We start from the raw sequence: 576,716 nt of genomic DNA, 5'->3' as shown, positions 1-576,716 counted from the left end.
ATCTATATTAGCCCAAGCAGGACAGAGGTGGGGCCTCTTGGAACCACACTACAATCAGAGACACATGGGAACTGCTCCCTGAAGGAAGAGAGGCCACATGGCCCTGAAGATGGCTGAGTAACCCTTTCCCTCCAGACCCCTAATACACCTGCCCTGATTCACCCCTTCCCTGCCACCAACTCATACCCCTGTAGCTGCCCTGTAATCCTACCCCTTCACTGCTGCCTGCTTACCCCAGTAGCAGCTGAGTGTGTGTTCCAGGTTGGGTGGGCTGCTAAGGAATGTATGTATGTGTATTGTACAGCTAGAGTGTGGGGTGGAATTGGGAATTGTCTAGTGTAGTTAGGTTTGTATTGTGGTGTGTGCGTCTATATGTATATATATTTATAACCATTGATCTATAAATATATATAGATATAGCGTATAATTAGACTTGTATTATTGTACCCTGTGTGTAGCCCCAGCAGTAGCCCCTTTACTGCTGCTGCCTTGTAAACCCTTTCTTGGATTACCCCTGCATAATTACTACCCTGTGTTCCTTGGCCTGTATGTATTAACTCCTGCAGTGCCACAATTGTGTGATTATACCCCTTGTTCCCCGTAGGGACAGTGAGTAGCCAGGCGGGTGGGTTACTGATATTTGTGTGTGTGTAAGTGTATTATTGCAATTGTAGTTAGATTCTGGGGAGGACTTGGGGCTGTGTTAGCGTAGTTAGAACCGTATTAGTGTGTTATAGTGTGTGTACTTATATTGCTGTGTGCAGCTATAAATATATATATCTATTTCCTTGATATAGATATATATAGTTATAAGCAAATATTTTATACTGTGACGTATAGTGTGTTAATAAATACCTTTTATTTAAGCACAGTGTGTAGTGTTTTGTAGTAGTAAGGCGCCGAAGCAATAGCCGCAGGTAGTACAGTGTAGAGTAAGGCAATCAGTAGTGATTTGTTGTTAATTTAGGCATAAATAGGCGGAGTCATCACTAGACGATCTCCACCTATTTATCAATATTAATTATTTGAGATTTGCATAAATATCAATAATTTATATCCCCTTTAACAGTAAAAAAAAAAAATATTCTAAAAGCAAAAACAAACATATGACAAAGGTACAGTATCAGCTTCTGCCAACCCAAATACTTGAAAATCAGCACCCTCCCCATCCAATCCATAGTGTTATTCTTATTTATAATATACAGTATATTTCCATTCACCTTCATTCTCTCCACATATACAGTTGCAAGAAAAAGTATGTGAACCCTTGGAATGATATGGATTTCTGCACAAATTGGTCATAAAATGTGATCTGATCTTCATCTAAGTCACAACAATAGACTATCACAGTCTGCTTAAACTAATAACACACAAAGAATTAAATGTTACCATGTTTTTATTGAACACACCGTGTAAACATTCACAGTGCAGGTGGAAAAAGTATGTGAACCCTTTAGACTAATGACATCTCCAAGAGCTAATTGGAGTGAGGTGTCAGCCAACTGGAATCCAGTCAATGAGATGAGATTGGAGGTGTTGGTTACAGCTGCCCTGCCCTATAAAAAACACAAACCAGTTCTGGGTTTGCTTTTCACAAGAAGCATTGCCTGATGTGAATGATGCCTCGCACAAAAGAGCTCTCAGAAGACCTACGATTAAGAATTGTTGACTTGCATAAAGCTTGAAAGGGTTATAAAAGTATCTCCAAAAGCCTTGCTGTTCATCAGTCCACGGTAAGACAAATTGTCTATAAATAGAGATAGGTCAGCACTGCTGCTACTCTCCCTAGGAGTGGCCATCCTGTAAAGAGGACTGCAAGAGCACAGCGCAGACTGCTCAATGAGATAAAGAAGAATCTTAGAGTGTCAGCTAAAGACTTACAAAAGTCTCTGGCATATGCTAACATTCCTGTTAGCGAATCTACGATACATAAAACACTAAACAAGAATGGATTTCATGGGAGGATACCACAGAGGAAGCCACTGCTGTCCAAAAAAAAACATTGCTGCACGTTTACAGTTTGCACAAGAGCAACTGGATGTTCCACAGCAGTACTGGCAAAATATTCTGTGTTCAGATGAAACCAAAGTTGAGTTGTTTGGAAGAAACACACAACACTATGTGTGGAGAAAAAGAGGCACAGCACACCAACATAAAAACCTCATCCCAACTGTGAAGTATGGTGGTGGGGGCATCATGGTTTGGGGCTGCTTTGCTGTGTCAGGGCCTGGACGGATTGCTATCATCGAAGGAAAAATGAATTCCCAAGTTTATCAAGACATTTTGCAGGAGAACTTAGGGCCATCTGTCCACCAGCTGAAGCTCAACAGAAGATGGGTGTTGCAACAGGACAACGACCTAAAGCATAGAAGTAAATTAACAACAGAATGACTTAAACAGAAGAAAATACGCCTTCTGGAGTGGCCCAGTCAGATTCCTCACCTCAACCCGATTGAGATGCTGTGGCATGACTTCAAGAAAGCGATTCACACCAGACATCCCAAGAATATTACTGAACTGAAACAGTTCTGTAAAGCGGAGTGGTCAAGAATTACTCCTGACCGTTGTGCACGTCTGATCTGCAACTACAGGAAACGTTTGGTTGAAGTTATTGCTGCCAAAGGAGGTTCAACCAGTTATTAAATCCAAGGGTTCACATACTTTTTCCACCTGCACTGTGAATGTTTACATGGTGTGTTCAATAAAAACATGGTAATATTTAATTCTTTGTGTGTTATTAGTTTAAGCAGACTGATTGTCTATTGTTGTGACTTAGATGAAGATCAGATCACATTTTATGACCAATTTGTGCAGAAATCCATATCATTCCAAAGGGTGTGGCCTTCGTGTAAAGATGACTGCAAGAGCACAGCACAGACTGCTCAATGAGGTGAAGAAGAATCCTAGAGTGTCAGCTAAAGACTTACAAAAGTCTCTGGCATATGCTAACATCCCTGTTAGCGAATCTACGATACATAAAAACTAAACAAGAATGGATTTCATGGGAGGATACCACAGAGGAAGCCACTGCTGTCCAAAAAAACATTGCTGCACGTTTACAGTTTGTACAAGAGCACCTGGATGTTCCACAGCAGTACTGGCAAAATATTCTGTGGACAGATGAAACCAAAGTTGAGTTGTTTGGAAGAAACACACAACACTATGTGTGGAGAAAAAGAGGCACAGCACACCAACATCAAACCCTCATCCCAACTGTGAAGTATAGTGGTGGGGGCATCATGGTTTGGGGCTGCTTTGCTGCGTCACGGCCTGGACGGATTGCTATCATCGAAGGAAAAATTAATTCCCAAGTTTATCAAGACATTTTGCAGGAGAACTTAAGGCCATCTGTCCAGCAGCTGAAGCTCAACAGAAGATGAGTGTTGCAACAGGACAACGACCCAAAGCATAGAAGTAAATCAACATCAGAATGGCTTAAACAGAAGAAAATACACCTTCTGGAGTGGCCCAGTCAGAGTCCTGACCTCAACCCGATTGAGGTGCTGTGGCATGACCTCAAGAAAGCGATTCACACCAGACATCCCAAGAATATTGCTGAACTGAAACAGTTCTGTAAAGCAGAGTGGTCAAGAATTACTCCTGACCGTTGTGCACGTCTGATCTGCAACTACAGCAAACGTTTGGTTGAAGTTATTGCTGCCAAAGGAGGTTCAACCAGTTATTAAATCCAAGGGTTCACATACTTTTTCCACCTGCACTGTGAATGTTTACATGGTGTGTTCAATAAAAACATGGTAACATTTAATTATTTGTGTGTTATTAGTTTAAGCAGACTGTGATTGTCTATTGTTGTGACTTAGATGAAGATCAGATCACATTTTATGAACAATTTGTGCAGAAATCCATATCATTCCAAAGGGTTCACATACTTTTTCTTGCAACTTTATATTTTTACAAAAATTTGTATAGATGCCATTGACAGTTATCCATGGTTTCTGCGGTTCTGTTTGTTTGTTATGTTTTTTTCAATAGGTCATAAAACTGTAAAAGCAATGGTTAAATCAACTATTACTGTATTTCCTCAAACTAAAAAGCCATAAACAGTACATTAAATGCAATTCCCCTTGAGAAAAAAAACACGTTACATTGCTATGTCAGTGTTTAGCCATTTCAAGACTGGGCCATTTTACCCCCCCCCCCCCCCCCCCCCCCCCCCCTATGGAAAGGAAACGGAAACAAAAAAAACGGAACAACGGATCCGTAAAAAAAACGGACCGCAAAACACTGAAAAAGCCATACGGTCATGTGCATGAGCCCTAAGGTTGTACTCACCGCAGGACTGATAGGCTGATCTGAGTCTGCTAACCACTGGGACTGGAGCACAAAGCAGCATTGCCACTTCCTGATCTGTATACACAGCGCTCATTGAGCACTCTTTATACAGCAGTGGTGAAGGTAAGAAACAATCCCTGCCCTCTCTATGGGGATCCCTGCTGTCACTAACAGCAGGCGCCCTGCTCTCGCAGCTGCACGATTAGCATGCAGCTGTGATCTCTGCAAGAAATGTCTGTGCAGAGAATAAGTGCCAACCGTCTAGATGTATATAGTCAAAAGGCAGTTGGCAAGGAGTTATGTCTTTTTTTCTAATATGGAGAAGTAAAAAAAAGGGAAAAAAATACTCCACTTTAACCCTTTCAGGACTGGGCCATTTTCCATTTTTTTGTTTCTAATTCCCTGCCTTCCCGGAGCCGTATCTTTTTTTATTTTCCCATTTACATAGCCGTATGTGGGCTTGTTTTTTGCAAGATATGTTGTACTTTCTATTGCCTATGATGTAGTGGAAATTGGAAAAACAAACAAACACAATTCTACCATAGTTTTATGGGTTTTGTATTTACGGTGTTCCCTATGTAGTAAAACTGACCTATTACATTCATTTTCTGAGTCAGTTTGATTACAACAATACCATACTCACATGGTTTTTCTTCTTTTTTAATATTGAAAAAAGTAAAAACTTTGGAAAGAATTAATTTTTTCTTGTCATCACCATATTCTGACCCCCATAATATTCTTATAGTTATGTCTAGGGAGCTGTATGGGATCATTTTTGCAAGGGAATTTGTTGTTTTCATTTATACAATTTAGGGGTGTGTATGACTTATTGATCACTTTTTATTCAGTTTTTTTGGGGGGGAGGTGAAAAAAATGTTGAATTTGCCATTTTTATTTTTTTTCCATTATGGCATTCAACATATGGAATAAATACATTCATGTTTTAATATTTCAAGCGTTTTGGGACACGACAATGCCTAAGATTTTTTTTTTATTGTTAATTTTTATTTTACTTGTGGGCAAGTCAAGCGACTTGAATTTATTATTTTATTTTTATTTTTAACTTTTCTAAAACTTTTTTTTTAACCCTTGGTGACTTTAACATGCAATTGTTAGATCCATTGTCCGACACACTGCAGTGATTTAAAACTGCAGTCTATGGTAGATTTACTATACTCCCAAGGAAACCTTGCCACCTGGAACTGTGGCAGCTTGGGATTCTTCTGCAGGACCCAGCCTACCACAGCGAAGGAATGGCTTTCCTGATTGCTGCCTCAGATGCCATGGTTACAATTGACCATGGCATCTGAGGTGTTAAATGTCCACGATCTGTGTTATCACCGATTGTAGACATCAGACCCTCGTGTCTGCTGATGGAAGTGGGTGCCATTAGTAAAGAACAGACTTCTGCCATACTGGTGGTCCTGAAGGGGTTAAAGGGGTTTCCGCGATTACTATGGTTTTATACTCAGATATGTAGCTGCTTGCCTCCATGCACATGTTGTCTATGCTTTTTTTTCAGCTTCTACCTGATCAGTTTTTACCATGTAAACAAATCACTCTTCTATGGTCACATCCTGTATGTAGCCCTTCCTGTTGCTGTATCCAAAGAAACCCATGATGCACTTGTTCTGCCACAGCTCCAGCACCACCCCTAGCACCCAACTAGTTTATAGCTCCTCCCACAAGCTAGTTACATAGACACTCCCCTATCACTGCCCCTAGCACCCAACTAGTTTATAGCTCCTCCCACCAGATAATTACATAGACACTTCCCTATCACTGCCCCTAACATCCAGCTAGCTTATATCTCCTCCCACCCTATAAATGCCCCTAACACCCAGCTAGTTACATAGACACTCCCCTATCACTGCACCTAACACCCAGCTAGTTACACAGACACTCCCCTATCGCTGCACCTAACACCCAGCTAGTTACATAGATACTCCCCTATCACTGCACCTAACACCCAGCTAGTTACATAGACACTTCCCTATCACTGCCCCTAACACCCAGCTAGTTACACAGACACTCCCCTATCACTGCACCTAACACCCAGCTAGTTACATAGACACTACCCTATCACTGCACCTAACACCCAGCTAGTTACACAGACACTACCCTATCACTGCACCTAACACCTAGCTAGTTACATAGACACTCCCCTATCACTGCCCCTAGCACCCAACTAGTTTATAGCTCCTCCCACAAGCTAGTTACATAGACACTCCCCTATCACTGCCCCTAGCACCCAACTAGTTTATAGCTCCTCCCACCAGATAATTACATAGACACTTCCCTATCACTGCCCCTAACATCCAGCTAGCTTATATCTCCTCCCACCCTATAAATGCCCCTAACACCCAGCTAGTTACATAGACACTCCCCTATCACTGCACCTAACACCCAGCTAGTTACACAGACACTCCCCTATCGCTGCACCTAACACCCAGCTAGTTACATAGATACTCCCCTATCACTGCACCTAACACCCAGCTAGTTACATAGACACTTCCCTATCACTGCCCCTAACACCCAGCTAGTTACACAGACACTCCCCTATCACTGCACCTAACACCCAGCTAGTTACATAGACACTACCCTATCACTGCACCTAACACCCAGCTAGTTACACAGACACTACCCTATCACTGCACCTAACACCTAGCTAGTTACATAGACACTCCCCTATCACTGCCCCTAACACCCAGCTAGTTTATAGCTCCTCCCACCCTGCTAGTTACACAGACACTCCCCTATCGCTGCACCTAACACCCAGCTAGTTACATAGATACTCCCCTATCACTGCACCTAACACCCAGCTAGTTACATAGACACTTCCCTATCACTGCCCCTAACACCCAGCTAGTTACACAGACACTCCCCTATCACTGCACCTAACACCCAGCTAGTTACACAGACACTACCCTATCACTGCACCTAACACCTAGCTAGTTACATAGACACTCCTCTATCACTGCCCCTAACACCCAGCTCGTTTATAGCTCCTCCTTCCCTGTTAGTTACATAAACACTCCCCTAGCACCGCCCCTAACATCCAGCTAGTTTATATTTCCTCCCACCCGCTAGTTACATAGACACTCCCCTAACACCCAGCTAGTTACATAGATACTCCCCTATCACTTCCCCAAACACCCAGTTAACATAGAAACATAGAAACACAGAATGTGTCGGCAGATAAGAACCATTTGGCCCATCTAGTCTGCCCAATATACTGAATACTATGGATAGCCCCTGGCCCTATCTTATATGAAGGATGGCCTTATGCCTATCCCATGCATGCTTAAACTTCACTGTATTTGCAGCTACCACTTCTGCAGGAAGGCTATTCCATGCATCCACTACTCTCTCAGTAAAGTAATACTTCCTGATATTACTCTTAAACCTTTGCCCCTCTAATTTAAAACTATGTCCTCTTGTAGCAGTTTTTCTTCTTTTAAATATTCTCTCTTCTTTTACCTTGTTGATTCCCTTTATGTATTTAAAAGTTTCTATCCTTTCCCCTCTGTCTCGTCTTTCTTCCAAGCTATACATGTTAAGGTCCTTTAATCTTTCCTGGTAAGTTTTATCCTGCAATCCATGTACTAGTTTAGTAGCTCTTCTTTGAACTATCTCCAAAGTATCAATATCCTTCTGGAGATATGGTCTCCAGTACTGCGCACAATCAGGGCCATCTTTAACAAGGGGCAAAAGGGGCAGCTGCCCCGGGCCCAGTTGCTTCTGGAAGGCCCAAGGCAGCTGCCTCTTGAGCCCTGTTAGCCACTGCCCCGGGTGTCAGGCTGTCAGCTATACAGGGGATGCTGCCATGCCATGCCTGCCGGCACTCCAGGCAGCGTACTGTGAGAGCTGTGATTCTCTAGGACCTTAGATGACATCATCACCATGTGACCAGTAACCTAGCAATATTACTGGTCACATGGCTATGAGGTCATCAAGGTCCTTTCTACCAGGAGTGTTGCTGTAGAAGTTTGCCTTAACTGTGGAGTTTATTTTGTGAAGATTACATCAGAAAAAGGTGACAGGGGCTGTTATGCTAATATACTGTAAACTACTGTATAGTGGGGTGCTGTATACTGTGGGGGCCTGTATACTGTGGGGGGCTGTATACTGTATACTGTGGGTGCTGTATATTGTGGAGTGCTATACTGCTGTACTGTATACTGTGGGGGCTGTATACTGTATACTGTGGGTGCTGTATATTGTGGAGTGCTATACTGCTGTACTGTATACTGTGGGGGGCTGTATACTGTGGGGGGCTGCATACTGTATACTGTAGGTTCTGTATATTGTGGAGTGTTATACTGCTGTGCTGTATACTGTGGGGGCTGTATACTGTGGGTGCTGTATATTGTGGAGTGCTATACTGCTGTACTGTATAGTGTGGGGTGCTGTATCGTGTATAGTTTGGGGTGCTATATACGGTGAGGTGATATACTGCTCTACTGTATACTGTGAGGTGTTGTATACTGTAGGCTGCTATACAGCTCTACTATATACTGTGGGGTACTGTATAGTGTGGGGTGCTATACTGCATACTGTGTGGTGCTGTATACTATAGGGTGCTATACTGCATACTGTGGGGTGCTGGGGTGCCCTGTAACGCTAGGGTGAGCCAAGCCCTGGTCACCTTCCTGCAGAGCGGTGCCCACTTCCAGCCTGAGCCCAGCTGCCCAGAGCACTGATCCTGAGCTGCTGGAGTCTTCAGAACTGGAAGTATTTACAGTCATTCACTGTACTCTACCAGATGTGTGGATTTTTTGTGTGTGTTTTGTGGTGGAGGGCGTGATTGCCTGCTAAGGTGTGGGAAGGCGGGATCCAGGGGGCCCAAGTAAATTTTTGCCCAGGGTCCAATCAATATTAAAGACGGCCCTGCGCACAATACTCCAAATTAGGTCTCACTAGTGCTCTGTAGAGTGGCATGAGCACCTCACTGTTTCTGCTGGTAATGCCTCTCCCTATACACCCAAGCATTCTGCTAGCATTTCCTGCTGCTCTATGACAATGTCTGCCTACCTATAAGTCTTCTAAAATAATAACCCCTAATTCCCTTTCCTCAGATACTGAGGTTAGGACTGTATCACTGATTTTATATTTTGGTCTTGGGTTTTTACGCCCCAGGTGCATTATCTCAACATTAAATTTTAGTTGCAAGATTTCTGACCATTCCTCTAGTTTTCCTAAATCCTTTTTCATTTGGTGTATCCCTCCAGGAACATCAACCCTGTTACAAATCTTTGTGTCATCAGCAAAAAGACACACCTTACCATCGAGGCCTTCTGCAATTTCGCTGATAAAGATATTAAATAATATGAGTCCCAGAACAGATCCCTGAGGTACCCCACTGGTAACAAGACCATGGTCTGAATATACTCCATTGACTACGACCCTCTGTTGTCTGTCCCTCAGCCACTGCCTAATCCATTCAACAATATGGGAGTCCAATAACAAAGACTGCAATTTATTGATAAGCCTTCTATGTGGGACAGTATCAAAAGCCTTACTAAAGTCTAGATAAGTAATGTCTACTGCACCTCTGCCATCTATTATTTTAGTCACCCAATCCAAAAAAATCTATAAGATTAGTTTGACATGATCTCCCTGAAGTAAACCCATGCTGTTTTTCATCTTTCAATCCATGGGATTTTAGATGTTCCACAATCCTCTCCTTAAATATGGTTTCCATTAATTTCCCCACTATTGATGTCAGGCTTACAGGCCTATAGTTGCCCGATTCCTCCCCACTACCTTTCCTGTGAATGGGCATAACATTTGTTAATTTCCAATAGTTAGTTACATAGACACTCCCCTATCACTGCCCCTAACACCAAGCTAGTTTATAGCTCCTCCTACCCAGCTAGTGATATAGACACTCCCCTATCATGGCCCCTAACACCCAGATAGTTTATAGCCCCTCCCACCCAGCTAGTTACATAGACACTCCCCTATAGCTGCCCCTAACACACAGCTAGTTACATAGACACTCCCCTATCACTGCCCCAACACCTAGCTAGTTTCATAGACACTCCCCTATCACTGCCCTTAACACCCAGCTAGTTCATAGCCCCTCCCACACAGCTAGTTACATAGACACTCCACTATCACTTCCCCTAACAACCAGCTAGTTACACAGACACTCCCCTATCACTGCCCCTAACACCCAGCTAGTTTATAGCTCCTCCACCCAGTTAGTTACATAGACATCCCCTATCACTGCCTTTAACACCCAGCTAGTTACACAGACATTCCCCTATCACTGCTTCTAACACCTAGCTAGTTTATAGTTCCTCCCACCCAACTTGTTACATAGACACTCTCCTATCACTGCCCCTAACACCCAGCTAGTTTATAGGTCCTCCCACTCAGCTGTTGACAAAGAAACTCTCCTAGCACTGCCCCTAACACCCAGCTAGTTTATAGCTCCTCCCACCCTGCTAGTTACATAAACATTTCCCTATCACTGCCCCTAACACACAGCTGGTTTATAGCTCCTCCCACCCATATATTTACATAAACACTCCCCTACCATTGCCCCTAACACCCAGCTAGTTTATAGCTCTTCCTACACAGCTAGTGACATAGACACTCCCCTATCACTGCCCCTAACACCCAGCTAGTTTATAGCTCCTCCCACCCAGCTAGTTACATAGACACTCCTCTATCACTGCCCCTAACACCCAGCTAGTTTATAGCTCCTCCCACCCAGCTAGTGACATAGACACTCCCCTATCACTGCCCCTAACACCCAGCTAGTTTATAGCTCCTCCCACCCTGCTAGTTACATAGACACTCCCCTATCACTGCCCCTAACACCCAGCTAGTTTATAGCTCCTCCCACCCAGCTAGTGACATAGACACTCCCAAATCACTGCCCCTAACGCCTAGTTAGTTTATAGCTCCTCCCACTCATCTAGTTAAATAGATACTCTCCTATCACTGCCCTTTACACCCAGCTAGTTTATAGCTCCTCCCACCCAGCTAGTTACATAGACACTCCCCTATCACTGCTCCTAACACCCAGCTAGTTTATAGCTCCTCCCACCCAGCTAGTGACATAGACACTCCCCTATCACTGCCCCTAACACCCAGCTAGTTTATAGCTTCTACCACCCAGTTAGTTACATAGACACTCCCCTATCACTGCCCCTAACACCCAGCTAGTTTATAGCTCCTCCCACCCTGCTAGTTACATAGACACTCTCCTATCACTGCCCCTAACACCCAGCTAGTTTATAGCTCCTCCCACCCAGCTAGTGACATATACACTCCCCTATCACTGCCACTAACACCCAGCTAGTTTATAGCTCCTCCCACCCTGCTAGTGACATAGACACCCCCCTATCACTGCCCCTAACACCCAGTTAGTTTATTGCTCCAACCACCCAGTTAATGACATGGACACTCCCTATCACTACCCCTAACTCCCAGCTAGTTTATAGCTCCTTCCACCCAGCTAGTTACATAGACATCCCCTATCACTACCCCTAACTCCCAGCTATTTTATAGCTTTTTCCACCCAGCTAGTTACATAGACACTCCCATTGTCGGACTGGAGTACCTAGGGACCACTAGTATAATTTTTTTTGGGGGCCCACCGTACGGATACATTCAAATCTAATAAGTAATCTAACAAGTTTTTTTATATGAACATAAGCTGGTTGAGGTGCTGTACATTGAATATATGTATGTAGTGTACTAAATCTAAAATGTTATGTGCCACTTGTGCAGGGGGTGGGAGACTAGGGGCCCACTTTGATCAGGGGCCCACCGAGGGATTCCCCTGTACCCCTGTGGGCCAGTCCGAGCCTGGACACTCCACTATCACTGCCCCTAACACCCAGCTAGTGACAGACACAGCTAGTGACATAGACACTCCCCTGTCACCACACCTAACACCCAGCTATTTTATAGCTCCTCCAACCTAGATAGTTACATAGACACTCTGCTATCACTGCCCCTAACACCCAGCTAGTTGAAAGCTCCTCCCACACAGCTAGTGACATAGACACTACTTTATCACTGCCCCTAACACCCAGCTAGTTCATAGCTCCTTCCATCCAGCTAGTTACATAGACACTCCCCTATCACTGCCCCTAAAAATACCCAGCTATTTTATACGCTTCGTTTGGTGGTAAAAGCAGAATTGCGTTATGGATGCCGTTACCACGGACCATAACGTAATTGAATGACGGAATGCATAATGGAATGCCTTTAGAGGCATTCCGTTATTCATTCCGTCATAATAGAATTCTATGGGCTGCAAAACCGATCCGTCCCGTTTCCATTATGCAGGAGAGGACTCCTCCCACCCAGCTAGTTACATAGACACTCCCCTATCACTGTTCCTAACACCCAGCTAGTTTATAGCTCCTCCCACCCAGCTAGTTACATAGACACTCCCCTATCACTGTTCCTAACACCCAGCTAGTTTATAGCTCCTCCCACCCAGCTAGTTACATAGACATCCCCTATCACTGCCCCTAACACCCAGCTAGTTTATAGCTCCTCCCACCCAGCTAGTTATATAGACACCCCACTATCACTGCCCCTAACACCCAGCTAGTTTATAGCTCCTCCCTCCCAGCTAGTTACATAGACACTCCCCTATCACTCTCCCTAACACCCAGCTAGTTTATAGCTCCTCCCACCCAGCGAGTGACATAGACACTCCCCTATCACTGCCCCTAACACCCAGCTAGTTTATAGCTCCTCCCACCCAGCTTTTTACATAGACATCCCCTATCACTTCAACTAACACCCAGCTGGTTTATAGCTCCTCCCACCTAGCTAGTTACATGGACACTACCCTATCACTGCCCCTAACACTCAGCTAGTTACATAGATACTCCTCTATCATTGCCCCTAACACTCAGCTAGTTTATAGCTCCTTCCACCCAGCTAGTTATATAGACACTCCCCTATCACTGCCCCTAACACCCAGCTAGTTTATAGCTCCTCCCACCAAGCTAGTTACATAGACACTACCCTATCACTGCCCCTAACATCCAGCTAGTTACATAGACACTTCCCTATCACTGCCCCTAATACCCAGCTAGTTACATAGACACTCCTCTATCACTGCCCCTAACACCCAGCTAATTTATAGCTCCTCCCACCCAGTTAGTTACATAGACACTTCCCTATCACTGTTCCTAACACCCAGCTAGTTTATAGCTCCTCCCACCTATCTAGTTACATAGACACTCCCCTATCACTTTTACTAACACCAAGCTAGTTTATATCTCCTCCCACCCAGCTAGTTACATAGACACTCCCCTATCACTGCCCCTAACACCCAGCTAGTTTATAGCTCCTCCCTCCCAGCTAGTTACATAGACACTCCTCTATCACTGCCCCTAACACCCAGCTAGTTACATAGACATCCCCTATCACTGCTCCTCCCACCTAGCTAGATACATAGACACTCCCCTATTACCGCCCCTAATACCCAGCTAGTTATATCTCCTCCCACCAAGCTAGTTACATAGACAGTCCCCTATCACTGCCCCTAACACCCAGCTAGTTTATAGCTTCTCCCACCTAGCTAGTTATATAGACTCTCCCCTATCACTGCCCCTAACACCCAACTAGTTTATAGCTCCTCCCTCCCAGCTAGTTACATAGACACTCCTCTATCATTGCCCCTAACACCCAGCTAGTTACATAGACATCCCCTATCATTGCCCCTAACACCCAGCTAGTTTATAGCCCCTCCCACCCAGCTAGTTACCTAGACACTCCCCTCTCACCACCCCTAACACCCAGCTAGTTTATAGCTCGTCCCACCCATCTAGTTACATAGACACTCCCCTATCACTGGTCACTCATATTACGCGCGGCGTTTGGGCACTCACAGGTGCCTTTTTCAAACAAGAAGTGAGCAGCAGTAAGTCATACTGCTGCTCACTTCTTGTTTGAAAAAGGCACCTGTGAGTGCCCAAACGCCGCGCGTAATATGAGTGACCAATAAATCTATCACCAAAGATTTTTGGGAGTGCCGGTTTTCTTTCATTCTTCTGATTTTGGGATTACCTCCACACAAACCGAGCACCCCTCAACCAGTACGCTGTGCCGCCTGACTTCATTACACAGTACTCCCCTATCACTGTCACTAATGCCCAGCTAGTTTATATCTCCTCCCACCCATCTAGTTACATAGACACTCCCCTCTCACCACCCCTAACACCCAGCTAGTTTATAGTTCCTCCCACCCATCTAGTTATATAGACACTCCCCTATCACTGCCCCTAACAACACCAAGCTAGTTTATAGCTCCTCCCACCGAGCTAGTTACATAGACACTCCCCTATCACTGCCCCTAACACCACCAAGCTAGTTTATAGCTCCTCCCACCCAGCTAGTTACATAGACACTCCCCTATCACTGCCCCTAACGCCCAGCTAGTTTATAGCTCTTCCCACCCAACTAGTTATATAGACACTTCCCTATCACTGCCCCTAAAACACAGCTAGTTTATAGCTCCTCCTACCTAGCTAGTTACATACACACTCACTCCCCTATCACTGTTACTAACACCCAGCTAGTTCATAGTTCCTCCCACCCAGCTAGTTACATAAACACTTCCCTATCATGGCCCCTAACACCCAGCTAGTTTATAGCTCCTCCCACCCAGCAAGTGACATAGACACTCCTCTATCACTGCCCCTAACACCCAGCTAGTTTATAGCTCCTCCCACCCAGCAAGTGACATAGACACTACCCTATCGCTGCCCCTAACGCCCAGCTAGTTTATAGCTCCTCCCACCCAGCTAGTTACATAAACACTCCTCTATCACGCCTATAGCATCCAGCTAGTTAATAGCTCCTCCCACCCAGCTAGTTACATAAACACTCCCCTATCACTGCCCCTAACACCCAGCTAGTTTATAGCTCCTCCCACCCAGCAAGTGACGTAGACACTCCTCTATCACTGCCCCTAACACCCAGCTAGTTTATAGCTCCTCCCACCCAGCAAGTGACATAGACACTACCCTATCGCTGCCCCTAACGCCCAGCTAGTTTATAGCTCCTCCCACCCAGCTAGTTACATAAACACTCCTCTATCACGCCTATAGCATCCAGCTAGTTAATAGCTCCTCCCACCCAGCTAGTTACATAAACACTCCCCTATCACTGCCCCTAACACCCAGCTAGTTTATAGCTCCTCCCACCCAGCAAGTGACATAGACACTCCTCTATCACTGCCCCTAACACCCAGCTAGTTTATAGCTCCTCCCACCCAGCAAGTGACATAGACACTACCCTATCGCTGCCCCTAACGCCCAGCTAGTTTATAGCTCCTCCCACCCAGCTAGTTACATAGACACTCCCCTATCACTGCCCCTAGCACCCAGCTAGTTTATAGCTCCTCCCACCCAGCTAGTTACATAGACACTCCGCTATCACTGCCCCTAGCACCCAGCTAGTTTATAGCTCCTCCCACCCAGCTAGTTACATAGACACTCCGCTATCACTGCCCCTAGCACCCAGCTAGTTTATAGCTCCTCCCACCCAGCTAGTTACATAGACACTCCCCTATCACTGCCCCTAACACCCAGCTAGTTTATAGCTCCTCCCACCCAGTTAGTTACATAGACACTCCGCTATCACTGCCCCTAGCACCCAGCTAGTTTATAGCTCCTCCCACCCAGCTAGTGATATAGACACTCCCCTATCACTGTTACTAACACCCAGCTAGTTTATAGCTCCTCCCACCTCGCTGGTTACATAGACACTCCCCTATCACTGCCCCTAGCACCCAGCTAGTTTATAGCTCCTCCCACCCAGCTAGTGATATAGACACTCCCCTATCACTGTTACTAACACCCAGCTAGTTTATAGCTCCTCCCACCTCGCTGGTTACATAGACACTCCCCTATCACTGCCCCTAACACCCAGCTAGTTTATAGCTCCTCCCACCCAGCTAGTTACATAAACACTCCTCTATCACGCCTATAGCATCCAGCTAGTTAATAGCTCCTCCCACCCAGCTAGTGACATAGACACTTCCTATCATGGCCCCTCGCCCATGGACACAACATCACAGGAAATAAGAAAGAGCTGCATGGACATGGTCATGTGACCTCAGACAGAACAGAAGATAGGCGCAATAAAGCTAAAAGAAATACATTACAAAATCATAGCTAATTTCATAAATTATTATTTTAAAGGATGTTGATACAAACTGGAAAACCCTTTAAAAAAATAACGGACTGCAACATTACGGGGTTCATCTGGTAAAATATTCTGTCAACTTCATTTTGTATTACAGTATTTTATCTAATCAAATTTATGTTTTGTAGCTTACAAATACATATCTCAGTTAACTAGAGCAGGTACATTAAGGGTCCATTCATACATCCGTAATTGTTTTGCGGATCCGCATAATACGGACACCTGCAATGTGTGATCCGCAATTTGCGGACTGCACATCACAGATACTATAATAGAAAATGCCTTTTCTGGTCCGCAATTGCGGGGAAGAATATGACATGTTCTATTTCTTTCAGGAACGGAATTGCGTATCCCGAAAAAACGGATCCCGGAAAAACTGATGCAGATCCCGAAAATGCGGATGCGGATCCCGGAAATGCGGATTCGCATCCGTTCAAGCCCCATTGAAAGGGAATGGGTACGCAAATTGCAGAACAAATGCGGACCCAAATTACTAACGTGTGAATGGACCCTAAATAGGTAAAATGTGTCATTTTGTTTTCCATTTTCTGCTAAGAACCTCTGTTTCCTGCAAATCCAGGTACTACCACATGCATATTTCATACTCTGACATCACTCGACTGTTGATTTCTCCTTGCAGCATTATTTAATGGCTAGAACCTTAAGAAACTAAAATTTGGCCAAAATATCTAATTATTCCATTGCAACCTTCAATTTAGTTGCTCGAGCAAAATACTTATTAATGAACACCACAACATTCCATTCAGTGTTTCAAAATTTGTTCCTTCGCCTGGAAAATATTTGTTTCTCTATATCCAAATAGGATAAATAACCCATGCATTTTATCTGTAAAATACCAAGCCCGGTCTTGGCAGCCCACCCAGATGCAGGAAATACTGTCTCTCTTGTATTGCTTTGGACAACATCATGATTATTTCGTTGTGACTCACTGGCTTCTTTACAGTTGGACTATGTTTTTCAATGGCAAGCCAAATACATGACTCACTCTTTCATCATCTGTTGCCCCATTTACTGGCAGAGGGGTTTTCTATGCATCGTTAACCACCATGTAAGCATGCTGACTTGTGAAGTATATATATACATATATATATATATACAGATATAGATTCAATGTATGTGCTGCCGACATTGAACAACAGCTCCGTTTATGTTTTAAATTCATAAAGCCTATCATGAAGTTACATGCCATTAACTATTGCAGAAAGATATTCAATGTATAATATTTCAGTGGGAAAGAACTGAATGTGTTAATTGACTCAACAGGATTGGATGTTAGTCTTTAGTCTGTCTTTGTCAATGTGTGACAGGGTGTAATGAAGAAAAATAATAACAGAGTTTCAAAAAAATCTTAATCATAAATTGAAAGTTTTTTTTTAGGGTCAACATAATGATGGCCTATCCTAAGGATAGACCACATATATTAGTTTGCTGTGGGTCTGACACTCTTCCCCAATGCTGGTCAAACAGTTTGAAGGGGCAGCCTGCACTTGTGCAGGCGTGCAGCCTTTTCAATGTTGTTGGTCTACCTGCACGCTATTTACTTTATAGTGGCAGTGCAGGGTATTGCAGCTTTATCTCAAGATGCAGTACTGTGCATCACTGCTACTATATGTACAGTGTGCAGATACACAGACCAAGGTAAAAACATTAAGAAGCTGTTCAACATTGCTGCCAAGAGTCAGACCCACAGTGATTTGATATTGAGGACCTATCCTGAGATTAGGCCAAGATTAATCTCAGAAAAAAAAAACTTTAAGTGGCAGAATATCAGTTTCTAAGATCCATTTGTTCAATGATGTAAGCCAAGCAGTTTATGATTCATGAGTCATTTATGAGTCAAAAAAATTGAATGTTCAAGAAATCTGACTTTATCACAGAAGACATCAGATTGCCAGGGGTTTTGGGAGCCAGACATAGGGCAATCAGCTGACTGCCAGGGCAGCATCCTTTAAAATGCAGCAGAATTACTTGAATCTGCCACCTAGTAGTCCAGGAATCTATATTTATCCAGCATGTAACAAAATTACTATTATAAGTACTTCTTATCCCATCATGACAACTTCTACTGAAACTGAAGCCAAACACCGACACCGATCATAAATACATTATACAACAACTGTGTGAAAAATAAATTCCCTTTAAGCTGCCTATACATCATGAGGTCCGACCGTTGGATCTGATAGCCGTTCACCACCAATTGCTGGGCCATACCTATACGTGGCCTGTGCACGTACATGCAATTTGAAACAAATAACATATACAGTTGTGGCCCGGCAATTAGCTGTGATACTTAAGGGGATCCTGCTGCCAAACTACATTGTTTATGGGCATCCTAAAGGTTCTTGTACACGGACCAATGATATGGGTAATTACAGTACTGGGAAGAATTCCCAGGGATGCTCATTCTGATAATTGCCCTGTATAAAAGTGCCGTCAATCACCTGATGCTCGTTTTTAGGGTAAAGTATCCCTGATCTGAACACCTAAATCATTGTTTCTGGGCAGAAGATTGTGCAGTGCAAACAGCGTTCTGCTGCCCTGAAACAATTGATCTGTATGGTAATTAATGACCACAGTAGTGATTCCTCATCCCAATACAGCGGAGCTATGTAACTGCAGCTCTCACCTCCTCTGACAAGCAGGCAATTATCGGGAATGAATAGCTCCTGATGTGTCGACCTATGTAGCTTCATCAATCTAACATTTAGAATCCTATAATCTATCCTGTGATCTATGATATATGTTTGTGGGAACGCATTATTAATTATAATGTAATTATAAGTGTGTATAAGGCTCCATTCACACGTCCGCAAATGGGTCCGCATTCGTTTCGCAATTTTGCGGAACGGGTGCGGACCCATTCATTTTCTTCGGGTCCGCAGCTCCGCAAAAGATAGAACATGTTCTATTCTTGTCCGCAGCTTGGGTGCAGGGCCGGTGCAAGGATTTTTGCCGCTCTAGGCAAGATAAAAATTGACGCCCCCCCCCCCCATCAGATGATCTGCCCATATCATGTTCCACCCCTTTCTCAGCTTTTAAATTAAAAGAACTGCTATGTTTCCCTTAGGGTTAATCCAGCTTCTTGTAGCTGCCTCTTTTTGCGGAACGGAATTGCAGACCCACACATTCCGATCCTGAAAAAAATAGAACATGTCCTATTCTTGTCCGCAATAGCGGACAAGAATAGGCATATTCTCTTAGTGCCGGCAATGTGCGGTCCGCAAAGTGCGGAGCGCACATTGCCGCTGTCTGTGTTTTGTGTATCCGCAAAACACACACGGATGTGTGAATGGACCCTAAATGTGAGGTAAATTAGTTTCCAATGTAGTATTAATAACTAAACAATTAAATAATAAACATATTACATTGTCTACTTACCACCAGGACAATAAGAAGATCTGGTCTCTGGCTGCAGTCTGGCTCTGGGGACTCCCTTGTCACTCTCTTCTCCCCCCTCCCTCCTTTGTCACTCTCCCCCCCCCCCCCTCCTTTGTCACTCTCATTATTTCCACCCCCCCTCCCTTGTCACTCTCATTATTTCCACCCCCCCTCCCTTGTCACTCTCATTATTTCCACCCCCCCTCCCTTGTCACTCTCATTATTCCCCCCCCTCTCCCTTGTCACTCTCTTCCCCCCTCCCTCCTTTGTCACTCTCCCCCCCTCCTTTGTCACTCTCATTATTTCCACCCCCCCTCCCTTGTCACTCTCATTATTTCCACCCCCCCCTCCCTTGTCACTCTCATTATTCCCCCCTCTCCCTTGTCACTCTCTTCCCCCCCTCCCTCCTTTGTCACTCTCCCCCCCTATCTTGTCACTCTCATTATTTCCACCCCCCTCCCTTGTCACTCTCATTATTCCCCCCCTCTCCCTTGTCACTCTCTTCCCCCCCTCCCTCCTTTGTCACTCTCCCCCCCTCCCTTATCACTCTCATTATTTCCACCCCCCTCCCTTGTCACTCTCATTATTTCCACCCCCCTCCCTTGTCACTCTCATTATTCCCCCCCTCTCCCTTGTCACTCTCTTCCCCCCTCCCTCCTTTGTCACTCCCCCCCTATCTTGTCACTCTCATTATTTCCACCCCCCCTCCCTTGTCACTCTCATTATTCCCCCCCTCTCCCTTGTCACTCTCTTCCCCCCCTCCCTCCTTTGTCACTCTCCCCCTCCCTTATCACTCTCATTATTTCCACCCCCCTCCCTTGTCACTCTCATTATTTCCACCCCCCTCCCTTGTCACTCTCATTATTCCCCCCCTCTCCCTTGTCACTCTCTTTCCCCCCTCCCTCCTTTGTCACTCTCCCCCCTCCCTTGTCACTCTCATTATTTCCACCCCCCTCCCTTGTCACTCTCATTATTTCCACCCCCCCTCCCTTGTCACTCTCATTATTTCCACACCCCTCCCTTGTCACTCTCATTATCCCCCCCCTCTCCCTTGTCACTCATTATTTCCACCCCCCTCCCCCCTTGTCACTCATTATTTTTACCCCCCTCCCCCCCTTGTCACTCATTATTTCCACCCCCCTCCCCCTTGTCACTCATTATTTCCACCCCCCCTCCCCCTTGTCACTCATTATTTCCACCCCCCTCCCCTTGTCACTCATTATTTCCAACCCCCCCTCCCCCCTTGTCACTCATTATTTCCACCCCCCCCTCCCCCCTCATCACTCATTATTTCCACCCCCCCTCCCCCTTGTCACTCATTATTTCCACCCCACCCCTCCCCCTTGTCACTCTCTTTTCCCCCACCTCTTGTGTAGCGTGGCCGAGCTTTGTTCGATCCGCGGTGGTACAGGAGCATTTGTTTCCTGTATTCGGCCGGACTGACAGGAAGTGCACACTAAGTGAGCACTTCCTGTCAGTCCGGCCGGGTACAGGAAACAAAAGCTCCTGTACCGCGGACCGAACAGAGCTCGGCCACGCTACATTAACAACAGCACACAGCAGGCGCAGGCAGGATTCTTTAGAGCGGCAAGGGCTCAGCCGCTCAGACGGCGCCGCATGAGGGGCGCCGCCGGCTGCCCGAACTTATATAAGCAATTTTTTATTTTATTTTTTACCGCAACGGGCGCCGGGCACCCCCTGCTGCATGGCGCCTTACTGGTGGCGCCAGCCCTGCTTGGGTGTGTTGCGGATCAGCAATTTGCGGGTCCGCAACACACCACAGACGTGTGAATGGAGCCTTAGCCTTAAAATAATTAGCCATTATGTCCCCCAGGATGTGGCAAACATTATTTATACAGATACACTTATATTTGCATACTGAGTTGCTATTACTGTCTTTGAAATGAATGCAAAAAATGATATAAAATTATTCCTCTGTAAATAAAATTAAAAATAGCTTGACTGATTTATATAAAAAATACATTATGGCTGGGCATAAAAATGAATATGATATGAATCATACATTATGTAACTGCGAAAGCTGTTACTGATATAGCTGCAGCAAGTGGCTACATAGAGCATGTATTCTGACTTATTTTTGTCTGTCAGAAATAAGAACTACCGTGTGTCCTGATTAGTCTACCAGAGTCTAGTCAGAATTCTAGGATCCATACAGAATTATTAGTTTACATAAAGAGGAGAATCCTGTGGCATAGCGTGGGTTGCCAGCACCTGGGGCAAGCCGTGTATTGCCCCCCCCCCAACCTGTGGACACGCCCCTTTTTTTTAAACAGATAATATAGTAGATATCACCTGCAGTCCTATGAAACACCACAGATAACTCAGTGCTAACTCTCCGAGTACAGATAATGCAGTAGATGTCACCTGAAGTCCTATATAACACCACAGATAACTCAGTGCTAACTCTCTGAGTACAGATAATGCAGTAGATGTCACCAGCAGTCCTATGTAACGCCAAAGATAACACAGTGATAACTCTCTGAGTACAGCTAATGTAGTAGATGGGTATGAGGCCTCAGAATTCAGAACACGCACAGTGTGACCTGAAGCTTGGGGCCAGGATGCTGCAGGGTGGGCCATAGTCTCAATTCACCCCCCAACCCTACTGTGAAACAGATATGTGGATGGACATTACATACATCGCTACAAAATATACAGTAGAATACAGCACCACATACCTCATCCATCCAGTGACATCTCCTGTGATGTAGACTTTCTTCAACGTCTTCATTCAGAGATAACACTCCCATGGTACTTTCTTTCAGCCACGTCTCTGCAGAGTTTCACAGAAAACGTTTTTAGATTCCTCACTTTACTATCATCCTCCCCTCCTGGTGCCTCAACACTGTCATCCTGCTGCCCCCCAATACTGTGGTAGAGCCAGACAGATAAGAGGACCAGAGTTGAGGCATACTAATATATACTAATAATACTGAGGGGCCGTTATATATTATAATAATACAGAGGGGGGCATTATATATACTAATAATACAGAGGGGTCTATTATATATACTAATAATACAGAGGGGGCTATTATATATACTAATAATACAGAGGGGGCCATAATATATTATAATAATACAGAGGAGGCTATTATATATACTAATAATACAGAGGCGGCCATTAAATATCCTAATCCGTGTGGAGGGGACACAGAGGAGGCAAAACCCACCATGTAGAGAGGGCACAGAGGAGGCAAAACCACTGTGTGGAGGGGGCACAGAGGAGACAAAACCCATCGTCTGGAGGGGGTACTAAGGAGACAAAACCCACAGTGTGGAGGGCGCACAGAGGGGGCAAAACCATTGTGTGGAGGGGGCACAGAGGAGGCAAAACCACCTCATGTAGTTAAAATACTTTGTATGGGGATGTACTGTATGTTGAACAATGTAATTGTGGGTGACTTTATAAAAGCTTCTAGCAGCTCTCACACCCCTCACACAGAGGAGGCAAAACCCACCATGTAGAGAGGGCACAGAGAAAACAAAACCACTGACCGCGGCATAGAAGGGGTTTGCGTCGGGTGAGGGAGACCATCGGGTCCCTGTGCTGCTGTGGCGGGGACCCGATGGGTGACAAGGCAGTCCGATGCCATGCACAGGCTGCACAATGCCATGCACGCCATCTGTACCTGCCTTCTAACGGGGCCGAGGAGATCCAGCCCCAGGTTGGGTCTTCTATGCAACCTGTTAGTGTATTACTCTGTGTAATACACTAACAGGCAATGCATTACAATACAGATGTATTGTAATGCATTGTGGAGGGAATCAGACCCTCAAAAGTTGAAGTCCCAGAGTGGGACAGAAATAAAGTTTAAAAAAAAACAAAAAAAGTGTTTTTAATAAAAAAATAAAGTTTCAAGTAAAAAAGAAAAAACGCCCCTTTCATCAGATTTATTAATAAAAAATAGAAAAAATTAGGTATCACCGCATCCGTAATGACCGGCTCTTATAAATATATCACATGATCCACCATGTCTAATAAACACCATAAAAAACGGTGTAAAAAAAAGCAAAATGGTACCAATAAAACTGACACCTCATCCCGCAGAAAATGAGCCCCTACATAAGAAAATGTCTCAAAAAATAAAAAAAACTATAGCTCTCAGAACATGGAGACACTAAAACATCATTTTTTGTTTCAAATATGCTATTATTGTGTTTAAGTGAAATAAATAAAAAAAAAGTATACATATTAGGTATCGCCGCATCCATAACAATAAGCTCTATAAAAATCTCACATGATCTAACTCCTCAGCTGAACATCGTAAAAAAATAAATGCTTTATTATGTAAAACTGAAACAAACAAAGTAGACATATTTGATATCATTGTGTCCGGAACAACCCGCTCTATAAAACTAGCACATGAATGTTGTAAAAAATAAAAATGGTGCCAAAAATGGTTACCGTGCCTCACAAAAAACATAATATAGAGCAATTAAAAATCATATGTACCCCAAAATAGTATCAATAAAACTGGCACCTTATCCCCTAGTCTCCAAGATGGGGTCAAAATGAGTTTCTACTGTAAGGGTGCATCGGGGGGGCTTCAAATGGCACATGGTATCTAAAATCTAGTCCAGCAAAATCTGCTCTCCAAAAACCATATGGCGCTCCTTTTCTTCTGTGCACTGCTGTGTGCCCTTACATCAGTTTACGACCACATGTGGGGTGTTTCTGTAAACCGCAGAATCCGGGTAATAAATATTGAATTTTCTTTGGCTGTTAACCCTCGATGTGTTAAAGAAAAAAAATGGATTAAAATGGACAATCTGACAAAAAAAATGAAATTTTTAAATTTGATCTCAATTTTGTTTTAATTCTTGTGGAACACCTAAAGGGTTAACAGTTTGTAAAATCAGTTTTGAGTAACTTAAGGGGTGTAGTTTCTACAATGGGGTAATTTATGGGGGGTTTCCACTATGTAAGGCCCACAAAGTGACTTCAGACCTGAACTGGTCCTTAAAAAGTGGGTTTTCGAATTTTTGAAAAATTTTTTAAGAATTGCTTCTAAAATTCTAAGCCTTCTAACATCCCAAAAAAATAAAATGACATTTACAAAATAATGCCAACAAAAAGTAAGCATATGGGGAATGTTAAGTAGTAAATATTTTATGAGGTACAGTATCACTTTCTGTTTTAAATGCAGAGAAATAGAAATTTTTAAAATTGCAAATTTTTAAAAATTTTCTGGTAAATTTGGAATTTTTCATAAATAAAGGTGAAATATATTGACTCAAATTTATGACTATCATGAAGTACAATGTGTCTCGAGAAAACATTCTCAGAATGGCTTGGATAAATAAAAGTGTTCCACAGCTATTACCAGATAAAGTGACACATGTCAGATTTGCGAAAACTGGCCCAGGTTAGAAGGGGTTAAAATGTAATTAAGACATGGCAGTTAATAGGAACAGTGGAGTCAAGAGAAGGTCTAGAGAAGCAAGAAAACTTTCAAAGACAGCTGCTTGTAGATTGCTAGAAATGCAAATCAGAACCCCTGCTTGACTGCAAAAGACGTTCAGAAAGATTTAGCAGAATATGCAGTTGCGTTACACTGTTATTCTGTTCAGCGACACCTGCGCAAATATGACCTTCATGGAAGAGTCATCAGAAGAAAACCTCTCCTGTGTCCTCACTATGAAATTCAGTGTCAGAAGTTTGCAGAACAAGCCGGATGCATTTTGGAAACAAGTCCTGTGGATGGATAAGGTTAAAATAGAGCTCTTTGGCCACAATGAGCAAAGGTATAAATGGAGAAAAAAGGGCACAGAATTTCATGAAAAGAACACCTCTCCAAACATTAAGCAAAGAAGAGGGAAGAATGGATTCAATTAAATTTCAGCAGATTCTGGAAGCAAACATAACAACAACTATAAAAAAGCTAAAGTTGAAAAGAGCATAGCTTCAACAAATAGATAATGATCTTAACCCCTTTGCGACCTCTGCTCTACATGTACAGCAGATGCTCATGCAGCAGGCGCCATGGCCGCCAGGTTTCTGCTGTTTTAAACAGCAGAGACCTGTGGTGTATGTATACAATCAGCCATAAGGCTGATCACATACATTTCACCCTTCAGATACAGTGGTCAAATGTGACCACCACATCTGAGCAGTACAGAAGTGGGAGCCGCAGGCTGTTATGCTGTTCTCATAGCCCAAAGCCTTAAGCAGTCTTTGATAGCTATTAGTGGAATATACCTGTGAGAGATCCATCTGTATAGGCCTATATTGCTGGTTCGTCTGTTTCCCTTCATTTCGCTGGATTTCCTGCCCGTATGCCCCTGTTCGTGTGTTTCCCCAAATACCGATTGGAACTACTGAATGGACGGCCACCCAGGAGAAGAGTGTGCTGCTAGTTAACCTAAATGGCCTCATTGTTCACAAAGGACTTAAACTAACTTGAACTCCTGGTCTAATGCGTGCCATTTTGGGATGTTAAATGTCTGTGTATTGAAAAGGGTTGTGACATTGTATGTTTAAATGGTGATGTCTGTTCTGTTGTCCCCACATGTGTATTGTGGTTACCCTCTGTCTTGAGAGATAATGGGATTACTCCTCAGGTTTCCAGGGCCGAGAGGAGGAGACCATGATGCATTGTGGGGGATGTATTGTCTCTGTAGTGCTGCATGTCTGTCCTGTGTCAGTCTCCATTCTGGTCCCCTAGGGGCGTGTCCACCAGATGGAGACCTGCATAAATACGGGCGGGTAGCCCTCAATAAAATTGATTCCTGTTTGACTTTCAAGACGGAGCTTGGTCTCGTTTGTGGAGGGATTTATTATTGAGACAGCGCTTTCGTATATTGCTAGCTGTGGAAGGAGTTCGACTGAATTGCTGATCGGGAGTTGCCACTTCGTATGCTCCATTCGGGAGTTTGACGATCGGCTGGATTAAAAACTGCATTTCTGGAGAAAGGGGCTTATTCACTAAACCTGGCGGTGAGTGTCGTAACAATTGGTGGCAAGCAACGGGATGAATCCCACCGCCCAGAAGGCCAGCTACAAATCCCAGGGTGGAAATGCAGTATGAGGAATTAAGGCGTGCTACCCTTAAAGATATATTGGAACGCAGAGGACGATCAGCGAGTAATCTCAAGAAGAGAGAGATTATTTCTATATTATTGGAGATGGATACAGCACAGGGAACGGAGAGAGCTAATGTGCCTGGCATACTGGATTTAACACCCGAGGAGGTACAATTTAACCGGGCAGTCCAGATAAGGCTGGCACACCTTGGCCCCAACCCTGCAGCAGATATTGTGATCCAGGTGCAAGCAGCAGTAGCAGCACAACAGGCGCTCCAGGGAAGAGGAGCTACAGCAGCAGAGGTACCCCATAATAATAATGGAAGGAGAAAGGTACCTTTTGCTGCATTTAGACATTTTGTGGAAACGGAGGGAGAGATTGACGGGTTCCTGGCCGATTTTGAAAGGCAGTGTGCCTTACACCAGGTACCCACAGAGGAATGGGTCACTATCCTCTCTGGGAAATTATCCGGCCGGGCCAGTGAGGCTTTTCGGGCCATCCCAGAGGAGGAACTTACAAGTTACCGGGCAGTAAAAGATGCCCTTTTGGCCAGATACGCTGTCACCCCTGAGGCGTAACGGCGGCGATTCCGGGACACTAACAAGCAGGCTGGCGATTCTTATGTGGAGTGGGCATGCAGGGTACACCGCACCGCAGCCCACTGGATGGCAGGGTGTCAAGCGGTAACTGGGGAAGAGGTGCTGCAAGTATTTTTGTTGGAGCACTGCTTTGATCGGTTACCTGCAGGAGTCAGAGAGTGGGTTAGGGACCGCAAACCCGCTACCTTACCTGAAGCTGCTCGTCTGGCCGATGAATACACAGAGGCACGAAGGCTAGACCAGACAGCAGCCAAGGTCCCTACCCGAGTGGAGTACAAACCGGCAGCACCTCCAACCACTACTGTGTATCACCCCCCAGCGCAACGCACCCCCACAATACCACCAGCGAACAATTATGTTCAGCCAGCTCGGTTCAACGCCCGGGATTACTCTCAGCCTATCCGGTGCTATGGGTGCAAACAGTTGGGGCACAAGAGACCGGAGTGCCCATTGAACAATAACAACCAAGCGCAGTCGTGGAGAAAACCAGCCGGCGGACATCAGCAGCCACCCCAGTCTTCCGCTCACTGTCTTGAGCAGGAGGAATTTTGGGGTATACTACATGAGGCGGATCCAGTACAAGCAGCCCAGCAGGATAACCGGCAGCAGCACAGGCAGACCGTTAGACTAAATGGCAAAGTGGTCACTAGTCTGAGAGACACCGGAGCTACTATGACCCTCCTCCAAAAGAACCTTGTTTCGGAACACCAACACACTGGAAATACTGTGGCAGTGAGGGTAGCAGGAGGCGCCGTGTTCCGTCTACCTGTTGCCCGGGTTCATTTGGATTGGGGAGTGGGCTCTGGACATGTGAATGTGGGGGTTATGAAAGACTTGCCTGCTGATGTCTTGCTCGGGAATGACCTGGCCCCTTTGGTTTCTGCTTATGCTCCAATGGGACCTGCTGATGTCAACCCAGTGACTACCCGGGCCCAGACCCGTGCTGCTGGAACCAGCCCACCTGCTGCTGAGACCCAGGTAAGACCCGATTCCCCGACTGATACCCTAGGACAGACCTTTGCTAGCTGGGATTCCCCAGAGGAGTTTGGGAGGGAAACTCAGGCAGATCCGACTCTCCAGAAGTATAGAGACAGAGCAGATACTGGAGAGGTAGGAGTAGATGGGGAGCGGTATGAATGGGTGGGGGACAGATTATATAGGATCCCTAAACCGTCCCAGAAAAGTGTTGCCCATCCGCCGAATCGACAGCTGGTGGTGCCCGCAAAATACCGGCAGGAGATTCTGCGGATAGGGCATGATGTTCCATTAGCCGGACATCTAGGGTCCCGCCGCACAGCCTATAGGATCATGCAGAACTTCTTTTGGCCAAATTTTAATCAGGTTGTGCGGATATATTGTAGTACGTGTGACACTTGTCAATGGGTAGGAAAGTGGGGGGACCACCCAAGAGCTAGGCTTATGTCTATGCCTATCATTGGGGAGCCCTTTGCCCGCATAGCCGTTGACATTGTGGGTCCACTGGCCAGGGCTAGTCCATCCGGTAAGAAGTATATTCTCACCGTGGTGGACTATGCCACTCGCTATCCAGAGGCAATAGCGCTGTCTAATATAGAGGCAGAGACAGTTGCTGATGCCCTGGTTAGAATTTTTACTAGGGTCGGGTTCCCTAAGGAGATTCTCTCTGACCAGGGAACCCAATTTACCGCTGTGCTCACCCAGCAACTGTGGAGGGTGTGCGGCATTAAACCGATACTTAGTTCCCCGTACCATCCACAGACTAACGGCCTCTGCGAGCGATTTAACGGCACCCTCAAACAGATGTTGAGGACCTTTTCTGACACTTGCAGAGACTGGGAGCGATTCCTGCCTCATCTGTTGTTTTCTTACAGAGAGGTGCCCCAGGAATCTACTGGGTTCTCCCCCTTTGAGTTGCTCTATGGGAGGAGGGTCCGCGGACCCCTAGATCTCATTAGAGGCCACTGGGAGGGGGAGACAGAGCAGGAAGGGACCCCCATAGTACCGTATGTCCTGGAACTCCGGGACCGCATGGAGAAACTGTCCCTGATGGTAAGAGAGAATCTCCAGGTGGCCCAGGGGAGACAGAAGAGATGGTACGATCGGGGTGCCCGGCAGCGAGTCTTCCAGGATGGGCAGAAAGTGCTAGTGCTCAAACCTGTGAAGGCGAACAAGATGCAAGCATCTTGGCAGGGCCCGTATAAGGTGGTAGCTCAGGTGTGTGATACTACCTACCTCATAGCCAGCTGTTCAGATGAGAGGATCCAGCGATCCTTTCATGTGAACATGCTAAAGGAGTATCAGGAGAGACCGGAGGATGTCGCTGCAGTATGTGCCCCTGCTGCAGACGATACAGAGAGTTTACCCTTACCCGATTTGTTAGAGAGGGACTCCCAGACTGACCTTACTAGTCTTGTACAGCTAGGGGATAGATTAAGCCCCACAGAGAAGGGACAGGCAAGACAGCTTCTGTGGGAGAAGCAGGCGACGTTCTCCCAAGAGCCTGGCTACACTACCCTAACTGTACATAAGGTAGAGACCCCTGGACATAACCCCCTGCGACAGCCCCCTTACCGTATCCCTGAAGCAGTCCGAGAAGGAATGCGGAAGGAGATACAGGAGATGACCCAGCTTGGGGTCATCGAACACTCCGATAGTCCTTGGGCTTCGCCTGTAGTCCTGGTGCCTAAGAATGATGGGACCACGCGGTTCTGTGTAGACTACAGGCGGCTCAACGAGCGGACCACCACTGACGCCTACCCGATGCCCCGGGTAGACGAATTATTAGATCGTATTGCCAGGGGACGCTATCTGACCACCATAGACCTGTGTAAAGGCTATTGGCAGATTCCCCTGGCCGAGGATGCTATCCCCAAGTCGGCCTTCGTCACCCCATTTGGCTTGTACCACTTTAAGGTCATGCCATTTGGGATGAAGAATGCCCCGGCTACCTTTCAGCGTATGGTGGATAGACTTCTCGATGGATTCCAGGAATTTGCGTGTGCATACCTGGATGACATTGCGATCTACAGTGGGTCCTGGGAGGAACACCTAGTACATGTAGGGGTAGTTTTGGACAAAATTCGGGCTGCTGGCCTGACATTGAAGCCAGAGAAGTGCCACCTAGGCATGGCTGAAGTGCAATACCTGGGTCACAGAGTGGGGTGTGGGAGCCAGAGACCGGAGCCGGCTAAGATAGAGGCAGTAGCTAACTGGCCCACACCTATCACTAAGACCCTTGTGTTAGCCTTCCTAGGGACAGCAGGGTATTACAGACGCTTTGTCCCAGACTACAGCACTATTGCTAAGCCCCTGACTGACCTGACTAAGAAAAATCTCCCTAAGCAGGTCCTGTGGTCTCCGGCTTGTGATGCTGCGTTTCAAGCACTCAAACAGGCTCTTGTAAATGCCCCTGTCCTGGCTGCCCCAGTCCCTAGCAAAAGTTTTCTCGTCCATACAGATGCTTCCATGTATGGACTGGGGGCTGTGCTGAGCCAGGTCGGGGAAGATGGAGGAGAGCACCCTGTCGCATATCTCAGTAGAAAGCTGTTACCCCGAGAAGTGAGTTATGCGGCAGTGGAGAAGGAATGCTTGGCCCTGGTCTGGGCATTGAAAAAGTTAAGCCCTTATTTGTATGGACAGGAATTTTCCCTTGTGACGGACCACAATCCCCTTGTCTGGCTTAACCGGGTCTCAGGAGACAATGGTAGACTGCTGCGGTGGAGTTTAGCTTTACAACCGTATAACTTCACCATCAGCTACTGACCCGGTAAGCAGAATGGGAATGCAGATGGATTGTCCCGGCAAACCGACGTTCTTGCTACCTCCTAGTCCGGTCATCCCCAAGTTGACCCGCTAAAGGGTCAAGCCGGGTCTGCCGGAGTGTCCCACAAGGGTGGAGCCGTGTGACAGATCCATCTGTATAGGCCTATATTGCTGGTTCGTCTGTTTGCCTTCATTTCGCTGGATTTCCTGCCCGTATGCCCCTGTTCGTGTGTTTCCCCAAATACCGATTGGAACTACTGAATGGACGGCCACCCAGGAGAAGAGTGTGCTGCTAGTTAACCTAAATGGCCTCATTGTTCACAAAGGACCTAAACTAACTTGAACTCCTGGTCTAATGCGTGCCATTTTGGGATGTTAAATGTCTGTGTATTGAAAAGGGTTGTGACATTGTATGTTTAAATGGTGATGTCTGTTCTGTTGTCCCCACATGTGTATTGTGGTTACCCTCTGTCTTGAGAGATAATGGGATTACTCCTCAGGTTTCCAGGGCCGAGAGGAGGAGACCATGATGCATTGTGGGGGATGTATTGTCTCTGTAGTGCTGCATGTCTGTCCTGTGTCAGTCTCCATTCTGGTCCCCTAGGGGCGTGTCCACCAGATGGAGACCTGCATAAATACGGGCGGGTAGCCCTCAATAAAATTGATTCCTGTTTGACTTTCAAGACAGAGCTTGGTCTCGTTTGTGGAGGGATTTATTATTGGGACAGCGCTTTCGTATATTGCTAGCTGTGGAAGGAGTTCGACTGAATTGCTGATCGGGAGTTGCCACTTCGTATGCTCCATTCGGGAGTTTGACGATCGGCTGGATTAAAAACTGCATTTCTGGAGAAAGGGGCTTATTCACTAAACGGCGGCTTCATCTACCTGGCGGTGAGTGTCGTAACAATACCAATACAGGCCAGCACTGTATTGTTATATTGAAAATGAAGTGTTCAATAGAGATGGCCATGTGGTTCGCCCGGCGGTCGTTTTGCGGCAAACTTTGCTTGTTCGCGATTTGCTGAACATGCAAACATATGGCGATATTCCCATATTTTTTTGCATAGCGCCGAACTTTGACCTGTGACACATCCATCAGGTGGGACAGGACAGCCAATTGAGACGTTTCAACACATGGATACACCCCCTACCCTATAAATAAAAACTATCTGGCCGCCATTTTACATTTACAGTATTTTGCCAATGTAGGGAAAGGTTGCTATGTGGAGCAGGGACAGACTGTTAGGGACACCAAATGCTAGTTAATAGGGCCGCAAAAGTCCTTTTAACCCCTTCCCGACAAATGATGTACTATTACATCATTGAAGCCACTGCGTTTCCGCTATATGACGTAACAGAATGTCATGGTAATTGGGCGGGCAACAGAGCGGTGCATGCGTGATCACTGCAGGGGCCCGGCAGTCCCTAGTAGCCGGGCCCCTGCTGTATCTGCCGGCATCGATGTAAAAGCCGATGCCGGCAAATTAACCCCTTCTATGCCGCGGTCCGCGCTGACCGCGACATAGAAGGGGTTTGTGTCCGGTGAGGGAGCGCATCGATCCCCCGCGCTGCTGTGACGGGGACTCGATGTGTCAGAAGGCAGCCCGATGCCATGCAGAGGCTTCCCAATGCCTTGCTACTCACTGTAGTACACGAACAGGCAATGCATTACAATGCAGATGTATTGTAATGCATTACAGAGGGGATCAGACCCCCAAAAGTGAACATCAGAAATAAAGTAAAGAAAAAAAGTAAAAAAAAAGTGTTTTTAATAAAATTAATACAGTAAAAAAAGAAAAAAAAACACTGCTTTCCCCTTATTTTATAATACAAAACAGAACCCCCCCCCATACACATATTAGGTATCGCCGCGTCCGTAATGACCGGCTCTATAAATTTATCACATGATCCACCCTGTCCGATAAACACCATAAAAAATAAAAATTAAAACGGACAAAAAAGAAGCAATTTTGTCACCATACATCACAAAAAGTGCAACACTAAGCGATCAAAAAGGCTTATGTCCCACAAAATAGTATCAATAAAACCGTCACCTCATCCCGCCAAAAATTAGCCCCTACCTAAGACAATCCCCCAAAAAATAAAAAAAAATATAGCTCTCAGAACATGGAGACACTAAAACATAATTTTTTTGTTTCAAAACTGTTATTATTGCGCTAAAGTGAAATACATAAAAAAAATATACATATTAGGTATTGCCACATCCGTAACAACCATCTCTATAAAAATATCATATGACCTAACCCCTTAATGAACACCGTAAAAAATAAAAATAAAAACAGTGTAAAAAAAAGGCATTTTTGTCACCTCACATCACAAAAATTGCAACACCAAGTACCAATCAACCCGTCACCTCATCCCGCAAAAAATGAGATCCTACCTAAGACAATCGGTCAAAAAATAAAAAAGCTATTACTCTCAGACAATGGATACACTAAAATATTATTTCGCTTGAAAAATGCTATTATTGTATAAAACTTAAATAAATAAGAAAAAGTAGACATGTTAGGTATTGCCACGTCCATATCGATCTGCTCTATAAAAAAAATCACATGACCTAATCCCTCAGGTAAACGCTGTAAAAATAAATAAATAAAAACTGCCAAAACAACCAATTTTTTGGTCACCTTGCCCCATAAAGTGTAATAATGAGTGATCAAAAAATCATATGTACCTAACAATGGTACCAATGAAAACGTCAACTCTTCCTGCAAAAAACGAGCCCCTACACAAGACGATCGGCATAAAAAAAAAATATAGGGCGTTCAGAAAATGTAGATACAAAAACCAAATTTTTGTTTTCAAAAATGCTTTATTATGTAAACCTGAAACAAACATCATAGAAAGTAGATATATTTGATATCATTGCATCCATAACAACCTGCTCTATAAAAATAGCGCATGATCTAACCTGTCGGATGAATGTTGTTAAAAATAAAACATAAATTTTTTGTCAGATGTACCCCAAAATAGTACCAATAAAACTGGCACCTTATCCCATAGTTTCCTAAATGTGGTCACTTTTTTGAGTTTCTACTGTAAGGGTGCATCAGGGGGGCTTCAAATGGGACATGGCATCTAAAAACCAGTTCAGCTAATTCTGCCTTCCAAAAACCCTATGGTATTCCTTTCCTAGTGCGCCCTGCCGTGTGGCCATACAGCAGTTTACGACCAAATGTGGGGTGTTTCTGTAAACCGCAGAATGAGGTCAATAAATATTGAGTTTTGTTTGGCTGTTAACCCTTGCTTTGCTTCTGGAAAAAATGGATTAAAATGTAAAATCTGCCAAAAAAGTGAAATTCTGAAACTTTATCTCCATTTTCCATTAATTCTTGTGGAACACCTAAAGGGTTAACAAAGTTAGTAAAATCAGTTTTGAATACCTTGAGGGTTGTAGTTTATAAAATGGGGTCATTTTTGGGTGGTTTCTATTATGTAAGACTCACAAAGTGACTTCAGACCTGAACTGGCCCTTAGAAAGTGGGTTTTAGAAATTTTGCTATAAATTTCAAGATTTGCTTCCAAACTTCTAAGCCTTCTAACGTCCCCAAAAAATAAAATGACATTTTCAAAATGATCCAAACATGAAGTAGACATATGGGAAATGTAAAGTAATATATATTATATGAAGTATCATTAACTATTATAAAAGTCGAGAAATAGAAATTTAAAAATTTGGGAATTTTTAAACATTTTAGGTAAATTTGGGATTTTTTGAAAAATAAAGTTGAAATATATTGACTCAAATTTATGACTATCATGAAGTACAATGTGTCACGAGAAAACAATCTCAGAATGGCTTGGATAAGTAAAAGTGTTCCAAAGCTATTACTACATAAAGTGACACATGTCAGATTTGCAAAAAATGGCCTGGGTAGAAGAGTGAAAACTGGCCCGGGGTATAAGGGTTAAGGACTGGTATAGGTGTGCTATCGATTTATAAATTTATAATATACTTTCTAACATAGAAAGTATATTATAGAGCATTTGTATTGTGCAGCAGTTGTGTGTGGTTCTGCTGAAATACCGCAGCTATACAGAGGGACAAATGCTATTTAAACAACTAATTGCAACTGGTGTAATATTCCAGTTGACCCCCCCAAAAAACTGTTTGAGGCAGGTGTGTGATATACCTATAATATAATTTCTATATAGAGCATTTGTATTGTGCAGCAGTTGTTTGGGGTTCTGCTGAAATACCGGAGCTATAGAGATGGACAAACGCTATTGGAACAACTAATTGCAACTGGTGTGATATACCAGTTGCCCCCCAAAAAAAACGGATTGAGGCAGGGTGTGATATACCTATAATACAATTTCTGTATAGTGCATTTGTATTATGCAGCAGTTGTGTGCGGTTCTGCTGCGATACTGCAGCTATAGACGGACAAATGCTATTGGAACAACTAATTGCAACTGGTGTGATATACCAGTTGCCCCCAAAAAAAACTGGTTGAGGCAGGGGTGTGATATACCTATAATATAATTTCTATATAGTGCATTTGTATTGTGCAGCAGTTGTGTGCGGTTCTGCTGAGATACCACAGCAATACAGAGGGACAAACTCTATTGGAACAACTAATTGCAACTGGTGTGATATACCAGTTTCCCCCCAAAAATACTGATTGAGGCAGGGGTGTGATATACCTATAATATAATTTCTATATAGTGCATTTGTATTGTGCAGGAGTTGTGTGCGGTTCTGCTGAAATACCGCAGCCCTACAGAGGGACAAACGCTATTGGACCAACTAATTGCAACTGGTGTGATATACCAATTACCCCCAAAAAAAGTGATTGAGGGAAGGGTTTGATATACCTATAATATACTTCCTATATAGTGCATTTGTATTGTGCAGCAGTTGTGCGCGGTTGTGTTGCGATACCGCAGCTATACAGAGGAACAAACGCTATTTAAACAACTAATTGCAACTGGTGTAATATTCCAGTTGCCCCCCCAAAAAATTGTTTGAGGCAGGGGTGTGATATACCTATAATATAATTTCTACATAGTTCATTTGTATTGTGCAGCAGTTGTGTGTGGTTCTGCTGAAATACCGGAGCTATAGAGACGGACAAACGCTATTGGAACAACTAATTGCAACTGGTGTGATATACCAGTTGCCCCCCAAAAAAACTGATTGAGGCAGGGGTGTGATATATCTATAATATAATTTCTATATATTGCATTTGTATTGTGCAGCAGTTGTGTGTGGTTCTGCTAAAATACCGCAGCTATACAGACAGACAAACGCTATTGGAACAACTAATTGCAACTGGTGTGATATACCAGTTGCCCCCAACAAAAACTGATTGAAGTAGGGGTGTGATATACCTATAATATAATTTCTATATAGTGCATTTGTATTGTGCAGCCGTTGTGTGCGGTTCTGCTGCGATACCACAGCTATACAGAGGGACAAACACTATTGGAACAACTAATTGCAAATGGTGTGATATACCAGTTGCACCCCCCCAAAAAACTGATTGAGGCAGGGGTGTGATATACCTATTATATACTTTCTATATGGTGCATTTGTGTTGTGCAGCAGTTGTGTGCGGTTCTGCTGCAATACCACAGCTATACAGAGGGACAAACACTATTGGAACAACTAATTGCAAATGGTGTGATATACCAGTTGCCCCCCCAAAAAACTGATTGAGGCAGGGGTGTGATATACCTATAATATACTTTCTATATGGTGCATTTGTGTTGTGCAGCAGTTGTGTGCGGTTCTGCTGCGATACCGCAGCTATACAGAGGGACAAACGCTATTGGATCAACTAATTGCAACTGGTGTGATATACCTGTTTCCCCCAAAAAAACTGATTAAGGGGTTTGATATACCTGCTTCCAGCAAATAATCATTAAGGGGTTCTATATACCTGCTTCCACAAATACTGCTCTTCCATAGGGACTTTGTCACAGGGTCATTTTGAAAATGACAGGCAGAAGAAGAGGCAGGCCATTCTGCAGTGGTGGTAGGGGTCGGGCAGGTGCATCAGACCGGAGCCTAAGTGGGAAGTTGGAGAAAGTGCGTGCGATTACGTCAAAGGATGCACCAGAGTTGGTTGAGTGGCTCACTCAGCCTTCTGCTTCTGCACCCTCCTCATCCTCTGTATCAGCACTCTCCTCACTATCTGCTGTGTGCACCCCAAAATACACCACCACCACCATAGACCCTCCACTCGAGTCAGAGGAATTATTTTCCCATCCATTCCCAGATCTTACCGAAGCGCAGCCATTCTTGGCATCGGATGAGGAAGAATAGGTAGCAATGGCCGCAACCCAGCGGTCTGATGACAGTACCCAGATCAGTCCAAGGAGGGTGGTCTCTCTGTTGCCACCTTCTTTGAGATCTCTAATGTCAGTGGTGGTGAAGGGGACGATGATGATGTGTCGATGGACGTCACGTGGGTGCCCACAAGAGAGGAAGAGGAGGGGAGTTCAGAGGGAGAAATGGAGCAGCAGATAGGGAGGAGAAGGAGGAGAAGCAGGCAGAACTCACAGTGCACAGGAGGCAAAAAGCAGACTGCAAATGTATCTGGAGCGAGCCGTCCACCATGCACGGTCACATCTGGAGCTCCCAGGATGCCGGCACATGGCTCCACAGTGTGGGCTTTTTTCAACTTGTCAGCTGATAGCAGCGATGGACTGGCCATCGGGAGTACCGGGAGAATCCCGGTGGGCCGATCGAATTATGGGCCGCCGGGCCAGGGCCGGCGCCACCCATAAGCAGAGTAGGCCACCGCGTAGAGCGCACTCTGCCTGGAGGCGCCGGCGCTCTGGAGTCCGAATTCCGAGTACTATTAGCCGCCGCCGTGCCACGCCCCCTACTTGTGAGATCCATCCATCTAATTTCCTACTAGCCGCCGCCCGCGTCACGCCCCTACCTGTGATCCATGTCTGACATCATCTGACTGCTGCGCCTCCTCTGCATTAATGATCTGACTCCTCCTGCTGTTTGGGTGTTCCTAGTTGCCGCCGCCGGCCGGATCTTCATAGTGGATGTGCTGCTGCAGCCTGCCCCTGTTAAGTCGATTCAGCGCGAGATCCCGCGAGGCCGGAGGAGGTCACGGGTCTCGCGGGATCTCGCACCAATACACACGATCCATCCTATCGTCATATCCGGGGGACGTCACAACCGGAAGTGACGACTGAAGGTATACAAATATTACGGGGGTAGGGAAAGAGCACTAGACAAAGAAGACACCCCACAGGAACAGGATCATCAGCGTCAGCGAGCGACACAAGTATGTACGGGGGGGGGGGGACTTTTGGCGGCAATTTCAAATTACATAATGGAGTCTGACTGTGCACTGTCTCTGGGGGCAATATTACTGTATGTGGGGGCACTGGAGGGGCAAATTACATAATGGAGGGCACTGTTTGTATGTGGGGGCAGTATTACTGTATGTGGGGGCAGTATTACTGTATGTGGGGGCAGTATTACATAAAGGAGGGCACTGTATGTGGGGGCAGTATTACTGTATGTGGGGGCAAATTACATAATGGAGGCCGAAAAAGGGGGCGGGTAAAGGGGTGTGGTCAGTGGGCGGAGTCAGTGGGCGGAGTCAAGGGGCGGCAAAATTACCTCTTGCCTAGGTAAAGTGGGCCGGTCTGGCTGAAGTCCAGGGCCACTTTATTGTCCCAGTCCATCCCTGGCTGATAGTGTTGCCATCTGCAGCCTGTGCTGTCAACGCTTACGTCGCGGTAAGCCCAACACTTACCTAGGGACGACTGCCTTAAGAAGGCACCTGGCATCCAATCACCGAGCCCAGTGTTCAGCGGAAAGTGAATGTATCTCTGGCACGCAGTGTCGGTGCTACGATACATCTGACCACAGACACTTGGTCTAGCAAACACGGGCAAGGAAGGTGCATAACTTTTACTGCCCTCTGGGTGAACCTTCTGACTGCTGTCAAGCATGTAACAAGTGGCACCAGTGTGAATTTGGTGTTACCTCCACGGATTGCATGCAGGCCTGCCTCTTCTTCTTCTCCTCCTCCTACTCCATCTCCTCCTCGGCTGACTCCTCCTTTTCCACTGCTATCGCCTCTTCCGCTGCACCCCCCCAACTCCCCAGAACCTATTCGACGTGCCAGGTGAGACGTTGCCATGCTGTGCTGGTGCTGTTGTGCCACACCAGTCCTGCACTACTTTCAGCTCTGTTGTCACAGGCCGATCAGTGGCTAACCCCGCTCAGTTTGACAGTTGGTAAAGTGGTGTGCGACAACGGTGCCAATCTGCTGAGAGCGCTGAAACAGGGCAAAATGACACACATGCCATGCATGGCACACGCCCTGAGCTTAGTCGTGCAGCGATTCGTTGCCAAATACACCGGGGTCCAGGGCGTCTTGCAGCAGGCAAGGAAAATCTCTGGCCATTTTAGAAGATCTTACACGGCCATGGCTCGCCTTGCTGATGTTCAGCGGCGACACCACTTGCCTGTCAGACGTCTGATTTGTGACTGCCCGATGCGCTGGAACTCCACCTTGTATATGCTTGATAGGCTTCTCCAGCAGAAAAGTGCCGTTAGCGACTACCTGTACGAACTCTGCAGCAGGACAGGTTCTGGGGAGCTTGTTTTTTTTTTACCGCGCCAGTGGCTGCTCATGCCGCGACGCATGCAGACTTCTGCGGCCATTTGATGAGATCACCAAACTGGTCAGTCGCAGCCAGGGCGCCATCAGTGACATCGTACCTTACGCCTTCTTTCTGGAGCGTGCATTGTGTCAAGTCATTGATCAAGCCGTCGAGGAGCAGGAGCTGGAAGATGAGGAAGTCACAATGCTGAATGAATTCCCAGGGGGGCTACTCCATCTGAGACAAGTCAGCAGGAGTCTGAAGAGGAGTCAGAGGAGGGTGGTGCCTGGGGGGAGGAGGAGGAGCAAGAAGAGCAGGCTTTAAACTTTTCTGGGATCCCTGGTGTTCTGTGTGGATGGGGGGAGGTGACCGAGGACGACATTCTCCTGGGCGATGAGCAGGAGCCAGGCCGCTCCACCGCTTCAAATTTAGTGCAAATGGGGGCCTTCATGCGCCAGTGTTTGAAGAGGGACCCCCGTATAAAAAGCATAAAGGGCAAGGACCAGTACTGGGTGGCAACGTATTTAGACCCCCAGTACAAACACAAAATGGCGGACATGTTACCAGCATCACAGAGGGCTGTCAGAATGCAGCATTTCCAGGCCTTGCTTCGAGAGATGCTGCATTCTGCTGTTGTGGGCGCTGGCAGAGGAATTTCCACCCACAGAGAAACAGTTGCGGGTACCAATCCTACTGAGTTTGCAAGAAGAGGTCGGTTTGAAGATGTGTTGGTCACTTCGGATGTGAGATCATTCTTGCAGCCAACCCATCGACCGCCGCCCTCTGGATCCAGCCTCAGGGAACGCCTAGACCGACAGGTGTCCGACTACATCGGGTTAACGGCCGATGTGGACGCTCTGCGAAGCAAGGAACCCCTTGACTACTGGGTGTGCAGGCTTGACCTGTGACAAGACCTGGCACAATTTGCCATGGAACTCTTGGTTTGCCCCTCGTCGAGTCTCCTGTCTGAAATCAGCGCAGCAGGTGGGATCGTGACCGATAAGCGCACTCGCCTAACTCACAACAGTGTGGACTACCTCACATTTCTAAAAATTAATGAGGCATGGCTTTCGGAGGAATTCAACACCTGTGAAGACCACGTTTAATTGAATTTCACCTATTACCATTGTTGTTGTTTTTTCAAGAGGGGGGATTACATTAGCCATGTTTGTAATCCAATTTTATATTTTTAGTACTTTTAAACTCATGTATTGACATGTATTTGTACTGGCCTGCAGTAAAATTGATATACAATGACCGTCTAATATACCTCCAGCCACATAATGACTTGATCTTTTCTGTACGGTGAATGCATAATTTTTGGGGCCTGTAATCTAACTGGCCAACAGTAAAATTGTTATACGGTGACCGCCTAATGTACCTCCAGCCACATAATGACTTGATCTTTTCTGTACGTTGAATGCATAACTTTTTGGGCCTTTAATGTAACTGGCCAACACTAAAATTGTTATGCGGTGACCGCCTTATGTACCTCCAGCCACATAATCACTTGTTCTTTTCTGTACGATGAATGCATAATTTTTGGGGCCTGTAAAATTGTTATACGGTGACCGGCTAATGTACCTCCAGCCACATAATCACTTGTTCTTTTCTGTACTGTGAATGCATAATTTTTGGGGCCTGTAATCTAACTGGCCAACAGTAAAATTGTTATACGGTGACCGCCTAATATACCTCCAGCCACATTATCAATTGTTCTTTTCTGTATGGTGAATAAATAATTTTTGGGGCCTGTAGTCCACTGTCCTGCAGTAAAATTGATATCCAATGACCATCTAATATACCTCCAGCCACATAATCACTTGATGTTTTCTGTCCGGTGAATGAATAATTTTTGGGGCCTGTAGTCCACTGGCCTGCAGTAAAATTGATATCCATTGACCGTCTAATATACTTTCAGTCACATAATCACTTGTTCTTTTCTGTACGGGGAATGAATAATTTTTTGGGCCTGTAGTCCACTCGCCTGCAGTAAAATTGATATCCATTGGCCGTCTAATATACAGTCAGGTCCATAAATATTGGGACATCTACACAATTCTAAAATTTTTGGCTCTATACACCACCACAATGGATTTAAAATGAAACAAACAAGATGTGCTTTAACTGCAGACTGTCAGCTTTAATTTGAGGGTATTTACATCCAAATCAGAATGGTGTAGGAATTACAACAGTTTGCATATGTGCCTCCCACTTGTTAAGGGACCAAAAGTAATGGGACATAATAATAATCATAAATCAAACTTTCCCTTTTTAATACTTGGTTGCAAGTCCTTTGCAGTCAATTACAGCCTGAAGTCTGGAACGCATAGACATCACCAGACGCTGGGTTTCATCCCTGGTGATGCTCTGCCAGGCCTCTACTGCAACTGTCTTCAGTTCCTGCTTGTTCTTGGGGCATTTTCCCTTCAGTTTTGTCTTCAGCAAGTGAAATGCATGCTCAATCGGATTCAGGTCAGGTGATTGACTTGGCCTCTGCATAACATTCTACTTCTTTCCTTTAAAAAACTCTTTGGTTGCTTTTGCAGTATGCTTTGGGTCACTGTCCATCTGCACTGTGAAGCGCCGTCCAATGAGTTCTGAAGCATTTGGCTGAATGCATAATTTTTTGGGCCTGTAATCTAACTGGCCAACAGTAAAATTGTTATAAAATAAAAAGTTATGACTCTGGGAAGGCGGGGAGTGAAAAACTAAAATGCAAAAATGGAAAACTGTCCGATCCCCTAAGGGTTAAACACACCTAAAAATCCACAATAGAGTACCTCAAAAGGTGCAAGCTGAAGGTTTTACCATGTTCCTCAGGCTCAGAGTCCCCTGATCTGAACATCATTGAAAATTTATGGATAGACCTCAAAAGAGCAGTACGTGCAAGACAGCCCAGGTATCTCACAGAACTGGAAGACTTTTGCAAGGAAGGACGGGTGAAAATCACTCAAACAAGAATTGAAAGACTCTTGGCTGGCTGCAAAAAGCATCTACAAGCTATGATACTTGCCAAAGGGAGTGCTACTAGGTACTAACCATGCAGGGTGCTGAAAATTTTGCTTTGGGTCTTTTTCCTTTTTTGTTATTTTGAAAATGTAAAAGATGGAAAAAAAAATGTTTTTGCTTAAAATACAAATGTGTCATTTTGATCTCGGTGCCTTTCAGAGATCATTTCATCTTTAACTTGCTTAGCTGTTCACAGTAACAATAATTTTGACCAAGGGTGCCCAAACGTTTGCATACCACTGCACATTGTATCCATTTTGTATCCTAAGAAATTTAATTCCTTAACAAAATTTACACATCTGTGTGTCAAATCCTCCTCAATAAAAACCTGCATACGCCACTTAATATAACAGAGATCAGCAACCTTTGGCACTCCAGGCGTGGTGAAACTACAACTCCCAGCATGCACATTTGGGAATCCCATAGAAGTGAATGGAGCATGCTGGTAGTTATAGTTTCTCAACAGCTGGAGTGCTGGAGGTTGCTGACCCCTGGAATATAACATCATGTTTTAATTTTCTATTTTCTGCTTTCTTATTTTTTTATAAGGCTCATAGTTCATCACTAATATGCGCTTCCTATGATGTGGTGGCTTATGAGTGTTGTGCTTTTTACCTTCGCTGTGTCTTAAAATAATAGCAGGCTTTAAAATATTTATACTCCTTTACTAGTACAAGACATTTTATGAATATTTATTCTTATGGAAAGAAAAACAAATCTGTTGGAAAGTTGGCTGGATTCTAGTTCTATTCTTTTGAGCTAAAACTAGAGAACATGGGGACCTTGTGGCATAAAAATGGATTTATTTATATATAATTTTACAGGACTAACCTTCCCTGGAGATATAAAATGCCTTTACTTAGGGCTTCGGGGTAAGTGAACACAACGGGTAAGTTGGTAATTGCCTCCTAACTGCCCGAAATCTTTTTCTTGTTGGTTTTAGAATTCTGCGGTCAGAATCCCCTGGCATCCCCAACCAAACATAAAAATATACATTGACTTCTGTGAGATGAAAGCAGTGACATTTTTCTTGCTTGATATAATTATTCCATACTTTGAGTTTGACAATTGAGAAACAGTGTTTTGACACTTTGATTGGATTTCTTTGAATTCCTGGTGCTAAATATAGCTGATAGTTCTAGGAGTTATGTCATAGAAATTGCTCTATCACTGGATAATTTTATTTTGACATCGAAGTAATATTCCTTAGAGGTCATTTAATTATACTCCAAATTAATAAAATATGCTTAGAAATGATGATCATGGGAGAATTTACATGGTCTGACGATCTATGTAGATAACCTGTTGCTTTGTCACCTAGTCCTTTAAAGGGGTTGTCCAGGATTTTGCTATTGGTGGCCTATCCTCATGATAGGCCATCAATATTTAATCAGCAAGGTTCCGACAAGCTGAATCCCTGCCGATCAGCTGATTACTCCAGCTCCAGAAGTTGGCCCCCTGAACTACATAGCTCTGCCCATTGTATAGTGGATGGAGCTAGTTACTGTAACACTACTTACAGCGAAGTAACAAGCCTTATCTACTACACGATGGACAGAGAGTTGTAGTTCTGGCACCAACTTCTGGCACTGGAGCTACCCAGAATTACTTGATTGGTGGGGTGTTGAAACCTCACCATTTAGAAATTGATGGCCTATTCTGAAAATAGGCTATCTATATTTCATTCTTTTTATTGTTTTTTTGTTTTATTAACAAGAAAACAAACACATTATCAATGGACGCAGCCACAGCATTACACCACAGTACATTTATGCCACGAGAACGCTCCCATGTATTTTACAATCAGAGTGAGTGTTAGTTTTCACAATGTCAATTAGCCCAGAGTCATGCGCCACGGCATTAGCGTGGATGCTGCCAAACATGGCACACAACCCGGCAGGCCACATTTCCCTAGTATATTCAAATGTCTCTCCAAATGTCCACAAATTAAACATAAAGATCGTAACAATGTAGTGTACGGGAACTGTAATACCCGTCACTACCAAAGGTCACTTGGTGTGCTGTCGTCCCTCCTTAATTATGGGGAAGTTGGTATATGTCAGTTTTATAAAATGTCATGTAATGTAATGCATGTATTTCCCTGTTGCTATGAAACTTGCAAGTACAGGCCGGCTAGGGGTGTCATTCCAGCTCTTAGGCATTAGAGGGAGCTAGGGAGCCCTAGTTTATATAAGGGCCAGACAAGGAAGGGAAAGTCAGTGTAACCTGATCTAGTGTGGAGTGCAGAAGTCAGTCTAGACCACAGCTCAGAAGTTTCTAGAGCCTGAGGAAGTTTCCAGAAGCTGAGAGAGACAGAGGCAAAGATCAGGAAAGCAAGAGGTACTCAGAAAGACAGAGGAGGTACTGATTAAAGCTATAGCCAAGGATATAAAGCCAGAACTAGGTTAATGGGCCTTGGTGAAGATATGCTATATTCCAGGATCAGACAGAATTAGAGTGCTAGCTCCTGTGCTGCAAGTCCTGTGTTCAACACTCTGTAATTACCCTGCTGTAACTGAATTGCCTGCATCGACCGAATTGCAAAATCGACTGTATGCCAAGGAACTGCGATTCCACTATTGTCTCTGCTGGAAAACTACTAAAGTTGGAGTGCTGTTTTAATACTACGTTTCCTCAATTTATTCCTGCATCCGCAAACGGCGTGCCACCGTTTACTTGGCACTGGCGTCACGAACTATTTCTACCTATACCTGCCCTTGCAGAGAGTCAGCTGTACCAGGTTAGTGTATATTGCACTACATCACCCAGAAACACCTACTGCACACAACTTGAGTACGCTGCACCTTCTCTTTTGGCGTTCCACGAACAGGATACGCACGCTTTCTAGTGCAAGAAGCGTGAACTTTGTGCCTTATACAGTTGCCCTGTGACCAAAGTGACAATTTGCCTGTTTTATTCAAGTGGACTTTGTGGACTGAAAATCATACCCAAAGTGTACCAAAAACCTCTAAAAAGCGCTGTGCAGTGTTGCGCTGCACAGAGGAAGAAAACCGCCGCATTGGAATGTGGTTTTGTGGACTTTTTGCAATCCTGCTTGCTGTCAGTGAATGGACAGCGTTTTGCTAAAGATGGCCACCGGCTGCCTGGAGTAAAGTTTCCCGCGCCGCTGAGGACTTTCGTGGGCGGATCCCTGCAAAGACACAGAGAGTCCCGCCCCTCTTCATCATCGCACCGCCGCGGCCCTGCTTCTCCTGCGTCACCGCGGTCTCAGGACGTCCAGAATCTCGCGAGACTGGACCTGCGCAAGCCCGGCGATACCGGTAAGCACTTGTAACCGGAGGGAAGGGGAGTGTACCGGCCCCTTTAGTCGCCAGCGGCCACCTCTCAATAGACTACCATGTCAGAGCCAGGAGTGCCTGAGCAGCCGGCCCCGGGAGAGCTTGCGGCTCCTAATCATCCTACAGCCCCCAGCATGATGCCCTTTACCATGCCTTACTATTTCGGGGCCCCATGGTTCCCTCGCTACAGGGGGAGACCCATACCCTAAGGGACTTTAAAGAAAAGTTGCTGGCACTATTCCGATTATACCCTATAAATGCCGACCAGCAAATGGAAATCCTGCTGGCGCAACTGGAGGGGGCTGCCCGCAGGGAAGTGTTATCATGGCCTGCTACTGAGCGGAGTACTCTAGAACAGATATTCACCCGCCTCAGAGCCACTTTTGAAACTAGGACTGCCTCAGAGATAAAGATGCACTTCTTTGGCAAGAAACAGAAGTCCGGTGAGTCCCTCCGTGACTTTGCCCTCTCACTCCAGGAGGCTTTAGGGGCTGTAATCCAGATAGATCCCAAAGAGGCTGATAACCGGGACCAGACCCTGAGGGAACAATTTATCACCGGGGTGTCTAGTGAACAAATAAGGACCCAGTTAAAGATGCTGTCCGCCCAGCACCCTAACAGTGCCTTTCTGGACTTTAAAGAACTGGCTATAAAAATTCTGGGGTCCACAGTATCTCCTGAGTTGAGCGCCCTATCTGAGTCATCAGCCTGCAAGCCAAAACCGCTTGTCACTAACCGAGCTGAGGCCGGCCAAGCTGTTCAAGTGTCAGCTACTGATACTATTGCCATGCTGACAGAACAAGTAAATCACCTCACTAAAAGTCTAGAGAAAGTGTGCAGAAAAATAGAGGAATGGGAAAAACCCATAATGCTAGAAGAAGAATTCCTGTCACCTCCTAGGCCGTTCCCACCTCCTTACCAAGAGACTCACCCCAGGGATCCTGGGAGGCGTAATAGAGGTCGCAAGAAGCCCGTGTGTACATACTGCAAAAAGCTGGGACACACAGAATCCACGTGCTGGCAGTTAAACGGGCAACCCCTGAGGCTGAGGACCACCCCTCGGGAGGTAGAACACTAGGTCCAGAGGATCCAAATTGGATGCCACGTTATGTAGGATCCCATCCTAAAATCAATATAGAGATCAACGGGGTCCCCTTTGAAGCCCTATTAGATACTGGGTCTCAGGTCACTACTATTCAGCTGCCTGCATTTGAAAAGTTCTGGGACACCAACCAGTTGACCCAACCGCCTGAATCCTGGGTGGAAATTATCGCCAGCAATGGCAAACCAGTAAAGACTCATGGATACTGGGAACCCACCCTGCAGGTGGGAGAAGTAACCCTGCCTCAACAGGGAGTGATCGTAGTACAGGCCGGTGACAGAGGAGGACATCCTGTCATTCTAGGCACCAATGTCTTCAAAAACTGTTATTCAGAAATACTTGCTGTATTACATCAGACTTTGCCCACTGCTTCCTCTGCATCCAGGAGGGTGATTCAAAAGACTATTACTGTGTTAAGTGCCCAGCAGAGGTTTGCTAATGGGAAAGGAGAAATTTGTACTGCCAGGATCCGTGATATTAAGCCTGTGACTTTGCCTCCTAATTCTCAAACTCTTTTGTGGTGTCGTGCTGTCCTGGGAGTCGAAGGCCGGGATTATCCAGCCCTGGTGGAACCAATCCAGATGGAGGATTATCCTTATGTGAGAGCTGCCAAGTGCCTGGTGAACGTCTCCCAAGGTAAAGTACCTGTCCGTCTGATTAATCTGAGTAATCATCCTGTTGCGCTTACTAAGCATTGCCCTGTTGCCCAGCTGTCCCAGGTGTCCTTCCAAGACATCATTCGTCTTCCAGTGACAGAAAAGCCGCCAGCTGCAGACAGCAGATGTTCGCCGGGGACCCAGCCACAAGTGCCCTGGTGGGAAGAGCTCCATGTCGGGGACGAGAATACCCCCCAACGGCAACAAGAAGGGATTATACAGCTTGTCAAGGAGCACCACCAGGCCTTCAGTAAGCATGCCACTGATTATGGAGAGGTGAGTGCCATACAACACACCATACCTACTGGCTCTCATCCTCCTATCAAGGAGAGATACCGACCTTTACCGCCTACTTCATATCAGACTGTAAAGGAAATGATCCAAGAGATGAAGGACTCTAATGTAATCCGGGACAGCCGTAGTCCGTGGGCTGCACCCCTGGTCCTTGTAAAGAAGAAGGACGGTGGTATCCGTTTCTGTGTGGATTATAGGAAAATTAATCAAATAACCCACAAAGATGCATACCCACTGCCACGCATTGAGGAGTCACTAACTGCTCTGGGCTCCTCTGCCTATTTCTCCACATTGGACTTGACCAGTGGCTACTGGCAAGTACCCATGGCCCCTGCAGATAGGGAAAAGACTGCCTTCACTACTCCCATGGGCCTGTTCGAATTCAATTGTATGCCGTTCGGGCTATGTAATGCCCCAGGAACTTTCCAGAGACTAATGGAGCGGTGTTTGGGTCACAAAAACTTCGAAACAGTGCTGCTGTATCTAGATGACGTCATTGTGTATTCAAAAACATATGAAGACCATCTGAAACATTTGGCAGAAGTATTTGAAATCCTTATCAAATATGGCTTGAAGGTAAAGCCATCCAAGTGTCACCTGCTCAAACCTGCAGTAAGATACCTGGGGCATGTGGTAAGCGGAGAGGGAGTGCAACCTGACCCTGATAAATTAGCAGCTGTCCGTAATTGGCCGGTTCCTACTACCGTCAAAGAGGTGAGGAGTTTCCTTGGTTTTGCCGGCTACTATAGACGTTTTATCCCCCATTTTGCTCAAATAGCTGATCCTATCCAGGAACTCTTGAGGGGGCAACCCAAGAAAAGCCCTAGAACTCCTGTGCCCATTGAGTGGAATGAGAAAAGAGAGATAGCGTTCCAATTGCTAAAAAAGAAACTGACCGAGCCTCCAGTGTTAGGTTATCCAGATTATAGCAAGCCCTTCCATCTCTATACTGATGCTAGCAAGCGAGGCCTGGGAGCTGTGTTAGCCCAGATCCAAGAGGGAAAAGAGAGAGTGATAGCATATGCAAGCCGCTCCCTGAAAGGAGCTGAGAAAAATGACCAGAATTATAGTTCCTTCAAACTAGAGTTCCTGGCATTAGTGTGGGCGGTGACAGAAAAATTCAAGGATTATCTAGCCGCCACCCCGTTCATTGCATTCACGGACAATAACCCTCTGGCACATCTAAATACAGCTAAATTGGGAGCCTTGGAGCAGAGATGGGCTTCTCGCCTTGCCAACTATAATTTCTCTGTAAAGTATCGTGCTGGACGCACTAATGATAATGCTGATGCTTTATCCAGACTTCCCACAGAGACAGCTCCTGATGATGTGCGAGATGCTTGGGAAGATGTAGAGATGCCGGCTTTCTATAACAAATTTGCTCAACAGGATCAGGCTCGAGCTACCAATAACAGAGCTGCAGTTCCTTCACCCTCCAGTAGGCCTGATCCTAAAGAAGAAAGGTGGGTGAAACTACAATCTGAAAGTAGAGTGCTGGGTGAGTTGTTGGACTTCATTACTAGTGGCAGAGCCCCTGAGAGGATTCGGCGTAAGAGTGCAGATCCTGAGCTCATCAAATTGTGGAGACAGCGCCATCAACTCTTCATACAAAAGGGCCTATTGCTACGGAGAAGCCTAGACCCAGTGTCCAACGAGAGAGTGCACCAGATTCTCATACCCCGACGAGATGCAGGTATGGTGTTGGAGATGTACCACAATCAATCCGGTCACTTTGGGGTCCAAAAAACTGAGGCTACTATCCGCCAGCGGTTTTACTGGGTAGGCATGAGAGAAGACATGGAGAAGTGGTGTCGAGAGTGTGTAGCCTGTGCCTTGAAACGAAGTGAGCACCATGATCAGAGGGCACCACTGAGACCCATTGTAAGTACCCGTCCTCTTGAACTTGTCGCCATCGACCATGTAAAACTGGAGCCTAGTCGCTCAGGGTATGCTTATGCCATGACTATTATTGATCATTTCACAAAGTTTGTTGTAGCAGTGCCTGTGAGAGACCAGACAGCCAAGACTACAGCCGAAATGTTCTGGAAGCACTTCCTCCTGCCCTATGGATGTCCGGAAAAGATCCTCACCGATCAAGGACCTGCTTTTGAGTCCCATCTGTTCCATGAACTGTGCCGCTTACACAACTGTAAGAAGATCCGGACGACGGCCTACCATCCTCAAGGTAACGGATTATGTGAAAAAATGAATCAGACCTTGATAGAGATGCTGAGGGCCGTGCCTCCTGAGAACAGAGGAGATTGGCCCAGTCTGTTGCCACAGCTCATGTTCACATACAATCATACCATACATTGTTCCACCGGGTATACCCCTTTTTACTTGATGTTTGGGCGCCAAGGAACATTGCCTGCTGATCATTCATTGGACATACATGTGTCTGATTGCATTAACCCATTACCTAACACCGACTGGGTTGCTGAGCACCAAAGGCGATTAGATGCAGCCAAAGCCATTGTTCAGGAACGTATGGACCTTGCTAGAGACCGACAGCAGAGAGACTATGATCAGGCAGCCCATGCAGAACCCTTGACCATAGGGGCCGTGGTATGGTTAAAGAATAACCGTCGTACCAGCAAATTGGACAGTAAGTGGGAGCGAAGTCCCTATGTTGTCACTGCAATCCCAAATGTTGGAACTCACACTTATGAGATCACCCGGGAAGACAAGGGATCCCAAATTGTACACCGAAACCGGTTGAAGCTCTGCCTGACACCAGAACCTAGTGCCGAGAGTTCCGGATCTGAATATCCTGTGTCAGAGTCAGCAATACCGCCCGAGGATCCTATGCAGGCTGTCAGTAATCTCAGGTATGACGCTGATCCCATGCATTGGCTTCTGACACCGTGGTTGAACTTGCTGGTGCCTGCTCCGGCACCTACTGTAGCTTCACCTCCAGAAGAGCCGGTTCAAGATGCTCCGGATCCAGTACCCCCTCTCGTGGATATTGTTGTTCCAGTTGTTCCTGTTGTTCCAGCTGTTCCTGACCAAGGTCTCACGGATGGAGACCCTCCTGTTGCTCCTCTCCCTTCTACCTCGTTGCTAAGGGAAGAGGAGACCCCTGTTTTGAGAAGGTCTACCCGGATGACCAGGGGACGCCCGCCAGTCCGTTTAGGAGACTTTGATTATTCTGGTGGTGTCTCCTCCCAAACAGTTGCCACGGGCAATACCTTGTTGGACATTTGTGCGCAAGAATGGACTCCCCCACGTGAGCCCTTGCCTGTGCTACACCCACAGGAAACCCCTGGGTAGTCCCGTTATTATGCTGTCATTTTATTGTGCAACTTCATACTAAGGAAATGTGCCCAGAGATGGACTCCACCGCATGAGAGCCTCTGTGATTTAATAAGAAATAACCTGGGTACGGACTCATGTTTGTTATTTGAGCCTCCAAGAACTTTTATACCGTTTTCTACTGTTTTATCATGGACTTATTCATTGTCATGGACTATCCTGGTTCTAATGTTACGCTGTGCCAGGTCAGCGCCCCCGTTCCATTCACTATCCTGAGAGAAGAGAACGACGCCCCTTGTCACCACACTTCACTTTTGCCAATTGGACCTGATGTAAATGTAAATGCAGATGAATTACATGTATGTATGCCTGCATGTCTCTATTTTCTATTTCAGGTAGAGATTCCAGTTGGGAGACCCATGATGGAGTACGAGGTCGTACTCAGCTTAAAGCAGTGGGGTATGTAGTGTACGGGAACTGTAATACCCGTCACTACCAAAGGTCACTTGGTGTGCTGTCGTCCCTCCTTAATTATGGGGAAGTTGGTATATGTCAGTTTTATAAAATGTCATGTAATGTAATGCATGTATTTCCCTGTTGCTATGAAACTTGCAAGTACAGGCCGGCTAGGGGTGTCATTCCAGCTCTTAGGCATTAGAGGGAGCTAGGGAGCCCTAGTTTATATAAGGGCCAGACAAGGAAGGGAAAGTCAGTGTAACCTGATCTAGTGTGGAGTGCAGAAGTCAGTCTAGACCACAGCTCAGAAGTTTCTAGAGCCTGAGGAAGTTTCCAGAAGCTGAGAGAGACAGAGGCAAAGATCAGGAAAGCAAGAGGTACTCAGAAAGACAGAGGAGGTACTGATTAAAGCTATAGCCAAGGATATAAAGCCAGAACTAGGTTAATGGGCCTTGGTGAAGATATGCTATATTCCAGGATCAGACAGAATTAGAGTGCTAGCTCCTGTGCTGCAAGTCCTGTGTTCAACACTCTGTAATTACCCTGCTGTAACTGAATTGCCTGCATCGACCGAATTGCAAAATCGACTGTATGCCAAGGAACTGCGATTCCACTATTGTCTCTGCTGGAAAACTACTAAAGTTGGAGTGCTGTTTTAATACTACGTTTCCTCAATTTATTCCTGCATCCGCAAACGGCGTGCCACCGTTTACTTGGCACTGGCGTCACGAACTATTTCTACCTATACCTGCCTTTGCAGAGAGTCAGCTGTACCAGGTTAGTGTATATTGCACTACATCACCCAGAAACACCTACTGCACACAACTTGAGTACGCTGCAACAACAAAAGAATAACAATAAAACCAGCTCTCTCAGTATCTGTGTGGGTGTTTCATTTTAGTGATATCAATGTGCATCCGTTTATGGGCTTAAAGTTTGGTAACCAGGGTATTTCAACCATAACTCCCTAACTCCCACACATGCTCCACTTTTCTTCTGTTAATCATTTTGTCTGGAAACATGTGCTCGTATTGACATGTCAGATTTAGGGTTCTGTACACTTCTATTGTCGGAGGACTCAGCTCTTTCCAGTGGCGGGTGATCACCAGTTTGGCACTTAATACTACAGTGAGGAACAGAAGTATTTGAACATGGAGGGGTCTGAAATTCACATTGAATGTGCATTCCCACTGTTAGAGACAGAATAAATAAATAAAAAATCAGGAAATCACATTGAACGATTTTTAACGAATTTATTTTTCTTGCACTGCTGAACATAAGTATTTGAACACCTGAGAAAATCAGTGTTAATATTTGGTACAGAAGCCTTTGTTTGCAATTACAGAGGTGAAACGTTTCCTGTAGTTCTTGACCAGTGTAACGGACCGTTTCAGCAGACAAGGGGTTAAAACCCGTTTAGGCGATAAGCCTCTTTCTGAGAGACAGGCACAGCTACTGCAGGATACACCAAACTTCCGAACTGGATACAAAGTAGCACTCCAAACTAGAACCTCACGAATAGCTGCTAGCAGACGAACAGGAATCAGCTTACACTTCTGGCAATCGGTCCTCTAACAGCATACAGTGAATCCCCCCAATAACGAGACAAGGCTCCGTGTTGAGGGTCAAGCAGTGTTCTGACTGTACTTCACGTACAGCCTCTTTTATTCACAAACCACAAACATAGTACTGCCCACAGGGGTTTGAAATGCAACCAATCAGTAATTTACAACACATACAATGTAAGTACAGCCCATCTGGTGTACACGCCCCTAGGGGACCAGAATGAAGACTGTGACATAGGACAGATAAACAGCACTTAGGACACACAGACACAACACATCCCCACAATGCATCATGGTTTCCTCCTCTCCGCCCTCGAGACACCCGAGGCGTAATCCAATTATCTCTCAAGACAAAGAGAAGTCACCAATACACATGTGCAGACAACAGGACAGACATCACCCTTTAAACACACAATGGGACAATGGCACAATAGAAACACACCCAGCATTTTCCTCCCAAGCTGACAAGTTACACTTATTATAACTTGTTACAACTTTGTGAGTTTACATTGGCCATACATATAACTTACATTAATTCAAACAGTATAACTTGGGGACAAACCTATCCAAAATTCACTTGAATAGGTTCAGGGGTTTAAAAGTTAGTATATGGCCCATAATCCAGGGGCAAGAGGCCAGCAGCCAGTCCTCTCCAAAACCCAGTGGCGAGGTTGGTTTCGGCACACATCTCCCCCCCCCCAGGGAAGACTAACCAGGTACCTGACCTCACGCCGGTCGGTACCTGAGTTAGTCTGGCAGCCCACCCACAACCCAATACTGGACCTGTTGCATTTGGTAGCCTGTCTCTGTCCAGTGAGTCCACCAAGGTTAGGTTGGAAGCTGGTACTCCCGGTCTCTGTGTTGCTCCCTGGCTTGGAGTGGAGGTTGCTTTGTGGGCAGGGATCAGCGGTACTCTGCCCTGGTGCCAGCGCTACCACGGAAGAAGCCTGGTTGGAGCCTGGTTGTTGGAGTGGGGAACCGACTGTCTCTACCCCCTGTGCTGTAAGTGCAGAGACAACGGTCCCATCTGCACTGTTGTGGGGCTTACTGTCTCCCCCTGGTGCGTTAAGCTGCCGCTGGGGAGAGGGGGTAATGAGCTCCTCTCCCATACATACTTCCAGCCGCTGGGGAGGGCGACCGACCGTCTCCGCTCCCAATACAGTGTCCTGTTGCTGGGGAAAGGAGACTGGGCTCTCTATTCCCTGCTGGACACTCTGCCGCTGGGGGACAGGACCGACTGTCTCTGCCCCCTGTAACTCCGCCTGCCGCTGGGGAATGGAGACTGGGCTCCCAATTCCCAAAAAATCATGCTGCTGCTGGGGAGGGAGGACGCTGCTCTCCTCTCCCTGCATTTCACACTGCCTTCCCGGCATATCACTCTGCTGCTGGGGGTCAGGAACTACTACCTCTGCCCCCTGTACCTCAGCCTGCCGCTGGGGAGGGAGGACGCTGCTCTCCTCTCCCTGCATTTCACACTGCCTTCCCGGCATATCACTCTGCTGCTGGGGGGCAGGAACAACTACCTCTGCCCCCTGTAACTCAGCCTGCCGCTGGGGAGGGAGGGCGCTGCTCTCCTCTCCCTGCATTTCACACTGCCTTCCCGGCATATCACTCTGCTGCTGGGGGGCAGGAAAAACTACCTCTGCCCCCTGTACCTCAGCCTGCCGCTGGGGAGGGAGGACGCTGCTCTCCTCTCCCTGCACTTCACACTGCCGCTGGGGAATGGAGACTGGGCTCCCAATTCCCTGCAGGACCGGTGGAGAGACCTCGGTCCCATCTCTACCGGCCACCTGGGGTCCTTCCCAGTAACACTCTACAATATCTGCCCAGCTGAATGGGTCTGGATCTGGGTCTGTCACCTTACCGTCCTGCTGAGCCTTCTCAATGGAGTGGAAGAGATCTCGGTAGTCCTGCTCCAGTTCCCACTCCAGGGTTGCTAGGTGAGCCAGGTCTTGCTCTACCTCATGGGGGTCATCCCACTCATGCCTAGCCTCCCTCTCATAGAAAATGTCCTGAAGTCTGGACTGTACAGGGCTCCCGAAGTCAGGCTCTGCAAAGGACTCCCATAACAAGCCAGGACCATAAAACTCCTCTCCCTCTGGCTTGTCATGTTCGGCTGTCCAGGGTATATACTGTGCCATATACCACCAAAGCGCCTGGTAGGCATCCTCCAGCCATAGCTCCTGCCATACCCGGTGCTCTAGTTCCTTCACCCATTCCTCCAGGGGCTGCTCTCCCAGGAAGGGCATCCGCAGGGCCACTTGCTTCTGCAACCGCTGCTCTTCACTGGGGAGACTCTCACCCCGCTGGTATTGTAGATTATCCAGGGCCTGGTACCAGATGCCTTTCCTTAATGCATCCCGGCCATCCAGGTCCTCCTCCTCGTATAACACTGCTGGTTCCATCCTGCTGCTGTCAGGGACGCTGTACTGGGACATGCGTTGTCCTTAAATTGTAGAATCCACAGAAATGGTGTCTCCTGTAGCTGTCCTTCTGGCTGTAGGAACGATCCCGCTGCTTGCCACCAATGTAATGGCACGTTTCAGCAGACAAGGGGTTAAAATCCATTTAGGCGATAAGCCCCTTTCTGAGAGACAGGCACAGCTACTGCAGAACACCAATGTCCCGAACTGTATACAAAGTAGCACTCCAAACTGGAACCTCACGAATAGCTGCTAGCAGACGAACAGGAATCAGCTTACACCTCTGGCAATCGGTCTTCTAACAGCATACAGTGAATCCCCCCAATAACGAGACAAGGCTCCGTGTTGAGGGTCAAGCAGGAGTCTGACTGTACTTCACGTACAGCCTCTTTTATTCACAAACCACAAACATAGTACTGCCCACAGGGGTTTGAAATGCAACCAATCAGTAATTTACAACACATACAATGTAAGTACAGCCCATCTGATGTACCCGCCCCTAGGGGACCAGAATGAAGACTGTGACATAGGACAGATAAACAGCACTTAGGACACACAGACACAACACATCCCCACAATGCATCATGGTTTCCTCCTCTCCGCCCTCGAGACACCCGAGGCGTAATCCAATTATCTCTCAAGACAAAGAGAAGTCACCAATACACATGTGCAGACAACAGGACAGACATCACCCTTTAAACACACAATGGGACAATGGCACAATAGAAACACACCCAGCATTTTCCTCCCAAGCTGACAAGTTACACTTATTATAACTTGTTACAACTTTGTGAGTTTACATTGGCCATACATATAACTTACATTAATTCAAACAGTATAACTTGGGGACAAACCTATCCAAAATTCACTTTAATAGGTTCAGGGGTTTAAAAGTTAGTATATGGCCCATAATCCAGGGGCAAGAGGCCAGCAGCCAGTCCTCTCCAAAACCCAGTGGCGAGGTTGGTTTCGCCACAACCAGGTTTGCACACACTGAAACAGGAATTTTGGCCCACTCCTCCACACAGATCTCCTCTACATCTGTCAGGTTTCGGGGCTGTCGCTGAGCAACACAGAGTTTCAGCTCCCTTCAAAGATGTTCTATTGGATTTAGGTCTGGAGACTGGCTAGGCCCCTCCAGAACCTTGATATGCTTCTTACGAAGCCACTCCTTGGTTATCCTGGCTGTGTGCTTCGGGTCATTGTCATGTTGGAAGACCCAGCCACGACCCATCTTCAATGACTGAGGGAAGGAGGTTGTTGCTCAAAATCTCACAATAAATGGCCCCATTCATCCTCTACTTAATACAGTGCAGTCCTCCTGTCCCCCAGGGGCGTTGCTAGGGTCTGAAAACATCCGCCCACTTTGTTAAAATTGCACATTAAAGGCATGCTTAAAGGGGTGTTCTGGTTTACGCAAATGAAGTGCAGTACTGCAGACTGCAGTCATTATATAATACAACATTCAGAAACTTTCCAATATCTGTTATGTTTCATTTCCTCACCACTGCAGAAATCTTTGCTTGGGCCCTTTAATATTGATGGGAGTGGACCCTGGGCAACCCCACAGATCATCCCCCACCCCCCTTGTACTTGATCTGCTACTTGCAGGCTGTGCGGGCATGAGTTTGCGTGATCCCGCGAGACCCGTGACCTCCCGTACAAGTACAGGGGGCGTGGGGGGATGATTTGTGGTGGGTTGCCCGGGTCCAATCAATATTCAAGGGCCCTGGAATAGCCAAATAAAAAAAAAATGCTACCAGCATAACATTCGGGGCACTGGACATAACATCCGGGGCTCAAGCGCCGAATGTTTTGACCAAACGATGCCCCTGCTGTCCCCTTCGCAGAAAAGCACCCCCAAAGCATGATGTTACCACCCTCATGCTTGACAGTAGGGATGGTTTTCTTGGGATGCAACTCATCCTTCTTTTTCCTCCAAACACGACAAGTAAAGTTTAGACCAAAAAATTCTACTTTGGTCTCATCTGACAACATGACTTTCTCCCATGCCTCCTCTGGATCATCCAGATGGTCATTGGCAAACTTCAGACGGACCTGGACATGTGATGACTTGAGCAGGGGAACCTTCCGTGCAATGCATGATTTGAAACCATGACGGCGTAGTGTTCTACAGACAGTGACCTTTGAAACTGTGGTCCCAGCTCTCTTCATGTCATTGACCAGCTCCTCCCTTGTAGATCTGGGCTGATTCCTCACCTTTCTTATCATCAGTGATACCACACAAGGTGAGATCTTGCATGGAGCCCCAGTCCGAGGGAGACTGACAGTCATCTTTAGCCTCTTCTATTTTCTAACAATTGCTCCAAGAGTTGATCTATTTTCACCAAGCTGCTTGGCAATTGCCCCGTAGCCCTTTCCAGCCTTGTGGAGGTTCACAATTTTGTCTCTGGTGTTTTTTGACAGCTCTTTGGACTTGCCCATGGTAGTAGTTGGCGTCTGACTGACTGTGGGGTGGACAGGTGTCTTTAAAAAGCTCAGACAGGTGCTACTAAGTTAGATTAATGAGTGGAGTAGAGGTGGACTTATTAAAGACACAGTAACAGGTCTTTGAGAGCCAGAATTCTTGCTGTTTCTCAGCAAGTATTCCATTCTTTGTGCAGTGGTGGTTGGGTAAAGTTTCTCTTTCTGTGGTGACATATGGATTTTCCATTCATGAAGGAGTTGTTTTCCTTCTTCAAAGGACTTCACCACGTGTAGTGCCCCTTCTGCGGATATAAGTAGCTTCAGCGGGTTGCCCCACCTATATGCGATGTTATGGCTTCGCAGTGCTGCTGTTATGGGGATAAAAGTGTGGCCGCAGATAAATCAGTGAATAACTTGACCGATTGAAAGGGGAGAGGTAGATTTTTGCATTTGCATGCCACTGACTTCAGGGCCACTTTAGTATAGAAAAAATGGATTCTGGCCAGTGTGTCACGGGGAACACCCTTATCTAGAAATTGCGGTTTTGGCACTCTGTGTGCTCTGTCAATTATCAAATCTTGAGATGTAATGTTCGGTAGGAGCACCGAAAATAACTTGTGGAGATAAGGATGAAGCTCGTTGGTTGACAATGTTTATAGTATGCCTCGGAACTTTATGTTGTTGAGGCGGGAACAATCTTCCATGTCCGCTATTTTGGCCTTTAGCACCTCCAGTTCGTCAGCCATATCATTATGTGCATCAATGACGTTATTCTGAGAAGTGACATAATCTCCCATTTTGCTTTCTATATGCTGTACCCTATCTTCTAGATTTTAAATAGATGTTTCTTTCAGGTCTGAGACTGGGGATCCCGAGCATGTTTGGGATGCTCTGGATTGGCGTATATGTCAGCGTGTTCCAGTTCCTGCCAATATTATGCAACTTCGCACAGTTATTGAAGAGGAGTGGACCAACATTCCACAGGCCACAATCAACAACCTGATCAACTCTATTCGATGGAGATGTGTTGCACTGCGTGAAGCAAATGGTGGCCACACCAGATACTGACTGGTTTTCTGACCCCCCACACGCTCCAGTAAGGCAAAACCTTTATATGCCACACCTGTGAGGTGGGATGGATTATCTCGGCAAAGGAGAAGTGCTCACTAACACAGATTTAGACAGATTTGAGAGTAATGGGTCTTTTGTGTATGTAGAAAATGTTTCAGATCTTTTGAGTTCAGCTCATGCAAAATGGGAGCAAAACCGAAAGTGTTGCGTTTATATTTTTGGTCAGTATATATATATATATATATATATATATACACACACGGACAAAATTGTTGGTATCCTTCCGTTAAAGAAAGAAAAACACACAATGGCCAATGAAATAACTCCAAACTGACAAAAGTAATAATAAATAAAAATTTACTGAAAATCTGAAATTGCCTTTGAATTGTAGCTCGACATAATAATTTATAAAACAAACTATTAAAACTGGCTAAGACAAAAACGTTGCTACCCTTAACCTAATATTCTGTTGCACTGCAATCAAGCGATTTCTGTAACGCTCAATGAGACTTTTACGCCTGTCCATAGGTATTTTGGCCCACTTCTCATGAGAAAACTGCTCCACCTGTATCAGGTTTAAAGGGTGCCTTCTCCAGACTGCATGTTTCAGTTTTTTCACAGATGTTCGATAGGATTTAGATCAGGGCCACTTCAGAATACTCTAATGCGTTCTACTTAGCCATTCTTCAATGTTTTTAGCTGTGTGTTTTGGGTCATTATCCTGTTGGAGGAATCATAACTGGCGACTTAGACCATGCTTTCTGGCACTGGGCAGTACATTTCACTCCAGAATGCCTTGATAGTCTTGAAATGTCATTGTACCCTGCACAGATTCAAGACACCCTGTGCCAAATGCAGCAAAGTAGCGCCAAAACATAGCCGAGTCTCCTCCATCTTTCACAGAAGGTGCAATGTTCTTTTCTTTATATGCTTCATTTTTAGATGTATGAACATAGAGCTAAAGTGACTTGCCAAAAAGCTCCAGTTTTGTCTTATCTCTTTGTGGCTTCTCAATATGCATTTTGGCAAATTCCAGTCTCGCTTTTTTATGATTTGCTTTCACCAGTGGTTTCCTCATTGGTCATCTTCCTTTAAGTCCACTTTGGCTAAGACAGCGATTGGTGGTGTGATCTGACACTGATGTACCTTGACCTTAGAGTTCAGCTCTAATCTCTTTGGAAGTTGTTCTGGGCTCTCTGGTTACCATTCGTATTATGCATCTCTTCAATTTGTCATTAATTTTCCTCTTGCGGCCACGACCAGGGAGGTAGACCTTGAACTTCTGAATAATATGTGAAGAAATAGGAACATTAAGCTGTTTGGAGATGGTCCTATAACCTTTATCTTTAACATGTTTTTCTGTAATTTTCAAACAATATTAATCCCCCAGGGATCTATCAGCAAGGGCTTTCAACAAGCCCATGAGAGGAAGCAGTTCCTGCCTCTCATCACAATGGACTGGAAGCACAGGGAGCAGTCACAGCTTTCTAGTAAGAGCCTCTAACAGTTACTGTACAGCCTAAGGCATGAAAGGGGAGGGAGGGATGGAGTGAAAAGAGACTGTTCTGGCGCCCCCTTCAGGACAGCAGGGTAATGCCCCCTGTGCGATTGCACAGGTCGCACAGCCCTAATGCCGGCCCTGCCTCTACATAACTTTGGCATATCCACAACCATTTCTAAATGTAAGACAGCTTTCTTGCTGTCTTACATTTAGACCATGTTCTATGTCTAAACCAGCTGGTCCGTACCCTTCCCCGCCCATACCACACCCACAAATTTAGACATGGCATGAGTGCGGAAGAGGTCACAGATTCTGCTGCAACAGGACACATGACAAAATCTGCACCAGATATGTGCCACAAAAGTGGCGTATATCTGTTCGTAAGTGACCCCCATAGTTCTTACTTCTAGTTCTAAAACCATAACTGTTTCAAAACAGCCTCTAATGCTAGTCATACATCTACTGCACTAGAGTTATAAAGGTTTAACCAGTTCCTTTTTTGAACATTTTACATATGCTTTTTCTTGATCTTATCTAAACATCTGGGTGCTTTCTTTCTAGTGCCATACATTTCTTATCATGGCACCATACTCGTTACAAAGTTATCAGAACCCTATGGCCCCTTTCACATAAGCGACTTTTCCGTGCGGGTGCAATGCGTGAGGTGAACGCATTGCACCCCCACTGAATCCGGACCCATTCACTTCAATGGGGCTGTGCAGATGAACAGTGATTTTCACGCATCACTTGTGCGTTGCATGAAAATCGCAGCATGTTCTATATTCTGCATTTTTAAACGTAACGCAGGCCTCATAGAAATTAATGGGGCTGGGGGGCGGAGCCAGCAAGCCATGGTGTAGGTCGTCTCCACCAGAGCTCCTCACCGCTAGCCCAGCTTTATCAGTTTTAATCAGTAGACAAAGAACCCAAGATGGGGAAAACACTCAGAGACAGAGAACGAGCGTCGGGGAACACTCTGAAGATGAAAAAGACTCAGGGGGACCTGAACAAATTCCTTAATAGAAGATCTTCATCGCACCCTGAGGGCGGCAAGATGGCGCGCGAGGCGCGAACCAACTCTGAGCGGGAAGGAGCCGATTCGGATGCAGACAGTTCTGACGCTGAAGCATACAACAGAGGTGAGACGGATTCCCTCCCTCTCACCAGAAGCTTTTTACAGCAATCGCTGGCCCAGGCCCTTACCCCGGTTATGAAAGAACTTTCGGATATCAAAGCCCAGTTCCAGCAGCTTGGCCACCGGGTTGAAAATCTGGAAGAAAGCCATGATCTTCTGGTCCTGCATGAAGCTGGAGTTCAAAATCACCTGACGGCTATGTCCAAGATGATCAACACAGCCTTTTTGAACCTGGAGGACCAGGAAAACAGGGGACGAAGAAAAAATGTTCGCCTGAGAGGAATACCTGAGACGGTGCAGGCTGAGGATCTGACAGACACAGTACGTCGCTTGTTTGCCTTCCTGGTGGGAGAAGACCAGGCCGCCGCCATTGTCATCGAAAGGGCTCACAGAGCTCTTAGGCCCAAACCTGCTAGGGGAGAGCCACCCAGAGACGTCGTCTGTGCCCTTATGAACTTTCTGGATACTGACGCCGAGAGCGGCTAGAGAGAAGGGCGATGGCTCCCTGGACGGGCACAAGGTGCTCTTGTTTCAAGACCTGGCGGCGAGTACACTGGCCAAATGCAGAAACCTGCGCCCGTTAACCACGATGCTGCGAGACAAGAAATTGCCGGTCCGATAGTTGTTCCCTTTCGGCTTAAGTACCGCAATCGGTGGGAAGCAGTACACTGTGAGACTCCCGGAGGACTTACCGCCTGTATGGGAGGCCTTGGGATCAGAAGCCCTGGACATTCAATCTTGGCTCCCCTGCAGCCCGATACCAGATCTCCCGGGCCTGCCACAACCGGAGGGTTGGCGTCTAGCGCAGAAAAAGAGATCCCTGAAGAAGAGGGTCCTCTGACTCGCATCCCACAGAAGATCTGGAGGCGTACTCTGAAATGGGAAATTAATGGGGCTGCTTGAAAATTGCGATTTTCACGCATGGTTGCTAGGAGATGATAGGGATGAGCAACCCCGGACCCCATTAAAGTAAATTCATTGTATTATTTTCCCTTATTACATGGTTATAAGGGAAAATAATAGCATTCTTAATACAGAATGCTTAGTAAAATGTCGATTGAGGGGTTAAAAAATAAAAAATAAAAACTCACCTCATGCACTTGTTCGCGCAGCAGGCATCGTCTTCTTTCTTCTTCTTTCAGAACCTGCAAAAGGACCTTTCATGAAGTAATCTTCTATCTTCATTCAGCAGGACCTGCGCTGACGTCACTGCACTCACCACGTGTTGAGCGCGATTACGTCATGAAAGATCCTTTTGCAGTTCCAAAAGAAGAAGAAAGAAGACGATGCCGACTGCATGAACAAGTGTCACGGCGGACAGGATATAAGATACACAGATAACTAAACAAACAATATTTCTAGGCGAGAAGCTGGGAATAAGGTCACCTCCTAGTAAATCCCTAACAGCTCTCCCTATTCTGCTTTGCCACATTCAGACCCTGAAGATGGGAATAATGTGTCCTCGTGCCTGGGCTGAGAATACCCTAGAATCCCTGAAATGGTGAAAGGGGAAAAAGGGGTAGCCTGCTCCCTCAGAACCAGGAGGGGACAGACGACACTCAAACAGCCTAGACAGCAAACCAAAGAAATAAGAAACCAACTTATCTTATCTGAGCAGGAAAAGTCAATCCTTCACTCCTTGCTTCCACAGCCTGACAGAAGCTATAACCCGCACGGAACACTGGGAGGGGAGTAATTTAAACCAACGATCCCACCCAGTGCACCTGAAGGGAGGCGGATCTAGCACGACTCCAAAACAAAACAAATGACTAGACACGTGCTGCTAATCTGGAAGATCTCCGTACATAGTCTGAGCAGGGCATGACAACAAGTGGATGAGGTGAGTTATTTTTTATTATTTTTTTTAACCCCTCAATCAACATTTTATTAAGCATTCTGTATTAAGAATTCTATTATTTTCCCTTATAACCATAATAAAATCTACAGAACACCTAACCGAAACCCGAACTTCAGTGAAGAAGTCCGGGTTCGGGTCTGGGTACCACATTCAGATTTTTATCACGAGCGTGCAAAATGCATTGCACCCGCGCGATAAAAACTGAACAACGCAACGCAATGGCAGTCAAAACTGACTGAAATTGCGTGCGCGGGTTTCCTGCAACGCACACGCGACGCATCCGGAGCAAATCCGGGATTCCCGTGTAAAAGAGGCCTATCAGTTAGTGGTCAAATGAGCCCTGATATCTACAATCTGCAGACTCTCACTACTCAAATTCTTGCAGACTGTCAGCATCAATTTCTTGCAAACCAAACCAACTGTCTACATCACACTCATAGCTTGTAGCAGATCAATGCAACAGTCTGGCTTCTTGCAGACTATCAATAATAATTTCTTGTAAACCAAACCAACTGGGTACGGCCCCACTCATGGCTGCAGCACGGATCACATACAAATTAAAGTAAGTAACAATCACTTGCCTGCAAGCCTGCAAGAATGTGGGAGCCCACGTCGTGCGATTCCCAACATAGGACTGAGGTGATTCCCCATGGTAATAAAGAGAAAGATAGTCATAAGACATCATCTTACCCAATCAATGCCATCAATGTAGCTGAAACTCTACTACATGCATAAAATTTTCTAGCTCAATGACTCTTCCTGGCCCCTCCTAAAAAGGTCTACAGTGTGCAGTAGGCATGTGCAGTGACCTTAACCCTTAGCAACGCAGCCTAGTCACAATTACCAGTCCTGGTAACTGTGGAACAATAGTTACGAGTGCGAGTGCAGACTTATTGTGCCAACTAACTGCTTTGGCTTTGGTCTAAACCCTAAGGGTGTTATTCTGGTGCTGCCCTGGCAGAGTTTATTATATCTGCATAGTAGCTTCTCTGTAAAGAAAAAAAGAATGATATAGCCATTTTATTCCAGTAAAATGCATCCATATGACAGTTGAATAGGACTAAGCATGGCATCAGTTAACTGACCATGTATCTATCAGGTGAATAGCAGAGTATTGAGGAACAATACTGGCAGGCAAGCCTTAAAAACCTTCAGGTCATATTTTCAGCCACCAAATACTTACTAGAAGTGAAAAAATAGTCCCACAACTTGGACAGTGACATACCAGAGAGGGATCATTAGCAAAAATTCCCACAAAAAATATGTACTTTAATCAGGGGCAATTTTTATGCGTCTTAAAGGGAAACTCTCAAAAACATGCCCTGCTGGAGCCTAGAAATTTTTTATTTTAAGCCACGGGAGTACAGGCCCCAAAAAAATTCATCTGACAGAAAAGAACTTGTGATTATGTGGCTGGAGGTACATTAGGCGGTCACTGGCTAAAAATTTGACTGTAGGCCAGTACAGGCCCCAAAAATTAGGTATTAACCTGACAGAAAAGAACTTGTGTCTCACAATGCGGTTCGCCGTGACATGGTTTGTGCCCCCTCTCAGACGGTATTGTCTGCCTGTGGGTTTTCAGGTCTGTTGTGCCCTTGCGTTCAGGCTGTGGCGTTCCGTGCTTGTTGGTTGCTAGGGGCAACGTCCTGTATCGCAGCTTCTTTGCTGCGGTTTCTTGTTTACCCCTGACCTGATTAGGTACCTCCCTGCTTGGTTCTGGTGGGGTTAATCTCCCTCTTCGGTTCCTATGTGTGTCCTTTCAGTTGCGCTCGTTAGGCTGCGACTTCTGTCTTTGGACGTGGAGGTTCAGGGCTCAGTCTGCATAGCTTGTGGTCAGTTTTGTTAATTCAGTCTTTTCCTGTTCTTGTGTGCATTCTGGGGGTCAGTACTGTTAATTCAGGCTGTCTAGTACCCTGCTATGTTTCTGCTCTTCCTGTTCATGCCACGCCATGCCATTCCTTGAGGGTTTCTGTACCCTGCTATGTCTTTGTTCATGTCTGTCCTTGTCTATGCCCGGTGACTGTCATGCCCTTTTGTCTCTGTCATGTCTGTCTATGTTTTGCTTTGCCAGGTTTTGCCTTTGTCCTGCCATCCATCTCAGTATGGGCCGCCTCTGCATTGTTGTCTTCTGTTCCGTTCCGTGTCTTGTACCTCGCTTTGCCTGTTCCTGTTTCTATGCTATGTTCATGACATGATGGCTACTCTCCTAGTCGGCTCCAGTTGGCTCCAGGTTAACTTTTGGAAGAGGGTTCCAGGTGTTCCCCGGAGGGAGAATGCCCTTTCTTTGTGATGCCTTGTCCCCGCCTTGCCTGGGACCTCCTGCGTGTGACATTGTGATTATTTGCCTGGAGGTACATTAGGCGGTCACTGGATAAAAATTTTACTGTATGCCACTGGAGTACAGCCCCCAAAAATTTGGCATTCACCGGACAGAAAAGAAATTGTGATTATTTGGCTGCAGGTACATTAGGCGGTCACTGGATACAAATTTTACTGTAGGTCACTGGAGTACAGGCCCCAACAATTAGGCATTCATCGGACAGAAAAGAACTTGTGATTATTTGGCTGCAGGTACATTAGGCGGTTGTTGGATATAAATTTTACTGTAGGCCACTGGAGTACAGGCGGCAACAATTAGGCATTCACCAGACAGAAAATAACTTCTGATTATTTGGCTGCAGGTACATTTGGCAGTCGCTGGATAAAAATTTTACTGCAGGCCAGTACAAATACATGTCAAATACATATGTTCAAAAGAACTGAAAATATAAAATTGCATTAAAAACATGGCTAACGAAATCCACCCTCTTGAATAAACCCCAAATGATAATAGGTGAAATTCGATTACACGTGGTGGTCACAGGTGTTGAATTTCTCTGAGATCCATGCCTTATTAATTTTTAGAAATGTGAGGTAATCCACACTGTCGTGAGCTAGGCGAGTGCGCTTATCAGTCACGATCTCCCCTGCTGCGCTAAACGTCCTTTCGGACAGGACACTCGACGAGGGGCAAGCCAAGAGTTCCATGGCAAATTGTGCCAGCTCTGGCCACAGGTCAAGCCTGCACACCAACACATCTTCAAAAATTGGATTAAAACATGGCTAACGAAATCCCCCCTCTTGAATAATTCCCAAATGATAATAGGTGAAATTTAATTACACGTGGTCGTCATATCTTATCTTAAAAAATAAATAAATTGATTGCACAACGACCAAAAATGAATTTTTGATAAAAACAGGCTCCTAAGCAATAATCCAGCAGTCTTCTTTGATCCATCCAACACGTTTGGCCCATCTTGGTTGAACCCTAATAATTTTGAAAGCTATAAGGTTCATAGTATGGAGGGATCTCCATGGATTAACATTTCATTGCACTGAACAGTGACGTAGAATTAGTTTAAAATTTGCTGTGACTGTCAGTGACGCAGAAGAAATTTTTGGCTAACAGAACGTGTTATCTAGGAATGATGAATTTGAGTCCAGTTTGTGAAGTAGATTTGTGTGGTTCATTCCGGTAACCAATAAGACTCCTCTGTGCTAGGCAGATAGTTGACCCCCGACGGTCCTTGTTCAACATCTACGAAGGACAAGTGGTGTTCAGTAATAACAGGTGTGTTATGCCCTCAGAGGTCCGGGGCTTCAAGCGCGCTACACTGAGGGGTCACTGTGTGTCTACCCTTTGCCAACAGGTGCGTCATAGGGATCGGGGATTGTAATATGGATGCAGAATAATTTTTTGGCTTACAGATCGTATTAGCGATGATGAATTTGGGTCCACTCCACACTGGTACAGGATGAAACATTTAACTGTATCATTAAATAATGAACTAACGCTGAATATTTTAGGCCACGGAAGTACAGGACCCAAAAATTAGGCATTCATCTGCCAGAAAAGAACTTGTGGCTATGTGGCTGGAGGTACATTAGGCGGTCACTGGATAATTTTTTTTATTGTAGACCAGTACAGGTCCCAAAAATTAGGCATTCACCAGACAGAAAAGAACTTGTGGTTATGTGGCTTGAGGTACATTTGGCAGTCACTGGATAAAAAATGTACTGTAGGCCAGTACAGATAGATGTCAAATACATATGTTTAAAAGAACTAAAAATATAAAATTGGATTAAAAACATGGCTAACGAAATCCTTCCTCTTAAATAAACCCCAAATGATAATAGGTGAAATTCGATTACACGTGGTTGTCACAGGTGTTGAATTCCTCCAAGGCCCCAAAATTAGGCCTTCACCTGACAGAGAAGAACTTGTGGTTATGAGGCTGGAGGTACATTAGGCAGTCACTGGATAAAAAATTGTACTGTAGGCCAGTACAAATACACGTCAAATACATATGTTTAAAAGAACTAAAAATATAAAATTTGATTAAAAACATGGCTAACGAAATCCACCCTCTTTAATAAACCCCAAATGATAATAGGTGAAATTCGATTACACGTGGTCGTCACAGGTGTTGAATTCCTCCGAGATCCATGCCTCATTCATTTTTAGAAATGTGAGGTAATCCACACTGTCGTGAGCTAGGCGAGTGGAACGTCCTTTCGGACAGGACACTCGACGAGGGGCAAGCCAAGAGTTCTATGGCAAATTGTTCCAGCTCTGGCCACAGGTCAAGCCTGCACACCAACACATCTTCAAAGTACCCTCTTCTTGCAGGCGCTGTAGGATTGGTACACGCACCTGTTTCGCTGTGGGAGGAAATTCCTCTTGCAGCAAGGCCTGGAAATGCTGCATTCTGACAGCCCTCTGTGATGCTGGCAACATGGCTGTCATTTTGTGTTTGTACTGGGGGTCTAAGTATGGATCCTTGCCCTTTATTCTTTTTATACGGTGGAGCGCCATGGCTCCTGTTTATTGCCCAGGAGAATATCATCCCCGGTCTCATCCCCCCAGCACCAGGGATCCCCAAAAAGCCTGCTCTTCTTGCTCCTCCTCTTCCCTCTTCCCCCCCCAGCAACCATCCTCCTCTGACTCCTCTTCAGACTCCTGCTGACTTGTCTCTGATGGAGTAGACCCCACTGGGAATTCATCCAGCATTGCGACTTCCTCATCTTCCAGCTCCTGCTCCTCGATGGCTTGATCAATGACACGACGCAATGCACGCTCCAGAAAGAAGGCGTAAGGTACAATGTCACTGATGGTGCCCTGGCTGCGACTGATCAGTTTGGTGATCTCATCAAATGGCCGCAGAAGTCTGCATGCATCGCACATGAGCAGTCACTGGCGCGGTGAAAAGAAACCAAGCTCCACAGAACCTGTCCTGCTGCAGAGTTCGTACAGGTAGTCGTTAACGGCACGTTGCTGCTGGAGCAGCCTATCAAGCATATACAAGGTGGAGTTCCAGCGCGTTGTGTTGTCAAAAATCAGACGCCTGACGGGCAGGTGGTGTCGCCGCTGAACATCAGCAAGGCGAGCCATGACATTGAAAGAGCTTCTAAAATGGTCAGAGATTTTCCTGGATCCCGGGGTATTTGGCAATGAATCGCTGCATGACTAAGTTCAGGACGTGTGACATGCACGGCACATTTGGCATTTTGCCCTGTTTCAGCGCGCTCAGCAGATTGGCACCGTTGTCGCACACCACTTTACCAACTGTCGAATTGAGCGGGCTTAGCCACTGTCTGTGACTGCAGAGCTGAAAGCAGTGCAGGACCGGTGTGGCTCTTGGCTTCCAGGCACAACAGCCGCAGCACAGCATGGCAACGTCTCACCTGGCACGTCAAATAGGTTCTGGGGAGCTTGGAGGCGGGGGGGGGGGCAGCAGAAGAGGCGGTAGCAGTGCAAAAGGAAGAGTCAGCCGAAGATGGAGTAGGAGGAGGAGAAGAAGAGGCAGTCCTGCATGCAATCCGTAGCGTTAACACCAAATCCACACGGGTGCCATGGGTTACATGCTTGATGGCCGTCAAAAGGTTCACCCAGTGGGCAGTAAAAGTTATGTACATATGTAGCAGGGGTAACACTCAAACCCTTAACTCAAATTTCATTATCTCATTGCGTTATCTTGAAACAAAAGCCATTGAAAAGCAATTGCTTAACGCATTTAGTTAACTTTAGTTTAGTTAACATCTCATAAAGCATGAGTCTTAACCCTACTACATTCATACCTTCTCTGTCCGTGTTTGCTAGACCACGTGTCTGTGGTCAGATGTATCTTGGCACCGACACTGCTTGCTAGAGATATATTCACTTGCCGCTGAAAGTGGCCATATAGTGTAGGGCTGCCCTTCTGGGAGAAGTATTTCCTTCCGGAACCTTCCATTGCAGTGTGCCAATGGCCACAAATCTTCTAAAGGCCTCCGAATCCACCAGTTTATATGGCAGTAGTTGGCGGACTAGCAGTTTGGCTGACCGTTGGGCACAAGGGTTATCCTGCGTCATCAACTTTTTATGCTCGAACATTTGGGCTACGGAAGCATTAGTTGAAGTATTTTGTTGAAGCCGGTGTATCGCAGGCCTCAATCAATATTTGGTGTAAGCAGGTATATTGCACCCCTAAATCTGTACTTTGTGTAAGCAGGTACAGTACAGACCAAAAGTTTGGACACACCTTCTCATTTAAAGAGTTTTCTTTATTTTCATGACTATGAAGGCATCAAAACTATGAATTAACACATGTGGAATTATATACATAACAAACAAGTGTGAAACAACTGAAAATATGTCATATTCTAGGTTCTTCAAAGTAGCCACCTTTTGCTTTGATTACTGCTTTGCACACTCTTGGAATTCTCTTGATGAGCTTCAAGAGGTAGTGCCCTGAAATGGTCTTCCAACAGTCTTGAAGGAGTTCCTAGAGATGCTTAGCACTTGTTGGCCCTTTTGCCTTCACTCTGCGGTCCAGCTCACCCCAAACCATCTCGATTGGGTTCAGGTCCGGTGACTGTGGAGGCCAGGTCATCTGGCGCAGCACCCCATCACTCTCCTTCATGGTCAAATAGCCCTTACTTTCAAAGTTTTCCCAATTTTTCGGCTGACTGACTGACCTTAATTTCTTAAAGTAATGATGGCCACTCGTTTTTATTTACTTAGCTGCTTTTTTCTTGCCATAATACAAATTATGAACAGTCTATTCAGTAGGACTATCAGCTGTGTATCCACCTGACTTCTCCTCAACGCAACTGATGGTCCCAACCCCATTTATAAGGCAAAAAATCCCACTTATTAAACCTGACAGGGCACACCTGTGAAGTAAAAACCATTTCAAGGGACTACCTCTTGAAGCTCATCAAAAGAATGCCAAGAGTGTGCAAAGCAGTAATCAAAGCAAAAGGTGGCTACTTTGAAGAACCTAGAATATGACATATTTTCAGTTGTTTCACACTTGTTTGTTATGTATATAATTCCACATGTGTTAATTCATAGTTTTGATGCCTTCAGTGTGAATCTACAATTTTCTTAGTCATGAAAATAAAGAAAACTCTTTGAATGAGAAGGTGTGTCCAAACTTTTGATCTGTACTGTATATAGAACCCCTTAATCAGTATTTTTTAATGGCAGGTATATTGCACCCCTCAATAAGTATTTAGTGGAATCAGGTATATTGAACCCCTGAATCAATATTTGGTGGAAGCAGGTGTATCCCAGGCCTAAATCAGTATTTTGTTAAAGCCGGTATATAGAACCCCTTAATCAGTATTTTGTAGAAGCAGGTATATTGCACCCCTCAATAAGTATTTAGTGGAAGTAGCAAGTAGGTGTATAGAACCCCTGAATCAATATTTGGTGTAAGCAGGTATATCGCACCCCTAAATCTGTATTTTGTGGAAGTAGGTATATAGAACCCTTTAATCAGTATTTTGTAGAAGCAGGTATATCGCACCCCTAAATCTGTATTTAGTGGAAGCAGGTATAAAGAACCCCTTAATCAGTATTTTGTAGAAGCAGGTATATCGCACCCCTAAATTTGTATTTTGTGGAAGCAGGTATATAGAACCCCTTAATCAGTATTTTGTAGAAGCAGGTATATAGAACCCCTCAATCAGTTTTTTGGGGGGCAACAGGTATATCACACCCGTTGCAAATTGTTGTTCCAATAACGCTTGTCCCGCTATATACCTGCGGTATCGCAGCAGAACCACACACAACTGCTGCACAATACAAATGCACTATAATATACTTTCTATGTTAGAAATTATATTATAAGTATATTACACCCCGCAGTATAGCACACATATCGATAGCACACCTATACCAGTCCTTAAAAGGACTTTTGTGGCCCTATTAGCTAGCATTTGGTGTCCCTAACAGCCTGTCCCTGCTCCACAAAGCAACCTCTCCCTACATTGGAGAAAGACAGAATGTAAAATGGCTGCCAGATCGAGTTCTTTTTATAGGGTGGGGGTGTGTCCATATGCTGAAATGTCTCAATTAACTGTCCTGTCCCACCTGATGAATGTGTCATGGATCAAAGTTCGGTGCAATGCAAAAGAATATGGCACATGCGAACATTGCCATATGTTGGCATGTTCGGCGAATCGCGAACTTGCAAAATTCGCCGCAAAACGACCGCTGGGCGGACCGCAAGGCCATCTCTAATCCTCACCCCAAAATTCTGTGTCAGAAGTTGGCAAAAGAAAATCTAAACAAGCCTGATGCATTTTGGAAAGCTTAAAATATTGATGAAAAAATCTGTGGATAGACTTCAAAAGAACAGTGCATGCAAAACAGTCCAGGAATCTCATAGGAATTGGAAGACTTTTTCAAGGTAGAATGTATGAAAATCCCTCAAACAAGAATGACTCTTGGATGGCTGCAAAAAGCATTTACAAGCTGTGATTCTAGCCAAAGGGGTGCTACTAGGTACTAACTATTTAAGGTGGCAAAAGTTCCTTTTTTGAAAATGTAAAAGATTAAAATAAAAAATTGTTTTTGCTTAAAATACAAATAAAATGTGTCATCTTTAACTTTATGCCTTTTGGAGATTATTTCCTCTTTAACTTGCTTAACTGTTTACAGTTACAGTAATTTTGACCAGTGGTGCCCACACTTTTGCGTGCTATGTACAGTATATACAGTATTATCTGTGCGTCATGTATGTCAGTCTCTGCATAGAAGCAGATCTTACATTGTCACCTGTGTATCCTTTGTGTTTGCTATGTAGATTTTTTTTCAGCAAACATTTTTAACAACATAACAGCATCAACTAGAGACAGGTAGACATTTTAAAAAATCACCTAGAGACAGGCAGCCATTTTAATATACACAACATTTTAGTTATTGTAATAGCCATAATAATTATAATTCCATCATTATTCCTATTTATTTACCAAATGGACATGTCCTGTGTACTAACTCAGCGCATATATGCCATTAAACACTGTTGCTTACTGTATGTCAAGGGTCACATGATGTGAAGGGTGTCACATGACTGAAACCCTGTTTTAGTCAGTCCATAGATGCATTGCACAGGATTGATCCTGGGTTATACCATTCTACTGCATACATAGGGGTCAATTGCCTGTTATAATAAAGCTATATATGCAGAATTTTAAATACATATATCTTGGAAAATAGTATGATTTTCTATTATATAAGCAAATAAAAATAAATAAAAACTGGAATAACCCTTAAAGAAGTAAGAGAGATACACAGGGGTGCACCACCAATGAGGCGAGGTGAGGCAATTGCCTCAGGCATCACCAGGTAGGGGCAAGAGGGAGGCGGCAGAAGGGGGATTATCTGTTTCTGCAGTATAGTATTGGGAAGCACATTGGGCACAGTATGTGGTGGTGTATTACCCTGTATGTTTTGTAGTGCTGCATGTAATGTTTTCCAAGTATGTCTTTAACAGTAGGGATGGAGGGAAGGGGTTAGGTTAAGAAATTGTCATTGGGGGTTTGAGGGACCATTTCAGTTTTAGCTTCAGGCAGCAGAAAGGCTAGGTGCACCCCTGGGGATACAGTGTCACTGTGGACAAATTCGATTTTTTATGATTGCCTTCTTGACACTGTCAACAGAATACAAACACAGTGTCAGTACTCTTGAATAGATAAAAGAAAATAATTATTTTGTTTGTAACATTGTGACAACCTCTTTGCTCACACCTGCATTTTGGACTACAATGGATTCTAAATTCCAGAAGTCACAGTTACCCTTATTCTAGTATCTAAAATAATGGGGTATTCTTGCTAAACAGAAGTTTTCCTTTATCCAATGGATATGGTATAACTTTTAGGCTACGGGGCATCTGATCTCTTGGACATCCACATATCATGAGAATGTGGGTCTTGTGTCCTATGCAAACTGCCACTCCATTCAACATTTTGGACTGCTAGGAATAGCTGAATTACTCAGCTATCTCTGACAATCCCATTGAGATGAATGGAGCAGCAGCACACATATGTGACTGTCACTCCATTCATGCTCTTAATTGGTGGTACTCCCAGAGCTGTGTTAGGTGTGAACTTGGTGTAGTTAGGATTACACCTGTTAATGACATTTATGTTCAAGGGAAACATCTCTAGAAAATACAGGTTTCTCAAGTGAATTCTCAAGTGAATGCTGCATGATGGAGATACTATCTCCTAATAAAATTGCTTCTAGAGTAGAATACAGCTTTTTGGAGGCACCATATAGTGCCACATAAAGGGTGCATAATATATGACATAAGGACTGTGTGTGTTGCTGTATAGGGCCAGATTTGTGAACTGCTTTACAATTGAGACTATAAACCTCTATAGATTGCAATAACATTATTTTGCAATAAGCCAGGATAGCTTTCAGATTGTTTCTTCACTGTAGGGGAACCACCAGGCTGCTACCTCCTGGAGTAGTCTCTGTGTAGTTGACAGCTGACCCATGGCGGTCAGAGACACTGGTTAGGAAAAATCATAGCCAGGGACAGGCCAAGGTCAGGTCTGGTGGAGTGTGAGCAATACAGGAGAGACTACAGACCTCTATAGATTGCAATAACATTATTTCGCGCTAAGCCAGAATAGCTTTCAGATTGTTTCTTCACTGTAGGGGAACCACCAGGCCGCTACCTCCTGGAGTAGTCTCTGTGTAGTTGACATGGGGGTCAGAGACACTGGTGAGGCGAAACCATAGCCAAGGACAGGCCATGGTCAGGTCTGGAGTTTGTGCAATACAGGAATCAGTCCTAGGCCAGGGCAAGCAGAACAAGATCAGTATGGAAGTCAGGTACAGGTCAGGATAAGCAGTGAAGGGTCAGAGTACAGTCAGTAGAAGAGCAAACAGGAAACAGCACATCTAGCAGGAACTTAGCAAGCTAAAGAACCTAATTGCTCAGGCACCCTCCCATAGGTTCCCCAGTATTGCCAGCCATTGGTTCTGAAGATTAGGCTGTGCATGCACTTGTCTTTTAAGAGCCGGAGGGCAGTAGTGGAGGGATCTTGTCGGCAAGCAGGCTGCAGCCTGGATGTAGTGCCACAACAGACCTGGCAGGCCTCTGGGTGAGGTGAGAGGAGCAGCGGCAGCTCACAGCCTCTGCTATAACAGCACTACCAGTCTCCACCAGATCTTGCAAATATGCTATTGCTTTTTACTCCATGGTCACGCACAGGAAATCAAGGTGTACCCCTGGGTATGCACAGTGAAGTGAGGGCAACGTGTACTCTGCCCTGCTTCGTCACTGCACAGCACATTGGTTTGAAGACAGGACTGTGTGAATCTTGAGAACAGCAGTACTGAACGCATGACTTAGAGTAATTAGCATACAGTAGGCACTATTTTGTATGTTTTTTTTTTTGTTTTTTTTCGGTAACAATGGAGAGTTTATGCAGGACCTACTTTAAAATTTTATTCCTGACAACTATGATAATAAAATGTGCATCATGGCTTATTTGTCCACACCATTCTCAAACTTTTATAATAAGACTTGCATTGCAAATTGCCTTCAGAATCATTCCTCTCTGGTGATGTGTTTGCCCAGGTTACTATATATACATTTACTATTCTAGTAAATTATTAAATCAGTTTGTGCTATAATTATGCTATTTTTTAATTATGCTAGTTTTTTTTTAGAAATTGCCTGAAATATAAGCTATTCCTTGTTAAAGAAGCACTCCCACAAAAATATTTATTCTTTGGCTCATTAGAAAGGTACATAATGTATATTGCAGTTGAAGATGCCCTTGAGGGGTTTTATATTAGTCAGGGCTAATTATGTTTGCTCTACTGCTCCAAATTGGTTTGATCCTAGGATTTTACATGCATGGAAGAACCCACACTAACACCAGGCAAGGGTCAAAGCAGTTTCTCATTTATTACAGGAAGTTAAGCAGTACATCAGAGGGGGCATCCCCCTGAGGCTTATGGCATTGTTCCATTGGCTAGAATACAAAAATAAGAAAACAGATAACACTTGGCATCTGCGCATTGTGCATTGTTTTACTAACTCTGGTTTGCAAACTATGTAAACATCTAAGTGCAAGCACCATATTGTAATGGCTTCACACTAACAGCAGTGCAGCATACGTCATATATGACACATCAGGGAGGAAGGTCCTGTTGATACTTAAGTGAATAAGGCGTTAGGTGAGAGCTGGAAGATATGGGGGCCATCTTACTTAATCAAGAATGATATCCACATCTCTATCAGTCTCCCCTTTGAAGCCATTTCAATTGGCCTAACGCTGTCCCTAATCTAAGTAGGTTCTACAATCTGTCCCATTGTACCTGTTGGTTGTTTCACAACTTTGAAGACAACCTATCCCTATTGGATAGACTTCCTCGTAATGGACTTATACAATGGGAAGTCAGAGTCTCACCTATCCCTAATACAGAATATATGGGGGCGATGTTGAGTGGTGGATGCTTAGTTGGGTTTTAGTTTTCAACTTCTCGATTATTGTGAGCATAAAAACTATTAATACTGAGACTCTTTGGGCAATATTATCCATGGGTCACTGGGCTGGAAGTATCGGACTGTATCGGCTTTGTTCTTCCTTTTACACAACTTTTTCATAGCCCAGAAACCTATTTTTACTATCTTATTTGAAATCCATATTCTTTGAGTCAGGATCAGGATCAGCAGTCACACAAGGGGGAACAAGAAACACCATCCTTTCAAGTCTCCAGACTCAACACTTTCTTGCAATGACTGGCGTAGATCCAATTAGGCTTTCCTTTGAGCTTCACTGATGTGCTTGTGGTCAACAACATTCGGTATGGACCATCAAAACAGGGTTTGAGGACAGGACTTTTCTAATGTGTCTTTTTACCAGCACCCAATCTCCAGACACAAATGGGTACCTGGCGCTTTATCAGGATCTGGAAGTGAAGCAAAAACTCAAGAATGTATTTTAGTCAAATGCTTGTGCAAACTGATCACATAACCTGTCAGACAACCATGTTGCAACTGGAGCTGCTGTGGGAGATACAATCCTGTCCTAGGGGCTGACCCAAAAAGGACCTTATAGGGACTAAGGCCTGTCTTACGGTTATGGGTATATCTTACTGGAAAGAGGGCTACCAGCAGGCACTCTGTCCATGGCTTACCAGTATGTGCCATGGCTTTTTGAATCTTTAACTTTAGTGTCCCGTTCAGTTCCTTGTTTCCTACCCTACCACTGCATTGTGGATGGTACGAAGCATGTAAGGCCTGTTCTGCCCCCAAAACCTTCATCATCTCCTGCATCACTTCACCTATGAGGTGAACAACTCTGTCACTTTCAATGGTCTCAGGTACCTCATACCTACATACAACTTTGGCCATAATATTCTACCGGGTATGCTCCTGGCCGTCCTGAAAACAAGTCATCACACACTACTACATACTCATAAACCTCCACCTTGGGTAGTTGAAAGTAGTCTGCAAGTGTTGAAACAGATACAAAGGGCAAAACATGTGTTTCTGCGGTAACTTAATCACCTTGCCGACGTTGTTCTAGGCACAAATTATACATGCAAAAAGATCAAGGTGTAGGGCGAGCACTCAACACTTGGACCAAACAGATAGCAATTCGATAAAATTTAATTAAATCACAATGGTATAACACGTGAACATATACCTTCAATCTACAATTGACATATAAAATCTGAATTAAAACTGACGAAGGGAAAGAGTTCCCGAAACGCGTCTGGACCGCACACCTGTGAAAGTGATATCTCCGCACCTTATGCATGGCCATGCAGAGAAGCTCATAACGGAAGAAATCTGAAATCCAGGACATAGAGCCGAGAATTGATCAACTACCGCTCTCCACTGTCCGGACACAGACTACGTCCGAAATCCCGCGAGATTTGAGACCAGCAATCCACAGGAGCCAGAAGCAAGACGCCGATAGCGTCCCACGCCGCTCACCTCCCGCTCACCTCCCGCTCACGTCTGCAGAAGCATCGACGAGCCACACCAACGGAGGTAGGAGAGTTCCATCTGTGAATCCTATGAGACGGGTATGTCATTTGACTGAGCAAAGGTGACTGTATATTATTCACTATCTGTATCTAAGGGCATTGGGATACGTCTGCTCACCAGAGTAGGAGCTGCAGGGTTCAGCTGTTCCATTACAGGACACTATTAACATTGGACTTGTGTTCACAACCCGCAGCACTACACACCTCTGAGCGTGCTCTGGACATTGAAGTGCCACAATCCAGATATACGCTATTTTTATGTTGTCTACATAAGGGACTGACACCATTATCATCCTGAACTGTGGTCATCCACCAAGTATTTTCTTGCTATTTTTTATTGCATGTTTTAATTCAGATTTTATATGTCAATTGTAGATTCAAGGTATATGTTCACGTGTTATACCATTGTGATTTAATTACATTTTATCGAATTGCTATCTGTTTGGTCCAAGTGTTGAGTGCTCGCCCTACACCTTGATCTTTTTGCTATATACTACTAGAGGAGGGGTGATCCTCTACATTGGGCTAGTAGCACCTTTATCCAGAACCCCGTCTGGAGTGAGCCACCATTCTTGAGTATCCAGACAAATTATACATGCTTGAGTATATTTTGCTGCTACAGTGCTGAACCCTGGGGCGTACCATGTACTATATCACACAAAGTAGTTTTTTGACTGGTGCGTCACCCCATGGGTTGCCTGTGCCATTGTGGATTAGAGGGACCTGGGAAGGCAGAGTTTCCCTTGGAACTGTATTAGGCCTTCCTCATTTGCAGTCCCCCCTTTTTGAATCCACAAGTCCCTTCCCTCCTTCCCCGCCTGGTTCTGTAAGGTCTTAAGAACTTCCAGGAAGACAGGAGGAGTTATTCCAGGGACCTGAGCTGTGTCCGATATGGCATCTGACTGTGCCATACTCAAGAGATACTGCATCTTCCTGGGAAGTGGGGCGCCAGGTTTCATCTCCACTTCCACAGGAGGAACTGGGAGCTTGCCAACATCCGTGGGTCCAGTAGCCCACAGATGTCCTAACATTCCCGCAAGCAGGGCTTCCTTCTCATCTTCTGGGAGTACTGACACAAACATGGACCATGGAGTTTTATCACTAACGGCCAACAAACAAAGTTCCTGGTCATTGACGGCACCTGTGAGTTTCACAGTACCATCCTCCTGGTATGAGATGCTGGCATGTACTTTTGCAAGCAATTCTGCATCCAGGAGGCAACAGGGGGCGTTATCATTGACCAGCAAATGGGCAAGCACTTTCTGGTTAAGGGCAAATCTAACACGGATGGGTTCTGTTAAAAGGGGAGTGTACTACTTTCCCATCCACTCCTACACAAGGACTGGTGTCCGTAGAGATTAAGTCAGGGGAGGACATGTTTGCTGTGCACAACTGTCTTGGCTGCTCCATTATCAATCAAAAATGGGACTACTTCTTTATCACCCAGAGTGAGGAATATTATTGGGCCCGGACTTGAATCTGCTAAAACAGTGAATGGCACATCCGACACTGGATTGCCTGCTTCCTAATCTTGGTCTAAATTTTTCCCCTCACCTGACTTTGTGTCATCCTCACTGCCTCTCCAGCCATCCCTAAAAACATGGGTTTCTTAGGGGATAGTGATCCGGGCACGGTCAACAAAAAATACAATCCTCTCATGTGGTGTGGACGAGGAGTACCACACACAGCACAACACTCTCTACAATCTGGGTTCTGGGTCCTGCAGACTCTGCAGGTCCATCCCCTAGGACCGTTATAGGATGGCAGACTTAGTTTTTCCTTTCTCTGTTGGGGAGGTAGTTTAACATTATCATGATAGCATTCATAACCCGACTTTCTCTGCCTCTCTACACCTCCTCTATACACTTTCCTCATTACTCACAGCCAGACTTCTGCCTGTTCTGTGAGCATGTTAACTTTCAGCCACCCTTTATTTCCCTACATGCTTTTTCCCACTGGATTCAGTTTATCTTTAGGGGGGCACGTCTACACCTTTCATTAGCTTGCTGATGTCCTTCACTGCCTGTCTACATTCTTTCTTCCTTACTACTTCTGCAGCACGTTATCTCAAGGTTAGCATTCTATAGCAACATCATATGAAAGGTAGAAAGAATAGAATCTGTCTGGAGACCATTTCCATCCCAATCCCCTCCTTCTGTGATTTTAGCATATGGTCACTTGACCTGGAGTCCTGAACATCTGCACCAACCACAACAAACTGTTATGGACCGAAATGAAGTTGACTCCAAGTGCTAACTTAATCCTAGTAAAGGAAACACAAACATAGAAGTTAAGGCATTTCATCTAATTAAACAATTAAACAATACTACCAGTAATAACTAATTATAGGTATATGTATATCCTGCACTTACTGAATTCAGTACTCTATATGGTGCTAATATGTGTATTTTTTCATGTTTGTAGCAGTGTCAGGAAAAAATACCAGTAACTAAGATGGCTGCCGGGCAGGAAGTTCCCTCAGTTAAGATGGCCGCTGGGCCGGAAATTGGATTAGTTAAGATGGCCGCTGGTTAAGAAGTTACTTTAGTTAAGATGGCTGCTGGGGGTGTGGTAGGGTCTCTAAGGACCATCTTGGAGGGTAGTATCAACAGCATGTAAAAATAATTACTTGTCTGTTCATCATACATTTCTGTCCAGTCAAATTTACATAGTAACATAGTATATAATACCGAAAAAAAGACATTTGTCAATCCAGTTCGGCCTGTTATCCTGCAAGTTGATCCAGAGGAAGGCAAAAAACCCTGTGAGGTAGAAGCCATTTTTCCCCACTTAAGGGGGAAAAAATTCCTTCCCGACTCCAATCAGGCAATCAAAATAACTCCCTGGATCAACGACCCCTCTCTAGTAGCTATAGCCTGTAATATTATTACACTCCAGAAATTCATCCAAGCCCCTCTTGAATTCTTTTATTGTACTCACCATCACCACCTCCTCAGGCAGAGAGTTCAATAGTCTCACTGCTCTTACTGTAAAGAATCATTTTCTATGTTTGTGTAAGAACCTTCTTTCCTCCAGACGCAGAGTGTGTCCCCTCGTCACAGTCACAGTCCTAGGGATAAATAGATGATGGGAGAGATCTCTGTACTGTTCTCTGATATATTTATACATAGTAATTAGATCTCCCCTCAGTCGTCTTTTTTCTAAAGTGAATAACCCTAATGTTGATAATCTTTCAGGGTACCGTAGTTGTCCCATTCCAGTTATTACTTTAGTTGTTCTCCTTTGAACCCTCTAATGCTGGTGCTTGCATTGTTTTTTTTATAATAGCTAGAATATAATGTTCTAAATTCAAGGCCGAATGTCCTGTGTTCACTCCTGTGAGAAAATTTATGATAATTTCACTCCTTTTTGGCCTAAAGCCAGGGCACATACCTCCCTATATCTCTGTGACGATTATTTTTTTCATTCTCGATTTAACTCGATTTGGCCTCATTATCACATCAGTAGAGGTGATTTCACTAACAGTAAACTTGGCTGTGTGACCTTCCTCTACTAGTCAGTTTTCTATTTGGTAACACACAAGGTCACATTCCTGGTCCACACAGACATAACATTCAATGTAGAACAGACATAGAAACAGACAGACATAAATAAACATTTCCCATACATTAGCACACACAAGTCTTAAAACTTATTAACAAATTCATTTTATGGAGCTTCATACAGGCACACTCAGTACCTCACACACATTACCTTGTTAGTTTGTTAGTATTTCAGACATTGTACTCGCTATCACACATTCCAATATCGTGACATCATTCCCCTCACAACTGCGGCCCCCGCTGTCTCCCTTCATACACACTCACAGCTGAGGCCCCCGCTGTCTCGCTTCATACACCTCAGCCACCAGCTACAGGGTCGTATATTCACCATGCAACAGAGACACAGTACCTTCCATGGTACACAGACAGACAGATACAACACTCCCTGAGAACCACAACCGGACTCAACTCTTGACAGTCCTTCCTCTCAGGGGAGACACACAATCAATAAGCTCAACCACTCATTTATAAACAAGACAAAAACAACTGGCACCATTCGCTTTTTACCACCAAGCAGAGCTCACCCCTGTGCAGAATTTATATATTTTTTTCCTTGGCTCTCACATCTGGTCTGCTAGCCGGGACTAATCCACCTGCCGCCTCCTAAAGGGAGATCACTTAGGATGCCCCAGTACAGGTCCTGCAGGTCTGCCCCAGTCCAGATCCAGCAGAAATATGTTGTAGCCCCCCCCCCCCGGAGGTCCCTGGGGCTATTCCCTTTGCCACCTCCTAAAGGGAGAACTCTAGAGATGCCCCAGTCCAGGTCTTGCAGAAATTTACTATAGCCCCTATCTTGAACTCCCCCCCTGCCAGGGGAATGCTCTTGCTCTGCTTAATTGTTAACCATGAAGGTGCCGGATACGAACAGACAGAAAAGAAGTATCCACAGTAGAGCAAATCTTTTTTCTCTTTCAATCTATGGTTCTAGGGCCTCGGGATTTCAACATCAAACAAAGCTGCTACTCATAGGGTAATGTAATATCAACCAACAGAACAGGTCACCACAGCACAGCGGGGTACAAGAGACAGGTAAGATAATCAATTTTCTTACCTTGTCTCTGGGGCTGCAGTTCCCGTCCTCAAGTGACATCCACCATGCTCTGGGAACCCAGACCTTTGGCTACTGATGCTACCTTCTCCCAGGGCCTCACGTTGGGCGCCAAACTGTTGAAGATGCCCTCAATCAGGGCTAATTATGTTTGCACTACTGCTCCAAATTGGTTTGATCCTAGAATTTTACATGCATGGAAGAACCCACACTGACACCAGGCAAGGGTTAATGCAGTTTCTCATTTATTACAGGAAGTTAAGCAGTATATAAGTACATCAGAGGGGGCATCCCTTTGAGGCTCATGGCATTGTTCCATTGGCTAGAATGCAAAAATAAGAAAACAGATAACACTTGGCATCTGCGCATTGTGCATTCTATTACTAACTCTGGTATGCAAACTACACTGCTCAAAAAAATAAAGGGAACACTTAAACAACACAATGTAACTCCAAGTCAATCACACTTCTGTGAAATCAAACTATCCACTTAGGAAGCAACACTGAGTGACAATCAATTTCACATGCTGTTGTGCAAATGGGATAGACAACAGGTGGAAATTTTATATCAAGACACGGAGGCCTCATATTGCTTAACTCTTTCTTTACTTGAAAATAGCAGCAAAGAAGATAATCTGAAAAAAACATTAGTACAGAGGTAACATAAGCCCCTCCCCCTTAGTCCTCCATAAAGGGACCTCCTCAACATCTCGACTTCCTCTTTCTTTGCTGCTGCGGTTCAGATAAGTACCCCTCCACAGTCCTCTGGGCTGTGAGAGAAGGATTTTATCTGTAGTATTGATTTTGTTAATTTAGACTACCTGTGTACCGCAATTGTTTTTTTCCTTAGGTTTGGCGCGTTTTGGGGTCGCGTTTTTTCCCCATTGATATATATATATTTATATATATTTTATGTAATTTCTTGTTTTTTACTTTTCCCCCGTTCCGTTGTGTTCCCCCTCATACTTCCTCTGTGAGGCCTTTTTTCTCGCCCTCCGGTGGTCGCTAACCACACCGCGACTTCTGGTTTACTTACCGCACTGAGGGGTCTCCTGCTATCTTTGGCGTTTGTTCCGGGCGCCATTTCCTCCTTCTTCATCGCTTCGGGCGCGCCTGGAGGTATCGCGAGGTTTCGGCGGCCATTTTGGATTGCGCCCGAGATCTCGCGATTGCGGGATTTCGGGCGCGAACACTTCCCGGCTGTCTGCCTGCATCTCTGCTTCCGAGATCCCGCGAGATTTCGGAAGTTTTTGTCAGTACCTCGCCAACGGTCACTTAGGCTTGCCGCGCTCCTGTCCGGTCGCATAATTCTTGCCTCAGGGTCTTTAATTTTAGGTACTGTTGTCGCCCATTGCTCTTATAATATCGCTAGTCATGTCTCTGGTTCCAGCCCCCTCTCTGATCTCTAGCAGCCCTTTGCTAGACTCTAATAATGCTACTCCCCAGGCTATGCCCCCCCCTTCTGGGGCAGCTATGCCCTCTATGGCTGATGCCCAAGCTAGGGCCTTACAGCAGTCCATTTCAGACGCTATTATGTCTGCTATGGGCTCTGTTTCCTCAGCCCTCACCAGCTCCCTGTCTCAGGTCCTCTGTGCCCAGACAGTAACATTGACACAAGATACCACTGTGTCTTTACCTAACACCTCCAGAAACTCCTTGACCGATGGCTTAGTTCCATCATCTGACAGCGCGCTCCGGTCGCGCAAACGAGCCTATCCGCGCAAGGCAGAATGTGCACGGAACTGGAAAACGGCTAGAGCACAGCCGCAACCAGAATCTGACTCTCAGGAGTCTGAGGAGGAGGTTGAGATACGTTCCCCAGCTAACTCTGAGGGAGATGAGGTTGACTTGGATGAGGGGCAACCTGATCCGGTTTCCCGGCCGGCTACTGCTAGGTCGTCTGCGACGACTGACGCGCAGACACCCCTCATGGATCCATCTGGTGCCCCGCTATTTGACCCGGACTCACTCCATCATCCCAGGTCATCCGAGTTGTTGCCGGCTCCCCATGTCGCTGGCTACATTGAGTCCATGGCCCGCAAGCCTCTTAGCAAGGAGGCTAGAAACAAACTGCGAGCTGAGTGCCCCCGTCCGACTATTCCGAACAGGGTATGTGAAACCCCCGCAGTCGACCCTAAGGTCGTACAATTTTTGTCGAAATCTGGATTTAGTCCCCGTAGAGGCCTGGACTCAGCCCTTCGGGCGTGCCAGGACAAATTATTAGACATAATGGGGCCACTAGCCAAAATCTTTGATTTGGCGGAATCGGCTAAGTCTGAGGGCAGACTAGTAGACCCCGAGGAACTCAGAGGCTGGGTCCAACGGGCCATATGCCTGGCGGGCAACGCCAATACCTCTATTGCCATAGAACGCAGGAAGGCCATCTTAATCAAGATGGAACCTAAGTTAGCCAACATGGCCCTGACTGAGTCGGGCAAAGACGCCCAGGGACTCCTGTTTGGTGATCCTTTTATTAAGGAGCTGGGAAAATTCGTGGGCACGTTTACTGCCCTGGATAAGGCGCAAACCTCCATGCGCAAGGTTTTCAGTAACCGGGTTTCCTCCAGGGCCGGCAGTTCTAGGGGCCGTCTGGCCGGCCGCTCCTCCTTCCAGTCCCGAGGCTCGGGACGAGGCCCCTCTTCATCTTCCTTCAGGTCCTTCAGTCAGGACCCCAGACATCCTCCATCATTCTTCCCGGCGAGGGGCTCTTTTGGACGAGGCAGATCATATCGTGGACAACCGAACCTTCGACGCCCTTTCGGTAAGTCAACGGTTTCCTCTCCCTTTTTTGGACCCATGTATAGGGGGCAGACTCCGTTCCTTTTCCCATGTGTGGGCCACTATCACTTCGGATCCATGGATTTTGTCCACAATACTAGGTTTCCACATAGAGCTTGTGTCAAGCCCATATATTCTAAGGTCTTCCCTGCATACTCAGACGCCCCTGTCGGCCCAATTCCTCATAGACGAGGAGTTGAATCAGTTGCTCCTGAAAGGAGCCATAGAGCCAGCCACCCGAACCCCTCGGGGAGTGGTCAGCAGTATCTTCCTCGTGGAGAAAAAAGGGGGTCAATTCCGACCAGTGATAAATCTAAAGGCTCTAAATTCCTTTGTGAGATACAGTCATTTCAAAATGGAGGGCATCCACCTCCTTCGGGATATGCTCCTTCCTCAGGACTGGTTAGTAAAACTAGACCTAAAGGACGCGTACCTTACGGTACCGATTGCTCCATCCTCAAGGGATCTGTTGCAGTTCCGTTGGCGGAACGCCCTGTGGCGGTTCACGTGTCTTCCCTTCGGCCTGTCGTCCGCCCCATGGTGCTTCACAAAGTTACTTCGTCCAGTCATGGCCTGGCTCCGCAGTCGAGGTGTGAGGCTCATAGTGTATCTGGACGATATCTTGATCATGGCCGGAGATTATTCCACCATTCTGAGTCACTTGCATCTGGCAATGTCCCATCTCACCAGCTTGGGTTTCATCATCAACCGGGAGAAATCCTGTTTGATCCCGTCCAGGACTTTGGAATTCCTAGGTTTCCTGGTGGATTCGGAGGCTCTGACTCTCAGTCTCCCCACAGTGAAGGTCAGTTCCATACGCAAGGAATTGCGTCGCACGTTGGCTCTACCTCAGGTATCCCTTCGTCAGTTGGCCAGAGTGATAGGTCTGTTGTCGTCTTCTATCCAGGCGATTTTCCCAGCCCCACTACATTATCGGGCCTTGCAGCGCCTGAAGATTGCTCATCTTCAGGCGGGAGCCACCTATGCGGACCTCATCATTCTGGACTCGGACACTCGGGACGAGTTAGTTTGGTGGATTGCCAACCTGTCAGCCTGGAACGGAAGGGCCATTTTTGGTCCTCGTCCGGACCTGGTAGTGGAATCCGACGCCAGTCTCTTGGGCTGGGGGGCCCATTGCGAGGGAGTGTCCACCGGGGGCCCTTGGGCGTCCTCGGAGTCATCCCTGCACATCAATGCCCTAGAGCTCCTAGCGGGTTCCTTTGCGATCCGCAGTTTTGCCAACGGAAGGGCCAGAGCGTGTGTACGTCTTCGGATGGACAACGTCTCGGCGGTCCGGTATATCAACTCCATGGGAGGCACCCGATCCAGGATGTTAACTCACCTGGCCAAGGAGTTTTGGAACTTCTGCCTTTCCAACAACATTTCAGTCGTGGCGGAATACTTACCGGGGCTCCACAATACTCGGGCCGATTGGAGCTCTCGTTTCATGTCCGACTCCAGCGATTGGAGATTGGACGAGGAAATCTTCGCCTCTGTGTTATCTCTCTGGGGTCCTTTTTCCATCGACCTTTTCGCGTCTCGTTGGAACGCCCAGCTCCCCAGGTACTTCAGTTGGAGGCCGGACCCATCCGCGGAGGCGGTAGATGCCTTCTTACAACAGTGGTCAGGGAGCCTGATGTATGCATTTCCTCCTTTCTCCCTGATTCCACGGGTCCTGGCCATGGTGCGTTACCAATTGGCGGAATTGGTCCTAGTGATCCCGTTTTGGAACACTCAATCGTGGTTCCCTCAGCTCCTGGAGCTGTTGGTGGACTATCCCCTATTATTGCCCCACTCAGCGGCCCTATTACGGGGGCCGTTGAATCAATCGCACCCTCTTGTAGTCTCGGATTCCTTACGCCTGCTGGCTTGCAGGATTTCGGGAACCCCGTTCCACCCACGGATGTTTCGGAGACGGCTAGGTTCCTATTGGAGAGCGCATGGGCCCCCGGCACCAGAAGGGCTTACAAGTCGGCTTGGCAGTCTTGGTCTGGTTGGTGCCTGCTCAGGAATCTGGATCCCGTTACAACCTCGGTGAATAATATTATCTTGTTCCTGTCTTCTTTATACAAGGATGGTAAGGCCTATCGTACCATTAATGTGTTTAGGTCGGCTATTTCATCTGGCCATAGGGGATTTGAAGGCTGCCCGGCGGGGCGTCATCCCCTTGTTTGTCGGTTACTTAGAGGCTCTCGCCTTACCCGACCTCCCCGTCCTCGTTTTTCGAGTTCTTGGGACGTATCCATAGTTTTATCTTTTCTGTCGTCTTGGCCGATCAATTCGGACCTCTCTTTACGTCAGCTTTCGGCCAAGTTAGCTACCTTATTTTGTCTGGTCTCCTGTAAAAGGGTGTCGGACGTGCGGGCGTTGGACTACGATGCTCGCTCGTTCACCCCGGATGGTGTGACCTTTAATATCTCACGTCGCACTAAGACCAGTATTAAGTCCGTGGATTATCCGGCTTTTCCGGAATCCTTGATCCTGTGTCCAGTTGCATGTCTTAGAGAATACGAAGCTCGGACTTCGTCTTTGCGGACTACTTCTCATTCGCAGCTGTTCATTTCTTTCCGTCGACCTCACCTTCCGGTCACTAGCGTCACTTTATCACGTTGGGTGAAATGGATCTTATCCCTATCTGGCATTGACACCTCCATCTTCACGGCGCATTCGGTTCGAGGTGCCGCGGCCACATCCCTTACCCTTTCGGGGGCTAAATTGGAGGACGTCATGAGACTGGCGGACTGGTCTCGAGTTTCTACTTTCAGGGAATTTTACTTCAGACCGGGTCCGCATATGTTTTCATCCATTGTGAGTCGGCTTTAAACTAGCAATATGAGGCCTCCGTGTCTTGATATAAAATTGTAGGATTTTACTAATTTATGACGTAAAGTCATGATTTTATGAAAGACACGGAGGCGAGTATTGCCCACCCACTCTTTCTCCCTCCCTTTATTTTATATGTTTGTATTATTTTGAATACTGAGAGTTGAGGATTTTCCCTTTGCATTGTTTATTACTGTATTGGTACGACTATTCGGAGCTCTTACTTGGCTCCTTGCTATTTATTTTTACGTTTCTTTCCAGGTTGATTACAAGGCCCAGCAGTCTGTGATTGATGTTCCCCAGTGTGGTCACGTCTTACCAGGATTTCGTTTGGGGATTGTTCCTTTGTTTGGCGTCGTTTGAAGTCAAGCCGGTGTTCCTGTTTCTCGGCAGTTCCAGTTTCGGTTTGCAGATCCGTTACCAAAGAAAGAGGAAGTCGAGATGTTGAGGAGGTCCCTTTATGGAGGACTAAGGGGGAGGGGCTTATGTTACCTCTGTACTAATGTTTTTTTCAGATTATCTTCTTTGCTGCTATTTTCAAGTAAAGAAAGAGTTAAGCAATACTCGCCTCCGTGTCTTTCATAAAATCATGACTTTACGTCATAAATTAGTAAAATCCTACAATTATAGTCAATTAGCAAGACACCCCCAATAAAGGAGTGGTTCTGCAGGTGGTGACCACAGACCACTTCTCAGTTCCTAGGCTTCCTGGCTGATGTTTTGGTCACTTTTGAATGCTGGCGGTGCTTTCACTCTAGTGGTAGCATGAGATGGAGTCTACAACCCACACAAGTGGCTCAGGTAGTGCAGCTTATCCAGGATGGCACATCAATGCGAGCTGTGGCAAGAAGGTTTGCTGTGTCTGTCAGCGTAGTGTCCAGAGCATCGAGGCGCTACCAGGAGACAGGCCAGTACATCAGGAGACGTGAAGGAGGCCGTAGGAGGGCAACAACCCAGCAGCAGGACCGCTACCTCCGCCTTTGTGCAAGGAGGAACACTGCCAGAACCCTGCAAAATGACCTCCAGCAGGCCACAAATGTGCATGTGTCTGCTCAAACGGTCAGAAACAGACTCCATGAGGGTGATATGAGGGCCCGACGTCCACAGGTGGGGGTTGTGCTTACAGCCCAACACCGTGCAGGACGTTTGGCATTTGCCAGAGAACACCAAGATTGGCAAATTCGCCACTGGCGCCCTGTGCTCTTCACAGATGAAAGCAGGTTCACACTGAGCACATGTGACAGACGTGACAGAGTCTTGAGATGCCGTGGAGAACGTTCTGCTGCCTGAAACATCCTCCAGCATGACCGGTTTGGCATTGGGTCAGTAATGGTGTGGGGTGGCATTTCTTTGGAGGGCCGCACAGCCCTCCATGTGCTCGCCAGAGGTAGCCTGACTGCCATTAGGTACCGAGATGAGATCCTCAGACCCCTTGTGAGATCATATGCTGGTGCGGTTGGCCCTGGGTTCCTCCTAATGCAAGACAATGCTAGACCTCATGTGGCTGGAGTGTGTCAGCAGTTCCTGCAAGACGAAGGCATTGATGCTATGGACTGGCCCGCCCGTTCCTTAGACCTGAATCCAATTGAGCACATCTGGGATATCATGTCTCGCTCTATCCACCAACGTTACGTTGCACCACAAACTGTCCAGGAGTTGGCAGATGCTTTAGTCCAGGTCTGGGAGGAGATCCTTTAGGACAGCGGTCCCCAACCGCCGGGCCGCGGCCCAGGACCGGGCCGTGGAAGATTGTTAGCCGGGCCGCGGCGATCAGGGCAGTCTTTAACTCTGTACTAATGAAGCGCTTCTATTATGGAAGCGCTTCATTAGTACAGAAGGACCAGGGAGCGGTGAAGGATCTGTACTCACCGCTTCCTGGTCCTCGGCTCGGCTATCGGCTGTGCAGGGCTGCGCACAGCGTGAGGTCGCTCTGTGACCTCACGCTGTGTGCCGCTATACACAGCCAGCCGACAGCAGAATGAAGAGGATCGCGATGGTGACCAGGAGCAGGAGAGGTAAGTGTTTTTTTATTTTATTTTATTTTATTTGCACTGATGGCTGACATGGAGGGCTTATGGGCTGGCTGACATGGGGGGCTTATGGGCTGGCTGACATGGGGGGCTTATGGGCTGGCTGACATGCGGGGCTTATGGGCTGGCTGACATGGGGGGCTTATGGGCTGGCTGACATGGGGGGCTTATGAGCTGGCTGACATGGGGGGCTTATGGGCTGGCTGACATGGGGGGCTTATGGGCTGGCTGACATGGGGGGCTTATGGGCTGGCTGACATGGGGGGCTTATGGGCTGGCTGACATGGGGGGCTTATGGGCTGGCTGACATGGGGGGCTTATGGGCTGGCTGACATGAGGAGCTAATGGGGGGGGCTTATGGCTGACATGAAGGGCTAATGGGGGCTTATGTCTGACATGAGGGGCTAATGGGGGGCTTATGGCTGACATGAAGGGCTAATGGGGGCTTATGGCTGACATGAAGGGCTAATGGGGGCTTATGGCTGACATGAAGGGCTAATGGGGGCTTATGGCTGACATGAAGGGCTAATGGGGGGCTTATGGCTGACATGAAGGGCTAATGGGGGCTTATGGCTGACATGAGGGGCTAATGGGGGGCTTATGGCTGACATGAAGGGCTAATGGGGGCTTATGGCTGACATGAAGGGCTAATGGGGGCTTATGGCTGACATGAAGGGCTAATGGGGGCTTATGGCTGACATGAAGGGCTAATGGGGGGCTTATGGCTGACATGAGGGGCTAATGGGGGGCTTATGGCTGATATGAGGGGCTAATGGGGGCTTATGGCTGACATGAAGGGCTAATGGGGGCTTATGGCTGACATGAGGGGCTAATGGGGGCTTATGGCTGACATGAGGAGCTAATGGGGGCTTATGGCTGACATGAGGGGCTAATGGGGGGCTTATGGCTGACATGAGGGGCTAATGGGTGGCTTATGGCTGACATGAAGGGCTAATGGGGGGCTTATGGCTGACATGAGGGGCTAATGGGGGGCTTATGGCTGACCTGAGGGGCTAATGGGGGGCTTATGGCTGACATGAAGGGCTAATGGGGGCTTATGGCTGACATGAAGGGCTAATGGGGGGCTTATGGCTGACATGAAGGGCTAATGGGGGCTTATGGCTGACATGAGGGGCTAATGGGGGGCTTATGGCTGACATGGGGGGCTTATGGCTGACATGAGGGGCTAATGGGGGGGCTTATGAGTGACATGAGGGGCTAATGGGGGGCTTATGGCTGACATTGGGGGGGTTTATGGCTGACATTGGGGGGGGGGGGTGTATGGCTGACATTGGGGGCTGATAGATGGCTAAAGGTTTGGTGGTTGATCTGAGCCATTGGGGGTCTAATCTGAGGTCTGATTAACATTGGGGGTCTGATTGCTGGTCTGACCTGAGGTGTAATGAAAAATATTTTTTTCTTATTGTTCTCCTCTAAAACCTAGGTGCATCTTATAGGGCGAAAAATACGGTCCAGTGCAGCAGAGACCAGTGCAGCAGAGACCAGTGTAGCAGAGACCAGTGCAGCAGAGACCATAGTCAGTTTATATAGTCATTATATAGTGTTATATATTTTAATATGCACCTTTGTGTTTTGTTATGCGCGTGAATCAGTCGGTCCCGCCCACCCCCTAAGTCCCCCCCAGAACTCCGCCCCCCCCCCCCCCAACCGGTCCCTGGGAAAATTGTCTTGCATGAAACCGGTCCTTGGTGCAAAAAAGGTTGGGGACCACTGCTTTAGGAGACCGTCCGCCACCTCATCAGGAGCATGCACAGGCGTTGTAGGGAGGTCATACAGGCACGTGGAGGCCACACACACTACTGAGCCTCATTTTGACTTGTTTTAAGGACATTACATCAAAGTTGGATCAGCCTGTAGTGTGTTTTTCCACTTTAATTTTGAGTGTGACTCCAAATCCAGACCTCCATGGGTTGAAAAATTTGATTTCCATTTTTTTATTTTTGTGTGATTTTGTTGTCAGCACATTCAACTATGTAAAGAACAAAGTATTTCAGAAGAATATTTAATTAATTCAGATCTAGGATGTGTTATTTTTGTGTTCCCTTTATTTTTTTGAGCAGTGTATGTAAACATCTAAGTGCATGCGCCATATTGTAATGACTTCACACTAACAGCAGTACAGCATGCGTCATATATGACACATCAGGGAGGAGGGTCCTCTTGGAACTTAAGTGAATATAGCGTTAGCTGAGAGCTGGAAGATATGGGGGGGGGGGGCCATCTTACTTATACAAGAATGATATCCACATCTCTATTAGTAGTGAAGATAATCTTGCCAGTGACTATATTTGTGAGTTATAAACTAACTTCTGATCCTCAGCTGTGTGACTAAGGCCTCATGCACACGACAGTATTTTTTCACGGTCCGCAAAACGGGGTTCCGTTGGTCCGTGATCCGTGACCGTTTTTTCGTCCGTGGGTCTTCCTTGATTTTTGGAGGTTCCCCGGACATGAAAAATAAGTCGTTTTGGTGTCCGCCTGGCCGTGCGGAGCCAAACGGATCCGTCCTGATTTACAATGCAAGTCAATGTGAACGGATCCGTTTGACGTTGACACAATATGGTGCAATTGCAAACGGATCCGTCCGCCATTGACTTTCAATGTAAAGTCAGGAGTTAATATACCATAGGATCTGAGTTTTCTCCAATCCGATGGTATATTTTAACTTGAAGCGTCCCCATCACCATGGGAACGCCTCTATGTTAGAATATACCATCGGATTTGAGTTACATCGTGAAAACTCATATCCGACAGTATATTCTAACACAGAGGCGTTCCCATAGTTATGGGGACGCTTCAAGTTAGAATATACTATGAACTGTGTACATGACTGCCCCCTGCTGCCTGGCAGCACCCGATCTCTTACAGGGGGCTGTGATCAGCACAATTAACCCCTCAGGTGCCGCACCTGAAGGGGTTAATTGTGCGTAACATAGCCCCCTGTAAGAGATCAGAGAGACCCCCCTCCCTCCCCAGTTTGAATATCATTGGTGGCCAGTGTGTGGCCACTGAACGCAATCGCAGGCAAAACTGACTGAACTTGCATGCAAAATGGTGTGAGTTTCACTGAATGCACCCTAAACGCATCGGGAGCCAAATCCGTCACGCTCGTGTGAAAGAGGCCTAAGCCTTCTAATCTCCCCATAAAATAAAATGGCATTCATAAAATGATCCAAACATAAAGTAGACATATGGGAAATGTAAATTAATAACTATTATATGAGTTATCACTATCTGTTTTAAAAGCAGAGAAATTTAAATTTGGAAAGTTGTGAATTTTTAATTTTTGGGGGTAAATTTGGGATATATTTTAAATATTAAAATGAAAAATATTGACTGAAATTTACCACTATCACGAAGTACAATGTATCACGAGAAAAGAATCTTAGAATGGCTTGGATAAGTAAAAGCGTTCCAAAGTTATTACCACATAAAGTGACACATGTCAAATAAAATAAAAAAACGGCCTGGTCTTTAAGGTGAAATATGGCAGGGTGCTTAAAGTGTTAAGGCTCCCATAGGAATACATAGAGAAACTGGCTTCCTGTCCACACGTAAGATGCTGTGTTATTTGGAGAGTCCGAGTTTTGGTCACATGATGCAGCTGAGGGTCAGAAGGGAGGTTACCTTCACTACAGTTTATATCATCTACCTTTCTAACAGGTCAGAGAATAAAAATTTTTTGTGGGAGTGCTACTTTAATATTTATTGGAGGAGCCTTGTGTTTATCTGCTTCATTCTTCTTTATTTATGTTGCCATTTATTTACTGCAGGGGCTAAAGGAGGTAAGTACGTGGGAGAAGGAGTAGGCCTACCTGTTGTTGACTAGTGTGGGGTCAAGTGGAGTTTTTCAGTACAGGATAGGCCTGGGGAATCTGGAGTATTAAGGACTATACATTCCTTTAATAACAGAAGATGTAACTTTAGGGCATTTTTGCTGTTTTTGGTGTTGAGTTGTCTTCGTTGGTGATGGGCAATAGTGTTGAGCGCGAATATTCGAATAACGAATTTTTATCTCGAATATCGCAACTTCGAGAGAAGAAATCACGTTTTCAGATGGACCAAATATGACGAATATTCAAAATAAAGAATATATTTCTGTATATTCGATTTTAGAATATTCGTCCTATTCTAATCTAAACCAATAAACTCGGTTATAATATTCGAGTTCACGAATATTACAACAGAAAAATCGTAATGGTTAATACGTGTGCCCGACCGCATGACAAAATCGTTATTTAATCATCTTCAGCATACACCTCCCCGACAAGCGTCCCCGTCACCATGGGAATGCCGGTGGGTTAGAAAATACCATCGGATCTGAGTTTTCCCTGAGATCGTAAAAACTCAGATCCGATGGTATATTCTAACCCACAGGCGCTCCCATGGTTATGGGGACGCTTGTCGGGGAGCAGTATGCCAAAGTGGAATATTATTGTTCTAACTTCGTCTTTTAGAATATTCGTAATATTGCTCTAACTTCGTCTTTTAGAATATTACGAATATTCTAAAAGACGAAGTTAGAGCAATATTAAGAATATTCGTAAAATACACATATAGATTGTAATTTAGCTAATATACTGCTATAGTAATTTTTTTTAATAGTGTACATATTTTCCAAAACTGAAGTTCAGAAGAGGCAAAAAAAATTTGACAAAAAAAAGGATTATAGCACTATATTAGCTAAATTACAATCTATATGTGTATTTTACGAAAATTCGTAATATTGCTCTAACTTCATCTTTTAGAATATTACGAATATTCTAAAAGATGAAGTTAGAGCAATATTAAGAATATTCGTAAAATACACATATAGATTGTAATTTAGCTAATATACTGCTATAGTAATTTTTTTAATAGTGTACATATTTTCCAAAACTGAAGTTCAGAAGAGGCAAAAAAAATTAGAGAAAAAAAAAAGGATTATAGCACTATATTAGCTAAATTACAATCTATATGTGTATTTTACGAAAATTTGTAATATTGCTCTAACTTCATCTTTTAGAATATTACGAATATTCTAAAAGACGAAGTTAGAGCAATAGTCAATTAGTCGAAGCCTAGCCATAGTCAATTAGTCGAACGTTGCCTTATACTGTCAAAAGAACAATCGCAATACGCGATTAATTAAATCTAATTATTCGCGATAAATGGTATAATGACGAATATAAGACGAATATTCAATCGAATATTCGCGAAATATCGCGAAATCGAATATGGCACCTCCCGCTCATCACTAATGGGCAAATGGGTAGAAGCTGAGTTTGGGCCACTGAATGGCAATTTGGTGCTCAGTACCAGCCCTGGTCATATTATGCTGGCGATATATGATGTTCTTCACTATTTTTATTACTAATATTATTAAATACTGTTGAAAGCTAATTTTGTTGATATACGTTTTGAGGTGCTGTTGGGCATTCCTTAAGGGTCCATTCACACGTCCGCAACGTGTTTTGCGGATCCACTTAGCCGCGGATCCGCAAAACACGGACAGCGGCAATGTGCGTTCCGCATTTTGCGGAACGCACATTGCCGGCACTATAGAATGTGCCTATTCTTGTCCGCAATTGCGGACAAGAATAAGACATGTTCTATTTTTTTCGGGAACGGAATTGCGGGTCCGCAATTCCGTGTCCGGGCAGCACATCGTGCTGCCCCATAGGAATGAGTGGGTCCGCAATTCCGTTCCGCAAAATGCGGAACGAAATTGCGGATGTGTGAATGGACCCTAACTCTTTGCAGTCTAATGTTGACCCTTAGAAATATTTGTAAGCACTTACTGCCAGCATAAAGTGTCTGCTAATGTGAGTTTCTTTCTGCACAGTCTTTGCATCTAGCAGCAACATTCTTTTCCAGATAAAAGACAGCAATGTTAGTATTATTATGCCGCTTTCAACCAACAGATGTTCTCTGAGTCAGCGCCGCTGTGACGATATCTGCGGCCACTTGATGAACATTGTAGTTTTTTACCCGAACAATGACAATTAGCTACTTTCATGAAATCTGAAATGTCTACACATCTGGCCTATTCATTTTTCATGGCAGCTATATATAATTGTGGGTCACAAGTAAACCAGAATAGCACTGAATTAATCAGCACATTTAAATCCCTTTTCAAACATGATTTCTGCAGCAGAAGATTTCAGGGCGATTCTCTTCCCATTAGTATGCTGCCTTTCACTGTTATTGGGATTTAGGAGTTTGAGCCTCCATGTGTTTTGTCGATGTTTCTGGGAGGCATGATTGCTGAGTCACAGAGAATGATTAGCCTTTGAAGAATGAAACTTGACCTTTTTCATCTTGAAAAGAAGGTGAACTTTGATAGCTGTATAATAACATATTCCACTTTTACTATATGCTTTGTGTATCTGTATTCAACAGATACCAGAAATCAAACATTTACATGCACTTACCAGTATCTTGTCATACTGACTACTGTAGATTATACCTGTACTTCTATTTCCGTTTTTATCATAACGCTTTACAACAGTTACCGGATTCATATGGCACATCATATAAGAAATAGCATATTGTACAATCAGGCTCGGACAGGCCAACCGAGGAGCAGGTGAATCCCCCATTGTGTTCCTGAGACATCACTATATAGTTTTCTCAGGATACTTCATCATTATCACACTGATGGGGTCCTACACCCCACAACCACACCAATTATCTGTTTTGGGCTGTTGCTTGAAACTATACAATTGGCGAAGCCAGCAGCAAATGATTCTATCAGCTGTGTAGTGGCTGTGCTAGGCTACTGCAGCTCTGCACCGATTCAAGTGACTGGGACCTCAGCAGCACTACACTGGCACCGGAAACTACACAGTGGGCAGAGCCTTCCATCCACTATATAGTAGGTGGGCCTGGTGGCTTCCCGAAACAGCTGATTGAAACAGCTCAACAATCCTGAGGCCATCAATATCATGTGGAACATGTGGCTTTATTAGTGTAGGAGCAGTGTGGATGTACTATTAAATAGGCAAATGGCTATTATTGTATACTAGAATGGTAACTGGGGGGCTCTGCAGTTTATCCCATTAAGCAGTGGTCCCCAACCTTTTCCGCACCAGGGACCGATTTCATACAAGACATTTTTCCGTGGACCACGGGGCAAAGAGATTAATCACTTACATAATAAAACACAATAAAGTACATATTACAGAATACATGGCCATCATTGCCAATAATAACACTTTATAAAGGCCAAATAATACCGCTACACCATGACTCCCCAGTAGTGCCTTCTTTACATACAATGCTCCCAGTAGTTGATTCTTTACTTATAATGCCCCCCAGTAGTGGCCTCTTTACATATTATGCCCCCCAGTAGTGGCCTCTTTACTTATAATGCCCCCAAGTAGTTGCCTCTTTACATATAATTCCCCCCAGTAGTGGCCTCTTTACATATAATGCCCCCCAGTAGTGGCCTCTTTACCTAAAACTGTCCCCCAGTAGTGACCTCTTTACATATAATGCCCCCCAGTAGTTGCCTCTTTACATATAATGCCCACCAGTAGTGGCCTCTTTACATATAATGCCCCCCAGTAGTTTTCTCTTTACATATAATGCCCACCAGTAGTGGCCTCTTTACATATAATGCCCCCCAGTAGTTTTCTCTTTACATATAATGCCCACCAGTAGTGGCCTCTTTACATATAATGCCCCCCAGTAGTTTTCTCTTTACATATAATGCCCACCAGTAGTGGCCTCTTTACATATAATGCCCCCCAGTAGTGGCCTCTTTACATATAATGCCCCCCAGTAGTGGCCTCTTTACATATAATGGCCCCCAGTAATGGCCTCTTTACGTGTCCCTTAGTAGTGTCCATAAACAAAAAAAAAAAGAACAAAATACTCACCTTGCCTCTGCTGTCTGCCCATGTCATTCTTCCACCCTGCTGCTACTTCTTCCCTGGCACAAGCGCAATCTGCTCCAGATTTCTGGTGGGGTGATGATGTTGTCACGCCGCCTGTGACCCGATGCAGGAGGTAGCGATGATGTTATTGCAACCTCCTGCACGTCAGCACTGCTTCATAGGAGGCTTAATGGCGGAGCACTGTTTTTTGCTCCCTTGACACAGTGACCTGGCACAGTCTGATTGCTGGAGCTATACAGAGTGGTCCCACAAGTTACAAAGTCCTCAACATACAATTGGCGTTCCTTTGCCATAGTAACATGAAACTGGCCTCAACCTACAATGATCCAGCCAATTAACCTATGGGGTTGTTTGTCAGGGCTCGTTTTGGGCCCCTTAGTTCCAATAAAAGGAAATCTTAATGCTTCCACATACCAAGACATTTTGGGCAATTGTATGCTTCCAACATTGTGGGCAACAGTTTAGGAAAGGCCCTTTTCTGTTCCAGTATGACTGTGCCCCAGTGTATAAAGCAAGGTTTATGACATGGTTAAGTGAATTACTTGGAAGAACTTGTCTGAACTGCACAGCTGGAAAAGGAGGTGGATCTGTGATCATCTTCATGTCCCTCTGTCGTTTTAGCTGACCCCAGTGAAAGGGATAGCATGCACATTTTCTCATGTTAAGAACTTTTATGCAGTCACTTGAATAGATTTGGCTTGGGACTGCTCTTCACATTTTAACCCCTGCACAGGGATCTGGACTCTACTGCAGTGAAACCAACAGGCCACTACCTCATGGAGTAATTTCTGTTCAGGTGACTGCTGACCCACAGAGATAAAGAGACACTGATGCGAAGCACCAAGGCATCAGGCCAAAGCCGTAGTCAGGAACAGGCTAAAGTCAGGGTACAAAGAATTTCGTGCAATCTGATAAACAGTCCAAGGTCAGGGTGGGCAGTTCAAGGTCAGTATGGAGATCAGGCAGGGGTCAGGTCAGGCATCAATTGGAGAAATCCAGATGTCAGCCAGAAGTCAGTACACAGAACAGGCAAACAAACTAATGGCACACATTTGCAAGAAGCTTGCGTAGCAGAACCTATTGATCAGACACCTTCCCACAGGGAGGGCTGCCGAAAATTGTATCAAAGCTGACAACCCTTTTAAAATCCAAACTAAGAAAAAAGAACTGATAAAACCTGACATATTACCATTCTTGTTCTTGCTCCTGTTTTGTCAAACTTTTAATGCTTGAACAATAAAATAGAAAGTGTTGTGTACTTCTCTTCTGGCAGATATGATGATGGTGATTGCTCATACAGTATATCCATTGTCCAAATTCTACTGTATAAATAGATACATAATGTGCATACATCAGCTCCTAATTATATCGTGATTATTCTCCTTTCCCATATCACGGTATAATTAGGCAGATTTGCCTTTGAAGAGCCATCACTGTAGAGGTAATAGGGTGAGTCAAAAATGATCCATACTCTGCCTGTAGAATTCATTTTAATCAACTTTCAGAAAAGATAAATACATCATTTTTTGACATTTTTCTCCCTGCTTTTCAACACACTTTGTTCACCTGTTAACAAACTTTCTTATTTTCTCATAAAAAAAAATGTTTTAGGCTGAGATGCGAGCCACAAATGCACCACTATCTTCACCTCTTCATCAGACATGAATCTTTGTCCTTATAGGGCTTCTATCCACATATTCCACTATCAATCGTCTATTCAACAGATCAGTTCACATGCACGCTCAACGTTGTCATCAGTTGTGGACATTGACGGGTGTTCAGCTCCTTCTTCATAGCTGACACTTATGTGACCTTCCTTGAACTTGTCTATCCATTCATACACATTTCTTCACGACAAAACACTTTCTCCATTCTGTGCACAAAGTCTTTGATAAATATCAGCTCCCGACATACCCTCAGACCAGAAAAAAAATTAATCACTGCATGCTTCTCTTCTTTTGTGCAACTCAGAAGTGGGGCAGCCATTGTTTCTTGCGCCACAGTCACAAATAAACTGATGTAACACATTCAAATCGGCACAGCAGTGACTGGGCAGTATATCTTGATAAATTATGTATTTGTCTTTTCTGACAGTTGATTAAAACAAATTATACAGCCAGAGTGTGGATAATTTTTGACTCACCCTTGTATATTGAACACATCAATTTATACAGTGATGAATAGTGTTGATCGAGCACCAAAGTGTAATGGAAGTCAATGGGAGAACCCGAGCATTAAACCAGGCACCCCCTGCTCTGAAGAGGGGAGGGTGCCTGGTTCATAGGAAAAAGTCTGAAATTGATGGAAACACCACCAAAATAGTTCTGGAACAGCATGGGGAGGATGTCTGAATGCATCTTGGACTCCCAGGTCGCTGCTGGGAACATTGTTGTCCGAATAGTACACCACTTTTACAGACTGACAATAATACGCACAAAACCGAAGGTAAAATCAATTTTAGAGGAAAAATTGTTAGGAAACATTCTTTCCTGTATATTTACTTGTATATAAAGTGCAAGTGCTGCCAAAAATTACAAGCAAGAGGCACTCCGATACAACCTGTATATCACATAAAGGAGGGCCTCATTCACATTGTGGTACAATTGTTCATGTAGTGGGACTCCTACACTCATAAAGCCTATGCACTAAGTGAAATGGCTGCCAAAAATTACAAGGAACCGACACTCCAATAAACCCTTTGTTATACATAAAGGAGGGCATCATACACACCCTTAAAAAATTGATTGATTGATGGCCTGCTGGTAACCCTCTAAAACATTTGGAGCAAGGGCCTGCTGATCTGACCATCTAAAACATTAGGGGCGAGGGCCTGCTGCTGAACTGACCCTCTAAAACATTATGGGTGAGGGTATGCTGCTGAGTTGACCATCAAAAAAATTATGGTTGAGGGCCTGTTGCTGAGCTGACCCTCTAAAACATTATGGTTGAGGGCCTGCTACTGAGCTGACCATTTAAAAAATGATGGGACAGTGCCTGTTGCTTAGCTGACCATTGAAAAAATGTACAATGTTTAAAGCAGGCCGGGTCGCCTAAATACTTCAGCTAGGAATAATGGATAGGACTCCGGTTAGTTTTTGTTGGTTTTCGGAACTGGGTCCATGATTAAGAGGGACTGCCGGGGGCATCCGTATTGCCCCGCTAAAGATGAAATTCTTGCAACGGCAAAAGGCGAACCAAAGCGAAAGCATTTGCCAAGAATGTTTTCATTAATCAAAAACGATAGTCGGAGGTTCGAAGAGGATCAGATACCATCGTAATTCCGACCATAAACGATACCGACCGGTGATCTGGCGGCGTTATTCCCATGACCCGCCAAGTAGCTTCTGGGAAACCAAAGTCTTTGGGTACCGGGGATACTATGGTTGCAAAGCTGAAACTTAAAGGAATTGACGGAAGGGCACCACCATGAGTGGAGCCTGCAACTTAATTTGACTTAACGCGGGAAACCTCACCCGGCTCGGACATGGAAAGGATTGACAGATTGATAGCTCTTTCTCGAATCTGTGGAATGAGACTCCTCCGTGATAACTAGTTATGCGACTCCGGTGGTGAGAATTGTGTTGACCAGACTCTTGGATAGTGAGACTGGACTTGTAGGTGAGGGCCTGCTGGTGAGCTGACCCTCTAAAATATTATATGCGAGGGCCTGCAGGAGAGCTGACCCTGTAAAACATTATATGTGTGGGCCTGCAGGTGAGCTGACCCTGTAAAACATTGTAGGAGAAGGCCTGCTGGTGAGCTGACCCTGTAAAAAATTATATGCCAGGGCCTGCAGGGGAGCTAACCCTGTAAAACATTATATGCGTGGGCCTGCAGGTGAGCTGACCCTGTAAAAAATTGTAGGTGAGGGCCTGCAGGTGAGCTGACTCTGTAAAAAATTGTAGGTGAGGGCCTGCAGGTGAGCTGACCCTCTAAGACATTATATGCGAGGGCCTACAGATAAGCTGACCCTGTAAAAGATTGTAGGTGAAGGCCTGCTGGTGAGCTGACCCTGTAAAGAATTATATGCAAGGGCCTGCTGGTGAGCTGACCCTGTAAAACATTATATGTGAGGGCCTGCTGGTGAGCTGACCCTGTAAAAGATTGTAGGTGAGAACCTGCTGGTGAGCTGACCCTCAAAAACATTATATGCAAGGGCCTGCTGGTGAGCTGACCCTGTAAAAGATTTTAAGGGTGGGCCTGCAGGTGAGCTGACCCTGTAAAAGATTGTAGGTGAGGACCTGCAGGTGAGCTGACCTTCTAAAACATTATATGCGAAGTCCTTCAGGTGAGCTGACCCTGTAAAAGATTTACGGTGCTGGCCTGCTGGTGAGCTGACCCTGTAAAAGATTGTAGGTGAGGGCCTGCTGGTGAGCTGACCCTGTAAAAGATTTTAGTTGCGGGCCTGCAGGTGAGCTGACCCTGTAAAAGATTGTATGTGAGGGCCTGCTGGTGAGCTGACCCTGTAAAAAATTATATGCGAGGGCCTGCTGGTGAGCTGACCCTGTAAAACATTGTAGGTGAGGGCCTGCTGTTGATCTGACTCTCTAAAAAAATTATATGCGAGCACGCCTGCTGGTGAGCTGACCCTGTAAAACATTGTAGGTGAGAACCTGCTGGTGAGCTGACCCTCAAAAATATTATATGCGAGGGCCTTCAGGTGAGCTGACCCTGTAAAAGATTGTAGATGAAGGCCTGTTGGTCAGCTAACCCTCTAAAAAATTATATGCAAGGGCCTGCTGGTGAGCTGACCCTGGAAAAGATTTTAGGTGCGGGCCTGCAGGTGAGCTGACCCTGTAAAAGATTGTAGGTGAGGGCCTGCAGGTAAGCTGACCCTCTAAAACATTATATGCGAAGTCCTTCAGGTGAGCTGACCCTGTAAAAGATTTACGGTGCTGACCTGCTGGTGAGCTGACCCTGTAAAAGATTTACGGTGCTGGCCTGCTGGTGAGCTGACCCTGTAAAAAATTGTATGTGAGGGCCTGCTGGTGAGCTTACCCTGTAAAAAATTATATGCGAGGGCCTGCTGGTGAGCTGACCCTGTAAAAAATTATATGCGAGGGCCTGCTGGTGAGCTGACCCTGGAAAAGATTTTAGGTGCGGACCTGTAGGTGAGCTGACCCTGTAAAAGATTGTAGGTGAGGGCCTGCTGGTGAGCTGACCCTCTAAAAGGTTGTAGGTGAGGGCCTGCAGTTGAGCTGACCCTCTAAAACATATGCGAGGTCTTTCCGGTGAGCTGACCCTGTAAAAGATTGTAGGTGAAGGCCTGCTGGTGAGCTGATCCTCTAAAAAATTATATGCAAGGGCCTGATGGTGAGCTGACCCTGTAAAACATTGTAGGTGAGGGCCTGCAGGTGAGCTGACCCTGTAAAAAATTATATGCGAGGACCTGCTGGTGAGCTGACCCTCTAAAAGGTTGTAGGTGAGGGCCTGCAGGTGAGCTGACCCTCTAAAACATTATATGCGAGGCCTTCAGGTGAGCTGACCTTGTAAAAGATTGTAAGTGAAAGCCTACTGGTGAGCTGACCCTCTAAAAAAATAATATGCGAGGGACTGCTGGTGAACTGACCCTTTAAAACATTATATGTGAGGGCCTGCTGGTGAGCTGACCCTGTACAAGATTTTAGGTGCAGGCCTGCTGGTGAGCTGACCCTGTAAAAGATTGTAGGTGAGGGCCTGCTGGTGAGCGGACCCTCTAAAAAATTACATGCAAGGGCCTGCTGGTGAGCTGACCCTGTAAAACATTGTAGGTGAGGGCCTGCTGTTGATCTGACTCTCTAAAAATTATATGCGAGGGCCTGCTGGTGAGCTGACCCTGTAAAACATTGTAGGTGAGGGCCTGCTGGTGAGCTGACCCTCTAAAAATTATATACGAGTTATTGGCAACTGTGTCTCATCATCCTCCACCTCATTAAACAGTAATTGCCGTTCCCCACCGTGATTGTGGATTGCCTAAGAGTTTGGGAATCAGGGCACAAGATCTGTCCCTCTTCAAGCGTGCTTGGCGAGAGGGCCAAATCAAGGAATGGCGAGGAAAAGAGGTCCTCGGAATATCCGAGTGTGGGATCACTTGTTTGCCCAGACTCTCCATGGTGGGAGGAAGGAGGATCAGGGTGAGAATTGGGTTGAGCAGACTCTTGGCTACTGAGACTGGACTTGGTGGAATACAGGGTGGTGCTTAACTGACTGGAAGCATTATCTGCTGCAATCCAACCGACCACCTGGCCGCACTGCTCTGACTTCAAGAGTGGTATCCTGCGCTGCCCTACAAACTGGGACATGAGGCTAGGTATCAGGGATGATTATTTTTCTTGTGCTCTGGCAGCAGGCACAGTTTCACCTCGCACAGGGTCACAGCTTCTGCGTGCACCATCAGCATCAAGGCCACTGCCACGTCCCTTACTGCTCGCCTTCTTCATATAAAATGTTATATATTATTGAAAGTCTGTCACACGTACAGTTGCGTAGAATTTGGAAGTGTATACACAAACAAATTAAAAAAGGTATTTGGGATGTGGAAATGTCACACAGGAGATATCCCGCAGGTAATGTCAATGCTGTCACCAGCGGCTAATGAAAAATTACAGGGAATGTTACAGGTATTTGGGATGAGGAAACATTACACAGGAGAGGTACCACCGGTAATGTCTGCAGCGTCTGCGCATAAAAGTACACTGTATGTCACAGATAAATTTTTGAAGGTCACATGTTACACTGCAGACATGGCCCTGGTAATGTCACTGTCAGAAGCGGACACCGTCTATTGACAAAGTACATTGCATGTCACAGATATTTTTTGGATGTGCACACGTTACACAGGAGATGTGGCACAGCTAATGTCACTGTCCGCAGCGGACACCATCTACAGAAAAAGTACACTGGATGTCAGATATTTTTTGGATGTTCACACTTTACACTGGAGATGTGGCGCAGCTAATGTCACTGTCTGCAGCGGACACCGTCTGCGGAAAAAGTACACTGCATGTCAGATATTTTTGGATGCGCACACTTTACACTGGAGATGTGGCGCAGCTAATGTCACTGTCTGCAGCGGACACTGTCTACGAAAAAAGTATACTGCATGTCAGATATTTTTGGATTTACACACTTTACATAGGAGATGTGGCGCAGCTAATGTCAATGTCCACAGCGGACACCATCTATGGAAAAAGTACACTGAATGTCACAGATATTTTTTGGATACGCACACTTTACACTGGAGATGTGGCGCAGATAATGTCGCTGTCTGCAGCAAACACCGACTATGGAAAAAGTTAATTGTATGTCACAGATAAAAAATTTCAGCGCACATGTTACACTGCAGATGTGGCACTGGTTATGTCACTGTCAGAAGCGGACACCGTCTATTGAAAAAGTACACTGTATGTCACAGATATTTTTTGGATGCGCACACTTTACACAGGAGATGTGGCGCAGCTAATGTCACTGTCCACAGCGGACACCGTCTACGGAAAATGTACACTGGATGTCAGATATTTTTGGGATGCGCACACTTTACACTGGAGATGTGGCGCAGCTAATGTCACTGTCCGCAGCGGACACCGTCTATGGAAAAAGTACACTGGATGTCACAGATATTTTTTGGATACGCACACTTTACACAGGAGATGTGGCGCAGCTAATGTCACTGTCCACAGCGGACACCGTCTACGGAAAATGTACACTGGATGTCAGATATTTTTGGGATGCGCACACTTTACACTGGAGATGTGGCGCAGCTAATGTCACTGTCCGCAGCGGACACCGTCTATGGAAAAAGTACACTGGATGTCACAGATATTTTTTGGGTGCGCACACTTTACACTGGAGATGTGGGGCAGCTAATGTCACTGTCCGCAGCGGACAGCGTCTACGGAAAAAGTACACTGGATATCACATGTTTAAACATAAAGGCTGAACATTATATAGCTGCAGTTATATACACTGTCGTCAAATTTCAAATATAACCTGGATTCGTCACTAAAGATGATGCGAAATAAATAGACTGAAAGGCTGAAAAAAGACATCTATCCAGCCTGTTGTCCTGCAAAGTTGATCCAGATAAATGCAAAAACCCCATGAGGTAGAAGCCAATTTTCTTATTTTAATGAGGAAGGTGACGGTGGCTGTCAATGGCAGGACATGTAATTGGCACTGTGACACAAAATTTCCATCTTCTAAGGTCCTGGAAATTGTTTGGGCAGAGACAGGGAGCTGCTTGTGATTGTCGGCGGATCAAATAATCCTCTGTACTGGTGGTCTGTCTAGACTGTCCAGAGCAATGTGTGCATGCCCTCATGTAACCACTTCTCCCAACACCTCATCAGCTAGGTCAGAATGGCTTAGATGGTGGACAATTTGTTGAATGACCATCCTGATTCTGTCAGTCCAAGGATGCTCCACCTCTCAATGTCTGTCAACTGGGTAAAAATGTCTTCACGTGCATTGTGCTTTGTAGATGCATGTCTAGCAGTCAACTATCTAGAGGTATAGTACCCAAAAGTAGCCTCTGAGAGACTTTTTATGTCAGTGGGGAAGCACTTTTACCCACTCTAGTGGCAAGACCGAGTGTATAGTCAGACCACACCTGCAAGCATTTACATAACTACCCAAAGTCTAACACATGCCCCCAATGCCTGGGCCCCTCATATAGGTTATACTTACCCTGATCCCGGCACACCCATCGCTTCTGATCCTTGCACGGCCACCGCTGTGACTGGGGGGGGGGGGGGGCAGTCAATTGCAGGCCATGATGGGGGCCAGCCTCCCTAGCATCGTGAGTGATGATAGAGAGGCTCGTCCCTGACGCGGCCTGCTATTGGCTGCCCCCCATCCCCCCTCACCCGCACTATGGGGAGCTGCAGTGGCGGCATTGCGAGGATAAGGAGCGATGATGGGGCCGAGGAGTGGGGTAAGTATAATCTATATGAGGGGCCTGGGCATTGGGGGCACGTGTTAGACCTTGGATAACCCCTTTACGACATAACTGCATGCTGTGTTTTGCAGAAATCCAGTATTTCTATCTGGGTGCATTATCTTTGGTTGTTGTTGTCAATGAGTGTAGTATAAAGCTGGCCATACACTACCAAAAGTTGTGGACGAAATACTCTTTCAGCTGAGCATGCTCAGCTCACCTTGGCTACAGTGCTGAATGGGAAGGGGGAGAAAACCCACTACCAGAGATGCGGTATCTCCCCTGAGAACATAAGCATTGGGCATGTTCAAGTTCAGACCACCATACACATCAGATGGTCGGCTGTTCCTCTTATGGCAAGGTTTGGCTGACATTAATGTGTATGGCCAGCTTTAGTCTATTACTGTCTGTCATCCAAGTGAACTCAACATATTAGGAATTGAAAGAGAAGGCATACAAAACCCTTTCTGTACCTGTAGAGACTGACTTTTCTCAACTTGAATTGGCACTGCCTGTAACTGTGATGCCATCAAGGCTCTGGTGCTCTAAATCTCGTGTCATTAATCTGGAAGATGTGCATCTCTGTAAACAAACCCTAGGTTGCTAGGTGTCTTGAAGATGTGAAGCTGCTGGGAAGCTTGGCAGGGATTTCACCTGTAACTAGGTGACGCCTGCCTCTCACCAGATCAAACTCTCTTGCAGTTGAAGCAGAGCTCCTCTATGAGAGAAGGTGATGGCAGACCCTCTGCTCTCCACTAAAACACAACAGATGAGTCTTTGAGGAGGGGGCAAGGGATCTTCCCGCTGGAGGGTGTGTGCAGGCTGCGCTGGTGCTGAAGGGACAGCTCCTCTCCTCCAGCTGTCTTCTAGATCAGGAGAGGGCTGACGAGGAGGCATCATCAACATCTCCTCCTCCTGGAGCCACCACACGATCTTCTTCACTCTTCAGCAGAGATAGAGGCAGGCATCACAGAAAATCCTCTAGGAGGTCCTCTGATTCTTTGTTTGTGCTCCTCTGTTTAATGGCTACCGCCTGTTGTGCTTGTGACAAGCCTCCAGCAGCTGATGTAGAAGGAAGGGGCTCTGTGACATGGACTGAGGTGGACATGTACCAATAACCACCCTTTGGAGTTGGAGCAGGAGAAGCCATTCATAAAACAGACAAGTAGTTTGCACTTCAAGATCGATCCTCGCCTTTGATCCTTCCAGGGAAGATGAAGAGAGGCTGGCACCTACTACTGGCACTTTATTGGCTCTGTGTGTGAGGTATGGAGAAGCTTTGTCTTTGTGCTGGCAGAGGCATGTTCCATGCATGTAGTCATAGGCATCTAGATGGTTGCTGACAATCTGTGGGAGGACCATAGGGAGCTATGTTTACTAGGATGTAAATGGGATCTTGATCCAGAATAGGTAGAAAAAAGGGGTGAGCTGTGTGCCAGGGGAAGGTGACTGATCAGCACCTACTATGTGACCAGGGCTGGGAGGCGGGGTGCCCGGAGACAGGTAGGAAGGAGCAGGAGAACTTCTTACTAACTGGAGGTCAACAAGTTTAAAGGCGCTCTGTTGCCTCTGTCAGAAGGGCTACTATGGGTACATCACAGCATGGAAGGAGATAGGGAGGCTGTGCCTTCGTTTAACCCTTTGTGTGTCCTGTTCTACTACCACAGGGCACAGGCTCCTTTCTCCTTGCCACCGATGCGCGTCATGTGGCATCCAGAGATATGGGCAAGATCGATGAGAACGAGAGGATAATCCTCAACGTGGGGGGCACCAGGCACGAAACCTATCGGAGTACTCTAAAGACCGTGCCCGGGACCCGACTGGCATTACTGGCATGCGACTCTACAAGCGACCATGAGCTGGACCAGCAGCCGGTCCCAGGGACCTTCCAGGGCACCTGTCGTGGCAATGAGTTCTTCTTTGATCGCCACCCTGGGGTCTTCGCTTATGTTCTCAACTATTATCGCACTGGCAAGCTGCACTGCCCAGCGGATGTGTGCGGACCCCTCTTTGAGGAGGAGCTGGCATTTTGGGGCATTGATGAAACGGACGTGGAGCCCTGTTGCTGGATGACTTATCGCCAGCACCGGGATGCGGAGGAAGCGCTAGATATATTTGAGACTCCCGATCTGATTTCTGGAGAACCACCGCCTATAGATGAGGACGAGGAGGACTTGGGCAAGAGGCTTGGCATAGAGGACGTTGTGGGTCCTGATGGGAAGGCTGGACGCTGGAGAAGGCTGCGGCCCCGCATGTGGGCTTTATTTGAAGATCCTTATTCTTCCAGAGCCGCCAGGGTAAGTGCTGCCAGGGCAGTAGATGCCAATCCCAACTGTAGCTGATCCTGGGCATTACACAGGTGTTGCTGGTATGGGCAGCACCACAACTCTCTGACTTCTTCTACTCCACCACAAAACACATAAACACCACCATCCTGCACCCTGTTATGAGTGTGCCTAGGACATGACCTTTAAAGGGCCATTACACCTACAGCTCATGTACCCTGTAATTACTAATATCAGTCACCACCAACATTTATGCACATGCTCTGGAATTGTGTGGAGCAGTGATCAGGGGTCAGGGGATTTTTCTGGACATCTTGTCAGTAAACTCATTGAAGCATATCAGGGTCAAACCTTTTTGTCTTGTTTGGCTGTATGGTATATGCGATATATGGGGTGACTTATACAGTTTAGTGCTGTGAAGTGGTGAGAATGGAAAGTGAAAACTCAAAAGGCAGGAGAATGACAAGTAACCATAGGGCCCTACAGCAAAACTTGTAAGGAGGGCCCACTCCTCCATGACCACCTTCATTTCAGAACAGGAAAACAGAAGTATTTTGTTCTCCCTAATGCACAAGGATAATGCATAATGTGAAACATCAGTACACTAATAAAACACTTTAATATCAGAGTACAGGGATAATGCACACAGTGATGTCACAGTACAGGGATAACATACAATTTCATACCACTGTACAGTAATAATGAACACTAATATCAGAGTACAGGGATAATGCACACAGTGATGTCACAGTACAGGGATAACATACAATTTCATACCACTGTATAGTAATAATGAACACTAATATCAGAGTACAGGGATAATGCACACAGTGATGTCACAGTACAGGGATAACATACAATTTCATACCACTGTACAGTAATAATGAACACTGTAATATCAGAGTGCAGGAATAATGCACATAGTGATGTCACAGTACAGGGATAACATACAATTTCATACCACTGTACAGTAATAATGAACACTAATATCAGAGTACAGGGATAATGCACACAGTGATGTCACAGTACAGGGATAACATACAATTTCATACCACTGTACAGTAATAATGAACACTGTAATATCAGAGTGCAGGAATAATGCACACAGTGATGTCACAGTACAGGGATAACATACAATTTCATACCACAGTACAGGAATAATGAACACTAATATCAGAGTACAGGGATAATGCACACAGTGATGTCACAGTACAGGGATAACATACAATTTCATACCACTGTACAGTAATAATGAACACTGTAATATCAGAGTGCAGGAATAATGCACACAGTGATGTCACAGTACAGGGATAACATACAATTTCATACCACAGTACAGGAATAATGAACACCTTCAGAGTACAAGGGTAATGTGCAAAGTGAAGTGACAGAACAAGTATAATGCTGACAGTGATGTCAGTACAGGGATAATAAATAGTAATATCACAATAAAGAGATAAACACAATGATGTCACAGCACAAAGATAATGTGCACAATGATATCACAATACAAGTATGACACTATGCTGTCAGGGAAATCATGGCGTTGTATTGTAAAACTTGAATACAATTTTCCATGCCCCCTCCTTCACCCATAGCCATGACTAATTTACTTTCATTTAAAGGGGTTTCCCGACTGTTTCTAACTGATGACCTATCATCAGTATCTGGTAGTCCAACACTCGTGACCCCTGAAGATGAGCTATTTGAGGAGGCGTTCTCACAGTGACGTCAGCTTTATCGGTCACATGGCCTAGGAACAGCTCAAGGGAATGGAGCTAAGCTGTGATACCAAGCATAGCCATTATACAATATACGGCGCTGTGCTTGGTAAACAACTGATCTGCGGTCCCAGGTGTCTGACGCCACCGATCGGATACTGATGACCTTTCTTAAGGATCGGTCCTCAGTTAAAAACCTTTTAGGTGTAAGTGGACATTGGTCCCTTAATTGTTGGGCTCGAAAGTAGCTGCTATGCCTACTGGTAGATGAACCCAAGCCTAAATGCACGGGCCAATTTTGCAGGCGATTGTCAAGAAGGAAGTTTTACTTCCTAGCAAGCGCCTGCTCGTCAGTGAAGGAGACCGCTCATTGACAAGCAGCGATCTCCTCCTCAGTACGGCGAGGAGTGATCTCTAATGCCATCACTCGTTCCCATACAGATTCTTAGTTTGATGGCAGCAGAGCGTGTTTACACAGCGTGATTTAGGTGCCTACACAAGCTTTCCAATTACCTGACGAATGAGCATTTCGCTAGTTCATCGAGTAATTGGCGGCACCTTTACACCACCAGATAATCGCTAACAAGCGTTCCTAGGATTCTCGTCCCGTGTAAAGGGCCCTTAAAGCTGTTTTTGTAATAACAGTAAGTAAGAAGTATGTCCTCAAGGATCTAGACTGAATGCATCAAAGTAGTAGTCGGCATGTAGGTTAGTGTTTGGTTATTATATAAAACATCTGTGAGCTCTAAAATACAGTATGAATGTATTTCAAAATTGATTTAAATGTATGTTCTTCTGTAGAAGTCAATTTTCCATGCAATTTTCCTCATCCATTTAGAATGTGAGTTTCTACTTAGCAGCCTACTGCAGGCAATCTTCAATGGATGTCAACAAGTTCTGTTGAAGGCCTTTTACACAGGGCAAGCAAATGTTCCTTTGAAGGTTTTCTCCCATTGGTACTGCATGTAAACAAATGAGCAAACAGGGGATGTGCTGCCACCAAATGAGAAGCAAATGGGGATGAATGATCGTATAAGTGATCATTCGTGTTCCTACACTTGCATGTTATGACTGTTTTGTTTAAAAGGAGCGTAAACAACCGACAAATCTGTCCCTGTAGAAGGACCCTAACTAATAGTTTGTTGTCTGTTGATTAAAGTCTGTCGGATTAAAGAATTGTATGTACCGTAATTCATTGGTGGTTGAGAGTTAAAGGGGTTTTGCAAAAATAGGGATGTGTTTGGCAGCTCAACCCCCACACTTTACCAGACTCGTAAGGGGAAGATTACCTACCGGCTCCCTCAATGTAAGCATCACTGGTCGCCCTTACATCCTGACAAATGGTCCCATGATGCAAGGGGATCCGGTCCCCACCACGGTCAGTGATTGGCTCTGGCAATGTCAAACTGGATGTTTACATGGAATGAGCCCAGCCAAGCATTGCTTCCCTGGAGGAGAAGGAGCTAGAGTCGGGGAGCAAATAAGTGGTCTTTCCTGGATAGGTCCGGTAAAGTGGTGGGGGGTGTTTAGTGACCCCCACCTCCATTCTTGCACAACGCCTTTAAAGTTCCTTGCCTTTTTAGCTGATATACTGTATATGCAACCAATTAAGAATGCATCATTTGGCTAGATCCTATAGGGAAGGGAGGCTATCAGCTAAGTCACTGGTTAATTTGTGGGCACCTATGTGTATACGCAATGCTGCAAGCCTCTGACAGGAGGAGCAGTACATGCTTAGATAAGTGGGTGACCTTGAAGCTAATCTGCTTTACCGTGATGCGTGGCGAATGAAATTACATACACATGTTGGCAAAAAAAAAAGAAAAGAAATGTGAGTACATAGAGTATTGGACAGACGTTCAATCGTTCAGAATTATTTTCTGAAAATAAACCAGTGCCTATACGAAGGCATGCCGAGACCAGTTCTTGAAAAGCTAGGATAAAGCCAATCTCCTACTCAATGGATATTTGAATGGAACATTCAGCAAGGCTCAGCTAAGGAGCTGGAAAACATGATTAGCGGTTCTGGATGTATACGAGCGAGTAATCAGCATTATAGTATGGGTATGCTGGAGAGTATCCAGCTGTGGTTCTTTGTGCTGGTCTTTTCCTGTTGGTGGTATAATAGCTGGTTTCAATTTTATTTTATATATGTATTATAGTTGCACTTCTACCCCAGCAGCAAGGGGATTCCCTGCCAATCCAAGACTTGTTAATCCTGTACGACTTAAAATTATATAGTAGCAAAATATCCACAGCATTTGCATGCTGACTATACCGAAAGCCTTGAGGGAAGCACAGCCTAAGGTACGCTTCTGTTCTGAGCCTTCTGGGGTTCTTGGTTTTTCCTATATTGTCTTTAAGTTGTCTCTTTTCTGTACCGTATGGGCATATGAGATATGGTGAGAGGTGGTCAAGCATCGGCACCCCTCCGCCATCACCCCATCGCTGTACTCTTCTGTCTTCCTCAGTCCCATAAACTTTGAATTGAGCGGTGGTGTGCATACTTTATCATCACTTAATTTAAAGGGAGTCTGTCATCACAGTTTCACATTTTTAACCCTTCCCATAGCTTTCTAGCAGCATTACAGTTAATAAAAACGTTACCTTTATAAGCAATCGTGGACTTGGCAAAAATCATCTTAGGCTACTTTCACACTTGCGTTTAGTTGCGGATCCGTCTGGTGTCTGCACAGACGGATCCGCTCCTATAATGCAAACTTTGGGATCCGTTCAGAACGGATCCGTCTGCATTATAGTTCCGAAAAAATTCTAAGTGTGAAAGTTAGTCAGACGGATCCGTCCAGACTTTACATTGAAAGTTAATGGGGGTCGGATCCGTTTGAAATTGCACCATATTGTGTCAACTTCAAACGGATCCGTCCCCATTGACTTCCATTGTAAGTCTGGACGGATCAGTTTGGCTCTGCACGGCCAGGCGGACACCCGAACGCTGCAAGCTGCGTTCGGATGTCCGCCTGCTGAGCGGAGGCTGAACGCTGGCAGACTGATGCATTCTGAGCGGATCCGCGTCCACTGAGAATGCATTAGGGCAGTACGGATGCGTTCGGGGCCGCTTGTGAGCCCCTTCAAACGGAGCTCACAAGCGGAGCCCCGAACGCTAGTGTAAAAGTAGCCTTAGTAGGATATGCAAATGAGGGCTTGCAAGTGCCCAGGGGCGGCGTTAACCTCGTAGGGGCCCAGGCAGCTCAACCTTATCGTCGCTTTCCCCCGCCCAGTCTTTCCCTCTGCCTGCCCATCCTTTCCCTCTGCCCGCCCATCTTCTTACTTCTTCTCTCGCTGAGATCCCGCGCCATTCCATTCCTGGTACGGCATCACAGTAATTATTGCGCATGCGCCGGCTAACTTTGTCCTTTAGCCAGCGCATGCGCATTAATTACTGTGATGCCGTACCAGGAATGGACATCGCAGTGCGCATGCGCCAGCCGACGGACTCAGAGCGCAGGCGCGGGATCTCGGCGAGAGAAGAAGTAAGAAGATGGGCGGGCAGAGGGAAAGGATGGGCGGGCAGAGGGAAAGACTGGGTGGGGGGAAGCGACGATAAGGCAGAGCTGCCTGGGCACCTACGAGGTTGACGCCGCCCCTGGGCACTTGCAAGCCCTAATTTGCATATCCTACTAAGATGATTTTTGCCAGTTTTATAAGTCCACGATTGCTTATAAAGGTAACGTTTTTATTAACTGTAATGCTGCTAGAAAGCTATGGGAAGGGGTAAAAAGGTGAAACTGTGATGACAGACTCCCTTTAAACAAAAGGACATGGGAATTAGGGGCATAACAATCGGGCCTGGCGGGGGTGCACTCACATGTAACTGTCACTGTACTTCATGCTGGGCCCTGTCAGAACGCTCATCATAGTAGCCTCACATACGGTCGGTCCGGGTATCTCTCAGTGTTTGGTGTTTTGTCTTTTGTCTAACCTTTATCGTTTGTAAGTCTGGTGTTGGTGTATTTACCTAATTTTGCTAAAAAGGAGATACATGTGCCTAATTATCCTTATTCCTTTAATACATTTACCTAATTTTTTTTTACAATTCTTAAAGTGGTGTGTAAAGTCACCTGCTTATTTGTGAATACTACTTGTAGGGCAGTGCTGTGGCCTGATAGATGCCGGACCGACTGCATGTGATGCTGCTGTGATTAGTGCTCTAGCGGGGCCCGGCATGAAGTACAGTGACAGTGCTGGGCCCAGTTATATGTGAAGGAAGACTGGGGGAAAATTACTTGGGGCACTATAGGGAGATTACTGGGGGCAGTGGGGGACATTACTGGGGTGGTGGAAGGACATTACCGGGGGCAGTAGGTGACTTTATTGGGGGAAGTGGAAGGACATTACTGGGGGCAGTGGAAGGACATTACTGGGGGCAGTGTAAGGACATTACTAGGGGCAGTGGGGGACATTGTTGCGGGCAGGGGGACATTACTGGGGTGGTGGAAGGACATTACCGGGGGCAGTAGGTGACTTTACTGGGGGAAGTGGAAGGACATTACTGGGGGCAGTGGAAGGACATTACTGGGGGCAGTGGGGGACATTGCTGGGGGCAGGGGGACATTACTGGGGTAGTGGAAGGACATTACCGGAGGCAGTAGGGGACTTTACTGGGGGCAGTGGAAGGACGTTACTGGGGGCAGTGGAAGGACATTACTGGGGGAACTATGGGTACATTACTGTGGGCGCTATATGGACATTACTGGGGGTAGTGGGGGGATATTATTATTACCAGAGACCAGGGGTGTAATAATCCTGGTCGCAGAGGGTGCGACTGTGTCTGAGTCTGGGGGGATGGGGGGCTGATCCAAAGTTTGCTCTGGGGCCCATAGAACTCTAGTTACATCACTGATAGGACCCCTGTTTTCTTGATCAGCGGGAGTACTGGTGGTCAGACCCGCGCCAATCCAAAGATACAACCACACGGCCGATTGTGAGTCATTCAGGGCACGGCCAGCTGCAGTTGGGCTACAGCTGCCTTTTATTTAGTTAATGAAGACCACACTGTATAGCCGGTCTGCATTGTTAATGGCCGCAAGGCACTTCAATACCACATGGCCATTAGTAATGCGGACATTAAATAAAAATAATTTTTGTCTGTATAGTTTTTTTCCTGCTACATCACTACAGATACATATGAGTTCAAAAAGGGATTGTCAACTTTTACAATACTTTTTTTTGTTAGAAATGTCCACTAAAATAAAGCTAATATACTGTAAGTTGTCCACTGCCGGGGCCCTAAACAATCAGGTGTAATCCACTGGGGAACCTTACAGCAAAAGTAACACTTGGACTTTTACTGGTGAGTGCCGTCTCTTATTTTCGTACTCTTTGCTTATTTACTCTAGACTGAGCACTGCTGAGATCCGTTGTGAGTTTACAGTGTCACTGCTACGGAGTGTGTTTTCCCGGATGCCATGGAGGAGTGTTGGGGCAGTGCCGCCATATCTGTTTATCTCCCCATGTGTAACCTTACAGCATGTGTTCAATCCTCCTAGAGTGTCACTAGAGTGCCACCATATAGTATTGCATGGTCGCAATTAAAATCAATGGATCATCCATGTAAGGCATGGATGGTCCATCTGCTCTATAAAGAGAGAAACAGACACACTTTTCATTCAGCTAACTGGTGGAAATCCTAAGTGAGGGATATCTTCTATTAACTCAAAATGGCTTAATAGAATATTTGAAAATGGGTTTTCAAAACCAGACAACCTCTTTAAGAAGTTATCTTAGGCATATGTACATTAGCACAACACATAAGGTTCACAACTAAGGTAGAGATTTTTGAAAAAAACAAAAAACAAAAACAAAAACCAAGAAACAAAATACCACACCCAGTGGACCCCTTTATAATGAATGGAATCCATCCCGAGTGTGAGGCATATGGTTCTCGTATTCTGTTTCTATGTTGGAACAGAATACCGGAATACTAGTGCAGATGTGCACTTTGCAAGGCAGAGATAAGATGTTTTGGGGACCTAGGCCGAATAGGCAAAGTGCATGGCCATACTTTTTAATAAAGAGGTTTAAATGCATTTTAAAATAATCATTCACAGGCATAACAATTGCAAATCGACTGACTCACAGGTGACTTCTCCAATGATTTGAATTGTTCACTATTCTTTTCTTCTCCATTTGGTCCAGACCATAATTATGATTTCTTCTGAAGACTGTATAGTTTACTGTGCAGACATCTTTGGCATCTAGGGATGTGTAGCCCCCCTCACCCATAGAAGAAGGCAGTATTATTAATAAATGGCACATGGTAGATGGGGCCAGTTACTGACTTTACATTAGAGCCCTTGAGATTAAGGCTCCATTCACACGTCCGCAAATGGGTCCGCATCCGTTCCGCAATTTTGCGGAACGGGTGCGGACCCATTCATTTTCTATGGGAACGGAATGGATGCGGACAGCACACAGTGTGCTGTCAGCATCCACATTTGCGGAGCGCTGCCCCGATCTTCAGGTCCGCAGCTCCGCAAAAGATAGAACATGTCCTATTCTTGTCCGCAGCTTGCGGACAAAAATAGGCATTTCTATAGGGGTGCCGTGCGGGTGTGTTGCGGATCCGCAATTTGCGGGTCCGCAATTCACCACGGACGTGTGAATGGAGCCTAAGGCCTCTTTCACACGACCGTATGGCTTTTTCAGTGTTTTGCGGGCCGTTTTTTCTGGATCCATTGTTTCGTTTTTTGTTTCCGTTGTGTTTCCGTTTTTCCATTCCGTTTTTCCGTATGGCATATACAGTATACAGTAATTACATAGAAAAAATTGGGCTGGGCATAACCTTTTCAATAGATGGTTCCGCAAAAACTGAACGGATATGGAAGACATACAGATGCATTTCCATATGTGTTCCGTTTTTTTTTTGCGGACCCATTTACTTGAATGGAGCCACAGAAAGTGATTTGCGGGCAATAATAGGACATGTTCTATCTTATAACGGAACGGAAAAACGGAAATATGGAAATGGAATGCATACGGAGTACATTCTGTTTTTTTGCGGAACCATTGAAATGAACGGTTCCGTATACGGACCGTATACGGAACGCAAAAAACGTCCCATAAGCGGAAAAAAATAAACTGTCGTGTGAAAGAGGCCTAAGGCTATACTTCTGACTTCGACTCATTGCTTCTGTAGTATATCCCCACCCTCAGTAGCAAAGTAACTCTCTATCCAGTTGCCCTTTTAACACTGCCATCTTGTAGCTTCCACCAAAACTGTGTCTGTTGCCCCATGTGCCCACATTATTATAATGATAATGTTGCCTAATGCCCCAAATACTGTAGTGCCAAAATAAAAGTTCAAAAAGATGCAGATGCAGAACTAGAAAATAAAAGATCCCATAGCAGACTATAGGCATTACATCCCAGGCCAGACACCAATATAGATTCAAACTCAGGTCATTACTCGAAATTAATGGATTTGTTCAGCCATGTATTTTTTTTTAAACTAAGTAGAAATTTATTAAATAATAAAAGTAGTGATATCTTACTGATCCCCGCCACCTGCTTCCCAATCACTGGCCACAGCTGTCACATATCAAAGTCAAGAGAGACTTGGAAGTACAGAGACCAGAGAGGAGGGAGAAACAGAAAGGTATCATTAAGTGTTCTTGCATGGCAAGACCACATACTGTTATCTCACATATATATTCTTATTATTATAGCCAAATTTACCACCCTAACTTCTCCCACAGTTTTTACACAACATAGACAGTAATATGCCGAAACGTGCGGGTTGTTCTCGATTGGTGTGCTATTATTCCCCAGAAATTATAGCTTTTCTAGTTACTTTTACTATTTTATAACATTCTAAAGAAAAATAAATTTTACATGGCTCCACAGCCCTTTCTTAATACAGACCCCAGATGAGAACCCAAAAAGAATACAGACCCCCAAACCCCAAAATGAATACAGACCTCCCGACAGACTCCAAAATATATACAGACCTCCAGACAGACCCAAAATTAATACAGGCTCCCAGACCCCAGAATGAATACACACTCCCAGACCAGACCCCAGAATAAATACAGACTAGACTCCAAAAATTGATACAGACCTCCACACCTCAAAATTAATACAGACCTCCTGTACTAATGAGTTTCCACAATGGGAGCAAAGTAATTTTTAAGAAAGCAATTTTTTTTTTTACTAAAATATATTTGCACCTCTCCCCCTGGTGGGTAGCCAGATGGTGCCCTAAGCAGGCACCTACCTTCGCCTAACCGTCATCCTGGCCCTGGCACTTAGCCTTAGCTAAACAGAAGGAGATAAGTTTGGAAAATAAGTATCTCTCATATCTATCTATCTATCTATCTATCTATCTATCTATCTAGAGAAGAAACTTAAAAAATGGTATGAGCAGCACAGCTGTCAAATAAGTGTGGTGTGCCAGCGCCTGAAGAGACGATCCACCATCCAAAAAGACAAAAAGGAAACATTCCACGGCACTCCCAAAATAAGTAAATTAAAAAGAATGTTCTTTAATCACCAGACAGCACTTTTCAGTCCTCTTACTGGGACTTTTCTCAAGCAGTGACAACATATAATGGTGCAATGTGCAAGTATATAAACATCTCCATATTAAAGGGTTTCTATCACTTCGTATGCCATAATTAGCTCTCAGACACTAGCGATCTGCTAGTGTCTGCTCTGGCCAACCATCCTAATATAAGAGCTTTTTGGGCAGCCGTTTTGCTAAAAAAATAACTTTTATAAATATGCTAATGAGCCTCTAGGTGCTATGGGGGCGTCATTAGCACCTAGAGGCTCCGTCTACCTTCATACACAGCCACCGCCCAGCGCGTCCCTCCAGCCCGCCCATCTCCTGATGAATGCGATCCTCCGTGTGACGCAACGGACGAATTCTCGCGCATGCGCCGTGCGCGGCTGTATTCGGCGCATGCGCAGAGAATGTCTGACCGCTTCCCTGCTCAGACATCTCCACTTTGCCTGTTCCTTGGAGCTCTATGACGTCATCGGCGCAGGCGCAGTGGAGATGTCTGAGCAGGGAAGCGGTCAGACATTCTCTGCGCATGCGCCGAATACAGCCGCGCACGGCGCATGCGCGAGAATTCGTCCGTTGCGTCACACGGAGGATCGCATTCATCAGGAGATGGGCGGGCTGGAGGGACGCGCTGGGCGGTGGCTGTGTATGAAGGTAGACGGAGCCTCTAGGTGCTAATGACGCCCACATAGCACCTAGAGGCTCATTAGCATATTTATAAAAGTTATTTTTTTAGCAAAACGGCTGCCCCAAAAGCTGTTATATTAGGATGGTTGGCCAGAGCAGACACTAGCAGATCGCTAGTGTCTGAGAGCTAATTATGGCATACGAAGTGATAGAAACCCTTTAATTGATCATGTAATCATGTAACATCTCCATATTAATTGATCATGAATAAAACATAATTCTTATACATAAATGAAAATAGAACATGATCTATCACCAAATTTCATTGTAATCATTATAGTGAATCCATGTGTAAAGAAAATAATTCATAATGATTCATTTATATTCATGTCTTCTACATAATTAGTGATAATCAACATATTCCACAGTTTATACATGATCAGTGATAATTAAAATACAGTGGATATAAAAAGTCTACACACCCCTGTTAAAATGTCAGTTTTCTGCGATGTAAAAAATGAGACAAAGATAAATCATTTCAGAACTTTTTCCACCTTTAATGTGACCTATTGTCATGACCATGGTCATGGTCGTGACTCCTAAACCGCATGCTGTTGCCTGCGGTCTCGTGTGGTTGTTTCAACCACAGGTGAGGGCCGCTTGTATGTTGCCTCACTTGTGGTTGCCGTTGGCAACATGTTCTTGATGTACTTGTCATGGTCTTGCCTTCTTGCTGTTCTCCTTCGTTTGACATGTGCTGGCGGCCATCTTGGTTTCTGGGTTTCTTGTAGCCTCCCACCCTGCGGCTCCTCCTTCCCACTGGGAGGAGCTGGATGCCTAGCTCATATATATAGGAGGTCTGTGGCTTCAGTTCCTTGCTTGGTCCCCCTGTGTTCACATGCTTCTAGACTGCTGCTGCTTCTGGTTCCTGATCCTGGTTTCGTCCGACTACCCTGCTGGTTCCTGATCCTGGTTTCGTCCGACTACCCTGCTGGTTCCTGATCCTGGCTTCGTCTGACTACCCTGCTGGTTCCTGATCCTGGCTTCGTCTGACTACCCTTCTGGTTCCTGACCTCTGGCTTCGCAAAGACTCTGCTTCGGTTTCGCCATCCGTTTGGACTTTTGCTTTACAGCTTTATTTTCAATAAAGCCTTCTTATTTTCACTTATCCCTTGTTGTACGTCTGGTTCATGGTTCCGTGACAGTACTTGGCAGCATAGCAGCCTGAGCTGTTGCTTGGCAGCTTGCTGCAAACTGCATGCGGTTGCACCTGGCAACCTGTCTTTGTAGGTGTGCCGTTTTATAGCTTTGGTGTGCACGAGGTTTGTGTGTGTGCACTTACATTTTCCCTTCACTTGTGGCTGCCCGAGGCAACGTGTTAGTGTGTACATGTGGTGGCAGTGTCTCGGCCTTCTGGCTGACTCCCAGGACACGGTTGCCACGCATGTCGTTGCCTGCGGTAACAGCTGCAGTGTAATTATGTGTGCACGCCCCCTTTAAGTGGCTGTCTTCCCTTCCCTGGTGTGGGAAGGGTTAATTCCCTTCCTAGTGTGTGTGCACTGGGTGTGTCTGTGTGGGTGTGGCTACATGGGCTATTTAGCCTCTGCTGAGAGCAGTAGTCAGAGGTGTACTTCAGCCATGGTCTGCTGGAGTCATCCTCCTACCTAATACCATCTGCCAGTGAGGGCCACCCTTGTGGTCATAAGCAAATGTTATGTGATGTTTAGTCGATGTTGTTTTCCTTTTGTTATTTAATGCAGCTATGGATCTGGGTTTCTGTCTGTATGTGTGTTGGCTGTGTCCTTTTTAGTATGCTGTGGACGTCAGCGTGTCAGCACAAGTATCCAGTCAGCAAGGCTGTGGCAGGTAGGTGGAACTAGTGCAGTTCACCTGCCATATCCGTAGGTCTGTTTTTGTACCCCTTTTCCTTGCAGCTTGGCCAGTGAGACTCCTGTTCCTCCGTGTCCAGGAGGAACGGGCTGTCTACCCAGCTCCTAGTTCAGGGATCGGCGGAGGGTCAGTAGGCATCCGAGGTTCCTGAGCATGAGCCCTCCTACCTTCAAGATCGGCTCATGCAGCTAGGAGTCAGGGTCAGATTAGGGAAGCTCTAGGAGGTGACCTGCTCCCTATTTCTGTGGTCCTGGCCGAGTAGCCACTAACATCTTCTGGCATCGCACGGCTGAGGGTTTCCCCCATCCTCAGCCGTGACACCTATAAACTGTACCACTCAATTGAAAAACAAACTGAAATCTTTTAGGTGGAGGGAAGAAAAAATATAAAAATAAAATAATATGGTTCCATAAGTGTGCACACCCTTAAACTAATACTTTATCGAAGCACCTTTTGATTTGATTACAGCACTTAGTCTTTTTGGGTATGAGTCTATCAGAATGGCACATTTTGACTTGGCAAGATTTTCCCACTCTTCTTTGCAAAAACACTACAAATCTGTCAGATTGCGAGGGCATCTCCTGTGCACAGCCCTCTTCAGATGACCCCACAGATTTTCAATCAGATTCAGGTCTGGGCTCTGGCTGGGCCATTCCAAAACTTTAATCTTCTTCTGGTGAAGCCATTCTTTTGTTGATTTAGATGTATGCTTTGGGTCGTTGTCATGCTGAAAGATGAAGTTCCTCTTCATGTTCAGCTTTCTAGCAGAAGCCTGAAGGTTTTGTGCCAATATTGACTGGTATTTGGAACTGTTCATAATTCCCTCTAGCTTAACTAAGGCCCCAGTTCCAGCTGAAAAGAAACAGCCCCAAATCATGATGCTGCCACCACCATGCTTCACTGTGGGTATGGTGTTCTTTTGGTGATGTGCAGTGTTGTTTTTGCGCCAAACATATCTTTTGAAATTATGGCCAAAAAGTTCAACCTTGGTTTCATCAGACCATAACACCTTTTCCCACATGCTTTTGGGAGACTTCAGATGTGTTTTTGCAAAATGTAGTCTGGCTTGGATGTTTTTCTTCATAAGAAAAGGCTTTCGTCTTGCCACTCTACACCATAGCCCAGACATATGAAGAATACGGGAGATTGTTGTCACATGTACCACACAGCCAGTGCCTGCCAGATATTCCTGCAGCTCCTTAATGATATTCCTGCAGCTCCTTTAATGTTGCTGTAGGCCTCTTGGTAGCCTCCCAGACCAGTTTTCTTCTCGTCTTTTCATCAATTTTGGAGGGACGTCCAGTTCTTGGTAATATCACTGTTGTGCCATATTTTCTCCACTTGATGATGTCTTCACTGTGTTCCATGGTATATTCAGTGCCATGGAAATTCTTTTGTACCCTTCTCCTGACTGATACCTTTTAACAATGAGATCCCTCTGATGCTTTGGAAGCTCTCTGTGGACCATGACTAAGAAAATTTCAGGAAAGACCAACTAGAGCAGCTGAACTTTATTTGGGGTTAATCAGAGGCACTTTAAATGATGGCAGGTGTATGCTGACTCCTATTTAACATGATTTTGAATGTGATTGCTTAACTCTGAACACAGCTACATCCCCAGTTATAGGAGGGTGTGCACACTTATGCAACCACATTATTTTAGTTTTTTTAGTTTTCTTCCCTCCACCTAAAAGATTTCAGTTTGTTTTTCAATTGAGTTGTACAGTTTATAGGTCACATTAAAGGTGGGAAAAGTTCGGAAATGATTTATCTTTGTCTCATTTTTTTACAGAACAGAAACCTGACATTTTTACAGGGGTGTGTAGACTTTTTATATCCACTGTATCTCACAGTTGTGGGAACACAGGTGTAAGTTATAAAGAAAGCAGATAAGGAAACCACATACCAGCATGGACCCGCTGCACGTGTATTCCGCGTCATGTACTATGTATTGCGCATGCTCTCAGGTTACCAGTGTTTCCCTGTGGAGCGCATTACCCATCGGCCCAGCGATACTCGCATGTGACTGCGTGCTGGGTCACGTGATCCCACCCCACATGGAACGGACTCTGAACCACAAGCATCACCCTAGTGATGAAGTCACATGACTATATATAACAGAGACTATGTATATCTTGCCATTGAAACAATACACATAAAATCCAGGTTTATTAACAATATAATGGGGGAATAGGATGAGATGTTAGATAAACAGATAATAATGGGATGGAGATTCTACATGTCACGCCGCATCTTTCCACTGCACACGAGACATGTTGGAGGCCGAAGCAGCTGCTTCCTCATCACAGACATCAAACAAAGCTGCAGCAAACCACAGACTCCTATCCCTTATGTTAAAAAAAAATATGAGTTCACCATTATAGATGGGATAGTAAGTAACCCTGACCCATGACACAATTCTGTTACATGAAGCATGGCAACTAGAGGGCTACACATCAAACCAATGTCGGATAACCGGCATGCGATCATCATATGTGGCTCCCTTACCCGACTGTACAGGGGAACAGAGAAACTCTATTCATGTTTGTAGTACATAAAGATCTCATGCATAACACCCCAATTTGGAAACATTTTTCCGAAAAATAATAGTAACTACAATAGAAAGAGAACATAGTAATTCAGAGATATAATTTTCTATCAAAAGTAATCATATATTAATGCTAAATGAAAGAGGAAGGGTCGACACTAGTTTCACATATAGGGTATTCCATATCCATTCTTTTCTGCAACAGAGAAAAAAAATTTAAGTTTTCATTTTTTTGCAAAAAAAAAAGTCTGCAAAAATAGCACCAAAGGGGGTACAAGAGCAAGTTTGGACAAGAATAATCACTTATAAGGGGAGTTATTAAGAAAAAAAATCCAAGGTTTGAAATCCACATTTAATCCATTAGGTCTTAAGGTATTCAATTGAGAGATCTATTGGATTTCATGTTTTTTTTTTTAAAGAAGAGTCTTCTATTGCCTTTCTTACGGGATACAGGAGTATGATCAATCAACATACATTTCAAGTCCCCTTCTTTGTGCCCAAGTTCAGAGAAGTGTTTAGAAACCGGCAAGTCCATTTTTTTATTTTTTATTGTGTATCTATGTTGATTTAGACGCGTCTTAAAATCTAAAGAAGTTTCACCCACATATAGTAGATTGCACGGACACCATAACATATACACTACAAATGTGGAGTTACAAGTTAAGTAATGATTAATTTTATATTTTTTTGTTGTACTGGGGTGAATGAATACACTTCCCTTTTGCATGTAGCGACAATTTATACAATTTAAACATGGAAAACAACCCATTTCTTGACTTCGCAAGAAGCTTTGGCATAGTCTTTTGTGTGGGCCTATATCTGCATGAACAAGTTTATCTCTCAAATTTTTGGCTTTGCCATTTTGGCTTCTCTGGATATTGTCAGTTTATATACATCTATGAGACACACTTTTGGTATAGAAGTTGTCAGGAGGGCACTGTTACAATCTGAATTCTCTGCAGGCTGTTAGGAATTCATCCTTAGCCTTCTACATATGGTGTTGACTTGCAATTGTTTTCTAATAATTTTTTTAAGCAAATGAGGGGGACCGCCATGGGGTCAAACGTGGCGCCGACGTATGCAAACATGGCAGTCGCCTTCTTGGAGGAGACATACATCTATGTGTCGCACCCCTTCGGACATGTTCTGAGGTGGTTGTGATACATAGATGAGGTCTTTCTCATTTGGACTGGTACAGAGGATCAGCTTCTTTGCTTTTTCTCATTTTTGAATACTATTGATGAGGACATCAAATTTACATTGGACTACTCAACGGAGGAGATTCACTTTTTGGATACGAAAATTATATTAATAAATAATAGGATACTCACAGATGTTTATGTTAAACCTACAGACAGAAACACTGCTTTGAGATATGATAGTGCCCATCCTAGGGCAATGGTTAAATCCCTTCCATTGAGTCAGTTTCTACGCGCAAAGTGTGTTGTGAATGATGATGAACAATTAGATTTGACATTGAAAAATATGACTAGAGCTTTCCAGAACAGGGGTTTCCCTAACTCAGTGTTGAATACTCATTTAACTTCAATCCAAGATAAAAATAGGTTGGAATTACAAAACAAGAAAGAAAACACTTAAAAAGAATCCCCCTTGTGACAACATACACTGAGAGCAGCTATATTATAAGGGAGATAGTTAATAAACATTGGCCAGTTATAAGAAGTGGATATGATGATATTCAGGAATTTAAATCCCTTCCCCTTATATCATATAGGAGACCCACAAATTTGAGAGATAAACTTGTTCATGCAGATATAGGCCCACAAAAAATACTAAGCCAAAGCTACTTGCGACGTCACAAAATGGGTTGTTTCCCATGTTTAAATTGTATAAATTGTCGCTACATGCAAAAAGGAAGTGTATTCATTAACCCCAGTACAACAAAAAAATATCAAATTAATCATTACTTAACTTGTGACTGCATATTTGTATTGTATATCTTATGGTGTCCGTGCAATCTACTATATGTGGGTGAAACTTCTTTAGATTTTAAGACCCGTCTAAATCAACATAGATCCACTATAACAAAAAAAAATGAATGGACTTGCCGGTTTCTAATCACTTCTCTGAACTTGGGCACAAAGAAGGGGACTTGAAATGTATGTTGATTGATCATATTCCTGTATCCCATAAGTGAGGCAATAGAAGTCTCTTCTTAAAAAAACTTGACATCCAATGGATCTCTCAATTGAATACCTTAAGAACTAATGGATTAAATGTGGATTTCAAACCTTGGATTTTTTCTTATATCCCCTAATGAGTGATTATTCTTGTCCAAACTTGCTCTTATACCCCCTTTGGTGCTATTTTTGCTGACCTTTTTTTGTAAAAAAAATGAAAACTTACACTTTTTTTCTTTGTTGCAGAAAAGAATGGATATGGAATACCCTATATGTGAAACGTGTCGACCCTTCCTCTGCCGATTAGCATTATTAAATGATTACTTTTGATAGAAAATGATCTCTCTGAGTTACTATGTTCTCTTTCTATTGTAGTTACTAATATTTTTCAGAAACATTTTTCCAAACTGGGGTGTTATGCATGAGATGTTTGATCTTTATGTACTACAAACATGAATAGAGTTTCTCTGTTCCCCTGTACAGTTGGGTAAGGGAGCCACATATGATGATCGCATGCCGGTTATCCGACATTGGTTCGATGTGTGGCCCCCCTAGTTGCCATGCTTCATGTAACAGAATTGTGTCATGGGTCAGGGTTACTTACTATCCCATCTATAATGGTGAACTCATATTTTTTTTTAACATAAGGGATAGGAGTCTGTGGTTTGCTGCAGCTTTGTTTGATGTATGTGATGAGGAAGCAGCCGCATCGGCCTCCAACATGTCTCGTGTGCAGTGGAAAGATGCGGCGTGACATGTAGAATCTCCATCCCATTATTATCTGTTTATCTAACATCTCATCCTATTCCCCCATTATATTGTTAATAAACCTGGATTTTCTGTGTATTGTTTCAATGGCAAGATATACATAGTCTCTGTTATATTTAGTCATGTGACTTCATCACTAGGGTGATGCTTGTGGTTCAGAGTCCGTTCCATGTGGGGTGGGATCACGTGACCCAGCGCTCGGTCACATGCGAGTATCGCTGGGCCGCTGGGTAATGCGCTCCACAGGGAAACACTGGTAACCTGAGAGCATGCGCAATACATAGTACATGACGCGGAATACACGTGCAGCGGGTCCATGCTGGTATTTGGTTTCCTTATCTGCTTTCTTTATAACTTACACCTGTGTTCCCACAACTGTGAGATATTTTGATTATCACTGATCATGTATAAACTGTGGGATATGTTGATTATCACTAATTATGTAGAAGACATGAATATAAATGAATTATTATAAATTATTTTCTTTACACATGGATTCACTATAATGATTACAATGAAATAGCTCATGTTCTATTTTCATTTATGTATAAGAATTATGTTTTATTCACTAGGTATGTTTAATGATAATTTACTATGGAGATGTTTATATACTTGCACATTGCACCATTGTATGTTGTCACTGCTTGAGAAAAGTCCCAGTTAGAAGACTGAAACGCGCTGTCTGGTGATTAAAGAACATTCTTTTTCATTTAGTTATTTTGGGAGTGCCGTGGAATTTTTCCGTTTAGCCTATCTATCTCTATCCATCTATCTATTTTATCTAGAAAAACAGTGTGTAATGAATAAAATAAGCAGGAAAACAGAAAAAGGTTAGGTGCCAGGAAGTGCCCAGCCTTATTATTATCCCCTGAGCAATGTTGTATCATGAAAAAGAGCGTTAATAAAAGTAACAAGTGACAGTTGATAATTATCTTCTATCGGCATTATGTGCTTCTACCGTCTACCATTCACAAAAGGGATGAGAGTTGCTTGTGGAAATTGATAATTATACCTGAAGGGTAAGTGTTATTTGGCTGGCAGCAACTCTTTCATGATTTTCTTTTTACAACAAGCTATAAAACTTAATGAAACAATCACCTCATTGGAACAGGCTAAGGGCTGTATTACACCAACAGATTATCTGACCAATTTCTGTCCAATCAGACCAATAGTTGGTGTGTATAACCATCTGACCAATGACTGGTCAGAAAATCTGTCAGATAATCTGTTGGTGTTAATACAGCCCTAAAGGTGGATTTAGACGCACCAGATTATCGTGAATGACCGGTGGTTCCAGATTATCTGGCAATCTAAATGTACCGCCGATCAGCCATTGAACGAGTGAAATGCTTGTTCATCGGGTGATCCTGTCATTCATGCAGGCACCTCCGATCATGACCGCGATCCCCTGGCCTCATATAGTGAAGGAGATCGCTCTTTGTAAATGCGCAGTCTCCTTCACTGAACCCTTCCTTCCTGACAATCGGCCACCCAGTCGCCCCTTTTAAATCCACCTTTAGGAAATATTTTTTTCAAGCATCAGAATTTTTGAATATTGGCTTATAGCTATTTTATGATGTTTGTCATACACTATGAATGAATGAATGAAAGGCACACACTACTCTACTGGACATATTTGGGTCTATAGACCTAAAAGCTGCATTCCATTCTGTGTGCATTGAAAAAAGAAATTAGAAAAGTTTAATGAAATGACTGAAGTAGGACATGTTCTATAATTTGCGGAATGGCCACGGCAATAATTTTGGATGTGTGCATGGCCCCATAGAAATGAATGTGTCAGTGTCCTAGCCACAAAAAATGCAAATAGCACATGGATAAAAAATACAGTTGTGTGCATGAGGCCTTAAAAGACTGGAAGGCAGCTTCTGTAGGTGGAGGAATGCAGGTTCAATGTCCAGCAATAAAAGGGGCTCTTTATATTTAGAGCTTTGAAACTGTAGCATCATCCTCAGAAACAAATTTTATCAGATACAGTTGCAGTCTCCAAGGGAAGGTTAGATGTGTTCTTGAAATAAAATAACATAACTGCTTATGTAAAAGTAGAAAGATAAATGTTGGTCCATTCTGATATCACCTGTCATTTGAGGTAGCCATCTGGATAAAAACATATATGTTGATTTTTTTTCCTTCCTCTCCTGCCTTTATTGCAACCCACAATTCCTTTAGGCCTTATGCACACGACCGTTGTTCTGGTCCGCATCCGAGCCGCCGTTTTGTGGGGCCGCAAAAAATGCTCCGTTCCGTGGTCCACAGGTCCACAAAAAAATATAACCTGTCCTATTCTTGTCCTTTTTTTGCAGACAAGAATAGGCAGTTATTTTAATAGCTGTCTGTGCCGTTCAGAAAATTGCGGAACACACACGGACGCCATCCGTGTTTTGCGGATCCGCAAACCACACAACGGTCGTGTGCATGAGGCCTTACTTGAATTAACTTGATAGACCTAGGGGCATAGATATAGGCAATACATAGGCAGCAGTCACACCCAGGCACTGTTGCCTGAGCAGGTCCAGAGGCCTCTCTGGCACATAAGAAGACACCTGTATAAATGGCATATAGTACATGGGGTCCATGGGTAGACTTTTTTTTCACTCCTACTAATTATATACTGTAAGTGAACATTGTAAGGGTGGGTTCACACTAGCGTTATGGAGTCCGTTATGGCTTTCCATTATAACAGGGTAATAACGGAACATAACGGAATCCATAAGACGGAAGGACGGAGACTTGCATTATGACGGAATGCAAAAGGGACGCCTTTAAAAGGCATTCCATTTGATCTCTGTCCTAATAGAAGTCTATGGGAATCAAAACGGATCCGTCTAGTTCCCGTTATGCAAGACGGAAAACAAAGTCCCATCGACAGGACTTAATTTTCCGTCTTGCATAACGGGACCCAGACGGATCCGTTATGTTTTCCCATATACTTCTATTAGGACGGAGCAAAACGGAATGCCTCTTAAAGGCTTCCGTTTTGCATTCCATCCTATGGATTCTGTTATGTTCCGTTATAACCCTGTTGAACCCACCCTAATCTGTCCATTTGTGTGTGTGTGCATTAATCTGCTGTGAAGTTTGGGGTTTTAGGCAAGAGAGTATTTGTAAAAAGTATACCATTTAGTTTTCTTGAAATATACATATAGTAAAATAGTAACATAGTTTACTATGAAAAAAGACATCTGTCCATCCAGTTCAGCCTGTTATCCTGCAAGTTGATTCCTAGGAAGGCCAAAGAAACCCCTGTGAGGTGGAAGACAATCCTCCTCAATTTATGGGGAAAAAAAATCCTCCCCGACTCTATTCGGGCAGTCAAAATAACTCCCTGGATCAATAACTCTTCTCCGGAAATAGTAATAATCGATCACAGCAACTCAACTTGAATCAAAAATACTTTTTTTTATTATTACTGAGTACATAAGAAATAAGCGGCAGTACGTGTGTAAACCTTTTCCGCTCGTAGGCCTTCATCAGACACTGTGCCGCAGTTAGGTATCAGGAGTGGAGTAAAGGTACACCGTGGGTAAAGGTGCAAGATCGCACCTTTGGAGATAGGTATCAGGAGTAGAGTAAACGTACACCGTGGGTGAAGGTGCAAGATCGCACCTTTGGAGATAGGTATCAGGAGTAGAGTTGAGCGAACACCTGGATGTTCGGGTTCGAGAAGTTCGGCCGAACTTCCCGGAAATGTTCGGGTTCGGGATCCGAACTTCGTCCCGAACCCGAACCCCATTGAAGTCAATGGGGACCCGAACTTTTGGGCACTAAAAAGGCTGTAAAACAGCACAGGAAAGAGCTAGAGGGCTGCAAAAGGCAGCAACATGTAGGTAAATCCCCTGCAAACAAATGTGGATAGGGAAATGAATTAAAATAAAAATTAAAAAAATTAAAATGAACCAATATCAATTGGACAGAGGTCCCATAGCAGAGAATCTGGCTTCACTTCAGCAGAGAATCAGTCTCTTCATGCCATACCAAAGAATCTGGCTTCATGTCAGCGCACAATCAGTCTTCATGTCATAGCAGAGAATCAGGCTTCACGTCACCCACCACTGGAACAGGCCACTGTCACACATTTAGGCCCCGGCACCCAGGCAGAGGAGAGAGGTCCCGTAACAGAGAATCTGGCCTGATGTCAGCACAGAATCTGTCTTCATGTCATAGCAGAGAATCAGGCTTCACGTCACCCACCACTGGAACAGGCCACTGTCACACATTTAGGCCCCGGCACCCAGACAGAGGAGAGCGGTCCCGTAACAGAGAATCTGGCCTTATGTCAGCGCAGAATCTGTCTTCATGTCATAGCAGAGAATCAGGCTTCACGTCACCCACCACTGGAACAGGCCACTGTCACACATTTAAGCCCAGGCACCCAGGCAGAGGAGAGAGGTCCCGTAACAGAGAATCTGGCCTTATGTCAGCGCAGAATCTGTATTCATGTCATAGCAGAGAATCAGGCTTCACGTCACCCACCACTGGAACAGGCCACTGTCACACATTTAGGCCCCGGCACCCAGACAGAGGAGAGCGGTCCCGTAACAAAGAATCTGGCCTTATGTCAGCGCAGAATCTGTCTTCATGTCATAGCAGAGAATCAGGCTTCACGTCACCCACCACTGGAACAGGCCACTGTCACACATTTAGGCCCAGGCACCCAGGCAGAGGAGAGAGGTCCCGTAACAGAGAATCTGGCCTGATGTCAGCACAGAATCTGTCTTCATGTCATAGCAGAGAATCAGGCTTCACGTCACCCACCACTAGAACAGGCCACTGTCACACATTTAGGCCCCGGCACCCAGACAGAGGAGAGCGGTCCCGTAACAGAGAATCTGGCCTTATGTCAGCGCAGAATCTGTCTTCATGTCATAGCAGAGAATCAGGCTTCACGTCACCCACCACTGGAACAGGCCACTGTCACACATTTAGGCCCAGGCACCCAGGCAGAGGAGAGAGGTCCCGTAACAGAGAATCTGGCCTTATGTCAGCGCAGAATCTGTCTTCATGTCATAGCAGAGAATCAGGCTTCACGTCACCCACCACTGGAACAGGCCACTGTCACACATTTAGGCCCAGGCACCCAGGCAGAGGAGAGAGGTCCCGTAACAGAGAATCTGGCCTGATGTCAGCACAGAATCTGTCTTCATGTCATAGCAGAGAATCAGGCTTCACGTCACCCACCACTGGAACAGGCCACTGTCACACATTTAGGCCCCGGCACCCAGACAGAGGAGAGCGGTCCCGTAACAGAGAATCTGGCCTTATGTCAGCGCAGAATCTGTCTTCATGTCATAGCAGAGAATCAGGCTTCACGTCACCCACCACTGGAACAGGCCACTGTCACACATTTAGGCCCAGGCACCCAGGCAGAGGAGAGAGGTCCCGTAACAGAGAATCTGGCCTTATGTCAGCGCAGAATCTGTATTCATGTCATAGCAGAGAATCAGGCTTCACGTCACCCACCACTGGAACAGGCCCCTGTCACACATTTAGGCCCCGGCACCCAGACAGAGGAGAGGTTCATTCAACTTTGGGTTGCCCCGCAATATAATGGTAAAATGAAATTAAAAATAGTATTGAATGAGGAAGTGGAGTAGAATAATATATTGTTAAGGTAGGTAGTTAATATCTAATCTGCACAAGGGATGGACAGGTCCTGTGGGATCCATGCCTGGTTCATTTTTATGAACGTCAGCTTGTCCACATTGGCTGTAGACAGGCGGCTGCGTTTGTCTGTAATGATGCCCCCTGCCGTGCTGAATACACGTTCAGACAAAACGCTGGCCGCCGGGCAGGCCAGCACCTCCAAGGCATAAAAGGCTAGCTCTGGCCACGTGGACAATTTGGAGACCCAGAAGTTGAATGGGGCCGAACCATCAGTCAGTACGTGGAGGGGTGTGCACAGGTACTGTTCCACCATGTTAGTGAAATGTTGCCTCCTGCTAACACGTTCCGTATCAGGTGGTGGTGCAGTTAGCTGTGGCGTGGTGACAAAACTTTTCCACATCTCTGCCATGCTAACCCTGCCCTTAGAGGAGCTGGGCGTGACACAGCTGCGTTGGCGACCTCTTGCTCCTCCTCTGCCTTCGCCTTGGGCTTCCACTGGTTCCCCTGTGACATTTGGGAATGCTCTCAGTAGCGCGTCTACCAACGTGCGCTTGTACTCGCGCATCTTCCTATCACGCTCCAGTGTAGGAAGTAAGGTGGGCACATTGTCTTTGTACCGGGGATCCAGCAGGGTGGCAACCCAGTATTCCGCACACGTTAAAATGTGGGCAACTCTGCTGTCGTTGCGCAGGCACTGCAGCATGTAGTCGCTCATGTGTGCCAGGCTGCCCAGAGGTAAGGACAAGCTGTCCTCTGTGGGAGGCGTATCGTCATCGTCCTGTGTTTCCCCCCAGCCACGCACCAGTGATGGTCCCGAGCTGCTTTGGGTGCCACCCCGCTGTGAACATGCTTCATCCTCATCCTCCTCCACCTCCTCCTCATCCTCGTCCTCCAGTAGTGGGCCCTGTCTGGCCACATTTGTACCTGGCCTCTGGTGTTGCAAAAAACCTCCCTCTGAGTCACTTTGAAGAGACTGGCCTGAAAGTGCTAAAAATGACCCCTCTTCTTCCTCTTCCTCCTGGGCCACCTCCTCTTCCATCATCGCCCTAAGTGTTTTCTCAAGGAGACATAGAAGTGGTATTGTAACGCTGATAACGGCGTCATCGCCACTGGCCATGTTGGTGGAGTACTCGAAACAGCGCAACAGGGCACACAGGTCTCGCATGGAGGCCCAGTCATTGGTGGTGAAGTGGGTCTGATCCGCAGTGCGACTGACCCGTGCGTGCTGCAGCTGAAACTCCACTATGGCCTGCTGCTGCTTGCACAGTCTGTCCAGCATATGCAAGGTGGAGTTCCACCTGGTGGGCACGTCGCATATGAGGCGGTGAGCAGGAAGGCCGAAGTTACGCTGTAGCGCAGACAGGCGAGCAGCGGCAGGGTGTGAACGCCGGAAGCGCGAACAGACGGCCCGCACTTTATGCAGCAGCTCTGACATGTCGGGGTAGTTGCGAATGAACTTCTGCACCACCAAATTCAGCACATGCGCCAGGCAAGGGATGTGCGTCAAACCGTCTAGTCCCAGAGCTGCAACGAGATTTCACCCATTATCGCACACCACCAGGCCGGGCTTGAGGCTCACCGGCAGCAACCACTCGTCGGTCTGTTGTTCTATACCCCGCCACAACTCCTGTGCGGTGTGGGGCCTGTCCCCCAAACATATGACTTTCAGAATGGCCTGCTGACGTTTACCCCGTGCTGTGCTGAAGTTGGTGGTGAAGGTGTGTGGCTGACTGGATGAGCAGGTGGAAGAAGAGGAGGAGGAAGCTGAGTAGGAGGAGGAGGAGACAGGAGGCAAAGAATGTTGCCCTGCGATCCTTGGCGGCGGAAGGACGTGCGCCAAACAGCTCTTCGCCTGGGGCCCAGCCGCCACTACATTTACCCAGTGTGCAGTTAGGGAGATATAGCGTCCCTGGCCATGCTTACTGGTCCACGTATCTGTGGTTAGGTGGACCTTGCCACAGATGGCGTTGCGCAGTGCACACTTGATTTTATCGGACACTTGTTTGTGCAGGGAAGGCACGGCTCTCTTGGAGAAGTAGTGGCGGCTGGGAACAACATACTGTGGGACAGCAAGTGACATGAGCTGTTTGAAGCTGTGTGTGTCCACCAGCCTAAATGACAGCATTTCATAGGCCAGTAGTTTAGAAATGCTGGCATTAAGGGCCAGGGATCGAGGGTGGCTAGGTGGGAATTTACGCTTTCTCTCAAATGTTTGTGAGATGGAGAGCTGAACGCTGCCGTGTGACATGGTTGAGATGCTTGGTGACGCAGGTGGTGGTGTTGGTGGTACATCCCATGTTTGCTGGGCGGCAGGTGCCAACGTTCCTCCAGAGGCAGAGGAAGAGGCCGAGGCGGCGGCAGCAGCAGCAGAAGAGGCCGAGGCGGCAGCAGCAGAAGAGGTAGCAGGGGGAGCCTGAGTGACTTCCTTGTTTTTAAGGTGTTTACTCCACTGCAGTTCATGCTTTGCATGCAGGTGCCTGGTCATGCAGATTGTGCTAAGGTTCAGAACGTTAATGCCCCGCTTCAGGCTCTGATGGCACAGCGTGCAAACCACTCGGGTCTTGTCGTCAGTACATTGTTTGAAGAAGTGCCATGCCAGGGAACTCCTTGAAGCTGCCTTTGGGGTGCTCGGTCCCAGATGGCGGCGGTCAGTAGCAGGGGGAGTCTCACTGCTCCCTCTTTTGCTACGCTGTTGGCTCGGTCTCACCACTGCCTCTTCCTCCGAACTGTGAAAGTCAGTGGCACGACCTTCATTCCATGTGGGGTCTAGGACCTCATCGTCCCCTGCATCGTCTTCCACCCAGTCTTGATCCCTGACCTCCTGTTCAGTCTGCACACTGCAGAAAGACGCAGCAGTTGGCACCTGTGTTTCGTCATCATCAGAGACGTGCTGAGGTGGTATTCCCATGTCCTCATCATCAGGAAAAATAAGTGGTTGTGCGTTAGTGCATTCTATCTCTTCCACCCCTGGGGAAGGGCTAGGTGGATGCCCTTGGGAAACCCTGGCAGCAGAGTCTTCAAACAGCATAAGAGACTGCTGCATAACTTGAGGCTCAGACAGTTTCCCTGATATGCATGGGGGTGATGTGACAGACCGATGGGCTTGGTTTGCATGCGCCATCTGTGCACTTTCTGCAGAAGACTGGGTGGGAGATAATGTGAACGTGCTGGATCCACTGTCGGCCACCCAATTGACTAATGCCTGTACCTGCTCAGGCCTTACCATCCTTAGAACGGCATTGGGCCCCAACAAATATCGCTGTAAATTCTGCTGGCTACTGGGACCTGAGGTAGTTGGTTCACTAGGACGTGTGGCTGTGGCAGAACGGCCACGTCCTCTCCCAGCACCAGAGGGTCCACTAACACCACCACGACCATGTCCACGTCCGCGTCCGCGTCCCTTATTAGATGTTTTCCTCATTGTTCCCGTTCACCACAATTTTGAGAATGGCAAATTTGGGAATGCTTTTTCAACCCAGAACAAAAAGTCTGCTTTGACGGTCACTACAAATAACTTGACCAGCTAAAACTGTGCAGATTTGGTTGAATAGAGATGTGAGACCTGTTTTTTTTTGCGCTGTGTGACAGTTATAGGTTTAATCACAGAATGACACTTCTATCAGCACGATAGCGTGTGTCTTAGGTTTTTCTGAATGACACTATCAATAACTTCAATGTAAGATTTTCTTTTTGGGATAGATTTCAAGTAGGCCTGAAATACCACAAACTAGTTATTTTCAGAATGGCAAATTTTGGAATGCTTTTTCAACCCAGAACAAAAAGTCTGCTTTGACGGTCACTACAAATAACTTGACCAGCTAAAACTGTGCAGATTTGGTTGAATAGAGATGTGAGACCTGTTTTTTTTTGCGCTGTGTGACAGTTATAGGTTTAATCACAGAATGACACTTCTATCAGCACGCTAGCGTGTGTCTTAGGTTTTTCTGAATGACACTATCAATAACTTTAATGTAATATTTTCTTTTTGGGATAGATTTCAACTAGGCCTTAAATACCACAAACTAGTTATTTTCAGAATGGCAAATTTGGGAATGCTTTTTCAACCCAGAACAAAAAGTCTGCTTTGACGGTCACTACAAATAACTTGACCAGCTAAAACTGTGCAGATTTGGTTGAATAGAGATGTGAGACCTGTTTTTTTTTGCGCTGTGTGACAGTTATAGGTTTAATCACAGAATGACACTTCTATCAGCACGCTAGCGTGTGTCTTAGGTTTTTCTGAATGACACTATCAATAACTTCAATGTAAGATTTTCTTTTTGGGATAGATTTCAAGTAGGCCTGAAATACCACAAACTAGTTATTTTCAGAATGGCAAATTTGTGAATGCTTTTTCAACCCAGAACAAAAAGTCTGCTTTGACGGTCACTACAAATAACTTGACCAGCTAAAACTGTCCAGATTTGGTTGAATAGAGATGTGAGACCTGTTTTTTTTTGCGCTGTGTGACAGTTATAGGTTTAATCACAGAATGACACTTCTATCAGCACGCTAGCGTGTGTCTTAGGTTTTTCTGAATGACACTATCAATAACTTCAATGTAAGATTTTCTTTTTGGGATAGATTTCAAGTAGGCCTGAAATACCACAAACTAGTTATTTTCAGAATGGCAAATTTGGGAATGCTTTTTCAACCCAGAACAAAAAGTCTGCTTTGACGGTCACTACAAATAACTTGACCAGCTAAAACTGTGCAGATTTGGTTGAATAGAGATGTGAGACCTGTTTTTTTTTGCGCTGTGTGACAGTTATAGGTTTAATCACAGAATGACACTTCTATCAGCACGATAGCGTGTGTCTTAGGTTTTTCTGAATGACACTATCAATAACTTCAATGTAAGATTTTCTTTTTGGGATAGATTTCAAGTAGGCCTGAAATACCACAAACTAGTTATTTTCAGAATGGCAAATTTGGGAATGCTTTTTCAACCCAGAACAAAAAGTCTGCTTTGACGGTCACTACAAATAACTTGACCAGCTAAAACTGTGCAGATTTGGTTAAATAGAGATGTGAGACCTGTTTTTTTTTGCGCTGTGTGACAGTTATAGGTTTAATCACAGAATGACACTTCTATCAGCACGCTAGCGTGTGTCTTAGGTTTTTCTGAATGACACTATCAATAACTTTAATGTAATATTTTCTTTTTGGGATAGATTTCAAGTAGGCCTGAAATACCACAAACTAGTTATTTTCAGAATGGCAAATTTGGGAATGCTTTTTCAACCCAGAACAAAAAGTCTGCTTTGACGGTCACTACAAATAACTTGACCAGCTAAAACTGTGCAGATTTGGTTGAATAGAGATGTGAGACCTGTTTTTTTTTGTGCTGTGTGACAGTTATAGGTTTAATCACAGAATGACACTTCTATCAGCACGCTAGCGTGTGTCTTAGGTTTTTCTGAATGACACTATCAATAACTTCAATGTAAGATTTTCTTTTTGGGATAGATTTCAAGTAGGCCTGAAATACCACAAACTAGTTATTTTCAGAATGGCAAATTTGGGAATGCTTTTTCAACCCAGAACAAAAAGTCTGCTTTGACGGTCACTACAAATAACTTGACCAGCTAAAACTGTGCAGATTTGGTTGAATAGAGATGTGAGACCTGTTTTTTTTTGCGCTGTGTGACAGTTATAGGTTTAATCACAGAATGACACTTCTATCAGCACGCTAGCGTGTGTCTTAGGTTTTTCTGAATGACACTATCAATAACTTCAATGTAAGATTTTCTTTTTGGGATAGATTTCAAGTAGGCCTGAAATACCACAAACTAGTTATTTTCAGAATGGCAAATTTTGGAATGCTTTTTCAACCCAGAACAAAAAGTCTGCTTTGACGGTCACTACAAATAACTTGACCAGCTAAAACTGTGCAGATTTGGTTGAATAGAGATGTGAGACCTGTTTTTTTTTGCGCTGTGTGACAGTTATAGGTTTAATCACAGAATGACACTTCTATCAGCACGCTAGCGTGTGTCTTAGGTTTTTCTGAATGACACTATCAATAACTTTAATGTAATATTTTCTTTTTGGGATAGATTTCAAGTAGGCCTGAAATACCACAAACTAGTTATTTTCAGAATGGCAAATTTGGGAATGCTTTTTCAACCCAGAACAAAAAGTCTGCTTTGACGGTCACTACAAATAACTTGACCAGCTAAAACTGTGCAGATTTGGTTGAATAGAGATGTGAGACCTGTTTTTTTTTGCGCTGTGTGACAGTTATAGGTTTAATCACAGAATGACACTTCTATCAGCACGCTAGCGTGTGTCTTAGGTTTTTCTGAATGACACTATCAATAACTTCAATGTAAGATTTTCTTTTTGGGATAGATTTCAAGTAGGCCTGAAATACCACAAACTAGTTATTTTCAGAATGGCAAATTTGGGAATTCTTTTTCAACCCAGAACAAAAAGTCTGCTTTGACGGTCACTACAAATAACTTGACCAGCTAAAACTGTGCAGATTTGGTTGAATAGAGATGTGAGACCTGTTTTTTTTTGCGCTGTGTGACAGTTATAGGTTTAATCACAGAATGACACTTCTATCAGCACGCTAGAGTGTGTCTTAGGTTTTTCTGAATGACACTATCAATAACTTCAATGTAAGATTTTCTTTTTGGGATAGATTTCAAGTAGGCCTGAAATACCACAAACTAGTTATTTTCAGAATGGCAAATTTGGGAATGCTTTTTCAACCCAGAACAAAAAGTCTGCTTTGACGGTCACTACAAATAACTTGACCAGCTAAAACTGTGCAGATTTGGTTGAATAGAGATGTGAGACCTGTTTTTTTTTTGCGCTGTGTGACAGTTATAGGTTTAATCACAGAATGACACTTCTATCAGCACGCTAGCGTGTGTCTTAGGTTTTTCTGAATGACACTATCAATAACTTCAATGTAAGATTTTCTTTTTGGGATAGATTTCAAGTAGGCCTGAAATACCACAAACTAGTTATTTTCAGAATGGCAAATTTGGGAATGCTTTTTCAACCCAGAACAAAAAGTCTGCTTTGACGGTCACTACAAATAACTTGACCAGCTAAAACTGTGCAGATTTGGTTGAATAGAGATGTGATACCTGTTTTTTTTGCGCTGTGTGACAGTTATAGGTTTAATCACAGAATGACACTTCTATCAGCACGCTAGCGTGTGTCTTAGGTTTTTCTGAATGACACTATCAATAACTTCAATGTAAGATTTTCTTTTTGGGATAGATTTCAAGTAGGCCTCAAATACCACAAACTAGTTATTTTCAGAATGGCAAATTTGGGAATGCTTTTTCAACCCAGAACAAAAAGTCTGCTTTTACGGTCACTACAAATAACTTGACCAGCTAAAACTGTGCAGATTTGGTTGAATAGAAATGTCAGGTCTATTTTTTAGGCGCTGGGTGACAGGCTCAACTTGCCCCTGATGTAATATATGGCCAAAAAATAACCACACTGTTGATGGTTAAATGCACTTGGGTGACACAGGCTCAGCCTGCAGCTGATGTAGTATATGGCCAAAAAATAATCAGACTGTTGATGGTTAAATGCACTTGGGTGAAACAGGCTCAGCCTGCAGCTGATGTAGTATATGGCCAAAAAATAACCAGACTGTTGATGGTTAAATGCACTTCGGTGACACAGGCTCAGCCTGCAGCTGATGTAGGATATAGCACAAAATAACCACACTATCGATGGTTAAATACACTTGGTGATAGCTCGTGCTGGTGCACCACAAGTCACAAAATGGCCGCCGATCACCCCAGAAAAAAAGTGATCTAAAAACGCTCTGGGCAGCCTCAAAAAAGTGAGCAAGTCAATAATAGCACTTCAATGATCTACAGCTGCAGATCGATCACAGAATGAAGTCTTTTGGAGGAGTTAATCTGCCTAATCTCGCCCTAACGTCGCAGCTGCAACCTCTCCCTATGCTTGAATCAGCAGAGTGACGTGCAGCGCTACGTGACCCAAGCTTATATAGAGGCTGGGTCACATGCTGCACTGGCCAATCACAGCCATGCCAATAGTAGGCAAGGCTGTGATGGCCTCTTGGGGCAAGTAGTATGACGCTTGTTGATTGGCTGCTTTGCAGCCTTTCAAAAAGTGCCAAGAAAGCGCCGAACACCGAACCCGGACTTTTACGAAAATGTTCGGGGTCGGGTCCGTGTCACGGACACCCCAAAATTTGGTACGAACCCGAACTATACAGTTCGGGTTCGCTCATCCCTAATCAGGAGTGGAGTAAAGGTACACCGTGGGTAAAGGTGCAAGATCGCACCTGTGGAGATAGGTATCAGGAGTGGAGTAAAGGTACACCGTGGGTAAAGGTGCAAGATCGCACCTTTGGAGATAGGTATCAGGAGTCGAGTAAAGGTACACCGTGGGTAAAGGTGCAAGATCGCACCTGTGTAGATAGGTATCAGGAGTGGAGTAAAGGTACACCGAGGGTAAAGGTGCAAGATCGCACCTGTGGAGATAGGTATCAGGAGTGGAGTAAAGGTACACCGTGGGTAAAGGTGCAAGATCGCACCTTTGGAGATAGGTATCAGGAGTGGAGTAAAGGTACACCGTGGGTAAAGGTGCAAGATCGCACCTGTGGAGATAGGTATCAGGAGTGGAGTAAAGGTACACCGTGGGTAAAGGTGCAAGATCGCACCTTTGGAGATAGGTATCAGGAGTGGAGTAAAGGTACACCGGGGGTAAAGGTGCAAGATCGCACCTTTGGAGATAGGTATCAGGAGTGGAGTAAAGGTACACCGTGGGTAAAGGTGCAAGATCGCACCTGTGGAGTTAGGTATCAGGAGTGGAGTAAAGGTACACCGTGGGTAAAGGTGCGCCTTTACTCCACAGGTGCGATCTTGCACCTTTACCCACGGTGAACCTTTACTCCACTCCTGATACCTAACTGCGGCACATTGTCTGATGAAGTCCTATGTGCCAAAAACATTTACACACGTACTGGCGCTTATTTCTTATGTACTCAGCAATATTAATAAAAGTATCTTTGATTCAAGTTGAGTTGCTGTGATCGATTACTACTAGCAAATTGGGGTGGGAACCCTATACACAGCAGACGCCAAACAGAGCGCGACAAAGTTCTGTGAACTGTATAAACCTTCTCTGAAAATGTAATATATCACAGAATTATCCCTGAAAATGAGCTCTCCAGGAAAGTGGCTCATGGTGCTGCTCTGTTTACTTACATAGCTAAAGTGCGTGCATTCAGCTCTCAGGATGAGCATAATGCATAGTGAATGGCGATGAATGAATGCTGCTTTTCCTGAGAGGTGCATGTATGGATGTGGCTACAAATACATGACAGCTGAATTTGCAAGCATTAAAAAAAAAAAAACTAAGGAAGTAGATCAAAGAGTCTACGGTCAATAGAGCTGCCTGATCAGTCATGTATATAAGCCCTTACACTCACTACACTATGTAAGCAGTCAAGGGCGTATAAAGGTCTGGCCGTCGGGCTTCCTCCACCTGCAGACTTCCCCAATCTTGTCCCTTGCATTCCAGACTCACCCTGCATAAAGACATGGGAGATTAAAAAGGTACCTGCAACAATATAAACACATTAATATGTGACAGAAGACACAATTGAACAGCATTTCAAAAGATTTGGAGTTCTATTCTGCTTGCACAGAGTCCATTGCCTTATCCATCTGCACTTCTAAAAAGCAGAAATCCAGTGGTTGAGTGTGCATGACAGATAGCTGCACTTTTCTCATGGTTGAATCAGCAAAAGGGACAACACATGACCTGACAGTGACAGGGGACAGATAACAGTGTCTTCAAACACAATAGATCGTTGTTGGGTGCAGCTATCAAATTTTTGCCCAGAGGACGCCACCATGCAAGAGTCATGAATTTAGTGCCATAGAATTGGATCCTGGCCATGACATTTTGTGCCATAGATGGCCTTTCCGTAAGCTTACTTTAGAAAAGTTTTTGTTGAGCTCACAGGAGTAAATTAATCTACTTCTTGGCACTACTAATGCCTCCTGTATGGAACTGTAACATAACAATCTAAATGCAGCGACTGGGTCAGCAGGGGAAACGCTTGAGGCTACGGTGGGCCGATGAGGGTAATAGTTCATGTACTCACGGTTAGCAGAGCCTCCCTGGGACGGCATGTAGTGATGAGGAAGACAGCACTAAATCCTCTGGGGTACTCTCGATTGCAGGGAAGACCAGCCAGATGGAAGTTGAGGTGTCCTTGATGGTGTAGGTGTTTAAGGTGCTTTTGTGGCTGGGCCCCTGTGTTTGTGACGCCAGCACCGTAAGGTGCAAATATTGAGTGTAGTAGTAGTAATCAAGAATCAGTTGCTGTAAAACAATTGAACATTTACTTGAATCAATAGTCTCAAGGCAGATATTACAGTCCATCAATAAAGTGCATTCATATGGCATAAGTGATGACTCAGAAATAAGTTCAATTGTATTCCATTTATCAGGTTTAGGCAATTGTCAGTTAAGAAGTTCTCTTTAGGATTGACTCTTTACAGGCAATACTTCTGTAATTATTCTAAGTCCAAACTATAGCACTCTGGTACTAAATATGCAGTTTTCTACTTATCTTGAGCTATCCCATAAGGGCGTTCCTCTCGCGGCAGGCAAACACTTCTGCTTCATTATTTGCAGGATGCTCTCCTAAAAAGGTTTAGGTTTTCCACTATGTCATGGAAGGCTTGTGTAGTGGACAAGGACAATTCTGCACACTAATTATCCATACGTGTCCTGGCACTTAGAAAGTTACTCTCAGGCACTTGTGCTGATGAGGTCCATAAGCTAGATTCAGCTATAACCCTCACTAGGCTTGCCTCATATTTAGACATAGACTCACTGTCTGGTGCTTGGCTGCTGTTTTTGTCTTCTCCAGGCTTGATCAGGGCCCAGAGGAAAGGAAAACAGCTACATGTTGATTTAGGCCTGTTTCATGTTGATTTAGGCCTGTTTCATGTTGATTTAGGCCTGTTTCATGTTGATTTAGGCCTGTTTCTCTCCTCCATGATCTTGCTTCTACTCTCTCACTCTGACTCTAACATAACCTCCTCTAAACTAGACACACCCCAATCTATATATATCATGTGGCGCCAGCACTACCTAGGGGCGAATGGTTGAAATGACAATGCCAGACTGATAATGTGAAATACCATACATTAGATAAATACATAAATAAGCAGATGTTTAAAGTGTCCCTTTCACACAAATGTGGGACGCTGCAAAAACAGGTACCTTCCACTCTGATTTTACAAATGGTGACTATGCAGCAAATGTTAAAAGGGTTTTATGGGATGTAATTCCCCATTGCGTTCAGTCTTGTTCTGCTGTTTCTGAGATCCGAAAGAGCATCATGTGATCCCTCTACAGTATTTTTCAGCTCCCTGTGACATTACCTTCAAGCTCTCCAGCCCTTTGTGTACTTCTGACATCAATCTTGGGGTGGTGGTCAATCCACCCAGAACTATCTGAAGGAGAGCTGTTTATGTAGTTCCCATTCTTTTCTATGGGAACTCACGTAAACAGCGTAGCATAGTCTGCACGGCTGTTTCTGTAACTCTATCCACTCCTGGCTGGCCCTTCTTCAGGATATTTCAGCTCAGCCATTAAAGGCTGAGATAGTTATAACCCTATACATTGGATTTTTCGCTTTTGAATCTTGCACTGTGTTTGGACCAGGTGCCACCACATGATCCTAAAAGAAAAGTAAAAAAAGCTGAGAAATTGAAGTAACAGAAAAACCCAATGAAAAGGCCAACAAAGAATGCATCTTGTATGAAGAAAAGATGAAAGGAAAAATGAGAATGAAGAGGATAGAAGTAATGTTTAGGTCAGGGAAAGTGTGAAAGCTGAGAAAGATAAAAGCAGAGAGCAGTAAGAGGCGGTGAACTTATATTAGCTTTCCAGGACAGCGTGCATGTCACCACAATATCCAGTAGTCCTGAATTTGTCAAATTTAGTACAAATCTATAAAGTTATTTGAAGTGAAGTTGCTGTAACACTTGCATGGTTAAAAAAGGGGTCTTCTGGGAGTATAAAATTGAGGACCTATCCTCAGGATGTCAGATTAGTATCTGATTGGCGGGGGTAAGACTCCTGCCACCCCCACCTATCAAAACTGTTTGAAGAGGCAGGAGCCTTTTCCTAGGGCAGTGATGTCATGTACATTGCTCACATGACTTATGTGCAGCTCAGTCCCATGGGTGGTGGTGGTGGCAGTGCTGGATATTGGACCCCCACTGATCAGACATTGATGATGTATCCTTAGGATAGGTCACCAATATTCTTCTTCTAATGAATATTCAACTCCCTAGCCCTTTAATTCTTTATGTATCTTATCTTCCAAGCCCTGACTACTATAATACATGTTATCAGACAAACATATTTTGATTTTCTATAAGTCAGTCTTTTACTTACAGGACTGATGCTTTCTTGTCTTGAATGATTGCGTCACTTGAAGTGCTTACAGGCTTTATTACTGAAATAGCTAAATGATTGCCTGGGACTGCCTTCACTACTTTGTGGTCAATCAATAATAGGAAATAGCAGCTACACATGGGAATCACAATGCTGAATGGTTTAAAAGTCATACTAGTAGAAAGTATCACCTTTCTTTGCCAAGGAAAAACGAAGAACTGCTTATATTCCCTATACTCTATAAATAGCTGCAAGTATATTAAGAACTCATCGACATATTCATTTTTAGCAGTGTAAATTATAGGGATTTAAAAGATTTACATTTATGAAATGTAGGCAATTTCAAGGAATCCTCCTTATATTTAAAAGACAACCATGTGACCATTAAAGGGGTTATCCCATGATTAATATAAAAAATGGAAATCAGATGTCATATAGTACATTCTAACAAAGCTAGAACCAGCCCTGTACCTCATATGGATCTAGAGATCTTCACATCCATCATTCATTGTTCATCGAGGTTGTATCCTCTTGCTGTAGCTCTCTCTCTCGATAACTGTTAGGCCGGGGCTACAGTGCGACTTAGTTTTTGTAGCGCGACTGATTAATTTTAACTATTGAATGTCATCTGAATGCATGCATTTGGACTGCAGCTATAGTTAAATAGTTGAAGTCAATCCGTCGCGCTACAAAAAGTATAGCTTCACCCTTACAGATTTAAGCAGAAGATACAGCTGGTGGCATTTGAAGGATGGAACTGAGCATGTGCAACCACCTCTGCGAGGTGGACAGAGAAACAAGGAAAAGGGTAAACATCAGGTGGCGCAATAAAGGTACATTTTATTGAAGAACTCAGTAGTTATACTAAATTTTTAATTACATCCAATTACAAAAGTATTCAGATCCAGATACTGGTTTGAAAAATGTAGGATTTTTTTGCGGGACAACCTCTTTAATATCTGTTTAAACATTGATGAAATCTATCTTGAGAACTACCTGGAAACCTGTAACTGTATTTTATTTTACTAGACCACAGTAAAGAGCTTAATAAAGACCATACACACCACACAGAATGTGTCTGAACCTGCTGACTTAAGTGGGATCAGATGACAATCCTAAGTATAAGGGGGCCTTCCTACTCTCTCCTCATGGCTGATGGCTGGCAAAAGAAAGACTTACTCAATTAGAGCATCACACATTACACTGATAAGTGCAATGCTCTTCCATGGACATCTTTATCTAGGTCTATCAAGAAGAGACTAGAGCTACCATGCTGTTCTCCATATTCTACAACTACTGTTATACCAACATATAACTTCAGTCGCAGTAAACTGACAGTGGATTTACCTGTGCCTCGCCGGGCTTGTGAAAAAAGATGGCAGCCCGCATATGTTCGCGGGCGAACAATGCGAACTGGCCATCACTGCTGCTGAAATGATATAGAATATGGGTGAACACCTTTCTGATGATTGTGTCCCTTTAAAATGTTGATGTCAATGTTTTACTCAAGTGTGAGATACTTTTTATCTTTACCATTTAAAAAGAAAGTTACAGTTTTTTTTTCACTTTTCTTTCATTTCATGAAATATATGCACTTCCCCAGTATATTTATGTTTTAATTAGTTACTATGTTGTAGATCTTTGCTACATTTCAGTCATTTTTTGTTTCCATCCAGATCCAGACCTTATACTGACTATGTCTATAGTTTGCCATTCACATTATATACAGTGCTGCCCATAATTATTCATACCCCTGGCAAATTTTGACTTAAAGTTACTTTTATTCAACCAGCAAGTAATTTTTTGACGGGAAACACCTATGTCATTTCCCGTCAAAAAATTACTTGCTGGTTGAATAAAAGTAACTTTAAGTCAAAATTTTCCAGGGGTATGAATAATTATGGGCAGCACTGTAGCTGTTGGCTGAACAGCTATCTCTCCCAACTCCCCATACACATGCTTGGCTGTGCATGTATGTGACCTGAATGGGGAAAGAGGAAAATGCCAGTGCCAGAACTGTCTGGTAGCAGCTTATATGCGGGAGAACAAAAGAATTGGACTCTAACTCTAAGTGACTGATACTTCACCCAACAGCAGTTGGGAGGCCAGCTTAAAGAGTTGCTGTCACCTCTCCTGACATATCTGTTTTAGTACCTACTTGAATTCCCCATGGAGCATCTATTCTTGACATGCACATGCCTTGAAATAATTTAGTGCACCAGATGGAGAAGATTTTTTGTGTTGGGCTGCAGAGGTATGGCCGCAGTCTGCCCCCTCCTGGATGCTCCCAGATGTGGTCCAAAACAAGACTTGTGGCAAGATTTCAGACTTTTCTATAGGGCAGATATCTTTACCAGATATTAGATGGCTTACTTTGTGCCAGAATCATGCTCCTAAATTTTTTCACGACTGACGTGATTCCCTTAAAAAAAAAAAAAAAAAGGTGTCTGAATGTGGTGTAAGACCTCTGTCCCACAATTTAGGCGCATTCGCACCCTTTGTGCAAGAATGATACTGTATACAGTATCACTAGTGTGAAAATCCATTTGACCTCTGCTGCCATTGAGATGAAGGCTTTGAAAGGTTAAAAAGAACTGGCTTGAATTTTGATGAGTGCTCCTACTTTCCCTAGAGCTCTTTTACTTGTGATTCGAGTTTTTTTTCCCTTGGTAGTCACATTAAGAAAAACACGAGTGACCTTTCCTTTTAATGTCAGTAAACTGTACACAGTAAAGGCAATGCACAGAAATTAGCATTTTAACACTTTGTCGCCCCCCAAGAACATTTAGAGGAGTGGGATGGGCAATTGCATTAGCAGTGAGGGGTGAATTGTAAGTAAATCCAGTTCATCCTTTGGACCTGAGAGTCATTAATCCGAGCAGCTAGCACTTTCCTGCATCCTTCCATGTATGTGTGCTCACGTAATGCATATTTCATTATAGTGTAGCTTCAAATGAAGGCACTTAGCTGCAGATAACACTTTAATTGTGTTAGCTTTATTTCTCAATTCGGTTAGGATTGTGGTCTTCAATCTATGAGCTTTAAAATGACTGGAAAACGGTAAAACTCGGTCTGGTGGTTACTCTACCTCATTTTTTTTTTTTACAATTGATTTCATTATTGCTGTTAAATGATGAAGACTGTGCATCCTATTTCTTTTTATCTTGTCTATGGTGTACCCTGAGCTCTATAAATAGAGATTTATAGAAATTGAAATATAAGTTGTCATGGCAACCTGTTGTGGAGTAGAAAAGAAGAGCTTACAGGCAAAGGAAGAAGCCAAGCCGGATGATACTACAGATCTCCATTTCTATGATAACTGTCCAGCGACCGCTATGATTCACAGTAGCGACAGGAGGGATGTTTGTCATCATTTTAATGGACTGTTTGCTTTGCTACTCATTTTTGTGTATATGTGGCATATGTGGCCATGGCTGACTCCTATGAATCAAATAAGAAGCAGTCGTCGGCTGGAACTGCATCCTGTTTTTGCTTCAAAATCAATGGTTGCATGACTTGGATGAAATGATTTTCCTCCCCCCATATATGCCTCTTTTGGAAAAATATCTAAAAAAAACAAAACACAGACACATACCCAACTCACCCAATTCAATGAATGCCTATGTACTTCAGCTGTGCACATGGCCGTCTCCGTATTTCAGTCCTCAAATAACGGATCCACAAAATACCTTCTGACTGCATTCTACATTTTACTCACTCCCATCAATAGAAAGGGCGGTTCTGGTCAGCAATAAAGAGCAAAATAGGACTTGTTCTATCCCTGGTGGAACAGCCACACGCATCCGCAAAAATAACGGATGTGTTCATGACTTCATAAAAATGAATGGGTCGGTGTGCTATCCGCAAAAAATGCGGATAGCAAATGGATGGAAAATACGGTTGTGTGTCCCCATTACAGAGGCTGACACAGCTGGTAATAATCGAGAAGGATCCATTAATTCCGAATATTGCCTGCTCATCAGAAGAGGTGAGAGGTGAGAGTTGCATTTACATGCAGCAATCACTTCTGCTGTTTGGAGATGAGTGATCCCGAGTGTAATCACTCGTCCCCCTAGAGAATCATTGTTTCTGGCCAGCAGCTCTCTGTTTAGACAGCAATATCTGCTGCCCAGAAATGATGATTTAGGTGACCACACATCACAGATGAAAGCATGTTTGCTTCTTCATCGGGTGATCACCAGTTATTGGGAACAAGCGTTCCTAGAAATGCTCCATCCTGATATTCATTGGCTTGTGTAAAGAGGCTTTTATTCACACAGTCACTGTTTTGGTCAATGTTTGATCAGTGATTTCTATTAGTGATTGTGAGCCAAAATCAAGTGCGGGTCAAAAACACAGAAAAGGTTCAGATCTTTCCATTATACCTTTTTTCTGTTTATGCTGCACTACTGGTTTTGGGTCACAGTCCCTGATAGAAATCACTGGCAAGCACTGACATGGAAATGAGGCCTAGCTGACAATAAAAGCTATGTTTTTTTTTATTTTGCACCGTATTAAATCATAGCTATAGCAGCTTAATTGTGTGTATTTTTATCAATTAGCACAATGCAAATGGAATGAACAGATGAGAAATCTAAATCAAATTAATATTCGGTGTAACCACCCAACTTGGCTGGGAGGTTGTTCCAAACATGTTGGAGAACTAACCACAGATCTGCTCAAATCCTTCTGTCTCTTCATGCAATCCCAGACAGACATGATGATGTTGAGATCAGTGTTCTGTGGGAGCCAGGGGCATAGCTAGAACTGACTGGGCCCCACAGCAAATTTTTGTATGCCCCCCCAACTTAATGTACACAATCATACACGTACTCACCACATACATGGACGCACTCCTACATACGCTCACCACATACATGGACGCAGTCATACACGCGGTCACCACATACATGGACGCACTCATACATGCGCTCACCACATACATGGATGCAGTCATAAACACACTCACCACATACATGGACACGCTCATACATGCATTCACCACATTCATGGACACGCTCATACATGCATTCACCACATACATGGACACACTCATACATGCGCTGACCACATACATGGATGCACTCATACACGCGGCCACCACATACATGGACACACTCATACATGCACTCACCACATACATGGACGCACTCATACATGCACTCACCACATACATGGACGCACTCATACAAATGCTCGCCACATACATGGATGCACTGATACATGCACTCATCACATACATAGATGCGCTCACCACTTACATGGACGCACTCATACACAGTCACCACATACAAAGACGCACTCATACACACGGTCACCACATACATGGATGCATTCATACACATGCTCACCACATACATAGACGCACTCATACACGCGGTTAACACATACATAGATGCACTCATACATGCGGTCACCACATACATGGATGCATTCATACACGTGCTCACCACATACATAGACACACTCATACACGTGGTTAACACATACATAGACGCACTCATACACGCGGTCACCACATACATAGACGCACTCATACACGCGGTCACCACATACATAGACGCACTCATACACGCGGTCACCACATACATAGATGCACTCATACACGTGGTCACCGCATACATAGAACCACTCATACGTGCGGTCACCACATACATGGACAAGCATTATAGAGCTCTGTGTGCAGGAGCAGCCAGCCTGCTCTACACTAGCTTCATGCTGGGGTGGGCCTTGATCCCATGATGCTCTGCTATTGGCTGGCAGCAAGTGTCATAGTAAGCTGCCAGCCAATAGAAAACAAAAAGCAGTACTGGCAAGTGCTGTGCTAGTACTGCGGATCCCAGAGTGAGAACGGCCATTGGAGGAGGAGACAGCAATTGTACTCTCTCCTCCTCACTGAGCAAGGACCTTCAGTGGGAGGAGCTACAGCGCTGCTGTTCTATGTAGTACCTGCTTCTGTAAAGTACGGCACAGCAGTAGGTAGGGGAAGCCTATAGATCTAATAAAAACATTCAGTACTGCCTTGGGGCCCCTTCTAAGCTCGTGCCCCGAAGCAGTTACTTCCCCTGCTTCCCTGATAGCTAGCCACTGGTGGGAGCCATTTCACCACTTTCAGGACTCCTTGTTTTTATTTATACTAAAGATAGTTCTCAATAACATTGGCTGTATGTTTGGGGTTGTTGTCCTGCTGCAGAATACATTTGGAGCCAATCAGATGCCTCCTTAATGGTATTGCATGCTGGATGGATATCTACCTGCATTTCTCAGATATACACAAATATATGTTTATTGTAATTTATTTTACACCATTACATTGTAATTACTAAATATGTAATAATTCTTTCTTTTTTTTTTTTATGTACAATGTACTGGTTAGAGATGACCAAATTATTGAAAAGTTTGATTCGGATGATTTGCCGAATTTTAAAAAAAAATTAGCTTTGTGACTAATTACTTAGTCACAAAGCCCTTTTTTTGTAAGTAGCGGGTGCAATTACAGGAAGCTGGGTTAACACTGCTCCCCATCATTGTACCCCTCAGATTCCGCGTTCATACATGATCGCGGCATCTGAGTGTAAAAACTGTGTAAAATTAAAAATAAATAAATCAAAGTTACCACCTCCATTTGCTCACGACGGGCTTGGCGCCGCCATCTTGCTTGAAGATCTGGATTTCAGCCGAGATCTTCAATCAAGATGGCGGCTGGCGGCATGTCGCGAGCAAATGGAGGCGGTAAGTTAGAATTTTTTTGTTTTTTACACTATTTCCTGTTAAATCGATTGACGAAGCTCGAGGAAACTCTAGTACTAGTATATACATATAGCTGTATATGTAGAGGTCAGTACATTATCCATGGGCTTAACTGGTAAGGTTTCTGCCTCCCATAAGGCAGGTCTTGAGTTCAAGACCCAGCTGAGATGATATGGAAAACAAGAGTCGGTTGTGAGAAGTCCTAGGGATAACTTAGATCAGTGAGGGTCCTACCACTGGGACCCCCACTAGAAAACAAGAACAGGGACCCTGTACCCCTGAGGCCCCCAAAATGAATGGATTGGCAGGGTGGGCATGCACACTTCTGCTCCATTCATCTCCATGGGATTTCTGGAAATAGCTGAGTGATGTACTCAGCTGTCTCTGGAACTCCTGCAGAGATGAATGGAGTGGCAGTGAACATGTCCAACCTGCCATTCCATTCATTTTGAGGTGTATGGGGTCCCCGTTCTTGTAATTGGTGAGTGTCCCAATAGCAGGACCCCCAGTGATATAATAATAATCCTCTATCCTGTGGATAGGGGAAAATTTCTCACAACCAAAATACGTATCCCTTTAAATATACAGGGATGTCCTCAAGGGCTATCAGAATGTTAGAGGACTCCATAAAAAAAAAAAGCAGCGACTCCTGAGAAAGGGGAGGGACTAAACTGTGACTCCATAGAGAAGAGCAAGGACTTCTTACAGTGTCGGAAAGAGGGAAGTGTCATTGAGTTGGGCCACCCACCCCGGTGATCCTCATAGCTACCACATGTTCTGCTCCATTGACTGTATGCTACTTTGTATGAGGGCTTGTTTTTTTCTGGGAAAAGTTTTTTTTTTTTTGGCGCTATTATTTTACTATATTCATTCCCTAGCAATATGACTCTGCTCAGTGGCTTTACCTCCAAGATGTTGGCTGTATTTTACAATACTGATGCCATTGGCACAGTTCATACGTCCATCTGCTAGATATACTATTAGTGGTAAGGTTTAAATATGACATACTGTACATGCTTCTATCATTTTGTGCTCCATATATATAAACTGTATATTCCGTGCATATATCAGAGCAGAAAAGCACTGGGTTGGGCGATCCCAACATCTAAAGACCCCAGAGTGACTCATCCTGAGGGAACTGCATTAGCCTGAGAGGTTGTACAAACTGGAAAACTGCTGTAAATGCTAAACCTAATTGTGTACTTCTCAGGCTTAGAACTGTAAAATGCCATGACCTGAATTTTGCAATTATGTTTGGTATAGTTAGTTTCATTTCAGAAAACAGTTTTTGTTTTTACGCTACCATATCCACAGTGAGGTGCCCAAATACATTTAGGCAAGTCACCATAATCAATATCTTCTAAATTGCCTAACAGGGAGAAAGGTTATTTTCTCAACAGAATAGGCTGTTTTATGTTTCTGCTATTACTGTAATATATCTGATGACACGTCTCTCAAAGCCACTTGATTTAAAGGAGTTGTCTCAATCCCTGTCTGTATGCTACATTAGCGCATATGGACTTCATACAGGGGGTCCCATGCTTGAAACCCTGTCTGTTAGACTGAACGGATACCGTAGCTGTTCATGTTCTGCTGGAACCCACCGATCTTTATATTACATGGACGGCCATTCATCTGAATTGCTGCCATGTAATACTACATTTCACATAGGTATACCACTAAGGGTACTTTCACACTAGCGTTTTTGTTTTCCGGTATTGAGTTCCATCACAGGAGCTCAATACCGGAAAAAAACTGATCAGTTTTAGGCCTCATGCACACGACCGTTGTTGTGTTCCGTTCCGCAAAATGGGGTTCCATTGTTCCGTGATCCGTTTCCGTTTTTGCTTCCGTGTGTCTTCCTTTATTTTTGGAGGACCACCAGACATAAAGGAAGGTAAAAAAAAGTCCAAGACAGGTATGCCATGCAAATGAAAGGAATAAAACGGACGCGGATGACAATCTTGTGTGTCTCCGCGTTTTTTAGCGGTCCCATTGACTTGAATGGGTCCGCGAACTGTTTTCCGCGGACAAGAATAGGCCAGGTTATATTTTTTTGACGGACTGGAACCAAGGATCACAGACGCGGATGGCAAACGGCTCCATAGAAATGAATGGGTCCGCATCTGAAACGCTAAAATAGGCGGAACGGACGCGGAAACAAACAACGGTCGTGTGCATGAGGCCTTATCCTAATGCATTCTGAATGGAGAGCATTCCGTTCAGGATGCATCAGTTCAGTCCCTCTTACATTTTTTGGCCGGAGAAAATACCGCAGCATGCTGCAGTTTTCTCTGCGGGCAAAAATCCTGAACACTTGCCGGAATGCCGGATCCGGCATTAATTTACATCGAAGTGTATTAGTGCTGGATCCGGCATTAAGTGTTCCGGCAAAACGGATCCAGCATGCGCAGACCTTTCAAAATGCAAAAAAAAATAACACCGGATCCGTTTTTCCGTATGACACCGGAGAGACGGATCCGGTATTGCAATGCATTTGTGAGACGGATCTGCATCCGTCTCACAAATGCATCCTTTTGCGTCCGGATTGCCGGATCCAGCAGGCAGTGCCGCAAGTGTGAAAGTACCCTAAGGGGTTAAAAGGACTTAAAGCGTATTCCCATGTAGGAATTTATGGCATATCCAGAAGATATGACATAAACGAGTCATCGATGTCAGGTCCACCTCTGGGTTCCACACCTATCTGTAGATGCCTCACCCCTCATTCCATCTGGATGTGGCAGTCAGAGAAGGTCAGGGCTACGGAAAAAGCTGAGCAGAAAATAGCATATAGCACATCTTCCTTGGCTGTTTCCGTAGTCCTGACTACCGTGGTGTTGCGACTAAATGGATTAGGGTCAGCGGTGGTTCTGGGGGACTATTCTAGACATAGATGCATGTGGATCCTAAAGGTGGATCTCACATTTCTAAGTCATTTACAGCATATCTTGCTCATATACCAGAAATGTCTGAGATGAGAATACCTGTTTAAGTCATCGGGGTATGCACCAGCTATATTTACTTCAGACACAGACACTAGAGCTTTCCCAATTTTATTGTGACTGTTCAAGTAAAACATTTGACATGAACTTTACCTGTGGTAAAATAACATCTAACAATATATATTCAAATATACCGTTAAAATAACATACATAACAAGCAAACGATGTAGCTCTCATCTAGTTATTTTATCTAAATATATCTCTAGTGTCTCTCCTTATTCATCTATTTGTGTGCTTCCCCATCTGCTTCACTTTCAGCCTGCAAATACAGTAACTGTGGAAACGGAGCTTTACTTAAAATAATGACAAACCCCATCTTTATGGCCTCATATAACAGAGAAACCATATGTAACATGACAAACAGGTGGCGGTTAAAGTTCTGATATAAGTACTGTATGAGCGCAGATAACAGCTATCATATATCGGTCTATTGTTTGCTGTCTTGTACTTTATGCGAATGATTTGGCAGATTGAAAACAGCTTTAACGTTTGCTTAAAGGGGTGTCTCACTTCAGCAAGTGGCATTTACCATGTAGAGAAAGTTAATGCAAGGCACTTACTAATGTATTGTGATTGTCCATATTGCTTCCTTTGCTGGCTGGATTCTATTTTCCATTGCATTATACACTGCTCATATCCAGGGGTTACGACCACCCTGCAATCCATCAGTGGTGGCCATTCTGCACACAACCACTGCTGTTGGATTCAAATATTTATAATCATTTTAATAACATTACTGCTGTATCTTCCCAATCTCACACCCTACACAAAAATAGGAAAGGGACCTCAATACACATTTCTCTATAGAGAGTGGATCCCACAACTAAATGGCTAAAGAAAAATACTTCTTCCGTGGTGTTTCTGGCCAGACATTGTCCTTGCATTGGGGACCGCAAATTGCGGTCCCCAATGCAGGGAAAGGACCCACAACGGTCGTGTGCCTGAGGCCTTAAACTCAGTATCTGGAACAACAATCAAACCTACACTGACTATGGCATTACTACAATTAGGACTTCACTGTGTGTTCCTCTCTACACCTGCGCTCTTCTAGTTCATCTCACTTTTTTAGTTAAACTGTCAGTAGACCAAAACTGGTAATCACTGACTAATGCTACAATTCAAGAGATAATATGCAAAATCAGCATAAATTGCATATATAAAAAAACAATAGCCCTACATTTTAACAAACCCATATCTTGCTATGACTAAGGACTGAGCAGGCTTGAAACGCATAAGCAGGGGTATGTTTTAGTGTCTAGACTTTTCCCTACTCTTTGTAAACCCCATATCTTACCAACATGGACAGGGCCAGAACCTTTCCTCTGCTTGCTGCATATGCAGATAAGGTGGAATCTGGAGTTTGTGCATGCGCCGCGGAGTGGAATTGTTTGGGCCTTGTAAACAGTGGAAGTTACATCCAACTCATAAAGGGTTTGACGTGAAAAGGAGCATCACGTGACTGGGTTCCCAAGCTGCTGATCATGCAACTTTGGGACGTGAAATATATTAAAGGAGAGTTATGTTTAATTAAGGTGGGTGTCCTAAGAAACTGCCATGACAGCTACAATAGACACATTTTATGCAGTCGAAAAAATTCGGACACTTGTATGCTTACAGCTACTTGTATGTCTATAAGCAGGGGCGTACCGCCAATATAGGCAGACCACGCAGCTGCTATGGGGCCTGGGGCACAGGGGGGCCTGGAGCGCATGGAAGGCCCCGCCCCCTATGTCTCCAGACTTAGTCAGTTTATAGTTATGTTGTTTGATCGCTACTAGCCTACTACTAGTTATCAGCAAGAATTGAGGGGGCCCACCCACTTGTCTTCCGTCCTGTGCCCTGCTTCCCTATGCTCAGGGTCCCCCTCCCCCATTGCACAGCACGCACCGATGTCTGACCAGTAACATCCAGGCTCCAGGCAGCATAGCGCTCTCTCTTCTGTCTGCTAGGCACTGCACTGGCCAGTCAGCATTTAGCAGTGCAAAGCTCCTGCTGCTGATTGGCCAGTGTATCGTTCACAGCAGGCTCAGCAGACAGAACTGTATGGGTGCAGCAGTTGTATACCGCGCTCATGCGCTGCCCACCTGCCTCATCAGCCACCCACTGAACCAGGGGACGGTCACTGAATACAGCCTCAGCATAACTGCTGCCAGCCCAGCAACAGTGACCCACAGTCCGAGCAGTAAGTTAAAAAAACGTTCATGGGGGGATTCTTGATGGGCGGAAAGACAGAGGAAAGCAGCAAGCAGAATTCCTATGTGGTAGGGGGGGACACTGTTGTGTATATAAGGCTCATAAAGGACACCCCTCCCCATGAACTCTGCTTGCTGATGAATTGCTCATGTAGAGGACAGTATGTGCCCAGCAGCCCATCCCCACTCAGTCACTCAGGTGTGTGTGTTTATACATACTAAGCACCCAAAATGCCTGGGCACTGCATACAGGTAATACTTACCCCATTCCCCAGCACCCTGCTCCCCAGCACCCTGCTCCCCAGCACGGCCGCCGCTGCATCTCCCTGTCACGCGGATGCAAACATCCGGCGACATGGGGGGCAGTCAATAGCAGGCAGTGATGGGAAGAGCCTCCCTAGCATCGCGGGTGACGCTAGGGAGGCTCATTCCCGTCACAGCCTTCTGTTGGCTGCACAACTCCCCAACTGCCCCCCATCGCCGGATCTGCATGACAGGGGGATGCAGTGGCAGTTATGGAAGCATCAGGAGCGATGCGGGTGCCAAGGAGTGGGGTAGGTATTACCTGTATGCGGTGCCCAGGCATTTTGGGAGGCATAATAGTAAGCTTTGACTATGCCTCACGCACTCAGCCATCTTCTTTCCCTTTGTATTGTATCTGTGTAAATGCAGCTTATCATTTACCCTCTGGATGTAAATATGATTGCTCCATTCGCTGATAGTAAAAATAAATAATATCCCTGAATAAATTGAATATAATGTTCCCATCAATATCAGTTTTACATTCTGACATTATTTTCACCACTACATCTTCTCCTTGTAGATAAATTCCAAATGAAATTCAACATTGAACTAGAAAAGCTACAATTTCTGGGGAAATTGAGTGAAGAGTTCTTGCCTCCACTAGTAGTCTACAACTGGAGTGGGCGGAGTAACTGGGTGGAGTGGCTTGAGTAACTGTTGTGTGGTTGGAGTGGCTGGAGTAACTGTGGAAAGGTTGCACTGGGCAGAGTAACTTTATGGAGTGGGCAGAGTAACTTTGTGGAGTGTTTGGAGTGAGTAAAGATAGTAAACATTACACTAACTAATTGATTGATCGAATTTAAAAAGTGCACATGGCAAGCTTGATAGAGTGAGAAATGCATTTCAACTTTTATTTATTTATATAGCACATTTAATTGTAATGTTGTTGCCCAAAGTGCTTCACAGTTACATTAAAACATACATTTATTAAAACATTAGCAGCCGATTTGTGTAGCTGGGCCTGAAAATGAGGGAGTGGTGGCAGTTTAGAAATCATGTCCTGATTTTTCAGCTCACACTCTAGCTTTTGTCACTCTGCTGGCTGCTCACACACCTGGGTTCCTCACTCTACAGCAAGGGCAGAGAAGAGTTGCGGTTGCCATCTTCAAACGGTTGTAGTTAAAAAATTATAAATCCTACAACAAAGAGCTTTATATTGTGAGAATCACAAGACCCAGACCTACATTTGGATGCATAGTATGTCTCTGAAATATTAAAAATAAAGGCACAGTTGCAGTTTAGAAATTGCCCTTCAAATTTGAGGTGGCTAGAGTGGAGTTTCAATGAATGTCAATGGGCGGCGTGAGTTGCAAACAAATGGTCATATTGTGAAAACTAGCTAAGCTATAGAAATCAGTACTATAGCTTCGCCGTGGACATTTTTAGTGGCAGCAGGGATAGCTGAACGTTTTGATATATGATTTGTATAGTTGGGCTTGAAAATGAGGGAGAGGTGGCAGTTTAGAAATCATGTCCTGATTTTTCAGCTCACACTCTAGTTTTGAACATTCCGCCATTCATTCCTTTGGGACCAATTTCACCACAAAAACGCTGATATTTCGTGAACCATTAGGCGAAACATTCCACAAAGTAATAGCACACCAATCAGGAACAATCCGCACGTCTTGGTATATTACTGCCTATGTAGTGTAAAAACTGTGGGAGAAGTTAGGGTGGTAAATTTGGCTATACTAATAAGAATATATATGTGAGATAACAGTAAGTGGTCTTGCCATGCAAGAACACTTAATTAACTTGTTAAAATGTATATTCTCCATTTTTCTCCTCATCAGTGCTGATTTTACATATTACAAATACTAAAGTGTATATTGTCAGCGGCTTGATTTAGAGGATACATTCACTTTACGATATCAGTTACAAACCCAATTCTTGGGGTACAAATGCCATTTTATATTGTGCAATCACATAGTCCCTTGTTTGCATTCAGCATCATTTTTTTTCTAAGCAGCTGCAAACTCATGCAAATAAGCAAAATGTAATGTGTTTATGTCAGTGAATCTGTCAAACTGTCAGCGAATAAGGGTAAATTGTTATTTAATTCTGACAGAATCAACTATTACCCACCAGAATCGTGATTTTTTTTGTCTGTCTCACTGCCCAATAATGAGGGTGCTTACACAACATCTTCTGCGCACACTGTTTAATCCAAGCAGTCATTTTCAACCAGCATGTGATGAGTCATTATTAGATTGTTAGTTTACATCAACCCCTAATTTAACACAAGTGACAGATTTTTGAAGAATAAGTAAGAGGGAATTCACCATAACTAATCTAGCCATTATGTTCTACTACATGCTTCATAGGCATTATTAAGTGGATCATTACTGCAGAGCAGACTGGAAGGAAGCAAGATACAAACATGCATCATGTATCATATATCTGGGGTGAAATTGGAAAAAAAAAACACAATCCCTCCACCGTTTTACAGGTTTTGTTCCCACGGCGTTTTGTTTACAGCAAAACTGACCCATGCCCTTCATTCTCTGGGTCAGTAGGATTACAACGATACCCCATATGTATAGGTCCTTTATATTTAAATAGTGTAAAAATAAATGTAAACTTTGAGATTTTTCTTTATATCACCATATTCTGACCCCCATAACTTTTTTATACTAATGTCTACTGAGCTGTTTAGGGGCCAATTTTTTGTGGAAGCAATGAAAAATGGCTAATTGGCCATTTTGACCCTTTTTTCCGTTAAGCCATTCGCCGTATTGTAATTTTTCTTCTATTTTAATAGTATGGGCATTTTCGGTTGCGGTGATACCCATGATGTTTATATTTATTGTTATTTAGGTATTTATTTTTTAATTTTATGGAAAGGGGGTGATATAAACTTTTATATATTTTTTATATATTTTTTTTACATTTTTTGAAAAAAAATTGTGATCATTATGTGCCTCGAATATAAGCTTATTAATTATTTTTTTCTTTTTAATTTTTTGCTCAGTTTTGCTCATTTCTTATCCTAGCCTGCCATCTGGTGGCCAAAATAAGAATTGCAGTTTGAATACTGCTAGCTTTCTCAGTAAAGCTACCAGTATTCAGGGCAACTATCTATGCCCGGATTGGACACACGGGGCATAGGTAGGAAGTCAGGAAGGGTTTTTGCGCATTTAGGTGCCGTGATCTCACTTGATCACGGAATCTAAAGCATTTAATTACCGCGATCGGCATTATTGCCGGTTGTGGTAATTTGCCGCAGGTCTCTATTGTTTGAAACAGCAGAGACTTTCCGGCCATGACGCCCGCTTTACATAACATAAAGTAGACATCTGAGAATATTACGTAATAACTATTTTATGAGGTATCACTATCCGTCTGAAAAGTTAAGAAATTCAAATGTAGAAAATAGTAAATTTTTCAGAATTTTCCCTAAATTTTTTTTTCTTTTTTTAGAAATAAGGGTAAAACATATTGAATCAAATTTATAACTAACATGAAGTACAATATGTTACAAGAAAACATTCTCAGAAAGTGAAACATGTCAGATTTGCAAAATGTGGTCTGGTCCTTAAACTGGTTTGGTCTTGAAGGGGTTGATAAGCTGAGCCCCATCAGCTAATGACAGGAAGCAGAAACATAGCATGAGTAACAATAATTAAAGATATGACTAATAGCACCATCTGAGAACCCACGCTGTGCTAGATAGCAAAAAAGCATTGTCAGATTTATGAAACGGTTAAAAAAAACCACAATTTTTGTGACCCCTGGCAACCAATCACAGCATAGCTTTTGTTTTCCAAGAGCAGGACACAAAATGAAAGCTGTGCTGTGATTGGTTGTGTTGGGCAGCAAAGGCTGCCTCTTGTTTGGGTGGTTTCATAAACCTCCATGTGGATATAGGCTTTTTCTATACATATGCTTTATTACAAATAGCCTTGAGTCTGTGAAGGGGTTTCCATGTTATTACATTAAACATTTACAAGCTACATGTGTCTAAAAAGAAATCCCTGGCGTTCCTGTGTGAAGGTGACATTTGATGCCAGTGAGACCTGGTAGATGACTATGGTGCTGTCTGTTTGATCTTTCACTATTTTGAAGCATATCCAGATTTTATACTGTTATTGCATTATCTTGGAATACCCCTTTAACGTGTTTATGAGTGTGTTGTGGAATAGTCTATAAATGTGTTGCAACTGTAGGAAATTCTGTATGACAGCTGTATCTATTCTGTCAGAGAAGGCTGCCATACATATGTTCATACAAATGTTGGCATGCTCCTTCTGTATTCTTGTTGGTGCTGAAGATATCGGAGGAAAAAAATCTGTTGATAAATATGACATACTTTTTCTTGTATCCAATCCTTAATATGTAAAGGGTACCTCCAATGCTGCTGACTGATTGCTGAAAAATAAGCTTTGTGATACTGTTGCCAAGTCAACTGCACAATATTAAAAAATATCACCTGTCCTGCTGGACACAGATGTGTCCACCATTACCATAGCTCGATTTTTTGTTAAGGATCCCAATACAATATCACAACATGCTAGCAAATCCCTTGGCAGGCTGCAATTCACCAAACAACCACTGGGTGGCCACATATAGACATGTGTTGGATAAGCATCTCATGACAGACTACTGCAAAATAATATTGTTTTAAAAAGCTGATCATCTTGTGCCACTCATATGGGATGTGGTAAATGAGTTTTCCAGAAGTTTAATATTGATGTCCTATCATAGGTCTCTTGACCTAGATGAAGCTCAGTCCCATTCAAGTGAATAGGCATTGGCTACAATTCAAAGCACAGTCGCTATGCAATGAACGGCATTTTGACTGGTATGCACTTCCTTGAGCGCCACAGTGACTGGATGTCGGAAACCCACTAATTAGATATTGATGACCTATCCTGAGGACAGGTCATCAATATTTTCCTCCTGAAAAACTCATTTAAAAGAGCTGTCCAGTTTTAGAAGGAAACAAGACAACACAGAGGAACCACCTGCCATAAAGTGATCATTACTTACCTGGCAGATACTGTGCTGCTGCTACGGCTCTCCCAGCTGGGGGTGTGTTTCAGCCAATGACTGCTAAAGCCAATGATTTGCTACAGCATTCCTGTGTTGTTGACGTGAAGTCACTGCTGTTCAGATTCTAGTTGGCAGAACCTGAGCAGTGGCACAGCATTTGCCAGGTAAGTAACAATCACCTTTTTATGGCAGGGAGATTTGATACCCTGTGTAGCACAGAGACTGCTTTACTTAAAGAGGCAATGTAAGGATTGTGAGGCAGTGACAGGCCTCATATATGAAGGAAGGTATGTGTCTCCTAGAATGGTGCAGGAATTAGAGGAGATGCATATCATGGTTTGCTGTGGTTCACCTGACACTTTCCACCAAGATGCCGGGCCTTGGTGGAGTGAAAGCCAGTATCTAGTGTGTCCACTAGGATAGATAGTGGGCACTGTTGGTACCTAGTATAGCTGGTATCAGCTAATCCGGGCCTGGCTTTCATTGGGAATAAGCAAAGAGCTGGATGGGTGCTTATTCCCCACAATCCACTCCAGGTTTCATATGTGGCCCATGTCCACGGTTCTGATTTAAAAGTCAGCAGCAAGGAGCGGGGTGTGTCTGTATGAGTGAGAGGCTTACAGATTACAGAGCGCAAGGTGTGTGTGAAGAAACACTGGCCTGACTACGGTTCTAAGAGTGAGACCCGAGCCTGTATCACTCTGTTCTTGTGTTAAAGAGGACCTTTCACCGATCCTGACATTGGGAACTAAGTATCATGACATATACAGCGGCGCCCAGGGATCTCACTGCACTTACTATTATCCCTGGGCGCCGCTCCGTTCTCCGGTTATGTCCTCTGGTATGTTCGGGGACTTGGTTATAGTAGGCGGAGTCTGCCCTTGTTCTGCTGGGCATCTCCTTCTCCTAGGCTGACTCCACCTACTATAACCAAGAGTCCTAAGTCTCCGCCTACTATAACCAAGTCCCCGAACATACAGGAGGACATAACGGGAGAACAAAGTGGCGCCCAGGGATAATAGTAAGTGCAGTGAGATCCCTGGGCGCCGCTGTATATGTCATGATACTTAGTTCACAATGTCAGGATCGGTGAAAGGTCCTCTTTAAGGACTGACTACTTGACCCGGCTGCGATCCGGCTGCACTGAACTATACGTTTTCAGGAGCTGTCAATAAACCATATTGAAGTGACTTTGTTGTGTCCCTGCCTTTCTTCAACTTTGGTCGTAGGAGCTGACAGCTTTACAGGATGAACACATCTGTATGTCTCCTGCCATCATGCCATCAAATGTCAACTTCTAGTTACAGACTATTAGTATTCAACTTTGGAGGTACCTTTTAAGTTAAGAGCAGTTTTTGTGTAGCACAATCAGGTGCAATTTGAATACCGGTCTGCAGCAGAACCATAGCTACCATTAATCTGCACTACTACCGTAAGTATGCTGGAAATGATTACAGTTCCCAACATATAATGTAGAATACTGTTGGTAAAGATGATATCCTTTCTGTACTGTCAAAGTGTTGAACCTTTTTCCTCTGTCCTCTATTCAAACCGTTTGTTACACATAGTTACATTTTCACTATCTGTGTAATAACTAACCAACAGGTAACCCATCGATATTGTTTTCACAGTTGCCTTTTATTGTGAATCATCCCCATGCAGCTGCTCTTCCAGAACTAGCGGAAGATTCTGAGAACAAATCAATAAATATTCTAATTTACTGTAAAATACTGACGACTTCCATGTAAAAAGACAATCAACAGGAAATACAATAAAGTTTTACTTAAAATGCTATAAACGGACCTAAATAAAATGAGTTGTAAAATTACAATCACAGCAGAAACGGTAAAGAGGATGTATATATGTTATTGAGCACAGCATGTAATGCCAGTTTTACATTATATGCCACTGTATGGGGATCACAACAGTATAAAGATGGGATGGATCTCAATGTATCTAATACAGAGCTCCAAGTTTTGTGCTTTCCTTTACCTATAGTACTAAAAGATAACATTTTGGCAATTATAGAAAAAAAGTCCCAATCCGTATGACAAAAATTGCCGCAGCGGTTCCCAATTGTGAAGTGGGTAAAGATCACAGTTCAGACCATGCGTTTTTGAGGGACCACGCGTTCCCTTTTCAGGTGGTCAATCTTGAGGCATCCAAGATTTCTGACACAGGCAAGTAAATCAGGTCCCCACTATAAGTACACTAAGGCACCTGTGGGATAACAGAAAATCTGCATACAGTGAAGCACTGCAGGTCACCAGGAATTTCCTTGTGTGTATATACTCACAAGCGCAGCTTGATATATAGGCACATAGTATAGCTCCACGGCTCTCCTTTATCTACGTCTCTTCACCACCACTAAAACAAGGATTCCTCTAATAGTGAAGCACCGCTAGCAAGTGGTTATATAAAAAGTATTTATTATACTCACAAACATATGGTAAAACAAAGCAGTCAAAGCTGTCTTTTTCAAATCTGCCCAACCCGGGTTTCGCTCCGAGCTTCATCAGGGGCGTATAACATTTTGGCAGTCTGCAGCCGCTATCAAAGGAGGCTTAACAAAGGTGACATTAATTAACTCTTATTAAACTTAAACAGAATCTGTCACTACAATCTTTTTTGGCTTGGACATTTGCTTAAAGTTCCTTTTGAGTAGCTCCAGTGGGCACCAAAGCATTGGGCTCCCAAAATTCATGAGCTACAGTTTCCCCGCACTCCTGTGTATAGGAAGAAAGCTGCAAATCAGTGGCAGGGCAGAGGTCTGGGAACTCTTCAGTACAAAAACTCCCAAGTTCATGCTTTATATTGAACAGCTCTCAGATTCTTCGAGAACTTCTCAATAGGGATTTTAAGAAAAATACTAGGCCAAAAAGATAAGTGGCATTGCAATCAGGGTCTCTGTTATCCATCTAAGATAATACATTTTCAAGTTCCTAACCTTCCCCTAGTCGGGACACTTGACAGGCAAACTTTTATAAACTCTTCCTGATCTTAAAATACATTATGCCATCCCCTCATTGGCATATACAGTGCATTCAGAAAGGCTTCAAACCCTTTCACTTTTTTCACATTTTGTTATATTGCCGCCTTGAGCTAAAATAAAAAAAACCAGTTCAAATTATCCCCCATTATTCTGTACTCAATACCCCATAATGACAAAATGAAAACAGAATATTAAACATCTTTGGTAATTAAAAAATAAATAAATAAAATCTTGTATTGACATAAGTATTCAGACCCTTTGCTTAATACCTAGTTGAAGACCCTTTGGCAGCAATTACAGCCTCCAGTCTTCTTGGGTATGATGCCACAAGGTTTGCACAGCTGGATTTGGGGATTTTGTTCCATTCTTCTCTGCAGATCCTGTCAAGCTCTGTCAGGTTGGAAGGGGACTATTGGTGGACAGTCATTTTCAGGTCTCTACAGAGATGTTCGAGTTGGGAATCTGACTGAATCTCAAGGACATTAACAGAGTTGTCCCTAAGCCACTACAGTGTTGTCTTAGCTGTTTGCTTAAGGTCTTGTTGGAAAAAATTGAGGCCAAAAATGTCAAACTTGATTTCAGCAGACCAGAAAATCCTTTTTCTCACAGTGTAAGAGTTGTTTACATGCTTTTTTCTGTTTGCAAAGTTTCATGTTGCTTTTACTGAGGAGAGTGGTGGTTGACCTTTTAAATTTTTCTCTCATTTGCACACAGGATCTTTGGAGCTCCATCAAAGTGACCATTGAATATTTGGTCACCTCTCTTACCAAGGCCCTTTTCCCTGATTACTTAGTTTGGTGGGGCGACCAGCTCTAGGAACAGTCATGGTTGTTCCAAGTTGTTTTCCATTCAAGAATTATGAGGCCACTGTGCTCTTGGTGACTTTTAGTGCAGCAGAAATGTTTTTGTACCCATCTGAAGATCTCTGCCTCCACACAATCCTGTCTCTGGGCTCTACAGGCAGTTATTTCCTCCTTATGGCTTGGTTTTAGCTTTGATATGCATTGTCAGCTGTGAGACCTTACTGTATATAGTCACTGGGGCAGCTTTCCAAATCAAGCCCAATCAATTGCATTTACCACAGGTGGACTCCAATCAAGGTGTAGAAATATCTCAAAGATGATCAAGAGAAATGAGAAGCCACCAGAACTAAGTTTTAATTGTCATAGTAAAGGGTCTCAATACTCATGTCCAGGCAAAATTTGCAAACATTTCTAAAATTCTGTTTTTACTTTCTCATTATATGGTATTGAGTGTAGATTGATGGGGATGCAGCTATGTTCAGGGAGGCAGGGAATTTAGAGCTCTGTAACAAAAATGGTACACTGACTACCTATTTAGCAATAATATGAAATTAATCAGTGCAAAATTTTGGATCTACAATTTGGATGATCATAATTGACAGCTCTTAGCATTTTTATGTTTTTTTTTACTGTGTGATGACATTTTAAAACATTTAATACAAATAGTGTAGTACTCATTCTACTAAAATACAGCCATCATTTTATTTCTTATCGAAAGAATCTAGGCAATGGCCACCTCAAAGTTATGTGTTTTCTAATTAAATTGTCTATTTTTCTTACACTTCGTTTAGTTGATACTGTTGTAAAGTGAGTGAAAACAATCTGTTAAATGCAAACTAAAGACTAAAATCTACTGCATAATAAAACCACACTCCAATCTAAGAACAAGTAGCAGGCTGCATTTACTGCTAATCCTAAAAGTCCTACAGAAATAGTAGCTGCATGTTGACTGATATTGAAATATTTAAATAGCAAATTAGTGAAGTTTAACGCACCCTAGAATAACATATATCTAGTGCAGTATGTATCCCCAGGCATTTCCCTTGAATAACTCCCTATTTGTATACTGTATAATGCTAATCTGATGAGACAAGTTCAATTACAATTTGATTTCAGCACATTTAAACCTACATTCACTATTTGATTTGTTATTCTTAACCACCTCCCGTCCGCCCATTGAATATAAACGTCCGGGAGGTGGTTGTCTATCTCCTAGTGGACGTCTTAAAATGTCCTTTCATAGATCGCAACTGCACGCTAATCACGCAGCTGCTGATTGGCTTGCCCGCTGTCAGTGACAGCAGGGCAACCCTTAGAGAAGGCAGGGACAGTGCCCAGGTGTCCCTGCCTTCTAGATCGCTGTATACACAGCGCTCACCGAGCACTGTGCATACAGAGCAGGAAGCGCTATGTGATCGCCAGGACCCGAGAGTGCAGGAGCTGTGTGAGGTCTTTCAGAGACCTCGATCAGCCCTGCACTGAGGCTGTACAGCGCTGTATTGCGCTGTACAGCCTCTCTGGGGGGTGCATTTCTTCTGTAACTGGGGCTACTATGTCAGCCCCAGTTCCAGGAGAAATCAACAGTGAAAAAAAAAGTGACGTAAACGTCCCCCAGAGGTCTTGTATGACCTTATGGGGGATGCAAAGTGTAAAATAAAAAAAATAAAAATAAAGTGTTAAAAAAATAAATAAAAAGGTTTCCCCATGTAAGGAATAATAAAAAAAAAAGAAAATAGAAAAAAGAAAATAGACATATTTGGTATTGCCGCGTCCGTGTATATATATATATATATATATATATATATATATCCGTATCACATGATCGACCCAGTCTGGTAAACACCATAAAAAAAACTGTGTTAAAAAAAGCCATTTTTGTCACCTTACATCACAAAAAGTGCAACACCAAGTGATCAAAAAGGCGTATGTCCCACAAAATGGTACCAATAAAACCGTCACCTCATCCTGCAAAAAATGAGCCCCTACATAAGAAAATCGCTCAAAAAAAAATAAAAAATATAGCTCTCAAAACATGGACACATTAAAACATAGTTTTTTTGTTTCAAAAATGCTATTATTGTGTAAAACTTAAATAGGAAAAAGTATACATATTAGGTATCGCCACGTCCGTAATGATCTGCTCTATAAAAATGTTACTTGACCGAACCCCTCAGTTTTTTTTTTGTTATTTACAACATTCATCTGACAGGTTAGATCATGTGGTAATTTCATAGAGCAGGTTGTCACGGACGCGGCGATACCTAATATGTATACAATTTTTTTTATTTATGTAAGCTTTACACAATGATTTCATTTTTAAAACAAAAAAAAGTTTTAGTGTCTCCATAGTCTAAGAGCCATAGTTTTTTTTCAGTTTATGGGCGATTATCTCAAGTAGGGTCTAATTTTTTGCGTGATGAGATGACGGTTTGATTGGCACTATTTTCGGGTGACTTTTTGATCGCTTGCTATTACACTTTTTGTGACGTAAGATGACAAAAAATTGCTTTTTTTACACCGTTTTTATTTTTATTTTTTTACGGTGGTCACCTGAGGGGTTAGGTCATGTGATATTTTTATAGAGCCGGTCGATATGGACGCGGCGATACCTAATATTTATACTTTTTTTTATTTATGTATTTAAGTTTTACACAATGATTTCATTTTTGAAACAAAAAAAATCATGTTTTAGTGTTTCCATAGTCTAAGAGCCATAGTTTTTTCAGTTTTTGGGCGATTATCGATTATCTTGGGTACGGTATGATTTTTGCGGGATGAGATGACGGTTTGATTGTTACAATTTTGGTGTACATGTGACTTTTTTGATCACTTTTATTACCTTTTTTGGGAAGTAAGGTGGGCAAAATTTCAATTTCATCATAGTTTTTAATTTTTTATTTTTATGGCGTTCACCGTTCGAGTAAAGTAACATGACCGTTTTATAGATCAGGTCATCACGGACGCGGCGATACCAAACATGTGTAGGGAATTTTATTTTTTTCATTTTTAATCTGTGATAAATGTGTTTTGGGATTTTTACTTTTTTTTCACTTTTTTTCCACTTTTATTTGACCCAGACCCACTTGGTTCTTGAAGATCCAGTGGGTCTGATGTCTGTATAATACAGTACAGTACAATATATAGTGTACTGTACTGTATTTTACTTACACTTTGTCTGAACAGATCTATGCCTTTAGCACAGATCTGTTCAGCACCATGGACAGCAGGATGCCTGAGAAGGCGTCTTGTTGCCATGGGAACCTTCCCCGTCTGCTCAGTAGTGGCCAGAACTGCGAAGACGGGCAACGGTAAGGATGGGGGCTCCCTCCCTCTTTCACCCCATCCTGTCTGGGGGCTGCAAAGGCACAGCAGCCCCCCGATGGGAGAGGGAGGGAGCTCCCGACTGTTAACCTCTGCTTTTCCATACCGCGGTCCGTACGGACCGCGGTATGGAAAGGGTTAAACGGCTGACATCGCATCACAATGTGCTGACACCCTGGTATACCCACTGTACACCAACGATTATTCAAGGGGAGGCGGGCGGGGGATCGCGATCCCGCCTGCCGCACCGCCCGCCTCCCGCACCGCCCGCAACCCCTCTCTACACCTCCCGCCGCCATAAAAGCATTCGGGGATGCAGGGGGGGTTGAATAAAACTATATTTTAGGCATATAAAGTTTCTGATCCCCGCGGTCAGGGACCGCGGGGATCAGAAACTGCTGAAAGCGCAACAAACCGCAGGTCTGAATTGACCTGCGGTTTGTTGCGATCGCCGACATGGGGGGGTCACGGGACCCCCCCGCGCATTTAGCCGAGGTGCCTGCTCAATGATTTGAGCAGGCACCTTGTTCCGATCACAGCCGGCTGGGCGGCAGTGATCGGAACAACACATGACGTCATGACGTACCGGTACGTCATGTGTCATTAAGTACCAGGACATCATGACGTACCGGTACGTCATGTGTCCTGAAGAGGTTAAGGGGTGTAGTTTCTACAATGGGGTCATTTATGGGGTATCCACTATGTAGGCCTCACAAAGTGACTTCAGACCTGAACTGGTCCTTAAAAAGTGGGTTTTGGAGATTTTCTTAAAAATTTTAAGAATTACTTCTAAACTTCTATGCCTTCTAACGTCCCCAAAAAATAAAATTACATTTCCAAAATGATGCCAACATAAAGTAGACATATGGGGAATGTTAAGTAATAAATATTTTATGAGGTATCACTCTTTGTTTTAAAAGCAGAGAAATAGAAATTTAGAAAATTGCAAATTTTTCAAAATTTTTGGTAAATTTGGGATTTTTTCATAAATAAAGGTGAAATATATTGACTCAAATTTATAACTAGCATGAAGTACAATGTGTCACGAGAAAACAATCTCTGAATGACTTGGATAAGTAAAAGCGTTCCAAAGTTATTACCACATAAAGTGAGATATGTCAGATTTGCAAAATTAGGCCTGGTCAGGAAGGGGGCAAATGGCCCGGATGGGAAGTGGTTAACAATTGAATTTGCCTCCCTAGACTGCCATGGTGAAAGCCCTTACTGTATTTTAAGCTGTATCCATAATGAGCATGGTGATCATTTACTATAAAGAGACATTGGAACATGTGTAAGATGACTATTCATTATCTTCTCTCGTCCTTTCTGATATTAGATAATTCTCCAGGATGATGGTAGACTGTGACTTAGACATCTGTCCTTACAATGACTTTTAAAAACAGAAGTGTTATCAATTAACAAAGTTCTGAGTAAATGAACAAAAGAGAAATCTAAATCTTTAAATCAAATCAATATTTGGTGTAACCACCATTTGCCTTCAAAACAATGTCAGTTCTTTGAGGTACAATTGCATAGTGTTTTTGAAGAAACTCAGCAGGGAGGTTTTTCCAAACATCCTGGAGAACTAATCACAGACGTAGGCTTGCTCAAATCCTTCTGTCTCTTCATGTAATCCAAGACAGACTCAATGGTTTTTAGATCTAGGCTCTGTGGAGCCATATTGCTACATCCAGGACTCCTTGTTCCCATTAATGCTGAAGATAGTTATCATTAACATTGGCTGTATGTTTGGGTTCATTGTCCTTGTGCAGAATAATTTGAAGGTAATCAGATTTCTCCCTAATGGTAGTGCATGATGGATAAGTACCTACCTGTATTTTTCCACATTGAGGACCCAATTAATCCTGATCCTGAGCAAACTCCAGCTCCATTTGCTGAAATGCAGCTCCAAGCTTGCAAGGAACCTCCACCATACATACAGCTTGCAAGGAACCTCCACCATACTCCACCGCAGACACTCATTATTTTTCCTCTTTCCAGCCCTTTGTCAAACAAACTGCTTTCTATTAGAGCCAGATATAAAATTTTGAGTCATCAGTCCAGAGTACGTGCTGCCACTTTTCTGTACCCCAGTTCCTATATTTTTGTGCATAGTTGAGTAGCTTACCCTTGCTTCCACATTGAAGGTTCTGTATGACTTTTTGGCTGCAATTCTTCCATGAAGACTACTTCTGGTCAGGCTTCTCTGAACAGTAGATGGGTGTACCTGGGCCCCAATGGTTTCTGCCAGTTCTGAGCTGATGGGACTGCTGGACATCTTCCAATTTTGAAGGAAAGTAAGCATGTCTTTCATCTGCTTCACAGTGTTCTTGGCCTACCACTGCATCTACAGTGCTCAGCGTGGTCAGGATTAATGATGTTTTCAATACTGAGAAATATAGGCAGATACCTATCCATCATTTAGTATCTGATTGGCTCCAAATTTATTCTACAGCAGGGCAACAACCCCAACCATACAGCTAATATTATTAAGAACTATCTTCAGCATAAAGATGAACAAGGACTCCTGGAAGTGAGCACAGAGCCTTCTTCTCAACTTCCTTGTCTGTCTTATATAAAGATACAGAAGGAATTGAGCAAGCATTAATCCAAGGAGGTCGGTGGCTACTTCTCCAAGATGTTTAGAACAACCTCTCTGTTGAGATCCTTCAAAAACTGTGTGTAAGTGTACCTAGAAGAACTGATGCTGTATTGATAGCAAAGGGTGGTTACACTAAATATTGATTTGATGTAGATTTCTCTTTTGTTCAGTCACTTTGCATTTTTCCACAACTGCCTAAAACTTTTGCACATAACTTTCTGCGTGTGTGTGTATATATATATATATATATATATTTCTCATGCAGTTCCAGGAAATCTGTACATTTTCACCCTTGCACGGTAACGTACCCTCTTCTTGTCTGCTAGATTCTGATGCTTATGTTTCTATGGCAACAGTCTAGCTCTTGGTTTTCTGCATTCATAGAATAACATCCCTGCTCTGTCTTATTGATTTGAAAAGTCATTGTACCATAGCTGTGACATCAAACCAAATAGGGGATCTGTCCTCTCTTATCAATACATGATTGCAGATTCTCTTCTTCAGGCTTGCATGTCAATAACAAACAAGTCTAGGATGAGAAGATATTACAACCTGTGAGCAGCAGAACAATTCACGACAATCAACAGGTTTACATTGTCTGCAAAAGCTTGGCAGCATTAGAAGACAGAACACAAGATTACTTTTCCAGACGACTTTGGATGTTCAAATACAATTTGGACATACTGTACATATTATATTTAGATAGACATATCTGATTATCACTTGATTTTTTTTGTCCCACCATGCTGTCTCATTTACTAATAATCTCTTTTTAATTTTTTTTTCCTATGCAACAATGTCAATATGTAGCTGGTTTACTGTAGAAAGCACTTTCAAATTTTGACTAGAGATGAGTGAACTTCTTAAAATTTGATTCGGGTCAGAAATGCCAAATCACTTGTTTGATTCGATTTGGGTCCAAATAAATTCAATTAAAATCGCAAGTACCTGAATTGAGAGTTCCCTCTCTCTATCTCTCTCTCTTCCCTGTTTCTTCTGAAAAGAATCACCAAAAATTAAAATTCTTTCCAAACTTTTTGGAAAATTCATCAGATTTCCCAAATTTTTGATTTAATTCCCTCATGGCTAATTTTGGCCATGTGTTTTGATCCTCTAAACACTCCCACCAAAAATGTTACTCCAGTAATGGATAACAGTGGTGTTTACAGAACAGATACTAACTTACTTAATTGATCCCCTTGATCTGGGGAGAAACAGAAAACCTCTTTCTGTGCCTGCCATGCTCCATTGTTAGAGCAGAGGATTGCCCGATAGTTACATTAGCCTAGAGTCATGTTCTGTAAGCTGACATGGTGTAGACGTTAACATGTTAAATCGTCAGCCATCCTTGATATGATAGTGTTCATCCTGTGTTTTCAGCCCCATAAAACTGTGTTACATTCAGAGCTGTGAAGGTTACCGATATCTACACTGTAAGGACAGTCATGTGGTTTCTCTGCTACAAGTAGCTAAAAATAAAATGACATCCAACCTGCTTAGCACCCAACATCGTGAACTGAAAACAGCAAATGCATGTGTTTCTTCCTCAGGATAAATCTTGGCTGGGAACTGAGGTGTTTTACCATCTATGTTTAGAAAACTGAATTACTTAAAGACAGAATCTATATTTCTAAGTAATGGACCATATCTGCACTTATAATACAGATAAAATTTGTCTGTTAGACTTGGTAGCATGAGATCAGGTCATTTTATCTTTTTTTATTATGTTATATGATGTTTTATCTTTTTCTTTCTATATATTTTTTTAAATAATTCTAAAGACAGTAGTCATAGAAAAAAGGGTTCACACAATAGGAAATAAAATTATTACTACCCCAGTGACAATTTTTATATCTCTTGTGTTAGTTTGGAAAAAGACATACCCCCAGTTGTTACTATTTATCCTTGAAAGGTTGTAGCCCTACTCTTACCATATTTGTAAGTCGTAATGGCTGATTACTCTCATCTTGTACACTGTAGGGAACCTATCATAATTCTTTTAAAAATAATGTGTCCCTTCTAGATGTTCATTACTGTTGCATATGTGCCACACTGAATGGTTAGTATATGTAAAATTAGGGAAAGGGAATCTTAGTATACATATATTCTAATCCTATCTTATACAGAGGGTAAATTTAGAAAGACAGTCTTAAAATTAGCCAAATTTAATATAGTAGTTTAAGCTGGATGATAAATCTGGTGCATCTTTAGGGTACGGCCACAAGGTCTGGTTTCTGCATGCAATTTTTAAGGCCATACTAGGGTTCTGTTAAAAAAAAATATTTGTACCTGTCCTTTAAACTTGTTATGCTGGAGTCCTCTGTCAGCAGCTCTACTCACCATGAGTCTGTCCTGTTAGTATGTCTTCAGGGGAGCCAAGGGCGGATTGGCCATAGATGCTACAGGGAAACTTCCCAGAGGGCTGATGCCCATGGGACCTCCTGAGCCCTACTCACGGCGATCAGCCAGTTAAGTAATGATCTGACGCTCCCAAAGTTAATAAACTTGTTTGGGGAAGTCCGGCACTTATGTACTAGGCCAGAGGCTGCAGGTGCACTCTTGAATTCAACTTTATTGCTATCCTAGGACATCTGGAATAGGAGAACAAAACATGGCAGCTGGCACTTGCCACCAGAGAGAAGTAACTTGTGGTGGAAATATTTTGTGAAACACTGGGGTATTTGGTTCTTTTGGGGCAAAATTTTCTGCTGCAATATGGTATTGCTGGTCCCATCTACTTGTGTTGGCTCCGCATTCTGTCAATTTGGTCCCGCCTGCAACATGGGGCCACTTTACATTTTTTCCAGGGCCACTTTAAGTTTCCAGTCAGCCCCTGAGAGGAGCTTAGTTCATTGTGTCTCTACGCCCTTTTCTCCTTGCTGTGTGCTGCTGTCCAGCTGCAGACTTATGAACTCATTAACTTCCCTTTTTGCACTCTGTAATACAGGTCCAGTCTTCTAGACTTTACTGAAAGAGCTGTGTACTGACTGCCGTTGGATTCCTGGACTTTGACTCATTCTCCTTGCCCTGACCTCAGTCTAAATCTACACTATGAGTATTACATGGTCCCCTGGTGCCTTGCATTGGTGTCTCTGATCCTGTGGGTCAGCAGCTGATCAGTGGGAGTGTCAGACACCCACTGATTGGATCTTGATGAAGATATGGCATAGCACAGCCACTTGGCTCTTTTCATCTGTCTACTGCATATACAGTAATGTATATTTTGATCTCAGTCATCAATAACTTTTATTTCATTTTTACTTTGCCATTCAGATAATGATTTTCTTTGTGTTTCTGTTCATTGTTTTTAAAGGTTTTTCTTAGATTTTATAACTGATGACCTATCCTCTGGATAAGTCATCTGTATCTGATCGGTAGGGGTCTGTCACCCCTGGGATCCCCACTGATCAGCTGTTTGAGAAGGAACCAGTACTCCTATGAGTGCTGCTGCTTTCTCCATGCTCACCGTACATTGTATAGTGTGTGGCTGCTTCTAATTGTTTATTAGCTTCTGCTGTAAATGCAGTACTGCCCTCTCACTCCTTGCCTGAGTTTATATTCCTAGTTTACTAGATTAGCCAGTGAAGGTTGCTATTCTGATTGTCTGCCTGTATAACAAACCTCTTCCTATTAATTGACTCTGATAATCCACTGCCTGGCCTGACCATAGCCTTATAAACCAATAAAAATCACCAGACCACTTATGAAATACAAATACTCTTTATTATATATTTCATAGTAAAAACTTAATACATGGAAACAAGTGCAGGAAAAGGCGGCATCCACAGGAGGAAGACACCAGGGCATATATTCAATTATAATATCTATATAAGAACCATACTGGTGTACAAGTGTAAAGGAGACATCACAAACACATAATGTGGCAGAACCCATTACCCATGCTGTGCTTTCTCCGGGATGGCGCCAGCCCGAAGCGCGTTTCGGCAGACCTTCTTCTGTCTACCATACTGATCCTTTGCTGTCTGCCCTGACCTCATATTAGTTTCATGGAATTGCACGAACTTTGCCTGCGACCTTGGCCTGTTTGCCCACTACAAGTATTTCCCAACCTCTTGGTGCTTTGCAACGGGGTCTCTGACCCCAGTGGGTCAACTGCCAACTACACCAGGGCTATTCCAAGAGGTTTTCGACTGGTGGGTCCCAGGCAACAAGGGTCAGATCCCTGTATAGGGGTTAAAGGGTTAAAACCAGGGATAACACCACTTAGGACTAGAACAAATTCAAACCGCTTAGTTGGTACAGTGGGTCCATACCCCTGCCCGTTACAAATTGGGCTAAAGCCACAGGTGAGTCACTGCCTGAGACGTTATTAATACAACTAAAATTGGACTAAAATTGTCCTCTATGTCCAACACCAGGGTATACAGGTGTATACATCCTATCAGCCTGGATACAGCATACTCAGGGATTAAGTCAAGAAAGTTGAGAGTTTTCACCCCCCCTCCCCAGTAGCTGAAGGGTATGGTGGAAGAGGTGATGGAAGTGGCCGGTGGATCCATCACATTCAAAATGAAAAACCATGGCAGAAACTCAAGGGGCAGTCTTATATTTTAATAGGATGTCATAGAGCTTGTTTGAAATATTTTTGCTAGAGCAGATCTATTGCAAATATCAACTATTAAAGTGGTTTCTAGTTTATATCAACATCCTTTAAAAATCATTTATAAAGATAGCTGTAATTTTCTTTTATTGCTCCAATTTTTTGTTCTAGGCTGTGCTCAAATGATCATGTCTATGCAGCTCTTTATTTCTTGTGATGTTATGTCCATGCTTGTGTCAAAGCAGCAACAGGCCAGTAATGGGGGAGTGTCTATGTAACTAGCTGGTGGGAGGAGCTATAAACTAGCTGGGCATCATTAGGGGTGGTGCTGCAGCTGTGGCAGAGAAAGAGGTGCATTATGGGTTTGGTTGGATACAGCAACAGGAAATGTTACATACAGGATGGAAACAAACTAGACCATGAGCACATGGCCCAAATAAATAAAAAAACATGGGAAGATATACAGGAGGTAAGCAATTATATAAACATATATGCTAAAAAGCATATTAATCCTGGAAACCCCCTTTAAGGATACAACACAACCATGTGTTATTTGTTGATCAATTTAAATAAATGCAGTGTGATGCCACATGTTCTTACAAGGGCTGATGAACGGTGATGTGCGGCCACTTACAGGTTAACCAGTGAAAATGTTCATCACAAGTGATACCGAAGGTAGCTCATGTAAAAAACTCATTGTCTGTGATGAGTCAACCTATTATGGAGATAAAAACTAAATCTAAGCTCTAAGTTACTGAACATACATGTGAAATTGTGGTTAAAATAGGTCTGTGAGACTTTAGAAAACATATCGGGTGAAATTATGTGGGAAAAGGTCATCTTAATACACCTAGACATACTGTCAGCACTAATATTGGTTTATAGGAGAGATAAATTTAGAATGAGGACAGTTTGTCAACTCATCTGTATGGGTACAACATTATTCTCTATATATAGTTGGTGAAATTAAATGTATTGTGCAAAAGGTGCCTTTGATACATTACAATAGAGAACCAGTGATGGATATCTTTGTCAGAGTATCCTTCGATGTCCTTCCATGGCAGAAAGATCTTTAATAATTTAGGCATCGTATTTAGGAGGTGATAGAACAGGGGCAAGCATGAAGGTCAGGACTTCTCATTCATCAGTCATCCTCGTGGCATATGTATAATACATATTTAGTACAGCTGACTTTATCAGAAAAAGTAGATTTGTAACGAAGCCCTTTCCTGGTGAAACGCGCATCGAGGTATAGCTCTGTCCAGACATCCGGTGCTTCCACAAGTTATGGGTAACTAGTGCACTCCTATTTTAATTTACAGTACTCTTATGTGGTTGTTATTTTTTTGATATGCTACCGTTGCCATGTCTTCACTCTGTTTACACCCTATACTCGTGACCTAGCCTTCTTTTTATTATTGCAGGCTGGCCACCATTATCTTTATGGGCTGGTAGACACGGCACGGTTGGCAGCTTATACAATATCAATTTAGGATATGCATTTTGCTATATGTCACTCTAATTAATTTTACATATGACCTACCAGACCGTGGTCTAGCACTTTTGATGTTCTGGTCTGTTCCCCTGTCAGTACGGTGCATGTGAGGGTGGGGACTGTTGCTCCGATACACGGGGCGTCCCTTCCTCCTATGACCATGTGCCTTATGTTATTGTATAATTATTATCTCATGTATTAATAAAGCTACATATGTTTTATATGAGTGGTTTCCTCATTTTTTGTGGGGTTATTGGGTTGGTTCTTTTGGTCTCAGAAGTTGGCGGGCTAGCAGGTCTGACAAGCCGGCGGTCAGCCGATGGGCAAGAGGGTTATCCGGCGTCATCAACATTTTACATTCGAACATTTGGGCCATGGAAGCCTGCCTTTTGCCAGATGAACGTGACGACGGCACGGTGGAAGGTGGAGTGGAGGACAAATAGGAGGAGAGGAGAAGGAGACGAGGCAGGACATTGAGCGCCGGAAGTGTGGCTTTGTGGGTTCTGACGGTGTTGCTCCCACTGGGATCGATGATTGAAGGCCAGGTGCCTTCTTAAGGCGGTCATCCCATTGTGAGTGTTGGGCTTACAGCGACTTATGCGTTGACAGCACAGGCTGCAGATGGCAACACTATTGTCAGCAGCTGACATGTTAAAAAAAAGCCTACACTGTGACCGTGCATGGTGGATGGCTCGCTCCAGATACATTTGCAGTCTGCTTTTTGCCTCCTGTGCACTGTGAGTTCTGCCTGCTTCTCCTCCTTTTCCTCCCTATCTGCTGCTCCGTCTCTCCCTCTGAACTCCCCTCCTCTTCCTCTCTTGTGGGCACCAACGTGACTTCCATCCTCACGTCATCATCGTCACCTTCACGACCACTGACATTAGAGATCTCGGAGTAGGCAGCAACAGCGGGGACCACCCTCCTTGGGCTGATCTGGGTACTGTCGTCAGACCGCTGGGTGGTGGCCGTTGGTACCTCCTACCTCATCCAATGCCAAGTATGGCTGTGCATCGGTAAGGACTGGGAATGGATGGGAAAATAATTCCTCTGACTCGAGTGGAGGGGCTATGGTGGTGGTGGTGTATTTGGGGGTGCACACAGCAGAGAGTGAGGAGTTTGCTGATACAGAGGATGAGGAGGGTGCAGAAGCGAAAGGCTGAGTGAACCACTCAACCAACTCTGGTGTGTCCTTTGACGTAATCGCACGCACCTTCTTCAACTTCCCACTTAGGCTCCGGCCTGGTGAACCTGCCCGACCCCTACCACCCCTGTGGAATGGCCATTTTCAAAATGACCCTGCGACAAAGTCCCTATAGAAGAGCAGTATTTGTGGAAGCAGGTATATAGAACCCCTTAATGATAATTTTCTGGAAGCAGGTATATCAAACCCCTTAATCAGATTTTTTGGGGGCAACAGGTATATCACACCAGTTGCAATTAGTTGTTCCAATAGCGTTTGTCCCTCTGTATAGCTGTGTTATCGCAGCAGAACCACACACAACTGCTGCACAATACAAATGCACCATATAGAAATTATATCATAGGTATATCACACCCCTGCCTCAATAATTTTTTTGGGGGGGCAACTGGTATGTCACACCAGTTGCAATTAGTTGTTCCAATAGCGTTTGTCCCTCTGTATAGCTGCGATTTCTCAGCAGAACCGCACACCCACATCCACCGCACACCCCTGCCTCAATCAGCTTTTTTGGGGGGCAACTGGTATATCATACCAGTTGCAATTAGTTATTCCAATAGCTTTTATCACTCTGTATAGCTGCAGTATCTCAGCAGAACCGCACACAACTGCTGCACAATAAAAATGCACTATATAGAAAGTATATTATAGGTATATCACACCCCTGCCTCAATCAGTTTTTTTGGGGGGCAACTGGTATATCACACTAGTTGCAATTAGTTGTTTCAATAGCATTTGTCCCTCTGTATAGCTGCGGTTTCTTAGCAGAACCGCACACAATTGCTGCACAATACAAGTGCACTATAATATACTTTCTATGTTAAAAAGTATATCATAAGTATATCACACCCCTCAGTATGTCACACCTATCGATAGCACACCTATACCAGTCCTTAAAAGGACTTTTCTGGCCCTATTAGCTAGTGTTTGGTGTTCTCTTACAGTCTGTCCCTGCTCCACAAAGCAATCTCTCTCTACACTGGCAAAGACTGAATGTAAAATTGGCAGCCAGATTGGGTTTATTTTTAGGGTAGTTGGTGTGTCCATGTGCTGAAACGTCTCAATTGGCTGTCCTGTCCCACCTGATGGATGTGTCATGGGTCAAAGTTCGGTGCAATGCAAAATAATATGGCACCAGTGGACATCTCCAGTTCGCCGCGAAACGACCGCCGGGGAACCGCAAGGCCATCTCTACTTACCATACGTGATTTGTGGTGTGGGTAAACCTACTCAGTTATATTAACAAATGTTGTCTTAGTTCTTTCCTAGATCTGGTATAACTGTATGAGCTGTCAATGGCAGTTTCAGCTTCTGCATCTTATTTCTCTAGACTAGAATAGACTGTAGAAACTATGGTAATGAATGACCAGGTGAATGGGCTTTACAGCATATGATAACATCTCATATGAGATGCATTGAATCTATAGATTATATCTTACTGTATATGGCAGCAATTGCACTTGATTTGGATATATGTAGTTCGACTAAAAGGTAATCTGTCAGCAGATTTGCACCTATGTAACTGGCTGACCTGTTACATGTGGACTTGGCAACTGAAGGCATCTATGTTGGTTCCATGTACTTTACATATGTGCCTGCATTGCTGAGAAAAATGAAGTTTTAATATATAGGGGCGTGGCAGTTGGAGAGAAAATGGAGCCTCTAGGAGTGACGGGGGCGTTGCCATTACTCCTAGAGGCTCTGCTTTCTATGCAGCTGTCGTGCCCTCTCCACTTGGATTGACAGGGCCAGGCAGTGAACACATCAACATGGCTGAGTGTCATTTTCATATAGTTAAACATAATATTTCTCAGCAATGCGGGCACATATGAACATGGGACCAACACAAATGCCTTCAGCTGCCAAGTGCACATACAACAGGTCAGCCAGTTCCATAGGTAGAAATCTGCTGACAGATGCCCTTCAGCAGGAGATTAGAAATTGCGTTTAGTAATGCCACATTGCTCAATTGTCTTAATATTTTCCCTGCAGTTATCAGTGCTGCCTGCTTAATAATTCATCTTATTTAATTTCCTATTTTGCCAGCTGTTTACTTTATTGTACTTTATGTCACATTCTGCATTTTTATAAAATATTCAGTGCACTGTACACATTCTGCTTAATGAAATGTCCAAATTAAAATAACTGCATTCTCAGGTCTTATTCACACGTCAGTAATCCACATTGAAATTTATAGGTGTATACGTGAATATACGTGTATTCAGACATCTGTATTTTTTCCACAGACTGTTGGTCTGCACAAAGATGGCAGAGGCATGTATTACTTTGGTCTGTTTTATAGACAGAACATGTCCATTTAATTCAATTGGTTTGTCAAAGTCATGAACAGCACATGGATGCCATATGCGTGTGGTCCATTTTTGACAAATCCATTGAAAAATGATGAAAAAACTCTGATAACACATGACACAGTGTTGTCTTGGTTATCTTGTGACAAAAGCCATTGAAATCAATTGAAAAGTTAGTTATCTTTTTCTTGCCTTTCTTTACATAACGCTTAAACCAACAAGTTTAGCTTTAACTGTAAGTCAAACCAACATTAATAAAAGTCAATTGACGGTTCGACAAAAATAAAAAATGAAAAATGTAGTTCCACTTTCTACTGATTAACTATAATGGGGACGAGCTGCAACCTGGCAAATATACTGAGAATCGGCCAGACGAAAATCGCTTAAAGGGGTATTCTGGTTATTAGACTGGTAGAAGTCCTACCGGTGGGACACCCACAATCACGAGAACATGGGTCCTGTACCTTGTTGAGCCCCCCCAAAAAAAAAAAAAAGAACAGAGCAGCTGTTCAGGCATTGGCTCAACTGATCCATTAATTTCTTTATTCCGGTGATAGCTGAGTTCAGCTCTATAAGATCATAACTCAGGAATGGAGCCTCAGATCAACAAAAGTAAAACAGCATTTTAATCAGGGGAACCACAGCTATGTGTTTATGCAAACAGCTGGATAGGAAGGTCACTGATGACACATTCCCTTTAAGAGACCACTCATCAGTTGCTTGATGATTCTTTCCTCTGCAATGCTGGAAAGGGCGTCTTGACCATTCACCGTGTTGGACAATGGCATAAAAGAAACATGGACTTTCTGGCTGAATGGAAAGCTAAATTGTACATGTAATGTTGTGGATGCCTGGCCAAGTGCATACAGTATAGCACACCTTCACAGAGAAATCTATGGGTAGCTACACCAGTGGCAGTGTTGTGTGGGCACATCCTGTATATAAACCTTATACCATAATCACTAGGTAGACACATATAGACACATAGGGGTAGATTTATCAAAACTGACGTAAAGGAAAACTGGTGTATGTGCCCTTAGCAACCAATCAGATTTCACCTTTCATTTTTCAGGGTAAATGAAAAGTAGAATCTGATTGGTTGCTATTAGAGATGAGCGAATCGAAGGTGACAAAGTGGAATTAGTTCCCGAATTTCAGGAAAGATTTGGTTCGCACAGTAGCCGAATTTCCTCGCGCTTCGTGGTAACGAATTGCATTTGTTCCTAAAATGGCTGCTGCATGTGTGAGGACATGAAAAAGGAACTCTGGGAAGGTGGGATCACACATGATGCCATGCATGCAGCCAATCAGTAGCCAGCCAGCCCTGTGATGTCACAGCCCTATGACTAGCGGCAGCCGTCTTAGATTCCAGATGCCATTTTCCAGTGTACTTAGTGCAGGGAGACGTGTCTGCAGGCGCTAGGGACAGTGTTAGAAAAAACGTCATTGTGCTAAAAAACTATTTACAAGTGCAGGGAAAGATTATTCAAGGTGTACGGAAAGGATAGGGAGGAATCATTCCACAGCTTTTATGTTGAAAGGGGTTCAGTAGGGGAGGGTTATTAGGAACAATCCTATTACACCTTGCAGCACTGACTGGAGATCCAAATTGCCATTATACAGCTCTGTATTTCCAGTAAACCATTCTTATTAGGGTGCAAGTGCTGTTTGATACAGGCATTAACAAGGTTTATTACAAGGCAATATTTCTACGTTTTATTTGCTCTTGTGCGGTGCAGTTATATGTTCTAAAGCATTTTTTGGCTTGTATTATTGGGAAAAAAGGGCTTAGCTGTTGTGTAGTGAAATTCTAAAATTACAGCCCTTTTTGCCATGTATTAGTGGCAAAAGTAAAATATATTTGCCGCTCAGCGGTGTAGTTATATGTTCTAAAGCCCTTTGTGGCGTGTATTAGTGGAAAAAGAAAAAATATATTTGCCGCTCAGCAGTGCAGTTATCTGTTCTAAAGCCTTTTGTGGCGTGTATTAGTGGAAAAATAAAAAATATATTTGCCGCTCAGTGGTGCAGTTATCTGTTGTAAAGCCTTTTGTGGCATGTATTAGTGGAAAAAGAAAAAATATATTTGACGCTTAGCGGTGCAGTTATCTGTTGTAAAGCCTTTTGTGGAGTGTATTAGCGGAAATGGAAAAAATATTTTTGCCGCTCAGCGGTGCAGTTATCTGTTGTAAAGCGTTTTGTGGCATGTATTAGCGGAAAAAGAAAAATATATATTTGCCACTCAGCGGTGCAGTTATCTGTTGTAAATCCTTTTGTGGCGTGTATTAGCGGAAAAAGGAAAAATATTTTTGCCGCTCAGCGGTGCAGTTATCTGTTTGTAAAGCATTTTGTGGAGTGTATTAGCGGAAAAAGAAAAAATATGTTTGCCGCTCAGTGGTGCAGTTATCTGTTCTAAAGCCTTTTGTGGCATGTATTAGTGGGGAAAAAAGGGCTTATTAGCCGTTGTGTGGTAAAGTGAGAAAATTGCTGACTTTTTAACAGTATGTTAGACAGAGAAGTGCCAGGCCCTGCACAGGGGAGTGGCAGAGGAATAAATGTTTCTGGCGCAGGCAGAGGTCACAGCAGAGTAAGGAGCCGTGGCAGCAGGGGTCACTTCGAGAAGCCTGAGCTCCCAGTGTCAGCTAGCGGTCGTGTCGTGACAGCAACCCAGCAGTTCTTGACTGGTTGACTCGATCTTCGACTTCAGACACCCCCAGTCAAAATTCAGTGGGTTTGTCAGACACAACCCTTAGCTGGCATGGCCCGGGAGCAGGCCCTGTGCTCTCCTGTCCTCAACCTGTCTGTCCTTTTCTGTTCCCAGAGCCAGAGAAGTATTGCATGCTGTGGGCTCAGCTCCACTATACAGTGAGGACGATCTAGTTGATGACAGTCAGCAGCTACTGGCCAGCCATGATGTGAAGGAGACAACCGCCGCTTCCTCCACTAGGCGGCAAGTAGTTATGAGGAGAGTGGCTTGGTAGCTGGTGTTGCGAGTGGTCAGGCTCCTGAAGAGGACATCAGTGACATGCAGACAGTACTCGATGATGATGATGCAGCTGATCGCACTTGGGAGCCAGATTTGGACAATACTGAAACTTTAAAAATGCCTAATTGCAATCAATCTATCACAATCCCTAAATGATACGGTGTTGTCAGCTGGGCAGCTGACTCCTCGTGTTGAGCGCTATCGCTACCACCTCGTTGTGAAGGCGAGTGAGAGGGTCAGGACTGATCGCCTCACAATAGGACAATATGATGAAATAGCTGGTTCGGCTCCAGTTCACACGTGAATTGTATGCATATATACCACTTCAAAAATGTCAATTAACCGTGTCCCAGACTATGGCCAACAACCACTAAGTGGCTGACAGGATGGTATTCATTCGCCACAGGTGCGTTGTTTGTGGCCTGCTGCCATAAATCGCTGCAGCATACTGCCCGGTACAAATAAACTCCGTACTAATACGGCCTAGTAAATGTCCAGTTCGGGCATAAGAGGATGAATATAAGTAAATGTTCTTTACGTTACCCCTCCAGACGACCGATGTGGTAATGCAGTCCCTGTAGAATGAATCGAGTCTGCATGCGGTCCACAGCGTCCGGGTAGGTATGCAGGACCTTCCTGCTTACTCACGTGATCTCCGGTCACGTGATCCGGCTGCGTCCACGTGATCTGGTAGGAGGAGATATCGGAGGCTGTGTCAGCTTGTAGCTTTTGTAGTATTAAGGCGCGTGCCTGCTTCACTGTTACTTAGCTGCAAACAGTTGTTCCTTTAATGTCTTTCAGAGCATCATGCCATATATCGGCTCCCTTGAATCTTGTAGCTGCTTTCACCAGACGCGTTTCGGGGTCTTAACTTGCCCCTTCCTCAGTGGTCAGTGAAACTTCCTTATAGTGCGGGGGGAATCCGAAGACCCTCTCCATCTCCGTGCACCACAAGATGTCCTCCTTCCCATCCATGATGACTGGGAAATCGTGATTTTTTTCCCTGACGAAGAGACCAGGGGCTGGTAGTTGATGAACTTTGCGACTCTTCCGGGCTCCAAGCAATCTTGAAACTTTGTCTTCTCGTTGTCTGTAGCTACTGGAGTCCTGTTCATGCCAGGCAGGTTCCCCCAGAAGTACAGTATCTGGCTCGATGAGCAGCCGGTACAGCACTTGTTTTTTGGAATCCTTTCTCCATCACAACCACGTTCTCGAATAACCAGAAGACTGGCTGATTCTCTTCTGTCTTAGGCAACACTTTATTGAGTAATTGTGGAAAGTCCAAAAAAAGTTGTCCACTGCCCCCATAAAGGTCTTTCCGGTGCGGGTTAACCACAGATAAGCCATTACAAGGACTGCCACCAATTATCAAATCGAATTGTCCCCATTCTTCAATCTGTTAAATTAAATTAAAAATATTAAATTGAAGCAAAACTTGATTAAAATTATAAAAAACGAAACTTAAATTCGCCAATATATTATCCCAATCTTCGAGGGAAATTCCCGGGCCATCAATTTGCCAAGCCTTTTGTCCCGGAGAATGTGTATTATTAAATCGCGTTTTAAGTAACTCTTTATAAAGTTGAGAAATTTTACCCTTCTGTCCCATATTCCCTATAAATGAATAGACGAAGCGAGGAGATCGAGAAAACGATTACACAGGGCATGGAGGAGGAGGGGTCAAACATGGAGGCAGAGGAGGACACGAAGCAACATACATTCGATACTTCAAATTTCAAACCAGTAACCAGGTCCCAGCTGACACCGAAGATCTAAGGAGGGGGCGGCAGGAAGCAGCGGAGACCGAAGCATCAGAAGAAGAGCGACAGCCCCGTTTGCGAGCGAGGCAGTAAGCAGACACCTCCAGACAAGGTGAGCAAATGCAGGGGATCCACCGAGAGTCCGGTCCAGCAGATCGCAAAGGGCCCAGAGGTAGGGGTGTCCCGCGGATCAGATAGAGAGGCTCGTGTCTTGCATAGTGGGGCGAAATAGAATGGTCAGAGGGAGGAGCGACTTAGCAAACCTACGCCATCACTTCTTCACCCCCTCTGACGAAGGGGCTTCATCATCCGGAGAAGAGGGTGGTAGCTTGCCCGTGAGGCAGCGGCAGAGCCAGCAAGTCTCTAGCATGGCCGGGAGTCAGCAGGGTGGCAGCAGTGGGAGGTCGGTATCCAAACGTGCCCGGGGTAGACCACCCGCTTTGCAGGAGCCTACCTGCCTGGGAAGTAGCGGTGCACGGGTTCGCGGAGGCAGCGGCGGTATCAGTTAGTGCGTAGTGTTGGGGGTAAAATCACCTACTCAGCAGTGTGGCAGTTTTTTGGTAAGCCGCCGGAGGACGGAGGAGGTGAACATGGCCATATGTAGAATGTGTGGGCAGAAGGTGAAGCGTGGCCAGGATGCCAATGTTTGCACCATGACCCTGCGTCAACATATGCAGCGTCACCATAAAGTGGCCTGGGAGAACCGTGGCTCCAATGTGGTGGTCCAGCCTGCCGCAGCAATCGCTGCATCACTCAGTGGCACGCAGCCGATTTCAGGAAGTCAAGGCTCTACCACCTCAGCCGAATGGAGCTGTCTGTCCTTCCCTTCTGCACCTCGTTTGCTCCACAGACAGGATCTGTTTTTTGAGGGTTATTGTTCTGATGAATCAGAGGAAGGACAAAATAATCAGTGGCGTCAACACAAACTACTACTTGTATAAGCGTGTAACAGAACAGGTTCTGTAGACATCTATGTGGAATCAGCTGACCACGGTTTAAAAGGAGTGCGCTTCTTCTTGGCGCTAACATCGACCTGTAAGGCTGAGTTCATATTTGAGTTATTTGGTCAGTTTTGACCCCATGATTGCCCAAATAAGTGAAGTGAGCAGTGATCATAAGAGCGACGCCTGTTTTCTGCATGTCATACGTACTCACAGTATTATTTCACTATCAAAGGAGACTCCCTATGCATGTTACTGCAAGGCAGTGTTTTACACCACTATAAAGGCTCTCTGCAGCCCGTAAATTGCAGTTTTTTAACGTAATTCGCAGCGAATAAATTCGGATCAAACAGAATTTTTCCCCAAAAATTCGGCGAAACCGGCGGATCAAATTTAAAAAAAAATTCTCTCATCTCTAGTTGCTATAACCAACTAAGCCAGTTTTACTTTACACCAGTTTTGATAACCGTCCCCCATAAAGCGTAAACTTCTCCTGACAGAGTATTTCAAAATAGGACATGATGAGGGTGGCGAGTGGGCAGTTCTAGTATGTCTCATACATTTATCTTCTTTCACTGCAGTTTTCTTGCATAAACGAATACTGAAATCTATGTCAGATGGCTCGTGTAGGTTTCAATTCAGGCACACTGAGTGCCAGAGATGATGACTCATGCTCCTTGTCATAGATTAGGGATGTCTTCCGGAAGTTCAGGGGAGATCATAGACCAGCGTAAAATGCTGGTCTTTGATAAATTCCTCCCTAAATTATTTTACTATTGTGTAAAGCGGAAATAACATTCCCATCAGCAATGGAAAACCTTGCCTATAATGGAGTTCACCATTAAAGGTGTATTCCTTTAACAGCCATTCATGGCTCCCACCATCATGGCTGAGATCAGAATAGCTGGCCTGATGTGATTGGGGTTATGGAAACAGCTGAACAGCCTTTGCTAGACCCGTTCCATAACTCACATGAAAGTCAATAGTAGTTATAGGAAGAACATAGCACGGTATGCCAAGCTGTTTCTCTAACCCTGGCCACCTCTGATTCAGGGCCGGCGCCACCAGTAAGGCGACTTAGGCAGTTGCATAGGGCGCCATTTAGCAGGGGGCGCCCGTTGCGGTGTAAAAAATAAATAAATAATAAGTTGGTTATGTAAGTTCGGCCGGCCGGCGGCGCCCCTCATGCTGCGCCTCCTAAGCGGCTGAGCGCTTGCCACTCTAAAGAATCTCCGGCCGCCGGCTCAGTGCTGCGCAGCCTGCCTGCGCCTGCTGTCATGCTGTGTCTGCTCTGTGCTGTCCGTGGCCGAGCTCTGTTCGGTCCGCGGTACAGGAGCTTTTGTTTCCTGTACCCGGCCGGACTGACAGGAAGTGCTCACTTAGTGTGCACTTCCTTTCAGTCCGGCCGGGTACAGGAAACAAATGCTCCTGTACCGCGGACCGAACAGAGCTCGGCAACGCTACACTAGAGGTGGGGGGGGGCTGGAATGAGAGTGACAAGGGGGGGGCTGGAATGAGAGTGACAAGGGAGGGGGGGCTGGAATGAGAGTGACAAGGGAGGGGGGGGGGGGCTGGAATGAGAGTGACAAGGGAGGGGGGGGGCTGGAATGAGAGTGACAAGGGAGGTGGGGGGCTGGAATGAGAGTGACAAGGGAGGTGGGGGGCTGGAATGAGAGTGACAAGGGAGGTGGGGGGCTGGAATGAGAGTGACAAGGGAGGGGGGCTGGAATGAGAGTAACAAGGGAGGGGGGGCTGGAATGAGAGTGACAAGGGGGGGCTGGAATGAGAGTGACAAGGGAGGGGGGGGCTGGAATGAGAGTGACAAGGGGGGGGGCTGGAATGAGAGTGACAAGGGGGGGGCTGGAATGAGAGTGACAAGGGAGGGGGGCTAGAATGAGAGTGACAAGGGAGGGGGGGCTGGAATGAGAGTGACAAGGGAGGGGGGCTGGAATGAGAGTGACAAGGGAGGGGGGGGGCTGGAATGAGAGTGACAAGGAAGGGGGGCTGGAATGAGAGTGACAAGGGAGGGGGGGCTGGAATGAGAGTGACAAGGGAGGGGGGCTGGAATGAGAGTGACAAGGGAGGGGGGGGGGCTGGAATGAGAGTGACAAGGGGGGGGCTTGAATGAGAGTGACAAGGGAGGGGGGTAGAATGAGAGTGACAAGGGAGGGGGGGTAGAATGAGAGTGACAAGGGAGGGGGGTAGAATGAGAGTGACAAGGGAGGGGGGGAATGAGAGTGACAAGGGAGGGGGGGGGGTAGAAGAGAGTGAAAAGGGAGTCCCCAATTTTTATCTTGCCTAGGGCGGCAAAAATCCTTGCACCGGCCCTGCTCTGAATACCACATGGGACAAACATTCGAAACATATTAATGGTTGAAATGGGAATAATCATTTAAAGGGGTATTCTATTATTTGAACCCCTTCCTGACTTTCTCAGTGCAGGTACAGCGAATGTCAGGTCTTTAAAGATGGTGCCTGCTCTGCAGTTGAGCAGGTGGCACAACGACATCATTCACAGACTTTTAACCCTTAGTGACCAAGCGTTTTTCTTCCTTTTTTCATGGTCTCGTTCCAAGAGCTGTAACCTTTTTTATTTTTTCGTCTATATAGCTTTATGAGGGCTTGTTTTTTACGGGACAAGTTGTAGTTTTTAATGGTGCCATTTTGGGGTGCACATATCTTTCTGATTAACTTTTATTAACTTTTTATGGGAGGGAGATGGGGAAAAATAGCAATACTGCCACTGCGTTTTTACATTATAAATTTTATGGCGTTCATTTTTCGGTACAAAGAACATAATATCTGTTTTCTCTGGGTCAGTACGATTACAGTGATACAAATTTTTTTTTACGTTTTACTACTTTTTTTTGCAATAAAACCCCTTTTATTGACCAAAAAAATTATTTTGCATTGCCACTTCACAAGACCCATAACTTTTTTTTTTTTTTCCTATGGAGTTGTGTGAGGGCTTGATTTTTGAGGGACCACTTGTATTTTTCATTGGTATCATTTTGGAGTAAATGCCGCTTTTTGATCGCTTGTTATTATGTATTTTTTTCGGTGGAAACTAAGAATAAATTAGAAATTCTGTCTTTTTATTTTATTTTATTTTTACGGCATTCACCATAGGGGATAATTAATGTAATATTTATGTAGTCCGGGTCGTTACTGACACAGCAATACCAAACATATCGGGGATATTTTCTTTTTGAAATTTTTTTCATTGAAAAGCGTATTTTCAATGAAAAAAAAATATATTTTTTTATTTAATAAATGTGTATTTTTTTATATTTTCTTTACTACTTAATAGTCTCACAAGGGGACTATAATATACAGTATTTTGATTGCTTTTAAAATGTAATGCATTATCTCTATAATGCTTTACATTTCAATAGCAATGCTATTCAAACATTGACCAGCAGGCTGCGCCAGAGAGGCACAGCCTGCTGGAGATAACTAAAGACAGGCCCAGGGCCCTGATCGGAAGCAAGGTAAGCTTCCCAACACATCAGCACCGCGCGATCGCATTTTCGGGGTGCTGATGGGAGACAGAGGGAGTCCGCTCCCTCTGTCACCACTTTACATACAGCGGGCGCCATTGCACCCGGCATGTAAGGGGTTAAATGTAGAGAATATATCATTGGCTGGGGTAAATAAAATGGTAAATCATTGCAGTCTATGGGAGAAACAATCAGACAATTGTATATTAAAAAAAAAAAAACGTAACAAAAAGTAAAAATAAGGTTTTAAAAATAAAATAAAATGCCCCCCCCCAAATATACAAGATCAAATCACCTCCTTTCCCCATATTAAAAATAAACGATAAAATAAAAAATAAAGATTATAGACATTGCTGCATCCCAAAATGCCCGAACTATTAAAATATAAACATATTTATCCCATACTCTTAACCTCCCCCCAAAAATTGAAGCGATCAAAAAGTTATACACACCCCAAAATTATTAATAAAAAACACAGATCACCCGGCAAAAAATTAGCCCTAACACAGCTCCGTAGATATAAATATAAAAAAGTTTATGGGGGTCAGAATATGGTCATGCAAACATAGGAATGAAATTAACATGATTTCAGTTTTACTGCATAAACACACAAAACTATGGTGGAATTGCCTTTTTTTTGTTTCCAATTCTACCCCATTTAGAATTTTTTTTTTACAGCTTCCCACTATGGTACTTCATATGCAATTATAAATTTTTACCAAATATGCTGTTAAGTATGGATCTGTTTCTAATATCCCCTTCATCTCTAAACTCCTAGAACATCTGGTATATTCTTGCCTAATAAGTTACCTGTCTGCTAACTGACTTACAATCTAACTTTCATTCTCTATACCCTACAGAAACTGCCATTACCAAAGTGTCAAAGACTACGAACAGCTAAAATGGCAACTAATCTCTAATAATTTTTCTGAATCTCTGCAGCATTTCACACTGTAGACCACAAACTTATCCTTAGTATTTCACTCTATTGGCTTCAAGGACACTGCTCTCTCTTGGTTTTCTTCCTATCTGACACATCTTGCAGTGTATCATTTGCTGGTTCTACTTCTCATCCTCTTGATGTTGGAGTTTCTCAGGGTTCAGTCTCAGGTTCTTTCCCCTTTTCTCTCTACATAGCCCCTATTGGACATCAGCAGATTTGTTTTTCAGTACCATCTTTATGCTGATGACCCAATCACATACCTCGTCCTGTGAGATCACTCTAGCAGTACTACAAAACACCAGTGATAGTCTGCAGCTGTCTCTAAAAATATGTCCTCTCTTTACCTGAAACTGAATCTCTCAAAAACGGAACTTCTTGTCTTTTCCACTATCTACTAACCCACCTAAACCTAATATTTTAGGGGTAGTATCATAACCCCTGAGAAGCATGCCAGCTGCCTTGGAGGTTTGTTTGACTCAGATATTCCCTTTTCTTCTCATATTCAATCAATGGCACGCTTATGTTGTTTTCACCTCAAGAACATCTCCAAAATCATTCCTTTTCTCATGGTGGAAACAACCAAAACATGTGTTGCTTTGATTCAAACTTGTCTGGACAACTGTAACTCATTACTAATCAGTGTTGTCCTCACTAAACTTTCTCCCCTTCAGCCTGCCCTAAATGCAGCAGCCAGGCTCAGCTTTTTGGCCAACCACTACACAAATGCCTCTAGCCTGTGCCAGTCACTTCACTGATTGGCCTTTCAGCACAGAATACAGTGCTGCACCTCCCTACATATCCTCGCTCATTTTTGTCTACCACCCCACTTGTGCTTCCCATTCTGCCAATGATCTACGATTGACATCCTCCATAATTCAAATGTCTCGATCCCATCTTCAAGATTTTTGCTAAGCTGCACCACCCCTAAGGTATTCACTGCCCCAGACAATCAGGTTAATTCCCAAATAACAAATAGCTTTAAAAGTGCCTTAAAAACAAACAATTTTACGTTTTGTATCACCCTTCATTCCCTCATAGATTATAAGCTCTTCCAGGTGGGTGCTTACTCCTAGTGTTTCAATTGTATATTAGCCTGTAATTCTGTGATGTACATTTTGGTTTATACATGTACCCTCTGAATTGTAAGGCGTTGCGGAACATAGTAGTTAAAAGAGTTGTCTCAGCCAGCGCTCGGCTAATTTTGCCGTCCCCATAGAAGATGAATAGAGGACGGCTGTGCATGCGCAGTGTGCTCTCCTTCACTTGCAGGGCTCTGTTCTCGATGTAGGTGCACCCATAAGACAGTGGGGGGCAAATCCTAGCGATATGCCCCATTGTCCATGATGAGACAACCCCTTTAAATATTCTTATTATTATTATTATTATTATAAGTACAGAAGAAGTACATCTTATCTTGCAAAAAACAAGCCCTCAAATAGCTATAGTGCTGCCCATAATTATTCATACACCTGGCAAATTTTGACTTAAAGTTACTTTTATTCAACCAGCAAGTAATTTTTTGACGGGAAATGACATAGGTGTCTCCCAAAAGATAATAAGACAATGTACAAGAGGCATTATTGTGGGGAAAAAACATTTTTCAGCTTTTATTTTCATTTGAGCAAAAAGTATCCAGTACAAAATTATTCATACCGTTCTCAATAATCAATAGAAAAGCCTTTATTGGCTATTACAGCAATCAAACGCTTCCTATAATTGCAGACCAGCTTTTTGCATGTCTCCACAGGTATTTTTGCCCATTCATCTTTAGCAATGAGCTCCAAATATTTCAGGTTGGAGGGGCTTCTTGCCATCACCCTGATCTTTAGCTCCTTCCACAGATTCTCAATTGGATTCAAGTCTGGACTCTGGCTGGGCCACTCCAAAACGTTAATGTTGTTGTCTGCTAACCATTTCTTCACCACTTTTGCTGTCTGTTTTGGGTCATTGTCATGCTGAAATGTCCACTGGTACCCAAGGCCAAGTTTCTCTGCAGACTGCCTGATGTTGTCGTTGAGAATCCTCATGTATTGCTCTTTTCTCATGGTGCCATTTACTGTGATTAGGTTCCCTGGTCCATTGGCTGAAAAACAACCCCCAAAGCATTAGGTTCCCACCACCATGTTTGACAATGGGGATGGTGTTCTTTGGGTTGAAGGCTTCTCCTTTTTTACGCCAAATGAAGGAAACGTCATTGTGACCAAAAAATTCAACTTTTGTTTCATCTGACCATAACACAGAAGACCAGAAGTCTTCTTCTTTGTCCAGATGAGCTTTTGCAAAGGTCAAGCAAGCTTTTGTGTGCCTTATCTGGAGAAGTGGCGTCCTCCTTGGTCTACATCCGTGGAACCCAGCAGTGTGCAGTGTCCGTTGGATTGTCTGCCTTGAGAACATCTAGCTTTGGCTCTATGCCACCACTTAATATATAGTGTTAAATTGCACCCATTCAAGTCAATGATGAATCCTATAGGGCATATGCCATAGGTTAGATGGCTCACATTGCCACCAGCAGAGCCCAGATTCACCAGGATGGCCTTGGTGGTGATCCTTGGATTCTTTTTCACCTCTCTAACTATCCTCCTGGCCAGCACAGGTGTCACTTTTGGCTTCCGACCACGTCCTCTGAGAACCTCTTGTATTTTTTAATAATACTTTGCACTGTAGCCACTGGAACTTGAAAACATTTAGAAATGGCCTTGTAGCCCTTTCCTGACTTGTGAGCAGCCACAATGCGCAGCCGCAAGTCTGAGCTCCTTTGTCTTAGCCATGACTGTCCACAAACCAACTGCAGAGAGCTGCTGTTTTTCACCTGTTGAGTTGATTAAAGCAGCTGTTCCCAATTAATCAGGGTAATTAGGATGCTTTAGAACACCTTGGACTATTTGGAATGGTATAGAACTTTAGATTTTCCCACAGACTGTGACAGTTTGTGAAGGGTATGAATAATTCTGGACTAGACACTTTTTGCTCAAATGTAAATAAAAGCTGAGAAATGTTTTTTTTCCCACAATAATGCCTCTTGTACATCGTCTTATTATCATTTGGGAGACACCTATGTCATTTCCTGTCAAAAAATTACTTGCTGGTTGAATAAAAGTAACTTTAAGTAAAAATTTGCCAGGGGTATGAATAATTTTGGGCAGCACTGTATCTCTATGGAAAAATATAAACGTTATGGATCCAGGGAGCAAAAATTGAAAATGAAAAATGTAAAGTCTCTGGCTCAGGTAGGGGTTAATATTGATGGGCTTTGGACAGGATAACCCTGTTTCATAGTTGCCCCCCAAAAAACTGATTGAGGCAGGGGTGTGATATACCTATAATATAATTTCTATATAGTGCATTTGGATTGTGCAGCATTTGGGTGCGGTTCTGCTGAGATACCGCAGCTATACAGAGGGACAAACGCTATTGGAACAACTAATTGCAACTGATGTGATATATCTGTTGCCCCAAAATAAACTGATTAAGGGGTTTAATATGAACTGTGGCCAGAGCAGGCACAATTTGCCATGGAACATTTGGCTTGCCCCTCGTCGAGTGTCCTGTCTGAAAGGACATTCGGCGCAGCAGGGGGGATTGTGAAAATAAGCGCACTTGCCTAGCTCATGACAGTGTGGACTACCTCACATTTCTAAAAATGAATGAGGCATGGATCTCGGAGGAATTCAACACCTGTGATGACCACGTTTAATTTAATTTCCTCATGCCAGCACACACATATCCACCACCACCCAGAACAAATAATGGTCCCTGTCTTATGTAAATACGACCTAAAAATGAATGAGGCATGGACCTTGGAGGAATTCAACACCTGTGATGACCATGTGTTATCGAATTTCAACTATTATCATTTGGTTTTTTTTCAAGAGGCGGGATTTCATTAGCCATGTTTTTAATCCAATTTTATATTTTTTGTTCTTTTAAACATATGTATTTGACATATTTGTACTGGCCTCCAGTAAAATTGATATCCATTGACCATCTAATATACCTCCAGCCACATAATTACTTGATGTTTTCTGTCCGGGGAATAAATAATTTTTGGGGCCTGTAGTCCACTGGCCTGCAGTAAAATTGATTTCCATTGACTGTCTAATATACCTTCAGCCACATAATGACTTGATCTTTTCTGTACGGTGAATGCCTAATTGTTGGGGCCTCGGAGGAATTCAACACTGGGACGACCATGTGTTATCGAATTTCACCTATTATCATTTGGGGTTTATTCAAGAGGGGGGATTTCGTTAGCCATGTTTATAATCAAATTTTATATTTTTAGTTCTTTTAAACATATGTATTTGACATTTATTTGTACTGGCCTGCAGTAAAATTGATATCCAATGACCGTCTAATATGCCTCCAGCCACATAATCAATTGTTCTTTTCTGTACATTGAATGAATACTTTTTGGGGCCTGTAATCCACTGGCTTGAAGTAAAATTGCTATCCAATGACCGTCTAATATACCTCCAGCCACATGTTGCCTAATGCCTAATGTTTGTGACCTGTACTACTGTGGCCTAAAATAAAATGTTTCTAGGCTCCAGCAGGCCACATTTTTGACAATTTCCCTTTAATATGCATAAAAATGGCCCCTGATTAAAATACATATTTTTTGTGGGAATTTTTGCCATTGATCCCCCTCTGGTATGTCACTGTCCATGTTGTGGGATGATTTGTGCACTTCCTGTAAGTATTTGGTGGCTGAAATAATGACCTGAAGGTTTTTCAGGTTTGCCTGCCATTAAAGTGAATGGGGCCCGCCACGAACTTGCGGTTCGCAAACATTTGATCGCGTTCGAGCGATCGCGTTCGCCAATCGACCAGGCCGATGTTCGTCCATCACTATCTGTTAAGCCTTCATTCTATAATTGGGGTGAAATCGTGGTCTGATACTACTGATTTTGGGGGGTTCACGTTCAGTTATACATAAGTAAATCTGTTATCCCTTCATTCTGTTATTGGGGTGAAATAGTGGTCTGATTCTACGGATTTTGTGGGGTTCACGTTCTTTTATACATAAGTAAATCTGTTAATCCTAAATTCTGTAATTGTGGTGAAATAGCAGTCTGATACTACTGATTTTCGGGTGTTCACGTTCTTTTATACATAAGTAAATCCGGTAATCCTTCATTCTGTAATTGGGGTGAAATAATGGCCTGATACTACTGATTTTGTACGGTGAATGGTTCCGCATACTGTCCCATGTTCTATGATGGACAGGTGACAGGTGTCACTCTTAGGGCTCATGCGCACGACTGTATTTTTATTTTCGTGTTCGTTCCATTTTTGTGGCTTGTATGCAGAACCATTAACTTCAATGAAATGAAATGAAAACAAATTAAAAGGAATTGACTCAGTGTGAATTCCATTTCCATATGTCCACATGGCAATTACGCCAAAAATAGATAGAACTTGTCCTATTCTTGTCCGTTTTACAGACAAGGACAGACATTGTTGCAATGGATCCACCCCAAAAAAATTATGCAATACGGATGTCACACAGATAGCATCCGTGTTTTTTGTGGAGCTGTGTTTTGCGGGCGGCAAAATACATGCGGTCATGTGCATGATACCTAAGAGTGACACCTGTCACCTGCCTGCCATACTGATGCACAGTAACTGTTTCACTACCACAGTGGACTAGCTATGCATGTTTCTGCAGCTGGTAAATTGCTGATTTGTAAAGCATTTCGCAGCAAATTAATTAAGACTGAATCAAATTTGTTCGAACAATTCAACTAATCGTCCAAATTGAATTTTTTTTAATTAGCTCATCTCTAGTAGCTGTAACTACTGGGTAGCATGTTGGCTCAGTGGATAGTCCTGAGTTCCAATCTAATCAAGGGCAATATCTGCATGTAGTATGTATGTTCTCCCTGTGTTTGCGTGGGTTTCCTTACATACGCGAAAAACATACTGGTATATTAACCCGTTCGATACCAGCGCCGTACATGTATGGCACTGGATCAATGTGTAAACATGGCGCCCGCTCAAACGTGCAGCGGGTGCCATGGCCGGCAGATCTCTGCTGTTTCAAACAGCAGAGATCTGCGGCTAATTACCGTGACCGGCAATAATGCAGATCACGGTAATTAAATGTTTTAGATGCTCGCGCTTCCCGGCTTCCTACCGATGCCCTATGTGGCCAATTGGAGCACCGGTACTTGCGCAGAAACACTTTCAGCCTCGCTGATGAGGCTGAAAGTGTTCATGCTTTAATTCTTATTTTGGCCACCTGATGGCTGGTCAGGATAAGAAATGAGCAAAATTGAGTTTAAATGGCATTTTAAAAATCCCTGATAGACCAAAATTAAAAAACATAATTTATAGGCTCATATATGAGCCACAAAGTCATCACAAAAAATAATAAAATGTTAAAAAATATATAAAAAAATAAAAATATAAAAGTTTAAATTACCCCCCTTTCCCCGTAATTAAAAAATAAATACCTAAATAACAATAAATATAAACATCATTGGTATCACCACGACCGAAAACGCCCATAATATTAAAATAGAAAAAAAAAATCCAATATGGCGAATGGCGTAACGGAATAACTGGTCAAAGGTGCCGATTTGACATTTTTTCATTGCTTCCCTTACCCAAAAAAACTTAATAAAATGGGATCAAAAAGTCACGCACACTCCAAAAGAGTATCAATAAAAACTACAGATTGTTCCGCAAAAAATTAGCCCCTAAACAGCTCAGCAGACATAAGTATAAAAAAGTTATGGGGGTCAGAATATGGTGATGTAAAAAAAAATATAATAATTCAAAGTTTTAATTTATTTTAACACTATTTAGACATAAATAACCTATACATATGGAGTATTGTTGTAATCGTACTGACCAATAGAATGAAGGGCATGGCTCAGTTTTGCTGTAAATGAAGTGCTGTGGGAACAAAACCCATAAAACGGTGGAGGAATTGCGTTTATTTCCAATTCCACCCCATTTGGAATTTTTTTACCGCTTCCCACTACAGTTTATGCCATAATTAATGGTGGCAGTGGAAAGTACAACTTGTCCTGCGAAAAATTAGCACTCATACAGCTACAGTATGTGACCGACAATATAAAAAAGTTATGGAAAATAGGAAAATAGGGAAGAAAATAGGGAAGTAAAATGAAAATTAAGGGTTAATTAGAATGTAGATTGAGACCCAATGAAGACAGGTTCAACATTAGATATGAGTGATGCCAGTATCTGTATAATGCTGTGGAAATACTATATGCATATCAGATAATGACCAGATTCATTCTTTTGGACCATGTACAAAAAAAAAAAAAAACTTTCCTGGTTTCGTCTTTGTGAATACTGTTTTGAATGACATTTTAGCTTCTAGCATGGGACAATCAAATGAATATTAAAAAAGAATAAACATAACTGGTGCTAAGTATAGGGTTGTCATATGAGAAATGAAAACTATAGAACTCATTATAATTCTTAGTTTTAGCTGAAATTATACTGAACTGAATAACAAAATGTTTGCTTAAAAACTACTCCATGCTTTGTAGTATATGAATAGTACATTATCAGGTTTTATGATGGAAACAAATGTTCTTATATTGATCCTCATTCTTGATTTTGAATATTTGGGTTAAGGAAACGGATTGTAGTCTTGTGTATGTGCTGGTGGTTAAATAGCCATAATGGGAAATAAGTATGTAACTCAAATTGTTCAAAATGTTTTAATCGGCAGTTACATAGTTACAGTTGCAAGAAAAAGTATGTGAACCCTTTGGAATGATATGGATTTCTGCACAAATTGGTCATAAAATGTGATCTGATCTTCATCTAAGTCACAACAATCGACAATCACAGTCTGCTTAAACTAATAACACACGAAGAATTATATGTTACCATGTTTTTATTGAACACACCATGTGGCTTCCTCTGTGGTATCCTCCCATGAAATCCATTCTTATCTAGTGTTTTACGTATCGTAGATTCGCTAACAGGGATGTTAGCATATGCCAGAGACTTTTGTAAGTCTTTAGCTGACACTCTAGGATTCTTCTTCACCTCATTGAGCAGTCTGCGCTGTGCTCTTGCAGTTATCTTTACAGGACGGCCACTCCTAGGGAGAGTAGCAGCAGTGCTGAACTTTCTCCATTTATAGACAATTTGTCTTACCCTGGACTGATGAACAGCAAGGCTTTTGGAGATACTTTTATGACCCTTTCCAGCTTTATGCAAGTCAACAATTCTTAATCATAGGTCTTCTGAGAGCTCTTTTGTGCGAGGCATCATTCGCATCAGGCAATGCTTCTTGTGAAAAGCAAACCCAGAACTGGTGTGTGTTTTTTATAGGGCAGGGCAACTGTAACCAACACTCATCTCATTTATTGGATTCCAGTTGGCTAACACCTCACTCCAATTAGCTCTTGGAGATGTCATTAGTCTAGGGGTTCACATACTTTTTCCACCTGCATTGTGAATGTTTACATGGTATGTTCAATAAAAACATGTAACATTTAATTTTGTGTGTGTTATTAGTTTAAGCAGACTGTGATTGTCTATTGTTGTGACTTAGATTTAGATCATATCACATTTTAAGACCAATTTGTGCAGAAATCCATATAATTCCAAATGGTTCACATACTTTTTCTTGCAACTGTACATAGTTAATACGGTTGAAAAAAGTCCATCAAGTTTTGCCTATGCATAACCTTCAGCATGACAGGAAGATGTGCATTAAGGAATTCAATGTATGGGTTGGTGAATGGTGTCTGAACCAAGGGTTTGGCTTTGTGTCTCATGTTAGCTCTCGTTAGAATGGAAAAGAACTGTACAAGAAAGATGGTTTGCATCTTTCTCTCAAGGGAACGAATGTCCTCAGTGAACAGTTCCAAGTATTTGCTAAGGAGCATTTAAACTAGGAAAGGGGGGCAAAAGAGTGATAATCCAGCAGTTCGACTGCCCCCCGGAACAATGCCAGAAGATGCCAGTAGCACAAAGGTTAAGAAATGACAAGCTCAGATTCTTGTCTACAAATACTCGCAGTTTAGGGAATAAGATCAATGAACTTGAGGCTATAATGGCATCTGAGAATATAGATTTAGTGGCTGTTACTGAGACGTGGTTCAATGGGAGTAATGACTGGGATATAACAATACCAGGGTTCTTTCTATACAGGAAAGACAGAGTAGGCAAGAAGGGGGGAGGGGTGGCCCTGTATGTGAGAGATAGCATGAAATCTAATTTGATACAGGTTAGCGAGACCAATTTAGAGTCAGTTTGGGTTACCTTGCAGCTTGATAATCATAAGGTAACTTGTGTAGGTGTGATATATAGACCACCTAGCCAAGTCAAAGAATTAGATGATCTACTAGTTGAGGTAATAGGTAAAATGACATTGAAGGGGGAAGTTATCATTATAGGAGACTTTAATCTTCCTGATGTAAACTGGAAAACCAAAATAGCTAGTTCTGCCAGGAGTACAGATATTCTAAATTCCCTACTGGGATTATCTCTACAGCAAGCAGTTGGGGAGCCAACCCGGAAGGAGGCCATTTTAGATTTAGAATTCACAAATGGGAATTTGGTATCTGATATTACTGTAGGGGAAAGCTTCGGATCTAGTGATCACCAGTCAGTGTGGTTTACTATAAGTACTGCGACTGAGTCACCCCACACAAAAAGTGTTAGAGTTTTAGATTTTAGAAAAACTGACTTTTCTAAAATTAGATTAGTGGTATACGAGTCCCTATCAGATTGGAACAGTTTCAAAGGAGTTCAGGAGAAATGGGACTACTTAAAAGTGGCACTATTGAAGGCAACAGAAAATTCCATTAGGCTTGTCAGTAAAAGCAAAAAAAGGAAGAGACCACTGTGGTACTCAGCAGAAGTGGCAAAAATCATTAAAAACAAAAAGATAGCATTTTAGACAGGATATAGACAGGCAAATTTATAAGATTAGGCAGAGAGAGGCCAAACAAGTTATAAGAGCTTCTAAAGCACAGGCAGAAGAGAAATTAGCTCTGTCAGTGAAAAAAGGCGATAAGACATTCTTCAGATACATAAATGAAAAAAGGAAACTAAAACAAGGAATTACCAAATTAAAAACAAAAGGAAGGTATATGGAAGAAGATAAATAACTAGCTGACTGCCTCAATGAATACTTCTGTTCAGTTTTTACAAAGGAAAATGAAGGAAAAGGACCTCAGTTAGGAAAGAAGACTAATGAATCTTTTGATGCATGTGTCTTTTCAGAGGAAGAGGTTCTAAGTCAGCTGTCTAAAATTAATACAAATAAGTCACAGGGGCCTGATGGGATACACCCAAAGTTATTAAAAGAGCTCAGCGGCAAACTAGCAAAACTATTAACAGATTTATTTAACCAATCACTGGCAACAGGAGTCGTCTAAGAAGATTGGAAATTGGCAAATGTTGTGCCCATTCACAAGAAAGGTAGTAGGGAGGAATTGGGCAACTATAGGCCAGTAAGCCTGACATCAATAGTGGGGAAATTAATGGAAACCATACTTAAGGAGAGGATTGTGGAACATCTAAAATCCAATGGATTGAAAGATGAAAAACAGCATGGGTTTACTTCAGGGAGATCATATCAAACTATTGATTGGGTGACTAAAATAATAGATGGCGGAGGTGCAGTAGACATCGCTTATCTGGACCTTAGTAAGGCTTTTGATACTGTCCCACATAGAAGGCTTATCAATAAATTGCAGTCTTTGTGCGTGGACTCCCATATTGTTGAATGGATTAGGCAGTGGCTGAGGGACAGACAACAGAGGGTTGTAGTCACATGGTCTTGTTACCAGTGGGGTACCTCAGGGATCTGTTCTGGGACCCATATTGTTTAATATCTTTATCAGCAAAATTGCAGAAGGCCTCAATAGTAAGGTGTGTCTTTTTTTCTGATGACACAAAGATTTGTAACAGGGTTGATGTTCCTGGAGGGATACACCAAATGGAAAAGGATTTAGGAAAACTAGAAGAATGGTCAAAAATCTGGCAACTAAAATGTAATGTTGATAAGTGCAAGATAATGCACCTGGGGCATAAAAACCCAAGAGCAGAATATAAAATCAGTGATACAGTCCTAACCTCAGTATCTGAGGAAAGGGATTTAGGGGTCATTATTTCAGAAGACCTAAAGGTAGGCAGACAATGTCATAGAGCAGCAGGGAATGCTAGCAGAATGCTTGGGTGTATAGGGAGATGCATTACCAGTAGAAAGAGGGAGGTGCTCATGCCGCTCTACAGAGCACTAGTGAGACCTCATTTGGAGTATTGTGCGCAGTACTGGAGACCATATCTCCAGAAAGATATTGATACTTTGGAGAGAGTTCAGAGAAGAGCTACTAAACTAGTACATGGATTGCAGGATAAAACTTACCAGGAAAGATTAAATGACCTTAACATATATAGCTTGGAAGAAAGACGAGACAGAGGGGATATGATAGAAACTTTTAAATACATAAAGGGAATCAACAAGGTAAAAGAAGAAAAACTGCTACAAGAGGACATAGTTTTAAATTAGAGGGGCAAAGGTTTAAAAGTAATATCAGGAAGTATTACTTTACTGAGAGAGTAGTGGATGCATGGAATAGCCTTCCTGCAGAAGTGGTAGCTGCAAATACAGTTAAGAAATTTAAGCTGGTGAAAAAGCTATACTCTCATTGGACGCTCAAAAGGCATTCGACTGTATCGAGTGGGAGTACTTATGGGCAGCTCTGAAAAGGGTTGGTATAGGGGAGGGATTTATAAGGTGGATCCAACTTGTTTATTCCAATCCAAGGTCTAGGGTGATGGTTGATGGGAGCTTGTCCCTGCCTTTTTCCCTTTATAGGGGCACCAGGCAGGGATGCCCTCTCTCCCCACTATTATTTGCTATAGCAATCGAACCTTTGGCATGTATGATAAGGAATAATGGGGAGTGCTGTGGCTTTCAATATACGGATGGAAATAAAAAACTACTAATGTATGCTGACGATATTTTATTATTTTTGCACAATACCGGGGATGAGTTTAATAGAGTAATAGATATAATAGATAATTTTAGTTTTTTTTCTGGCCTAAATATTAATTGGGGGAAATCCCACATGATGTTATTAGGGAAGGGGGTAGCACAGAATTTCTCAAGGGTGCATGTGCTTGAGCATCAAGAGAGTTTTAAATATCTAGGTATACAGATTTCTAGAAATATAGAAGATTATGAAAAGTTAAATGTACTCCCTTTAATAAAAGAACTTAGAACCAAAATACACATCTGGAAAAAATTACCAATGTCAATGCAGGGTCGAGTGAATCTAATAAAAATTATCTTTCTTCCAAAAATATTATATGTTCTACAAAATGCCCCAAGGTGGTTGCCGAAGAAATTTTTTAGGCTATTAGATAGTCTAATGGGGGATTTTATTTGGAAAGGTGACAATCCCAGGTTAAGGAGACAAATCCTTCAGCTCCCAGTAAGAGAAGGTGGATTAGCGGTTCCTAATTGTTTTTTTTTTATTATCTAATAACACAATACAGTCAGATAAAAGGAAGTTTAAAAGGATTAGTGGGGAGGGAGGAACTAATAAAAATGGGGTGGATTGGGGATATGAATCACTTGGAGGTGTTGGAATCAGGAACACTGGGGAAAAATAGCACAGGAAATAGGATAATGAATTTAATGGAATATATATGGGTGGAAGTGAAAAAAACACTGGATATTAATAGGTACTTGAAGTACACACCAATTTGGAAAAATATGAACTTAAAGGAAGTACAAAAGATTAGGTCTTATATAGACTGGGATAAAAAAGGAGTAAAATACTTAGCTCAAGTATTCGAGGGAGACAAACTGAAGGACTTTGCCACCTTGGCAACGGAGTTCGGGATCCCCCAAAAGGATAGATATAAATATTTCCAGCTTAAAAACGCAGTCAAGACATCACTTCATTTCAATAATTATAGAAAAGAACAATCAAATAGAATATATAAATTCACTAACGGCGGAGAAAAAAGAGGAATTACGGCAAAAAGATATGGGATTTTGACGGAGGCAAAAAAAGAACGAATTATATTACTAGTTAGAGGAAAGTGGCAAGCAGAGCTCTCATCTTTCACGGAAGAAAAATGGAATGATGCCCTTAGAAGTTATACTAGGGTGTCGGAAAGGGCCTCACATAAAATCTCCCAGTTCTTTATAGTTCACAGGTTACACCGATCTCCCTGGGCGTTAAAGAAAATGGGGGTTAGAACCTCGGATAAGTGCCCAAAATGTAGGGGTGAGAGGGCGGATCTTATACATTGCTTTTGGAGATGTCCTAAACTTTTAAGGTATTGAAAAGAGATCGTAGAGACTACATCAGTATTTTTGGGCATTCAAGTGAAGGAAGACCCTGTAGTCTGTATTTTGGGGGCCACTGCACATCTTAAACTAAATAAAGAAACACAATCGGTGCTAAACAAAGTACTATTTCAGGCTAGACTGCTTATACTGCAGAAATGGATAAACAAAGATCCCCCTACAGTGGAACAGTGGCAGGAAGCAGTGCTCAACCTGATTAAATTGGAACGGGAGTCCGAGAGATACGATGGCAGGGCAAAAAAAAATAAAAAAATATATATAAAAAAAATTGATAAAATATGGAAGAAATGGTTGAATCAGGGCCGAGGTGTTTAGGTGTTTGGAAGGAAATGAGGAAAGGAGTTTTTTTTTTTTTCTCTTCCTCTCTCTCTCTCTCTCTCTCTCCAAATGGGTGGGGGGGTTGGTATTTGGGGTAAAATGTTATTACAAGGTAGATTATTGTAATACGGACCCTTTTGATGGTCTGATGTTGTATATGTTTTTTGTATGATAGATAATAAAAGATATATCTAAAAAAAAAAAAAAAAAAAAGGGAGTTTAAGCATGCATGGGATAGGCATAAGGCCATCCTTCATATAAGATAGGGCCAAGGGCTATACATAGTATTCAGTATATTGGGCAGACTAGATGCGCCAAATGGTTCTTATCTGCCGATACATTCTATGTTTCTATGTTTTCTATGTTTCTATGTTTCTAAGTTCAACCAAGGGATAGGTGGGGATGCGAATCCTAAAAGGAATTGAGACTCAGATTTCTACACATTTTCATAAGCATTATGTTTTTTACTTTTAAGAATTCGTCTAAACCCTTTTTGAAACTGTCTACTGTCCCTGCTGTGACCACGTCTTGAGGAAGTCTATTCACAGTTATTACACTAAAGATGCTTTAACGCTTCCGGAGACTGAACTTTTTCCTCTCCAATCGGAGGCAATGCCCCCTTGTCTTTTGAGCGCATTTTGCATGGAACAGCTTTTCACAGTATTTTTTGTATGGCCCATTTATATATTTGTATAGGTTAATCATGCCCCCCCTTAGATGTCTCTTCTCAAGTCTAAATAAATTCAATTCTTTAAATCTTTCTTCATAACTAAGACCCTCCATACACCTTATCAGTTTAGTCGCTCTCCTCTGTACTTCTTCCAGCAGCAGTGCGTCCTTTCTATATACTGGTGCCCAGAACTGAACTGGATATTCCAGATGAGGCCGCACCAACGCTTTGTAAAGTGGTAGTATTACATCCCTGCCCCGCGAGTCCATGCCTCGTTTAATGCATGACAATATCCTGGTGGCCTTAGAAGCAGCTGATTGAAATTGTATGCTGTAATTTAATCTACCATCCACAAGTACACCCAAATCCTTTTCTATAAGTGACTACCAGTGCTACATCACCTAGGACATATGAAGCACAGAGATTATTGCTACCAAGATGCTTAACTTTACATTTGCACACATTGAACCGCATTTGCCAAGTTGATGTCCAATCACTCAGAGTGTTCAAGTCAGCTTGTAGTTTATTGACATTTTCCATAGACTGTACAGTTCTACACAGCTTAGTATCATCAACAAAAATAGATATGGTGCTATTAATTCCCTCCTTAACCCCTTCCCGACCATTGATGTCCTGTTACATAATGGGAACCACTGAGTTCCCGCAATTTGACGTAATAGTACGTCATAGTGATCACGCGGGCACTGGACCGGTGTGCGCGCGATCACTGCAGGGGCCCGGTAGTCCGTGGTAGCCGGGCCCCTGCTGTATCCGCCGGCATCGCTGTAAAAGCTGGCGGATTAACCCGTTCTATGCCGTGGTCCATGCTGACCGCGACATAGAAGAGGTTTGTGTCGGGTGAGGGAGAGCATCGAGTCCCCGCGCTGCTGTGGCGGGGACCCGATGCGACACAAGGCAGCCCGATGCCATACAGAGGCTGCCCAATGCCTTGCACGGCATCGGGAACTGCCTTCTACGGGAGCCGAGGAGATCCAGCCTCAGGCTGGGTCTCCTAGGCAACCTGTTAGTGTATGACTCAGTGTCACACACTAACAGGCAATGCATTACAATACAGATGTATTGTAATGCATTGCAGAGGGGATCAGACCCCCAAAAGTGAATGTCATAAATAAAGAAAAGTAAAAAAAGTAAAAAATAAAGTGTTTTTAACAAAATTAATAAAGTAATAAAATTAATTTATAAAAAAGAAAAAAACGCCCCTTTCCCCTTATTTTATAATAAAAAACGGAACAAACCCACACATATTAGGTATTGCCGTGTCCGTAATGACTGGCTATATAAATATATGACATGATCCACCCTGTCCGATAAACACCATAAAAAAAAAAAATAATGCAATTTTTGTCACCTTACATCACAAAAAGTCCAACACCAAGCGATCAAAAAAACTCTCTTCCTTGAGTGAAGGACATAAACTCTCGCAGCTGTTTATAGTCCACAGGGTCTACAAGACACCGTTTTTTTTGTTCCGCATAGGTTTTAGACCTACGGCTGAATGTCCAAGGTGCTCTGTAGAATCTGCGGACTTGATACACATGATGTGGAAGTGCGAGAAGCTAGGGAGATACTGGGAAATGGTAACTCAAACTATACAGGACGCATATGAGGTACGGATAGCGCCTGACCCTAGAGTGTGTGTGTTGGGTTATGTCTCTGAACTGATCACTAGTCTGGTACATAAAACAGCAATAGGTAGAGTGCTATATGTTGCTAGAAAGTTAATTGCCTTGCATTGGATACAGACAGCGCCGCCCACCTTAGGCGAATTTTTAGGTACAGTTGATACGATGTTAAGTTATGAGCGAGTGGTGTACCAGAAGCGTGGATGCCCATCAAAATTTGAGAAACTGTGGGAACCATGGTTGTCGTTTCGACGTCTGAATAGAAATGTTTAGTATTGTTTCTTTGCAACTTTTGTGCTAAAGTGGGGTGGGTGGAAATTTGAGTGATAATTACTGTATTGTAACCTGTCTGCTGTCAGCCTTATGAAAGCTATGTCTGTGTATCATATCTGCTTATGATCTGTACAACAGTGTATTTACATTGTAAATGCTCAATAAAAAAGATCTGATTAAAAAAATAAAAAAAGGCGTATGCCCCCCAAAATTGTATCAATAAAACAGTTACTTCATCCCACAAAAAATAAGCCCCTACCTAAGACAATCACCCAAAAAATAAAAAAACTATAGCTCTCAGAACATGGAGACACTAAAAAAAAGTATACATATTAGGTATCGCCACGTCCGTAACAAACATCTCTATAAAAATATCACATGACCTAACCACTCAGGTGAGCACTGTAAAAAAAAAAAAAAATGTGTAAAAAAAAAAGCCATTTGGAACGGTCGCGTACACACACACAAAGGGGGAAGGGAAGTGACCACTGCGCTCCACCCTTACCCCTGGCTCTGCCTACTTGCCTCGCGAGTCCTAATGACAGGGGACAACTGGACGGCAATCCCTAACTTGGAATAAGTGCAGGGATGACAGACAGACAAACAACAGGACGTAAACGGACCGAGTCAATACCAGGAAAGCTACAAAGTACAAAGGGAGCAAGCAGAGAATTGTCAGGAGAAGCCGGGGTCATAAATACCAGGAGAGCAGCAAATTACACAAGGAGCAGGCAGAGGATTGTCAGGAATTCAGCAGGAGGTAAGTATGCCAGGAAAGACCAAATCACAGGTGGAACCTAAATTAACAGGCAACCTGTGGCCAGCAGGCTGCCTGTATTTATAGTGGGGAGTGAGGGTCATGTGACGTGGCCAGCGTCACATGACCGACAGACCAACCAGTTGAGCACCGAGTGATCAGCTCGGCGCTCAAGGCAGACTTAGGAGCAGGGAGCCACCCAGCTAGTAACGCCGCCCTGGGAATGAGGTCAAACACAGATCCTTATTCCCAAAGCTAAGCAACAGGTCTGCGGGTAATGGGGGACCTGGTTAAATAAATCCGGAATCAATGGGAGGGAGTATCTATTCTGGACAGTGATTTTATTTAATCTCCGGTAATCGATACATGGCCTAAGACCACCATCTTTTTTCTTAACGAAGAAAAACCCCGCCCCCATAGGAGAGACAGAAGGCCTAATATGCCCTTTACCAAGGCTCTTCTTAATATAATCTTCCATGGCCTTGTGTTCGGGCATAGAAAGATTATAAATTCGTCCTTTTGGAAACTTGGCCCCCTCTACTAGCTCTATGGTACAATCATAAGGTCTATTGGGGGGTAGAACCTCTGGGGTTGGTGATGAGAATACATCAGAATATTCCATAACAACAGTGGGTAAAGTATCAGACTTTACTGAGATCCCAGCCTGTACCACGGACAAGCACGAGTCACACTTAGGCCCCCATCTCACCAACTCCCCATTGGACCAATCTATAGTGGGGTTATGTAGTCGGAGCCAAGGCAACCCTAGTACCACCTCAGCCGGTAGGTTCTCCAGGACTAAAAGCAAACATCTCTCTGAGTGGCACACACCCACGGTTAGAGAAATCTCCAAGGTACATAAGCTCACTGTACCACCAATAAGAGTAGCATCAATAGCCATGACATGGATAGGAGTTGGTAAGGCAAACATAGGAATACCCAAACTTACAGCATACTCAGAGTCAATAAAGCTAGCCGCTGAGCCAGAATCAATAAAGGCCTTACCCGGCCATTTATCTACTCCCAGAGAAATCGTAATGGGTACCGAAAGCTTACATTTCGAAAATTCAGGGTGTACCTGGTCTTTAGGTTGCCTTGCCTTAGGAGACTTGACAGAGAGGACCTTCTTAGGACACTGGTTGATCCAATGGTCAGGATCTCCACAGTAAAAGCATTCTCCACGTCTGCGGCGAAGATTCCCTCAGGTCATGCCAACCTGCATGGGTTCCTCGGTGGAGACTTCAGCATTGTCTCTGGGATAGGCCTCTGGCTGGACCACCATCTGGGAAGAGAACTGTTGTTCCTGTCGTCTCTCTCTAACCCGTCGGTCGAGTCGGACAACAAGGGTCATCATCTCCTCTAAGGTCTCTGGAAGTTGATAACTGACCAGAAGATCCTTTAATTTATCAGACAGACCTGACCTGAACTGACTCTTCAGGGCTGGTTCGTTCCATCCTGAGGGGACACATCACCTTCTAAATTGGGTGCAATAATCCTCTGCTGGTAGCTTGCCCTGAACCAGTGCCTTTAGAGCCGTCTCGGCTACTAGAGCTCTGTCTGGTTCATCATAGAGGGTACCCAGGGCCTGAAAGAACCCCTCCACAGAATATAAACAACTGGCGCCAGCAGGTAAAGAGAACGCCCAGTCCTGGGGAAATGATAATGCCCACGCGTTGACTCTTGGGGCCAGAGGACACGGGGCGCAAACGGAAGTAAAGTTTACAATTCTCCTTAAAAGAGAGAAACTTCTTCCGGTCTCCAGAAAAGGGTTCTGGGAGCTTAATCTGGGGCTCAAAATGCGGACTGGAGGCCTGAAGAGTGGAAGAACCTTGCCCTAACTCAAAAGAACTGAGTTTTCCCCCTAACTCCTGCACCCTCTGCGTCAGATTAGAGACACGGTCAGTCAGGGTCACCAGAGGATTCATAATACAGTGGTTATTGGGCCTGTTAATCTGTAACGGTCGCGTACACACACACACAGGGGGAAGGGAAGTGACCATTGCGCTCCACCCTTACCCCTGGCCCTGCCTACTTGCCTCGCGAGTCCTAATGACAGGGGACAACTGGACGGCAATCCCTAACTTGGAATAAGTGCAGGGATGACAGACATACAAACAACAGGACGTGAACGGACCGAGTCAATACCAGGAAAGCTACAAAGTACAAAGGGAGCAAGCAGAGAATTGTCAGGAGAAGCCGGGGTCATAAATACCAGGAGAGCAGCAAAGTACACAAGGAGCAGGCAGAGGATCGTCAGGAATTCAGCAGGAGGTAAGTACGCCAGGAAAGACCAAATCACAGGTGGAACCTAAATTAACAAGCAACCTGTGGCCAGCAGGCTGCCTGTATTTATAGTGGGGAGTGAGGGTCATGTGACGTGGCCAGCGTCACATGACCGACAGACCAACCAGTCAAGCACCGAGTGATCAGCTCGGCGCTCAAGGCAGACTTAGGAGCAGGGAGCCACCCAGCTAGTAACGCCGCCCTGGGAATGAGGTCAAACACAGATCCTCATTCCTAAAGCTAAGCAACAGGTCTGCGGGTAATGGGGGACCGAGTGCACCTTCGGAACCCCGTTACACCATTTTTGTCACATTACATCACAAAAATTGCAACAGCAAGTGATCAAAAAGGTGTATGCCCCCCAAAATAGTACCAATCAGACCGTCACCTCATCCCACAAAAAATGAGACCCTACCTGAGAGAATCGGTCAAAAAATAAAAAAGCTATGGCTCTCAGACTATGAGACACTAAAATATGATTATTTTTTGCTTCAAAACTGAAAAAAAATAATAAAAAGTATACATATTAGGCATTGCCACGTGCGTAACGATCTGCTCTATAAGAAAGTCACATGACCTAATCCCTCGGTTAAACGCTGTAAAAATTAAAAATAAAAACTGTGCCAAACATCAATTTTTTGGTTACCTTGCCTCACAAAAAACGTAATATAGAGCAATAAAAAATCATATGTACCCCAAAATAGTACCAACAAAACTGGCACCTTATGCCGTAGTTTCCAAAATGTCGTCACTTTTTTGTGTTTCTACTGTAGGGGTGCATCAGGAGGGCTTCAAATGGGACATGTCATCTAAAAACCAGTTCAGCTAAATTTGCCTTCCAAAAACCATATGGCATTCCTTTCCTTCTGCACCCTGCCGTGTGCCCGTACAGCAGTTTACGATCACATGTGGGGTGTTTCTGTAAACCGCAGAATCAGGGTAATAAATATTGAGTTTTATTTGGCTGTTAACCCTTGCTTTGCTACTGGAAAAAATGGATTTCAAATTCTGAAATTTCATCTCCATTTTCCATCAATTCTTGTGGAACACCTAAAGGGTTAAGAAAGTTAGTAAAATCAGTTTTGTATACCTTGAGGAGTGTAGTTTCTAAAATGGGGTCATTTTTGGGTGGTTTCTGTTATGTAAGCCTCACAAAGTGACTTCAGACCTGAACTGGTCCTTAAAAAGCGGGTTTTGGAAATTTTCTTCCATAATTCTAAGCCTTCTAACGTCCCCAAAAAATAAAATGTCATTTTCAAAATGATCCAAACATGAAGTAGACATATGGGGAATGTAAAGTAATGACTATTTTTGAAGGTATTACTATCTATTATAAAAGTAGAGAAATTGAAATTTGCAAATTTGCAAATTTTTCAAAATTTTGGGTAAATTTGGTATTTTTTTAGGAATAAAAATGTTAGTTTTTTTTACTTTTTTTTTTACCACTGTCATGAATTACAATATGTGACGAGAAAACAATCTCAGAATGGCCTGTATAAGTAAAAGCGTTTTAAAGTTATCACCACATAAAGTGACACGTCAGATTTGCAAAAAATGGCTTGGGCAGGAAGGTGAAAACAGGCCCGGGGTTGAAGGGGTTAATATCATTAATAAATAAATTAAATAATAATGGGTTTAATTTTAGCCGTATATACTTGTTACCTAAAGGGATAAATTTTTTTGTGCAATTACTCAATGTGGATTTAAAGCGCTCCCATTTTCCTCTGTATTTTTTTGTGAAAGTAGCTGCTCCCAGTCTATGCCCTGAAATGCTGCCCTCAACCCAGGGAAATTAGCCTTTTTGAAATTCAGTGTCTTTTCTCTGCCTGACAGAGTTTGCTTTTTATAGTTTAGGGGGAATATAATTATATTGTGGTCACTATTACCTAGTGTTTCTCGAACAGTAACATTATCAACAAGCTCTGCATCATTAGAAATTACCAGATCCAACAGAGCATCGCCCCTAGTGGGAGCTTCTATAAACTGGCCCATAAAGTGGTCCTGCAGCAAGTTGAGGAATTTTCTCCCCTTTGCGGTTGAGGCAGAACCATGACCCCAGTCAATATCTGGGAAGTTAAAATCTCCCATTATGACCACTGTACCAGCCTGTGTGGCCCGCTCTATTTGGTTATACAGTTGCGTTTCTATCTCTTCTGTGATGTTAGGGGGTCTATAGATTACTCCAAGTATTATTTTTTCAGTGTTTATATCCCTTTGAACTTCCACCCATAAGGTTTCCACATCCTCACCATTCGCACCCACAATTGCCTCTTTCACACTTGTCTTCAGATCACTCCTCACATACAGGCACACACCACCACCTTTTCTATTGACCCGGTCTTTCCTAAATACTGTAAAACCCTCAATATTAACAGCCCAGTCATGCGAAGAGTCCAACCATGTCTTAGCCACACCAACTACATCTATGTGTTCTTCTAGTACCATAGCCTCCAGCTCCCCCATTTTTCTAGCTAGACTTCTGGCATTTGTGAAAATAAATGTTAAATTACTATTACCTGTAAAGTAAATATCCAGGATTTTTTTGTTACCTTGTGTTGATGTTTGCATGTAACAGGTTCTTGTTACCAGCAGTTCTGTTTTTCATAAATGTATAGTTATGCCCAGTCTTCTCCCTATTTTTCTCGCTAACCCCAACCCCCACTAAATCTCCACTGTCCCCTTCTATAACCCACTCTCTATCTACACTATCTACCCCCTTATTAATATGACCTCCCACCCCCCACCCCATCCCCAGATCCTAGTTTAAAAGCTCCTCCAGCCATCTAACCATTTTCTCCCCCAGGACAATTGCACCCTCCCCATTAAGGTGCAGCCCGTCCCTACTGTAGAGCCTGTAACCGACCGAGAAGTCGGCCAAGGTCTCCATGAACCCTAACCTTTCCTTCCTGCACCAGCTTCTGAGCCACTTATTTAAGTCTCTCTGGTGACGCTCGTGGCACTGGTAGTATTTCTGAAAACACTACTTTGGAGGTCCTGGACTTGAGCTTCTCACCTAGTCCCCTAAAATTGTTTTTAAGGACCTTCCATCTCCCACTGACTTTGTCATTGGTGCCAATGTGTACCATGACCACCGGGTCTTCCCCAGCCCCACCCAGTAATCTGTCAATCGTATCCGCAATATGCCAAACCCGAGCACCCAGCAGACAACACATTGCTAGGCATTCACGGTCTCGGCGACAAATGACCCTGTCTGTCTGCCTAATAATAGTGTCCCCTACCACGAGCATCTGCTTGACCTTTGCTGCACTCCTTTTCCCATCCTTCCTGCAGTGGTCATCCTCCTGGTTGCTATGAGAAATGCCCTGCTGCAGTGTTTCTGGCCCTGGGCATTTATCCCTAGTATCAGCCAAACAGGCATATTTACTAGGGTGTGCCAGCTCAGGACTAGCCTCCCTGGCACTTTTCCCTCTACCTTGATATTCCTGATCTAGCCCTCCTCCTCCCACCTCCATTTCACTGACCCCAGTCAGTGCCTGCACAGTGAGGTCTAAGCCTCTCTCCAGGTCTGCAATGCCCCTAAGTATTTCAAGCTGCTTGTTTACATCCAAGATCTGGGCTTCCAAATATGCAACATGATTGCATCTAGTGCAATTATATTCACCCTCGAAAGACTTTTCAAGGCACACATACATTGCACAGGACACACACTTAGTGGCATTGTCCATGGAGCACATGTTTAAATGGGGATCAGCAGTAAAGTATGAAAACAGTAAATATGAGTTAGAATTAGACCCTGTCTGCTGTAGTTGGAGCACTAGCTAGAATTAAGCTAACAACACACAAGGAAATTCTATCAAATCTTAGTTTCTTGCTCCTTGTCTTAAACTCCGGTTCTTTAAACTCCACTTAATTAGCAGCCACTTGGTACAGGTTCAAGATGTTTTTTTCATCTGCAGTTAAGAGAAGAAAATACATATGGACATAACAGATGCAAATATGACGTAGTAGAAAACTGATGTGGCCTGAAGTAATCATCTTTAGCAGTTTTGACAGAAACAGTGTGACACATGGAATAAAAATTATGGATAAATAAATCTAACGACGTAAATGAATGAATCACATGTGACACTAAATCAAAGAGATGAATCAACTGACTGAAACAGTCGCTTTTTGAGATTTTGAGTTAGCCTTGGTATAAATGTGGAATAAGGATAACAGAATGACTGAAATGTAGTTAGTATATTGTGGGGATTCGCTCTGATAGTTAGGATTAGCGAGTGCAACACAGAGGCAAAGTACAAGTTCTTGGTTCAAAACATCAGTGTTTATTCACATGTGAAAGCAAAAACGCAAGTTGCTTGGTGATCGTTCACACACATGAAAAGTTCATATACAAAACAGTCACCTTTTTCTCCTGGGTGTTACTTTACACCCTGTTGGAAGTTCTGCTTTGTCAAATCCACAGGCAGGTGTTAGGCAGTGATGGCCAGTTCGCCGTGTTCACCCGTATTCCGAGAACAGCCTCCGGGGGCCTTTATCGGGCTGTTCTCGGAACTGCCTGCACCCGGAGACCGCATTTCATTCTAGACTGCCTCGCGCACAGGCAAAGGTAAGGACTTACCTGTGCATCGCCGGACTTGTCAGTTAAGATGGCAGCTCGCATGTGTTCGCGGGGGCGAACATGACGAACTGGCCATCACTAGTGTTAGGTGGCTTGTTCACCCTCACAGGGGTCTGAGCCCTCCAGTCCGGCTCAACCGCGGAACCCAACACAGCCCTCAGATCACAGCACACAGACCTTATAAGCTCCACTGTCAGACGGAGATAATCCTCTCCACCTGGCAGTGCTGGCTGGTTTTTATGCCTGACAAAACCCAGCCTGGAACATGGGGAGTAGTCACCCACACAGCACTTTGACTACTCGCAGTAAGAGCCGTCCCGAACCAGCTATTACAGCCATACTAAGTATCAAGGTGTCAAACAGCAACTGCTGCTGACACATAAAAAACAGCTTTTACTCCACCGAGGCCAGGAACGTACCTATTATCCACGATGATTCCTTGTACCTTCTTACTTTCCTCCCTCTTTGTTCAACCCTGAGGGGTGAACACATGCCATACAGTATACTCGGGACAGGGCATCCGCGTTTCCCTGCAACCGGCCTGCCCTGTATTCTACGGAGAACTTAAAGTTTTGTAAGGACAGGAACCACCTGGTGACTCGGGCATTTCTCTCTTTGGCCTGGCTCATCCACTTGAGAGGGGAGTGGTCAGTAACCAGGCGGAATGTTCTCCCCAACAAATAATAGTGGAGAGACTCGAGTGCCCACTTGATAGCCAGGCACTCTCTCTCTCCACTATACTGTACCTGGTCTCGGCTGGGGTGAGCTTGCGACTTACGAAGACAATGGGATGCTCCTTCCCATTGACTTCCTGAAACAGTACAGCACCGAGGCCTACTTCGGAGGCGTCTATCTGTACTATGAATTCCAGCTTGAAGTCGGGCATCACCAAAACTGGGGACCCACACAGGGCCGACTTCAAAGCGGAGAAAGCCTCTTCCGCCCTGTCACTCCAGTGAACCATCACTGATTTATGTCCCTTCAATAACCCTGTCAATGGCGTGGCTACAGTAGCAAAGTGGGGAATAAATCTCATATAATAGCCTATCATTCATAGGAATGACTTTACTTGTTTATATCAAGGGGATATGACTTTACTAGTTTAGTGGTGACAGGTCGGGGCCAATTTCTTATCACCTCTATTTTGTTTACTTGGGGTTTGATCACTCCATGCCCAATGATATACCCAAGGTATTTTGTCTCCTCTAACCCTTTCGCGCATTTTTTTGGGTTAGCGGTTAGTCCAGCTTTTCGAAGGGAGTCTACTACAGCCTGCACTTTGGGCAGGTGACTTTCCCAGTCGGTACTGTGGATGACAATATCCTCCAGGTAAGCCGAAGCGTACCGACGATGTGGTCACAGCACAATGCCAATTAGCCTTTAGAAAGTCGCGGGGGGCGCCATGCAGACCAAAGGGTAACATATTGGTATAGCTGCTCCGGTGTAATGAAGGCTGTTTTCTCTTTAGCAGCCTCCGTTAAGGGTACCTTTGGTGAGGTCCAAAACAGAAAAATACCGGGCTTGTCCTAACCTCTCAATCAGCTTGTCTACCCGGGGCATGGGATACGCATCGAACGTGGAGATTTCGTTTAGTTTCTGGAAATCGTTACAGAATCGTAATGACCAGTCCGGCTTTGGTATTAAGACTATCGGACTGGCCTACTCACTTTTGGACTCCTCAATGATGTCTAGTTGCTCACATGCTGTTGTGCAAATGGGATAGACAACAGGTGGAAATTATAGGCAATTAGCAAGACACCCCCAATAAAGGAGTGGTTCTGCAGGTGGTGACCTATGCTTCCTGGCTGATGTTTTGGTCACTTTTGAATGCTGGCGGTGCTTTCACTCTAGTGGTAGCATGAGACGGAGTCTACAACCCACACAAGTTGCTCAGGTAGTGCAGCTTATCCAGGATGGCACATCAATGCGAGCTGTGGCAAGAAGGTTTGCTGTGTCTGTCAGCGTAGTGTCCAGAGCATGGAGGCGCTACCAGGAGACAGGCCAGTACATCATGAGACATGGAGGAGGCCGTAGGAGGGCAACAACCCAGCAGCAGGACCGCTACCTCCGCCTTTGTGCAAGGAGGAACAGGAGGAGCACTGCCAGAGCCCTGCAAAATGACCTCCAGCAGGCCACAAATATGCATGTGTCTGCTCAAACGGTCAGAAACAGACTCCATGAGGGTGATATGAGGGCCCGACGTCCACAGGTTGGGGTTGTGCTTACAGCCCAACACCGTGCAGGACGTTTGGCATTTGCCAGAGAACACCAATATTGGCAAATTCGCCACTGGCGCCCTGTGCTCTTCACAGATGAAAGCAGGTTCACACTGAGCACATGTGACAGACGTGACAGAGTCTTGAGACGCCGTGGAGAACGTTCTGCTGCCTGCAACATCCTCCAGCATGACCGGTTTGGCATTGGGTCAGTAATGGTGTGGGGTGGCATTTCTTTGGAGGGCCGCACAGCCCTCCATGTGCTCGCCAGAGGTAGCCTGACTGCCATTAGGTACCGAGATGAGATCCTCAGACCCCTTGTGAGACCATATGCTGGTACGGTTGGCCCTGGGTTCCTCCTAATGCAAGACAATGCTAGACCTCATGTGGCTGGAGTGTGTCAGCAGTTCCTGCAAGACGAAGGCATTGATGCTATGGACTGGCCGCTTGTTTCCCAGACCTGAATCCAATTGAGCACACCTGGGACATCATGTCTCGCTCTATCCACCAACGTCACGTTGCACCACAGACTGTCCAGGAGTTGGCAGATGCTTTAGTCCAGGTCTGGGAGGAGATCCCTCAGGAGACCGTCCGCCACCTCATCAGGAGCATGCACAGGCGTTGTAGGGAGGTCATACAGGCACGTGGAGGCCACACACACTACTGAGCCTCATTTTGACTTGTTTTAAGGACATTACATCAAAGTTGGATCAGCCTGTAGTGTTTTTCCACTTTAATTTTGAGGGTGACTCCAAATCCAGACCTCCATGGGTTGAAAAATTTGATTTCCATTTTTTTATTTTTGTGTGATTTTGTTGTCAGCACATTCAAATATGTAAAGAACAAAGTATTTCAGAAGAATATTTAATTAATTCAGATCTAGGATGTGTTATTTTTGTGTTCCCTTTATTTTTTTGAGCAGTGTATATATAATTATACTTCTTATATATAGGAATGCATAATATGTTGGAAACTGCTACTAATGTTTTAGCCATAATATATTTACATATATTATATTATATTATATTAGATTATATATTCTAAATATATAATAATATATGTAAATAAATTATTATATAAAACTTATTTATTCTGAAAAGTTTCTGACAGGATTCAAACTCGCAACCTTCTACATTACAGCCCAAAATGTTCACCACTACAGTATGGAGCTGCATGGCCAGTTGCTAAAAAAAAAGTATTCCTATACAGCAGAAGTCAAATTTTTTTTTTTTTTAAGTAACTGGCCATGCAGCTCTATAGTGTAGTGGTTAAGATTCTTGCCTGTAATGTAGAATGTTGTGAGTTCGAACCCCGACAGAAACTTTTCAGAAATAGAGGTAAAATTAGATTTAAAGGGTTTCTGTCAGCAGGAAAATGGGTATTAACCTGGCTGACATTAGTGATGTACTAATGTCAGCTGAACATAACTATATAAGTGCCATCTCACTGCGTGCCACAATTATTTAGAAAAAATAACTTTTATAATATGCAAATGAGCTTCTAGGAGCAGGGGGGCATTGATCCTGCTCCTAGAGGCTCCGTTCTCACACCTCTGGCCACACCCTGCTACACTTGATTGACAGGCCCAGGCACCAGTGGTCTCCGCTTGCCGGGCCTGTCTCCTGTGGAAATCTCGTGCCTGCGCCGTCCCATTCAGTATTCGGCGCAGGCGCAGTGGGTGAAGCCAGCAGGCAGCGAGCGTCCTTCACTTACTGCGCCTGCGCAGTATAATACCAATGTTGATAGGAAGACCACGGCACTCAAAAGAGAATATTGCATAAATATCTTGTTTATTTTCATATATTTTCTTTTATATTTTTTATTTATCCATCCGGAAATAAATTAATTCATTGTGGTATACTGGCCAACATTTCGGTCTTATCCAAGACATTGTTCACGGCATGTGTATTTTCGATAATAGAAGCATCGGATGCCTCTATTATCGAAAATAGTCAGGCCGTGAACAAGGTCTTGGATAAGACCGAAATGCTGGCCAGTATAACCACTATGAATTAATTTATTTCCGGATGGATATATAAAAAATATAAAAGAAAATATATGAAAATAAACAAGCTATTTATGCAATATTCTCTTTTGAGTGCCGTGGTCTTCCTATTAACATTCGTATTATACTTACCACTGAGCACCATCCACACTTAATGAGGAGTGCCGCTCAACTCTTATTCTCAATTCTCTGTTGATGCAGGAGCCCACCCTCCGAGCCACTTGTGAATGAGTGGCCTGATAGCCATGGAAATGATCCCTTTTCCTCCTCCTCTTCCTCCTGTGCCACATCCTTTTCCATCATCACCCGAAGCGTTTTTCAAGGAGACATAGAAGTGGGATAGTAAAGCTGAGGATGGTGCCATCGGCATTGGCCATTTTGGTGGAGTACTCAAAACAGTGTAACATGACACACACGTCCCGCACGAAGGCCCACTTGTTGGTAGTAAAGTGGTGCTGTTCTGCAGAGCGACTCATCCGTGTGTGCTGCAGCTGAAACTCCACTATCTCCTTCTACTGCTTGCACAGTCTCTCCAGCATATGCAAGGTGGCGTTCCACCTTGTGGGTACGTTGCATATGAGGCAGTGAGCGGGAAGGCCGAAGTTACGCTGCAGCGCAGACAGGCGAGCAGCAGCAGGGTGAGAACGCCGAAATCATGCAGAGACAGCCCTCTGTACCACCAAATTCAGCACATGCGCCAGGCAAGGGATGTGCGTCAAGCCGACTAGGCCCAGAGCTGCTACGAGATTTCGCCTGTTAACACACACCACCAGGCCAGGCTTGAGGCTCAGCGTCACCAACCACTCATCGGTCTGTTGTTCCATGCCCGTCCACGGCTCCTGCGTGGTGTGAGGTTTTTCCTCCAAACAGATGAGTTTCAAAACAGCCTGCTGTCGTTTCCCCCTGGCTGTGCTGAAGTTGGTGGTGCAGGTGTTACGCTGACCGGATGAGGAGGTGGTAGAGGAGGAAGCGAAGTAGGAGGCAACAGAAGGCATCGAGAAACGTCCTGCAATCTTCAGTGGTGGTAGGACATGCACCAAACTGCTATCTGCCTCAGACCCACCTGCCATTGCATTTACCCAGTGTGCAGTTAGGGAGATATAACGTCCCTGCCCATGCTTACTGGTCCTCGTATCGGTGGTTATGTTGACCTTGCCACAGATGGCTTTGCGCAGTGCACACCTGATTTTGTCTGCCACTTGGTTGTGCAGGGCAGGGATGGTTCGTCTGGAAAAGTAGTGGCGGCTGGGAACCCCGTACTGTGGGACAGCCACCGCTGTAAGGTTTTTAAAAGTCTCCATCTCCACCAGATGGAATGACAGCATTTCAAAGGCCAGGAATTTTGAAATGCTGGCATTCAGGGCCAGGGATCGTGGGTGGATATTTCTCTCCAGTGTTTTGGGGGATGGACAGCTGAAAGCTTCCATGGACAGTGTGGGGATGCTTGGTGACGGTGGTGGAGGTGGTGGTATTGCTGCCACATCCTCTGTTTGAAGTGTGGCAGGTGCCACTGTCACTCCAGAGGGAGAGGAAGAGGCCGGGACTGCAGCAGAAGAGGAAGCAGGAGGAGCCTGAGATCTTTCGTGGTTTTTCAGGTGTGTACTCCACTAAGCTCGTTCTTTATATTTAGATGCCTGGTCATGCAGGTGGTGCTCAGGTTTAGAACATTTATGCCTCACTTCAGGCTCTGATTGCACAGCATCTTGTCATTAGCACATTGTCTGAAGAACTGCAATGCTAGGGAACTCCTTGGAGCTGGCTTTGGTGTAATCAGTCCCTGGGTGCGGTGGGCAGTAGCAGGCATACTGGCAAGGGGACGGCCACTCTCCATTTGCACTCTGTTCCCTCTTTTGCTGTGCGGCTGGCGCTGTGTGACCACTACCTCTTCCTACGAACTGCACACGTCACTCACATGACCTTGATTCCATGTGGGGTCTAGGACCTCATCATCCTTCGCATCATCTTCCACCCACTCTTCACCCCTGCCCTCCTTGCCGTGCACACTGCAGAAAGCCGCAGCAGTTGGCACCTGTGTTTTGCTATCATCATCAAAGACGTGCTGTGGTGGTCCTCCCATGTCCACATCCTGAAACATAAGTGGTTGGGCATCAGTGCACTTAATCTCTTCCACTTCTGGGGCAGGGCTAGGTGTGATCAAAAAGCATAAGAGACTGCTGCATGACTTGACTTGGGCTCAGACTGCTTGGCTGATTTGCACAGGGGTGAGGTGAAAGACATATGCCCATGGGCTGCAGGTGCCATCTCTGTGCTTTTAGCAGTCGGTGGGAGACAATGTGAAGGAACTGGAGGCACTGTCAGCCATCCAATCTACTACCGCCTCTACTTGTTCTGGCCTCACCATTCGTACACCGGTATTAGGGCCTACAAAATGAGGCTGAACGTCCTGTCGCCTAAGTGCACCTGAGGAAGGTGTTTCATTTGGGCGTGTAGCTGGCACAGATCGACCACGTCCTCTCCCTGCAAAAGGAGCTCCACCAACACCAACAGCACCACGACCAGGGCCACGTACCTTATTTGATGCTTTCCTCATTCTTTGAGGTCACCCACCAAACTAACAGACAGATTAACTATATTAATTTCCCTTGCATGGATGCAGTGCAGGTGTACCTCACACTAAAAATATGTATATGTCACCCACCGATTTAACTGACGGATTTGGGTACTTTCACACTGGCGTTAGAAGAATCCGGCAGGCAGTTCCGGCAACGGAACTGCCTGCCAGATCCGGAAATCCGGATGCAAATGGACATCATTTGTTTACGGATCCGTATGCGGATCCGTTTGACAAATGCATTGCAATACCGGATCCGTCTCTCCAGTGTCATCCGGTAAAAAGGATACGGTATTTATCTTTTTCACAGATTTAAAGGTCTGCGCATATGCAGACCAGAAACCGGATCCGTTTATCTGGAACACTTGGTACCGGATCCGGCATTAATACATTTCAATAGAAATGAATGCATTCCGGCAATCAGGCAAGTGTTCTGGAATTTTGGCCGGAGAAAATACCGCAGCATGCTGTAGTATTTTCTCCGGCCAAATAACGTAAAAGGGACTGAACTGAAGACATCCTGATGCATACTGAACGGATTGCTTTCTATTCAGAATGCATTGGGATAAAACTGATGCATTTTTTTCCGGTATTGAGCCCCTATGATGGAACTCAATACAGGAAAACTTTAACGCTAGTGTGAAAGTATCATTAACTATATTAATTTCCCTGTCACAGATGAAGTGCAGGTGTACCTCACACCAAAAATGGGTATATGTCACCCACCGATCTAACAGATGGATTAACTACAGTCCTGATCAAAAGTTTAAAACCACTTGAAAAATGGCAAAAAAATCATATTTTACATTGTTGGATCTTAACAAGGTTCTGAATAGAGCTTTAACGTGCAACAAGAAGAAATGAGAGTGAGACAAAATGTTTTTGAGCATTCAATTAATTGAAAATAACGATTAAACTGAAACAGGCTGTTTTTTAGCTGATCCAAATTTTAGGACCACATGCCTTTAAAAGGCCAAATCTGTGCAAAGATGTGGATTCATTGTCATTTTCTGTCAGGCAGTAAGACAGTCATTTGGAATTTCTTAAATGATCCTGAGGGTTATGGAACAAAAATGTTCCAATTTGCTGTCCGTCAAGACACTGGACGGTCCTCGACCCAAATAAAGGCCCTTACTGGTGCTGACTGCAGCCCCATAACCATCAGATGGCATCTGAGACTGAAGGGCTTCAAAAACAAAAAACGTCTTCAAAGACCTCGTCTCCTTGAACGCCACAGAACTGCTCGTTTAGACTTCGCAAGAGAGCACCAAACATGGGACATTCAAAGGTGGAAGAAAGTTTTATTCTCTGATGAGAAAAAATTTAACCTTGATGGTCCTGATGGTTTCCATCATTACTGGCATGACAAGCAGATCCCACCTGAGATGTTTTCTACGCGCCACAGTGGAGGGGGCGCCATAATGGTCTGGGGTGCTTTTTCCTTCAGTGGAACAATGGAGCTTCAGGAAGTGCAGGGGCGTCAAACGGCCGCTGGCTATGTCCAGATGTTGCAGAGAGCATTCTTCATGACAGAGGGCCCTCGTCTGTGTGGTAACGACTGGGTTTTTTAACTGGACAATGCTACAGTACACAATGCCCGCAGGACAAGGGACTTCTTCCAGGAGAATAACATCACTCTTTTGGCCCATCCTGTGTGTTCCCCTGATCTAAATCCAATTGAGAACCTTTGGGGATGGATGGCAAGGGAAGTTTACAAAAATGGACAACCGTTCCAGACAGTAGATGGCCTTCGTGCGGCCGTCTTCACCACTTGGAGAAATGTTCCCACTTATCTCATGGAAACCCTTGCATCAAGCATGCCGAAACTAATTTTTGAAGTGATCAACAATAACGGCGGAGCTACTCATTACTGAGTTCATGTTTGGAAGTTGGATTTCTGTTTTGGGGGGGGTTTAGTTTTTTTTTGGAGGTGTGGTCCTAAACTTTTGATCAGCTGAAAAACAGCCTGTTTCAGTTTATTCGTTGTTTTCATTAAATTGAATGCTCAAAAAATGTTTTGTCTCACTCCCATTTCTTCTTGTTGCATGTTGAAGCTCTACTTGGAACCTTGTTAAGATCCAGCCATGCTAAATATGATTTTTCGCCATTTTTCAAGTGGTCTTAAACTTTTGATCAGGACTGTATATTAATTTCCCTGTCATATATGCAGTGCAGGTGTATCTCACACCAAAAATGGGTAAATGTCACCCACCAATCTAACAGATGGATTAACTATATTAATTTCCCTGTCATGGATGCAGTGCAGGTGTACCTCACACCAAAAATGTGTATATGTCACCCACCGATCTAACAGATGGATTAACTATATTAATTTCCCTGTCATGCATGCAGTGCAGGTTTACCTCACACCAAAAATGGGTATATGTCACCCACTAAACTAACAGTTTAACTATATTAATGTCCCTGTCAAGTATAAAGTGTTCGTGTATCTCACACCAAAAATGGGTATATGTCACCCACCGGAGCACAGCGGAGGTGATTGCTGTATATAATACAGTCTTCATCTCCGCTGATGATCGGACAGTATTCGGGAGCACAGCTGAGGTGATTGCGGCATATAATACAGTCCTCATCTCCACTGTTGTTCGGACAGTATTCGGGAGCACAGCTGAGGTGATTGCGGCATATAATACTGCCCTCATCTTCGCTGATGATTGGACAGTAATCGGGAGCACAGCTGAGGTGATTGCGGCATATAATACAGTCCTCATCTCCGCTGATGATCGGACAGTAATCTGGAGCACAGCTGAGGTGATTGCTGCATATAATACAGCCCTCATCTCCGCTGATGATCGGACAGTATTCGGGAGCACAGGGGAGGTGAATGTTGAATATAATACAGTCCTCAACTCCGCTGATGATCGGACAGTAATCAGGAGCACAGCAGAGGTGATTGCTGTATATAATACAGCCCTCATCTCCGCTGATGATCGGACAGTATTCGGGAGAACAGCGGAGGTGATTGCTGCATATAATACAGCCCTCATCTCCGTTGATGATCGGACAGTATTCGGGAGAACAGCGGAGGTGATTGCTGCATATAATACAGCCCTCATCTCTGCTGATGATCGGACAGTAATCGGGAGCACAGCGGAGGTGAATGTTGCATATAATACAGCCCTCATCTCCGCTGATGATCGGACAGTAATCAGGAGCACAGCGGAGGTGATTGCTGCATATAATACAGTCCTCAACTCCGCTGATGATCGGACAGTATTCTGGAGCACAGGGGAGGTGAATGTTGCATATAATACAGCCCTCATCTCCGCTGATGATTGGACAGTAATCGGGAGCACAGGGGAGGTGAATGTTGCATATAATACAGCCCTCATCTCCGCTGATGATCGGACAGTAATCAGGAGCACAGCGGAGGTGATTGCTGCATATAATACAGTCCTCAACTCCGCTGATGATCGGACAGTAATCAGGAGCACAGGGGAGGTGAATGTTGCATATAATACAGCCCTCATCTCCGCTGATGATCGGACAGTAATCGGGAGCACAGGGGAGGTGAATGTTGCATATAATACAGCCCTCATCTCCACTGATGATCGGACAGTATTCGAGAGCACAGGGGAGGTGAATGTTGCATATAATACAGCCCTCATCTCCGTTGATGATCGGACAGTAATCGGGTGCACAGCGGAGGTGATTGCTGCATATAATACAGCCCTCATCTCTGCTGATGATCGGACAGTAATCAGGAGCACAGGGGAGGTGAATGTTGCATATAATACAGTCCTCATCTCCGCTGATGATCGGACAGTAATCGGGAGCACAGCAGAGGTGATTGCTGTATATAATACAGCCCTCATCTCCGCTGATGATCGGACAGTATTCGGGAGAACAGCGGAGGTGATTGCTGCATATAATACAGTCCTCATCTCCGCTGATGATCGGACAGTAATCGGGAGCACAGCTGAGGTGATTGCTGTATATAATACTGCCCTCATCTCCGCTGATGATCGGACAGTATTCTGGAGCACAGCGGAGGTGATTGCTGCATATAATACAGTCCTCATCTCTGCTGATGATCGGACAGTAATCTGGAGCACAGGGGAGGTGATTGCTGCATATAATACAGCCCTGATCTCCGCTGATGATCGGACAGTAATCTGGAGCACAGGGGAGGTGAATGTTGAATATAATACAGCCCTCATCTCCGCTGATGATCGGACAGTATTCGGGAGAACAGCGGAGGTGATTGCTGCATATAATACAGCCCTCATCTCCGCTGATGATCGGACAGTATTCGAGAGCACAGGGGAGGTGAATGTTGCATATAATATAGTCCTCATCTCCGCTGATGATCGGACAGTATTCGGGAGAACAGCGGAGGTGATTGCTGCATATAATACAGTCCTCATCTCTGCTGATGATCGGACAGTATTCGTGAGCACAGGGGAGGTGAATGTTGCATATAATACAGCCCTCATCTCTGCTGATGATCGGACAGTAATCTGGAGCATCTGCTTTTTTCCCGATATTCTTACAGATCATCGGTCTGTGTAAAATGACCCTAAAAGGATCCTTCTAGTCAAATATGGCTACAGAAAGCCTTTCAAGAAAAATTTTTAACTATCAGGAAAAATGTAACATAAAATATTCTTTGGGACTCAAAAGTGATTTCGGCTAAGGATTAAGCATTAGTGTTACTGGAGGAGAAAAAGTAATATAGACCTCTGTGCTTTATATAGAATAAGGTACTGCTGGAGCTCTAACAGCTCTAAGAGAGAGATTTCCACAGTGTGATATTTTGTAGGACAGACCAATTTATTTCAACAGTATAGCGAGGAAACAGTAGAAGAAAAATAATAATAGAGAAAGAGCCTTCTGATGCTACATTTAACGAGTATGACCTACTCTGACCAACTTTTCATCAACCCCAAGAGGAATGATTACAAATAATGTTCTTATTACTTGTTATCAGTGCAACCAGTATCTTGCATATCCAAGAAATATTTATCTATCTATCTATCTATCTATCTATCTATCTATCTATCTATCTATCTATCTATCTATCTAATGTATCTGTCTGTCAGTCTATCTAATCTATCTATCTGTCCTGCCTGTCTATCACTCTTTGTTATTTAAAAATGACAGTGTCTGGTTTTGTTTTTTTCATTTTTTATTTAATTTCCAACTTAAATATTTTTCTTAAAATGTTATCCTCTATTTGTTATGATTGTTTTCATATAGGGGATATACAGTTTCTGAATGCTTGAGGCTGGACTAGACGTAGTGGTGTGTGGGCATGCAGTCTCTCTCTTTTTTTTTAAATCTGTTTTCACATATTGTGCCCCCCATAAGATTATGCAAGGCATTTGAGAGGCAACATTAAATCATTTTTTAAATTGCTTACTTCCCTTTTACTTGGGGATGACAACCTCTGGGACCTCACTGCAGAGGAACGACACAGCCATGTCTATGATCACCTAGTACTTTACTGGAGAAAGACTTCTGGGACTTTCATGGTGGAGATTAATACATCGCTGCTGTCTTCTCTATGGAGATTCTAGCTGTCACTGACACCCAGTTCCCAATCCCTGATACTGCAGATGCAGACTGCAGAAACATTCAGTGTAATCACAGGGAACGACCTGTTTAAAACGTAGCCTTTAATCTAATTTAAACATAAAATAACAAAAACTCCCACAAACATAAATAGAATAGAACAGTAAGAAGATATATCCTTGATGACATGAAGGATGATACTTGTAATCGTCCAAAGAACACAGGGCAGAGATGGACGGGATGGACTGAGATGAAGTCTAATCTGTCCCTATTCCTGGCCCTGGGCTAAATAGCCCTGCCTAAGAACGGAATAGCCGCCCTGATAAGGACGATCCCGTGTTCTGGAACCTCCTTGTAGAACCTAAATAGACCCTGTAATCCTGGTGGATCCCTACTGTGCGGTCTAATCTAGGCACACAAAACAAAAAAACAAGTATAGATAATCAATATGTAAGGCAACAGGCCAACCACACTCGTGGATGCTCAGTAGCGCTGGTGGAATGCTGCCAACAAAAAGTATGTCATAAAGGATGCACAGGCAGCCAGATGGTATGGCTATCTGTGATCACGCATCATCAAAATGGACGATATCACTGTATAGACTCCACACACCAAGATCAATGTGCGGCGTCAACACATCATGAGTCGCCGTTCACATTTGTACATATCAGTGTATAATTAAGATGTATATACACGTACGGCACCAGAAGCACTACATGTATCAATGTGCAATCAGGTGCCAGTGTCCCAACGCGTTTCACCCTGATTGATTTTCGGGTTCCTCAGGGGACATATATCAAAGTACAATGCTGTTGGCATCAATGAGAGGTAACCAAACCTTAGGTAGGGTCCTCACTTATGATGACATCATTCGACCAGATTATTCACTGGTCACATTACGTTCAATCACCCAATCGCTTAAAGTGATCAAAGACATCAGGACCGCATCAAGGGGCCTATGGAATATGCATGAAACAGATTATGATAATAACAATCATTCGCCTGTGTGGATATATGTCCACATAGATATCCAGGCGTATGTGATTATCACAACAGTAGTCAGAGTGCTACAGACAGTCAACAGTGTGTAATGCCATGTGTGATGTCATGGCCAACAAGTCACAAGATACTACTTGCGTGTCCAAATGCGGCCAGGGATGGCCCAGGCTGTCTGTAAAGATGATCATACATCTGCTGTCACTCCGGTCATAGCCCGCATAAACACTGTTTAAGACATAATTGATGATCAAGATTAGATGCCCAATAGTGCCAGAACCAACCTTTTGTAAATGGGAGGAATCAGCCCCCAGTTGTCCAAGGAACTCACAGATAGTGGTGCCTCACTGGTCCTGTGTGTGATGTCACCAGGCAGGGAAACCTGCCTGGATTAAATAGCCCGCCTTAGAGAGATGGAGCAGGGGGCCGGACTTTGTCCCGCCCCTCCCTTTCCATGCTATGGTTAGTCATGGAGATATGGCCAAAACACGCCCCAAAATGGGCGTGCCCGTGATGCTGGGTAGGTATGGCCAGTCCCCCTGCCTACTGAATGCTAGACACTGCGCACCGCCCCTGTGCCGTCACGCCTATAAGGGGTGTGTCCCATTAGTGGGAGCGAGCCTGGGATAGGTAATCCATGTAGATCGGCCGGCGTCCGATGACGTCACTGGCCGCGCCCGATCACATGGTGTTACTGGGATAGCGTCCTCGTGCCGGAGGGCCGCCTAATGATGACGCCCTCTACCCCCGATCACGTGACAGGTGGATGTAAGATGACACAGTGTGATAGCCATAATGCAAGGTTCCAAAGTCATCAAAAATCTGTATAAAAAGCACAGATATGCCTCAATTAGAGGGACCCTGTATGGATGCATGGACCTTAGTTAGATAATACAAGGCAATTAGCGCAGTATATATGCGCGGACCATAAGCCATTTTAGTATAGATTAATAAGATAGGGATACTATCCAGGAAAGGTATTAATCCCTGGGGACAAGGTACACATAATGTACGCACCAGTAGGAGGGGATATGGATACCGCGGGCTAAATAAAGCTATAGGTGAATACTCTATTATATCTTGGTGAATAGAGTTAATGGTGTGTATGTATATATATATAAATTGATGTTTTACATGGGATGGACCGCAACGGCACTGTAATGGGGGTGGCCACATATCCTCCCCTTAAAATTATTACAGTGATCAAGATATATGTGTCGACCCCATGTTAAAATGGTATATGGCTGGCTAAAGAAAGCAGGAGTAATCAATATTTTCATTCAGTCCTGCAGGTGACATGGTGTTAAGCATATGTATCCCTTTTGACTCTTTTTGTCTCAGGATAGTGTCAATGTCTCCTCCCCTGATGGAGTGTTTTACTGTTTCCACCATGGAGAAGTTTATCACTTTTGGGTCTCCTCCATGTTTTAAAACCACATGCCTGGACAGAGGCTTATCCCGCTTATGGCGGATATCGCCAATATGTTCCAGGATCCGCTTTTTAAAGGCTCTACACGTTTTGCCGATGTACCTTAAGCTGCATATACATTGGGCCATGTGGACCACGCCCACTATATTGCAATTTGCAAAGCCTCGGGTCATATATGTGTGGATCTGTTCGGTGTTTGTAAAGGATTGGCCCACCGTTACAAAGGAACAAGCCTTACATTTACCGCATCTATAGGTACCATTTCTCCTATCCGCTAGCCACGTACAAGGGGGGGGGGAACTGGTTCAAAATGGCTGTGTACCAGTTGATCCCCTATACTGCGACCCCGCCTAAAGGTTATTGAGGGATGCTCCGGGAGAAGATCAGTCAGGTCAGGGTCAGACTTAATCAGTGACCAATATCGTCCGATGATCTGACGGACTTGATTAGCTCCAGTATCGTATGTGCCTATGATTCTAATCACTTCATCTGATGCTTTCTTCCTCCCTACAGAGTGGATTAGTGCTGATCTATCGAGGGATCCTGCATGGTTCCAGGCATCGTAGAGACAATCCTCTGAGTACCCCCTCTGTTTAAATCGATGGAATAGAGTACTCGCTTGTTTGTCAAACTCGGTTGGATCGGAGCAGTTCCTGCGGATCCGCAGGAACTGTCCCTTAGGGATTCCTTTCTTGAGCGGTTTCGGGTGAAAACTCTCCCACCTCAACAAACTGTTGAGGTAGATTTGCGGAACAGAGTGGTAGTTAGGGTATTATCTATGTTCTTACTTATCTGTAAATCGAGGAAATTGATTGTTCTGGGTTGTAGTTCATAGGTAAAAAACAGACCGATGTGATTAACATTCAGGTCCTTCATAAACCCATCAAAGTCTTCTGCGGTACCCGACCAGAATAACAGGATGTCATCGATGAACCTCGACCAAGATATTATATGGCGGGTCCATCTCTGCATCCCTTCTGTAAAGACAATGGTGTCCTCCCACCAGCCCAGGAGCAGGTTGGCGTAGGTAGGCGCACAGGGGCTTCCCATCGCCGTGCCCCTGAGCTGGTGGTAGAACCGACCATTGAACACGAAGTAATTATGCTTCAATGCAAAATCCAGGAGTCTTATAACGAGGTGATTGTGATCCCTGAGGTCAGTTGATCTGGTATCCAGGAAATATTTAATTGCTGCCAAGCCCTTGTTGTGTGGAATTGAGGTACAGTACAGACCAAAAGTTTGGACACACCTTCTCATTCAAAGAGTTTTCTTTATTTTCATGACTATGAAGGCATCAAAACTATGAATTACCACATGTGGAATTATATACATAACAAACAAGTGTGAAACAACTGAAAATATGTCATATTCTAGGTTCTTCAAAGTAGCCACCTTTTGCTTTGATTACTGCTTTGCACACTCTTGGCATTCTCTTGATGAGCTTCAAGAGGTAGTCCCCTGAAATGGTCTTCCAACAGTCTTGAAGGAGTTCCCAGAGATGCTTAGCACTTGTTGGCCCTTTTGTCTTCACTCTGCTGTCCAGCTCACCCCAAACCATCTCGATTGGGTTCAGGTCCGGTGACTGTGGAGGCCAGGTCATCTGGCGCAGCACCACATCACTCTCCTTCATGGTCAAATAGCCCTTACTTTCAAAGTTTTCCCAATTTTTCGGCTGACTGACTGACCTTCATTTCTTAAAGTAATGATGGCCACTCGTTTTTCTTTACTTAGCTGCTTTTTTCTTGCCATAATACAAATTCTAACAGTCTATTCACTAGGACTATCAGCTGTGTATCCACCTGACTTCTCCTCAACGCCACTGATGGTCCCAACCCGATTTATAAGGCAAGAAATCCCACTTATTAAACCTGACAGGGCACACCTGTGAAGTGAAAACCATTTCAGGGGACTACCTCTTGAAGCTCATCAAGAGAATGCCAAGAGTGTGCAAAGCAGTAATCAAAGCAAAAGGTGGCTACTTTGAAGAACCTAGAATATGACATATTTTCAGTTGTTTCACACTTGTTTGTTATGTATATAATTCCACATGTGTTAATTCATAGTTTTGATGCCTTCAGTGTGAATCTACAATTTTCATAGTCATGAAAATAAAGAAAACTCTTTGAATGAGAAGGTGTGTCCAAACTTTTGGTCTGTACTGTATATAGAGCTTCCTCATCTATGGAGGCTAGCCACACATCTGGATCCAGTGAGATGCCCTCTATCCGTTTCAACAGATCATTTGTGTCGCGGAGATAAGAGGGTAGAGACATCACGAATGGACGCAAAATTTTGTCTATATAGGTGCCTATGTGTTCTGTTAGGCCCCCTATCCCAGATACAATTGGGCGACCCTTGAGGGGGACCGTACCCTTGTGAACCTTGGGGAGACAATAGAAAGTGGCCACCCGGGGGTTAGATATTTCAAGGTAGTCACATTCACGTCGATCAATGAGTCTCCCCTCAAGGGCCTCCTGTAGGATCTGGGATAGTTCCCTCGCATACAGCTGAGTAGGGTCCAGCTTGAGTAACTCATAGCTGGATCCATCAGATAAGAGCGACATGCACATGTCACAGTATTGTTTGCTGGACATAACAACAATGGTCCCCCCTTTGTCCGAGGGCTTAAATATGAGTTGTTTATTGGTGCTAAGATCCCGTAGTATTTCCATTTCCCTCTGTGTGTAGTTTTTCATGCCGCTCGTCTGTATCGGTGTCATATTTCCCAGATCCCTGGTTACTGATTTAAGAAACAGATCAATGTGGGCCTCCCCCAATGTTTTGGGAGGCATCCTAGTGCTCTTATTTCGGAGGCTCGTGAATGGACCCTGACCCGGAGGACGGTCGTTGTCATCCAGCAGATCCACTAGGGCATCGTAGCCTATAAGGTCACTTGGATCAAGTCCAAGTTCGATGCTCCTCTTTTTGTCGGATGCGCAAAAAAGCTTGCGCCACCGCAGTTTTCTCACAAATAAGTGGAGATCCTTTACCCAATCAAACAGACAAAAGCGGGTGGTTGGCACGAAGGACAGTCCTTTGTTTAATAATTTTTGTTCAACCCTTGATAGATCAATCCCGGATAGATTAAGAATCACTGGTTGACCCTCCGATGAGGTCAATGCTTCTTGACGGGTTGGGATTGTATTTGCGTGCGATCCCTCAGGATATAGGTGTTGGGCGGGGGTGGGCCTAAAAAAGAAGAAGAATTGTTTGCAACTGGTGAGGTACCAGATGACGAGGCAGTATCTGATAATATGGTCCCACTTGGGGCCATCATTAACCTGTTTGTTGGTTCTGGGTCGATGGTAGTGTCTGTTCAGAACATTCAGAACATTCCGAAACATCCATGCACAGACATCTGTGGGATGTTTTAAGCCATCAGTTAATGGTGCTTACAATCTAATTTCCCACGTTTTGCTCACATAATAGGGCATATGTCATATAAAGCTAATGTCATGTTCTAGCGAGGGTCCAACTGACCGCTAGAACATCTCACAACAAAGAATACACCAAAGCAGGCATACACAGACAAATAACAGTGAGTTGGAAACTGGATCAGCAGGTAAGGAACCAGTGGCAAGAAATACCACTGGACCAAGTGCACCGGTTTTACTTGGGGCTAAACCCAGAGAGCAAAAACCCAGTGAGCCCTATTCTTCACAGCCCCAGATGGTAGGGAAGAACTTAGCCGAAGCTCACTGGTTGCACCTCCAGGGTAGTCTCGGTGCACTTGGCCGCTTACCTGCAGAGACTGCTGGAGAAGGCACCAGCAGTCAACACAAACAACGACTGGAACCCAGGCATATGTACTGGAACCTGAACACCGCACAGGACACAGCACAGATTACACACTGGAACCAGCACACAAAAATACCTTGATGTCTTACAAGGTGGCCACACAGACTGGGCAGAAGGAAACCCAGGTACGGTGCAAAGCTCCAGCACCAAACAAGGGCTGGAGAACAACTAACTCCCTGGAAAACAGCAACCGGATTAAAGAGGACCTTCCATGGGTCCAGACATTATAAACTAAGTATCAGGATATGAAGGGCATAGTGCAGGGATCTAACTGCACTTACTATTTTTTCTGGGCGCCACTCCGTTCGCCCACTGTGGCCCCCGTTGTATTCTCCCGCCTGATATGCTAATTTTAGCATCCGTACAGGGAGGAGGAGCCTGCCCTGTTACTCAATGGGCATCTCCTTCTCCCTGGCGGTAGCGCTGTCCAATTGAAGCAGAGAGCGTCACAGCCAGAGAGAAAAAAAACTCACCTTCTCCCTGGCTGTGACGCCCTCCAATGCGATTGAACAGCGCTACAGCCAGGGAGAAGGAGATGCCCATTGACAAACAGGGCAGTCTCCCCCTCCCAGTACCGATGCTAAAATTAGCATATCAGGTGGAAGAATATAATGGGGGCCACAGTGGCAGAACGTAGCGACGCCCAGAAAAAATAGTAAGTGCAGTTAGATCCCTGCACTATGCCCTACATATCCTGATACTTAGTTTATAATGTCTGGACCCATGAAAGGTCCTTTTTAAATAGCACCTAGAGACCACACCCAGACCAAGACCTTAACACCACAAGAACCAGACAGGGAAAGGAGCAAGCATTCAAGGAGCAATGTACACACAGGCTACCAAAACTACACATTGCCCCTGGCAACCAACATACACAGCAATAACGCCAGCCAGTGCGCCAAGGCACAAAATTGAGCAACATGGAACCCGTGTCACAGTAAACCACAATGAGACCGTGACAGCTAATTAACCTACCATTATCAATTTTGGGTGAAACTGGAATACTTGGAGGGGACCTGCATCACTTGGAGAGAGTCAAATATGTAACATAGAAACATAGTAACATACGGTAATTTATAAGGCTGAAAAAAAAAGTCATCTGTCCATCCAGTTCAGCCTGTTATCCTGCAATTTGATCCAGAGGAAGGCAAAAAACAACAACCCTGTGAGGTAGAAGCCAATTTTCCTCACTTTAGGGGAAAAAAAATTACTTCCCAATCTGGCAATCAGAATAACTCCCTGGATCAACATTCCATCTCTAGTAACTATAACCTACTGTATAGTATTATTAGTCTCCAGAAATTCATCCAGGCCCCTCTTGAACTCTTTTAGTGAGTCCACCATCACCACCTTCTCAGGCAGAGAGTTCCATAGTCTCACTGCTCTTAGCATAAATAATCCTCTTCTATGTTTGTGTACAAACCCTCTATCCTCCAGACACAGAGGATGTCCCCTTGTCACAGTCACAGTCATCCTGGGGATAAATAGATGGGAGAGATCTCTGTACCGACCCCTGATATATTTATACATAGTTATTAGATCGCCACTTGGTCATCTTTTTTCTAAAGTTAATTACCCTAATTTTGATAATCTTTCTGGGTACTGTAGTCCACCCATTCCAGTTATTACTTTAGTTGCCCTCCTCTGAACCCTCTCCAGCTCTGCTATGTTTGCCTTGTTCACAGGAGCCCAGAACTGTACACAGTACTCCAAGTGTGGTCTGACTAGTGATTTGTAAACTGGCAGGACTTTGTTCTCCTCATGGGCATCTATGCCCCTTTTGATGCAACCCATTGTCTTATTGGCCTTGGCGGCAGCTGCCTGACACTGGTTTCTGCAGCTTAGTTTGTGTCACGTGCCGGGGGTCCAAGGCAGACCTCCTGGACATACTACGAGCAGGTCACAGGCAAACAGAACAGACATGACAGAAAAGCAGGTAAACAGAAGTGGTAACAATACCACAGGACCAAGAGTACTGGAGGGCCACAGCAAAACCCAGAGGGTGGAGCCAGTGAGCCCCGTACTTCACAGAGCCCCGGATGGTGGGGATGACTGGGCCGAGGGCTCACTGGTCACACCTCCAGGAAAGTCCCGGAGTGCTTGGCCCCTACCTGCCAGGAACAGGCTGGTGAAACCTCCAGCAGGACAGACAAACAGAACCAGAGGTACAGACAGGTTAGCCATTCCCCCTTCGGGGAAGCCAGGAACATATATACAGGGCAGGAACAGATAACGGACAGACGCAGTTACGCACTGCTAGGGGCTGAGATGCAGATACGCTCTGCTAGGTGAAAACAGGGAACATATAACATAATACATAAGATAGGCAAGTACAGAGCAGAACATGGCAAAGCACAAAACAGGACAGAAACCGGAGCACAGACACTAGAGAACAGACACTTGTGAACAGACACTTGTGAACAGACACTTGTGAACAGACACTTGTGAACAGACACTTGATGCAAAACCAGGCGACACTATGCAGAAGGGTAGATGGAAAACCCCCAGGAACAGAGCGAGGTGCTACACCTAGCAGCCACAGACAGGACAGACTGACAAAGACTGCCCCCCAGTACCAAAGCTCACAGGACTATATAGCTGGGTAACGAGGCACCTAGGTAACGAGCCACACCCAGGCACAGCAAACAGGGAAGTTAACCCCCATCAGCACCGGAGCTCAGAGAGCCAAGACACACCGGAACAGAACTGGACGTTGCCCCTGGCAAACCCCAGCATGTACGGATACAGAACTAGGCATTGCCCTTGGCAACCAGGAACACAGAGCCACAATACAGGAAGAGAAATACATATACAGTCAAAGGGGTACACACGTACATGGGCAGAGAACACTCTAGACACCGCAGCCTGCACGCAGCCAAATGCAACCAGCCTGCACAGAATCACCTGCAACCAGTACACAAAAGGCGTGCAGCCAGCCTGCACGGAAACACATGTCGCGGTGAACCGCACCGTGTAAGTTTGCTGTCCACTAAAATTCCTAATTCCTTTTCCATGTCAGTGTTACCCAGTGTTTTACCGTTTAGTATGTATTGGTGACTTGTATTTTTCCTTCCCATGTGCATAACCTTACAATTGTCAGTGTTAAACCTCATCTGCCACTTCTCTGCCCAAGCCTCCAATCTATCCAGATCCATCTGTAGCAGTATACTGTCCTCTTCTGTGTTAATTACTTTATACAGTTTAGTGTTATCTGCAAAATATTATATTTTACTGTGCAAGCCTCCTACAAGATTATTAATAAATATATTGAAGAGAATAGGGCCCTATGGTACCCCACTAGTGACAGTGACCCAATCTGAGTGTGTACCACTAATAACCACCATTTGTTTTCTATCAGTATCAGCAGATATTTTCTCCCAATCCAAGCATTCTCATTTTATATACTAACCTTTTATGTGGTACAGTGTCAAATGCTTTGGAGAAGTCCAGATATACGACAGCCATTGATTCGCCATGGTCAAGTCTAGAACTCAACTCCTCATAGAAACTGATAAAATTTGTTTGACATGACTGATTCCTCATGAAGTCATGCTGATATGGCGTTATTTTCTTATTTTCATTGAGGTACTCCAAGATAGCATCTCTTAGAAAACTTTCAAACAGTTTACCAACGACTGATGTTAAACTTACCGGCCTATAGTTTCCAGACTCTGTTTTTGGACCTATTCTGAATATTGGCACCACATTTGCTATATGCCAATGCTGTGGAACACTCCCTGTTACTATATAGTTCTTAAATATCAGAAATAAGGGTCTGGCTATGATATTACTTAATTATGCTAGGATAGTACAGGATACAGTGATAGATACGGGGGTGTAATGCCATCTGGTTCCGCTGATTTGTCTATTTTCATCTTTTTAAGACACAGCTCCACTTCTTCCTGGGTCAGACAGGACAATTTTCATGGGGAGTTTACTTTTACATTCTGCATTTTATATATGTGTCCAGGACTCCAGTGCTAACAGTTGTCTTCTCCTGTAATATTGCTAATATTCTGATAAATCAGATTTTGGTTATTTGTTGTTCTTTTAAGATTAAGTATTATGTGATAGGTTTGACTTAATTGTTCAACATTCACTTTAAACTTAAACTTGGTTACCAATACAAATATATAGTAAAATCATGCTTCTTTGCCACTTCATTTATGTATGTATGAAATACTATAGTGCTGTTTCAAGAGTAGAAAGACGATATACGTATCAAGCTTATATTATACATTGGAAAAAGTACAAGCCAAGCACAAGGACAAATAACTTGCGGCTTTTTTTCACTCACAGAAGCTATATACCTTGCAATTATTAGAACCTACATGTTCCCTTCTGCTCACCAGAACATTTCAAAGGAAATATAGCAATGAGAGCTTAATGGTAAATTAAATTCCTGAAAAGGTCAAGTTAAAATCTTTCATAAAGCCAAGTTGGCTTCTACGGAAAGGTGTGTTCATTTATTTTTATTTTTTATTTTTTTTATAATGGATGGGGTATAACATTTCCGTAGAATACTTCGAAGCTGGCTATGTGCATCAAGCCTTGATATTCTGCTTAACTGAACCATAGACCATTATGCAGCGTTTTACAGGAACATACTGGGGGAGATTTAATGCAATTACATAAGTTACACACTTTGTGGTATAATTTAATGGCCGTGGAGCCTTCCAGTGTGTGTTCTGCACGTAGGATTATTCCCATTTGGACATTGTTGGCATATTCACAGGGGCGGGATCTACACCTATATGGAAAATAGGGGCCCATTTCAAATTTACTGCATATATAGAGTGGACCTCACATGCATGGCTTTCTTAATTCCCTTCTATGAAAATCTAGGGGAGGAGGAGAGCACAGACAATATGCAGAGCTTCAAATCAAATAATGCACCCCAGTGTGCAAGGAGGTACTCACCAGAAGCTTAGTAGACGTGTTAGTGGAATCCCTGATGCTGTGCACTGCCTCTACAGGGCTGATGCTCGCTGGTGCTTGTAAAGCAGTACCTCGTAGTAAAGAAGAACAAAAGTGTCTCAAAGCGGTGCTGCAAGGAGAGGAGTCCAAGGGTTTATAAGAAGAGTAAGAAAACCTCTGTGGGGCACAGGCAGGAGCAGCAATGAGCCTTAATAAAGTATATTACAAAAAGTTTTACTATGGCATTAGTAACATCTTAATAAAATTGTATTCAAAAGTTTAGTTACTCTTTAAGAATTAATCTAAGCCCGTTTTAAAAGTGTCCACTGTTCCTGTTGTAGGTTACCGCAGGACGGCAATCTGTTCCTGCGGTAAACTATTCCACAGATTTACAGTTCTTACAGTAAAGAAGCCTTGAAACCTCTGGAGACTGAAATGTTTCTTCTCCACTTTGCCAAGTATAACCAATTTGATGTTGGAACAAACCCCAAGGTTGTTATTCTGGTACCTCCATGGTAATCACCCTTTAAACTCTGTACAGGGATGTGGACTTTGCTGTGGATTAGTGACCAGACCACTACCTCCTAGGATGGTCTCAGTGTACTTGGCAACTAACCTACTGAGGTCAGAGACACTGGTGACAACACCAGGGACACAAGTGTGGCACAATACATGGAGTACTGGCAGACAAACAGATCAGGGACCCATGCAGATGGACACAGGAAACTGTTCCTACATTAAAGGTGCTGCAGGAACTCAATCACATTTGGTAAGAGCTGCAGGAAAATGTTCAAACCCTGTAAGAGTTGCATACTGGTAAGCAGACACAGAAGACACCAGAGTCAGACATAAAAACTACAGGAATTTGGACACATGGGGCCAGATTTATCATTAGCTCAGGTCAGAATAATGGAGTGAAAAAGTCCAAAACGCTAAAACTGCGCACAAATTTGCGACTTTTTTCTGCTCTGCACTATGCTCGCCAGTTTTCTGAAAGTGGGCGTGTTTTCTTTTGTAAATGAATCTCTAGACAGATTTACTATTGGGATTATTTAAAAAGTTGCAAAAAAGTCGCAATTTCACTCCAGTGACGACCATGCTTATCTTATGAGACTTTTTAATAGAACATGCGACTTTTTCGTAAAGATGTGCGACTTTTGTAAAGCTGCTTACTGACGGATAAACTGCTACCGTCAAACCACATTTATTACAGTCTTAAAGGGCCGATCATAAATCTGACTTGGCTAAGACTTTAGCCATATGTGAAAGTGGAGTGAGCTGTCAGAGTCATGATAAATCTGGCCCATGGACTCCAAGAACGGGCTTTTGGAACCCAGACATGCATAGCAAATATTGGATGGCAGTGGTCAACACATCTCAGTGGAGTGAAGACATTCACACTGTTGCTACAGTATACAGTACAGACACAGAGGTACAGGAATCAGGACTAAAGCTGGCAGGCACAGACAGATAAGCTCCATACAGAGAGTAGCAGAGCAAATGCTATCCATGACAAGGTCAAGCAGAGTGCATAGAAAGAAAGACATGATTGCACAACTAGGGAGGAAATGTCATTTAAAAGACATCCACCAAACTGATACAGAACTCAGGACTATATAGCAGACTAAACAAACTTATTAGTCAAACAGATGCAGACACAGACACACACACACCAAGGAAAACAAATTAACCCTTGCATTACAGAACTGAGGAGGAGTGCAAGCACATTAGTACAATTCACACAACAAGTATTCGGGACCAGGATACACAGAGTAGTGACAACATGAACTGCCATTGAACACAACAGCACAAATCCAAACCCACGACCAGTGCTGGAAGGAACTGTACAGTGTATTACTATTATTTCCACAAAATGAGTTTGTATCCTTTCCTATGATTACAGTGAAGTATAACTAGATATGGGCAAGATGAATTTTTTTTTCTCAAGAAAACAAGAATTCATGTAATGATCTACAGACTCTGATCTGCTCAGTTCATTACACAAGATATAGTAAAAAGAGAACATTCTGTCTTCCCATGTCTTAATTTATCTTTATCATTGCTGAATGAACCACTGTCCATGTATTAATTTTGATCAAAGATGCTGAATAAAAGCAGAGAAAAGTCTACAAATGCTTCTGGAATTGTGTTTTAATTATTTTAAATGTTCAAATGACGATAGGCCATTATTGTAATCAAATATAAAACTTTTTGTACTTGCACTTGGGAATATATATCTTGTATTGCTAATTACTGCTATTCTAAAAGCCAACAAGATATAGATGTATGAGCATATAAAGTCATTAGGCTGTAGGGTAGGAAAGTTTCTTTATAAAAGTCTCTCAGCTAAACCAGAAGCTAGAAAAAAGTATTGAGCTTTATTAAATCACCTCTTGTATCTGTAATGTAAGAGCAAATAGAAAAAGTTATAGGACAGAGGTCCTGATTTTTCATCTTGAGAGCACATCCCAATATAAGCAGCGGTTTAATGTCTTTAAAGAACAACATTAAAATGTCTACAGAATCTGCAAATACAGCCTTACAATGAACTGTAACAAATACATAAAGAATTAATAATATTTTGGTGTTAAGCTTCTAAAGGGCAGTGCTCAGGTCCATAGTATGTATGTTCGGCTGCCCAGGAGATGGATATCTATGAAATTATTCTGATCCTGGAGCTACATTTCAGTGATGCTATGACCTCAATGGTACCATTTAGAGATTTGTTCTGGCTGCTTCGCTGAATTTTACAAAATAATTTGCTTTGTGATTAATTACTTTATCAGAGTGTATTTCTTTGTAAATAGCAGGAGCAATGACAGGGAATGGTGATTGCGGCGCCCTTTTCATTGAACCCCTCAGATGCCATGTTCACCGCTAATCGCGGCATCTGAGATCCATATTAAATCATTTTAGTGTTTGCTAATTAAAGAAAAAAAATTGTGCTTAACTCATCCATTTGATCGCGAAGAGGCCACGGCGGCCATCTTGCTTGAAGATCCAGCGCTAAATCTTGTGATGACGTGATCATATCAGCCGGCCTGGTGACGTCATATGTCACTGCGCATGAGATTTTGTGCGGTACCTCCAAGCTAGATGTCTGCGGTAGCCTCTTTGTGCTTAAATGGATGAGGTAAGTGTGAATTGTTTTATTTTTACCACCATTTCAGGGAAAATTGATTCATTACTGCGAAGCACGAGGAAATTCGGCTTCGCTGCGAATCAAATTTTTGCTCAAATTCGGATCCGGTCCACTTTGTGTACTTTGATTTGCTCAATACTAATATTATTATATTATCATCCACTTTGGTGCTAGGTGCCATTGGAACATTTCTGGACAATTTCTAAGTATTATGTACGGATCCTAGTAACAGATGCCACTGATACTCTGCCACCTTTTGTGACAAGTGCCAGTGATCTTGTGTGTGAAAGCACACATCAACCAACACATGGCTAGACATGTTAGCTCTCTTTAAAGAGAAAGCTGTCTCTGTATCCACCTAGTGGAGGTAGCTACCCTGTAGTGGCCTGTTGCCGATTAGATGACACTGATATAGTAGATACAAAGTTGTATCACTCAACATAATGTATGTCATATATTAAAATTACATTGTATTCCTCATGATATTCGAATCATAGCTGGTAGAATTGATTCACCAAGTTTGAGATCTCATCTCTGACCCCTTTCGTTATCAGCACCGTACATGTACGGAGCTGGAACAATGGGTAAACATGGCGCCCACTTGTGTGTGCACCAGGCGCCATGGCCGGCGGGTCTCTACTGTTTGAAACAGCGGAGACCCGCGGCTAATGACCGTGACTGGCAATAATGATCGTGGTCATTAAAGCCTTTAGATGCCGTGATCAAATGAGATCATGGCTTCAAAAAGCTCAAAAACCCAGAATCCAATGAGGATGCCAGTAATTGGCCTCAATATGCTGGGTCTCTCTGAAGAGACCCAGGGTATTGAAGCTGAAATTTTAATTTTGGCCAGCAGGTGGCAGGCCAACATAAGAAATGAGCAATTCTGCTCTCATCATAGACCTACAATACCGTAACAAAGAAACTGCTATATAAATATATAAAAAAATATAACAATTTTAATCACCCCCTTTCCATAGAATAAAAAAATGAATACATAAATAAAAAAAATATAAACATCATGGGAATCACCGCACCTGAAAACTCCCGTACTATTAAAATATAAAAATAATTTTCCAATACGGTGAATGGCATAACAGAAAAAGGGTCAAAATGGCAGATTTGGATTTTTTTTAAAATAAAATTATGGGGGTCAGAATATGGTGATGTAAAAAAAATGATTTGTGGCATCATTGTAATCATACTGACCCAGAGAATGAAGGACACAGATCAGTTTTGCCACAAAGGGAATACCGTAGCAACAAAACCCGTAAAATGGTGGAGGAGTTGCGTTTTTTTTTCCAATTACAACCCATTTTTTTCCCGCTTCCTACCACATTGTATTCCATATTAAATAGTGGCATTAGAAAGTACAACTTGTCCTGCAAAAAATAAGCCCTCATATGGATATGTGAACGAAAAAATAAAAAAGTTATGGCTCAAGGAAGATAGGGAAGAAAAATGAAGAGCCAAAAATGGTATTCTAAGGGTTAAGACAAGTGTCTAATAAAATGTTTTCGTTTATTTGTTCTACAGTAGTTAACGGTACTACTTTAGACCTCAGTGGACACTTTTCTTCATTAGAGGTTTGTTGCATAGCACATAACATACTATGTATATTATTCTTGGTGCAGATTATCATAAATGACAGAAAATTGCAGAGTTCTGCCTTGTTTAGAAGAACAGCTGAGTAACACTCCTCATCTGGGAATATGCAAATTCCTGTACCGCCTTTCAAACATTTTCCTACAGTCAATCTAAATTGCATGAATAAAATATGCTCTGCTGCGTTAGAAACGACAAGTGCATTTGAGTTTTTCAGTTGAGGTGGTTGAAGCAGATAATACTTTTTCAGCTACCTTTTTTCAATATACAATTTTAGAAAGATAATTTCTTAATGAAGACTATCCTTGTCTGACAGTGTTTTTGCTTTGCATACAGGAAGAGTTTCTGGAAGGTAAATTACGTTGTGAATTCCAGGAAAGTAAAGTTCTTCAATGGAGCAAGCATAATATAAGAACATCTGGTACTTAGAGTAGTGTACATCTCTAGGAGCTAAATATACCATATCTAGTGACATGATTCCGTATTTATAAAAATGTATCCATATCACCAATAAAAATTACATTTTGCAAAGAAAATATAAACATGTTGTGGCCTAATAAGGATTTAGCCTAAGGCCTTTTTCACACTGGATCGCATTTGCGGATCCGCAATACACGGGTGCCGTTCCATGGGCATTCCGCATCACGGAATGGGTCCGCAAATGGGTCCGCAAGAGATGCGGAATGGTGCGGAACGGAACCACGGAACGGAACCCTATGGAAGCACTACGGAGTGCTTCCGTGGGGTTTCGTCCCGTACTTCCATTCCGCTAAAAGATAGAACATGTCCTATCTTTTTGCGATCCGCTGCGGCTGCCCCACGGACTGTGTGAAAGAGGCCTTATATTTAACCAAGTAGAGATCATGACTGCCCCTAAAGACTATTTTTCATTGTCATAAATTTCGGGGGGAATTTATTCACTTATTGGCACATCAGGTGTTAAAGAAGTTTCACATTTTTGTATAAGCCTTATTTGCACAGGAATTTGTCACTTTTTGCAATTTTCTGCCATTCTGACCACTATAAAAACTGAAGGCTTAGAGGAAGGAGGAGAAATTTTCTATAATTTATGCCAGAAACTGGGATAAATTATAGCGCACATCTAAGATTTGATTCTCTGGTGCATGGATTGTAAAAAGATGCAACACATTTTTTAAAAGCATGCAGCTCTTAATAAATTTGATGCATCTCACTTCAGTGCACATCATGTTTATGCTTCTCTTTGAAACACCAATCCAAGTAAATCCAAGTAAATGTTGGAGGGGGTGTTTGAATGATCTTGACATAAAGTTTAACTCTCCTCTCCGCTAGTCATCCCCGATAATTGCTAGATCTTGAGAGCTGCATTTACGTGGAGCAATTGCTTCCACTGTATGGGAAGGAAAGATCACTACTGCTTTCCCCCCATACATACTGATTTTTTGCTGGCAGCATATCCCTGTTTACAGAGGTCGATGTGCTCATGGTAAATGATTTTATGTGCGGTATGGAAGATCACCTGATGAACGAACATTTGCTTGTTCATTGGGTGGTCAGCAGCATATATACACTGGGCAGTTATCGTGAATGAGTGTTCGTATGAGCACATGATCGACAATGGGCAGGATATTGGATCAAGTAAAAAGGCCTTAATCAGAAGATAAGGAGAAGGAATGTCAGAAGTGGAGATGGACAGTAGACTTTTTGGTAGGATACAAGGACTATAGGTCTAATATAAAAGTACAAAAAGAAAATCAGCAGAATTTTTTTTCTAAATGATGAAATGAATCTGAAAGAGAATCTTTCATCAATATTTCGCCTACAGTATATGAATGAATGAATGAATAACTTGTATAGCGCTACAATTGCGAACTAAATCGCCTCAAGGTGCTTTTTTGCAGCCATTAACCGACTGTGCCTTCAGAACAGGTGGGTCTTGAGCTCCTTCCTGAAGGTCAGATGGTTTTCTTCTGAGCGGATCTCCGCGGGTAGAGTGTTCCATAGCCTGGGTCCTAGGACTGCAAACTTCGTTCGCCTTTTGATTTGTAGCGGATCTTGGGGATATGGAGGAGATTCTGGTTAGCTGACCGGAGGAGGCGACCTGGGGTGTAGTGCTTTATTTTGTCACAGAGATATTGGGGTGCTTTCCCTTGTGTACATTTGTGTGTGAGGCAGAGGGTCTTGAATGTGATCCGATCCTTCACGGGTAGCCAATGGAGGGTCCTCAGGGACGGGGTGATAGATTCCCAGTTTTTTTTTTTCCAGTTATCAGTCTGGCGGCTGTGTCCTAGACAACTTGTAAACGTGAAATTTGGTATTTAGGAAGTCCTAGAAAGAGGGAGTTTGTGTAGTCAAGTCGGGAATTGATTGTTATTCCAACTACTGCTGCTGCGTCTCCCTCAGGGATGAAGGGGATGAGTCTACGCAGCAGGCGAAGGAGATTGTGGGATCCGCTGACTACTGATCCTATTTGTGCATCCATTGTCATGTCTGGGTCAAAGATGACTCTGAGGCTTTTGGCTTTTGTGCTCGGAGTGATGGTTTGTCCAAGGATGGTGAGTGACGTGCATGTCGTGCTAGGGTTTTTGTTTCGGTTTGCATGGAGGAAAAGGAGTTCTGTTTTGGAACCATTGAGTTTAATAGAGCTCTCAGTCATCCAATCGTCGATCAATGAGAGGCAGGTTTCCAGGGCATGGTATTGGTCTTTTTTGTTGGTAATGCGTAGGTAAAGTTGGGTGTCATCAGCGTAGGAATGATAGAGCAGGTCCTGGTTGCTGATGATGTTGAGGAGTGGTCGGAGGTAGATGTTATAGAGCACGGGCGACAGGGGTGATCCTTGAGGGACTCCGCATGTGATTTTACGTGCTTCTGAGGTGAAGGTTCCTAGTTTCACTTTCTGGGTTCGGTTCTCCAGAAAGGATGCGAACCAGGGTAGGTCCGAGTCTGCGACTCCGGCTATTTCTGTGAGACGAGTGAGCAGGGTTTGGTGGTCCACTGTGTCGAAAGCTGCGCTAAGGTCTAGCAGCACCAGGAGACATTATTCTCATTCATCTGCTGCTTCAAGGGCATCATCCCAGATTTTGAGGAGCGCCGTTTCTGTCCCGTGGCCAGGGCGGAAACCAGATTGAAGTGGGTCCAAGAGTTTGTGGGTATCCAGATGGAGTTGTAGCTGTTGTACTACTGCTTTCTTGATAATCTTGGAGATGGTGTTAAGGCTTGTGACCGGTCTGCGGTAATTTGGGTCTTTGGGGTCGTGGTTGGGCTTCTTTAGAAGGGGTTTGATTATGCCTTGCTTGAGGGAGATCGGGACTATTCCTTCTTTGAATGACTGGTTTATGAGGTGTGTTATGGTGGGTGCCAGATCGTCAGTGCATTCTTTCAAAAGTTTTGTGGGAATAATGTCATTTGGGGATGTACTGTCTCGGAGATTTCTGATAATGGTTTTGGTGTTGTCAATGGTGATTGGGACCAGAATAAATTTCGGTGATTGTAGAGATTGTAGAGTATTTGTGTGGTTTTTGTCTTCTTGCTTTGGCCGGTTAAGGTTGCTTGCTATGTTCTGTTGAATTATTTCTCGAATGTTTCTGATTTTGGCAATAAAAAAAGTCAGATAGCTCATTGCAGAATTCTTGTGTTTCGGTTGCTGGAGGCTCTAGACAATTAGGGTTCATAGTCTGAGCGACTAGTTTGAAGAGTTCGCGGGGACGGTTTATGGCTAATGCTTAGGTGCTGTTGTGCATTCAAACATCGTTTAAAGCATACCTTTAGTATCTTTATGTGCATTTCTGGTATCACAGAAATAAAATTTGTACGATATCCAATTTAGTTACAAAGTGCTCAGCAGGGTGTTTCAAATCTTTTAAAGAGCCCAAGCCTGCCTCTTCTCCCACTCCCGGTATGTCCCCGTTCTACTTCTATCTCCATGCAATGACACCAATACCCTTCCACTTTGCCTGTGATGTAACCTCTCTGCTGTGTCCACATCCTGTAGATACTGCAGGAATCAGCAATTTGGTTTTTGGATGGTGTCCAGTAGAAGCGCAGGTCATAATGAATTTCTGATATTAGTACTTACTTTACGTTTTTAGATATAATTTTAATTGCAAAGACACTATAGACTGTAACATGTTTCCACCAGCTGGAAATATTTACCTTCATTTATATTGCAAATAACTACCTTTTTGAGAAATTCTAAACTTCTGAAATTTGGACCTCCCATAATGATGCCCCTTAGGAAGTCGATGGGCCGTCGTCAAAACATGTAGTGCTTTTGCTGTCCTTTTAACATGTATTAATTATGAAATACATTTCAATTAAACAGATCAGCACTAGTGTTGGGCGAGCATGCTCGGCCGAATACTAATTTTACTATGCTATGCAGCCAATAAGCATGCGGGTAAGTACTGCCATTCACTGTAATGCCGTAGCCATGTTGGCTACTGGCATTACAGTGATTGGCTGGCCGGAACGCATCATCGGGTGCTATATAGCTATATATATATGTTTGGCTCAGTCTTAGTCAGGGAGAGCTGTGCTGAAGAAGGGACTATTGAAAAAACTTGTTAGAGACCCAAAAGTCCTTTTAAGGACTATTGTTGTATCTGGCAGCAATATAATTATTAGCGCAACCTGCACTAAATTGCGTGGAATTTTTAGAGAGACCCAAAAGTCCTTTTAAGGACTATTGTATCTGGCAGCAATATAATTATTAGCGCAACCTGCACTCAATTGCATGGAATTGTTAGAGACCCAAAAGTCCTTTTAAGGACTATAGTTGTATCTGACAGCAATATATTTTTCTAGACAGCGACATTATCTGCGCTACATCTCCTGTCTGACGTGTGCGCAGCCTAAAAATATCTGTGACATCCAGTGTACTTTTTCCATAGACGGTGTCCGCTGCAGACAGTTATATTACCTGTGCTACATCTCCTGTATAACGTTTGCGTATCGAAAATATCAGTGACATTCAGTATAATTTTTTTGCTGCTGTTGGCAGCGATATTACCTGCGCTACATCTCCAGTATAACGTTAGTGCATCCGAAATGTCATTGACATTCAGAGTAATTTTTTTCCGCCGCTGGTGACAGCGACATTATCTGCGCTACACCTCCTGTGTAACGTGTGCGCAGCCTAAAAATATCTGTGACATCCAGTGTACTTTTTCTGTAGACATTGTCCGCTGCGGACAGCTACATTACCTGCGCTACATCTCCTGTACAATGTTTGCGTATCTGAAATATCACTGACATTCAGTCAAATTTTTTTGCTGCTGGTGGCAGCGACATTACCTGCGCTACATCTTCTGTATAACGTTTGCCCATCCTAAATATCAGTGACATTAATTCAGTGTAAATTTTTATTAGCCGCTGATGACAGCGACATTACTTGCGCTATACCTCCTGTATAACGTTTGCGTGTCCTAAATATCAGTGACATTAATTGAGTGTCATTTTTTATTAGCCGGTGGTGACAGCGACATTATTTGCGCTATAACTCCTGTATAACGTTTGTGCAACCTAAATATCAGTGACATTCATTCAGTGTAATTTTTTATTAGTCAGTGGTGACAGCGACATTACTTGCGCTATACCTTCTGTATAACGTTTGTGCATCCTAAATATCAGTGACATTAATTGAGTGTAATTTTTTATTAGCCGGTGGTGACAGCGACATTATTTGCGCTATAACTCCTGTATAACCTTTGCGCAACCTAAATATCAGTGATATTCATTCAGTGTAATTTTTTATTAGGCGATGGTGACTGTGACAATATTTGCGCTATACCTCCTGTATAACGTTTGTGCATCCTAAATATCAGTGACATTAATTCAGTGTAATTTTTTAATAGCCAGTGGTGACAGTGACATTACTTGAGCTATACCTCCTGTATAATGTTTGTGCATCCTAAATATCAGTGACATTCATTCAGTGTAATTTTTTATTAGGCGGTGGTGACAGCAACATTACTTGCGCTATACCTCCTGTATAACGTTTGTGCAACCTAAATATCAGTGACATTTATTCAGTGTAATTTTTTATTAGGCGGTGGTGACAGCGACATTACTTGCACTATACCTCCTGTATAACATTTGTCCAACCTAAAATTATCTATGAAATTCAGTGTACTTTTTTCATAGACGCTGCGGACAGAGACATTATCTGTTTAACGTGTGCGCATCCTAAAAATTGCACTGAACAAAAATTTTAATGCAACACTTTCGGTTTTGCTCCCATTTTGCATGAGCTGAACTCAAAGATCTTAAACATTTTGTACATACACAAAAGAACCATTACTCTCAAATATTGTTCACAAATCTGTATAAATCTGTGTTAGTGAGCACTTCTCCTTTGCCGAGATAATCCATCCCACCTCACAGTTTTGGCATATCAAGGTGCTGATTAGACAGCATGAATATTGCACAGGTGTGCCTTAGACTGCCCACAATAAAAGACCACTCTTAAATGTGCACAGTTTTGCCTCACTGGGGGGGTCAGAAAACCAGTCAGTGTCTGGTGTGGCCACCATTTGCCTCACACAGTGCAACGCGTCTCCGATGCATAGAGGTAATCAGGTTGTTGATTGTGGCCTGTGGAATGTTGGTCTACTCCTCTTAAATAGCTGTGCGAAGTTGCAGAATATTGGCAGGAACTGGAACACTAATCATCACCTTGATATGCCACACCTGTGAGGTGGGATGGATTATCTCGGCAAAGGAGAAGTGCTCACTAACACCAATTTAGACAGATTTGTGAACAATATTTGAGAGTAATGGGTCTTTTGTGTATGTAGAAAATGTTTCAGATCTTTAAGTTCAGCTCATGCAAAATGGGAGCAAAACCGAAAGTGTTGCGTTTATATTTTTGTTCAGTGTATCTGTGACATTCTGTGTACTTTATTTGCGCATACAGTTACAAAACCTGTGCTACTGTACGTGTGACATACTTATATACATATATATGCAAGCATATACACTCAGCTAAAGAATTATTAGGAACACCTGTTCTATTTCTCATTAATGCAATTATCTAGTCAACCAATCACATGGCAGTTGCTTCAATGCATTTTGGGGGGTGGTGCTGGTGAAGACAATCTCCTGAACTCCAAACTGAATGTCAGAATGGGAAAGAAAGGCGATTTAAGCAATTTTGAGCGTGGCATGGTTGTTGGTGCCAGACGGGCCGGTCTGAGTATTTCACAATCTGCTCAGTTACTGGGATTTTCACGCACAACCATTTCTAGGGTTTACAAAGAATGGTGTGAAAAGGGAAAAACATCCAGTATGCGGCAGTCCTGTGGGCAAAAATGCCTTGTGGATGCTAGAGGTCAGAGGCGAATGGGCCGACTGATTCAAACTGATAGAAGAGCAACGTTGACTGAAATAACCACTCGTTACAACCGAGGTATGCAGCAAAGCATTTGTGAAGCCACAACACGCACAACCTTGAGGCGGATGGGCTACAACAGCAGAAGACCCCACCGGGTACCACTCATCTCCACTACAAATAGGAAAAAGAGGCTACAATTTGCATGAGCTCACCAAAATTGGACTGTTGAAGACTGGAAAAATGTTGCCTGGTCTGATGAGTCTCGATTTCCGTTGAGACATTCAAATGGTAGAGTCCGAATTTGGCGTAAACAGAATGAGAACATGTATCCATCCTCTGATGGCTACTTCCAGCAGGATAATGCACCATGTCACAAAGCTCGAATCATTTCAAATTAGTTTCTTGAACATGACAATGAGTTCACTGTACTAAAATGGCCCCCACAGTCACCAGATCTTAACCCAATAGAGCATCTTTGGGATGTGGTGGAACGGGAGCTTCGTGTCCTGGATATGCATCCCTCAAATCTCCATCAACTGCAAGATGCTATCCTATCAATATGGGCCAACATTTCTAAAGAATGCTATCAGCACCTTGTTGAATCAATGCCACGTAGAATTAAGGCAGTTCTGAAGGAAAAAGGGGGTCCAACACCGTATTAGTATGGTGTTCCTAATAATTCTTTAGGTGAGTGTATACCATTTAATATGTGCAAGGCGAGCAGTAAGGGACAGGGAAGTGGCCATGCTGCTGATGGTGCATGCAGAGGCCTTGGCCCTGGGCGCGGTGAAACTGTGCCTGCTGCCAGAGCACAAGAAACACACTCATCCACGATACCTAGCTTCATGTCCCAGTTTGCAGAGCGGCGCAGGACACCACTCTTGAAGTCAGACCAGTGCAACCAGGTGGTCGGTTGGTTTGCAGCAGATAATGCTTCCAGTCGGTTAAGCACCACCCTGTCTTCTACAAAGTCCAGTCTCAGTAGCCAAGATTCTGGTCAACAGAATCCTCACCCTGATCCTCCTTCCTCCCACCATGGAGAGGATTTGACCCTCTCGCCAAGGCCGCTTGAAGAGGGACATGAGGAGATCTTGTGCACTGATTCCCAAACTCTTGAGCATCCACAGTCATGTATAGCTTGCTGCATTCTCAAAGTGCTGCATTTTATAAGTGCATCTGAGATATTCAGGAGACTAACTTAGACTAACTTAGAGCTTTTTCACTGTAGCAGAACTTCAGCTGTGTTTCTGGTGGATACTCAGACACTGCTTCAAAACGGGTAAGGAATTTGTTAGACAGGTTCTCACTATTGTCTGATTGCAAATGAGCATAGGTGATTAAGGTGTTAAATTTGTTGTTGGGGAGGAGCTTTTGTGGGAGTGTGTGTATATATAGCCACATAGTAATAGCTTGCCTAATTATAGCTTGCTGCCTTCTCAAAGTGCTGCATTTTATAAGTGCATCTGAGATATTCAGGAGATACTCAGAAGGTATTCTGGAGGTGGATGCAATCTAAGAAAGTAAGATTTGTTTGTTTAAAATCTTTACCATCTTTAAAATGGCAGACCTGGTTCAGTGCAGGAATTGTTGTGCTTTTATTTCAGGTTCAACTCTTCGGAGGTTTGGATGCTGTCTGATCTGTAGACAGCTCTCCATAATGCAGCAGGAAATGCATTTTTGAAATATGAGATTTGTAAATTAACTGTTAAACAAACTCAGGCTGGGAATGTTGCAATGCCACTGCCACAGAGGCCCCCTAGAAATGGAAGATGTGTTACTGCAGGTTCTGGTAGACTGAGAGTTGTGGATAGAAGACATGTCTAACACTCTGTGGCTCTCCATAATTCATTTGCTGCACTTTCAGAGTGCAAGAGCAACATGGAGGATGGCTCAGGCACAGTGGGTGAGGAAAAATCATCTCCCATGCCTAAAGTATGCAAGACTGCAGCCAAAGACAAAAAGGATAAGGTGATGACTGATAGTAAGCAGCTGTTGGTGGGCGATTCTATTATAAGAGGTGAGAAGTTTGAGGAAAATGGTGTTGTGAGATGTCTCCCTGGTGCTACCGCTAGCAGGGATAGACGACGTATCCTTAATATTGTTAGGCAAGAAAAGCAGGAAAGGGAGGTGGATGTTATTGTCCATCTTGGGACAAATGATCTGGCTTGCAATGAGGTTTCATAGGTGAAGGAAGCTTTTCACACACTTGGAAATGATTTACGGGAGATTGCATCGACTGTTTCATTCTCTGCAGTTTTGCCTGTGCATAACCTTCAGCATGACAGGAAGATGTGCATTAAGGAATTCAATGTACGGCTTGGTGAATGGTGTCTGAACCAAGGGTTTGGCTTTGTGTCTCATGTTAGCTCTCGTTAGAATGGAAAAGAACTGTACAAGAAAGATGGTTTGCATCTTTCATTCAAGGGAACGAATGTCCTCAGTGAACCGTTCAAAGTATTTACTATGGAGCTTTTAAACTAGGAAAGGGGGGCAAAAGGGTGAAAATCCAGCAGTCCGACTGCCCCACGGAATAAGGCCTGAAGATGCCAGTAGCACATAGGTTAACAAATGACAAGCTCAGAGTTTTGTCTACAAATGCTCGCAGTTTAGGGAATAAGATCAATGAACTTGAGTCTATAATGGCATCTGAGAATATAGATTTAGTGGCTGTTAATGAGACATGGTTCAATGGGAGTAATGACTGGGATATAACAATACCAGGGTTCTGTTTATTTAGGAAAGACAGAGAAGGCAAGAAAGGGGAGGGGTGGCCCTGTATGTGAAATATAGCATAAAATCTAATTTAATACAAGTTAGCGAGACCAATTTAGAGTCAGTTTGGGTTACCTTGCAGCTTGATAATCATAAGGTAACTCGTGTAGGTGTGATATATAGACCACCTAGCCAAGTCAAAGAATTAGATGATCTACTAGTTGAGGAAATAGCTAAAATGACATTGAAAGAGGAAGTTATCATTATGGGAGACTTTAATCTTCCTGATGTAAACTGGAAAACCAAAATAGCTAGTTCTGCCAGGAGTACAGATATTCTAAATTCACTACTGGAATTATCTCTACAGCAAGTAGTTGAGGAGCCAACCCGGAAGGAGGCCATTTTAGATTTAGTATTCACAAATGGGAGTTTGGTATCTGATATTACTGTAGGGGAAAGCTTGGGATCTAGTGATCACCAGTCAGTGTGGTTTACTATAAGTACTGTGACTGAGTCACACCACACAAAAACAAAAGTTTTAGATTTTAGAAAAACTAACTTTTCTAAAATTAGATTAGTGGTATACGAGTCCCTATTAGATTGGAACAGTTTCAATGGAGTCCAGGAGAAATGGGACTACTTAAAAGTGGCACTATTGAAGGCAACAAATAATTGCATTAGGCTTGTCAGTAAAAACAAAAAAAGGAAGAGACCACTGTGGTACTCAACAGAAGTGGCCAAAATCATTAAAAACAAAAAGATAGCATTTAGAAATCATTAAAAAAAAACAAGGTTCTAAGTCAGCTGTATAAAATTTATACAAATAAGTCACAAGGGCCTAATGGGATACATCCAAAGCTATTAAAAGAGCTTAGCGGTGAACTAGAAAAACCATTAACAGATTTATTTAACCAATCTCTGGTAACAGGAGTCTTCCCAGAAGATTGGAAATGAGCAAATGTTGTGTCCATTCACAAGAAAGGTAGTAGGGAAGAATTGGGCAACTATAGGCCAGTAAGCCTGACATCAATAGTAGGGAAATGTATGGAAACCATACTTAAGGAGAGGATTGTGGAATATCTAAAATCCCATGGATTGAAAGATGAAAAACAGCATGGCTTTACTTCAGGGAGATCATGTCAAACTAATCTTATTGATTTTTTTGATTGGATGACTAAAATAATAGATGGCGGAGGTGCAGTAGACATCGCTTATCTAGACTTTAGAAAGGCTTTTGATACTGTCCCACATAGAAGGCTTATCAATAAATTGTAGTCTTTGGGCTTGGACTCACATATCGTTGAATGGATTAGGCAGTGGCTGAGGGACAGACAACAGAGGGTTGTAGTCAATAGAGTATATTCAGACCATGGTCTTGTTACCAGTGGGGTACCTTAGGGATCTGTTCTGGGAACCATATTGTTTAATATCTTTATTAGCGAAATTGCGGAAGGCCTCAATGGTAAGGTGTGTCTTTTTGCTGATGACACAAAGATTAGTGACAGGGTTGATGTTCCTGGAGGGATACACCAAATGGAAAAGGATTTAGGAAAACTAGAGGAATGGTCAAAAATCTGGCAACTAAAATTTAATGTTGATAAGTGCAAGATAATGCACCTGGGGCGTAAAAACCCAAGAGCAGAATATAAAATCAGTGATACAGTCCTAACCTCAGTATCTGAGGAAAGGGATTTAGGGGTCATTATTTCAGAAGACTTAAAGGTAGGCAGACAATGTCATATAGCAGCAGGAAATGCTAGCAGAATGCTTGGGTGTATAGGGAGAGGCATTACCAATAGAAAGATGGAGGTGCTCATGCCGCTCTACAGAGCACTAGTGAGACCGCATTTGGAGTACTGTGCTCAGTACTGGAGACCATATCTCCAGAAGGATATTGATACTTTGGAGAGAGTTCAGGGAAAAGCTACTAAAATAGTACATGGATTGCAGGATAAAACTTACCAGGAAAGATTAAAGGACCTTAACATGTATAGCTTGGAAGAAAGACGAGACAGAGGGGATATGATAAAAACTTTTAAATACATATAGGGAATTAACAAGGTAAAAGAGGAGAGAATATTTAAAAGAAGAAAAACTGCTACAAGAGGACATAGTTTTAAATTAGAGGGGCAAAGGTTTAAAAGTAATATCAGGAAGTATTTCTTTACTGAGAGAGTAGTGGATGCATGGAATAGCCTTCCTGCAGAAGTGGTAGCCGCAAATACAGTGCAGGAGTTTAAGCATGCATAGGATAGGCATAAGGCCATCCTTCATATAAGATAGGGCCAAGGGATATTCATAGTATTCAGTATATTGGGCAGACTAGATGGCCAAATGGTTCTTATCTGCCGACACATTCTATGTTTATATGTTTCTAAGATAACGGTGGGGAACGGCAATTAGTGTTTCACGAGGTGGATGATGATAATGAGACACAGTTGCCAATAAGTCAACCGCAATTAGTGTCTCAAGAGGTTGATGATGAGGATGAGACACAGTTGTCAATAACTGAGGTTTTTGTTAGGTCAACAAGTCAGGAGGATGAGCAGAGTGAGGAAGTGGAAGAGTAGGTGGTGGACGATGAAGCCACTGACCAACCTGGGAAGGTGGCAAGCCGAGCGAGGATAGCAGTACAGAGGGGGAGGGATCTGCAGCACTGCAACCAGCAGGAAGAGGCAGTGGGGTGGCAAAAGGGAGAAGGCGGGCCACACCAAACAGGCCTGCAACTTTTCCCGGAGCACCCTCTTGCAGCAATCTCCCTTGCCAAATGGTAGGTGTTCCACAGTCTGACGCTTTTTTCAGGAAAGTGCGGACGATAAAAGAATTGTCATTTGCAATCTGTGCCATACCAAATTAAGCATGGGCGTGAACACTAGCAACCTCACCACCACCAGCATGATCCACCACATGGCATCAAAGTTCCCTAATAGGTGGGCCGAACACCTGGGTCCACAATCAGTGTCTGCAGGTCACACCACTGCCTCCTCTTCCCCTGTGTTACATGCTGGCCAATCCCCTGTCGAAGACGCAAGCCCAGATGCCTCCCGCCCTGCACCTGGAACTTCGCAAGCACCATCAGCTAGCAGATCCACTACTGTGTCCCAGCGCAATGTACAGATGTCTATACCCCAAGCCTTTGAATTAAAGCGGAAATACCCAGCCACCCATCCACAGGCCATAGCACTAAATGCACACCTTTCCAAATTACTGGTCCTGGAAATGTTGCCATTTAGGCTTGAGGACACTAAGGCTTTCTGCAGCCTGATGGCGGTGGCCATCCCGCGTTACTCTGTCCCCAGCAGCCAATATTTTTCACGGTGTGCAGTCCCAGCCTTACACCAGCACGTGTCCTGTAACATCACCTGTGCCCTGACCAGCGCAGTTATTGGGAAGCTGCACTTAATGACTGACACATGGAAAAGTGCCTTTGGCCAGGGACGCTACTGTCACGCCTTGCCCTGTGAATGTGCGGAGATCTGTCAGACTGGCTGCACGTCTGACTTCTTGGTTTGTTTTTATTTGGATTCGAGCTGGATCCACCTTCCCTCAGGTGTACTGGGTTTCATCGTTAGTGAGGTTATTTATCCCTCCTTCCCCCAGTGGCATGTGCGGGTTATAGTTCTTTTCTAGGAGCTCTTGATTTGTGGTGGATCGTCTGCTCCAGCTCTTCTCAAGATAAGTCCTCCCCTTCCTTTCCCTTTGTGTGTGTTATCTAGGTCTCTAGGAAGACGCTTGCTTCTTCCTGGTTGGAAGAAGCAGGTTGCCTCTTCCCTTTTCCCTGCTGGACAGTACTATAAACTTGTTAGATAGAACCCATAATGCATGGATGGAACAACAGGATCACGCACAGATATGCTGTAGTAGCTGATTCAGTAAAACCTAAATATCCATGAACACTAATAAATCATTGCCCATCAATCACTTATGTTATCAACATGATAGACCAGTTAAAGCACATAGTGTGAACTGTCTATAGCAAATGCTGGTGTGGCCAGCGGTACTTGCGTGCCCAGAGGATGTGCTGGGGCAACCCTTCAGTGTCCCCCGATAGTAGGGGGCGCTCTCAGTGGGGGTGTAGATATATCCCAGACGGGCAGCGGTGGCTGAGATGTCAGGCAGATGTAGCAGCAAGACGCTGCTAGCGTCCTCACCATTTAAAGGGCTTCTGTCACCCCACTAAAGTAATATATTTTTTTTGGGCTAGTTAAATTACTTATATTGCGATATATGAAAATATAATGGTCTTACTTACTTTGATTCAGCAGTTTCTTCTAAAAACAAAGTTTTATAATATGTAAATTAGGTCTCTACCAGCAAGTAGGGCGGCTACTTGCTGGTAGCAGCTGCAGAAAACCGCCCCCCTCGTCGTGTTGATTGACAGGGCCAGCCGGGATCTCCTCCTCCGGCCAGCCCTGTCGGCATTTCAAAAATCGCGCGCCTGTGTTCATTCGGCGCAGGCGCTCTGAGATGAGGAGGCTCGCCTCCTCAGAACTCCCTCAGTGCGCCTGCGCCGATGACATCACCGAAATAGAAGACGTCATCGGCGCAGGCGCACTGAGGGAGTTCTGAGGAGGCGAGCCTCCTCATCTCAGAGCGCCTGCGCCGAATGAACACAGGCGCGCGATTTTTGAAATGCCGACAGGGCCGGCCGGAGGAGGAGATCCCGGCTGGCCCTGTCAATCAACACGACGAGGGGGCGGTTTTCTGCAGCTGCTACCAGCAAGTAGCCACCCTACTTGCTGGTAGAGACCTAATTTACATATTATAAAACTTTGTTTTTAGAAGAAACTGCTGAATCAAAGTAAGTAAGACCATTATATTTTCATATATCGCAATATAAGTAATTTAACTAGCCCAAAAAAAAAAAAATGACTTTAGTGGGGTGACAGAAGCCCTTTAAGCGCTACTTCCGGGTGCTGTCTGACCCAGCACTTCCTCTGGGGACGCAAGTACCGCTGGCCACACCAGCATTTTCTATAGACTGTTCACACTATGTGCTTTAACTGGTCTATCATGTTGATAACATAAGTGATTGATGGGCAATGATTTATTAGTGTTCATGGATATTTAGGTTTCACTGAATCAGCTACTACAGTATATCTGTGCGTGATCCTGTTGTTCCATTCATGCATTATGGGTTCTATCTAACATGTTTATAGTACTGTCCAGCCCAATAGAACGCAGTTTGATATAAGAATGGGTGAATAAGTGAGGCACCCTGTGTTAACCCAGTCTTTGGATATAAGTTTGCCCACTCTTTGGCTCTAGCTAAAGGATTAGTCAGTGGGTTAAGTCATAGTCAGTTCTCATAATAGCGACTATTTCCCTATCGGATAAATATTAGCTTTTGCTTTATATCTGTGACCTTCTGATTATCTTTGGTGATAAATACTTTCCTAGTCTGGTATGTCCCCTGATGAGCCTGACACCAACCAGGCGAAATGCGTAGGGTCGATATAGGACACTTCTATGGACACTTTTTTCTAATGTTTCTATATTGTTATTTTCACTATTTATAGGGTGGTTCTTGTCACCCCACCTGGGACATTGTAAGTGTATATTATTTTTGGTACTTAGACCAGTCCAAGTCCGAATCTAGGGCCAAATATTCCACATTGCTGGAAATTCTCCCGTGTCGGGGTCATCCTAGGGCTATCAGGAGGCACGGGACACGGGATCGCCCCTATCGGGGCGACTATTCCGTTTGCAGGCAGGGTGGCAGCAATAGGGTCAGCATTAGGGATATCGCCCCCATCCAAGGCCTAAGATATGTCTGCCTACCTTCCTGCAATCACTACGCATTGGAATAGCAACTTCCCATTAGGTTTTGATTTTCTTTTTGATTATATTTCTTTTTCATTTATATAAGGGTATATTGGCTTTTAATAATGTATCATTAAAGGTTATGTTTTAGATAAGTGGTGCTTCTGTGAATCCTGACTTTATGTTAGCTGCCTTTCCTGCGACCCTCACGTTGTACGCATTTTGGCCAACACCGATTACTGGTTGTTCACCCTTCTGGACCCCCGCTGCAAAGAGAACTTCTCATCTCTCATTCCTCTGGTGGAGAGGATGAGCAAAATGGTGCAATACCAGAAGGTCCTTGTGGAAAAATTGCTCCAAAAATTTCCAGTTGACAACGCTGGCTGCAGAGTCCGTAGTGCCTTGGCAACCGAGGAGGGGAGACGAGGGGAACACACAGCAGTTCCAACAGAGGCAGGGCAACACACTCTTCAGGGCCTGGGACCATTTTATGACACCTCGTCAGCATGCTCATCCTGATGCTCGGCCTAGAGTCACAAGGAGTAAAACATTTTGGAAGATGGTGAAGGAGTACGTAGCAGACCGTGTCAGCGTCCTCAGTGATCCCTGTGTGCCTTACAACTTTAGGGTGTCCAAGCTAGACATGTGGCACGAACTCGCGCTCTACGCCTTGGAGGTGCTGGCCTACCCCGCCACCAGCGTTTTGTCAGAGCTTGTATTTAGTGCTGCTGGGGGTATAATAACTGATAAGAGCATCCGACTGTCAATTGAAAACTCTGACCGGTTGACTCTTATAAAAATGAGCAAGGTCTGGATTGCCCATTCTCTACTCCACCAGAAGAAAGCAGCTGAACATAAAGGCACTCTAAAATGTGGCTTTTATGGTGTATTAAATACACTGTATTCCCATGCAAAAAGGGTATATGGTTGAATCTCCCTTTTCTCGTCCTCCTCCTCTATCATATCAACATGCTTATTAGGCTGCCCACGCTCCTAATGTTTTAAAGGGTCAGCTCAGCAGCAGGCCCTCACCCATAATGTTTTAGAGGGTCACCAGCAGGCCCTTGTTCTTAATGTTTTAGAGGGTCACCAGCAGGCCCTCGCCCCTAATGTTTTAGATGGTCAGATCAGCAGCAGGCACTTGCCCCTAATGTTTTAGTGGGTCAGCTCAGCAGAAGACCCTCACCCCTAATGTTTTAGATGGTCAGCTCAGCAGAAGACCCTCACCCCTAATGTGTTAGTTTTTGAGGGTCACCAGCAGGCCATCAATCATAATTTTTCAAGGGTGTGTATGATGCCCTCCTTTATGTGTAATAAAGGGTGTATTGTAGTGCCAGTTCATTGAAATTTTTGGCAGCCCTTTCACTTAGTGCATAGGCTTTATGAGTGTAGGAGTCCCACTACCTGAACAATTGGACCACAATGTCAATGAGGCCCTCCTTTATGTAATATACAGGTTGTATCGGAGTGCTTCTTCCTTGTAATTTTTGGCAGCACTTGCACTTTATATACAAATAAATATACAGGAACAAATGTTTCCTAACAATTTTTCTTCTAAAATCGATTTTATCTTTGGTTTTGTGTGTATTATTGTCAGTCTGTAAAAGTGGTGTACTACTCCGACAACATCGTTCCCAGCAGTGACCTGGGAGTTCAAGATGCATCCAGACATCCACCCCATGCTGTTCCCGAACCATTTCGGTGGTGTTTCAATCAATTTCTGACCTTTTCCTATGAACCAGACACCCTCCCTTGTTCAGAGCAGGGAGTGCCTGGTTTAATGCTTGGGTTCTCCCATTGACTTCCATTGTGGTACTACTACTCGAGCACCAGAGCTGCCAAGCACTTTGGTGCTTGGCCAACACTAATCAGCACCTACAGTACAGACCAAAAGTTTGGACACACCTTCTCATTCAAAGAGTTTTCTTTATTTTCATGACTATGAAGGCATCAAAACTATGAATTAACACATGTGGAATTATATACATAACAAACAAGTGTAAAACAACTGAAAATATGTCATATTCTAGGTTCTTCAAAGTAGCCACCTTTTGCTTTGATTACTGCTTTGCACACTCTTGGCATTCTCTTGATGAGCTTCAAGAGGTAGTCCCCTGAAATGGTCTTCCAACAGTCTTGAAGGAGTTCCCAGAGATGCTTAGCACTTGTTGGCCCTTTTGCCTTCACTCTGCGGTCCAGCTCACCCCAAACCATCTCGATTGGGTTCAGGTCCGGTGACTGTGGAGGCCAGGTCATCTGGCGCAGCACCCCATCACTCTCCTTCATGGTCAAATAGCCCTTACTTTCAAAGTTTTCCCAATTTTTCGGCTGACTGACTGACCTTCATTTCTTAAAGTAAAGATGGCCACTCGTTTTTCTTTACTTAGCTGCTTTTTTCTTGCCATAATACAAATTCTAACAGTCTATTCAGTAGGACTATCAGCTGTGTATCCACCTGACTTCTCCTCAACGCCACTGATGGTCCCAACCCCATTTATAAGGCAAGAAATCCCACTTATTAAACCTGACAGGGCACACCTGTGAAGTGAAAACCATTTCAGGGGACTACCTCTTGAAGCTCATCAAGAGAATGCCAAGAGTGTGCAAAGCAGTAATCAAAGCAAAAGGTGGCTACTTTGAAGAACCTAGAATATGACATATTTTCAGTTGTTTCACACTTGTTTGTTATGTATATAATTCCACATGTGTTAATTCATAGTTTTGATGCCTTCAGTGTGAATCTACAATTTTCATAGTCATGAAAATAAAGAAAACTCTTTGAATGAGAAGGTGTGTCCAAACTTTTGGTCTGTACTGTATATACAATTTTTTTTTAATTATTTCCATTATATGCCGGTCTCAGTCCTCTGGACTCTCAATTTTGCGGAACGGATGCAGACCCATTCATTTTCAATGGGGCCGGAATGTGCTGTCCGCATTTGCGGATCCACATCCACATTTGCGGATCCGCACTTCCTCATACGTGCTTCCGTTTCCGCCAAAAAATAGAACATGTCCTATTCTTGTCCGCAATGGCAGACAAGATTAGGCATTTTCTATTATAGTGCTGGCGATGTGCGGTCCACAAATTGCGGAATGCACATTGCCGGTGTCCGTATTTTGTTGATTTGCAAAACACTTACGGACGTGTGAATGGATCCTCATAGTAACATTATTAAAGGTTACGTTTTATCTTCATGTATATTCTAATGGATTGCCTTCCTTGTACAATGTTATAATATACTTTCTATGTTAGAAAGTACTGTATATTATAGTGCATTTGTATTGTGCGGCAGTTCTGCTGCGATACTGCAGGTATATAGAGGGACAAGCGTTATTGGAACAAATAATTTCTACTGGTGTGATATACCAGTTGTCCCCCCCCAAAAAAGATTGAAGCGGGGTGTTATATACCAATATACTTTCTTTATAGTGCATTTGGGTACTGTATAGTGCATTTGGGCATGCGTGTACGCAAAAATTATGTTGCCGATATTTCGCATTGAAAAAAATAATGAATGGAGATCGCAAATTCGAATAATACATCTGGTATGTCACTCTCCATGCTGTGGGACTATTTGTGCACTTCTAGTAATTATTTCTTGGCTGCAAATATGAGCTGAAGGTTTTTCAGGTTTGCCTGCCATTAAAATGAATGGGGCCCGCCGCGAACTTGCGGTTCGCGAACATTTGATTGAGATCGCATTCGCGAACCGTCCCAGCAGATGTTCGTCCATCACTAGGAATCAGTACCAAGCTGGTGAAACAGTTTTGTACAAGTTTTGTGCCACTGCATGTCAGAAGAAAAAAAGTTAAGTTTGTGTGCTTCTGCCTGTCAAATTAAAACTCTTTATCCTTAACTGCCAGTAAACATAAGTTAGAGCTTCCCCTCCTGTTTTCTTTGACTTATTTATTTGGGGTGTACTGTAAGTATATAACTTCACAGCCGGGGAAGTAGTAAAGCTAGGTGCGCTCCATTTTAACACTGGGCAGCAGGAATCATAGTGAACACATCTACCATCCCAATTCTCCCCAGCTATTACACCGGCAGTGCATACTGCTTATGATACAACACCGCCAACACTAATGAGGGAGCCTGCAATTGGGTGACTTTATTCTGTTTGAAGGATTCAAAGTTCTAGAAAAGTATAATTCAATGAGTATTATGGTAGTTTCACACTAACATTCGTGAGATCTGGCAGGCTGTCGATCTGGCATTGCCAGAAACTGAATGCCATCCGGACCCATTAACTGTAAGGCCTCTTTCAGACGGGCGTTGCGGGAAAATGTGCGGGTGCGTTACGGGAACACCCGCGTTTTTTCCGCGCGAGTGCAAAACATTGTAATGCATTTTGCACTCGCGTGAGAAAAAAAGGGGATGTTTGGTACCCAAACCCAAACTTCTTCACAGAAGTTCGGGCTTGGGATCGGTGTTCTGTAGATTGTATTATTTTCCCTTATAACATGGTTATAAGGGAAAATAATAGCATTCTGAATAGGGAATGCTAAGTAAAATAGCGCTGGAGGGGTTAAAATAAAAAAAAAAAAATGTAACTCACCTTAACCTCTTAAGGACACATGACGTACCGGTACGTCATGATGTCCTGGTACTTAAGGACGTACCGGTACGTCATGTATGGTTCCGATCACTGCCGCCGGGTGGGGGCGGTGATCGGAACCCGGTGCCTGCTCAAATCATTGAGCAGGCACCTAGGCTAAATGCGCCGGGGAGTCCTGTGACCCCCCCCCATGTCAGCGATCGCAGGTCAAACCGCGGTATTCTGAGTTTCTGGGTTATTCGGGTCTCTGAAGACCCGATAACCCGGAACAGGATGGTGATGGTGGTGTGATTTCACCCCACCAATCACCATCCAGCGATCCTGAGTGGTGATGGTGACATCACCACTCAGGATCGCCTCTGATTGGTCTGTGGGCGGGACGGCGGCAGATTCAAAAGATGCAGGCACTCCTCTCCTCCTCCTTTTGTGTTCTGGAGCCGGAGGAGAGAGGAGCTGCCTGCACTTCGTCAGTCTGTGCCAGCATCGCCCCATCTGTGCCACCCAGGACCCGATCTGTGCCCCAGCACCCCCCATCTATCCAGCAGGCACATAGAGAGAGCATAGGGAAAGTTTGGGTTAGGCAGGAAAAGAAAAAGGGAAAGTTAGTTTGTTCAACTTTGATTGCATCACCCTAAGTTAGGGGGTCTGGGGTCCACAGCACAGCTGTGTGACCCTAGAGACCCCCAGGAGTGCTGCCGCTTACCCCCCCTGCCCCCCCTGCTTTTTTGGGGTGCAGGATTATTATAATTTTTTTGTGTACGTTGACTGTGGCCGGCACTCTTAGCGTCCGGCCACTGTTAGCGCATAGCACACCCCACCCCAACTTCGGACGGTTGATCAGCGGTTTTGAATTTTTTTTTTTACATTTTTTGGCCTTTTTTTCTGTTAGTTTTAGGGTGAGTTCGTGAACACCCGTGCCCCCACACACACGCACACAAAATAAAGAGTTACACACACGCACATATACACGCAGACACACACTCCCCTATGGCCCGCCGGACGTTCTCGGCCGAGGAGGCATACGCCCAGCTTGCCTCTGACTCCGAGAGTCCCAGTGAGGACGAGGATGACCCCACATTCCTGTTGTCATCCGCGTCCTCCTCATCATCTAGTGATGATGATGAGCCCCCAAGGCGGCGGAGACGCAGCCAGGCGGAGCAAGGGGACCGCCATGTTAGGGACCCTGTGGCCCAGCCTGGTACGAGCAGCTCTGGGGCTCGTACTGGTTTCCCGGCCCACCAGTTAAATCCACCGGAGTACCCTGCCGGTGAACTATTCTGGTGTAGCCCAGAGCGATACGAGCCCGTGATTCCTGATTTTGTAGGCCAATCAGGAATACAGATTTCCACAGTGGGCTACACTGAATATGACTTTTTTTGTCATTTTTTCAGTGACCCACTGGTAAATCTGATGGTGGAGCAGACGAATCTGTACGCCCAGCAGTTCGTTGCTCAACGCCCGGGCTCCTTTTTGGCCAGGCCCGGTGGCTGGACGCCGGTCAGTGCAGCCGAAATGAGGACATTTTGGGTCCTCGTGCTGCATATGGGCCTGGTCAAGAAACCCAGTGTCAGGCATTACTGGAGTGGGGACGTCCTATACCAGACCCCACTTTACAGTACGGCCATGACACTCTCCCGGTTTGAGGCCATCCGGAAATGTCTGCATTATTCCGATAATTCAGCATGTCCCCCCCGAGGTGATCCTGCCCATGACCGTCTGTATAAAATCCGGCCGGTCATCGATCACTTTGGGGCCAAATTCATGGAGGCCTATGTACCTGGAAGGGAGGTCGTGGTTGATGAGTCTCTCATTGCGTTCAAGGGGAGACTCATTTTCCGCCAGTATGTGCCCTCCAAGCGGGCGAGGTATGGCGTGAAGCTATACAAAATTTGTGAGAGTACCTCAGGGTACACTTACAAATTTCGTATATACGAGGGGCGAGATTCCCAGATTCAACCCCCAGAATGTCCCCCCACTCTGGGTGTTACCGGGAAACTTGTGTGGGACCTTATGTACCCACTGCTGGATAAGGGTTACCACCTGTACGTGGATAACTTTTATACCAGTATCCCCTTATTCCAGTCCCTTGCCGCCAGATCCACGTCTGCTTGTGGGACCGTGCGGAAAAATCAACGCGGCCTCCCTGCCCTCCCCCTCCAGGTACCTATCCCCAGGGGTGAGACCCGTGCCCTTACCACTGGAAACCTGTTGCTGGTCAGGTATAAGGACAAGAGGGATGTCCTTATGCTGTCCACAATTCATGGTAACGGCATCACCCCTGTCCCTGTGCGAGGTACCGCGGCAACGGTCCTCAAGCCCGATTGTATCGTCGACTACAATCGGTATATGGGAGGAGTTGTTCTCTCTGATCAAGTCCTCAAGCCATAAAACGCCATGCGCAAAACCCGGGCATGGTACAAAAAAGTTGCGGTCTACTTGGTACAGGTTGCCATGTACAACTCTTTTGTACTATCCCGAAGCGATGGCAGCACAGGGACATTCCTCCAGTTCTATGAGGCGGTCCTCAAGGCCCTGATCTTTTCAGACCGGGAAAGAGCAGGCCGGAGTACCTCGGGAACTGGAGGCGCCCGGATCGTCCCTGGCCAACACTTTCCAGGTGTGGTCCCCCATACGGGAAAGAAGGGACGAACCCAAAAAAGGTGCAGAGTGTGTCACAGGAGGGGGATACGGAAGGACACCACAACTCAATGTGACACGTGCCCCGATCATCCGGGCCTTTGCATTATTGGTTGCTTCAGGGAGTATCACACTTCCATGGAGTACTAAAGTTATATCCCAATTTAGCACTGACATCGGATAAAAAAACTGGTTCTCAGACTTGAGACACCCAAAAAAATGAAAATAATTTATTAAAAGTAGACATATGAGGTATTGCCGCGTCGGTCATAATCTCCTCTATAAAAATTCCCCATGACCCAACCCCCCAGATTAACACGGTCAAAAAAAAAAGAAAAAAAAGGTGCAAAAAAAGTTTTTGTCACCTTACATAATAAAAAGTTTAATAGCAAGCGATCAAAAAGTCATATAGCCCCCAAAATAGTGCCAATAAAACCGTCCGCTCGTCCCGCAAAAAATGAGCCCCCACATAAGATAATCGGATCAAAAATTCTTTTTTAAATGACACTTAAACTCTAGAGATACCAAAAAAAAAATTTGTATCAAAAAGGATAATATAGTCAAAAACCTAAATAATTGTAAAAAAAAAGTAGACTTATTAGGTATCGTTGCGTCCGTAAGAATCTCCTCTATAAAAATATCCCATGACCTAACCCCCCAGATTAACACGGTTAAAAAAGAAACAAAAAAAAACGGTGCCAAAAACGCTATTTTTGGCACTTTTCCATTTCAATCAGTTTTTTCCGGTAACAAAACAAGGGTTAACAACCAAACAAAAGTTTATATTTATTACCCTGATACTGCAGTTTACAGAAATGCCACAAACTGCTGTATCAGTTAAAGGGAGGCCGCAAAAGGAAAGGACCGACATGGTTTCTGGAAGGCCGATTTTGATGGACTTTTTTATTGACACCATGTCCCTTTTGAAGCCCCCCTGATGCCCCCCTAGAGTAAAAACTCTCAATCTAAGAAACTACACCCCTCAAGGTATTCAGAACAAACTTTATTAACCCTTTAGGTGTTCCTCAACAGTTAATGGCAAATGGAGATGAAATTTCTGAATTTTAATTTTTGGTAACCTTGCCTCACAAAAATGTAATATAGAGCAACCAAAAATCATATGTACCCTAAAAATAGTCCCCCAAAAAATGCCACCTTATCCCGTAGTTTCCAAAATGGGGTCACTTTTAGGGAGTTTCTACTCCAGGGGTGCATCAGGGGGTTTGAAACAGGACACGGTGTAAATAAACCGGTCCATAAAAATCAGCCCTCCAAAAACCAAACGGCGCACCTTTCACTCTACGCCATACTGTGTGGCCGTACAGTAGTTTACAGCCACATATTGGGTGTTTCTGTAAACGGCAGAGTCAGGGCAATAAAGATACAGTCTTGTTTGGCTGTTAACCCTTGCTTTTTTAGTGGAAAAAATGGGTTAAAATGGAAAATAAGGCAAACAAAATGAAATTTTCAAATTTCATCCCCATTTGCCAATAACTCTTGCGCAACACCTAAAGGGTTAACGACGTATGTAAAATCGGTTTTGAATACCTTGAGGGGTGTACTTTCTTAGATGGGGTCACTTTTAGGGAGTTTCTACTCCAGGGGTGCATCAGGAGGGTTGAAACAGGACACGGTGTAAATAAACCGGTCCATAAAAATCTGCCCTCCAAAAACCAAATGGCGCACCTTTCACTCTACGCCCCGCTGTGTGGCCGTACAGTAGTTTACGCCCACATATTGGGTGTTTCTGTAAATGGCAGAGTCAGGGCAATAAAGATACAGTCTTGTTTGGCTGTTAACCCTTGCTTTGTTAGTGGAAAAAATGGGATAAAATGGAAAATTAGAAAAAAAAATGAAATTCTCAAATTTCATCCCCATTTGCCAATAACTCTTGTGCAACACCTAAAGGGTTAACAACGTATGTAAAATCAGTTTTGAATACGTTGAGGGTTGTACTTTCTTAGATGGTGTCACTTTTAGGGAGTTTCTACTCCAGGGGTGCATCAGGGGGGTTGAAACAGGACACGGTGTAAATAAACCGGTCCATAAAAATCAGTCCTCCAAAAACCAAACGGCGCACCTTTCACTCTACGCCCCGCTGTGTGGCTGTACAGTAGTTTACGGCCACATATTGGGTGTTTCTGTAAACGGCAAAGTCAGGGCAATAAAGATACAGTCTTGTTTGGCTGTTAACCCTTGCTTTGCTAGTGTAAAAAATGGGTTAAAATGGAAAATTAGACAAAAAAATGAAATTCTCAAATTTCATCCCCATTTGCCAATAACTCTTGTGCAACACCTAGAGGGTTAACAACGTATGTAAAATCAGTTTTGAATACCTTGAGAGGTGTAGTTTCTTAGATGGGGTCATTTTGGGGTGGTTTCTATTATGTAAGCCTCACAAAGTGACTTCAGACCTGAACTGGTCCCTAAAAATTGGGTTTTTGTAAATTTCTGAAGAATTTCAAGATTTGCTTCTAAACTTCTAAACATTGTAACATCCCCAAAAAATAAAATATCATTCCCAAAACAATTCAAACATGAAGTAGACATATGGGGAATGTAAAGTCATCACAATTTTTGGGGGTATTACTATGTATTACAGAAGTAGAGAAACTGAAACTTTAAAATTTGCAAATGTTTCCAAATTTTTGGTAAATTAGGTATTATTTTGTGCAAAAGAAATATTTTTTTTTACTTTATTTTACCAGTGTCATGAAGTACAATATGTGACGAAAAAACTGTCTCAGAACGGCCTGGATAAGTCAAAGTGTTTTAAAGTTATCAGCACTTAAAGTGACAGTGGTCAGATTTGCAAAAAATGGCCTGGTCCTTAAGGTGAAATAAGGCTGTGTCCCTATGGGGTTAATCCACTTGATCGCGGAGGCCGGCATCTCCTTCTGTCTCCTTTGCTGAACAGGACCTGTGGTGAGCATTCATTACAGGAAAATGACCTGTGGTGACGTCACTCCGGTCATCACATGATCCATCACATGATCTTTTACCATGGTGATGGATCATGTGATGGATCATGTGATGACCGGAGTGACGTCACCACAGGTCATTTTCCTGTAATGAATGCTCACCACAGGTCCTGTTCAGCAAAGGAGACAGAAGGAGATGCCGGCCTCCGCGATCAAGTGGATTAAGGTGAGTTAAATTATTATTATTTTTTTTTAACCCCTCCAGCGCTATTTTACTATGCATTCTGTATTCAGAATGCTATTATTTTCCCTTATAACCATGTTATAAGGGAAAATAATAATGATCGGGTCTCCATCCCGATCATCTCCTAGCAACCGTGCGTGAAAATCGCACCGCATCCGCACTTGCTTGCGGATGCTTGCGATTTTCATGCAACCCCATTCACTTCTATGGGGCTTATGCGTGAAAAACGCAGAATATAGAACATGCTGCGATTTTCACGCAACACACAAGTGATGCGTGAAAATCACTGCTCATCTGAACAGCCCCATAGAAATGAATGGGTCGGTATTCAGTGCGGGTGCAATGCGTTCAACTCACGCATGGCATCCGCGCGGAATACTCGCCCGTGTGAAAGGGGCCTAAGGGGGAACAACACAGATCCGTCCGAAATCCAGAAAATATTCCTTTCTCATGTTGCCATACATGAGAAACATAATTATGTAACAGAAAAGTGCTTTACAACTTTTTATATGTTCCTTGAAGTATGAACTGTTGGTTTGCTTTATGTATTGGTTGAAGCATTGATGTTACATGTTAGCTGAGGAACAAATGTTCTATTATGCCGGAATCTCATGTCTGTGTGCTGGACTTATTATTATCTCAGTTTTTCTTGTATGTGTCTCAGACAAACCTTGAGTTTAACTGATCCATAGGGATGATGGGTATGGACAATGGGGCCTGTTCACACACAAAACTTAAGTAGGTGAACATAACAAAATGGCCACTTTAGTATATAATAACACATTACTACTACTTATTTTTCAAGAGGCAATACATTCCTCAAACCATACATGAATTGGTGCTGATTCCTAATCTTAATAGACATTAGGGCCAATTTGATGTGAATCCAAACATGTTTTATAGTAGTGATGGTAAACCTTTTAGAGACCAAGGGCCCAAACTGCAACCCAAAACCCACTTATTTATCGCAAAGTGCCAACACGGCAATTTACCCTGAATACTACAGTCCAATATAGTACATCTTCCATATACTTTATAATTTAGCTATAATAACCAGCCTTCATTCAGTGTGCTACCTGTGCCGTTCATAGTGTGCCCTGCGCTGATGAATGGCAGGAGAAGTCTAAGGCAGATTGGTAAACAATAGATTTTTTTCCAGGGTGCTGGTGCCCACAGAGAGGGCTCTGAGTGCCGCCTCTGGCACTTGTGCCATAGGTTCGCAAACACTGTTTTATAGTATGCAGGAATACTGAAGTAAATAAAAAAACATAAAGAGCATATCACAAACACAATAGAGCAGGAAGGCAATAGTGCCAACCACAGCTAAAGTGTCACCCATTTAAATTTACCCAGTTCTTTCAGCCTGTTCTTCTAGCATAGTGTGAATCTGAAAATATTATGGAAAATTACGTCTTTACATAGGCATTTCTATAAATTGGTTTATCAAGCCCATAGTATTGCGATATTGGAAATACCATAAAAATGCCACCATAGCAATAAAATAAGGGACAGTTCTGATTTTACTGCCTAGCATGTGGATGGTGACATTACTATTACATTCATCTTTTTTCACATCTTGTCTACAGATTTTCAAGGTCGGATGAAGCTGCTACAGTGAATGATGTTTTCACTGTCACTGGTCAATGTGCCATGAAACCAAACTTAAAGACCTGTTCCTCAACTTGAAAAACAGCTCAGTTAATAACAGAGGATGCCCTTCTGGCATCAACACATGACATTTTTTCTCCATAGTCAACACAGAAAGAGGAAACCTTTCATTTAGTAGGAGACCTTAGTCAGCACTAAACATGGTCAGAGCAGGAGGTATGCTTATGGATTTTAACAATACCTATATATGCACACTAAGGTACAACTTCTCTGCTTTGGCCAGGTTCCCGTAATTAAATGATACTATCACTATCACTATAGTCTTATTGAGACACTACTTCTGATCTGCATGTCTTTCTTGGTGATTTTAGTAAGGCAATACAAACTGAGTGATTTAACTATAAAAGTTTTCAAAAAAGATTTATTTGTTATTTTTAACCGTCCATCTAGGCAGTGAAACTATTATATATAGGTACGATTTAATCCCATATTCTCAGTAAACACACCCATATATTAATTGCATGACATAAGAATAATAAAGTGCAGTTCAATTCCACATAAAACAATACAAAAAAAGGTCAAGATAGCTAAAATGTTTTTTTTTTATGTCAGTTAATACAAATATAGTTTTCTTATATTTATAACCAGTGCAACCTGTATCCCATTTCACATTGTATATCTGCTACGGACATAATTCAGATCTACTACAGTCCCGTATGTCTAAGTGGTCGCAACAACTTTACTTCTTGGAAGTAGATAGAAATGATATGTTGGAAGTACAGAATCCTTATCACTGTAATCTACCAAAATAGCTATGCTAGCAGAACTGCCCTTTCTGCTTTGGCATTAGATACCATTTAATGTACAGTACAAATTACTGTTATATAACTACGTAAAGGACTTGTTTCAACACGATTCCTTCAATTCATTATCTCTGTTGAAACACATGGATCTGCAGGGAAGAGTTGCTCCCAGTCTGATGGACTTAGCTTTTCCATGCGAGCAGCCACAAGATTACCACACAAAAGGCAAACCTCATTTGTCATAGTGTTTTAGTAAGCTGAACTCTGTCGCATCATTAATGCACACTGTGTGAATACAGTGGCATGCTAATGTTTGGGCACTGCTTGTCAAAAGTACTGTTACCATGAACAGTTAAGCAAGTTGAAGATGAAATGATCTCCGAAAGGCATAAAGTTAAAGATGATACATTCCCTTTGTATTTTAAGCAAACACATGTTTTTTATTTTCATCTTGTACATTTTCAAAATAACAAAAGTTATTTTGAAAATGAGAAGGAATTCTTTGGAATCCTCAAGCCTTTCCCTTCACTCTTCCGGGCAAGAAGCCTGATTTATTTCTGACTGTCCCTGATTGATTTTTCACTGTCCCTGAGTCCCTAAGATAGTTTTCCTGGCAGACACAGTGACACCCAACCAGCCTTTCTCACTGCCCGGCACAGAATGACTTTCTGCTCGTTCTGCTAGGGCACCTCACTGCCTGCTGCAGAACTGATTGGCTCATCCAGGCTGTTTGTCAGCCTGCAAGACAATCAGGACATGCGCTTCCTCTCAGGGTCATGTAAGAACCCTCCTTCTTCCTCCCTAGTGCTTTTTTCTCGCTGACACATGCACTAAAATGGTGCTCCACGCCGTTTTAGTGGATTCCTCCAAAACAGACCTCAAAATATTTTGGCTCGTCTGCTGTCCAAAAAATTTGAAGGTTTGGATCAAACCCGGTCTTTACTACCTAACTAAATATATTTTCAGCACAATCCCTACACTATCCCTGCAAGACCATGCAAGATGGCTGGCTTCTGTATCTAACTGAAGTTTGTCAGAGACATGGCAGAGACGTCCTATGACATACGTGGCTGAGCTCACAATGACATCTGTGCTTCACAGCTAGCATAGAGCCTGAAAGATCATCCAGTATCCTTCCTCCTGATTGGCCATCAGGCTGACTGGATAGCCCACCATTTGATCACATTGCTCAGGGTCATGTGATCTTTTGTATTCATCCTCCGTACCCTGGTTCCCCTCACTAGTGTACTGAATTTAATTTTGAAAGAAAATTAGCAGGCAAAGCAAACCACCAAAAATGTGGATTCATTTGGAGAAGTTTTGTGAAATTTGTGAAGAATTCTTGATTTAGAATCGATTTACTCATCTAAGATCATTGTACAGTAGATACAAAAATTATAGATAGATAGGTAGATAGATATGAGAGAGTGATATATTTTCGATAGGCATAGATATGACAAAGATAAAGATGAGAGATATATATTTATATAGATGATATTTAATAGAAACATAGAATGTGTCGGCAGATAAGAACCATTTGGCCCATCCAGTCTGCCCAATATAGTCTACAAATATATATAGATAGATTTAAATAAAGAATATTAGAGCTGAAAATAATTAAATCAGTCTTCAGAATGCTTTTAACTCTCCCATTTTTATTCTATGCATAAGCAACATTTAATCATTCTTCCAAAATATTTCCACCAGCTATCTCTGAACTTAAGAAAGCAAGGAGACATCAAGGACACCTTTATTTATTCATTTTGCAAATACCAAATGTTAGTTAAGCAGAATTATTTACTCTAATGTAATGAGCAGAAAGTACCCCAGGAAGTAACGGTTAGTTCTTTTAGTTGCTAGTAGAATGTTTCAGGCTTAGGGTACTTTCACGCTTTCACACGTTAAACTTTTCCGGTATTGAGTTCCGTACTAGGGGCTCAATACCGGAAAAAAGTGATCAGTTTTATCCTAATGCATTCTGAATGGAGAGCAATCCGTTCAGTATGCATCAGGATATCTTCAGTTCAGTCAATGGAGAACATACAGCAGCATGCTGCGGTATTGTCTCTGTCCAAAATTCTAGAACACTTGCCGGAATGTCGGATCCGGCATTATTTTACATTGAAATGCATTAATGCCCCAAATGTTCCGTTTTTTCCGGATGACAACCAGAGAGATGGATCCGGTATTGCAATGCATTTGTGAGATGGATCCGTATCCGGATCCGTCCACAAATGGTATCCGTTTGCATACAGATTGCCGGAATCCAGCAACGCAAGTGTGAAAGTACCCTTAATGATGACTATTAGTTAATGCTGGGACTATTTTTACAGTTGGTTAAACAGTCATTGAAAATGCCAGAGTAAAAGAATTACAATGTAAAAGCAACAAGTAGTGTGCGGATCCTGCAGCCCGGAAGCCTGCATAAGCTCCGCCCACACAGTGCTGCAGAGCGATCTGTATCTGCAAGGAAGAGAGGACTGTGAGCTTCAGGAACGGGACAAGGTGAGTAGTTACTGTGATTTTTTGTTTTTAATACAGAGGGGTCATAGAGGACTTTATTACTATGGAGGGGGCACAGAGGTCTTTATTTCTATGGAGGTGCCACAGAGGACTTTATTACTATGGAGGGGGCACAGAGGACTTTATTACTATGGAGGGGGCACAGAGGGCATTTCTACTCTGGAGGGGGCACAGAGGGCATTACTAATGTGAAGGGGGCACAATGGGCATTTCTACTATGGAGGGGGCACAGAGCCATAGGGCATTATTACTGTGAAGGGGGCACAATAGGCATTATTACTGTGAAAGGGGCACAGTGGGCATTATTACTGTGAAGGGGGCACAATAGGGATTTCTACTATGAAGGGGGCACAATAGGGATTATTACTGTGAAGGGGGCACAATGGGGATTATTACTGTGAAGGGGGCACAATGGGGATTATTACTGTGGAGGGGGCACATGGGGATCATTACTGTGAAGGGGGCACAGTGGGCATTATTACTGTGAAGGGGCACTGGGCACATATCTTGGCATATCCACCATAAGAGGGCACACATCTTGGCATATCAACTGTGAGGGGGCACATATTTTGGGATATCTACTGTGAAGGGGCACATATCTTGGCATATATACTGTGAGGGGGCACATATCTTGGCATATCAACTGTGAGGGGGCAAATATCTTGGCATATCTACTGTGAGGGGGCACATATCTTGGAATATCTACTATGAAGGGGGCATATCTTGGCATATCTACTGTGAGGGGGCAAAAATCTGTGAGTAGACCTGAGGGACTGAAACACTGGGTAGAAAATCAAAGTAGGCACATAGGACCGATTCACATATATCCGCTCTGTAGCATGCTTTGTGTAAGGTATTTCATCTATAATACATGCAGTTTCATTGCTGTAAACACCATGCAAAATGCCACAAGGGGGCCCACTGAGACTTTATCGCCCAAGGGCCCACATGAACCTGGAGCCAGCCCTGTGGACATGAATGATGTGGATACTGAAAAGCAAAAATTCAATTTATCCACCATGTTCATGATTTGTCTCATAGTTCATTACTTTTTGTGTGTGATTTGTCTCATAGTTCATTACATATTTTTTCTAGTGTTGCCATATACAATTGCACAGTTTAAGGAGTTGGATTAAGTGAAGATTATGTCACCCTCGATTATTTATTACATTATTTTTAACTAAATATCCTAAATATAAAACAAGCAATAAACTATGTACATTAATCATTATCACTAAAAATATTGGCAGTAGTGAAAAGCCTATGAAAGCATATGGATGACATAAACCAGACTGGAGTACCAGAGAAAAAAAATGAAGAGAAAAGGTTGATGTATGTATGGAGAGCATAATGAAGTGATTAGTTTCAAACTTTTAAGCTAGATTTACACTGCCCTATATTCAGGCTGGTTACACGCTTGTTCCCGATATCTGCCGGTATAAAGGTGCTGCTGTGCGAAGTGCTGGTTCATCAGGTAAAATGATCAGAGGTGCAGGGACTTCAATCATCGTTTCCGTCCAGCAGATCACGGTGTCTAAACAGCACTCCGCTCCACAGGAGCAATGATTTTGTATGGGGAGGAGTGTTAGCACCAGTGATCACTTGTCAAACTTTGGAGGTGATCACTGCATGGAAATGCAGTGCTTCACCTCCACTTAACGAACAGCGGACTGTCAGGAAATAACACTTCCTTCCTCACAATCAGCTGCTACTCAGAATTTGTCTGCTCAAAAACAAGCAGCAGAATTGTAAATGCAGCTCTGCACTGTAATACAATTAGTAACTCATGATCAGTACAAGATAAGTGATGCAATATAGTTACATAGTTAAGCAGCTTTTAATTACTGTGGGTTATATCTATGTGTGAAGTGTGAAAAGGTGCTCCATTAAGTTAAATGGATGTGTTGGGAATTATATATTGATGACCTATTTTAAGGATAAACCATCAATATCAGATGGGTGGAGTCTGACTACCAGCAGTCCCACCTATCAGCTGATTTGAAGAAGCCATTGTCCCGGCGCAGTGTGGGGAAAACACACCACACCGAACACAGGAGGGAGGGGGGGAAAGGTACGAGGACTGGAAACTAGGGATAGGGGGATAGTCACCACCTAGTGAATCTCTAATCCGTGCCCTGACTACTAACAGTATGAACAGACATCGATGGTAGGAATGTTTATACACCAGGACCAAGGCCCTATCTCACCTAACATGGCCCTGGAGATAGTGTCAGAATGTAATGACCGGCGTCACGCAAAGGGAGGGAAATGGGAAGGCCCTGTCCAAGGGAGAGGGAAAGATGGTGACCCCTGACTCACCTTGCGGCTGGCACCTGACTGCCCTGACGTCCCTAGACAGGGCCTCACCCGTACGCCGATCACGTGCCTAAACCCTGGCTTTCCATAAGATGAGCCCTATGTAGTGAACGGGGCGGTGGGGTCACTAGTCCGCACCACTGACACTAAGAGGAAAACACCAAGGAGAGGACAGACAATACAGACAAACATATAATCCCAGGTAAGCGACAACAGCAGACCACCAAGGCCCAACAGGGATCCGGAGGGTAACGTTCTGGAACAACAACCAGAGAACACAGCTACACAGCTCCAGTGGGTCAGTATAGAAGTCCAGGCAGGAAGCTCTATATCTGGCAACCAGAGAAGTGGGAGATGGGAATATAAGGAGGTTGGGATTGCTGGACAAGAAACAGCTGAGGAGGAGAAGCTACGGATCCCTGAGTGAGCCAAAAAGGATTGCAAGGCAAACCCAGAAAGCTACCATTAATAAACAGCACTGTCTTTAGACATAGAGCGCGCAGCCACCCGCTGCGACTTCCTGACCCCGGGTATAACGGAGTCAGGCGTGGCTCTTGACACCCTCGTGACACAGGACTACGGATAGCCTGTTCCTTCCATGCTGAATGAACAGGAGACCTCATCAGACCTAATACCAAAAGGAAGGGAAAAAAACACAAACAAACAATAGGAAAAAGAAACACTTAACTCCAAAGTATGCAGACAAGCAGGAACTCAGAGGAGAACCAACACCAGTGCTTCCACAGCAAAAGGAGCTATCAAGCTATAAAAATTATTTTTGCATTATTGTACTCTGTTTCTTTACTCTATGGAGACAAGCTTCTAGTTACTACATATGAGAGACTTGGATGGGCTGATATTATTAGCCTTCACTATATGGCATCCTGTAATGTGGCTATTGCTGCCTGTTATTGATTATATGCTACGATTGATGATACAATGAAATTTGAGTCCCAGTCTGCTGATCTTGTCAACTTCTAATCTAGGAAGTGTGAACAGATGTTCCTCTGGGTCACTCTCATAGAAATAGCTCAGCTTTTAGAAATCTTTTGAAGAGCGTCTCTGTTGAAACACATTACAACAGAAAACTAACCTCATAGGGTATGCATACAATATATATACCACACAAAAAAGAGTAGATTTACGTCCCATAGATTAAAAATATATAGTCTTTATTCAAAAAAATCACAAATTAACCAAACATGATCCTATAAAATAACAAAATAATGAGCATATAGTGAATATGTCCAATTAGAAGCGCCACCTGACCAGGATATGTACATCTAAGGGTGGTGTGTCTATAAAGTAATGCTGAACAGAGAGTAAGGTATAGTGAACATATAATACATTGAGTAAGGAAGAGAGAACCACCCTCTGGAAATATCTCAATGTGCTCACAACACACCGCAACTAGACTAGAGATGAAAAACAATGGTCATACCAGTTAGAGTCAGGCCAGGTGGACGCTATCTCCTATTTTTTTGTGTGGTATATACAATAGGATAAAAACATCAGTATCAAAAAAATACTTGTATCTCTTGAGTTTTATATTTACCAGAGACTTCAGCTAACATGTGGAGCTGGCATGCTGCCAAAAACACACGTGCAAGAAATACAAAAATGCAGAAAAATGCCACCCAAATTACTTCATGTGAAATCAGACTAATGGTCATTCATTTTTAAATAATACATACTGTACAATAAGTGACAGTACTGTGGTTAAAAATCTCCAGCTACTGTAGGTCTGTACTATAGAATGTAAGTGCTTTTGCTAAAAAATCTAATAACAGCATTGTAATCATAAAAACTATAAAAAATATAAGTAGCAGTATATAAAAAAATATGAGGATTGGTTAAGCTGCATGTACTGTACGTGGCAGAGCCATAGGAACTCTGTGTGCCTCCACATGGTGCTTCATTTGCAGCCGTATTACAGAGATATTCAGCCCTAGAACCAACTAATAAGGCATAATAGCACCCTAATCTAGTTTCAAATGGAGCATGCCATGAAATGGCCTTTCATATGATGTCAGAGGCCAGTGTCGGATTGCGTTGCCTCGGGCGCACCAGTAAAATTCATTCTGGAGGCCCACTATAAAGCTGGACGCAAATACTGATGCTCATACAGCGACAGCAGCGAGACCCTCAAGATGAGTTTGGGAGTCCCTGCATTTACTTCAAGAATGCTGATCCATAGGGAACGAGGATACTTGCTGGCCTTCCTTTGTGCCTAGAAGTCATCACCTGATGCATCTATAGTAATAAACAGGGAAGTTTGCCAGATAATCTATCCAGTTTATATGTGAACACAGGCTGACTGAGGTGCTCCCTATCTATATGTCAGGGGAGGGCTGGCAGCCTTAGTCTTAGGGGCAAATCCAGTCAAGTGGCCCATTTTTAGCCCCGCCCATTATTAAAAGCCCCTCCTACATTTAATAGGCCACTCCCAACACACACTGTACAGCTGACATTCTATAGTTGAGGCCTGTCTCTACATATCATACGGAGAGGGGAGGGTCTGTCCTGGCTGCACTGCCTGCTTATACAACAAGCTACAGCCAGGAAGCTCCTCCGCTCTCCTCCCTCCCCTGATCCTGCTCAAGGCTTGTGGTTCCCCCCCACCATCTGCCACCTGCCCGTGGCCTGCTGCCCCCTTTCGTCGTCCTCACCCAGCTCTGAATACTCCTTCTGCAAATGGCAGGGGGAGGAGCCGGAGCATCTCCTCTCCTACATAGCACCACATACCTCTTACATCCAGTGATGTCACCTTTGATGTAGACGTTCTCTTTCCTCATCTTCTCCATTCAGACCAGACCGCCATGATGATTTTTCTGCCATCTCCCGTCTCTGCAGAGATTGAGAAACAGACATTAGTTTCCTGCCACCCCCAATACTATACCGCAGAAACAGTCCCCCTGGAAATACTACTACCACACAGATAGTGCCCCCAATACTATACTGCAGAAACAGTACCCCCGGGAATACTACTACCGCACAGATAGTGCCCCCTTAAACAATTATTGGCACACAGTGCTCTAAAAAATAACTGCGCTCAGACACTAATAGTATAAAGATAATGTCCCCCAAAAATAATTGTGCTAAGCTGATACTATGCCAGGGTGCCCCCAAAGTAACAGTGCCCCCCAAAATCCCACCAATAGAAATAATTCTCTGCCAGAGCACACTTAGTAGTAATAATGCCCCTATAGTGCCTAGTAATCATGTTCCTCATAGCCCCCCAGTAGTAGTAAAGCTCCCCATAATACCCCCTAGTAGTACTAATTTTCCCTATAATATGACAGTACATGAAATACCCCCGCTTAGTGCCCGCAGTTGAGCTAATGTCCCCATAATGTATGCCAGTATAAAATACCCCTATATAGTGCCCCAGTAAATGCACTCATACTGCTCCTCTCCCCCTTCCCCATAGTGTCCCCCATAATATGCCAGTAAAAAAATGCCCCTTAGTACCCCCAGAAGATGCCCCTATAGTGCTCCTCTCCCCCACAATGTGCCAGTAAAAAAATTCCCCTTCTTAGTGCCACCATATGCCCCAATAGTGCTCCACTCCCCCATAGTGCCCCCAAATAATGCCCCATAGTGCCGCTCTCCCCTATAGTACCTGCCATAATGTGCCAGTAAAAAATGCCCCCTTAGTGCTACCAAATGCCATAGTGCCCCCCATAATGTTCCAATACAAAAGGCCCCTTTAGAGCCCCCACTTCCCCATAGTGCCCCCAAATAATGCCCCTATAGTAACACCAGATGCCCCATAGTGCTGCTCTCCCCTATAGTGCCCCCCAGAATGTGCTAATAATAAAAAAAAAAGCCCCTTTAGAGCCCCCAGATACCCCCATAGTGCTCCTCTCCCCCATGGTGCCCCCCCATAATGTGCCAGCAAGAAATGCCCCCATAGTGCCAGCTCCTCCAATAGTGCCAGCTCCCCCCCCATAGTGCCAGCTCCCCCCCATAGTGCCATCCCCGCCCATAGTGCCAGCCCCCTTATAGTGCCATCCCCCTTATAGTGCCAGTTCCCCCATAGTGCCAGCTCCCCCATAGTGCCAGCCCCCCCATAGTGCCAGCCCCCCATAGTGCTAGCTCCCCCATAGTGCCAGCCCCCCTATAGTGCCAGCTCCCCCTATAGTGCCAGCTCCCCCTATAGTGCAAGCCCCCACATAGTGCCAGCTCCTCCCCCATAGTGCCAGACCCCCCCATAGTGCCAGCCCCCTTATAGTGCCAGCCCCCTTATAGTGCCAGCCCCCCCCATAGTGTCAGCCCCCCCATAGTGTCAGCCCCCCATAGTGCCAGCTCCCCCTATAGTGCCAGCTCCCCCTATAGTGCCAGCCCCCCATAGTGCCAGCTCCCCCATAGTGCCAGCTCCCCCATAGTTCCAGCTCCCCCATAGTTCTAGCCCCCCTATAGTGCCAGCTCCCCCTATAGTGCCCCCCATAGGGCTAGCTCCCCCAAAGTGCCAGATCCCCCCCATAGTGCCAGCCCCCCCTATAGTGCAAGCCCCCCTATAGTGCCAGATCCCCCCCATAGTTCCAGATCCCCCCCATAGTGCCAGGTCCCCCCCATAGTGCCAGATCCCCCTATAGTGCCCCCCCATAGTGCTAGCTCCCCCAAAGTGCCAGATCCCCCCCATAGTGCCAAATCCCCCACATAGTGCCAGATCCCCCCATAGTGCCAGCCCCCGCTATAGTGCAAGCCCCGCCTATAGTGCCAGATCCCCCATAGTGCCAGATCCCCCCTATAGTGCCAGATCCCCCCCATAGTGCCAGCCCCCCCATAGTGCCAGCTCCCCCTTTAGTGCCAGCTCCCCCTATAGTGCAAGCCCCCCCATAGTGCCAGATCAAACCCCCCATAGTGCCAGATCCACCCCCCCCATAGTGCCAGCCCCCCGCAAAGAAGAAAAAAACACTAATACTTACCTCCATCAGCAGCGATGCAAGCCTCTTCTGGCCTGTGTCCCTGCTGTGTGCTGCCGGGCTCAGGCGTCGCGATGATAATGACGTCATCGCGCTGCCTGAGCCAGGCCTCTGATAGGCTGCAGGCATTAGTGCCTGCGGCCTATCAGAAGAACAGGGGAGGGACACACCTCTCCCTCCCCTGCCCCACAGCACACAGCACGGCCGCAATGACATCCAGGGCCGCGCCGCCTGTGGTGATCGGCGGTGCGGCCCTGAAGAATAAAAAATAAAAATAAAAAAATAAAAAATTTTAAGACGCCCGCCCCTGTATATGTGGTACAGTCACCCTACTGTGCCATGTGCTACTTGTGCAGAGGGTCGTGGACTAGGGACCCACCTTGCTCAGGGGAGGTTCACCTGTTCTATTGTGGGCCAGTCCAAGCCTCTTCAATGCTATGACTTGTATGGAGCTTTATCACCAATGTGCATAAGGATTATAGCTAATGCTGTAGATGGGAATGGGAATATGTGTGGATTTATCATTACAACAACTACTTAGAGTAGAAATCAGATTTCAGTTGTTTTACAACACTGTGGATGAACCCATTGCTCTGTATGTACAGTATGAGGCAGACTGTATAATTTACATTGAGTGCAGGATTATCAAAAAACAAGGAAAGACCATATTTAAACTTTTGAAGGAATGTTTAACTGCAGAACAAGACGCCCCATTCATAAGTACAGAGCCTTGGTAGAGTGAAAGTGCGGGGAAATGTCATCCTTGTATAGACATTAACCCTTGGGCTATTCATCTCTTACCTCTACCTACATTGAGTGTTAGTGGATTTTTAAAAGGCTTCTTTGTATATGTCCTAACTGTGACCTTAATATGTCACACTCAATTGGGGACATCCTTAAAAGCATCATCAGTAAGGGATGCTTCTTCTGAATACACACATTCAGTGTGACACATTAAGGTCATAAGCAGGGCTCATTTTTACATAAACAGAAATAAGGTGGCCAATCATTTGTACGTTCCCTTCTTGTAAGGTGTGTAATTGTAGTAGTGTAGAATGTCATCAAATGATTCGAATGCATTTTACATTATTTGCTCAAACTCCCAGTGTCTCTGGGATGTTCTGAGGATTTTAGAAACTGATTATATCACTGTAGTGAACCTGTCATTTATAGTATTTTAAAATGCAGACTACATGAACTTACATGAATATATTGGATCAGTGTTTCAACTGCTATATACCCATATTTCTGAAGTCATTTTCTTTATCAAGCTTAAAGGGAATCTGTCACCAGCGACCTTCTTATCAAATTGTTTGTATAGACACATAGCTGGGGTTCCCCTGACCCTTAGTGACAACTAATATGATTTTTTACTGATGTAAAAGCTGGATATAATCAATCATTACATGTACCCAAAATGGTGCGTTAAAAACTATAACTTGTCCTGCAAAAAATAAGTCATCATACAGGTACATTGATGAAAAAACAAAAAGGTCATAGCTCTTGGAAAGCGATTCTGAAAAAATTGGTGTGGTCACTAAGGGATTTAACCTGTTTAGGACATAGGGCGTACCGGTACGCCCTGATTTCCCGGTCCTTAAGGACACAGGGCGTACGGGTACGTCCTATGTATTTCCGATCACCGCCGCTCGCTGCCCGATGTATTACTCATACAGCCAATGCATTCCAATACAAAAGTATTGGAATGCACTCTAAAAGGGATTAGACCCCCAAAAGTTAAGTAAATAAGTAAAAAAAAAAAAATTAAGTAAAAAAAAAGTTGAAAAAATAAAGTTTTCCCCCCAAAAATTTAAAGTTTTAAGTAAAAATAAACAAAAATGTAATTTTCCCCAAATAAAGTAAAAAAAAATTGGTAAAAAATAGGGGGAAAAAAAAGTTGACATATTAGGTATCTATAAACATATCACATGACCTAACCCCTCAGATGAACACCGTAAAAAATAAAAATAAAAACTGTGGTAAATAAACAATTTTTTAGTCACCTTACATCACAAAAAGTACAACAGTAAGTGATCAAAAAGGCGTATGCACAACAAAATAGTACCAATCTAACCGTCACCTCATTCCGCAAAAAATGAGCCCCTACCTAAGACAATCGCCCAAAAAATAAAAAAACTACGGCTCAGAATATGGAGACACTAAAACATCATTTATTTATTTTTTAAAAGCTGTTATTGTGTAAAACTTTAGTAAATTAAAAAAAATTATACATATTGGGTATCGCCGCGTCTGTATCGACCGGCACTATAAAAATATCACATGAGCTAACCCTTCAGATGAACACCGTAAAAAAAAGAAAAAAAAAGGCGTAAAAAAAAACAATTTTTTGTCATTACATCACAAAAAGTGTAATAGCAAGCGATCAAAAGTCATACGCACCCCAAAATAGTGCCAATCAAACCGTCATCTTATCCCGCAAAAATCCTACCCTACCCAAGATAATCGCCCAAAAACTGAAAAAACTATGAATCTCAGACTATGGAGATACTAAAACATGATTTTTTTTATTTAAAAAATGAAATCATTGTGTAAAACTTACATAAATAAAAAAAAAGTATAAATATTAGGTATCGCCGCGTCTGTAATAACCTGCTTTATTAAAATATCACATGACCTAAGCCCTCAGGTGATCACTGTAAAAAATAAAATAAAACGATGTAAAAAAAGCAATTTTTTGTCATCTTACATCACAAAAAGTGTAATAGCAAGCGATCAAAAAGTCATATGCACCCCAAAATAATGCCAATCAAACCGTCATCTCATCCCACAAAAAATTTGATCCTACCTTAGACAATCGCCCAAAAACTGAAAAAACTATGTCTCTCAGACTATGGAGACACTAAAACATCATTGTGTAAAACTTACATAAATAAAAAAAAAGTATACATATTAGGTATCGCCGCGTCCATGACAACCTGCTCTATAAAAATACTACATGATCTAACCTGTCAGATGAATGTTGTAAATAACAAAAAGAAAAACGGTGCCAAAACAGCTATTTCTTGTTACCTTGCCTCACAAAAAGTGTAATATAGAGCAACCAAAAATCATATGTACCCTAAACTAGTACCAACAAAACTTCCACCCTATCCCGTAGTTTCTAAAATGGGGTCACTTTTTTGGAGTTTCTACTCTAGGGGTGCATCAGGGGGGCCTCAAATGGGACATGGTGTCAAAAAACCAGTCCAGCAAAATAAGCCTTCCAAAAACCGTATGGCATTCCTTTCCTTCTGTGCCCTGCCGTGTGTCCGTACAGCAGTTTACGACCACATATGGGGTGCTTCTGTAAACTACAGAATCAGGGCCATAAATATTGAGTTTTGCTTGTCTGTTAACCCTTGCTTTGTAACTGGAAAAAAAATATTAAAATTGAAAATCTGCCAAAAAAGTGAAATTTTGAAATTGTATCTCTATTTTCCATTAATTCTTGTGGAACATCTAAAGGGTTAACGTTGTTTGCAAAATAAGTTTTTAATACCTTGAGGGGTGTAGTTTCTTAGATGGGGTCATTTTTATGGAGTTTCTACTCTAAGGGTGCATCAGGGGGGCTTCAAATGGGACATGGTGTCAAAAAACCAGTCCAGCAAAATCTGCCTTCCAAAAACCGTATGGCATTTCTTTCCTTCTGCGCCCCGCCGTGTGCCCGTACAGCAGTTTACGACCACATATGGGGTGTTTCTGTAAACTACAGAATCAGAGCCATAAATATTGAGTTTTGTTTGGCTGTTAACCCTTGCTTTGTTAGTGGAAAAAAATATTAAAATGTAAAATCTGCCAAAAAAGTGAAATTTTGAAATTGTATCTCTATTTTCCATTAATTCTTGTAGAACACCTAAAGGGTTAGCGACGTTTGTAAAATCAGTTTTGAATACCTTGAGGGGTGTAGTTTCTTAGATGGGGTCACTTTTATGGAGTTTCAACTCTAGGGGTGCATCAGGGGGGCTTCAAATGGGACACGGTGTAAAAAAAACAGTCCAGCAAAATCTGCCTTCCAAAAACCATATGGCATTCCTTTCCTTCTGTTCCCTGCCTTGTGCCCGTACAGCTGTTTACGACCACATATGGGGTGTTTCTGTAAACTACAGAATCAGGGCCATAAGTATTGAGTTTTGTTTGGCTGTTAACCCTTGCTTTGTAACTGGAAAAAAAAAAAATCAAAATAGAAAATCTGCCAAAAAAGTGAAATTTTGAAATTGTATCTCTATTTTCCATTATTTCTTGTGGAATACCTAAAGGGTTAACGATGTTTGCAAATCAGTTTTGAATACCTTGAGGGGGGTAGTTTCTAGAATGGGGTCATTTTTGGGTGGTTTCTATTATGTAAGCCTAATAAAGTGACTTCAGACCTGAACTGGTCCTTAAAAAGTTGGTTTTTGAAAATTTCTGAGAAATTTCAAGATTTTCTTCTAAAGTTCTAAGCCTTGTAAATGTCCCCCAAAAATAAAATGTCATTCCCAAAATGATCCTAACATGAAGTAGACATATGGGGAATGTAAAGTAATAACTATTTTTGTAGGTATTACTATGTATTATAGAAGTATAGAAATTGAAACTTGGAAATTTGCTAATTTTTCCCAATTTTTGGCAAATTTGGTATTTTTAAAAAAAAATAAAAATGTATTTTTTCCCCCATTTTACCAGACACATTGTACTTCATGACAGTCATAAATTTGAGTCACTATATTTTACCTTTATTTATGAAAAAAATCAAAAATTTTGCAAAAATTTGGGAAAATTCACAATTAAAAATCATTTCAATTTTGCTGCTTTTAAAACAAAAAGTGATACCTCATGAAATATTTATTACTTAATATTCCCCATATGTCTACTTTATGCTGGTATCATTTAGAAAATGTCATTTTATTTTTTAGGACGTTAAAAGGCTTTTAGAAGCAACACTCTTAAAAATCTTTTTATTGAAGTTTTTCTCATTAACATATAAATTATACACATTTTCAGTGGACGCAGCCACATTAATATATCACCGTATGTTTTTGCATAAGAGTCGACCTCCAAGGTTTTCAAAGAGAATGACCAATTTTTAAAGCTGTATACATGTTGCCTGAAAAATTTCTAATACACACTTTTTAAGGACCAGTTCAGGTCTGAAGTTACTTTGTGGGGTTTACATAGTGGAAACCACCCATAAATGACCTCATTTTAGAAACTTCACCCCTCAAGTTATTCAGAACTGATTTAGAAAGTTTGTTAACCCTTTAGGAATTCCCTAAGAATTAAAGGAAAATGAAGACTACGTTTCTAAATTTCACTTTTTTGGCATATTTTCCATTTTAATAAAAAAAAATCTGTAACACATCAAGGGTTAACAGCCAAACAAAACTCAATATCTATTACCCTGATTCTGCAGTTCAATCAGCATGACATAATAGTACAAAAAAATGTGGGAAGTCACCTGCTGCTATGACATACTATTACGTCATTGGTCATGAAGGGGTTAAAGATAGCAATTTATGGCAGCCTGTATTCTACGTGTAGTAAATAAGACAGGGCTGTTGTCTGTGGAGAACATGTAAGTGTATGGTTAATAACTGTATCCATTTTTGAAAGAAGTGAAACTGATAATATATTTGGGAAATACTGTATACTGCATGTAGCTCCAGTACCTATCAGTGTATATGCACCTGTAGTTGAAGGATTGAATACCATTATTCATGATTGCATGCCTTTATAGAAACAGTAGTTTGGCATCATAGAGTTATAAAAAAATGTGCACTGAATAAATCACAAGTAGTAAGTAGCTCACACCAGACCCTAAATCCTCTGTGCAGGAAACACTGGGATCAACTAGGTCAAATTGTAGGATTCCAGCACCAGTGAATAGAAATAAAATCTTCAGAACAAGGTTAAAAACAAGAATGACTTACGCATTTCTGCCACGCACACAGTTTGGTTGAACACTTTATTGAAGTATACAAAGAGCCCATAGGAAAATCCATTGGGCAGCACATAATTAAATAGGTTTACAGCATGAAGTTAATGCCCAAGTAAAGGACAAACGTTCAGTAAAACAATAAACATGAGACTCAAAAATTGAAGCAAGCACCATTTGATAAGCATGGGGATATGCGTGGTGTTTCTCATCCATTATGGTATTAACACAGACATCATCTTTTCTTTTGTTTGTTTTTTATATATATTATTCTGTACTAATTGTATACTGCAGCCAATTAATGTTATTTTTTGATAACATTGTTTGCTATATTGTATGCATTTTTGGATACATTTTTATTTCTTTTTGAGGAGTTCTTTACTTTTGTTTGATGCTTATATTTATACATGGCTGACATATAGCATAATGAACTTATAATAAATTCAATTTGGTTATGGTCAAGTGGGAGGTCCTCAGAGCATCTTATGGGTCAGGCGCATGTGACACAATCTTCTGTGTGATTTTACATGTTTTATACACTGCCTGTCCAAAAAAATAATTCGCCAACTGGATTTAACTAAGCAAATAGTTATGAGCCTCTATTTAGATAACTACTGCATGGGCGATTATCTTTTAGCTGGCAATAAGTTATTTAACCCTAACTGGTTCAATGAGTTGCTTCTCATTTCTTAACCACCTCCGGACCGCCTAACGCAGGATCGCGTTCCGGAGGTGGCAGCGCTGCGCACAGTCACGCATATACGCGTCATCTCGCGAGACGCGAGACTTCCTGTGAACGCGCGCACACAGGCGCGCGCGCTCACAGGAACGGAAGGTAAGAGAGTTGATCTCCAGCCTGCCAGCGGCGATCGTTCGCTGGCAGGCTGGAGATGTGTTTTTTTTAACCCCTAACAGGTATATTAGACGCTGTTTTGATAACAGCGTCTAATATACCTGCTACCTGGTCCTCTGGTGGTCCCCTTTGTTTGGATCGACCACCAGAGGACACAGGTAGCTCAGTAAAGTAGCACCAAGCACCACTACACTACACTACACCCCCCCCCCCCCCGTCACTTATTAACCCCTTATTAGCCCCTGATCACCCCTAATCACCCCTGATCACCCCATATAGACTCCCTGATCACCCCCCTGTCATTGATTACCCCCCTGTCATTGATCAACCCCCTGTAAAGCTCCATTCAGACGTCCGCATGATTTTTACGGATCCACTGATAGATGGATGGGATCCGCAAAACGCATCCGGACGTCTGAATGAAGCCTTACAGGGGCGTGATCAATGACTGTGGTGATCACCCCATATAGACTCCCTGATCACCCCCCTGTCATTGATTACCCCCCTGTCATTGATTACCCCCCTGTAAAGCTCCATTCAGATGTCCGCATGATTTTTACGGATGCACTGATAGATGGATCGGATCCGCAAAACGCATCCGGACGTCTGAATGAAGCCTTACAGGGGCATGATCAATGACTGTGGTGATCACCCCATATAGACTCCCTGATCACCCCCCTGTCATTGATTACCCCCCTGTCATTGATTACCCCCCTGTAAAGCTCCATTCAGATGTCCGCATGATTTTTACGGATGCACTGATAGATGGATCGGATCCGCAAAACGCATCCGGACGTCTGAATGAAGCCTTACAGGGGCATGATCAATGACTGTGGTGATCACCCCATATAGACTCCCTGATCACCCCCCTGTAAAGCTCCATTCAGATGTCCGCATGATTTTTACGGATGCACTGATACATGGATCGGATCCGCAAAACGCATCCGGTCGTCTGAATGAAGCCTTACAGGGGCATGATCAATGACTGTGGTGATCACCCCCCTGTCATTGATTACCCCCCTGTAAAGCTCCATTCAGATGTCCGCATGATTTTTACGGATGCACTGATAGATGGATCGGATCCGCAAAACGCATCCGGACGTCTGAATGAAGCCTTACAGGGGCATGATCAATGACTGTGGTGATCACCCCATATAGACTCCCTGATCACCCCCCTGTCATTGATTACCCCCCTGTCATTGATTACCCCCCTGTAAAGCTCCATTCAGATGTCCGCATGATTTTTACGGATGCACTGATAGATGGATCGGATCCGCAAAACGCATCCGGACGTCTGAATGAAGCCTTACAGGGGCATGATCAATGACTGTGGTGATCACCCCATATAGACTCCCTGATCACCCCCCTGTCATTGATTACCCCCCTGTCATTGATTACCCCCCTGTAAAGCTCCATTCAGATGTCCGCATGATTTTTACGGATGCACTGATAGATGGATCGGATCCGCAAAACGCATCCGGACGTCTGAATGAAGCCTTACACGGGCGTGATCAATGACTGTGGTTATCACCCCATATAGACTCCCTGATCACCCCCCTGTCATTGATCACCCCCCTGTCATTGATCACCCCCCTGTCATTGATCACCCCCCTGTCATTGATCACCCCTCTGTAAGGCTCCATTCAGATATTTTTTTGGCCCAAGTTAGCGGAATATTTTTTTTTTTTATTCTTACAAAGTCTCATATTCCACTAACTTGTGTCAAAAAATAAAATCTCACATGAACTCACCATACCCCTCACGGAATCCAAATGCGTAAAATTTTTTAGACATTTATATTCCAGACTTCTTCTCACGCTTTAGGGCCCCTAGAATGCCAGGGCAGTATAAATACCCCACATGTGACCCCATTTCGGAAAGAAGACACCCCCAGGTATTCCGTGAGGGGCATATTGAGTCCATGAAAGATTGAAATTTTTGTCCCAAGTTAGCGGAACGGGAGACTTTGTGAGAAAAAAATTAAAAATATCAATTTCCGCTAACTTGTGCCAAAAAAAAAATTTTTTATATGAACTCGCCATGCCCCTCATTGAATACCTTGGGGTGTCTTCTTTCCAAAATGGGGTCACATGTGGGGTATTTATACTGCCCTGGCATTCGAGGGGCCCCAAAGCGTGAGAAGAAGTCTGGTATCCAAATGTCTAAAAATGCCCTCCTAAAAGGAATTTGGGCACCTTTGCGCATCTAGGCTGCAAAAAAGTGTCACACATCTGGTATCGCCGTACTCAGGAGAAGTTGGGGAATGTGTTTTGGGGTGTCATTTTACATATACCCATGCTGGGTGAGAGAAATATCTTGGTCAAATGCCAACTTTGTATAAAAAAATGGGAAAAGTTGTCTTTTGCCAAGATATTTCTCTCACCCAGCATGGGTATATGTAAAATGACACCCCAAAACACATTCCCCAACTTCTCCTGAATACGGCGATACCACATGTGTGACACTTTTTTGCAGCCTAGGTGGGCAAAGGGGCCCATATTCCAAAGAGCACCTTTAGGATTTCACAGGTCATTTACCTACTTACCAAACATTAGGGCCCCTGGAAAATGCCAGGGCAGTATAACTACCCCACAAGTGACCCCATTTTGGAAAGAAGACACCCCAAGGTATTCCGTGAGGGGCATGGCGAGTTCCTAGAATTTTTTATTTTTTGTCACAAGTTAGTGGAAAATGCTTATTTTTTTTTTTTTTTTTTTTTCATACAAAGTCTCATATTCCACTAACTTGTGACAAAAAATAAAAACTTCCATGAACTCACTATGCCCATCAGCGAATACCTTGGGGTCTCTTCTTTCCAAAATGGGGTCACTTGTGGGGTAGTTATACTGCCCTGGCATTCTAGGGGCCCAAATGTGTGGTAAGGAGTTTGAAATCAAATTCTGTAAAAAATGACCTGTGAAATCCGAAAGGTGCTCTTTTGAATATGGGCCCCTTTGCCCACCTCGGCTGCAAAAAAGTGTCACACATCTGGTATCTCCGTAATCGGGAGAAGTTGGGGAATGTGTTTTGGGGTGTCATTTTACATATACCCATGCTGGGTGAGAGAAATATCTTGGCAAAAGACAACTTTTCCCATTTTTTTATACAAAGTTGGCATTTGACCAAGATATTTATCTCACCCAGCATGGGTATATGTAAAAAGACACCCCAAAACACATTCCTCAACTTCTCCCGATTACAGAGATACCAGATGTGTGACACTTTTTTGCAGCCTAGGTGGGCAAAGGGGCCCACATTCCAAAGAGCACCTTTCGGATTTCACAGGTCATTTACCTACTTACCACACATTTGGGCCCCTAGAATGCCAGGGCAGTATAACTACCCCACAAGTGACCCCATTTTGGAAAGAAGAGACCCCAAGGTATTCGCTGATGGGCATAGTGAGTTCATGGAAGTTTTTATTTTTTGTCACAAGTTTGTGGAATATGAGACTTTGTATGAAAAAAAAAAAAAAAAAAAAAATCATAATTTTCCACTAACTTGTGACAAAAAATAAAAAATTCTAGGAACTCGCCATGCCCCTCACGGAATACCTTGGGGTGTCTTCTTTCCAAAATGGGGTCACTTGTGGGGTAGTTATACTGCCCTGGTATTCTAGGGGCCCAAATGTGTGGTAAGGAGTTTGAAATCAAATTCAGGAAAAAATGAGGAGTGAAATCCGAAAGGTGCTCTTTGGAATATGGGCCCCTTTGCCCACCTAGGCTGCAAAAAAGTGTCACACATCTGGTATCCCCGTACTCAGGAGAAGTTGAGGAATGTGTTTTGGGGTGTCTTTTTACATATACCCATGCTGGGTGAGATAAATATCTTGGTCAAATGACAACTTTGTATAAAAAAATGGGAAAAGTTGTCTTTTGCCAAGATATTTCTCTCACCCAGCATGGGTATATATAAAATGACACCCCAAAACACATTCCCCACCTTCTCCTGAGTACGGAGATACCAGATGTGTGACACTTTTTTGCAGCCTAGGTGGGCAAAGGGGCCCATATTCCAAAGAGCACCTTTCGGATTTCACAGGTCATTTTTTACAGAATTTGATTTCAAACTCCTTACCACACATTTGGGCCCCTAGAATGCCAGGGCAGTATAACTACCCCACAAGTGACCCCATTTTGGAAAGAAGAGACCCCAAGGTATTCGCTGATGGGCATAGTGAGTTCATAGAACTTTTTATTTTTTGTCACAAGTTAGTGGAATATGAGACTTTGTAAGAAAAAAAAAAAAAAAAAAATCATCATTTTCCGCTAACTTGTGACAAAAAATAAAAAGTTCTATGAACTCACTATGCCCATCAGCGAATACCTTAGGGTGTGTACTTTCAGAAATGGGGTCATTTGTGGGGTGTTTGTACTGTCTGGGCATTGTAGAACCTCAGGAAACATGACAGGTGCTCAGAAAGTCAGAGCTGCTTCAAAAAGCGGAAATTCACATTTTTGTACCATAGTTTGTAAACGCTATAACTTTTACCCAAACCATTTTTTTTTTTTACCCAAACATTTTTTTTTTATCAAAGACATGTAGAACTATAAATTTAGAGCAAAATTTCTATATGGATGTCGTTTTTTTTGCAAAATTTTACAACTGAAAGTGAAAAATGTCATTTTTTTGCAAAAAAATCGTTAAATTTCGATTAATAACAAAAAAAGTAAAAATGTCAGCAGCAATGAAATACCACCAAATGAAAGCTCTATTAGTGAGAAGAAAAGGAGGTAAAATTCATTTGGGTGGTAAGTTGCATGACCGAGCAATAAACGGTGAAAGTAGTGTAGGTCAGAAGTGTAAAAAGTGGCCTGGTCTTTCAGGGTGTTTAAGCACTGGGGGCTGAGGTGGTTAAACAACCATGTTGAAAGACACATCTCGTGGTCGTGGAAAATATGTTAGTCTGTTTGAGAAGGGTCAAATCATTGGCATGCATCAAGCAGAGAAAATATCTAAGGAGATTGCAGAAACTACTAAAACTGGGTTAAGAACTGTCCAACGCATTATTAAAAACTGGAAGGATAGTGGGGACCCATTGTATTCGAGGAAGAAATGTGGCGGGGAAAAAATCCTGAATGATCTTGATCAGCGATCACCTAAACATTTGGTGAAATCAAATCGAAGAAAAACAACAGTATAACTCACGGCTATGTTTAATAGTGAAAGTAAGAGCATTTCCACAAACACAATGCAATGGGGACTCAAGGGATTGCGACTGAATAGCTGTGTATCTGTAAGAAAACCACTAATCAGTGAGGCAAACCAGAAAAAAAAGGCTTCAATTTGCTAGGGAGCATAAAGATTGGACTCTGCAGCCATGGAAGAAAGTCATGTGGTCTGATGAGTCCAGATTTTCCCTGTTCCAGAGTGATGGGCACATCAGGGTAAGAAGAGAGGCAGATGAAGTGATGCACCCAGCATGCCTAGTGCCTACTGTACAAGCCTGTGGGGGCAGTTCTATGATCTGGGGTTGCTGCAGTTGGTCAGGTCTAGGTTCAACAACAGTATGTGCTCCAAGAATGAGGTCAGCTGAATACCTGAACATACTGAATGACCAGGTTATTCCATCAATGTATTTTTTCTTCCCTGATGGCACGGGCACATTCCAAGATGACAATGCCAGGATTCATCGGGCTCAAATTGTGAAAGAGTGGTTCAGGGAGCATGAGACATCATTTTCACACATGGATTGGCCACCACAGTGTCCAGACCTTAACCCCATTGAGAATCTTTGGGATGTGCTGGAAAAGGCTTTGCGCAGCAGTCAGACTCCACCATCATCAATGCAAGATCTTTTTGCACTTGATGGAAATAAATCTTGAGACATTGCAGAAGCTTATCTAAACAATGTTAGAGCGAATGCGTGCCGCAATCAAAGCTAAAGGCGGTCCAACGAAATATTAGAATGTGTGACCTTTTTTTTTTTGGTGGCGACTTTTTTTTTTACAGGCAGTGTATAATCTGTGTCTTTTTGGTGAATATCAGGGCGAAGCAGGAGAAGTGGCTGCTTTGGGGCCTGAAATCAAAAGGGGGAGGACTAAAAGATTTTATTGTCAGGGACCCGTCAACAGTATTATAAAATGGCATTATATACAGTGACATTGTGGGGAATGGACGGAGCGGCTTCTGGGCCTCATCTAAGAGAGCTATCTAGACTAGCCACACGAGTGGGGAATGCATGGGAGGAGGGGGTTTCTAAGACGTTGCTGGGGGGGAGCATTCAAAAAATTGCCCAGTCAGTTCTAGTTACGCCACTGGTGTGTATATATATTTGGGGTCATTTATCAAACTGGTGTAAAGTAGAACTGGATTACTTGCCCATAGCAACCAATCAGCTTCCACCTGTTATTTTCCAATGGAGCTGTCAAAAAGGTGGAATCTGATTGGATGCTATGGGCAACTAAGCCAATTCTACTTTGCACCAGTTTGATAAATGACCCCAATTGTGTCTATCAAGTCATGCATTATGTGATTTATTTATTTTTTGAGGTGCATGTTTCCGGTATTTTTTGTTCATTGCTTTACCCAAGGGTCACCTTTATTATAAAATGATACTCTGCTTACAACAATCTCAGAAATCTGAGCTTTAGAATAAAAGTCATATTACCACAGCAAGTTCCCAGTGTTGAAACTGGTCACATATGGCTTGTCCATTACTAAATATTTCAGCAACTCTTAAATATTGTAGCATTAGTAAAACTTTAAATTAATTAATCATGTGTCCAGTAACGGCACAGTACAAGGCACTAATGTAATGTTACACGATTACTTTGTTATGTGATATATGAGGTTTTAAACATGATGTCATCATGGCTAATGCTGGCTTAATGGACCTAAAACGCACAATACAGGTTCGAGATTGCACTGCTAGTCACTTACGAAGACGATGATAAACAGTTGATAAGACAACATGTGAAATGGCCACACTTACGATAAACGGATGACTTGTGTACCAGGTACATGCAGAACTACTGAATGATGTTTGAAACATAAACATAAATGAACATAAGACTGTCAAAATAAAAAACAATGCTGCTATTGGCTGCTATTATTATATATTTATTTTATATTCTATTATATATTTTATTATATATTTGTCACACGTCTTTCTTTTTACAAAAAATAATACCTGAGAGGGACAGAAATGATTACTGCATTCATTTAAGGAACACAATGACCAGATACCCATATTCCCTAGATAAAAGGGATGCTGTCCAGGTAGGCTTACACATTGCTAGAGCTCGTCTGTCAGTGGTTCCTCTACATGTTTGGCTAAGCATGCATGTTTGTAGTAACATAGTAACATAGTACATAAGGCCGGAAAAATACATTTGTCCATCCAGTTCGACCTGTCATCCCGCAAGTTGATCCAGAGGAAGGCAAAAAAAAACAGTGAGGTAGAAGCCAATTTTCCCCACTTTAGGTGAATAAAAAATCCCTTCCCGATTCCAATCAGGCAATCAGAATAACTCCCTGGATCAACGACCCCTCTCTAGTAGCTATAGCCTGTAATATTATAACGCTCCAGAAATACATCCAGGCCCCTCTTGAATTCCTTTATTGTAGTCACCATCACCACCTCCTCAGGCAGAGAGTTCCATAGTCTCACTGCTCTTACCATAAAGAATCCTTTTCTATGTTTGTGTACAAACCTTCTTTCCTCCAGACGCAGAGGATGTCCCCTCGTCACAGTCACAGTCCTGGGGATAAATAGATGATGGGAGAGATCTCTGTACTGACCCCTGATATATTTATACATAGTAATTAGATCTCCCCTCAGTCGTCTTTTTTCTAAAGTGAATAACCCTAATGTTGATAATCTTTCAGGGTACTGTAGTCCACCCATTCCAGTTATTACTTTAGTTGCCCTCCTCTGGACCCTCTCCAGCTCTGCTATGTCTGACTTGTTCACAGGAGCCCAGAACTGTAAACAGTACTCCATGTGTGGTCTGACTAATGATTAGTATTCAGTAGGAATAACTGTTGACTGAACAAGTGTTAGCAAAATGATCAATTTTATTTTATTTATTTCATTTATATATAGTGCTTACATATTCCACAGCCCTGTACAGAGATTGTCATCACTCACATCAGTATCTCCCTCCACTGGGGCAAATTAATCATTCAGTGGGGAGATTTATAAAAAATAGTGTAAAGGAATGAGATTTCACCTTTCATTTTCAGAGCTCCTTTGGAACATGAAAAATGGAATCTGATTGGTTACTATGGGGAAATAAACCATTTTCTTTGCACTAGTTTTGATATTTAACCCCCAATATGTTTATGGAGTGTGGGGGGAAACCCACACAAACATAGAAGAACATACAAACTCCTTGGTTAGATTCAAACTAGTGTTGAGCGAAACAAGTTTTGGATCATAGATTCATCTCTGTACAGAAATCAAATGTAGTGAAGTGTCACCGAAGTGTCGCGGGACTTCAGTGAATAACTTCCGACTTTGATTTTTTTAAACTTGAGAACCAGCTTAAAACTTAGATCCAAAGTCGGCTTTGGTACCGAGACTTCAGTGATGACGAATTTCACCTTGCCGGAGCCTATACATTTTAATGCTGAACTGAGATGTTTTGAGCGATTTGACTTCGGATATTGGATCCGAAGCTCAATATGCTCAACACTAATTTAAACCAAAGATCCCAGCATTGCAAGACAGCAGTGCCAACCACTGAATCACCATGCTGCCAAAATTAATTGATAATTACATTCATGTAATTGAAGCCAGTCTTCATTATAGTTAGTTATGTTGAAGCACACAGTGGCATAGCTCAAATTAAAGATGTAGAAGATGTAGAAATATAACAGGAAGTGATGTAAAGCCACCCAAGAGTGCAGGGAATATATTATCGCCAAAATTAAAAAGACTAAAAACAGTGGGGTATGGATGACCTGACAAAAGTTGCAGTGACAGCACATCCAGGAATTATCAAAAATTTTAAAAGAACATACAAAGAACCTAAAGCATCTGTAGCCATATTGAAGGCCAGGGTTTACTATTCTACAGTTAAAAGAGGCTGGACAAAGATGAGATCATATCTAGCATTAGGAGAAAACTACTTCCATCCAGAGCTCACATTAGTGCCTGTTTCACTTTTGTAAAATGACTCTTAAGGTGATCCCCAAGCCATCTGAGATTGTTCCATGGACACATGAATTACTGGAGCTCTTTATATAGTACAGATCCTAGCAAAGTAAAGTAAATACTGCATTTCACAGGAAGAGCATAATGCTTCACCTCCACTGGGAGCTACAAGCAATGATTGAACTATGAATTTTGTATGCTACTAGAAAAGACATAAAGGGGTTTTAAAATTTCTAAAAACTATAGAGCCAGTATGTGCTGTCATCTGATTCATACTGTCTACTTATTTTTTCATTTTGTTCATTGTTTGCTGTCTTCACTGTTTGCAGAAGCGCCGTTATGTACATGCACAATTAGCTGTTCCTCTTGATGGGAAGCAGTGAAATGATATATTCCATGATTCCCCAGTTACAGGCTCCTCTTAGAAAGGACATCTTCCCTCCACAATGTTTGCATCAGAGAATGTGGCACCCTTTAAAGGATTCATCACATGGGTTGTGAGAATTCATTGAGGTGGCCTCAGTGCATAGAAAATAGTCATTAAATGACCTGTGACATTTCGTTCTTTGTGCGCTCACAAGGGGTACAGGACCATGTGATCACATACCAAATGTCACTGGATTAGGAGTAGCGGCACAAGCACAGAGACTCCACTTCTATCTTTGCTGCAGCAACTGTGCATGTACAGCTACATCTCCTGACAGGAAGTAAGCATGATCACATGACCCTTAGGGTAAGGCCACATGGGCAGGGTTCCTGATGCAGTTTTGGAAGCCAAAATTAGGAGTGGATCATAAAATGAGAGAACGTATAAAGGACAGATATGTATTTTCCTCTTTTTTGAATCAACTCCTGGCTTATTTTTTTCATACTTTATAAATAAATAAAAATATTACAGATGCCCCTGTTGGGACTGCTGTCAGAGAGGAGAAAAAGCTACAGTGATTTTAAAACACCAGGGTGCAGGCAGACATTGCAGCATCCATGTGTTGTTGAAGCCCATCAACATGATGTGGTCGTGACCCCATGATTTTGCAAGTAAAATTGGGTTATTACTTTCAAAATTGTGTGACCATTGGCCACTGCATGCTTGGCCGCACAAGACTCGTCAACATCTGCTAAATACCCTTAAAAGGAATGTGTCATCAGAAAAATAATTTTTGGTGATCTGAGTTTTAATTTTCCATGTCACTATCTACAGTATATTTAAATAAAAACCGGCCACTGGCCACAGCAACTGGCCACTAAGTCTAATAATTGGCGCCACTTCTTGGTCTGTACAGATCACTTTACTGCAGTTACCTGCTTATCTATACACATATGTGATATCATTACAAGCAGGATTTTATTGACCGATAAGACAGGATTCAGTATTCAGCATTTCTGAAATCAATGGACTTTTGCACGATATTCAAATTTTTCGTTTTTTCACCTGTATGTTTCAGGGCACCTACTGTATATGATGGTAGGCTTCCTTTAAAACTAATTTTGGAGGTGAGAGACTCGATTGAATTCAATATTGAATACAATAACCAACATGCTACTGTTGAATACATCTCACCTGTATCAGAAAACTAAAGCACTCCGCAAATGCATAAACAAATATATCTTTATTAGTTCTTAAAAATACAGCTTAAAAGACAGCAAAGGCATGACACTCCAAGACCACAAGGGGTTGCCGCTATGGGTCTATTATGATATCACATAAGATATCTGAAAAGGGAAAATATGCACAAAAAGTAACAAATACCATATGATGTTCCCTAATGAAATATAAATGCAAATAAAATTTAAAAAAAGTACCCAGATCGGCACCTCGAAAAAGAAAACACGCCCTGACATGTGTTTCGCGTCAGCTTCCTCGGGATCACCTGATATGGGTGATCTGTGTTGTTTTGTAAGCACCTGATACTGTAGGTGTGCTGTGTTGAATTCATTTGTAAATTCCTTGAGAATGATAGAGGGTGTTTCTTTCTGCATCACTTCATATCGTCATTTCATATTGAGATTTTCAATAACTTTGAGGCTTTGAAACTATCTGTGCAATCTGGGTGCATTAGGCAACTATAATTGCTCGCTATATACGTGAGTAGAAATGATTAGAAATGTTAGAATAAATGGCTAATGATGAAAACTATGAATCTCATCTGCCCTCTTAGATGTGCAGAGAATTCCTAATGGATTTGGATGACATCATCAGATGCCCATTAACTGACATAGTGTGCTGAATAACCGAGAACTACATTGTACGTAATCACCAAAATGTCTTGATGTATGATATTCTATAATCCCAAGTATAGAATAATGGCAGGTTACATCAGTTATGGGCATGGAGAAATAACCTAATTTCTGTTTCTACTCTGTCTGCTAGATTGTGGAATGCCTGTCTCAGGTTCACATGGAATTTTTTTCTGCACAGTCCATTCACAACATGTGCAGTTTAGTAATGTCCTGTTTCCATGGCAACCGGATGGTTCAATGACTTCTCCGCTCGGTCCCTACTGTTTTAGCTACTGTATTTGAGAGATAAAGAAATAAAGTATAGATTTCTTACAGAACGCACCAGCCTTATCATATCTGTGGATGTAACTACTGGAAAAATGGCCATTGATAGAATGAAATATGAATGAGAGATGTTAAGATTTCAATCATATTCCTGTGATGTTATGTCAGCTATTTCATAAGATGCTTATGATGTTTTCATCTGCATGAATTATCACTATTTGATTAATCCAGACTGGGATGTGTAATAATAACGTTAGCATAAAATGGACACTTTCATTACAAAAACATACCTCTATTTTGTTCCAATATTCACTGGGGCAGATGCACTAACCCTGCCTAATATGTAGGCAGTCTAAAGATCTGCCAAATGTATCAAAGGAAAATTGGTGCGCCTTTAGACACTTTTGTCTAACTTTCCAACGCCAATTGACTGGCTTATTTTGCACCTCGATTGTCATGAGGCATTGCCTTGCAAAAAAGAGATTTATGTTTTCATGGAAATGGGGTATGGTTGAGGATATGCCTTGTGCCAAAATTTTGGCACAAGGCACATCCTCATCCATGTCCATTTCCAGTGAAGCCACACTTCCTTTCTGCAAGGCATTGCCCCTTGATGATTGAAACGCAAAAAGTGCTGTACAAAGCATGGGTTCCATTTTTTGTGTGCATATTAAGCAAGAATTTTGGCGCATTTAGCTCAGTAAGACTCCCCCGCTGTGTTCAGTCATTTCATAAGCATTTATATATCCTTTTCTATTATGTGTGTGATCCTCACTAGATACTCACATGCAGTATGCATCCTCTCCTTCTCCTGGGTCAAATCCTGGCCTGAATATTAAAGATTTATATTGTAATTTATGGTTTTTGGGACAGAACTTTCGGGATACAGGTAACCTGTCCAGAAAGCTGTGTACCCACTGCCAGACTTGGTGCTAGCAAGAGCTGAGAACTTTCCCTGCAGAAAACCTATAACTACAGGGACATAGCCATCTTGATAAGGACTATCCCACTCAGCAGCCTAACCTGTTAACCCTGAGCTTCCGCGCAGATGTTAATAAGTACTATCAGGTATTCTTTGGGTAGCTGCTGGCATGTGGACTATACAGTTAGAATAGTTGTACTAGCTGGGATCAAAAACAGAGCAATAAAATGTCAAAGCCAAAACAGTATCCAACAGAAATAGCAGAAACATGCCAAGTCAGAACCAGGAGAGACAAAAGTGCAGAGACAATAAATAGTCTGAGGTCAAACACAGTGCCAAGTAAACAAGTAAGGAGAACACAAAGTAATCGGGTAAAAATGCTAGGTCAAAAATACCAGTATACTGACAATTTGCACAGAATAAACTAATAGGTTGAAAATACAATAACTGGCATTGAGCAGTAGCATAGCAGAGTTTGACCAGACTGCAGATTATTATTATTTATTTGAAAGCGTCATTCATTTCATGGCGCTGTATATCAACAGAGGGTCACATACAAATACTGTAAGCATCAAACTATTAAACTGGTACAGAGGGGGAGAGGACCCTGCCCACAAGAGCTTATAATCTACAAGGGAAAGATCTCACTGATTGGCTCTGAAGCCAAGCCTCCTTATGCCTCTTTGCTCCAAAACATTTGAGCTTATCAGACTATGAGCTCTCCGACCTCTTTGCCTGGCTTCTGGAACAGAGATTGTTTAAACTTTTCATTTTCATAATGGTTATTGTAATAATTAAGATTAATGTTGATTTAAGTATACTTTTTGCTCACTTGCCACCAATTCAAAATGCTAACTTGACCACATTATTAATAAAATGTCATGTACATGACATTATTCAATAATGATGACCTGCAGAAACAAAATTATATGTCCAAAAAATGCTTCTGAAATAGGCGTAGAATTTGGGTAGGTAGAAAACAATTGTTACCTGGGCAGCACAGTGGCTCAGTGCAGTACTGGTGTCCTAATTTTGAATCTGACAAAGGACAACATCTTCATGGAGTTTTCATGGGTTTCCTTCTGTACTCCAAAGACATACTGATAAAATTAGCCCATTGTACCATGATTGTAAGGGTAGTGAACCACTTCAGTTGCGTGTGTAGATTAAAAATCCAGTTCCAGTAGTGCAAAACCATTGCTCTAGGGCCTTTGAAAAGCTACTGCTTTTTGTTGCATTCACTTGAATGGGAGGGAAGCTGTAAATACTATGCACTGCCGTTACAATGTAGATAGCGTGCAGGTAAACATTAAAGAGGATGCAACAATCGCACAATAGCCACGGCCCCTTAAGCTGACTGGCGGGACTGCCATGAGTTGGAACCCCACTGATCTGGTAATGATGACCTATCCTGAAAATAGACCATCAATATTATGAAACTGGAATACCCCTTCAATACAAGTAAAAGGGATATTCTCAATATATAATGCTGGGATCAACAACCTCCGACATGCACACCTACACGTCTGTTCTTAGAGCTCCCACAGAAGCTAATAGAGCATGCTGGGAGTTGTAGACTCACATCAACTAGATTGCTGGAGTTTGCTGCCCCCTGATATAATGTTATGGTATATCCCTGGGATACTCCATAATGTTGGTCTGACCTCTTCCACTGATTCTGAGCCACTATCTACCTGCTGTACAGGGAACTGCAACACCGGTCCATTTAAAGAGCATCTGTAAGTAGAATCAATGTTATTAGGACGGCCATAATGCCTAATAGGGCTGACCATGCTGAATAAAAACATACTTTTCTTCACGTGATCTATTGCTTTGTTTAGGATAAATCTGCAAATCAGGGCTGAAGTGCACCTAGGGTCGGACGTAGCAACTCTGTGCACCCTAGCTCCTTTGCTCTGCTTCCCTGATCACTCCCCGACCACATGATTTACAGGGCCAAGCATCTAGGTGGAGTGAAGAATATCCAGAGATGCAAATACAAAACATTTTCTAAATTTCTGCTTGCTATCAGTAAATAGAAACATTCTGAGGGTGGAAATTCATACAGACATATAACTTCTCACAGCTAAGGATTAGTGATGGACAAACATCGGCAAGGACGATTCGCAAACGCGATCAAATGTTCGTGAACTGCAAGTTTGCGGCCGGCCCCATTCACTTTAATGGCAGGTGAACCTGAAAAACCTTCAGGTCATATTTGCAGCCACCAAATACTTACTAGAAGTGCACACATCATCCCACAACATGGACAGTGACATACCAGAGGGGGATCAATGGCAAAAATTCCCACAAAAAATATGTATTTTAATCAGGGGCCATTTTTATGTGTCAAAGGGAAACTCTCAAAAATGTGCCCTGCTGGAGCCGAGAATTTTCTTATTTTAGACCACGGGAGTACAGGTCCCAAACATTAGACATTCACCAGACAGAAAACATCAAGTGATTATGTGGCTGGAGGTATATTAGACGGTCATTGGATATCAATTTTACTGCAGGCCAGTGGAGTACAGGTCCCAAAAATTATGCATTCACCAGACAGAAAACATCAAGTGATTATGCGGCTGGAGGTATATTAGAAGGTCGATAGATATCAATTGTACTGCAGGCCAGTGGACTACAGGCCCCAAAAATTACAGAAAAGAACAATTGATAATGTGGCTGGAGGTACATTAGGCGGTCACCATACACTGCGTGCAGAATTATTAGGCAAATGAGTATTTTGACCACATCATCCTCTTTATGCATGTTGTCTTACTCCAAGCTGTATAGGCTCGAAAGCCTACTACCAATTAAGCATATTAGGTGATGTGCATCTCTATAATGAGAAGGGGTGTGGTCTAATGACATCAACACCCTATATTAGGTGTGCATAATTATTAGGCACCTTCTTTTCCTTTGGCAAAATGGGTCAAAAGAAGGACTTGACAGGCTCAGAAAAGTCAAAAATAGTGAGATATCTTGCAGAGGGATGCAGCACTCTTAAAATTGCAAAGCTTCTGAAGCGTGATCATCGAACAATCAAGCGTTTCATTCAAAATAGTCAACAGGGTCGCAAGAAGCGCGTGGAAAAACCAAGGCGCAAAATAACTGCCCATGAACTGAGAAAAGTCAAGCGTGCAGCTGCCAAGATGCCACTTGCCACCAGTTTGGCCATATTTCAGAGCTGCAACTTCACTGGAGTGCCCAAAAGCACAAGGTGTGCAATACTCAGAGACATGGCCAAGGAAAGAAAGGCTGAAAAACGACCACCACTGAACAAGACACACAAGCTGAAACGTCAAGACTGGGCCAAGAAATATCTCAAGACTGATTTTTCTAAGGTTTTATGGACTGATGAAATGAGAGTGAGTCTTGATGGGCCAGATGGATGGGCCCGTGGCTGGATTGGTAAAGGGCAGAGAGCCCCAGTCCGACTCAGACGCCAGCAAGGTGGAGGTGGAGTACTGGTTTGGGCTGGTATCATCAAAGATGAGCTTGTGGGGCCTTTTCGGGTTGAGGATGGAGTCAAGCTCAACTCCCAGTCCTACTGCCAGTTTCTGGAAGACACCTTCTTCAAGCAGTGGTACAGGAAGAAGTCTGCATCCTTCAAGAAAAACATGATTTTTATGCAGGACAATGCTCCATCACACGCGTCCAAGTACTCCACAGCGTGGCTGGCAAGAAAGGGTATAAAAGAAGAAAATCTAATGACATGGCCTCCTTGTTCGCCTGATCTGAACCCCATTAAGAACCTGTGGTCCATCATCAAATGTGAGATTTACAAGGAGGGAAAACAGTACACCTCTCTGAACAGTGTCTGGGAGGCTGTGGTTGCTGCTGCACGCAATGTTGATGGTGAACAGATCAAAACACTGACAGAATCCATGGATGGCAGGCTTTTGAGTGTCCTTGCAAAGAAAGGTGGCTATATTAGTCACTGATTTGTTTTTGTTTTGTTTTTGAATGTCAGAAATGTATATTTGTGAATGTTGAGATGTTATATTGGTTTCACTGGTAAAAATAAATAATTGAAATGGGTATATATTTGTTTTTTGTTAAGTTGCCTAATAATTATGCACAGTAATAGTCACCTGCACACACAGATATCCCCCTAAAATAGCTAAAACTAAAAACAAACTAAAAACTACTTCCAAAAATATTCAGCTTTGATATTAATGAGTTTTTTGGGTTCATTGAGAACATGGTTGTTTTTCAATAATAAAATTAATCCTCAAAAATACAACTTGCCTAATAATTCTGCACTCCCTGTATAACAATTTTACTGTTGGCCATTTAGATTACAGACCCCAAAACTTATGCATTCACCCTTCATAAAAGATCAAGTGATTATGTGGCTGGAGGTATATTAGACGGTCATTGGATATTAATTTTACTGCAGGCCAGTGAAGTAAAGGCCCCAAAAATTATGAATTCACCGTACAGAAAAGAACAATTGATAATGTGGCTGGAGATACATTAGGCGGTCACGTATAACAATTTCGCTTTTGTCCAGTTAGATTACAGGCCCAAAAAATTATGAATTCACCGTACATAAAACATCAAGTGATTATGTGGCTGGAGGTATATTAGACGGTCAATGGATATCAATTTTACTGCAGGCCAGTTGACTACAGGACTTATCAGATAAGTACTATACTAATGGTTATTATTGAAGTATCTATTGACGTCGGCACGGCATATGATTTATATCTGGATTATTGACATACATTGCGTAGTTTATCATACTCTCTCACAGACCAGTGCAGTTTTGGGGCGCTCCAGCTTTTTCTTTTCTCTTTTTTCCCTTTTCCCCTTGTATTTTTTGATATACTTGATTTGATATTTAACTATTAGTGTTTGATACCAAGTGTCCCCTGACGAACCTTAATTACCATAAGGGGAAACGCGTTGGGACTGTGAACTAAGTACTGTGTATCAAATTTATGGGATTTTCAATCATGTATCGTGTATTAGACCGAAGTTAGGGCCTTGTAAGGACAGGTTAGCCAAGGTACGAGGACAGAGTACGCCTACCATCTGTCACGGCTGTATGTGAGCAACAAGAGCATGCACAGAAAATAGAGCTACTGACCGGACCCAAACTAGGGAGGATAAAGGGTGACCCCTGTCAGACCCTCAAAGCTCTCCCTATGCTGCTAAGCCCATGCCCGGATCCAAATGGTGGAACGAGGCATGCCCGCGTACCTAAGACTTATGACCACTGTAACTCCTACAATAGTGGAAGGGGCACGGCCACCGGTGCCCTGCTCAGTATATGGAGGGAACCGTGGTCGCCTCGGATCCAGTCAGAAAACACACAGATACACTACAATGTCTGCACACTTAGCTGAAGGAGCTGCAGCCGCAGTGAAGATGGATCCAAAGACAGGCTGGCAATATCCGGAGTACTTGCTGCAGCAGAACACAGGTCCAGTGAAAGGATAGCATACAAGGGAAGATACTCAAGCAAGAGCTACAACTCAAATGAGAAATATAATCCACACACTACAAAAGGAGGAGGGGTGATTTAAAGGCAGGGAAATCAAACGCAGGAGGAACAGCTGGGAGGAAGTAAAGAGAAAGTAAAGAGCTCATCACAGGGGCGGAGAAACAGAGCAGTGAGAACTCCTCCAAGCTCTAGTAGTGACATCATCACAGGGGTGGAGAAACAGAGCTGTGAGAACGTCTCAAAGCTCTGGTAGTGACAGTACCCCCCCCCCCCTCTACGGGTGGACTCCGGACACCCAGGACCCACCTTCTCAGGATGAGCCCTATGAAATGCCCTGATGAGGCGAGTGGCTTTAATGTCCGACACCGGAACCCACATCCTCTCCTCAGGACCATAACCCTTCCAATGAACGAGGTACTGAAGAGAACCGCGGACAATGCGAGAGTCCACAATTCTGGAAACCTCAAACTCCAGATTGCCATCAACCAAAATCGGAGGAGGAGGCAAAGAGGAGGGTACCGTGGGCTGGACATATGGTTTTAAGAGAGATCTGTGAAATACATTATGTATCTTCCAAACCCGTGGAAGATCAAGATGGAAGGCAACAGGATTGATGACTGACAAGATTTTATAAGGCCCAATAAACTTGGGACCCAATTTCCAGGAGGGAACCTTCAGTTTAATATTTCTTGTAGACAACCCCACCAGATCACCCACATTCAGGTCCGGACCAGGCACACGTCTCTTATCAGCCACACGCTTATACTTCTCACTCATCTTTCTAAGATTACTCTGAATCTTTTGCCAAATGGTAGACAAAGACAAGGAAAATCTCTCCTCCTCAGGTAAACCAGAAAGAGCCACTCCCGAGAATGTCCCAAACTGCGGATGGAACCCATATGCACCAAAGAATGGTGACTTATCAGAAGATTCCTGACGACGGTTGTTCAGAGCAAACTCAGCAAGAGGGAGAAATGAACACCAATCCTCCTGGTTCTCTGCCACAAAACAGCGCAAATATGTCTCCAGATTCTGATTGAGGCGCTCAGTCTGACCATTCGACTGCGGGTGAAAAGCAGAAGAGAAGGACAGCCGAACCCCCAGGCGAGAACAGAAAGCCTTCCAGAATCTGGACACAAACTGCGTGCCTCTATCGGAAACAATATCAGAGGGAATGCCATGCAATTTAACAATACACTGCGTGCAGAATTATTAGGCAAATGAGTATTTTGACCACATCATCCTCTTTATGCATGTTGTCTTACTCCAAGCTGTATAGGCTCGAAAGCCTACTACCAATTAAGCATATTAGGTGATGTGCATCTCTGTAATGAGAAGGGGTGTGGTCTAATGACATCAACACCCTATATTAGGCGTGCATAATTATTAGGCAACTTCCTTTGCTTTGGCAAAATGGGTCAAAAGAAGGACTTGACAGGCTCAGAAAAGTAAAAAATAGTGAGATATCTTGCAGAGGGATGCAGCACTCTTAAAATTGCAAAGCTTCTGAAGCGTGATCATCGAACAATCAAACGTTTCATTCAAAATAGTCAACAGGGTCGCAAGAAGCGTGTGGAAAAACCAAGGCGCAAAATAACTGCCCATGAACTGAGAAAAGTCAAGCGTGCAGCTGCCAAGATGCCACTTGCCACCAGTTTGGCCATATTTCAGAGCTGCAACATCACTGGAGTGCCCAAAAGCACAAGGTGTGCAATACTCAGAGACCTGGCCAAGGTAAGAAAGGCTGAAAGACGACCACCACTGAACAAGACACACAAGCTGAAACGTCAAGACTGGGCCAAGAAATATCTCAAGACTGATTTTTCTAAGGTTTTATGGACTGATGAAATGAGAGTGAGTCTTGATGGGCCAGATGGATGGGCCCGTGGCTGGATTGGTAACGGGCAGAGAGCTCCAGTCCGACTCAGACGCCAGCAAGGTGGAGGTGGAGTACTGGTTTGGGCTGGTATCATCAAAGATGAGCTTGTGGGGCCTTTTCGGGTTGAGGATGGAGTCAAGCTCAACTCCCAGTCCTACTGCCAGTTTCTGGAAGACACCTTCTTCAAGCAGTGGTACAGGAAGAAGTCTGCATCCTTCAAGAAAAACATGATTTTCATGCAGGACAATGCTCCATCACACGCGTCCAAGTACTCCACAGCGTGGCTGGCAAGAAAGGGTATAAAAGAAGAAAATCTAATGACATGGCCTCCTTGTTCACCTGATCTGAACCCCATTGAGAACCTGTGGTCCATCATCAAATGTGAGATTTACAAGGAGGGAAAACAGTACACCTCTCTGAACAGTGTCTGGGAGGCTGTGGTTGCTGCTGCACGCAATGTTGATGGTGAACAGATCAAAACACTGACAGAATCCATGGATGGCAGGCTTTTGAGTGTCCTTGCAAAGAAAGCTGGCTATATTGGTCACTGATTTGTTTTTGTTTTGTTTTTGAATGTCAGAAATGTATATTTGTGAATGTTGAGATGTTATATTGGTTTCACTGGTAAAAATAAATAATTGAAATGGGTATATATTTGTTTTTTGTTAAGTTGCCTAATAATTATGCACAGTAATAGTCACCTGCACACACAGATATCCCCCTAAAATAGCTAAAACTAAAAACAAACTAAAAACTACTTCCAAAAATATTCAGCTTTGATATTAATGAGTTTTTTTGGGTTCATTGAGAACATGGTTGTTGTTCAATAACAAAATTAATCCTCAAAAATACAACTTGCCTAATAATTCTGCACTCCCTGTATGGTCGACAAAAGCTTGCGCCAACGTTTTAGCATTGGGTAAACCAGGGAAAGGTACGAAATGAGCCATCTTGCTAAAACGGTCCACCACCACCAGGATCACCGACTTCCCTGAGGAACGAGGAAGATCCATGATAAAGTCCATGGACAGGTGTGTCCAAGGACGGGAAGGTATGGGTAACGGGAGAAGGGAACCTGAAGGCCGTGAACGAGGGACCTTAGCGCGAGCGCACGTCTCACAAGCAGCCACAAAACCCTCCACCGACTTACGAAGACCCGGCCACCAAAATCTCCGAGCAATGAGATCTACCGTGGCTCTACTCCCGGGGTGACCAGCAAGAACAGTATCATGATGCTCCTTGAAGAGTTTGTGACGTAGCTCAGGAGGCACAAACAACTTCCCAGAAGGACAACGGGCAGGTGCCTCAGTTTGGGCAGCCTGGACCTCGGCCTCCAAATCAGAATATAGAGCAGAAACAACTACCCCCTCCGCCAAAATGGGACCCGGGTCCTCGGAGTTTCCTCCTCCCGGAAAACAGCGAGAGAGAGCATCAGCCTTCACATTTTTAATCCCAGGGCGGAATGTAACGACAAAATTGAATCTGGAGAAGAACAGAGACCATCTGGCCTGTCTTGGATTCATACGCCTGGCTGACTCCAAGTATGCCAGATTCTTATGGTCGGTAAAAACGGTGATAGGGTGCCTGGCCCCCTCCAACCAATGGCGCCATTCCTCGAAAGCCAACTTGATGGCCAACAACTCCCTATCTCCCACATCATAGTTTTTCTCTGCCGGGGAGAGTTTTTTAGAGAAAAAGGCACAGGGTCGCCATTTGGCAGGAGAAGGGCCCTGGGACAAAACCGCACCCACACCCACCTCGGAAGCATCCACCTCAACAATAAAAGGTAAGGAAACATCGGGATGCACCAAGACGGGAGCAGATGCAAAACTCTCTTTAATCTTAGAAAAAGCTGCAAGCGCCTCCTCCGACCAAGAGGAAAAATCCGCCCCCTTTTTTGTCATGTCAGTGAGGGGTTTGACAACAGAGGAATAATTCAAAATGAACTTTCTGTAATAGTTCGCAAAACCCAGAAAGCGCATCAATGCCTTCTGACTCTCAGGAAGCTCCCACTCAAGTACAGCACGGACCTTCTCCGGATCCATGCGAAAACCAGAAGCAGAGAGGAGAAAACCCAGAAATTGAATCTCCGATACCATAAAAAGACATTTCTCCAGCTTGGCGTACAATTTATTTTCCCGCAGAATCTGCAGAACCTGAAAAAGATGATCCTGATGGGTCTGAACATCAGGGGAAAAAATCTAAATATCATCAAGATACACCAATACAAATTTCCCCATTAAATGGTAGAAAATACTGTTAACAAAATGCTGAAAGACGGCCGGAGCATTCATCAGGCCGAAAGGCATAACGAGATTCTCGAAATGCCCGTTAGGGGTATTAAAGGCCGTTTTCCATTCATCCCCCCTCTGACCCTGACCAGGTTGTACGCGCCTCTCAAATCCAATTTGGAAAAAACCTTGGCCCCAACAATTTGGTTGAAGAGGTCCGGGATCAGAAGAAGGGGATAGGGATCGCGAATCGTGATACGGTTCAGCTCCCTAAAATCTAGGCAAGGTCTCAGAGAGCCATCTTTTTTTTTAACAAAAAAAAACCCAGCGGCAACAGGTGATTTTGAGGGACGAATATGCCCCTTATCGAGACTCTCGGAGATATAGGTTTGCATTGCGATTCTTTCCGGTTGTGAGAGATTGTAGAGGCGAGCCTTTGGCAGCTTGGCGCCGGGAATGAGGTTAATGGGACAGTCAAACTCCCGGTGAGGAGGTAGCTCCTGAACACCGCTCTCGGAAAACACGTCCGAGAAATCAGAGAGAAATGATGGCACAGTTTTAGTAGACACCTCTGCAAAAGTCGCTGTAAGACAATTCTCTCTACAAAAGTCACTCCACTCATTTATTTGCCTTCCTTGCCAATCAATAGTGGGGTTATGTCTAGTGACCCAGGGTAACCCCAAAACTAGAGGAGAAGGCAATCCGTTAAGGACAAAACAAGATATATCCTCCACATGAGTGTCACCTACAGCTAACCGGATATTGTGAACAATGCCCTTCAGAGATCTCTGTGAGAGTGGAGCAGAGTCAATAGCAAAAACAGGTATATCCTTTTCTAATGTGCAAACCTGAAAACCATGCATGGCTACAAATTGAGTGTCAATAAGATTGACGGCCGCTCCACTATCAACAAAAATCTCACAAGAAATGACTTTGCTCTCTAGCGCCACCCTGGCAGACAGGAGAAAACGGGAACTGCAGGTCAGAGGAAAAGCATCAATTCCTACATCAAGTTTGCCCAAAGTAGCAGATGAAGCAGAGTTTGATGATTTACCTTTTGAGGTTTTTCTCTTATTATAGCTCTTAGTACAGTTCAAGAATCTCCTAGACGGACAAACATTTGCCAAATGACCTATGCCCCCACAACAAAAACACACCATACTCTGAGGACTAAATCCTCTTTTATCAGGGGCAAGTCGACCTAGCTGCATGGGCTCCTCCTCAGAGGGGACTGAGACAGGATGAGGCCCCTGCACACTGAATGAGTCCGCACCACTGCCCCTAGACTGACAATGGCTGGACAGAGAGGTCTCGTTTCTTTCTCTTAGACGCCTGTCAAGGCGTACCGCCAATGACATGGCAGACTCTAAGGACGTTGGTCTCTCATGGAAAGCAAACGCATCTTTCAATCTCTCTGAGAGACCATGACAGAACTGACTCCGGAGTGCAGCATCATTCCAACCTGAATCAGCTGCCCATCTCCGAAATTCAGAACAATAAAGCTCCGCAGACAGTTTGCTCTGGCATAAAAAACGTAAGTTAGATTCGGCCAGAGCAACATGATCCGGGTCATCATATATCTGCCCCAGGGCCACAAAAAATCCTTCCACGGATCGAAGGGAGGGATCCCCTGATGGCAGCAAAAAAGCCCAAGTCTGAGCATTACCCCTGAGCAGGGAGATGACAATCCTCACCCTCTGCTCCTGATTACCAGAGGAATGGGGACACAAGCAAAAATGGAGTTTGCATGCCTCTCTGAAGCGAACAAAACTCTCACTGCCCCCGGAGAACGTTTCCGGAAGTGAGACCTTTGGCTCGCAACAGACTCCATGGGCCGGAGCAGAGCCCAATGCTTGAAGCTGAGTCATAGATTGACGGAGATCCACTACCTCCAAAGAAAGACCCTGCATGCGGTCAACCAGGCCAGAAAGCGGATCCATGTCAAAAAAGACGGTTTTGGTGGATTATAATGTCACGGCTGTATGTGAGCAACAAGAGCACAGAAAATAGAGCTACTGACCGGACCCAAACTAGGGAGGATAAAGGGTGACCCCTGTCAGACCCTCAAAGCTCGCCCTATGCTGCTAAGCCCATGCCCGGATCCAAATGGTGGAACGAGGCATGCCCGCGTACCTAAGACTGATGACCACTGTAACCCCTACAATAGTGGAAGGGGCACGGCCACCGGTGCCCTGCTCAGTATATGGAGGGAACCGTGGTCGCCTCGGATCCAGTCAGAAAACACACAGATACACTACAATGTCTGCACACTTAGCTGAAGGAGCTGCAGCCGCAGTGAAGACGGATCCAAAGACAGGCTGGCAATATCCGGAGTACTTGCTGCAGCAGAACACAGGTCCAGTGAAAGGATAGCATACAAGGGAAGATACTCAAGCAAGAGCTACAACTCAAATGAGAAATATAATCCACACACTACAAAAGGAGGAGGGGTGATTTAAAGGCAGGGAAATCAAACGCAGGAGGAACAGCTGGGAGGAAGGAAACAGAAAGTAAAGAGCTCATCACAGGGGCGGAGAAACAGAGCAGTGAGAACTCCTCCAAGCTCTAGTAGTGACATCATCACAGGGGTGGAGAAACAGAGCTGTGAGAACGTCTCAAAGCTCTGGTAGTGACACCATCCAGGTGTATCTCTGGGCTGAGGATATTTTTGTAGGGTGAAACAGGGACAGACATTAGGTATATAGACGTGTTGTCCCATGATTAATTCCCCACTTACTGTCTGTCTGTCCAGGTTATCATAGCTCCTTCTTTAGCTGCATTCTCATATATTAGTCATTTTGGGATTTGTTTTGATTTAAAAGAATCTATTATAAAAGTTAAGTTTTAGGTGGTTGCTTTCAGTGATAGTGACCAGTTGACTACAGGCCCCAAAAATAATTAATTCACAGGACAAAAAACATCAAGTGATTATGTGGCTGGAGGTATATTGGTATGTTGGATATGAATTTTACTGCAGGCCAGTTGACTACAGGCCCCAAAAATCATTCATTCACCATACAGAAAAGAACAATTGATAATGTGACTGGAGGTACATTAGGCGGTCACCGTATAACAATTTTACTGTTGGCCAGTTAGATTACAGGCCCCAAAAATTATGCATTCACTGTACAGAAAAGATCAAGTCATTATGTGGCTGAAGGTATATTAGACGGTCATAGTATATCAATTTTACTGCAGGCCAGTGGAGTACAGGCCCCAAACATTAGGCATTTACCAGACAGAAAACATCAAGTGATTATATGGCTGGAGGTACATATATTAGATGGTCATTAGATATCAATTTTACTGCAGGCCAGTACAAATACAAATCAAATACATATGTTTAAAAGAACTAAAAAATATATTCATTATTATATATTTATATATATATATCTATATATCTATATATATATATATATACAATACAGACAAAAAGTTTGGACACACCTTCTCATTCAAAGAGTTTTCTTTATTTTCATGACTATGAAGGCATCAAAACTATGAATTAACACATGTGGAATTATATACATAACAAACAAGTGTGAAACAACTGAAAATATGTAATATTCTAGGTTCTTCAAAGTAGCCACCTTTTGCTTTGATTACTGCTTTGCACACTCTTGGCATTCTCTTGATGAGATTCAAGAGGTAGTCCCCTGAAATGGTCTTCCAACAGTCTTGAAGGAGTTCCCAGAGATGCTTAGCACTTGTTGGCCCTTTTGCCTTCACTCTGCGATCCAGCTCACCCCAAACCATCTCGATTAGGTTCAGGTCCGGTGACTGTGGAGGCCTGGTCAGCTGGCGCAGCACCCCATCACTCTCCTTCATGGTCAAATAGCCCTTACTTCAAAGTTTTCCCAATTTTTCGGCTGACTGACTGACCTTCATTTCTTAAAGTAATGATGGCCACTCGTTTTTCTTTACTTAGCTGCTTTTTTCTTTCCATAATACAAATTCTAACAGTCTATTCAGTAGGACTATCAGCTGTGTATCCACCTGACTTCTCCTCAACGCCACTGATGGTCCCAACCCCATTTATAAGGCAAGAAATCCCACTTATTAATCCTGACAGGGCACACCTGTGAAGTGAAAATCATTTCAGGGGACTACCTCTTGAAGCTCATCAAGAGAATGCCAAGAGTGTGCAAAGCAGTAATCAAAGCAAAAGGTGGCTACTTTGAAGAACCTAGAATATGACATATTTTCAGTTGTTTCACACTTGTTTGTTATGTATATAATTCCACATGTGTTAATTCATAGTTTTGATGCCTTCAGTGTGAATTTACAATTTTCAGAGTCATGAAAATAAAGAAAACTCTTTGAATGAGAAGGTGTGTCCAAACTTTTGGTCTGTACTGTATATAATATCAATATAATAATTTTTTAGAAATGTCAAGTAGTCCCCACTGTCGTGAGCTAGCGCGTATCGGTCACAATCCCCCTGCTGCGCTGAACGTCCTTTCGGACAGGCATTTGACTAGGGGCAAGCCAAGAGTTCCATGGCAAATTTTGCCAGCTCTGGCCACAGTTTAAACTTGCACACCCAGTGGGTTCCTCGCTTCTCCGAGCGTCCACATCGGCCATTAACCCGATGTAGTCGGACACCTGTCGGTCTAGGCGTTCCCTGATGCTGAATCCGGAGGGCGGCTGTCGATGGGTTGGCTGAAAGAATGATCTCATATCCAAAGTGACCAGCACATCTTCAAACCGCCCTCTTCTTGCATGCGCGGTAGGATTGGTACCTGCAACTGTTTCTCTGTGGGTGGAAATTCCTCTGCCGGCGCCCGCAACAGCAGAATGAAGCATCTCCCGAAGCAAGGCCTGGAAATGCTACATTCTGACAGCCCTCTGTGATGCTGGTAACATGTCCACCATTTTGTGTTTGTACCGGGGGTCTAAGTAGGTTGCCACCCAGTACTGGTCCTTGCCATTTATGCATTTTATACGAGGGTCCCTCTTCAAACACTGGAACATGAAGGCCCCCATTTGCACTAAATTGGAAGCGGTGGAGCGGCCTGGCTCCTGATCATCGCCAAGGAGAATGTCGTGTCCTGTCCTACCTGATGGATGTGTCATGGGTCAAAGTTCTGCACAATGCAATAGAATTTAGCACCGGCGGACATCGCCATATGTTCGCCTGTTCGGCAAACCACGAACGAGCAAATTTCCCCGCGAAATGACCGCCGGGCAAACCGCAAGGTTATCTCTACTGAGGATATTCCTGAATATATCAGTCTATAAAATGATGTGAAAGGTATATATGTAAGCAGCATAAGTCTCTATTCTAAAGGATAGCTTCAATGCAGCAGTGGGTATTGGCATACAAAAACATTTGATAAATGCATAAATAATATAAAAAAACAGCTATCCTCCCATTCATTTTTGGCTTGCTAGGATGCTCCACAGAAAGTGTTGATATGATTATTGTACCATAAAAAAATAGGAACATGTAGATAGAATGGTTTTATGTTTCCTTTTTATGCTTTTTTGTGTTGCTTAATACATTCCTTTAAACATTAAGACTAACCTTTTGAGCAGCAGGACAGATGCACCATGCATTGTTCAGATCCTGAAAGGAAGGCTCCTCCTATTTCCCGCATTGTCTCAGTAGGGAATCTTCTTCTGTTCAGATACTGTAGAATGATCATAGGCTTCGCTGCAAGAAGTTCTTTGTGTGTTTGAAATGTTGCTTGTTTATCATGTTCACCAGCTGTGAAGAGGCTCACCATGACCCTGAATGCAAATATAAAACAACGATTTAAATAGGATGTGGAGAAAATCAGTAGAATTATAGAGTTTATTTGCATAGATACTGCAAATTCTTCACTGTTCATAAGAAATAGAAATCTCTAGAAAAAGAACATTTATTGTCTAGAACTAAGTGAGTTGTCAATATAAACTGTCCCAGCTTATGAGATTTGCATAAAGAAGGACAAATATAGCAATCAAAAAACCATTTTAGACTGTACTTGGTGTAACGGGCAGTGGGTGTGACTTTGGGCTAGTCCTGAGGGGGTTATCCTGGCAATCCCCTGGTTTTCACCCTTTAACCCGGGATCTGACCTTCACTGCAGGGGACCCACCAGGCCACTACCTCGCAGCAATGTGAAGCACCAAGGGGTCAGACAATATTCATAGTCAATAAACAAGCAGAGTACAGGAAGGCAGAGTTTGTGCAAATCTGTGGAACTACTGTATGCCGTACTACTAAGGTCAGGACAGGCAGAGGAGTAATAGAGTCGGTTAAGAGGCAGTAGTTCGGTACACGGACAGACAGAATAACATACTTTCAATGGTTAAACTAGTAAACTACGACCCTAAGCTCAAGAAAGGAAGGAGAGTGCAGAGCAGCATTTATAGCAGAAGAAAAATAACAGCCCTGCAACTTCACACAGCAAGAAAAGGAGGGGAGCAGTGGTGGCAAAAATGGTAGTAGTAGTAGTTCAATGAATAATGTTCTTAACACCTTAAGAACCTTTCCATTTTTCACCTTAAGGACCAGTCAGTTTTTTGGAAACTTGACATGTGTCACTTTATGTGGCAATAACTTCAGAATGCTTTGACTTAGGCCTCATGCACACGACCGTGCCATTTTTTGCGGTCCGCAAACCGCGGAGCCGCAAAAAACGGAAGCCGCCCGTGTGCCTTCCGCAATTTGCGGCCCATCGTAGAAATGACACAGGGGCCTGTGCACTTTCTGTGTCCATCACATACTGCTCAACTGATCGTATGTACTCTGCCATCCGGCGTCTATCTATTTATTTATCTAGTTACCTTCATCTTAAGGTTGGGTCTGACTCTAATAATTGTATAACGCATTTGTGCCTAACTGGGCCTGTTTGACTTTCATACCTGTTTTACCTTCAGGTATTTGTGAATATTATCATATATTCACCCCCTACCACCCCTTGATGATCCCACTTTGTGGGTGAAACGCGTCGGGGTTCTTTGTCTCCTATCACTCTATAATATACATCGAACTAATAGAGTGTTTTTGTTGTGCGTTTTTTGTGTTTCGTATGTGCTTTTATCCGACTCGGTGCACCCTGTACCTCCTGGCATACCGTCACGAGGGTCGCATACAGTGGGCACCTTTTCCTATTTTGTATGTTATTGATAGTCATCCCACGGTAGGCCACTCCTACACCAGCTTTTCACCTTCTGTCAGGGCCAGACAGGAGTTGAGGCTAGGCTCGAGGACAGGGAGTCCCCACCACTAGGGGACGTCCCTGGGCTGAGGTCTTAGACTAGGGTAGCAGTATAGGGACACCTTCCCCACCCATTAGCTAGATCCACCTAGCCTAGTGTGGCCCTACCTGGCTAACTATTTAGTTTAGTTTAGTTTGTCATTCCTCTAATAAACATTAACTATCTACTATATAGGGGTATTTTTGTTGCTGGATTTACCTTATTAATTATTTACCCTCATTTATCAAGTAATATCATCCTTTCTGGAATTTTCCATGGTAGAAATGCCTATTCTTGTCTGCAAAATGGACAAGAATAGTACATGCTATATTTTTTTGGCGGGGCCACTGAACGGTGCAACGAATGCGGAAAGCACATGAAGTGCTGTCCGCATCTTTTGCAGCTCCATTGAAGTGAATAAGTCCGCACCCGAGCCGCAAAATATGCGGCTCGGATGCGGACCACAAAAACGGTCGTGTGCATGAGGCCTAACTCCAAGCCATTCTGAGATTGTTTTCTCGCAACACATTGTACTTCATGATAGTGAAAACTTTTAGTCAATATAATTCACCTTTATTTATTAAGAAAATCCCAAATTTACTGAAAATTTGGAAAAATTGGTAATTTTCTGAATTTGAATTTCTCTGCTTTTAAGGCAGATAGTGATACATCATAAGAGAGTTATTACCTTACATTCCCATATGTCCACTTTCATGTTTGCATCATTTTGTAAATGTAATTTTATTTTTTAGAATCTTAGCTTAGAATATTAGAAGCAAATTTTTACATTTTTAAGAAAATTTCCAAAACCCACTTTTTTAAGGACCACTTCAATTCTAAAGTCACTTTGTGGGGCTTACATAGTGGAAAACACCCATAAACTACCCCATTCTAGAAACTACACCCCTCAAGTTATTCAAAAACTGATTTTACAAACTTTTTTAACCCTTTAGGTATTCCACAAGAATTAAACGTAAAGGAGATAGACATTTTTAAATTTAACTTTTTTAGCAGATTCTCCATTTTAATTCATTTTTTCCTGTAACACATCAAGGGTTAACAGCAAATAAATCTCTATTTTTATTACCCTGATTCTGCCTAGAACAGAATGGCCGCCCCGATAGGGGCGATCCCGTATCAGGAACCTCCTGGATGCCCTAGAATGGCTTGATCCGGGAATATAGAGCAAACTACAATTAGTTAATCTTATTCAAAATGAAAAATTAAGGTACCAAAAATAATAAACAATGGCACTGATATGTGCATATCAACTCCCATCAACAAACGATGAGTCATTAAGTCACTTTGATAAGTACCACCGTTATTTCATAGTGAAATCATGGTATATGTGAGACATGGGACAGGGCTGTGTGTATCTCACACATCCCATGATTTCACTATGTGTTTTTTTTAGTTTTATATAAATAAAGGCAAAATTTTATAGTATGGTCATCTGTGATTATACTTAACCTCTGTAGACCATCACTAACTATATTACCCTCTGATGGGTTACAGTCTGTACTGCGAGCTCTATATATTTACTTGTATATAAAGTACAAGTGCCGCCAAAAATTACAAGGAAGAGGCACTCCGAAAAAAACTGTATATCACATAAAGGAGGGCCTCATTTACATTGTGGTACAATTGTTCAGGTAGTGGGACCCCTACACTCATAAAGCCTATGCACTAAGTGAAAGGGCTTCCAAAAATTACAAGGAACCGGCACTACAATACACCCTTTGTTACACATGAAGGAGGGCATCATACACAGCCTTGAAAAATTATGATTGATGGCCTGCTGATGACCCTCAAAAACATTTGGAGCAAGGGCCTGCAAATCTGACCATCTAAAACATTATTGGCGAGGGCCTGCTGCCACTTTGGTAACTGTAGATAACCTGGGGACTATCGCACGGGCCCGTGACGGCGACGATCCATTCGGATGTCTGCCCTATCAACTTTCGATGTTATTTTCAGCCCAAACCATGTAGACCATGGGTAATGTGGGAATCTTTGTTCGATTCCGGAGAGGGAGCCCGAGAAACAGCTACGGCTACCACATCCAAGCAAGGCAGCATGCGTGCAAATTACCTATTAGGTATAATTAGGTAATGACCTGCAGATGAGCTGACCATGTAAAAAAAATTTAGGTGCGGGCCTGCAAGTAAGCTGACCCTGTAAAAGATTTTAGGTGTAAGCCTGCTGGTGAGCTGACCCTGTAAAAACTTTTAGGTGCGCGCCTGTAGGTGCACTGACCCTGTAAAAGATTGTAGGTGATGGCCTGCTGGTGAGCTGACCCTGTTAAAAATTATATGCGAGGGCCTGCTGGTGAGCTGACCCTGTAAAATATTTTAGGTGCGGGTGTAACATCCTGTAGTATGTCACTAAACTTCTTTCACCCTGCTTCATAATGTTAGGTGTAAATGTGTATTTCCACCTTATGTAATCTAACCGTGCATTGCCAATGTATGTATTTCTATGCCTGTTTTATATATTTGCTGCAATGTCAATGTACACCAGCAGGTGGCAGCAGTATGTAGCAGAACCAAGCCAGTTAGTATACCTAGACTGGAATAGTTCATTCCAGGCTAGCTCCCCCCTTTCTGAGGAGGAGTGGACTGTTCCCACATCCTACTTCAGGGGGAGGAAGAAAAGTTTTAGTTAGTGTGTACCAGCCCCCCCAGCTAGGGGAAGGCTGCATTAGTAGGAGCTCCCAGAAACAGGGATCCCAACTTAGGATCCAAGCCTAGGCTGAGGCCCAAGATCAACCTTCCCAGCCTGAGTCCTCTACCTCAGCTGTGGACACAGAAAGCAGCCATATACAGCACTATAGATCTCCAGGAAGACGACACCATTCCCTGCGAGCAGTCCTGTAAGTACAGATCCAAAGACAAAGAGAAGCTAAGTACCTCATCAGCTAGTCAGGCCCAAACCAAGCAGACTAAAGACAGAGCAGAAAATATATACCTGCCAGATTCTACTAGGCGTATGTACAAGAAGCAGAATAGATATAAATTCCTGCCACATATTGCCAATACCTGCTGGAATCCTAGACTATTGCTGTACCTCTATGGATCAAAGCTGCAAACCACCAAGTAAACACAAGTTGGACCCTATTTTCTGTGTGGATTTCGATTATTCCTCAATTATTCCTGCTAACCACACTCAATTTATTGCATGTGAGCCAGGATACAGGAGTCCAGCCGTACCAAGGTAGGAGACACCGTTGACACTACCATATCTACTATACAGAGATATTATCCCCCTCTGGCATTCCTCACCTGGTACATGAGCTATAACATCTCAAAGGGCCCTGCTACAGTACCTGCGCAAGCTGCAATTGGCGTCACGAACTAAAAACTATTAATATTGCGCCAGTGTGCATCTGTCCCAATCCGGCTTACTGCACGGGCCTGCTGGTGAGCAGACCCTGTAAAAGATTTTAGTTGCGGGCCTGCTGGTGAGCTGACTCTCTAAAAAATTAAATGTGAGGGCCTTCAGGTGAGCTGACCCTGTAAAAGATTTGAGGTGTGGGTCTACTGTTGAGCTGACCCTGTAAAAGATTTGAGGTGTGGGCCTGCTAGTGAGCTGATCCTGCAAAATATTTTATGTGTGGGCCTGCAGGTGAGCTGACCCTCTAAAATATTAAATGCGAGGGACTTCAGGTGAACTGACCCTGTAAAAGATTTGAGGTGCAGGCCTGATGATGAGCTGACCCGGTAAAAGATTGTAGGTGAGGGCCTGCTGGTGAGCTGACCCTCTAAAAAATTATATGCGAGGGCCTGCAGCTGAGCTGACCCTCTAAAAAATTATATGCGAGGGCCTGGATGTGAGCTGACCCTGTAAAACATTATATGCAAGGGCATGCAGGTGAGCTGACCCTCTAAAAAATTAAATGCGAGGGCCTTCAGGTGATCTAACCCTGTAAAAGATTTGAGGTGTGCGTCTGCTGGTGAGCTGACCCTGTAAAAGATTTTATGTGCGCGCCTGCAGGTGAGCTGACCTTCTAAAATATTAAATGCAAGGGCCTTCAGGTGAGCTGACCCTGTAAAAGATTTGAGATGCAGGTCTGTTGGTGAGCTGACCCTGTTAAAGATTTGAGGTGTGGGCCTGCTGGTGAGCTGACCCTGTAAAAAATTATATGTACGGGCCTGCAGGTGAGCTGACACTCTAAAATATTAAATACGAGGGCCTTCAGGTGAGCTGACCCTGTAAAAGTTTTGAGTTGCGGGCCTGAAGTTGAGCTGACCCTGTAAAAGATTTGAGGTGCGGGTCTGCTGATGAGCTGACCCTGCAAAAGATTTTATATGTGGGCCTGCTGGTGTGCTGACCCAGTAAAAGATTGTAGGTGAAGGCCTGCTGGTGAGCTGACCATCTAAAAAATTATATGCGAGGGCCTGCAGCTGAGATGACCCTCTAAAAAATAATATGCAAGGGCCTGCAGCTCAGCTGATCTTCTAAAAACTATATGCGAGGGCCTGCATGTGAGCTGACCCTGTAAAACATTATATGCGAGGGCATGCAGGTGAGCTGACCCTCTAAAAAAATTAAATGCGAGGTCCTTCAGGTGAGCTGACCCTGTAAAAGATTTGAGGTGCGGGTCTGCTGGTGAGCTGACCCTGTAAAAGATTTGAGGTGCGGGCCTGCTGGTGAGCTGACCCTATAAAAGATTTTACGTGCGGGCCTGCAGGTGATCTGACCCTCTAATATATTAAATGCGAGGGGCTTCAGGTGAGCTGACCCTGTAAAAGATTTGAGGTGCGGGCCTGCTGGTGAGCTGACCCAGTAAAAGATTGTAGGTGAAGGCCTGCTGGTGAGCTGACCCTCTAAAAAAATATATGCGAGGGCCTGACGTTGAGCTAACCCTGTAAAAGATTGTAGGTGAGGACCTGCTGGTGAGCTGACCCTCTAAAAAATTATATGCGAGGGCCTGCAGCTGAACTGACCCTCTAAAAAATGATATGCGAGGGCCTGCATGTGAGCTGACCCTGTAACACATTATATGCGAAGGGCATATATGCGAGGGCATTATATGTGATGAATAAGCATGTTGATATGATGGAAGAGGAGGAGGAGGATGAGAAAAGGAAGATTCAACCATAAACCCTTTTGTGTGGTGGAAGGGGTGCATGGGAATAGAGTGTATTCAGTAAATTATAAACTACACATTTAAAGTGCCTTTATCTTCAGCCGCTTTCCTTTGGTGGAGTCGAGAAGTCATGACCAATCCAGGCCTTGTTCATTTTTATAAGAGTCAGCCTGTCAGCATTTTCAGTTGACAGGCAGATACGCTTATCTGTTATAATGCCACCAGCAGCAATAAATACCCGCTCAGACAAAACACTGGTGGCAGGCCAGCACCTCGAAGGCGTAGTGCGCCAGTTCGTGCCACGTGTCCAGCTTGGACACCCTGTAGTTGTAAGGCACTGAGGGATCATTGAGGATGCAGACATGGTCTGCTATGTACTCCTTCACCATCTTCCAATATTTTTTCCTCCTTGTGACACTAGGCCGCATATCAGGGTGAGGGTGCTGGCGGGGTGTCATGAAACTGTCCCAGGCTTTGGAGAGTGTTGCCCTACCTCTGTTGAAACTGCTGTGTGTTCCCATTGTCTCCCCTCCTCGGTTGGCCAAGGAAGTACGGACTCAACAAGGATCTTTTGGTATTGCACCATTTTGCTCATTCTCTCCACCAGAGGAATGAGAGATGAGAAGTTCTCTTTGTAGCGGGGGTCAAGAATGGTGAATAACCAGTAATCCGTGTTGTCTAAAATGCGCATAATGCGCGGGTCGCGGGAAAGGCAGCCTAACATGAGATCAGCCATTTGTGCCAGATTACAAACAGGCAAGACTTCGCTGTCGTCATCAGGAGGATCACTCTCAATCTTCTCATCCTCTTTCTCCTCTAATGCCCACCCACGCTGAACAGATTGAATTAAACTTCCATGGGTACTACCCCCTGTAGCGGAGGCAACCGTCTCCTCCTCCTTCTTCTCCTCTTCATCGTCCAAATGGCGCTGAGAAGACGAACTGAGGGTGGTCTGGCTATCACCCTGTGTACTGTTCGATGAACAAATTTCAGAAATACAGGCGGCACTCAGCACTGGAGAAGAATCTTCTTTATTCTGAATACAATACAGGTTAAATAGGGCTGGGGCGGACGACCTTCCACTGACACCACGCTAGCTAGTGACGGCCATTTCGCACGTCTGTGCGCCGCTCACCATCTGTGTCGATTCCTCAAAGTTTCTTAAAACCTCTCAGAGGTCAGACATCCATGCCCACTCCTCGCTGGTGAATAGCGGAAGCTGACTGGAAAGGTGACCACCATGTTGCAGCTGGTATTCCACTACTGCACTCTGCTGCTGTCACGGCGGGGAGTGGGGGAAACCACCCACCGCACAATGTAAAGAGATAAAGGGGGGGACCTCAGAACCCTGAAATTCCTGAGGTAGGAGACAAGGACCTGAGACAACCAGGTTCATCCAAGACACAGATGAACCAGAGTCTCCACAGGCCTAGCAACAAAGGGGAAAAGGAGAGACCATACACAGCTAGAGGATTGGCAGGTAAGAACAACAAGACAACTCACTTACCTGCCGAAGCCTCCACAACTGGAACCCGTGCATTAGTATAGGAGCCCGAACACAAAGCAGGTCACAGTACAAACAACCCACAGAGGAATGAAGCATATCAACTCTGCCAGAGCCACCCATGCTCACACAGTGCATGGCAGCCCCAAGCAGCGCTGCATACAGACTACAACACACAGGGCAAACATCAAACATACATTTGTCACGGATGATGTTGCAGAAAGCTGGAATTTATAAATAAACATCCGACTGGCTTGATCCCAAACTAAGGAGCATATGGGTAAGCCCTATAAAACCCCTAGAGCTCTCCCTATGCCCATGCAAGGGTCTCTATAGTAGACAATTGCATGCCCACATACCTAATACTGTGTGACACCTGAAAACCCTATAATAGTGAGGGGACAAGACCACCGGCTCCCTGCACTTAATACAGACGGAGTCAGGGTCACCTAGAATCAAGCTAGCAAGGAAACACAAATAAAGGAAAAAGTCTTATCTGAGGAAACAGCAGCAGCAGCCTCCAGCAGTGAACACCTCATCCAGGAAGTAGTATAAACCGCAAAGTGAGGCAGTATGGGAGGGAATATAAAGGGAGACAATTAGTCTAAATTGGTGACACCTGGGAGAAGGAAAGGAGATGACAAAGTGAAACCAAAACAAAGAATGTGATGTAAGAGGTAGAGAAGAACGTCTGCCAGACCTTCTCACAGAACTGGTGGTGACAACATGTAGGGACAAACACCAACAACAGCCCAGACATGTAACAACCATGAAGATGTACAACACACCCTGAACATAAACCCACATCTAACAAATAACAAGTGAGGTAAGGAACCAGGAGCATACATAAGGAAAGACAATTTATGTCCAATAAGGTGGCCCTCAAGGACTGGGCAGAATCACCCAGGCAAGGAGCAGAGCTCCATAACCAGACAAGGCTGTAGTACAACTGCCCCCCGAATGCAAGCCACAGGTATATATCAAGCTTGCGTCCACACCCAGGACACACCAAAATCCCCACTAGCTAGAAGATTAACCCTTAGCTCACCAAACAGCAGGGAGGCACACCTTAAAGGGAAATTGCACGTGCAAACCAAAAATGTCACATTGCCACCAGCAACGAGTCTGCACAGCAACCGCGTCACGGTCAAACAACAATATGACCGTGACAGCTGCTCACAAAGCCTGGCCAACATGTGGAACGTCGAGTTCCAGCGCGTGTTCACGTCACACAACAACCAGTGAGCTGGCAATTTCAAGTGCTGCTGCAGCGTTGACAGCCCGGATGAAACTGGTGGTGACTTGCGGAAATGTGCACACACACGGCGCACCTTCACCAGTAGCTCAGGCAAATTGGGGTAGGTTTTGAGAAACCGCTGAACCACAAGGTTGAACACGTGGGCTAGGCATGGGATGTGTCTGAGCTTGCCGAGCTCCAAAGCCGCAACCAAGTTATGGCCATTATCAGACACCACCATGCCTGGTTCTAGGTTGAGTGGCGAGAGCCACAACTCAGTCTGGTCTCTTATTTCCTGCCACAGCTCTGCGGCGGTTTGTCCCCTAAGCATATCAGCTTCAGCACGGCCTATTGCCGCTTCCCCACTGCAGTGCTACACTGCTTCCAGCTACCAACTAATGACTAACTAGTGCTGGACGCGGATAATTCGGAGGTGGAAGTGGAGGAGGAGGCGGAGGAGAAGTGGGGGTTGGAGCCACTAACGTAGGTGTTGGCAAAAATCCTGATCGACGTATGGCCCTCAATCCTTGGCATCGGTAGCACCTGTGCCATCCCAGGCTACGACTCTCTCAAGACCTCCACAACGTTCACCCATGGAGCGTCCCTGGCCGAATGCACTTGTCCATGTGTCCGTGGTTAAGTGGACATTCCCAGTAACTGCGTTGATCAGGGCACCTGTGAAGTTACGGGACAAATGTTGGTGTAAGACGGGCATCGCACACCGTGAAAATTAGTGGTTGCTGGGGACTGTGTAACGAGGGACGGCAGCCGACATCAGGCTGTGGAAGGCCTCAGTGTCCACAAGCCTAAACGGCAACATTTCCAGGGCCAGTAATTTGGAAAGTTGCGCATTTAGTGCTATGGCCTGTGGGTGGGTGGCTGGGTATTTGCGCTTGCGTTCAAATGCCTAGGGTAAGGACATTTGTACGCTGCGCTGGGACAAGGAAGTGGATGTGGTCGCTGATGGTGCTTGCAAAGGTCCAGGTGCAGGCCGGGATCCATCCGGGCCTGCGCCTTCAACAGGGGATTGGCCAGTACATAACACAGGGGAAGAGGATGCAGTTGTTTGACCTGCAGACACAGATTGTGGATCAAGACGTTCGTCCCACTTATTACGGTGCTTGGATGCCATGTGACGGATCATGCTGGTGGTAGTTAGGTTCCTTGTGTTCAAGCCCGGGCTCATTTTCCTATGGCACAGGTGTGGCCCGCCTTCTCCCTTTTGCCACCCCATTGCCTTTTCCAGCCTGTTGCGGTGCTGCAGATCCCTCCCCCTCTGTGCTGCTGTCCTCGCTCGGCTTTCCACCTTCCCAGGTTGGGTCAGTGACCTCATCGTCCACCACCTCCTCTTCCACTTCCTCACTCTGATCATCCTCCTGATTTGTTGACCTAACCACAACCTCAGTGATTGACAATGGTGTCTCATCTTCTTCATCAACCTCTTGAGACAGAAATTGCGGTTGACTCATTGGCGACTCTGTCTCATCATCATCCACCTCATTAAACGCTAATTGCCGTTCCCCACTGTTATGTTCTTATGACTCAGGGCACAAGATCTCATGTCCCTCTTCAAGCGTGATTGGCGAGAGGGCCAAATCAAGTAATGGCGATGAAAAGAGGTCCTCGGAATCTCCAAGTGTGGGATCACTTGTTTGGCCAGACTGTAAATGGTGGGAGGAAGGAGGATCAGGGTGAAGATTTTATTGACCAGACTCCTGGCTACTGAGACTGGACTTGGTGGAAGACAGGATGGTACTTAACCGACTAGAAGCATTATCTGCTGCAATCTAACTGACCTCCTGGTTGCACTGGTCTGACTTCAAGAGTATTGTCCTGCGCCGCCCTGCAAACTGGGACATGAAGCTAGGTATCTTGGATGATGATTTTTCTGGTGCTCTGGCAGCAGGCACTGTTTCTCAGCGCCCAGGGCCACGGCCTCTACGTGCACCATCAGCATTATGTCCACTTCCCCGTCCCTTACTACTTATATGCTTGAAAGTATGTCACACGTACAGTAGCGTAGGATTTGGAAGTGTATGTGCAATTAAATTTACAAAGGTATTTGTGATGAGGAAATGTTATACAGGACAGGCATCACAGGTAATGTCACAGTTCGCAGTGTCTACGGAAAAAGTGTACTGGATGTCACTGATATTTTAGGGATGCATACACTTTAAACAGGAGATGTGGCGCGGATAATAACTGTCTGCAGCGGACACCGTATACGGAAAAAGTGCACTGGATGTCACTGATATTTTAGGGATGCGCACAATTTACACAGGAGCTGTGGCTCAAATACTTTAACTGTCTGCAGCAGCCTATTACACGGTATTTTGCGCAGGATGCGCTAAAAATATATTGCTGCTGTCACACACAATAATCCTTGACAAAAAAGTTTTTTGTTTAAAAATCTTCCTATTGCATTTCTATACAGCACCCGATGACACGTTCCTGCCAGCCAATCACTGTAATGCCAATAGCTAACATGAGGACAGTACTTACCTGCACGTTTATTGGCTGCTTAGTAGCCACGAAAAATGCGGAGAGGAGACTCGAGCATTGCGCTCGAGCACATGCAGTACTCGGCCAAGTACCGCCATGTGCCGAGCATAGCGATGCTCGAGTCGAACTGTTATTCGGCTGAGCATGCTAACTCAACACTACATTTTCTGATTACAGATTTTTTTATTTTGTTTTCTAAATATGATTATGGCAGCTGCCATCTTGCCTGAGCTGTTCTTAACAGCATTTAGAAGGATTAAAAAAATTGCTTTAACCACCTCAGCTCCCCTAGCTTAAACACCCTTAATGACCAGGCCACTTTTTACACTTCTGACCTACCCTACTTTCACCGTTTATTGCTCGGTCATGCAACTTACGACCCAAATTAATTTTACCTCCTTTTCTTCTCACTAATAGAGCTTTCATTTGGTGGTATTTCATTGCTGCTGACATTTTAACTTTTTTTGTTATTAATCGAAATTTAAAGATTTTTTTGCAAAAAAATGAAATTTTTCACTTTCAGTTGTAAAATTTTGCAAAAAAAACCGACATCCATATATAAATTTTTCTCTAAATTTATTGTTCTACATGTCTTTGATAAAAAAAAAATGTTTGGGTAAAAAAAAAATGGTTTGGGTAAAAGTTATAGCGTTTACAAACTATGGTACAAAAATGTGAATTTCCGCTTTTTGAAGCAGCTCTGACTTTCTGAGCACCTGTCATGTTTCCTGAGGTTCTGCAATGGCCAGACAGTACAAACACCCCACAAATGACCCCATTTCGGAAAGAAGACACCCTAAGGTATTCGCTGATGGGCATAGTGAGTTCATAGAACTTTTTATTTTTTGTCACAAGTTAGCGGAAAATGTTTTTTTTTTTTTTTCTTACAAAGTCTCATATTCCACTAACTTGTGACAAAAAATAAAAACTTCTATGAACTCACTATGAACATCAGAGAATACCTTGGAGTGTCTTCTTTCCAAAATGGGGTCACTTGTCGGGTAGTTATACTGCCCTGGCATTCTAGGGGCCCTAATGTGTGGTAAGTAGTTTGAAATCAAAATCTGTAAAAAAAATGGCCGGTGAAATCCGAAAGGTGCTCTTTGGAATGTGGGCCCCTTTGCCCACCTAGGCTGCAAAAAAGTGTCACACATGTGGTATCTCCGTACTCAGGAGAAGTTGGGCAATGTGTTTTGGGGTGTCATTTTACATATACCCATGCTGGATGAGCTAAATTTCTTGGTCAAATGCCAACTTTGTATAAAAAAATGGGAAAAGTTGTCTTTTGCCAAGATATTTCTCTCACCCAGCATGGGTATATGTAAAATGACACCCCAAAACACATTGCCCAACTTCTCCTGAGTACGGGGATACCAGATGTGTGACACTTTTTTGCAGCATAGGTGGGCAAAGGGGCCCACATTCCAAAGAGCATCTTTCAGATTTCACCAGCCATTTTTTACAGATTTTGATTTCAAACCACTTCTCACGCATTCGGCCCCTAAAATGCCAGGGCAGTATAACTACCCCACAAGTGACCCCATTTTGGAAAGAAGACACCCCCAGGTATTTCGTGATGGGCATAGTGAGTTCATGGAAGTTTTTATTTTTTGTCACAAGTTAGTGGAATATGAGACTTTGTAAGAAAAAAAAAAAAAAAAAATCAACATTTTCCGCTAACTTGTGACAAAAAATAAAAAATTCTAGGAACTCGCCATGCCCCTCACGGAATACCTTGGGGTGTCTTCTTTCCAAAATGGGGTCACTTGTGGGGTAGTTATACTGCCCTGGCATTCTAGGGACCCTAATGTGTGGTAAGTAGGTAAATGACCTGTGAAATCCGAAAGGTGCTCTTTGGAATGTGGGCCCCTTTGCCCACCTAGGCTGCAAAAAAGTGTCACACATGTGGTATCTCCGTACTCAGGAGAAGTTGGGCAATGTGTTTTGGGGTGTCATTTTACATATACCCATGCTGGATGAGCTAAATTTCTTGGTCAAATGCCAACTTTGTATAAAACAATGGTAAAAGTTGTCTTTTGCCAAGATATTTCTCTCACCCAGCATGGGTATATGTAAAATGACCCCTTAAAACACATTGTCCAACTTCTCCTGAGTACGGGGATACCAGATGTGTGACACTTTTTTGCAGCCTAGGTGGGCAAAGGGGCCCACATTCCAAAGAGCACCTTTCAGATTTCACCGGCCATTTTTTACAGATTTTGATTTCAAACCACTTCTCACGCATTCGGCCCCTAAAATGCCAGGGCAGTATAACTACCCCACAAGTGACCCCATTTTGGAAAGAAGACACCCCCAGGTATTTCGTGATGGGCATAGTGAGTTCATGGAAGTTTTTATTTTTTGTCACAAGTTAGTGGAATATGAGACTTTGTAAGAAAAAATAAAATAAAAATAATCATCATTTTCCGCTAACTTGTGACAAAAAATAAAAAATTCTAGGAACTCGCCATGCCCCTCACGGAATACCTTGGGGTGTCTTTTTTTCAAAATGGGGTCACTTGTGGGGTAGTTATACTGCCCTGGCATTCTAGGGGCCCTAATGTGTGGTAAGTAGGTAAATGACCTGTGAAATCCGAAAGGTGCTCTTTGGAATGTGGGCCCCTTTGCCCACCTAGGCTGCAAAAAAGTGTCACACATGTGGTATCGCCGTATTCAGGAGAAGTTGGGCAATGTGTTTTGGGGTGTCTTTTTACATATACCCATGCTGGGTGAGATAAATATCTCGGCAAAAGACAACTTTTCCCATTTTTTATACAAAGTTGGCATTTGACCAAGATATTTATCTCACCCAGCATGGGTATATGTAAAATGACACCCCAAAACACATTGACCAACTTCTCCTGAGTACGGCAATACCAGATGTGTGACACTTTTTTGTAGCCTAGATGCGCAAAGGGGCCCACATTCCTTTTATGAGGGCATTTTTAGACATTTGGATCCCAGACTTCTTCTCACGCTTTAGGGCCCCTAAAATGCCAGGGCAGTATAAATACCCCACATGTGACCCCATTTTGGAAAGAAGACACCCCAAGGTATTCAATGAGGGGCATGGCGAGTTCATCGAAATTATTATTTTTTGTCACAAGTTAGCGGAAATTGATTTTTATTTTTTTTTCTCACAAAGTCTCCCTTTCCGCTAACTTGGGACAAAAATTTCAATCTTTCATGGACTCAATATGCCCCTCAGCGAATACCTTGGGGTGTCTTCTTTCCGAAATGGGGTCACATGTGGGGTATTTATACTGCCCTGGCATTCTAGGGGCCCTAAAGCGTGAGAAGAAGTCTGGAATATAAATGTCTAAAAAATGTTACACATTTGGATTCCGTGAGGGGTATGGTGAGTTCATGTGAGATTTTATTTTTTGACACAAGTTAGTGGAATATAAGACTTTGTAAGAAAAAAAAAAAATTTCCGCTAACTTGGGCCAAAAATATGTCTGAATGGAGCCTTACAGGGGGGTGATCAATGACAGGGGGGTGATCAATGACAGGGGGGTGATCAGGGAGTCTATATGGGGTGATCACCCCCCTGTCATTGATCACCCCCCTATAAGGCTCCATTCAGATGTCCGTATGTGTTTTGCGGATCCGATCCATGTATCCGTGGATCCGTAAAAACATACGGACATCTGAATGCAGCCTTACAGGGGGGTGATCAATGACAGGGGGGTGATCAATGGCAGGGGGGTGATCAGGGAGTCCATATGGGGTGATCACCCCCCTGTCATTGATCACCCCCCTGTCAGGCTCCATTCAGATGTCCGTATGTGTTTTGCGGATCCGATCCATGTATCCGTGGATCCGTAAAAAAACATACGGACATCTGAATGCAGCCTTACAGGGGGGTGATCAATGACAGGGGGGTGATCAGGGAGTCTATATGGGGTGATCACCCCCTGTCATTGATCACCCCCCTGTAAGGCTCCATTCAGACGTCCGTATGTGTTTTGCGGATCCGATCCATGTATCAGTGGATCCGTAAAAATCATACGGACGTCTGAATGGAGCCTTACAAGGGGGTGATCAATGACAGGGGGGTGATCAATGACAGGGGGGTGATCAGGGAGTCTATATGGGGTGATCACCCCCTGTCATTGATCACCCCCCTATAAGGCTCCATTCAGATGTCCGTATGTGTTTTGCGGATCCGATCCATGTATCCGTGGAGCCGTAAAAAAACATACGGACATCTGAATGCAGCCTTACAGGGGGGTGATCAATGAGAGGGGGGTGATCAATGACAGGGGGGTGATCAGGGAGTCTATATGGGGTGATCACCCCCCTGTAAGGCTCCATTCAGACGTCTGTATGTGTTTTGCGGATCCGATCCATGTATCCGTGGATCCGTAAAAAACATACAGACATCTGAATGCAGCCTTACAGGGGGGTGATCAATGACAGGGGGGTGATCAATGACAGGGGGGTGATCAGGGAGTCTATATGGGGTGATCACCCCCCTATAAGGCTCCATTCAGATGTCCGTATGTGTTTTGCGGATCCGATCCATGTATCCGTGGATCCGTAAAAAACATACGGACATCTGAATTCAGCCTTACAGGGGGATGATCAATGACTCAGGGAGTCTATATGGGGTGATCACCCCCGTCATTGATCACCCCTCCTGTAAGGCTCCATTCAGACGTCCGTATGTGTTTTGCGGATCCGATCCATGTATCAGTGGATCTGTAAAAATCATACGGACGTCTGAATGGAGCCTTACAGGGGGGTGATCAATGACAGGGGGGTGATCAGGGAGTCTATATGGGGTGATCAGGGGTGAATAAGGGGTTAATAAGTGACGGGGGGGTGTAGTGTAGTGTGGTGCTTGGTGCTACTTATTACTGAGCTACCTGTGTCATCTGGTGGTCGATCCAAACAAAAGGGACCACCAGAGGACCAGGTAGCAGGTATATTAGACGCTGTTATCAAAACAGCGTCTAATATACCTGTTAGGGGTTAAAAAAATCACATCTCCAGCCTGCCAGCGAACGATCGCCGCTGGCAGGCTGGAGATCCACTCGCTTACCTTCCGATCCTGTGAACGCGCGCGCCTGTGTGCGCGCCTTCACAGGAAATCTCGCGTCTCGCGAGATGACGCATATATGCGTGACTCTGCGCAGGGCTGCCGCCTCCGGAACGCGATCCTGCTTTAGGCGGTCCGGAGGCGGTTAAGGCAGCACCATGGGCCATAGACACAATGGACACTGTAACTTCACAGTAATATAGTATGTAAGACTGAAAAAGACCATCCATTTCTTGTGCAACCCCTATACAAGATCCTTAATAAATATATTAAAGAGAATAGGGCCCAATACACCCCCCCAAAAAAAAAAAATAATCTTGACCGAATCTGAGAATGTCCCATTAATGACCATCCTCTGTTTTCTATCATTGAGCTACACATATTTTCATTTTCCTCTAGTTGAACCATCTTCATTTTCCATCAGTAAAAAAGTGATCACTTGGGATACAAGTATGGAAAAATTTTCAAATACAGTAAGTCATCATAATGCCATTTCGGAACTTATTGGGACAGATTTACTTATGTTATAGATGGCATAACTTAGGCTGTCTAGACCTTCACAAGATTTATTAAATGTGGTAGACACTTTTGTCTAACTCTGTACCAACTATTGGTTGGCTAGCTTTGAGACAATTGTACCAAAGAATTGTGGTGCAATTTTGGGACAAATGTCACATCTTAGCCAACTCCCCTTTGAAGTAATTCATACCCCTTTTCTGATAAGCCATTTACTTTTTTAATTAGGTACAGAAACTCTCTCTAAATCTATCTAAGCCAAATTGCCCAAAATAATGCTACTTTTAGGCTCAGTTTGTGCCAAAATCTATGTGGCTCACATTGGCCAGTGTGGGTCATTATTGAAACATTGGGTTCTGTTCCACAAACCTTTTATATGTTAATCATCAAGTAGCTCCAAAGAAGCATAAAGGATTAAGGGTGCACCTCCTGGTAGCAATGTTTGCTTGACAAGACCATCCAGTTAATGGAACACTCTTTTCTGTCCATTGGTTTTAGAATTGTGACTTGGTCATTGTGGAGCTCATTAACACATCATCAGGGGCGGACTGGGAACTTAAAGTGGCCCTGGAAAAAACACCAAAAGTTGCCCCATTTTTTAGTTGGGTCCAAATTGATGGAAGGCAGGGCCAGCGATACTATATTGTAGCACATTATACCACCTCAATAGAGCCAAATACCACAGTCCACCACAAAATACTGCCAGCAGCACAAAATACATCCCTAAAAACTTTCACTGACCGGCCGTGAGGAGGGCACAGGCGGCCCCCTAGGCATCGTCCCACTAGGGAATTTCCCTGTATGGTCTATGGCCAATCCACTCCCTCACATCATTAACATATTATCTAAATCATACATGAAATTACACCTATAGGGCTATTAAGGACAGTGTGACACTGGAATCTCAACCTACAATACAACCTAAAAAATGTGAATATGACAATAGAGGGGTGTTTGCACAGTGCTCTTATAGTTCATTTCATGTGTGTCTGTTCTATGTTTTTACTTCTCATTTTATACTATTTTAGATTGTATGGCTTGCACTGCAGTAAAAGGTATATTTCATATATAAAAGGAAAAGTTTTTGAAGAAAAATAGATAACAGAACTGCAGTTCCCATGACAACCTACATCCAGTTTTAAAGACAACTTTTATGATTCCTTTCTTGGATGGTCTGCAAATGTGTTTTTTTTTTAATCATTGTTAAAAGAACAAAAGTGTCAAATACTTATTCTGTAGAGAAGGTCTAACACAGTAATAGCCATGTCTCTTTGCACCTGCTCTCTCTCAGTGCCATCAATGTTTATTGTAACAAATACATTATGGAGTTTATGATGCTTATTTTCTTAAATCTTTCAGTCACAGCATCCTAAACAAAAAATCTTGAATATATGTCAATAAAAAAACTGAATCTATACCAGCAGATGATAATGGCTTACAAGCTACATGCTACAGACTTTGCATTGCAGCTTATCCATATTCGAGTGAATGAGGGACAATTGTGTTCTGTGGTTGCCAGTACTCTGAAGCATTTAAAGGGAATCTGTCACTATTTTTATGTTACTCTAGCTCTAGTGCATGCAGATGAGTCTGTTAAGACAGTGGGTGTGGAATCATTGTGTCAATAAACAGATTTGACTTGGGGCTAATCCTAAGGATGTTGTCCTGGTATTCACCCTTTAACCCCCTATACAGGGATCTGGACTTTGCTGCCGTGGAATAACCAGACTGCTACCTCTTAGAGTATTTTTTGCATGGTTAAAAGCTGACCCCATGGTAGTCAGAAACACCAGTGCAGAATCCGAAGGGGTCAGACAGAATCAAAGTCAGAGACAGGCCAAGGTCAGGGCTGGCAGAGAATGTGCAATGCAGGATAGAGTTCAAGCTTAGGACGGGTAGCATAGTATAAATATGGTTAACAGACACATTTCTGGTCAAGAAATGAAAGGGCAATACCATAGCAGGCACAGGCCAGGTCAGACAGCAAAGGGTCAATACAGGTAAACAGGCAATGGTCCGTTTTTGGGCAGAAAACAGGATACAACACACCTTTGCAGTAGTGTCACAGCCAGACAGCTGAGAAGCGCTCACAGGAGCTTCTCAGATCCTCCTCCTTGAATTTCTTTGTTTTGGTTTAGTTTCTCATCTCGTTAGTCTATCTCAGCTGTCATGCAGTCAGACTGATCGCTACCCTTTAAGTTCCTCCCCATAATGCAGTAGTGTGCGGCTGATACCACTTCCTGGAGTGTGTGTGCATGCAGTTCCCAGTTCCCAGTCCTCAGTCGTCTGCAGATAAGTGCTGTTTATGTATTTATGTTTTTGTCTTTTCTGGATCCAGGTGACCCTGACTCCCTCCGTGTCAGTGTAGGGAGCCGGTGGTCGTGTCCCTTCACTATTGTAGGGTCTTCAGGTAATAGATAGCCGAGGAACGTGGATATGCGGCCATCCACCTTTGGGGTGTTTGCATAGGCTGAGCAGTGAGGGAGAGCGGCAGCTCTATTGCAGGGGTCTCCCTTTGTCCCTTGCTGAGTTTGCTTTAAATAACCGTCGCCAGGAGTCCTCTGATAAGTCACCATTTTTTGGTGCATATGGGTTCCATCCGCAGTTTGGGACTTTCTCGGGAGAGGGCTCTTCTGGTTTGCCTGATGAGGACAGATTCTCCTCGTCTTTGTCATCTATTTGGCAAAAGATTCAGGATAATCTAAAGAGCATGAGTGAGAGATATAAGCGTGTGGCGGATAAGAGACGTGTGCCTGGTCCGGACCTGAATGTTGGTGATCTGGTGTGGTTGTCTACCAAGAATATCAAATTGAAGGTTCCCTCCTGGAAGTTGGGTCCTAGGTTTATTGGGCCTTACAAGATCCTGTCTGTCATCAATCCTGTTGCCTACCGTCTTGATCTTCCTCAGACTTGGAAGATCCGTAATGTTTTTCATAAGTCCTTATTGAAACCTTATGTTCAACCTATTGTACCCTCGCCTTTGCCTCCTCCTCCGATTATGGTTGATGGATATCTTGAATTTCAGGTCTCTAGGATTGTGGATTCTCGTCTTGTCCGCGGTTCCCTCCAGTACCTCGTTCATTGGGAGGGTTATGGTCCTGAGGAGAGGATGTGGGTCCCAGTGACGGACATTAAGGCCTCTCGTCTCATCAGGGCTTTCCATAGGTCCCATCCTGAGAAGGTGGGCCCTGAGTGTCCGGAGTCCACTCCTAGAGGGAGGGGTACTGTCACAGCCAGACAGCTGAGAAGCGCTCACAGGAGCTTCTCAGATCCTCCTCCTTGAATTTCTTTGTTTTGGTTTAGTTTCTCACCTCGTTAGTCTATCTCAGCTGTCATGCAGTCAGACTGATCGCTACCCTTTAAGTTCCTCCCCATAATGCAGTAGTGTGCGGCTGATACAACTTCCTGGAGTGTGTGTGCATGCAGTTCCCAGTTCCCAGTTCCCAGTTCCCAGTCCTCAGTCGTCTGCAGATAAGTGCTGTTTATGTATTTATGTTTTTGTCTTTTCTGGATCCAGGTGACCCTGACTCCCTCCGTGTCAGTGTAGGGAGCCGGTGGTCGTGTCCCTTCACTATTGTAGGGTCTTCAGGTAATAGATAGCCGAGGAACGTGGATATGCGGCCATCCACCTTTGGGGTGTTCGCATAGGCTGAGCAGTGAGGGAGAGCGGCAGCTCTATTGCAGGGGTCTCCCTTTGTTCCTTAGTTGTGGATCCAGAGAGACATTGTTTATATGGTATTGTCTTGTTTCCTGTACACCATCCGTGACAAGTAGCTTAGTAAACTAGTTAACCTACTTTTCGGGCACCCTCTCACTTGGGAAGGTGCCTGAAGTACACCAATGTTGTAAGTCATTGGCTGATGAAGATCAAGGTGTGCCCGACCTGGACCTTTAAGAGCCAGATGGAGCACATACAAGCCCTGTGGACAGAGGAGGAGAAGCCTTTCTGACAAACAGGCTGCAGCCTCCATGGAGGAACAGAGCATGCCCAGTGGCAGATGACAACAGAATGCAGGTCCAGAATGCTGGGTAAGTGAAGCAGGACAGCGGCAGCTTGCAGCCACTGCTGAAACAGAGCCCTCATATTTATAACCTCTTGGCCAGAGGGTGGGGAGATTCAGGAGCTCATGAATATTTGCATTTTGTCGTGCTCTGGTGCTGTTCAACATGAATATCTGCATTTTGTCATGCTCTGGTGATTTTACTAAAACAGCTGGGTCAGTTTAAGAAAATGACCCAGCATTTTACTAAGTGGATATTTGGCACATACTGTACCACCTACCTAAATATTATTGCAGACCAAGTATAAAAAATATGTTGTTGACTCTGCCTCCAAATTCCTCAGATCTCAATCTTAAACTAGTATCGGTGGGATGTGATTGGAAAAAAGTCCAATTTATGGAGGCCCCATCTTGCAACTTGAGTTCTGAAAGGCTCTACTGCTAACCTCTTAATGTCAGATATCACAGGTAGAGATGAGCAAAGTTTTGAGAAATTTGATTCGGTGATCTGCTGAAGTCGACTTGTTCCAAATTAATTAATCACAAATCTCTATAAATTAGGTATACCAACGCCACTCTGCCTAATCATATTCTTCCCACTTGGTGGCCCAATCTCAGTGTGAAGGTTTGGAAGTTGACCATTTCCTGACAGTAAATTTACATTGGCAGATGGGCATTTAAATATGGCACCTGATGGCGCATGTATGGCCGCCGGGTATCTGCTGTTTTAAACAGCGACCCCTGAATGAAACTAATGATCAGCGGTAATGCCGGTCACTGACTTTTAACCCTTCAGATGTCGTGGTCATCTTGATGTGCTCCGGCTCCCCTGACCCTTGCCATGTGAATTGTCCTCCTGTGTGATGGTACCAGAGATGGTACTCAGCATTTAGGTGGGAAAGCCTTCCTCAAAGCAATAAAATTTTGAGATTTGCAACAGGGATGACCATAATCCCATGTGGATCCCTCCATAAGGTCCAGGATCCCTGTCTACTATGAACCTAGTGGTATTTTGCTTTTAAAGTTATTGTGATTAAAACCAGATGCCGAACATGGTGGATTATTGCAGCAACACTATACCTAGTGCATGAGCACTTGCCACATATGCTCAGCTCACAGGACAATGGCAGAGACTGCATGGGATGAGGCTTTTATAGGGCTGTGACATCACAGGGGATGGCTACCTCTGTATTGGCTGGCTGCACGGCATTATGGGTTATCTTGCGTTCTCAGGATTCTTATTTTCACTTTGTAACATGCGCAGCCACCATTTTAGGAAAACCTGATTTGTTACCATGAAGAGCAAGTAAATTAGACTTTGTTGCGAATCAAAGGTTTCCTAAACTTTAGACCAAATTCCTATTTGAATGGTTTGCTCAACACTAATCACAGGATACTTTCAGATGTCTAAGGAAGTCTATATCTCAATCGTTTAGAGCTGTACTCACGACACATGGTTTATACTCAACCTGTGAAAAAAATACTATGGCATGCTGACAATTTATAATACTACTCATCTCCTAAAATTACCTCTATACTTGTAGTACAGCACAGCACATTTTGTAAAAGTAGAGGTGGTGTTTGATAAGTATGATTGCCACTAGAGATGAGCGAATTGAAGCTGACGTAAGCCTTTAAGAGGCATTCTGATTTGCTCTGTCCTAATCGTATGCTGCCACAGCACCAGCCCAGCCTCCAGGACTTTAGAGAGGCCTGGGGTCCACATTATAGCACCACTACATTTACATTTATTTATTATCAAAAAGCATCATACATAACTAAAAAAAGAAATTTTTTACTGTACCTTTAAGCAAAAGCCAGAATATAATAAAAGACAAAAACAGATATTAAAACTACATTTATAATAAAACAATTTACTTAAAAAAGAAGCTATTCAGTCGTCTGCTGTGCCATCATCTGCTTGCTTTTGTGGATTCTTTCCCCTCCTTTCTGTCTCTCCATAGTGCGCAGGCGCACTGTTATGGGGGATCTGTGGATGATACACTGTTATGGGGGATCTGTGGATGAGACTGTTATGGGCATCTGTGAATGACACTGTTATGGGCATCTGTGGATGACACTGTTATGGGCATCTGTGGGTGACACTGTTACGGGCATCTGTGGATGACACTGTTATGGGCATCTGTGGATGACACTGTTATGGGCATCTGTGGATGACACTGTTATGGGCATCTGTGGATGACACTATTATGGGGGATCTGTGGATGACACTGTTATGGGCATCTGTGGATGGCACTGTTATGGGCATCTGTGGATGACAATGTTATGGGCATCTGTGGATGACACTGTTATGGGGGATCTGTGGATGACACTGTAATGGGCATCTGTGGATGGCACTGTTATGGGCATCTGTGGATGACACTGTTATGGGCATCTGTGGGTGACACTGTTATGGGCATCTGTGGATGACACTGTTATGGGCATCTGTGGATGACACTGTTATGGGCATCTGTGGATGACACTATTATAGGGGATCTGTGGATGACACTGTTATGGGCATCTGTGGATGACACTGTTATGGGCATCTGTGGATGACACTATTATGGGGGATCTGTGGATGACACTGTTATGGGCATCTGTGGATGGCACTGTTATGGGCATCTGTGGATGACAATGTTAAGGGCATCTGTGGATGACACTGTTATGGGGGATCTGTGGATGACACTGTAATGGGCATCTGTGGATGGCACTGTTATGGGCATCTGTGAATGACACTGTTATGGGCATCTGTGGATGACACTGTTATCACTTGAATCTCATGTATATTATATCCTCTATTACATCCATATACCACCTGTATATTATATCCTCTATTACTTCCATATACCTTCCTGTATATTATATCCTGTATTACATCCATATACCTTCCTATATATTATATCCTGTATTACATCCATATACCTCCTGTATATTATATCCTCTATTACATCCATATACCTCCTGTATATTATATTCTCTATTATATCCATATACCTCCTGTATATTATATCCTGTATTACATCCATATACCTTCCTGTATATTATATCCTGTATTACATCTATATACCTCCTGTATATTATATCCTCTATTACATCCATATACCTGATGTATATTATATCCTCTACTACATCTATATACCTCCTGTATATTATATCCTGTATTACATCCATATACCTCCTGTATATTATATCCTCTATTACATCCATATACCTTCCTGTATATTATATCCTCTACTAGCTGATGACCCGGCGTTGCTCGGGTATTTATTTATTGCAATTTTATATTAAATAACAGTGAATTTCACAATGGCCGCCCCATTAATGGTGACTGCCCCTTTAACAGTGACTTTCACAGTGGCCGCCTCTTTAACGGTGACCGCCCCTTTAACAGTGACTTTCACAGTGGCCGTCCCTTTAATGGTGACCGCCCGTTTAACAGTGACTTTCATAGTGGCTGCCCCTTTAATTGTGAACGCCCATTTAACAGTGACTTTCACAGTGGTCGCCCCTTTAACGGTGACTGCCTCTTTAACAGTGACTTTCACGGTGGCTGCCCTTTTAACAGTGAATTTCACAGAGGCCGCCCCTTTAGCTGTGACTTCGGTGACCGCCCCTTTAACAGTGACTTTCACAGTGGCTGCCCCTTTAACGGTGACCGCCCCTTCAACAGTGACTTTCAAAGTGTCCGCCCCTTTAACGGTGACCGCCCCTTTAGCAGTGACTTTTACAGTGGCTGCACCTTTAACAGTGAACTCCACGGTGCCCGCCCCTTTAACAGTGAACTCCACGGTGCCCGCCCCTTTAACAGTGAACTCCACAGTGCCCGTCCGTTTAACTGTGAACTCCACAGCACCCGTCCGTTTAATAGTGGCCCCTGCCCCCATAAATGTAGCAGTGTAGTTGTGCCGTCATACGTCATATGACTGAAAATTTAAGGACCTGCGAACTGCTAAAACCTGTGATCAGTTGTTATGGCAACCTGAAGTAGGACCTGTGAGCTTCTTTTGGTATGATAAGGGACATGTGACCGTGTGTATGGCAGTTAGGATTTAAGTGAAAGGCTGGCAGGCTTGTATTGCATAATGCAGGTCATTTTTGGGGAATATCTCGGGAACGGTACGTCCTAGAGAGCTGAGACCCCCGCAAGATTTCTTTTCAGGTAGCAAGGGATGTGTATACGAAGTTTCGTTGAAATAGATGCTTGCGTTTTTGAGTTTTCGCGGAACATACATACATACATACATAGACACATACGTCCTATTTTATATACTGTATATAGATTACATCCATATACCTCCTGTATATTATATCCTCTATTACCTCCATATACCTCCTGTATATTATATCCTCTATTACAGCCATATACCTCCTGTATATTATATCCTCTATTACATCCATATGCCTCCTGTATATTATTAGTGTTGAGCACGAATATTCGAATTGCGAATTTTAATCGCGAATATCGGCAATTCGAGAATTCGTGAATATTTAGAATATCGCTAAATATATTCGCAATCGCGAATATTTGATTTTTTTTAAAATACCAGTTCATGCGAATTGAATTTTATGCGAATTTTCGCAATCAAGAAAATAATGTCTGGAGATCATGAATTCGCAAATTCTCGAATATATGATGAATATTGGCCCAAATTTTCCCGAAATATCGCGAATTCGAATATTGCCCCTGCCGCTCATCACTATATATTATATCCTCTATTACATCCATATACCTTACTGTATATTATATCCTCTATTACATGAGGCCCTTGATTACCTTAGCCAGCAGCACAGCTGCCACGCTGCGCTCCTGTGTACTCTGTTGTTCCTCCTAGTCCTGGCTAAGCTGGCTTCCACTTCCCGCCACCGCGCCTGCAAACCAGAATTGACTGGCGGCTTGCGAATCTGCAGGCAGCGTGCGTGAGACGTTACATCAGTGCGCTCTGCGCAGTGACTGTCACTGACTGTGATGATTCGGATCGGCGGCGGCCAGGCCACGGGACCAAGCCCGAGCGTTAAGTTTTAAAGGGAAAGGAAGGGAAAACAGTTAAATTATCTGCACCACATCTCCTGTTTAAAGTGTGCGCATCCCTAAAATATCAGTGACATCCAGTACACTTTTTCCGTAGACGGTGTCCGCTGCGGACAGTTAAATTATCCGCACCACGTCTCATGTTTAAAGTGTGCGCATTCTTAAAATATCAGTGACATCCAGTACACATTTTCCGTAGACAGTGCCTGCTGCGGACAGTTAAATTATCCGCACCACATCTCCTATTTAAAATGTGCGCATCCCTAAAATATCAGTGATATCTAGTGCACTTTTTCTGTAGACGGTGTCCGCTGCAGACAGTTAAATTATCCGCGCCACATCTCCTGTTTAAAGTGTGAACATCCCTAAAATATCAGTGACATCCAGTACACTTTTTCCGTAGACACTGCGAACTGTGACATTACCTGTGATACCTGTCCTATATAACGTTTCCTCATCACAAGTACCTTTGTAAATTTTCTTGCACATACACTTTCAAATCCTACGCTACTGTACGTGTGACATACTTTCAAGCATATATCACATGGCCGTGGCCCTGGGCGCGGAGAAACAGTGCCTGCTGCCAGAGCACAAGAAAAACAATCATCCAAGATACCTAGCTTCATGTCCCAGATTGCAGGACACCACTCTTGACATCAGACCAGTGCGACCAGGTGGTCGGTTGGATTGCAGAAGATAATGCTTTCAGTCAGTTAAGCACCACCCTTTCTTCCACCAAGTCCAGTCTCAGTAGCCAGGAGTCTGGTCAACACAAACCTCACCCTGATCCTCCTTCCTCCCACCATTTAAAGTCTGGCCAAGCAAGTAATTCCACACTTGGAGATTCCGAGGACCTCTTTTCATCGCCATTACTTGATCTGGCCCTCTCGCCAAGCATGCTTGAAGAGGGACATGAAATCTTGTGCCCTGGTTCCAAACCTCTTGAACATCCACAGTCCCAAGAACATGACGGTGGGTAGTGGCAATTAGCTTTTAATGAGGTGGATGATGATGAGACACAGTTGCCAATGAGTCAACCGCAATTACTGTCTCAAAAGGTTGATGAAGAGGATGAGACACAGATGTCAATCACTGAGGTTGTGGTTTAGGTCAACAAATCAGGAGGATGATTAGGGCTCATTCAGACGGCCGTATGCTGTCCGCAAAAATACTGAATGCTATCCGTTTTTTTGCGGATCCGCAAAAAAACGGATCCGCAAAAAAACGGATAGCATTCAGTATTTTTGCGGACCTATAGACTTCAATGGGGCCATCTCCTGATTTTCACGGACAAGTATAGGACATGTTTCATTTGTTTTGCGGAACCGTGGAATAGAAAAGAGCCCCATAGAAGTGAATGGGTCAGTATCTATTCCGCAAAAAAACGGATCCGCATTTTTGCGGATAGCATACGGCCGTCTGAATGAGCCCTTAGAGTGAGTAAGTGGAAGAGGAGGTGGTGGACGATGAGGTCACTGACCCAACCTGGGAAGATGGAAAGCCGAGCAAGGACAGCAGTACAGAGGAGGAGGGATCTGCAGCACCACAACAGGCTGGAAGAGTCAGTGGGGTGGCAAAAGTGAGAAGGCGGGCCACACCACACAGGCCCGCAACTGTTCCGCGGAGCAACCCCTTGCGGAAATCTCCTTTGCCAAGGGGTAGATGTTCCGCAGTATGGCGCTTTTTTGAGGAAAGTGCGGACGACAAAAGAATAGTAGTTTGCAACCTGTGCCATACGAAAATGAGCCAGGGTGTGAACACTAGCGACCTCACCACGACCAGCATGATCCGCCACATGGCATCCAAGCACCATAATAAGTGGGATGAACGCCTGGGTCCACAATCTGTGTCTGCAGGTCACACACTGCCTCCTCTTCCACTGTGTTATGTGGCCAATCTCCTGTCGAAGGTGCAGGCCCGGATGCATCCCGCCCTGCACCTGGACTTTCGCAAGCACCATCAGCTACCACAACCACTTCTGCGTCCCAGCACAGCGTACAAATGTCCTTCCCTTAGGCATTTGAACGCAAGAGCAAATACCAAGCCACCCCCCCACAGGCTATAGCACTAAATGCGCAACTTTCCAAATTACTGGCCCTGGTGTTGCCATTTAGGCTTGTGGACACTTAGGCCTGATGTCGGCGGCCATCCCTCGTTACGCAGTCCCCAGCCGCTACTATTTTTCATCACACGTGCCCTGACCAACGCAGTTACTGGGAAGTTCCACTTAACCACGGACACATGGACAAGTGCATTCGGCCAGGGACGCTATATTTCCCTGATGGCACACTGGGTGAATGTTGTGAAGGTCGGGAGCGAGTCGTACCCTGGGATGGCACAGGTGCTTTCCGACGCCAAGGATTGCGGGCTCTACGTCAATCATGTGTTTACCCCAGCACCTATGTTAGTGGCTCCAACCCCCATTTATCCTCCTCCGCCTCCTCCTCTACTTCCACCTCCGAATTATCCGCGTCCAGCACCAGTAAGTCATCAGTTGGTAGCTGGAAGCAGTGTAGCACTGCAGTGGGGAAGCGGCAACAGGCTGTGCTGAAGCTGATATGCTTAGGGGAGAAACATCACACCACCACAGAGCTGTGGCAGTGGATAAGAGACCAAACTGAGCTCGCCACTCAATCTAGAACCAGGCATGGTTGTGTCTGATAATGGCCGTAACTTGGTGGAACCTTTGGAGCTCGGCCAGCTCAGACACATCCCATGTCTAGCCCACGTGTTCAACCTTGTGGTTCAGCGGTTTCTCAAAACCTACCCCAATTTGCCTGAGCTACATTTTTGCAAGTCACCGACAGCTTCAGCCGGGCTGTCAATGCTGCAGCAGCGCTTGAAATTGCCATCTCACCAGCTGTTGTGCGACGTGAACATGCGCTGGAACTCCACATTTCACATGTTAGCCAGGATTTGTGAGCAGCAGAGAGCAGTAGTGGACTACCAGCTGCAACATGGTCGTCGCCTTTCCAGTCAGCTTTCAGCTATTCAATCACAAGCGAGGAGTGGGCATAGATGTCTGACCTCTGTGAGATTTTAAGAAACTTTGAGGAATCAACACAGATGGTGAGTGGCGATAACGCTATTATCAGTGTAACCATCCCACTTCTGTGTCTACTCAAACGATCGCTGCTCACAATTAAGGACGACGCTTTGCATGTGGAAGAGGTGAAAATGGGGGAAGACATTACACAGGGCGATAGCCAGACCACCCTCAGTTCGTCTTTTCGGCACGAATTGGAAGATAAAGAGGAGGAAGAGCAGGAGACGGTTGCCTCCGCTACAGAGGGTAGTACCCATGGAAGTTTATTTCCATCTGTTCTGCGTGGGTGGGCAGAAGAGGAGGATAAGGAGATTGAGAGTGATCCTCCTGATGACGACAGCAATGTCTTGCCTGTTGGTACTCTGGCACACATGGCTGACTTCATGTTAGGCTGCCTTTCCCGTGACCCGCGCGTTATGCGCATTTTAGACAACGCGGATTACTGGTTGTTCACCCTTCTAAACCTCCGCTACAAAGAGAACTTCTCATCTCTCATTCCTCTGGTGGAGAGGATAAGCAAAATGGTGCAATACCAGAAGATCCTTGTTGAAAAATTGCTCCAAAAATTTCCATCTGACAACGCTGGCGGCAGAGTCCGTAGTTCCTTGGCCAACCGAGGAGGGGAAACAAGGGGAACACGCAGCAGTTCCAACAGAGGCAGGGCAACACTCTCCAAAGCCTGGGACAGTTTCATGACACCCCGATAGCACCCTCACCCTGATGCTCAGCCTAGTGTCACAAGGAGGGAAACATATTAGAAGATGGTGAAGGAGTACATAGCAGACCGTGTCAGCATCTTCAATGATCCGTCAGTGCCTTACAATTACTGGGTGTCCAAGCTGGACACGTGGCACGAAGTGGTGCTAAACGCCTTCGAGGTGCTGGCCTGCCCTGCCGCCAGCGTTTTGTCTGAGTGGGTATTTAGTGCTGCTGGTGGCATTATAACAGATAAGCGTATCCGCCTGTCAACTGAAAATGCTGACAGGTTGGCTTTTATGAAAATGAACATGGCCTGGATTGACCATGACTTCTCGACGCCACCAGAGAAAAGCGGCTGAACATAAAGGCCACTAGAAACAACAGTATATGGTTGAATATTCCTTTTCCCATCCTCCTCCTCCTCTTCCATCATATCAACATTCTTATTCATCACATATAATGCCCTCGCATATAAATGCCCTTTGCATATAATGTTTTACAGGGTCAACTCACATGCAGGCCCTCGCATATAATTTTTTAGAGGGTCAGCTCACCAGCAGGCCATCACCTACAATCTTTTACTGGGTCAGCTCACCAGCAAGCCCACACATAAAATCTTTTACAGGGTCAGCTCACAAGAGGCCCGCACCTCAAATATTTTACAGGGTCAGCTCACCAGCAGGCCATCACCTACAATCTTTTACTGGGTCAGCTCACCAGCAGGTCCACACATAAAATATTTTACAGGGTCAGCTCACCAAAGGCCCGTACCTCAAATATTTTACAGGGTCAGCTCACCAGCAGGCCCGCACCTCAAATCTTTTACAGGGTCAGCTCACGTGCAGGCCCGCACATAAAATCTTTTACAGGGTCAGCTCACCAGCAGGCCCGCATCTCAAATCTTTTACAGGGTCAGCTTACTAGCAGACCCTCACCTCAAATCTTTTACAGTGTCAGCTCACCTGTAGGCCCTCGCATTTAATTTTTTAGAGGGTCAGCTCTCCTGCATGTCCTCGCATATAATTTATGATAGGGTCAGCTCACCTGCAGGTCCTCGCATATAATATTTTACAGGGTCCGCTCACCTGCAGGCCCGCATCTAAAATCTTTTACAGGGTCAGCTCACCCGCAGGCCCGTACGTAAAATCTTTTACAGGGTCAGCTCACCTGCAGGCCCTTACCTAATAGGTAATTTGCTCGCATGCTGCCTTGCTTGGATGTGGTAGCTGTAGCTGTTTCTCAGGCTCCCTCTCCGGAATCAACATGGTTTAGGCTGAAAATAACATTGAAAGTTGATAGGGCAGACATCCGAATGAATCGTCGCCGTCACGGGGACGTGCGATCGTCCCCAGGTTATCTAGAGTCACCAAATCGGCAGCAGGCCCTCGCCCATAATGTTTTAGAAGGTCAGATCAGCAGGCCCTTGCCCAAATGTTTTTGAGGGTCAACAGCAGGCCATCAATCATAATTTTTCATGGCTGTGTATGATGCCCTCCTTTATGTGTAACAAGGGGTGTATTGTAGTGTCGGTTCCTTGTAATTTTTGGAAGCCCTTTCACTTAGTGCATAGGCTTTATGAGTGTAGGAGTCCCACTACATGAACAATTTAAGCGAGATGGGGGGCAACTCACTATCCAGCAGTATATGGACCAACACAAATGTATGCTAAAAAAAGGATTTAATCACAGTATAAAAAACAATTAAAAAAACAAGCAATAGTAAATAAAGATAAATCGCTATGCGCAACTCAAGTCTGAATTGCAGCGTGCAAGTCCATGCAGTGTGTGATAGGTTCAGCAAAGGTGCTAAATAGGGCAGTCCATTTAGATATGCCTATATATCTCAGGCAGAGCCCTGACAAATATACAGTCCGTCCAACTGTGTCGGTAATATTGTCGGTTAAAAAATCATCTGCTCACACATACTGTACAGATATCAATGATTTACGTGTCTAAAAGACATCCACAAAAAAAAGGGTATATATTGATACCAGTAGATCCTCTTGTCAGTTTTAGCGTAATAACTTGTGTATAACAAACAGATAAACTGTGCACAGTACTTTACCGGTCCTTATTGGTGGAAGTGGAGAGTTCCATCTGCTAGAGCCGCCCATATGTTCGTGGCGTTCTTCTGTGCTGCCGAGACCTCCGTGGCATCCCACGTGGTCAACAGAGTAACCCCGTGGGACGCCACCAAAGTATTTCGGTTGAAAAACTAAATTTATTCAGCGGTCAGCTCTGCAATTAAATCTCCATGATGTCTCCATGATAAATCTGTAGCGTGGGGGCCCCGTGTGGCTTCTACACACTTTCAAAATAATCCTTCAGCGGAGCGAATAGATACCAGATGACCGGGACGCTCCATGACCTTCCCAGGAGCTGCTGTCAGGAGCAGCGGTTCAATTCTGAGACGTCCGTATAGTGCGGTGGGAATCCGAAGACCCTTTCCATCTCCGTGCTCCGTTATATGCGGTAAAATCTTTATTGAAGTATTTTGGTGGAAACAGAAATTTTATTCAGCGTTCAGCGCTGGACTTATATGAGTTAAAACCTTTTGTGAATTATTTCGGTGGAAAAACAAATTTCATTCAGCGCTGCAGTTATATGTGGTAAAATCTTTTGGGACTTATTTCGGTGGTAAAAAAATTGTTTTCAGCATTAAGCGCTGCACTTATATGCAGTAAAATCTTTTGTGACTTATTTCGGTGGGGAAAAAAATTGTATTCAGCGTTAAGTGCTGCAGTTATATGTGGTAAAATCTTTTGTGACTTAAATACTTGAGTTATTTGGCCAGTTTTGGCCCCGTGACCGCCGAAATAAGTGAAGTATGCAGTGATTCTAAGGCTACTTTCACACTAGCGTTCGGGTCTCCGCTTGTGAGTTCCGTTTGAAGGGTCTCACAAGCGGCCCCGAACGCATCCGTCCAGCCCTAATGCATTCTGAGTGGATGCGGATCCGCTCAGAATGCATCAGTTTGGCACCGTTTTTCCTCTGCTCAGCAGGCGGACCCCTGAACGCAGCTTGCAGCGTTCGGGTGTCCGCCTGGCCGTGCGGAGGCAAACGGATCCGTCCAGACTTACAATGTAAGTCAATGGGGACGGATCCGTTTGAAGTTGACACAATATGGCTCAATTTTCAAACGGATCCGTCCCCCATTGACTTTCAATGTAAAGTCAAAACTGATCCGTTTGCATTATCATGAAAAAAAAAAAAAAAAAAAAAAATTATTATTATTTTTTTTTTTTTCATGGTAATGCAAACGGATCCGTTCTGAACGGATCTAAACGTTTGCATTATAGGTGCGGATCCGTCTGTGCAGATACCAGACGGATCCGCACCTAACGCAGGTGTGAAAGTAGCCTAAGAGCAATTCACCTTGAATATATTCGGATCTAAGCGAATTTTTCCGAAAAAAACATCCGAATCGAATTTTTTAAATATTCGCTCATCTCTAATTGCCACAATTTCATCCATGGAAAATATGTTCCTGAAAAACTGGCAAATTAAATGTAGTTGTTACCTACAGGTACTGTATATGCAGTCATTTGATTAAGTATTGCAGAGTAGAGAATTTTACTAAGACTACCACCCATGTATTACTCAGATATATAATTACTGTATTTGATGCATACTCAGCAAGACTATTTACATGCCATAGGAAAATAATAGAGGAAATCACAATCAGTGGGAACCTGAGAAAAAAATTAAAGAGATGGAAAACAAACTGAACTACTGTATGCAGCACATAATTACTAGTATTCTACTCTTATAATTTCCTGGAAGTGCTACTTGAGGAATTCCAGGTTACTGAAGAATTTCAAAGTGCAACATAAAAATAATATACATGGATGTAAATTATTAAACTGCATTTTTTATATTAGTTGTGTGGATGATTTGCATTTATAAGAAATTAAGTGTAGTCAGTTTCATGAAGAGATTGATTTAATCTTATAATAGGATGGCATATCAGTTTATGTTCAGTGGGTGTCCAATGTCTGGGACCCACACTTTTCTAGAGAATGAAAATACTGCAGCACTGTAGTTTCCTCAAGAGTTGGCAGGGGTGCCTCTATACAGGAAAAAGAAGTTTGTAGTACCTTCCTGTCACGGTCCCTCCTGTGAGAGAGGTGAGAAGATCGGATAGACTTGCTGCACGTGAGGCTATCTGACAGATCTCTCTGTTTTCCTCTATGTAGGTTGTTGTTTGGCAGGATCTCACCTCTCGTCAGGTGCCGCTCGTTATCAGTGATGAGGCTTTATTTAGATCTGCCTCACACTGCTGACCATGCGGTTGATAGTTTCTGCTTGGAGTTGCTAGTGCTCGTTTGCCTTAAATCTCCTGGTTCTTGATACATCTCTAAGCTAAGTACTTGTTGCCTTCCCTGTTTCTTATTATCTGGTGTGTGTGTGTTGTTTCTAGGCCTCAGAGAGACGCAGGTTCCTTCATTCTGGAATGAACCAGCTGTCTCATCCCCTGCTACCTATCCTAGGGCTCGTCAGTTTTAGCAGGGCTTTAGGTATCCGGTGTATGAGTATTTCCACCATCAGGATCTGCTCATACTGGCAGGAGTTGGGAAAGGCCTAGGGATTACTAGGAGGTCACCATCCCTCTTCCTTAGCTTTTAGGCCTAGATTGTTGTCTATTCATTGTGGTGTGTATTTGGTGTTTTCCCTTCCCCTTAGGCTTATTGCACACGACAGTATATTTTCACGGTCCGCAAAACGGGGTCCAGTTTTTCCGTGATCCGTGACCGTTTTTTCGTCCGTGGGTCTTCCTTGATTTTTGGAGGATCCACGGACATGAAAAAAAAGTCGTTTTGGTGTCCGCCTGGCCGTGCGGAGCCAAACAGATCCGTCCTGAATTACAATGCAAGTCAATGGGGACGGATCCGTTTGACGTTGACACAATATGGTGCCATTTCAAACAGATCCGTCCCTATTGACTTTCAATGTAAAGTCTGGAGTCCATTTTATACCATCGGATCTGAGTTTTCTCCAATCCGATGGTATATTTTAACTTGAAGCGTCCCCATCACCATGGGAACGCCTCTATGTTAGAATATACTGTCGGATATGAGTTAGATCGTGAAACCTCATTTCCGACAGTATATTCTAACACAGAGGCGTTCCCATGGTGATGGGGACGCTTCTAGTTAGAATATACTACAAACTGTGTACATGACTGCCCCCTGCTGCCTAGCAGCATCTGATCTCTTACAGGGGGCCGTGATCAGCACAATAAACCCCTCAGGTGCCGCCCCTGAAGGGGTTAATTGTACTATCATATCCCCCTGTAAGAGATCAGGGCTGCCAGGCAGCAGGGGGCAGACCCTCCCCCCTCCCCAGTTTGAATATCATTGTAATAATAGGTTGGTGGCCAGTGCGCCCCCCTCCCTCTATTGTAATTATTCGTTGGTGGCACAGTGTGCGCCCCCCCCCCCTTCCTCCCTCTATTGTAATAATTCGTTGGTGGCACAGTGTGCGCCCCCCATCGGCCCCCCCTCCCTCTATAGCATTAACAACATTGGTGGCCAGTGTGCGGCCTCCCATCTCCCCCCCCCCCCCCGATCATTGGTGGCAGCGGGTTACTAGCAATAGTACAATAGTAAAAGATTCATACTTACCTGGGAGCTGCGATGTCTGTGTCCGGCCGGGAGCTCCTCCTACTGGTAAGTGACAGTTCATTTAGCAATGCGCCGCACAGACCTGTTACTTACCAGTAGGTGGAGCTCCCGGCCGGACACGAACATCGCAGCAGCAGCCAGCAGCAGGTAAGTATGAATCTTCTACTATTGTACTATTGCTAAGTAACCATGGCAACCAGGACTGTAGTAGCGTCCTGGTTGCCATGGTTACCGATCGGAGCCCCAGCGATTAAACTGGGACTCCGATCGGAACTCCGCTGCCACCAATGATGGGGGGGGGGGGGAGATGGGAGGCCGCACACTGGCCACCAATGTTGTTAATGCTATAGAGGGAGGGGGGGCCGATGGGGGGCGCACACTGTGCCACCAACGAATTATTACAATAGAGGGAGGAAGGGGGGGGGGCGCACACTGTGCCACCAACGAATAATTACAATAGAGGGAGGGGGGCGCACTGGCCACCAACCTATTATTACAATGATATTCAAACTGGGGAGGGGGGAGGGTCTGCCCCCTGCTGCCTGGCAGCCCTGATCTCTTACAGGGGGCCGTGATCAGCACAATTAACCCCTTCAGGTGCCGCACCTGAAGGGGTTAATTGTGCTGATCACGGCCCCCTGTAAGAGATCGGGTGCTGCCAGGCAGCAGGGGGCAGTCTTGTACACAGTTTGTAGTGTATTCTAACTAGATGCGTCCCCATCACCATGGGGACGCCTCTGTGTAATAGAATATACTGTCGGTTCTGAGTTTTCACGAAGAATATACTGTCGGTTCTGAGTTTTGCAGCCGCATCTCGGATGCGGCTGCAAAACGGTGCATTTTCCGTTTTTTCCACGGACCCATTGAAAGTCAATGGGTCCGCGGAAAAAAAACGGAAAACGGCACAACGGCCACGGGTGCACACAACGGTCGTGTGAAAGAGGCCTTAACCTGTGACACGTCCTTCTCAGGAACCATAGTATCTGTATAGGTATCTATCCCTTGTCAGGGACATATAGGGCCTATCAGGAGGTTCCTGAAATGGGATCGCCCCTATCAGAGGGGGGGGGGGGAGGGGCATACCGTTTTGCTAGGCAGGGCCTATAGTTTGATAGGGCAGGTGTCAGGGTGAGTCCATTTTTCTTTCCTTGTCCTGCCCCGCCTCATTGTTAATTGGGTGATTTTTAATGATCATCAGTAAAGGTTACGTTTTACACTGGTGAAGGTACTCTGTGATTACATTATAATTAAGTTACACTAGTGACTACCTGACATCTAATGTCTATATCTATCAGAACTGTGAAAAATGTATTATTAAACAAAAAAACTTATTGTGCATAATGGACAAAAACTATAAGCACAGCAGATGCAGTTGTAGTATCAAATGGTACACCGCCATGTTTTTGGCAGCTTTGTGAGCTGGTTTTTGCACGTGGTTAATGCATGCTCAAGAAATGCATTGTGAAACAAAAATCATTTGTGGTAAAACAGCATGCTTTTACTGCTGTACATATCACCGATATAGCTGTTTTTACATACTTCAGTGTGAAACCGAAATGGATCTTAAAAGTTGAGAATTACACAGTTTGTGTTTTGTGTACTTTTTTTTAAAGCCTTTGCGATTAAAAGCTTAACTTTAGGTTTCTTGACAAAATGTGTAAGGTACCATAGTTAATACAGTGATGTCATAATACAGTGACAATCTCAGTAATATCACTGGGCAGGGTAAATAAAGATAAATTTATCATAGCACATGGTAATGATCAAAGTAAAGTAAAAGCACACTGGTACACTAATGTAGAGATGGTACATTGATAACAATAACATTTCACTACATATAATATATCACAAAAGTGAATGATGTCATTAATAATGCGTGACAAACACAATGATGTCATAGTGCATAACAAACATGATAATGTCATAGTACATAACAAACATGATGATGTCCTAGTGCATAACAAACACAATGATGTCATAGTGCATAACAAACACTATGATGTCATAGTGCATGACAAACACAATGATGTCGTAGTGCATGACAAACACAATGATGTCATAGTGCATGACAAACACAATGATGTCATACTGCATAACAAACTAGGCATGATGGGTGCATTACTTCATCTGTCTCTCTTCTTACCCTGATGCACCCATCACTCTGGAACAGGGTAAATCTGGACTCATCAGACCACATGACCTTCTTCCATTGATTCAGAGTCCAATCTTTATGCTCCCTAGCAAATTAAAGCCATTTTTTCTGGTTTGCCTCACTGATTAGTGGTTTTCTTACGGCTACACAGCTGTTCAGTCCCAATCCCTTGAGTTCCCTTTGCATTGTGAGTGTGGAAATGCTCTTACTTTCACTATTAAACATAGCCCTGAGTTCTACTGTTGTTTTTCTTCGATTTGATTTCACCAAATGTTTAAATGATTGCTGATCACGATTATTCTTTGATTTTTTTCCCACCACATTTCTTCCTCTAATATGATGGGTCCCCACTATCCTTCCAGTTTTTAATAATGCGTTGGACAGTTCTTAACCCAATTTTAGTAGGTTCTGCAATCTCCTTAAGCTGTTTTCTTTCGACATGGTTGTTTAAGAAATGAGAAGCAACTCATTGCACCAGTTGGGGTTAAATAACTTGTTGCCAGCTGAAAGATAATCGCCCATGCAGTAATTATCCAATAGGAGGCTCATAACTATTTGCTTAGTTAAATCCAGGTGGCGACTTTTTTTATGGACAGGCAGTGTTTAACCGCCTCACGTCCGCCCATAGACTATAAACGTCCTATGGGTGGACGTCTATTTCTGACAGCACGTTTTAAAACGTCCTGTCAGAAATAGCAGCTGCACGCTAATCGTGCAGCTGCTGATCGGGTTGCCCGCTGTCAGTGACAGCAGGGCAACCCTAAGACAAGGCAGGAACAGTTCCCAGGTGTCCCTGCCTTCACGATCGCTGCAGACACAGCGCTCACCGAGCGCTGTGTCTGCAGAGCAGGAAGCGCTGTGCGCTTCCTGTTCCGGCCCGGCGGTCATGTGACCGCCGGGACCGGAGAGTGCAGGGGCTGTGTGAGGTCTCTCAGAGACCTTGATCAGCCCTGCTCTGAGGCTGTACAGCGCTGGATTGCTGCTGTACAGCCTCTATAGGGGTGCATTTGTCCTGTAACTGGGGCTACTATGTCAGCCCCAGTTACAGGAGAAATCAACAGTAAAAAAAAAGAAAAAGTGAAGTAAATGTCCCCCAGAGGTCTTGTATGACCTTATGGGGGACGAAAAGTGTAAAATAAAAAAAATAAAAATAAAAGGTTGAAAATAAAAAAATAAAAAAAAGTTTCACATGTAAAAAAAAAAAATTAAAAAAAGTATACATATTAGGTATCGCCGTGTCCGTATAAACCAGCTCTATAAAAATATCACATGACCTAACCCCTCGGGTGAACACCGTAAAAAAAAAAAAAAAAACTGTGTCAAAACAAGCAATTTTTGTCACCTTGCATCACAAAAGGTGCAACACCAAGTGATCAAAAACGCGTATGTCCCACAAAATAGTACCAATAAAACCGTCACCTCATCCCACAAAAAATGAGCCCCTACATAAGAAAATCTCTCAAAAAATAAAAAAACTATAGCTCTTAGAACATGGAGACACTAAAACATCATTTTTTTGGTTTCAAAAATGCTATTATTGTGTTAAAGTGAAACAAATAAAAAAAAGTATACATATTAGGTATTGCCGCGTCCGTAAAAACCAGCTCTATAAAAATATCACATGACCTAACCCCTCGGGTGAACACCGTAAAAAAAAAAAAAAAAAAACTGTGTCAAAACAAGCAATTTTTGTCACCTTGCATCACAAAAGGTGCAACACCAAGTGATCAAAAATGCGTATGTCCCACAAAATAGTACCAATAAAACCATCACCTCATCCCGCAAAAAATGAGCCCCTACATAAGAAAATTTCTCAAAAAATAAAAAAAACTATAGCTCTCAGAACATGGACACATTAAAACATAATTTTTTTGTTTCAAAAATGCTATTATTGTGTAAAACTTTAATAAATTAGAAAAAGTATACATATTAGGTATCGCCACGTCCGTAACAATCTGCTCTATAAAAATGTCACTTGACTGAACCCCTCAGGTGAACGCTGTAAAAATAAATAAATAGAAACTGTGCTAAAACAACCAATTTTTTGGTCACCTTGCCCCATAAAGTGTTATAATGAATGATCAAAAAATCATATGTACCCAAAAATAGTACTAATAAAACTGGCACCTTATCCCCTAGTTTCCAAAATGGGGTCACTTCTTGGGAGTTTCTACTGTAAGGGTGCATCAGGGGGCTTCAAATGGGACATGGCATCTAAAAACCATGTGGAGTTCCTTTTCTTCTGCGCCCTGCCGTGTGCCCATACAGCAGTTTATGACCACATGTGGGGTGTTTCTGTAAACCGCAGAATCTGGGTAATAAATATTGAGTTTTGTTTGGCTGTTAACCATCGATGTGTTAAAGAAAAAAATTGATTAAAATGGAAAATCTGCCAAAAAAGTGAAATTTAAAAATTTGATCTCCATTTTCCTTTAATTCTTGTGGAACGCCTAAAGAGTTAACAAAGTTTGTAAAATCGGTTTTGAATACCTTGAGGGGTGTAGTTTCTACAATGGGGTCATTTATGGGGGTATCCACTATGTAGGCCCCACAAAGTGACTTCAGACCTGAACTGGTCCTTATAAAGTGGATTTTGGCAATTTTCTTAAAAATTTGAAGAATTCCTTCTAAACTTCTAAGCCTTCTAACGTCCTAAAAAAATAAAATGACATTTCCAAAATGATGCCAACATAAAGTAGACATATGGGGAATGTTAAATAATAAATATTTTATGAGGTATCTCTTTCTGTTTTAAAAGCAGAGAAATTGAAATTTAGAAAATTGCGAATTTTTCAAATTTTTGGGTAAATTTGGGATTTTTTCATAAATAAAGGTGAAATATTTTGACTCAAATTTATGACTATCATGAAGTACAATGTGTCACGAGAAAACAATCTCTGAATGACTTGGATAAATAAAGGCGTTCCAAAGTTATTACCACATAAAGTGAGATATGTCAGTTTTGCAAAATTTGGCCTGGTCAGGAAGGGGGCAAAGGGCCCAGATGGGAAGTGGTTAAGGATGTTTCACAATCTGATGAACTGTATTATGAGTACAGAGATGCACAATGTGGAGATAATACAGTGATATGATCACACAGGGTACTAAATATGATAATAAAGCTAACAAATAATGTTCACAGTTATGTTATGACACAGAGAATGTCACAATACAAATATAAATAACAGTATTCTATTTTAGGGCACACTGCCTATTAGACCCCTAAGGCCCAATCGTGACCTCTGCACCCTTAGGTATGCCCCAGTTTTTATATCTAATATATAAATCTGAGTGTAACTGTGTGTGTGTGCGCATGTCCGCTAAAGGAATCTGTACCGTCACATTTACAATCACGAAATTTGGCACACAGGTACATCAGGTGTCCGGGAAGGTTCTAGACCAGGTCTCGGCTCTCTAGGATGTACCATTCCTGAGATATTCCCAAAAAATGCATTAGCCAATAGAAGCTTGGTCACATGACCCTTATCAGCCAATAGAAGCTCGCAGGTCCTCCAGCCTCCACATACACAGTTTTACTCCAGGTTTCCATAACAACCCAGCTACAGTGGGATGCGAAAGTTTGGGCAATCTTGTTAATCGTCATGATTTTCCTGTATAAATCGTTGGTTGTTACGATAAAAAATGTCAGTTAAATATATCATATAGGAGACACACACAGTGATATTTAAGAAGTGAAATGAAGTTTATTGGATTTACAGAAAGTGTGCTATAATTGTTTAAACAAAATTAGGCAGGTGCATAAATTTGGGCACTGTTGTCATTTTATTGATTCCAAAACCTTTAGAACTAATTATTGGAACTCAAATTGGCTTGGTAAGCTCAGTGACCCCTGACCTACATACACAGGTGAATCAAATTATGAGAAAGAGTATTTAAGGGGGTCAATTGTAAGTTTCCCTCCTCTTTTAATTTTCTCTGAAGAGTAGCAACATGGGGGTCTCAAAACAACTTTCAAATGACCTGAAGACAAAGATTGTTCACCATCATGGTTTAGGGGAAGGATACAGAAAGCTGTCTCAGAGATTTCAGCTGTCTGTTTCCACAGTTAGGAACATATTGAGGAAATGGAAGACCACAGGCTCAGTTCAAGTTAAGGCTCGAAGTGGCAGACCAAGAAAAATCTCGGATAGACAGAAGCGACGAATGGTGAGAACAGTCAGAGTCAACCCACAAACCAGCACCAAAGACCTACAACATCATCTTGCTGCAGATGGAGTCACTGTGCATCGTTCAACCATTCGGTGCACTTTACACAAGGAGATGCTGTATGCGAGAGTGATGCAGAGGAAGCCTTTTCTCCGCCCACAGCACAAAAAGTGCCGCTTGAGGTGGGCTAAAGCACATTTGGACAAGCCAGCTTCATTTTGGAATAAGGTGCTGTGGACTGATGAAACTAAAATTGAGATATTTGGCCATAACAAGGGGCGTTATGCATGGAGGAAAAAGAACACAGCATTCCAAGAAAAACACCTGCTACCTACAGTAAAATATGGTGGTGGTTCCATCATGCTGTGGGGCTGTGTGGCCAGTGCAGGGACTGGGAATCTTGTCAAAGTTGAGGGACGCATTGATTCCACTCCGTATCAGCAGATTCTGGAGACCAATGTCCAGGAATCAGTGACAAAGCTGAAGCTGCGCCGGGGCTGGAACTTTCAACAAGACAACGACCCTAAACATTGCTCAAAATCCACTAAGGCATTTATGCAGAGGAACAAGTACAACGTTCTGGAATGGCCATCTCAGTCCCCAGACCTGAATATAATTGAAAATCTGTGGTGTGACTTAAAGAGAGCTGTCCATGCTCGGAAGCCATCAAACCTGAATGAACTAAAGATGTTTTGTAAAGAGGAATGGTCCAAAATACCTTCAACCAGAATCCAGACTCTCATTGGAACCTACAGGAAGCGTTTAGAGGCTGTAATTTCTGCAAAAGGAGGATCTACTAAATATTGATTTCATTTCTTTTTTGTGGTGCCCAAATTTATGCACCTGCCTAATTTTGTTTAAACAATTATAGCACACTTTCTGTAAATCCAATAAACTTAATTTCACTTCTCAAATATCACTGTGTGTGTCTCCTATATGATATATTTAACTGACATTTTTTATCGTAACAACCAACGATTTATACAGGAAAGTCATGACGATTAACAAGGTTGCCCAAACTTTCGCATCCCACTGTATTTATCTTCACTGCTATAGGTGAGCTTTAAAGGAAGTCTGTCACAAGGATAATTGCTATTGAAGTAAAGCCATGGCCTAATAGCACTTAGTACCTTATTTTAAGATGTGCCTTTGTTCCAGCAATAGATGTTTTTATCCTCTGAAAATCCAGTTTATTTGGTATGCAAATGAGCTAGTAAGGTGCCCAGTGGGGCATCACTCTTGCAGGAAGGAGCCCAGACACACCCCCTGTCACAATGTGTCCACCCTCAAAATACTTAATCCCCGCCCCATGTCTCACTAAACCACGCCCACAATCTGGTTAGACCTCGCCCCCTCTCACTCCTGAGCCGACGGGGATTAAAAAATTAAGGTAAAAATCAACTTCTGTCAGTTGCAGGGGTGGGAGGGAAGGTGACTTTCTCTCTGAAGCTTACACTCAGACAGCACAGTGCTGCTGTCTTAGGCTCCATTTAGACGTCTGTAGTGCATTGCCGATCCACAAATTGCGGATCCGCAATACACCCGGCAGGCACCCCCATAGAAATGCCTATTGTTGTCTAATATATAAAGCTGAGTGTATGTGTGTATGTATGTATATCCGCTAAAGGAATCCGCACCATCGCATTTACAATCACGAAATTTGGCACACAGGTCTCACGGCTGAGGATGGGGAAAACCCTCAGCCGTGCCATGACAGAGGATGGTAGTCACGTCTTGGCCAGAACCACAGAACTAGGGAGCAGGTCACCTCCTATTGCCTCCCTAATCTGACCCTAACTCCTAACGACATGAGCCGAACTTGAAGGTAGGAGGACTCATGCTCTGGAGCCTCGGGTCCCTACTTGCCCTCCGCCAGTCCCTATGCTAGGAGCTGGGTAGACTACCTGTTCCTCCTGGACATGGAGAAATAGGAGTCTAAAGATGGCCAAACTATAAAGACAGGGGAAACGGAAACAGGCATATGGCAATGGCAGGTAAGTGCAACTAGTACTAACACCCACCTGCCACAGACACAGGGCCTGGGACCCAAGTATCAATGCTGCTGTCCACAAACACAAACGACAGAGCACACACACCACACAGGACACCAGGAAACCATACGCTGCAAAGAATAGACATGACACAACAACACATCCTCAATACATCGTGTATAAACAATACATAACAATTTGTTTATGACCACAAGAGTGGCCCCCACTGGCAGATGGAAATACCAGGAGGGTTTCTCCAGCAAAGCATGGCTGAAGAACCCCTCAGCTTCAGATCTCCAAAGAGGCTTTATAGCCCAAAGTGGCCACACCCACACAGACACACACAGGAGAGGGAATTAACCCTTCCAACACTAACAGGGAGTGAAACCACTTAAAGGGGAAGTGTCCAAAAGCACATCACACTGTAGCTGTTACCGCAGGCAACGACATGGGTGGCAACCATGTCCTGGGAGTCAGCCAGAAGGCCGAGACACTGCCACCACATGTACACATACCAAACGTTGCCACGGGCAGCCACAGTGAAGGGAAGTGTCACAGTGCACGCCTAACATAAACCTAGTGCACACCAGACATACAAAGTGCATAACATACACACACACACCTAACAAAGAGGTTGCTAGGTGTAACCGCATGAACATTGCCGCAAGCTGCCTAGCACCAGCTCAGGCTGCTATGCTGCGACAATACCAAATGACATGTTTCCCGCGGCAACCACAAGTGAGGCCTCACACTAGCGGCCCTCACCTGTGGTTGAACAATCAAACCAAACTGCAGGCAACCGCCTGCGGTTCAGGAGTCACGACCATGACCATGGCCGTGACAACAGGTACATCAGGTGTCCGGGAAGGTTCTAGACCAGGTCTCAGCTCTCTAGGATGTACCATTCCTGAGATATTCCCAAAAAAGGCATTAGTCAATAGAAGCTTGGTCACATGACCCTTATCAGCCAATAGAAGCTCGCAGGTCCTCCAGCCTCCACATACACAGTTTTACTCCAGGTTTCCATAACAACCCAGCTATTTATCTTCACTGCTATAGGAGAGCTTTAAAGGAAGTCTGTCACAAGGATAATTGCTATTGAAGTAAAGCCATGGCCTAATAGCACTTAGTACCTTATTTCAAGATGTGCCTTTGTTCCAGCAATAGATGTTTTTATCCTCTGAAAATCCAGTTTATTTGGTATGCAAATGAGCCAGTAAGGTGCCCAGAGGGGCATCACTCTTGCAGGAAGGAGCCCAGACACACCCCCTGTCATAATGTGTCCACCCTCAAAATACTTAAGCCCAGCCCCCATGTCTCACTAAACCACGCCCCTGATCTGGTTGACGGGGATTGAAAAAATTAAGGTAAAAATCAACTTCTGTCGGCTGCAGGGGTGGGAGGGAGGGTGACTTTCTCCCTGCAGCTTACACTCAGACAGCACAGTGATTCAAAAGCTCACTCTACGACAGCTCACTCTAAGACAGCAGCTCACTCTAAGAGCTGTTCAAAAGGACATGCCCCCGATCCATTTAGGCCACGCTCCCTCCATTCCTCAGCCGACATGGATTGAAAAAATGAAGGTAAAAATCAACTTCTGTCAGCTGCAGAGGTGGGAGGGAGGGTGACTTTCTCCCTGCAGCTCACACTCAGACAGTACAGTGCTGCTGTCTTAGAGTGAGCTGTTTAAAAGGCCTCCCCCCCAATCCAGTAAAGGCTACTGTTAAGGTGGCGGGCCCCTGTGGAGATCACTGTCAAGGGGGTGGTATGCTGTCAAAGTCACTGTTAAAGGGGAAGGCTGCTGTAAAGGTCAAAGTTAAGGGAGTGGGCTGCTGTGGAGGTCACTGTTTTGGGTGCGGGGTTCCGTAGATGTCACTGTTATAGTGGATAGTGTTGATATCTTTTAACGACACACACAAACATTAAATGAAATAGATTAAATATACACGAACGAAGCTGGGTCCTTCAGTTAGTTAGTAATATTTTACTTTTTAGACACATAGACAAGACTTATAATTCCTTACTACAGTCACTTATGAAGACATGATAAGGATATTTGCAGGTCACATGAATTCGTTGGCTGATTTGCATAATACTACATCAAAAGATTATCTAATTCTTTATGGCCTGACACATTTGGGGGAATTTATTAATACTGATGTTTCTTACACCAATCTTAATAATAAAATATGCTGGAGTGAGATGCACCAAAATGATTAGTAGATACTTTTTAGGGGTGGGGGGGGGGGGGGGGTGGGGGGGGAGTCCACATGCCAAAGAATGAAATCTATGGAAGCAAAGAGCTTCTGGCATAATATGTGCCAATTATTGCTAAATAAGTTGGGCCACATAGGTCTGTCTGTATCCTGCCCCTCCCACTCATGCCCTGCCCACTATAGGAAAGGGAGAAAAGTTGCAAATTTTGGGGCAAAATGGGACCTAAACCACAATTTGTGAGTTTTTTTGGACATAATATATTCCCCCAAATGAGCATTGGAAGCACACATTTAAAATAAAATCAAAGATTGTATAGTCTGTATGGAGCTTATATGCTCTCCCCATGATTGAATGGGTTTCCCCTGGGTTCTCCACTTTCTGCCACATTTTAAACGCATATAGATTGGCACCCTATGAAATCCCACCATATGTCAGCCTGATTGGTAACTGTTTACCTTGCTGCCTTATCCCAATTTGGGTTATTTATACTGCTTCATAGTGCATTGTAAGATAGAATAGATATACATGATGGTTATTATATCTATATGGATAACATAATTATTAAATGATGTTATAGGATGATGATATTTTCTATGTAAATAACTGTCTAGTAAACTTTTTTTATGGAAGCTATGCGGATGTGAATTTATTATTGATTAGGCTTCTGTTTCCCTTCCCTTCTCCATAATGTATTTTTAAGGTATTTCATGTTTTTTAACATCTTCCACCTGCACTTTGGATGTAGCCTTATGAAGATTTTTTGTAGTTTTTGATAACCCAATTTCGGGTACACATAACTTACTTAACTTTTATTATCACTTTATGGAGTCGATGGGAAAAAACAGCTATAACACAGCTGAGTTTTTATGTGATAAATGTTGTGGCGCTCATTTTTCATCATAAATAACATTGTAACTTTATTTTCTGGAAGCAAAAAAAAAAGCGGTCAGTCAGCACATCCCAATGTGCAGGTGCATGTTGCAATGGCTAGAAACACAAAGAAAAAAATATACAATGCAACAGCACTCTGCAAACCAAATAAAGTACAAAAAAGTATTCTGATGCTAATGCTATGCTTAGGCTACTTTCACACTAGCGGCACGGAACTCCGGCAGGCTGTTCCGTCGGGTGCACAGCCTGCCGGATCCGTCCTGCCGCTAGTGACCATGTGCCTCCTAACTGCCGCTCCGTCCCCATTGACTATAATGGGGGCGGAGGCGGAGTTCCGGCGAGGCACGGCAGCGCACGGCAAGAGGCTGCCAGAATAAATGTCAGACATGTCGTCGTTTTATTCCGGCAGCCTCTCGCCATGCGCTACCGTGCCTCTGCCGGAACTCCGCCCCACCCTAATGGGCGGGCTTGACTGTTGCCCTAGCCATTTTACAGGCTTGGACAGCGCTAAAGCCCACCCATACAGCGCAGGGCAAGGAAGAGCATCGGAGCATAAAACACTCCACTTAGAGGGGCTCCCTGAGTGAAGAAGTTGAAGTTCAGCTCTGAACCTGGACAACCCCTTTAATGACAGCCATAGCATTACGTATTGGCAGTCTTTAAGAGGTTAAAAGTCTGTTTTGAATCTTTGAAATTAATACAATGAATATTTAAATATTTGCCATTATTTGCCATTAAAGCCCAAGAGAGGTAGGTGCTAGGCTACTTTCACACTTACGGCAGAGTGATCTGGCAAGCAGTTCCGTCGCCGGAACTGCCTGCCGGATCCGGCAAAACGTATGCCAACTGATGGCATTTGTAAGACTGATCAGGATCCTGATCAGTCTTAAAAATGCCTGATCAGTCAGAAAAATGCATTAAAAATGACGGATCCGTCTTTCCGGTGTCATCCGGCAAAACGGATCCGGCATTTATCTTTTTCACCTTTTTTATGGTCTGCGCATGCAGGTATTCTGAATGCCGGATCTGGCACTAATACATTCCTATGGAAAAAAATGCCGGCATTCAGGCAAGTCTTCAGTTTTTTGGTCCGGAGATAAAACCGTAGCATGCTACGATTTTATCTTTTGCCTGATCAGTCAAAACGACTGAACTGAAGACATCCTGATGCATTCTGGACAGAATGCTCTCCATTCAGAATGCATGGGGATAAAACTGATCAGTTCTTTTCCGGTATTGAGCCCCTAGGACGGAACTCAGTGCTGGAAAAGAAAAACGCGTGAAAGTACCCTTAGCCCTACCACCTACTGTCTATGAGGTAAACTGGAATGTCAGCCCCAAGTCAAATTGAAAATCAAGTGGTGATTTCTATTTTATATTTTTTGTAAATGTGGTTCCATGAACAAAAATTTTTCCTCTTAGGAGAACAGTCACGTTCTGTACTGAGATTAAGCGCACATCCATTCTTTGAATATTTAAGCACATTAACAAACAGAGAAGATGTGCATCACTATCCCAAGTGACGAGCACAGCAAGAAGTCCAATTTTATTTATTTTTTTGTATTTTTTTAAGTTTCTAGTCATCAAATATTCAGTAGCTCAAAATGAGCATCAAGTCAGATTGTTCTGCAGTTTCCATGGATGCAAGAATAATGTTTTACAACTGCATTACATTTACTCATCCACCTTGTACAAAAACTATAATGATGGGAGAAATAATAACAGCGGAGAATCTTAAATAGCAGTTCACAGTTTTCACTTGAACTCCGGTTAGGAGCCATACTAACTGTTACATTATGGAATGGCATTGCCAGCTCTTTCCCAATTTAATGTTATGATTAACAATGCCCCTGGTTTTAAGAGAACCGAGGAGCTGAGCAGAGAAGCTGGACAAAAAAAAATTCTGCATCATTTTTTCATCTTAAATTTCTGCTCTTTCTGTGGTTGGTAGTCCATTGGGTGGTCGCATCAGTGATTGACAGTTGTTTCTGTGAGCACATTCATATAGGAAAAGCGGTTAATCACTCGGTGAGACCACCCACTTGACTCCTAAAGCCAGAAAGGGCAAAGACTTAATTTAATCAAATACAATTTATAATGAATCTTTTCCCATAACACTATATCCATCTGCTCAGCTCCTCCTGCTCTATAACACAGTGTCCACAGATCACACAGCATGGTCAATGTGACAGGAGTGACTCTAGTAATAAGGATACAGGCCAGGCTTTATAAAAAATCTAATTCAGCCCTATCTCCCTGTAGTAGCCGTCAGCAGAAAACAGATATATTTTATAATAGCCTACAGCTTAAAGAGGACCTTTTACCTGAAAATGAAAGTTAAACTAAAGATATAGCCTTACTTACATGCCCCCGGTATTGCTTATTCAGTCATTCATTTTTCAATCAGTGCCCCCGTTTGTCCGCGCTGCCCCCCGGAATATTTGCCGCCTTGTATGCTAATGAGCCATTTGGCTCAACTGGGCGGGCCTTCAAAAGTTCTCCCGAGCATGTCATTCTTCTCCCTGGCACGGAGCGCATCCAATCAGCGACCTCCGCTCTTAGCCAGGGAGAAGACTCTCCAGTTCTCGCGAGATGGCGCCAGCTCCGGATGGATGAAATTGCTCCAGTTCTCACGATTCTCGCGAGAACTGGAGCGTCTTCTCCCTGGCTAAGAGCGGAGCGCGCTGTTTGGATGCGCTCCGTGCCAGGGAGAAGAATGACATGCCCGGGAGAACTTTTGAAGGCCCGCCCAGTTGAGCCGAATGGCTCATTAGCATACAAGGCGGCAAATATATTAAGCAATACCGGGGGCATGTAAGTAAGGCTATATCTTTAGTTTAACTTTCATTTTCAGGTGAAAGATCCTCTTTAATTGAGTGATATTCATTAGCACAATATAGGTATGATTATATGAGATGATATTTTTTCTTTCTGTAGGCAAAGCAATATTTTGTAGAAATAAAAAGCTTAGGGTACTTTCACACTAGCGTTGTTTGAATCCGGCGGGCAATTCCGTCGCCGGAACTGCCCGCCGGATCCGGAAAAACGTGTGAAAACGGATTACATTTAAATCCTGATCAGGATTCTGATCACAATGAAAAAATGCATTGGAAAAAACAGATCAGCCATTTATGGACTAACTTTTTTTTGCACATTTTTCGGGTTTAACATGCAAAAGCCAGATCCGGCAAGTCAATGGGAAAAATGCTGGATCCGGCGTTCAGTCAAAGTTTTCCGGATTTTTGGCCGGAGGTAAAAATACAACATGCTACGGTTTTCTTAAAAGCCTGATAAGTAAAAAAGACTGAACTGGATGCATCCTGAAGCATCCTGAACGGATTGCTTTCCATTCAGAATGCATGGGGATAAAACTGATCAGTTCTTTTCCGGATTTGAGCCCTTAGGACGGAACTCAGCGCCGGGAAAAGAAAAACGCTCGTGTAAAAGTACCCTAACATGAAGTAAAAAAAATACAAGCTTGTACTGTTTAATCGTGAAATTGAATATAGCTGACGTTACAATAAGCATATTGGTGCTGATTTACTAACAGTGATGGCCAGTTCGCAGTATTCGCCCGCGAACACATGCGGGCTGCCATCTTAACTCACAAGTCCGGCGATGCACAGGTAAGCCCTTGCCTGTGCCTGTGCCGGGAGCCGGTCTGAAACAAATGTGGTCACCGGGAGCTGGCAGTTCCAAGAAGGCCAGTTCCGATGAAGGCCAGCTCCCGGTGACCGCATTTGTTTCAGACCGGCTCGCGGCACAGGCACAGGTAAGGGCTTACCTGTGAATCGCCGAACTTGTGAGTTAAGATGGCAGCCCCCATGTGTTCGCTGGCCATCACTGTTTACGAACCCTGCCTAATAATTAGACAATATACATTTTAGAGTAGACAGTCTAAAGATGCACCAAATTTAGCAAAGCAGTGGATGCTAAATGATAGATTTTGTGCAAAGCGAGACATCTTTGTCTAAGGCCTCTTACACACGACCGTATGGCTTTTTCAGTATTTTGCGGTCCGCAAAAAACGGATCCACAGAAAATACGGATGACGTCCATGTGCATTCTGTCTTTTGCGGAACGGAACAGCTGGCCTCTGATAGAACAGTACTATCCTTGTCCATAATGCGGACAATAATAGGACATGTTCTATCTTTGAACGGAATGGAAAAACGGAAATACGGAAAAGGAAGGCATACGGAGTACCTTCCGTTTTTTTTTTGCGGATCCATTGAAATGAATGGTTCCGTATACGTTCTGTATACGGAACGTAAACGGAAAAAAAACCTCTGTAACTTCATATCAAGTAGCTGAGTAGCTGCTGTACACACACCTAACCACATCTAATTTGGAGAAGCTTGGTTGGACTGTTCCTTGCATCCCATTGCTATTTCTCTTTGGATTTTCTTGGTTGGGCAGACTTTTCTTTCACCGTCTGTTGCTATGGATATGTGTGCACCTAGTTATTTCAGAAACAAGTTAACTGCAAGAATGATGACAGGTCCAGGAAAAGAAAATGGTTTTCATGGGCTGGATTCTACAAACAGGTTTATGAAGTATTAAACTTACATGTTTACCATACCAAGTCCACCAGGGACCAGATTAAGGCCTCATGCACGCGAACGTATGTATTTTGCGGTCCGCAAAAAAAATGAATCTGCAAAAAATACGGATGACGTCCATGTGCATTCCGTATTTTGCGGAACAGAACAGCTGGCCCCTAATAGAACAATAATGCGGACAATAATGAGATATGTTCTCGGACATAAGGACATACAGAAACGGAATGCACACAGAGTAATGACCGCAAAAAAAAAAACGGAACGCATAAGGCCTAAGAGTGTATAACTCTTATGACATTATACATTTACACATCATAGTACTCCTCCATCAGACTGGGTGATACATAGCTTTCATCAACACTGGGAATTTTATATAAAGGAAGCATATATTGTAGGTGTAAAAGTGCTACAGTCTTCCCAGAGCAGCTGAGATAGCACAGTTGGACTAGAAGTAATTAAAGGGAATTTGCCACCAGCGACCTCCCTATCAAACTGCTTAGATAGACAGATAGTAGTAGTTCACCTGATTAAAATGCGGTGACAGATTCCCTTTAAAGTTTAAATACTAGGAATGATTATGCAATGACAACCTTTGTAATGTTTACATTGATAAAGTGCAAAAGCATGGATAATAATAATAATAGAAACTGTTGGGGCAACCTATCGTTCCCCCTTTGCCACTGTTCTGACATTAAAATGACACAGAACTAACTTTTTGGGTTGCAACTGCCCATGAGACGCACCTTAGAGGAGAAAAATAAGAAAAAAATATTTTTCATCTGACCTCCAATATTAATCAGACTTAGAGCCCCAATCAAACCCCCAGTGTTAGTCAGACCTCAGATCAGTTCCAGAATATTAAGACCTCAATCAGATCTTAGATCAGACCTCCAATGTTAATAAGACCCCTAATCAGACCTCAGATCAGAACCTCAATGCCAGGGGCGTAGCTATGGGCTAGAGTTCAGCTTGGGCCCCCCCTTCCCTCAGTGCTTTGTGGTCAGGGGCAGGAAAAAACATAGCCTTCGTGCTGCCTGAGCCATGCCAAATTCTTGGCCTAACCCCTTCCCTCCATCCAGAGGGGTAACTTAACCAGCATGCACTTTCTATAATACCGGTGTCTTTTTATGTGGCACAAGGGTCTTTGGGCCCCTTCAGGCTCCTGGGCCCGGTAGCGACTGCTACCTCTGCACCCCCTATAGCTACGCCCCTGCCCAATGCTAATAAGACCCCAATCAGACCTCAGATCAGAGCCTAAATGTTAATAGGACCCCAATCAGACCTCAGATCAGACTCCCAATGTTAATAAGACCCCATCAGACCTCAGCTCAGACCACCAATGTGAATAAGACCCCTATTCAGACCTCACAATCAGACTGCCAATACAAATAAGACCCCATTCAGATCTCAGATCAAACCTCCCTGTTAATCAAACCTCAGAGCAGACAAAAAAAAAATCTCCTTGCCTCTCCTGCTCCGGACGCTGGAGGTGCTCCTGGAGCACATTTCCTTTCTGTGTGCACCTGAGCGGTCTGTTATCTTCTGCTGGCAGTGACTTCATCTGTGTATGTGGCCATTAACAATGAGGAAGGACTATACAGTGCGATCTTCATTATTAAATGAAAGTCAGCTGCGGGGTAATTGGCCACATGGTTCTTCACTGTAACATGGCCGTAACCCCCCCGCAGCACGGCCACTCCCTGTGGCTGTACCTTAGGGCAGAGTGGCTTGGGTATACCTGATTTATAGTGATTCGTGACAAATTAATTCAGAATGAATCACATTTCTTGTTAAACTTCGGCGAAGCTGCTGAATCAAAGTTTTCAAAACTTTATTCATTTTCAAACAAAATCCATAAAACTGTGGCGGTATTGCCTTTTTTTTCCAACTACATCCCATTTTGAGTTTTCTTTACAGCTTCCCACTACATCATATGCAATATAAAATGGTGCCATTAGAAAATATAACTTGTTCCACAAAAAACAAGCACTCATACGGCAATGTGAATGGAAAAAAATAAAATATATCTCTGGTAGTGAATGAAAAACAAAAACATAAAATCACTGCATAATTGACCTATGGAGACACTTAGCTATATTATCATGTAAATAATTGGGCTCTACAAGGGGGCATTCATTAGGCACTGTACCTCAGTATCTCCTGAGCACTTTTTGGCAGTATTTGCTGGAAAGATTGCTGATGTTTATGAGGAGAATGTTACTATGACTATAGCATTCTTTTTAAAATAATGGACAAATATTAAAGGGGTTGTCCCACAAAAAAATATTCCACAATTTTCAAACCTGGATCTGAATACTTGTATAATTGCATACTTTATCCAATGAAATCTATCTGTATAGCTCCATCTGCTGTTTGCTCTTTTTTCTAATTTCTCTGTCCTGCTCACTGAGATGGAAGCACATGCTCAGTTCCATCCTTCAAATGCCATCAGGTCTAGTAGAAAGAACACACTCCTGAGATCTCTGGATCCGTGTAAGATAAAAGGCTGGTTCTAGCTTTTCTTCGAAATAGGTTGCCAGGTACTATATGATGTCTAATTTTCATTTTTTTTTTTATTATTCATGGAATAACCCCTTTAGATAGAGGGGATAATTGCTTTACTCTATTCTCTGTCTGATACGAATAGATCAATTACCCCTTGTGTGAAGTGATCTTCTGCTTTTATAGTAAATACAGAGGAATAAGTAAAATAACTTATAATTCTTTTTAGAGAAATTATTTACCCCTTTATTTTGCTCAACTATTAACCATGTGCTATCGGAGAAGGGAAAGAAAATGAAAATGAAAAACAAAAACAGCGTACAACTATAACGAGAGCATTTAGGAAACAAATAAATGTCTTACATTTACACATCTCATGAATTTAAGCAGCCAAATAGGCAGAAAGTGGTCTAATCAGCTTCCCTTCATGCTTTTTCTAAGGCCATGTATTCCCATGTGCCTGCAATCACTGTGTGCTGCCATCCAGAATCGAAGGACTTAGTCATGTCCAATATGGAGTGTATCCATGGTTTTGTGTTTCCATGGAAACATCCAGCAGTGATCTCAATGAGAAATGATCTAATAAATACAATCTATATATTTTTATAGACATATTTGCATACTATTACTATTATTAATAATATGCAATTTTTTAGTTCTAGATCTTTAGATGGAAACTCTGTTCATCCTTTCTGTTAGTTCTTATCTGTCAAGTGTTCGGTGAACTTTGACAGCCAGAATAATGCACTAACCTGTATGCCAGGCTAGTCTATTCAGTAAAAAATATGGACTGTATGTCAACGGGACCATGCAAAAAATAGATTATATTGAATCTGTATGCATTAAAAGTTAAAGAAGATAATAAGCATATACAAAATAACAAATGGGCTGTGAGGATTAGGGCTATTATGTAGATATAGATAGAGTCCATAAATGGAGACTTACCCTAATCCTGCCCCTATGCTGTCGGCCCTTCCTATAAACGTAACAGCCGTCCCGACAGGGGCGATCTCGTATTCAGGAATCTTCTGAATGCCCCTGGAGGACCCTAACAATTCTACCACCTTACTCTGGACACCATACTGCAGCGCGCTCCTCATTACACCTGTCAGCACTATATCCAGAAATGGTGCTGTTTGAGGGATCTTGTCTTCAATCATGGGACGCGCAAGTATCACTGGCTGTTTATCATGATAGCAAGAGTTTGATTTTCATACCTGTGTGTGGTTTATAAGAGGGGGCCACATGACCTATTGGCCATATTGATGAGTGACCTTTTTATTGGTAAATCTGTGCTTATTGCATAATAGGGGGCAAGATGACCCACTGGCCACCACAAATGGTGATTGAGTTCTTGCAGTAATGGTTGCTCTTGGTAGCAGCATTTTGTCGGATCGCTATATTTGTGTCACCACTGCTTGAGGGCAGCACTATTGACAGTGACTTTTTCATGGTCCCCTGATGAGCCCTTAAATTATACAGGGCAAAACGCGTTGTGACATAATAGCCCTAATTCTCACAGCCCATTTGTTATTTTGTATATGTTTATTACCTTCTTTACGTTGATGGGAGGGGTTACCTTTTCATGCATATTTATTAAAGGCTACGTTTTATTTGGGTGGTAGCCTGTGAATTGCCCTAGTATATGTACTGCCTGCAGTAACTATACCCTCTGATGGGTTATAGTCTTAGCTGTGATTTTTATATTGAATCTGTCATACATATCATTGATGTAAAAACAGCACCCATGATAACAATGTAAACAAAGCATAACATAGATAAAACATGCGGTATTATGTTATGCACCAAATGTTTAATGAATTAAATATGCACAGTATTCTTTACAATCCACTTCTGTAGGATCCTTCACTGTCAAGCAATTCATTGAGTATGGAACTTTAGAATAGTCTTCAGGTCCTCCTATGCCATAGTCCATAGTTGTCAACAGTTCTGGGAAAGGGATGTGTCTGAATCCAAAATGGAGGAAGGTGTGGGGGTGGGGGTTTGTGCCAATTAAGCCCAAAGGGGCTGGTTTATGGGAGTTTCCTGGGTGTTTCTTGGCTATCGTGGGGTTGCCCCAAGATATGTTGGCAACTATGTAAGACTTTACTTGTCTGTCAGGGGATGCTGAGGTTGCAGTTAGTCTGATTGAACCTCATGACCCTTCTGCCACATAGAGGACACTTATACTATAGGGGACACATCATGGTTGGGGGATCCCGATACAGGCTTTGTATAGACGATCCAGGAATTTTAAGATATGTTCTGCAGGTTTGTGTGTGTATCGGCTGCATCAAATTGCTGGCTATACATTCACACAGGCCTAGTATTGTTTCTCTACAAAGCAAACATTTTACAAAGCTGATAGATATGTGCTGTGACCTCCCAACACAGCACAATAGGATAATATAGGATAAATTAACCTAAAGCCTGTCTTTTCTGACCATGATGTCTATGGTCTTCTCCTACAGTGTATTGTTTATGCGTCTCTGGACAACCGCAGAATGATTTTTGTCTTTTAAATACTTTGGAATACAGAAAGCACTGTTATTAATAGTTCATTCTGCAGAGTAACCACTATACGCCAAGGTTCTCTAAGGCTATTTTCACACTAGCGGGAAGACGGATCCTACAGGCTATTCACTCTGTCGGATCCGTCCTGCCGCTATTTCGCCGTGCCACCGGACCTCCGCTCCATCCCCATTGACTATAATGGGGACCGGGGCGGAGCTCCGGCGCAGCACGGCAGTGCACGGTGAAAGGCCACCAGACTAAAAGTACTGCATGTCCGACTTTTTAGTCCGGCGGCCTCTCACCGCGAACTGCCGTGCTGCGCCGGAGATCCGCCCCCGTCCCCATTATAGTCAATGGGGACGGAGTGGCGGTCCAGCAAAATAGCGGCAGGACAGATTCCGACAGGGTGAACAGCCTGTCGGATCCGTCCTGCCACTAGTGTGAAAGTACCCTAAATTCAACACATTTCGGAGGCAACCTCATGAATAGAATACAATTTAGACATACTTTTTAGCATATAATTACATCTATTGACTATTTCATGTGGATCTATTCAATATGTTTGTTCTAATAGATTTCATGCTTGAATGAAAGTAGAAAATATCCCATTGAGTTTGTTTTCCTTTCCTGAGTTATCTAGTGTGATCTGAGGAGAAATAGGAATTACATAATGTTCTCTATGTGGCTTGTAGCTAGGAATAGGAACATTTCAGATGTGACTTTAATGTATCATCAATTAATGAAGACTGAAGGGGGAAGCTTTGTTGTCCTGGAGCTTGTCTACAATATTCCAACCATTATTTATGGCAGGCTATGTAGTTTGCCTATGTACTATTTCAGTGAACCTGTCACCATAAAATGCAATGCGATCTGCAAGCAGCATGTTATAGCTTAGGGTACTTTTACACTAGCGTTTTTCTTTTCCGGCTCCAGCACTGAGTTCCGTCATAGGGACTCAATACCGAAAAAGAACTGATCAGTTTTACCCCCATGCATTCTGAATGGAGAGAAATCCGTTCAGGATGCATCAGGATGTCTTCAGTTCAGTCACTGATCGGCGTTTTGGACGGAGAAAATACCGCAGCATGCTGCAGTATTATCTCAGTCCAAAATTTACATTGAAATGTATTGGTACCGCATCCGGCATTAAAAATACTGCAATGCCGGATTCATGCGCAGACCGGAAAAAATTAGAAAAAAATAAATAATGGTCAGTTTCTCCGGATGACATCCGGAGAGACGTATCCACTCTTGCAATGCATTTGTAAGACGGATCCGCATCCGAATCCATCTACAAATGCTGTCTGTTTGCATGCATATTGCCGGATCACTCTGCCGCAAGTGTGAAAGTAGCCTTAAGAGTAGCTCAACAGATTGATATATTGTTTTGTAGGAAAATTATTCAGTATAACTTGTATTTTATACATTTAAATATCTGACTTTTCTGAGTTCAGTTGTACACAAGGCCATATTATAAATCATTCAGAATATTCTCTGTGTAAGTGTGTATACAGGAATATCGGTGAGTCACTGATAGTTGTACAGAGGGAAGGTGTTATCAGTAATTGATAGCATTCTCTGTGTAACTGTGCAGACATAGATAGCTGCCAGTCACTGATAGTTGTACATGGGGGAGGTGCAATCAGTGATTGATAGCATTCTCTGTGTAAGTGTGTATACAGAGATAGCTGTCAGACACTGATAGTTGTACACAGGAGGTGTTATCAGTGATTGATAATATTCTCTGTGTAAGTGTTGTAGGAGAGTCCCCGGGATAATAATGGATGGACGATACATGCCACCAGAGGTCCTGGCCTCGGTGGAGTAAGAACCGGATCATTGCGGCTACAGCGGCGAATGCTGCTGGCGCAGTTTGTCCGGGACGGTTCTTACTGGGAACAGGTAAAGAGCAGGGTGGGTGCCTGTTCCTCACGGCCAGCCCAGGTTTTTGGTGGAGCTGGGCCTTTGAAGAACCCAGCCTGCTGAAGGTGGGGTGTGTCAGGAAGAGACTGTGTCGGAGTCGATGCTGGTCAAGAAGAGACTGGGCGCAGCACAAACTGAAGGATAGCCCTGGGACCTGTGGTGCTACAAGCTGAAGGGGTTCTGGCCTGAGGGAGACAAAGGCAGGTAGCCTAGAAGCCTGCAGGACCGGTGTCAAACCTGCTGTTTATTTTGCTATGGAAGGACTTTTGTGGTCTGCACATTGCTCTTCAGTTGCTTTTGCAGTATGCTTTGGATCATTGTCCATCTGCACTGTGAAGCGCTGTCTAATGAGTTCTGAAGCATTTGGCTGAATATGAGCAGATAATATTTCCAGAAACACTTCAGAATTCATCATGCTGCTTTTGTCAGCACTCACATCATCAATAAATTCAAGAGAACCAGTTCCATTGGCAGCCATACATGCCCACGCCATGACACTACCACCACCATGCTTCACTGATGAGGTGGCATGCTTAGGATCATGAGCAGTTCCTTTCCTTCTCTATACTCTTCTCTTCCCATCACTCTGCTACAAGTTGATCTTGGTCTCATCTGTCCATAGGATTTTGTTCCAAAACTGTGAAGGCTTTTTTAGCTGTCGTTTGACAAACTCTAATCTGGCCTTCCTGTTTTTGAGGCTCACCAATGGTTTACATCTTGTGGTGAACCCTCTGTATTCGCTCTGGTGAAGTGTTCTCTTGATTGTTGACTTTGACACACATACACCTACCTCCTGGAGAGTGTTCTTGACCTAGCCAACTGTTGTGAAGGGTGTTTTCTTCACCAGGGAAAGAATTCTTTGGTCATCCACCACAGTTGTTTTCTGTGGTCTTCCGGGTCTTTTGGTGTTGCTGAGCTCACCGGTGCGTTCATTCTTTTTAAGAATGTTCCAAACAGTTGTTTTGGCCACACCTAATGTTTTTGCTATCTCTCTGATGGGTTTGTTTTGTTTTTTCAGCCTAATGATGGCTTGCTTCACTGATAGTGACAGCTCTTTGGATCTCCACTTGAGAGTTGACAGCAACAGATTCCAAATGCAAATAGCACACTTGAAATGAACTCTGGACCTTTTTATCTGCTCATTGTAATTGGGATAATCAGGGAATAACACACACCTGGCCATGGAACAGCTGAGAAGCCAATTGTCCCATTACTTTTGGTTCCTCAACAAGTAGGAGGCACATATGCAAACTGTTGTAATTCCTACACCGTTCACCTGATTTGGATGTAAATACCCTCAAATTAAAGCTAACAGTCTGCAGTTAAAGCACATCATCTTCGTTTCATTTCAAATCCATTGTGGTGGTGTATAGAGCCAAAAATGTTAAAATTGTGTTGATGTCCCAATATTTATGGACCTGACTGTATGTCCTAGGGGATATAACACTGGGGAGTCACTTGTAGAGCTGATCAGCTGCTTCTAAGGCCACCAGGATATTGTCATGCGTTAAACGAGGCATGGACTCACGGGGCAGGGATGTAATATTACCACTTTACAAATCATTGGTGTGGCCTCATCTGGAATATGCAGTTCAGTTCTGGGCACCAGACCATAGAAAGGACGCACTGCAGCTGGAAAAAGTACAGAGGAGAGCGACTAAACTGATAAGGGGCATGGAGGATCTTAGTTATGAAGAAAGATTAAAATAATTGAATTTATTTAGTCTTGAGAAGAGACGTCTAAGGCGGATATGATTAACCTATACAAGTATATAAATGGGCCATACAAAAAATACGGCGAAAAGCTGTTCCATGTAAAATGCCCTCAAAAGACAAGGCGGCATTGCCTCCGACTGGAGAAGAAAAATGTCAGTCTCCAGAAGTGTCAAAGCTTCTTTACTGTAAGAACTGTGAATCTGTGGAATAGACTTCCTCAGGACGTGGTCACAGAAGGTGCAGTGGACAGTTTAAAAAAAGGTTTAGATGAATTCTTAAAAGTAAACAACATTAATTCTTATGAAAATATGTAGAAACCTGAGTCTCATTTCCTTCTGGGATTCGCGTCCCCACTTATTCCTTGGTTGAACTTGATGGACCTATGTCTTTTTTCAACTGTATTAACTATGTAACTATGTAACTATATAGCATTTTCTGTATAAGTGTGTATAGATAAATAGCTTTCAGTCACTATAATTGTACACAGGGAAGGGATTGATAGTATTCTCTCTGTGTGTATGCAGAGATAGCTGTCAGTCACTAATAGTTCTGCACAGGGGAGGTATTTTCAGTGATTGATAGCATTCTCTGTCTAAGTGTATATACAAAGATAGCTGTCAGTTACTGATAGCTGTGCACGGGGGAGATGGTATCAGGGATTAATAGCTTTCTTTGTGTAAGGCCTAGTTCACACGAACGTGTGTGATCCGTGACCGTATTGCGGGCCGCAAATTGCGGGCCGCAATACATGGCCACAGTTCTGTGTGCATTCCGCATCACGGATGCGGACCCATTCACTTCAATGCAAATCCGGAATTGCGGAGCGGCCGCACGGAACGAGACCCCTCGGAAGCACTATGGAGTGCTTCCGTGGGGTTGCGTCCCGTACTTCCGTTCTGCAAAAAGATAGCTGATGTCCTATCTTTTTGCGTAACGGGCGTAACGCGGACCCATTAAAGTGAATAGGTCCACGATCCGATGCGGCTGACCTACGGCCGGCGATCGTGCATTACGGCCCACAATTTGCGGGCTGCAGCACGGGCACGAGTCACACACGTTCGTGTGAACTCGGCCTAAGTGTGTATGCAGAGATAGCTGTCAGTCACTGATAGTTTTACATGGATGAGGTATTATCAGTGATTGATAGCATTCTCTATGTCAGTGTGTATGCAGAGATAGATGTCAGTCACTGATAGCTGTACATGGAGGAGCTGTAATCAGTGTTTGATAGCATTCTCTATGTAAGTCTGTATACAGAGATAGCCAGTTTCGGACTGGTCGTACCTAGGGCCCACCAGCAAAATTTATTTTGGGGGCCCACCGTACGTATACATTCAAATATAATAAATAATCTAACAAGTTTTTTATATGAACATTGGCTGGTTGAGGTGCTGTACATTGAATATACAGTTGCAAGAAAAAGTATGTGAACCCTTTGGAATGATATGGATTTCTGCACAAATTGGTCATAAAATGTGATCTAATCTTCATCTAAGTCACAACAATAGACAATCACAGTCTGCTTAAACTAATAACACACAAAGAATTAAATGTTACCATGTTTTTATTGAACACACCATGTAAATGTTCACAGTGCAGGTGGAAAAAGTATGTGAACCCCTAGACTAATGACATCTCCAAGAGCTAATTGGAGTGAGGTGTCAGCCAACTGGAGTCCAATCAATGAGATGAGATTGGAGGTGTTGGTTACAGCTGCCCTGCCCTTTAAAAAACACACACCAGTTCTGGGTTTGCTTTTCACAAGAAGCATTGCCTTATGTGAATGATGCCTTGCACAAAAGAGCTCTCAGAAGACCTATGATTAAGAATCGTTGACTTGCATAAAGCTGGAAAGGGTTATAAAAGTATCTCCAAAAGCGTTGCTGTTAATCAGTCCACGGTAAGACAAATTGTCTATAAATGAAGAAAGTTCAGCACTGCTGCTACTCTCCCTAGGAGTGTCCGTCCTGTAAAAATGACTGCAAAAGCACAGCGCAGACTGCTCAATGAGGTGAAGAAGAATCCTAGAGTGTCAGCTAAAGACTTACAAAAGTCTCTGGCTTATGCCAACATCCCTGTTAGTGAATCTACGATACGTAAAACACTAACCAAGAATGGATTTCATGGGAGGATACCACAGAGTAAGCCACTGCTGTCCAAAAAAACATTGCTGCACGTTTACAGTTTGCACAAGAGCACCTGGATGTTCCACAGCAGTACTGGCAAAATATTCTGTGGACAGATGAAACCAAAGTTGAGTTGTTTGGAAGAAACATACAACACTATGTGTGGAGAAAAAGAGGCACAGCACACCAACATCAAAACCTCATCCCAACTGTGAAGTATGGTGGTGGGGGCATCATGGTTTGGGGCTGCTTTGCTGCGTCAGGGCCTAGAGAGATTGCTATCACCGAAGGAAAAATGAATTCCCTAGTTTATCAAGACATTTTGCAGGAGAACTTAAGGCCATCTATCCACCAGCTGAAGCTCAACAGAAGATGGGTGTTGCAACAGGACAACGACCCAAAGCATAGAAGTAAATCAACAACAGAATGGCTTAAACAGAAGAAAATACACCTTCTGAAGTTGCCCAGTCAGAGTCCTGACCTCAACCCGATTGAGATGCTGTGGCATGACCTCAAGAAAGCGATTCAGACCAGACATCCCAAGAATATTGCTGAACTGAAACAGTTCTGTAAAGAGGAATGGTCAAGAATTACTCCTGACCGTTGTGCACGTCTGATCTGCAACTACAGGAAACATTTGGTTGAAGTTATTACTGCCAAAGGAGGTTCAACCAGTTATTAAATCCAAGGGTTCACATACTTTTTACACCTGCACTGTGAATGTTTACATGGTGTGTTCAATAAAAACATGCTAACATCTAATTCTTTGTGTGTTATTAGTTTAAGCAGACTGTGATTGTCTATTGTTGTAACTTAGATGAAGATCAGATCACATTTTATGACCAATTTGTGCAGAAATCCATATCATTCCAAAGGATTCACATACTTTTTCTTGCAACTGTACGTATGTAGTGCAGTAAATCTATTTTGTTATGTGCCACTTGTGCAGGGGGTAGGAGACAAGGGGCCCACCTTGCTCAGGGGCCCACCGGGGATTTGCCCTGTACCCCTGTGGGCCAGTCCGAGCCTGGAGATAGCTCTCAGTCACTGATAGCTCTACATCGGGGAGGTGTTTTCAGTGATTGGGAGCATTATCTGTGTAAGTGTGTATAGAGTGATAGCTGTCAGTTAATTATAGCTGTACGCGCCACCTTTGCAGTGACTATAAGCTATCTGTGTATAAAGAGAATGCTATCAATCACTCTGCTACCAAGCCCCTCTGTACAACTAAACTCAGAAAGAGCAGAGGTTTAAAAGCATAAATTATAAGTTATACTGAATCTTTTTCCACAAAACTACATATAAATCTGCTCAGTTTCTCCTACTTTATGACATGCTACCAAATTTTATGATGACAGGCTCTCTTTAAGTATATGTTACCTGTAATCACATATATTTCGAGATTTTACAATATACACTGTGCTCATATGATCTCGTTAGATTGTTGGTTAGATGCAGCTGTAGTTACAGTTAAGTTACAGTTAAGTTTTCATTATAAAAGATACTGACAGTATGGATGTTTGGAGAGATGTATCAAAGCTTTAATGCCACCCTTGTGGCATGAAAACATTCAAATTATGGCACCTACTGCCTATCCCTAAACACAGCCTTTTGGGAAAACTACCTTGTAATTTACCTCAGAACTGTGCCTTCTGGTGATATTTGTACCGTGCCACCCATCTCCCTCAGTAAAGAGGTTGCACCTGTCCCCCTACCTTGCACCTTTAAGGCCTTTTTCACGCGAGCGAGTTTTATACGCAGGTGCAATGCGTGATGTGAACGCATACACCCGCTCTGAATCCTGACCAATTTATTTCAATGGTTCTGTGAACATGAGCATTTTTTTTCACGGCTCAGTTCTGCGTTGAGTGAAAAACGCAGCATGTTCTATATTCTGTGTTTTTCACACAACACTGGCCCCATAGAAGTGAATGGGGCTTCAGTGAAGAACGCATTGCATCCGCAAGCAAGCGAGGATGCAGTGCGTTTTTCACTGATGGTTGCTAAGAGATATTGTTTGTTAACCTTCAGTTTTTATCACTCGTTTAAAAAACGCATCAAAACGCATTGCACCCACGTGTAAAAAACTGAACAACTGAACGCAATCGCAGTCAAAACTGACTGAAATTGCTTGCAAACTGGTGTGCGTTTCCCTGAACGCACCCTGACCGCATCCGGACCTAATCCGTCGCACTCGTATGAAAGAGGCCTAAACCACCCAAAACAGGAGCCCCAAACCCTGGGTCGGCCCTGAGGGAAACAAAAGGTGTGCCTCTCCATCCACTGCAGCCATGGCCATCACAGTCACTCTCATCCTCTCCACACTGGCCACCGTGTCTTGTGGATGCCTTTGCTGCACGTGCATTTAACACTAGTATTTTACACATTAGCTTATATACTAATGTCTTAACTGTGGTCTACAATCAATCAGTGGATCATATTTTGCACTGAGTAATCTTCAAAGGCACACAAGTAAATGCATATTAGTTAACCTCCTTCTAACTAAAATTAACTCTGTTAACTGTGTTGCATCATTGTTGTAGTATTAAGAAAAGAGATGAGCGAATCGAAGTTGACGAAGTGGAATTCGATCCGAATTTCAGGAAAAATTTGATTTGCACCGAATCCGAATTTCCTCACGCTTCGTGGTAACGAATCACATTTTTTCCTAAAATGGCTGCTGCACATGTAAGGACATGGAGAAAAGAACTCTGGGAATGAGGGATCACCCACAATGCCATGCATGCAGCCAATCGGCAGCCAGCCCTGTGATGTCACAGCCATATAAATATCCTCAGCCATCTTAAATTCTGCCATTTTCCAGTGTACTTAGTGCAGGGAGAGACGTCAGCAGGTGCCAGGGAAAGTGCTAGGAAAGACGAACCCGAACTGTAAAGTTCGGGTCCGTACAAACTTTGCAAGTTCGGGTACCCGAACCCGAAGTTTGCCGGAAAAGTTTGGGTTCGAGTTCAATTATCGGTCATTTAATAAAGCTTTTGAATGGCTGCAGGGCAGCCAATCAACAAGCTTTTAAGCTGTGGGCACTTAGAAGTCATCACAGCCATGCCTATTAATGGCATGGCTCTGATAGGTCGGTGCATCATGTGACCCAGCCTTTCTTTATACAAGCTGTATCATGTGTAGCACTTCCCATCAGCTCTGAGTAGTGCAAGGAAGGAAAGCAGGCAGCTGAAGCGAGGGAGTGTTAGGAATCTGGCTATTTGTTTTGTGGGTGACCTATAATGATTTTTTGTGGGTGCAATACACCAGCTTTGCACCCCTGACACAAAAATTTAATAGTTAATCCGTCTGTTAGTTCGGTGGGTGACATATACCCATTTTTCTTGTGAGATACACGTGCACTTTATACGTGACAGGGAAATTAATATAGTTAAAGGGGTTGTCTTGGTTCATACTCATTTTCACCCAGGCAGGCCCCCTGACTTGAACATCGGAGCAGTTCATGCTCTGATGCTCTCCTTTGCCCTACGCTAAATCGTGCAGGGCAAAGGCATTTTCTGGAATTCCGGTGACGAACCGGGCTCTCCATGGGGCTGCCAAGCGGAGGCTTCTGCCCAGCAGTGAGTCCGCTGACGTCACCGGCACTGTTGGGAGGGCTTTAGCCCGTCAGAGCCGGTGACGTTACCAAACACACTGCTGGGCGGAAGCCTCCGCCTGGCAGTGTGTTATTGTAAATAAAAGAGCCCCTGTTCTGCGCGATCCAGCACAGGGCAAGGGAGTGTATCAGAGCATGAAATGAAATTATGGGTATATCCGGGTACAGCTCTGAACAACCCTTTTAACCCCTTCTACCCCAAGCACGTTTTGACCTTCCTGCCCAGGCCATGTGTCACTTTATGCGGTAATAACTTTAAAATGCTTTTACTTATACAGGCCATTCTGAGATTGTTTTCTCATCACCTATCGTACTACAGGACAGTGGTAAATATGAGTCAAAAAAATCATTTTTATTTATAAAAAGATACCAAATTTACCAAGAATTTGGAAAAATTAGCAAATTTCCAAATTTCTATTTCTCTACTTTTATAATAGATAGTACAAAGAGAGTGATTACTTTACATTCCCCATATGTCTACTTCATGTTTGGATCATTTAAAAAATTACATTTTAGAAGTTTAGAAGCAAATCTTAAAATTTTTAACAATGTTTCCAAAACCCATATTTTTCAGGACAAGTTCAGTTATGAAGTCACTTTCTGGGGCTTACATATTAAAAACCACCCATAAATCACCCCATTTTAGAAACTACATCCCTCAAGGTATTCAAAACTGATTTTACAAACTTTTCTAACCCTGAAAAATGAAAAATTAATTTTTTTTCCAGAAAAAGTTGCTTTACACCCACATTTTCACTTTCACAAGGGGTAACAGGACAAAATGCACCCCACATTTTGTTCCCCATTTCCCCCGAATACGCCAATACCCCATATGTGCTCAAAAAATTATGTATGGCCGCACGGCATGCTTCAGAGTGGAAGGAGCATCATATGTATGTGCTCAAAAAATTATATATGGGCGCATGGCAGGGTCCAAAAGGGAAGTTGCACCATAGGGCTTTTGGAGGACAGATTTTGCAGGATTGGCTTTTGGAAGCTATGTCGTATATAAAGACACCCTAAGGTACCCCTAGAGTGAAAATCCCCAAAAAGTGACCCCATTTCGGAAAAAGCACCCCCGTACAAGCATTTTTTTGTGGTAGAAAGAGTACTTTTTGGCAAACACAAAAGACAGAAATATTTGAGAAAGCATTTCAAATCACACATTTGTAAAAATTTCAAATGACTAGCAGTCCTCAATTTTTCACTTTCAAAAGGGGTTAAAGGAGAAAATGCACCCATTTTCTCCCCTTTTTGCAAGCATCCCATATGTGCTTGTAGCCTGCTGTAAGGGCGCACAGCAGGGCTCTAGAGGCAAGGAGCAAAATATGGATTTTTCAGGCCTGAATAAACAGACATGGATTTTAGGTGCCATGTCGCATAAAAAAATTCATGAGGTCCCCAGAAATTACAAAACCCTAAGAAGTGGCCCCAATTTGGAAATTGCACCCCATTACAAACATTTTAAGTGGTGGAAAGGGCACTTTTGACCTAGCAGTTGTCTCACAGAAAAGAATATGTAGTGGTTGTTGGAAAGTGGGTATGCAAGTGAGGTGGACTAAAACAGAGATATTGAAATATTACAGGGAGCATAAAGGATAAAATTAATAATCTATGGATGAGTGGTAAGTTCAGAAACAATCCTTTATGCAGACGCCAGGTTTATCAGGGCAGGTGTCGCACTGATAAGTAGCGTCCTTTCTTATTCCCCTTTTGTAACAAACAAGGCATCATTTTTGGGTCGTTCCCCTCGCTGTTTGTGGGACTTCACCAGGGAAATTATGTCCTGGTACGACACGGGCACCATGACCTCCTAAAGTACTCGGGCCCTACCCTTCCTGACATTGGAAAATTAGGCCCTTGATGACCACGGAACTGAAGGAAAGTTACTGTGTGGCCACAGCTCGATGTAAAATGTACACATTGTACAGTGCCATCTGTACAATGTATACGGCCAGCTTTTTGTCCCACACCTTAGTTTTACGCATGGCTCTGATTTTTGCTAACTGCGCCGTGGCCACAGTGCCTCTGGCTTTTAGGTACATGAATAGGGGTATGCTGGTATAAAAGTTCTCCACATAGAGGTGGTAACCCTTATCCAGCAGTAGGAGCAGTAAATCCCACACGATCTTCCTAGTAACTCCTATGACGGGGGTGGGGGGGGGGGGGCAATCTGGGGGTTATATCCGGGAATCTTTTCCTTCATAAATCCGGAACCTGTAGCTTGAACATTTTAATTTCGCACCGTGCCTGCTTGCTGGGCAGGTACTGGTGGAATTTAACCCTTCCTTTAAAATGTACAAGTGACTCGTCTATGCTAATTTATTTTTATGGGGTGAACACCTCTGTAAATTTGTAGTTGAGGAGCTCCAGGAGGGGTCGTATTTTGAATAGACGGTCAAATTGTGGGTAATTTGGGGGGGCAGTTTGCATTATCATTACAATGTAAGAATTTCGAAATGGATTCAAACCTTGAGCAGGACATGGCCATATTGTAAATTGGAGTGTTGTACAAAACATCCGAACTCCAATATTGTCTCATTTAGTTTTTTTTTTTACTAGGTCCATATGCAGCAAGAGCTCCCAAAACTTCATAATGTCGGCTGCATTTACTGAGGTCCAACCTAGGGGTCTAGCATATGAGGATGTCAGGTTTTGAGCAATAAACTGCTGGGCGTATAAATTTGTTTGGGTCACCATCAAATTTATAAAATCGTCAGAGAAAAAGATTTTGAAAAAATCTATTTCTGTGAAGCCCGTGCAGTAAATCTGGATTCCAGTGTTTCCCACAAACTATGGAATTTGGGGCTCATAATCCTCAGGCGAAGTAGTCCATAGGGTATAACTGGGGGGGGGGGGGGCTACTTCATCTCTCCTGGGGCGTCTCCTTGAGGGTCCCTCATCACCGGATGACGATGATGATGGTGTGGAGGAGTAGAGGAATGTGGCATCCTCTTCTCCCTCACTTGCAGACTCTGTTTCAGAGGCAAAGATGGCATATGCTTCTTCAGCGGAACATATTCTCAGGGATGAACATTTTTATTATTATTGGTGTGTGTAAAGTGAAAAGTGTCAGGTGGATGTATGTAATGATTTAACACATGAGGGGGCTTGTAATGAATTTAAAATAAAATATATGATTAAAAAAACAGAGAAAGAAAGAAAAGAGAAAAAGATAAGTGAAAGAATAAGATCAAAATTTAGAAAAAAAAAGGCTAAAAAAAGGAATGAAACCTAGCACTAACTGATTTCTTTTTTTACAGAAAACCAAAAAAAAGCAGCACAGAAATATGAGCAGACGCTGTCAGTATTTTACAGTACTGACCGACGCTCAGCAGCTGCAGGAACCATGCACACAGATACTGTAGCACATGCGTAGGTTAAAAAATCTAAACTAGTACTAACTAAAATTTACACATATATATATATATATATTTAAATCTAGCTAGCACTAACTGATTTATTTTTTTACAGAAAAAAAAAAAGCACCACAGAAATCTGAGCAGACGCTGTCAGTAATTTACAGAACTGACCGACGCTCAACAGGTGCAGGACCCACGCACGCAGACGGCACGTGCGTGGGTTCAAAAATCTAAACTAGTAAACTAGTACTAACTAAAATTGACTTATAACTAGCTAGCACTAACTGATTTCTTTTTTTACAAAAAAAAGCAAAAAAAAGCAGCACAGAAACCTGAGCAAGACGCTGTCAGTAATTTACAGTACTGACCAACGCTCAGCAGGTGCAGGACTCATGCACGTAGACGGCACGTGATTGGGTTCAATAATCTACACTAACTAAAATTGACATATATATACATATATATGTATATATATGGAAGTGTGTATATATATATATATATATATATATATATATACTTCACAAATGACGAGGCAGCACTTCCAGCTTTAGATGATAGGGTGAAGACCCCAAAACTTTAATCCCAGCAACGTTTTGGCCTGCTCAATGAGGCCTTTATCAAGCTTGATAAAGGCCTCATTGAGCAGGCCGAAACGTTGCTGGGATTAAAGTTTTAGGGTCTTCACCCTATCACCTAAAGCTGGAAGTGCTGCCTCGTCATTTGTGAAGTATATATCGTGGAGGAGGGGCCGGCCTCTGTGGGGAATTGCACCCAGTTTACTACGTCTGACTGTGCTGCTGCGATATTTGTGATTTTATATATATATATATATATATATATATATATATCACTGCCTGATGTCTCATGCTCCCTGAACCACTTTTTCACAATTTGAGCCCGATGAATCGTGGCATTGTCGTCTTTGAATATATATGCATCAGGGAAGAACAAATCCATTGATGGAATAACCTGGGCATTCAGTATGTTCAAATAGTCAGCTGACCTCATTCTTGGAGCACATACTGTTGCTGAACCTAGACCTGATCATAGCACTGCCCCCACAGGCTTGTACAGTAGGCACTAGGCATGATGGGTGCATCACTTTATCTGCCTCTTTTCTTACCCTGATGCGCTAATCACTCTGGAACAGGGTACATCTGGACTCATCAGACCACATGGCCTGCTTCCACTGCTCCAGTGTTCAATCTTTATGCTCCCTAGCTAATTGAAGCCTTTTTTTCTGGTTTGCCTCACTGATTAGTGGTTTTCTTACGGCTATAGAGCTGTTCAGTCCCAATCCCTTGAGTTCCCTTCGCATTGTGGATGTGGAAATGCTCTTACTTTCACTATTAAACATAGCCCTGAGTTCTACTGTTGTTTTTCTTCGATTTGATTTCACCAAATGTTTAAATGATCGCCGATCACGATCATTCAGGATTTTTTCCCTGCCACATTTCTTCCTCGAATATGATGGGTTCCCACTATCCTTCCAGTTTTTAATAATGCGTTGGACAGTTCTTAACCCAATTTTAGTAGTTTCTACAATCTCCTTAGATGTTTTCTCTGCTTGATGCATGCCAAAGATCTGATCCTTCTCAAACAGACTAATATCTTTTCCATGACCACAATAAGTGTCTTTCGACAGGGTTGTTTAAGAAATGAGAAACAGCTCATTGCACTAGTTATTCCCAGCAGGGCCGGATTAAGAGCATCATGGGCCTGGTGCTGAGGATTTTGCTGGGCCTTTTTATGGAACTGCACTCAGTGTCTTAATTACATATATATTTTATCGATACCATTAAAGTATTTTGTTCTTGCAACTACCCCTTCATTCGGCGTCTATCTTGGCAACATGGAGGGGGACCACGGGAGGGGGACCCTGAGGGTGGGGGCACCCTCAGGGCACTATAGTGTCAGGAAAACCGCTTTGTTTTCCTGACACTATAGTGATCATTTAACATGACTATGAAGATTACTGTTTTCTAGCTGCTGTGGAATGTGGACAACAGCAGCTAGAAACAGTAATTTTCATAGAGCTGTGTTATGATTTATGAACACAGCACTCAGCATGCTTAGCCAGTCAGATAGAAGGCTGGCTAAGCATGCTGAGAGCTGTGTCTAAATAACATAACACATTAAAGGGATTCTGTCACCAGGTTTCACCCCTGTCAGCTAAAAATATGCTGATGTTCAGGGCGTCTTCACGATTCCTAATGTGGGCTTATAAATGTCATCTGTGGGCTTATTTAGCTAAAAAACAGCTTTTACTAACCTGTCAGTCAAACAAATAAGGTGCCCAAGGGGATGTTAATGGATGCAAGGTGTCGGCCGCACCCGCCGCCGTTCGTGCCCAGCGCCGCCTTTCCGGACTTCTGCGGCGCCTCCTAATCCTCTGTGCTGCCTCTCGCTCTCCCTCCCTCCCCCTCCTCCTGCTGTAAGATCTCGCGCATACAGGGGTTGAGCGAAGTGCCGGCGCATGCGCACTTCGCTGTAAGAAGCCAAATGGAGAGGTCTGCACGGGCGCATCAGGCAGAGCCCTGTGCGCAAGCGCGAGATCTTACAGCAGAAGAAGGGGGAGGGAGGGAGGGAGAGCGAAAGGCGGCACAGAGGATTAGGAGGCGGTGCAGAAGTCCGGAAAGGCGGCGCTGGGCACGAACGGCGGTGGGTGCGGCGGGCATCTTGCACCCATTAACATCCCCTTAGGCACCTTATTTTTTTGACTGACAGGTTAGTAAAAGCTGTTTTTTTAGCTAAATAAGCCCACAGATGACATTTATAAGCCCACATTAGGAATCGTGAAGACGCCCTGAACATCAGCATATTTTTAGCTGACAGGGGTCAAACCTGGTGACAGAATCCCTTTAAAGAAATTACTGTTTCTAGCTGCTGTGGACTAGCAGCTAGAAACAGTAATTTCTTTAATGTGTTATGTTATAGAGACTGAGCTCTCAGCATGCTTAGCCAGTCAGTAATTTTCATAGTGCTGTTATGATTTATGGACACAGCTCTCAGCATGCTTAGCCAGCCTTCTATCTGGCTGTGCTTCTTGAGAGTCACAGTCCACAGGCTCAGAAACAGCCTGTGGACTGTGACTCTCAAGATGCAAAGCCAGATAGAAGGCTGGCTAAGCATGCTGAGAGCTGTGTCCATAAATCATAACAGCACTATGATTGCCCTCCCTTCCAACTGGATGAGTTTATCTGATACCTGCCCTGCTCCAGAAGCTCCTGCTGTCTCACGGGCTGGTGTGGCTGAGCGCTGTGGGCCGTGTGCTGGTCGAAACTGCTGAGTAGGTTGTACACAGCACAGCGTGCAGGAGGGATAACCGCGGGCGCACTGAGGTCATATCCGGCGGGCCGGCATTACAGGAACCGCACCAGCTGCTCTGACGTCCTGCCGCCGGATATCCTGTGACGTATATCCGGCGGCAGGACGTCAGAGCAGCTGGTGCTGTTCCTGTAATGCCGCGGCCGGCCGGATATGACCTCAGTAGTGATGGGAAGTTCGGATCTTTCAGATGAATCGGTTCATGAATTGGATCTTCGGTTCACTTGCTGAGTCACTGACTGCTGAGCTGACTCGCAAGTGAACCGAAAACTCTAGGTGCCGGTGCGCATGCGCAGATGCTATCCATCCGATTCACTTGCTGCTGCTGACTCAGTCGGCTCTTCAGCTCGCTAATGAGTGAGTCAGGATCAGGAAGAGTGATTGATTATAGTGATAGTGAAGGGAAGCTGAGGCTGACGCCAGACAGGAGGACTCAGGAGCCTTCACTGTGGTGTGCATTGTTGTCTGTTGTGCATTGTTACCCACAGTGACAACAGTCTGACACTGACAGTAGTACAACGAACCAAGTGAAGTGAAATGTGAATGCACAGGGAAAACTATGTGCTGAATTGATAACAGTATTACAGTAACACAGTCACTGGCTGATAATAAAATAGTCCCCACAGTCCCCACTTAACGGAATCCATAAAGGAGATGTGAACCCACCCTTAGTTATATAGCTACTGAATGAGATGCCTTTAACATATATATCTCCTGAGAAGCCAATTTGATCCTAAAGGGTTAATTCAACCTGTAATCTAAACTCTGTGTCATCTGTCACTTCTCTTATCTCTCTGGGCCCCATAGCAAGAATCTAAATTGGGCCCCCATTCCCCTTTTATAGCCCCTCCCACTACCCATTCCAGGCCTCTTTCTTTGTTCCATGAACTATGTTCGCTGCTGTTTTATAATTTATGCCATCAGGGCCGGATTGGGATTACAAAACAGGCCTGGCACACAAAAGAGGCATAATAGATACAGTGTGTACAGATGTATAGTGTATACAGTAGTGTACTGATATGTGAGGAACGTGGTATAATATATGCAGTGTGTTCAGGTATATAGTATATACAGCAGTGTACTGATATATGAGGTATAAATTACAGCTCGTACCTCACATATCAATCCAATACTGTATATACAATATACCTGTACACACTTCATCTATTATACCTCGTACCTAACATATCAGTACACTGCTGTATATACAATATATCTATACACACTGCATATATTATACCTTGTACCTCACATATCAGTACACTGCAATATATATTATATATCTGTACATATTGCATCTATAATACTGTTTAATATATGCAGTGTGTGTGTGTGTGTGTGTGTGTGTGTATATATATATATAGATGTGAGGCATACAAGGTATAATACTGTAGATGCAGTGTTTATAGAAATATGTGGTCAGTTATGCATTATAGTCACTGTGTGTGTGAAGTACATGAGGTTGTGGTCACTGTACCTGTCTGAAGTATTATACATGAGTGAGCAATGAGTAAAAACAGGGCATGGAGGGGGGGGTAAATGATGAAAAGTGGAGGACCTCCTCTTACCACTCCATTCCAGTCTGTATGGATCAATGCAGAGCTGATTGTGAACTTCTAATACTTGCTGTTAGGGGTTGAAGGACCTGTGATGATGTCATCACAGGTCCTGGCAGATGTACCTTTCAAACCTAGGAACTACACCATTTTTGGTGCAGTTCCTTTGCTAGATTCTGCAGGACCTGTGATGCTGAAGATGATGTCTTCACAGGTCCTGACAGATGCACTGTTCTAACCTGGGAACTACACTTTACACTGTGCACTTCCCTTACAGGACCTGAGACGACTCAGAGCTGCTAGTGCCTGCCTTGCCTCAGCTCTGATTGGTTGGTGGGCGGGGAGGGGCGGGGCTGGCAGAAGCAGCTTCCACTCTAGGATCATATTACGCTCCTCCCGAGTCCCGCCCTCAGGCTCCTGCTGCCAGCGTGAGGTGAGCGTCTCTGCATTGTCTGTGTGCTGTGTGACGCTGCGCTGTGTACAACAGAGGACTTTTAACCCTCCGACGGCCTTTTGGCTGGCAGATGGGCCTATTTTATGGTAGGGGCCTGGAGCTGCAGCTCCATCAGCCCCTACGTTAATCCGGCCCTGATTCCCAGCCAAAAGATAATCGCCCATGCAGTAATTATCCAATAGGAGGCTCATAACTATTTGCTTAGTTATATCCAGGTGGCGACTTTTTTTTTGGACAGGCAGTGTATATATCTAGCTTGCACTAACTAAAAAACTAACTAAAAAACACAAGTGCTGATCAGCACTTGCCAGTAACAGCTCACACACAGAAAAAGTGGTGCAGAGCTGGAAAAGACAATTTTTTTTTTTAAAAGGCAAAAAAAAAAAAAAAAGGACAGACTGGAGTCCACTGTGGAGGGGGGGGGGGGGGGGAGGGATAGAGATAGGGACAGGGACAGAGACAGGGAATGGGGATCTGAAACTGCTGCAGATAAGCAAAAAAAAATCACTGCAGCTGTTCCAGATGCTGTTCAGACACTAATGTCCCCTCCCTGACCTCGGAGGTGACATGGGCTGATGTTATCAACCCCAATCACCTCCAACCAAGCCCATCTGCAGCTCCAGCCAATCACAGCGCTGGGAGGGGACACCTGTGTCTAGTTTCCCCTCAGTGACCTAGGAGGTGACATCGCCCCCCTGCAGCACCATGCCATTGCCGGCACTGCGATAGGCTGGTCTTCACTAACCAGCCAATCGCAGTGATCGGGGCTGCAGGGGGGCGGAAGAACTCTTCCTTGCCTTCAGCTAAGATGGCTGCCTGCCGATTAGCGCAGCCATCTAATTCTGGTCACCGCGCGATGCGGTGACCGGAGTTAACCATGACGTACTATTACGTCAAGATGCGGGAACGCACTGACTTTCATGACGTTATAGTATGTCATGTGTCTGGAAGGGGTTAATCTGACTGTTAGCATGGCCGGTAACATACAGTTGCAAGAAAAATTATGTGAACCCTTTGGAATGATATGGATTTCTGCACAAATTGGTCATAAAATCTGATCTTTATCTAAGTCACAACAATAGACAATCACAGTCTGCTTAAACTAATAACACACAAAGAATTAAATGTTACCATGTTTTTATTGAACACACCATGTAAACATTCACAGTGCAGGTGGAAAAAGTATGTGAACCCCTAGACTAATGACATCTCCAAGAGCTAATCGGAGTGAGCTGTCAGCCAACTGGAGTCCAATGAATGAGATGAGATTGGAGGTGTTTGTTACAGCTGCCCTGCCCTATAAAAAACACACACCAGTTTTGGGTTTGCTTTTCACAAGAAGCATTGCCTGATGTGAATGATGCCTCGCACAAAGGAGCTCTCAGAAGACCTACGATTTAATAATTGTTGACTTGCATATAGCTGGAAAGGGTTATAAAAGTATCTCCAAAAGCCTTGCTGTTCATCAGTCCACGGTAAGACAAATTGCCTATAAATGGAGAAAGTTCAGCACTTCTGCTACTCTCCCTAGAAGTGGCCATCCTGTAAAGATGACTTCAAGAGAACAGTGCAGACTGCTCAATGAGGTGAAGAAGAATCCTAGAGTGTCAGCTAAAGACTTACAAAAGTCTCTGGCATATGCTAACATCCCTGTTAGCGAATCTACGATACATAAAACACTAAACAAGAATGGATTTCACGGGAGGATACCACAGAGGAAGCCACTGCTGTCCAAAAAAAACATTGCTGCACGTTTACAGTTTGCACAAGAGCACCTGGATGTTCCACAGCAGCACTGGCAAAATATTCTGTGGACAGATGAAACCAAAGTTGAGTTGTTTGGAAGAAACACACAACACTATGTGTGGAGAAACTGTGGGGATTGAGGTATTTATCGACAGTGAGGCAGGGGTGAACCTGATTGATGCTCAGTTTGTCGGTATGCACAGGTTGTCTCCAAGTGCATTAGAGAAAAACATTTCCATTTTTGCTATTGATTCTGCACCTCTAACTCAGAAGTGTTTATCTCAGGTGGTGCATGACATCTAATTAAGAGTGAGTGACCTTCATGAGGAGTTCATCTCATGTTTTGTGTTTGAGGGTCTCCATGCTCCGTTGGTTCTGGGTTTACTGTGGTTAAGCAGGCACAATCCAACCATCGATTGGCAAGCTAGACAGATTCTGGATTGGGGTGATTATTGCGTTAACAATTGTCTGAATACATCTTTTTCTGCTTTAACTGCTAAAACAATACCCTCTTTGATATCTGATTTTGCCTAAGTATTTTCTGAAAGTGGATGCCAGGATTTAACTCCGTATCGGGGATATGATTGTCCTATCAACCTTATTCCTGGAGCTAAGTTGCCCAAATCTAGTTTGTAAAATCTTTCTGGACTGGAAAGAACGGCCATGAGAGAGTATATTACCGAGAGTTTGGCTAAAGACCTTCCAAATCTCCTGTGGCAGCTGGGTTTTTCTTTGTTAAAAAAAAGGACAGAAATCTTAGGCCATGTCTGTATTTCTGTGAGCTCAATCGGATTACTGTCCGTGATCCTTACCCCCATCCTTTGATTCCTGATTTGTTAAACCATAGTGTTGATGCAAGGTGTTCTCCAAGTTGGACTTAAGTTGGATATAATCTGGTCAGGATCAAGGAAGGGGATGAATGGAAGAGGGCTTTTAATACACCAAAGGGTCACTTTGAGAACCTGGTCATGCCTTTTGGGTTGACCAATGCTCCTGCGGTTTTCCAGCATTTTGTGAATGACATTTTGCATCACCTGGTGGGGAGGTTTGTTGTTGTGTATTTGGATGACATACTAATTTATTCTCCAGACGTGGAGACTTATCAGAATCACGTTAGACAGGTGTTACATATCCTAAGACATAATAAATTGTACGCAAAATTAGAGAGCCTTTTCTGCAGTTAAGGAGTGCTTCTCTTCTGCCCCTATATTCGTGCAGCCGGATGTATCACAATCTTTCATTGTGGAAGTTGATGCATCCAAGGTGGGGGTAGGAGCAGTTTTATCGCTGGGCACGTCACCTATTAAATGGCGCCCATGTGCATTTTTCTCTAAAAAACTATCTTCCGCAGAGAGAAATTACGATGTGGGTAACAGAGTGTTGCTGGCCATTAAGTTGGCTTTTGAGGAGTGGCGTCATTGGTTGGAAGGGGCGATTCATCCGATCACGGTGATCACAGATCACAAAAATCTGGCATACCTTGGTTCGGCTAAATGACTGAACCCGAGGCAGGCCAGATGGTCTATATTTTTCACCAGATTCAATTTCATTGTCACTTATCGTCCTGGGGTTAAGATTGTCAAGGCAGATGCCTTGTCACGTAGTTTTCCCTGGAGGTGGTGATTTTGAAAGTCCTAGTCTGATACTGTCGGAAGGGTTGGTGATATCCTCTCTATACACTGACCTAGAGGTGAAGGTGTTAGAGGCTTAAGGAGACACACCGGAGTCTTGTCTCTCTGGGAAATTGTTTGTTTAATCAGAATTGCGTCATAAGGTGCTTGAGGAACATCACTATACGATGCTTACGGGACACCCTGGGAGTAGATCCACTGCCGACCTCATCTCTCATAGATTCTGGTGGCAGGGGTTGCGTAAGTGTGTTGAGGACTGCGTGTCAGCCTTTAGTATATGTGCACGTGCTAAGGTCACACATACTCGATCTTCTGGATCTCTACTTTCGCTGCCCATCCCGTCCAGACAATGGACTCATTTGTCTATGGATTCTATTACTGGTGGTAGTTGATCGTTTTAGTAAAATGGTGCACTTTATAGCATTGCCTGGCCTACCTAATTCTAAAACACTGGAGCAAGTATTTGTTGACAACATTGTGAAACTTCATGGCATTCCCTCTGACATGGTCTAGGATCGTGGGACTCAGTTTGTGTGCAGATTCTGGAAGGTGTTTTGTAGTTGTCTGGGGGTACAACTGTCTTTTTCTTCTGCTTTTCATCCTCAGACGAATCACTAATCAGGGTCTGGAGACTTACTTAAGATGTTTTGTCTTTGAGAACCAGGAGGAATGGTCCTCGTTTTTGTCTTTGGCAGAGTTTGCCATAAACAATCAAAGACAGGAGTTCACTGGTAAGTCACCGTTTTTTGGGACCTATGGGTTGCACCCGCAATTTGGCACATTCTCTGGTTCGGATACTTCCGGTATCCCTGAGGAGGAATGTTTTTTGTCATCATTGTCTTCTATATGGCAGAAAATTCAAAATAACTTGATGAATATGGGCAACAAGTATAAACGTGTGGCTGAAAGGAAACGTATGAATGGTCCAGATCTAAGTGTGGGTGATTTTGTGTGGCTGTCCACAAGAAATATTAAGTTAAAGGTTCCTTCTTGGAAGTTGGGTCCAAGGTTTATTGGTCCATATAAGATCACTGCCATTATTAATCCTGTAGCTTTTCATCTTGAACTTCCTCAGGCTCTGAAAATTCTAAATGTGTTAAAAAAAAAATTGTTGAAGAGATATGTTGAACCTTTGGAGTCGTCCCACTTGCCACCCGCTCCTGTCATGGTGGATTTCCAGATCGCCAAAATGATTGACTCTCGAGTTCTCCGTAAATCTCTTCAGTATCTTGTTCACTGGTAGGGTTATGGACCAGAGGAGAGGATGTGGGTACCGGCATCTGGCGTGAATGCCAGTCGTTTGGTGAAAGCCTTTCATAAGTCTCATCCAGGTAAGGTTGGTCCTGGGTGTCCGGAGGTCACCCGTAGAAGGGGGGGTACTGTCACAGACATACTGAGACATACGGATGTTCCTGCGACAGGTGGTAGGAGATCTGTGAGACTGGCAACACTTGGTTTTCATCTGACATGTTTTCCTTTTGGATCTAATTACGTCTGCCTTGTTTCGGGTGCTTGCCACACCTTCTTTACCCAGTTGTGGCTATTGTGGTTATTTTACCTTATCTATTTATTGTTGTTTCTCCCACTATGCTATGCCGTTTATAGATTCTGTTGGACTTGTGGTTAGCTTGTGTTTGGTTCTCGGCTGAGTTCCTGGTGCTAGATAAATGAAGATAAATGTTTCCTTTCCCTTTTGTATTTTGTTTGTATATATGTGTGTGTTGCCTTTCCCTCTTGTTTGTCATTAGGCCTGAGGGAGACTCCTGTTCGTCCTTCTCTTTAGAGGAACAGGTGGACTCAGTCCTGACATTAGTTCTAGGGTCCTATAGGGTGAGTTAGGATTCTAGGTATACGTTGTATGAACTTGCCTACCTTTGGGGCCTGTTCATACTGGTAGTCTATCAGGACTGGAGTTAGGGTTTTCTCTAGGAGGTGTCCATCTTCCTTCCCTAGTTTTCAGGCCTTATTCCAGTATCTCCTTTCCCATCTTTGTTCAGTGTGGTGTTTTCCTCCCACACACGAGTGTGACACTCATTGTTGGTAATACTAGATGGCAAAATGTGCAGGATACATCATCTTTTCCAATATTCCTCATTTATTCAAGTTCAGAATGGAATACATGGATGAAATCAACAAATCCACATTTATTGATATCATGAAACAGCATATAAAGTAAATGCAAAATCAGCATAACTTATGCGAGAACACCTGCAGACTACAAGTATGACTGAGGAGTGTGGTTGTTTTATGCATTTTGTGTCAAGGTTACATCAAGGAAGAGAAAGGTTAGGTTAAGGGGGTGGCACAGACTTTAAATGGTTCATGCACTATGCCCAATCTAGTACATACCACCAAAGTAATAAAGCTGTTATAAAAGCTATAAACACTATGTAAGACAGTAAAGACAATGAGACCAACTGTGTTGTGATGATCTAGGTCATAGCTTTCCCACTGAACAGGTTTTTTGGCTCATTATCATTTTAGCTATTTGCAAGTATGTTATTTTTGTTACTTCATCATGATACTAGCAGAAGTCTTGATAATCCTTTTGTGTTCACATGACATTGCTTTATTTTCCACCCAGCCTTTTTGTATCTTTCCACATGTGGTGAATAGTGTGCTTGATTTTAATACTCAGTCTGAACAAATGACACTTAGAGCCTCACAATAAACACTGCTTGGAAAGCACAGCTGTTTCTTACCACTTGTAAGTCTTGATATTTTGGAGAATGACAGCCAGAAGCTCAGTTCTGATTTATTTAATAGAGTGGGAGAGGAAAATCATGTATTTGTAAACTTTTTTCTGAAATTTACATATTAAGGGACTCTAGTTTTGAATAAAGAATATTCAACATGTAATCATTGTTTTGGAGACAGGTTTTGGTACGTGAGAGGTGTAATTACAGTGAGGGGTGCCATAGTTTTCTAAAATGTTGCATCAGGACTACCCAGCATTAGCATCACATTTGTATGACTCTATTGGACAGATACATATACATTTTACAGTTGAGAATAGCAAACCTTGCCCTACTACACAGATCCTATATGACCCTTTTGAAAGGCGAAATTCAAAAGTAACTCCATGCAGTTTTATCTGCACAGTCTGTAAGGTGGCTGTTAAAGTAACTACAGTTTTCTACTGTCATAGGCATTCTGTGTCTCACTATTAGGTGCCTGTGTATGACACAGCATTAAGCTCTGCATGAATCCAATGAAAAAATCTGAGTATGAAATTGGAGGCATACAGAGATACAATATCTGTCCATTAGGCTACTATAGGTGTTGTGACTTGAACAGAACTGGGAGCTTGTATGCATAACCATATGCATGAGGCCTTTTTTTGTATCCCAATGAAGAAGTGAAGGAAACAAAACGCAAATTGGAGTCTTTCTTGCAGTTTTAAAGTTTGCATTAGGCACTACATGCCCTTTGTGTTCAATTATTGGTCCGGAGTATATGATGCCTGTATAATGTGCTACTAATAACTATTGCGTGTATATATACTGATCATTGTTAATGTTTACTCAGTGTTTCATACTGTTCCTCCCTGTGTTATGTGAGTTTGGCCATATTTTTAATGTTTTAATAATGAATATTTAATTAAGATGGCATTTATATTACAGTTAGTAGTGGTTTTGGTTCTTATAGGTTTGCTAAAACAAATCAAAAGCAAAAATACAGTATATACAATTACTTACAGAGCTACTTATATAACCTATAGACTTTGGTTGTGTTGATGTATGATGAATTTAGAGTATAACAGCTAGCTCTTTTGGCATATGTTTGAGAGGTTTAAGTGTGGTTATAATTTGCATTAGAATATATATATATATATATACAGTACAGACCAAAAGTTTGGACACACCTTCTCATTCAAAGAGTTTTCTTTATTTTCATGACTATGAAAATTGTAGATTCACACTGAAGGCATCAAAACTATGAATTAACACATGTGGAATTATATACATAACAAACAAGTGTGAAACAACTGAAAATATGTCATATTCTAGGTTCTTCAAAGTAGCCACCTTTTGCTTTGATTACTGCTTTGCACACTTTTGGCATTCTCTTGATGAGCTTCAAGAGGTAGTCCCCTGAAATGGTTTTCACTTCACAGGTGTGCCCTGTCAGGTTTAATAAGTGGGATTTCTTGCCTAATAAATGGGGTTGGGACCATCAGTTGCGTTGAGGAGAAGTCAGGTGGATACACAGCTGATAGTCCTACTTAATAGACTGTTAGAATTTGTATTATGGCAAGAAAAAAGCAGCTAAGTAAAGAAAAACGAGTGGCCATCATTACTTTAAGAAGTGAAGGTCAGTCAGTCAGCCAAAAAATTTGGAAAACTTTGAAAGTAAGGGCTATTTGACCATGAAGGAGAGTGATGGGGTGCTGCGCCAGATGACCTGGCCTCCACAGTCACCGGACCTGAACCCAATCAAGATGGTTTGGGGTGAGCCGGACCGCAGAGTGAAGGCAAAAGGGCCAACAAGTGCTAAGCATCTCTGGGAACTCCTTCAAGACTGTTGGAAGACCATTTCAGGGGACTACCTCTTGAAGCTCATCAAGAGAATGCCAAGAGTGTGCAAAGCAGTAATCAAAGCAAAAGGTGGCTACTTTGAAGAACCTAGAATATGACATATTTTCAGTTGTTTCACACTTGTTTGTTATGTATACAATTCCACATGTGTTAATTCATAGTTTTGATGCCTTCGTAGTCATGAAAATAAAGAAAACTCTTTGAATGAGAAGGTGTGTCCAAACTTTTGGTCTGTACTGTATATATATACAGGGAGTGCAGAATTATTAGGCAAGTTGTATTTTTGAGGATTAATTTTATTATTGAACAACAACCATGTTCTCAATGAACCCAAAAAACTCATTAATATCAAAGCTGAATATTTTTGGAAGTAGTTTTTAGTTTGTTTTTAGTTTTAGCTATTTTAGGGGGATATCTGTGTGTGCAGGTGACTATTACTGTGCATAATTATTAGGCAACTTAACAAAAAACAAATATATACCTATTTCAATTATTTATTTTTACCAGTGAAACCAATATAACATCTCAACATTCACAAATATACATTTCTGACATTCAAAAACAAAACAAAAACAAATCAGTGACCAATATAGCCACCTTTCTTTGCAAGGACACTCAAAAGCCTGCCATCCATGGATTCTGTCAGTGTTTTGATCTGTTCACCATCAACATTGCGTGCAGCAGCAACCACAGCCTCCCAGACACTGTTCAGAGAGGTGTACTGTTTTCCCTCCTTGTAAATCTTACATTTGATGATGGACCACAGGTTCTCAATGGGGTTCAGATAAGGTGAACAAGGAGGCCATGTCATTAGATTTTCTTCTTTTATACCCTTTCTTGCCAGCCACGCTGTGGAGTACTTGGACACGTGTGATGGAGCATTGTCCTGCATGAAAATCATGTTTTTCTTGAAGGATGCAGACTTCTTCCTGTACCACTGCTTGAAGAAGGTGTCTTCCATAAACTGGCAGTAGGACTGGGAGTTGAGCTTGACTCCATCCTCAACCCGAAAAGGCCCCACAAGCTCATCTTTGATGATACCAGCCCAAACCAGTACTCCACCTCCACCTTGCTGGCGTCTGAGTCAGACTGGAGCTCTCTGCCCTTTACCAATCCAGCCACGGGCCCATCCATCTGGCCCATCAAGACTCACTCTCATTTCATCAGTCCATAAAACCTTAGAAAAATCAGTCTTGAGATATTTCTTGTCCCAGTCTTGACGTTTCAGCTTGTGTGTCTTGTTCAGTGGTGGTCGTCTTTCAGCCTTTCTTACCTTGGCCATGTCTCTGAGTATTGCACACCTTGTGCTTTTGGGCACTCCAGTGATGTTGCAGCTCTGAAATATGGCCAAACTGGTGGCAAGTGGCATCTTGGCAGCTGCACGCTTGACTTTTCTCAGTTCATGGGCAGTTATTTTGCGCCTTGGTTTTTCCACACGCTTCTTGCGACCCTGTTGACTATTTTGAATGAAACGCTTGATTGTTCGATGATCACGCTTCAGAAGCTTTGCAATTTTAAGAGTGCTGCATCCCTCTGCAAGATATCTCACTATTTTTGACTTTTCTGAGCCTGTCAAGTCCTTCTTTTGACCCATTTTGCCAAAGGAAAGGAAGTTGCCTAATAATTATGCACACCTAATATAGGGTGTTGATGTCATTAGACCACACCCCTTCTCATTACAGAGATGCACATCACCTAATATGCTTAATCGGTAGTAGGCTTTCGAGCCTATACAGCTTGGAGTAAGACAACATGCATAAAGAGGATGATGTGGTCAAAATACTCATTTGCCTAATAATTCTGCACTCCCTGTATATATATATATATATATATATACACACAATGTTTTTTTTTTTTACTATAAAATTCATTCAGCCATGTGATTATATATTTGCTTACATGCTTATATTTGTACATGCTTTTCCTTTCTAAAAAAAAAAACATTTTGGCCCAAATGTGTAAACATACTGTAGCCTTGGGTGTCATAAGTAGTGTCAATAAAAAATGTGTCCATTTTTTGATGACTGTTAAGTAAAGCACTTTTGACTGGCTGGTAAGGCCGTCCAATTGCTATTTAACTATTCCAAATAATATGGTTAGGTTGCAGTGGTTTGTTCTTCCTGTCGTTCCAAATTGATTTAATAAAAATATGAGTGTGTATATTTCATATAGCATGTTATAAGGGACCAACCTAGATATTAATGAAAAATATCATCCTTGTTCCCAAGGCTGAAGGGCCCAGGGAAGAGCCATAGAAATTATCGATATTGTGGTGGCTTTCTCTGGGATAGATTTAATAGCTGTGACAAATATATATCTCATTAGAGTACATTTGCTTGTTTCTCATCCTTCACATTCCCTTAGTTTATGTTTTTTTGTGATGTATATTTACAAATAGCACATTTCTGAATAATATAATTTTGTATAATTTAAAAAAAATTAAATATGGAAATATTTTTCTAGTAAAATATTTAGTGCAAGTATTCTAAATAAATTTCTCATTTGGTAAAGCCAAGTTGAAATACAATGCCATCTGAAAAGATAATATGCAAAAATGGGATAGAAATGGAGCTTGGCTGATACTGAATATCTGGCTTAGCTTGGTGCCACACTTAATAAATATTTTCACAAAAACAATGGAACGAATGAGCCAAGATCCATCATTTTACTGACAGCCTAGCTAAGGAATATGTTTTATTGTGAATGGGCTAAACAACAGATTATTAAAGTATATTTTAACAGTCATGCCTAAATTGTACAGCTACTCTTTACATTTGTCTACAAAAGCTGACAACAAAATTAATGTCTGTACTAATTTTAGTTTTGCATGTCAATGCCAAATAACAGATCACACTAAAAGGGTTCTCCAGTGGGACAACATTTTTTAGCAAACTGCTCAGAATGGAACAAAGAGACAAATAAATAAAAGAATCAATACTCACTCTCACTGTTCCCCCACCACTTCCATTCTGATGCTTGCTGGTCCTCACTAGTCTCCACATCCTGGTCTGAGATCAAAACACAGGACATGGCAGGAGCTGACTGAAATGGATGAGCAGTCATCTTCCTGTGTCAATGTCAGATCAGGATGTGGAGACCAATCGGAAAAGCAAAGGTTTGGGATTAGTGAGGGTAAGTGTTTTAAAAAAAATACCCAACTGGACAACCCCTTTAAGTTGATTGATTGATTGATTGACTTCTTTAAGTACCATTTCAATTTTAAAGTGTTCCTAACATTTCAATTGACTTTTCAGTTTTAGCCATCATGCATATGTACATGAGGAATATCAATATTTCTGGTTAATATATGACTCATGTCTGGCATTCTTCACCAGTTATCCCCCTCCGCAGACTTCATATCTAAAGGTCAAAAGTCACAAAACTGAGCTTCATAGTGGGTGGAGCCTAGATCGTATGATGTCTACCACAGACAGCACCAATAAAAAAGAGGAAATACTTAAACAAAACTTAAGACACCACGCTCAGCTAACCTCACAACAACCCCCTTTACTACTATCCACCAATACAAGACACAGTGATGTGTCGTATACCATTCAAGCCTACCTTGATCTGGGCCCTGTCATCGCTGTACTTGGAATCCTAGTGGTTCAGCGTGTTCTCACGTGATTGTAGGCGCTGATGTTTGAAGTTCTTTCTGCGCAGGGGATCTTTGTCTATGGTAAGCTGTTTGTCTTGGAGTTCGCCCTGGCCGCCAGTGGCAGAACTTCTAATGTTCCTTCGCTCGTGCTCACTGATGAACGGGTGACGTCACCACTTTGGAGCTACCGATTGCCGCTAGTCGCACAATACCAACCAACGCGTTTTGAGCGAATTACGTCACTCTTCGTCAGGGAATCAATGGGGTACTGCTATAGCTCTTCTTAAATAGACATCGCTCCCCTGTATTAACCCATCCAGCACTGCTGATTGCTTTGCTTCTCATTCAAAGCCAAACAGCTGTTATATGAATATAACATTAGAGACCACATAACATGCAACACTCAGGGAGTAATTTATGCTATAAAATGCCCCTGCGAGAAAATCTATATTAGGAGAACAAAAAGATGCCTAAAAAAGTATAAGTGAGCATGTATATAGCATAAAGAAAAAATCCAGGGACACCCCCTGTCTAGACATTTTAAGGAAAAGCATAATGGAAGAATAGCGGGATCATCATTTGTAGGGCTTGAAATAGTAAAAAAAGAAGTAAGAGGAGGGGATTACATTAAAAATCTATCAAGAAAAGAAACGCAGTGGATTTTCAATATGGATACACTAATGCCCAGAGGCCTAAATGCCGAAGTTGAGCTGTTTGGCTTTGAACGAGAAGCAAAGCAATCAGCAGCGCTGGATGGGTTAATACAGGGGAGCGATGTCTATTTAAGAAGAGCTATAGCAGTACCCCATTGATTCCCTGACGAAGAGCGACGTAATTCGCTTGAAACGAGTTGGTTGGTATTGTGGGACTAGCGGCAATACGTAGCTCCAAAGTGGTGACGTCACCCACTCATCAGTGAGCACGAGCGAAGGAACATTGGAAGTTCTGCCACCGGCCGGGGCGAACTCCAAGACAAACAGCTTACCATAGACAAAGATCCCCTGTGCAGAAAGAACTTCTTCAAACATTAGCGCCTACAAACGCGTGAGAAACACGCTGAACCACTAGGATTCCAAGTACAGCGATGACAGTGCCCAGATCAAGGTAGGCTTGAATGGTATACGACACATCACAGTGTCTTGTATTGGTGGATAGTAGTAAAGGGGGTTATTGTGAGGTTAGCTGATCGTGGTGTCTTAAGTTTTGTTTAAGTATGTTTGCATAGAATTTCAGCACTTTACGAGAGTGCGGTGACACTGCAGCTTCACACAGTATATAGCGCCAGTGGTTCTTTATACGTTCTTTAAAAAAGAGGAAATGCTACTCCCCTATACTAGGAAGCAGTATAATGGAATACATTCTAGAGAATTACTGAATAGTGTTGCTTTAGGACCAGCTCTGGGGCGAGGAATTAGAAGATTCTTTTAGAAGCAACAGCAGCTTCACTGTGTGTCTGTGTGTGTCTCTCTCTCCAACTGCTCCTGTGTATGAAAATATACAATGGGAAAGTTTTTTCCATGTAAAAACATTTAGGTCTACAGTCAGTTCCACCATGGCAATGCAGGTGTTACTTCTGTGAGGTCAATGAAAATAAATGTCAGCCTAATCTTTCCACTAGTTACTACATTGAAGGTAGTTGGGAGAAGTTTCAATTTTAAAGTGAAATGCTGCTATTTAATTGTTAAAGGGGTTGTCTGCTTAAACAAATGTGCATCTAGGCAATTGACTAATATACACTATGCACTGTTTTTACACTATGTGAAACCACATGCCCTTGTTAGCAAAGCCCTCTCTCCTAAGCTTAACCAAATACTATCATCTACACTTACATGTGCCCTGGATGACTAGGAATCTAGGGTATGCAAAGTGTGTTTCAAAGGAGGATGCTGAAGGACAGGTGTAGGAACATGCCCCTCCCTCAGCAGCTGTTTTCTGGACAACAGTTGCGTTTGGATGGGCGAAAATGCTTTGGAGATGAGGGGAAAATGTTTTTTTTATCCATTATAAAGCAAGTTCTCTAGATTCATGTTTGCCACCCAGTTATAGCACTTTTCTTAAAGTGCCAACCCTTTAAGAATGGGCAAATCTGTTTGCCAACATGGTGCCCAAGCACACGTGTCTGCTCCTTCATGCAACTCTATGGGACCACTGGATATTGTGGAGTACAAGTGTAGAGCTATCTTTGGCAGCCTTAGAGCTGGATGGAGTCCAGGTCCCCGTTCTCTTGGTCAGTCCCCATTGATCAGACATTTATCCTCTATACTGCAGATAGGGAATAAATTGTCTTCATTTGACAACGCCTTTAACAATCACTGAGGAATTCTGGCATGAGTTTTCAGTGTGTTAAGGAATGGAACTCAAATATAACTTTTAATAATTAAATCAGTGCTTATGTTTATTCAGTAGAATCTATCAAAGTTTGGCATTGTCTTCGTTGCATTTAAAAGGCCATTTGGTATCAGTTGCTTGTTAGTGGCTTTCAGGAAAGTAATTATGATTGTTAAGAAAAGATAGTAAAGTAGGGATATTTATAAAGATAGCAATGTATATTATATATGTATAGCTTTTTACCACTGTATTAGCAGTAAAGGTGGATTTAGATGGGCAGAATATTGGGAACGAACCCTCCTGTGAATGCTCGTTTCCGACAATCTGCCTGTGTAAAGGTGCCGCTGATCACCCGATGAACGAGCAAAACGATTGTTCTTTGGGTGATTCTGTTGTTCATGCAGGCGCCTAAATTATTGTTTCATTGGATTCATTTTAAATCACATTATACACTGCTCGTATCCAGAGGTTCCTACCACCCTGAAATCTCTGGTGGTCGGGACAGTGAGAGCACATAGGTCAACGCTTTTTCCTATATTGTGCAAGCACGGCCATCGCTGCTGGATTGCAGGGTGGTCGTAACCCTTTGATATGAGCAGTGCATAATGTGATGGAAAAATTCATCTAACCAGCAAAGGAAGCAATATGGACAATCGCAATATATTAGTAAGTGCCTTGTATTAACTTTCTCTACATGATAAATGCCTCGTGCTGAAGTGACACAAACGTTGAATGTTTTAATCTACAACTTAGAAAGCGACAGCGGCATATAACAGAGTTATTGTATAATTGGATGATGATAAAAAATGTGAGCCAAATAATATCACAGGGCAGAAAATGATTTTGGTAGCTTGAAAGCGATGTGATTAGGAATGGTGTAAGTAACTTTAATGACACAAAGAAGATTAGCAAGAGAAGCGTACAGGTTGCACAAAATGAGAAGGAACAATAGCAGTAAAATTACATGTTTTAAAAGCAGGTTTGTCAGGTCTAATATGCTACATTATTTTAGAGTAGTAAGGGAAAGAGCGGGAGATGCTGAGCTCTGGGATATGTAGATTTTTTTATTTATAATTCTTTATTTTTATGTAAATTGCTATTTAAATGCTGCCAGGACTCCTAGGGAATTTAACCCCTTCCCGACATGTGACGTACTATTACGTCATGGAAGTCAGTGACTTCCCGCATTTTGATGTAATAGTACATCATGGTGATCGGGCAGGCACCAGAGCGGTGTGTGCCCGATCACCGCAGGGATCCGGCAGTCCCTGGTAGCCGGGCCCCTGCTGTATCTGCCGGCATCCCTGTTTACAGCGATGCCGGTGGATTAACCCCTTCTATGCCATAGTCAGTACTCACCACGACATAGTAGTGGTTTGCGACGGGTGAAGGGGCGCATCGAGTCCCTGCGCTGCTTTGGAGGGGACCCGATGCGTGACAAGGCAGCCTGATGCCATGCAAAGGCTGCCCAATGCCTTGCACTGCATCGGGACCTGCCTTCTACGGGTGCCCAGGAGATCCAGCCTCAGGCTGGGTCTCCTAGGCAACCTGTTAGTGTATGACTCAGTGTCATACACTAACAGGCAAAATAAAGTAAAAACTGTGTCAAAAAAAAGCCATTTTTGTCACCTTACATCACAAAAAGTGCAACACCAAGCGATCATAAAGGCGTATGTCGAACAAAATGGTACTAATAAAATCGTCACCTCATCCCGCAAAAAATTAGACCCTACATAAGAAAATTGCTCAAAAAATAAAAAAACTAGAGCTCTCAGAACATGGAGACACTAAAACATCATTATTTTCTTACAAATATGCTATTATTGTGTTGAAGTGAAATAAAAATAAAAAAGTATACATATTAGGTATCGCCACATCCGTAACAACCAGCTCTATAAAGATATCACATGACCTAACCCCTCAGGTGAACACCGCAAAAAAATAAAATAAAAACTGTGTAAAAAAAGACATTTTTGTCACCTTACATCGCAAAAAGTGCAACACCAAGCGATCCAAAAGGCGTATGTTGAACAATATGGTACCAATAAAACCATCACCTCATTCCGCAAAAAATTAGACCCTACCTGAGACAATTAGTAAAAAAAAAAAAAAATATGATTCAGACTATGGAGACACTAAAATATTATTATTTTTTGCTTCAAAACTGCTATTATTGTGCAAAAGTGAAAAAAATATAAACAAGTAGACATATTAGGTATTTCCACGCCCGTAACAACCTGCTCTATAAAATTATCACATGACCTAACCACTCAGATGAACACCGTAAAAAAATAAAAATAAAAACAGTGCCAAAAAAGTTTTGGCACCTTACATCACAAAAATTGCAACACCAAGCTATCAAAATGGCCTATGCCCCCCAAAATAAGACCTACCTAGGACAATCGGTCAAAAAATTTAAAAGCTATGGCTCTCAGACTATGGAGACACTAAAACATAATTTTTTTTTGTTTCAAAAATGCTATTATTGTGTATAACCTAAATAAATAAGAAAAAGTATACATATTAGGTATTGCAATGTCCAAAATGATCTGCTCTATAAAAATATCACATGACCTAACCCCTCAGGTGAACGCTGTAAAAATAAATAAATAAAACGGTGCCAAAATGAACAATTTTTTTGTCACCTTGCCCTATATAGTGTAATAATGAATATGTACCCAAAAATTGTACCAATAAAACTGGCACCTTATCCCCTAGCTTCCAAAATGGGGTCACTTTTTGGGAGTTTCTACTGTAAGGGTGCATCAGAGGGGCTTCAAATTGGATATGACATCTAAAAACCAGTCCAGCAAAATCTGCCTTCCAAAAACCATATGGTGTTCCTTTTCTACTGCACCCTGCCATGTGCCCTTACATCAATTTACAACCACATGTGGGGTGTTTCTATAAACTTCAAAATCAGGGTAATAAATATTGAGTTTTGTTTGGCTGTTAACCATTGATGTGTTAAAGAAAAAACGGTATTAAAATGGAAAGTCTGTTAAAAAAGTGAAATTTAGAAATTTCATCTCCATTTACCTTTAATCCTTAATTCTCGAGGGGTGTAGTTTCTACAATGGGGTCATTTATGGAGGTTTTCTACTATGTAAACCCCACAAAGTGACTTCAGACCTGAAATGGTCCTTAAAAAGTTGGGCTTTGGAAATTTTCTTAAAAATTTCAAGCCTTCTAACGTCCTAAAAAAATAAAATGACATTTACAAAATGATGCCAACATAAGACATATGGGGAATGTTAAGTAATAAATATTTTATGAGGTATCACTTTCTGTTTTAAAAGCAGAGAAATTGACAATTTCAAAATTGCTAATTTTTCAAAATTTTTGGTAAATTTGTGATTTTTTTCATAAATAAAGGTAAAATATATTGACTCAAATTTATGACTATCATAAAGAACAATGTGTCACGAGAAAACAGTCTCAGAATGGCTTGGATAAGTAAAAGTGTTGCAAAGTTATTGCCACATAAAGTGACACATGTCAGATTTGCAAAAAATGACCTGGGCAGAAGGGTGAAAACTGGCCTGGGGTAGAAGGAGTTAAGAAAGGATGTTGGCCTGAATAATACGGTAAATAATAAACATCCATCAGAGCAATTTTCACATTTTTGTAATGCAGAAATAAAACCAGATTTCTAAATAAAAAAAAAAGAAATTAATATTAATTTATGCCATAACATTGTGAAAATGCCAACCAACACTTTACACTCATGGGCAGCTTCATTTTGCATCAATGTAAGATTTTGTAAAAAAAATTATAAATACACTTCAGACCTAAGCAAAGTCTAAGTTGCATGACACCTCCTAAAAATATGCATTGAAGATGTGCAGGGTTCATGCATACCACTTATGCCTATGTCTACATGCAGATACTGGGACCAGACTTACTAATCGTAAAGATAGCTTAAGCACAAAAAAGATGTCTAGACCTGCACCAGATTTATCACCGGGGCCCAGGCTGGAGGATAAATGTGGTGCGGGGATATACACTTTTTTTGACTGCATATTATATATTGGCCGGCTTTGAGACAGAATCTTACTCCAGAATTGTGGCACAAATTTTGCGCAAAATGGTGCATGCTAGGTTGGGGCTGAGCTAGGCTGATTAATGTGATGTCACATAGCCTAGAAAATGTTGAAAGAAGGCTGTGGTGCATCTGTGAGCGCTGGAACAGCTGATTAGCGGGGGCCGGGTATCAAATCCCCTCTGATCAAATACTAATGACCTATCCAGAGCATAGGTCATCAGTAGTAAAGTCTTGCAAAACCCCTTTAATGATATATTTCATATACACTTGGCAGTGAAAACATTAAGTCAGAAACACAATAAAAAAATAGCTGATGCCACTACTAATGCCGTGTGTTATGCATATGTTCTATTACATAAATAGTACAGTTGTGGCCAAAAGTTTTGAGAATTACATAAATATTGGAAATTGGAAAAGTTGCTGCTTTTTATAATAGCAATTTGCATATACTCCAGAATGTTATGAAGAGTGATCAGATGAATTGCATAGTCCTTCTTTGCCATGAAAATTAACTTAATCCCAAAAAAAACTTTCCACTGCATTTCATTGCTGTCATTAAAGGACCTGCTGAGATAATTTCAGTAATCGTCTTGTTAACTCAGGTGAGAATGTTGATGACTCTGACGAGCACAAGGCTGGAGATCATTATGTCAGGCTGATTGGATTAAAATGGCAGACTTGACATGTTAAAAGGAGGGTGATGCTTGAAATCATTGTTCTTCCATTGTTAACCATGGTGACCTGCAAAGAAACGCGTGCAGCCATCATCGCGTTGCATAAAAATGGCTTCACATGCAAGGATATTGTGGCTACTAAGATTGCACCTAAATCAACAATTTATAGGATCATCAAGAACTTCAAGGAAAGAGGTTCAAATCTTGTTAAGAAGGCTTCAGGGCGTCCAAGAAAGTCCAGCAAGCACCAGGATCGTCTCCTAAAGAGGATTCAGCTGCGTGATCAGAGTGCCACCAGTGCAGAGCTTGCTCAGGAATGTCAGCAGGCAGGTGTGAGCGCATCTGCATGCACAGTGAGGCGAAGACTTTTGGAAGATGGCCTGGTGTCAAGAAGGGCAGCAAAGAAGCCACTTCTCTCCAACAAAAAGATCAGGGACAGATTGATCTTCTGCAGAAAGTTTGGTGAATGGACTGCTGAGGACTGGGGCAAAGTCATATTCTCCGATGAAGCCTCTTTCCGATTGTTTGGGGCATCTGGAAAAAGGCTTGTCCGGAGAAGAAAAGGTGAGCGCTACCATCAGTCCTGTGTCATGCCAACAGTAAAGCATCCTGAGACCATTCATGTGTGGGGTTGCTTCTCAACCAAGGGAGTGGGCTCACTCACAATTTTGCCCAAAAACACAGCCATGAATAAAGAATGGTATCAAAACACCCTCCAACAGCAACTTCTTCCAACAATCCAACAACAGTTTGGTGAAGAACAATGCATTTTCCAGCACGATGGAGCACTGTGCCATAAGGCAAAAGTGATAACTAAGTGGCTCGGGGACCAAAACGTTGACATTTTGGGTCCATGGCCTGGAAACTCCCCAGATCTTAATCCCATTGAGAACTTGTGGTCAATCCTCAAGAGGCGGGTGGACAAACAAAAACCCACTAATTCTGACAAACTCCAAGAAGTAATTATGAAAGATTGGGTTGCTATCAGTCAGGAATTGGCCCAGAAGTTGATTGAGAGCATGCCCAGTCGAATTGCAGAGGTCCTAAAAAAGAAGGGCCAACACTGCAAATACTGACTCTTTGCATAAATGTCATGTAATTGTCGATAAAAGCCTTTGAAACATATGAAGTGCGTGTAATTATATTTCACTACATCACAGAAACAACTGAAACAAAGATCTAAAAGCAGTTTAGCAGCAAACTTTGTGAAAACTAATATTTGTGTCATTCTCAAAACTTTTGGCCACGACTGTACTAGTGCATATACACTCACCTAAAGAATTATTAGGAACACCTGTTCTATTTCTCATTAATGCAATTATCTAGTCAACCAATCATATGGCAGTTGCTTCAATGCATTTAGGGGGGTGGTCCTGGTCAAGACAATCTCCTGAACTCCAAACTGAATGTCAGAATGGGAAAGAAAGGTGATTTAAGCAATTTTGAGTGTGGCATGGTTGTTGGTGCCAGACGGGCCGGTCTGAGTATTTCACAATCTGCTCAGTTACTGGGATTTTCACACACAACCATTTCTAGGGTTTACAAAGAATGGTGGGAAAAGGGAAAAACATCCAGTATGCGGCAGTCCTGTGGGCAAAAATGCCTTGTGGATGCTAGAGGTCAGAGGAGAATGGGCCGACTGATTCAAGCTGATAAAGGAGCAACGTTGACTGAAATAACCACTCGTTACAACCGAGGTATGCAGCAAAGCATTTGTGAAGCCACAACACGCACAACCTTGAGGCGGATGGGCTACAACAGCAGAAGACCCCACCGGGTACCACTCAACTCCACTACAAATAGGAAAAAGAGGCTACAATTTGCACGGGCTCACCAAAATTGGACTGTTGAAGACTGGAAAAATGTTGCCTGGTCTGATGAGTCTCGATTTGTGTTGAGACATTTAAATGGTAGAGTCCGAATTTGGAGTAAACAGAATGAGAACATGTATCCATCATGCCTTGTTACCACTGTGCAGGCTGGTGGTGGTGGTGTAATGGTATGGGGGATGTTTTCTGGGCACACTTTAGGCTCCTTAGTGCCAATTGGGCATCGTTTAAATGCCATGGGCTACCTGAGCATTGTTTCTGACCATGTCCATCCCTTCATGACCACCATGTACCCATCCTCTGATGGCTACTTCCAGCAGGATAATGCACCATGTCACAAAGCTCGAATCATTTCAAATTGGTTTCTTGAACATGACAATGAGTTCACTGTACTAAAATGTCCCCCACAGTCACCAGATCTCAACCCAATAGAGCATCTTTGGGATGTGGTGGAACGGGAGCTTCGTGCCCTGGATGTGCATCCCTCAAATCTCCATCAACTGCAAGATGCTATCCTATCAATATGGGCCAACATTTCTAAAGAATGCTATCAGCACCTTGTTGAATCAATGCCACGTAGAATTAAGGCAGTTCTGAAGGCAAAAGGGGGTCCAACACCGTATTAGTATGGTGTTCCTAATAATTCTTTAGATGAGTGTAAGTTACCCCTATGTGAAGATAAAACAATAAATTCCCAAAATTCATAACAATAAATTCCCAAAATATATCATGGAGAATTATGCAGAATTCAGTTTGAGGCTGGTTGTGAAGCTCATTTAAAGGAGTGGAGGATGGAGGTTTAATAAAGAAAATATTCAAAGCTTTTGGCTTTATATAACTTGGTAAAATTGGGACGGAAATACTGGACAATTGAAACATTACAATAGTGTGTATCTCGGGTATTTATTTGCCATTGTTTATAGCACCAACTTAGGGTATTCCATATCGCTGTACAGAGATTGAAATGACTAGCAACAATCTGATTTCGATACTCTCAAACCATTGTAAAGATAGTTGGCTTTATTTCATGGTCTGGCTTATAAACATATCACCACTCATATTGTATCTGCTTGGTAATACAGCTGCTAGAGAGACTATTGATGATTAAATTAATATCCTAGAGCTTTGTTTCCTTTTGCCAGAATGAGTACACAAGTGCATGTACCGGGGAAATAAGGGAAATAAATGATGTCATTAGGATTTTGTAAGAGAATACATTCCACAATGATCTCTATTTTAAAATAAAATACTACTTACATATTGCTTGAGAGCTACAAAATAGCACCGCAAGCAGGTGCGGAGTGCACTGTTATTTTGCTTAATCATAGCAGGTGCTGTAATTTCCTTTGAACATAATTATACTATTCACTCAAAATAACGCTGGGTGTATTGACTGGATCAGCTTTTTCTTCACTGTACAATGAAGTTTCTTTCAAGAGGCCAGACAATGTGATATAATATGCTCCATGAATTCTCTGACTCTGTTGAGAAAAATAAGGAATTACATTAGTTTTTATTTAGTTAATGAGGACTACTTAAACCAGTTTGTATATGTAAAACTATGATTTTTGAAGGAATATGGTTTTAAAAGTGCATCTCAAGAATTAGGGTGAGTTCACATTACTGTTAGAAATTCCGTTATAGTGTTACGTTATAACAGAGTTATAATGGAATATAACAGGATTTTAGGACGGAATGCAAAATTGAACACTTTAAGAGGCATTCCATTTGCTCTGTCCTAATACATGTCTATGGGCACAAATAATGGCTCAGTTTTGTTCCATTACTGTATACATGATGGAAAAATAAGTCCTGTCGACAGGACTTTATTTTTTCCATTATGTATAACAAAACAAAACGTATCCATTATTTGTGTCCCATAGACATGAATCAGGACAGAGCAAAATGGAATGCCTCGTAAAGGGTTCCGTTTTAGATCCCGTCCTAAAATTCTGTTATAACTCTGTTATAATGTAACACTATAAAGGAATTTCTAACGTTCTTCTTTGTTACACAGGCGCTTCCACTTCTCAATAACTAACGCTGTGGTACCGCAGCAGTATTGCCGCAGCTGCTATTCACAAGTGACATGTATATTTTATACTATGGTACTGCGCGATGCACTCCCTGTCCACCTTCACTGTTTGTCAGTGCCTTGAAAACACAATATACAATAGCTTTAAAACTCCAGATTGGTAATTACCTGTTTCTGGGTTCTTGTTTATTCGACTGTATGTTCGCGCTTTCTCTCTTGCTCTCACATCAACATGAGGGGGATTCGGGAGGCTAAACCCTATTGTTATTACTTTCACTGAGCTTGCCTCGGCCGGCGGCACCGCTCTAGTTCAAAACCTTGCTCGCTCACGCTCACACGGAGCACTGTGTGATGTCACAATTTGAGCTTGAGGATAGATAGGAGGACCAAAATTCACCAACGCGTTTCAAATAAAACATTATTCTTCGTCAGGGATATCAATTCAGTCTCCTGATACTGTTTATATAGGTCCATTTCTCCTCCTTCATTTAACCCCCTCATATCTTCTGCTTTCTAACATTCATTCATTCAAAAGCGAACAATTCAATTTCTGAGTTCAATCCTAATGGTACTAATGTGTTCAGATTAAAAATCCAGCGGGTCTCTGTTCGGGACATTTTTTTGATGAAGTACCATTACTAAAAATAAGAAGCCCTAAAAAGTCTAGAAGAGAATATATGGGGAACATATCTAAAATAGAAAGAGAGGCGGTAATTAAAATGCAAGAAAATGAAAACATTATCTTAAGACCAGTCGGATTGTAATAATGTATAAAGAGAAGTATGTGAAGGAGGCATATAAATTACAGGGGGATCAAAAAACATTTAAGAAAGAACTTAGAAATCATTTAAGAGAGAATTAGTAAAGAGGGGGAAAGAAGAAGCAATCCTAAACAAAAAAGAGGCAGAATTCGTGGAAATAAAACAACCAAGAATTGCTGCATTTTATCACAATCCGAAAATACACAAGCATGCAATAGAACCCCTGGGAAGACCAATAGTGTCGGGAGTTGAATGCCTGACTAGCAATCTATCTACAGGGTGGGCAATTTATATGGCTACACCTTAATAAAATGGGAATGGTTGGTGATATTAACTTCCTGTTTGTGGCACATTAGTATATGTGAGGGGGAAACTTTTCAAGATGGGTGGTGACCATGGAGGCCATTTTGAAGTCGGCCATTTTGAATCCAACTTTTGTTTTTTCAATAGGAAGAGGGTCATGTGACACATCAAACTTATTGGGAATTTCACAGGAAAAAGCAGGCTTTTTTCCATGTGGTATATGTGGGGTGTGCAAAAAATTCAAAATTACCAGGAAACAACATGCAAGTATGCAAATAAAAAATGAAAAGACAGGAAATCTGGTTACATATAGTTTATGAGACCATATCACTTGAAAAGCCAGGGGGTCATATATGCAATAACATGCCCATGTAAAAAAGTATATATAGGACGCACAAAAATAACATTAAGTAAAAGAATAGGAGAACATATCTATAACATCTGGCGAAAATATGAAAGTCATCCCCTCTCAAGACATTATAAAGAGAGACACGGAGGAAATAGTAATGGTACCACATTTAGTGGAATAGAGATAGTTAAAAAAGACAAAAGAGGGGGGGACTTCATAAAAAAAAATTCCCGAGCAGACACCCGCTGGATTTTAAATCTGAACACATTAGTACCATTAGGATTGAACTCAGAAATTGAACTGTTCATAGAAACATAGAATGTGTCGGCAGATAAGAACCATTTGGCCCATCTAGTCTGCCCAATATACTGAATACTATGAATAGCCCCTGGCCCTACCTTTATGAAGGATGGCCTTATGCCTATCCCATGCATGCTTAAACTCCTTCACTGTATTTGCAGCTACCACTTCTGCAGGAAGGCTATTGCATGCATCCACTACTCTCTCAGTAAAGTAATACTTCCTGATATTACTTTTAAACCTTTGACCCTCTAATTTAAAACTATGTCCTCTTGTAGCAGTTTTTCTTCTTTTAAATATTCTCTCCTATTTTATCTTGTTGATTCCCTTTATGTTTTAAAAAGTTTCTATCATATCCCCTCTGTCTCGTCTTTCTTCCAAGCTATACATGTTAAGGTCCTTTAACCTTTCCTGGTAAGTTTTATCCTGCAATCCATATATTAGTTTAGTAGCTCTTCTCTGAACTCTCTCCAAAGTATCAATATCCTTTTGGTGATATGGTCTCCAGTACTGAGCACAATAGTCCAAATGAGGTCTCACTAGTGCTCTGTAGAGCGGCATGAGCACCTCCCTCTTTCTACCGGTAATGCCTCTCCCTATGCACCCAAGCATTTTGCTAGCATTTCCTGCTGCTCTATGACATTGTCTGCCTACCTTTAAGTCTTCTGAAATAATGACCCCTAAATCCCTTTCCTCAGATACTGAGGTTAGGACTGTATCACTGATTTTATATTCTGCTCTTGGATTTTTATGCCCCAGGTGCATTATCTTGCACTTATCAACATTACATTTTAGTTGCCAGATTTTTGACCATTCCTCTAGTTTTCCTAAATCCTTTTCCATTTGGTGTATCCCTCCAGGAACATCAACCCTGTTACAAATCTTTGTGTCATCAGCAAAAAGACACACCTTACCATTGAGGCCTTCTGCAATTTCGCTGATAAAGATATTAAACAATATGGGTCCCAGAACAGATCCCTGAGGTACCCCACTGGTAACAAGACCATGGTCTGAATATACTCCATTGACTACAACCCTCTGTTGTCTGTCCCTCAGCCACTGCCTAATCCATTCAACAATATGGGAGTTCAAGCCCAAAGACTCTAATTTATTGGTTTGCCTTCTATGTGGTACAGTGTCAAATGCCTTACTAAAGTCTAGATAAGCGATGTCTACTGCACCTCGGCCATCTCTTATTTTTGTCACCCAATCAAGAAAATCTATAAGATTAGTTTGACATGATCTCCCTGAAGTAAACCTATGCTGTTTTTCATCTTTCAATCCATGAGATTTTAGATGTTCCACAATCCTCTCCTTAAGGCCTCATGCACACGACCGTTTTTTTTTGCGGGTTCCGTTTTTCCATCATCCGTGACCGTTTTTTCGTCTGTGGGTCTTCCTTGATTTTTGGAGGATCCACGGACATGAAAAAAAAGTTGTTTTGGTGTCCGCCTGGCCGTGCGGAGCCAAACGGATCCGTCCTGAATTACAATGCAAGTCAATGGGGACGGATCCGTTTGACGTTGACACAATATGGTGCAATTTCAAACGGATCCGTCCCCCATTGACTTTCAATGTAAAGTCAGGAGTTAATATACCATAGGAACGGAGTTTTCTCCAATCCGATGGTATATTTTAACTTGAAGCGTCCCCATCACCATGGGAACGCCTCTATGTTAGAATATACCATCGGATTTGAGTTACATTGTGACACTCAGATCCGACAGTATATTCTAACACAGAGGCATTCCCATAGTGATGGGGACGCTTCTAGTTAGAATATACTACGAACTGTATACATGACTGCCCCCTGCTGCCTGGCAGCACCTGATCTTTTACAGGGGGCTGTGATCAGCACAATTAACCCTTCAGGTGCCGCACCTGAAGGGGTTAATTGTGCGTATCATAGCCCCCTGTAAGAGATCAGGGGCTGCCAGGCAGCAGGGGGCAGACCCCCCTCCCTCCCCAGTTTGAATATCATTGGTGGCCAGTGTGCGGCCCTTCCTCCCTCCCTCTATTGTAATATCATTGGTGGCCAGTGTGTGCCCCCCCCGCCCCCCCTCTATTGTAATATCATTGGTGGCCAGTGTGCGGCCCCCCCGCCCCCCCTCTATTGTAATATCATTGGTGGCCAGTGTGCGGCCTCCGTCGGCCCCCCTCCCCCCCACTATTGTAATTTCATTGGTGGCCAGTGTGCGGCCTCCCCCCCCTGTCCGATCATTGGTGGCAGCGGAGATTCCGATCGGAGTCCCAGTTTAATCGCTCTGGGGCTCCGATCGGTAACCATGGCAACCAGGACGCTACTGCAGGCCTGGTTGCCATGGTTACTTAGCAATATTACAATATTAGAAGCATCATACTTACCTGCTGGCTGCTGCGCTGTCTGTGTCCGGCCGGGAGCTCCTCCTACTGGTAAGTAACAGATCATTAAGCAATGCGCTGCACAGACCTGTCACTTACCAGTAGGAGGAGCTTCCGGCTGGACACAGACATCGCAGCAGCCAGCAGGTAAGTATGATGCTTCTAATATTGTAATATTGCTAAGTAACCATGGCAACCAGGCCTGCAGTAGCGTCCTGGTTGCCATGGTTACCGATCGGAGCCCCAGAGCGATTAAACTGGGACTCCGATCGGAATCTCCGCTGCCACCAATGATCGGGGGGGAGGCCGCACACTGGCCACCAATGATATTACAATAGGGGGGGGGGGGCGGGGGGCCACACACTGGCCACCAATGATATTACAATAGGGGGGGGCGGGGGGCCACACACTGGCCACCAATGATATTACAATAGAGGGAGGGGGGCCGGGGGAGGCCGCACACTGGCCACCAATGATATTACAATAGGTGGGGCGGGGGTGGCCGCACACTGGCCACCAATGATATTCAAACTGGGGAGGGAGGGGGGTCTGCCCCCTGCTGCCTGGCAGCCCCTGATCTCTTATAGGGGGCTATGATATGCACAATTAACCCCTCAGGTGCAGCACCTGAGGGGTTAATTGTGCGGATGACAGCCCCCTGTAAGAGATCGGGTGCTGCCAGGCAGCAGGGGGCAGTCATGTACACAGTTCGTAGTATATTTTAACTAGAAGCATCCCCATCACTATGGGAACGCCTCTGTGTTAGAATATACTGTCGGATATGAGTTTTCACAAAGTGAAAACTCATCTCTGAAAAAGCTTTTATGCAGACGGATCTTCGGATCCGTTTGTATGAAAGTAACCTACGGCCACGGATCACGGACGCGGATGCCAATCTTGTGTGCATCCGTGTTCTTTCACGGACCCATTGACTTGAATGGGTTCGTGAACCGTTGTCTGTCCAAAAAATAGGACAGGTCCTATTTTTTTGACGGACAGGAAACACGGATCACGGATGCGGCTGCAAAACGGTGCATTCTCCGATTTTTCCACAGACCCATTGAAAGTCAATGGGTCCGCGAAAAATAACGGAAAACGGCACAACGGCCACGGATGCACACAACGGTCGTGTGCATGAGGCCTTAGTATGGTTTCCATTAATTTCCCCACTATTGATGTCAGGCTTACTGGCCTATAGTTGCCCGATTCCTCCCTACTACCTTTCTTGTGAATGGGCACAACATTTGCTAATTTCCAATCTTCTGGGACGACTCCTGTTACCAGTGATTGGTTAAATAAATCTGTTAATGGTTTTGCTAGTTCACCGCTAAGCTCTTTTAATTGCTTTGGGTGTATCCATCAGGCCCCTGTGACTTATTTGTATTAATTTTAGACAGCTGACTTAGAACCTCTTCCTCAAGCTTTCCCTAACAGTAATATTAGATACCAAATTCCCATTTGTGAATACTAAATCTAAAATGGCCTCCTTCTGGGTTGGCTCAACTACTTGCTGTAGAGATAATCCCAGTAGGGAATTTAGAATATCTGTACTCCTGGCAGAACTAGCTATTTTGGTTTTCCAGTTTACATCAGGAAGATTAAAGTCTCCCATAATGATAACTTCCCCTTTCAATGTAATTTTAGCTATTTCCTCAACTAGTAGATCATCTAATTCTTTGACTTGGCTAGGCTAGGTGGTCTATATATCACATCTACACGAGTTACCTTATGATTATCAAGCTGCAAGGTAACCCAAACTGACTCTAAATTGGTCTCGCTAACTTGTATTAAATTAGATTTTATTCCAACCTTCCTATACATGGCCACTCCTCCCCCTTTCTTGCCTTCTCTGTCTTTCCTATATAGAGAGAACCCTGGTATTGTTATATCCCAGTCATTACTCCCATTGAACCATGTCTCAGTAACAGCCACTAAATCTATATTCTCAGATGCCATTATCGCTTTTGAATGAATGTTAGAAAGCAGAATATATGAGGAGGTTAAATGAAGGAGAAGAAATGGACCTATATAAGCAGTATCAGGAGACTGAATTGGTATTCCTGAAGAAGAATAACGTTTAATTCGAAACGCGTTTAAGTAATTTTGGTCCTCCTAGCTATCCGTAGCTCAAATTGTGACATCACACAGCGCTCCGTGTGAGCACGAGCAAGCTTTTGAACTAAAGCTGTACCGCCGGCCGAGGCAAGCTCAGTGAAAGTAATAACAATAGGGTTTATCCTCCCAAATCCCCCTCATGTTAATGTGAGAGAAAGCGCGAACATACAGTCGAATAAACAAGAACCCAGAAACAGGTAATTACCAATCTGGAGTTTTAAAGCTATTGTATATTGTGTTTTCAAGGCACTGACAAACAGTGAAGGTGGACAGGGAGTGCATCGCGCAGTACCATAGTATAAAATATACAAATTTCTAACGTTAATGCGAACCCACCCTTATCTGGCCATTTATCAATGAGTATTCACTATTCTAGTAACTACAATTTCCAAACGACAGGTCTGCTCTCTCCTGACGTACCTGTTTCAGTTAGTACTTGCATTCCCTGTAAAAGTAAAAAACTAAAAATAAAAATTGAACATTTTTTCTGCACTATATATTGTTATTTTCTTCTGTTGTTCCTTTTAGTAGGAATAAATTAATTCATTTTTACAAGCACACACACACACACACATACCGCATGTACCAATGTAGTAGAGTTAACACTCTGCTTTCTGAGATTTCTGAGATGTGTTATTTAAACTAAGCAAACACCTTCAATTGCTTTTGAATGGCTTTTGTTTCAAGATAACACAATGATTTAAGAAATTTGAGTTAAGAGTTTAAGTGCTAACCCTGCTACATCTGTACAGTGAGTTATGGTCCTTAACCCCTTAAGGACTTAGGACGTACCGGTACGCCATGTTTGCCGAGTCCTTAAGGACCCAGGGCGTACCGCTACGTCCTAAGTTTAAAATTACATTGCGGCGCAGCGGGGGTTAATCGGAACAGGAAGTCTGCTGAAATCATTCAGCGGGCATCCTGTCACAACGTCGGGGGGGGGGGGGTCATGTGCGGGGGTGATCCGGCGTTCCATCGGGTCCCTATGCGGCTGTCGGGGGGACCCTTAGGCATCTGCGCTGCCTTCCAGTGACGAGCCTGTGAGATCCAGCCCCCTGGATCTCACAGGCCGGAAGCTGTATGAGTAATACACACAGTATTACTCATACAGCCAATGCATTCCAATACAGAAGTATTGGAATGCATTGTAATAGTGATTAGACCCCCTAAAGTTGAAGTCCCAAAGTGGGACAAAAAATAAAGTAAAAAAACTGTTGGAAAAATAAAGTTTTCCCCCAAAAAATTAAGTTTCAAGTAAAAATAAACAAAAACGTCATTTTCCCCAAATAAAGTTAAAAAAAATTGGTAAAAAATAGGAAAAAAGTAGACATATTAGGTATCACCGGGTCCGTATCGACCGGCTCTATAAATATATCACATGACCTAACCCCTCAGATGAACACCGTAAAAAATAAAAAATAAAAACTATGCAAATAAAAAAAAAAATTGTCACCTTACATCACAAAAAGTACAACAGCAAGCGATCAAAAAGGCGTTTGCCCACAAAAATAGTACCAATCTAACCATCACCTCATCCCGCAAAAAATGAGCCCTTACCTGAGACAATCGCCCAAAAAATAAAAAAAATATAGCTCTGAATATGGAGACACTAAAACATCATTTTTTTGGTTTTAAAAAAGCTGTTATTGTGTAAAACTTAAATAAATAAAAAAAAGTATACACATTAGGTATCGCCACGTCCGTATTGACCAGCTCTATAAAAATATCACATGACCTAACCCCTCAGATGAACACCGTAAAAATCTAAAAATAAAAACTGTGCTAAATAAACCATTTTTTGTCACCTTACATCACAAAAAGTGTAATAGCAAGCGATCAAAAAGTCACACGCACCCCAAAATAGTGCCAATAAAACCGTCATCTCATCCTGCAAAAATCATACCCTACCCAAGGTAATCGCCTAAAAAACTGAAAAAATTATGGCTCTCAGACTATGGAAACACTAAAACATGATTTTTTTTGCTTCAAAAATGAAATCATTGTGTAAAACTTACATAAATAAAAAAAAGTATACCTCTTATGTATCGCAGTCTCCATAATAACTTGCTCTATAAAAATATCACATGACCTAACCCCTCAGATGAACACCGTAAAAATCTAAAAATAAAAACTATGCTAAATAAACCATTTTTTGTCACCTTACATCACAAAAAGTGTAATAGCAAGCGATCAAAAAGTCACACGCACCCCAAAATAGTGCCAATAAAACCGTCATCTCATCCCGCAAAAATCATACCCTACCCAACGTAATCGCCCAAAAACTGAAAAAATTATGGCTCTCAGACTATGGAAACACTAAAACACGATTTTTTTTGTTTCAAAAAAGAAATCATTGTGTAAAACTTACATAAATAAAAAAAAGTATACATATTATGTATCGCCGCATCCGTGACAACCTGGTCTATAAAAATATCACATGATCTAACCTGTCAGATGAATGTTGTAAATAACAAAAAATAAAAACTGTGCCAAAACAGCTATTTCTTGGTACCTTGCCTCACAAAAAGTGTAATATAGAGCAACCAAAAATCATATGTACCCTAAACTAGTACCAACAATACTGCCACCCTAGTTTCTAAAATGGGGTCACTTTTTTGGAGTTTCTACTCTAGGGGCGCATCAGGGGGGCTTCAAATGGGACATGGTGTAAAAAAAAAAACAGTCCAGCAAAATCTGCCTTCCAAAAACCGTATGGCATTCCTTTCCTTCTGCGCCCTGCCTTGTGCCCCTACAGCGGTTTACGAGCACATATGGGGTGTTTCTGTAAACTACAGAATCAGGGCCATAAATATTGAGTTTGGTTTGGCTGTTAACCCTTGCTTTGTAACTGGAAAAAAATTATTAAAATGGGAAATCTGCCAAAAAAGTTAAATTTTGAAATTGTATCTCAATTTTCCATTAATTCTTGTGGAACACCTAAAGGGTTAACGACGTTTTTAAAATCAGTTTTGAATACCTTTAGGGGTGTAGTTTCTTAGATGGGGTCACTTTTATGGAGTTTCTACTCTAGGGTTGCATCAGGGGGGCTTCAAATGGGACATGGTGTCAAAAAAAACAGTCCAGCAAAATCTGCCTTCCAAAAACCGTATGGCATTCCTTTCCTTCTGCGCCCTGCCATGTGCCCGTACAGCGGTTTACAACCACATATGGGGTGTTTCTGTAAACTACAGAATCAGGGCCATAAATATTGAGTTTGGTTTGGCTGTTAACCCTTGCTTTGTAACTGTAAAAAAATTATTAAAATGGGAAATCTGCCAAAAAAGTGAAATTTTGAAATTGTATCTCTATTTTCCATTAATTCTTGTGGAACACCTAAAGGGTTAGCAAAGTTTGTAAAATCAGTTTTGAATACCTTGAGGGGTGTAGTTTATAGAATGGAGTCATTTTGGGTGGTTTCTACTATGTAAGCCTCGCAAAGTGACTTCAGACCTGAACTGGTCCCTAAAAATTGGGTTTTTGATTCAAGATCTGCTTCTAAACTTCTAAGCCTTGTAACATCCCCAAAAAATAAAATATCATTCCCAAAATGATCCAAACATGAAGTAGACATATGGGGAATGTAAAATAATAACTATTTTTGGAGTTATTACTATGTATTATAGAAGTAGAGAAATTGAAACCTGGAAATTTGCAATTTAAAAAAAAAAAATTGGTAAATTTGGTATTTTTTTTATAAATAAAAATGATTTTTTTTTTACTTCATTTTGCCAGTGTCATGAAGTACAATATGTGACGAAAAAACCATCTCAGAATGGCCTGGATAAGTCAAAGCGTTTTAAAGTTATCAGCACTTAAAGTGACACTGGTCAGATTTGCAAAAATGGCCAAGTCCTTAAGGTGAAATAGGGCTGAGTCCTTAAGGGATTAAAAAAAGACCGACACCCTACTTTATTCTTGTACTGTGATGTCATGTAGGTCACTAGATCCCAGGAACATTTTAAGGATGTGTTCACCTAGGCCATAAATGTTGCAGATTTGCCAGCACAGATTTAAAATACACATCGTTTAACCATAGAAGCATGAAATAAGACTCATCCGCAAAACCCACACTGGAATTTGTGGAAAATGTATCCTGTAGTACCATACGTTAAACTCAAAGAAGATGATGTTTAGACATCTGATGCTGAAAAATGTGTGATTTTCCTTTTCACCCCCTTGCACATTCTGCTGTGAATGCTTTCTCTCTGCACAAATCCCAAAGACCTATGCGTGTAAAACATGGTCATCTACACTGATACAGTACAACCTGTAATTTCCCCTCCCTAAAGACATGGAAGCTTTCCTACCTATCCACACTCTGCTGTGTACAACAGCAACCCCCTCCCTGCAGTTTTTTTTTTAACCCTGGGTGACTGTCAAAGGAGGGAGTTGGACATCAGACAAAACCAACACAACCATAAACTGATATATGATCTGTATTAGAAGTAGAGGTATCCCTTCAGATTAAATGTGTCTCCTTCGTACAAGATTTGTTATTTATACTTTCTAACCCGGTCTCCGACTCTCCCACTACTTACAAAAATGCTAGATGACTTCGGCCTCCTCTCAAATTTCAAAGTAAATGTAACAAAATCAGAGGTTCTTACCTTTAGGAAAAAAGACAGTTATCCTAAAATCTGGTCTCCATGGCGACAATTCCAGTCACATCAAGCACATAATACCCCACTACCTGGCTCTACATAAATACCATCAAAAAGGCTTGAGCACTATCTGGCTGTCCAGCTTAAGGTCCCCCTCCGCACTTCCCACCCCTACCCCCTTCTTTTCCTCTTTTTTATCTCTGTTGCATTTCAACTGGATTATGTTATGTTATATAATACAATTTATCTGTACATCTCCTTTGGCTGTATTGATTGTACATAGAGATGAGCGAATCGAAGTTGATGAAGTGGAATTCGCACCGAATCCGAATTTCCTCACGCTTCGTGGTAACAAATCGTATTTGTTCCTAAAATGGCTGCTGCAGGTGTGAGGACATGGAGCAAGAAAGTCTGGGAAAGCGGGAACACCCATAATGTCATGCATGCAGCCAATCAGCAGCCAGCCAGCCCTGTGATGTCACAGCCCTATAAATAGCCTCAGCCATCTTGGATTCTGCCATTTTCCAGTGTACTTAGTGCAGGGAGAGATGTCAGCACTAGGGACAGTGATAGGAAAGACTTCATTGTCCAAAAAAAACTATTTACAAGTTCAGGAAAAGATTATTCAAGGTGTAGGGAAAGGATAGGGAGGAGTCATTCCACAGCATTAATGTAGAACAGGGTTCATTTGGGGAGGTTACAGCCTGGGTAATAGGAACAATCCTATTACACCTTGCTGCACTGACTGGGGATCCAAATTGCCATTATACAGCTCTGTAATTCCAGCAAATAGTTTTTGTTATTGGAGTGCAAGTGCTGTTTGATACAGCCATTAACAGGGTTTATTACAAGGAAATATTTCTATGTCTTATTTGCCCTTATGCAGTGCAATTATATGTTCTAAAGCATTTTTGTCTTGTATTAGTGGGAAAAAAAGGGCTTATTAGCCGTTGTGTGGTGAAGTGCAAAAATTTCAGCCCTTTTTGGCATGTATTAGTGGCACAAAATTTTTTTGCAGTTCAGAAGTGCAGTTATATGTTCTAAAGCCCTTTTTGTCGTGTATTAGTGGCAAAAGAAAAATATATTTGCCGTTCAGCACTGCAGTTATATGTTCTAAAGCCTTTTGTGGAGTGTACAGATGTAGCAGGGTTAACACTCAAACTTAACTCAAATTTCTTAGCTCATTGTGTTATCTTGAAACAAAAGCCATTGAAAAGCAATTGAAAGTGTTTGCTTAACGCATTTAGTTTAGATAACACATCTCATAAAGCATGTGTTAACTCTACTACGTCTGTATAAGGGGAAAAAAGAAAAATATATTTGCCGTGCAGCGGTGCAGTTTTATGTCCTAAAGCCTTTTATGTTGTGTAAAAGAGGAAAAAAGAAAATATATTTGCTGTCCTGCGGTGCAGTTATATGTTCTAAAGCAGGGATGCTCAACCTGCGGCCCTCCAGCTGTTGTAAAACTACAACTCCCACAATGCCCTTCCGTAGGATGATAGCTGTAGGCTGTCAGGGAATCATAGGAGTTGTAGTTTTGGAACAGCTGGAGGGCCGCAGGTTGAGCATGCCTGTTTTAAAGCCTTTTGTAGAGTGTATAAGTGGAAAAAAATATATACATTTGCTTTTCAGTGGTGCAGTTATATGTACTAAAGCCTTTTGTGGAGTGTATAAGTGGGAAATAAAATTGAATGAAGTTATACAGTATATAAGCTATCTATCTAATGTAATGAGTGGAAAGCACAGAGCACAGCAATGACACTGCTGTCTTTCTCAGAACTTTAAAAAACTGTATAAAATGGCTGCTGGGGAGGTTCTTATATAGTAAGTGGTAGGCAACTTTCCTATTGGTTGCTAGGGATGTTGCTAAGCTGAGACAAAGACATTGCAGCCTTCTCATTGGCTCACAAGCAAGAAGCAGGGAAGGATCATGGGTTCAGATGAAAAAAATTCTAGAATATTCAAAAATATGAATGTATATCACTATATTCTAAATATTAGCGAATTCTCAAAGTGACGATTTTCTCGAATAATATTCACAATTTGAATATTACTGCCCAACACTATTCTAGACCACTATAAAGGCTCTGTGCAGCCAAGAATTTGACTTTTTTTATGCGATTCGCCGCAAATAAATTCGTATCAAACCAAATTTTTTTTTTAAATTCGGTGAACCGGCTAAATCGAATTTTTTTTAAATTCGCTCATCTCTAATTGTGCACCTTGCCTGGTCCATGCTGAGATTCTATTTACTATCTCATGTCGATTCTAATCTTGAAATAAAGAATTAAAAAAATAATTAAAAAAAATGAAGTAGCAGTATAACTAGTTATACAGGAGTTCCACAGACTTTATAGCAACAGAGGACTTTTTGCTTAATTTAGCATTCACAAATGAGCAATAAAAAAATGTTAGTGTAAAATTGTTAATAGCCTTTACTCTGATGAAATTTAACACACAGATTCTCAGACATTCAAAATAAAGGTTGTTCAAAGCATTCATTTTTTTATGTCTTCTTGATCTTCAAGAAAGAAATATGAAAGGGAATAGAAAATTTGTTCTTCCTGTATGATGGAAGATATCTTTAACTTTTAAGGAGGTTTGTAGGTTGATTAGTAAACTATATTTGAATGTTTCAGCAGTAACATCAGTTGCGCTGTGAGTGCTGTTGGAACAGATAGCGTTAGTATTACACTCATTTACACATAGGACATAAAAGATAATCATAATTGCTGTTCAAATAGAACTTAAAGGCTATGGACACCTTTGGGGCATTTTTTTATATTATTGCATTGTACTCATTTTTAGCTCAAAATCTTTTTTTTTCAATTGTTCTTTATTAAAAAATGTTGAACCCTTTTGTCTGCACAGCCTTAAGACTCTCTAGTAGCCTGCTGTCTGTTTTCACTCTGTTGCATCAGGCAGCTGAGCTGACGGCTCCTTATCTATGATCTCTGACCTCCTAAACACTCATTATAGCTCAATTCTTATGTTATTTATAAGAATGTGACTTAAATAAGTGTTTATGACCTTTTATTAATTTAGTGAGAAGGGTTATTAGATGACCGGCACAAAGTGAAAGTTTAAGTATGATTCTCCCAGCTAGACAAACAGTCAGCTTTTTGTGACAGACTAGCTAAATAATTTTAATAAAGATCAATTGAAAAAATGAGTTTGAGCCCAAAATGAGTAAAATGCAATCATAAAAAAGTTGCCCCAGAAGGTATACATAGCTTTTGAATCTATGAAAAAAAAGAAAAAAAAAGAAAAGTAACTTTAAAATGTGCATTTTTAAAAACTTATTTTGTGTTTAGTGTTAACTTTCATCATTGAAAGCAAAAGTTCTCTTTTGAATATATACATGGTTTATCTGCACCCCATAGAAAAGCCATAACTAGAAAACCCCTAAATGGCCATACTATTTTGCATTCTGTCTGAAGAATGATATTATTTTCCGCTATAACCATGTTATAACAGAAAATAATAAAATGACCCGAACACCGTAACCCGGACTTCAGTGAAAAAGTCTGGGTTCGGGTTCGGGTCCGGGTACCAGAACTTGAAAAGTTTGGTACGAACTCAAACTTTCCAGTTTGGGTTTGCTCATTCCTATTTAAAAGCAAAATGACTCTCAAGTGCCCAGCTGGCTTTCCGTTTTAACGTGCCCAAGCCATCCACTCTTTCCAGATGTCTGCTCCTCCCCTAAATTCCCAGGGCTTCCTTTCCTTTCTCTTGAGGTCACAGTGAAGTGTCCCCAAATCTCTGACAAGCACCTGCGCAAAACACATCCCTGAGGCAATAGTCCACAAAAGGGTATGTAGTGTGCACCGGAAGTACAGCAAAGGGTGCCTATGTTATTTTGGAGATGCATCACCATTTTTTCTGCTCACTCTCTCCAAAGTTCGCCTGAATCAAATCACCAAAAATTCTGATTTGCTTTGCATTATTACAAAATTCAGGTTAGTTTAGATTAGTTTAGTACTGATTCACGATTCTCCAACAGCCAACATACAATACGTATTTTAAATTTTAAAACTTATATTAAACATACATCCCTGAGACAATAGCCCACAAAAGGGTATGTAGTATGTAGGCTCTGGAAGTACAGCAGGGGGCATCTGTGTTATTTTGGAGACGCATCACCATTTATTCTGATCACTCTCTCTAAAATTCACCTGAATCAAATCACCAACATTTCTGATTTGCTTTGGATTTTTACAACATTCAGGTTAGTTTAGATTATTTTAGTTCTGATTCGTTCATTGCTACCAGCCAACATACATTATGTACTTTAAAATTCATATTGAACATACATATTACTGTAAATGGAAATGAAAAGTCATGTTCATGGAGTTTGCATGGCAGCACACAGATTCTATAGACATGCCATGTGCTGCCATATGAAATCTCTGTAGAGAGCTGTAAAAGGATTAGTTCACACAACAACATTTTGCAAAGGCAAAATTTGCTGCTTATTCTAGGGCAGAAATCTCTCTGGTTCTGCCATGGTTTTTCATTTTAAATGCTGTAGACACACTTGCGGTTTAGAACATTAAATGGAGCTAAACTAGATGGTGCAGGCTGAACGTGTTTACAAGAAGGGGTTAAGTAGATTATATTTTCTGAGAAGGCTTAAGTCCTACAATATGTATGGAAAGATGCAGGAGATGTTTGTTCTGTTTTTTTTTTTTTTTTCAGTAGTTGAGTTGGGTACTGCTATGAGAGTTGGTGATGAGAATAGAATAAGTTGACTAGAAAGGCAGGAATTGTATCAGGTTGTCACCTGGAAACTGGAGGATGCTGCTCAGCGAAGGATGCTTATTAAGCTTAGTGCAATTGCAAGGAATGTAAATTGCCTACTCCATTAGATTTTAGTTGGACAGTGCAGACCTTTTAGTCAGAGATATGAACAGTTTGTTCTAATATGGACTGGTACAGGAATTTCTTTTTTGCCCGTTGCTATTGTCATGTATAATAGGTAATTATTATCTTATAAATATATGGAAGATACTGAATGTAGTGGGGGGAGACTGTTATAAGGTTTTCAAATGGTTTATACATTTTATTTGGGAATATTTTATTGTGTTTGTAATTTCTGTTGTATGTTATGTGTTTTAAATTGTTTGTAAGCTGCTGTAACTACCTATTTTTATATACCCTTTGGGATTAATGAAGTTATATTGTATCATATGGCTGCTGCTGCTGCCACATTCTCTGTCGGCCTGCCCACTATCATGTTCTGTACCATATGGCTGCTGCCGCCATCATGTAACTTCTGCTGTCTGCTTGCCTACCATCATGTTACCTATCACTGCTGCTGCCCCAATACCATCATGCCACTGCCACTATCACCCTGTCTACCATTATGTTCCATACCATATGAGTGCTAGCATCGCTAGCCGCTGCTCTCTGCCTGCCTATCATCATGTTTTGTATCGTATAACTGCTGTTACAACCACAGCAGCCACTACTCCCTGCTGCTATTCCTCCTACTCCCATTTCCATTACCATTACTGCCTCTACCATTACTGCTACACAGCCATCACTACTACTACCCCTAAACATCCACACACACAACTACTGCCTTGTCTATTCCATGCTGCTATTCTGGCCACATGTCACTATTACTCTACCATTTCCAATTAAAAGGAAGATTTTTTTTCCAGGCTTGTTTAGAACAAGGCACTGTTTCTTCTGACAAGTAATACTTCTGTGTGTTTAAATACAGGCAGACATTATGACCCTGTTAACAAATAACTTTAAATGCTTATGCAGAACAAGCCACTGTTTTTTATGACATTGACGTGTGTGTCTATAAATAGGGGCAGATGCATGCCCCTGTTAAGGCATAATTTATGGACCCTTGGTCCCAACAAGTCACTGTTTTCCAAAAACGCTGTGTGTGTTTAAACTCTATCTGCCCCCAATAAGGGACAGTTTTTGGAAGCTTTCTAATATGAAAAAGCATAACACATGTGATGGCACAGTATGTTTTTAAACACTCTGTTTGTTAACACAATCAACCTGACATTTACCCATTGCTATATATGTCATTGTCACTCTGATATAATTTGCTATTGCTGTCATTAAGTTCAAAAGGGGAAGGGGGAAGACAAAGAGCAACGATTCTTAATAAAAATTTTGACAAAAAGATAAAAAAAATTGAGTCCTAGGAAACCTCAGAGTGTCAATTTTCAGGCCTATTAGAGCAACTTTGATTTGTGTAGAATGGATTAGGACACAAATCAAATGTTTTGAAAATTTAGACAAATCAAACACAAAACGAATTTAAAGAAATGTGGTGATCTCTATTGCAATATACTGTATATTCAAGCTGTTAATCATATTAGCACAGAATATGTGTATAAACTAAAGGTGAAACTCGAAAAATTTGAATATCGTGCAAAAGTCCATTTATTTCAGTAATGCAAATTAAAAGAAATTGCATTAATGCAGCTTAAAATTTTAATTTTGCGAAAAAGGTTCAATATTCTAGGCTCAAAGTGTCACACTCTAGTCAGCTAATTAATCCATATCCCCTGAGCAAAGGGTACCTCAAAATTGTGACTTTGGGTTTTATAAGCTATAAGCCATAATCATCCAAATTATAACAAATAAAGGCTTGAAATATCTTGCTTTGCATGTAATGAGTCTATCTCATAGGTTAGTTTCACCTTTTAAGTTGCATTACTGAAATAAATAAACTTTGCACGATATTCTAATTTTTCGAGTTTCACCTGTAATTTTTTTGTGAAAAGCACTCTACTTATATATTATACACTAAAATGTGTTTCTTTTTTTTCTTTCAGTTCATCGCCTTTGCTTCCTTGTTCTTCATCTTAGTATCTATAACGACGTTTTGTCTGGAGACTCATGAAGCATTTAATTCCATCATCAATAAAACTGAAACTGTGAATAATGGCACAGAAATGGTGTCATTAATTGAGATTGAGACTGACCCTGCATTGACATATGTTGAAGGCGTTTGTGTGGTATGGTTTACATTTGAGTTTTTAGTACGTGTCACTTTCTGCCCTGACAAACTTGAATTCATCAGAAATCTACTAAACATTATAGATTTTGTGGCTATATTGCCATTTTACCTGGAGGTTGGACTAAGTGGGCTTTCCTCCAAAGCTGCTAAGGATGTATTAGGATTCCTCAGGGTTGTGAGATTTGTCCGCATCCTCCGAATTTTTAAACTAACCCGACATTTTGTAGGACTAAGAGTGCTTGGGCACACTCTTCGAGCTAGCACTAATGAATTTTTGCTTCTCATAATATTTTTGGCTCTAGGAGTCTTAATATTTGCCACAATGATCTACTATGCGGAGAGAATAGGTGCCAGTCCAAATGATCCATCAGCAAGCAAGCATACACAGTTTAAAAATATTCCCATTGGTTTCTGGTGGGCTGTGGTTACTATGACCACATTAGGATATGGTGACATGTATCCTCAGACTTGGTCAGGAATGCTGGTAGGAGCACTATGTGCGTTGGCTGGTGTACTTACAATTGCAATGCCTGTTCCAGTCATTGTTAACAATTTTGGAATGTACTACTCCCTTGCTATGGCAAAACAGAAACTTCCAAGAAAAAGAAAGAAATACATTCCACATGGACCTCAGGCTGGCTCTCCTACATTCTGCAAGATGGATCTTAATATGGGATGCAACAGTACACAGGCGGATGCATGTCTTGGTAAAGACAACCGACTAATGGAGCACAACATGTCAGGTATAGCAGAAAAATAGTAACACAGATACATCAAGTGAAACTTGTAAAATATTTACGATATTGGTGCATTTATGAAAACTTTTTTTAATCAAAATTTTTGGTATAAATATTCAGACATAAGAAAACTTACAGCAGAGAAGTAGATACTGTACATATGAAACAAAATACTTCAGATACTTAAATGGGATTTTCCAGGCTCCTGATATAGCTCACATCCTCAGGATAGGTCTGTAATATTCGATTGGTGAGGGTGTAGCACCCTGAGGATAGGTCATGAATATCAGGAGTCTGGAAAACCCCTTTAACTACTCCCAGATCGAGCCAGTTTTCACCTACCTGACTGAGCCTAATTTTGAAAATATGACTTGTTACTTTATGTGATAACTTGGAATGCTTTTACATGATACATTGAACTTCATGTTAGTGGTAACTTTGGGTCAATATGTTTTACCGCTATTTATTTAAAAATACAGAATTTACAGAAAATTTAGAAAAATTAGCGATTTTCAAAAATTTAATTTACCTGCTTTGTTCCTCACAAAATAAGTACTAATATTCACCATATGTCTATTTTATTTTGGCATCATTTTATAAATAAAATTTAGATTTTTAGGTCATTAGATGGCTTAGAATTTTAGAAGCAATTTTTAAAATTTTCAAGAAAATATCCAAAACCGACTTTAAAGATCAATTCAGTTCTGAAGTGACATTGAGGGGTTTACATAATAATAACCACCCTTTCCATTTTAGAAACTTCACCCTTCACATTATGCAAAGCTAATTTTATAAAATGTATTAACCCTTTAGGTGTTTCACAAGATTTAAAGCAAAATAGAGATGAGATTTTAAAAAGTTATTTTTTTGCAGATTTTCCATTGTAATCCATTTTTTCTTTAACACAGCAAGGGTTAACAGCAAAAAAAACCTCAATATTTATTACCCTGATTCTTCAGTTTACAGACACACCCCATATGCTGTCGTAAACTTCTGTATGGGAAGAAGATCAGGCTCTGAATGGAAGGCACACCATATGGTTTTTGGAGGGCAGATTTTGCTTAAATATCGGGTATCATGTCATATCTGAAGAAACCCGGAGGTTCTCCTGCAAGTGAAGCCTCCAAAAATTGACATCATTTTGGAAACTACACTCCTCAAGTTTTCAAGGGGTGTAGTAAGTGTCTTGACCCCATATGAGTTTCAAAGAATGTAGAAAAACTTGGCTACGAAAATGAGAAAAAATTAATTTCAAACAATAAATGTTGCTTTAGACTTTTTTTTTCATTTTCACAAGGAGTAACAGGAGAACAAGGACCCTACAGTTTGTTATGCATTTTTTCCTGAACACTGCAACACCTCATATGTGATCATAAACTGCTGCATGGGCACACTGCAGGGTTCAAAAGGGGAAGGGCGCCTTTTGGAGGGCAGATTTTTCTAGTATGGTTTTTGGGTGCCTCCACAGTGGAAACTCCCAAGATGTGATCCGACAGAAACTAAACTCAAAGAATTTATCAAGGGTTGCTTTGACTTCACAGGTGTTTCAAATAATTTTGAAACACTTGGCTCTGAAAATGAAAAATATAATTTCGTCCAATAAAATGTTGCTTTAGCCCTAGCTTTTTCACTCTTACAAATGGTAACAGGAGAAAAATCACCCCAACTTTTGTTACATAATTTTTTTCTGGCTGTGCACACCAGGTAAGGTGAGCATGAACTTACAATAACACCTAAAAAAATCAGCCAGTCACAACAATTTCAGCATATAGAAGCCTGCATATTTTTTGGCAATTTTAATCATTATTACATTTTATGCCAACAATAGCCTTTTTATTGTATTGTACCATTCAAATCAGCAGATTAAAAAATGTGCTAGAGATCAGGAAAAAAACTGCAGGATCAGACTGTCATATTGATTTATATGAGACCCCTTAAGGCCTGGAGTTTTTTTTTTTTTTCGTTTTGCACTCCCTGCCTTCCCAGAGCCATAACTTATTTATTTTTCTGTTCACATAGCCATATGAGGGCTTGTTTTTTGCGGGACAAATTGTAGTTTCCAATGCCACCAGTTAATATTACATATGATGTAGTGGGAAGTGGGGAAAAATTCCAAATGGGGTGAAATTGCAATCGCAGTTTTAGAGGTTTTTTATTTACGTCATTCGATGTGCGATAAAACTGACTAGTTACTTTTATTCTACAGGTTAGACTCAGTACGAATCTGGCGATACCTTATATGTATAGTTTTATTGCCTTTTTATAGTAATAAAAAAAAAATTAAGTTTAGAAAAAAATCTGTTTTATTGATTTGTCGCCATATTTTGACCCTTATAACTTTTTTGTAATTATGTGTACGGAGCTGTGTGGGGGCAAATTTTTTGCGGGGCGATCTGAACTTTTCATTGATAACATTCTGGGGTATGTATGACTTTTTGATCCGTTTTGCTGTATGCCGTATGGGGAATATATTTTTATATTTTTAGACTATGTGCATTTTCTCACATCGCGACATCGATGATGTGTATTATTTTTTTTAGTTCTTTTATTTTTATTTTGGGAAAAGGGGGGTGATTTGAATTAAAATTTTTAAAAATATTTTTTACTTTTTTATATTTTTTTATAGTTCCCATAGGGAACTATAACATGCAATCATTAGATTGCTATTATCATAGACTCCAATGCACTTGCATTGGAATCTTTGATGATTTTACTAGTTTCTTATTGAGCCCTATTACAGGCAAGAGCTCCATAGGAAATACTATGTCATTCATAAAGACTGGGGCTGCTGCATACACACTCCGGCTCCTCTGATCGCCACATAGGGGAGCCGGACCACAACCGGAAGCGAAAGCTTTCATTTTTCAGTGCTCTCAGATGCCGTGGTCAGGATCTACCACGACATCTGAGGGGTTAAATGTCCGCGATCTGCATTACTGCCGGTTGCGGACATTAGCAGCGGATGTCTGCTAGAAGAAGCAGGTGGCCACCCACGGTTATGGCACCCGCAGCGGGCAGGAGCGTGCGTCATCTTTAAACATCTGCCTAGCGCCATACATGTACGGTGCTAGTCTGATTGAAACGGGGAAGCATTATTTATATGGATGCTTATGCCTTAAATGAAGTGTTAGTGCTGGCTTCTCTTGAACCTTTCAAGTGGGCTGCTATGCACTTTAGGGGAAAATATGTACAAAAGCAGTACATATAAATGTTAAATGTGCCTAAGAATATGGAAGCTGATTTCTTCACCTTTTTTTATCTTTAGTCAACCAATAATCACATTTCATCGACAGAAAGTAGATTTTAATATTAACATAAGTTGGTACAACTTTTGTATTCACTAAATATAGAAAAAAGGTTCTGATGGGCTGATTGTAAAATACATTATGTGCTACTAAGTTCCTTTGAGCAATGATTCTAATTGGCTAACTTATCTGTCAATAAAAAAAATTAAATAAAGGAAAATTGATTGTCAAAGGATTGGTAAACTTGTTGAGTAAATACTGTTAAGTCAGCACTACACTCCCAAAGAAGTGAGAAAATAGATGGGAGTCAGCACTACAGTCCCAAAGTACTGCAGTGCATGTGGTCAGATATATCCAATATGATGAACCAGAATCCCTGGGTCTTTTTGCTAATAATCATCTTTATTTTAGTACATAACATATAGTGTTAGGCGAATCGAAGTATCCGAAGTGGACTTCCATCTGAATTTCAGAAAAATTTAATTCGCTGTGAAGCCAAATTTCCTCATTCTTTGTGGTAACAAATCAATTTTTACTGAAATGGCGTTAAAAAAAAAATCATACTCACCTCCTCCATTTGAGCGTGAAGAGGCTGCTACATCAATCTTGATTGAAGATCGCCTGCAAAATCTCATGTGCGTGGACATATGACAGTGACATCACCACGTGATGACGTCATCATGCACCGCGTTACATTTTGCGCAGGACTTTCAATCAAGATGGCTGTGGTGGTCCCTTCGCACTCAAATCGATAAGGTGAGTATTTTTATTTTTTTTACTGATTAACCCCTGAAAGCCCTCATTTTTTTTTATATCTCAGATGCCGCGGTCAGCGATGAACTGTTATTTATTTCCCCCTTAACATTTCTATTATCCCCATTGTTTTTTTTCCTTTTCCTGACCCTGTTATTCCCATAAGGCATGTACCTCTCACAATGAAAGTTTAGGATGCGTTTTTGTGGCTGTATTTTGTGGCTGTATTTTTATTTTTGAGGACATTGTCCCAGTTAGTCAGGCTAATGGCATCTCTAAGCTGATCCAATTAAAATTTTTCAAGTTCATTGTTTTAGTGCCTCCTTTTAAAATCATCCTTTTGAATGAAAACTGTAAGTTTATTATATTATGGTTCTAGATATGCCCCCACCTGAACCTCTGTGGTTCTGTAAGGTCTATTGGTTAATACTAAGTTTAGTATGATTGTCCCACTAGTCGGATCTTGTACCAGTTGGGAAAGTGTTGGGATCCTGTGCCAGTTGGGGAATTGTCTTCATTTATTGACAAGAACTTGTTTCCTTTATGAGAGCCACAGCTTTCAGTTTCCCAGTTTATATCTGGGTAGTTGAAGTCCCCCATAAAAACGACCTCATTATCATTTACCACTTCATCTATTTCCCTTAGGCTACATGCACACCACCGTTCCGTTTTTTTGCGGTCTGCAAACCACGGATCAGCAAAAAACGGAAGCCCCCCGTGAGCCTTCTGCAATTTGCGGAACGGAACGGGCGGCCCATTGTAGAATTGCCTATTCTTGTCCGCAAAATGGACAAGAATAGGACATTCTATTTGTTTTTGCAGGCCACGGAACGGATAAAAGGATGCGGACAGCACACGGAGTGCTGTCCGCATCTTTTGCGGCCCCATTGAAGTGAATGGGTCTGCACCCGAGCCTCAAAAACTGCGGCTTGGATGCGGACCCGAACAACGGTCATGTGCATGAGGCCTTAGTAGCATATTTTCAGCGGACTCTGTTATATTAGGATCTTGGATCCGAAGCACGCTTTGCTCAATACTATTTATAAAATATGGTTGTTAAAGAGATCTTAATGTATTTATTGTCTGTGTTTTATAGTTACAGTATAATAGAGGTTCAAATTAAACTTTTGATGTGTAAACCACAACTGATGCAGAAATCCCAGACAAAATGCTAACTACTACATTATTATTACTTTTTGCAATTTGTCTTAAGAGTGGGAAAAAAGTCTCCAGAGTCTTGAGATTCAATTACTTTTGTATATTGTTTTATATTTTATATTTGTAGAAAATAAATATGTGATATCAGTTATTAATATTTTAATATTATGCTTTAATATCATAGTCAACTCTTTGTAACTCCTTTATTTGGTACAAATCCTTCTTAAATATTACTAGGCGAGGATAGCTCAGGAAGTGACCAACCACTATCACCTGGAGAAAGGCACCCGATGAGACGATCTAGCACCAGGGACAAAAACAGAAGAGCAGGAACATGTTTTCTCCTGACAGCAGGTGATTACTCGTGCAATACTGATGGAGGGATTCGGAAAGGTATGGGCTTTTAAAAATGTTATGATTAAATTAAATATTAATTACTATATAAAGGAGAGGTGAGCAACAATTGGCACTCCAGCTATGGTAATTTTTAACTATCCATTTGATTGCATTCATACTGACTGAAGTTTTCTTATATAAATGCAAAATTATATGCAAAATTTGAAGTCTAGAAATGCAAAATTAGATTTCCAGCTGGTGTTCCAAGGGTGTCTGTCCTTAATATAGTGTGCTATTTATCAAGCTGTTGGAGATATGTGGCTAAGAATTGCTTATTGCAGACAGCTCATCTGATGAATTTCGAAGCATGAGTAATTTAGCTCAGTACATAGTAACATAGAAATAAAAGTATTACATATGCTGCATATACAAACCTCAACTCTATACTAGATTAAAAAAAGCACATAAATAAGTGAAGCAGAATGTTAGTACATAATGATTAAAAGTTGGAATTGCCTGTAGATTTTCTTCTGAGTACTAAAAGCACTAAAATGTGTCAATCTAAGAAGTATTTCTCCCTTTTTGGGAGTTTATCATTAGATCAATATGTATGCTCAAAAGTTTGCGCATCTACATTGAAATGTCTCCATTGATATTATTGTACAGGGTGGGCCATTTATATGGATACACCTTAATAAAATGGGAATGGTTGGTGATATTAACTTCCTGTTTGTGGCACATTAGTATATGTGAGGGGGGAAACTTTTCAAGATGGGTGGTGACCATGGTGGCCATTTTGAAGTCGGCCATTTTGAATCCAACTTTTGTGACACATCAAACTTATTGGGAATTTCACACGAAAAACAATGGTGTGCTTGGTTTTAACGTAACTTTATTCTTTCATGAGTTATTTACAAGTTTATGACCACTAATGAAATGTGTTCAATGTGCTGCCCATTGTGTTGGATTGTCAATGCAACCCTCTTCTCCCACTCTTCACACACTGATAGCAACACCGCAGGAGAAATGCTAGCACAGGCTTCCAGTATCCGTAGTTTCAGGTGCTGCACATCTCGTATCTTCACAGCATAGACAATTGCCTTCAGATGACCCCAAAGATAAAAGTCTAAGGGGGTCAGATCGGGAGACCTTGGGGGCCATTCAACTGGCCCACGACGACTAATCCACTTTCCAGGAAACTGTTCATCTAGGAATGCTCGGACCTGACACCCATAATGTGGTGGTGCACCATCTTGCTGGAAAAACTCAGGGAACGTGCCAGCTTCAGTGCATAAAGAGGGAAACACATCATCATGTAGAAATTTCGCATATCCAGTGGCCTTGAAGTTTCTATTGATGAACAATGGCCCCACTACCTTTGTACCCTATATACCACACCATACCATCAATTTTTTTGTTCCAACAGTCTTGGAGGGATCTATCCAATGTGGGTTAGTGTCAGACCAATAGCGGTGGTTTTGTTTGTTAACTTCACCATTCACATAAAAGTTTACCTCATCACTGAACAAAATCTTCTGCGTAAACTGAGGGTCCTGTTCCAATTTTTGTTTTGCCCATTCTCAAATTCAGTGCGCCAATCTGGGTCATCCTCGTTGAGATGCTGCAGTAGCTGGAGTTTGTAAGGGTGCCATTTGTGAGTAGCTAATATCTGCCGAAGGCCCATGCGCTGTGGGCTCTTGCTGAATGAAGCTAGGACAGCCACTGATGTTTCTTCATTAGAGACAGATTTCATGCGTCCACATTTTGGCAAATCCAACACTGAACCAGTTTCACGAAACTTAGCAAGCAGTTTGCTAACTGTAGCATGGGAGATGGGTGGTCTCGTAGGGTGTCCTGCATTGAAATCTGTTGCAATGACCCAGCTACTGTGTTCACCAGACATCAACACAATTTCTATCTGCTCCTCACGTGTTAACCTCGGCGACATGTCAATGGCTGTAAACAAAGAGAAACTTGTAAATAACTCATGAAAGAATAAAGTTACGTTAAAACCAAGCACACCATTGTTTTTCGTGTGAAATTCACAATAAGTTTGATGTGTCACATGACCCTCTTCCTATTGAAAAAACTAAAGTTGGATTCAAAATGGCCGACTTCAAAATGGCCGCCATGGTCACCACCCATCTTGAAAAGTTTCCCCCTCACATATACTAATGTGCCACAAACAGGAAGTTAATATCACCAACCATTCCCATTTTATTAAGGTGTATCCATATAAATGGCCCACCCTGTATATCTTTGTGCATAATTTTAAGAAAGCGGGCAAGTCAGTTGTGTAAACACAACTTTAAACCAAATGGACATAATTTCACATACTTTAAAGCATACCATCTTTTCAACAGTCTTTGCATTAATCAATAGTACATTATGTGTACAAGAGGAATAACACTATTTCTGGCCGTTATATGACATTTGTCTGGCATTTTAGCAGTTTTCTTATCTCTGTGCTATTTCTTTAGTTTGCAGTTCTCCCAGAGTTGGAAGGTGGAGACTAGCTCCCAAGCACTGCACACAGAAATGAGAGGAGAATCTGCTTGCTAACTTTCACTCCCTGAAAGGCAGCTTCAGGATCAGGGGGCAACATTATAGAAAAACACTGAATTGTACTGATATGATTAAAGCACTTGAGCTGAGAAGAAAAACACCAATTTAGCTGGTGAAGCCTCTTTGTCTGTGAGTGTTTCTCTTGTCTCAATTAACTCTTGCTCACTATTCCACTTCAATTCTCCATAGGCTTCTATTGATTTGTTTAGTCTGATACTTCTGTAAGCTGGTCTGTCTTGAGACAGATTCAGCAGAAGTTTAAGACAGAAAGTTAGTTTAGGAACAGGGGGAAAAAGGTGTGTGTGTGTGTGCAGCCAATAACAGAAGAAATAGATGTTTTTCTCTTATAATATATATTATAATGTTTCTTATATTTACTTGTACTATTGATATATTCAAAGTTAAGTGAAAACGTAATGACTATTCAAATAATTTTAAGCAGACTATAGCAAGTTGCTCAACAAAACATTTTAAAAGAATTTCACAATTTACAAAGCTAATAAAAATTGTAATATGTTACATAAACTGACATGCCCCTGACATGGCTGTTTGCTGACATTCAAATAAGAAAAGGCTGTCATATATGGCACTTAGATTTATATTAATGTCTGCACCTCGTGGCCACCTCGTGGCCACCATGACCACGTCTCAAAACAGAGATGGAACAAGTTACATACCACTTATATTATAATGACTACCATTAGTTTTAAAGAGGACCTTTCATCAGATTTGACATAGGCTAATTATGGTATTACCTTGTAGGGCGGCCCTTACTGATGCCATGGGTGTTTTTTTTTTTCAAAAGCCCCATCGTTCGTCCACTGTGGCCCCACCCGATGATTTGGTGCACTGTATTATAATGAGCAGTAAACTCGCAATGGGGAGGAGATGCAGTCTTCTGCTGTGGACGACTCCTTCTCCCTGGCTGTGAGCGCGATCCAATCAGAGCGGACAGGGAAAAGGAGCAGGGGGTCTTTTGAAGAAAAAAAAACACCCATGGCATCAGTGGGGGTCGCCCTACAAGGTAATACCATAATTAGCCTATGTCAAAACTGATGAAAGGCCCTCTTTAATATGAGACCAATATAGAAGCCTCAAAGATTTCTGTTACCCTAACTCCAGGGCCTTGTATGTCAAAACTATTGTGTTAATCTTCTATCTTCATTAGTGGAAGGGCAGATGGCAGACAGTGTAGCCATATCTGATACCAAATTGCCAGCCTCTCCTGACTTCCTGTTAGAGATCCTGACTTATCAATCACCTTGGAGAGTTGGAATTATTGCATTCATACCACATGTCTGGCGATGAAAAATGGCAAATTATGGTGCATGCCCCATTTGCACAATAATTTGTGACTTTTTGCTGTTTTAGGCTTCTCTCACCACTTTTTTAAAGTGGCAAGAATAGTGAGCAGGTCTTAGAGGGTGGGGAGGTCCTTAATGACCAGATACTTTTTTTATGATTTAGTCCATGTGGTGGTTTAACTGTTCATGGTGGTGTTAACTTTTTTATATGCGACACCTAGAGCTTTTTATTAATATGTTTTTCATATGCTTTTTTCTTTTTTTTAGCTTTATTTTGTGGAAAAAAAATAATGTTTTCAAACTATAGTTCCTTATTCTTTATATATGCACCAAAATAAATCTTTAAAATGGGTTCCCTACTTTGTGTAGTTTGTTTTAATATATACTGTGTATAAACTATGGTATTTGTACATTGTTATATATATTTTTACTTACTTTTTTAAATCTGTTTTTGGCGTAAATGTCTCTCAAGAGGTCATTAAAAAACCTGGGAGACACTGACGCTCTTTTCCCACTTTTTCACTATAAGTGGAGCATCCAAAGGAACTCCAGTTGCAGAGGAAAACAGGCCTTTATGGGGGGTTTCTCTACACAGGCAGAGCTCTGCCCCTGAGACACCTTGCAATCACTTGATCTGTAGGTCCAATCGAGGAAGTGGCACAGACGCATCCTGTATGCAATGCATACTACCGATTGAGTGCTGTGCATCAAGTCCTGGAGAAGTCAGAAGTGGTTTCCCTGCATTAGTGCTAGAATGTAGACAGCGCTTAGGTAAACATTGAAAAGAACACAGCTCTCGCACTAGTGCCGCAGCCTCTTCGAACAACTGATCAGTGCGGGTGCTGAAAGTCAGACAATCTGAAATTGATGACTATTGCAAGAACAGGTCATCGATATCACATAGCTGGAATACACCCTTAATAATTTCAACACATCTTACAGCAATATATGTTAGTAATAAGACTGGCATATAAAATGCCACTCTAAATAAATTTTCCCCACTATTCGTATATTACATTCATGGCTCCATTCTCCTGAGAGCACTAGTGGTTTTTGCATTTTGCACAACATTTTATCCAGTTAGAGTAAGAAAATATGTACCCTAGAATTTATAGTCTTTTTAAGGAAGTTAGTTCAATGCAAATGTGTGTATACCCAAAGAAATCTCCTCCTATAGCTGACCAGTCCATCGCTTGATAAATGTGCTCTTAAGATATTCATGCACAATGAATGATTGTATGGTGTTCAATGTACTGCTTTGCTCCTATTTTTATTTCCTTCATCTCCCAAAGATGTTTGCTAATGAGTTGCTTGGCAATGTTTGTCGCTCAGTCCAATCATTTAATCATTTATGTCTCATGTTTCCATTTTTTGGTCTGATTGTCCTGTGAACATATTGTATAATATACATTGTAATGATAGCTCTGGTGCTATTGTAAGACATCATAAATATCTACAGGAATAATAAGTAGAATATTCGAGTCTAGCTATATCAGACCTGCATAAGTGTTTAGCTAAATTAGAAATACTAAATATAATTTGTTGTCGGTCAATTAAATTAATCTTTCTTGCTAAAAAATTTAAAGACACAGAAAGTGAAATTTAGAATTAAAAGATGCATTTATGTAAGTTGTCATAATTTTAACAACATTTCTAACAGGTTTTTCTGTTTCTTACAGGGTATGTCTGACATTGGAAAAACATGATTGCTTTGTAGTAGAAACTGCACTAGGTTGTGTCTGATATTGCAGATTCACTTGCATGAGGGTGAGCTGCGATTTGAGATACAGCCCATGAACAAGCTTGTTTTTGGTAGAAAGTAGCCATGTTTTTCATATCACAGACCATCCCTCTAATTTAAAACAAATTAGAATTTTGCCATTTTCGTGTTTAAATTTATGCAACTCAAATTCACTGTAGTATTAACTTGTACTACTAAATTGACATTGAATTTACACGAGTTTACCCCTTTAAGTTACTCAAATTAGCTTTCTTTAAAAGAAAACAAAAAGGAAAGCTGATCTTCTATGTCACCAGATGCAAGGTAGCTATCCTTTAAGTCAAAGTTTGACCTTTTAAACAGACCTTGAGACATAGTTTAGGCTTATAGCTAAGTCAGTACCGTATCTGCAGACAGCTGTTTTGGGGTGTCTGCCCCTAATCAGTGAAGAGCAGAGAGAACTGGCTTAACTTGGTGAGAGGCCTTAGTCAGAATCCATGAGGTATTATTTCTCCTTGTGGAAAGTACCTTGTAGGAATAAAGAGTATTTTAGCTATGCAATGCTTCTCTGGGAAAAAGGTATTCAAACTTGCTCTCTTTCTAAACACTGACTTATAGGATAGATACCTTAAATCTGGTGGATATAGAGGTTCAGCTTTCATTACTTTTTCAAAAAAGAAAGACTCTATACTCCTTAGGTGCTCTCCACAAAGAGAAAAAGTAACGCCTGGATCTATAAAGTTACTGAAATGTACCTGGGTTTATGAAGCCGGCAATTATGATATGATATGTTTATTTTAAAAAAACTTGTTCAAATTGAAAACTTACCAGTGAATAAGCCTTAAGCTGGCCATTAGATCAAAGTCCAAACCCTCCAATTTTGGAGAGTGTGGCCCACCATCTGATGTGTATCGGGGCCTCCAAACTGAACCAAACATACATATGTATGCAGGGTTTGATAGGTATCATCTGACAGCTGTCTAATATGGATGGCCCACCTAAGTGTATTCACTGGAGATCACTTGAGTGAGTTGAGTGAGCCAATGAGACTTATTCATAAAATGTAATGTTTTTTTTTATGAATGCAGAAAAGGAACTGCAACTACAGCCTTATTGATTTCTACATGTCCTGCAACTGCATTTTTATTTGCGTCATTTTTCCCAAGTAAACACCTACAGTATGAAGGCAATATGCACTCCCCACTTCATGTCATGTTGTTATGTAGGAATTTGAGAGGAATAAATACTACCTTTAATTAAACACAGGTTAAAAAGGAATTAAAAATAGAGGCTTACATTATGCTGATACCAAATATTGTTCACGTTACCTGACTCTTACTAGATAGTCCCTTAGAACTTTCCTACGTTCTCCTTTCAGACTGAGTTGTTTGGAGCCAGGAACTAAACTTAAGGAGAGAGATTAACAATTGTGTTTTACAGTTGCAAGAAAAAGTATGTGAACCCTTTGAAATAATATGGATTTCTGGACAAATTGGTCACAAAATGTGATCTGATCTTCATCTAATTCACAATAGACAATCACAGGAATGGTCAAGAATTACTCCTGACCGTTGTGCAATCCAAGGGTTCACATACTTTTTCCACCTGCACTGTGAATGTTTACATGGTGTGTTCAATAAAAACATGGTAACATTTAATTCTTTGTGTGTTATTAGTTTAAGCAGACTGTGATTGTCTATTGTTGTGACTTAGATGAAGATCAGATCACATTTTATGACCAATTTGTGCAGAAATCCATATCATTCCAAAGGGTTCACATACTTTTTCTTGCAACTGTATCTAAAAAATATTTCCACATATTTTGTTTCTTTCATTTAACACTTATTAAATGTTTCTTTTAGTGCTAATGACTTGAATAAGAGTTTCATTTTAGATGTATCTTAATGTTTTAATGTTAATATCCGGACAGTTCATCATTCACAGATGCTTGGGTAATTACCAGAAGAGAAAGTGCACTGTGTATTGAATGCTAAACAGGCTGTGTAGACAATTGGACACAAACAATATCTCTGACACAGATAAACTTTACTCAGTATGGAGGACTTTTGATTATTGTTTAGAAGCTATTGTCCTCAGCATATGCTCCTGTCTGGATGCTTAACAGGGTTTTCAGGTTTCAGGAAAAAGCAGACAACACTTGAGGTGTGCCTGAAATAAAAAACAGACCATTACTTACCTAGCAGATCCTGCTCCTTTTCCCCAGTTCGTATCAAGCTCTGTTGATCTGGCTGCAGCGGTGAAGTCATCCTGACACCATGTGACTGCTGAAGCTTATTAGCCTTGAAGGAGTTGTGTAGTAGGTTTTTATTGATCAATTATCCTCAGGATAGGTTATCAATATCAAATCAGTGGAGGAGAACACCCAGCACCCAGCCAATCATGCAAGTGCTTTTCCTCTTCAAGATTACCTGCCTATCATTTCACTTGCAGCAGGAAAGCAGTGTAATTACAAATGCTTGTCTCATTCAAGTGAAAGGGACAAGCAGCTGTAAATACTTTGCATCATCTCTACAAGCAAAATGATGAACAGGTAATTTTGAAGAGGAAGCAGCGCTCACTTGAGCACTGCTTGCTCTTCAAACAGTTGATCAGCAGAGATCTTAGTTGTCAGACCCCCACGTGTTGTTGACATCACATTACTGCAGCAGCTGGGTCAGCAGAGCCTGACCTGGAGAACAAGAGCAGTGGCACAAGATTTGCTAGGCAATTGTCTATTTTTTATTTCAGACATGGGCCAAATGTTGTCCGATTTCTTTCTGAAATTGGATTACCCCATTAATCTCTTTTCCCACTTTGTATAGAAATGAATTTCTTTTAACATTAACACTTTAATGAAGAGCCAGGGTGAGGTACTCCCATTAATTGTCAGAAGTGATAAAATATTGCATAAACCTGGCTGTGCCAATCTCTGGATTTCCAACAGAATTGTCACTTGCTTGATCTTATGTTAATGTTACTCTGGGTTCAGAGGAGAAATTCACTGTTTAATAATAAGAAAAAAAGTTAAAAAAAGAAATAATATCAAATTGTCTTCCTTGAAGCTGACTCTGCTAACTATACACATACATAGAACAGATACTGTACATGAGTGGATAGAAAAAAGAAACAGCTCAGTGAGCTTAACTTAATGAAACAGTGTAAAAGCTCCCATACACATGAGCATTCTTGGCCAAACCTGCCATTTTGGTGGGATCTTAAGACCAGCCAAACACAGGATAGCTATGTCTCCCCACTTACCCATAGACATGCCTAGTAGGATCAGCAGTTCAGGTTTATTTAAACATAGTGAAATAACCCCTGCTATACACCTCTGGTAGCAGTTTGTCCACTCTGATACAGCATTAAGGAAGTGTCATGCTGACATTGAGAGACCTCATACACAATTGACTGTCAGCAGATCCTTTCAGAATACTTTTTTAATGAATTGCCATATTAAATGCTGTTGCACAGGGTATAAATTATAGATTATCTATCTCTTAAAAATAGTACTGGTAAAGGTTTTTGGATAAACGAGTGTCTGGATATTAGTGCTGTGACCATTGATTTTCATAATACTAAAAAGGATAATGCTAATATTTTATGCCTTAACATTTTCATACATACTAAGCATAGCAGAACAGAACACTTTGTAACTTTGTCAGTAATAGATATATACAGTAATGTGCAAAAGTTTTAGACAGGTGTAGATAAGAATAATAAAAAAATAGAAGTGTTAACGGTTTATTTTCATCAATCAAAAGAATGCAAAAATGAATGAACAAAAGAGACATCTAAACCTTTGACTTCAAAACAGCATCAAATCTTCTAGGCACACTTGCCCAAAGTCAAGGATTTTGTAGGATTGTAGTCAGGAGGATGATTAACCAATTATACCAAGCAGGTGATAATGATTTTCATTTTCATATGTAGGTTGAAACACAGTCATTAAGTGAAACAGAAAGAGCTGTGTAGGAGGCTTAAAACTGGGAGATGAAAACTCAAACTCTGCTACAAAGGTGAGGTTGTGGAATACAGTTTCATTTCACAGGTCATACACCATGACAAGACTGAGCACAGAATCAAGTAAGTTATACTGCATCAGGCAAAGATTTTAAAGCAGACCAGGGTTTCAAAATTTGCTCTTTAAAGAGGACCTTTCACCGATTATTACTCTATGAACTAACTGTAGACATGTAGAGCGGTGCCCGGGGATCTCACTGCACTTACTATTATCCCCGGGCGCCGCTCCGTTCTCCTGCTATGCCCTCCGGTATCTCCGTTCACTAAGTTATGGTAGGCGGAGTCTGCCCTTGTTCTTCTGTATCGCTGGCCAATCGCATTGCAGAGCTCACAGCCTGGGAGAAAATAACCTCCCAGGCTGTGAACTCTGCGCTGCGATTGGCCAGCGCTAGAGCAGAACAAGGGCAGACTCCGCCTACCATAACTTAGGGACTGGAATCTCCGCCTACTATAACTTAGTGAGCGTAGATACCGGAGGGCATAGCAGGACGACGGAGCGGCGCCCGGGGATAATAGTAAGTGCAGCGAGATCCCCGGGTGCCGCTCTACATGTCTGTATAGTTAGTTCATAGTGTAATAATTGGTGAAAGGTCCTCTTTAAGCTCTTTTAAAGACACACACAGAAACAGGCAATGTTGAGGACCGTAGAGGCACTGGTCAGCCAAAGAAACTTAGTGCAGCAGATGAAAGACACATAATACTTATTTTCAAAATTAGAAGATGTCCAGCAGTGCCATTAACTCAGAACCAGCAGAAACCAGTATGACCCATATACACCGATCTACTGTTCAGAGAAGTCTGGCCAGAAGTGGTCTTCATGGAAGAATTGCAGTCAAAAAGCCATACCTTTTGATGTGGAAACAAGGTCCAGTGACTCAACTATGGATGAAAATATTAGAAACTGAGCTACAGAAAAATAGCAGCGGGTGCTCAAGACTAATGAGTCGAAATTAGAAATTTGTAACAGAAGGTAGTTAATTCACTGAAGGGATTGGTACAATAATAAGTGTTTGCAGGCCACAGTAAAGCATGGTGGAGGTTCCTTGCAAGTTTGGGGCTGTATTTCAGCAAATGAACTTGGAGATTTGGTCAGGAATAATGGTGTTGTGAATACTAACCAATACTAAGAAATATAGACAGATACTTATCCATCATTCATTACCATCAAAAGGGCAGCTGATTGGCTCCAAATTGATTCTGCAGCAGGACAATGACCCCAAATATATAGTCAATGTCTTTAAGAACCATCTTCAGGGTTAAGAGGATCATGGAGTCCTTGAAGTGATGATATGGCCCAATAGAGCCCTGATCTCAACATTATTGAGTCTATCTAGGAACAGACAGAATCGGAAGGATTTGAGCAAGCCTACAGTACATCCACATAAGATCTGTGGTTAGTTCTCTACATTGTTTGGAACAACCCTTCTGCCGAGTTCCTTCAAAAACTGTGTGCAAGTTTACCTAGAATAATTGATGCTGTTTTAAAGACAAAGAGTGGTCATACCAAATATTGTATCGGTTTAGATTTCTATTTTGTTCATTCACTTTCCGTTTTGTTAATTGATAAAAAATAAACTATTTGCAGCATTTTTTCCATAACTGAAACTTTTGCACAGAGCAGTGTGTCTGATTTTCAGCATGGCCTGCACACATGTTGTGGCCTTGTGCTAATATAAAAAGAAATCAAGTTTTCCCCATCATTCTGCATTCAATGGCCCATAATGTCAAAGTAAGTGAAAATAGAATGTTAGTATTCTTTGCTAATTTAGTGAAAATAAAAACTTAAATATTGCATAAGTATTCAATGACCCTTTACTCAGTACTTGCTTGAATAATCTTCAGGCTTCTTATTTATGATGTCACAATGTTAGTGTACCTGGATTTGGGGATTCTCTGTCATTCTTCTCTGCAGATCCTCTCAAGCTCTGTCAAGTTGGATGGGGACCTTTGGTGAACAGCCATTTTCAGGTCTCTCCAGAGATGTTTGATGGGGTTTAGGTTAGGGCTCTAGCTGGGCCACTCAAGAACATCCACAGAGTTGTCCCTACGCTACTCCTAGGGACTTGGCTGTATGCTTAGGGTTATTGTTCTGTTAGAAGGTGAACCTTTCTCTCAGTTTGAGATCCAGAGCACTCTGAATCAGGTTTTCATTAAGATTCCTCAGTATTTTGCTTCTTTTAGCTGTCTATCAACCATGATCAGTCTCCCTGTCCCAGGCACTGGAAAACACTCCCAGAGCATGATGCTGCCACCACTATGCTTCACTGTAGGGATGATATTGGACAGGTGATGATCAGTGCCTGGTTCAATCTTAGTTTCATCTGATTTAAAAATCTTGTTTCCCACAATGTGAAAATCCTTTAGATGATTTTTTTTGCAAGCTCCGGACAGGCTCTCATGTATCGTTTACTGAGGAGAGGCTTCTTTCTGCCCACTCTGCCATAAAGCTCAGATTTCTGGTGTGCTGCAGTGATAGTTGACCTTCTGGAGGTTCCTCTCATCTGCACACAGGATTTTTGGAACTCAGCCAGAGTGACCATTGGGTTATTGGTCACCTTTATTACCAAGACCCTTCTCCACCAATTACTTAGTTTGGTGTGGTAGCCTACTCTAGGAAGAGTCTTGGTTGTTCCAGACTTCTTCCATTTAAAAATTATGGAGGCCACTGTACTCTTGGAAACTTGGAATTTGTTCTGCCCTTCTCCAGATCCATGCCTCCACATAATCCTGTATATGAGCTCTACAGGCAGATATTTACTCCTCATCGCTTAGTTTTTTCTTTCATATGCATTGTCAGTAGTGATGTCTTATATAGACGGAGGTGTGTCTTTCCAACTTATGTCCAACCAACCAAGAGAAATGGGAGGCCCACCAAGCTAAATTTCAAGGGTTATAGCAAAGGGTCGGAATACCTATGTGAAATTTTGCCTTTTTATTTTTAATACATTTCCAAAAAAGTTCAAATATTATGTTTTTACTTTCTCATTATGGGGTATTGAGTGCAGAATTTAGGGAGAAAAGATACTGACTGATCCCATAATGAATCCTCCAGAAGTGCAGGGGATATCAAAGACCCCCATAAAATCTGTACTGAATACTAGCAGTGTGATCTAAGGGCTGTAGCTCTTCAACAAACCATGCATGCCAGAGACTCCTCATGTGCTTTCTCTCCCCGCCACACCACTGCAGTTGATATAGGCAAAAAAATATCAATAAGAGACATGAGGGTGGGAAGTCCTAGGAGATAATGCATACAAGGATTCTCTGTCATGTGCTATGTATTGAGCTTCAGCCCTCAGCTTGCACTTCGGCTGTTTAAAGGGGTTATCCACTTTTTTTTGTATTGATGACCTATCCTCAGGATCCTCAGATCTACAGAGGTCAGACTCCCTGCATCCAAGCCGATCAGCTGTTAGAGAGAACACAGTGATCGTATGAGCGCTCCTTTCTCTTCACTGTTTACCTGCCCTCCATCACAACTGCAGAGGCGAGCAGGGGTAATTATAACTACTCTGTCTCATTCACTTCAAGGGTACGGCTCCGTCCTATTCACTTAAATAGGAGGGAGACATCCCATTGAAGTGAATGGAACGGCGGAGATGTACCTGCTCGAAGCTAAGGGTATTTGCTAAGGGTATCTGTCACCAGTTTATGGTGCCCTCAGATTTCCATTTTTCCTGGGCAAAAATCCAAATTGAATGTTTGTAGGAATGTTCATTTGCCCGATTATTGGCCTGTGTAAAGGCATTTGGCTGTGAGAACATTTGAAATTCACCCAGCACACTGAAAACAAATTCTCATCTTAAAAAGCAGACAAAGAATAGCATACAGAGTACACTGCCTCTGGTGCACAGCTCAAAGAAAACTGACAGTTGCAGCAGGTTCAGACAACTTTTTTTTTTTTCAAAAAAGTTTCATTCTTTGCCTGGATGTTTTGGTGAATCTCCATACTCAATTCCTAATACTCAACTAATAGATAATAAAAAAAAAACATAAAATGTTAGTAAGTTAGGCACACTATCTGGGACAAAATTAAATACAAAATAATTTTTTTTGTTAGAAGACATATCAAAATTTCTGGCAAGTAGATATAATGGGGCAGATATTGTAATTAAGATACTATGGAATTCTGGCTCAAATTGATTTACAAATGCTGTGTCACATTTATTGTCATAAATGTTTTTTTGTCCCTGGTCTGGCAAGTTGACGTAGCTTAGTGGGAAGGTCGGTGTGACTTGGAAGAAAAGGTCAATAGTCAGCACCCTGGTAAAGGTGGCGCTAATTAGTTAGGAGTTAATCTTTCATATTGTAGCCGTAATAAACCATGGAATTTGGAAAATTGTGAATCAAGGTGTAGCCGTCTTTATTACAGAGCTCTAATCGTGACCATAATGTGGGCCAGCACTAATGTTTTTGGTCCATCCTGGACCTTGGTCACAGCTTGTAGTATATATAATATAAATGTTATGTATCTAAACACTAGTGCTGGCCCTCATTACGGTCATGATTGGGTGCTCTCTAATAAAGACGGATATACCGTGCATCATCATTTTCCAAGTGCCATTGTTTATTATTAGTAGAAAAGGTCATGCCTTAAAAGAGGTATTCCAGTTTAAATTTTTTTAACTTGTTTATACAATAAAAAATCATACCATTTTCTATTATATGCGTACATGTATTTAAAATTCTGCACACATACCTTTCTTATATCAGGCAGTTGACCCCTACGGTATATGCAGTAGAATGGTATAGCCCACACATATCAGTCCTGTCTAATGTATCCTTGGTCTAAGTGAGACAGCTGTATATGAGATGCAGTCTCTAGTGCATTTTGGAATTCTGCCACTTATGCCACTAAATACAAATACCCCTTGCTGTGATGCTCCCTTTCAGACAAAGCATATACCACTAGAGACTGTACCAACATAACATAACATAAACAAGAGAAATAAACTCCTGCCCATTTAGGAACTACCTACACAAGTCATATTTGTCTCACCAATACAGTACTGTTCACACAGGGGGAATCAGGCTCAGACAGCTAGCAGGCCAGCTAGCTTCCCAGGCTTTCTGACCCTGACTGACAGTCTGAGGTCTCTATTTATTTCCCAGTAATGGTCCTCAGCAGCCACAACTGGGATCACTTCAAGCTAGGGGAAATATCCATGCTGGAAGGGTCTGGACTGGCAGATCCCTCTACCAAACCTACCCACCAGTCCAAATACAATCCAGCCCAGAACAGAATCTAAACAAACCTGTCACAGCAAACTAAACTTTTCTGAAACCACTACAGCTTTCTGTTTTTTATTTATCTAACCCAGCTGAGGATTCTGCTTCTAGCATGCCTTCTAGCACTTTACCGTACACCTTACACTATAATCAAATACTCTATCCACCAATGTGTCCCAGTTAGTGTGCCTGATTGTTTTGCCCAATGTTTTATGTGCATTTCTTTAATTACATTTACATATGGAGTCTGTAGTTGTGAAGATTACTGAAAAGATTACTAAAAAGATTACTGAAAAAGACATAATATAGGTGTCATTGTGGTCAGAAATAGTGTTATTACTAAGTATCCATTCCTGACTGAATATTCTGAAAACTCAACTAGAATGTTACATACACTTAAAGAGGTTGCCCAGTCCTTTAATATCAATGGCCTCTTCTCCAGAAATAGGCGCCAGAACTACAGAGCTCCGCCCACTGTGTAGTGAATGGAGAGCTTTACTGCAGCTCTGCACCCATTGAAGTGAATGGTATCAGCACTGCAGTATCCTACTGTGTCCACTACACAGTGTATGGAACTGTCTATTCCCAGTGCTACTCCTAGACAGCTGATCAGATGGTCAGATATTGTTTGCCTATTGTGAGAATAGGACATCAGTATTAAAGAAGGGAAAAACCCACTTAAGGTCTTTATATTTCTAAAACCATAGGAACAGTAAGTTTTCTTTACCACTCTTTTGTGCTAATGAACTTCACATTGGGCTTAGAAATTGTGATACCTTCTCACAAAGCAGCAAAATCCTTCAATGCCAGTAATGTGCATGCATAAGGTTGCACTGTGCCTCAGTCTACAGTACTGTGTTGAGACTAGGTTCTTTGCACATTATTTTACGGTTCTTCCGGCAAAATATATCAAGTACATGAAAAACACAAATGGATTTCACAAGATTCTTTACATTTCTAAAACATGTCTAATTGTTTTGCTCAACTCTATATATAGTTCTTTAATGGTTTCAGGTAAAAGCTAATGGTATGTATATTAAAGTGGGATAGTAACAGTCCTTTAACTATTTTTTACCCCACTAATAGTGTCAATCTTGCTAATTAACTGTGTATGGTATTGCAGTTTATCTCTATTACCTTGAAATAGTTTGCAGTATATATTTTCGAAAAGTGGGTGGGAAAGTGGAAATGGTTAGCTTGTCAAGATGATTTAAAGAGGACCTGTAACCTCTCTTGGCATATTTGCTTTAATAGCTACTTGCATTCTTCATGTAAAAACAATACTAGATCATCTATTCTTAGACTCTATATTGTGCCATTCCTTTACTATTCTTGTTAGAAATTATGAATGAATTGCTAGCAGTCTGCAATGAAGGTCAAGCTTGGTGTTACTGATCTAGTAGACTCATAAGTAGAGTTGAGCGAACACCTGGAAGTATGGGTTCGACGGGTTCGGCCGAACTTTGCAAAAAAGTTCGAGTTCGGGACCCGAACTTGACCCCGAACCCCATTGAAGTCAATAGGGGCCCGAACTTTGGAGCACTAAAATGGCTCTAAAAAGTCATGGGAAGGGCTAGAGGGCTGCAAAAAGCAGCAAAATGTGGTTAAGAGCATGGCAAGTGCTCTGCAAACAAATGTGGATAGGAAAATGACTTAAAATAACAAAATACGTAAAAAAAATAATAATCTTGATCTAGGAGGAGGAGGAGGTCCATATGGAGTAGTAGTTTGAGGATGCGGTGGATGTGGCGGTGTAGGTGGAAGCGGCAGTGGAGGAGGCGGAGGTAGCCAACACTCGTTTTTTGTTTAGTTTTTTATTTTATTTTATTATTTTTATATATTTTTTTGTTTAAATTTGGGTAGACCCCAAAACATTGGGAAATATAAAAAATAAAACAAAGAGAAAGTGCGCTGGAGTACAACAATGGCTGGGTGAGGCCAGTATACATGTCTATTCTGCACAAGGTACGGACAAGTCCTGCGGAATCCCTGCCTAGTTCATTTTAATGAACGTGAGCTTGTCCACATTGGCTGTGGACAGGCGGCTGCACTTGTCTGTGATAACCCCCTCATGCCGTGCTAAACAAATGTTAAGACAATACACTGGCTGCAGGGCAGGCCAGCACCTCCAAGGCGTAAAGGGCAAGCTCAGGCCATGTGCCTAATTTGGAGACCCAGAAGTTGAAGGGGGCAGACCAATCAGTCAGTACGTGTAGGGATGTGCACACATACTGCTCCACCATGTCGCACGTCCCCGTGACGTCCACGATCCAATTGGATATCTTGTCTATCAACTTTCGATGTTCTTTTACCATGGTGATCATGGGTAGCAGGGAATCATGGTTCCATGCCGGAGAGGGAGCCTGAGAAAGGGATACCACATCCAAGGGAGGTCAATGGCTTAAATCTGATTGGGTGGAGATGGTGGGACAAGTTATTAAAGCAGAAAAATCGAAGGAAGGCAGGAGGCGCGCGGAAATTACCCACTCCCGACTCAGGGAGGTAGTGACGATAAATAACAATACAGGACTCTTAAGATGCCCTGTTATTGGAATGAGTAATAAAAAATTTGAGGGAATATCACTGCGGTATTTTGGATGAGGAAACGTTATACAGGAGAGGCCCTGCTGCCGCTTTGTTGACTCTAGATAACTCCTGCCTGATCGCACGTTCCCGTGGCGTCCACGATCCAATTGGATATCTTCCCTATTATCTTTCGATGTTCTTTTATGCACCTAACATGGTGACCACTGGTAACTGGGAATCATTGTTCGATTTCGGAGAGAGAGCCTGATAAACGGCTACGGCTACTACTTCAAAGCAAGGCAGCATGAGTTGCGGGACTGCAGGTGAGCTGACCCTGTAATTGCTCATGTGTGCCAGGCTGCCCAGAGCCAATGACAAGCTGTCCTCTGTGGGAGGTGTATCGTCTGTGTCCTCTATATCCCCCCAGCCATGCACCAGTGATGCCCATGAGCTGGTTTGGGTGCCACCCTGCTGTGAACACAGTTCCTCCTCCTTCATCTCCTTCTCATCCTCCACCTCGTCATCCTCCAGAACTGTGCCCTGGCTGGAAAATTGTGTACCTGGCCTATGTTGGTGCAGGAACCCACCCTCGGAGCCACTTGTAAATGACTGGCCTGAAACCCTTGTAAATGATCCCTCTTCCTCCTCCTTCTGTGCCACATCCTTTTCCATCATCGCCCAAAGAGTTTTTTCAAGGAGACATAGAAGTGAGATAGTAAACGCTGAGAACGGCGTCATCGGCACTGGCCATGTTTGTGGAGTACTCGAAACAGAGCAACAAGGCACACAGGTCTCGTATGGAGGCCCACTCATTGGTGATGAAGTGGTGCTGTTCCGCAGAGCGACTCACCCGTGCGTGCTGCAGCTGAAACTTCACTATCGCCTGCTGCTGCTCGCACAGTCTGGCCAGCATGTGCAAGGTGGAGTTCCACCTTGTGGGAATGCCGCATATGAGGCGGTGAGCGGGAAGGCCGAAGTTATGCTGCAGCGCAGACAGGTGAGCAGCAGCAGGGTGAGAATGCCGAAAGCTCGCACAGACAGCATGCACTTTCTGCAACAGCTCTGACATATTGGGGCAATTTTTCAGGAATTTCTGCACCACCAAATTCAGCACATGCGCCAGGCAAGGGACGAGCATCAAACCGGCAAGGCTCAGAACTGCTACCAGATTTCGCCCATTATCGCACACCACCATGCCGGGCTTGAGATTCACTGGCACCAACCACTCATCGGTCTGTTGTTCCATGCCCGTCCACAGCTCCTGCGCGGTGTGGGGTTTGTCCCCCAAACAGGTACATTTCAAAACTGCCTGCTGTCATTTACCCCTGTCTGTGGTAAAGTTGGTGGAGAAGGTGTTACGCTGACCGGATGAGGAGGCGGTAGAGGATGAGGAAGTAGAGTAGGAGGAGGAAGCAACAGGAGGCAAAGAGAAATGTCCTGCAATCCTCGGTGGTGGAAGGACATGCGCCAAACTGCTATCTGCCTCAGGCCCAGCCGCCACTGCATTTCCCCTAGTTATGTGGCCCTTGCCACAGATGGCGTTGCGCAGTGCACACCTGATTTTGTCCCCCTCTTTGTTGTGCAGGGAAGGGATGGCTCTCCTGGAAAAGTAGTGGGGGCTGGGCACAACGTACTGTGGGACAGCCACCGCCATCAGATTCTTAAAACTGTCTGTGTCCACCAGACGGAATGACAGCATTTCAAAGGCCAGGAATTTGGAAATGCTGGCATTCAGGGCCAGGGATCGCAGGTGGGTAGGGGGATACTTCCTCTTTTGTTCCAGTGTTTGGGAGATAGACAGCTGAACGCTTCCATGGGACACTGTGGAGATGCTTGGTGACCGAGGGGGTGGCGTTGCTGCCACATCCTCTGTTTGCGGGGTGGCAGGTGCCACTGTCACTCCAGAGGGGGATGAAGAGGCCGAGACTGCAGCAGAAGAGGAAGCAGGAGGAGCCAGAGACCTTGCTTGATTTTTGAGGTGTCTACTCCACTGCAGCTCGGGCTTTTCACTTAGATACCTGGTCATGCAGGTTTAGAACGTTTATGCCTCGCTTCAGGCTCTGATTGCACAGCGTGCAAACCACTTGTGTCTTGTCGTCAGCACATTGTCTGAAGAACTGCCTTGCCAGGGAACTCCTTGGAGCTGGCTTTGGTGTGCTTGGTCCCCTGGTGCGGTGGGTAGTAGCAGGCGTACTGTCTAGGGGATGGCCCCTCCATTTTTGTACCCTGCTCCCTCTTTTGCTGTGCTGGAGGCTCTGTGCGACCACTGCCTCTTCCTCCGAACTACACAGGTCACTTGCATGACCTTGATTCCATGTGGGGTCGAGGACCTCATCGTCCTCCACATCATCTTCCACTCAGTCTTCACCCCTGCCCTCCTTGTCGGTCTGCACACTGCAGAAAGGTGCAGTGGTTGGCACCTGTGTTTCGTCATCATCCGAGACGTGCTGCGGTGGTCCTCCCATGTACTCATCCTGAAACATAAGTGGTTGGGCATCGGTGCACTTAATCTCTTCCACTTCTGGGGCAGGGCTAAGTGGATGGCCCTGGGAAACCCTGCCAGCAGAGTCATCAAAAATCAGAAAAGACTGCTGCATTACTTGGGGCTCAGAATGCTTGGCTGATTTGCAAGGGGGTGAGGTGAAAGACTGATGGCCATGGGCTGCAGGTGCCAACTCTGATCTTTCAGCAAGGGACTGGGTGGGAGACATTGAAGGAGCTGGAGACATTGTCAACCACCCAATCTACTATCGCCTGTACTTGTTCTGGCCTCAGTATTCGTAGAGCCTCAATCAGCCCTACCAAATAACGCACAAATCTACCATGTCCTCTCCCTACAACAGGATCTCCACCAACACCAGCAGCACCATGACCAGGGCCACTTCTCTTGTTTGACGCACTATTCATTTTTTGCCGCCACCCACCGAAGTAACAGATGTTTTTACTAAATTAAGTTCCTTGTGAACAATGCAGAGCAGGGTTTTTTTGACGGCCAAAATGGGTTAATGTCACCCAACAATTAAACAGACAAGTTTTTTTAAACTTATTGCCCGATCTGTTATTCAGTGCAGGCTGCAAAGGTACTTTATTACCAAAAAAAGCTTTTTTCTCACACACAATGAAACAGATGGATTTAACTGTATTTCTTTAAATACCAGAAATGCAGCACAGGGCAATAAGGTACTTTATTGCTCCCAAAAAAAGGTGTTTTTTTTAAACCTAAATGAAACCGATGGATTAACTGAGATTATATTTCACTCTCACAAATGAAGCACAGGGATTTTTACATAAAAACTGGTGGATTTGTCACCCCTACAATGGAACAGATGGATTTGCTAAATTTATGTGCCTGCCTGTCACATGTGTAGGCCTCAGAGTTACTCAAATTTCCAAAAATTGGAATTTGAAGCCCAAAAATGTAACAGCGGTATTTAATGGTTTTATTTGACTGACAGGAATGCAGTGTAGGGCGAAAATGTATTTTATAGCAACAAAAATAAGAATTTTTAAGCAAAAAATGGAACTGCAGTATTTGGCGGTTTTATTGGACTGTCAGAAATGCAGCACAGGGCAAAAAGTTGTTTTTTTAACCATAAATGAAACAGATGGATTTAACTGAGATTATATTTCAATCTCACAAATTAAGTACAGGGGTTTTATACTTCAAAAATTGTGGATATGTAACCCCTACAATGGAACAGATTTATTTGCTGAATTTATGTGCCTGCTTGTCACATATGCAGTGCAGGTCTCAGAAATACTTTACAACAGAAAATGTAAATATGTCACCCCACAATGGAACAGATGGATTTAACTGATTATATTTCACTCTCAGAAATGCAGCACAGGGGTATTTTACATAACAAAATGGGGATATGTCACCCCCTGGGTCCCTGAACTCACAGACAGTATTATTTTCCATTCCCCTGGCATACACTCACCTAAAGAATTATTAGGAACACCTGTTCTATTTCTCATTAATGCAATTATCTAGTCAACCAATCACATGGCAGTTGCTTCAATGCATTTAGGGGTGTGGTCCTGGTCAAGACAATCTCCTGAACTCCAAACTAAATGTCAGAATGGGAAAGAAAGGTGATTCAAGCAATTTTGAGCGTGGCATGGTTGTTGGTGCCAGACGGGCCGGTCTGAGTATTTCACAATCTGCTCAGTTACTGGGATTTTCACGCACAACCATTTCTAGGGTTTACAAAGAATGGTGTGAAAAGGGAAAAACATCCAGTATGCGGCAGTCCTGTGGGCAAAAATGCCTTGTGGATGCTAGAGGTCAGAGGAGAATGGGCCGACTGATTCAAGCTGATAGAAGAGCAACGTTGACTATAATAACCACTCGTTACAACCGAGGTATGCAGCAAAGCATTTGTGAAGCCACAACACGCACAACCTTGAGGCGGATGGGCTACAACAGCAGAAGACCCCACCGGGTACCACTCATCTCCACTACAAATAGGAAAAAGAGGCTACAATTTGCACGAGCTCACCAAAATTGGACTGTTGAAGACTGGAAAAATGTTGCCTGGTCTGTTGAGACATTCAAATGGTGTAGAGTCCGAATTTGGCGTAAACAGAATGAGAACATGTATCCATCCTCTGATGGCTACTTCCAGCAGGATAATGCACCATGTCACAAAGCTCGAATAATTTCATATTGGTTTCTTGAACATGACAATGAGTTCACTGTACTAAAATGGCCCCCACAGTCACCAGATCTCAACCCAATAGAGCATCTTTGGGATGTGGTGGAACGGGAGCTTTGTGCCCTGGATGTGCATCCCTCAAATCTCCATCAACTGCAAGATGCTATCCTATCAATATGGGCCAACATTTCTAAAGAATGCTATCAGCACCTTGTTGAATCAGTGCCACGTAGAATTAAGGCAGTTCTGAAGGCAAAAGGGGGTCCAACACCGTATTAGTATAATGTTCCTAATAATTCTTTAGGTGAGTGTATATTCAGTGCAGGTGCACTTTAAAAATGGGTATATGTCGGCCACTGAACTACAAGAACAGGATTAAATGATTGTCCCTGGCACATATGCAGTGCTGGTGCACTGCTGTTGCACAAAATGGCCGCCGACGCACACCTAACTAACAGACAGATTAAAACTTTTTTTTCAGTCTCACTGGGCTCAGGGCAGAGTACAAAAATTTTGCATTGCACCCCCAAAACAAAAAATGCTGTAGATCGCTGACTTCACACCAAGTGCAGATATCAGAGTCTTTCCTAATGTCTCCCTCACAGCAGCAGCATCCTATCCCTACAACTAGTAAGAGCAGAGTGACATGCGGTGCTACGTGACTCCAGCTTATATAGAGGCTGGGTCACATGCTGCACTTGGCCAATCACAGCCATGCCATTAGTAGGCATGGCTGTGATGGCTTCTAAGGGCACACTAGTTAAACGCTTGTTGATTGGCTGCCCTGCAGCCTTTCAACAAGCGCCATTAAATTGCCGAACACAGAACTCGAACCCGAACTTTTACAAAAATGTTCGGGTTCGGGTCCAGGTACAAAAAACTCTAAAGTTCAGTATAAACAGTTCGGGTTCGCTCAACCCTACTCATAAGAATAGATGCTCCAAAATTTGGATTACATGGGTAATGCAAGTAGTTACTAAAACAGACATGTGAAGGGAGGTTTCGGAATCTTGTTAAACCGGATTTATCAATGGAGAATTTTTAAAAAGTCGCAAAAACTGTTGCAGTATTACTCCAGTAAAGATGTGCGATAGAAAGTGGCATAACATCTCAAGACAGAAAAGTGAGATGTAGAGATGTGCAATATTTGCAAAACTGACGGTTCTCCACATGATAAATCTTCCCCAAAGCTCTGAAGTCTGAACATACAATTTATTAGGCTTCATCTTCTCAGGCTTATGGTGGAGACTAAAATTACTGCAATGACAGGGCCATCGGAAAGTAACAACAAGTTATGTTGGTGAACAAACATTTATTCACTGGTCTTTAAGAGGTTCTACATTCTGAGACAGATATGTTTTGTGAATGAACCTGATCTCCAAGCCAAGCTTTTAGGAACTACATTTTATGAACTGCATGTTTGTTTGCATATGTGCATTCAGACAATTAGATCCTAAACATTTGCAGATTGGACATTCTAGTCCATAAATGCTAGTGTCTTAAGCTCCATCCTTCAATAACATTTGCTATATAGTCAGCATATGTATAAATATTTGTTATTTACTCCTTGCAGATTTCACTAATTATAAGCTTGTTTTTTACTCTGTAGAAAATATTTAGCCTCCTCATTGGGAGGAGTACACTAAGAGTAATGATTATTTCTGAAATGCTACTAGTTCTTTTGTTTTGTTTAGGCTCTGTGTGGAGTTTTTAATATGTATAAAGTGGTGGAATAAAACTGAATTTTATGGATATTGTTTCCATGCCTAGGCACTTCTTCTTCCACAAAACAGCTTTATCAGTACTTTTAAAGAGAAAAATGTTGGGGCAGGTAACGAGAACTGAAGTCATCAGTTTGTCCATGGCTCCATTACTCAGGTACAGTGGACTTGAATGCTGGTTTGGGGGTTAACCCTGGAAGACAATTATACTGAAGGAGCCAACACCCCAGATCACCTCTGATTCTCTTCCCAGTACTTTGCACTTAAGAGTAAGCTTGTCTTTGGCATTATCCATTTCCTCTAAAGCCAACCAGGAAGAAGTATAGGAAGAGTTGGAATTGTCTCAGAGCAACGAAAATGTTGATAAAGGAAGAGGCTCTCACTAAACACCTGGAAAAATGATCATAAAGTACTCCAGAATTAACAACATGGAAGGGCAAACATATTAAGTTTTCTCATTTAGATCAAGATCAAGCTCACTGAAAGTGTGAAAAATGGAGATAAATTATTGTATTGGACCTGGGAACCTTTCATAAGAAGGGATGATGCTCACATTGAGAAGGGTAAAGAAGACTAGATTATCACATTGAACTTGTCACAAGAGTTGATTCTACTTTGCAAGTTGCTCAAAAACAGGCAGGAATGAGTATAATTCTGGGAAGCAGTGGAGCCATTATTTGCATATCAATTGTAGCATTATTTCTCACTTAATCAAATGATGTTTGTGGTCATCTTAAGGGTTTTTAAGCAGTAAAGTAGCCACCATGTGAGCATTTTAGAAAAAAAATCATTGCTCACACATGCGTGGCATCATCACAGCATCCTGTGGACAAAGAGTCTAAAGACTCTTTGTCCACAGGGTGTCAAAAATTATTTACAGTAAAAAAGACTTTCCACACAGTTGTCTTTCTCAGACCCGTTCATTTTCCTAGGCAAACAATTTATCACCATCATATTGTCCTGTTGGTGTTTCTCCTCTTGGTGCAGGTGTTGGTTATGCTGCTATTGGTTAACAGAAAGGAATCTGCTAAGCTGATGAAACACATAAATACCAATGCCATTAAATAACAAAATATACCATGGGCCATTAAACAGCAAAATATTCTAATATGGAAGCTGAACTGCTACATTGTGAAGCTAATTTCTCTAGCAAGTTAGTGGAAACATTAGTAATAGCAATTGCATCAGTGACATTGTTGGAAGCAGATTAAGTATTGTAGTCAAGTTGGTGTCATACTAACAGCTGCCTTTACAGAATGATCCATGTGGTATGGACTATTTGCAAATACTGACCAAAATGTCAAAGTCTTCCTAGACTGAAAGCCAACACCAGGAGAACATCAAATCTGAGAACATAGCCTTAAGGTTAACAGACTAGAGCAATGGAATAAAATAGTTTGCCATGCAGATTATGAACTACTGTATTCTTCTGCAAGTTCTTAAAGGGCATCTGTAAGCAGATTTGTACATATGAAACGGGCTGACCTGTTGCATGTGTGCTTGACAGCTGAAGGCACCTGTGTTGGTCCCATGTTCATATGTGCCTGCATTGCTGAGAAAAATGATGTCTTAATATATGCAAATGAGCCTGTAGGAGCAACAAGGATGTTGCTGTTAAACCTAGAGGCTCTCTCCGCAACTGCCACATCCTCTAGACTTTAATTGACAGGGTCAGGTAGTGTAAACGTCATAATGTCTGGTCCTGTCAATAAAAATGGAGAGGATACAGCTGTTGCAGAGAAAGTGGAGTAATGGCAACTCCCCCATTGCTCCTAGAGGCTCATTTCCATATATTAAAACTTCATTTTTCTCAGCAATGTGGGCACATATAAACATAGGACCAACTCAGATGCCTTCAGCTGTCAAGTGCACATGCAACAAGTCAACCCTTCTCCTAATCTTAGAAATTCAATGTAATCAATTTACAAACATGACATATTTTTGTGATAAAAGAGTGAAAGGTCTAGCTTTCACATGTAGACTGCAAATAACTTTTTATACACGCACATATTCATATCACCAATCTCATATTTTCAACCCATGTTTTTAATTTTTTTATTTTCTACATTGCAGAAGACCTGAAAGTAAACTGTTTTTAAAATTCAGATTTGTTAGAAGGAAATTTGAAAATGATGAAGGGACATATGGAGTTAAGTAGTAAACAAAAAAGTGTTTTATATTTTAGATTCCTCAAAGTAGCCCCCTTTTGCTTTGATGACAGCTTTGCACACTCTTGGCTTTTTTTTCTCAGCTTCAAGAGGTAGACAATTGTTTTCATGTCTTCAATATGAATTTACAATGTAGAAAGTATGAAATGAAAAACCATTAACCATGGAATTAAAAGGTGTTTCTAAATGTTTGACTGGCGCTCTATCTATCTATCTATCTATCTATCTATCTATCTATCTATCTATCTATCTATCTATCTATCTATCCATCTATTGACAAAAAGAGGGAATTTATCATGCCCTGCACTTCAGAATCCTGTATTCAAAAAGTAGAAAATTAGGGTTTATGCAATTTTTTGAGGTCACTTTGTGCAAACCTTTTGCAACTTTTAAAATTTGTCACTCCATTTCTGAAAAGTAGGTGGAAAAGTGGGTTTCACTCCAGTTTTATGACTCGGATTTTTAAGAAGTTGCAAAAAGAGTTCCAAAGCCATTCCAGGAGGGGATGGTAAAGAAAACTGAGGTAGAGTTTCTAGAGAAATCTGTTAGGTATAAGATAAACCAAATTTAACAAACATGTGTCATTTTATATATTTGACACAAGGAACACCAACGCAGACTCAAGCAAAATTGACTTCAAATATTACCCTCATGATAAATTCCCCCCCAAAGTCTAACTCTGATCCAAACAGATTTATTTATGATGCACCTTCAATTTCTTTATATACTTTATAAAAATTTCTCCCATCTGGAAGACCATTTTTTGCACTGCAGTTTTGCATTGTCTTTTCCAAGTGGGTTGACGGTATATAAATGCACATACATGTAGACCAACTGGGTGAGAGAAACCTGCATAATGGAATAGTGTTTTTCCACTGTTTTAGAACTAGACAAGCTATAAAATCATGATCAGTGTTGGTGAGACTGCTGGTAGACCTTATCCTGAGAACAAAGAGCCCCCAGCTAACTTTTGCTAGATGGTTTCATTGTGTTCTATTCCTTTTCTACTATGGAGAATGACAACACAAACATGGCTTACATTAAGGAAAACTTATTTACAGTTGTAAATTTACCAGTTCATTATGTAGTGCAAAATGAACCAGGCAGTCAGATTCAGTAATTTTCAGTTTAAGTTGTATGACTATATTGTCAATTTTAATGAATGGTGGAGCTTTACTCTTTAGAATCAGATAAAAGGTTTTTATTTTGCCCAGAAAATATAACATTTTATTGGCCTGAAAATTTAATTTTATTGTCATTTGACAATAAGTGTTAAAACCACCTGATTAAAATGTAATATTGATTAGAAACACTCCAGGTAAAATGGATACACTATAGTAATCCTATTGTAGGACCTGAAGGGATATGATACAGGCTTTTTAGGAACACCAAAAGGATGGTGTGACTTGTGACATGTGCTGTCCCTTCAGGCTTCACAATATGCATAACTTGGCATATTAGTGTTGCCAGAGTATAAATTGTATCGCACTAAAAATACCATAGTTTGTTATACAATGCTCTAGCAGTGAGAAGCTATGAATAATTAATTATTTATAAATTATCAATTTTCTTCTTAAAAGTTATTCAAAGTTATATAGGTTTTGTAATGGGACTGTTAGGGATTGTACAACCTAATACATTTTTTTTTTTATAAATAGCTGACAATCACATAAAATAGCAAAAGGCGTATTAATCACCTTTCCAATCTCCTGCTCTTTCCATGCCAATGTTTACCTGGTCCAATGACCTTTGTTTACCCAGCTTCCACAATGACATGATACAGTACCTATAGCAAATCAAATTAGAAGCATTAAAGTCATGGAATTGGGTGTTTAAAGACCAGTGGGGAATCAGGGAAACATTGGTAGAGTGACACAAAATTGGTAAAGTTTCCTACTCTGTCCACATCCTCACATGGATCTTGGACATAAGCCTCAAGAATGCTGGAATGGTGTCTTCCAAATATTATATTTTTTATACTTATTAGTTTTTCATGTTAGGATGTGTTTAGTTGATAATGGGAGCTCCTTGTTCTAGACCTCTGCTATTAGTTTAAATTGACAAAGGAGTATGGCATGAAGGATCACGGAGTGCCAATTTAAGTCATTGGACAGTGTGGACCCTCTCAATATGTTTTATAGCGGAGAGTCAATGCAAAGATTACTCTGATAGACTCAATTCTACTATGATCACGTATTCATTTGAATGAGCCCCATGTAATACAACATTCCTGCTGAACTCTTGGTGAGCTGAAAACATGAGCAGGTCTTCATTTAGAGAAAAGATTGAGTGATCACAATGCTTAAAGACATAGCTTAATGATAAACCTAACTCTTGTATTGTAGCATAAAATAATATTACTGATATTTTATGAAAACATTTATTCACTTTGGCTTACAATGAATAGATTATAAACTACCAGGGCAATTTTAAAATATATTTGTGACACAACAGTGCAATGCATTTACCTGCTTTGTCATTTTCATTCAGTGTTTGGATTTCTGAGAGTAATTTGGATGAGATAGCCATGCTCAAAATAACCAAGCAAAGAAGCATTTCTGAAAAGGTTACAGTATAAGCCAGTAGCTATACAACTGTATGTTAAATGATGTTATCTTTGAAGCAACATCATAATATAACAGCTAAAAATAGAGGAATGACACTGTAAAACAATACTGTTCAATACGGGATAAAATGGAAAAATCGACGAAAAATAAAAAAAAATAACAATTAAGTAATCTATCTCTCTATCTATCTATCTCTATCTGTCTATCTCACAAAACACAGGATAACCAAAAATTGCAAAACATGTTAACAATGACCTTGATATTCTTACTAAACATGTATTTAAATTGTTTATAGATGAAATGCTGTTCAATTAATGAAATACTGGCTCTAGAGAATGGTAAATTCATTATAATACTCCCCTTAAATGCATGGTTGCCTGCATTAGCTTGACAGAGTTTGAAACAAATAACTTATGAATGGAAGGTTTGTTTCCATATGCACCTAGGTTCTTGCTGTATAAATATTTGTCAAGGACATTCCAAGACTGAACTTAGCATTTCACATGTCGCTTTTTGTGTATTTTATTATGCATTTTTGACCATACAGTTTAACATGCCATATTGTTCCAGCGAATACAATTGTAGATCAAATCAAGACCCTGGTATGACTATTCTAAATATAATGAAATGTAAGCCTTGCTTCATTTGTATCAATTTTATTTTTAAAAACATTTAATTTCATATGTGGGGTACGATTGACCTATAAATTGTCTCAGCTCTTCATTACTGTTGACATAAACCTTTTTGATGGGCTCATAATTGATTGCATTTCATTTTACTGTTTGTCTCTGTCTTTTTCTGGTTGAATTCAACTGATGTCTGTGCAATATATCGTAAAGGATATGAGAAATCCCGAAGTTTAAACAACATAGCTGGCCTGACTGGCAATGCCTTGAGACTGTCTCCAGTAACATCACCCTACAGTTCACCTTGTCCTCTCAGACGATCTCGGTCTCCTATCCCATCTATCTTATAAAGCAGACTACACCAGTAGAATTCTCTCAAGTATGTTTGACCACATAATGGAAACAATTAAATATAGCATAACTTTAGGCTCTATCCAGACAATATAAACACTGCATAATCTCAACTGGAAATGCTAGCAAACACAATTTGGTCAGCAGACATTTCACTATGATGTTCATAATGTTATTTATCCTGTGGAGTTTGTGCATATCTACTGACCGTCTGATTTCTTTCTGGCAATAAAAAGGATAGAATATGGATGGATCGGCCAGTATATTTAATTATTACATATATTTTCAGGGACATACAGCTATACCAATGTGCTTCCAAATGATAACCAACACTTCATTGAACTTTCATTTCTTGTGAGTTTCTGATCCATTCTGAAGATGTCTGGGATCCTGTCTTTACAGCTCGCAGTGTAACAGATCAGACCATTTGCATGGACCATCCCGTCTACACATCATATCAATGCAATGTCGCAGATTACAGGAGCTACAAAATGGCTCCGAACATAAGCTTGGCATCTTATCATTCGCTAATCAGTTGTCCTGCCAGTAGGATTTTGTTTTTATCTTCTAATTTCCATTGGTATATTTAGATGATTTTTTATTTGTTTAATACTGTGTAATAGAGTACCGAAATGTCTCTGGTTGTTTGCACACAGATAACTGCAAAGAGGTTGTCATTACTGGTTACACGCAAGCAGAGGCCAGATCTCTTTCATAATGGCTTGGGAAGGCACAATACATGTGAAAAAGGTAACTGCCATCCAGGCTTGCAATTTTAAGCTAGCGGGTCTTCTTCTTACACAAGGGTTCTACGTTTCCACATGCAAAATTCTAAGAAGTAGAGATAGAAACTTGTGTACTGCATGTTTTAGTTAAGTGATGAGGGCTGTATATTTTATTGAGGATTTTTTTTTTGACCAGCCTTAAACATCTACAATCAAATTTGGCATTTTTAAAGTCAACTTTTTTAAAATTATTTATTTTGAAATGTGTTTGTCATATATGTTCTTGTTGGTTTGTCTAACCAGTTGTTAAGTTGTTTCATCCACCTCTCTTCAAACACTCAAACTGTGCTTGTACACAGCGAGTTCAAGGCTGCATTCTTTTCTTTTGCGTTTTGCTGTGTTTTATGTGCTTAAAGTATGGTTGATGCTCTACTGAATTGAATTATGTAGAAAGTAAATTACTTATTTTTGACCTAATATAAAAGCCATTAACCATTACCACTTACTGCAGCAAGTCATCTATTTCTAAAGAGAAAATAATGCTCAATTATGCTACATTTTGGAATAGGCCAACTTTATTACTCGAGCTGTTGTCGAGTTATATTTACCAGCAGTATCAGTCAGATTTTAGGAACTTTGTACAATATGAAATACATTCAATATGAAATAGTCAACAGCTAATGAGTGATTGGTTGCCTATTCTTAAAGAGATTGTCCAGAAGTAGTAAAATTGTTCTTTTTACAGAAATGGTGTCACTCTTATTCATGGATTGTATCTAATATTGCAACTTTGCCCAATTAAATTGAATATGGATGAGACAATACCAGACACAGACCAGCAGCAAGAATGGCACTACTTCTAGAACAAAGCAGACCTGTTTTACTCATACAGGACAACTACTTTAGTTTATTGTTAATTCAGTTTTTAGAAAAAAAGCATTTTTTCAAAAAGAACTATACTAAACACTGAAGTCATTCTCACAACTTGTCTATTTTCAGAGTAAATAGTAGGTAGCCTTTTGATTCTTAATTGTGGCCCTTGATATCAGGTCAATTTCACATCCTGTAGTCACTATTACAAACAGTATATCACTTCTGCCTGTGCAGCAGAAAAACGTATAATATAATGACTATAGTATTAACTTATAATGTTTGTAATATTAGATAGATAAATGATAGCTAGCTAGATAGATAGATCATACACAATTTAGGGGAGGATGACTGAAAGGAAAAGTTGACGGAGCACATAGGATGACTATTGATACCCCTTGAAGTACCTAACTGCCCAGTACTCCAGGAGGACAGCCTACTATCTGATTTGCAGGCCTTGTGACATCTGACATCAGTGTTTAGATTACCTGTATTATTAAAAGTTATGATGTTTTGGGCTGGTGATAAGAGGGAAATAGTGTAGGAAAGGCTTCCTGTTAGCAATCTGACCTAAGCAATGTGTTTTATTGATACTGTAATGTTAGTTCTAATGGTATATATCAGATTCAATAGCATGAGCTTCAAAAATTAGTTTATAAAGAAATCAATACTGATTATTATATTTTAGAATACAAATGATATAACAATGCAAACGTTGGTAGAATATTTTAATCAAGGGATTAATACAATATTTGGTGCTGCTGTTATTGACTACAGTGTTATACGGAATTTATCATGGATTTGTCACTGCTGAAAAGGGGACAGTGGAATTTAGCCATAACAAGGACTATACTGGAAAGAAACTCCTGCTGGTGAATGGGCCTTAGATGTATGCCTCTCATGTTTCAAGGTAGTGAATAAGATCTGATGTCCAGCTTGATCTGCAAAGTGCAACAATCATAGACTGAAATGTTTCAGATGCCAACAACCTAAAAGGTCTGTGCTGGCCAATTAGCTGTAAATAAATGTGAGCATGGAATATACGCTATTTTCCTCAATATGAGTACATGTCCGATTGTACCTATCGATCAATGTATGTCTGTAAAATCCCCATACATTTGGATTACCTCACAATCCCTGCAGTACTCTAGTTTGTGCTGTAGACTGTATAGAAATGCACATAAAAGCTGTATGTTAACTTATCAGGATCTGTTTAAACAGGTCTATCCTCATTTATTGCTGTTTGTACTGCAGACAATATATAGTACAGTAGGCTCCAGTTCACTAAGTGGTGCTGTTCCATTAGGCATTGTAAGGCCGATAGACACAAAGCTGCCACAGTGTCTACTGATGTTGTCTTCTGGAACACCACCATTTAGTACTCATGGACTGTGATTCATAACCCATCAGAGAAGTGTCTTGTACTATCTTCCCTTCCTAGAATATTTCATGTTATACATGCCGGAATTATTTTGCCATTGAAAATGTTAGTTAGCTGGCAATTTTTACCATCCATTCTATGAGATAAAATGTAAGTATTACCGAAAAAAATCATGGTGGCTAGAACATATTGATAGTGTGTGCTTAACTCCATTGCTTTGTCATCACTACAGGATCCAGCAGCATAATTATTTGTTGTATAAGAATATTAATTTTATTTTTTTGCCAAGGAAAGAGATATCTTTTTATCTGTGCTGTGCTATAAAAATGTGAATTGTTACTTGTTACTCTGTCCATGATAATGTACATTTCGGTTAATAAAATAAAATATTTTTCCTTTATTTAAAGAATAATTTGAGTTGTCTTTTTATTCTTAATCAAATGAGTAGTTGAAAAGTATGTGATGATTTTTCTATTCATGTGGTCATATGACCTAGTTCTGCAGAATGTAACATGGATTAAATCTAATATCAAAGAAATTACTGAGTAATCAGGACATAGTGTGCTATTATGCTTTGTTAGTACTGGAAATATGCCTAATAGTGGGCAGTAATAAGGTTAATTAGATAAAATAACAACATTGCTTAATGGCTTCATTACCAAGCCATCTTTTCATTTTCACGTTTTTGTTTTTCAGTCTCTACCTTTCCCGAGCCATAACCTTTTCCGTTCACATAGCTACATGAGGGCTTCTTTTTTGCTGGATAAGTTGTTCTTTTTAATGGTACCATTACATTGCATACAATATATTGGGAAGATGGAAAACAATCCAAATGGGGAAATTGAAAATAGTGCAATTTTGTGGGTGCAGTTTTTCAGTTTTTACTGTTCCCTGTGGGGTAAAATTGACTTGTTACCTTCATTCTCCAGGTCTGTATGATTACAGCGATAACATATTTTTATAGTTACGTCTCATTTTTGCAGGGTGATCTGTAATTTGTAATTTTTTTTTTATACCATTTTGGATTGCGTATAGCTTTATGATCATTTTTTATTCAGTTTTGGGAGGTGAATCAACACAAAAATGGTGACTTGGGCATTTTGATTGTTTTTTTCCATTATGGTGTTCAATGTATTGGATAAATACATTTACATTTTAATAGTACAAGCATTTTGGGACATGGTAGTGTTTATTTTTTATGTGGGGAAGAGGGACAATTTACATTTTTATATATTTTAATTGTTTTTTGAAGTCCCTTAGAGGACTTGAATATGCGATTTTCAGATCACTTCTTCTACACACTGCAATAAATTATCATTGCAGTGTATGGGAGATTTGTTATGTTCCTATTGACACCTACCAACTGCATGCTTTCATAAGAACTTCCGCTATAATGGATTCTTCAGAGAGACTGAGGCTATTACAGAGAAGGGATGGCTACAAAGCCATTCAGGCCATAGAAAGCAACCTCAGATATCACCATCTTTAAAGACATTGCCACTGATGTATATATAGTCGCATGTAAGTAGGTAAGTGGCTGAAAATTCTACAATTTCATTTAATTAATCTGCTGCATAGGAAATTATTTTTTAAAGTTGTAGGTGGAGAGTTAAAATTGCAGACATAATGACTGCTTGTTGTTCTCATGATAAACATAACTTAATGCGAGAAGCCCTGGGAGGTGTGGTACTCTAACTGAGTCATCACCCCTCACACCACCCTGGTCTGACTGATGGCCTCACAAAGAGGAGAGCAAGTTAGACTCTGGATAGGAACTAGTTTACATGTAGTAACTTCATAAATTGTATTCAGAAAACCTATTTATATACTGCATCTATAAAAAAAAAAATTATATATATATATATATGAAAATAAAGGTTGTTAAAAAGTTATGGAAATATCTCTTTAAAGTCTATCCTGTTTTTGGTGAAGCACAACTGATAAATATTTGGATCTTTATGTAAATGCACAACACAATTTTGACAAGTTCAGAACATCATTTTGTAAGTGCATCTGTTTTACAAACCATTATCTAATTTGAAAATCCTGTACTGACAATACAGTGCTCTTTCCTGTGACTATGGTTACACTCTGCAGATCTAATAATTTCAAGATAATTTGAACGTTAATCTGCAAATCTAATACTTTTAATCATTGATGAATTGTTTTGGTAGTGAGGCTTTGATATTTGTAAGTTGCATATGATTAAAGTTGAAGAAATCTATCATATCTATAACAATTTATGGAAGAAGGATAACCAGTTATATTATAAGGTAAGTGGAAGTTGAGGAACATTGGAATGTTCTTGTGATAATACCAATTATAACTACAAACTAAAAGCTAAACAATCATTTTCCTAAAATATAATTCAACATAAAACACTCACAAAAAAGAACTAACTCTCTCGATGTCCCTGAGACATACTTACAGGGGTCCCAGGTAACTTTTAGGGTGATTTAATTTATTGTGTTGCCAGGAGAATTTTTTATTTTTCTTGCCCATGTAGAACTTGCAAAGGCAGATATATAGCTCTTCAGTGATAAGATGGTAAATAAAAAGATTGTTTAAACTCTGCAGAGACAAGGGTAGAGTTATAAATCCTGTAAATGCTGTAATCTTAGACAAGTTTTCTACTCATGCACCAAATTTATCACAATGGCTCATACTGGATGATTATTTTGTTTAGTCACTTTTGTCTAATTAAATACGAACTAATGGTTGGCTTACTTTTAGTTTTATGCAAAATGTGCACCTTAGGCCACTTCCCTTTAACACTAATCTATGACCCTTTTCCATTAAGTACAGAATAATAAGACTCACTACAAAATACAGACATACATACATACATAAACGGGCCAACTTAATGGTACCCTGTGGCTGGTAGAGACAATAAATCTGCTCCGTCTGTAAAAGACGTGAGCAGTCTTACCAGACCCTTGTAGATACTGGGATAGGTCTGAGATGACAGGAGCAGGAGACACTGGATGTATGCCGTGCGAGAGCTTGTGGATCTGCCGTGTAGATGGAGCAATAGGACTGGTCCTATATAACCCTACCAAAAGGTGGAGGGGGCTATTTTACTTCTACCTATCTACACAGAGCACTTGCCCTGGAAAGGGCGACCCCGTCCGGATGCCTGCCCCTATCTTGGACCTAATCCTTAAAACTCCAAACAATTTGCCAGTGCAAAGAATAAAAGTGCTTCCAATGACCTCCCGACATGGCACGTTTCTGTCCGCGACTTTTCAGGGGAGTAAATGCAGGAAGATGACGGATAGATAACCACAGGTATATGGCCTGAGGCTAAATAAACACTGGGAAGAAAACAAGCAGCAAAGGCTTGTATCCGCTATCCCAGGGTGGTGGGATGCGGTCTTGCACAGGAGGTGTAGTCCAGATGGGCCGGTGATCACGTGGGATGCAAAGTGTATGCATCTCCATGGTAACGATAAGGATATATTGCTGTGAATCGGCTAATGGCATTTAGCGCAGGAAAAGAGGTAACAGGTTGAATGTGATGCAGACATTGTTAAAATAAATGCTAAATAGGTAACATTAAATAAGGCGATGCGCAGACAATGATGCGCATAAGTGATAAAAACAGCGTGCAGTCAGAGCACAACATTTGATCATATGGTGCGCATATATCCATCCCAAAAATTGCTCATGCGCCCTCAGTGACGCATCGTCTTCACATTCGGTTTTTGGGTCGACATCTGTATAACCCTAATTGCGCACTGTTTAACTGTATATCATGCTGGGGCTGCGCCTTTACTGCGCATCCACATGCATTTATGCAATCCCAACTGCGCACCATATGATCAAATGTTGTGCTCTGACTGCACGCTGTTTGTATCACTTATGCGCATCATTGTCTGCACATCGCCTTATTTAATGTTACCTATTTAACATTTATTTTAACAATGTCTGCATCACATTCAACCTGTTACCTCTTTCCCTGCACTAAATGCCATTAGCCGATTCACGGCAATATATCCTTATCGTTACCATGGAGATGCATACACTTTGCATCCCACGTGATCACTGGCCCATCTGCATTGGCCGTGAGATCTATTGTTCCGCCCATTCCCTGCTGCTAGTACCGCTCATCCCACGTGGTGTCGCCGGCGTGTGACGTCACTTGCTGCGTCTGTGTCTAGTCTCGTGCGTGATGCCTCTGCCCAGGTTATCCTGACGCGCGTGTCTCGTGACCGGGAGAGTCGCGGCGCTCCTGTGTGGCGTCGCATCCCGATGACCGCAGTGAGGAGGAGGTGCGACGGAGGAGGGGCGCGAATATTTAAAGTCCACTACCTAGGTATACTACTGCGGCTGGTTTATATCATTGTCTCCCCCAACCAGAGGGGACTCACTTGATAGTGGATCATTGTAACCCCCTGACCGTCCAGCATAGGACTACACCTCCTGTGAAAGACCGCATCCCACCACCCTGGGATAGCGGATACAAGCCTTTGCTGCTTGTTTTCTTCCCAGTGTTTATTTAGCCTCAGGCCATATACCTGTGGTTATCTATCCGTCATTTTCCTGCATTTTCTCCCCTGAAGAGTCACGGACAGAAATGTGCCACGTCGGGAGGTCATTGAAAGCACTTTTATTCTTTGCACTGGCAAATTGTTTGTAGTTTTAGGGATTAGGTCCAAGATAGGGGCAGGCATCCGGACGGGGTCGCCCTTTCCAGGGCGAGTGCTCTGTGTAGATAGGTAGAAGTAAAATAGCCCCCTCCACCTTTTGGTAGGGTTATATAGGACCAGTCCTATTGCTCCATCTACACGGCTACACGGCAGATCCACAAGCTCTCGCACGGCATACATCCAGTGTCTCCTGCTCCTGTCATCTCAGACCTATCCCAGTATCTACAAGGGTCTGGTAAGACTGCTCACGTCTTTCACAGACGGAGCAGATTTATTGTCTCTACCAGCCACAGGGTACCATTAAGTTGGCCCATTTATGTATGTATGTCTGTATTTTGTAGTGATTCTTATTATTCTGTACATTCAAGACCTTATTAAAAGTTATATTTTAAAATAATCACACTCCCCCCCCCTTCCGCAGGGGCCCATCGTCTGTTCGTTACTTTGGAGTGCTAACTTAGCCTGAATAGATTCAGAGCTCTGATCCATTTCTGCCTTTTCCATTAAGTCATATCTCCTTGACCAGATAGATTTTTCCAAAACTGGATTCACCAAATTGTGCCACAAATATGTCAGTTTGTACCACAATACCAAGGTGTAAATGTGGGCCACACTATTTTGCAGTAAGAAAATGAAATTCACCATTTATCATCTTATTCTCAGAGTTAGATATGCTATGTACGGTAGTTGCAGATATAAAAAGACCTCAGTCCATGAACTTCAACCTTTTATACTTACATACTGTACATTATTGACAGATCCCTGGTTCTGTCATCAACATTAACACCAGTTGCCCTGTATATTGTTTTTATTTTTATTTTTTTAGCTATTACCAATTCTGCAGGAGCATCTGATATACAGTAACTATACAGTTCAAAATGTAAAGAAATACTTACACAATTTATAATGAAATTGAACCTTAAAATTCTCTAATAAAAATACTTATCACATTGTGTTTTATGAGATAAAATATCTTTATATGAATACAGTAAAAGTATTAACTCCCAAGCTACTCACCTCTAGGATAAATTAATTTATATACAAACGAAAAATACAAATGTAATAGCACTCTACATCCAGCAATTTGCCTCCATGCTGGATGAGGCATTGGTGTACATTTTGGCCAAAGCGTAGTAAGCCACTCACCACGTCAAGGTCGCCTCTATTTAAGTGGTCCCTAACTCTAGTTCCTACCTGTTCATGGGCCATGACAGCCACACAAAATCCAGGGAATGCAGGTCAGCGTGCACGCCAAGCACACTCTGCTTTTAACCCCGTCCGGTGCCATTACAGCTTTCATCGGATCCAGGGATGCAAGTACCAACATGCACGCTGAGCCCACCATACACTTCTCCTGGAGCCAAATGGCTACTGGTAGGTACTATATTAGCAGACTCAGTTTTATACTGACTTTAAAACCAGCCTCCAGGACAGATTGACTGGTCAGGTGTGCAATGACTCCAAGGAGATCGCCACGCCTCCAATATATACTGCAAAGAAAAAATGTGGGGAATTGGGTCAGCACAACCTGTATGTGGTGCACATCACTATGGCGAAATACATATACAAACGAAAAATACAAATGTGATAGCACTCTACATCCAGCAATTTGCCTCCATGCTGGATGAGGCATTGGTGTACATTTTGGCCAAAGCGTAGTAAGCCACTCACCATGTCAAGGTCACCTCTATTTGAGTGGTCCCTAACTCTAGTTCCTACCTGTTCTTGGGCCATGACAGCCACACAAAATCCAGGGAATGCAGGTCAGCGTGCACGCCAAGCACACTCTGCTTTTAACCCCGTCCGGTGCCATTACAGCTTTCATCGGATCCAGGGATGCAAGTACCAACATGAACGCTGAGCCCACCATACACTTCTCCTGGAGCCAAATGGCTACTGGTAGGTACTATATAAGCAGACTCAGTTTTATACTGACTTTAAAACCAGCCTCCAGGACAGATTGACTGGTCAGGTGTGCAATGACTCCAAGGAGATCGCCACGCCTCCAATATATACTGCAAAGAAAAAATGTGGGGAATTGGGTCAGCACAACCTGTATGTGGTGCACATCACTATGGCGAAATACATATACAAACGAAAAATACAAATGTGATAGCACTCTACATCCAGCAATTTGCCTCCATGCTGGATGAGGCATTGGTGTACATTTTGGCCAAAGCGTAGTAAGCCACTCACCACGTCAAGGTCGCCTCTATTTGAGTGGTCCCTAACTCTAGTTCCTACCTGTTCATGGGCCATGACAGCCACACAAAATCCAGGGAATGCAGGTCAGCGTGCACGCCAAGCACACTCTGCTTTTAACCCTGTCCGGTGCCATTACAGCTTTCATCGGATCCAGGGATGCAAGTACCAACATGCACGCTGAGCCCACCATACACTTCTCCTGGAGCCAAATGGCTACTGGTAGGTACTATTTAAGCAGACTCAGTTTTATACTGACTTTAAAACCAGCCTCCAGGACAGATTGACTGGTCAGGTGTGCAATGACTCCAAGGAGGCTGGTTTTAAAGTCAGTATAAAACTGAGTCTGCTTATATAGTACCTACCAGAAGGGAGGTAACTAGAAACTTCATATTTGGTGATCCTGCCCTGTTGTACAGATTTTTTGGAAAGGTGTCTTAAATACCACAAGCACCATATGCAACCTATTGCTTTCATTTCAAGCCAGATGGTTCTCCTCCTCTTTCTGACTTCTCTATCGACAAGGAAAGTGACTTTAGCTCGACATCTACTGGCAGCAGCTCACATTATGTCTAAATACTGTCAGTGCAGTAACTCAATATCTCTGAAGGAATGGTCCCAAAAGATAGGTCACGTATATAGGTTAGAGGAGCTGACATATTTTGGGAACATTGGAGCATGGAAAGGTTTCTTAAAACTTGGCACCCTTGGAAATCTAAAAAAAAAGAAAGAAAAAAAAAGGGGGTCAGTCAGCACACCAAACCGCAGGAGCACATTGCTATGGCAAGAAACAACATGAAAAGATGAAAACATGCAATGCGACAATTCACTGCAATATAAAGTACAAAATTGCATAAAAATTACAAGTGCTACACTATAAGTGAGAGATACTTGGCAAATCGTTTTGTACAAAATAATCTGAGCCCGTCTGCCGAACATCAAGGCAATCTCTATTAGACGGGTTCCTACGCTAAATTCTACCTGTTAGGCGCCATGACGGCTACCATACACTTTAGGGAGTGTAGGTTACACAGCAGGCCCACTCCACAACACCACCGCCGCCACTGGATACCAAGGGCTGCAGTGAGAGTCCACAAACTATCTCACTCCTGGCGCCATGGCTTCAGTGAGTGAAGGGGAGCAGGCCTGACTATGTACTAACACTAATTAAAATCGGCCTGTAAGGCAGACAGTGTGGAGGTGTGGCTGCCTCCCCAGTCATGCACTCCTGACCACCCTGTCTGCCTTACAGGCCGATTTTAATTAGTGTTAGTACATAGTCAGGACTGCTCCCCTTCACTCACTGAAGCCATTGCACCAGGAGTGAGATAGTTTGTGGACTCTCACTGCAACCCTTGGTATCCATTGGCGGCGGTGATGTTGTGGAGTGGGCCTGCTGTGTAACCTACACTCCCTGAAGTGTATGGTAGCCGTCATGGCGCCTAACAGGTAGAATTTAGCGTAGGAACCCGTCTAATAGAGATTGCCTTGATGTTCGGCAGACGAGCTCAGATTATTTTGTACAAAACGATTTGCCAAGTATCTCTCACTTATAGTGTAGCACTTGTAATTTTTATGCAATTTTGTACATTATATTGCAGTGAATTGTCGCATTGCATGTTTTCGTCTTTTCATGTTGACCCTTGGAAATCTTATAGAAGATTCAACAGCTGCTCTCAATTACCCAATCTAAAGACATCTCTGATTCTCTTCTTTCCCTTATTTTCCCCTTTGTCCCCCCACCCTATGTGGGCTGGTTCTAAGTTTTATTTGTTCTTTCTCGTATGACAAATTTTAAACACCCAGGACACTTCCTATATACAGATATTGATAGATCCACATTTGTACATGGGATCACTCACTTATTAAATGGAAATACATATTGTAAACCTGCAACCCTAACCATCTTCTGATATTTTCCATATCTAGCAAATGTATTACTCTGTATATGACTAAACTTGCTGTATTTGACTTTTTTGTATTTTTGATCTAAAGATATATCTGCTTTGTATTAATTTAATATATTTTCAACAAAGAGTAAAGAAAAAACAATAGCAGAAGAGAACTCAAATTTCTCAAGCATAAGCAAAGCCATTGATAGTGAAAAACATTTGCTGATGGCCCCAAAATTCCCTCCATACCATGTACAGAGATAGCTTTCCAGTTTGAGGACTCCAAAGCAGAGAATTCAATATCTCAGCTTCTAGAAGTTGTTTTTACCATACCTTTATGGAAACTAAATTTACTCCTTGATTGCTAATGAAATACTAATGCACAGCAAATTATCATCAACGTTGAATTATTTTGAATTAAATGCTCACCAGATAATTAACAGATGAGAACATGTCTTATGAGAATCAGCTAAGTGTTCAATTAGTAATGCAAATGTTTCTTTTTAATGAATGATAGTTTGCAGTAAGCATCTATAGTATAACCAATAACCAATGCTTGCAATGCCTGTAGAAATGCAATATTAGATTGCCAAGCAAAGTAATAACAGACAGGTAACATACAGCCTTCAGATGTTAGTGCACAGATTTTACATTCAGTTTTATTAAAACAGTGTAACATTTTTATATCAGTAAATATTTTAGGAAATATTTTTTTTATTTTCCTGCACTGAGTTACTTTATACTGATTGGGCATATATTTTCGATCACATATCTGGGTACTCTTACAGCATGCTTTTTTTGAATCCTGAAAAAAAATCAGTTTTTGTCAGTTTTGCTGAGAGTTGCAGCAAAACTGACACAATGATATTTGTGTTTTATATCAGTTTGAAATCAATAGAGAGGAATGGGATGTCAATCTCTTTCTAACAAGGCAACCCTATGCCTCACAAGGATCCAGAGACATCCAGAGACCTCCCCACTCATGGATCGAGTGTTCTTTGGTAGATGTATTTAAAACTGGCAACTCAGGGGGTGCATTCTTTCTCAAGGGGTGTGAACTGTCTCATGGGGTCTTCCCTTTCTGCTGCAGCTCTCTCCCTGCAATTGTCACTGCTTAAAACAGATGTTAGGGCTGGTGACAGTTGAAAGATGGAACTGAGCATGTTTGTCCACCTCAGGGACCTGGAAAGAGAAATAAGAAAAAATCCAGCAAGTGGCGCAATACAGATAAACTTTACTAAATAACTGTCACGAATTAGCGGGTGTGAACCCACTGTGCCACGAGTCCCACCTCCTCTAAGGGAGTTGTCTAAGTGAACTTCTCGATTCTTTACAGTACCCCTGATGGTAGGGATCGACTTTCCCGAGGGGAACACAAGGTCGCTACCTCTTGAGGAGGATAGGCACATGAGGCAGCTGGTCCAGGAGGACCAGGAGATTCCTGAGAAAGGTACCAAAAGTACAGGCGATTTCAGCCGGGGTTGTTACCAGGAGCAACAGTGCAGGACCGAAGGATGAGGCAGAAGCAAAGTCAGACAGGCAAAAGGTCAGGGCAGGAGGCACAGTTACAGGTCAGGCAATCTGGGTCGGCAACAGGACAGTCAAGGCAAACAGACAGGGATCAGACGGGTAGCAGAATCCAGGAACACAAGTACGAGTCAGGAACACAGGAACACAAGTGGTTATCAGGAACCTTAGACACAAGGACCTTGATGCAGAGGCATCTGGAAAGGGGGCTGAGCCACTTATATATGCACAAGAGGGCTAGGATAGGTCAGCGAGGTCACATGACCTAAGCCACAAAGCCCAGGAAGTGAAGCACTCCGGCTCTTAAGGAAGTGCGGCAGGAACAAACAGCATGCTGTGGCCAGGGCTGAGAGCAAACTGTGGAGTGGATCCAGAACAACAGCACCCAAACAGACAGATCCCACAACTACAGCGGTGATATGGGAAGCACCAGCCGCAGATCACCGCTGAACACGGCGCCCCTTAACCGTAAGCAGTGGAACAGAGGCGCACAGCAGTCGCTGTTACAATAACTCAGTGACTATACTGCCTTTTTAACTACATGTAATTACAATAATATTTAGATCCAGGTTCTAGTTTGAAAAATGTTGAATAATTTTTGAGGCACAAATCCTTTAAGTAGAGATGAGTTATGTTTGGAAATATTTGATTCAGACAATTCGCCGAAGTTCACCAAGAAACTTGATTCATTCCAAATTAATGTGTCATGAATAGCAATAAATCTGCTATACCCAGGCCTCTCTGCCTAGCCATATGCATCCCACTTAGTGGCCCAATCTCAGTGTGAAGACTTGGCAGGGAGAGTGCAGAATGCAGGGAGAGGGTATCACCCTGTGCATTACATTCTAGTGCACCCACATTCATAGTTAATCCATTCTGTAGGTACTGTGCCATCAGTATTACAGGTAGCTGTAATTTCTCACCATCTACATCACTGTGCAGGGCACCAAGATTCATAGCTAATCTCTTCTGTTAGCTGTGGAATTATTGTGCGTCAGTTTTACAGGTCAATAAAAGCATCAGGTCTAATTTATCGCCGTGGACTTAACCATGCAGTGCCCCAAGATTCAAGTAATGGCCCCATGACAGAGTGGGGATGGTGGCGGTGCCAGCAGCAGTGGCAGTAACCATGACAATGGTGGCCCTATGACATAGTGGGGATAATGGCGGCAGCAGTGGCAGTAGTGGCTCAATGATGGAGGAGGGACGGTGGTGGCAGCAGTGGCAGTAGTGTCTCAATGACGGACTAGGGACGGTGGTGGCAGCAATGGCAATAACCATGACAATAGTGGCCCCATAACAGAGTGAGGATGGTGGCGGCAGCAGTAGTGGTGGCAGTAACTGTGATAAAAGTTGTCCCATGACAGAGTGGGGAGGGGGGAAGCAGTAGTGGCAGAAAGGCTGTGTTAACATCACAGCCGAAACTCACCTACACAGGACCAAGAGTGAAATAACCCAGGATGGCGCTACCCCAATGCGCCATCCTGGGTTATTTCACTCTTGGTCCTGTGTAGGTGAGTTTCGGCTGCTTGCAACCTCATTTCCATGGTCTTTCTTGACCTTGATGTTTTTTTCACTAGGTCTGGCTTTGATCCATTGTGGCATGCTGTCTATCATCCATTCTTCATTTCATAGCCTTTTCTCTAACACACCTTGTTTCATGCCAGTGGTTGTTTTCTGCAGCTGACCATTCACTCACCTTCTATTTTGTATATATTTTTGGTTATGGGCTGGTCACTGTACCATGTACTTCCCGTTGACCTCCATATATTTTTGACCGGTGTGTTCTCCTAGGGTGGTGCCGTTCTTTCCCTCTCCCTGCTCCCATCTACCCTGTCCCTTGGCATCACATGTATGTAATTGTAATTTTAATCATGTCTTGTTATAATACAATAAAATTGAATATTTATTATTTGGTACCTTGAGCTCCATTTTTCTTTGTTCTTCTGCTATTGTACTCGGGAGCTTGTACCGAGCTATCTCTCAGGGGTGTCCTTTGTGATTACATTGGGTGGGCACTGCCCCCTTTCCCTCTTGGCACACCCATTTTTTTTTTCCGTTTTTCTTCTGATTCAAAGTGACAGTTGGTCACACCCCTTTTCCAGCTGTCCGGACAAGCCCTAATATGGTATATTCAGGCTACAACTGATTTAAGTTTTAAAATTAGCTTGACTTTCTGCGACCTTCACAAATATGTCAGGGCATGGTCTAATATATTTATATAACTGTTATCTATCTATTATCTATCTATAATCCTGTTTAATAAAATATTACTATAAATATTCTATCTATCTATCCATCTACTAATATGTTATATTCAGGCTACAACTCATTTAAGTTTTAAAAAATAGCTTGACTTTCTGCGACCTTCACAGACATGACCGGACACATACCTATCTATATTCTAATATCTATCTATTGTGAGGGGTAACTTTCTTTCAGTGGATCATCCTCACATATACGGCTTCAGGTCCAAGGTCCAAACAATGCATTTATTGTGGCACCCCAGCAAAAACAAAACAATAATAAATAAACACCTTGCCCGTCTGGGCTCTACCTAAACAGTCATATCCCTGACTCACCTAAAGCACCGTTCACACATGGTCATCACATGCGGCTTTCTTAGCCAGTGTCCCACAGCCTCCTGGCTGTACAGAGCACAGTACACCCACTGTTTCCAGTCTAGTGTCTCTTGTGGGGGATTGGGGCTCAGTAGTCCGCCTGACTATGGCCCTGCGACCCTCCCAGGCGTTGCTTCGTCCCCCAACTCCAGGCTGTAACAAAGTCAGTCCAGGCTATCTCCCAGCCTCGTGGTCCCTCAGCCTTGCTCGGCTGAGACAACATTTTCAGAGCCTCCAGGCCTCTGTTCATGGGTAACACACTCCCTCCTTACTGACACCCTGAGAGGTGCTTTATGCCAGCCTAAGTACCTCCAGCTAGTCTCACCTGTGGTGGCATAGGGGTGTGGACTGCACTATCCACCCCTTCCTTGCCTATAACCTGTGTGAGTAACCTGTGTGAGACCTGTCACTGTCTCACACTATCTACTCCCTTATTTTTGCCAGCAGCGTCCATTTTGTAAAATACGGACAACCCATTTTGCGAAGCGCGTCAGGGTACGTCCGAGCATGTTGAAGGCATTTTCGGGCATGTCCTAAGACACTATTTAAGAACACCAGTCGCGGAACCCAACTTTCCAGGGTGTCAATTTCCGGCTTTTGTTATTTTACCAGATGTTCTTGGGATACCTCCAAGGACTTCTCAGAGTGCGACACCTTGCCTTTCTTCTTTCTGCGCTACTTCAACAGCGGTGGTTTTTAAGTACCCAGCTTTCCTGAGTATGGATGCTTTACAGTGCCAACGGGTCCTTCCTGAATTGAATCCACTTACTAACGCCGTATAGCTGAATAAATATTATCGACATATAGCAACTACATATTACTAACAACATATATTGAATACAAATTACAGCCATCTTTATTAGACTGAATGGGATCTTGATTCGATTAATTAAAGTACGCCCTTCAGAAGTCCTAGGACATCTGTTATGAGATCTCAAAAGGCCGCAGCTATAGCCAGAAGAGTGTATAAACAGACAACCCCCACGCTGTTTGTACACTTGCTACGATTTGTCAAAAACCCCTCAAAGTTACAGAATAACACAGTTAAATCAAGCTACTTCATATCTATCCATCTATTCACACATCTATCCATCTATTAACTGTGTACAGCTATCTTTCAAAAATATACAAATATAAATTTAAAAATAGAAATAAAACTATAAATCTACCAGACCATAGGAAATTTGCTTCGTTAAATAATTATGTTTCATAAAAAACAAAGGCGTACGTGATTTAAGCAAAATGTCTTTATTTATGGCGCATCACGGTACATTTTTCAATAACTCAGTAGGGTAGACACGTTTGTGCATAATTACAGCAACGTATACATAATTGTTTTATGCGCTTTTTTACAAAGGAGCGTACAATACGGTCATTTTTTCTAAAATCATAAAAAATTTTAATACATTTTCAAAAGACGATACAATGTAAGATATAAATGCAGTAATGTCCGCAGACTAGCGACGTCCTGTATTTTGATATCTTATAGTCTTAGAATTTTTTGATAAAAATGTAATAAATTCGCCAGGAAATATTTCATTCGCGGGTGATAATCCATAACTATAAAAAAAAAATTAAGACCAAAAAGCAACAACAGCACAGTGAAAAAAAGTAAATCGAGTGCATTTCCTCAGAGAAGGTAGGCAACCTTTCCTCTTTATACAATATATCCAAAAAATAGGCAGCACTCCAAGTATGGTGAAAAATGGTGATGACTAGGGTTGAGCGAACCCGAACTGTAAAGTTCGGGTTCGTACCAAACTTTAGGATTTTTGGACCCCGTACCCGAACCCGAACATTTCCGTAAAAGTTCGGGTTCGGTGCTCGCCGCTTTCTTGGCGCTTTTTGAAAGGCTGCTACTTGCCCCAAGTGGCCATCACAGCCATACCTACTAATGGCATGGCTGTGATTGGCCAGAGCAGCATGTGACCCAGGCTCTATATAAGCTTGAAGTCACATAGCGCTGCACGTCACTCTGCTGTTACAAGTGTAGGGAGAGGATGCTGCTGGACTTGTGATTTCAGGGAGAGAATAGGAGAGAATCTAACTCAGCGATCTACAGACAAATAGTTGTGTAAGTACAGGGCACTATTGTTTTACCCTGCCCTGAGCTCATTTACCAAAAATACTAACTTTTAGAATTCTGTTAGTTAGGTGGGTGGCGGCAGTAAACCATTTTATGCATGCTCAGTGCACCAGCACTGCATCTGAGCTTTTGGGACATTGCAAATCACCATTTTTTTGGGGCAAACTACGACATCTGGATTAGGCTGAGTTCACACGAGCGTGTCCGGATAAGGTCCGGATGCGTTGCTGCAAACCCGTGCGAGTAGGTACCCAATTGCAGTCAGTTTTGACTGCGATTGCGTTCCATTGTTCAGTTTTTATCGCGCGGGTGCAATGCGTTTTGCACGGGCGTGATAAAAAACTGACTGTGGTACCCAGACCCGAACTTCTTCACTGAAGTTCAGGTTTGGGTTCGGTGTTGTGTAGATGTTATTATTTTCCCTTATAACATGGTTATAAGGGAAAATAATAGCATTCTTTAATACAGAATGCTTAGTAGGTGGTCAATTGAGGGTTAAAAAAAAATAAAAATTAACTCACCTTCTCCTCTTGATCGCGTAGCTGCCGGTCTCTTCTTACTTCTTTAATCATGAGCTGCCGGCTAAAGGACCTGTGGTAATGTCAGATCACATGGTCCAATCACATGGTCCATCACCACAGTGATGGACCATGTGATTGGACCATGTGATGTGATGTCACCACAGGTCCTTTAGCCGGCAGCTCATGATTAAAGAAGTAAGAAGAGACCGGCAGCTACGCGATCAAGAGGAGAAGGTGAGTTAATTTTTATTTTGCGTGATAAACGCACAATATAGAGCATGCTGCGATTTTCACGCAACGCATAAGTGATGCGTGAAAATCACAGCTCATGTGCACAGCCCCATAGAAATTAATGGGTCCGAATTCAGTGCGGGTGCAATGCGTTCACCTCCCGCATTGCACCTGCGTGGAAATCTTGCCCGTGCAATTTAAGGTATAAATACACCCATAATTTTCTGGGGTTTTAAAAACACACTTTTTTCCCCCCAAAAAAATGTATTTTTCAGATCTGCAAGTGTTAAATTCAAGTTTAATATATACAGCTTTCATATTCTGTTAGCAAAAAAAATACTTTTTTGGCAATCTACAACATCGGGATTAGTCAGTGTGCAATGTAAGCTAGAAATACACCCATAATTTTCTGGGTTTTGAAAAAAACACTTTTTTTCCACAAAAAAAGTATTTTCCAGATCTGCAAGTGTTAAATTCAAGTTTAATATATACAGCTTTCGTATTCTGTTAGCAAAAAAAATACTTTTTTGGCAATCTACAACATCTGTATTAGTCAGTGTGCAATTTAAGGTAGAAATACACCCATCATTTTCTAGGGTTTGAAAAACACACTCTTTTGACAAAAAACACTATTTTCAGGCCTTGCTGCATCAGCATGTGTGAAATTACAGGCTTATATACAGGGAGTGCAGAATTATTAGGCAAATGAGTATTTTGACCACATCATCCTCTTTATGCATGTTGTCTTACTCCAAGCTGTATAGGCTCGAAAGCCTACTACCAATTAAGCATATTAGGTGATGTGCATCTCTGTAATGAGAAGGGGTGTGGTCTAATGACATCAACACCCTATATTAGGTGTGCATAATTATTAGGCAACTTCCTTTCCTTTGGCAAAATGGGTCAAAAGAAGGACTTGACAGGCTCAGAAAAGTCAAAAATAGTGAGATATCTTGCAGAGGGATGCAGCACTCTTAAAATTGCAAAGCTTCTGAAGCGTGATCATCGAACAATCAAGCATTTCATTCAAAATAGTCAACAGGGTCGCAAGAAGCGTGTGGAAAAACCAAGGCGCAAAATAACTGCCCATGAACTGAGAAAAGTCAAGCGTGCAGCTGCCAAGATGCCACTTGCCACCAGTTTGGCCATATTTCAGAGCTGCAACATCACTGGAGTGCCCAAAAGCACAAGGTGTGCAATACTCAGAGACATGGCCAAGGTAAGAAAGGCTGAAAGACGACCACCACTGAACAAGACACACAAGCTGAAACGTCAAGACTGGGACAAGAAATATCTCAAGACTGATTTTTCTAAGGTTTTATAGACTGATGAAATGAGAGTGAGTCTTGATGGGCCAGATGGATGGGCCCGTGGCTGGATTGGTAAAGGGCAGAGAGCTCCAGTCCGACTCAGACGCCAGCAAGGTGGAGGTGGAGTACTGGTTTGGGCTGGTATCATCAAAGATGAGCTTGTGGGGCTTTTTCGGGTTGAGGATGGAGTCAACTGCCAGTTTCCTACTGCCAGTTTCTGGAAGACACCTTCTTCAAGCAGTGGTACAGGAAGAAGTCTGCATCCTTCAAGAAAAACATGATTTTCATGCAGGACAATGCTTCATCACACGCGTCCAAGTACTCCACAGCGTGGCTGGCAAGAAAGGGTATAAAAGAAGAAAATCTAATGACATGGCCTCCTTGTTCACCTGATCTGAACCCCATTGAGAACCTGTGGTCCATCATCAAATGTGAGATTTACAAGGAGGGAAAACAGTACACCTCTCTGAACAGTGTCTGGGAGGCTGTGGTTGCTGCTGCACGCAATGTTGATGGTGAACAGATCAAAACACTGACAGAATCCATGGATGGCAGGCTTTTGAGTGTCCTTGCAAAGAAAGGTGGCTATATTGGTCACTGATTTGTTTTTGTTTTGTTTTTGAATGTCAGAAATGTATATTTGTGAATGTTGAGATGTTATATTGGTTTCACTGGTAAAAATAAATAATTGAAATGGGTATATATTTGTTTTTTGTTAAGTTGCCTAATAATTATGCACAGTAATAGTCACCTGCACACACAGATATCCCCCTAAAATAGCTAAAACTAAAAACAAACTAAATACTACTTCCAAAAATATTCAGCTTTGATATTAATGAGTTTTTTGGGTTCATTGAGAACATGGTTGTTGTTCAATAATAAAATTAATCCTCAAAAATACAACTTGCCTAATAATTCTGCACTCCCTGTACTGCTGTCAAAATCAGTTTTTAAACAAACGCTCATTTGGGCACAAAAAAATTTTGTTGGCAGCCTTTGATGCAGATGTCATTGTGAGATACACCCTTAATACATTTGGGTTACATTCAGAGATTTTAAATACCGCCATTTGGTGCACCAATATTGAATTCAGGCCTACACTGGTTCAGGCCCTCTGAGATACCCTCTCTACATAAAGGGGTTTGAATTAGGCATTTGAAATACAGCCATTTGAAATACAGCTATTTTGTGCAAAGATATATTTACTGCAGGCCTACAGAGGTTCAGGCCCTCTGAGATACTACCTCTACATACAGGGGTTTGAATTAGACATTTGAAATACAGCCATTTTGTGCAAAGATATATTTACTTCAGGCCTACAGAGGTTCAGGCCCTCTGAGATACTACCTCTACATACAGGGGTTTGAATTAGACATTTGAAATACAGCCATTTTGTGCAAAGATATATTTACTTCAGGCCTACAGAGGTTCAGGCCCTCTGAGATACTACCTCTACATACAGGGGTTTGAATTAGGCATTTGAAATACAGCCATTTTGGGCAAAAAATATTTTATTGAGGCCTAGTCTGGTTCAGGTCGTGTGAGATACACCCTTTACATACTGTCGTTCTATTCTACTATTAAACAAACACCCATTTAGGGCAAGACCCTAAATGTAAAAAATATGAGGAGAGCGTCAAATAAGGGACGTGGCCCAGGTCGTGGTGCTGCTGGTGGAGCTCATGTTGCAGGGAGAGGACGTGGTCGATCTGTGCCAGCTACAGGCACAAGTGAAACCCCTTCCTCAGGTGCAAGTAGGCGACAAAACCTGCAGCGGTATTTGTTCGGGCCTAATGCTGCTCTACGAATGGTGGCAATAGTAGATTGGGTTGCTGACAGTGGATCCAGTTCCTTCAAATTGTCTCCCACCCAGTCTCCTGCTGAAAGACCACAGTTGGCACCTGCAGCCAATGTCCATCAGTCTTTCACCTCACCCCCTTGCAAATCAGCCAAGCAGTCTGAGCCCCAAGTCATGCAGCAGTCTCTTCTGCTTTTTGATGACTCTGTTAGCAGGGTTTCCCAGGGCCATCCACCTAACCCTGCCCTAGAAGTGGAAGTGATTGAGTGCACCGATGCCCAACCACTTATTTTTCAAGATGAGTACATGGGAGCACCATCGCAGCACGTCTCGGATGATGACGAAACACAGGTGCTAACTGCTGGGGCTTTCGAAAGTGTGCAGACCGACAAGGAAGGCAGGGGTGAAGACTGGGTGGAAGATGATGTGGAGGACGATGAGGTCCTCGATCCCACATGGAATCAAGGTCATGCGAGAGACCGATGTAGTTCGGAGGAAGAGGCAGTGGTCGCACAGAGCCACCAGCACAGCAGAAGAGGGAGCAGGGTGCAAAAGCGGTGCGGCCGTCCTCTAGACAGTACGCCTCCTACTGCCCACCGCAGCAAGGGACCGAGCACACCAAAGCCAGCTCCAAGGAGTTCCTTGGCGTGGCAGTTCTTCAGACAATGTGCTGACGACAAGACACAAGTGTTTTGCACGCTGTGCAATCAGAGCCTGAAGCGAGGCATAAATGTTCTCAACCTGAGCACAACCTGCATGACCAGGCATTTAAGTGCAAAGCACGAGCTGCAGTGGAGTAGACACCTCAAAAACCAAGAAAGGTCTCTGGCTCCTCCTGCTTCCTCTTCTGCTGCAGTCGCGGCCTCAAAATCCACCTCTGAAGTGACAGTGGCACCTGGCACCCCACAAACAGAGGATCTGCCAGCAACACCAACACCTGGGTCACCAAGCTTCTCCACAATGTCACACAGAAGCGTTTAGTTTAAATGTCAGTTCTTGTTCCTCTGTCCATGGCATCTAGGATTGCTCCAAACAACATTTCATTGTATTGTACATTGTATTACATTGTATTGTACAGTGACAATAAAGGCATCTTATCTTATCTTATCTTAGCTCTCCATATCCCAAACGCTGGAGAGGAAGAGGAAGTACCCCCCTACCCACCCACGACCCCTAGCCCTGAATGCCAGCATTTCTAAATTACTGGCCTTTGAAATGCTGTCATTCCGTCTGGTGGAGATGGATAGGTTTAAAGGCCTTATGGTGGTGGCTATCCCACAGTACGTCATGCCCAGCCGCCACTACTTTTCAAGGCGAGCCATCCCTTCCCTTCACAACCAAGTAGGGGACAAAATTAGGTATGCACTGCGCAACGCCATTTGTGGCAAGGTGCACCTGACTACGGATACGTGGACCAGTAAGCACGGTCAGGGCCGTTATATCTCCATAACAGCACACTGGGTAAATGCAGTGGCGGCTGGGCCTGAGGCGGATAGCAGTTTGGCGCATGTCCTTCCACCACCGAGGATTGCAGGGTGCTTCAGTTGGCCTCCTGTTGCTTCCTCCTCCTACTCTGCTTCCTCATCCTCTACCAGCTCCTCATCCGGTCAGCCTAACACCTTCACCACCAACTTCAGCACAGCCAGGGGTAAACGACAGCAGGCAGTTTCAAAACTTATCTGTTTGAGGGACAAACCCCACACCGCACAGGAGCTGTGGACGGGCCTTGAACAACAGACCAATGAGTGGTTTGTGCCAGTCAGCCTCAAGCACGGCCTGGTGGTGTGAGATAATGGGTGAAACTTCGGCCTTCCCGCTCACCACCTCATATGCGACGTGCCCACAAGGTGGAACTCCACCTTGCACATGCTGGCCAGACTGTGGAGTTTCAGCTGCAGCACGCACGAGTGAGTCGCTCGGCAGAACAGCACCACTTCACCACCAATGACTGGGCCTCCATGCGAGACCTGTGTTCCTTGTTGCGCTGTTTCGAGTACTCCACCAACATGGCCAGTGCCGATAACGCCGTTCTCAGCGTTACTATCCCACTTCTATGCCTCCTTCAAAAAACGTTCCTGGCGATGATGGAAGAGGATGTGGCACAGGAGAAGGAGGAGGAAGAGGGATCATTTCGTAGGGTTTCCGGCCAGTCATTCCCAAGTGGCTCCGAGGGAAAATCAACAAAATAGAACCGGAGTCCAATTCCATTATTCCTAGCTGAAGTATTCAGGCAACCCGGCCTGCTTTGAACACTGGAACACTCGCATATAATTTTTTAGAGGTCAGCTCACCAGTAGTGTTGATCACGAATATTCGAATTTCCAATTTTTTTCGCGAATATAGGTACTTCAAAAATTCGAGAATATTCTGCTCCTAGCTTGTGGGCCAATGAGAAGACTGCAGTATATTTGACTTTAGGAGTAGAATTGTTTGCGAATTTTCGTAATGCGAATTTTTATTGCGAATTTTTCAACTTACAACTATTAGACAAAGAAGATTATAGCACTATATTAGCTGAATTGCTTTATATTCTTTTTTTTTTACTATTCGCTATATTGCTATAACTTCGTTTTTTCGAATATTCGTAATATTCTAAAACAAAAATATATAGCAATATAGCGAATATAAAAAAAAATGAATATAGAGCAATTTAGCTAATATAGTGCTATAAACTTCTTTGTCTAATAGTTGTAATTTTTTTCTCATCTGAAGTTCAGATTGGAAAAAAATTACAACTATAAAAAAAAGATTATAGCACTATATTAGCTAAATTGCTCTATATTCGTTATTTTTTCGAATATTCGCAATATTGCTATATATTCTTGTTTTAGAATATTATGAATATTCAAAAAAACGAAGTTATAGCAATATAGCGAATATAAAAAAAAAAAAAAAAGAATTTAGAGCAATTTAGCTAATATAGTGCTATCATTTTTTTTTATAGTTGTCATTTTTTTCCAATCTGAACTTCAGATGAAAAAAAAATTATAACTATTAGTGAAAGAAGATTATAGCACTATATTAGCTAAATTGCTCTATATTTTTTTTTTTTTTCGAATATTCTCTATATTGCTATATATTCTTGTTTTAGAATATTACGAATATTCGAAAACACAAAGTTATAGCAATATAGCGAATATTCGACAAAAAAAACTAACGAATATAGAGCAATTTAGCTAATATAGTGCTATGATCTTCTTTGTCTAATAGTTGTAAGTTGAAAAATTCGCAATAAAAAATTTGCATTACGAAAATTCGCATATTGCACGATCATTAAAAAAAATCGTAGAATATAACGAATATTCGAATTTGCGAATATTCAACGAATATTCTATAAAATATTCGTGAAATATCGCGAATTTGAATATGACCCCTGCCGCTCATCACTACTCACCAGCAGGCCCTCACCTACAATCACCAGCAGGCCCTCATATATAATGTTTTACAGGGTCAGCTCACCAGCAGGCCCGCACCTAAAATCTTTTACAGGGTCAGCTCAGCTCACCAGCAGGCCCTCGCATATAATGTTTTACAGGGTCAGCTCACCAGCAGTCCCGCACCTAAACTATTTAACAGGGTCAGTTCACCAGCAGGCCCTCGCATATAAAGTTTTACCGGGTCAGCTCACCAGCAGTCCCTTACATATAATGTTTTACAGGGTCAGCTCACCAGAAGGGATGCACCTAAAATCTTTTACAGGGTCAGCTTACCAGCAGGCCCTCGCATATAATGTTTTACAGGGTCAGCTCACCAGCAGGTCTGCATCTAAAATTCTTTTACAGGGTCAGCACACCAGCAGTCCATCACATATAATGTTTTACAGGGTCAGCTCACCAGCAGGGCTACACCTAAAATCTTTTACAGGGTCAGCTTACCAGCAGGCCCTCGCATATGATGTTTTAAAGGGCCAGCTCACCAGCAGGCCTGCATCTAAAATCTTTTACAGGGTCAGCTCACCAGCAGACCCGCACCGAAAATCTTTTACAGGTACAGCTCACCAGCAGGCCCTCGCATATAATGTTTTACAGGGTCAGCTCACCAGCAGGTCTGCATCTAAAATTCTTTTACAGGGTCAGCACACCAGCAGTCCATCACATATAATGTTTTACAGGGTCAGCTCACCAGCAGGGCTACACCTAAAATCTTTTACAGGGTCAGCTTACCAGCAGGCCCTCGCATATGATGTTTTAAAGGGCCAGCTCACCAGCAGGCCTGCATCTAAAATCTTTTACAGGGTCAGCTCACCAGCAGACCCGCACCGAAAATCTTTTACAGGTACAGCTCACCAGCAGGCCCTCGCATATAATGTTTTACAGGGTCAGCTCACCAGCAGGCCCTCACCTACAAGTCCAGTCTCACTATCTAAGAGTCTGGTCAACACAATCCTCACCTCTGGGGGTTGCGTAACTAGTTATCACGGATGAGTCTAGTTCGCTATCGAAATTAACCAGACAAATCGCTCCACCAACTAAGAACGTCCATGCACCACCACCCACAGAATCTAGAAAGAGCTATCAATCTGTTAATCCTTTCCGTGTCCGGGCCGGGTGAGGTTTCCAGTGTTGAGTCAAATTAAGCTGCAGGCTCCACTCCTTCCGTCAAATCCTTTAAGTTTCAGCTTTGCAATCATACTCCCCCCAGAACCCAAAGATTTTGGTTTACCGGAAGCTGCTCGACAGGTTATGGGAATAACGCCGCCAGATAGCCGGTCGCCATTGTTTATGGTCGGAACTACGACGATATCTGATCATCTTCGAAACTCCGACTTTCTTTTTTGATTAATAAAAACATTATTGGCAAATGCTTTCACTTTGATTCGTCTTGCGCCACCTCTAGTGGTGCAATACGTATGCCCCCGGCTGTCCCTCCTAATCATGGCCCCAGTTCCGAAAACCAACAAAATAGAACCGGTGTCCTATTCCATTATTCCTAGCTAAAGTATTTAGGCGACCCAGCTGGAACACTTGCATATAATTTTTTTGAGGGTTAGCTCAGCAGCAGGCCCTCACCTACAATCTTTTACAGGGTCAGCTCACTTGCAGGCCCTTGCATATAATGTTTTAGAGGGTCAGCACACCTGCAGGCCTTCACCTACAATCTTTTAGAGAATCAGCTCACCTGCAGGCCCTCACCTAATTATACCTAATAGGTAATTTGCGCGCATGCTGCTTTGTTAGAAAGTGGTAGCCTTAGCTGTTTCTCAGTCTCCCTCTCCGGAATCAAACCCTGATCCCGTTATCCGTGGTCACCGTGATTGGCGCTAACAATAACATCGAAAGTTTACAGGGCAGACATCCGAATGGGGCGTGCGATCGAATAGTAGAAAATTGCAGCACACAGCTTTCTTTATCTGCAGTTAAATGACGTTTTATTGTTATTCCATCATATGATAATCATGATCCAGTGCAATTACAGGATGTATAGGGTAGTCATGTACATGAGATATGGTGACCGGATGTTTCGGCCTGTCAAGGCCTTCTTCAGCAGTCTATGATCTAGGGTTCCACCTGCGTGTCACGTGTCTCCAGACGAAAGCGCGCCGTGCTCCCCGTTGTGCTGAAGCAGGAGGACATCTGATCATGTGATCACTACATCACATGTCTTGGGAATTGTTGCATATTAACCCTTGCTGGCGTGTCTGAGTAGAATTTAAATGCGAAGTGAGACTATGTGAATGGAGTGGAAGATATTATAAATTAGGGGATGATAATGATGCTGAAAAATGATACAGGAGGCAAAAAAAGGGGGGAGGAGGGGGAGATATGGTAGAAATATGTAATTGATATTTACACAACCATGTATGCAAGAGTTATAGGTCTATATATTAGATATCTACACCACAATGTATTCTCAAATTATATCCCTAAACACAGGAGATAGTGGGGAGGGAACATGGGGGGGTTAAGGAGGAGGATGGAGGAAGCGGGAAAAGGGGGGGAGAAAAAAAAGGAAAGGATGAGGAAGGGAAGGTATATCTCACCCTTACTAGATGTAATTTCAACGAGTCTGAAAGAGAAATAAAGAATGTATTAGTCTCATCGAACAATATCCCTTATCAGTCAAATTATACATTTATGAAGAAATCACATTCCCAATGTATGGATCCAGTACGCCTCTCTCTGTTTTAAAAGTAAAGTCCGGTTACCGCCGCATCTGGGGGACTCTGTTTGTTCCAACACTTGAAATCGTAGTTGTAAAATTCTATGCTTTTTTTCACTGAAATGATCCGGAACAGGTAACACGGTGTGTCCAAGTCTGATTGTGGATTTATGTTTGCTTACGTATGCCAGACCACATGGACATTTCAGTAAATATATTACAAAGCTAGAGTCACATGTATAGAATCCTTTAATAGGGTATGGTCGTCCTATTCTCGGATGAGTGACGTATTCGCCTCTGATGACCCTAGAACATGGTATGTTGTAATGTATGCCAATCATTGAGGCTCGTTCCTCCGTGGTGGGGTAATACCCCCTATGTTATTCCTTGTGGAATCAAGGAGGGATTGTGGGTATCCCCTCATCAGGAATTTTTGTGTCATCTCATTTAGTCTGGTTTCTTTCATGTCACTATTGGAAACAATGCAGTTAACCCATATAAATTTTGACTTTGGAAGGGAGTTTTTGGTGGCTTTGGGGTGACAACTGTTGTAATGGAGGAGGCTATTGCGGTCAGTAGGTTTGTTAAAAAGATCTAACGTTATGTTACCCATTGAGTCAAGTTTAACTACAGTATCCAGGAAGCTGATTTCCTCCTGGTTCACATGCATGGTGAAACATAATTCTGGGTAGACTTGGTTAAGGTCCTGAACAAATTCCTCAATGGTGTGACCCCCCCATATGCAAAAAATGTCATCTATGAAACAAAGCCAAATGACAGAGAATTGGTGAAATAAAGGGTGTGTGTTTACATGATCTTCTTCGAAGGCCATCATATAGGTATTTGCATATGGGGGCCACATTAGATCCCATCACGGTGCCCCTCTTCTGACCGTAATATGTGTCACCGAACATGAAGACGTTTTTTGTCAGTATTGTTTTTAATAATTCAAGACAAAATTCCTGTTGTACAGCTTGAAGTTCAGATTGTGTGTGTAAGAGCTTGGCCGTTGCTTGTATTCCCTTATTGTCTTCAATCGATGTGTATAAGCTATTCACATCTAATGTCACTAGTGTACAGTTCGGTGTTCTATCAAGTTGTTGCAATTTAGAGATGAAATCAGATGTGTCAAGGAGGAAGGATCTAGTTGTCTTAATGAGTGGAGTGAGAATTTTTGCCAAGTAAACAGCTAATGGGGAAGTCAGTGGAGGCCACTATAGGGCGTCCTGGGGGATCTTAAAGGTTTTTATGGATCTTGGGTAAAGTATAGAAGACCGGTATGATGGGGTCTTGTTTTGTGACTGCAGATAAAGAAAGCTGTGTGCTGTAATTTTCTATTATTAGATTACGACTCACAAGTCCTTGCTGGCACCAGCAAAAACTGTGTGCAGTATTCCACTTTTACTATACTGGAATGTGTGATCGGGCTCAGGTTATCTAGAGTCAGCAGGGCCTCGCCCGTAATGTTTTAGATGGTCAGATCAGCAGGCCCTTGCTCCAAATGGTTTTGAGGGTCACCAGCAGGCCATCAATCATAATTTTTCAAGGCTGCGTATGTAATTTTTGGCAGCCCTTTCACTTAGTGCATAGGCTTTATGAATGTAGGAGTCCCACTACATGAACAATTGTACCACAATGTGAATGAGGCCCTCCTTTATGTGATATACAGGTTGTATCGGAGTGCCTCTTCCTTGTAATTTTTGGCAGCACTTGCACTTTATATACAAGTAAATATACAGGAAAGAATGTTTTCTAACAATTTTCCCTCTAAAAACAATTTTATCTTTGTTTTTGTGCGTATTATTGTCAGTCTGTAAAAGTGCCGTACTACTCGGACAATATCGTTCCCAACAGCGACCTTCGAGTCCAAGATGCATCCAGACATCCTCCCCATGCAGTTCCCGAACCATTTTGGTGGTGTTTCCATCAATGTCTGACCTTTTCCTATGAACCAAGCACTCTCCCCTCTTCAGAGCAGGTGGTGTCTGGTTTAATGCTTGGTTTCTCCCATTGACTTTCATTATACTCGAGTGCTCGGTAGAGCACCCGAGCATCTCGATGTTTTCGGCCTGAGCCTCCGAGCACCTGAGCAGTAGGGTGCTCGATCAACACTATTCACCATAGCTAGTATTAGAATATGGAAAAAAAAAAAAATTCTTTGTGGGGTGAAAAAGCAAAGATCGGAGGAGCTGGGAAGGTAACTTTAATTGCATTTATTATTTTTTCAGGCTCTTGTCAATTTTCCTAATAAAAAAATAATACAGTATTTTGGACAACCTTTTTTACGTTTGGTAGATAATGTTCATACTAGTACAAGGTAATGGCAAATTGTTGGAGTAACATAATATGCAATCTGAAACAGTTTTCTTCCTTCATTAAATATAGTAAAATGTGGAGCTGTTTTATGTGTATGCCAAAACATTTTGGAGATACAGATAAATGGAACAAAAAATAAACATAAACAATGTAAAACATTGATTTCCTGCCATGGATTCATTAGAGGTTTGAAAATAATGATCCAGAAGAGGGGCAATTAAAAATATAGCTGGTAAATGCTAAAAACAATTTAAAGTATATTTCTCCAGCATTAGTTGACACATTATTGACACAGAAAAAAAGTGTTAAGGTTTTCTATAAAAATGCTGGACATTACATTAAAAAAGGTTGTTTCTATGATATTTTTTTTCCTGAGAGATAAACTAGGTTATTGTTCTTGTCACGTAGTATATGTGACCCACTTCACCTGCTATTGGATGCCTGGATTTTTATTAAAAACACGTATACACACTGAGGAACAAACAGCGAGAGAAGACAAGTTGACTGCACAATAACCTCTCTGATCTGTAAATGTAAGCCCAGGGTATAGCCCTCAGATGAATAGCAATATTGGAATGGTTGTTGCTCACTGTTTCACATATTTTATTCATTAGATTTATAGTCAGGCGGTCAGATAGATTTTCTGACTGATTACAAGCACATAATTTGTCAATTTGCAATCATTTAAATTAGTTTATATGTATTCTTTGCAAACAATACTAGCCCCCCAAAAGGAATTATTTAACTATGACTCATATATTAAAAATGTAATAAAAATAAACTGTACAGGTCATGATTAGGCATGAGCGGACCAGTGGATGTTCGGATTCGCCAGGTTCGGCCGAACTTCGGGTTAAAGTTCGGGTTCGGGACCCGAACTTGACACAAACTCGGACCCGAACCCAAACCCCATTGAAGTCAATGGAAACCTGAACTTTGGTGCACTAAAATGGCTGTAAAATAGTCATAGTAATGGCTAGAGGGCTGCATAAGAAAGCAAAATGGGGGTAAGAGCAGGACAGTTGCCCTGCAAACAATTGTGGATAGGGAAATTACTTAAAATAACATAGAATAGAAAAAAATTAAAATTATGATCTTGAACTAGGAGGCAGAGGTCAAAGTAGGAGGTTGGGGAGGTAGTGGATGTGGCGGTGTAGGTGGAGGAGGTAGCCAACACTGTTTTTGCTGTTTCTTTATTTATTTTATATATAAATTTGGAAATCAGAAAAGAGAATGCAAAGAGAAAGTGTGCTGAAGTATTACAATGGATGAGAGCGTCCGGTATACATTTCTACTCAGCACAAGGTACGGACAAGTCCTGTGGGATCCAAGGCTGGTTTATTTTAATGAACGTGAGCTTGTCCACGTTGGCTGTGGACAGGCGGCTGTGCTTGTCTGAGATTCCCCCCCTGCTGTGCTAAACACACATTCAGACAATACACTTGCTGCAGGGCAGGCCAGCACCTCCAAGGCGTAAAGGGCAAGCTCAGGCCATGGGCCCAATTTGGAGACCTAGAAGTTTAATGGGGCAGACCCATTAGTCAGTACATGTAGGCATGTGCACACATACTGCTCCACCATGTTGCTGAAACGCTGCCTCCTGCTAAGACGTTCCGTATAAGCTGGTGGTGCTGGTTGTTGTGGCATGCTGACAAAGCTTTTCCACATTTTGGCAATGCTAACCCTCCCTTCTGAGGTGCTGGCGGTGCCCCAGCTGCGTTGGCGACTTCTTCCTTCTCCTCTTCTGACTTCGCCTTGTGCTTCCACTGAGCCCCCGACGTTAGGTGTGAATGCCATCATCAGCATGCACTTGTACTCACGCATCTTCCGATCACGCTCCAGTGATGTAATTAAGGACAGCACGTGGTTCTTGATGCGGGGATCCAGCAGGGTGGCCAGCCAGTAATCAGCACTGGTTAGAATGTGGGCAACACAGCGGTCATTGCGCAGGCACTGCAGCATGTAGTTGCTCATGTGTGCCAGGCTTCCCAGAGGCAATGACAAGCTGTGTTCTGTGGGAGGTGTATCGTCCGTGCCCTCTGTATCCCCCCAGCCATGCTCCATTGATGCCCATAAGCTGCTTTGGGTGCCACCCTGCTGTGAACACGGTTCCTCCTTATCATCCTCCTCCTCATCCTGCAAAACTGTGCCCTGGCTGGACAGTTATGTACCTGGCCTCTTTTGGTGCAGGAACCCACTGTCCAAGGCACTTGTGAAAGACTGGCCTGATAACCGTGGAAATGATCCCTCTTCCTCCTCTTCTTCATCCTGTGCCATATCCTCTTCCATTATTGCCCGAAGTGTTTTTTTCAAGGAGACATAGAAGTGGGATAGTAATGCTGAGGACTGCATCATAGGCACTGGCCATGTTGGTGGAGTACTCAAAACAGCGCAACACAGGACACACGTCCCGCATCGAGGCCCACTCGAACTTATTTTGCTTAGCAAGGGTCTCTCTTTCTGCCCAATCAATTGCCCTGACCCTTTTGAACTATTTGTTGACATGAACCAGTGGATCCAAAAACTAACACTGAAAAGACACTTTACTATCAAAAGTCTTATCTTAGGAGAGAGGGAAAATCCAATACCACTATCCGATATCAATACTAACAATGCCACCAAAGAGGCTTCCTCGAGTATAGAAGGAGGGTTTCCCTCCGCCGAAAATGAAGGTTCTACATGTATTCCATCAGGTTTGAAGAAAAAAATCCTCTTTCTATCCATTAGAGAGTAGAGGCCCCCACTTAGAGAGTTTCCTTAATATGGTCCTAGATAACCTAAAATCCCTGAAAAAACCTCGAGCCCACCACCTTCAAATAATCTCAATGCTCGAGAGAAAAGAGCGCTAATGGAACTAAAGAAAAATAAAGAAATTGTGATAAAAAACGCTGATAAGGGAAGGGGGGTTGTGATTATGGATCTCAATTACTATATAAGAGAATCGAAAAGAATTTTGGCAGACCAAGCTTGCTACAGAGTCCTTGTAGAAGATCCTACCCCAAGTTTTAAAAAAACACTACAAGAACTATTAGACTCTGGTTTTAATCAAAATATCATCGACAAAAAAGAAAAAATATTTCTCACCACCAATCACCCCACTACAGCTCGTTTTTATTTTCTGCCCAAGATCCATAAATCTCTCACTAAACCACCTGGCAGACCGATCATTTCAGGTATAAACTCTCTCACCTCAAACCTCTCAGCCTATGTTGAAACTTTCCTGCAGAAATACGTACAGAAACTCCCTTCATATCTAAGAGACGCTTTAGACCTTATTAATATCCTCAATAGTATAGATTGGAAGGAAGATTATATTTGGGTCACGTTAGATGTGGCGTCCTTATATAGTAATATTCGGCATGACCTGGGAGTACATGCAGTAAAACACTTTCTCGAGCTAGACCCTGGAATGCCCCTCATCCAGAAAAACTTCATTATAAAATCAATTGAATTCATTCTGGAACACAAGGGGTACCGCAATGGGTACAAAATTTGCACCATCCTATGCAAACTTGTTTGTGGGCCTCTTTGAGTTAAAAATAGGTCTTCAATCCCATAAGGATGTGGTGTTCTACCGTCGCTATATTGACGACATTATATTCATTGGGGTGGTAGCACTGAAGATCTAACATCATTTATGTCTATGATAAACCAGAATGATTGGGGTCTCCAGTTCACATGTGAATTTGACTCCAAGGTGTCAACATTTCTGGATATACATATTGAAATCGTTGCAAATAAGATCACTACTAGTACCCACTTTAAAAAGGTGGATGCTAATAGCTACCTTGAATACTCTAGCTGCCACCATACAAAATGGAAGAGGAATATACCCTATGGACAAATGAAGAGAATCCGGAGAAATTGCTCCAATGACAAGACTTTGAGAACACAACTTGGAGTCCTGAAAGATCACTTTTTAGATAAGGGCTATCCAAAAAGTTTGATCAAGGCTTTGACTCAGAGGATTCTGAAATTAGACCAAAAAGAAGCCTTGAAACCAGCCCCCCCAAAAACCACCGACCCAAAAGGTTATGAATATAATCTCATCACTAGGTACAATAGAGACCGCCAGAATATCAGAAAGGTACTCATGAAACATTGGAACATTTTGCTAAAAGACCCTATTCTGAAAAATGTACTCCCTAAATTGCCGTCCATCACATTTAGAAGGGCACAAACGATTAAAAATATCATTGCCCCCTCCTGCCCCATACTCCAAGCACCCAACAAAACAATCCTTCCTCCCTCAACAAGAAAAGGGTGTTTTAAATATGGGGTCAAAAAATGTAAATGCTGTGCAATGATCACTCATGGCACTAGAGAAATTGAAATAGGAGGTTCCTCCGGCATGTGGGCCCTTAAACAAGAACTAAACTGTGGGATGAAAAATATCATATATCTCCTTAGGTGTCCCTGTGGCCTAAAATACGTTGGTAGGACTACTCAAACCTTAAGGGAGAGAATGTACGAACATCGTTCAAACATCAAACGCAAAGTTCCAACACATAGCGTATCGTGCCATTTTTCCGAATGACATGATGGCTCTGTAACTGGTCTTACAGTTACTCCTCTGGAAACCATCACGTCATCCTACCAACAATTATGTCGGAAGGAAGTGTATTGGATATTTACACTGAATACTTTATCCCCCTTCGACCTAAACGAAAGTTTGGAATACTCAAATTACTAAAGAAATACTATTGAGATACCCCTAACAAGTTCATAATCTTTGGGGAGGTATATATTTAATCAGATATACGTCCCCTCAGGGCCATACATATATTTGAGTTGCAGGAACACGATATATCCCATCAAGGCCAATATTTTAAAACACATGTGGTTTTAAACACGATTATATAAGGTATACCCACTCCAATCCATTTTACTTTCATTATATATATTTTCCATATATTTCATATTATACACATTTTCTATACTTCATCGCCCCCCCTTTTTTCTGATGTGAACTATATAAGCTCTAGCCCATAATCGAGACACTTGTTTTATTTTTTATTTATAATTTTATTTTATTTTTTTAATGATTTTTCATGATTTTTTATATGATTTTTTATGAGCTTTCAGATCCCCTTATTCTTACCCCAAATGGATGAATGATCCATTTATAAATGTATTTTACTTTTTGATTAATCGCCTGAGTATGGCTGTGTTCCACGATTTTTACTGTATATTGACCAAGCTGTATCCAGATTTTTTATACTATTTATCTTAGTGTTATTTTCGACTCTTATGCCCACTTCCAATGATTCTTGTAGATGGTTATTATTATAAACGATTATATATGATAATTATTGATATTGATATTTAAAAAAAAAAACATTTACTAATATCTATATCTGCATTACCATTTACTATTTATATATTATCTACTGTTTATTTATATCAGGCTAGTCCCCCAGAGTTTTAATCAGTAGAATATATAGTATTATAGTGTCTAACAGGGTTGGACCAGCGATACGAGTTCCCGATCATGTGACTGGGTACTCGATCACGTGGCCTTGCCCCCATTATTCTCCGATAGTGATATATTTTTTTAAAACCCCTATTTGGGCCATAGAGTACCTCATTCCTTGAGGACCGCCACTCCTTGGTTGTATTATTTAAAAGAGAGAATGAGTTGTATCCTTTTTCGAGCGCACTTCTGGTTTGGGTGCGTTCCATTGTGGAACGCACCGGAAGTCCGGGATGCGTTCCACAGGGAGCGCACTGGAGCCAATGATAAGACTAATGGAGACACCGGAGGACCGCAGCAAGCGGTACCTCGGATATCATGCTATATCCCCATATGTATCTTGTTTCTCCTGTGTTAAACCTACATGTTTATTAACTTTCATTTGGATTTTTGTGATCTGACGGTTTGTGGGACGTCACTTCCGGTGCGTTCCATCGTGGAACGCATGCGGATACCGGAAGTGACGTCACTGAAAGTATTTTGGCGGTTTCTTTTTGCTATTAAACACGATTGCTTCTCATTGTGATTGTATCTGCTCCTGATGAAGAGGACCCATTAAGAGGCCCCGAAACGAGTTGAGCTGTTCACTCCCCCTACCCTGGCATTGGAATAAAAGGAAAGAAAAAGAAAAAGACTCTCGAGTGGTTTGTGTCCGATTCTGACATCTCTACGGGCAACCCAGGCGCAGGAGGTGTGATGTGGGTGTCTTGAGCTTTATCCCACATTACCCTCCTGGGTGAAGTGAGTCACTAATATTTTGATTTTATATGTGATTTATACGTTATTATTTAAATCAGTGTTTGATTTTATATGCTCTGATTCTGAGGGCGCACACTTCCTAAGAGTATGTAAGTATTACAAGCTCCATAGTTTTAATTGAAGGGATCCTCACAATCTAAGTCCTTATTCAAGGAATTTTGGCGCCTCCCCCCTGGTCCTTTTTAGCATTTCTACGCAACATCACTTTTCTTCTTCTTTAGGTAACAGGCCAGGGAATAGCACAGGGCAACAGATGGCCAGTAAAACTCTGTTGCTTTCTCTCTCACAACAGGAGCGTCGGAGCTCTGTAACAGCGGCATTCATGGTACGGCAATGGGAGGGAGTAAGCTGATCTGTGGAGGAAGGGAGCAGCAGTAGTTCCTGCCAGCACACACCACCAATCAGCGTTACATGCATGCAGGCGGAAATACAGGGGAGAAGAACTGCTCTCCTCGATAGGTTCCATACACATATCAGATCACTCTCCTATTTTTATTCAAATCTTAGCTCCCACTGAAAATCCCTCGTGCTTCAATTGGCGACTAAATGAGACTCTCCTAAGTAACCAGGATTCAGTAGACTCAATCTCTAAATATATATCAGAATACTTTTCCATAAATAAGTGCTCAGACATTTCCATTAACACTCTTTGGGATGCCCATTAGCCCGTCATCAGGGGTCATTTTATCAGCATTGGGTCCCACCAAAAAAGTCTAAAGGAGAAAGCCATGGATGAAATACTTAATAAAATACAAAATCTTGAATCTTGTCACAAAAAAGACCCCTCTGATTCTCATCTTAATGAACTGTCAAAGTATAGGGCGAAACTTAAATCTCTCTTAATAACTAAAGCAGCCAAGTATTATATGAATACCCAAAATAAGTTTTTCGCCCATGGTGATAAGGCCACCAAATTTTTAATGAACAGGATTAAGGGGAGGAGAAATTATGTCCACCAATTGACCTCGCCCGAAGGAGTCCCAATCTTCTCTGTCTACCAGATAGCAGCACAATTTCGCTCCTTTTACAATAATCTTTATAATCTTACCCCCTCTGTGACTTCAGATAGGCGTACATCCGCCATCCTGGCCTTCCTGGAATCAGCTGAAATTTCCTCTATCTCCACTGACCAGAAGCTAAAACTAGAGGCCCCTTTCACTTTAACGGAACTCAAGAATGCAATGCTTCAAATGCCCTCAGGAAAGAGCCCCGGCCCTGATGGCTTTCTGATTTCATATTATAAAACTTTCCAGGATCTCCTTCTTCCTCACCTTTTAGAGGTTTGTAATCAGACTTTACGTGGTTGCACACTTTCAAGATATATGAACGTGGCACATATCTCACTAATACCAAAGGATGGGAAAGATCCTAAACAATGCTCTAATTACAGACCCATATCCCTCCTAAACATAGACCTCAAACTCCTGGCCAAAATGCTAGCTAACAGATTAGCTATCCTTCTTCCTGATCTTGTGCATGGGGATCACGTTGGCTTTATTCGCAATAGAGAGGGCAAAGACAATACTGCCAGAGTGATTAATACCCTATGTCATGCCAAGAAAATTTCTTCCCCTCTGCTTCTTCTCAGTACGGATGCTGAGAAAGCATTCGATAGGATAAATTGGCAATTTCTAAAACATACTTTGCTGAGATTTGGTCTTCCTGGTTCCTTTGTACAAGCAACTTTCGCCATGTATGAGCATGCAACGGCCCTGGTACAGGTGAATGGGAATCTATCCTCCCCATTCCCAATAAGTAATGGGACTCGACAGGGCTGCCCCCTCTCCCCTCTTTTATTTATCTTAGCACTAGAACCACTTCTCTCTAATATAAGACGGGACAGGGAGATTGAAAGTCTATGTTTGGGAGGCAGGGAACAAAAAATTGCTGACGTCCTTATGATGACGGTTAACCCGAAAGTTTCTCTGCCACGTATTCAGATCCATCTTAACACATATAGTTTAGCTTCAGATTTTAAAATTAATGCCAACAAATCCTTAGTCCTCTGCTTGGGCATCCCTCAATCCACAAAGAACCAATTGATGGTTGACTCCCCATTTAACTGGTCCTCTACTACAATTACATATTTACGAGTAAAAATTAGCCCCAAAATCAATTACACCTCCTTAAGTACTTTCATTTTTAATGCTATTGACAATCTGGCTCAATCTAACCCAACACTATCCTGGTTTGGCCGCAAAAACCTTCTTGCGTCATTAATTCTTCCTCGCCTCACCTATTTGCAACAAGTCCTACCTATTTCTGTCCCTAAACACTACTATGACTCAATTATCAAAAAGTTCAGATCCTTCATCTGGTGTGGAAAGAAAGCGAGACTTTCGTTCTCCCTCCTCACTAAACCCAGACAAGCAGGGGGAATAGGCCTCCCAAATCCTGAATTATATGGCAAGGCCATTCTTCTTTCCCGAGCTGTTGCATGGTTGCACCCTACCTCGCCTTCCCTGGCAGTAGAGACCGAGGTCGACATACTGAACAGGTCACCTAGAGCACTACTCCTAGGATTTCAATCTGTCTTTCCCGGCCAGCTAAGTCACTATCCAATCATCAAAGCCACATTAGAGGCTTGGAAGTGGCTTTCAGCTTCACACTGCTCCATCCCTTTCCCCTCCCCTTTACTGACAGTAAAGGACATAATTAACACAGCTCCCCCCTCATTAAGAACATTGACTTCCCAAGGACTTAAGTCTTCCCTACTTTCTATTATCTCACTGGCTCTTCCCTCTGGCGAGTGGATGCACCCAGAAACCACAAATACACTACTAAACCCCCACATATGCTATATTTTTTCCATATCATACCTTAGAGCTTATCTGAAACAACATGTTAGAATAGGGGATCTGACACGTCCATTAGTATGGTTTGAATCATTAATTTCCCATCATTCTGCCCCTAAGAAACTCATATCGCAGATTTATGGTAAATTGCGGCTTCCGCCTTTGCTAGCTAAACCTTCCTTTGTGAGGTATTGGGAGAAGGACCTCAATATCGTTGTTCCGTTCAACTTCCTCCCCAGACTCCTTGGTTCCCCCCATGGGGCCTCCCGCTGTGTCCGAATTCAGGAAAACGGCTATAAGATTCTCACTAGATGGTATAATACGCCTGATAAGACATCATTATACTCTGAATCTGCTTCGGACATTTGTTGGAGGTGCCTTGGGGAGAAGGGGACTTTTTTCCACATCTGGTGGACGTGTCCCCTCATCCATAAGTGGTGGACTGAAATCTTCGCCTCTGCTAACAAGATTTGCGGCACCTCTATACCACTGTCTCCACAACTGGCCCTTTTATCCCTCTCTCTAGAAGAGCCTAAGGTAAAACCATCATTTGTTTTCACTCAGATGCTAACGGCTGCCCGACTCCTGCTTCCTAAATATTGGCTGCAAACCCAGGTTCCAACCATGGAACAATGGATCCAAAAAATGGACCAACTTCATAGGTTTGAGGAGCTATTCTCTTGGGAAACACGCACACATGGGTTTTTTCTTAAAAAATGGTTCCTCTGGTCAAATTACAGGGCGCCCAAAGGTACGCTGGACCCTCTATCACATGTACTGACTCCTAGACAATGTTAGTAGCTCTCCTTTATCCTAATGCCACATTACCCATCTCATCCTCCTGTTTACACTTGGAGGTCTGATTAGGGCTTATATTACATAAACCATCTTCTGATTTGTGGGCACGCTCCCTAATCATTCCTCATATTGGCTATGGGTTTATCCTAACACTCAATACTATGTCTGATTGCTCTTATCCTATGATACTTAGACCTCTTCATTTTCTCATACCTATGCCTCTCCCTCATGACTGTTATGTAATGATTTAATTGTCAAATTGTAATTACCAAACCAACTTTGTATCCTCTGCATAATCGCTATGTACTTATAATTGTTCTCAGCCAGGCCTGCGTGCCTATACCTTGGTACCCTGTTGCCCCTTGTTTTTCTTTGAAAATCACAATAAAAACATAAATAAAAAAAATAAAAAAGTAAGGGCCTATTTGCCATTCAGCGGTGCAGTTATATGTTCTAAAGCCCTTTTTTGCGTGTATTAGTGGCAAAAAAATATATATTATTTGCCTTCAGCGGTGCAGTTATATGTTCTAAAGCCTTTTGTGGCATGTATAAGTGAAAAAAATGAGTGCCTATTTGCAGTTCAGCGGTCCAGTTATATGTTCTAAAGCCCTTTTTGGCGTGTACTAGTGGCAAAAAAGGGCTTATTAACCGTTGTGTGGTGAAGTGAGAAAATTGCAACCTTTTTTGAAGTGTTTAAATTTCCTTTTTATTTATTTGTTTGATCTAACAGTATGTCAGGTAGAGAAGTGCCAGGACATGCACAGGGGAGTGGCAAAGGCCTAAATGTTTCTGGCACAGGCACAGGTCGCAGCAGAGTAAGAAGGCGTGGCAGCAGGAGTGGCAGTGAGAGGCTGGAGCTCCCGGTGTCATCTAGCGGTCGTGTCTTGACCAGCAACCCAGCGGTTCTTGAATGGTTGACTCGGTCATCCACTTTGTTCCAAGTGACATTAGAAACCCCCCCTGCCAAGAGTCGGTGGGTTCATCAGACACAACCCTTAGTTGGCCTGGCCTGGGAGCAGGCCCTGTGCCCTCACCTGTCCACAACCTGCCTCTGTCCTTTTCTGTTCCCTCAGCCAGACAGAGTATTATATGCTGTGGGGTCATCTTCACTATACAGCGAAGATGAGCTACTAGAGGACAGTCAGGAGCTACTGGCCAGACTATTCACACAACCATAGGAAACATTGGTCAATTGTGTAAAACAAAACATGCAATGCAACAGCAATGGTCAATTGTGGTTACAAACAAAATGGGTACCCAATATTAGGCAATTAAATAGAACAAAATGGTGGGTGACCTTAATTAATACTTAACTTTTAATATCCAATTAAAATAATAGCCCATTAAAGACAATAAACAAACAATCACACACAGTGGTGCAGATACACATAACACACAATAGTGCAACCTCAAAATTGCTGAGCCATACCAAAGGAGTATTATCAGATGTAATTGACCCTTGATTAGGATATAGGTAGGGTTCGGAGGGGATCCACGTGCTGGGTCTCTTCCCCTACAAGTCCCTACTTCAATTACTCTATCTCTCCCTGCACAGGTGGTGAAAAACGCTCACCCTCAAAAGAGCGACACCCCTGTGTCACTCCTGACTCCTTAGATGTCCCTTTTTGTCCCTACGCCGCACCAGTTGACTGCCTAGCTTCGTCAGAGGGAAGGAAACAACCACAAGGCCCTGGTAAGGATAAAGATAACTTTTCCAAAATGTTTTGTTGGCCTTGGGCAAACTCATCTGGGGACTCACAACAATATGTCAGCAGTTTATAAACAAACTAGAAGTTCAACTTAGCTTCAGAGTGGAGATGATGGCTAATTGCATGCAGAGTTATAGTCTGGAAGTCGCCATCCATTCCACCCAACAAAGGGAGGCCCTCCGTTTTAAAATGTTGTATGGTGTCCAGCCGGGCTTGTGGCAGCAGCTTATGGCAGCAGCGCATGAGAAGCCAGCTGCACAGACCATCCGTCATGTGACCTGTAGTATCACCCGTCACATGATCAGAAGCCCGTGACATCACTTTCACACAGGCTGTCATGTGACTCCCAAGGGCCGGCGCACTAATCACATGATGAGAGGCTGAGCGTATCCATCCAATATCAAGCACACCCACTAAATGACGCTACTAAGAGGCGTGGTATGACGAGAGTAGGGATGTCAATCAGGCAACAAGCATCCCCATCACTCCCAACAAGGCTGCGCTAAAGCATTAATAGCGCTAGTTTATCTAATAGGAGACTACGACACAGTGTAATAACTCTGCCTAGTCTAAACAGGGCTTAAAATGGCCAGCATTAAAATTGTCAACAGGGTCTGGTAGAAATAAAATTAAATAAACATTTAGAAGAATAGGTGCACTACTGTGGTGGATGCAATCAACAAAATCTGACTAAACACTCACACATGTTAAAATGAGACTTTAGCCAATATATCCTTATATGAAGCACATACCGGAGCCCGCGCACCACGTCAAGGTATCTCAGGCGGTACGGCTCCTAACGCTAACCTACCTGTTCCTATGGGCAGTACCAGGGGCCAGTGGGCAAATTACAGAAGCGCAAGGCCCGACAAAGCAAACAGCTCCCAGTTGCCTCCAGTTTGAAACCACACATGCAATGGGAGGAGGAAGGAGGCTGTGAGTCCCACCCAGAGCTGACTGATATGATGTAGGCCTCAAAGGTCTGTCACCATGAAAATACAATATAAGCTACAGGCAGCATGTTATAGAGCAGCAGGAGCTGAGTAGACTGATATATAGATTTATGGGAAAAGATTCTTTAAAACATTATAGAATTTATACATTTCAATTTCTGCTAATTTTGGGCTTTGAATTTGAGGAGGCGGTCCTATCAGTGATTGAGAGCTCTCTGTATACACAGTCAGAGGACAGACTGTCAATCACTGATAGGACTGACTCCTTGACTTCAAAGCCCAGAATGAGCAGGACTTTAAATGCATAAATTACTAGATAATGTAAGAAGTTTTACTGAGTCTTTTTCCCCAAAACGATATATCAATCTGCTCAGCTTCTCCTGCTCTATAACATGCTGCCTGCAGCTCAAACACCATTTTCAACAGGTTCCCTTCAAAGAGCACCTGTCACCAAAAAATGCAATGCAGTCTGAAAGCACCCCATTAAGAGAAGCCAAGCAAATTGATATATAATTTTCTTGAAAAAGATTTAGTAAAACTTATAATTTATTCATTTATATTTGTGTTTTTTTTTTGCCTCTGTGAACAGCTATCAGTACATGGAGGAGGAGGTACCAGTGACTGACAGCTATCTGTCATGGATGGTGTTGCAGAAAGCTGGAACTTATAAATAAACAACCGACTGGCTTGATCCCAAACTAAGGAGCATATGGGTGAGCCCTATAAAACCCCTAGAGCTCTCCCTGACTGCTATGCCCATGCAAAGATCTTTATGGTAGACGATTGCATGCCAACGTACCTAGACTGTGTGACACCTGAAAACCCTATAATAGTGAGGGGACACGACCACCGGCTCCCTGCACTTAATACGGACGGAGTCAGGGTCACCTAGAATCAAGCCAGCAAGGAAACGCAAATAAATGAAAAAGACTTATCTTGAGGAATCAGAAGCAGCAGCCTCCAGCAGTGAACACAATCCAGGAAGTAGTATAAACCGCAAAGTGAGGCAGTATGGGAGGGAATATAAAGGGAGGCAATTAGTGTAAATAGGTGACAGTTGGGAGAAGGAAAGGAGATGACAAAGTGAAACCAAAACAAAGAACGTCATACAAGAGATAGAGAAGAACATCTGCCAGACCTTCTCAGAGAACTGCCGGTGACACTATCTCTCTATGCACACTAATACACATAGTGCTATCAATCAGTGGCGTTGCTAAGGCTGGTGTCACCCGGTGCGGTAGAAAATGGTGTCACCCCCCCAGGATGAGTCACGTAGAGGACGTCCTTCAAGCTCCGCCGCGGTGCCGCTGACACCACTTACGTCCTTCACTGAGCCTGCCGACTGACCTAAGCGGTAATGCGGGGGGGAGGGTTTGGATAGTAAACAGACCGCTGACGTGGGAGGGGGGGCTAAGCAGACAGATTGCCAACAGGAAGGGGGGTTGGGGGTGCTAGCAGGCAGATCGACAACTGGGGGGGGGGGTCGGATTAAAATTTTTGAGAACAGGTTCCCTACTACGGCGGGCGCGTGGTGTCGGGACACGTACACCATATATATCCAACGCACATACATATAAATACACCATATACATGGTACACATACATAAATACACTATACTATACAGCAGCACATACCTCTCACATCCAGGGCCTCCCAGGTGACGTCTCCTCCGATGTAGATCTTCTCTGTCATCATCTTCTCCGTTTGGTCCAGACACTTCTTTCAGCCGCCTCGTCTCTGCAGAGTGTGACACACGGACATCTTAGTGTCCTCACTTTTCTATCATCATCCCCCAACCTGGAGTCCCCACAGTGTTATCCTGCAGCTCGCTGTGCTCCCCAATACCCCCAAAAACTATGCTGAAGAAATAATAGTGCCCCCATAGTAATTGTGCTCCTCATAGTCCCACCCATAGTAATTCCCTTCTAGAGTTCCATAATTAGTAATACTGCCCCCTACACTGCCCCACATTAAGTAATATGCCCCCCCACACTGCCCCACATTAAAGGGGTTCTGCACTTTTTTTTAACTGATGATCTATCCTCTGGATAGATCATGAGCATCTGATCAGCGAGGGTCCGACGCCCGGGACCCCCGCCGCTCAGCTGTTTGAGAAGGCAGCGGCGCTATAGCAGCGCCGCGGATTTCTCACTGTTTACCGCTGGTCCAGTGACGTCATGACTAGTATCACTGGCCTGGGCGGGGCTGAGCTCTGTTAACTTGAATAGAGCTTAGCCCCGCCCAGGCTATAGCGCCGCTGCCTTCTCAAACAGCTGAGCGGCGGGGGTCCCGGGCGTCGGACCCTCGCTGATCAGATGCTCATGATCTATCCAGAGGATAGATCATCAGTTAAAACAAAGTGCAGAATCCCTTTAAGTAATATGCCCCCCACACTGCCTCACATTAAGTAATTTGCCCCCCACACTGCCCTCCATTATGTAATTTGAACCCCCCCACTAAGTAATTTGCCCCCACACTGCCCTCCATTATGTAATTTGCCCCCCCACTAAGTAATTTGCCCCCACACTGCCCTCCATTATGTAATTTGCCCCCCCCACTAAGTAATTTGGCCCCACACTGCCCTCCATTATGTAGTTTGCTGCATTTCCAGGAAATGCACTTTAATGCTCCATGAGTCATAGAGCATTAAAGTGCATTTCCACCTTCTGTTCAAGCTTTAACCTGACTGAACCTGGAGGCCAACCCCCCCCCCCCCTAAATTTAATAAATACTATAATGGGGTATTAAATGAAATCATCTAAATATAAAGTCAATATGCACTCTCTGCGCTACTTACCACACCTCCTCCTCCCTCAGGCGCGGCAGTGGCAGGTCTGACTGGCTGTGTGAGTGAGTCACTGCTGTCACGTGACTCACCACCCAATCCATTAGCTCCAGACTCGAGTCCTAGGCCTGCTGGCTGCTCCTGCAGTGCATCCGCCGCGGCGCCACTCACCAGGCAGTCACACCCCCTTCACCACGTGACGGCCGGGCAGACGTGCTTGCGAGAAGTAAGGAGAACTCCGGCGGCCGGCGGGTGACACCCCATCAGACTGGTGTCACCCGGTGCGGCCCGCACCCCCCTCGCAACGCCACTGCTATCAATCACCTCCTCCCTGTACTGGTAGATCTTCACAGGGCTGCAAAAAGGCAAAGATATAAATGTATAAAACATAGGTTTCACTGAACTATATATCAATCTTCTCAGCTTCTCCTGCTCTATAACATGTTGCTTTCAGGCAACAGGCCCTCTCTAAGTGCATTTTATGAAGAAAAAAAAAACTGCAAAATCCCATCTCAACGTTCTGCCTTTACAGTCTCTTCTGTCGCGACTTAATTTCTGCAAAACGATCAATGACCTCATCAAAATTCACCTTCCTTGCATATTCATGTTCAAGTGAAAGTAAAGCCAGATTTGTCAATCTTGTGTGGCTCATAGTTGAGCGTAAGTAATTCTTTATCAATTTCAATTTGGAAAAACTTCTTTCACATGAAGCAATAGATACACAGACAGTCAAAAAGAATCTGAAACACAGTGACAAGTTTGATAGAGATTCACAAAAATCCCATTTCACAATAAACTCCGGAAACTGCAATCCTGTCCATTTCTTTGCCTCTTCAATGCTGATTTTGTCAGCCTCCAAATGCCTCCGCAATCGTTCAATTTCCACACCGATATCTTCATCACAGAATTCAACAAAAATCGGAGTCAGTTTTGGAATTTACTTCCTAACTTCTTCGGATGCAGCAAGCAATGTGTTTGGCTGAATAACAGCAAAGATTGATACAATTTCATCCATTGCTTTAGAACAAATCTCCATCTCTTGACTAAAGCGATGAAGACATTCCAACATAGCTCTTTTCACCTCCTCTGGCAATGTAAGAACTGCATCTTTTGCAATCTCTCCTGACATTCTTTTTCTTACCCTCCCTCTTCTCTCCATCGAAATTTCCATTTTCTCACACGTAACAGTTGCATAATGAATGGCCCTCTCCAGGATTTTATTTCTGTGATCTTCAAGAAAACATTTTAAAGCCTGGAGCTTCACAATGCACATATCCAGGCTGATTCCAACCATTTGCAAGTACTTTTGTGTAAGATTAATTTCTTCCAGAAAGAAAGGTAGCTCAAAAATTAAAAGCCACATACAGCAGACAGCAAAATCTGGGATGATCCTCTTTTGTTGAAATTTGGGATCACACAAGTGCTTCAAGTGTTGAGGCCAACTTTTCAAAATTTGCCTTCACTGGTTTCACAGCCTGATAATGGGCACTCCATCTTGTCTGGAAAAGTCTTTTGACTGTCACTCCTACATTCTCTATCAGCCTTTTCCATCGATGAGGTGAGACTGAAAAGAAGGAATAGACTCTCTCCAAGGTTCGAAAAAAAGTCACACATGAAGAAGTGCTTCCAAACGAGTGCACTCCACAAAGGTTCAGAGAATGATTTGCACAAGGCACAAAAAAAGCCTTTGGATTAATCTCTCTGATCTTTGACTGAACACCACCATGAATTCCAGCCATTGTTGCATCACTATCATACCCTTCCTTGCCCACGGCACAGGTTTATGTCCAATCCATCGCTCTCCAGATGTTGCAGGATGTATTCTCTGTGAGTGCAGCAGCAGTCTTTCCAGCAATAGGCAAGAATCTTAAGAATGATTTTCTTACTTCAACTTTGTTGCCTACAATATGGACATATCGGATTACTTCACACATCTGATCATTATGGGACACTTCAGGAGTGCTGTCAAAAAGAATCCCAAAATACTTTGCTTTCTTGATATCAGCCACAATTTTTTCTTTGACATGGTTCACCAAAAGGCAAATTAATTAATTTTGAATCTTTGAAGATAAATATGAATTCACTCTTGTCCCAGATGTAACAGAATGCTTAATTTTAACAAAATGTTCTTTTAAAACTGGATCATAATTTGAAAGCAGCTCTACTAATTCCATGAAATGTCCTTTGTTTGCTGATGTTATGTCCTCTTTGTGACCATGAAAAGGAAGATTCTGTTTAGCAAGAAACAAGGTTACGTCTAAGAGGCGGTGTAAAATTTCTCTCCATTTTTTTCTCTCCTTCTCCACTGCTGCCTGATGGACTTGATTAATGGTTCTTTGAAGCTTCAATCCTGCTCCCAGGGTCTTCAATTTCTCCAGGCATGTGAGATAATTCTCTGAAGCCTCATGCTCAGACACCTTTGGATTTAGCTTCCACCATGCTTGAAACCCGGTTACAAAGCTGGATGTTCCAGTAGTTGTCATCTAGAGCAAACAGCCTGCAGCAAAAACAAAACAAACTTTCCTTTGGATGGTGAGTAAACCATCCATGGTCTTAAAACTTTATCACCATTTGGCAAAGTCTCATAGAACCATGCTGTAGTCAGCTGCCAGTGGCAACTTTTCCCTTTGGATTTCTCTCCTTTTCTTTGAACTACACTGAAAGGACCTTTATTGTTTTGGAAAGGTTCACTTACTCTCTTAATTAGATCAACCCTCAAGTCATTTGGAACCGGGATTGGCCAATTAGCGACATTAAAATATACTGAAAGTCTATCCATCTCCTCTTCTTCATCAACGTTTTCCTCCTGTTGGTGTGGTCTTCTGCGGACACCTTGTTCCTCGTTATCAGTTTCATTGCTTTTAGAAGATGGATTGCCATCCTCCAATTCTTGCTCTCTCTCATTTGAATCCTCTTGTGAAAGATCTTCTTGTATTTCCCCTTCAGATTCACCACAGTGAATATCTAAAGCACTTTCTTCTATTGCACTTGATGTTGAAGGCGTCCCATACTTTAACATTGCTCCAGAAATTGCTTTAGGCCACCTTTTCTCTTGCCTTCTTCATTCCTCTTTGTTGGATCGATTTTGCTTCATATTGGCGTTCGCTGCAAAAAGTGAATAGCATACTTTTGATATCCACTGGACAACTGTATCTACAGTTTCAAGGGAAAATAAGAGAACTGCATTGATTATTATTCAAATGCAATCTGATTATTAACTAAGACACAAGTTGTACTGTTCGCGTGTTTTATTGAGCACATTAAGTAAACACCAACTGTGCAGTAAGAAAAAGTAAAGGTAGCCTACATCTTAGATTTCAGACGTCTGTTAGTTGGCCGTTGTATAGAACAATCCCACAATCAACAAAATCAACCAAACTGACTGATCAGGGGGCAGTTTAGTGGATTAGCATAAATTCAAGGCCAGTGAGTCTGCGCAAGTAGGCAGGTTGGATATTTTAGGACACCCGCAGCAGGTCTGTCATTAAAGTCAGTAAAGAGGAGAGTTAGAGGAGCAGAACATACTCTAGTCTAATAGTCAACAATAGGAATGGTACAAGATGTGTAATGTTATGTACTAAGCAGCTACACTGCTACAACCTGCGATGCATTGTGTTCACTGACACCTTTCTATCATAGCCAGCATGAAGTTTTTCAGCAGTTTGCTCTATAGTAGCTCTGAGCCTCTTCTGTAAGATTGGTCCAAACTAACCCCTTCACTCCCTGAACTATGATTTCTCTTCTTTGTATTTATCTATTTTACTTAAATGTTGTTATTTGTTTGGCTGTCTTAGTTCAGACAAGCACTGCAGGTCTTTCCTAGTCTTTGTTGTTACTTGACCCTATAAATAGTACATACAGACATAGAACACTCTATTAATGGATGTGGTGAAAGAACAAGGACAGGTCATCAACATCAGATCACCTGGGGTCCGGCTCCCGCCATCCCCATTAATCAGATGTTTGAAGAGAAGGCTGTGCTCGTACGAGCACACACAGCCATCTCTGCTCTGTTCACTTTCTCGCCATCGCAAGTGCAGTAGTGAGCAGGTGTAATTACACCTCAGCCATCCCATTCATTTCTATGGGACAGCTCCTCCCTGTTTAAGTGAATGGAGACGCCATAGTTGTAAATACACCTGCTCACCACTGCAATTGTGACGGTGAGCAGATAGTGAATGAAGGGAAGGCATGTATGTCTACATTTTCTGAAAGCCAGTTTTTTTATCTTTCTGCCAATCGTCTTGTGTAGAGGCTCGTTTTTTGCGGGATGAGTTACGGTTTGATTGATACCATTTTGGGGTACATATGACTTTTTGAACACTTGGTATTACACTTTTTGTGAGGAAAGGTGAGCAAAAAATGCCAGTTTTAGCACAGTTTTTATTTTATTTTTTATTGAATTCACCTGTGGGTAGATCATGAGATATTTTCATAGAGCAGATCATTACGGACACAGCAATACCCAATATGTCTCTTTTTTTGCGATGATGGTTTGGTACCATTTTTTATTTTATTTTTACTGAATTCTCCTGGGGGTAGATCATGAGATATTTTCAGAGAGCAGGTTATTACGGACACAGCGATACCCAATATGTCAGTTTTTTTGCGGTGATGGTTTAGTACAATTTTGCGGTACATATGACTTTTTGGACGCTTGGTATTGCACTTTTTGTGAGGCAAGGTGACCAAGAAATGGCAGTTTTAGCACATTTTTTATTTTATTTTTATTGAATTCACATGTGGGTAGATCATGAGATATTTTCATAGAGCAGATCATTACGGACACAGCGATACCCAATATGTCTCTTTTTTTGCGATGATGGTTTGGTACCATTTTACGGTACATATGACTTTTTGGACGCTTGGTATTACACTTTTTGTGAGGCAAGGTGACCAAAAAATTGCAGTTTTAGCTCAGTTTTTATTTTTAATTTTTTTACTGAATTCACCTGGGGGTAGATCATGTGATATTTTCATAGAGCAGGTCATTACGGACACAGCGATACCCAATATGTCTCTTTTTTTGCACTGATGGTTCGGTACCATTTTGCCGCAGTACATATGACTTTTTGGTAGCTTGGTATTACACTTTTTGTGAGGCAAGGTGAATATAAAACGGCTGTTTTTGCACAGATTTTATATTTTGTTTTTACAGTTTCACCTGACGGGGCGGATCATATTTTTATAGAGTGGGCTGGAGTTTTCACTGATGCCGGACAGGTTAATAAGCCTGGTCCTTTTCCCATCCATATTTGTGCCCCTTTTAAATTTCTGCCCTGACTAGCAGCAGTCTTGTGACTCCTCAACACCCCCCTCCTCCCCCCATTGAAAATTCAAGGCAGCAGCAGCAGCAAAGGCCCTTAAAGGGGTTGCCCGGGTGTAGAGCTGAACCTGGACATACCCTTATTTTCACCCACGCAGCCCCCCTGAGGCTAGCATTGGAGCATCTCATGCTCCGATGCGCTCCCTTGCCCTGCACTAGATCGCGCAGGGCACGGGCTCTTTTGTTTATCATAACACACGCCCGGCAGTGTGTTCGGTTATTTCACCGGCTCTGATGGGCGGGCTTTAGCTTTGCCCTAACCGTTTTACTGGCTATGGCAGCGCTAAAGCCTGCCCATCAGTGCTGGTGACGTCACCGGGCTTCCTGGCAGCCCCATGGAGAGCCCCGATATGTCACCGGAACTCCTAAAAATGCCTTTTTCCTGCGCGATTTAGCCCAGGGCAAAGGAGAGCATCGGAGCATGAACTGATGCTCAAGTCAGGGTGGCTGCCTGGGTGAAAATGGAGGTATGTCCGGGTTCAGAGCTGAACCCGGACAACCCCTTTAAGTTAACTAAAATAAAATACCTCTCTACTGTCTGTCTAGTCTGCTGCCTCCTGCACACTGTTCTGCCTGTGACTGTCTGTTCTGCACACTTCTAACTGCCACACATGGTACACACCAGTGCTTTTTTTTTAACTGGAGGGCAAGGCTTAGTGGCTGTTGCTGCATTGTATCTGCAGAGAGACACACACTGTCTGCGACACACACAACGTCACTTCACTAGAAGGCACATACAGGCAGGCCGCACACAGCAGGAGCATTGGAGGAGCAAGCCAAGCATGCAAGGAAGGAGGACTGGGTTTTCCCGCCTGGTGAGTGGCGGCCGGCGGCGAGGATACACACAAGAAGTGAGTGACTACGTGAGATAGGCATGTCTGCTCCCTGGCCTATCAGAGGGCGCATGCTACTTCATAGGCTAAAGCGGCGGCAGCCACCTGACCTCCCCAGCCCGCCCTTGGTCTCTCTGAGACTGTCACTCTCCCGGCTGCTCTGTCTGCTGTTCGTCCCGAGACCGTACTCCTAACTGGCCATTCATAAATGGCAATGGCAGGATGTGCATGCGCTAGTAGCGCCGCTGCCGCTGCCGCTAGAGGCTAGAGTCTCACTGCACTGCTTGGGCTGGCTGCTCTGATTTTGAATCTCCACAGTTAACTTTGCTGCCTGGAGCGCGGCAGCAGCCCTGTATAGCTGACAGCCCTGACACCCGGGCTGGACTGCACCCCTTCCCTAGGCACGCCACTGGCTCCCAGTTGCCTCCAGTGTGAAACCACACATGCATTGGGAGGAGGATGTGAGTCCCACCCAGAACTGACTGATATGATGCAGGCCTCAGAGGTGCACCGAATGCTGCCTATAGATGAAAATGAGACCACGTTATATTATGTAATTTGTATATGTATGTCTGGAGGTGTATAAACTCCAAATTTTAATGTGCCCGATTTTCATCTATAGGCAGCATTCGGTGCACCTGTGAGGCCTGCATCATATTAGTCAGCTCTGGGTGGGACTCACAGCCTCCTCCCTCCTCCCATTGCATATGTGGTTTCACACTGGAGACAACTGGGAGCTGTTTGCTATGATTTGGACCATACTCTTCTGTAATTTTCCCACTGGCCCCTGGTACTGCCCATATGGCACAGGTAGGTTAGCGTTAGGTCCCGTGACACCTGAGATACCTTGACGTGGTGCGCAGGCTCCAGTATGTCCTTCATATAAGGATATATTGGCTAAAGTCTCATTTTAACATCAGTGTGAGGATTTAGTTAGATTTTGTTGATTGCATCCACAACAGTAGTGCACCTATTCTTCTAAATGCTTATTTGAGCGGGGGGTGTGGCCTGGCCGGCACCTGGGATGACCGCTTAGTGTACAAGCTCCGGATCTTACAGCCACTTTCCCTCGCCTAGCGACTCTCTCAGCTACCCACAGCATACCTACAAGATCCGCTATGGCAGCGAAGCAAATGGGGAGGAGGAAGGTACCAAAAACTAAAGGCTCGATGCCTCTGGAGCACTTTTTTTACGGCAACGAGGTGAGCAAAGATGGCGGGCCGGGGGAGAGTAGACTCACAGAATGGCACAAGCTGATCCCGCGCTACAGCTACCTACCACTGATGCAACCCAAACCTCAACCCCTCCTGATGCACAACAATTCTCGCTGAATAGTGAGTGGGTCTCGCCTATATCCTCTGGGGCCGAGGGATACGATTATGCAAGCGGCAGAAAAGCAGCCTCACCTAGGCCTCAGCACGATTTGGCACATGGGGAGCATGTTGACCAGACCTCGACTCCAATAGGAGAGCATGACGCGGCACAAACAAGCCCTAAGAAGCAGGGCAGTGTGCACAGACCAGAGAATACTGCGGCTCACCACTACTATCTCATAGCTCCTTTGATATATTTTCTAAGTTCCAAACATCAGATAAAGCAGCCTCTGAGCATACATTAAAACAGATGCTGCTAGCCTTACGGTCCTCCTTACATAAGGACTTTTTAAAACTCCTGTCACCTCTCCACAATGTAATCAGCGATCTAAGGGACAGAGTATCCCATGTGGAAACCAAGATGGCGTCCTTTGCTGAGGTTCTCAACGAACTAGTGGACTCCCACAACGCCATGGATGATAAAGTGCATACTTTGCAAGCAAAGATGGTAGATTATGAGGATCGCAATCGCAGGAATAACATAAAGGTCAGAAATATTCCGGAATCCATTCCAGGCTCAAAGCTCAGCATATACCTGCAACAGTTCGCCAAAACACAAATTCCAACCTGTGCTGAATACAAATTATTTATTGATCGGGTACATAGAGTCCCCAAAACATTCAATCTGTCGGATTCTGTGCCTAGGGACATGCTAGCTAGATATTCCTTTTATCATATTGAAAAGCTTATGGAACTTGCGAGAGAACAGCAGCCACTACATTGAGCCATATACTTCCTTGAAGCTATTTACTGACTAATCAGCGGCTACTCTAGGCTTGTAGGTATCTTGCACCTCTTATGTCCAACCTAAGGCACTATGCTATACCATATAGATGGGGCTTATCAACAGAAAAGGGACATTCCACGCAGCTGAATCAGTGGAAGAAGGCAAAGCTCTCCTGGCCAAATGGCGTGTACCTGTAGAGGAAGACTTCCCGTCAACCAAGAAGACCCCACCAGCAAAAATGGATGCGGAATGGCACGTGGTTCCTGCAGCCTGAGATATCGCCCTTCTGTGACTGTGTCTCCTCCTCCAACTTATCTTCCTTTTCTCTTCCCTTCGTTATAGCTTTACACTTTTAGGCGAGGAAGATGGTATAATCCTTTTTGACCTGAACTAACATGCCTAATGCTTTCACCCCCAGTTCAGGCAGTACCCGAGGTACCGTGTACACTCGTTGTTCAATAATAACTTGTTGTTGTATGTTGTTCTATGTTACTTAAATTTAATAGCATGTTTTCTTATCCAATGTCCAGGAAATTACCTTTTTTTTCCTCACATGCTGTCCTTGGGGAGGAGGCTGGCCGGCCCCTCGAGTTCGGATGAACAGCCCTAACTTGGCACCTATATTTTTACGTCACCCAAAAAGGTACTTAAGATCTTGTCTATGAATGTGAGGTCCGTAATGTGGAAAGAGCCTAAATCTCAAAAATGTGATATCACTTGCTTGCAGGAGACACATATCTCATCTTCCAACCCACCCAAAATCCACCACAAAGACTACTCAAACATTATCCATACATCCTTTCACCCCCAAAAAAGAGGGGTACTCATAGCCTTTAAAACAACTGTGGCAGCCCAAATACAACAAACCTGGATTGACCCACATAGCAAATACATTATAGTCCACTGTCTTCTCAATGAGGAAGAATACACTATATTTAATGTCTATGCGCCCAACTCGCATACAGAGCGCTTCTTCAGGCACCTGCTGGGAAAATTACAGAAAGTGCAGAAGGGTAATGTTGTGAAATGTGGAGACATTAATGCCATCTGCAATCCATCTCTGTACACAACTGCAAACCCTTCATCCCGCAAAATCTCACTTGCAAAATTGGCTTGGACACATGACTTGTATAATATATGGCGTCTCCTGCATGTCAATGAAAAAGACTACACTTACTATTCTGGAGTCCATAAAACCTACTGTCGAATTGACTTGTTCTGGATAGGTAGATCCCTCATAGATAAATCTGCTGCTGTCGAAATAGGCCCTATTGAATGGTTAGATCATGACCCGGAATTGCTGTCCCTATCAGAAGCACCTTCTAAAGTTTCAGACTATGTTTGGAGGTTGAACACTTACCTCCTGTCATACGATCAATCAGTGAGTGGAATCAACTCTCAATAATTTTTTGCCACAAATGACACCCCAAAAGTCCGCCCTCACACCATATGGAGTTGCCACAAGGCATATATGAGGGGAATCCTTATTAAGCAGAGCAGGATATGGTGCAAACAAAGAAACAAAGATATCCAAAACACGATGCAAGTAATCCAAAAACTTGAGACACTGAACAAGCAAACTCTTTCCGAAACTCATATAGCAGAGCTCTCTAAGGCTAGACTGCACCTGCCGAGCCTCCTTGTGTATGCCTATGACAAATCCCTAAGACATCTCAAGTTTCAATATTATGCCCAAGACCAGGGGTGGCCAACCTTACATACACAAAGAGCCCCCCTCAAAAAAACTTATGACTACCAGGAGCCACAAGCTATACATTTACACAGTCACCGTATTTTTCGCCCTACAAGATGCACCTAGGTTTTAACAGAGAAAAATAAGATAAAAAATTTTTTTTCATCTGATCTGAGGTCTGCTAAAAATATTTTTTTCTTATTGTTCATTAGCAGAGAAAAAAATAAAAAATATATTTTTCATCAGACCTCAGATCAGACTCCTAAATCAGATCCCCAATCCTCATCTGACCTACAATAAGATCCCCAAACCTCATAAGACTTCCAAATCAGACCCCCAAAATAAGACCCCCAAAGCTTGGATCAGGCAACACAAATCAGACTCCCAGTGTCAGACCCTCAGTGCTCAGATCTCCCCCACTTGCTCAGACCCCCCTCATGCTCAGATCCCCCCCTTCTCAGACCTGACCAACCCATGCTCAAACAAGACCCCCATGCTCAGATCTGCCCCCCATGCTCAAATCTGAACCCTCATGCTCAGATCTTCCCCCTCATGCTCAGATCAGACCACCATTGCTCAGATCTGGACCCCCCATGCTCAGATCAGACCCCCCCATTGCCCAGATCAGGACCCCCCCATGCTCAGATCAGACCCACATTCTCAGTTCTATAATTTAAGAAATTAAAAAAAATCTTTTCCCTCTCCTGATCAGGCACTGGGCTCCTGCTCGGGCACCTGCTACTCTGCAGGTCTGACACGCTCTCCACTGTGACCTGATGAGCACAATGTCAGGTCATAGTGCGTGTCTCCACGTACTACGTTCTTACAATGTGTGCATCAGGACGTAGTGGAGAGTGAGCTGGAGCTGCAAAGTAGTAAGTGCCCGATCAGGAAAAGAGATCTGAGCATGGGGTGGATAGTGCTTCCTGACTTCACAGCTAGAGCCTCACTTGAAGAAGCAAAAAGCCGCATGTGACTGAAGAGCCACGGGTTGGCCACCCCTGCCCAAGACAATAAATCGGGAGCACTTCTGGCAAAAAGACTTAAATCCCTAACATCAAAATCGAGAATACGCTGCTTTCACCACCCCATAACGGGTAATCCTGTTTCTTCTCCTAGACATAACATAACAAATGCCTTTCAAGACTATTACTCCCGCCTGTATAACTTAAAGGAAGATAGGGTAACTGCCAAGCCTACCCAACAGAACATTAACTTTTTTTTTTAGAAAAGGTCAGCCTCCCAAAACTACATTTGGAACAATTTGAGACCCTCAAAAAACCAATATCCCCAAATGATATAAATGCAGTTATTCGTTTACTCCCTCTTAATAATGCTCCGGGCCCTGACGGATTCTCCTCCTTGTATTATAAAAAATACAGCCCTCTTCTCATTAAACACCTCCTCCCAGTGTACATATCAGCAATGGACACTGGTTCCTTCCCACTAGAAATGACAGAGGCTCTTATAGTAACTATTCCAAAAGCAGGGAAATCGCCCTCGCAAACTATTAGCTATCGACCGATCTCACTACTGAGTTGCGATGTTAAGTTTTATGCCAAGATATTGGCCAATCAACTCCTATGTATCATCCCTTCTTTAATTTAAATAGATCAGACGGGATTTGTGTCAGGAAGACAAGCTCCAGATAATACCAGGAGACTTCTGTCACTACTACAAGTGGCAGAGTCAAGGGGCTCTATTTTTTGTATTGTCTATCGAACCCCTAGCAGAGCTGATCCGTCAGGACCTGGACATATCTGGCCTCACAATGGGACCCATAGAGCACAAACTTGCGCTTTTTGCGGACAATATTATAGTAATTTGTACCAATCCCGAGACCTCCTTTTAAAAACTATTTCACATACTAAATATATTTTGCCAAATTTCATACTACGAATTAAACATAGAGAAATCCCAGAGCCTACCTATAAACATCCCACCTGACCAACTACTACACCTCAAAAACCTATTCCCCCTAGACTGGCAAAAGGAAAGCGTGACATACAGTACAGACCAAAAGTTTGGACACACCTTCTCATTCAAAGAGTTTTCTTTATTTTCATGACTATGAAGGCACCAAAACTATGAATTAACACATGTGGAATTATATACATAACAAACAAGTGTGAAACAACTGAAAATATGTCATATTCTAGGTTCTTCAAAGTAGCCACCTTTTGCTTTGATTACTGCTTTGCACACTCTTGGCATTCTCTTGATGAGCTTCAAGAGGTAGTCCCCTGAAATGGTCTTCCAACAGTCTTGAAGGAGTTCCCAGAGATGCTTAGCACTTGTTGGCCCTTTTGCCTTCACTCTGCGGTCCAGCTCACCCCAAACCATCTCGATTGGGTTCAGGTCCGGTGACTGTGGAGGCCAGGTCATCTGGCGCAGCACCCCATCGCTCTCCTTCATGGTCAAATAGCCCTTACTTTCAAAGTTTTCCAAATTTTTCGGATGACTGACTGACCTTCATTTCTTAAAGTCATGATAGCCACTCGTTTTTCTTTGTTTCTTTGGATAGGACCGCGCTACCTCTGGAATCACAGAGAATCCACAATCGAAGCCAGCAAGATATTCACAAGCATGGGGAAGCAAACAGGCCAGTCAAAACCTCTCCTCCTCTCCTTTCCAGGCTTCTATGGAACACCAAAATTGCATCCAATAGTGAAGTACCGTCATGCAAGTCGGAGTAAAAACGGTTTTATTATACTCACAATGCACACGTATAAACAAGCAGTATACAATGGATCAAAATCACCAATTGGGTGATTTTGATCCATTGTATACTGCTTGTTTATACGTGTGCATTGTGAGTATAATAAAACCGTTTTTACTCCGACTTGCATGACGGTACTTCACTATTGGATGCAATTTTGGTGTTCCATAGAAGCCTGGAAAGGAGAGGAGGAGAGGTTTTGACTGGCCTGTTTGCTTCCCCATGCTTGTGAATATCTTGCTGGCTTCGATTGTGGATTCTCTGTGATTCCAGAGGTAGCGCGGTCCTATCCAAAGAAACACTTTTACCTGTGTGAACTGTACCCACTTCACCGTCGGGACCTGCGACACCACCAAGCAACGTATTTTTGAGGCTTATTTATTTATTTTTATAACTCGTTTTTCTTTACTTAGCTGCTTTTTTCTTGCATTAATACAAATTCTAACAGTCTATTCAGTAGGACTATCAGCTGTGTATCCACCTGACTTCTCCTCAACGCCACTGATGGTCCCAACCCCATTTATAAGGCAAGAAATCCCACTTATTAAACCTGACAGGGCACACCTGTGAAGTGAAAACCATTTCAGGGGACTACCTCTTGAAGCTCATCAAGAGAATGCCAAGAGTGTGCAAAGCAGTAATCAAAGCAAAAGGTGGCTACTTTGAAGAACCTAGAATATGACATATTTTCAGTTGTTTCACACTTGTTTGTTATGTATATAATTCCACATGTGTTAATTCATAGTTTTGATGCCTTCAGTGTGAATCTACAATTTTCATAGTCATGAAAATAAAGAAAACTCTTTGAATGAGAAGGTGTGTCCAAACTTTTGGTCTGTACTGTACCCAGGCATCCAACTAACCTATCCCACAGCAAAGACGTTCCATACCAACTTTCCCCCTTTGCTAAATGAACAGCAAAAAGATATCGCAAACATGAAATCCTATTTGATCTTCTGATTTGGCAGAGTGGCGGCATATAAGATGTTGCTGCTGCCGAAGCTTCTTTACCTCTTTAGAACCCTCCCCATAGCAATCCCAGAATCTTTCTTTGGAAAGGTCCGAAAGCAGATGATGAATTTCATCTGGAACTCAAAGCATCCACGGGTAGCATATTCGATCCGGACAATGCCTAAAAACAGAGGACTGGGAATTCCAAATTTGAAACATTACCACACAGCATGCCTATTAGACACTAGTACATTGGTGGAATGGCAGTAAAGACAAACACTGGGTATCTATGGAAAGAACTTCCCTTAAGCTCTCTACCCTTCGCTCCCCACTGGTGGGAATGGCATGGAGACTGGGTACATACATTGGATATAAAAAGTCTACACACCCCTGTTAAAATGTCAGGTTTCTGTGATGTAAAGAAAATGAGACAAAGACAAATCATTTTAGAAATTTTTCCACCTTTAATGTGACCTATAAACTGTACAACTCAATTGAAAAACAAACTGAAATCTTTTAGGTGGAGGGAAGAAAAAATATAAAAATAAAATAATATAGTTGCATAAGTGTGCACACCCTTAAACTAATACTTTGTACTTTGTCTACAGCAGAGTCTATCAGCATGGCACATTTTGACTTGGCAAGATTTGCCCACTCTTCTTTGCAAAAACACTCCAAATCTGTCAGATTGCGAGGGTATCTCCTGTGCACAGCCCTCTTTAGATCACCCCACAGATTTTCAATCGGATTCAGGTCTGGGCTCTGGCTGGGCCATTCCAAAACTTTAATCTTCTGCTGGTGAAGCCATTCCTTTGTTGATTTGGATGTATGCTTTGGGTCGTTGTCATGCTGAAAGATGAAGTTCCTCTTCATGTTCAGCTTTCTAGCAGAAGCCTGAAGGTTTTGTGCCAATATTGACTGGTATTTGGAACTGTTCATAATTTCTTCTAGCTTAACTAAGGCCCCAGTTAAATCTGAAGAAAAACAGCCCCAAAGCATGATGCTGCCACCACCATGCTTCACTGTAGGTATGGTGTTCTTTTGGTAATGTTCTGTGTTGTTTTTGCGCCAAACATACCTTTTGGAATTATGGTCAAAAAGTTCAACCTTGGTTTCATCAGACCATAGCACCTTTTCCCACATGCTTTTGGGAGACTTCAGATGTGTTTTTGCAAAATGTAGCCTGGCTTGGATGTTTTTCTTCATAAGAAAAGGCTTTCGTCTTGCCACTCTACCCCATAACCCAGACATATGAAGAATACGGGAGATTGTTGTCACATGTACCACACAGCCAGTACTTGCCAGATATTCCTGCTGCTCCTTTAATATTGCTGTAGTCTTCTTGGTAGCCTCCCAGACCAGTTTTCTTCTCGTCTTTTCATCAATTTTGGAGGGACGTCCAGTTCTTGGTAATGTTACTGTTGTGCCATATTTTCTCCACTTGATGATGACTGTCTTCACTGTGTTCCATGGTATATCTAATGCCTTGGAAATTCTTTTGTACCCTTCTGCTGACTGATACCTTTGAACAATGAGATCCCTCTGATGCTTTGGAAGCTCTCTGTGGACCATGGCTTTTGCTGTGGGATGCGACTAAGAAAATTTTAGGAAAGACCAACTAGAGCAGCTGAACTTTATTTGGGGTTAATCAGAGGCAATTTAAATGATGGCAGGTGTATGCTGACTCCTATTTAACATGATTTTGAATGTTATTGCTTAATACTGAACACAGCTACATCCCCAATTATAAGAGGGTGTGCACACTTATGCAACCACATTATTTTAGTTTTTAGTTTTCTTCCCTCCACCTAAAATATTTCAGTTTGTTTTTCAATTGAGTGGTACAGTTTATAGGTCACGTTAAAGGTGAAAATAGTTATGGGGTTTGTAGACTTTTTATATCCACTGTATGTATGACCTCTATTTGCAGTCCAGACTTCCATCAGAGGTTGGAAGAACTACGGTACTTACAATTATCAAACGACCAGGGAACTATACCTGCCCCTACTATATCGGTCCCCTGCCTTGCAGATCACATCCCAGACCTAAGCCTTAAGACATGGATCACCTAAGGAATAAAAACTGCACTGAACATGATGGACCAAGACAATGTGATGTCCTTTTCCCACATACAGGACACATATCATATTCCACATAGAGAATTCTACAAATTCCTTCAAATTAGATCCCTATTGAGGAAATCAGAGGGAACATCACTACTTATTCCAAAGCGCCGTTAAGATACCTACATGAGAAATTTCCCCAAAAAGGAGGCATATCCCTCTTTTACGACCTCCTAAACCAGGGCAAGGAGTGGAACAAACCAACTCCCTTGATAAATAGAGATGTCGTGAACATAAAATTTTCCTTTCGCGAACGGCGAACGCGAATTTCCGCAAATGTTCGTGAACGGGCGAACCTGGCGAACCGCCATAGACTTCAATAGGCAGGCGAATTTTAAAACCCACAGGGACTCTTTCTGGCCACAATAGTGATAAAAAAGTTGTTTCAAGGGGACTAACACCTGGACTGTGGCATGCCGGAGGGGTATCCATGGCAAAACTCCCATGGAAAATTACGTAGTTGACGCAGAGTCATGTTTTAATACATAAAGGGCATAAATCACCTAACATTCCTAAATTGTTTGGAATAACGTGCTTTAAAACATCCAGTGTGTGTATACGATCAGGTATGATGTTGTATCGATCAGGTAGTGTAAGGGTTACGCCCGCTTCACAATGACAGACCAAACTCTGACAGACCAAACTCCCCGTTTAACGCACCACTAACAACCGCAAACAGTTCTTTGCACAACCGCAAACTCCCCATTTGCACAAGGTTGGATACCAAGCTAGCCATGTCCCGTTCCTCGTCCTCACTGACGTCATTGAAGGTCTCTTCCTCCACCCAACAACGTACAACACCAAGGGTCCCCGAAAGGTGACAACAAGCCCCCTGGGACGCCTGCTATGGTTGGTCTTCCACCTCCTCAAAGCCACCTTCCTCCTCTGACTCCTCTTTTTCAGACTCCTCTCTCTGCGTTGCTGCAGGTCCAGCAATCGACGACGACAAGGCTGCTTCTGGTGGTGATGGTGACCACAACTCTTCCTCTTCATGCTCATCTATGGCCTGATCCAGCACTCTTCGCAGGGCACGCTCCAGAAAAAATGCATATGGGATGAGGTCGATGATGTTGCCTTGGGTTTGACTGACCAGGTTTGTCACCTGCGCAAAAGGATGCATGAGCCTACAGCCATTGTGCATGAGCGTTCAGTCGCAAAAGGATGCATGAGCCTACAGCCATTGTGCATGAGCGTTCAGTAACACGGCCAAAAAATACCCAGCTCCGCAGAGGCTGTCCTCTTTTTTTTAAATTAAAAAAATATGTTCTTACCAGTTTAATCTCTGTTTTGTCTCCTATCAGGGGCCGGTGTATGGAATAGATTTTAGGATCTGGGAGATGGAAAAAGATGGTTGGTAGGTCTTCTTACTTTCAATTTGGGGCACTGCGCGTGCGCCGTGCAATGTACTTTGCCACCCTATATGAGTGGTGTGTTAAGTAGTACTATTTCTATCAGTTTAATCCCTGTTACGTCCCCTATCAGGGTCCGGTATATGGAATAGATTTTAGGAACCGGGAGATGGAAAAAGATGGTTGGTCGGTCCTCTTACTTCCAATTTGGGGCACTGCGCGTGCGCCGTGCAATGTACTGTGCCACCCTATATGAGTGGTATGTTAAAGAGGACCTTTCACTAGTTTAAAAACTAAAAACTAACTATATCAGTGGGCAGAGCGCCGCCCAGGGGTCCCCCTGCACTTACTAGTATGTCTGGGCGCCGCTCCGTTCGCCCGGTATAGGCTCCGGTGTCTGCAGCTCCCTCTGTTGTACTGGGCGGAGTTTTTGTATTAGGGTTGTCACTTGCTGCAGCGCTGGCCAATCGTAGCGCACAGCTCATAGCCTGGGGGCACTGCACGTGCGCCGTGCAATGTACTTTGCCACCCTATATGAGTGGTGTGTTAAGTAGTACTATTCCTATCAGTTTAATCCCTGTTACGTTCCCTATCAGGGGCCGGTGTATGGAATAGATTTTAGGAACCGGGAGATCGAAAAAGATGGTTGGTCGGTCCCCTTACTTCCAATTTGGGGCACGGCGCACGCTGCCCCAAATTGGTTGGTCGGTCCCCTTACTTCCAATTTGGGTCCCAGGCTATGAGCTGTCCGCTACGATTGGCCAGCGCTGCAGCAAGGGACAACCCTAATACAAAAACTCCGCCCAGTACAACAGAGGGAGCTGCAGATACCGGAGCCTATACCCGGAGAAACGGAGCGGCGCCCAGACATACTAGTAAGTGCAGAGGGACCCCTGGGCGCCGCTCTGCCCACTGATATAGTTAGTTTTTAAACTAGTGAAAGGTCCTCTTTAAGTAGTACTATTCTTATCAGTTTAATCCCTGTTACGTCCCCTATCAGGGGACGTGTGTCGAATAGATTTTAGACAACCGCAAAGAGTTGTCAATAGTTGACACACTCATGACATAAATTTTATTCCTCTATGCGTCAATCTTGTTGTAGTGATGACTGTGCTCGTGCGCACGTTTGGGAGATTGCAGGCGATGGCGATTTTTCAAAGCCTATGGTTGTGCTGAGGTAGTTCAGTGACAGTTAAGTGACCCAGAAAACAATGATTCTGCAGTTTGGGCCCATTGTTGGCCTAGTAGGCTTTAATGATCACCTTAGATGATCACAAATAAAATAAATGTTTTTTCTATGCAAAATTATCCAGCCGATCGCTTTTGGTCTGTTCACAATGAAGCAATGACCTTATCATCTGAGGTTTGCAAACATTGCCAACACACTCATAGTGTCACAACCAGACAGCTGAGAAGCTCTGACAGGAGCTTTCCAGATCCTCCTCCTTGAGTTTCTTTGTTTTGGTTTAGTTCCTCATCTCGTTAGTCTATCTCAGCTGTCATGCAGTTGGACTGATTGCTTCCCTTTAAGTTCCTCCCCATAATGCAGTAGTGTGCGGCTTATACAACTTCCTGGAGTGTGTGTGCATGCTGTTTCTATTTCTCAGTCCTCTGCAAGATAAGTGCTGTTCCTATATTTGTTATTTTCTGTCTGCTGGATTTTCAGGTGACCCTGACTCCCTCTGTGTCTAGTGTAGGGAGCCGGTGGTCGTGTCCCCTCACTATTGTAGGGTCTTCAGGTATTAGATAGCCGAGGTACGTGGATATGCGCCCATCCACCTTTGGGGTGTTCGCATAGGCTGAGCAATTAGGGAGAGTGGCAGGTCTCATGTAGGGGTCTCCCTTTTGTTCCTTAGTTGTGGATCCAGTGAGTCATTAATTGTATTGCATTGTCTTGTTTCCTGTACACCATCCGTGACATTATAAGCCGCCCAAAACCGTCTCAAGCATGGATCCGGTTTCACTTTTGGCTGAGCGCTTCCAGGGTCTTTCATTGGAGGTAGCTGATCTCCGTAAGACTTTTTCTCAGTTTCAAGTGACCGGTTCAGCTTGCGTACATGGAGTTTGTTCTGAGCCTAAGATCTGGCTCCCAGATACGTTCTCCGGGGGTAGTGAGTATTTTGTGCGTTTTAGAGAGGCTTGCAAACTCCATTTTCGCCTTCTTCCCCATTCCTCTGGTGATGAAGAACGGAGGGTGGGGATCATTATATCGCTGCTCAGGGGTAACGCTCAATCCTGGGCCTTTTCGCTGCCGGAGAGGGCACGGCCCTCCGTTCAGTGGATGAATTCTTTTTAGCCCTGGGTCAGATATATGATGATCCGGATCGTATTGCTCTGGCTGAGTCTAGACTACGTCTGTTATGCCAGGGTAAACAATCCGCAGAGATATACTGCTCACAATTTCGGAGATGGGCAGCTGATACTGGTTGGAATGATGCTACACTCCGAAGTCAATTTTGCCATGGTCTTTCAGAGGGATTGAAAGATGCATTTGCCTTTCATGAGAGACCTACCTCCTTGGATTCTGCTATGTCTCAGGCCTTTCGTATTGACAGGCGTCTTAGAGAGAGAGGAGAGATCTCTCCTTCCTGTCATACTCAGTCCCGGGACAGTGCAGCGATCTCTTTCTGTGCGCAGGGGTCTCAGTCTCTGTCAACCCCTTCTGAGCAGGAGCCCATGCAGCTGGGGTTGATTGCCTGTGACAATAGAAGATTCAGCCCGCATGGGAGGGTTTGTTTTTGTTGTGGAGGTATAAATCATTTGGCAAATGTTTGTCCCTCTAGGAGATTCAGGCAGTCTTCTGAGAGTAATAAAGAAACAAAAAGGAAAAAATATTTTAAAAATGTTCCGTCGGTTACTATTGGCAGGGTTGAGGCGGAAATTGAAGGTTTTCCGTTTGCTTGTAGTTCCCGTTTTGTCCGGCCTGCTAGGGTGGCGCTAGAGAGCAAGAGCATTTTTTGTGAGATTTTTGTGGATAGTGGAGCAGCTGTCAAATGGGCCAAGCAGGAACATAGTACATTGACCGTGATAGGTCATACTCCTTGTTATCACTATGTGAAAGACAATATCGTAATGGGGTTTATTTAGATATTCCTGTAATTACCCTATATAATGTTTGTTCACTATGTCCTACCTATATAAACCACTGTACCCCAAATCTGATATACCCTAACTTCTTCATATAGGTACTAATCAGCTTGCACCATGGGTAGCCTATGATCCTGGGGGACTGATCGCCCCTGGGGTCAAAAAGTACCATATATCCTGCGTATGTTCCTATTAAGCCACTTTGACTATCGGGCAGGAGGGCATTACTTCATTTGATAATAGTATGATACTTCCGGTCATGCGCTGTCTGGAACGCAGGACTTTACCTTATGCGGTCCATAGCGGAACTCCCCCTCGGGTTTATGCGCCTGCGTGAACTAAACATCTCTGCTTCCGGATGCAGCATTGAGAATGTGCCGGGTGGAGCGCACGACTTCATTTCGTGCGTTCCACAGCGGACATCTCAGATCACCGCGCATGCGCATCTAAGGCACTTCCGCTTCCGGACACACTAGGTGGAACGCATGGACGCAGCATTGAGAATGTGCCGGGTGGAGCGCACGGCTTCATCTCGTGCGTTCCACAGCGGACATCTCGGACCACTACGCTTGCGCATCTAAGGCATTTTCACTTCCGGATACACCAGGTGGAACGCACGCTTCACCATGCGGTAAGCTACCCACCGTTACCTAATTAAAGTTAACATAAGGGGTATTTAAGGGGACAGTTCTAGACATCTGTTCTGGACTGCATCTATCCAGTGGGTTTATCCAAAAGAAAAAGAAAAGCGATTGTGCTTGACGGCTATCTAACCGTTGCTCTATCATACTATACACCCCTGATGAATCTGACAGTATTTACTGTCAGAGGAAACGCGTCGGGACCTAAAAAAGACAAAAACGACATCTGGCTGTTGATATTTGGAGGACTCTTCTATAGGGTGAGAAAAATAGGGATAGCCACCGATAGGTGGGGTCGCCCCCTCTGGGGTGATTCTCTCTCATCTAGGCGGGAGACCTCTCCGCTTTCAGGCAGGGCCACACTAGTTGTTTAGGGATATTCCTCCTGTCCTAGTGTCCCAGGACCCAGAGTGTATGGTGCCTAACAACAACTGATGTTACCTTCCAGCACATCAAGCCGCCTCTGGAGACCGTATAGAGCCATCCACTTGCCTGGATATTCGGAAAGAAGGACCGTCTATTCCTTACTCAACCAACCGTGAGTTACAAAGATAATCAAACTGTATCCTCACCCAGTATATAGTACCTCGCATACGTATCTGTATATACAGTCTATTACAGCCTGATGCATCATACGCAGCCTACCATAATTATATATATGTAGGACCTATTTTTAATTGAAAAATTATAAAAGCTAAGTTTTAGTAGGAAAATAAACCAGTGAAACAGTAAATATACTCCTACAACATTTTCTAATCAAACCATTACTGTGAATTCAGCTGTCAATCTCATTGATAATCAATTTGCAATAACTCATGGTTTCCAGGTATGCACTTTGGGAAAGGATATTCCTGTTTTTGCTATTGATTCCGCTCCACTTTCTCAGAAATCATTAAAGGGCATAGTTCACAATATCCGTTTAATTATGAGTGATGCTCATGTTGAGGATGTGTCATGTTTCGTCCTTAGCGGTTTGCCTACTCCTCTAGTGTTGGGGCTACCCTGGCTCACTAAACATAACCCCACCATTGATTGGCAAGCGAGGCAAATAAATGGTTGGAGTGACTTTTGCAGAGAGAATTGCCTCATGACATCTGTTTCTGAAGTTTCTACTAAGACTGTACCACCTTTCCTCTCTGAATTTTCGGATGTCTTCTCTGAGAGTGGAGTTCAGGATTTGCCCCCGCACATGGAGTACGATTGCCCTATTAATCTCATCCCAGCCGCCAAACTGCCTAAATCTCGTTCATACAATCTTTCCCAGCCTGAGAGGGTCGCTATGCGTGCTTATATCTCTGAGAGTCTGAGAAAAGGACACATACGACCCTCGAAGTCACCTGTTGCCGCTGGTTTTTTCTTTGTTAAGAAAAAAGATAGTTCTTTAAGACCTTGTCTGGATTTCAGGGAGCTGAACAGTATCACTATTCGTGACCCTTATCCGCTTCCTCTGATCCCGGACCTGTTTAACCAGGTTGTTGGGGCTAAAGTCTTTTCCAAATTAGACCTAAGAGGGGCATACAACCTGGTCAGGGTCAGAGAAGGAGACGAATGGAAGACGGCTTTCAATACCCCTGAGGGCCATTTTGAGAATTTGGTTATGCCTTTTGGTTTGATGAATGCCCCAGCCGTTTTTCAGCATTTCGTCAACAGCATTTTTTATCATTTAATGGGAAAATTTGTATTAGTGTATTTGGATGACATTTTGATTTTTTCTCCTGATTTCAAGACTCATAAGGAACACTTACGTCAGGTCTTGCTCATCCAGCGGGAGAATAAATTATACGCGAAACTGGAAAAATGTGTGTTTGCGGTTCCAGAAATTCAATTTCTGGGGTTTCTTCTCTCCGCTTCTGGTTTTCGCATGGACCCCGAGAAGGTCCGCGCTGTGCTTGAGTGGGAGCTTCCTGAGACTCAGAAGGCGCTGATGCGTTTTTTGGGCTTTGCCAATTATTACAGGAAATTTATTTTGAATTATTCCTCTGTTGTTAAACCACTCACTGATATGACCAGAAACGGGGTAGATTTTTCTTCCTGGTCGGTAGATGCGCGTAAGGCCTTTTCTAATATCAAGGAGAGTTTTGCTTCCGCTCCCATCCTGGTACAACGTGATATTTCGTTACCCTTCATAGTTGAGGTTGATGCTTCTGAGGTAGGGGTGGGTGCGGTCTTGTCTCAGGGTTCCTCTCCTGCCAAATGGCAACCATGTGCCTTTTTCTCAAAGAAACTCTCCTCCGCAGAGAGAAATTATGATGTGGGAGATAGGGAATTGTTGGCCATCAAGTTGGCTTTTGAGGAATGGCGCCATTGGCTAGAGGTGAGCCAGACACCCTATTACCGTGTTTACTGACCATAAAAATCTGGCCTACTTGGAGTCAGCCAAGCGTCTGAACCCGAGACAGGCCAGATGGTCTTTGTTCTTTTCAAGGTTTAATTTTGTTGTCACGTTCCGCCCTGGGGTTAAGAATGTGAAGGCAGATGCCCTGTCACGTTGTTTTCCGGGAGGTGGGAATTTTGAAGACCCGGGTCCCATTTTGGCTGAAGGTGTGGTGGTCTCTGCTCTTTTTCCTGAATTGGAGGCAGAGGTGCAGGCAGCCCAGTCAGAGGCTCCTGATCTTTGTCCTCCTGGGAGGTTGTTTGTGCCTCTCGCTTTGAGACACAAGATTTTTAAGGAACACCACGATACGGTCCTTGCTGGGCACCCGGGTGCAAGAGCCACACTGGATCTCATCGCTCAGAGATTCTGGTGGCCTGCGCTTCGTAAGTCGGTTGAGGGTTTTGTGGCAGCTTGCGAGACTTGCGCTCGTGCCAAAGTCCCTCATTCACGGCCATCAGGTCCTTTCTCGGGAGAGGGGTCTTCTGGTTTACCTGATGAGGACAGATTCTCCTCGTCTTTGTCATCTATTTGGCAAAAGATTCAGGATAATCTAAAGAGCATGAGTGAGAGATATAAGCGTGTGGCAGATAAGAGACGTGTGCCTGGTCTGGACCTGAATGTTGGTGATCTGGTGTGGTTGTCTACCAAGAATATCAAATTGAAGGTTCCCTCCTGGAAGTTGGGTCCTAGGTTTATTGGGCCTTACAAGATCCTGTCTGTCATCAATCCTGTTGCCTACCGTCTTGATCTTCCTCAGACTTGGAAGATCCATAATGTTTTTCATAAGTCCTTATTGAAACCTTATGTTCAACCTATTGTACCCTCGCCTTTGCCTCCTCCTCCGATTATGGTTGATGGAAATCTTGAATTTCAGGTCTCTAGGATTGTGGATTCTTGTCTTGTCCGCGGTTCCCTCCAGTACCTCGTTCATTGGGAGGGTTATGGTCCTGAGGAGAGGATGTGGGTCCCAGTGACGGACATTAAGGCCACTCGTCTCATCAGGGCTTTCCATAGGTCCCATCCTGAGAAGGTGGGCCCTGAGTGTCCGGAGTCCACTCGTAGAGGGAGGGGTACTGTCACAACCAGACAGCTGAGAAGCTCTGACAGGAGCTTTCCAGATCCTCCTCCTTGAGTTTCTTTGTTTTGGTTTAGTTCCTCATCTCGTTAGTCTATCTCAGCTGTCATGCAGTTGGACTGATTACTTCCCTTTAAGTTCCTCCCCATAATGCAGTAGTGTGCGGCTTATACAACTTCCTGGAGTGTGTGTGCATGCTGTTTCTATTTCTCAGTCCTCTGCAAGATAAGTGCTGTTCCTTTATTTGTTATTTTCTGTCTGCTGGATTTTCAGGTGACCCTGACTCCCTCCGTGTCTAGTGTAGGGAGCCGGTGGTCGTGGCCCCTTCACTATTGTAGGGTCTTCAGGTATTAGATAGCCGAGGTACGTGGATATGCGCCCATCCACCTTTGGGGTGTTCGCATAGGCTGAGCAATTAGGGAGAGTGGCAGGTCTCATGTAGGGGTCTCCCTTTTGTTCCTTAGTTGTGGATCCAGTGAGTCATTAATTGTATTGCATTGTCTTGTTTCCTGTACACCATCCGTGACACATAGAGGTGATCGCTTCATTGTGATATGCAAGCCCCTTAACCACAACAAGGTAACGATCACGAAGGGGAATTGACACATGTATGTGCCTTTTTATTGTTTTGTTTTTGCAGCCACAGTGCAGCACCAGTGGCCAGAAAAATTAGGCATGTACACATGCCTGAAAAATTAGGTATTGTTGCATTCGCTGCTGTAGCAGCAGCCGGAAAAATTAATATTTTCCAGGCAGAAAGTGCACTAAAACATTGCGGCTTGAACCCTAGTTGGTGGCGGAGAAGTCACGCAAGTCATCCGGCATGCAGAGATTAAATACAGCAGCGTGTGGACCATTTTTAGCCCAAGGCATCTCATCAGGCCTTTTTTAGTCAAATGCATCCCCCACTGTCAGTCCCTTCGGGATCCATGCCTCATTCCTCTTAATAAAGGTGAGGTAATCAACACTTTTTTGACCTAGGCGACTTCTCTTCTCAGTGACAATACCTCCTGCTGCGCTGAAGGTCCTCTCTGACAGGACACTTGAAGCGGGGCAGGCCAGAAGTTCTATCGCAAATTGGGATAGCTCAGGCCACAGGTCAAGCCTGCGCACCCAGTAGTCAAGGGGTTCATTGCTCCTCAGAGTGTCGATATCTGCAGTTAAGGCGAGGTAGTCTACTACCTGTTGGTCGAGTCGTTCTCTGAGGGTGGACCCCGAAGGGCTGTGGCGATGCGTAGGACTTAAAAAGCTTTGCATGTCCTCCATCAACAACACGTCTGTAAAGCGTCCTGTCCTTGCCGGCATGGTCGTGGTAGGAGGATTACTTTCACCTCTTCCCCTGTTAGATTCCCATTGTGCTGTGACATCACCCTTATACACTGTGTAAAGCATACTTTTTAACTTGTTTTGGAACTGCTGCATCCTTTCCGACTTCCGGTAATTCGGTAACATTTCAGCCACTTTCTGCTTATACCGGGGGTCTAGTAGCGTGGCCACCCAGTACAGGTCGTTCTCCTTCAGCCTTTTTATACGAGGGTCCCTCAACAGGAATGACAGAATCAAAGACCCCATTTGCACAAGGTTGGATGCCGAGCTACTCATGTCCCGTTCCTCATCCTCACTGATCTCATTGAAGGTCTTTTCTTCCCCACAGCCACGTACAACACCACGGGTACAGATAGGTGACAACGAGCACCCTGAGATGCCTGCTGTGGTTGGTCTTCCTCCTCCTCAAAGCCACATTCCTCCTCTGACTCCTCTTCCAGCGTTGTCGCAGGTCCAGCAAGCAATGATGATAAGGCTGTTTCTGGTGGTGATGGTGACCACAACTCTTCCTCTTCACGCTCATCTACGGCCTGATCCAGCACTCTTCGCAGGGCACGCTCCAGGAAGAAAACAAATGGGATGATGTCGCTGATGGTGCCTTCGGTGCGACTGACTAGGTTTGTCACCTCCTCAAAAGGACACATAAGCCTACAGGCATTGCGCATGAGCATCCAGTAACGTGGCAAAAAAATACCCAGCTCTGCAGAGGCTGTCCTAGCACCCCGGTCATACAAATACTTGTTGACGGCTTTTTCTTGTTGGAGCAGGCGGTCGAACATTAGGAGTCGGGCTGTCGCAAATCAAGCGCCTCACTGGCATGTTGTTTCACCGCTGAATATCGGAAAAGTGCGCCATCGCCGTGTAGGAACGCCTGAAATGGCCACACACCTTCCTGGCCTGCTTGAGGACGTCATGTAAGCCTGGGTACTTATGCACAAAGCGTTGTACGATCAGATTCAACACATGTGCCATGCACGGCACGTGTCAACTTGCCCAAATTCAATGGCGCCAACAAATTGCTTCCGTTGTCACACACCACTTTGCTGATCTCCAGTTGGTGCGGGGTCAGCCACTGATCCACCTGTGTGTTCAGGGCGGACAGGAGTGCTGGTCTGGTGTGACTCTCTGCTTTCAGGCAAGTCAACCCCAAGATGGCTTGACACTGTCGTATCCGGGATGTGGAATAGCCCCTGGGGAGTGCAGTTGATGTGGAGCAAGACGCAGCAGCAGAAGAGGACTCAGCCGAGGAGGTTAGCGAAGAGGATGGAGTAGGAGGAGTAGAGGAGGTGGCAGCAGGCCTGCCTGCAAGTCGTGGTGGTGTCACCAACTCCTCTGCAGAGCCACGCATTTCATGCTTGGCAGCCGTCAGTAGGTTTACCCAATGCGCAGTGTACGCGATATACCTGCCCTGACCGTGCTTTGCAGACCAGGTATCAGTGGTCAGATGGACCCTTGCCCCAACACTGTGTGCCAGACATGCCATGACTTCCTTTTCCACAAATAGAGTACAGGTTGGGAATTGCCTTTTGGGAAAAAAAAAATCCGGCCGGGTACCTTCCACTGCGGTTTCCCAATAGCTACAAATTTTTAGAAGGCCTCAGACTCCACCAGCTTTGATGGTAAAAGCTGGCGGGCTAAGAGTTCAAACAAGCCAGCTGTCAGACGACGGGCAAGGGGGTGACTCTGTGACATTGGCTTTTTACGCTCAAACATTTCCTTGACAGACACCTGACTGTGGGCAGATGAGCAGGAACTGCTGAAGGTGAGAGGCGGAGTGGCGGGTGGTTGAGAGGGGGCAAGGAGGATAGCATTGGTTGACGTGGCTGAAGATGCTGGACCAGGAGGAGGATGGTGGCTTTGAGTTTCTGTGCTGAATGTACTCATCATTTGTTGATCCCATAGGCGTTTGTGATGTGACATCATGTGCCTTCGCAAAGCAGTTGTACCTAGGTGGGTGTTGGACTTCCCACGACTCAGTTTCTTTTGGCACAGGTTGAAAATGGCATCGCTGTTATCAAAGGCAGACACACAAAAAAAATGCCACACTGCTGAGCTTTGCAATGACGGCATTCTGGTGGTGGCAACAGCATGCGTTGATTGGCGTGCTGTCTGGCTGACCCCGGGTGCCGATACATGCTGTCTGACTGTGACACTAGCTCCTTGCGATGACCTCCCCCTGCTTCCAACTCGTCTCCTCCTCCTCTCTGTCTCCCCATCTGAACTTTCCCCCTGTTCTTCTTCTCTTCGAGCGGGCACTCACCTGACATCCACGGACACATCGTCATCATCAACCGCTTCACTTGTATCTGACAACTCAGCAAAGGAAGCAGCAGCGAGTACAACATCATCATCATCACACCGTACGTCCATGTGTGTAATGCTGCCTGACTGAGACATATCCCTGTTATCTACATCCTCTGGCAATAATGGTTGCGCTTCACTCATTTCTTCCAACTGATGTGTAAATAACTCCTCTGACAGATCAAGTGAAGCGGCTGTGGTGCTAGTGTTGGTGGTGGCGGCGGGCGGGCGAGTGGTAACTTGAGAGGTGCCCGAAGCTGAGCTGGAGGAGGATGGTGCGTCAAGGTTCCGAGCGGAAGCTGTAGAAGATTGGGTGTCCTGTGTTAGCCAGTCAACTATGTCCTCAGAACTTTTAGAGTTCAGGGTACGTGGCCTCTGAACACTGGGCATTATTCTAGGGCCAAAGGAAATCACAGCACCACGACCACGATGGCCCCTGCGGGGTGGCCTGCCTCTGCCTGTCAATTTTTTTAAGATTAGTGGTACTATGCGTGCAAGGTACTGTGCCACCCTATCTGAGTGGTGGGCAGTGGGCACAGTACAGTCTGTGGGCCTGACACTCACTGGCAAGCAACTGCAATCATTTTACAGAGAAAAAATTAAATGACTTTTTTTATCTGCAAGGTACTCTGCCACCCGATGAGTGGTAGGCAGTGGGCACAGTACAGTCTGTGGGCCTGACACACACTGGCAGGCAACTAAAATTATATTAGAGAGAAAAAATGTAATGACTTTTTTATCTGCAAGGTACTGTGCCACCCGATATGAGTGGTGGGCACTGGCAGTGGGCACAGCACAGTCAGTGGGCCTGACACACACTGGCAGGCAACTGCAATTATATTACAGACAAAAAATGTAATTACTTTTTATCTGCAAGGTACTGTGCCACCCGATATGAGTGGTGGGCACTGGCAGTGGGCACAGTACAGTCAGTGGGCGTAACAGGGATTAAACTGATAGGAATAGTACTACATAACACTACATAACACACCTTATAATAATAATAATAATAATACTAGTGGACGTAACAGGGATTAAACTGATAGAAATAGTACTACTTAACACACCTTATAATAACGCAGAGAGAGGCAACGCAGAGAGAGGAGTCTGAAGAAGAGGAGTCAAAGGAGGAAGGTGGCTTTGAGGAGGTGGAAGACCAAACACAGCAGGCGTCCCAGGGGCTTGTTGTCACCTTTCGTGGGACCCTTGGTGTTGTACGTGGCTGGGTGGAGGAAGAGACCTTCAATGACATTAGTGAGGACAAGGAACGGGACATGGCTAGCTTGGTATCCAACCTTGTGCAAATGGGGAGTTTGCGGTTGTGCAAATGGACTGTTAGCGGTTGTTTGCGGTGCGTTAAAAAGGGAGTTTGGTCTGTCATAGTTTGGTCTGTCACTGTGAAGCGGGCGTAACTCTTACACTACCTGATTGATACAACATCATACCTGATGTTTTAAAGCACGTTATTCCAAACTATTTAGGAATGTTAGGTGATTTATGGCCTTTATGGATTAAAACTAGACTCTGCGTTAACTATGTAATTTTCCATGGGAGTTTTGCCATGGATCCCCCTCCGGCATGCCACAGTCCAGGTGTTAGTCCCCTTGAAACAACTGTGGCCAGAAAGAGTCCCTGTGGGTTTTAAAATTCGCCTGCCTATTGAAGTCTATGGCGGTTCGCACGGTTCGCCCGTTCGCGAACATTTGAGGAAATTCGCGTTCACCTTTCGCGAACGGAAAATTTTATGTTCGCGACATCTATTTATGTTCATTATGTTTGAGTTGGTACAAAGGAGGGTCCCCTGCTTAGTATTCCCATTTCAGCTGGCTGTAGGGTTTTGGTGGATAAATTCAGTATTTGACTGGGTTGTTGGGGAGTGTATGACCATGAGGGGGAGAATTCTGTGGATTGCGTGTCCGTAGGTTATATGGCACTCCTTGCTCTAAAAAATGTTGGCCACTTTCCTCCTGGCCTCCTTTTGAACCTCTACCCCTTGTACATCCTCAAACTCTCCCTTGATTCCTACGACCACTCTCCTTTTCCCCTTCTGATATTTCAGTATCACTCGATGAGATATCGGATTCTTGTTCTTTATATTGGGTCAATGTGCGATTAATAGTAGTGTATACCCTGTTTTCACAAAAGTCTTGTAGATCACAATTAAACTGACCATGTTTTGTCTCCTTTAAGTGATACAGAAATTTCTCCAGGGCACTCTTTAACTGCAGTTCTTTGCTTGCAAAATTAGGTTCCTGTTGAAATTTTTGTGTTATCTCTATTTGATCTTTTAATGTATTCTCAAGTGTTTCAAGTGTCATCCTTTCCTCCTGCAGAAGTAGGTGCATAAAGTGGAGGGAGCTGTTTGTAGCCTCCTCCTCCCATTTGCTCATCAAACTTGAGCTCCTGCACCTACTTGCTGGGGTGAGTATAATCCTCAAGCCAAGTGGCGTACATAGAGAAGTAAGGGCCCCATGGCAAAGATCAAGGGCCCCCACACAGGACAGAAGGGTTTCGGTTTCTGCCTAAACCCTTTTCAATGACCCTTAGCCCATTTTTCCACTGCTTCATTTACTAAAAGTTGTTCCTTTAGAGGGTAGAGTCCTGACCAAGTTTTCACCTCCAGTAGAAGAGGAGATAATCCCAACTAAAACTGGGCCCCCTCTTGCCCAGTCGTATGGTCTGCCGCTATGCTAGTTACGCCCCTGATCAAGCCACTGGAAACTATCTTATGTTTAATATAGTTCTCCAGGGACTGGACCTCCCACCAGGAGGTAATTTGTTCTTTATAGATTTTAGTCAGCTCCTTAAAGACTACCTTAAAAGAGGGGGTATATCTCTTTTGAGTAGAAGCCTTCTCTGAGAACACCTTCACTGAGCCATTGGTTTTTATCCAAACCTGTTGTCAAAAATCCTGCCATGCCCTGATATTTCCAATTAAACTATTCACACAACCATAGGAAACAATGGTCAATTGTGGTTACAAACAAAATGGGTACCCAATATTAGGCAATTAAATAGAACAAAATAGTGGTTGACCTTAATTAATACTTAACTTTTAATATCCAATTAAAATAATAGCCCATTAAAGACAATAAACAAACACACATAACACACAGACACACATAACACACAATAGTACAACCTCAAAATTGCTGAACCATACCAAAGCAGTATTATCAGAGGTAATTGACACTTGATTATGATATAGGTAGGGATAGGATAGCTGGGTCTCTTCTCCTACAAGTCTTCAGGGAAGAAAACAACCACAAGGGCCCTTGTATGGATAAAGATAACTTTCCCAAAGTGTTCCGTTGGCCTTGGGCCAACTCATCAGGGGACTCACAACAATATGTCAGCAGTTTACAAACTAGAAGTTCAACTTCGCTTCAAAGTGGAGATGATTGCTTAATTGGATGCAGAGGTATAGTCTGGAAGTCGTTATCCATTCCATCCCACAAAGGGAGGACCTCCGTTTTCACATGCTGTATGGTGTCCAGCCGGGCATTGGATATTAAAAGTTAAGTATTAATTAAGGTCATCCAACATCCAGCCAAGATGTGGAGGAGACATCTGCTGCTTCCTCCGGTAGGTCGGCAAGTAGTTATGAGGGGAGTGGCATAGGAGCTGGTGTAGCTGGCCAGCTAGGACCTGTCCTAGGTTGCTAGTATAGCTTATATGTGTATACAACTAGACCTGCTAATAACCTTAATACAGTTCCTATGTTTATGTGTAAAAGACAAAAGCAGAGTTATTTACTGTGACATCATATTTTGGATGTCATATAACTGTTATATTTTGTGTTCACAGAAGCAGAAAAAGATAATATGCCTTCAAAATTAATTTTGTAATGTAAGGTAAGCTCTGTGACACAGCAGAAACAACTAGACCAATCAAAGCCAGCTTCTCGCACAGCAAGAGTTTTCACCAATCAGCCAGTATCACACACAGCCTGTCTGGGAATTCCCCTAGCAGGAGCTGCTAGAGTCATTATTGACCAGAGACGAGCTGAACACACATAGATCCAGCCAAAGTTCAGTTTTATGGAAGCAAAGAGGTTAAAATAGGTATTTAATATAGTTATGATGTGTTCCTATTGTTAATAGTGTGATTAGAGCTGTATACTGAACTATATATATATATATATTTATATATATATATATATATATATATATGTGTTTACTTGGAGTTCCACCAATTGCAAACTACAAATAGCATACAAATAGCAATCCATATAAATTGCATACAGATCAGTAGAACTATCGGTCAAATCTTAGATATACCTCTGAGAGAGATCATAAAGTGCTTAAATAACTTAAAGTGAGAGTACAGATACTCAAGAGAGAAATATATCCACCATTTTATGTTGAATGACAAGATTGAACAGTTGAACCACCATCTTATGCATACCGCCACATTGTGATATCTTTTCAACACGTGTTTTGTATATGGACTATCTGCTACGGTGGTGGCAGTGTTATAAATGAAGAAAAGTTGAAGGTAATAAAGAAGTTATTTGAAGCATTTGGTGTGCTCTTTAAACCTACTGTTTCCATAGAACGGAGCTAGAGGAATTACAGAGTAATAGACAATCTGGTTAGACTAAAAGTCAGAGATATCAAAATTCTTCTAATGCCACAGCACAAAAGGCACTTCATAGTGCTGCGCCTGCCACAGCTGGTGTTGCAGGCTCCTGACCCAGAGACCGTTGATTAGGACATCAGTGACGTGCAGCCAGTACTCTATGATGATGATGTAGCTGATCGCACTTGGGAGCCGGGTGTATTAGGGGTTTCATCGGTAGAAGAGGTTCGCAGCTTGCCATTGAAGCAGCGGCGGAGCCAGCAAGTCGCTAGTGTGGCCGGGAGTCAACAGGGTGGCAGCAGTGGGAGGTCAGGAGCCAAAAGTGCCCGGGGTAGACCATCCACTTTGCAGGAGCCTACCTGCCCTGAAGGTAGTGGTTCAGGGGTTCACGGAAGCAGCAGCTTTAGCAGTCAGTCAGTGAGGAGTGTTGGGGGTAAAATCACCTACTCGCCGGTTTGGTAGTTTTTTGTTAAGCCGCCGGAGGAGGTGAACAAGGCCATTTGTGGAATCTGTGGGCAGAAGGTGAAGCATGGCCAAGGTGCCAATGTTGGCAACACGGCCCTGCGTCAACATATGAAGCGTCACCATAAAGTGGCCATATAGAACCGTGGCTCCAATGAGGTGGTCCAGCCTGACGCAGCAACCGCTGCATCACCCAGTGCCACGCACCCGATTTCAGGCAGTAAAGGCTCCACCACCTCAGTTGAAGAGAGATGTCTGTCCTTCTCATCATCTGCTGGTCCTGATGCTCCTGCTCCTCTTCCTACTCCTCGTCAGTCATTCAATCAGCAATAGATCACCAAAGCGATTGCCAAGAGACAACAGTATGGGTGCACTCATACAACGCTGAATGTGTTCCTGGCCAAGTTGCTGGTGCTGTAGTCCCTCCCTTTCCAAGTGGTGGACTCTGCACCTTTCAGAGAACTGATGGCTTGTGCCCAGCCAAGGTGGAGAGTCCCAAGCCGTCATTTCTTTGCCACAAAGGCAGTACCAGCCCTGCACACATATGTAAAACAGAACGTGGGCTAATCCTTGAGCCTGACGGTGTCTGCCAAAGTGCACGACAGCGCCGACGTGTGGAGGTGTAACTACGGTCAGGAACAATACATGTCCTTTACGACCCACTGGGTGAATGTGGTTCCTGCACAGCCACACCAGCAACTTGGCCATGTGATGCCGCTTCTGCCTCCACGTTCTTATGCCGTTGGCCCTGAGACAATGTCAGCCTCTGCCACTTCATCGTCCACCATGTCCTCAGCCTCCACTGCAGGAACAATTCACAGTGCCCCTCCAGAATACCACATGTGCAGGGCAAGACAGTGTCACTCTGTTCTGCACCTTGTTTGCCTGGGCGAACTGAGTCACACTGGAGAGGAACTGCTCCGTGTCCATCAGGAAGAAATCGAATCCTGGTTTTCCCCGCGACAAATGAAAATCGTAACCATGACTGACAACAGGAAGAACATGGTGTCAGTGCTACGTCAAGAAGGTCAGCACCCTGCATGGCACACATGTTCATTCTGGTTGTCAAGCGGTTCATGAAGTCTTTCACCCATCTGCAAGACATCCTAAAAATGGCCAGGAAACTTTGCATGCACTTCAGCCACTCGTAAACTGCAAAGCAAACCCTCCTTAAGCTGCAGCGGCAGAACGGCATCCCCCAACTAGGCTGATATGCAACGTTTTTACCCATTGGAATTCCACCCTCCATATGTTGGACCGACTATATGAACAGAGAAAGGCCATAAAGGATTTCTTGATGATCCAAGCGGACAGGAGTACTCCCCTGTGTAACTTCATTGTCAGCCAGTGGCAGCTCATGCGTGACACCTGCCGTTTACTCAGGCCCTTTGAGAAGGCCATGTTATTTGTCAAACGCCAGGACTATAGGATGAACAATGTCATTCCACTGCTTCATGTCCTGGAACAGATGCTGGTAAATATGGCTGTTCAGGGGACTGGATTTGTGGCGCCTAGATCTCATGGACACATGGTGGGGGCTGAACTGGAGGAGGAGGACATTGGAGCACAAGCAATGTGTGGCGAAATGGGTGTTTTTTCTACACAGGTGACCGAAGAGGAGGAGCAGGAACAGGCAGAAGAGCTACAGGGCGATGAGGAAGACGAGGCAGAGGACCCAGTCACACCATGGCAGTATGCAATGGAGATGGAGGCAGGGAGTCCCTCCGAGTCATTTGCACAAAAGGCCCGATGCATGCTCACTTGCTTGCGTAGTGACAGCCAAATTTTCACCATTCGACAGAGGGATGACTTCTGGCTCTCCAGCTTGTTGGACCCTCGCTACTGGTCCAAAATGGGGGCCTTTTTTAAACCCGCTGAGAGGGAGGACAAACTGAACTACTGTAGAGACATTCTATGTAGTCAGTTGGCCGCTGCCTATCTGCGCCATCATCCATCCTCTTGCAAGTCTGACCGGAGGGCTCTATGCGCTCACTTTCCTCTGCTGTGGCTGCTGTGGCAGGGTGGGGGGTAGAAGCAGATCCAGCTCCATCAGCAGCAACTTGAGTCTAGAGTCGATGATGAGCAGCTTTCTTCACCCACCTAATGAAGAGACTACTCACCAGCAGCAGAAACAGCAGCTAGACCTGGAGCAGTACCTGAACCAGAAAGTGGTGGAATACTTGGACAGAACCCTGCCACCTCACATCGAAGAATCACTGGACTACTGGGCAGCCAAACTGGATTTGTGGCCGCAATTGGCAGAGTTTGCCCTGAAAAAGCTGTCCTGCCCGGCCAGTAGAGTGGCATCAGAGCGGGTGTTTAGTGCGGCGGGGGCCATAGTTACCCCAAGAAGAACTCGCCTGTCCACCCAAAATGTGGATAGACTAACCTTTGTCAAGATGAATCAGGCGTGGATCAGCCAGGATTACCACCCACCAATGCCTGATGCATCAGACTAGATCATCCATGGTGTCACACCAGTTTGACAAAAGAGACCGGTTTCTTCTGGCTACCTGCCTCAGCTACTATTCTGATATTGCCACCAGCCTGATGCCACACATCTGATGCCAATTGCTCCTTCTTTTACCTACCATCTTCAGCTGGTACTGGTATTGCCACCCACCTCCACACTCTGTCACCAGGTCACACTGTCGTCATCTGATGCTGCTGCCACCTGCACACTATGTGACCTTGCCATTCTGTGGTCTTCTGATGCTGCCGCCGCCTCCAAGCTATGTCACCTTGCCACTCTGTGGTTTCCTGATGCTGATGCCACCTCCACACTATGTCACCTTTAACTCTGTGGACTCCTGTTGCTGCTGCCACCTCCACACTATGTCACCTTGCCACTCTGTGGTCTCCTGATGCTGCTGCCACCTCCACACTATGTCACCTTGCCACTCTGTGGTATTTTGATGCTGCTGCCACCTCCACACTATGTCACCTTGCCACTCTGTGGTGTCCTGATGCTGCTGCCGCCTCCACACTATGTCACCTTGCACCAAGTCACCTTGCCACTCTGTTGTCTCCTGATGCTGCTATCTCAACACTGTGTCACCTTGCCACTCTGTGGCCTTCTGATTCTGCTGCTTCCAACTCCACACTGTCATTGTGCCACCATGTGGCCTCCTTCTGATGCTGCTTATCCCTAGTCATGATGTAAATGACTTAACTTACCGGCAGAAGTTGGGCCTTAACTTCCCAGTAATAAGTTCCCAGTACCATCTTGCCCAGTGCTTTCCTAGCCGAATGTAGTGAAAAGCCTTGAGATATCTGTAGTACAGTTGAGCAGGCACCTGGAAGTTCGGGTTCGAAGTGTTTGACTGAACTTCACAAAAAAGTTCGAGTTCAGGACCTGAACTTGACCCCAAACCCGAACTCCATTGAAGTCAATAGGGACCCGAACTTTGGAGCACTAAAATGGCTCAAAAAAAGTCATGGAAAGAGCTAGAGGACTGCAAAAGGCAGCAAAATGTGGTTAAGTGCTCTGCAAACAAATGTGGATAGGGAAATGACTTAAAATAACAAAAAATACGTAAAAATAAAAAATAATAATCTTGATCTAGGAGGAGGAGGTCTATATGGAGTAGGAGGTTGAGGAAGCGGTGGATGTGGCAGTGTAGTTGGAAGCGGCGGTGGAGGAGGTAGCCAACATTGGTTTTTGTTTTTGTTTTTTATTTTATTATTATTATTTTTGGGTAGACTCCAAAACATTGGGAAATATAAAAAATAAAACAAATAAAAAGTGCGCTGGAGTACAACAATGGCTGGGTGAGGATGGTATACATGTCTATTCTGCACAAGGTATGGACAAGTCTTGTGGGATCCATGCCTGGTTCATTTTAAGGAACGTGAGCTTGTCCACATTGGCTGTGGACAGGCGGCTGCGCTTGTCTGTGATAACCCCCTCCTGCCATGCTAAACAAATGTTCAGACAATACACTGGCTGCAGGGCAGGCCAGCACCTTCAAGACGTAAAGGGCAAGCTCAGTCCATGTGCCCAATTTGGAGACCCAGAAGTTGAAGGGGGCAGACCCGTCATTCAGTACGTGTAGGCGTGTGCACACATACTGCTCCACCATGTTGCTGAAATGCTGCCTCTTGCTAAGACATTCCATATATCAGCTGGTGGTGCTGGTTGTTGTGACGTGCCAACAAAATATTTCCACATTTCGGACATGCTAACCCTGCCTTATGATACCTCTTCCTCCTCCTCAGTCTTCGCCTTGTGCTTCCACTGAGCCCCCCGCTGTCAGGGGGGAATGCCACCAGCAGCGCGTCTACCAGCGTGCGGTTGTAGTTATGCATCTTCCGATCACGCTCCAGTGACAGAATTAAGTACGATATGTTGTCCTTGTAACGGGGATCCAGCAGCGTGACCACCCAGTAATCAGCACAATATTGAATGTGGCCAACTCGGCGGTCGTTGTGGAGACACTGCAGCATGTGATCGCTCATGTGTGCCAGGCTGCCCAGAGGCCACGACAAGCTGTCCTCTGTGGGAGGTGTATAGTCTGTGTCCTGTGTATCCCCCCAGCCACGCACCAAAGATGCCCATGAGCTGGTTTGAGTGCCACCCTGCTGTGAGCACGGTTCCTCCTCCTCCATCTCCTCATCCTCCACCTCATCATCCTCCAGAACTGTGCCCTGGCTGGACATTTGTGTACCTGGCCTATGTTGGTGCAGGAACCCACCCTCGAAGCCACTTGTGAATGACTGGCCTGAAACCCTTGTAAGTGATCCCTCTTCCTCCTCCTCCTGTGCCACATCCTCTTCCATCATTGCCCCGAAGCGTTTTTTCAAGGAGACATAGAAGTGGGATAGTAACGCTGAGAACGGCGTCATCGGCACTGGCCATGTTGGTGGAGTACTCGAAACAGCGCAACAAGGCACACAGGTCTCACATGGAGGCCAACTCATTGGTAGTGAAGTGGTGCTGTTCCGCAGAGTGATTTACCAGTGTGTGCTGCACCTAAAATTCCACTATCACCTGCTGCTAGCACAGTCTGGCCAGCATATGCAAGGTGGAGTTCCAACTTGCGGGTACGTCGCATATGAGGTGGTGAGCAGGAAGGCCAAAGTTACACTGCAGCGCAGACAGGTGAGCAGCAGCAGGGTGAGAATGCCGAACGTGCGCACAGACGGCCCACACTTTCTGAAACAGCTCTGACATATTGGGGTAATTTTTCAGGAATTTCTGCACCACCAAATTCAGCACATGCGCCAGGCAAGGGATGTGCGTCAAACCGGCTAGGCCCAGAGCTGCTACGAGATTTTGCCCATTATCGCACACCACCAAGCCGGGCTTGGGGCTCACTGGCACCAACCACTCATCGGTCTGCTGTTCCATGCCCATCCACAGCTCCTGCGTGGTGTGGGGTTTGTCCCCCAAACAAATAAGTTTCAAAACTGCTTGCTGTCGTTTTCCCCTTGCTGTGGTAAAGTTGGTGGTGAAGGTGTTACGCTTACCAGATGAGGAGGCGGTAGAGGAGGAGCAAGCGGAGTAGGAGGAGGAAGCAACAGGAGGCAAAGAGAAACGCCCTGCAATCCTCGGTGGTGGAAAGACATGCGCCAAACTGCAATCCGTCTCAGGCCCAGCCGCCACTGCATTTACCCAGTGTGCTGTTAGGGAGATATAACGTAACTTACTGGTCCACGTATCCGTAGTTATGTGGACCTTGCCACATATGGCGTTGCGCAGTGCACACCTGATTTTGTCCCCCACTTGGTTGTGCAGGGAAGGGATGGCTCACCTGGAAAAGTAGTGGCGGCTGGACACAACGTACTGTGGGACAGCCACCGCCATCAGATTCTTAAAACTATCCGTGTCCACCAGACGGAATGACAGCATTTCAAAGGCCAGCAATTCGGAAATGCTTGCATTCAGGGCCAGGGATCGCGGGTGGGTAGGGGGGTACTTCCTCTTTCGCTCCAGTGTTTGGGAGATAGACAGCTGAACCCTTCCATGGGACATTGTGGAGGCGCTTGCTGACCGAGGTGGTGGCGTTGCTGGCAGATCCTTTGTTTGCGGGGTAGCAGGTGTCACTGTCACTCCAGAGGAGGATGAAGAGGTCGAGACTGCAGCAGAAGAGGAAGCAGGAGGAGCCAGAGACCTTTTTGGGTTTTTTAAGTGTCTACCCCACTGCAGTTCGTGCTTTGCACTTAGATGTCTGGTCATGCAGGTTGTGCTCAGGTTTAGAACGTTTATGCCTCACTTCAAGCTCTGATTGCACAGCATACAAACCACTCGTGTCTTGTCGTTAGCACATTGTCTGAAGAACTGCCATGCCAGGGAACTCCTTGGAGCTGGCTTTGGTGTGCTCTGTCCCTTGGTGCAGTGGGCAGTAGCAGGCATACTGTCTACGGGATGGCCGCTCCGCTTTTGCACCCTGCTCCCTCTTTTGCTGTGTTGGTGGCTCTGTGCGACCACCGCATCTTCCTCAGAACTACACAGGTCACTCGCATGAACTTGATTCCATGTGGGGTCGAGGACCTCATTATCCTCCACATCATCTTCCACCCAGTCTTCACACCTGCCCTCCTTGTCGGTCTGCACACTTCAGAAAGCCGCAGCAGTTGGCACCTGTGTTTCGTCATCATCCGAGACGTGCTGCGGTCGTCCTCCCATGTACTCATCCTGAAACATAAGTGGTTGGACATCGGTGCACTCAATCTCTTCCACTTCTGGGGCAGGGCTAAGTGGATGGCCCTGGGAAACCCTGCAAGCAGAGTCATCAAAAAGCAGAAGAGACTGCTGCATGACTTGGGGCTCAGACTGCTTGGCTGATTTGCAAGGGGGTGAGGTGAAAGACTGATGGCCCTGGGCTACAGGTGCCAATTCTGATCTTTGAGCAGGGGACTGGGTGGGAGACAATGTGAAGGAACTGGAGGCACTGTCAACCACCCAATCTACTATCACCTGTACTTGTTCTGGCCTCACCATTCATAGAGCCGCATTCGGAACTACCAAATAATGCTGAAGGTTCTGTTGCCTACTCTCACCTGAGGAAGGTGTTTCACTTGGTCGTGTAGGTGGCACAGATCGTCCACGTCCTCTCCTTGCAACAGGAGCTGCAACACCAGCAGCACCACGACCAGGGCCACATCCCTTATTTGACACTCTGCTCATTTTTTGCGGTCACCCACCAAAGTAACAGACGTTTTTACTAAATTAAGTTCCTTGTGAACAATGCAGAACAGAGGTTTTTTGACGGCCAAAATGGGTTAATGTCATTCAACAATGGAATAGACTAATTTTAGAAATTTAGGTCCCTGTCACCTAGGCAGAACAGGTTTTTTTTGACTGGAAAAATGGGTTAATGTCACCCAATAATGGAACAGACACATTTTTAAAACTTATTGCCCGGTCTGCTATGCAGTGCATGCAGCAAAGGTACTTTATTGCCCAAAAAAAGTTTTTTTCTCACACAATGAATCAGATGGATTTAACTGAGATTATATTGCACTCTCACAAATGAAGCACATATATTTTTTTTACATATGTCATCTGGATATGTCACCTCTACTATGCAACAGATGGATTTGCTGAATTTATGTGCCTGCCTGTCACATGTGCAAGCCTCCGAGGTACTTTTCACCCAAAAGTGGGAATTTGAAGCCCAAAAATGTAACAGCGGTATTTACTGTTTTTTTTTGGACTGACAGGAATGCAGCGTAGGCTGCAAATGTACTTTCTAGCAACAAAAATTTGAATTTTTTAACAAAACATGTAACTGCAGTATTTGGCGGTTTTATTGGACTGTCAGGAATGCAGCACAGGGCAAAAAGGTACTTTATTGCCCCCCAAAAAGTTTTTTTTAACCCTAAATGAAACAGATGGATTTAACTGAGATTATATTTCACTCTCACAAATTAAGCACAGGGTTTTTTTTTTACATAAAAAATGGTGGATATGTGACCCCTACAATGGAACAGATTGATTTGCTGAATTAATGTGCCTGCCTGTCACATATGCAGTGCAGGTCTCAGAGGTACTTTACAACAAAAAAATTAAATATGTCACCCCACATTTGAACAGATGGATTTAACTGATTATATTTCACTCTTAGAAATGCAGCACAGGAGTACTTTACAGAAAAATATGGGGATATGTCACTCCCTGGGTCCCTGAACTCACAGACGTTATTATTTTCCCTTCTCCTGGTACATATGCAGTGTAGGTGCACTGCTGTTGCACAAAATGGCCGCCGACGCCCACCTAACTAACAGACGAATTAAGACTTTTTTTTCAGTCTCACTGGGATCAGGGCAGGGTACAAAAATACTAAAGTCCAGCTATGCAAATAACCCTTAATAGACAGATTGCGCTTTTAATAATAATTCCACAACAACAAAAAAGGTCCACCAATGTCCCGATGTGCATGGATCCACCAAAAAACAGCATGCTCATAGTCTTGATAGGGGAACTGTCCCTGAGTGCATGCCCTAAGGCTAGACCCTCTGCCCAGGGGCGACCCCTGATGGTGGGGACCCCCTGCCCTCGAACCTGGGCTAGCAACTCCTATATTGCCCTATTGTAGGGGGCTGATAGTTATAAAACTAAAGGTGGAATCATGTACATCCAGACAGATAGGACCAAACACACATCAAACAATGCACACTGTATACAACCCTAATGATATGATTAACCAAAAGGTACAGGGTGCATGAGACTAACTAATTAAAAACGACACCCTAATTTGATGTTCTCTGATATCACAGACAATATTAAATGACTAACCCCAACGCGTTTCCCCCACGGTGTGGGATCATCAGGGGGTGAATAATTTTATATATATAGTTCAGATAGATGAAAAGTAATAAACTGAAAGACGTAGAACGGATGGAGACCCAGAATATACTAGGGTATCCAAATATTGGATCTTAAAGGTCGTTCAACATTCAGTGGTGTCAAATCACAGACAACAATGAAATTAAAAATGGATCAGATGGTATTATTAGGAGGAGAGGGAGGAAGAGTAAATATCGCATCCACTGGTATGTGAGTCCAAAACACGCATAGGTTGAATGCAAGGTGGATGTTGTGTCCGGAGATAGCTCAGTGTATAAGATAGACACAGTTTGTCCTGTAAGACAAGCCACCCCGACTATATGTAACCATAAAGGTAATGGTGTCCACCGCGTCCATATAAGTTTAATGATGCGATAAACTTTGATACGGTATTGATAGGGTAGACATCAGCCCAAGGTAAGTGGCCTGTCCATTGTGGTTCTCAGTTAGAGCCAGTCATGGTGCTTCCCTCAATTCTACTCCTCCTAAGGTCCAATGAGTATATTCTGGGTCTCCATCCGTTCTACGTCTTTCAGTTTATTACTTTTCATCTATCTGAACTATATATATAAAATTATTCACCCCCTGATGATCCCACACCGTGGGGGAAACGCGTTGGGGTTAGTAATTTAATATTGTCTGTGATATCAGAGAACATCAAATTAGGGTGTCGTTTTTAATTAGTTAGTCTGTCATATATCTTCTATATGAAAGAATCTTCATATAAAAGAGAGGATAAAAAAAAATATAAAAATATATTATCCTTCAGGCGGACATAAAAAACGCCTCTAAGTTCTTTTTATCAAGTATCTTAACTTGATTTGTGCAAGCAGTGAAACAAAGGAACAATTGTATATGCAAAAATATATAATAGTTTATTATAAAAACAAAGAATATAAAAACAATACAACTGCAAAACAAATGATGAAGTTACAACGTAACATCCAAAATGTACCACACGGTGGTGTTAACACACCCCTATCTGATCAGCACAGTATGATTTATTGATTCATGACAACCGGTGTCATACTTTTAACAAACAGACTCATATACCAAGAGAAACTTAGGATCTTCTGTTATCAAACAGGCTATAACAATAAAACACGGATTTACAGGAAAATAACTGTTGTCCCTTGACTCTGTTTTCCTATGACCAATCAAAAATATATGATATTAATATGATAAAATATTCAGCTCGGCAATTAGACTAAGGAAAATAACTTCCCAAGGATTTGGTCCTCTTTTCAAATAATGTCAGATCTTCCATTAACAATATGCATCTTTGCTAAGAGAATAATCAGCATTATGGAGGCACCTAACACTATATATTCCCACAATATGGGAACTCTTGGCTATATACCGAGAGAAATATCTTATTAATATCATGAGTAGTAGGCAAAATATACGTTACCGGATCAAAGGTAGACAGAGTTCAGATGGGACCAGTTCTGAGGAACTTTCCTAGTAATCCAAAAAGAATAATCCAAGTTTCTTCTGGTAAAGTTTTCTTTTTGATTGAATGAATGGATGGATCAATGGATATATGGATCTTTTCCTCTAGCTCTTTTTTTTTTTCTTGCTAACTTTCCATGCTACCCGCACACGAGTAATTATTCCCCCCCCCCTTATCTAAGAATCATCCCCTTTAGATTATGGATTCCCAATCAGGTAGGGTGGGTGTATTCGCATGCTAATAACATCATGACGTTATCTCAACTCCTAATATGGTATAGGACAAATAATGAAATAATATAATGTTGCCCATCTGTCTCCAGATGGCACTGCGGTACTGTAGGTGAACATCCCAACTTTTAAGCATTAAAATTAAATATCTAATAATATGTTTATATGACTTTGTTGACCTTTCTCACTATAAATCATTGAGGAAGGTCTTTTCTGACACTTTTAATTACCTATATCCTGGACTTGATGGAGTTGACTGTCTTCTCCTATCTTTTTGAAATATAGGTTGACTTGGTGAAAGCTTTATATAGCGGCTTTGATGCTTGACATCGGAACTTGTACATTTCACTTATCTACGTCCATGAATAACTATTATTTTGAAATGGCATTTACTTCTCCCAGAAACCCAATTAACGTAAACTTACTTTGTTTTTGTACCATCTAAATGGTAAATACATGGTATAACATATATATAAATCGATACATTGTTACACATAGATAACACATTATATGAATTATTGATTAACATATGTTGTAAACTAAATATACCATATAGATATACATATAATATAATTATGAATATATAAATTGAATCTCATGCAGCAGGTGTGTGATACGGACATGAGTCCTTATCAAGTAACCTTGTTCCCTCCAGACAGACATGTTTTAGGGAGTTGACTTACTCCTTAACAGATGGTCTCATATCTTTAGTAATAACTTTTAAATACAATGTCCATTTATGTTCCCTATTATTTTTTTTTTTATATAGACTGAACTTGCCATGAACTCATCTTGGCTTCCTCAGCCATATAATATAACTTTAGTTCAGGCTGATCTTATTCTTAAAGGCAATGAGATGAGCATTCATTTTGATTATAGTGTCATTAGATAATATTGTATACGTATGAAAATGCACAACAAGTCTCATGCACCCTGTACCTTTTGGTTAATCATACCATTAGGGTTGTATACAGTGTGCATTGTTTGATGTGTGTTTGGTCCTATTTGTCTGGATGTACATGATTCCACCTTTAGTTTTATAACTATCAGCCCCCTACAATAGGACAATATAGGAGTTGCTAGCCCAGGTTCGAGGGCATGGGGGCCCCACCATCAGGGGTCGCCCCTGGGCAGAGGGTCTAGCCTTAGGGCATACACTCAGGGACAGTTCCCCTATCAAGACTATGAGCATGCTGTTTTTGGTGGATCCATGCACATCGGGACATTGGTGGACCTTTTTTGTTGTTGTGGAATTATTATTAAAAGCGCAATCTGTCTATTAAGGGTTATTTGCATAGCTGGACTTTAGTATTCTCTACCCGTTAACCCATTATATATAATCCTATTTAGAATTGCTGGACTTGAACAGGGTACAAAAATGTTGCATTGCACCCCCAAACAAAAGACGCTGTAGATCGCAGACTTCACACCAAGTGCAGATATCAGAGTCTTTCCTAATCATCCCTCACAGCAGGAGCATCCTATCCCTTCAACTAGTAAGAGCAGAGTGATGTGCGGCGCTACATGACTCTAGCTCATATAGAGGCTGGGTCACATGCTGCACTTGGCCAATAACAGCCATGCTATTAGTAGGCATGACTGTGATGGCTTCTAAGGGCAGACAAGTTAAACGCTTGTTGACTGGCTGCCCTGCAGCCTTTCAACAAGCGCCATTAAATCGCCGAACACGAACTCAAACCCAAACTTTTACGGAAATGTTTGGGTCCGGGTACAAAAAACCCCAAAGTTCGGTACGAACCCAAATTTTACAGTTCGGGTTTGCTTAACCCTAATCTCTAGTTATAGTGAGACTTCATGGCCCTGACTAGAATAGCAATGTCTATAGCATTTATGTAACAGTTGACAATATACAGTATATACAGCATTTAACAGTTATCAACATATATTAGTCATACATCGATAACTGCTGCTACATGAATACTGTAGAAGGCACTCTTTTAGTCAGAGCCACAAGATCTCACTGTAACAATACACTATACATTGACATAAAGGGTTATGGGAAGCATCTAGGCATGACGAGATCTTCTTACCGGGGCATTCTGACTTTACTCCTGTGGTTAGTCAGGTCATTTACAGTCCAGACCAAAAGTAATGGGACCGTTGCATTCTCAGCTGTTCCATGGCCAGGTGTGTGTTATTCCCTCATTATCCCAATTACAATAAGCAGATAAAAGGTCCAGAGTTCATTTCAAGTGTGCTATTTGCATTTGGAATCTGTCGCTGTCAACTCTCAAGATGAGATCCAAAGAGCTGTCACTATCAGTGAAGCAAGCCATCATTAGGCTGAAAAAAACGAAACAAACCCATCAGAGAGATAGCCAAAACAACTGTTTGGTACATTTTTGAAAAGAAGGAACGCATCGGTGAGCTCAGCAACACCAAAAGACTCGGAAGACCACGGAAAACAACTGCGGTGGATGACCGAAGAATTCTTTCCCTAGTAAAAAAAACACCCTTCACAACAGTTGGCCAGATCAAGAACACTCTCCAGGAGGTAGGTGTATCTATGTCAAAGTCAACAATCAAGAGAAGACTTCACCAGAGTGAATACAGAGGGTTCACCACAAGATGTAAACCATTGGTGAGCCTCAAAAACAGGAAGGCCAGATTAGAGTTTGCCAAACGACATCTAAAAAAGCCTTCACAGTTCTGGAACAACATCCTATGGACAGATGAGACCAAGATCAACTTGTACCAGAGTGATGGGAAGAGAAGAGTATGGAGAAGGAAAGGAACTGCTCATGATCCTAAGCATACCACCTCATCAGTGAAGCATGGTGGTGGTAGTGTCATGGCGTGGGCATGTATGGCTGCCAATAGAACTCGTTCTCTTGTATTTATTGATGATGTGACTGCTGAAAAAAACAGCAGGATGAATTCTGAAGTGTTTCGGGCAATATTATCTGCTTATATTCAGCCAAATGCTTCAGAACTCATTGGGCGGCGCTTCACAGTGCAGATGGACAATGACCCAAAGCATACTGCAAAAGCAACCAAAGAGTTTTTTAAGTGAAAGAAGTGGAATGTTATGCAATGGCCAAGTCAATCACCTGACCTGAATACGATTGAGCATGCATTTCACTTGCTGAAGACAAAACTGAAGGGAAAATGCCCCAAGAACAAGCAGGAACTGAAGACTGTTGCAGTAGAGGCCTGGCAGAGCATCCCTAGGTATGAAACCCAGCGTCTGGTGATGTCTATGCGTTCCAGACTTCAGGCTGTAATTGACTGCAAAGTATTTGAGTCAAGGATTTGAGCCAAGTATTAAAAAGAAAAGCTTTGATTTATGATTATTATTCTGTCCCATTACTTTTGGTCCCTTAACAAGTGGGAGGCACATATGCAAACTGTTGTAATTCTTACACCGTTCACCTGATTTGGACGTAAATACCCTCAAATTAAAGCTGACATTCTGCAGTTAAAGTATATCTTGTTAGTTTCATTTCAAATCCATTGTGGTGGTGTATAGAGACAAAAATGTTGCGTCAATGTCCCAATATTTATGGACCTGACTGTACATATTGGGCCATTGTTTACTTTATTTAGTTAACGATTTCTATTTTGGGGCCAATAGTTTTCCAATTTACAAAGATAAGGTAATATTGTGTGATTAATCAAATTGAACATAAAGCTATTCAAAAGATATTTTTTTCTGCTGATCTACAGGCAAGTTAATAATTATGTAGACTGTAGAGCTTTTCAGTGAGTCAGAGTCAGTTACATTTTAGAGATTCAGTTTTTTTTAAATGACCACATCTCCAATGTTTGCCATCTGTCCCGTATGCAACACTTCAATCTATTCAGCCTTATTGAAATAAGCTCATTGCAATGAGCCAATGGTGCATGTAACTGGGAAAGATGAAACGGAGTTAAAGAGTTGATTTGAGGACAGCTATTAATTGATTATAGCCACTTTACATTTTGTATGGTGGATGTCATGGTTTGAATCTCTCTGTGACAATGGCCACACCCATCTGCCTCCCAGCCAAGCTCTTGAACTAATCCCTGCTTACCTCATTTTCATAGCCAATCAGAGGGGGTTTTACAATTTACCAATTGAAAGAGGTGTTCCAACTGTCAATATAAATATATGTGAGGCATTCAATAAAGAATTTTGTCAGTTTGAACTCACATACAGCCTGACTGGTGTTAGTTCTGTGAGAATTAAAACGACACGAGTGGTCGTTTGAGGCCGGATCATCAACGCCGGAACCAGCAGATATTGTGGTCACATCAGGGAGTGCCATGAGAGCAGAATAGAGCGAGCAGGGGCTCGTTACATTGGTGGTAGCGGTAGAATTGGCTCTCCAGTTACTGGGACACTCCAAATCACAACTAGGAATGACCAGCTACGCAGCCTGCAGGAGAGACATGCTGAAAGATTTACTTGAGAGCCGAGGAGGGACCGCTGGGACAAAGAACAAGGCCACCTTGATCAGTGAGTTAGCTGAGATGGATCAAAGGGATGGTGATGCTGGACCTCGGTCCGTGGAAGACTTGTTTCAGCAACGAGTTAGAGAGCGGTTGGCATTATATGGTGCCAACCCATCCGAGACTGCCATACAGAATGCCATCAGAGACATCCAGCTGTGGGATAAGTGGCAAGAGAGAGAACTAGAGCGACAAGAGAGAGAATTGGAGCGACAACATGAGTGGAGAATGGCGGAAATATGGCGATCAGAGACAACACCTAGAGATACAGCACCTGTCCGTAAGTTGCCCTTTCGCGCATTAAAATTATTTAAGGAAGGAGAGGAGGAAATAGAAGAGTTCCTCCAGGACTTTGAGAGACTGTGCCAGATACATAAAGTGCCGTCCCAAGATCGGGTCACCTTACTGGCGAGTAACCTAACTGGCAAAGCTGCGGATGCGTATCGGGCCATGGAGGATGAGGACGCCATGGATTATGACCGGGTAAAAGAAGCCCTGCTAGCCCGATTTGCCTTTACCCCTGAAGCCAGCCGGATTAAGTTTAGAGAATCCCGGAAACAAGGCAACCTTACCTACGTGGAGTGGGCACATCGTTTGCAGCGGAACCTCAAGGGCTGGTTCCAGGGAAGCCATGCTCATACCATAGAGGACATCACCTAGCTAGTTCTCTTAGAGCAGTTCTTTGACCACACCCCTCCGATAGAACGGGATTGAGTGCAAGATAAGCGGCCACAGACGGTACAGCAAGCGGCAACTTTGGCCGATGAATATCTGGACTCTCAAAGATCCATTGGATGCCAGCGCTGTCCACTACAGCGGCCCACTGTACCGACCTCGAGCCCAACTCCAGTATCTCAGTGGGCTTCCTCTAGAGCCTTAGCCCAATCAAAACCTTCTACCGGGCCTAAGTGCTATACATGTAATCAGACGGGTCATCTGCAGCGTTATTGCCCTAACCGATCCACGAGGTACCAAGAGACTGCCCAGTCATCCAGGTCGGCGATTTATTGCCACCAGAACGAGGCCAACCCTCTAGACGTGCAGGAAGAGTTTGGTGAGCTGTTCGAGGCTGATCCCGTCCAGGCCGCAGCTGAAGATAATCGGCAGCACCTTCGTCAGGCGGTATGGGTTAATGGGCAGCCGGCCCAGGGACTTCGTGATTCCAGGGCTACGATTACCCTTATTCAGCCTCACATGGTTCCTCAGTCGGCCCGAACCGGCCAGACTGTGGAAGTCAGGGTAGCAGGGGGCAAGGTGCTGCATTTATCCACCGCCAGAGTTCACCTGGATTGGGGCTCAGGAAAGTGACAAGTGCGAGTAGGGATACTCCGTGAGTTACCCGCGGAAGTACTTTTGGGGAACGACTTGGGGCATTTGACTTCTTCATTTGCACCAGAGCCTGCCATGGCCGTGACCACCCGACAACAAAGCCACCTACAAGGCAACTCCACTCCTATGGGGACCCAAGTAAGACCAAATCCTCCCACGTTACCCCGACTTGACAACCCCATGTCCTGGGATTCTCTTTACGATGTTAGGCAAGAAACCCGGAGTGACCCTACTTTAGCGTGCTATCGGGACAGGGCGGGCAAGGATCCAGGGGGGTTAGGGGAAGACAGAATAGAGTGGGAGGGAGGGCTTCTTTATGCCCACTGAAGGGGTGGGCAACGGGAAGCACGAGGGCCCCCACAAACAGCTAGTCGTACCCCAGAAGTACAGACAGGCTGGCTCACGATATCCCCTTGGCCGGGCATTTAGGGATAGCTAAGACCCGGAGTCGGTTGTCTCATGCTTTCTTCTGGCCTAGGTTACATGCAGAGGTACGAGAATACAAAAGCCTCTCTGCACCCCATCCCGATAATTAGGGAACCCTTTAGCCGGATAGCAGTAGATATTATTGGCCCACTGGCCCACCCCAGTGCCACTGGGAAGAAGTATATTCTTACAGTGGTGGATTACGCCACCCGCTACCCGGAAGCCATTCCCCTATTCAATATCCAGGCTGACATGGTAGCTCATGCCTTACTGCGGGTGTTCACTAGGGTAGGATTTCCTCAGGAGATATTGTCTGATCAAGGAAATCAGTTCACTGCCGAGCTGACCCAGAAGCTCTGGCGCCTCTGTGGTATTAAAACCCTCCAGAGCGCACCCTACCACCCCCAAACGAACGGGCTGTGCGAGAGATTTACCGGGACCCTAAAGCAGCTACTTTGGGCCTTCGTGGAGAGTAGGAAGGATTGGGAGAAATATCTTCCCCACCTACTGTTCGTCTACAGGGAGGTACCTCAAGAATCCACAGGGTTTTCACCATTTGAGCTGTTGTATGGGCGAAGGGTTAGGGGACCCTTAGACTTAGTGAAGGCCCAGTGGGAAGGGGGAGAGGATCCGGAAGGCCTCCCCATCCTTAGTTACGTCTTGGAACTCAGGGAGCGACTGCGGGAACTTACCGAGCTAGTCCATAAGAATATGCAATCAGCCCAGAGTCAGCAGAAGGTTTGGTATGATCGATCTGCTCGGAATTGCACTTTTTGTGTCGGACAGAAGGTCCTAGTTCTAGAACCCAAGCAAACTAAATTACAGGCCTCCTGGAAGGGCCCCTATCAGGTGGTAAAACAGCTGTGCGACACCACCTACATGGTCGCCAGCTTTGCAGACACAAGAATTAAGAGGACATTCCACATCAATATGATGAAGGCCTATCACGAGAGGCCTGAGGCAGTAGCCGCCATATGCGCTCCTGCCACCGGGGACTCTGAATACCTGCCGATGCTGGAGCTTCCCGCAATCAGTAACCGTTCTGGGGGGGTGGAAGATGTTCAGTTAGGAGATGGATTAGGACCCTAGGAACAAGAACAGGTCAGGGAATTACTCCAGGACCGGAAAGAGATGTTCTCAACACTCCCTGGATACACTCACTTGGCAGTGCACAAGATGGAGACCCTCGGGCAGAAGCCCCTGAGACAATCAGCCTATAGGATTCCCGGAGCTGTGCAAGAGGGGATGAGAGCAGAGATTAGGGAGATGCTTGAGTTAGGGGTGATCGAACCATCAGCAAGCCCCTGGGCTTCCCCTGTAGTATTAGTCTTAAAACGGGATGGCAAGACCCGATTTTGTGTGGACTATAGGCGACTGAATGACTGTACTGTGACAGACGCTTACCCCATGCCCCGAGTGGACGAATTGTTGGACAAAATAGCTAAGGGACATTATCTGATGACTATTGACCTGTGTAAGGGCTACTGGAAGATTCCCCTGGAGGCGGACGCCATTCCAAAGTCGGCCTTCATCACCCCGTTTGGCCTTTACCAGTTCCGGGTAATGCCATTCGGGATGAAAAATGCTCCAGCTACCTTCCAACGAATGATAGATCAACTCCTCGGTGGTCTGCAGGATTTTGCATGCGCATATCTTGATGACATCGCAATCTATAGCCAGACATGGGAGGAGCATCTCAGACACCTAGGCATAGTGCTAGACAGAATCAGAGTTGCAGGCCTGACCCTGAAGTTAGACAAGTGTAATATCGGGATGTCTGAGGTACAATATCTGGGACATAGAGTGGGATGTGGGAAGCAGAGGCCGGAGCCTGCAAAAATCGAGGCCATCCTAAACTGGCCGGTTCCTGGAACCATGGCCCAGGTACTTGCATTTTTAGGGACAGCCGGGTACTACAGAAAGTTTGTACCCCACTATAGTGACATAACCAAACCACTGACGAACCTGACCAAAAAGAATCTCCCTAGACAGGTCCTGTGTTCCCCGGAGTGCGAAACAGCATTTCAACAGTTGAAAACCACCCTAACACAAGCTCCCATACTGGCGGCACCCGATCCTAACAAACGCTTTGTCGTACTTACAGACGCCTCCATGTTCGGACAAGGGAGCCATACTAAGTCAAGTTGGCGGCGACGGGAAGGAACACCCGGTGGCGTATCTCAGCCGCAAGTTGTTACCCCGCGAAGTTGGATATGCTGCCGTGGAAAAAGAATGTTTGGCTTTAGTCTGGGCTTTAAAAAAATTGCAGCCCTACGTGTATGGACGCTCTTTTACCGTCATGACTGAGCACAATCCCTTGATATGGCTAAACCGGGTGGCGGGAGAGAATGGCCGATTACTAAGATGGAGCCTGGCTTTGCAACCCTACAATTTCACCAAACAATATCGGCCAGGGCCTCAAAATGATAATGCGGATGGATTATCCTGGCAGACGGACCTGGAATCTTAAGACTACTTTTCCAACATCCTCGAGTTGACCCAGTGAGGGTCCCACTGTAGCTGTTGGACTGTTTACCAGGAGGGGGGGTAATGTCATGGTCTGAATCTCTCTGTGACAAGTGACCACAATATCTGCTGGTTCCGCCGTTGATGATCCGGCCTCAAACGACCGCTCGTGTCATTTTAATTCTCATAGAACTAACACCAGTCAGGCTGTATGTGAGTTCAAACTGACAAAATTCTTTATTGAATTCACATATATTTATATTGACAGTTGGAACACCTCTTTCAATTGGTAAATTGTAAAACCCCTTCTGATTGGCTATGCAAATGAGATAAGCAGGGATTAGTTCAAGAGCTTGGCTGGGAGGCAGGTGGGTGTGGCCATTAGAGCGAGCAGGGGCTCGTTACAGTGGAATGTCATTATTCTACCAAATCTCGAATATTAGACAAATTTTGACCCCAGTAGTCTAAATGGCTGTCTATCAGTGATGGCCTTGTGGTTCGCCCGGCGGTCAGTTTGCGGCGAACTTTACGCGTTCGCGATCCACCGAACATGCGAACATATGGCGATGTCCACGAGCTCCATATTCTTTTGCATTGCGCCGAACTTTGACCCATGACACATCCATCAGGTAGGACAGGACAGACAATTGAGACGCTTCAGCACATGTACACCCCCCCAACCAGAGGATGTTGCAGGCAGCAGAACGTTCTCCACGGCGTCTCCAGACTCTGTCACGTCTGTCACATGTGCTCAGTGTGAACCTGCTTTCATCTGTGAAGAGCACAGGGCGCCAGTGGCGAATTTGACAATCTTGGTGTTCTCTGGCAAATGCCAAACGTCCTGCACGGTGTTGGGCTGTAATCCCAACCCCCACCTGTGGACGTCGGGCCCTCATATCACCCTCATGGAGTCTGTTTCTGACCGTTTGAGCAGACACATGCATTTGTGGCCTGCTGGAGGTCATTTTACAGGACTCTGGCAGTGCTCCTCCTGTTCCTCCTTGCACAAAGGCGGAGGTAGCGGTCCTGCTGCTGGGTTGTTCCCCTCCTACGGCCTCCTCCACATCTCCTGATGTACTGGCCTGTCTCCTGGTAGCGCCTCCATGCTCTGGACACTACGCTGACAGACACAGCAAACCTTCTTGCCACAGCTCGCATTGATGTGCAATCCTGGATAAGCTGCACTACCTGAGCCACTTGTGTGGGTTGTAGACTCCGTCTCATGCTACCACTAGAGTGAAAGCACCGCCAGCATTCAAAAGTGACCAAAACATCAGCCAGGAAGTATAGAAACTGAGAAGTGATCTGTGGTCACCACCTGCAGAACCACTCCTTTATTGGGGGTGTCTTGCTAATTGCCTATAATTTCCACCTGTTGTCTATCCCATTTGCACAACAGCATGTGAAATTGATTGTCACTCAGTGTTGCTTCCTAAGTGGACAGTTTGATTTCACAGAAGTGTGATTGACTTGGAGTTACATTGTGTTGTTTAAGTGTTCCCTTTATTTTTTTGAGCAGTGTATATTATAATGCATTTGTATGCTTCCAGAAAATACTGATTGAGGGATGCGATCTATCAGCTTCCACAAATTAGTGATAGAGGTTTTCCATATATCTGCGTCCACAAAATTACTGCTTGAGTGTGATATACCAGCTTCAACTAACAACTAATTAAGGCCTGTCATATATCAGCTTCCACAAAATAGTGATAGAGGTTTTCCATATACCTGCTTACACAAAATTGCTGTTTGAGGGTGATATACCAGAATCAACTAACAACTGATTGAGGCCTTTCATATATAGGCTTCCACAAAATAGTGATAGAGGTTTTCCATATACCGGTACCTGCGTCCACAAAATTACTGCTTGAGGGTGATATACCAGCTTCAACTAACAACTGATTGAGGTCTGCCATATATCAGCTTCCACAAATACTGCTCTTATCTAGGGACATTGGCACAGGGTCATTTTGAAAATGACAGGCAGAGGAAGAGGCAGGCCGTTTCGCAGGGGTGGTAGGGGTCGGGTAGGTGCACCAGGCTGGAGCCTAAGTGGGAAGTTGGAGAAGGTGCGTGCGATTATGCCAAAGGACGCACCAGAGTTGGTTGAGTGGCTCACTCAGTCTTCCACTTATGCACCTTCCTCATCCTCTGTATCTGCACCCTCCTCACTCTCTGCTGTGTGCTTCCCCAAAGACACCACCACCACTATAGCCCATCCACTCAAGTCAGATGAATTATTTTACCATCCATTCCCAGACCTTACCGATGCACAGCCAATCTTGGCATCGGATGAGGAAGAGGAGGTAGCAACGGCCACCACCTAGCGATCTGATGACAGTATCCAGATCAGCCCAAGGAGGGTGGTTCCCACTGTTGCTGCCTACTCTGAGATCTCTAATGTCAGTGGTGGTGAAGATGATGACGTGTCGATGGACGTCACCTGGGTGCACACAAAAGAGGAAGAGGAGGGGAGTTAAGAGAGAGAGACTGAGCAGCACATAGGGAGGAGAAGGAGAAGAAGCAGGCAGAACTCCCAGTGCACAGGAGGCAAAAAGCAGACTGCAAATGTATCTGGAGCGAGCCATCCACCATGCACGGTCACATCTTGCACTCCCAGGACGCTGGCACATGGCTCCGCAGTGTGGGCTTTTTTAACAAGTCAGCTGCTGACAATAGTGTTGCCATCTGCAGCCTGTGCTGTCAACGCATAAGTCGCGGTAAGCCCAACACTCACCTAGGGACGACCGCCTTAAGAAGGCAACTGGGCTCCCATCATCGAGCCCAGTGGGAGCAACACTGTCAGAACTCACAAAGCCACACTCCCGGCGCTCCACGTCTTGCCTCTTCTTCTTCTCATCTCTCCTGCCATTTGTTCTCCACTCCACCTTCCACTGTGCTGTAATCCCGTTCATCTGGCACAAGGCAGGCTTCCGTGGACCAAATGTTCGAGCGTAAAAAAATGATGACACCGGATAATCCTCTTGCCCAACGGCTGAACGCTGGTTTGTCGGAACTGCTAGCCGGCCAACCACTGCCATATAAATTGGTGGACTCAGAGGCCTTTAGAAAAATTGTGGCCATTGGCACACCACAATGGAAGGTCCCTGGAAGCAAATATTTCTCCCAGAAGGGCATCCCTGAACTATATGGCCATTTTCAGTGGCAAGTTAATATATCTCTGGCACACAGTGTCGGTGCCAAGATACATCTGACCACAGACACGTGGTCTAGCAAACACGGGCAGGGAAGGTACATAACATTTATTACCCACTGGGTGAACCTTCTGACGGCCATCAAGCATGTAACCCATGGCACTCGTGTGGATTTGGTGTCACCACCACGAATTGCATGCAGGCTGGCCTCTTCTTCTCCTCCACCTACTCCATCCTCCGTCTCCTCCTCGGCAGACTCCTCCTTTTCCACTGCTACCGCCTCTTGCGCTGCACCCCTCAAGCTCCGCAAAGCCTACTCGACGTGCCAGGTGAGATGTTGCCATGCTGTGCTCAGGCTGTTGTGCTTGGAAGCCTCGCCACACCGGTCCTGCATTGCTTTCAGCTCTGCGGTCACAGGCCGATCAGTGGCTAACCCCGCTCAATTTGAAAGTTGGTAACATAGTGTGCGACAAAGGTGCCAATCTGCTGAGCACACTGAAACAGGGCAAAATGACACACGTGCCGGGCATGGCACACGTCCTAAACTTAGTCGTGCAGTGATTCGTTGCCAAATACCGCGGGGTCCAGGATGTCTTGCAGCAGGCTAGCAAAATCATTTTAGAAGATCTTACATGACCATGGCTCGCCTTGCTGACGTTCAGCAGAGACACCACCTGCCCATCAGACGTCTGATTTGTGACTGCCCGGCGCACTGATACTCCACCTTGTATATGCTTGATAGGCTGCTCCACCAGAAATGTGCCGTTAACAACTACCTGTACGAACTCTGCGGCAGGACAGGTTCTAGGGAGCTTGGTTTCTTTTCACCGCGCCACTGGCTGCTCATGCGCGACGCATGCAGACTTCTGCGGCCATTTGATGAGATCACCAAACTGGTCAGTCGCAGCCAGGGCGCCATCAGTGACATCGTACCTTACGCCTTTTTTCTGGAGTGTGCATTGCGTCGTGTCATTGATCAAGCCGTCGAGGAGCAGGAGCTGGAAGATGAGGAAGTCGCAATGCTGAATGAATTGCCAGGGGGGCTACTCCATTTGAGACATGTCAGCAGGAGTCTGCAGAGGAGTCAGAGGAGAATGGTGGCTAGGAGGAGGAGGAGCAAGAAGAGCAGGCTTTAAACTTTTCGGGGATCCCTGGTGTTGTCCGTGGATGGGGGGGGGGGGAAAAGAGACCAAGGACGACATTCTCCTGGGCGATGAGCAGGAGCCAGGGTAATCCACTGCTTCCAATTTATTGCAAATGGGGGCCCTCATGCTCCAGTGTTTGAAGAGGGACCCCCGTATAAAAAGCATAAAGGTCAAGGACCTGTACTGGGTGGCAACGTACTTAGACCCCCGAAACAAACACAAAATGGCGGACATGTTACCAAAACTACAGAGGGCTGTCAGAATGCAGCATTTCCAGGCCTTGCTGTGAGAGATGCTGCATTCTTCTGCTGTGGGCACTTGCAGAGGACTTTTCACCCACAGCGAAACAGGTGCGGGTACCAATCCTACCCCGCCTACAAAAAGAGGGCGGTTTGAAGATGTGTTGGTCACTTTGGAGATCAGATCATTCTTGCAGGCAACCCATCGTCAGCCGCCCTCCGGATTCAGCCTCATGGAACGCCTAGACCGAGAGGTGTCCGATTACATCAGGTTAACGGCCGATGTGGACGATCTGAGATGCGAGTAACCCCTGAACTAGTGGGTGTGCAGGCTTGACCTATGGCCAGAGCTGGCACAATTTGCCATGGAACTCTTGGCTTGCCCCTCGTCGAGTGTCCTGTCCGAAAGGACGTTCAGCGCAGCAGGGGGAATCGTGACCGATAAGCGCACTCGCCTAGCTCACAAAAGTGTGGACTACCTCATGTTTCTAAAAATGAATGAGGCATGGATCTCTGAGGAATTCTGAGGAATTCAACACCTGTGACGGCCACGTGTAATTGAATTTCCAGCACACACATATATCCGCCACTAACCAGAAAAAATAATGGTCTTTGTCTTATGTATATACAGCGGCATAAAATACCTTTTCTGTCAGGTGAATGCCTAATTTTTGGGGCCTATACTGGCCGACAGTAAAATTTGTATCCAGTGACCAACTAATGTACCCCCAGCCACATCATCACAAGCTCTTTTCTGTTAGGTGAATGCCTAATTTTTGGGGCCTGTACTGGCCTACAGTAAAATTTGTATCCAATGACCGCCTAATGTACCTCCAGCCACATTATCACAAGTTCTTTTCGGTTAGGTTAATGCCTAATTTTTGGAGCCTGTACTCCAGTGGCCTACAGAAAATTTTTTAGCCAGTGACTGCCTAATGTACCTCCAGCCACATCATCACAAGTTATTTTCTGTCAGATGAATGCCTCATTTTTGTGGAAGTACTGGCCTACAGTAAAATTTGTATCCAGTGACTGCCTAATGAACCTCTAGCCACATCATCACAAGTTCTTTTATGTCAGGTGAATGCCTAATTTTTGGGGCCTGTACTGGCCTACAGTAAAATTTGTATCCAGTGACCGCCTAATGTACATCCAGCCACATCATCACAAGTTCTTTTCTGTTAGGTGAATGCCTAATTTTTGGGGCCTGCACTGGCCAACAGTAAAATTTGTATCAAGTGACCACCTAATGTACCTCTAGCCACATCATCACAAGTTCTTTTCTGTCAGGTGAATGCCTAATTTTTGGGGCCTGTACTGGCCTACAGTAAAAATTTATATCCAGTAACCGCCTAATGTACCTCCAGCCACATCATCACAAGTTCTTTTTTGTCAGGTTAATGCCTAATTTTTGGGGCCTGTACTGGCCTACAGTAAAATGTTTAGCCAGAGACCGCCTAATGTACCTCCAGCCACATCATCATAAGTTTTTTTCTGTCAGGTGAATTCCTAATTTTTGGGGCCTGTACTCCAGTGGCCTACAGTAAAATTTATATCCAGTGACCGCCTAATGTACCTCCAGCCACATCATCACAAGTTCTTTTCTGTCAGGTGAATGCCTAATTTTTGGGCCTGTACTCCTGTGACAATTAAAAACTTCAAACACATATTTTATCTTTGAAACAAGTAGAAATGTATTGGAAATGAAAAGCTTTATATTTTTGTCATATATATCGGTATTACATAACTGTGAACTGACATTTCAAAGGTGACTTTGATAAATGTCTTGAAGGCATTCAAACAGTCTGCAATGTAATAACACATGAAAAAGAAATCAACATTTTGCACTGACATTGTAGAGTATGAACTTCCAAGGTACCCGTCTTGATTGCTAAGGTCTTCAAAGCTCATTCTCCCCATTTGCCGGAATCTGAAACAATTTAGTTATTTATATTTGCTCCAGCTCATTAAAAGGAAAGAAATAATGAACATGTCTCAAGTAACTGTCAAACATACTGTATGTACAAGTTCAAGGGTAGTGGAGGTCTCAGGTTAAACAATCCCCAGTCACTGTGTGATACAAGACATGGCTTTTACACAGGCAGGTTTTTTAGTGTTAACAAGTGCTGATTGACGAAACAACATGTCGATCTGGGCTTGTTAAATAGCATTTACATGTGGTAGTCATCCTGAATACGGGGACAAAAAAATCATTACTATAATCATTCATTCCATACATTTTTCATGTGAAAGACAGAGGTCACTAGGTGGTGGAGGCCCCTAGGTAGCTCTGGTTAGCACAACCATAGATACAGAAATAACAGGAAGATTGGGCCCACTTAAATATGTGTGCTTCCCAATGAGAACCCAATACAAAGCTACAATCAGGTTTACTCCATAAATGTAATTTTCTACCAAAACACTTTCAGGGAAATTCATCAGGCCCTACTCTCCAGAATTCGAAAAGTCACAAAAATAGGATTTTTCAACTTTTCAGCCTTGTGCAAAAGTTTGTTGAATTTTTTGCATTTTTGCACCATTCAATCGTTTTGAAACTGGGATGGAAAAGTGGATGTGGTTAGCTATGCTGATGAGATTCATTCTAGGTTTATTACTGCAATTTTTGTAAAAAATATACACTTTACCAGGCTTTTGGCTGAAGCTGAGTGCACATTCTATGGTCAGCATGTAGTCAGTATTTTACATCAGTATTTGTAAGCCAAAACCAAGAGTCGAACAAACAGAGAAAAGTGTAATACAAAAAATTTGTACCTCTTTCATACTTTAAACCCACTCCTGTTTTTTCTTTTCAAATACTGATGGTAAGTACTGACTAAATATTGACTGTAGGAAAGTGCTTCTTAGATGGCCACAGATGCAAACAGCTGGTATGACTTTCTTATTAAGAAAAGCTAGTTTTTGCATTTTTCTCTTAGTTTACTCCATGGCTATCCACAATTAGAGATGTCGCGAACATAAAATTTTCCGTTCGCAAACGTCGAACGCGAGTTTCCGCAAATGTTCGCGAATGGGCGAACCGGGCAAACCACCATAGACTTCAATAGGCAGGCGAATTTTAAAACCCACAGGGACTCTTTCTGGCCAGAATAGTGATGGAAAAGTTATTTCAAAGGGACTAACACCTGGACTGTGGCATGCTGGAGGGGGATCCATGGCAAAACTCCCATGGAAAATTACGTAGTTGACGCAGAGTGTGGTAAGTTGAATTCGCAATGTGATTAATATAACCTGCATTAATCGCATTGCGAATTCAACTAACAGCTAAGTTCCTAATGGTTGTATTGCTAGAATTGACGAATATAACGAATATAGCACTATATTCTCAATCTTCGTTATATTTTAGCAATACAACCATTAGGAACCCAGCTCTAAGTTGAATTCGCAATGCGATTAATATAACCTGTATTAATCACATTGTGATTACAACTTAGATCTGAGTTCCTAACGGTTGTATTGCTAGAATTGACGAATATAACGAATATAGCACTATATTCTCAATATTCGTTATATTCTAGCAATACAACCATTAGGAACCCAGCTCTAAGTTGAATTCGCAATGCGATTAATATAACCTGCATTAATCACATTGCGATTACAACTTAGTCAAATTTGTGACACTGCAGCTTCAGAATGAATCTAAGATGGATGCTGTCCTTGCTTTTTGATAGGCGGTGGGAGGGTATGCTGATTGGCTGGAATGTGTCTGCTGACTGTGAGGTACAGGGTCAAAGTTTGCTCAATGAAGATGTATAGGGGGCGGAACGAATATCGCATATGTTCGCCCGCCGCGGCGAACGCGAACAAGCTATGTTCGCCGGGAACTGTTCGCCGGCGAATAGTTCGGGACATCTCTATCCACAATATGTGGACATATAATATAATGACTCAGATTCTGAAGAACATTCATAAGGCCTAATTTACAGTGGGATGCGAAAGTTTGGGCAACCTTGTTAATCGTCATGATTTTCCTGTATAAATCGTTGTTACGATAAAAAATGTCAGTTAAATATATCATATAGGAGACACACACAGTGATATTTGAGAAGTGAAATGAAGTTTATTTGATTTACAGAAAGTGTGCTATAATTGTTTAAACAAAAATAGGCAGGTGCATAAATTTGGGCACCACAAAAAAGAAATGAAATCAATATTTAGTAGATCCTCCTTTTGCAGAAATTACAGCCTCTAAACGCTTCCTGTAGGTTCCAATGAGAGTCTGTATTCTGGTTGAAGGTATTTTGAACCATTCCTCTTTACAAAACATCTTTAGTTCATTCAGGTTTGATGGCTTCCGAGCATGGACAGCTCTCTTTAAGTCACACCACAGATTTTCAATTATATTCAGGTCTGGGGACTGAGATGGCCATTCCAGAATGTTGTACTTGTTCCTCTGCATAAATGCCTTAGTGGATTTTGAGCAGAGTTTAGGGTCGTTGTCTTGTTGAAAGATCCAGCCCCGACGCAGCTTCAGCTTTGTCACTGATTACTGGACATTGGTCTCCAGAATCTGCTGATACTGAGTGGAATCCATGCGTCCCTCAACTTTGACAAGATTCCCAGTCCCTGCACTGGCCACACAGCCCCACAGCATGATGGAACCAACACCATATTTTACTGTAGGTAGCAGGTGTTATTCTTGGAATGCTGTGTTCTTTTTCCTCCATGCATAACGCCCCTTGTTATGGCCAAATAACTCAATTTTAGTTTCATCAGTCCACAGCACCTTATTCCAAAATGAAGCTGGCTTGTCCAAATGTGCTTTACCCCACCTCAAGCGGCACTTTTTGTGCTGTGGGCGGAGAAAAGGCTTCCTCTGCATCACTCTCGCATACAGCATCTCCTTGTGTAAAGTGCGCCGAATGGTTGAACGATGCACAGTGACTCCATCTGCAGCAAGATGATGTTGTAGGTCTTTGGTGCTGGTCTGTGGGTTGACTCTGACCGTTCTCACCATTCGTCGCTTTTGTCTATCCGAGATTTTTCTTGGTCTGCCACTTCGAGCCTTAACTTGAACTGAGCCTGTGGTCTTCCATTTCCTCAATATGTTCCTAACTGTGGAAACAGACAGCTGAAATCTCTGAGACAGCTTTCTGTATCCTTCCCCTAAACCATGATGGTGAACAATCTTTGTCTTCAGGTTATTTGAGAGTTGTTTTGAGACCCCCATGTTGCTACTCTTCAGAGGAAATTAAAAGAGGAGGGAAACTTACAATTGACCCCCTTAAATACTCTTTCTCATAATTGGATTCCCCTGTGTATGTAGGTCAGGGGTCACTGAGCTTACCAAGCCAATTTGAGTTCCAATAATTAGTTCTAAAGGTTTTGGAATCAATAAAATTACAACAGTGCCCAAATTTATGCACCTGCCTAATTTTGTTTAAACAATTATAGCACACTTTCTGTAAATCCAATAAACTTCATTTCACTTCTCAAATATCACTGTGTGTGTCTCCTATATGATATATTTAACTGACATTTTTTATCGTAACAACCAACGATTTATACAGGAAACTCATGACAATTAACAAGGTTGCCCAAACTTTCGCATCCCACTGTACATGTCAGTGTTTTGGTCAATGATTTTCATTAGTGATTGTGAGTCAAAACTAGGAATCATCAAAAACAAAATCTTTTCCTTATACCTTATCTTTGGGTAGGCTCCACTCCTGGTTTTGGCTAATAATCAGTAATTGAAATCACTGATCAAATTATGACCTTGTGAATCATACCTAAGGCTGAGATCACACGTAGAATATTTTGACTTTTTGAGGGATTTTGCATTTTTTTGGTCTTTTTTGGCTGATGTTTTTACAGCATTTGATGATCCAAATGTTACATGAAACTCTAAGGAACATACTATAGCATACACAAAAGTCAAATGCCCAAAAAAAAGAAAAAATGTTAATCCACGACTGACACTGTGCGCAAGTTGATTCGCTCAACAAATTCAGTACCTGGATGTGTCACCATTAGCAGGAACAACTGCAACAAATGATTTTTAATACAGAAAATCTAATTATGATTCATTCAGCACCAGCCACTGCCAGGAAACACTTTCACCATGTGGACTATTTGTGCTAGATATTCATAAGAATACTTTTTTGCATAAAACTTTACCCAATAATTGAAGACAAACTATAGTAGTTTAATTCTTATTTAAACAGAGTGGGTTTAACTGTAGTAGCTATGAAAAACAAGCAGATTGTCATATTATCATGAGTCATACCAGTTGACAAACTCAGTTTGGTTATGTTTAGTAAAACCTGATCTTCTTTATCTATACAGGAACATCTGAGAATCTAAAATTTTTAAAAGAAGTAGAGGAGAGTCTGTAATATTGCACAGTTACTATGGAAACACA

At 43.3% G+C, this 576,716-nt stretch overlaps 1 protein-coding gene across 5 annotated transcripts; it reads left to right on the top strand.

Moving 5' to 3' along the window:
* The first annotated feature begins 109,035 nt into the window (after positions 1 to 109,035).
* Positions 109,036 to 470,688, top strand: KCNC2 (potassium voltage-gated channel subfamily C member 2). 5 transcript variants are annotated; one of them, XM_040415724.1, is made up of 4 exons: positions 109,036 to 109,611; positions 432,338 to 433,265; positions 438,653 to 438,808; positions 470,579 to 470,688. In XM_040415724.1, the coding sequence occupies exons 1-4, from the start codon at positions 109,036 to 109,038 to the stop codon at positions 470,686 to 470,688; spliced, it is 1,770 nt and encodes a 589-aa protein (XP_040271658.1). The 5 variants fall into 5 exon arrangements, with proteins under 5 accessions (XP_040271658.1, XP_040271659.1, XP_040271657.1 ...); XM_040415725.1 differs by lacking the exon at positions 470,579 to 470,688 and adding an exon at positions 468,863 to 468,924; XM_040415723.1 differs by lacking the exon at positions 470,579 to 470,688 and adding an exon at positions 468,069 to 468,205.
* Positions 470,689 to 576,716: the final 106,028 nt, after the last annotated feature.

Source organism: Bufo bufo, chromosome 1 (genome assembly GCF_905171765.1).
Source record: "Bufo bufo chromosome 1, aBufBuf1.1, whole genome shotgun sequence".
Lineage (NCBI taxonomy): Eukaryota > Metazoa > Chordata > Amphibia > Anura > Bufonidae > Bufo > Bufo bufo.
This window is presented reverse-complemented; position numbering and strand designations above follow the sequence as displayed.

Coding starts and splice junctions, on each gene's coding strand:
- KCNC2 (XM_040415723.1), top strand. CDS start 109,036: ATGGGCAAGATCGATGAGAACGAGAGGATAATCCTCAACGTGGGGGGC. Junction 109,612..432,337: donor ATTCTTCCAGAGCCGCCAGG/GTAAGTGCTGCC, acceptor TTTTTCTTTCAG/TTCATCGCCTTTGCTTCCTT. Junction 433,266..438,652: donor AATGGAGCACAACATGTCAG/GTATAGCAGAAA, acceptor AAATATTACTAG/GCGAGGATAGCTCAGGAAGT.